General features: G+C 38.6%; 4 protein-coding genes, 1 long non-coding RNA gene, 1 other non-coding gene and 2 pseudogenes across 14 annotated transcripts; 2 read left to right on the forward strand and 6 right to left on the reverse strand.

Annotated features, from left to right (window-relative positions):
• Window positions 1-7,001: 7,001 nt before the first annotated feature.
• Window positions 7,002-113,330, reverse strand: LOC132436597 (proteolipid protein 2 pseudogene; annotated as a pseudogene).
• On the reverse strand, window positions 77,143-77,215 carry TRNAA-CGC (transfer RNA alanine (anticodon CGC)). Its single transcript has one exon. It is a non-coding gene; the product is annotated as a tRNA-Ala (tRNA).
• Window positions 113,331-113,666: 336 nt separating the features above from the next.
• On the forward strand, window positions 113,667-373,830 carry GREB1L (GREB1 like retinoic acid receptor coactivator). Its single transcript, XM_060028768.1, has 34 exons — window positions 113,667-113,808; window positions 241,656-241,763; window positions 254,270-254,434; window positions 254,642-254,839; window positions 263,201-263,377; window positions 275,120-275,296; window positions 277,500-277,622; window positions 301,442-301,570; window positions 304,532-304,648; window positions 305,245-305,364; window positions 306,393-306,530; window positions 308,103-308,288; window positions 312,460-312,786; window positions 313,853-313,981; window positions 314,519-314,653; window positions 317,024-317,221; window positions 337,476-337,656; window positions 339,427-339,619; window positions 346,239-346,372; window positions 349,726-350,065; window positions 354,032-354,147; window positions 354,824-355,068; window positions 357,335-357,906; window positions 358,087-358,189; window positions 360,810-360,965; window positions 361,239-361,378; window positions 363,405-363,566; window positions 363,692-363,899; window positions 368,181-368,346; window positions 369,323-369,550; window positions 370,479-370,620; window positions 371,451-371,651; window positions 372,079-372,217; window positions 373,456-373,830. Exons 3-34 carry the CDS (start codon window positions 254,278-254,280, stop codon window positions 373,617-373,619), a joined length of 5,901 nt encoding a protein of 1,966 aa, XP_059884751.1. The 5' UTR covers window positions 113,667-113,808; window positions 241,656-241,763; window positions 254,270-254,277; the 3' UTR covers window positions 373,620-373,830.
• Window positions 324,014-324,847, reverse strand: LOC132436380 (tumor protein D52 pseudogene; annotated as a pseudogene).
• On the reverse strand, window positions 372,188-377,406 carry LOC132436176 (uncharacterized). The gene is made up of 3 exons (XR_009521724.1): window positions 376,884-377,406; window positions 375,461-375,510; window positions 372,188-372,210 (listed from the first exon to the last, which is right to left on the reverse strand). It is a non-coding gene; the product is annotated as an uncharacterized lncRNA (long non-coding RNA).
• A 1,298-nt stretch (window positions 377,407-378,704) lies between these two features.
• On the reverse strand, window positions 378,705-452,098 carry ESCO1 (establishment of sister chromatid cohesion N-acetyltransferase 1). Of its 3 annotated transcripts, XM_060028770.1 has the most exons (13): window positions 451,997-452,098; window positions 425,448-425,551; window positions 424,437-424,498; window positions 421,654-421,756; window positions 419,279-421,412; window positions 415,252-415,369; window positions 413,580-413,640; window positions 412,544-412,658; window positions 409,671-409,802; window positions 391,999-392,088; window positions 389,095-389,238; window positions 386,480-386,667; window positions 378,705-380,982 (listed from the first exon to the last, which is right to left on the reverse strand). In XM_060028770.1, exons 5-13 carry the CDS (start codon window positions 420,827-420,829, stop codon window positions 380,835-380,837), a joined length of 2,547 nt encoding a protein of 848 aa, XP_059884753.1. In that variant the 5' UTR covers window positions 420,830-421,412; window positions 421,654-421,756; window positions 424,437-424,498; window positions 425,448-425,551; window positions 451,997-452,098; the 3' UTR covers window positions 378,705-380,834. The 3 variants fall into 3 exon arrangements, 2 of the variants coding, with proteins under 2 accessions (XP_059884753.1, XP_059884752.1); XM_060028769.1 differs by lacking the exon at window positions 424,437-424,498; XR_009521725.1 differs by lacking the exons at window positions 378,705-380,982; window positions 386,480-386,667; window positions 424,437-424,498 and adding an exon at window positions 392,641-392,764 and having other exon boundaries at window positions 389,101-389,238.
• A 262-nt stretch (window positions 452,099-452,360) lies between these two features.
• On the forward strand, window positions 452,361-467,001 carry SNRPD1 (small nuclear ribonucleoprotein D1 polypeptide). 6 transcript variants are annotated; one of them, XM_060028773.1, is made up of 5 exons: window positions 456,438-456,589; window positions 462,011-462,087; window positions 463,809-464,000; window positions 466,547-466,655; window positions 466,815-467,001. In XM_060028773.1, the coding sequence occupies exons 1-4, from the start codon at window positions 456,576-456,578 to the stop codon at window positions 466,621-466,623; spliced, it is 360 nt and encodes a 119-aa protein (XP_059884756.1). In that variant the 5' UTR covers window positions 456,438-456,575; the 3' UTR covers window positions 466,624-466,655; window positions 466,815-467,001. The 6 variants fall into 6 exon arrangements, with proteins under 6 accessions (XP_059884760.1, XP_059884756.1, XP_059884759.1 ...); XM_060028776.1 differs by having other exon boundaries at window positions 466,835-467,001; XM_060028772.1 differs by having other exon boundaries at window positions 466,547-466,651.
• A 24,291-nt stretch (window positions 467,002-491,292) lies between these two features.
• Window positions 491,293-529,518, reverse strand: ABHD3 (abhydrolase domain containing 3, phospholipase). 2 transcript variants are annotated; one of them, XM_060029513.1, is made up of 9 exons: window positions 529,223-529,518; window positions 528,604-528,767; window positions 527,361-527,543; window positions 514,737-514,782; window positions 502,425-502,537; window positions 498,057-498,230; window positions 496,023-496,071; window positions 495,778-495,943; window positions 491,293-492,135 (listed from the first exon to the last, which is right to left on the reverse strand). In XM_060029513.1, exons 1-9 carry the CDS (start codon window positions 529,382-529,384, stop codon window positions 491,957-491,959), a joined length of 1,236 nt encoding a protein of 411 aa, XP_059885496.1. In that variant the 5' UTR covers window positions 529,385-529,518; the 3' UTR covers window positions 491,293-491,956. The 2 variants fall into 2 exon arrangements, with proteins under 2 accessions (XP_059885496.1, XP_059885497.1); XM_060029514.1 differs by lacking the exon at window positions 498,057-498,230.
• Window positions 529,519-544,843: the final 15,325 nt, after the last annotated feature.

Below are 544,843 nucleotides of genomic sequence, written 5' to 3' on the forward strand. Positions count from 1 at the left end.
CACCTTTTCTTTCTCTCCTTTATCTTTCTCTCCTTTTTTTTTAAAAAAAAAAAAAACAAACTTTTTTTGTTTTTTTATCTTTCTCTCCTTTTTTTTTTTTTTTAAAAAAAAAAAAACAAAAAAACACTGTAGGGCTTCCCTGGTGGCGCAGTGGCTGAGAGTCCGCCTGCCGATGCAGGGGACACGTGTTCGTGCCCCGGTCCGGGAAGATCCCACATGCCACGGAGCGGCTGGGCCCGTGAGCCATGGCCGCTGAGCCTGCGCGTCCAGAGCCTGTGCCCCGCAACGGGAGAGGCCGCAACAGTGAGAGGCCCGCGTACCGCAAAAACAAAACAAAACAAAACACCATAATCTTTTCTTTCAAGTTTTACAATATTATCTTCAGGTTTGTAACTAAATTATAACTAACATTTAGATTTACTTCTGTATTTTTAACTTCCATATTTGCTCCCAGTCCTTGTAAAGAATTTGTTTTCTTGCACTTTAATTTTTACTCATTTTTGAGTGGTCTAAAGTAAAACCTTAAATTATTTTATTTTTTTCTTCCAGTTCTATTGACATGAAGTTGACATACAGCACTGTATAAGTTTATCTGTATAACTACAGATAATAATTTGATTTATGTACATCATGAAATGATGACCACAATAAATTAGGAGAACACATGTTATCTCATATAGATACAAAGTTAAAGACACAGAAAAAAATTTTTTTTCCTGTGAACTCTCAGGATTTACTCTCTTAACAACTTTTTTTTTTAGATTTTTTTTGATGTGGACCATTTTTAAAGTCTTTATTGAATTCGTTACAATATTGCATCTGTTTTATGTTTTGGTTTTTTAACCAGGAGGCAGGTGGGATCTTAATTCCCTGACCAGGGATTGAACCTGCACCTCCCACATTGGAAGGCGAAGTTTTAACCACTGGGCCGCCAGGGAAGTCCCAAATATTTATTTATTTATTTATTTGGCTGTGCCAGGTCTTAGTTGCCACACTCGGGATCTTCGTTGCCACGTGTGGGATCTTTTTTTTAGTTGCGGCTTGCAAACTCTTAGTTGCGGCATGTGGGATCTAGTTCCCTGACCAGGGATCTAACCCGGGGCCCCTGCATTGGGAGTGCAGAGTCTTAGCCACTGGACCACCAGGGAAATCCCAACAACTTTCAAATATAACATACAGCAGTGTTAATTATATTTATAATGGTGCACATTACATCCCCAGTACTTATTATCTTATAACTGGAAATGTGTACCTTTTGAATGACTTCATCCAGTTCCCACCTGCCTCACCCCCTGCCTCTGGTAACCACAAATCTGATCTCTTTTTCTATGAGTTAGTTGGTTGGTTGGTTGATTTTTGAAGTATAATTGACCTACAGCACTATGTTAGTTTCCGTTACAGAACATAGTGATTCAATATTTCTATTCATTTCCAACTGATCACCATGATAAATCTAGTTATAAAATGACACCATACAAAGATATTACATAGTTATTGACTATATTCCCCACACTGTCTGTTTCATACCTGTGACACGTTTAAAACTTTAAATAATTTTAAAATGAAGGATCCTTAGGTGAGATCTAGCACATCTTTAAGCATGTCTGTTGTCTTCAGACATCAATGACAACATGGATAGATACAGTTTTTTGGTTCGTAAATCTTTGCCCTAAAATTCTTTAAGTGTACTCCACTATCTGTTTTTAGACTTAGTGCTACTGAAGAAAAGTAAAAGACCAACCTGTGTTTTGCTACTTTATATTCAACATTTTCTTGCTTAACTCTTGCAGGATTCTTTGTGTATTTCTGAAATTCAAAAACTTCACTGGGATAACCCCAGGGGTGGATCTCTTATCATAAATTTTTTCTGGAAGAGGGAACTTCTGAAAAGACTAAGGTCTTCCTTCACCTCACTGAAATTTTCTTTTTTTTTTTAACATCTTTATTGGGGTATAATTGCTTTACAATGGTGTGTTAGTTTCTGCTTTATAACAAAGTGAATCAGTTAAACATATACATATATTCCCATATCTCTTCACTCTTGCGTCTCCCTCCCTCCCACCCTCCCTATCCCACTCCTCCAGGCGGTCACAAAGCACGGAGCCAATATCCCTGTGCCATGCGGCTGCTTCCCACTAGCTATCTACCTTACGTTTGTTAGTGTGTATATGTCCGTGACTCTCTCTCACCCTGTCACAGCTCACCCTTTCAAATTTTCTTATATATTAGTTTATTGCATATGCTTCATTTATCTCATCTTCTTTTGGAACATCTATTATCAATACCTAGGATCTCATCTTTGTCTTCCTTATCTCTATTTCTCTTTGTTCTTTTCTTCTACATTCTGGGAAAGCTTCTCAAGTTTGTCTTCTGAAACACTGATTTGATTTGCTGCCCTGAAGAGTCGGCTATATGTGACCTCCAGAATGGATTTTATTTGAGTTACTGCATTTTAAAATCTTGGTTTCCTTAAAGACTTTTCTACCCTGTTTTCTTTTCACCTTAATCTGTTTTCATTTCAGTTTAGCCTGCTCTTTCTATTTGTATTTCATAGGCATGAGTTTTTTATAAAAAAAAGATATAACTTAGATCTAGTAAAATGCACAGATCTTAAGTGTACAAGTCAGTGGAGTTTTATATATGTATACAACTGTGTGAACACCACCAAATCTATTATAGAACACTTTTAACACTCCCAAATAGTTCCTCATTTCCCCTCCCTATAAACACCTCACCAAGGTTAATCTATATTCTAATTTCTATCACCATAGATTAGTTCTTCATGTTTTAGAATTTCATAGAAATGAAACAATATACTATATAGTTTCTTGTGACTGACTTGTTCTTTTTATAGATTTGGGAGCATTTTGTGTGTGTGTGTGTGTGTGGTATGCGGGCCTCTCACTGTTGTGGCCTCTCTCGTTGCGGAGCACAGGCTCCGGACGCGCAGGCTCAGCGGCCATGGCTCACGGGCCCAGCCGCTCCGCGGCATGTGGGATCTTCCCGGATTGGGGCATGAACCCATGTCCCCTGCATCGGCAGGTGGACTCTCAACCACTGAACCACCAGGGAAGCCCTTGGGAGCATTTTTTAATTGTAGTAAATATATATATAACTTAAAATGTACCACTTTAACCATTTTTAAGTGTACAGAAAAGTGGTATTAAATATACTCACATTGTTGTACAACCATCACCACCATCCATCTCCAGAACTTCCCAGCTTCCCAAACTGAAATCCTGTACCCACTAAACACCAGCTTCCCATACTCCCTTCCCCCAGCCCCTGGCAACCACTATTCTACTTTTCATCTCTATGAATTTGGTACTATTCATAGTACTCTATGAATGAGGTACTATTTCAGGTACCTCAAATAAGTGGAATCATAGAATATCTATCTTTTTGTGTCTAGCTTATTTCACTTAGCATAACATCTTAAAGTTCATCCATCATGTAGCACGTGTAAGAATTTCCTTCCTTCTTAAGGCTAAATAGTATTCCATTGTACGTAAATACTTTTTGTTCATTTATTCATCCATTGATGGACGTGTAGATTTTTTAAAAACGGTCTTCCTAAAATTTCTTCCTGTTCCTGTAGTAAATCAGTATTCGATTAAGACTTTTTAAAATGTTCTTAAGAGATTATTTTCCTTGTCTTACACTGCAGAAATTTATTCCATAGTTCTCATTCCCCAACCCCCACCCCCATTTTCTCAACTTTGAATTGGGAGAAAAATATCTAGGACCAGAGTTTGTAAACAGATTAGATGCAGTGTTGTTATTTTGTTTCCTTATCATATAGCTTAGGTATTGATGGACTCTGCTTCTCTAATATTCTGTGATTTGATATGCACAGGCCTTATTCTAGTTTCTTTTTCTGCTTAGCAAGCATTTCTTTTGTGTAGTTCTTTTGAAATGAAGTAGAATCACTTCTCCATACTCTATTAGAAAGAGGATGTTTAACCTAGAGAATTTAACTGTATTTGCTCTTCCTTAAGGACGACTTTACCCCTCCCTGCAGCTTTCACTGTTTTTAGGGTTCCTCTAACTCTACCTCTACCTCTACCTGAAATTCTTTTTTTTCCATAATTGGTCAATTAAATTTTTGGGTTTTTACTAATTTTTTTTCTTCCAGCATTATTGAGATATAGTTGACATACAGCACTCTATAAGACTGAGGTATTACATCACCTGAAATTCTTTACCTTTGTGAAGACTACCTATCCCAAGGTCTCCACTCTCTTTATCCTAAGCCTTATTTTGTACTGGGGATTGTAGAAACTGAATTGGTTAAGAGGCGCTGTTAATGACAGGAAGGGGCACCCCGACCATTCAGACATCTGTTTCCACACAGTGAAGGCCATGGCTGCCTAGATTTCTCATTAGTGAAGCTCTGTGTTCCCAAACTATGGGCAGTCAGTGAAGGGAATCTAGAGGAGCCATGAGACAGAGTCCCTTCTACCTAATTTACAGATTTCCAGATTCAAAAGGTGCTGTGTGGGGAATTTCCTGGCGGTCCAGTGGTTAGGACTTCACTCTTTCACTGCTGAGGACACGGGTTCGATCCTTGGTCAGGAAACCAAGATGCCATAAGTGCACGGGGTGGCCAAACCAAAAAAAAAAAAAAAAAAGGTTGCTGTATGCCTCAGATATCAATTCTGTTTCTTAGTTTGGCACTAGTGAAAATTTAGTAATAGAAATACTTTCAGCATTCTCCTTTATGATTGACTTTTATCCTTTATTTCGAGAGTGATTGCACATTTTCATCTTTTTGTATTACTTTGTGAATATTTAATGGAAGGCTGGGAGATGAACTATTAAACACTGCTGTTATTCAGCCATCCCTAAAGTGTGGGTCCAAGGTTGTTTAACTTACTTTATATAATCCCCGTGTTATAAGACACCTAAGGAAGAGTCTCTTTCCCGCTAGCTTGTTACCTTAAATGTAAGTATTAAAGTAATCTCTTTGTGTTAAGTACTTGCCATTCTCAGGAGCCTCATAAAAAGCAAATATTCTCCAAAGGGGTGAAACAGGTCAGTATCACCTTGGTTTGATAGCTTTAAGTCATCAAGCAACACGGGTTTACTCTGGCAATGAGGGAGTAAGGCACGTAAACTGGTAACAGCCCATGTTGCATTTTCCAGTATTCAGACAAGCACTTTAAATCAGAAGAGCAGAAACACTTTTACTGCTTTGAACTTCCCATAGTACCCCAGGCAATCCCAGAAAAGGCCTCAGTACTTCTTATCTAGAATACCTCAGCTGTTTTACAAGCCTCGATGAGAAGAATTGGAAAGCATCATCACAGACAGCTACTGCTGATCAACCCAGGCTCTTTACTGTAAACTAGTGGCTTCCCATTTTTGTTTTTATTTATTTTTACCAATGCTAATACTAGCTGTTATGACATCTTACAACACTGTCCAATAAGAACAACAGATAAAAATGGGCTGCTGCAAGTGAAGCAGGGAGGAGTACCAGGGCATTCACCCTCTCCCCACTACTTTTGGCGGGGAAAGGGCTCCATGGAATGCCTAGAGCTCTGAGTAACATAATTTCTAAATCACTGTCCGAGACATCACTAAAGGGTGTTTGTCCAAACTACCCACAAAAGAAGAGTATGAGAAAGGGCATCAAGACATCTCGGCATAACTAGAATGCCTGAGTTCTGACTTTGTGTGTTATTTTAAGAATACACTTGATTGGTGTTGTCTATACTTAGCACTCTTACCCCTTCTATTCTAGGCAACTACTGAGGGAGTTCCATTGGACCGTGTGATCACCAAAGCCTTACTCTTCCTTATATTCATTTTACGTATCTTTACAAACATCCTTAAAAATCTTTTTCTTACATCTAATATCAGAATGTGACTTCCACTTCCGACCAAGTTAGAGTACATCCACTATGGCACATCTCTCCTGCTGATTACAGTGAAAACTATGGACAAAATACACAAAAATCGGGCTTCCCTGGTGGTGCAGTGGTTGAGAATCTGCCTGCCAATGCAGGGGATACGGGTTCGAGCCCTGGTCTGGGAAGATTCCACATGCCGCGGAGCAACTAGGCCCGTTAGCCACAATTACTGAGCCTGCACGTCTGAAGCCTGTGCTCCACAACAAGAGAGGCCGCGATAGTGAGAGGCCTGTGCACCACGATGAAGAGTGGCCCCCAATTGCCGCAACTAGAGAAAGCCCTCGCACAGAAACGGAGACCCAACACAGCCATAAATAAATAAATAAATAAAATTAAAAAAAAAAACAAAACACAAAAATCTAAGGACTCTCAAAAGTAAATGGAATCAGGTGGATTGTGGACTGGAGTCAAAACTTGAAGGAGCAATTCATTTGAGAATGAGTTTTCTATTTTTTCCCCTCTTTTCTCCTGTGGCTTTGCCCCAAGTGCAGAACTGTTTGCCAGCAGCGATACAGGGGCTCTAAAACTCTAAAAGAAACCTTGCCTTTTTACACAGAAGAACTGGGAAAGGGGGCCTCTGTGGGGCAGAGAGTGTAGGAGGAATCCTGGAGAGAAGTGAGTTGGAGAAGAGGATATCTCAAAATTGTGTAAGAAACTAGACAGATCCCTAACTTACCCTTGAGCTGCATATGCATGGGACAGACCCAAAGCAGCCTAGCAAAACTTTGAGAACTGAATTACTATTTAAACCACCAACCAGGTCTCAGACTAACGTCTTAGAGATGTATGTGGTTGAACAAACCCAAAGCAGCATCAGCAAGGTTAGGAAACTGAACTGAGATTGGAACCACTGCCCACAGAAAGGGATTTTTTGGTTGCTGTTCTAACAATCCATTTATTATTTATGTATTATTTATGTATTCCTCCATAGAAACACCCCCCGCACTGATTATTTGGAGCGAGTCACAACCTGGGGCCTGGAGTCTGAAATCTAAGGTACCCTCCTCCCTCATTTTGTGGCTTAGGTGGGGGCATAGACCAGACAGAACTGGCGTCTCATTTTTATACTGCATAAGGGAAGGGGACCTAGGCACACCCTGGAGAGGTGATTGGCAGGCTGGAAGATAAATTCTCTGAATAGCAGCACTTTTACCTCAATACAGGGCTGGGAGTTGGCTGGGAGTGCTGTAGGGACAGGGGGAGGAGTTAATTCGATGGAGGAGTTATTTGCAGGTTACAGAGAGAAATGAAGGGAGTACACTGACACAGGGCCAGGGTATCAGCAGGGTCAGTAGGTGCTGCTGTATGTCTTTATTATCTCAAGGGGAAAGTGACAGAGGCATCACAGCCAAAGAGGCCCTTAGCAATTAGGCCCAGTGCCCCTGCAATGATTCTGGAACGGTTTCCTCTCTCAACAAGGACAACAATGGAGGTGATCAGGTAGAGGATGGCCACTATGAGGGCTCACTCCAAGGCCAGTGAATGAATTGTATCTTGGTGTGCAGGTCACACATGTAGACGACAAAGAAGATAGAAGCAAAGATCAATTCAATCACAGACAGAGAGGAATATCCTGCTGTTGAGGCACTGAAGAGGGTCAGAATCACCAGGCGCAATATAATCTCAGCAAACAGGAGACTTCCCTTTTGGGTGCACAAGAAGTTGGTGCAGGTGGTCCAGCAGTGGGGGGCAGATGTGTGCTGGGAATCTGCCATGGTGGGGCTGGAGTCCCTGGGGGCAGGGAGGATCTGCTTGCAGGCTCGAGGCTGGTGCACACCCAGCTGTCTTGCCGGATCAAAGTGATTTTAAAAATTTGTAGGTTGAAGCTAACTGGTTCTGTCACCTGCTAAAACAGTAATAATGATAATAATAATGACTAACATCCTTTAGAGAATTTTAACAGGATCTGTATCTACACAATTTAATATTCAAAAAGTCCAGAATATAATCCAAGATTACTTGATAAGCAAAAGGCCAGGAAAACGTGACCAATTCTCAAAGGAAAAGAAAAATCAACAGATGCCAACCCCAAGGTGACACATATGCTGAAATTATAAGAGAAAGACTTTAAAGCAGATACTATAATAAGCTTCATGAGGCAAAGGTAAACATACATGAGACAAAATGAATGGAAAGATAGGAGGTCTTAGCAAAGAAAATAAATTATAAAAAATGAATAAAATAGTATTAAAATATACATTCTTTGAAATTTAAAATTTACTAATGAACTCAATAGCAGAATGAAGATGACATGGGGAAGAGTCAGTGAACTTGAAGACAGATTAACAGAAATTCTCCAATCTGAAAAACAAAGAGAAAAAAGATTAGAAAAACTGAATAGAACTTCAAGGAGACTATATGGGACTATATCAGAAGTCTAACGTTTGTAACAATTGAGTCCTATAAAGAAAATTGGTGCAGAAAAATATATTTGACGGAACAATGGCTGAAAACTTCCCCAAATTGGTGAAAGACATTAACTTGCAGATTCAAGAAATTCGCAGAACATAAAACAGAATAGACTCAAAGAAAACCACACCCAGACATATTATAATCAAACTACTGAAAACTAAATGTAAAGAAAAAAATCTTAAAAGCAGCTAAGGAAAAATGACACAACATATATAGGAGAAAAAAGATGTTAATAATGATGGACTTCTCCAGCTGCATAGCACAGGGAGATCAGCTTGGTGCTTTGTGACAACCTAGAAGGGTGGGATAGGGAGGTTGGGAGGGAGACGCAAGAGGGAGGAGATATGGGGATATATGTATACATATAGCTGATTCACTTTGTTATACAGCAGAAACTAACACAATATTGTAAAGCAATTATACTCCAATAAAGATGTTAAAAAAAAAAAAATGATGGACTTCTCATTGGAAACCGTGGAAGCCAGAAGACAGTAGAACATCTTCAGAATGATAGGAAAAAACTTTCGACCAAGCATTCTAAATCCAATGAAAATATCCCCTAGGAGTGAAAGAGAAATAAAGATATTCTCAGATGAAGGTAAACTAAGAGAACATACAGCCAACTAAAACAAATGCTAAAGAAAGTTCTTCAGGCTGAGGGGAAATAATACCAGATGAAACCTGGAACTTCAGGAATCAAAGAAGAACAAAAACAGTAAAATCTGAGTAAATATAGAAAACTGGGGTTTTTTTTTCATGCATGTTCAATTAATACATATGACAAGTATAGTATAAAGGGAGGAGGTTAAGAGACTTATATGATTGTAAAACTTCTAAATATTAAATAGTAAAACATTACTCTAACTATACTCTGAAATGTTAAGTATTTCTGTTGTATTATTTAGAGCAGTAGTTCTCAACTTGGGCTGATTTTGCCCACCAGGAGACAACTGGCAATGTCTAAAGACAATTTTGACTGCCATAATTGGGGAAGAGGTGCAACTGGCATCTGGTGGGTAGAGATCAGAAATGCTTTTAAACATCCTACAATGCATGGGACAGCTGTCCAGAACAAATAATTATTTGGTCCAAAATAGAAATTGTACTGTGTTTGAGAAATTCTTCCCTAGAAAGACCAGAAAGAGAAAGGGAGAGGGAGGGAAGGAGGGAGGGAGGAGAGAGAGAAAGACAACACCAAAAAAGCAGTAGATAAAATAGAGTGGAATACTAAAACTATTCAAACTATCCAAAAGAATGCAGGAAATGGGGAGTAGGGAAACAAAAGAGCAAACAGAACAAAAACCACATAGCAAAATAATAGACCTAGATCTAACCACACCAATAACTACATTAAATGTAAATGGTCTAAATATACCAATTAAAAGATTGAAGTAATATTAAAATTTTAAAAAATCTACATGCTGCTCTCAAGAAACTCAGTTTAAACATAAAGACTTAGATAGATTAAAAGTAAGAGTATGGAAAAAAATATTCCACAGAAACAATAATCAAAAGGAAGCTGGAGTGGCTATTTTAGTATCAGACAAAGTAGACTTCAGAACAAGGAATGTTATTTAGGATAAAAAAAGGACATTAGAGATTTATAAAATGGTCACTTTACCAGAAGACATAACAATCTTAAATGAGTATGCACTTAATAACAAGGCTTTAAATAAAATACATGAAGCAAAAACAAACCTTGACAAATTTAAATAAATTAAAATAATACAAAGTATGTTAATGGACCATAATAAAATTATACTATTATAAAGCAACAGCAGAAAGATAGTTCTTTTTTAGTTTTGCATATGGATGTCAAATTGTTTGATAACCAGATGCTGAAAAACTATCCCTTCACCATTGAATTTCTTTAACAACTTTGTCAAAAATCAATCAATTGACCAATTTTGTATAAATCTACTTCTGGACTCTCTGTTCTATTCAATTGATCTATATGTTTATATTTACCAACACTACACTCTCCTGATAACTGTAGCCTTATAATAAGTATAAATCAAGTCATATAAATTTTCTTATATGTCAAAGTTGTTTTGGCTATTGTACAGCCTTTGTTTATCCATAGAAATTTTAGAATCATCTTGCTAATTTCTACAAAATACAGTACTGAGATTACGATGAGATTACATTAAATCTGTAGATCAGTGTGGGGAGAATTGACATTCTAATAATATTAAGCCTTCCAATCCATGAATACAGTATGCTTTCCATTTATTTGGATCTTTTATTTCTTACATCAATAGCTTATAATTTTTAACATGTATATTATGTACCAAAATATATCATATTTTTACACTATTGTAAATAGTACTCTTTTCAAATTTCAATTTCTAATAGTTTATGTTACTTTATAGAAACACAATGAATGTTTGTACATTGACTTTGAATCCTATGACTTTCCTAAATTCACTTATTAGTCCCAGTAGCTGTTTTATACATTCTTTGGGATATTCTGTCTGTTGATAGCCAATAGAGACAGATTTCTTTCTTTCTTTTCAATCTACATTTACTTTATTTATTTATCTTGTCTTACTGCACTGGCTTCACCCTCCAGAACAGTATCGGATAGAAGCAATAAGGGTGGACATCCTTCCCTTTTACCTATCATATGGGAACATTCAGTCTTTCACCATTATGTTAGTTACAGGTACCCTCTATTAAAACGGGGATTTTTTTTTCTATTCTTGGCTTGATAAGCTTTTTAAAAATTCAAGTATGGACGTTTTTTCTGCATCTGTTGAGATAATTGTGTGGTTTTTCTCTTTTATTCTGTTGATATGATAAATTACATAGATTGTTAAATGTTAAACCAACATTCCACTCCTTGGATAAACCCCCAATTTACCATGAAATATTATCATTTTTATATATTGATGGATTCAGTTTACTAACTTTTTTTTTTTTTTTTTGCGGTACGTGGGTCTCTCACTGCCGTGGCCTCTCCCGTTGTGGAGCACAGGCTCCGGACGTGCAGGTCCAGCAGCAATGGCTCACGGGCCGAGCCGCTCTGTAGCATGTGGGATCTTCCCAGACTGGGGCACGAACCCGTGTCCCCTGCATCGGCAGGCGGACTCTCAACCACTGCACCACCAGGGAAGCCCAAATTTACTAACTTCTTTTTAAGGTTTTTTGTGTGTATGTTTATATTTTCTCCCTCCCTCTTTCTCTCCCTTTTTCTTTCTTTTTCTTCTTTGTTTCACTATCATGGTAATGCTAGCCTCATACAACAAGTTGGGAAAGGTTCCTTCCCTTACCATTTTGTCATAGAGTTTGTGTAGAATTGTTATAATATCTTTAAATGTTTGGTATAACTCACTAGTGAAACCTAGAGTATTCTTTGTTGGAAGTTTTAAGCTATAAATTCAGTAGTTTTAAGCTATTATCAGTAGATAATCAGGTTATCTATTTCTTCCTGAGGGAGCTTTGCTAATTTGTGTCTTTTAAAGGATTGTCTATTTCATCTAACTTTTAAATTTCTGAGAATCAATTTTTTTCATCATAATCTATTGTCCTTGTAATGTATATAGTGTCTCTAGTGAAGTACCGTCTTTCGATCCTGAGATTGGCAATTTACATGATCTCTTTTTTCTTGGTCAGTTTGGCTAGAGATTTATAAAATTTACTAATCTTTTCAACATATCAGCTTTTGCTTTCATTGGTTTCTCTATTAGCTTTCTGTTTTCAAATTTATTGGTTTTCATTCTTATCTTTATTTCCATCCTTCTACTTGATTTGCATTAAATTTGTTCCCTTTTTCTAGATTCGTAAACTGAAAGCTTAGGCTACTGATTTTAAACTCTTGTTCTTTTCTAGTATAAGCATTCAGTTCTATAAATTTTCTTCTGGCTACATTTCACAAATTTTTATATGTTGTATTTTTATTCAGTTCAAAATATTTTCTAATTTCCCTTGAAATTTCCTCTTTGGCAAGTGGTTCATTTAGAAGTATGTTGTCTAATTTTCAAATATTTTCCTGATTTTTTAAATTGTTTTCTCATTTGATTCTGTTCTGGTCAGATTATATACTGATATATGTGTGGGTTTTTTTCCCCAACTGATATTTTCTATTGTGGTAAAATATACATACCATAAAATTTACCATTTCAAACATTTTATAGGGTACAGTTCAGTGGCTTTAAGTGTCAATCACAATATTGTGTAACTATCACCACTTTCTATTTTGAGAACATTTTCATTTTTCAGCATCCCGTATAAAAACTCTGCATCCTTAAAACAATAACTTTCCCTTCCCCTCAGCCACTTGTAATCTCTTTTCTATTTTCTGGTCTCTATGAACTTGCCTATTTCTAATTCTTTAAATTTGTTAAGATTTGTTTTATGGTTCAGACTACAGTCTATCTTGGTAAATATTCCATATGCATTTGAAAAAAATTGTGTATTCTGCTGATGGTGGAATATTCTATAAATGTAAATATGGTCAGGTTGGTTGATAATATTGCTCTTTTGTATACTATTGATATTAAATTGTTCTATTGATTCCTGAGAAAGAAATGTTGATGTCTTCATGTATATATGTGGATTTCTCGCTTATTTCTACTAGCTTTTGTTTCATATATTTTGAAGCCCTATTTTGAGGTGCATACACATTTAGGTTTGTTACATCTTTTTGATGTTACCCATTTATAATTATGTAATGTCTTTCTTTATCCATGCTAATACTTCTTTTCCCAAATCTTCTTCAATATAAGCTCTCCAGATTCATGAACTGGAAGTATCCCATTTCACACTCCCAGTCACATATCTAAATCTAATTTTGTCAGATAACTACAGTAGTTTATGTGTTTCTAAAAACAGAAGTATGTGGCTTATAGAACAAGTTGAGAGCTGTGTAGTGACTGAAACATATGCCCTCCCAAAACAAAGCAATCTCACGTTAGCAAAAGAGAAAAATTTTAGAAAGGATTCTATAGTGGTACTTGAAATTTGAATCCTGTATGGAATCTTGGTTGTGCTTTTTTCTTGCAGTTTAGGACCTCTAGCCTGTTTCCTTGTCCTGTACTTCCCCAAAACTAATGTTCTAGTAAACATCAGTGGGACTGAGCATCAGAGTGACCCCTAATGCCAGAGTACACACACTCCCACTCCCTAAATGCCAACCTAAATTCCTGAGGGAGCCAAGATCGACTTGATCTCTATTTCTGGATCTTAGAATAGTGGAGAGTTTTGTTAGGTTGTTTTTAGTCCTAAGAAGGCAGCAATAGCTGCTGTTTCAATTGTGAAGAAAATAGTATCCTCTCATTACTATTTATGACTGTTATTTCCCTGGCATGGGACTTTAAAAAACAAAACAAAACACTACAAAACCAGAAAACAGCTCTTACTGCCTAAAGAAAGGGAAAACTACCTTTGTTGTGTTTTGGCAGAAAAGTTAAGTAATGAAAATGAGGATTATTCTTTCTGAGTCTCAGGTTTCTCATCTGGAATATGTAGATTATGATAATGCCTGCCTCAGATGGTTCTGAAAAACAAAAAGATAACTGATAAAAAATAATGAGTTGTAGAACTCTAAGTAAATGTTAGTTATTAATATTGCTTTTTATATGCACCTGTGAGATTTATCACTTCAATAATTTAGTTTTAATTGGAAAAGTTGATACCTTTTTAGCTTATATTTCTTTCAAATTTCTTTTTTACTTTATGGAGAAAAGCAGTTGGCATTTCAGTAATTTCTATTCTTTCAGTTTTATTGAGATATACTTGACATATAGCACTGTATAAGTTTAAGGTGTATAGCATAATGATTTGACTTTTACTGCAAGCAAATTATTTTTAAAAGTCCTTTACCCTCGGACTTCCCTGGTGGCGCAGTGGTCGAGAGTCTGCCTGCCAGTGCGGGCGACGTGGGTTCGGGCCCTGGTCCGGGAGGATCCCACATGCTGAGGAGCAACTAAGCCCATGCACCACAACTACTGAGCCCACGTGCCACAACTACTGAAGCCTGCACACCTAGAGCCCGTGCTCTGCAACAAGATAGGCCACCTCAGTGAGAAGCCCACACACTGCAACAAAGAGTAGCCCCTGCTCACCACAACTAGAGAAAGCCCACATGCAGCAATGAAGACCCAACGCAGCCAAAAATAAGTAAATAAAATAAATAAATTTATAAAAAAAAAAAAAGTCCTTTACCCTCTATACTAATTCCTCTGCTTTTTACAAGATGATTCAATCTGTTCACAAGATGATTCAATCTGTTCACATTATTTTCAATGAAGCTATGTTCATTTAAAGGTATTGTAAGAATACAAAATATTTCCACAAATATACATGGTACATCTTATCTTTTAAAGACTAAATTTGAAAAGCTAAAAATCTTTCCTCAGCTATTTCTAGAATACTTTGCCCATAAATACCAGTCTTCAGGTTCTCAGAATTCATATCCAATCATCACTACAGCTCAAGAGGCAAATATATATCTTCTGTTTCGGATAAGGCCAGTTGGAATATAGTCTTACTGGGTAAACCAGCTTTTTAGTCTCTGCAAAGCATATTTTTAAAGTCTCTGCACACATAGTATATGGGTTTCTTTGAAATGTGTGAGGTTGACAGAGGTAATTAATACACAGTAAATTATATTTTATTTTATTTTAAAAATTTTTGAATTTTATATTTTTATACAGCAGGTTCTTATTAGTCCAATTTTATACACATCAGTGTATACATGTCAGTCCCAATCACCCAATTCATCACACCACCACCACCACCCCCCACCCCCATTTTCCCCTCTTGGTGTCCATACTTTTATTCTCTACATCTGTGTCTCAATTTCTGCCCTGCAAACCGGTTCATCTGTACCATTTTTCTAGGTTCCACATATATGGATTAATATATGATATTTGTTTTCCTCTTTCTGACTTACTTCACTCTGTATGACAGTCTCCAGATCCATCCACGTCTCAACAAATGGCCCAATTTTGTTCCTTTTTATGGCTGAGTAATATTCCATTGTATATATGTACCACATCTTCTTTATCCATTCGTCTGTCGATGGGCATTGAGGTGGCTTCCATGACCTGGCTATTGTAAATAGTGCTGCAATGAATATTGGGGAGCACGTGCCTTTCTGAATTATGGTTTTCTCTGGGTATATGCCCAGTAGTGGGATTGCTGGATCATATGGTAATTCTATTTTTAGTTTTCTAAGGAACTTCCATACTGTTCTCCATAGTGGCTGTATCAATTTACATTCCCACCAACAGTGCAAGAGGGTTCCCTTTTCTCCACACTCTCTCCAGCATTTGTTGTTTGTAGATTTTCTGATGATGCCCATTCTAACTGGTGTGAGGTGATATCTCATGGTAGTTTTGATTTGCATTTCTCTAATAATTAGTGATGTTGAGCAGCTTCTCATGTGCTTCTTGGCCATCTGTATGTCTTCCTTGGAGAAATGTCTATTTAGGTCTTCTGCCCATTTTTGAGTTGGGTTGTATGTTTTTTTAATATTGAGCTGCATGAGCTGTTTATATATTTTGGAGATTAATCCTTTGTCCGTTGATTCGTTTGCAAATATTTTCTCCCATTCTGAGGGTTGTCTTTTCATCTTGTTTATGGTTTCCTTTGTGTGCAAAAGCTTTGAAGTTTCACTAGGTCCAATTTGTTTATTTTTATTTTTATTTCCATTACTCTAGGAAGTGGATCAAAAAAGATCTTGCTGTGATTTATGTCAAAGAGTGTTCTTCCTATGTTTTCCTATAAGAGTTTTATAGTGTCCAGTCTTATATTTAGGTCTCTAATACATTTTGAGTTTATTTTTGTGTATGGTGTTAGAGAGTGTTCTAATTTCATTCTTTTACATGTAGCTGTCCAGTTTTCCCAGCACCATTTATTGAAGAGACTGTCTTTTCTCCATTGTATATCCTTGCCTCCTTTGTCATAGATTAGTTGACCATAGGTGCATGGGTTTATCTCTGGGCTTTCTATCTTGTTCCATTGATCTATGTTTCTGTTTTTGTGCCAGCACCATATTGTCTTGATTACTGTAGCTTTGTAGTATAGTCTGAAGTCAGGGAGTCTGGTTCCTCCAGCTCCATTTATTTCCCTCAAGAGTGCTTTGGCTATTCAGGGTCTTTTGTGTGTCCATACAAATTTTAAGATTTTTTGTTCTAGTTCTGTAAAAAATGCCATTGGTAATTTGATAGGGATTGCATTGAATCTGTAGATTGCTTTGGGTAATATAGCCATTTTCACAATATTGATTCTTCCAATCCAAGAACATGGTATACCTCTCCATCTGTTGGTATGATCTTTAATTTCTTTCATCAGTGTCTTATAGTTTTCTGCATACAGGTCTTTTGTCTCCCTAGGTAGGTTTATTCCTAGGTATTTTATTCTTTTTGTTGCAATGGTAAATGGGAGTGTTTCCTTAAATTCTCTTTCAGATTTTTCATCATTAATGTATAGGAATGCAAGAAACTTCTGTGCATTAATTTTGTATCCTTCAACTTTACCAAATTCATTGATTAGCTCTAGTAGTTTTCTGGTAGCATCTTTAGGATTCTCTATGTATAGTATCATGTCATCTGCAAACAGTGAATGTTTTACTTCTTCTCCAATTTGTATTCCTTTTATTTCTTTTTCTTCTCTGATTGCCATGGCTAGGACTTCCAAAACTGTGTTGAATAACAGTGGTGAGAGTGGACATCCTTGTATTGTTCCTGATCTTAGAGGAAATGCTTTCATTTTTTCACCATTGAGAATGATGTTGGCTGTGGGTTTCTCATATATAGCCTTTATTATGTTGAGGTAGGTTCCCTCTATGCCCACTTTCTGGAGAGTTTTTATCATAAATGGGTGTTGAATTTTGTCATAATCTTTTTCTGCATCTATTGAGATGATCATATAGTTTTTATTCTTCAATTTGTTAATATGGTGTATCACATTGATTGATTTGCATATACTGAAGAATCCTTGCATCCCTGAGATAAATCCCACTGGATCATGGTGTATGATCCTTTTAATGTGTTGTTGGATTCTGTTTGCTAGGATTTTGTTGAGGATTTTTGCATCTATATTCATCAGTGATATTGGTCTATAATTTTCTTTTTTTGTAGTATCTTCTTCTGGTTTTGGTATCAGGGTGATGGTGGCCTCATAGAATGAGTTTGGGAGTGTTCCTTCCTCTGCAATTTTTTGGAAGAGTTTGAGAAGGATGGGTGTTAGTTCTTCTCTAAATGTTTGAGAGAATTCACCTGTGAAGCCACCTGGTCCTGGACTTTTTTTGTTGGAAGATTTTTAATCACAGTTTTAATTTCATTACTTATGATTGGTCTGTTTATATTTTCTATTTCTTCCTGGTTCAGTGTTGGAAGGTTATACCTTTCTAAGAATTTGTCTATTTCTTCCAGGTTGTCCATTTTATTGGCATAGAGTTGCTTGTAGTAGTCTGTTAGGATGGTTTATATTTCTGCAGTGTCTGTTGTAACTTCTCCCTTTTCTTTTCTAATTTTATTGATTTGAGTCCTCTCCCTCTTTTCCTTGATGAGTCTGGCTAATGGTTTTTCAATTTTGTTTATCTTCTCAAAGAACCAACTTTTAGTTTTATTAATCTTTGGTATTGTTTTCTTCACTTCTATTTCATTTATTTCTGCTCTGATCTGTATGATTTCTTTCCTTCTGCTAACTTCGGGTTTTGTTTGTTCTTCTTTCTCTACTTCCTTTAGGTGTAAGGTTAGATTTTTTATTTGAGATTTTTCTTGTCTCTTGAAGTAGGCTTGTATAGCTATAAACTTTCCCCTCAGAACTGCTTTTGCTGCATACCATAGGTTTTTGGATCGTCGTTTTTTCATTGTCAGTTGTCTCTAGGTATTTTTTTATTTCCTCTTTGATTTCTTCAGTGACCTCTTGGTTATTTAGTAACATATTGTTTAGCCTCCATGTGTTTGTGTTTTTTATGTTTTTTTCCCTGTAATTCATTTCTAATCTCATAGCATTGTGCTCAGAAAAGATGCTTGATATGATTTCAATTTTCTTAAATTTACTAAGGCTTGATTTGTGACCCAAGATGTGATCTATCCTGGAGAATGTTCTATGTGCACTTGAGAAAAAAGTGTAACCTGCTTTTTTTGGATGGAATGTCCTATAAATATCAATTAAATCTATCTGGTCTGTTGTGTCATTTAAAGCTTCTGTTTCCTTATTTATTTTCATTTTGGATGATCTGTCCATTGGTGTAAGTGAGGTGTTAAAGTCCCCCACTATTATTGTGTTACTGTCGATTTCCTCTTTTAGAGCTGTTAGCAGTTGCCTTGTGTATGAGGTGCTCCTATGTTGGGTGCATATATATTTATAATTGTTATATCTTCTTCTTGGATTGATCCCTTGATCATTATGCAGTGTCCTTCCTTGTCTCTTGTAACATTATTTTAAAGTCTATTGTATCTGATATGATTATTGCTACTCCAGCTTTCCTTTGATTTCCATTTGCATGGAATATCTTTTTCCATCCCCTCACTTTCAGTCTGTATGTGTGCCTAGGTCTGAAGTGGGTCTCTTGTAGACAGCATATATATGGGTCTTGTTTTTGTATCCATTCAGCAAGCCTATTTCTTTTGGTTGAAGCATTTTATCCATTCCCGTTTAAGGTAATTATCGATATGTATGTTCCTATGACCATTTCCTTAATTTTTTTTTTTTTTTTTTTTTTTTGCGGTACATGGGCCTCTCACTGTTGTGGCCTCTTCCGTTGTGGAGCACAGGCTCCAGACACGCAGGCTCAGCAGCCATGGCTCATGGGCCCAGCCGCTCCGTGGCATGTGGGATCTTCCCGGACTGGGGCACGAACCTGTGTCCCCTGCATCAGCAGGCAGACTCTCAACCACTTTGCGTACTGCAAAAAATAAAATAAAATATAGTAAAGTAAAATTAAATTAAATTTAAAAGTTCTTCAAATCAGCTTGACTCTTTGGAATGCACTTTGATTGGGATTTTCTTTGAAAATATGAAGTCTACAAATTTTTTCAATTATTTGATTATCTCAATTGCTTGCACTCAAAATAAACTGGAGTTTTATGCATTTTTCATTAAATAGGCAATTGGGAGAGGGAAAATGCATTCATAATGACTAAGAATTGGCATTTGTGTAAGATTAAAAACACAGTCATTAATAAGTGGATTGTTCACTTCATTATTCATTTTCTCACTATTAAAGCCTAATGACTGGATTTTTCAAATTGAAGCATTCAAAAAGATTAAAAAATTAAAAATACATTTTGTACTTTTTCACAGTTAAGAGACAGCTATAGATATTTCATTAAGATATATTAATTTTAAACTTCATAAATTATATGGAAGAAAATGTCAGAGAAAGCTGTTGGATGAATTTAGTAATAATAGTTAAAATTTATAATTTTAATGAATATCTATTTATCAATATTTATTAAGCCCTTACTATGTGTCTTGTACATCTATAGAATTTTATTTGATTATCTTATTTTAATTATCATAACCCTCTGACATATCTTCATTGTATAGATAAAGTCATTGAGCCTCAGAATATGAATTAACTTATACATGTCAGGAAGCTAGTATATGACAAAACATAATTTTGAACAAGGTCTCTGACTTCATAGTCTGTTAATCTGCATGTGTTTATATGTATTCGTGTGTGTGTCTGTCAATATACAAGTAAAGACTGTACTATTTTCACTTGTATTAAAAGAGGAAGCTAGGAGAAAATTTTTTTCTCTAGTATCTAGTATAAGAGACCAAATAATTATATAATGTTTAAGGGTTTTCAAAAATATATGGTTATTCTAACAGGTGTGTAGTGGTATCTCATTATTGTTTTAATTTTCAACTCCTTAATGACATATGATGTTGAGCATCTTTTCATATGCTTGTTTGCCATCTGTATATCTTCTTTGGAGAGTTGTCCGTTAAGGTCTTTTGCCCATTTTTAAAAAATCAGATTGTTCATTTTCTGATTGTTGAGTTTTAAGAATTCTTTCTATATTCTGGATAACAGTCCTTTATCAGATATTTTGCAAAATACTTGCAAATATTTTCTTTCATTCTGTGACATTGTCTTTCTCAGAGTAGAAGTTTTTAATTTTAATGAAGTCCAACTTATCAATTATTCATTTCAGGCATCATGCCTTTGGTGTCATCATATCTAAAAAGTCTTCACTATACCCAAGATCATGGGTTTTCTCCTATGTTATCTTCTAGGAGTTTTATAGTTTGCATTTTACACTCAGTTCTGTGATCCATTTTGAGTCAATTTTCATGAAGGGTGTAAGGTCTGTATCCAGATTCATTTTTTTGCATGTACATGTCCAGTTGTTCCAGTACCATTTGTTGAAAGAACAATCATTGCTCCATTTTATTGCCTTTGCTTTTTTGTCAAAGATCAGTTGACTATATTTATGTGAGTCTATTTCTGGGCTCTCTATTCTGTTCCATTGACCTATTTGTCTATTCTTCCACCAATACTTAACTGCATTGATTATTTTAGCTTTACAGTAAGTCTTGATTAGTATTTTAGACCATTAACATTTAATGTAATTATTGTTATTTTAGGACTTGAATGTGCCATTTTTTTGTTTTATGTTCATTCTTTCTTTTTTGCATCTCTGTGTTCTTTTTCCTGTCTTCCAATGGGTTATTTGAACTGTTTTACAACTCTGTTGTTATGTATCCATGGTGTGTTTGCATATATCATTTTGTATATTTTTTTAGGTATTACATTTTATATATGTATAACTTATCACAGCTTACTGGTGTTGACAATTTATCAGTTTAAATAAAGCTTAGAAACCATGTTGCTGTTTATATCCTTTTACCATCCACTGTTTTTAATATAGTTGTCTTAAATATTTCCTCTATATGCATTTAGAACTAGGTCAAGCAGTAAGGCACCATCCCAGGTGTGCCTGACCAAATCAAAGGAGGCTTTAAAAGAAGATGAAGCATCAGAGGCCACACTCCTTCTGGTCTGCTGCCTCTGGGGGCTCTCTGAGACCCGAAAGTGGTCCCAGACCAACAGATAGCAAGAAAACGGGGATCTCTGTCTTACAACTGCAAGAAAGTAAATTCTGCCAACAACCTGAATGATATTGGAAGAGGACTCCAAGCCTCAGATGAGAATCATAGCCCCAGCCAATACTCTCACTTCATTTCAGCCTGGTGAGGCCCTAAGTAGAGGAACCAGCTAACCTGTACCTGGACTCCTGACCTACAACCACTGTGAGATAAATTTATTGTTGCTTTAAACTGCTGTTTGTGTGTGTGTTTGTTACACAGCAATAAAAAACTAATACACAATTCCTGCTTTTGAGCTTTGTTAGGTGGAACTACAGCAGCTCTGAGTCTAGGGCTAATTTTGTCCCACTAGTGATGCAAAACCTTTCTGTGCAATCTCTGTGAATTATGAGGCTTTCCACACTGGCTGTGGGAACAGAAACCATTTTCATCAATGGATTAACTCCAGAGATTATTCCTTTTAATCCTTTTGGTTGTTCTTTCTCCAGCCTCAGGTAGTTTCTTCACACGAATATCTTTTTTTTTTTAATAGCATTTCAGTTTTTTGGGTTTTTTTCTTACATCTTTATTGGAGTATAATTGCTTTACAATGGTGTGTTAGTTTCTGCTTTATAACAAAGTGAATCAGTTATAAATATACATATGTTCCCATATCTCCTCCCTCTTGCATCTCCCTCCCTCCCACCCTCCCTATCCCACCCATCCAGGTGGTCACAAAGCACCGAGCTGATCTCCCTGTGCTATGTGGCTGCTTCCCACTAGCTATCTATTTTACGTTTGGTAGTGTATATATGTCCATGCCACTCTCTCACTTTGTCACAGCTTACCCTTCCCCCTCCCCATATCCTCAAGTCCATTCTCTAGTAGGTCTGTGTCTTTATTCCCGTCTTACCCCCTAGGTTCTTCATGACATTTTTTTTCCCTTAGATTCCATATATATGTGTTAGCATACCGTATTTGTCTTTCTCTTTCTGACTTACTTCACTCTGTATGACAGACTCTAGGTCCATCCACCTCACTACAAATAACTCAATTTCGTTTCTTTTTATGGTTGAGTAATATTCCATTGTATATATGTGCCACATCTTCTTTATCCATTCATCCGATGATGGACACTTTGGTTGTTTCCATCTCCTGGCTATTTCACACGAATATCTTAATCAGCATTCAGCTGAAGACTCCAGAAGGAATCTCTTCAGGTTCAAGGAAAATGGAGCCTCCTGAGACTCCTAGTTCCATCTCTCTGGTCAGGGAGACCAGTGAGCCCTGCTTGGGTTCCTTCTCCCCGAACCATGGCCTGGAAACTCCAGGTAAATTGGGACAGTCACAGGGCTCATCTTGTTTCCCATCTTGCATCCATCACTGTGCTTTATTACCTGTGTATAATATCTTGAAAACATCATTCATATATTTTGTCTGCTTTTTCAGTTGGTTCAGGTGAGAGGATAAGTTTGCTTCTTGTTATGCCATCTTGTCTGGAAGCAGAATTACAGTGCCATACTCTGTCTTTTAAATCTTCTTGTCTTTGCTCATTGTGTTCTTTCTTCTAGATTATCCACTTGGTGAGCTCCTTCTCATGTCCCAAGGACAGGTCAAATGTTATCTTCTCTATACAGCCTAATCCCAAACTCCAGGAAAAAGTAATCATCCCCTCCCTTGTGCTCTCACTGTATCATATTTCTACTATAAGATGCATCATATTATAAGCCAACTGCTTGATCATGTGTCTGATTTTCCTGTTGGAATGTGAAAGGAAATAGTTTTTATTCAATGGACAATGCATATATCCCAACAAATCAGACCCATGTTAGGACTGGGACTACAACGATGAAAAGATATATTCCCTACTATTAAGGAATTCACAATTTAGGGAGAGGGCATCTTTTTAGGCCAATAAGCAATCACAACTCCATAAGAGAGCTGTAAGTACAAGATGCTATGTGTGTAGGAAGAAACATCACAAAACAGAGGAGTCTGTCAAAGCGTCACAGAAGTGTTATTCCTCCATCTGAAACTTGAGGTTTAAGTAGCAATCTGTAGGTAAAAGCCTAGTTCAAAAAATTCTACACTGAGTAAGCAATGGGTCAAAATACAGGGAGATGTAAAGAACATGGTGTGTTTGGGTAAGGGCAAATAGCTTTAGCATGGCTATTTCCATGCTGTTTTCTTTCTTTATTTGCATTTGGAAATGTTCAGAAAGCGTAAACCAAAACCACTTTTTCCTTCAGTATTTATTGAGTACCTATTGTATGCCATGCTCTGCTAGATTCTTTGGCTGTAATGATGAGCAAAAGGAGGTCCTATCCCTGCTCCAATGTAACTAATGGCCAACATCAATTGCTATATTGCTTAATCCAGAATGTATATGTAGAGTAAAATAGCATCCAGTTGTCTTACTAAGGAAGGCCAAGTAAGTTCACGAAGCAGAAATTCCAGGTTGAATTTTTTCAGCACACTATTAGTCCACTTCTCATCACTGGTAGCCTCAGCATCTGCCCTGTGCTCAGGGAATACAAACACATGCTAATATTAGCTGCATCAGCACATAGGAATGAAGGACAGAAGGAAGGAAGAAAAGAGGAAGCAAGGCAAGTCTGCTGCCCTCGAAGGCAATGAAAGCATTTTTTTAACCTCCTGTTTTTGTGTTATCCATGCTACTCTTTTTATTGGTTCATTATATTTAGTTAAATACTGGCCTAGAGTAATATTGAACAGACTGTGTTTTACATCCCTGACTTTCTCTTCTATCTATAGAGACCTGTATTCATGGAAAGTGGGTTTCTCATGGGAAGTTATTTGCAATTTTGTTAAGCAACATGGTTTAGTTGATCTAAAATTAAACAAATCTAGAAGAATAAGGCGTTGAGGGGATGGTTAGGGATGGGGAGTCTGCTGGGCCCTGTTACTAAAGAATTGCTGTTTTCTGAGCATTGCATGTGTGTTTCAAATAGATCTCAAGAAGAGTTTATAGATCATTTTTAAAAGGAGAGGGAGAAGAGTTTGATATTATCTGCCCTGACCTCACCAAGATGCCTTTTTTTTTTTTTTTTTTTGGTGTCCTACATTCTTCCTCAAAAGGGCAGAATCCAGGCCTGATGCAGTGTGAGAGAAGGCGTTAGTCTGTTTCATAAACTGTTAGAGAGATTTAAAAAGTAGGCAATCTAATTGACTCATACATGGCTCACAGCCACATAAATGCTTGCAAAATTGCTTCTTGCACGTTAGTAGTGACCACAGAGGAGCAGAAGTAAAATGGAAGCAAGTGAGATGAGGACTCTTAGGAAATCTTTAACAGGACTTTGAAACTTTTGTTAAACCTTTGGTTGAACCTTGTGTAGAATTGTCCTTTGGAAAATTAAATACATTTCGATGAGCATAACGTAAGCTAACATTCACATACTTTGCCTACAAAATACCTCTTTGGTGTTAAATTTCATTTTCTACAAATATATTGTCTTTCAGAAACAACTGTTGAAGAGAAATAATTTTTTTTTCCAGAAAAAACTCTGGCTACATTGTTACTAGGAGATTTGTAATCTCCTTTAAACATGTTACTAAAATAGAAGTTGACATAACTACTGAGTTTGCTGTTTACATTTAATTAAAGGTATTGCTTAAAGTAAAGTATATTTGGGTGTTTAAGCTATTAACATACGCACACATAACTTTCTCTTTATTCATTTGTAACAAAGGTTTTCTTTCGCTATCTTCTTCAAGACTTTCTGCCTTATATTATTGGCTTTACCTGTGATTATTTCCTAGGTTCTCCTTATGCTCTGCCGAAACTTGCCTTATATCATCACTATCATTTGTTTTTTCCTTGTCAATCATACTCCAAAAAAACCTCATCTGTTTGTGCTTTCCTTTTACTAATCAATTAAATGTAATCAGCTGAGGGACTTCCCTGGTGGTCCAGTGGCTAAGACTCCATGCTCCCAATGCCGGGGGATGGGTTCAATCCCTGGTCAGGGAACTAGATCCCAGGGAACTAAGACCCCGTGCAGCCTAAATAAATAAATAAATATTTTTTAATGTAATCAACTGAAATATAATACCATTGGTTTATAGTTTTAATCTCTAAATTGGTTGGTTGTTCCCCAACTTGGATGTAGGGAATTATTTCCTTCTGTGTAAGACTTCATTCTAAAAGCCTAAGTTGTCATAATGATCACAGCATAGTTATTCAACATGTTGTTATAAACAACTATCTCCCCAGTTACCAAAGACATTTTTCAGGCATCCACTTGAATTTGTAAACTAACTTTATAATTCGTTTCATTACACTTTGTTAAATTTATTTATTATTTTATTTTATTTATCTGTGGCGGCATTGGGTCTTTGTTGCTGTGCGCGCAACTTTCTCTAGTTGTGGCAAGCAGGGGCTACTCTTCTTTGCGGTGTGTGGGCTTCTCATTGCGGTGGCTTCTTTTGTTGTGGAGCACGGGCTCTAGGCATGCAGGCTTCAGTAGTTGTGGCGCATGGGCTCAGTAGTTGTGGCTCTCGGGCTCTAGAGAGCAGGATCAGTAGTTGTGGCGCACAGGTTTAGTTGCTCTGTGGCATGTGGGATCTTCATGGCCCAGGGATCAAACCAGTGTCCCCTGCATTGGAAGGCGGATTCTTAACCACTGTGCCACCAGGGAAGTCCCTGTTAGTTTTTTAAAATATGAATTCACTAGAACTTTATGATATCATTTTGAGTCAAAATGAAAGATTGAATTTCTTTTAGAAACTAACAGCTAAGATTCATTATTTTTCTTTTGCCTTCTGGTTGATTTAGTTATGAAAAACTTTTAAACATTTTGTGTATGTGTGTATATGACCTACTAGACTATGACACTCACTAATAAAAGAGTTAAACCATTTTAAAGGAATAAAAGTTTTATTTAATTTCTTTTTATGCAATCATTAAAATTATATATATAAAGTATATATATATATACACATATATATATATATAGTTTCTGCCCTGACCTCAGGAAATTTGCCCTTTATGCTATTCCATAGCTAGTTCCAATAGTTTGAAATTTCTTATGTGTCTCATGAGATACTTTGGACATTGTCCAGATCAAAAAATCTTCTCAATCATTCTCACAGAATTTAGTGATTATAATTAAAATATGTGGGAAAAGGGAAGCTATCACATTTAAATTACTGCCACTGTCCTGTCCTCTTTCTCCTAGCCTTTGTGGCTTCAAACAAAGAGGCAGAGGTCAAATGAAGTTTGGGGAAAATACTACATTTCTTAACCCAAAGAAAGTCTAGGGGACAGAGCCATAGTCATGGCTTTAGCCACGGCCACCATAGTTTTGATCCTTCCTTTAGGAGAGTGAACAAATAAACTTATGTCCAGACCATCTAGATGAAGAGTAGATGTGAATAAATTTAACTCCTACATTGCTGACATTTTAGCTTCCAAACCACTGGCTTCTTGGCAGAATGAATTGGTTTCTCATCCACTTCCAAGTTTACATAGATGGGCCTAGCTTAACTCTGGAACAGAAAGACTGTCACTTAAGTTCTGTGGGTGAGCCCTTTACCTGTGTTGACAGAACTCCACAGGGCAGGCCAGGCAAATGAATGTGCTTGTTGCTAGGACACCAGGCTGTTTCCAAGGCAGCAGGCCATTCCTGTTTGCTATTCTCCTAACTGCTAGCACTACACCTGTTCCCTAAGAAATGTGCTTGTTTTCCTTCATTATAAAGCAAACACTTAGTGGGAAATAACATAGGTGCATGGCTGCAACTTCCCTGCAGTTTTCCAGGAGGAAAGTAATACACCAAATATAATTTGATTTGTGGAAGAGGAATTCATGTATTTATATAACACCTAAGTCTACATACATAATTAAATGTTTGTATGATTGTTTGAGTCATTGTTATATGTATTTTTAGCCCACCATGTGCCACAAGGATGTAAGGCAACAAGGCATATTCTGAGGCCACCCCACATTTGCCCCATATGTGCTCATGGGGTGACTATCTTTTCATGAATTTTTCAAAGACAACCCATGATGGCTTCCTATGGAACTCACCATTTTCCTCCTCCTACTGGCATCTAGTTGTCACCGAAATTGCCATCTTGCTGTCTATGACTGCTAACCAGGGCTGGGACCATGGTGTCAAGGCACAAAATTTAAGGAGGCCCTCACTTTTGGGGACATGCATGTGCCCTGCTGCCAACACCTGCCCAAAGGTGGTAAATACCTGAGGCAAGGGTACTGAGATCTGTGTCAAGAGCAAGTCTCCTGTTACTGATGAAATCTCGAATTCCAAGGGTTCTTAATCTGTCAGTGCAGTTTTAATCCCTCCTTCATTGTCTCCCCAGTACTCTAATACTAAAGATAAGTCTGTGGGAACCAGGCTACAGGACAACTTAATTGACAGACACTGCCTTGCTGAGAACCATCCTCGTTCCACAACACTGACTGTCCAAGCAGGATCCTGGGTGTCCAAGCACAGGCTCTAGGCATGCAGGCTTCAGTAGCTGTGGCACATGGACTCAGTAGTTTTGGCTCGAGGGGTCTAGAGCGCAAGCTCAGTAGTTGTGGCACACGGGTTTAGTTGCTCCACAGCATGTGGGGTCTTCCCGGACCAGGGCTCGAACCTGTGTCCCCTGCCTTGACAGGCAGATTTTTAACCACTGCACCACCAGGGAAGTCCCTGTTTTCTCTCTTGTTGTGTAAGTTCTTACATAATATCCATGATTTCTCCTCTTGACTTGTGAAGCCTAAAATATTTGCTATCTGGATCTTTACAGAAAAAGTTTGCTGACCTATGCCTTAAGCATATCAGAGTAATTCAAATCCTTTAGCTTGAGGCTCAAGAACTTGCATGACCTTCCCTCAGCCTCTTTACAGTCTTACCCTGGATCCCAATCTGTATTTTCACTGACCTATTTATTGTTCTATATTTTCCAGCTTGTTTTCTTTGTGACATTCTCTTTACCTGGAATGTCCATCGCCTTCTATCTCTTTTTTTTTTTTTTTTTTTTTTTTTTTTGCGGTACGCGGGCCTCTCACTGCTGTGGCCTCTCCCGCCGCGGAGCACAGGCTCCGGACGTGCAGGCCCAGCGGCCATGGCTCACGGGCCCAGCCGCTCCGCGGCACGCGGGATCCCCCCGGACCGGGACACGAACCTGCGTCCCCTGCACCGGCAGGCGGACTCTCAACCACTGCGCCACCAGGGAAGCCCCTTCTATCTCTTGATATTAAAGTCCTCCCTTTTCAATGAGGTCTTCCAAGATTTCCATTGTGTGATTATATATTCTCCTTATCTGTTCTCTCTTACACAATATAATCAGCCCTCAGCTAATTAGGGTAATAAGACTATATGTGTGTTGGTGGCAAGAGTGGAGGTGGAAATAATACAGGCTGTCATAGTCAAAATATGGTTAGAAGTGGATTTAATATAAACTTATTTGGCTACGGTTACATCTCATGTACAGAGAGCACAATTATTACTTGCCTTTCCAGCAGCCATTCACTCAACTTCTAACCATAGTCTGATTTCCAGCCTCAGGTCACATGATCTGAGAAGAACTCTACCCTCAGTCTAAGGTAAAGTACATGACCTTGGCTTAAGCCAATCAGAGCATTACACTTCCTTTGCCAAAGTGGTCAGGGTGGACATATGACCTCAGCTGATCCAGAGTGAATCTTGGGACTTTTGCTTGGAATACGTGGAAATATGAAGTGGAAATATACAGCCCCAGGCAACCATCTTGCAACTAGGATGGAAGACTCTTCTGAGAATGAAGTCAGAAAAAAGAAGCAGAGCCAGAATTGGAGAGAGAAAATCAGGAAGCTGATAACATTTTTTGGTGTTCTATATCCAGCCACATCTGAAAGTAGACCTTAAGTTTAGCTAGCCATCTAAGTCCCTTTTTTAAAAAAAAAATTATATATAGATATAATTTTTTTTTTTTTGGCATGTGGGATCTTAGTTCCCTGACCAGGGATCGAACCTGTGCCCCCTGCAGTGGAAGCACGGAGTCTTAACCACTGGACAACCAAGGAAGTCCTCTAAGTCCCTTTTATGATTAACTAGTTTGGGTGGGGATTTCTGTCACTAGGAACGATAAAATCCTGATAAAAGAACACATTTATTGGTCTGTAAATATCATTCAAAAATATCGCAAGAATACAAACGCAGTTGTCTGGATGAGAGCATACCATTAAGTACATCATACAGGATGCTGGCTGCGGTACTCAGCACTTCCACTCTTGCTGCCATTCTCTTCCCCACTAAGCAAACTTGCAATCTCATGCAAGAGGTTACAAAATAAATTCATTTAAAAAAATCTAAAAACAAACTAATTATGTGACCCCCATTCCAAGATAACATTTATCTACGTGTGAACTGGAACAGTATGGGTTGCTGCCAGGTTCACATAATGTGGCAAATATTGTAGTTTATAATAATATGTAGAGGTTTTCACTGATTCATCATTATTTTCATGCTTTTCAAGTATAGATATACACATATATTGTGTGTGTATATGTATTTACCATGGTTTTTTTTTTTTTTTTTTTTTTTTTTGCGGTACGCGGGACTCTCACTGCTGTGGTCTCTCCTGCTGTGGAGCACAGGCTCCGGACGCGCAGGCTCAGCGGCCATGGCTCATGGGCCCAGCCGCTCCGCGGCATGTGGGATCCTCCCGGACCGGGGCACGAACCCGTGTCCCTGCATCGGCAGGAGGACTCTCAACCACTGCGCCACCAGGGAAGCCCTGTATTTACCATGTTTGATCTCAAAACTGGATCAATCCACTGCTGATTTATTGAGAATTAATTCTATTGTATGGAACTGGCCATAGGTAGGTGGCGCATGGGAATAAAATTTAAAAAAAACAACCCTTAAAACTAGTACTTGTTTTCCTAGTCATAATGGAATAATAGAAACTAGATTTACCGCAGCTCACAGGCCACAACACGGGGAGGAGGAAGACAAGCCAAGCCCAGTAGTGTCACTGGGTCGAGGAGCCAGAGCTGAGAGCTTGAGGACAAAGCAACTGAAATTAATGGGGGAATCTTCAGAGAAAAGAGAGCCTCACAGAGAGAGGCCATTGCCCTCAGAGGCTTGCAGAGAAGCCCCTCCTGAGTTTTAGGCTGAGTGTGAGGAAACTACCGAGGCTGAGGAAAGAGCCACAGGAAAGGGGCAGCAGGAAAAGTCCCAGAGGATTATCCATCCAGAGCTAAGAATAGTTCATGTTCCCACCAGCGCTGGGCCAAGTCCCCAGAAGGGCACTGTCTCAGTAGTGAGGTCAAATTAGCCCTAGACTCAAGGCTGTTCTGACAAAGCAGATCAATGAGCTTCTGAGGCCTGGGGTAGAAGAGGGACATTTACTGCAAATGGGCACACAAGGACATTTTTTGGAGTGATGGTAATGTTCAAAAACTGGATTGTAGTGATGATTGCACAATCGTATAAATTTACTAAAAATCATTCAAATGTGCATGATGAGTGTGTGCGTTTTTATCACAAATACATTATATCTCAATAAAGTTAGTAACAAATAACCAACCCCCCCACACACACACTCTGTAGACACCCCTATATCACTGAAGTCATCTTCAAGTATCTTTTTAAATTTGTACTATTATTTGGGTATGTGAGTGTGTCTCTTACATTTGACTGTTAAGTTAATCAAACGTAAGGACTGCATTTTACACACCTTTGTAATTTCACCAGTGGTCAGCTGGATTCCTGAACATTAAAAAGTGTTCAATAAAAATTTGTTGAGAATTTTATGACATATTTCTTGCTTCCTGGATCTCTACCTTTGGCTCTTCCTTGCTAGCCCAACTTTATTGCATTTCATATTCTACCACCACAGATACTAGAAATATAAAGCACATTATTATTATTTGCCCATGAATACATTTTTTTCCACTGTTCTAGTATAAAGGCCTGTTAGAGGTCAATGGGAAGCAGGGTCTGAAGAAGCAGACAAATTGAGTGAGAGACAGTGACTGATTTGTGTTTCTTATTGCATCAAAAGTAATTTATGCTGTGCAAAAAAGGGGAGGAGAAAAGAGGATGGTGGTTTTCTAAAACCTCCTGTCATATTTACTCAAACTATTCCTTCCCCTTTTCCATAGGATATTTTCACTATAAAAGGGGAAAAATGTAAGGGGATTTATGGCATGGAAAAGTGAAAAAATAATTTCCAGAAACCAAAAAGTCTACAGAAGAACACACCTTGTCCCAATTAGATATCAAAACAAACATAAAGAAACTCACAAAAACCACTTCAAATATGCTCTGAATCAAAATTCTTGGGGAAAAAATAAAACAAAGAAAATCTGAGTGTTCTATGTAAACTAAATTTAAGAAATAAGGCATAATTGTAAGCAAAATCCTTTGAAACTGATGGAATTAGTGCTGCCACCATAAACAAACAAATCTTGTCCTGAAGTAGTAAACAGATGAATCTTGTATGCTAACATTGTTTAAAATTTATGTAGAATACCAATCACCTATCTTGATTATCATAGTCATAAATTCTTTGACAGTCATCTTTCTCTTCTGCTTTAACTTAGAACAACTGCTGATACATCACTCTTTTCTTCCCCTCTTCCCCCCATCCAAGGATAAACAAACTCACCTTATTAAAAGAGTTATCAGGACTTTGAGAACGTTGTCATGTAATAAAGCTGGAGAGAAGAATTGAAAGGAAGGTTGATAAAAGAAATTTTGAAAATCTATTTCATGGAAATCGACACAAATGGATTAATCCTTAGCAGTGTTACCTATTGGATCCACGTGTACTAGGAATCTTGCTCCCAATATCTCTGTACTAGTGCCCTCAGCATTCAGACTCAGCACATTTATTACCAATCCCTTACCATGTAGCAGAATAAACATGGCTGACATCAGAGTCCTTTGCCTTATTCTATCCTGTGCATTTCTGGTCTTTTTTCTCCCTTGTGTTTTTTTAAGGGAAGAATCCATGGTAAAGTTCCTAAAGTTTTGGCAGGATCCAGATTGAAATTAGGAAAATAAAATGGGATAACTGGGACTATTTTAGTCTGTTTTAATAAAGTTAGTTTGAATTATATTTTCTTTGTTTTCCTTATTAGGACTGAATCAACTTTCCTATTTATTTACAAGGACTTTATGCTATGGACTGAGACTTAAAATTTTGAGATTAAAAATATGCTATAATTCACTTTCACATAAATTTGCCTTTATGCTGTCTTTTTTTAATCTCTCTCACTCCATAGAATTATTAACTAAATAAAGATTTGCTATAAATTTTGCATAATATACATATCAAAACATTGAGGAAAGAGTTAAAGGTATCAGTTAAAAAGAAAAACTAGAACCCAGGTTTAAAATAAAATTGTTGCTTTGTTGCTTTCAATGTATGTAGCAACTTAGCCTCTTTGTTCAAATACAGTTGTATTTTTTTAAAATAAATTTATTTATTTTATTTATTTATTTTTTGGCTGTATTGGGTCTTTGTTGCTGCGCGCGGGCTTTCTCTAGTTGCTGCGAGCTGGGGGGGGTACTCTTCGTTGTGGTGCAAGGGCTTCTCATTGTGGTGGCTTCTCTTGCTGCGGAGCATGGGCTCTAGGCACATGGGCTACAGTAGTTGCAGCACGTGGGCTCAGTAGTTGTGGCTCACGGGCTCTAGAGCACAGGCTCAGTAGTTGTGGTGCACAGGCTTAGTTGCTCCACGGCATGTGGGATCTTCCTGGACCAGGGCTTGAACCCGTGTCCCTTGCATTGGCAGGCGGCCTCTTAACCACTACGCCACCGGGGAAGTCCCAGTTGTATATTTTGATATATCATGTCAACGATCCAATAAACTGCAATCATGGGATTCTTTGGCACATCCACAGTCAGACTATATCCTCATCTGACTCTATAGCTAGGAATCATCTTATATACAGATTGGAAACCCTCCTTCATGGTGTGTTTAAGGGGTTCCAGGGAATGTAGCCCTTTTTGAGTACCTTGCCCATGTGTTGGTTGATACCTGAAATCCCACTAAATTAAAAGTAAGTAGTGGTAGTAGTAAAAAGTAGCAGTAGCAATAGTAGTAGTGACCACATATTAAGCAACTACTGTGTGCTAGACTCTGATGTATGTTTTTTTATACATTATATAATTTAACCTAGAATTTTTGCCAGGCAGGAATGATTTATTCCCAATTTACAGACAAGGAAAATTAAGCTCAGCGACATTAAATAATTTGCTCTAGCTTACTCAGCCTGTGGGGGACAAAACAGGGATTTCAACAGGTTTGGGGCACTCCAGTCTCTTTCCATTGGCCCATATAGCCTTTCCATGGTTTGACTGTCTTCCTACAGTCCAAAGACACAAGCAGGTAGCCCACAGATGAATGCAACTGTCAGGTATGTTAAGTTTAGCTCTCAAACGGCGGAAGTCTGAAATTTTTTAAACTGGGGGTTTTCTTACAAAAATCTGAACTGTAAATGAAATGTCAGAAGATAGGGGGAATACTGGAGCCCACAAACCCACTTGGCAACAGCGTATGGGAGCTGGGTGCCCCCTTTGCGAGAGGCCAGTGATCTTCTTTGTCCGGGTCCCACCTCCCTGCTTTCCTTAAATGCTACGCCCTTTGCTCATTTACATCACCTGCCCAGCCCCTGTGACATGTGATTCAATTACACTTGCTTTCGCTTAGGCTTTACCTCTGGGAAGAAACGGATTGAAGCTATGTTAACCATGTGTGTTTCGCTGGGAACATATCTGATATATTCCTGAGAACAGAAAGGAAGAGACTGTTGGAATGAACAGGGGAAGGGGAGGGGAGGAGGACTAAGGGAAGGGGAGATACTTGATGTCAAAGAGAGACTGTCTCCTTCACGAATCTGCCTGGAGCTGTTTTTACGAGGAGCAGCGTTTCTCCCCGGGAGGAGGGATGCAACTTCTCACAGGTGAGCGCCCAGGCACAGCGCCCCTGACGCAGCGACGGCTCCAACTCCCCGCTATTGTCTGTTCTTCACATTAGTAATAATCTTGAAATATTACACCAGTGATAATGCCCTACATTTATAAAATCACTCTACCATTTGAAAGCACTTTCACTTTCTTACCTCAATTAATTTGGTTGTCACAACAACTCTGGAGGTAGGCAGGTAGATGTTATTACTCCCATATTTCAGACGAGGAAAACAATTCTCAGAGAGTGAAGTAACTCGTCTAAGATAACACAGCGAGTAAATGATGGAGCCAGGAGTAGAATGAGCCTCCTGACTCGGAGCCCTGCTGCCCTTTGCATTTACCGCGCTGCCTGCCCCGCCTCCTCCCCAGCACAGTAATGACCATTTACTCTCCTAAAAATATTCGCCTGATAGGGATTAATTATACCTATGATATTCCCTTGACCTGGGTTTCCAAAATTTTATACTACTTTTTCCCTAACGCATAATTTTTAAAACCTCAGCCATGAGACACTTTTCTCGGGGCTGTACTACTTTTCTCGGGTCATCATCCAAAGGATGAAAAGCATTTGTGTTAAGTTTTGAGGATGCTTGGCTACACACCCTCAATAAGATTCGGCCAGATTATTTCTGGCCTTACAAAAATTGTGCAAGTTAAATTTACTGCTTGGAAGTTGCAGGTCTGTTTTTCTTTTTGTTGTAAAGCTAGTCTGTCTTTCCCAGGAAGATTTTTAGATGCATTCACACGGAGAAGAGGGAACTATATTGGCAACACAGCATATTATGCCAAAGTGCATCTGAATACAAGCCACATGAAAGCAGTTTAATTTCCTTCTGGGTCTTGTATGGGAGAGCTAGTCAATATAATTTGCTCTTTGGGGCTCTGATTCCATTCCACATGACAGCCTCATCAACACACTAGAAAAATGATCTGAGCTGTGTTATCATGGGGGAGGGGTGGCTCAGGCATTAGTAGTCAAAGCATATGGGATTGTGTTAGAAGGAAAGAAAACACATTTCTCACAGAACATTAGGTGCCTCGAGTATGTAATAAAACTATTAAGATAATGTTAGAGTATATTACCAGGAATTCTATTTTAATTCCTTCAGTTTGAGAATTTATAATTTAGGAGCAATAGGGAGAAACTTAAAAGTATGGAGAAAAAAAGTAAGGACTATAAAAATAGCATTTAGAAACAGGCTGAGGAGATGGAATGTCAGGGAAGAGCAAAAGGCAACTGAGATGAATTCAGAATAAATGAAGAGTCACTATGATTAGGAGTCCTCTCCACAAAAGATTCCTAACTTGAGATATTTGGTCTGTGAACTTTGTGACAGTAGAAGTGACTGATTATGTCACATTAAAATAATATTTAGGGGCTTCCCTGGTGGCGCAGTGGTTGAGAGTCTGCCTGCCAACGCAGGGGACACAGGTTTGTGCCCCGGTCCAGGAAGATCCCACATGCCGCGGAGCGGCTGGACCCATGAGCCATGGCCGCTGAACCCGCACGTCTGGAGCCTGTGCTCCACAGTGGGAGAGGCCACAACAGTGAGAAGCCCGCGTACCGCAAAACAAAACAAAACAAAACTTATTTATGGAATTTTTTAAAGAATTAGATCTCTTTTAAAATAAAGACTTAATCTTGTAGTTTGGAAGGGTAAAGTAGTATCTATCAATAGGCATGGTTTTGTCAATAATAAAGTATTCTTTTAAACTTGGAACACCTGGTTAAAAAAAACAAACTCTTGGGAGAGGAAAAGTAAAGTTTGGTCAGCCCAACATTAGACTGATACTTTCACATTATGAGTAACAGTGATAGAGTATTACCATGGAGGGAATAAAATTTAGCATCATCAAGAATTCAATTTTACAGGTAGGAAAGCAAACTCTAACTTTTAAGTTTCAAAGACTTTAATTCCTATATCCTTCAGGGTTTGTGCACAAAAGCACCTGTTGGCATGTTCTCGGGCCACTACTATCCTGCTAAACTTTGTGATACCCAGTTTACTCATTCTTCAAGATCTAAATCAAAGAAAATATGTAAGTACAGGAATATTCCTCTTAGTATTACCTACCATAATAGAAAGTTGGAAATCCAACTAACTATCCTACAGTGGAGGTCTAATAAAATTAGAGATGATATTTACTTATTCTGGAATACTATATGGCTGTCTTCACTGTTTTTGATAGTTAATGATACGGAAAACTGCTCATGACGTAATGTTGATTCAAAAGAATAGACAACAAAACTATATATACAATATGAACTCAATTCACTCACCTATACAAAAGAAATTACTGCAGAATAACAGTGGTTTTTCACTGGGTGGTGGGGTATTAAGTGATTTTTATTTTCTTTTAGAAACTTTTCTGTAACTTAAAATTTCTCTACAATGTATTTGTTACTTTCAGGAAAAAAAGCCAGTAAGCAATATTATAACTTTTAAAGATCCAGCTCAGATGTTTCCTCTCTGAGGCCTTCACCAACAGGTGTTAATTATTGCCCTTCCATGTTCACATAACACTCAGTATGTATCACCTCTAACCATTCTCCATTTGGATCCAGACTGATCTTCCTAAAAATTTAATCTTATGACCCAGCAATTCCACTCCTAGGTATATACCTAAGAGAAATGAAAACATATGACCATTCAAAAACTTGTACACAATTGTTCATAGCAGCATTTTTTCATAATAACCAAAATGTGAACACAACCCAAATATCCATTAACTGATGAACAGATAAATAAAATGTGGTGTATCTTACAAAGGGTAGTAGGCAAACCATTGTACGTCTACATCTTAATCCCCAGAATCTGTGAATATATTATATTAAATGGCAAATGGGGAATCAAGGTAGCAGATAGAATTAAGATAACTAATCAGCTGACCTTAAAATAGGGAGATTAGGGCTTCCCTGGTGGCGCAGTGGTTGAGAGTCCGCCTGCCGATGCAGGGGACACGGATTCGTGCCCCGGTCTGGGAAGATCCCACATGCCGCGGAGTGGCTGGGCCTGTGAGCCATGGCCGCTGAGCCTGCACGTCCGGAGCCTGTGCTCCGCAACGGGAGAGGCCACAACAGTGAGAGGCCTGCGTACAGAAAGAAAAACAAAAAAATAGGGAGATTATTCTGGATTATCTATGTGGCCCCAGTGTAATCACAAGGATCCTTAAAAGTGGAAGATGGAAGCAGAAGAAAACGTTGGAGTTACGCAATGTGAGAAGGACTCAGTCTGCTGTCACTGGCTTTGAAGAAGGAGGAAGGGAACTACTAGCCAAGGAATGCAGGCAGCCTCCCGAAGCTGAAAAAGGCAAGGAAACTGTTTTTCCTCTAAAGCTTCCAGAAAGGAATGCATCCCAGACAGCACCTTGATTTTAGCCCAGTGACACCAACACCGGACTTCTGACCTACAGAACTGTAAGATAATAAATTTGCATTAAGTGATCATGTTTGTGATAAATTGTTACAGCAGCAATAGAAAATGAAATCAGTGGAATATTATTCAACAATAAAAAGAAATGAATACTGATACATGCTGCAACATGGATAAAGTCTGGAAACATTATGCTAAGTGAATAAATCTAGTCACAAAAGCCCACATATGGCATGATTACATTTATATGAAATATCAGGATAGGCAAACCTATACAGAAAAACTAGTGATTGCTTACACCTGTGGGGTGGGAGGTGGTGTGGGATGTGATTTGTTAATGGGTAAGGAGTTTTCCTTTTGGAGTGATAAAATGTTCTAAAATTGATTGTGGTGATGGTAGCAAAACTCAGTGAATATACTATAAACTGTATGGTATGTGAATTACACCTCAATAAAGTACATATATACACACATATAGGTATGAATATATATATGAATGTACAAATATACATATATATGAATATATAAACCTATATGTGTGTACCTATTCTGTGATGAAAAATCTTCAAAGGTTTGGATAAAATACAAACCCTTAGGGCTTCGCTGGTGGTGCAGTAGTTAAGAATCTGCCTGCCAATGCAGGGGACATGGGTTCGTGCCCTGGTCCAGGAAGATACCACAGGCTGCGGAGCAACTGAGCCCATGTGCCACAACTACTGAGCCTGTGCTCTAGAGCCCGTGCTCCGCAACAAGAGGAGCCACCGCAATGAGAAGCCCGCGCACCGCAACGAAGAGTAGCCCCTGCTCGCAGCAACTAGAGAAAGTCTGCGCACAGCAACGAAGACCCAATGCAGCCAAAAAAACCCACACAAACCCTTAGAACAGCACACACAGCCCTTCATTATCTGGCTTCTATTCATCCCAGCTGTATCTCTTTCCACTTTCTATTATACTATGTACCTAAAGATCCATACATACTAAATGAATTGCAGTTTTCCTCATGTTTGTACCTTTGCAAAAGTTGCTTTTCTGTCTCGAACATCCTTATCCTTCTTCCTCTTCCTCTCGTTAGTTTTGCAGAACTCAGTTTAACTTTCACCTATGAGAAGGTTTTCCTGCAGTATCTCACAAGGTTATGTTATGCACCCTTGGGTAAATTCTTCTGTATTTGTCTGTCTCCTTTATTAGACTATAAGCTCTTAAAGTCTTATGTCTTATTATTAATAGCTAGTATAGGGTCTGGCATATACTGGCAGTAAATTCATTCAAAACTATTTACTGATTAATTAATATCTCAATGACAGTACCCCTTGTATTATAAATTGTCTTTATCCTCGTCTCTTCAATACGTTGTGAGTTTCTTACCCTTATTCATCTTTGTATTCCTCAGGCAACACAATCGCAAGTGTATAATAGATATTCTATAATAGAAAGAATGAATGGATGTTATACATAGTCATTTCTTAGGCACCTTAACAAATTTATCACATGTGACTCTCCAGAAAACAGTTAAGCTGTGGCTATTTTACTTTCTTCCTTTTTCAGAACACTGACATTTTAATGGCTTTCTGCAAGCCCCAAAACATATTTTAAAAAATGACAGCATATGCTGCAAGTGTGATTTTAAAATATAATAGAAATATATCAATAATTTAGTTTAATTCATAAAGAAAAAATTTATTCTGCAGAGAAATATAATTTGTAAAGTAAATAGGCTCAAGTTGGTTAAAACTCACACATATTTAAAGTAATTTAACAACTGAACATCCTTGTCCAACAGACATTAATTCAAAACAATCTGTCTTTGTTTGTAGGATATGATCGAATCCCCAGCAGCAAATAGAATTTGCTGGTCCATTATACTAACACAAAGGCTGTTAGAATGTGCATGCCTGGTGAGTATTAAGCACGGACATTCAGGGGTCAGGTGGAACAGTGTTTTATAAATGCAGTCTTTATTACAGAACCAATAACAAATACTGTCACAGAAATAATCTCCACAGTCATCATATCACAGAGAGTTCATATAATTCAAATCTGAATGGCCACATTTGAAAAATAAAATGTAGTTTCTACGTAAGATAATAATAAAATGTTAATTTTGAAAGCACTGCAAGTGACGGTTGATTCAGGAACACTTATGGAAATAATCATATATCCATTTACAGATGAGGAAAGCAGGGCACAGAAATGCTAAGTGACTTGCTCAAGGTCACATCAGTAAAAAGTGGCAAAGTCCAAGCTGGTACCAAAGTGTTCTGGCTTTAAATCCAAGGTTCTTCCCACTGCACTGTGCTGCCTGCATCTTTTTAAGACGTGCATTGGAGATCCAAAGTCATACGAATTGAAGAGATTATAAGACCTCATGTTTGTTGATTTAAAGTCCAGTGACCATCTAACTTAATGTTGGGAGGTGCCAGAGTAAATGGGCAGTCCCCAAATCTGGTTTCACAGACATTTCTTCCTGACCTCATGGACTGAGTCAGGCCTTTTCTCCTCCTTGGCTGGCAATGACACTGCTCCCAGACACTCAGAAGTGAGCAACAGGGGCTTAAAGGGAGTGACTTGATCTTGAAGAAGGTTGTCCCTCTTGGCTTTTTAGCCTGGCTAAATTCATACCACCTTTCATAGTGCATACGTTAATTTACTGAGTACTTACTGTAACCAGTCATTGTACTAAGTGCTTTACACAATTTATCTCATTTTGCTTTATCCCTGCAATAATTCAGGGAAACACATACCATTCTTAACATCTCATTTTACAGACAAGGAAACTACAACTTAAGGGAGGTTAAGTAATTTGCCCCAGATCATGAGGTACCAAGAGGCTGTTCTGTGATGAACTCCCATCTCCATGCCTTCAATCACTGGGTCTAGCAATTAAGACCTCCACAAAGGTTTTGTATGGTTTCAGACTAATAGCTTACAAAACAAATTTAAAAAGTAAAATATACATTTTGGACCTAAAAATAGTCTCTAAGATTTAACATGATAATAGAATATCACTCAGCAATAAAAAGGAATGGACTACTTATAGATGAAAGAACACAAATGAATCTAAAAGCATTAAGCTAAGTGAAAGAAACGAGATTCAGAAGACCCCATATCATATGACTGTATTTATATGACATTCTGGAACAGATAAAACTGTAAGGAACCAAAAGAAAAAAAAAAGCCCATCAGCAGCTACTCAGGATTAGGGAGGGAGGGAGGGGTTAACTACAAAAGAGAACAGGGAACTTTTGGGGGTGATAAAAATATTCTGTAAACATTTGCCAAAAATCTCATGTGCACCTAAAAAGGTGAATTTACGGTGCACAAACTATAACTCAGTAAAACCAACGTTAACCAATAAATGAATAAATACTGTCTCTAATGCAGTTTTCAAATCTCCACTAGTGAGACATAACCCATCAGTGAGTTGTGGACTCAGTTTTGGGGTAGTGACTGGTATTTTATAAAAGTGAAATAGAATAGGAAATATCAGAGCCATTGCACAAGGTAAAAGGAAAATTATTAATGAAACATTTGCTTCAGGAAAACAGAAACCATTGTCAAAATAGAGGGAATTTAATACAGGAAACAGGCTACACAAATGATGAAAAAGTTGAGAAGCAAAACAGGGGAAGGTGAGGCAACTCAGAGACCAGCAGTGGCAGAAACCATAATACCCAGGGACCAGGGACCAGGGACCCAGGGAGGAGGCAGCGTTGCTAGATGCTGGAGCTGGGATTATCCAGCAGAAGCTGAAATCAGAAGGTGCCTATATGGCTGGAGCTGGAACCAGGAAACTCAGCCTCTGTCAAAGATGCACTACAGGCAGAGGAAGATGGGGAAAATCTTCCTAGCTTTTCCATTCCTCCCACCCTCCAGTGTCATAGCAGGGCTGCCAATGGGTAGCACTCAGCCAGAAGTCAGTACATAACCTGGGAGCCTCGGAAACATAGCCTGTCGGGATCAGCATCCCTGTGACACAGCAGAGGAGGAGCAAGAGACAGATTTGACAGCAAACAGGCCAGGGACTGGCACAGATGTGAAATAAAAGGAATTTCTGATTGAAGGTCAGATTTTAAAAAGTTTAAAAGCCATTGCTTTAGAAAGCAAAGATATTCTCCAATTTATGCTCTTCTTTCTATATAAAAGAATACAATAAAGAATAAAATCACAATTTTGACCATTAGAAGATGCCAGCGTTTCCATTTTGATATGTTTGAAAAAGGCAGTTTGAACTAAAGAAGTCGAATTGAGAGACTAACTTATTTTTCTCATTAGTTTTGGAGTAGTCATACAAATGTCTCTTAGTAGAAAAGAGAAATCTAGCAGATGAAAGTGAGGTTTAGGCTAGAAAAAACAGCGGGAATGAAGTATACAAGTGGCAAATATGTAAGCAAAGGAACCAAATGTTCCTCTTTGATAATGTGCAAGGAAAATAATTACAGTTAAAAACTGGTGAGCTTGGTACCGAACTGCCTCTGTCAGCAGTTATTGGTGTGACTCCTTTATAAAATTGCCTGGATTCACAAAGAACAGTGGCCAAATTTCATCAACACCAGCTTATTCCTGACTCTGATGATTCACTCCCTCTAGTTCCAAAGCTTTGACCTTATATTATTTGGGGTTTCTGATCCCAAGAAATGGCTCTCAAGGCTCCCTCATTGAGTCAAATCTAATGCTTGATCCCTCGTGCTTAAAAAACATGCAGTGCTTACTTTTTGACTTCTTCATCTATACCAATTGTGCAGGAACACAGTACTTCAATCTGTTTCTTTTATATCTGGGCTCCTTCAATCAGTCAGTCAACCAATCAATTATTCAGATGTTTTAAAATATGATTTTGGTAACATTGTTTTAAACCCAACTGTATCATTATCAAGAGTTCTTTTTAAAGGCAGTGAATATTTGTGGGATGAACGGATGATGAATGGATGATTGGATTGGGTGAGCGCATGGATGAATGAAGGCAGTGTGAGTCTGTTCTAAGTTTCAGCCCGGCTGATGGGAATCTTCAAGCCAGTTTCCTGGTTCTGACTGACATGCAGTTTAGACCATCAGAACGTCACTGCACTGCTATCTAGTGGTAGCATAACCCATATGTAGGAAACGTACTTGCAGAAACACAAGCTTGAACACAAAATGACCGTGATTATCACAATTTTAATTTTTTTTTCTGGTTCCAGCTGCTTATAAGTGCCTCTTTTCATTTGGCTATCTTTGATAGTAACAGAATTTCACCTTGATTCTTTAACACATGTACAAAGAACATTAGCAGGATTATATCAATAGGTGTCACCAGCTCAGGCACCATGTGGTAAGGTAGGTCCTCCTTGGTACAATAAATACCAAACGTCTGTGTGTATTTTGAGGCAGCCAAAATGGGCCCATGTTTTTTTTTTAAAGCATTATAATCACCTGTTTTCAAGGAGAAGGATGATAATAACTTTAATGCTTTTGTACTTCAGTTTCATTTTGATGATTCTCTTTAAAGAACATACATTTTTTCCCCTTTCTGTACAAACACTAGCATCTTAATTGGTGAAAACTATTTATCTCAGAACATAATTACATAAAGATAAAATAGTTTCAAAGTTTAGGAAGCCAGGAGTATAAAGTAAGAACTCCATGTAATAATAAATTTATTGTATAACATGCTAGGAAACACCTCCCTCAAGGATTTTTAGTTTGCCCTCTTTTCTTTTTTCTTTTTTTGGCTGTGTAGCTTGTGGGATCTTAGTTCCCCAACAAGGGATTGAATCCGGGCCCATGGCAGCGAAAGTGCCGAGTCCTAACCACTGGATGGCCAGGGAACTCCCTTATGTTTTCCCTCAGTGGGATGTTTGGGGACAAACATGTGCCCAGAGATATTTCAATGTTTGAATGGGGCTGAAGAGTCCTATAGAAAAGGAGTTGAACTCTCTTTACAATTGGATGTGTTTGATGGACTCAGGGGTGGAGGGAGAAATATCCCAGGAGCCAGATCATGAAGAAGGTAAAAGCCCCAGGGGAATCCTCATGAGTGTTGAAGAAGTCTGCTGGGTGGGCCAGGCTGTACATCAACCTACTCAGGCCTTCAACTGATTGGATGAGGCCCACTCCTATTATGGAGGGCAACCTGCTTTACTTCAAGTCCACTGATTTAAATGCTAATCTCATCCAAAACACCCTCACAGAAACACCCAGAATAATGTTTGATCAAATATCCTGTTTGAGTATCTGACCCAGCCAAGTTGACAAAATAGAATTAGTCATCATGTGTCTTGGTGCAGGCCTACTTTTACCCACTGTGCTGCGCTCTCAATGGACTCTTTTAATCTACAGACTCAGATGCTTCAGTTCTGAGAAATTTTATTGAATCTTTTCTTTGAATACTTTCTTATACATTTTCCTTGTTCTGTATTTCTGGAAGGCCTATTATTAGGATTTTAGAACTTCTATTGGGCCTCCAATATTTCTATCTGCTTTTCCTATTTTCCTCTGCTAGTCTTTCAGCTTGTTTTCTCATTGATTTCCTTAATTTTTTTCTTTCAAGTTTTTACTGGAGTGTTAATTTTTTCTATCATATTTTTAGTTTCAAGAGATTTTTTTCCGTTGAGAGGCCTCTCCCCTCTTTTTTTTTTTTTTTTTTTTTTTTTTTTGCGGTACGCGGGCCTCTCCCGTTGCGGAGCACAGACTCTGGACGCGCGGGTTCAGCGGCCATGGCTCACGGGCCTAGCCGCTCCGCGGCACGTGGGATCTTCCTGGACAGGGGCACGAATCCGTGTCCCCTGCATCAGCAGGCGGACTCTCAACCACTGCGTCACCAGGGAAGCCCCTCTCCCCTCTTTTAAAACAGTATTCTGTTCTTCTTTGATGTGGCAGTACCTTCTCTCTTTTTTATTTTAGCTGATCTTTTCTGCTATTTTCTTTTTAACATCTTTATTGGAGTATAATTGATTTACAATGATGTGTTAGTTTCTGCTGTATAACAAAGTGAATCAACTATATGTATACATATATCCACATATCCCCTCCCTCTGGCGTCTCCCTCCACCCTCCTTATCCCACCCCTCTAGTGGGACACAAAGCACCAAGCTGATCTCCCCATGCACTGCAGCTGCTTCCCACTAGCTATCGATTTTACATTTGGTAGTGTATATATGTCAATGCTACTCTTTCACTTCGTCCCAGCTTACCCTTCCCCATCCCTGTGTCCGCAAGTCCATTCTCTACGTCTGCGTCTTTCTACCTGTCCTGCCCCTAGGTTCTTCAGAATCTTTTTTTTTTTTTTTAGATTCCATATATATGTGTTACCATACAGTATTTGTTTTTCTCTTTCTGACTTACTTCACTCTGTATGACAGACTCTAGGTCCATCCACCTCACTGCAAATAACTCAATTTCGTTTCTTTTTATGGCTGAGTAATATTCCATTGTATATATGTACTACAACTTCTTTATCCATTCATCTGTTGATGGACACTTAGGTTGCTTCCATGTCCTGGCTATTGTAAATAGTGCTGCAATGAATATTGTGGTACATGACTCTCTTATTTTTTTTAAATATAAATTTATTTATTTATTTAGTTTTGGCTGCTTTGGGTCTTTGTTGCTGTGCGCGGGCTTTCTCTAGTTGCGGCAAGCGGGCGCTACTCTTCGTTGCAGTGCGAGGGCTTCTCATTGCGGTGGCTTCTCCCGTTGTGGAGCACAGGCTCCAGGCACATGGGATCCGTAGTTGTGGCTCGCGGGCTCCAGAGCGCAGGCTCAGTAGTTGTGGCGCACGGGCCCAGTTGCTCCACAGCATGTGGGATCCTCCCGGACCAGGGCTCAAACCTGTGTCCCCTGCATTGGCAGGCGGATTCTTAACCACTGCGCCACCAGGGAAGTCCCATGACTCCCTTTTGAATTACGGTTTTCTCAGGGTATCAGTAGTGGGATTGCTGGGTCATATGGTAGTTCTATTTTTAGTTTTTTAAGGAAACTTCATACTGTTCTCCGTAGTGGCTGTATCAATTTACATTCCCACTAGCAGTGCAAGAGTGTTCCCTTTTCTGCACACCCTCTCCAGCATTTATTGTATGTAGATTTTTTGATGATGGCCATTCTGACTTGTGTGAGGTGATACTTCACTGTAGTTTTGACTTGCATTTCTCTAATGATTAGTGATATTGAGCATCTTTTCATGTGTTTGTTGGCAATCTGTATATCTTCTTTGGAGAAATGTCTATTTAGGTCTTCTGCCCATTTTTGGATTGGGTTGTTTGTTTTTTTTATTTTGAGCTGCAAGAGCTGTTTGTAAATATTGGAGATTAATCCTTTGTCAGTTGCTTCATTTGCAAATATTTTCTCCCATTCTAGGGTTGTGTTTTTGTCTTGTCTATGATTTCCTTGTTGTGCAAAAGCTTTTCTTTCATTAGGTCCCATTTGTTTATTTTTGTTTTTATTTCCATTTCTCTAGGAGGTGGATCAAAAAGGATATTGCCGTGATTTATGTCACAGAGTGTTCTGCCTATGTTTTCCTCTAAGAGTTTTATAGTGTCTGGTCTTACACTTAGGTCTTTAATCCATTTTGTGTTTATTTTGGTGTATGGTATTAGGGAGTGTTCTAATTTCATTCTTTTACATGTAGCTGTCCAGTTTTCCCAGCACCACTTATTGAAGAGGCTGTCTTTTCTCCATTGTATATTCTTGCCTCCTTTATGAAAAATAAGGTGACCATATGTGCGTGGGTTATTCTTTGGGCTTTCTGTCTGAATATAGTCTGAAGTCCGGGAGCCTGATTCCTCCAGCTCCATTTTTCTTTCTCAAGATGGCTTTGGCTATTTGGGGTCTTTTGTGTTTCCATACAATTGTGAAATTTTTTGTTCTAGTTCTGTGAAAAGTGCCATTGGTAGTTTCATAGGGATTACATTGCATCTGTAGATTGCTTTGGGTAGTATAGCCATTTTCACAATGTTGTTTCTTCCAATCAAAGAACATGGTATATCTCTCCATCTGTTTGTATCATCTTTAATTTCTTTCATCAGTGTCTTATAGTTTTCTGCATACAGGTCTTTTGTCTCCTTAGGTAGGTTTATTCCTAGGTATTTTATTCTTTTTGTTGCAATGGTAAATGGGAGTGTTTCCTTAATTTCTCTTTCAGATTTTTCATCATTAGTGTATAGGAATGCAAGAGATTTCTGTGCATTAATTTTGTATCCTGCTACTTTGCCAAATTCATTGATTAGCTCTAGTAGTTTTCTGGTAGCATCTTTAGGATTCTCTATGTATAGTATTATGTCACCTGTAAACAGTGACAGTTTTACTTCTTTTCCGATTTGGATTCCTTTTATTTCTTATTCTTCTCTGATTACTGTGGCTAAAACTTCCAAAACTATGTTGAATAATAGTGGTGAGAGTGGGCAACCTTGTCTTGTTCCTGATCTTAGTGGAAATGGTTTCAGTTTTTCACCATTGAGAACGATGCTGGCTGTGGGTTTGTCATATACGGCCTTTATTATGTTGAGGAAATTTCCCTCTATGCCTACTTTCTGGAGGGATTTTACCATAAATGGGTGTTGAATTTTATCAAGAGCTTTTTCTGCATCTATTGAGATGATCATATGGTTTTTATCCTTCAGTTTGTTAATATGGTGTATCACATTGGTTGATTTGCATATATTGAAGAATCCTTGCATTCCTGGGATAAACCCCACTTGATCATGGTGTATGATCCTTTTAATGTGTTGTTGGATTCTGTTTGCTAGTATTTTGTTGAGGATTTTTGCATCTATGTTCATCAGTGATATTGGCCTGTAGTTTTCTTTTTTTGTAACATCTTTGTCTGGTTTTGGTATCAGAGTGATGGTGGCCTTATAGAATGAATTGGGGAGTGTTCCCCCCTCTGCTATATTTTGGAAGAGTTTGAGAAGGATAGGTGTTAGCTCTTCTCTAAATGTTTGATAGAATTCGCCTGTGAAGCCATCTGGTCCTGGTCTTTTGTTTGTTGGAAGATTTGTAATCACAGTCTCAATTTCAGTGCTTGTGATTAGTCTGTTTATATTTTCTATTTCTTCCTGGTTCAGTCTCAGAAGGTTGTGCTTTTCTAAGAATTTGTCCATTTCTTCCAGGTCGTCCATTTTATTGGCATATAGTTGCTTGTCGTAATCTCTCATGATCTTTTGTATTTCTGCAGTGTCTGTTGTTACTTCTCCTTTTTCATTTCTAATTCTATTGATTTGGGTCTTCTCCCTTTTTTTCTTGATGAGTCTGGCTAATGGTTTATCAATTTTGTTTATCTTCTCAAAGAATCAGCTTTTAGTTTTATTGATCTTTGCTTTCATTTCCTTCATTTCTTTTTCATTTATTTCTGATATCATTTTTATGTTTTCTTTCCTTCTGCTAACTTTGGGGTTTTTTGTTCTTCTTTCTCTAACTGCTTTAGGTGTAAGGTTAGCTTGTTTATTTGAGATGTTTCTTGTTTCTTGAGGTAGGATTGTATTGCTATAAACTTCCGTGTTAGAATTGCTTTTGCTGCATCCCATAGGTTTTGTGTCATCGTGTTTTCCTTGTCATTTGTTTCTAGGAATGTTTTGATATCCTCTTTGACTTCTTCAGTGATCTCTTGGTTATTTAGTAGTGTATGTTTTAGCTTCTATGTGTTTGTATTTTCTACAGATTTTTTCCTATAATTGATATCTAGTCTCATAGTGTTATGGCCGGAAAAGATACTTGATACGATTTAATTTTCTTAGATTTACCAAGGCTTGATTTTGACCCAAGATATGATCTATCCTGGAGAATGTTCCATAAGCAGTTGAGAAGAATGTGTATTCTGTTGTTTTTTGGGTGGAATGTCCTATAAATATCAGTTAAGTGCATCTTGTTTAATGCATTATTTACAGCTTGTGTTTCCTCATTTATTTTCATGTTGGATGATCTGTCCATTGGTGAAAGTGGGGTGTTAAAGTCCCCTACTATGATTGTGTTACTGTTGATTTCCCCTTTTATGGCTGTTAGCATTTGCCTATGTATTGAGGTGCTCCCATGTTGGGTACATGAATATTTACAACTGTTATATATTCTTCTTGGATTGATCCCTTGATCATTCTGTAGTGTCCTTCTTTGTCTCTTGTAATAGTCTTTATTTTAAAGTCTATTTTGTCTGATATGAGAATTGCTATTCCAGCTTTCTTTTGGTTTCCGTTTGCATGGAATATCTTTTTCCATCCCCTCACTTTCAGTCAGTACGTGTCCCTAGGTCTGAATTGGGTCTCTTGTAGACAGCATATATATGGGTCTTGTTTTTGTATCCATTCAGCCAGTCTGTGTCTTTTGGTTGCAGCATTTAATGTCTTTACATTTAAGGTAATTATTGATATGTAGGTTCCTATGACCATTTTCTTAATTGTTTTGGGTTTGTTATTGTATGTCTTTTCCTTCTCTTGTGTTTCCTGCCTAGAGAATTTCCTTTAGCATTTGTTGTAAAGCTGGTTTGGTGGTGCTGAATTCTCTTAGCTTTTGCTTGTCTGTAAAGGTTTTAATTTCTCCGTTGAATCTGCATGAGATCCTTGCTGGGTAGAGTAATCTTGGTTGTAGGTTTTTCCCTTTCATCACTTTAAATATGTCCTGCCACTCCCTTCTGGCAGAGTTTCTGCTGAAAGATTAGCTATTAACCTTATGGGGATTCCCTTGTATGTTATTTGTTGTTTTTCCCTTGCTTCTTTTAATATTTTTTCTTTGTATTTAATTTTTGATAGTTTGATTAATATGCATCTTGGTGTGTTTCCCCTTGGATTTATCCTGTATGGGACTCTCTGTGCTTCCTGGACTTGATTGCCTATTTCCTTTCCCATATTAGGGAAGTTTTCAACTATAATCTCTTCAAATATTTTCTCAGTCCCTTTCTTTTTCTCTTCTTCTTCTGGGACCCCTACAATTCGAATGTTGGTGCATTTAATGTTGTCCCAGAAGTCTCTAAGAGTGTCCTCAATTCTTTTCATTCTGTTTTCTTTTTTCTGCCCTGCAGTAGTTATTTCCACTGTTTTACCTTCCAGGTCACGTATCTGTTTTTCTGCTTCAGTTATTCTGCTATTGATTCCTTTAGAGAATTTTTAATAACATTTATTGTGTTGTTCACCATTGTTTGTTTGCTCTTTACTTCTTCTGTGTCCTTGTTAGGCTTTTCTTGTATTTTCTCCATTCTATTTCCAAGATTTTGGATCATCTTTACTATCATTACTCTGAATTCTTTTTCAGGTAGACTGCCTATTTCCTCTTCATTTGTTAGGTCTGGTGGGGTTTTACCTTGCTCCTTCTTCTGCTGTGTGCTTCTCTGTCTTCTCCTTTTGCTTAACTTACTGTGTTTGGGGTCTCCTTTTGCAGGCTGCAGATTCATAATTCCTGTTTCTTTTGGTGTCTGCCCCCCATCGCTAATGTTGGTTCTGTGGGTTGTTTAGGCTTCCTGATGGAGGGGACTAGTGCTTATGTTCTAGTGGATGAGGGTGGGTCTTGTCTTTCTGTTGGGCAGGACCGCATCTGGTGGTGTGTTTTGGGATGTCTGTGACCTTATTATGATTTTAGGCAGCCTCTTGGCTAATTGGTGGGGTTGTGTTCCTGTCTTGCTAGTTGTTTGGCATAGGGTGTCCAGCACTGTAGCTTGCTGGTCGTTGAGTGGAGCTGGGTCTTAGCACTGAGATGGAGATCTCTGTGCGAGCTTTCGCCATTTGATATTATGTGGGGCTGGGATGTCTCTCGTGGACCAATGTCCTGAACTCAGCTCTCCCACCTCAAAGGCTCAGGGCTGACATCCAGTCAGAGCACCAAGACCCTGTCAGCCACTAGGCTAACGTTTTAGGAATAATCCTTTGAAGAGCTAACTTATTGGGATTTCAGCCTGAAAAATATGATCTCAATCACTTCTTAGCAGAGATATTCATGTTGCGTTCATCCTGGGGCTGACCTGGCCATCAACCCCTGCCTGGACCCCAGTGTAAGCCCACAATACCTCTTCTTATCTCTCTCAGGATATTAATGGTGGCATTTCTTTAAAAAAGTATTTTGTTTTGTTTTTTCTCTTGCAATGTTCATTTCTTCCAAGTTGCTCTTTTCTGTTTATTTCTTTGGTTTCTATCTTTCATATTGGAGAATTCCCTCAGATGTCTGGTAAATTCTTGGTTATTTGCATATCTTCAAAAGTAAGGAATTAAAATGCTGCTTGCACGCTTTGATGGGAAAGTGGGAAGAGAGTATGTGTTGAATGTGACCTTTACAACAGGATGATCTGGCCAGATCACATAGTTGGGAACCTCCACTGTCAGTCTGTTTAGATCTGCTTTATTAGGCTGGTCAAATTCCTCACAGGAAACCTCTGGTGTCCTTTCTTAAGGACAGGGCTCTGGTTTGCTGATTGGGAGACAAGGCCAAGTGCCTCAGGATGCAGATGTGTCCTCTGTTTTAGCCTCTCCTGAGAGTGAACCTCCCAGGTTTCACCATGTCCCACCAGTGGCCCAGCTGCACAGTTGGGAGACCTGGGGTCCAGTTACTTAACAGACTCTCAAAGCGATGGTCCTATTTTCAACCTCTCCCCACTCCACTTCCTGCTTCCACATGCTGCCCCTTCCCGAGCCCCCTGGAGACTCTGTAGTGTAAACTGGGTGGGTATCAGCTTTCCCTGCTGCTGACTTCAGATTCTGTTTTGGGGTGCTTTTCTAATCCATTTATCATCCCATCTGTTTTCTACCTTCAAAATCTTACTTCTGTTGCCTCCTCTCCCTTTTCTCTCCATCCTTGTGGGTTTATGTGTTTATGACAATCACCTCACTGGCGTTTTAGTGGGTTGTGAGAAGGAGCAAAAGCAGGTGCCTGTGTATAATCCACTATCTTTACCTGCAAGACCCTCTTTGGGATTTTTAAAAATAGCTTCTGTTTATGAAGTTCCCATTCATTTTAAAATTATTTAAATATTTTTAAAGTACAGAAGTTGAATTTTTTTTTTAGTCAGATATAATTAAACTTGTATGTATTATTTTTTTCACTGTTTCCAAAATTAAGAAGTCTTTTTCCCATAGTAAGATTAGGTAAATACTTAGATTTGTCTGAAGTAAAACTGCCAAGTAGTCATGTGTATTTTTTGGCAACAGCCCTCAGTCTTCTATTGGTGGTATGTCCTAGCCCTACTTCTGGAGTGTCCCCAGTGCCTTTCAGAATCTCCACGATGGCACCTGTTCACTAACATTCTCAGCCAAGGCCTTTTCTTTCTTTCCATGGTAGCTCCATATGCCTCAAACCTTTTCTGATCCCATCCGTCACATCAAAACTTACCTGTTCAGGGTCTTATTTCATTATTCTTTGCTCTTTCTTAGCTAACAAAAGGTACCACGAACTATTTCAGAGGAACTTTACATTCATTTTTGATTTAATCTTTACAACAGCCTGGTGTGATAGACACTATTAGTCCCATTTCATAGATGTGTAAATTGAGGCTGAGAGGTTAAGATGCTCTCATTCAAGATCACAAGGCTAGTAAATCAAAGAGGGTCTACAGCACAACAACTTTTAACCACTGCATACAGTCTCCCTATACTAGAAAATATTTACTGGGCTAACTCACACAGTAAGACATTAAACACTTTTAATGGCTATTTTTCAAGACAGTACTTTAACCTGAATAGCGAAAATTTCAAATACATCAAAAGTTTCAGGCAGTAGGGCCTTTCACTGCCATTTAGGGTTACCTTCTTCCATCCGGCCCCCACAGAATGCCACGTCGATTTGGCATTTTTAACATTGCAGTTAAAGATTATAAAAATAAAGCCATCTCTGACCATGAAAAGCTCTGTGGAAGCTACGTTATAAACTATAACTGAGAAAGACTAGTTTTTAAGCAGTGTATTTAGATATGTTGGTGTGTTATTAGACACATACTTGAGCCCGTTCCCCATTTCACCCCTGTGTTTTTCAATTCAAAGAAGGATTTTTATTCTTCATGGAAATAAATGATATCAAAATCACAAGATTTGACATCTTCTTAGATTATCTCCATCTAAGGTTATATAAACACACAGTATTTATGATTTAATACACATTTTTTTATCCTTACTGGGCTAAGTTGGTTTCCAAGAAAGAATAGCAGAGAATTCCAGATCTTCTCCAGAGATTCAGTATTATTTCTCCTCCAACCCAGAACACTCAGCTCTTCACCTCTGACACCCAGCTGATCAGATCCCCCACCTTCTCTCTCACACACACACTTATTAGACTACCATGTGCATTGTATGTCATATCAAAATGAATAAGACAGTGACCATCTCTTCAGAGAGTCCATGGTCTAGAGAAGAGAGACATAAAACTATAATATAAAATAAAAATAAAATACATTAAAAAATTCATTCCTATAGGGAGAATATGAATTTTCTCCTTTATATTTCCAGATACTTCCAGACAAAGAATGGAGGTTTCACACTCCTTGGTCACTGCCCCCCTTCACCCCAAAAAACAACTAAACCTGAATCTTCTCATATCTCTGCCTTCTCAGTAAATGGCACTCAGGTAGTTTTTCAGGCCCCAAACTTCTGCTATTAATGTCAGTGTCTGTCTCTTCCCCCGCCTCAAATCCAATCCATCAACAGGTTCTGCCAGTTCTAACTTCAAAGTTCGCTCAGTAGTATACCGGTCCCCGTTTTGACTGCCACTCCATGGATCTGTGCACCATCGCCTCTCACTTGCATGGCTGCAGTATTTCCTGAATAGACTCTTTGCTTCCATTTCTTCCCTTTTTGCTCCATGACAACCTATTCTTCACAGAACAGTCAGAGAGCTCTTTTTAAAGTACTCACCAGCTTCTGTCTCAGCCATAATCGTGTAACAGGGTCTGGATTTACCTTCCCCCATGACTAGAAAACTGGACAAAATATATTGACAATGGTTTTCAGACATTATACAACTGGCGGCACAGAACAGTTATCTCTGAGACAAAGGAAACAATAAGGTGAGCCCTATGGTTGTCCTGGTTATCTGAGGCAGTTTGCAGGCAGCACACATCCAAACAGATCCTGGAGGTCTTACTAAATTGAAGGGACAGAGATCAGAGTTTGATGAGGTCAAGGCAGCTAGAATTTGTGGAGCACCATTTTTTAAAAAGACTTTACTTTCAATATAAATTACCTTGGTTCCTATGTCACATATCAACTGACTGTGCGTCTATTTCTCAACTTTCAATTTCAGTTCCCTTGATCTATTTATCAATCACTATATCCTCATCACTTATGTCCTTATCCTTACTCTGTTGTCTTAATTTCTATCTCTCTCCACAAAGTCTAGTGATAAGATAGTGTATGTCTTCCAGCTTTGTCCTTTTTCAAGTTTGTTTTGGCTATTCTATGTCTTTTGCATTTCCATACAATTTTTATTTCTATTTTTTCTCTTGCGGGCACGTGGGCCTCTCACTGCCGTGGCCTCTCCGGCAGCAGAGCACAGGCTCCGGATGCACAGGCCCAGCGGCCATGGCCCACGGGCCCAGCTGCTCCGCAGCATGCGGGATCCTCCCGGACCGGGGCACGAACCCGCGTCCCCCGCATCGGCAGGTGGACCCCCAACCACTGCGCCACCAGGGAAGCCCTCCATATAATTTTTAGAGTCAGTTTGTCAATTTCTAGAAAAAATCTGTTAGGATTTTGGTTGGAATTATGTAAAATTTACAGATCACTTTTGTAAGACTGTTTATCTTAATATTGTGTCTTCTAATCCATGATCATGATATAATGCTCCATTTATTTAGCTTTTCTTTAATATCTCTTATCAGTGTTTTGTATTTTTCAGTGTAGAAGTCTTGCACAATTTTTGTAAGTCTATTCTTAGTTTATATTTTGATGCTATTGTAAATGGTATTTAAACATTTATTTTCCAATTATTTGACAGTAAACAGAAATATAATTGATTTTTGTATATTGACCTTATATCCTATTACCTTAAATTCAGATTTTAGACCTACTAGTTTTTCTGTACATTGATTTTGATATTTCTGAATAAAGAAAATTTTACTTCTTCCCTTCTATTCCTTAATTCCATTGTGTTCAGGGAAACTACTCTGTAAAATTTCAATATTTTTGAAATTTCATGAGACTTGTTTTATGGCTTAGCACATGACCATCTTGGTGGATGTTCCAGAAACACTCTAAAGATGGGTTTCCATGGTCTCTGGCATCCATTGTTTCTCATGAAAAATCATTTTGCTGATGAAATGCCATCACATACCATTGTTTCTCAATATGTAACGTTTTCCTCTGACTGCTTTCAATACAATCTCTTTATTTTCGTTTTTGGTAGTTGAACTATGAAGTGCCTAGTTGTGATTTTCTTGTATTTATCTTACTTGGAATTTGTTGATCTTCTTCGACATGTAAGTAGATTATTTCCACCAAATTTGAGGAAATTTCAACTATTTTTTCTTCAGCTATTTTTGGGTCTCATTTGCTTTCTCTTTTCATTCTGGGACTAGAATTCCACTTGTGTTAGACCACTTAAGATGTATTACAGATTACGGAGGCTCTGTTCACTTTTTGCAATCTTATTTCACTTCGTTTTTCAGAATGTATGATTTCTTTTTTAAAAAATTATTTATTTTGGCTGCACTGGGTCTTAGTTGTGGCATGAGGACTCTTAGTTGAGGCATGAGAACTCTTAGTTGCGGCATGCATGCAGGATCTAGTTCCCTGACCAGGGATCAAACCCAGGCCCCCTGCATTGGGAGCATGGAGTCTTACCCACTGGACCACCAGGGAAGTCCCTGGAATGTATAATTTCTGATGTTCTTTCTTCAAGTTCACTGATTATGGTGGTCATGAGAATTGCCTCCCAGGCCACCAGCTGTCAGGAACATAACTGACTGAGAGCACAAGCTGCTATTCTCTAGAATTCATCATGTGTTTGTGCTGAGGCCACACTTCCTGCGGGCTGCTGCCAGTCAAACACTGAGAGTGGCAGTGGTTCTAAGGACTCCTCTGATGACTGACTTGGGCTCCAGGACACCCTGCTGGTCTTGCTGAACTTTTCTTAGACTGCATGACATCTCACCTTCCTTCCTTCTCTTCTTCACTCCAGGTCAGTCTTGCAGTGTGATCTGATGGCTATCACAGCCTTCCCCAGTCCCCTCCCCATTTTCTAAAATAAGCATTTCTCTGAATAAAAGCCTTTCATGTTTAATCCATTCTTAGTGTCTGCTTTGAGGTGGGCACCTGGATTGACACAGCTAAAATCAGGAGTAGTCTGAGAAATCAGGTGGTAAGATAAGGATTTGGGACTGGCTTTCCCACCACATGGCAGACAAATGGGATGCTATTCTCTTGGCAGATGGAACAAGGATAGTCCCTGGCAAAAGGTAGTAGCTCAACTGCTGACTGTTTTACCGGTGGTGAATTGGGAAAATGTGTCAGAGGAGAGTAATGTTGTGAAAGGTAAGACAATACAGACATAAAGACAAACTGTGCTCTGGAACCTGTGGCTGCATTTGCATCAAAGGCACACTTGCCGTGAATGAGTGTGGCAGGGAACTAAGGCAAAACTGCTCCTGGGAGACACAGGACTTCTCTGACGGCAGACTTTGCTTCGTGGACTCTTCATTGTCCTTTCCAACCCTTCCTTAAACTGCACAAACAGTCCACCCCTCAGATTTTCCTTCCCTCCCTCCTTCACTTGGAGTCAGACCTGCATACAATCAATGGCTCTCCCAGCCTTCTCCAGCTCCTTCTCCATTTCCTCTCACAAGTGTTTCCTATAATAAAATCCTTGCATGTTTAATCCTTTCTTGGTAGAAGACACAAATTAACACACTGACTTCTGCTATCCCCAGTCGCTATTCAGCCCATCCAGTGAATGTTTTATTTCAGAAATTGTACTTTTCAGTTATTGAAAATATGTTTGGCTCTTTTTCATATTTTCCATTTCTCTGTTGACATCACCCATCTACTATTCAGTCATTATTCCAGTACTTTTCATCGGTTTTCCTAGAGGAAAAAAAGCCCAATTTATTATCTAGACAAGCAAACTATAATCTAAAATATAATTGGAAAGGAGCCAATATGTCAAATGTCTTTGACTTTGAGGACCTCAAGATTTCAATCCAGTGATTCTACTTCTGGGTGTATATCTGAGAAAAGTGAAATAACTGTCTCAAAGAGATATCTGCACCCCAGATATTCATTGCAGCATTATTTATAATAGCCAAGACATGAAAATAACCTAAATGTCCATTTATGGATGAATGGATAAATAAAATTATATATATATGAAATTATATATATATAAAATCATGTATGTATGAATTTCAACCATAAAAAAGAAGGAAATCCTGCCATTTGTGACAACATGGATGGGACCTTGAGGGCATTATGCTATGTGAAATAAATCAGACAGAGAAGGATAAATACTGTATGATCTCACTTATATGTGGAATCTGAAAAACCCAAAGTCATAGAAACAGAGAACAGATTGGAGGTTGCCAGAGGCAGGTGGGTAGAGGTTGGGCAAAATGGGTGAAGGTGGTCAAAAGGTACAAACTTCCAGTCATGAGATAAATAAGTTCTGGGGATGTAATGTACAGCATGGTGACTATAGTTAACAATACTGCATTGTATACTGAAAGTTGCTAAGAGAGTAGATCTTAAAAGTTCTCACTGTAAGAAAAAATTTTAGCTATGTGAGGTGATGGATGTTAACTAAATTTATTGTGGTAATCATTTTTTAATATATACATGTATCAAAACATTATGTTGTACACCTTAAATTTATATAATGTTATATGTCAATTATATCTCAATAAAACTAGGGGAAAAAATAAGAATCAGAAAAAAAAAACTTGTTTCTAAGGGCAAAAAAAGATTAAAAATTTTTTTCTTTAATTCTAAGGAAATGTTACTAAATATAACAGTAATAGCACATCTTAGTTGACTAGGAATTCCTGTCACAATGCTTTAGAAAGAATGCCATCTTCTCCAGAATAATAAAATTGTCAACTGACTGTATTGAGGTCACTTGACTGTACTACTGTTAGTTAACATTAGGGGAAGCTGGGTAAAGGATATATGGGAACTCTCTGAACTATTTTTGCAACTTTAAAAACTAAAATGTTAAAAGAAATTGCAAGTACCATGAGTCTCCCTTATAAGATATTAAAAGTGCAAACCTGTTTCAAAATGTGTAGAGATTCCGTCTAGTGTATTCACTTTACTTAGCAAACAAGAAAGGTAAAAGCAGGGGCTTCCCTGGTGGCGCAGCGGTTGAGGGTCTGCCTGCCGATGCAGGGGACGCGGGTTCATGCCCCGGTCCGGGAGGATCCCACATGCCACGGAGCGGCTGGGCCCATGAGCCATGGCCGCTGGGCCTGCACGTCCAGACCCTGTGCTCCGCAACGGGAGAGGCCACAACAGTGAGAGGCCTGCGTAGTGCAAAAAAAAAAAGTTAAAAGCAGTAGACATCTATTACCTTTTGTCTGCCCTTCCTTTTTGGAATTGCCCTTTTCCAACTCCATGTGAGTTTTTAATATATACATTTTTTTTTCTTTTTTTTTTGTTTCTTTTGTTGTTTTTTGTTGTTGTTTTTTGTGGTACGCGGGCCTCTCACTGCTGTGGCCTCTCCCATTGTGGAGCACAGGCTCCAGACACTCAGGCCCAGCGCCCATGGCCCATGGGCCCAGCTGCTCTGTGGCACACGGGACCCTTCCAGACCAGGGCACGAACCCGTGTCCCCTGCATCAGCAGGCAGACTCCCAACCACTGCACCACCAGGGAAGCCCTATACATATATATTTGTACACCCATGTTCACAGCAGCATTATTCACAATAGCCTAAAGGTGGAAGCAACCCAAGTGTCCATCAGCGGGTGAATGGATAAGCACAACGTAATATATACATAGAATGTAATACCATTCAGCCCTAAAAAAGGAAGGAAATTCTGAACATGCTACACCATCAATGAAACTTGGGGACAACATGCCAAGCAAAATAAACTAGTTACATACACACACATAAGATACTGCCTGATTCCACTTATATAAGGGACCTAGAGTCACCAAATTCATAGAGACAGAAAGCAGAATGGTGGCTGCCAGGGGCTGGAGGAGGAGGGAATTGTTTCATGGGGACAAAGTTTCAGTTTTACAAGATGAAAAGAGTTCCGGAAATGGATGTGGTGATGGGTGCACAACAATGTAAATGTACTTAATGTCACTGAACTGTATAACTAAAAATGGTAAATTTTTTGTTATGTGTAATTTGTCACAATTAAAAAAAAACTGGTTAAAAAAAAAAAAAGCCAAACCCAACAGTTGTCCAGGCTCCTTGATAGTCACCTTTGAGCTACTGGGATCACAGGTCAATCTAATGCTGAAGAAATCAGAGTCTCTAACAGGTCAGAGCAATGTCCACATGCAGACAAAGTGCCAGGGGGGCTCAAACTCAGACCTCACTTAATCCTTACAGAGACCTTGCACGGAGAGTGAAAAGGAAGTGACTGGTCCAGGGACACACACCCTCTAAGGAGAAGAGCAAGACCAAGGATGGGAATCCAGCCCTGAAACCAGAGAGGTACTCTCTCTGGCAGGTCCTTACGGCAGGCTTGTGTCCACCTCTGTGTTGCCAGCATCTGGCACAGCATCTGACCTGGCACATAGTAGGTGCCCAACAAAAATTTGCTGAATAAATGAAATGTGCTGAACTAGACATGATCTCTCCTCCTGAGTGGTTCAAGGCTAAGGAAAGAGTGTGGTGGTTTTGTGATGCATCAGCTTGGGGTGGGGGCAGGGTAACATGTCCCAGAATTCACTCCCTGAAGGTTTCCAGTTAGGAGAGACCACAAAAGGCATCTTCACATAATATTTGGAGGGTGGAGGTGAAGTGGCAGCCGCTTTTGTGTTTTCATGCTTGGCAGTCTGGGCAGGCACTTGTGTAGCTCACACACGGTATCTGCTGACTCGTGTGGTTGGTGCGGCGAAGGAGCCGGGCCTGCAAAATCTCCGCCTTCCTCTGCAGCCCCGTCAGCTTCCTGACTCCAGAGTGGATGTGTGTTTAGCCCCAGCTCGGATGACGCCAGCTCTCAGGAATGACATCCTGAGTTAATACGGCTTTCAAGAAGCTTTCTCCAGTGAGGAGATGTTACTTCCACTGAGCTTTCATAGGCTTTGCTTGTATGTTAGTATCTACATTCTTCCTCATATCCAAACTATTTATTTTAATGGTTATTTTCCTGGAGGAAACAACCTTCCCTTGTGATTCTGAGAGAGCTTTGTCTGTAATGCTATTCGGGTGTACCACAACCCAGGGGGACCAATCAGAGTATTTCATCCCTCTGGACACCGTGATTGGTTCCAGTGATAGGCACAAGCTCAAAGTCAGCCAATCAGAGTTTTTGGGGGAGGTCAATGTGACAAGGGAGGGAAAGAGAAGTTTGTTCTTTTCTCAGTTGTCATTAGTTTTACATTCAAACTAGTCCTCTAATTCTTTTTTTTTTTTTTTTTTTTTTTTGCCTCTGTGTGAAAATGAAGTCAACACAATAAAGTACAATCCAGACATGGAGAGAGCCCCCTGAAGACATGGCATTTGGATCCAGTTGCACCTGGACCCAGCCCATCCCCTGAGACTTCAGGTTACCTAGCAATGAAGTCTTACCCATGGTGGTTCAGGTAAGTTCCTATTTCTTCATGAAGCAGTCCTGGTTAATACAGTTAATAAATAGAACATGTATTCATTTGGTCCTACAGTGGTCTTTGTGTGGATACACCTCAAAAGGCAACCTCTGAAATAATGATCCTTTCAGTAAATTATACTTTGATGTTGAAGAAACTGTATCCTTTTCTTCTAATATATTCTAGATAAATCCAGCTCCAAATTATTATTATTTTTTCACTAAGTATTAATGATGGCTTTTCTATCCATGCTCTTATTTTATACTATATACCCTTCCTGGGCAATCGTATCCACTCTCATTGTTTCTGCAACCACCTATATGCTGATGAAAATAAATTCACATCTCTTCCTCAATGCTCTCCTCAAAGCATCAAGAATCAGATATCCGGGGAGACCTTCAAGATGGTGCAGGAGAAAGACGTGGAGATCACTTTCCTCTCCACAAATACATCAGAAATACACCTACATGTGGAACAACTCCTACAGAACACCTACTAAAACGCTGGCAGAAGGCCTCAGACTTCTCAAAAGGTAAGAAACTCCCCACGTACCTGGGTAGGGCAAAAGAAAAAAGAAAAAACAGAGACAAAAGAATAGGGATGAGACCTGCACCTCTGAGAGGGAGCTGTGAAGGAGGAAAAGTTTGTACACACTAGGAAGCCCCTTCACTGGTGCAGATGGGGGGTGGATGGGGGGGGAAGCTTCAGAGCCACGGAGGAGAGCGCAGCAACAGGGGTGCAGAGGGCAAAGTGAAGAGATTCCTGCACAGAGGATCACTGCTGACCAGCACTCACCAGCCTGAGAGGCTTGTCTGCTCACCCGCCGGGGCGGGTGGGGGCTGGGAGCTGAGGCTCAGGCTTCGGAGGTCGGATTCCAGGGAGAGGACTGGGGTTGGCTGCGTGAACACAGCCTGAAGGGGGCTAGTGTGCCACAGCTAGCCAGGATGGAGTCCGGGAAAAAGTCTGGACCTGCCTAAGAGGCAAAAGACCATTGTTCAGGGTGCGAGAGGACAGGGGATTCAGAGCACTGCCTAAATGAGCTCCAGAGATGGGCGCGAGCCACGGCTATCAGCATGGACAACAAAGACGGACATGAAACGCTAAGGCTGCTGCTGCAGCCACCAAGAAGCCTGTGTGCAAGCACAGGTCACTATCCACACCTCCCCTCCGGGGAGCCTGTGCAGCCCACCACTGCCAGGGTCCCGTGATCCAGGGACAACTTCCCTGAGAGAACACATGGCGTGCCTCAGGCTGTTGCAACATCACGCTGGCCTCTGCCACTGCAGGCTCGCCCCACATTCTGTACCCCTCACTCCCCCAGCCTGAGTGAGCCAGAGCATCTTAATCAGCTGCTACTTTAACCCTGTCCTGTCTGAGTGAAGAACAGATGCCCTCAGGCGACCTACACACAGAGGCGGGGCCAAATCCAAAGCTGAACCCCGGGAGCTGTGCGAACAAAGAAGAGAAAGGGAAATCTCTCCCAGCAGCCTCAGGAGCAGCAGAGTAAATCTCCACAATCAATGTGATGTACCCTGAATCTGTGGAATACCTGAATAGGCAACGAATCATCCCAAAATTTAGGCAGTGGATTTCGGGAGCAACTATAGACTTGGGGTTTGCTTTCTGCATCTAATTTGTTTCTGGTTTTATGTTTACCTTAGTTTAGTATTTAGAGTTTATTATCATTGGTGGATTTCTTTATGGATTTGGTTGCTCTCTTCCTCCCTTTTTTTTTATATACCGATTTTTTTTTCCTTTTTCTCTTTTTGTGAGTGTGTATGTGTATGCTTCTTTGTGTGATGTTGTCTGTATAGCTTTGCTTTTACCATTTGTCCTAGGGTTCTGTCTGTCCATTTTTGTTTGTTTGTTTCTTTGTTTCTTTGTTTTGTTTTTTAATATAGTTTTTAGCGCTTGTTATCAATGGTGGATTTATTTTTAGGTTTGGTTGCTCTCTTCTTTCTTTTTTTAAATTTTATTTAAAAAATTTTTATTGTTCATAATTATTTTTTATTTTAATAACTTTATTTTTTTCTTTCTTTTTTCTCCATTTTTTTCTGAGCTGTGTGGCTGACAGGGTCGTGGTGCTCCAGCCGGGTGTCAGACCTGTGTCTCTGAGGTGGGAGAGCCGAGTTCAGGCCATTGGTCCACCAGAGACATCCCATACACATAACATTCCATGCTACACATAACATCAAACGGCGAAAGCTCTCTCAGAGATCTCCATCTCAATGCTAAGACCCAGATCCACTCAACGACCAGCGAGCTACAGTGCTGGACACCCTATGCCAAACAACTAGCAAGACAGGAACACAACCCCACTCATTAGCAGAGAGGCTGCCTAAAATCATAATAAGGTCACAGATACCCCAAAACACACCACCGGATGCGGTCCTGCCAAACAGAAAGACAAGGCTCAGCCTCATCCACAAGAACACAGGCACTAGTCCCCTCCACCAGGAAGCCTACACAACCCACTGAACCAAACTTAGCCGATGGGGGCAGACACCAAAAACAATGAGAACTACGAACCTGCAGCCTGTGAAAAGGAGACCCCAAAAAAACACAGTAAGTTAAGCAAAATGAGAAGACAGAGAAACACACAGCAGATGAAGGAGCAAGGTAAAAACCCAGCAGACCAAACAAATGAAGAGGAAATAGGCAGTCTACATGAAAAAGAATTCAGAGTAATGATAGTAAAGATGATCCAAAATCTTGGAAATACAATGGAGAAAATACAAGAAAAGCCTAACAAGGACATAGAAGAACTAAAGAGCAAACAAACAATGATGAACAACACAATAAATCATATTAAAAATTCTCTAAAGGAATCAATAGCAGAATACCTGAGGCAGAAAAATGGATAAGTGAACTGGAAGATAAAATAGTGGAAATAACTACTGCAGGGCAGAATAAAGAAAAAAGAATGAAAAGAATTGAGGACACACTTAGAGACCTCTGGGACAACATTAAATAAACCAACATTTGAATTGTAGGGGTCCAAGAAGAAGAAGGGTAAAAAGAAAGGGACTGAGAAAATATTTGAAGAGATTGTAGTTGAAAACTTCCCTAATATGGGAAAGGAAATAGGCAATCAAGTCCAGAAAGTGCAGAAAGTCCATACAGGATAAATCCAAGGAGAAACACACCAAGATGCATATTAATCAAACTATCAAAAATTAAATACAAAGAAAAAATATTAAAAGAAGCAAGGGAAAAACAACAAATAACATACAAGGGAATCCCCATAAGGTTAACAGCTGATCTTTCAACAGAAACTCTGCAGGTCAGAAGGGAGTGGCAGGACATATTTAAAGTGATGAAAGGGAAAAACCTACAACCAAGATTACTCTACCCAGCAAGGATCTCATTCACATTCAATGGAGAAATTAAAACCTTTACAGACAAGCAAAAGCTAAGAGAATTCAGCACCACCAAACCAGCTTTACAACAAATGCTAAAGGAACTTCTCTAGGCAGGAAACACAAGAGAAGGAAAAGACATACAATAACAAACCCAAAACAATTAAGAAAATGGTCATAGGAACCTACATATCAATAATTACCTTAAATGTAAAGACATTAAATGCTCCAACCAAAAGACATAGACTGGATGAATGGAAACAAAAACAAGACCCATATATATGCTGTCTACAAGAGACCCACTTCAGACCTAGGGACACGTACAGACTGAAAGTGAGGGGATGGAAAAAGATATTCCATGCGAACGGAAACCAAAAGAAAGTTGGAATAGCAATTCTCATATCAGACAAAACAGACTTTAAAATAAAGACTATTACAAGAGACAAAGAAGGACACTACAGAATGATCAAGGGATCAATCCAAGAAGAAGATATAACAATTGTAAATATTTACGCACCCAACATAGAAGCACCTCAATAGTTAAGGCAAATGCTAACAGCCATAAAAGGGGAAATTGACAGTAACACAATCATAGTAGGGGATTTTAACACCCCACTTTCACCAATGGACAGATCATCCAAAATGAAAGTAAATAAGGAAACACAAGCTTTAAATGACACATTAAACAAGATGCATTTAATTGATATTTATAGGACATTCCACCCAAAAATGACAGAATACACTTTCTTCTCAACTGCTCATGGAACATTCTTCAGGATAAATCATATCTTGGGTCACATATCAAGCCTTGGTAAATTTAAGAAAAGTGAAATCGTATAAAGTATCTTTTCTAACAATAACGCTATGAGACTAGATATCAATTACAGTAAAAATTCTGTAAAAAATACAAACACATAGAGGCTAAAAAATACACTACTTAATAACCAAAAGATCACTGAAGAAATCAAAGAGGAAATCAAAAAATACCTAGAAACAAATGACAATGAAAACACAATGACCCAAAACTTATGGGATGCAGCAAAAGCAGTTTTAAGAGGGAAGTTTATAGCAATACAGTCCTACCTCAAGAAACAAGAAACATCTCAAAGAAACAACCTAACCTTACACTTAAAGCAATTAGAGTAAGAAAAACAAAAGACCCCCAAATTTAGCAGAAAGAAAGAAATCATAAGGGCAGATCAGAAATAAATGAAAAAGAAATGAAGAAAACAATAGCAAAGATTAATAAAACTAAAAGCTGGTTCTTTGAGAAGGTAAAAAAAATTGATAAACCATTAGCCAGACTCATCAAGAAAAAATGGGAGAAGACTCAAATCAATAGAATTAGAAATGAAAAAAGAGAAGTAACAACTGACACTACAGAAATAAAAAGGATCACAAGAGATTACTACAAGCAATTATATTCCAGTAAAATGGACAGCCTGGAAGAAATGGACACATTTTTAGAAAAGCCCAACCTTCTGAAACTGAACCAGGAAGAAATAGAAAATATAAACAGACCAATCAAAAGCACTGAAATTGAGACTGTGATTAAAAATATTTCTACAAATAAAAGCCCAGGACCAGAAGGCTTCACAGGCGAATTCTAGCAAACATTTAGAGAAGAGCTAACACCTATCCTTCTCAAACTCTTCCAAAATATAGCAGAGGGAGGAACACACCCAAACTCATTCTACGAGGCCACCATCACCCTGATACCACAACCAGACAAAGATGTCACAAGGAAAGAAAACTACAGGCCAATATCACTGATGAACATAGATGCAAAAATCCTCAACAAACTACTAGCAAACAGAATCCAACAGCACATTAAAAGGATCATACACCATGATCAAGTGGGGTTTACCCCAGGGATGCAAGGAGTCTTCAATATATGCAAATCAATCAATGTGATACACCATATTAACAAATTGAAGGAGAAAAACCATATGATCATCTCAATAGGTACAGAAAAAGCTTTTGACAAAATTCAACACCCATTTATGATTAAAAACCCTCCAGAAAGTAGGCATAGAGGGAACCTACCTCAACATAATAAAGGCCATATATGACAAACCCACAGCCAACATCATTCTCAATGGTGAAAAAATGAAATCATTTCCACTAAGATCAGGAACAAGACAAGGTCGTCCACTCTCACCAGTATTATTCAACATTGTTTTGGAACTTTTAGCCACAGCAATAAGAGAAGAAAAAGAAATAAGAGGAATCCAAATTGGAAAAGAAGAAGTAAAACTGTCACTGTGTGCAGATGACATGATACTATACATAGAGCATCCTAAAGATGCTACCAGAAAACTACTAGAGCTAATCAATGAATTTGGTAAAGTAGCAGGACACAAAATTAATGCACAAAATCTCTTGCATTCCTATACACTAATGATACAAAATCTGAAAGTGAAATTAAGGAAACACTCCTATTTACCACTGCAACAAAAAGAATAAAAAAGAATTTATTTGCAAATCAGCTCAGGAAGTAGCTACTCAGGGTGCCATTCCTGAGTCTCTGAAACCAGATTAGGGATCTGAGCTCTCAGAAATTATGCATCTATTTCCCATTATTATTATTATTTAAATTAAACAAATACCTTTTATTTTTCTGATTTTTGTCCTGAACAGGAAGTAATACCAAAAACGTTTTAATGCTGAGGATTAAACTCCAAATTGCAAGGTACAAAATGGTTGGTGAGAAGTAAACAAAATTAATTGTATACCATCATATGAAAAGCAAGTCACATACAGAATAAAATTTGTTCCTGTACTATATCTACTAATTTAAATCATGATGCTGGGCTTCCCTGGTGGCGCAGTGGTTGAGAGTCCGCCTGCTGATGCAGGGGAAACGGGTTCGTGCCCCGGTCCGGGAAGATCCCACATGCCGCGGAGCGGCTGGGCCCGTGAGCCATGGCCGCTGAGGCTGTGCGTCCGGAGCCTGTGCTCCGCAACGGAAGAGGCCACAGCAGTGAGAGGCCCGCGTACAGAAAAAAAAAAAAAATCACGATGCTAATAATTATCAAATTACTACTAAGTATTTTCTAAGGATATATGTATAGGACTATATTCTAGGCTATATCCTAGTTCCTGATTGGGTACACAAGAAATATAAAATCTAGGTCTACCATATATTCTTTTCTTCCTTTTTTAAATTGTGTTAAACATAATATAAAATTTACCAATCTTAAGTGTACAGTTCAGTGGTATTAAATACTTTCACATTGTTGTGCAGCCATCACCACCATCCATCCCCATAACACCATGTGTGTTTTTTTTTTAAATCATCTTTATTGGAGTATAATTTCTTTACAATGTTGTGTTAGTTTTTGCTATATAACAAAGTGAATCAACTTTATGAATACATATATCCCCATATCTCCTCCCTCTTGCATCTCCCTCCAACCCTCCCTATCCCATCCCTCTAGGTGATCACAAAGCACCGAGCTGATCTCCCTGTGTTATGCAGCTGCTTCCCACTAGCTATCTATTTTACATTTGGTAGTGTATATATGTCTGTGCCACTCTCGCACTTCGTCCCAGCTTACCGTTTCCCCTCCCCGTGTCCTCAAGTCCATTGCCTTATAGGTCTGCGGCTTTCTTTCCGTCCTGCCCCTAGGCTCTTCATGACCTTTTTTTTTTTTTTTAGATTCCATATGTATGTGTTAGCATACAGTATTTGTTTTTCTCTTTCTGACTTACTTCACTCTGTATGACAGTCTCTAGGTCCATCCACCTCACTACAAATAACTCAATTTCATTCCTTTAATGGCAGAGTAATATTCCACTTTATATATGTGCCAAATCTTCTTTATTCATTCATCTGTTGATGGACACTTAGGTTGCTTTCATGTCCTGGCTAATGTACAGAGACCTGCAATGAACATTTTGGTACATGACTCTTTTTGAATTATGGTTTTCTCAGGGCATATGCCCAGTAGTGAGATTGCTGGGTTGTATGGTAGTTCTATTTTTAGTTTTTTAAGGAACCTCCATACTGTTCTACATAGTGGCTGTATAAATTTACGTTCCCACCAACAGTGCAAGAGGGTTCCCTTTTCTCCACACCATCTCCAGCATTTATTGTTTGTAGATATTTTGATGACGGCCATTCTGACTGGTGTGAGGTGATACCTCATTTTAGTTTTGATTTGCATTTCTGTAATGAGTAGTGATGTTCAGCATTCTTTCATGCGTTTGTTGGCAATCTGTATATTTTCTTTGGTGAAATGTCTATTTAGGTCTTCTGTCCATTTTTGGATTGGGTTGTTTTTTTTAAATTGAGCTGCAAGAGCTGCTTGTAAATTTTGGAGATTAATCCTTTGTCAGTGGCTTCATTTGCAAATATTTTTCCCATTCTGAGGGTTGTCTTTTCGTCTTGTTTACATTTTCCTTTTCTGTGCAAAAGCTTTTAAGTTTCATTAGGTTCCATTTGTTTATTTTTGTTTTTATTTCCATTTCTCTAGGAGGTGGGTCAAAAAGGATTTTGTTGTGATTTATTTCATAGAGTGTTCTGCCTATGTTTTTCTCTAAGAGTTTTATAGTGTCTGGCCTTACATTTAGGTCTTTAATCCATTTTGAGTTTATTTTTGTGTATGTGTTAGGGAGTGTTCTAATTTCATTCTTTTACATGTAGCTGTGCAGTTTTCCCAGCACCACATATTGAAGGGCTGTCTTTTCTCCATTGTATATTCTTGCCTCCTTTATCAAAAATATGGTGACCATATGTGCGTGGGTTTATCTCTGGGCTTTCTGTTCGGTTCCACTGATCTCTATTTCTGTTTTTGTGCCAGCACCATACTGTCTTGATTACTATAGCTTTGTAATATAGTCTGAAGTCCAGGAGCCTGATTCCTCCAGCTTGGTTTTTCTTTCTCAAGATTGCTTTGGCTATTCGGTGTCTTTTGTGTTTCCATACACATTGTGAAATTTTTTGTTCTAGTTCTGTGAAAAATGCCATTGATGGTTTGATAGGGATTGCATTGAATCTGTAGATTGCTTTGGGTAGTATAGTCATTATCACAATGTTGATTCTTCCAATCCAAGAACATGGTATATCTCTCCATCTGTTTGTATCATCTTTAATTTCTTTCATCAGTGTCTTATAATTTTCTGCATACAGGTCTTTTCTCTCCTTATGTAGGTTTATTCATAGATATTTTATTCTTTTTGTTGCAATGGTAAATGGGAGTGTTTTCTTAATTTCACTTTCAGATTTTTCATCATTATTGTATAGGAATGCAAGAGATATCTATGCATTAATTTTATATCCTGCTACTTTACCACATTCACTGATTAGCTCTAGTAGTTTTTTGGTAGCATCTTGAGGATTCTCTGTGTATAGTATCATGTCATCTGCAAACAGATGTGACAGCTTTACTTCTTCTTTTGCGATTTGGATTCCTTTTATTTCTTTTTCTTCTCTTGTTGCTGTGGCGAAAACTTCCAAAACAATGTTGAATAATAGTGGTGAGAGTGGGCAACCTTGTCTTGTTCCTGAACTTAGTGGAAATGGTTTCAGTTTTTCATCATTGAGGATGATGTTAGCTGTGGGTTTGTCATATATGGCCTTTATTATGTTGAGGAAAGTTCCCTCTATGCCTACTTTCTGCAGGGTTTTTATTATAAATGGATGTTGAATTTTGTCGAAAGCGTTCTCTGCATCTATTTAGATGATCATATGGTTTTTCTCCTTCAATTTGTTAATATGGTGTATCACATTGATTGATTTGTGTATATTGAAGAATCCTTGCATTCCTGGGATAAACCCCACTTGATCATGGTGTATGATCCTTTTAATGTGCTGTTGGATTCTGTTTGCTAGTATTTTGTTGAGCATTTTTGCATCTATGTTCATCAGTGATATTGGCCTGTAGTTTTCTTTCCTTGTGACATCTTTGTCTGGTTTTGGTATCAGGGTGATGGTGGCCTCATAGAATGAGTTTGGGAGTGTTCCTCCCTCTGCTATGTTTTGGAAAAGTTTGAGAAGGATAAGTGTTAGCTCTTCTCTAAATGTTTGATAGAATTCACCTGTGAAGCTTTCTGGTCTTGGGCTTTTGTTTGTTGGAAGATTTTTAATCACAGTTTCAATTTCAGTGCTTATAATTGGTCTGTTTATATTTTCTATTTCTTCCTGGTTCAGTGTTGGAAGGTTGTGCATTTCTAAGAATTTGTCCATTTCTTCCAGGTTTTCCATTTTATTGGCATATAGTTGCTTGTAGTAATCTTTCATGATCCCTTGTATTTCTGCCGTGTCAGTTGTTACTTCTCTTTCTTTTCTAATTCTATTGATTTGAGTCTTCTCCCTTTTTTTCTTGATGAGTCTGGATAATGGTTTATCAATTTTGTTTATCTTCTCAAAGAACCAGCTTTTAGTTTTATTGATCTTTGCTATCGCTTCCTTCATTTCTTTTTCATTTATTTCTGATCTGATCTTTACGATTTCTTTCCTTCTGCTAACTTTGGGGGTTTTTTGTTCTGCTTTCTCTAATTGCTTTAGGTGTAAGGTTAGGTTGTTTCTTTGAGATGTTTCTTGTTTCTTGAGGTAGGATTGTATTGCTATAAACTTCCGTGTTAGAACTGCTTTTGCTACATCCCATAGGTTTTGGGTCATTGTATTTTCATTGTCATTTGTTTCTAGGTATTTTTTGATTTCCTGTTTGATTTCTTCAGTCACCTCTTGGTTATTAGTAGTGTATTGTTTAGCCACCATGTGTTTGTATTTTTTACAGGTATTTTCCTGTAATTCATATCTAGTCTCATAGCGTTATGGTTCGAAAAGATACTTGATAGGATTTCATTTTTCTTAAATTTACCAAGGCTTGATATGTGACACAAGATATGATCTATCCTGGAGAATGTTCCATGAGCACTTGAGAAGAAAGTGTATTCTGTTGTTTTGGGGTGGAATGTCCTATAAATATCAATTAAGTCCATCTTGTCTATTTCCCATTATTATCACAGCTACCATAGTGACCTTTTTCATTTGCTCCCTCTCATTAGTGTTTATGTTGCATTCAATATCTTGCAGTTGGGGTAAATTGATGAAAAATGACAGATACTCCCTATGAACACTAGATGTCACCCTTATCTTTTGTCTGAACTAATGAACAGCCACTGATTCTGTGTTTAAACTCTGTTTTTTAAAATTCTTTTTCTGATTAGATCTTGGAGTTTAAAAAAAAAAAGCTCTCATCTTGAAGTGTTTTTTTTTTTTTCTTTTGAAGAAACCAACTTTTTATATTTTCATAGATTCAGCAGTGGTTAAAGCTCAAAACAAAAACGACTCTAAGTGATCTTTAAAAATCTACTGAACAACGTTATATGAGTTAGCTCATTACCAGCCCAGCTTGTATTTGCTGACTCTCAGAACAGACATATGGATTTCAAAAAGCATGTAATTAATTGTATTTCCTTGAAAAATCATGGAACTTCAGAAAAAGGCTGAAAAAATTTGTCTTAAGATTTTTTCTAATCTTCTGAGATTTCTTTGTTTTTTTGTTTGTTTTGTTGTTTTGTACATCATAATTTTATTTCATTTGTTTTTTAATTAAAGGATAGCTGGTTTACAATGTTATATTAGTTTCAGATATACAACATAGTGATTCAATATTTTTATAGAGTATATTCAAATTAAAGTTATTATAAAATATTGGCTATATCCCCTGTGCTGCACATTAACTACATGCTTGTATCTTATTTATTTTATACCTAGTAGCTTATACCTCTTAATCCCCTTCACCTATCTTGCCCCTCCCCTCTCCTCCCCTCTTCCCACTGGTAACCACTAATTTGTTCTCTGAATTTATGAGTCTGTTTCTGTTTTGTTATATTTGTTCATTTGTTTTATTTTTTAAGATTCCACATATAAATGAAAACATAGAGTATTTGTCTTTGTCTGACTTACTTTATTAAGTTTAAGTTCCTCCAGGTCCATCCATGTTGTGAATGGCAAATTTTCATTCTTATGACTAATATTCCAGTGTATATAAATATACCACATCTTTATCCATTCCACTGTTGATGGATACTTAGGTTGCTTCCATTTCTTGGCTATTGTAAATAATGCTGCTGTGAACATTGGGGGTGTATGTATCTTTTTGAATTAGTGTTTTCTTTTTCTTCAGTTAAATACACAGGAGTGGAATTCCTGGATAGCATGGTATTTCTATTTTTAGTTTTTTGAGGAACCTCCATACTGTTTTCCATAGTGGCTGTATCAATTTACATTTCCACCAACAGTGTACTAGGGTTCCCTTTTCTCCACATCTTTGCCAACATTTATTACCTGTTTTCTTTTTGACAATAGCCATTCTGACAGCTATGAGGTGATAACTCATCATGGTTTTGATTTGCATTTTCCTGATAGTGATGTTGATCATCTTTTCATGTGCCTGTTGGCCATCTGTAAGTCTTCTTTGGAAAAATGACTATTCAGGTCTTCTGCCCATTTTTTAATTGGGTTCCTTGGTTTTTGATATTGAGCTTATGAGTCCTTTATATATTTTGGATATTAATCCCTTATCAGACACATCATTTGAAAATATTTTGTCCCATTCAGTAGGTTGTCTTTCCATTTTTCTGATAGTTTCCCTCACTCAGCAAAAGCTTTTAAGTTCAGTTAGGCCCCATTTGTTTATTTTTGCTTTTGTTTTCCTTGCCGGAGGAGACAGATCCAAAAAAATATTGCTAAGACTTATGTCAGAGTGGACTACCTACATTTTCTTCTAGGGGTTTTATGGTTTCCAGCCTTATATTTAGGTCTTTAATCCATTTTGAGTTTAGGTGTGAGAAAATGTTCTAATTTCATTCTTTCACATGTAGCTGTCCAGTTTTCCCAACACCACTTACCTAAGAGACTGTCTCTTCCCCATTGGATATTTTTGCCTCCTTTGTCATAGATTAATTGACCATATGTGCATGGGCTTATTTCTGGGCTCTCTATCCTGTTCCATTGATCTATGCGTCTGTTTTTGTGCCAGTATCATACTGCTTTGATTACTGTAGCTTTGTAGTGTAGTCCAAATTGGGGGAGCATGATACTTCCAGCTTTGTTCTTTTTTCTCAAGATTGCTTTGGCAACTCAGGGTCTTTTGCAGTCCCATATGAATTTTAGGATTATTTGTCCTAATTCTGTGAAAAATGTCATGGGTATTTTGATAGGGATTGCATTAAATCTGTAGATTGCTATGGGTAGCATGGACATTTTAACAATATGGATTCTTCCAATCCATGAACATAGGATATCTTTCTTCAGTTTTCTTCATCAAAGTCTTATAGTTTTCAGAGTATAGGTGTTTCACCTCCTTGGTTGAGTTTATTCCTAGGTATTTTATACTTTTTGATGTGATTGTAAATTCTCACCTTTGCAGTAAGAGTGGGTGGTAACTATTTATTTATGATTTATTATAATTATCTATAGAAACTTCAAAGTAATAAATAATTTAAAAGAAGTCTGAAGGATACACTAAAACAACACTGTACCAAAGAAAAAGACTTAGAACATACTTTCAGAAGGAAAGTCTTGATAGAGCTTTCATTTTTTAAAGGTATTTTAAAAATATTTCTTTTCACAGAAAGACTCACCTTACATTAACTTTTATTTTCCTTCTCAAACTAACAGTCTCCCAGTTTACCAGCTTTGTAAATGGTTCTACTCCCATCTAATTATTAGGTTGTTTATTTGAGATTTTGCTTGTTTCCTGAGGTAAGTTTGTATCGCTATAAACTTCCCTCTTAGAACTGCTTTTGCTGTGTCCCATAGGTTTTGGATCATCATGTTTTCATTTTCATTTGTCTCTATGTACTTTAAAATTTCCTCTTTAATTTCTTCAGTGATCTGTTGGTTATTTAGTAGAATATTGTTTAGCCTCCATGTGTTTGTGTTTTTTGAAATTTTTTTCTTGTAGTTGATCTCTAGTCTCATAGTTGTTGTCAGAAAAGATGCTTGACATGATTTCAATTTTCTTAAATTTACAGAGGCTTGTTTTGTGGCCTAGCATGTGATCTGTCCTGGAGAATGTTCCATATGCATTTGAAAAGGATGTGTGTTCTGCTGCTTTCAGATGGAATGCTCTCTATATATCATTTAAGTCTATTTGTATAATGTGTTATTTAAGGCCTGTGTTTTCTTATTGATTTTCTGTCTGGATGATCTGTCCATTGATGTAAGTGGGGTGTTAAAGTCCCCTATTATTATTGTGTTACTGTCGATTTCTCTTTTTATGTCTGTTAATATTTGCCTTATATATTTAGGTGCTCCTATGTTGGGTGCATATATATTTACAATTGTTATATTTTCTTCTTGGATTGATCCCTTGATCCTTATGTAGTGTTCTTCTTTGTCTCTTGTAAAGTCTTTATTCTAAAATCTATCTTGTCTGATATAAGTATTGCTACTTTGGCTTTCTTTTGATTTCTATTTGCATGGGATACCTTTTTCCATCCCCTCACTTTCAGTCTGTATGTGTCTCTACATCTGAAGTGAGTCCCTTGTAGGTATTATATATACGGGTCTTGTTTTTGTATCCATTCAGCTACTCTATGTCTTTTGGTTGGAGCACTTAGTCCACTTATATTTAAGGTAATTATTGATATGTATGTTCTTATTGCCATTTTGTTGACTGTTTTGAATGTTTCTGTAGGTCTTTTTTCCCCTTTCTCCTTCTTTTGTTCTCTTCTCTTGTGATTTGATGACTCTTTAGTGTTATGTTGGATTCCTTTTTCTTTTTTGTGTATATATCTATTATAGAGTTTTGGTTTGCAGTTGCTTATCACCTAAAATTTTGTGGTCATTCTTTTTTTTTTTAATTTTATTTATTTTTGGCTGTGTTGAGTCTTTGTTGCTGCACACAGGCTTTCTCTAGTTGCATCGAGCGTGGGCTTCTCTTGTTGCGGAGCATGGGCTCTAGGCGTGCAGGCTCAGTAGCTGTGGTGCATGGGCTTAGTTGCTCTGTGGGACATGGGATCTTCCCGGACCAGGAACTGAACCCATGTCCCAGGCAATGGCAGGCAGATTCTTAACCATTGCTCCACCAGGGAAGTCCCTGAGAAGTATTTCTAAGGAAATAATTCTCAAGCCACTAGGATGCCTCAACTCTGGGGAAAAAAGACCAACTCCATTGTAAATAATTCTACATAGAACCCTTAAGGAATAACTCAGGTAGAAACTCCTTGTAAATTTGAACTAATCTAAGAAAATTCACATGCTATAAAGAACTATGAAACACTTTAGGTGACTAATCCTGGGAACATCATGGTTCATCTCAGTCAGGGCTTCAGGAAAAGAGAATTTGACATTGCTGTCTTTTGATCATGCTGTCTTTTGATCACAGCAGATGTTACTGATAATGTTCTTTTCTTTCTTGGATTCTAAATGATCTGAACTGCCAAAATAGTGTTATTTATATTAGTGAAAGAACACTGAGTCTTTTTTTTTTTTTTTTTTTTGGCCTCACTACGCGGGATCATAGTTCCCCAACCAGGGATTAAACCTGGGCCACAGCAGTGAAATTGATGAGTCCTAACCACTGGCAACAAGGGATTCCCAACACTGATTCTTGAAAGCATTTCTCTTGTGGCAATAATGTTTTTTGTTATACTGTGAATGCAGCTTCTACAAATAATTGAAAATTTCATCTTCTTATTTTAATCAAGCAGTTCAGCCTCTTTGCAATTCATTTTGTTGGTGAATATCTATTTCACAAGCCTCCAGTTCCAAGGTGATTTTTAGTGATTGTGTTAGAAATGAAGTAACATTTTACTCCTTTCCTCAAAGAGGGGTAATTTCTCCCATAAAACTTACTGGATACAATGTAGGGTAGGCTAATCTATTAAATTTTCCTGACATTTATTATTGGCTTCATTTAGGAGATCAACCTTGAGCCTGAAACTAAGCAACATTTGTATTTTGTTGCCTGACCTAAGAGGGAAACTAAGAATAATGTTTTAAGGTATTGGAATGAAGTGTTCAGTTTTCCTTTGTCTTTCAGTGTCTTCTGATTCTGGTTCTGGTTATATTTTGCTATGTGCTTTGATTCAGTATCTTCCTTCATTCTCAGTTTAGTGCAGAGAAGGAACATTAAACACATACAGCTATCTGAAAATAAGATTTAAGCACCACTTTTAATGCACAGAGTGTTTTGTTCCCAAACTAAAATTAATTTTTTCTAATATTTGTGTAAAAGTATATATTTATATATATAGAGAGAGCTTTTATCCTTACTCCAAAAAATTTTTTTCCAAGACTGGATAGAGGAAATTGGGAAAAACTGTCCAGATGGTGGTAGCCTACATTATAAATAGAGTCCTGCCTTAGATATTTCTTCCTTCTCTTAATATGTTTTTAATAATATTGGTTGTCGGGCTTCCCTGGTGGTGCAGTGGTTGAGAATCTGCCTGCTAATGCAGGGGACACGGGTTCGAGCCCTGGTCTGGGAAGATCCCACATGGCGCGGAGCAACTGGGCCCGTGAGCCACAACTACCGAGCCTGCGCATCTGGAGCCTGTGCTCCGCAACAAGAGAGGTCGCCATAGTGAGAGGCCCGTGCACCATGATGAAGAGTGGCCCCTGCTTGTCACAACTAGAGAAAGCCCTCACACAGAAATGAAGACGCAACACAGCAAAAATAAATAAATTAATTAATAAACTCCTACCTACAACATCTTCTTTAAAAAAAAAAAAAGAAAGAAAGAAAAGGCTGCTTCTGACACTTTCTGGAAGGAGACAGGATATACGTTATAAAAAATAATAATAATATTGGTTGCCATTTATTGAACATGTTCTTGTGTCATTTGCTAAATTGGGCATTTTTTGTGTTTTTCATTTAACTTATTTAGTCTGCACATCAACCCTATGAGCTAGGTTTTACTATTCTGTTTTACAGTTGAGGAGAGGGAGGTCAGTGACATTAAGTAACCAGTTAAAGTCACACAGCCAGTGTGTGACAGCACAGGGACTCAAACCCAGTTCTTTCTGAACCTAAAGTATGTTTGTTTGTTTTTAACCACACTGTACTTTCTTTTATGCCTTTCCCCCCAAAATATTCTCAAGTAGATAATCATACGAATAACTTACAACCTTTAAGTGTTTGGGAGATTTTGAATCTTTGGCATTTTCTGTCACTTTCAATGAGCTAGTCTAAAATGTAACGAAACACAGAGGACTTATCTGAGTCAAGTGGACAATTTTAGAAAACACCAGATTGTCTTTTAAAATACAAAAAGAAATAAGACATACAAAATATTTTTCAAAATTAACCTGAGAGATTAGATACCCTTTGTAGTACTGAAAAAAGTCTTTCCCCATTATCTACATTCTGTGTCCATGAGAGTTGATATAAAAGCCAAAATCTGGTAGAGCACTCAATTTTTTTAAAATTTACTTATTTGGTATTTTTTTTGGTAATTTTTTAAAAATTTACTTATTTGGTATTGCGCCAGGTATTAGTTGTGGCATGCAGGCTCCTTAGTTGTGGCATGTGAACTCTTAGTTGCGGCATGCATGTGGGATCTAGTTCCCTGACCAGGGATCGAACCCGGGCCCCCTGTGTTGCGAGCACAGAGTCTTAACCACTGTGCCACCAGGGAAGTCCCAAGCACTCAATTTTTATTGTGAGGTAGGGAAGAATCCTGTAGATGTCTAAGAGCCTAAGAAGCCTCAAGGGCTGTTAGTCCTCTTCTCAGACTACCAGGAAAACTATGAAAGTTTATGTTGATAAATATGCTGAAGGAGCAGTAACTCAAGACCCCAACATAGATTAAAGGTGAAAGGACAGATGATCATAAGTGATGTCAGTGGACCATGTGGAAAGGCCCAAAGAGGTGCTATACTGAGGTGCTATACAAGTCAATTTATGACTGTAGTTATCATCTTAAAAAAAAAAGAATATAAACATAAATGTAACTAGCAATAGTTAATTCATCATTTTATTTGCAGAACGTTACTCTTAATTTCTGTTATTCTCTAGGAGGGTTGCTTTATTTATTTAATAAATGTTGGATATTAGATGCAAGCTTCATTCAAAACTGAAATATCATCCATTTAAACTGTCACCAGAATTAGAGGCACGTATAACTTAATTTTTCATCCCTTATTTTACCCCCAGGGAAAACATTTAAATTAAATTTAGATTTGATCACAAAATATGTTTTTTCTTCCTCACTATATTAGCTGTGATATTCAGTCATAACCAAAAACAACAACAACAACCCTGAAAACTAGGCGCCACACAAATTAAAAGGAAATTAATTTTGTCCTGATTATAAGATAACTAAAATTTAGAATTATATAAATTATGCATTCTAAAGGCAAGATCTAAAGAACTTTTAATAACTATTCAGTGTTTCTACTTAAACAAATTAAAAATACTCTGTAACCATCTAGGTAAGAAGGAAAAAAACTATGTAAACTTATAGGCCTTTAAGAAGTTAGAGGATTTTAGAGAAACGGGAAAATGTATAGACTTAAAAATAATAGATGGAACATTATTAAAGCTATTGAGTGAGGATTTAGGTTTATCCTTCCTTCCCTGACCAAGCACAGCAGTGCTATTAAGGGAAGTAACACCTATTTAAAGGATGTTAAGAAAGTAAAATTTTGTTTCACACCACTAGCCTAACATTGCAGCCTGAGGTTGGTCAGATGACACCTTCTGTAATTACGGTGGCATGCTGGTCTGTATAGAGTCCCAAGAGAATTCTAGGCTCTGGGCTTAAAATCTTGGTTTCTCTTTGATATGGAGGGCTAGAGGATCCTCCCTACCCTTCCCCAAACCCTTCATCTCACCATTCCTCTTCCAAAAGGCAGGTTCAGCAAAAACCCATTAAACTTTTCTTTATTCTCTCCTTTAATCACCCTTATTTCTTGCAATTTCATGTTTATTTGTCATCTATTTTTTATTTTTATCATATTAATCTTTTTAACCTATGTTCTCTTTTATCCTTCTATTTCCCAATAATTTTAAGCCAACATTTAATTGTTTAGTAGTTATAGAATAGGCTCTGCATTTAAAAGAGGACGTCATTTCTCATGCATATCACCTGTAAAAATCACGTGACAGCTACGTCATGGGAACCTATTGAACTTTATAGTTCAGTTTCAATCACTAACCACTGTTAAATCTTATTTAGGCAGCATTTAGCTGTGTGTTAAGAGCTAATTGACTTTTTTTTTATGTCTTTGTATACTGCTTTCCAATGTATATGATCTTTTTAAATGTTAAAGTAGATGGATTAAAATTTGTTGTTGTCACTGTTTTATATGAAAACAGTGTCAATGCACATTTAAATAATGTTCCCAAATGGCAGCCAGTAGGAGCTTCGAACATGGAGAGAAGGTACACCACAGTAATGCTAAACAACAGCAACCACAACAGGCAACAACAAGGGAAACAAGCCCAAGTACTTAAAGCTACCTGAAGTAGCTTTGATTTGTGGAGACTGAGTATACACTCATTTGATTTGAATTTGAAAATGAATCATACTTTGAATCTGACCCCAGATTCTGGGGTCAGCCCATTCTGCCTTATCTTTGCACAAAGCTCCAGTATTCTAGAAGCAACAGAAGCATAGAAACTGAGAGTAACACAATGACTCACAATTTCTAGGGCTCCTTGTGCTGCTAGGCCGTTTCATTCAGACACAACAATCCTTTAGGGAAATGGGTATTGTTATCATGATCGCTCCTTTTCTAGAAACTACGGGTTGTCTATTAAATTCTGACACTTACAGAATCATTTCATGATTTTGGAGGGGACATACGTCCTCACGAGTGTGTCCTAGAGCATTCTTCCTTTCATTCCACAAGTGTGCTGGGATACAGGCACACATGGTACAGATGTGAACAAGACACCACAATCTCTGATTTTACAAAAGGATGCAAGGCTGACCCTCATCCCCTTGGAGGGAAACTGTTCCTTCTTTGCTGCAGAATCTAGTCGGAACCGTCTTGATTTATGCTTGCAAGTTTACTGTCAAGATTTTGAACCCTTTGAACCTGCTCAGTTTGTCTCTAATCCTGCTTCCATAAAACAAAGTTATTTTGATGGTTCATCCTTTTCTTCAAATAACTCACCTTAGAATGAATAATAATAGTAATAGTCACTGAAAATTAATTAGCACTTACTATATTCCAGGTATTGTACTAAATATCTCTCATGCACTTTCTCATTTAATCCTTAGAACAATTTATGAGGTATATACTGTCATAAATTGTTCCCTATTTTAAAAAAAGAGAAACTGAGGATTGGAAAGAATGCAAAACTTCACCAAGGTTATGCCTAGTAAGTGGTGAAAAATTGACTTCGAATCTGTCTGACTTCAAAGTTCCAATTTTTCTCCTTATTTTCTTATTCTCCACTCTCCGCTCTACTTTAGTTTAAAATTAGCACAGATGCTTTTTTCTGTCATGTGGATCATTAACTGAACTGTTTAATCTGGGATTTTTCATTACTCTGGGGACTATCACTTTCAGTTTTAGCTCTATCCCAGGCCATATTAACCAAATTTGTTGATTGGTTTTAATAAACACCTTTGGTTGTTTATTCACTTAATTAATTTGTGGCAAGGGTATTGTGCTGCCGTTTGGTCACCACCCATCATATCATCTGGCTTCTAGCTTCCAGCTTCTAGTGAAATACAACCTAATGCTTTTTTTCCTGTATTTTTCTCTTGAGGTGAGTGATGAACTCATCCAAATTGAACTTTTGATTCTAGGTTCTCTCTAGTTAATAAGGCAGTTCTCAACAAATTGGCATCTGCCCTGTTAATGACTTACTTGTACAACTGCATCCATTTTACCATTCAAGGCTGCCACGTTCTCCCCCACCATCGATGTCCTGCCTTCCCATGGTGACAGCCACCAAGGCGTATGTTCAACTTGTGTCTAATTTCCTGAGGAGGGAGTGGGGACAGGGATTCTGACAACACCTGAAGAGAATAGAAATAAAAGAGTATTTACTTCTGTAATGGTGACTAAACATTAGAGCTAAATTACTGTTACTTTTTTATAACTAGGTTATTATGACTTATCACTAAATTTGTTTTCTATTTCGAATTCTCCACAATGTGAAGGTCTTTATTCTTGAAGTTCCTCAGGCTCTTACAGCACAGGAAATAAGAACAAAATGCTTGATTTTAAGATGCTTTGTAGTGCATTAATCAGCCCTTTTCAAATTTGCTTTAAGCAAAGAGAATTCTTTTGGTGATACTATTTTACCACAAGTTATGCTTGCCATGACTTCCAATGTTTACATACGGAGAATAAAAAGATGACTTGCCACTCTCCTAGATGCCGCATTTTGCCCATCCACGCATTTACCACAGTGCATTTATCAAAAATAAATACCACGCATCTATCAAAAATAAATACAATTTAACAGCTCAGAAAGTTGATCTTATTTGAAAGAGCTTTTATAATGTTCTAAATGACATTGGACATGGGACGTGTCTGCAGTCATCGGTTATTTCTGCCTGCCCAGAATCATTTCCACTTCTTTGGGTAAACGATGTCCAGATTTTCCTTTGGAATAGTATACCTGAACCTTTCTCGGTGGGCATGGTCTGCATCAACGTGAGACCCTGGCTCTACCGCCTCTTTCCAGTTCAAGGCTTGATCATGCGACCGGGGCCTAATTAATCAGAGTTGCTGTGATTGGTTCAGGAGTGAGTATGTGATCCTCTCCAGGCCAATGAGAGTAAGCCTTGGGTCTTTTCTAAAACAGGGGAGAAAAATATGTCTTCTTTCTGCCCAGTTTACTAAGCCCTTAAGATGTACCTTCCGAGTTGCTTCTGGCCACCTTTGCTAATACTCCCCGAGCTCATTTTCTCAGAGGAAAGCAGGGCCAAGAGATGGAGAGTGACTTGTGATGATGTTGTTTAAACACCTGAGGTCAAGTGTGCTTCTAAACTCTGCTCTACCCATAGCTTCTTTACTTACATTGAGTAAAAAAAAAAAATCCCTTTTTCATTTAAGCTAATTTGAATTGGGATTCTGTCACTTGCAACCAAAATAATTCTGACTAATGCAGAGAGTAAAGGTAGAGGGAATCAGGAGAAGTACATGATAGAGTTAACTTGTTCTCCAGGAAATGATAGCCTGCTTGGAAAGGAGAGGGAGGCAGCACATGTAAAAATAAACAGATAGTTAAATGTCAAATTATATGGTGTAGACTCTAAATGCTATATAACAGTAGCAAACACAGAGATCAACTTTCTCTGAAGTCCCTGGGAGAGGAGGTAATGGAGAAGGTAGAAACTGAGTCAGCCTTAAAGGGTAGGTAGGAATTTGAATAAGGGAGAAGGTCAAGGGAGAGAATTCCAGGTAGGAAAAGCCTGAAGGCAAAACACTGAACTGCAAAGGGTGCATTGTTGAGAGTAGGGGATAATAAGGAGGTCAGGCAGATTGGAGTGGAGGTGTGGTGTTAGAGGTCACCGACAGCAAAGCTGCAGACCAGGTGTTGGGACTGGGACCAGGTGTTGTTGGCCTTGAATACTGAGCAGAAAATTTGTAATTTTGGCGGGGCAGGCATTAGGGAACCACTATATAAATTTGAATGGGTGATTAAATATTAAACAGGAACATTTATCGGGCAATGTTGTGAATGATGGGTAGATTTGGGAATATGGGAGAGACTGAAGTCAGTGTGACTAGGTGTGTAGCCCCGGTAGTGGTTAAATGTTACAGACCTGCCAATTAATTATTATGAGGAGGTCTTTCACTGCCTTGGTTAAAGTTGTTCGTAGGTATTTTATTCTTTTTTATAAGATTATAAATGGGATCGTTTTCTTAATTTCTCTTACTGATAGTTCATTATTAGTGTATAGAAATGCAACAGATTTTTGGATATTGATTTTGTATTCTACAACTTTACTGAATTTGTTTATTAGTTCTAACAGTTATTTGATGGAGTCTTTAGGGTTTTCTGTATGTAATATTAAGTCATCTGCAAATAGTGACAGTTTTACTACTTCCTTTGCAGTTTGGATGCCTTTCTTTCTTTTTCTTGACTAATTTCTCTGGCTAGAACTTCCAATACTATGTCAAATCAAAGCAGTGGGAATGGGTATCCTTGTCTTGCTCCTGATTTTGGAGGAAAAGCTTTCAGCTTTTCACTTTGGTGTATGATGTTAACTGTGGGCTTGTCTCTTGATTTATTTAAAAATAATTTTGGCTCACAAGAATGATGAGATGAAAAAAGTAAAGCATAATTAAGTTCTTTTTGAAGTCCTCTGTCAACAGTATAGTAACTACGCATTTAAAAAGCCAACTGAAATAAGATATAAGAAAATATTAACACATCAAGCATTTGTACAAAATCAGGATGTTCTAAGTCTTATTAACTAGTTGGCTTTTTTTAAAAAATTAATTAATTTATTTATTTTGGGCTGCTTTGGGTCTTTGTTGCCGCACACGGGCTTTCTCTAGCTGTGGCGAGTCGTGGCTACTCTTTGTTGTGGTGCGCGGGCTGCTCACTGTGGTGGCCTCTCTTGTTTCAGAGCACGGGCTCTAGGCGTGTGGGCTTCAGTAGTTCCGGCACGGGAGCTCAGTAGTTGTGGCTCGCGGGCTTTAGAGCGCAGGATCAGTAGTTGTGGCACACGAGCCTAGTTGCTCCACAACATGTGGGATCTTCCCCGACCAGGGCTCGAACCCGTGTCCCCTGCACTGACAGGTGGATTCTTAACCACTGCACCATCAGGGAAGTCCCAATATTTTATTTATTTATTTATTTGGCTGCATCGGGTCTTTAGTTGTGGTGTGTGGGCTCCAGAGCACGCAGGCTTAGTTGCCCTGTGGCATGTGGGATCTTAGTTCCCGACCAGGACTCAAACCCAGATCCCCTGCATTTGAAGGCGGATTTGTAACCACTGGACCACCAGGGAAGTCCCAATACATTGTTAAAAGCAGGTTTAACTGTTACCTCTGAAATGTCTCCTATCCATCCCTGCCTTTCAATTTCCACCAATCCTGTTCAAGTTCAGACCCTCATACCTCTGCCCTGGGTTATTGAATTGGGTTCCTCCTTATTTCCTTGCCTTCTTTTTGTTTCTCTTTCCAATTCAACTCATGTATTGCTGCCAGATAATCTTCCTAAACTACAGCTCAGATCATACCAATTCCCTGCTACAAAAAGTTAACAATTTCCCATTGCCTTCCAAAAGCTTTAATGGAGTTTTCAAGGTCATCCAAAGGTATATCCTCCACTTCCCTCCGCAGCCTTATTTCTCAGCACATCTTGCTTGCATGGCATACTCCATCAAATCAGATTATGCTTTCCTCCTTGGACAAGAGCATAGCTTTTCTGCCTGTCTGCCTTTACTCACACAATCCCTTTACCTGGGATACCCACCACACTAATCTATACCTGCTAAAATTCCCCCATTTCCTTACAGACCTGACACTAAAAAACGTTTTATTTCCAAATTGTTTATCTCTAAAGCCTGTACTTTCTCTCTCCTCAGGGTTCTCACAGCTTTCTATTCTAACCTCTTAGAGCACATGTCACATTTAGTCTCATACACAATAGCTGAATATCTCTCTTCCCCCAGCTTGACAATGAGCAATTTGAGGGACCCGATCTTATTCATGTTTTATCCTCCACAGCACCAGTATAAACTTTACTTTTACTTTTGTCAATATTATGCATGCAGGGACTTCCCTGGTGGTGCAGTGATTAAGAATCTGCCTGCCAACGCAGGGGACACGGGTTCCATCCCTGGTCCAGGATGATCCCACATGCCTCAGAGCAACTAAGCCCATGTGCCACAACTACTGAGCCTGCATTCTAGAGCCCGCAAGCCACAACTACTGAGCCCACACGCCACAACTACTGAAGTCCGCGTGCAACTAGAGCCTGTGCTCCGCAACAAGGAAAGCCACCGCAATGAGAAGCCCGCGCACCAAAACGAAGAGTAGCTCCTGCTCACAGCAACTAGAGAAAGCCCATGCACAGCAATGAAGACCCAATGCAGTCAAAAATTAATTAATTAATTAATTAAAAAAATATTTATACACGCATATAGTTGAAAGAGCCAACTAGTTCTATAAGGCTTATTAGGAAAATTAGTTCTCTTCCACTAATTCCCCTGTTATCTAGTAATTTTGCTATTTATCTCTATTTATGTAAATAATAAACTTATACTACTATTTTATGATTTTTTTAGTTTTAGACACTATAATTGGAACTCCATTATGGAGGACAAAGATTTAGATCTCTGTCACCCTGACTCCTGTGTTCCCACAACATCCTTGCATCCTTCCCATCCCTCCATCCTCCCAATGCAGTTACATTGTAATTTTTGTTAGATCCATATTATACATAAATGTATATAATACATAATTATATAATATATGTAATATAATATATGTATTATGCAAATACTATTCACAGTCAAGCCATATAGGGAAATTATTATTACTTTTTCTTTTCTGTATCACTCTTTAGTTTCTTTAGGATTAATCATTGTATAGTTTCTTTTGCTTGCTTTCTCTATATTTTCACTAATTCAACTCCAAGGTCTCCACTAATTGTCTAAATCTCTTAACACATTTGACATGCAACAGGTGTTCCATAAATTTAATCTTCTTAAGAATCCTTCCCTGAACTTTCTGGCTTGTTGCCATCTATCCTTGATAGCTAGGCATTATCTTGGACTATTTCTTCATCATCATTCTGAGGATTCTGTTTGCCTCTCTATTGTGTTGGACCCTTTGTTTCCTGTACTCTATATCTTGCATGTTTGTGATTTCCCCCTTTGTTTTAATGAAGTACATCCTCTCATAGTTTCCTGAGAAAGAATGCATGGAAGGTGAATCTTTGAGACCCCACATGAATGAAAATGTCTTTACTTGACCTTTCCACTTGATTGATAGTTTAGTTGGATCTAGAATTATCACTTGGAAATAATTTTCCCTCAAAAATTTGAAGGCATTTCTCCATTATCTTCTAGATTTCAGTGTTGCTATTGAGAAGTTTAAATCTGTTCTGGTTCTTGATTCTTTGTATGTGACCTGTTTTTTTCTCTCCAATAGCTTGTAGAATCCTCTCTTTACCCCTAATTTTAATAAATTTCACAATGGTATGCTTTGGGGTGAGTATTTTTATTCACAGTGCTGGGCCTTTTCAATTAAAAATTTTGTATTATTCATTTCTAGAAAAAAATTTTAATTATTTCTTTGATGATTTCTGTCATTCCATTTTCTCTGTTGTCTTTCTGGAACTCGTATTAGATGTGTATGTTGGATGTCTAGGGCTGGTGCTCTAGTTTTCTTAACTTTCCTTTCCAATTTTTCATTTCTGGCTTTTTTGCTCTACTTTCTGGAAGAGTTTCTAAATTTTGTTTTTCAATTTTTCTATTTAGGTTTTCATTTATACCATCACATTTTCATTTTCCAAGAGCTCTCTTTTTATCATCCTGTTCTTTTATATATTCAATATATTCTCTTATCTCTCTGAAGCTATTAATTCTTTGACATTTTCATCTCCATGCATAGTTCTGTTTTCTCCAAGTTTCTTTTTTAGTTTATTTGTTTTGGTTTTTATCTTTCATGTCAGAGACTCTTCTCTAATATCTGGTGGTCCTTAGTTATGAATTCAGATTTAAGAGAAGAGCACTAAGAAGCTGGCAGGAGTCTGAGCACACGGGTAGTGCTTCAGTGTAGGATGATCTGACTAGGTCAATCATTTGAGGGGTCTCTCCATCAATACCTTTATGTTTTTCCTCTTGGAGAGGTTTGCTTTCCCCAGAGAAGATCTTCTAATCACCTTCCTAGAGGGTAATGTCCAGATGCCAGAGTTCTCTGAGCTCAATGAGAAAAGAGGGCTTATAGCATTCAGCATGCAATTTACAGATGTTCACTTAATACCTCTGTCTTCAGAATAATTCCCTCACCTACAGCTGTACCTGGTTTGCCTAAGGCCTGGGACTTTCTATTTTACCCTCTTCAAAGAATAAACCTACACTATTTTGCCAGGTGAGAGAAGACAGTCATCCAGCCATGTGGAATTGAGGAAGACATCTAAGAATTTAACTGCTTCATGAAGTTTCAACTTAGCTTCCTATTTCGAGCCCCAACTTCCAGCCATTCCTGATGCCACCAATTCCCAAGTCTTTTGGAAGGTCTTTGTAAATTGAGTTACTTCTAGGTTTTCCCCACTGCCAGTTTAGGAATTAGCTTTCTCAGATCTGCTAGGTTAGGTGCCAAACATCCATCTGTTTCCAGCTTCCAGAGTTTTATTCCTGTTGTTTCCTTTCTGGTCCTTTATGTCCTAATGCATTTCTAGCTTCAAAAAAATCCCTTTATTGTTCTTTTAATAGAGTTTCAATAAGATGCAAAAATAAATGAATGAGCTGAATTTGTCACTTTCACCAATAAGCTGACTTGGTTTGAAATATTCTATTCTTTCTAAAACTATATTGTTTTGTTTTATCTTGTTTTTGCACATAACTGAATGTTGTATTTGGGATTATTTTCCAGCAGTGAACATGCTTCAGTTCATGGTATAGGATAAATTGGTAACCTAACACTATGCCTTTAGATTGGGTTTAGTCAGAAATTTGGGGACCAAACTGCAACAAAGAAGGGAACACACATCTGGCCCGAGTCCTAAATATATATTTCTAAACTTCCTTAACCTCCAAACCCTAGGACGCATCTGATTAGGTGTGGCTCTAGCTATTCCAAATAAGAAGCTGGTTGTTAAAATCTAGTTAAATCTAGTTAAAATCTCATGGATCACTGGGTATAGCAGCAGAGTGGGATTAGTGAGTGAGGGGACATTTACTTGGCATTTCACATTCTTAGCTGCTTTTTTTTTTGGCTATGAGTATATATTGCATTTACAAAAATAAGTTCTAATTTCTCCAGATCATTTATTCATTTATAAATATTTTTGAGGGCCAGCTGTGTGCCAGGAACTTGGTAACAAAACAGGTAAAAAGCTCATTCCCTTGGGGAGTTTATATTCTAGTGGATAACAAACACTTACGTAGCACTAATTATGAGTCATGCACTATTTCAGCCCTTTAAACATAGTACTTTATTTAATGAAACCCCACTTTTTTATACAGCTTTACTAAGCTATAATCCACATACATACAATTTACCCACTTAAAGTGTTCAGCTCAATGGCTTTTAATATATTTAGAGTTGTGAATCCATCATCACAATCCATTTTAGAACATCTTCATCACTCCATAAACTGTACACCCCCTATCTGTCATTCCCTAGTCTTTTTTTATCCCACCAGCCCTAAGGCAATCACTAATATACTGTATGTCCTATAGAGTTGCCTGTTCTAGACATTTCATATAAATGGAGTCATAAATATACGGTTCTTTGTGACTGGCTCCTTTCACTTCATATAATGTTTTTGAGGTTCATCCATGTTGTAGCATATATCAGTACTTAATTCCTTTTTATTGCCAAATAATATTCTATTGTATGGTTATGCCTCATCTTGTTTATCCATTCATCAGTTCATGGACACTTGGTTGGATTGCTTCTACTTTTTGTCTACTATGAATAATGCTGTCATGAACTTTCATATAAAAGTTTTTATGCAGATGTACATTTTCATTTCTCTTTGGTATATATCTGGGAGTAGAATTGCTAGGTCATATGGTAATTCTATCTTTAAATATCTGAAGAACTCCCAGACTGTTTTCCAAAATGGTTGTACCATTTTACATTCTCACCAGCAGTATAATTTCTCCACATCCTTACCAACACTTGTTATTGTCCATCTTTTTAATTATAGCCATGTTAGTGGATGTAAAGTAGTATCGTATGTGGTTTTGATTTGCATTTTTATGATGGCAAATGATACTGAATATCTTTTCATGTGCTTTTTGCCCATTTGTATATCTTCTCTGGAGAAATGTCTGTTCAAATCATCAGCCAATTTTTCAATGGGTTATTTATCTTTTTGTTATTGAGTTGTAAGAATTCTTTATCTATTTTAGATACAAGTCCCTTATCAGATATATAATTTGTACATATTTTTTCCCATTCTGTGGGGTTTTTTCACTTTCTTGATTTTGTCCTTTGAAGAAAAAAAGTTTTTACTTTTGATGAACTCCAATTTAGCTATTTTTCCTTTTGTTTCTTGTGCTTTTGCTGTAATCCATCCCCATTTTAAAGGTAGGAAAACTGGAGCTCAAATTTGCCTAATGTCATAGAATGAGTAAGTATGGGAGCTGGAATTCAAACCCAAGAAGTCTGGTTCCAAGATTCTATACACTTAATTGCTTCACTATGTTGCCTATTATGAGTATGATTTCTCCCAGTTTATTTCATAATTTTAGAGATAACTACTTTAATTGGAATTCTAAAATTCTGTTTATGTCTTGTAGATGTCTACTGTAAGGAAGTCATCATGAATGAAATAACAAGACATTCTTGTTTTATCTTTTCAAGTTGTTTTTATCATAAGAGCAATTTAATTCTCATCAGAGTTTGTGATAAAAAAGTAAAATTAAATGTGACGGCTGCTGAATATTTCAGTTTGCTATAATTTATAATTTGTTTATTATATAGATAGATAAGCATGACCCAACTCTACTTATTTGTCCAGCCTTATCTCCTGCTAACCTCCAACCACATTAATTGCCTTCTCTATTCCTAAAGTAATCTGTTCCTGCTACCCTTACCTTTAACTCCTATACGCTTCAGGCCTCAGCCTAAATTATCAATTTCTCAAGAAATTTGTCACTGCTTCTCTAAGTTAGACTTTCCTAATATATGCTTTCATAGCTCTCTATATTTTTCTTTGATGACACATACTATAATTGTAATCATGTTTTTCTTTGTATGTCTGTCTCCACCAGCACATTTAAACTTGACAGGCATCTTAATTACTTGTGCACCATTTTATCCCCAACAACTAAAAAAGGGCCTTGCACATAGTGACCACTTTGTTTTTATTTGTTAATCAACTATATGCACACAACTAATAACTTTAAAGCTAATAAGCCAAATTATTGGCCTGACTCTGCCAACTGGGAAATGGAAAATTGAGCAAATTTATTTACAGACCACTAAAATAATAGTATATTAAAGGTAGTTTTTAAAAAAGGTAATAGCCCAGTGATTGAAAGTGTATTTGTTTATATATGTTCTGCCAATCAAGAATTGGGCATCTTAAGGAATTAACAAAATGATGTTTTCTGAAACTGGAATGGACAATCTACCTCCTTTGCCTCAGATTCCATCCCGCTTTCAATGTTCACTTGCTGTCCCATTTTCTTCACAAAGTCTTCTTTTATGACTGAAACTCCCTATGACTTTTCCCCCTTCACTGAATTTCTGTTGCAGTTAAAGTCTAAGGTCTCCAAGTCAGCACTGGATCATATATAATGCCTTGTACTGTTCACAATTGTTTTCTTTTAATTTAAATATTTATTTATTTGGTTGGTTGGTTGTGCCAAGTCCTTAGTTGTGGCATGCGAACTCTTAGTTACAGCATGCATGTGGGATCTAGTTCCCTGGCCAGGGATTGAATCCGGGATGCCAGCTTTGGGAGCATGGAGTCTTAACCACTGTGCCACCAGGGAAGTCCCCCACAGTTGTTTTCAATGTTAGTCTTATCACACTTTATTAGATTGTAAATCCATTGAAGAGAGGAACCATACTTTTATTCATCTTCTATACCCCACAGTGCCTATAGCAGTGCTGAAAACATGCTGTCTATACAATCAACACACATTCGTTTGTTTGTAGGCAAAAACAATGAGTTAATCTAACAGTATTGGTCCATATCAATCAAAGATGTATACATAGCAAAAGTTGTATTGATAATTCCTGGGAACAGTGGAAAATCTCACTTTGTGGCTACTGGGTTTGTTTAAACCCTTTTAGTACAGAGTTTGTCCTCTAACAAAATTCGGGCTGGATCATCAGTGACAGGGAGGGATAGGGAGTTTCCTTTCTTCCTTTTCAACTTTTTTAGGGTTTTGCCATAAAACAGGCTAAAACATAATTAGAACTATCCATACTCTGGGATCAGCTTCTCTTTGAGAAAGACAATTTAATTGAATGTCAGAAAAGCAGCTGCTTTGTACTTGTGGGGAATGTATTTAATTAATCTGAAGCCAAGCAAATAGAAACAAAACCAGGCTTCCATTTTATTATTGAGTAAGGCCCATTTGATCTCCAAATAGATTTGGGGCATGACATGTACTTGTCCTGCTGATTTGATAAGCTTCTCCCTGATCCACTGGAATGTTGGTAGGTTCAAGCAGTGTCTTATGAGCAAAGGCAGCCTAGCTTACCACGGACCCCTAGACAATACTGCCAAGAGGGAATTGCTAGCCATACAAGCTGAGAAAGAGGGAGTTCTGAAGGTAGAAAGAAGGTGAAAGGCTGGGTTCCTTTTACAATCTTTTAGGCTGATTATTTCCCCCTATTCCACGCAACTAGTCTTTTGTGAGTCATTCAAAAGTATTTCTTGAGAAACTATCATGTGTCTAAGGTAACTCAGAAGAAAAGTAAGAATTAGTTCTAGCGTTCTAGGAGCTTGCAATCTGTTTAGGGTGATAAGATATACACATGGGCCAGGTAAGTAACAATAGATGATATAATTTGATTACATACTGATCAGAAAAAGGCAAAATCACTGAATGGGAGTTGTCAGGGAAGACTTTGCAGGGTGGCTGGAAACCCTACTGAAATTTGAAAGAGATATATACAGTGATATTTTCATAGCTAGGTCATTAACAGGTAACTTACCCTCCCCCCAAATTTAATTTACCTCAGATGCCTAGTTACTTGATTTACAGAAACCAATTTAAGAGCCAGGGAAGACTGGAGTATGTAGGATTTTTTACCAAGGGTCTAGCTGCAGAAACCAAGGCAAGTCTAGATTGTTTTTACCTATGATTACTGATAGTGCAAAGCAAAGTTTCAATAGGAAGAAATAATTGCAGTTGCAAACTTAAAGAACATGTTCATTTTCTTCCTCAGGTAATCCAAACCAAATTGTAGTTATGGGTAAATCTGTATGATACTAGAACACTGAAATTGTGCCAAGTACATAATTGAAGCCCAATAATTTTTTTGGTATTAATTTTATAGTCTCTTGATTCTCTAGTGTTTCTCCAAAGATACTGCCTTAGAGACAATTTTTTTGTGCTTAAATTTATCTATTAAATGGGCTCTGTTTGATATATGGTGGAAAATTACCTGATTAAAATAATAGTTAAGTCTGAGAAAAGTTATCTTTCAATTAAATGAGGCCTGAATGTTTATTTGTGAGTTTGCCATCTGATAATTGCCGGAGAGTTTTTTTTTACATAAAAGAGACCAAAAAAAAAAAAAGATGCCAAGTCACGTTTGTTTGTTTCAAGAATCTGCAAACACTCACTTTTATGGTAGAAAAAATTCACCCTACACTGAGATGTCATAGCCTCTGAGGTTTTGTAAGACCCCTGCTGATTGACCCTACCCTTGACCTTAGCTCCAAAGCCCAACTCCATTCTGGCATGTTGATGTAGAGAATTTATTTATGTTAACAATAGGGAGTCAGAATTCCAGGAATATTCTTACAAAAAGCTCCAAGATGTATTTACCAAATCTTCAAGCCTACATGACTGGGAGGCCTCCACTAACACACAAAGTGGATTCTAGTGAATGGTTGCTATCAAGGGCTATGTGGATGTGGTTCAGCTCTAAGCAGTAGGACCTATAGGGGTGTGAGAGAGTTCCACTAGAAATGGCCTTTTTGATCATCAAGGAAAAAAATGAAAATAGGAGATAATAGCAGATTTAATAGCAGATTCTTTTTGATAAAGTAGGGGGGGTGCAATCCTATAAGTAATTCAGGTAACATTTATCAAAGCAGGGAGGCAGTCTTAGGGCCAATTCTCCATTTGACCTACCTGCCTCTATCTGATGATTCCTATTCTTTCTCATGAATCCTGCTGATTTTATAGGATTGTAAAGTGCAATTTACTATGCATTTTTACTTTTTAAAACACTTTACTTTTTAAATTTGAATTGAACAACATGCTCATTAAACATTTGTAAAATGCTAAAAAATACAAAAGGGAAAAATTAAAATTACCCATATGATGCTGGCTAAACACATCTACTAGTAATAATTTAGTAAATTAGTTTTCTTGGTGGGGGGAGGGGCAATCCCTTTTTATATACAATTTTCTCATGCTTTTAAAATATACTACTTTTTATAAAAATTTTCCTTATTATTCAATACATTTTCCTAAGATTTTATTATAAAAATTGTGAAGCATAAGAAGAGTCAAAAACATTTTACTATGAACACCCATGTTCTCATTGCTTAGATTCATAAATATTATAGTTAATATTTTACTATAGGGACTTCTGGGGCTGCACAGTGGTTAAGACTCTGTGCTCCCAATGCAGGGGGCCCAGGTTCGATCCCTGGTCTGGGAGCTAGATCCCACATGCATACTGCAACTAAGAGTTCACATGCCACAACTAAGGAGCCTGCCTGCTGCAACTAAGGAGGACATGTGCCTCAATTAAGGAGGCTGTGAGCCACAACTAAGGAGTCTGCTGGCTGCAACTAAGGAGCACACCTGCTGCAATTAACCTGGTGCAACCAAATAAATAGATAATAAATAAAATATTTTAAAACTATTAATATTAATATTTAATATTAAAATATTAAAATATAAAATATTTTAATATATTTTAAAATATTAAAAAAATAAATAAAATATTTTAAAAATATATGCTTTGTCGCATATCTAGCTCTCTATTCATCCATCAATCATCTTATTTTTGATGTATTTCAAAGTAAGCTTATAGATATTAATTTCATGAACAGTCCTTGGAGTGAAATATTATTTTCTTTTAAATTATTTCCCTATTATTGACTGCTCAATTCTCATTTTCCACTATTTTATATAAGACTTCATAGGAAGGATACACTTCTGTGGTTTAATAGTAGTTTCTGGCTGGAGTAGAAGAGTAAGACTGAGAAGATAGATACGGACCATATTGTGGAAGGCTTTGAATGCCAAGGAAATTATAGCAAAATGTAGTGTAACAGCTGTATTCTTGGAAACAAATAGATCAGACAATTATTAGGTAATTGACCCTGGGAAAAAGTATTAAACGTCTCTGAGGCTCTGTTTCCTCATCTGTCAAGTGACAAGAGTATTATTTGTCTTATGGGTAGTTGTGAGGGTTAAGTAACATGTATGCACTCTATCTGTATTTCATGAACAGAAGATTTCCCAAAACAATAGTTTCATGAAAATTTCAGAAAAGGACTTCCCTGGTGGCGCAGTGGTTGAGAGTCCGCCTGCCGATGCAGGGGACGCGGGTTCGGGCCCCGGTCTGGGAGGATCCCACATGCCGCAGAGCGGCTGGGCCCGTGAGCCATGGCCTCTGGGCCTGCGCGTCCGGAGCCTGTGCTCTGCAATGGGAGAGGCCACGGCAGTGACAGGCCCGCGTACCGCAAAAAGAAAAAAAAAAAAAATTCCTTGGAGGCTTTACAGTAATAGTACAGAAACATGATCAGACCTGGATTGTAAGTAGCTTAATCTTGTAGAATTATGTGTGATGGATAAGAGTAAGGGAGAAAAAGTTACAGAGAGGTAGATTTGATTCAATTTAACATTTACTGAGTATGTATGAAATGCAGAGCACTATGCTAGATGCCTTGGAAATACAGAGCAGAGTGAGATCTTGACAGTTACCGTAAAGGCTTGTAATGGATAAAACAATTATGCAAACGATCTATGAAACTGAGCAGAATTCATCTATCCATCCAATGAATATTTATTTTTCTCTTGTCCTACACCAGGCATAGTTCTAGGCGCTGAAGACAAAGCATGGAAAAAACCAGACAAAAATCCTTGCCCTCATTAGCACACATTCTAGTGGAGAAGACCTATAATGTACAAATAAATAATAAAATACAGATAATAAGTACTTGAAGAAAAGCAAAGCAATGTGAAGGGATAAAGCCATGTAAATAGCAGTGATGAGGGTGCTATTTTAGATAGCTTCTGAGAATGTGCTGTTTAAGCAGAGAACTGAAAAACTTTTAAGAAGTAAAATGTGTTACTTTCTGAGGGAACAGATTTCTAGGTAGAGTCAGCTGAAATGGCAAAGACCAGAGGCAGGAGTGGGCTTGGAGGAACACCAGGGAGGGGAATAAATGTGATTGGAATGGAGAGAGAAAGAGGGAACGTGGTAGGAAGTCAGGTTGGAGAGATCGGCCGGGCTCAGGTAGGGCCATTGAGGCCTTGGTAAGGAGATTGGCTCTTATTCTGAGTAAGTGGGGAACCAGTTGGGGGTTTTGATAGGGGAGTGATGTGATCTGTCTCAAATTTTAAAAGATGATCCCCTTGACAGCTCTGTGGAGTACAGCCTGGAGAGGGGGCTGTCGCGGGGAGAGGGCAAGTCAGTGAAAACTAGGAGGCTGCTGCAAATGTCCAGGGTCTCAGAACAAGGTGGTAACAGTGCAGAGAGTAAGAAGTGGTCAGACTTGGGCATATTATTAAGGCAGGGTCAAGAATATTTCTTGACAGATTGAATGAGCGGTGTGAAAGAATGAGAAAAGTCAAGGATGACTCCAGATCTTGACATGGGGTGACACGAGTGCCTTAATTAATAGAAAAATGAGCAAAGAGTTATGGTAGCACATAGGACAAGCAGTTACTTTTGACTGGGGTTATGGAGAAAGAGTAGATGAGCACTGAAGCGTGAATAGCCTTGCTGTACTAAACAGGTACCCAGGGTGCAAAATTTAGGGAGGCTCTCACTCCCAGGGTGGTGGAAATGCAGGGTTGGCACCTGAAAGTGATGCTTCCTTACACTTTGTACCCTAGGGCCTTGTTTGCCTCACCCTTAGTGCCGGCTCTGGTACTCGAAGAAGAGGTAAATGAGCACTTAGGCTGAAGAAATGGCAGGAGCAAAGACAGGAGACATAAGAGGCTTGCTAAAAGATGGCTAAAATTCTCTGGACAAGAAGAGTTAAAAGTGTTGGGAAACCAGAGAAGCTTCTAGGCTGTTATGCCTAGGCAGCTCCCTATCCTCTCCTGTTTTTGTGTGTGGGAGGGGCGGAGGCCCCAAGGGTAGCCTTCTTGTCTTTCCTTTTTTATGTTGCCATTGTCCTTGCATTCTTTGTCATTTTCTTTAACAAGACTGGCTTTAGAGTCTTGGAATTTCCATAAATTCCTTCTTCCTCAGATGCCCAAAGGCAAACAACCTGTTCCTTAGGTTTTTTTTTTTTTTTTAATAAATTTATTTATTTATTTAGGGCTGCATTGGGTCTTCGTTGCTGTGCGTGGGCTTTCTCTAGTTGCGGCGAGTGGGGGCTACTCTTCGTTGCGGTGCGCAGACTTCTCATTGTGGTGACTTCTCTTGCTGCGGAGCACGGGCTCTAGGCGCCAGGCTTTAATAGCTGCGGCATGTGGACTCAATAGTTGTGGTGCACGGGCTTAGTTGCTCTATGGCATGTGGGATCTTCCCGGACCAGAGATCGAACCTGTGTCCTCTGCATTGGCAGGCAGATTCTTAATCACTGCGCCACCAGGGAAGTCCCTGTTCCTTACGTTTTATGGAGTTTACTGTTAATCACTAAAGAATCTAATAAATATAGAGAAATCACAAAGCTAAAAATTCCTAATATACAGAATATGAAAAAAGCTCATACAACTTAATACCAAAAAAATGAACAATCCAATTTTAAAATGTGCAAGGGATCTGAGTATAAACATTTTCCCCAAGAATACATACAGATTGCCAAAAGGTACATGAAAAGATGCTCAACATCACTAATCAGGGGAATGAAAATCAAAACCACAATGAGATACTACCTCACACCTGTTAGAATGGCTATTATCAAAAAAGATAAGAGATAACAAATGCTGGCATGGATGTGGAGATAAGTGTACTCATGGTGGCAATGCCAATTGGTATAACCACTATGGAAAACAGTATGGAAGTTCCTCAAAAAATTAAAAATACATGGTCCAACATATGGTCCAACAATTCCACTTCAGGGTATTTATCTGAACAAGATGAAATTACTAACTTCAAAAAATATATACATCTTCACATCATTGCAGCATTATTTACAATAGCCAAGATATGGAAACAATATGTGTCCATCAACAGATGAATGGATTAAGAAAATGTGATCTATATTTATATAAAATGGAATATTATTCAGCCAAAAGAAGGAAATCTTGCCATTCGTAACAACAGGGATGGACCTTGAGGGCATTACGCTAAATGGAATAAGTCAGCCGGAGAAAGACAAATACCATACGATCTCACTTCTATGTGGAATCTAAAAACAGAACCAAGGGAATTCCCTGGTGGTCCAGGGATTACGACTCTGTGCTTCCATTGCGGGGGCCATGGGTTCAGTCTCCCATCAGGGAACTAAGATTCTGCAAGCCGTGCAGCGCAGCCAATAAATAAATAAATAAATACAAAACCAAAACAACAACAACAAAAAACCACCCCAAAAACCAAAAGAACAAGCTCATGGATACAGAAAACAGATTGGTGGTTGCCACGGCGGGGGTTTAGGGAGTGGATGAAATGGGTGAAGGGAGTCAAAAGGTACCAACTTCCAGTTATAAAATAAATGTGCTATAATGTACAATATGGCAACTATAGTTAATAATACTCTATTGCATATTTGAAAGTTGCTAAGAGATTAGATCTTAAAAGTTCTCTTCACAAGAAAGATTTCTGTAACTATACGTGGTGACATATGTTAACTAGACTTACTGTGGTGATCATTTCACAATATATACAAATATTGAATCATTATGTTGTCATTACGTTTCAATCATTACTTGAAACTAATATAATGTTGTCAATTGTACCTCAGAATAATTGTATTGATGAAAAACAAGAAAAAGGAAAGAGAAATTCCTTAAAGTTTTTAACAGCCTTAATTATGACTTCATGCCTGAGATAGTTGTAAATATGAATCCTCTTGAGAAACCTCTGTATTAATTTGCTCAGGCTGCCATAACAAAGTAACACAAATTGGGTGGCTTAAACAACAGAAATTTATTGTGTCATGGTTTTGGAGACTGGAAGCCCAAGATCAAGGTGTCAGCAGGCTTGCTCCTTCTGAGGGCTGTTAGGGAAAATCTCTTCTATGCCTCTCTCCTGGCTTCTGATGGTTTGCTGACAATTTTTAGTGTTCTATGACTTGTAGATGTCTTCCCCAATCTTGCCTTTATCTTCACATGGTGTTCTCCCTGTGTGCACGTCTGTGTCCAAATTTCCTTTTTTATAAGAACTTCAGTCTTATTGAAGTGGCCCACCCCACTTCAGTCTGACCTCATCTTAACTAATCGCATCTACAATAACCCTATTTCCAAACAAGGTCACATTCTGAGGTACAGGTGTTAGAACTTCAAAATATTAATTTTGGGAGGACAAAATTCAACCCATAACAATCTCCCTCTGCAGTGTTTTATTTCTGAAGGTAGATGGTCAAATCTCTTCTCCTTTAACATTTAAGCCTTAAGATCCCAACAGGCTAATTTTGCATCTTTTCTTAAGGACAAAGAGAAGCCATCAAAATGTTCTTAGAGGCACAGTAGACTCTGGAAACAGATTGCCTGGGTTCATGTATCTTAGATACACCACATATTGACAGTGGTACCAGGGAAAAATCTTTTAGCCTATTTGTTCCTCAGTTTCCTTTTATATAAAATGACGATAATAATAGTACTCAACACATAAAGTTTTATCAATTAAATTAGTTAAAAGAGCTTAGAAGAGTGTCTAGCCTATCTTGAGCACTGTGTAAAAATTGCCATACGTATATATTTTGAACAGGGGAGGGATATGTGTAGATTTTTATTTTTAAACACCACTCTGGTTTCTGTGGAGAAGACTGGATTGCAGGCAGGCCTGAGTGAATGCAAAGCTAGCCAAACTTCTGATGGAATGGTCCAGGAGAAGGATGCTGCTGACTGCTAGACTGGGATGGGTACAGGAAGATGGAGAGAAATAGACTGATTCAAAACCAATTTAATAGTAAAACAGAAAGTTTTAGAAAATCCCACCAGGGTAGAATGTTAGTTTTCAGTTAGTCTCTGTATTTTTTTTAAAAAAATTTATTTTTTAACATCTTTATTGGAGTATAATTGCTTTACAATGGTGTGTTAGTTTCTGCTTTATAACAAAGTGAATCAGCTATACATATACGTATATCCCCATATATCCTCCCTCTTGCGTCTCCCTCCCATCCTCCCTGTCCCACCTCTCTAGGCAGTCACAAAGCACTGAGCTGATCTCCCTGTGCTATGCGGCTGCTTCCCACTAGCTATCTATTTTGGTAGTATATATAAGTCCATGCCACTCTCTCACTTCGTCCCAGCTTACCCTTCCCCCTCCCTGTGTCCTCAAGTCCATTCTCTATGTCTCTGTCTTTATTCCTGTCCTGCCCCTAGGTTCTTCATAACCATATTTTTTTCTTTAGATTCCATATATATGTGTTACCATATAGTATTTGTTTTTCTCTATCTGACTTACTTCACTCTGTATTTTTGATTACTCATTTCTGATGACCTCCGAACTGAATGATACTCAGATCACTGGGCATCTGACTCATCCTGGGGATCCCCTCACAGTTCTGAACTAAAAGGAGAAAGTCGAAAAGGAAAAGTGAGGATTTCTTGGCACAAACATGGTTGAGAATATGTAGTATTTGCCCACTGGTTGAAGGTGGTAGAGAAGGGAATGTGAAGAAACTAACTATGACTTTTGAACCTGATTTGGCCAGCAAGATGGTCATGTCAGTGAAAAATGTATAATCAAGAGAACTAGGCTTGAGAAAAGGGATTAAAGTCAGCTTTTGACATCTTGAGTTCAAGGCCCTATGCTGAGTTTAAGAAAGTGGCAAACATCTAACCACCCGTTAGAGATGTGGACCTCCCTCTGAAGAGAGTAGATGAGCTAGAAAAGAGGTGATGATAGAAGATATGAAAGTGGATGAAATTGTCAAAGAAATAAATGTAGAGAGAAATTTCAGAGGAGTTATCAAAGAGTTATCAAAGAGCCAGACAAGAAAGAGTAAAAATATAACCAAGAAAATAACAGATCAAAAAAAAAAAAAAAAGTAGAAGACAGTGTTAAGAGGGAAGAAACAGTGAAATGTTTTAAGTACTGCCTTGAAGTTGAAAAGAATGGGAACTAAGAGAAGGCTGTTGGATACGGCAGTTAGAGGATGGCAAGTCTTTGTTAATTGATGATATGAGACAGATCTAAAGGATTTAAATAGTGTGTGAGCACATGAGAAGTCAATGGTAGAATGTTAGGTTTAAAATGACAGGATAGTAGAAAACACAGGGAAAAATTTGTCGCATATATGGAAGTGTGATAAGCAATGTAGGAAATTCAGATCAGTGGAGGAAAACACTATTCAATAAATGGTGCTGAGATTATTGGTTATCCATATGGAAAAAATAAAATTGGAGTCTTACTTCATATTTGTAAAGAATTTAATTTTATCTGGAGTAAGAACTTAAATGTGAAAGGAAAAGCTTAAAATTTTTTCTAAAATGTAGGGAAATGTCTTTAAGACTTTGGAATAGGGAAAGATTTAAACAACTATAAACTATGAGAAGTAAAAGATTGATAAACACAAGTTCAAATTAAGAACTTCTGCTCATCAAAAGACACCATAAAGAGAGTGAAAATACAGGATGCAAAACTGAGAAAGGTACTTTCAACACAGACATACATATTTCAAGAAATTAATTTATGTGATCGTGGGAGCCAGCAAGTCTGAAATCTATAGGGTAGACCAGCAAGCTGAAAACTCTCAGGGAGGAGCTAATGCTGCCATTTTGAGGCAGGATTTCTTCTTTAGGTAAACCTCATTTTTGCTCTTAGGGCCTTTCAACTGATTTGATGAGGCCCATCCATATTATCAAGAGTAATCTCCTTAACTTAAAGTAAATTGACTGTAGATGTTAACTACATCTGCAAAATACCTTCACAGCAACACTTAGTGTTTGATTAAGTAACTGGGTACTCTAGCCTAGCTAGGTTGACACATAAACTAAACATCGCAGTCATGATCCCAAGCCACACACTATGAAATGTGCTTGCCAAATGCTGTTAAAGCTGGGGGCCATGAGAAAGAGGGTGCTTAAGAGTTCAATAGGAGCCTCCTCATGCTCTGGGTGAGACGGTCAGGGACTTGAAAACATGTTCAAGATTATTATTATTTTTTTAAATTCAAATATAGTTGGTTTACAGTGTTGTGTTAGTTTCTAGGGTACAACAAAGTGATTCGGATATATATATATATATATCTGATATATATATATATATCCTTTTTCAGATTCTTTTCCATTATAGGTTATTACAAGACATTGAATATTGTTCCCTGTGCTATATAGTAAGACCTTGTTGTTTACAAGATGCTTTTATTAAATGTTTATTTATTTATTTTCTTATTAGTCATCCATTTTATACACATCAGTGTATACATGTCAATCCCAATCTCCCAATTCATCACACCACAAGCCCCACCCCCTGCTGCTTTCCCCTCTTGGTGTCCATACGTTTGTTCTCTATATCTGTGTCTCAATTTCTGCCCTGCAAACCAGTTCATCTGTACCATTTTTTAGGTTCCACATATATGCGTTAATATACGATATCTGTTTTTCTCTTTCTGCCTTACTTCACTCTGTATGACAGTCTCTAGATCCATCCACGTCTCTACAAATGACCAAATTTTGTTCCTTTTTATGGCTGAGTAATATTCCATTGTGTATATGTACCACATCTTCTTTATCCATTTGTCTGTCATTGGGCATTTAGGTTGCTTCCATGACCTGGCTATTGTAAATAGTGCTGCAATGAACATTGGGGTGCATGTGTCTTTTTGAATTACAGCTTTCCCTGGGTATATGCCCATTAGTGGGATTGCTGGGTCATATGGTAATGCTATTTTTAGTTCTTTAAGGAACCTCCATACTATTCTCCATAGTGGCTGTATCAATTTACATTCCCACCAGCAGTGCAAGAGGGTTCCCTTTTCTCCACACCCTCTCCAGGATTTGTTGTTTGTAGATTTTCTGATGAGGCCCATTCTAAATGGTGTCAGGTGATACCTCATTGTAGTTTTGATTTGCATTTCTCTAATAATTAGTGATGTTGAGCAGTTTTTCAAGTGCTTCTTGGCCATTTGTATGTCTTCTTTGGAGAAATGTCTATTTAGGTCTTCTGCCCATTTTTGGACTGGGTTGTTTGTTTTTTTAATATTGAACTGCATGAGCTGTTTATATATTTTGGAGATTATTCCTTTGTCAGTTGATTCATTTGCAAATATTTTCTCCCATTCTGAGGGTTGTCTTTTCGTCTTGTTTATGGTTTCCTTTGCTGTGCAAAAGCTTTTAAGTTTCATTAGGTCCCATTTGTTTATTTTTGGTTTTATTTCCATTACTCTAGGAGGTGGATCAAAAAATATCTTGCTGTGATTTATGTCAAAGAGTATTCTTCCTATGTTTTCCTCTAAGAGTTTTATAGTGCTACAAGATGCTTTTAACAGAATGTGGATTGGACTTCAGTAAAAGCTGAGAATGTTCCTATAGAAACCAAATTATATGTCACAGAACATCTGAGGGAAGTGGAGCTGAATAAGTAATGTAAGCATGTCATTTTAAAAAAATTGAAATATAGGTGATTTATAATGTTTCAGGTGTACAACAGTGATTTAGTTATATATATATATATATATATATATTCTTTATCAGATTCTTTTACAAGATATTGAATATAGTTCCCTGTGCTCTACAGTAGGCCCTTGTTTATTTATTTTATATATCATAGTGTGTATCTGTTAATCCCAAATTCTTAATTTATCTCTCCCCTCTTTCCCTTAAGTTTGGTAACCATAAGTTTGTTTTCTATGTCTGTGAGTCTGTTTCTGTTTTGTAAATAAGTTATTTTGTATCATATTTTAGTTTCCACATATAAGTGAAATCATATGGTATTTGTCTTTGTCTGACTTCATTTAGTATGATAATCTCTAGGTCCATCCATGTTGCTGCAAATGGCATTATTTCATTTTTTATGGCTAATATTCCATAAACATGTCATTTTTGTCATTAACAACCTAGTCTCTAGGCCAAGGGAGACTGTCAGAAGATGGAAGGAGAGAAGGAACTTATGTCTAGATCACAGGGAAAATAGCCTGTGATACAGAAGCTTCACTGTGCATAACACTATCTTCTTAAAGGTCAAAAGCTAAAAGGAGACATGCCTGTGGGAAAAGGACATATCAAATTTGGTGAGAGTGTATTAAAAACAACAAAAAATCCAAACAGCTGGGACTGTCCAAATTCATTTTATCTGTTTAAAAAAATTAATCAATTAATTAATTTTTAAAAAACTTTTCCTAATTATTCCACTCTGCACTGTTCTTCAGCAAACAAAGGTAACTTCAAACAAAGACAAGCAATGATAAGAAAATATCAGCACGGAACATGTGTGTGTATTAAAAAAAAACTGGAAAGTAATAAATAAATAAATGGAAAGGAAGAAAGAAACATAAGCAAAAAGGTAGAAAGAAAAACCCAATTTCTCAGGGGTTCATGACATTAGATTTGGCAATAATTTCTTGGATATGCCACCAAAAACATAGGCAACAAAAGTAAAAATAGAAAAAAATGACTACATCAAAATTTAAAACTTCTGTGCATCAAAGGACACAATCAACAGAGTAAAAAGGCAACCTACAGAATAAGGGAAAATACTTGCAAATCATGTATCTGATTTCTCAGAAAACCTATTGAAGGAAATGTAAGAAATTCCAACAACTAGTTCTATATGGTTTCAAAGAAATCACAGATATCAGGATCTTTCTATAAAAGGTGTCTACAAAGAGATTCAAACATGTAAGGAGGAAAGGATAACATATCCTAGAGTTTAAAAGCCAGTTAGCATAATAGTCTCAAGGTTCATCCATGTTGTAGCATGTGTCAGAATTTCCTTCCTTTTTAAGGCTAAATAATAGTCTATTGTATGTATGTAGCATATTTTGTTTGTCCATTCATTTGTTGATGGACACTTGGGTTACTTCCACCTTTTTTTTTTTTTTTTTTTTACTTCCACCTTTTGACTATTGTGAATAATGCTGCTATGAATGATGGGTGTATAAATATCTCTTTGAGACTCTGCTTTCAATTCTTTTGCATATGTACCCAGAAGTAGAATTGTTGGATACCATGCTAATTCTATTTTTAATTTTTTGCGATTTGCTATACTGTTTTCCATAGTGGCTTCACAATTTTATATTCCCGCCAGGAATGCAGTAGGGTTCCAATTTCTCTACACCCTTGCCAATGCTAATTATTTTCTGGTTTGTTGTTGTTGTCAGTAGCCATCCTAAATGGGTGTAAGGTGATATCTCTTTGTGGTTTTTATTTACACTCCTCTGATGATTGGTTCCTATTGATCATCTTTTAACGTGCTTGTTGGACATGTATATGTCTTTGGAGAAATATCTATTCAAATCCTTGGCCCATTTTTTGATTGGGTTGGGTTTGTTGCTGTTGTTGAGTTGTATTAGCTCTTTATATAGTCTGTATATCAGCTCCTTATCAGATATACGATTTGCAAGTATTTTCCCTCATTCTGTGGGTTGCCTTTTTACTCTGTTGATTGTGTCCTTTGATGCACAGTTTTAAATTTTGATGTAGTCATTTTTTTCTATTTTTACTTTTGTTGCCTATGTTTTTGGTGTCACATCCAAGAAATTATTGCCAAATCTAATGTCATGAACCCCTAGGGGTTTTTTTTGCGGCATGCAGGCCTCTCACTGTTGTGGCCTCTCCCGTTGTGGAGCACAGGTTCTGGATGCGCAGGCTCAGCGGCCATGGCTCACGGGCCCAGCCACTCCGCGGCATGTGGGATCTTCCCGGACTGGGGCATGAACCCGTGTCCCCTACAACGGCAGGTGGACTCTCAACCACTGTGCCACCAGGGAAGCCCACCCCTAGGTTTTTAATGTGTGTGTTCTCACTCTTCATAATTTTAAACTAATCTGTAATTGCATATTAGATTTATTTTTATTTAGAAAGATTTCTTAATCATCAAGTAGTTTTATATTAGTTATCTCTTTCATAATTAATGTATAGCTTTCCAATTTTAGGGTCAAAAACTATGGCCTAGGCCCTAGATTTCCATTCATCAGAATTTGATAAGATTTTCTTTGTGGCTTAAAGTATTTTAGTATCTTAGACTTTAGAAAAGATGCATACGCCATGGTTTAACTCTATGTACTATATATGTGTTTTCTTGCATTATCCAAATCCTCTCTCTCTCTCTTTTTTTGTTTAACTTTTGGCTACACTGCACGGCATGCAGGATCTTAGTTCCCTGATCAGAGATCGAACCTGTGCCCCATGCAGTGGAAGCACAGAGTCTTAACCACTGGGCTGCCAGGGAAGTCCCCCAAATCCTCTCTTTTCTATTTATTTTTGGTCTATGAGATCTGTCCATTTCTTAGAGAAATGGGTTAAATTTTTAAAAATACATTCTTCTTTTATTTCCACTAGTTATTTATTTAAATATTTTGGTGCTATAAATTTACACTTTGGAATTAGCAGATTAGGGTTTGAGTTCCATGTCTATCGCTGTGTGTCAGACACTGAAAACACCTAATCTCTCTAAAGCCTAGTTCCTCATCTGCAAAATGGAAGTGTTAACCACAGTCACTGTGTAGTGTCGTAAGGATTACTATAGAAAATCCTCAGCTGAGTGCTTGACATGTAGTGAGTGTACAGTAAATGTCTGCTATCCTTCAAAGTCAATTGGTTTTATTGTTCTACTTACTTTTTAATCATGAATTTCACTTTGATTTTATATTGCTACTTTTTTCCCTGCTTTTGCTTGTAACTTTATTGGCCATCTATTTATTTTCAATCTTTCTGTGTCATTTTATTTCAGGTACAATTCATAAGGAGAATAGTTAAATTTTTTTTTTCACTCAGAGATTTTTGTCTTTTAATAGGGAAATTTAGCTCACTGAGTTTATTGTTATTAATGCTAAGAATGTATTCATACATCTTGTTTTCTCTTTATTATTCTTTATTGTTTTCGCCTCTTTTCCTGACTGTTGTGGTTCTGGTGAAGTTTTCTTTGTATGTTTTTTCCCTCAAATTATTTGAAAGTTCTACAACTTTCAATTGTGGCCATTACCTTTAAATTAAAAAAAATTGAATATGCGTATAAATATCAAGAAAAAAGTGATTATTCTTTATGCCCTGTTCTCTTCCCCAAACATGATAAGACTTTTAACAGTTATAATCCTCTCTCCAGGAACCCATATCTCCTACATTTTATGAAATAAACTGGAATTTAAATTCTACATTATTTTTGCTATTTTAATTTTTGCTTTCCTATGTAATTACCCTGTCTTAATATTTACATTGGATTTTATAAAAACATTATCAATAATTATATTTCTCTGGGTTTTTACTCTCTGGTATTTTTTGTATACCCTATCTTCCCTTTTACTGAGTCTTTATTTAATTGCAAGCAACATCAAAGGCATCACAAAGAAACTTAATTTTTAAAAAAATGTAATTTTGTCTCATTTAACAGAGTTCAGAGGCAAGTTGCAAACACAGTTTGTTGAGGGCTCCAACTCGATTTTTGATTTTCTTAAATCTGCTCTCTTCCTTGTGTTAGCTTCCCTCATTGTATCAGGATGGTTGTAGCAATTCAGGATACACAGCTAAGAAGGGAGAATTGTTTTTCCTTAGTCATTGAATAAAGCATTGCCCTTCACTTTAATGAGAGTAACACTAACCAAACTCAGTGGCAAGGAAATGCCATGTATTCATTGGTTCAGACCTATATTATTGTCCATCCCTGATCCAATCACTAGGGTGGGGTGAGGGGAAGGAAATTGTAATGTTCATTAAACTGCTGCCCAGTGGGAGAAGAATTGCTTGGGAGGCAACTGTGTTACAGTTTTTGAATTCAAATTGATATAGTTTTCATTCAGAACATAGTCCCATAAATATTTCTTCATGTAATGTAGAGATCTCAGATGATGACCTGATTATTTTTCTTTATATATACCCTTTAATGGGAGGTCTGAAATATCATAGAATTTTATCCTTTATTTTTGGCTGCACCACATGGCTTGCAGGATCTTACTTCCCCCACCAGGGATTGAACCTGGGCCCACGGCAGAGAAAGTGCAGAGTTCTAACCACTGGACTGCCAGGGAACTCCCTAGAATTTTATTCTTTATATTCAAAATTAGAAACTTCACAAGGATATGTGTAAATATGGTTCTTTTTGAAATAATCTTGCCCTTTCAAACTGAATACACAAATTTATATTTATCTCAGGATATTTTTTTTCTATTATTTGTATTAATACTGTTTCTCCTTTATGCATTCCATTTTAAAAACTGAGATATAATTTACATACAGTAAAATTTACCCTTTTAAAGTGTACTATCCAGTGGTTTTGAGTATATTCACAGAGTTGTGCAACCATCACCACAATCAGTCTTAGAGTATTTTCATCACCCAAAAAAGAAACCTGTACCCATTAGCACTTACTCTCCATTTCCCTCCAAACGTTAGCCTAGATAACCACTAATCTACCTCCTATCTCTGTGGATTTGCCTATTCTAGATATCTCATATAAATGGAATCATATAATGTGTGACCTTTAATGTCTGGCTTATTTTACTTAGCATGTTTTGAAGGTTCATCCATTTTGGAGCATGTATCAGTACTTCATTTTTTAAAAATTACTGAATAATATTCCATTATATGGATAGACCACACTTGAATTATCCATTCATTGGTTGATGGACATTTGCATTGTGTCTACTTTTTGGCTGCTATGGATAATGCTGCTATGAACATTCATGTATGAGCTTTGGTGTGAATATATGTTTTAAATTCTCTGGGGCAAACGTAGTAAGGTAGATAGCTAGTGGGAAGCAGCCGCATGGCACAGGGATATTGGCTCGGTGCTTTGTGACAGCCTGGAGGGGTGGGATAGGGAGGGTGGGAGGGAGGGAGACGCAAGAGGGAAGAGATATGGGAACATATGTATATGTATAACTGATCCACTTTGTTATAAAGCAGAAACTAACACACCATTGTAAAGCAATTATACCCCAATAAAGATGTTAAAAAAAAAAAAAAAAGAGGCTTCTGGGAATACAAAAAAAAAAAAATTCTCTGGGGTATATATCTAGGAGTGGAATTGTTGGATCATATTATAACTCCGTTTTGATGAAATGCCAAACTGCTTTCCACAGTGCTACACTGTTTTACATTCCTATCGGCAATGTATAAGTGCTCCATTTGTTATTATAGCTTTGCTAACATTTGTTATTACAGCTCAAAATTTTTTTTTACAGTTTCTTTTTTTATTATTATGGTTAACTATACATAACATGATATTTACCATTTCAACAATTTTTAAGGGTACAGTTTAGTGGAATTAAGTATATTCACATTTTTGTGCATTCATCACCACCATCCATCTCCATCAACTTTTTTCATCTTCCCAAACTGAAACTTTAACCTTAACCCTAACCCTAACCGTACCCATTAAACAATAACTCCCCATCACCTCCCTCTTCAGGCTCCTCATCCCCAAATGAACCACTGTTCATTCTACTTTCTGTCTCTAGGAATTTGACTACTCTAGGTATCTCACATACGTGGAATCATACAGTATTTGTCCTTTTGTGACTGGTTTACTACAATTAGCATAATGTCTTCAGGTTCATGTACATTGTGTCAGAATTTTCTTCCTTTTTAAAGCTAAATAGTATTCCATTGTATGTTTCCTGTTACTCTTTTTTTTAAAATAATAGCCATCCTAGTGGGTATAAAGTGGTATATCATTGTGGGTTGTTTTTTTTTTTGTCATTGTGGTTTTGATTTATATTTCCCTAGTAGCTAATTATGTTACACACCTTTTTGTGTGATTATTGGCCATTTGTATATCTTCTCTGGAGAAATGTCTGTTCAAATCCTTTGACTATTTTTCATTTGGATTATTTGTCTTTTATTGTTGAATTGTAAGAGTTCTTTATATATTATAGATAATAGGTCCTTATCAGATATGTGATTGCAAATATTTTCTCCCATACTGTGGGTTACCTTTTCACTTTCTTGATACTGTCCTTTGATGCACATAGGACAGTTTTTAATTTTATGAATCAATTTATCTAGTTTTTCCTTTGTTGCTTGTGCTTTTGGTGTCATGTTAAGAAACCATTACCTAACCTAACGTTAAAGAATTCTATGAAAAAGTTTTATTGTTTCAGCTCTTACATTTAGATCTAAGATCCATTTTAAGTTAATTTTTGTATCTGCTGTAAGGCAGATGTCCAAATTCATTCTTTTGCATGTGGATATCCAGTTGTCCCAGCACTGTTTGTTGAAAAGACTATTCTTTTGCCATTGCATTATTTTGACACCCTTGCTGAAAATCAGTTGACCATAGATGCATGGGCTTATTTCTGGACTCTTAATTCTATTCCTTTGATCTATATGTCTATCCTTATGCCAGAACCACACTATCTTGATTACTATAGCTTTGTAATAAAGTTTGAAATTGGGAAGTGTAGTCTGAATTTTTTTATTTTTAAAAAAAGATTGTTTTGGCTACCTGAGTCCCTTGCATTTCCGTATGAATTATAGGGGTGGCTTGTCAATTTCTTCAAGAAAGAAAAAAGCAGTTTTGGAATTTTGATAGGGATTGTGCTGAATCCGTAGATCAATATGGGGAGTACTACCACCATACCAATATTAACTCTTTAACTCCAACAACACAGAATGTGTTTCCATTTATTTAGGTCTCCTTTAATTTCTTTTAATGTTTTATAGTCTACAAATACCTATTTGTATTTTGTAGTATATGAATATGAATAGGTATTGGTATACTACAAAATAAGTACTGTAATATATAATATTCCACTTTTGCTTTTAAAACTTCCAACATATAAATATTAGATCTCCTGGGTCTATTTTTAATATCTCTAAAATATTTTCTTTCACAATTTCTATTTCTTTATCTTTTAGTGCTGCACTCTGGAAGGACTCTTTGATATGGTCTTATAATTCACTAAATCAGTTTTCAGCAGCATCTATTTTTCTGTTAACTTCTATAATCTTTTCAACTTAAATATTCATCTATTTTTTAATATCCAAGAACATTCTGGTTCTCAGATGCTCCATTTTCATGACCTGCCCTTGTCGCTCTTTAAATTTCAGTTAAGAACATGAACAGGATTTAAAAAAAAAGTTTTCTCCTATTTCCTGCATTAATTCCATTTTAGTGAGTGATAGCTGCTCTAATTTGGTCCTCTTCTTTCAAATGGTGGATCTTCTCTTTAGGATTAGTGATATTTTTTATCTGCTCATATTTATAAGTGGAGATCTAGATCATTCAGCATCGATAACTGACATCCCATCTGGAATTGGAGAGACCACTGTTCAAGTCCCCATAGTGGGTCTTACCCTCTGAGGATGATGGTGGCAGGGTGGAGGTTGGTATTCAGTAGTGAAACCAGTGAATTGACTTTGAGTAGGAAAATAGTATCCCTTCCTCATAGAAGATAATGGTTATGATGGGACACAGGATGCTGAGCCACCAAGTCTCAAACCTTAAGCTGAGAGAGAAAGGAACAGGGTGAGGAAGCAAAGAAATCAATTATTTGAAACTATGCCCAGGAAAGAACTTTACATGGGACTACTGGCACACAGAACTCAATGGAAGCAAATAAATATGAAGTCTACTAAGTGTATGAGGGAATTGTATGGCCGAATCGCAAACCCAATTTAAAAAAAACTAACTGTAAATGAACTCTCAGGACCCCGAACTTGAACCAACAGGAAATGGGCTGTGAAAACTGTGAAGTCTCCCAATAACCACTTCAGATGTGGCCATAGAGGAAAATGAACAAGGAAGAGACTTCCAGAGTGTTGAGCCAAGGGTCACAGAAATTAATGCAAAAGGGTATTCATTCTTGAGAGCAGAACCAGGATGTAATCATAGAACTTCCCCCATCACTGAGACGGAGGATCTTCCTAATAATCACTCAGAAGGATTCCATCATTTATATGGACCCTGACTGCTCTGAGTCATATTTTTCACTGAACTTGGTTCTAATGCATGTATCTGTGAGAAGCATTTGGGAATCATTGTTATGGAGAAGAGGAGGGATTCGCAGTAGTCGGCTAGGCACTATGCATTGCCTCAATCCGCACAGCTACTCCCTGAGGTATGTGCTATCATGATGCTACTCTACAAATGGGGACACTGAGATGGAGTCCAGTAACTTGGTCAAGGTTATATAATAGGTAAGTCTTGGAGCCAGGATTCAAAACTATGGGGCCTAACTCCGAAGTGTTTACACTTAATTCTGTCACATTTTATAATCACAGAAGTCTATTGGGCATGATGAGGGATACATAAACGTCAAAAAGGAGACAAGACATATACACAAATAAATTCAAGGCAAGGGAGTTTGTTATCTAATGAATGGGACACTGAAACGTTTTCAGACTACCAGAACATAGATAGATTACCATCACTAACTTTTTTTTTTTTTTTTTTTTGCGGTACACGGGCTTCTCACCGTTGTGGCCTCTCCCGTTGCGGAGCACAGGCTCCGGACGCGCAGGCTCCAGACGCGCAGGCTCAGCGGCCATGGCTTACGGGCCCAGCCGCTCCGCGGCATGTGGGATCTTCCCAGACCGGGGCACGAACCCATGTCCCCTGCTTCGGCAGGCGGACTCTCAACCACTGCGCCACCAGGGAAGCCCCATCACTAACTTTTAACCTTGTTAGGGACTTGTTTTGTTTACTGATGAATCACCAGTTCTCACTTCGCCATCTGGCTCACAGTAGGTGCTCAATAAATATTTGTTGAATGAATACCAGAGTTCTGTAATATTAGTCTAACGTCCTTGAGCAACTGTGCCAAATTTACCTTCACATCTTCAGAGTCTACTGTGTTTGGCGCTCAATGAATGGTCCTTGAACTAAACTAACAGAAAACTGCACTGTGGTTTTATGTAAAGGCTGCTCATTGTTCCCAGTTCCCTTTTCTTTAAAATGGAAGCTGTTCCCCTCCTCAACTCTACAGACCGTGTGGCAGACTGGGTTTTTCAAAAGATTCTCACCCGCTTTAACCTCTCATGAACTAAGTTTTTATTCATGGAGGTGAACTTGAAATCTCAAGTTTCTACTTACTATCTTTTCCACATGTATGACTGGTTTTCCAGTTGAATTTGACATTTGATTCCTTTTGGATACCTGAGCTATACTCTTAATCAGCTGCACCTTTCTGTGTTGTAGTTATTTAAAAACCACATTGATCTCATTCAGTAAGTCTCTATTGTGTGCAAGATCCAGGACTGTGGCAATACAGCCATGACGAGAAAGACATGGTTCCTGCCCTCGTGGCACATAAAAGTGTTCCTATGTGTTTTAAAAGACTGGACAATAGGGATTCAATTGTAAATCAAAGCAAAAACCATTTCTGCTCCTTATCCCCATAAGGAACAAAACGATTAAAAAAAAAAAGATGGCAGTTGGGCATGAGTTCCCAGTGGAGGAGGGAGAGAAGACAATCCAGATCACAAACAAATCGCTTACTTTTTGCAAGTCACAACTGAACTATGCCTTGAGTTATCTTCTGGTGATTCCGGACTTCCAGTCAGAGTCAATTCCGTCTGTATTGACCAAAAGAGAAACAGGGAGGAAAAAAATGCATTTCGGTTCTTAAAAAAAAAAAGAGCAACACGAGCAAACAAAACCCACTGACTTAGGGATCATATGAGATCTACTTTAATTGAAGTTGTCTTTAAACGATAATTGACAATGATACCGAAACAACAGACTGATAACCAACCTGCTCGGGGCCGGGCACGGCCGTAGCATCCCCACTGCCAGGAACCAGCTGACCAGGGTCTATACGGGCCCCAAAGGCACTACAAATTGATCAACTTTTCTTAACCTAGACTCTTCCACCACATCCAGCATGGACCTGCTTCTTCCAGGGTGTGGGCCATCAGTAAAGGAGTCTAGTCGCCCATCTCTGGCAACAACGACAGTTTAAAAAAAAAATGAAGCTACAGCTCTAATAACAAAACCCACCAGCTGTGAAAAGTGGAGACACATCTGTCACTATCGGGCCTCAGCATCTCTGGAGAACGTTTGCTCCCGCCGCGCCCGTCAAGGCCCTGGGCCCGCGGTTAGTGGCTGCTCTGCGGGCGGAAGAGCCTTCTCGTCCCGGCAGGCTCGGGGCGAGCCACCGCGAGCAGGCAGCCTCCGTGAGCGCCCGGCCGGGGTCGGCGGGCCGGAGGGCGTGCTCGTTCAGGAGGCGCCCAGGCGGTTCTGGCCGGAGCTCCCGGGTCGGTTTGGTTTTGTCCCCATCCTGCCCCCGCCCCCCCCCCCCACTCCCCTTCATGCAAAAGGCCAAGGAGTTTTGACCCACCATCGCCCAGACCGAGTTCACGCTTAGGGCCCTTTCGCCGCCGTCCAGAGGACAGAGAAAGCAATCGCGCAATGAGGCGAGAGCACTCTGTGAATGAATGTGGAGTCGGCGAGAAAATCATTTTTCTTCTTGGCTGCGCGCGTCAGCCGCCCCGGGGGGCAGGCCTCCTTCCCAGAAGACCCCCTCCACACACCCGCGCCCTCCACGCCCCTCAGTGGCCACACGCATCACTGGTGCCGCGGAGTTTGGAAATGGAGTCGCGAGCACACTGGGCTGCGGGCTCCACACGGGGAGGGGGCGTTCCCGGAGGGTGAGCAGGGAACCGTGCGCCCACTCCACTCCCGGAGGGCCAGGGAGCCCTGAAGGGCCCTCGCGGGCGCCGAGGCGGCGGAAGACCGAGAGGCGGGGCGGGGGGGGAGGGGGCGCGGGGGTCCCCGCCGGGGAGCTTCTGGGGAAGCGGGAGGGGCAGCACCTGAGGAATCCGCCTCCGGCCGCGGCGGCCGCCGCCTCGCTCCGCCCCGGGGAACTGAGCGCGCGGCCAGCTTGCCTGCCAGAGAGACGCCAGCCACCGGCGGCGCTAGCACCTCGGAGGAGGGCGGCGGAGCGAGCGGAGCGCGGCGCTGCGACCCGGACTGGGGGTGGGGAGACGAGCCCCGCCGAGGCGAGGGCCACCCCTGGTCCTCTGCCCTCGCGCGCTGCCAGGGCCAGGTGAGCGGCTGCGGGGACTCTGGGCGCGGGGAGGCGGGGAGGTGAGAGGTCGCCCGCCGGGCGCGAGTGCACGCCTCTGCCCGGCAGGGGCTGCCCTTTGGCGGGCTGTGGACACCCTGCCTGCGCGGGGAGGCGCAGCGGCTGACTTTTTCTGGAGGGATCGGAAGGCGGAGCGGGGGTGTGAGCGCCGGTTCGTTTGTGTGGCGAGGGCGGGCGCCCGTGCCAGTCCCGGACCCGAACCCTCGCGTCAGCCGCCTGAGGAGACCCAGCCCGTGCGGTCCGCGCCCGGAGGCCAAAGGCCTGTCACCCCGGCTCTCGGCGCCGCCTTTGTGGCGGGAGCGAGGGAGCCCGAGAGGGGGCTGAGGGAGGCAGCGGCGCGGCGGGGAGCGCCCGGGACCGGCTCCCCCAGCCCGAGGGCTGCTGAGGGGGGTGGCCCGGGCGGGGGGACGGTGGGTAGGGAGGCGCGGAGGTGACGCGGGAGGATGGAGAGAGCTTAGAGGGGCAGAGTTGAGAGCGTCCAGCGGTGGCTGGGCGTTTGCTCAGGGTCCCTGGGCTGCTTTGCTCCACACCAAATGTCACTTGGTCACGAGCGCGCGCGCGTGTCTTCCGGCCATCATTTCCCTTTTTCGTGAGTGAGTGAGGACGACCACTCTTGTGCTGAATGAGACACAAAGGGTTGTGTTGACAGCTGACCCTGACACGAGTAGACAGCGAGGTGCGGTGTGTGCCCTGGCCGGGGAGGGTGATGAAGAGGCGGTTTGTTAATCAATTCCCTCAGTCCCTCTTCCGAGCTCCGTGAAAAGAAGCGATAGGTACAGATGCAGTTCGCGGGGCTTCTCAGTTAAACGGAGCCCAAGTCGGGTCCAGAATCCGATTCATCTGCGCGGGGACAGCTGCTGCCTCCCGCAGAGGCGACGGAGCCCGGATCCCGGAGAAACTCCTCGATTCTCTCCTTTCCTCAAGGAACGTGACTGTTTCAAGGTCCTTATCCCCACCGCGGCCTTCTGTCTCCTGTTGAAAAGATAGAAATCACATTTTAATTTCTGTTTTTCACCCCGTAAGAGTCCCCTCTCCGCCTCGCCCTTGAGGTGGGAAAACCCGCTTAAGTCTCATGTTAAAATCTAGCCATTTAAATATGGGGAAGAGCTTGTCCGAAAAAGGTTTTTGAATTAAATGCCGCCCTTAGAAACCTCTCTTTCCTCTGAACATTAAAAAAAAAAAAAACAAAAACAAAAACTTTAAATCCTGGAATTCTCTTTGAGTTTTGTGACTGTGTTGCTTCCTTTTCTTTCAGAATATTTCTATGTAGTTTTACAAATTGCAATACTGAAAACTTAAAATGGAGAAAAAATTTAAATTGTTTTATTAAAAATAGTACTAGAACTACGTGCGTGTAGGCACGTGTTTAAAGGGCAAGTTTTAATTAATGAATATCGGAAAGTTATATGCATAGGGTAGAAATTGCAAACAGCAGTGTAAAGTACGCCCTCTGTCTCAGAGACCCGTACTCCCAATGCCCTAGTCCTCCTCCCCAGAGGCAACCACTCTCCTCAATTGTATATCCTTCCATAAGCCTTCTATTAGAATGGAATTACATTGTGGAAATAGAGGATGAAGGGAACTGAATACGTAAGACTGAACTGTGTCTCAGTGGTGATGGCTCTTAATTTGATATCCACTCCTGATGATATTAGATCCTTTTATTTAGCCTAAGGCACTTATCAGAGTGCTTAAAAATCTTAGAACAAGTATTCAGTGCAAAGCAGAACTATTAAACTGTTATCTCCCCCCTCCCTCCATCACCAGTTTCTCTACACCTGGTTTTTTGTAACCTTTGTTGGATTTTTCTTCCATTTTGGAGCTCTTTAGGAAGTAGAGAATGAGAACTGTAGTTCATTCTATCCAGTGCAGTGCACATCTGAAGACATTGAAAGGATATATGAATACTCCCATTGACATGAGATAATATAAAAATTTCAATGGTATGAGAGAAATACGGAGGCCAAGTTTAAGACATTTGGTCACATCTCTTAGTTCCAGGCCTGAATTTGCCATAAACTAGCTAAATGAAGTAACTTTCTAAGAAATGCTTTTGTTTCCATCCCCAGTTAAATAAAGGAATTGAACCATGTGGCTTCTGAGTGTCCTTCCGACTCCAAAATCCTGTGATTTTTGGTAAAATGGTAGTTCTGTAGGTGTCCTAAGATTGGCTAAGGATAAACCAGTTGGATCTGTGGGTATTAGACAGTGGAGTGACAAAAAAAAAAATCCTAAATGGTAGATTCATAAAGAGGAAGTCAGAGATGTTTAAACAACATTTCTGCTCTTATGAGATTGATATCATTGGAGAACAGCTACTTTACTTTCCCACAAAATGTCTGTTTATGTTACTGATAGAGGCCAAACCCTGAATGGCCCTCTGTGCATCACCTTGTATGGCTAAGGAAAGTGAATTTTCTTCACAGCTCACGGTGCCATTTTTAGGGAAATTATTTTTACCAAACTCTTACTTTTCTTTTTGGTAATGTGGAAATAAAGTTCATTGACCTACTTCAAAGGGACTTTACATAATTTAATTAGTGATTCTACAAGTATTTAGAAAATGAATAATCCTTATAGCTAAGCTATTTTAGTTACTTTATAAGTATTCACTTAGAGATCATGTTCTTAGCAGGAAAGTTTTCTAATCTCTAAAACACCTGAAACTAATGATACCTGGATGGGTGCTGAGAGCTGAGGAGTGATTTCAAGGTTATGAAAGTAAAAAGAATTAGGTGATTTTAATCACTATATATGATCTCAGTTAAGGGATTTCAAACTTACATCGTAAGTGGGGGTTACAAAAATCATTCATGTTAAAGAAGGAGATCTCATACTTTGAAGATTCTGAGTCAATAATAAAGAATATTATGTAATTAGTTTGAATGTCAGTAATATAAATAAATTATAATGGAGTTTTAGGAATTGATTGATTGGGGTGATAAGAAATATGAACTAGAATGGTAGATTTGTAAGGGTGCTTAGAGAAATCTTGATTGACAAAACTAACAAAAACAAAAGAAAATTAAGTACTAGTACTAGTAATGAAGTTCTTCTAAAATGGAATAGTTTTTGTTTTTTGCATCTTCCTTCCCACCCTTACCATATGAATATGTATTTTTACAGATGTCTTACCATATTGCAGGCACATTTTTACTCTGATTTTTTTATAAACATTTTTCCATAATTTACTTTCTATTGTTTGCAATTAGTTTATTGTATCATGATTTACTTAACTCTTTCTCTATTTTATGATTTTCCAGTTTTTTAAAAAAATATAATGGCCACCCACATGAATGAGACTTTCTTATTCTTCTTCTTTAAAATTAAAAAAAAAAAAAAAAGAACTTAGAATTATTTCCCTAGAGAAGCAGTATAGGTGAGCTCTAAAATTAAAGGTTCAGTGTCCAAACATAGCTCCATCACTTATGGGTAGTATTGGGCAAGTAACTTATTTTCTTAGAGTTTTCTAATCTGTAAAGTGGGTATAGTAATAGCTCTCTACAAGGTTAAGATAAAAAGCAGTAATGCATGAAAACACATGTAAATGTTAGCTCTGTTTTTAATTAGGAAATTTTTGTAATTTCAAAATTACTTTCCAGGAGGATTACATAAATTACACACAACAACAATGCGTGTGCTTATGTAATTTTATTTATGTAATTTTAAACATTTATATTATTGTGACTAATTTGATCAGTGTAAAATTGTATCCCTTTGTTTTGATTTGTATTTCTTTGGTCTTGTGTAAACTGAGAGTTAGTTTTCTCAGCAGTATTGCTACAGTTTTCTACTTGGAGTGGTGGAAATTTCATCACCTCAGTCATTTTTAACTAGACTATAAGACAGACAAATAGGACAGGTCAGTTACAACACTAATAAGTGAACCAAATTTTCCAATAGGTTCTTTCAGATTAGTTGTGGTTTTCTTGTATTCTCAGCCGATGGTAGTTTTTATTCATTATTATTATTTTTAATCTTAAAAATATAGCTGTTAAAATTAATAAATAACGTTATATATCAATTCTATTTAAGCGAAAATGCAATCTTCTCTTTTTTCCCTTGAAGGGCTGATTTATAATTAGCATTATTATGACCCAATTTAGTGGATTTTTGCTAGGAATGCTTCCTAAAACTTGGGGGAAAAAAATCAGAGAAAGTTTCATGATCGCTAATCATGTTATCTTTTGGCTACCAATGGATAATGAAGTTATATCCTCTAACTTGAGTTCTTATACAGTCAAGGTAATTTAGACTACACAAAAGCATGCTCTTGTAAGTTCTGGAGTTCCAGCAGCCCTGATATTTCTGGCAAACACACACCCAATGTGGATAACAGCAGCTCTTTGTGCTCCTGAGCCCCAGGAGGGCTTCCTATTGTGTACTCTTCCTTCCCTCCCATTCTTGACTGACTGGTGATAGCAACTCCTCCAAGTCCAGATGTGAAGCTCCCACAGGGACGCCTCTCTTCTACCCAGCTCTGTATTTATCTCCACCACCCACCCCTTCAGTGCCTTTGCTTTTGTCCTATGACATAGAGAATTCACTCTCTTTGCAAGGTTGTGGTTTCAGATTTTATTTTTAATTTATCGCTGTGCTTTATGAGTGTCTTCAACAGTCCCTACAGTGGAAGCTATAGGCACAATTAGCATAGATTAACACATAATCAGCACTGGATAAATGTTTGTTGCTGTGAACCATATCTTGTGTGGTCTTCTCTGTTCCTGGGCATGGTTCTATTTTTAAGGTAAAAATAAAAAGCAAGCTCTGGTTGTATGCTGGATTACTGTTTGCCTCTATTACCAAGGTTAGGAATTAGGAAACATATTGTTATGGCCCTTTTAACTTTTTCTGTGTTTACAGGAGATTCTTAACTCTTGTGCCTTTCTTTTCTTCTGTAAAATGGGATTAACAATTAAAGTACTGCTCTAATTATCAACCTTCTGCACAGAATTGTTGTAAGATAAAATGAAATAATAAATGTGGACATGTTTTAGAAAAAAAAGGATGCACAAATTCATACAGTGTTGTCATAATTACACATTATCACTACACTTCCAGGAGTGTCCACATCTTTGAGAAAGCCTCATCTCAATGTGGAGCTGCACTGGGAGCTTGGGGTTAGATGAAAATTCTTGGGGCCCAATCCAAACCCTGAGGGTGGGGCCTGTTCTGTCTTTTAACAGCCCTTCTGATGCTGAACCACTGCTCTAAGGAGTAGTAAATGTCAACAACCACTAGAAAAGTAATTCTTTTGCTAGTTAAATATTAGTTATAAGATAATCCAGAGATATCATAACATCACTTCTGCGTGCTAAGTATGAAATGAAAGTTAGCTATTATCATTAGCTGCCGTTTGCCTTTTAACCTCTCAGAATTTAATTCAGAGCAGGAATTGTAAACTCAGGTGCTTTTAGAGGCCAAGCAGGTAATCTGAGTGAAGCAGGACACCTGTAAAATAATAAGGGATGATAAGTCCTGGTGGGCAGAAAGTCTGAAGGTGGCATGATTTGTAAGACTGCACTGATTTTTGCCCTGTGTGTCACTGTTACCAGATCATTTGATTTTTCAAGTGGAACTGGAAATTCATATTTTTGTATGAATTTAATGTTGGTAATAAATTTTAAAGAAAACATATGGACCCAACAAAACAAATCTGGAAGCCAGATAATTTCCAACTTCTCAATTAATTAACATGGGTGAAAATATTTGCATTTGAATGAGTATGATGACAGAAAAAAGCACACTGTTCAACATTATTAATAAAGAAATGCACATAAAAACCCCACAGACGTATTTCAACTTTCAGATTATAAAGATTTAGATCAATAATATCTAACATTGGCAATGGGTAAAGAAACTGTTATTGTTATACACTCTAAAATGAAGGCAAATATTACAGCTTTTTTGGAGAGCAATTTGACATCATGTATCAAGATTTTAAATGTCTGTACTGGGATTTTCCTGGTGGTCCAGTGGTTAAGACTTCCCCTTCCAATGCAGGGGGTGCAAGTTCGATCGCTGGTTGGGGAGCTAAAATCCCACATGCCTTGTGGCCAAAAAACCAAAACATAAAACAGAAGCAATATTGTAACAAATTCAATAAAGACTTAAAAAGAAAAAAAGCCTTGACTGAAGCTGTTAAAAAAAAATAAAAATAAATGTCTGTACCTACCCTGTCCAATATGGTAGTCCCTTGCAATGTGTGGCTATTTAAATTTAAATTAATTAACATTATATAAAACTAAAGATTCGGTTTCTCAGTTGCACTATTCACATTTCAAGTACTCAATAGTTGCATGTGGCTGGTGCCTACTGTATTGGACTGTGATCATATGGAACATTTCCTTCATAGAAAGTTCTTATGGACAGCACTGGTCTAAACTCTGACTCGGAAATTTCCCTTCTAGGAATTTGTTAGAAAGAAATAACTAAACAAATGCAGATAGTAAAAACATCACCTGAAACATTATGTATAAGAGTAAAAAATTAGAAACAAACTAAACATCATGTTTTTACTAAAAATTAGGTTGCAGTAAATATCCAAGATATATTGTTATGTAAAAATATCCCTGTTGTCGAATGATTTTATTTATTTGGGTAGATAGCTTAGGTACATAGAGATTAGGGGAACAAATTTTCTCTTCCCACAAATGATTGTAGGTATAACAGAGCTTTCCCTTTCTAGCCTAGAGCTCTTGTCATGTAGTAGACTAGGTTGACTTTCACCAAAGAACAAGCAGAGGCACTTGACAGTTCGCCAAGCTGCATCAGTATCACCTGGGTACCTGTGAGAAATTCAGGGTCTCAGACCCCATTCCAAGCCTCCTGAATCAGAATCCCTGGGGGGGCTCAGCGATCTGTGTAGTAACAAGCTTTCCACTTCCTGCCTGTATCTGCCTCCTATCACTGAATCTCTCAAGCTTTATTTGTTTTATCTTGGCCAAGTGAGAGCTCCTTGAACTCTATCCAGGCACCATTCTAGGTGCTTCAGAGGCTGCAGTGAAGAAAACTAACAAACATCCCTGTCCTTATGGGAATCAAACAATAAGCAAAGGAAAAACGGAGTAAAATATGTTATATTTTAGGTAGTGAGAAGTGTTAGGGAGGAAACTGAAGCAGAAAGGGGACTTAGAAAGTGAGATGGGAGTTGAGATTCTCTTCAGGGTGTCACTGGGAAGTGACACCTAAGTGAGGACCTGAAGGCTATGAGGGACTGAACCATTGGAAGTTTAGAGGCAGAGCATTCTTGGCAGTCATGAGGGGTAACTAGGAGGCCACTGCTGCTGAAGAGGAGAGGCTAGTGAGGGGAGTGAGGGGGGATTAGGTCAGAGCTGTAATCTAGATCTTCTGACTTCAAAATTCTTTGTTCTCTCTAGTGTACCACACTCCTCAAATTCTTTGGTTAATCAGTTTGTAAAGAGATCAGACATCCTTAAATTCACTGTTTTTCAGTGTGATCTGTCAACACCTGCCTTATTTGCCTGGGGTGCTTGTTAAATGTGGATTATTGGTCTCAACCTGCTGAATTAGAGTTTCTGGGGTGGGACCCTGGAATGTGCATTTTAGTCATCTTCCCAGGTAGTTTTTATGGACACAGAAGTCTTAGAAACACACCTCACACTTACCATTAAGTTTAGTTTTTGCAGAGGAGGTGTGCCTAAAATTCTCACCACTGCCTGTGGAGGTCATAATGAGAAGATGTAATTGATATAGTGTCTCATTTACTTCCTGCATTTTTAAACTGATTAAATCAACACTACTTATAGTAAGTTTATGTGTATATCTCTGTTGGAGTATTCAGCAACTGTACGATTATTGTCATAATTCTTACCCACATCAGAGAATGGGGGAACCTTTTCACTTGAGGGTTCTGTCTCCCTCTCATCCAATCTGTTCTGCTTTTTGGAAAGGGCGAATTTAAATTTAATTGATTTTTAAATTCATATTTTCTTTTTTTCTTCTTTTCCATTCTCTTTCTCTCTGGTCCCTCCTCTCTCTCTCTCCCGCTCTCTCTCTCTCTCTCTCTCTTTCTCTCTCTCTCTCTCTCTGCCTCTTGTTTCTTTTCTTCTTCCTCTTCCCTTCTTCTTGAAATGTAACCATCCTAAATTAAACACCATTAATGTTTTTGGTCGCCATTATTTTATGCATTTCCATGCATATTTATATATATTTACCAACACAAACAACTTTACATGATAGGATCATATGTTTGTTTTTTGTTTTTTTTTGTTCGGTACACGGGCCTCTCACCGCTGTGGCCCCTCCCGTTGCAGAGCACAGGCTCTGGACGCGCAGGCTCAGCAGCCATGGCTCACGGGCCCAGCCGCTCCGCGGCATGTGGGATCATCCCGGACCGGGGCACGAACCCGTGTCCCCTGCATCGGCAGGCGGACTCTCAACCACTGCGCCACCAGGGAAGCCCCGGGTCATATGTTTTTTAAAAAACTGTAGTCACATCTTTTAAAAAATTCAGGAAGCCTAAATTTCCTCTTTACCCTCCCTTTTCACCTCAACAGTGTGACCAATCTGCTGTTTATTTTGTTAAAACTTTTTCCATGATCATGTAACCTAACAAACCTTGTATATCTTCAACATCTTATACATACTGTCATATTTCATATATATATAATTTATTTTTTCACTTAATACTTAATAAAACACAGGGATATACCTCTAGGTCAAATGGTATAACTCTTATTTATTCTTTTAAATGACTAGATAATATTCTGTGGTATACATATTCCACAAACAACCATTAACTTTACTGAAGGATATTCATTTTAACTAAACAAGAAACTAGAGCTGTATACTAAATATGAGGCGTATCTGATTATATAATTTAAAAACATTTTTGTAAAGCAAAAAAACTGAAAACAAATACTACAGACAAATGATAGATTGGAAAAAAAATCTTTACATATGCAGGCAAAAGATTAGCATCTCTGGTATATAAGGAACTCTTCACAAAATGATAATAAAAATATTTTCTAAAACATAATTTTAAAATTGTTTACAAATGATATGCCTAGGTCATTCACAGAAGCACAATTCCAAATGATCAATAAATATGAAAAATGCTTAGCCTTATCAGTTGTTTGCAAATGCAAGTTAAAAATAATAGTAAGAAAAAAAAAATAATAGTAAGCTACACTTGACACCTACTTGATATTAATATAGAACTTTAGTCCACACTGAAATTTCCAGAATTAGTTTCTTTATTCACTGAAAATCTATGCAGAAACTTTTTTCTGGGAAGTTATATTAAAGCTATAAAACATAATTATTTTCCAGGTTTTCTTGTTTGCTTAGAGAATTTGAGGGGAGATTGACTTTTATTCCCTTTTAGACTCAACTCTTAGCACAAGGAGTGAGAACAGAGCTTAGAAAACTGAAGTTTGATATCAATTGTAGGACTTTTTTTTTTTATTCCAAAGGGTTTTCTTCCATTTGAAGATAGAAATTGTTGGATTTTAGAGCCATAGTTCAATCCTAAGAGGAAAACAGGGCCACAGGGTTTTACTTGACTTCCCAAGGTCACCTGGCTATACCTGCATTCTTTCTGGTTTACTGTCCTCTTCCTGAGTATCTTTTCATGCCTTTAATTGCAGCTAATGCAGAGAAATCACATTTCAAAATTTTTTCCATTTTCAAGAAAGTATTGAATGTACAGCATTTAGAGAAATTCAGTTGTTTAGATTTTAAGTAGAAATAATAACGTGTGAGAATAATTTTAAAAATCAGCAAAGACACATATCACTTACAATCCTACTGCCCTTACAAAATGAGCTACTTCCCCAGTTTTACCTCAAGTACTAATCTATATTCATTAATGATTTTGCAAATGGGAAGAGTTCACTAATATTTCCAAAATCTTTTGGTAGCTTTGATTCAGCCCTTTTACACTGGTCTGCCTGACCCTGTCTTTCCTTTCTTCTGACCTATTTTTCATGCATGTCATTTTTAAGCCTTGAACATTATTTCATATCAGTCTCAACCTTGATCAAATGCCTTCAGTGGCTTCCAGTTGCCTACCTTAGCATTTCCCAGAGGCTCTCACCCTAAGCACTAGTATTCCAGTCTAATGCTGTCAGCTGCATGGAACTGAACAAACAGCTAAAGATGTTAAACAGTAATTAATTCCTTATATCCCCAAAATATATGGGGAGGGGGAGGGGAGAGCAATTCTTGGGTTAATTCAGGTGCTTGATGATGTCAAGGACCCAAGTTCTTTCATTCATTCTCTGCCATCCTTAATTTGTTGGTGTTTGTCTTCCATCTTGTCCTTGCATTATACCAAGGTGTCAGCAGCACATTCAAGCCTCACACAGTTCTGACTGGAGTCAGAAAAAGTTCTGTGTCTTCAAGCTAAATACTTTTTAAAGAGTTTACCCACATACATAGATGTCCCAAATCCCATTGGTTAGAATTTACCACGTGCTCATGTGTAAGCCAGTCGCTGACAAGGAAAATAGAAATACCATGATTGGTATAGAATAATCAAGATTCACCCCAGAGCCTGAGGAAAGGTCCACTCTCTGAGATGAGCATGTAAAACCCAGGGGTTGTTAATATTGAAGAAGATCAGGAGATGGTTCGATTAGACAACTAGCAGTGTGTGCCATGAAATCCAATTTCTTCAGTTCCCTACAAGGCTCTTTATAATCTGACCTAATGATAATCTAATATAAAACCTCTATTTTAGGCAAGCCAATTAGTTGTCTTTCTTGTCTTTCTCATGTGCATTCCTACCTATGGCTTGGCTCATGTTTCTCTTAGAAATCTCTTCCTATTCCCTAGAGCTGGCTGTGGCTATTTAAATTAAAATTAATTAAAGTTAAATAAAATGAAAAATTCAGTTCTTGAGGCATACTAATTGCATATCAGGAGCTTAATGGCCACATGCGGCTAGTGGCTATTGTATTGGATAGCACAGGTATAGAATATTTCCACCACTGCAAATTGGACAACACTCCTCTAGAGATTCTTGCAAATCATACCTATTATTTAAACAGTGTTTGCTAAACTATAGGCCACCTATATCAGAATCAGCTAGAGATGTTTTATTTTTTTCTCCCAGTTCTATTGAGCTATAATTGACACACAGCACTGTATGGTTTAAGGTGTACAGTATAATGATTTGACTTATATATATCATGAAATGATTACCACAGAAAGTTTAGGGGACATCCATCATCTCATATAGATACAAAATTAAAGAAAAAAATTTTTTTCCTTGTGATGAGAATTCTTAGGATTTACTTTCTTAAGAACTTTCATAACATATAGAAGTGTTAATTATATTTATCATGTTGTACATCATATCCTTAGTACTTCTTTGTCTTATAACTGCAAGTTAATACCTTTTGACTGCCTTCATCCAATTCCCCCTCCCCTCTCCCCACACCTCTGGTAACCACAAATCTGATCTCTTTTTCTATGAGTTTATTTGTTGGTTTGTTTCTGAAGTATAATTGACCTATAACACTATGTGAGTTCCTGTTATAGAACATAGTGATTCGATATTTCTATACATTTCAAATTGATCACCACAATAAATCTTGTTACCCTCAGTCACTATATGAAGATATTATATAGTTATCGACTATATTCCCAACAGTGTACATTTCATATTTGTGATTCATTTATTTTGCAACTGGAAGTTTATGCCTCTTAATCTCGCTCACTTATTTCTCTCCTCCCCCCACCCTCCTTAGGCAACCTCTTGTTTGTTCTTTGTATCTATGAGTCTTTCTGTTTTGCTACGTTTGTTCATTTGTTTTTTTTTTATATTCCACATATAAGTGAAATCATACAGTTTTGTCTTTCTCTGTTTGACTTTTTTCACTTAGTGTAGTACCCTCTTCGTACATCCATGTTTGCAAATGGCAAAATTTCATTCTTTTTTATGTCGGAGTAATGTTCGATTATAATAATTATAATAATCTCCCACATCTTCTTTATCCATTCTTCTGTTGACGGACACTTAGATTGCTTCCATATCTTGGATGTTGCACATAATGCTGTAGTGAACATAAATGTGCATGTATCTTTTTCAATTAGTGTTTTTGTTTTCTTCAGAAAAATACCCAGAAGTGGAATTGCTGGATTGTATGGTAGCTCTATTTTTAGCTTTTTGAGGAATCTCTGTACTGTTTTACATAGTGGCTGCACACCAATTTACATTCTCACGAGCATTGTACAAGGGTTCTCTTTTCTCCACATGCTCCCCCCACATTTGTTATTTGTGGTCTTTTTTTTTTTTTTTTTTTTTGCGGTACGCGGGACTCTCACTGTTGTTACCTCTCCCATTGTGGAGCACAGGCTCCGGCCGCGCAGGCTCAGCAGCCATGGCTCATGGGCCCAGCTGCTCCGCGGCTTGTGGGATCTTCCCAGACCGGGGCACGAACCCGTGTCCCCTGCATCGGCAGGCAGATTCTCAACCACTGAGCCACCAGGGAAGCCCTGTGGTCTTTTTTGATGATAGCCATCCTAACTGGTGTGATGTAATATCTCATTTTGGTTTTGATTTGCATTTCTCTGATGATTAGTGATGTTTAGCATCTTTTCATGTGCCTGTTGGCCATCTGTAGGTCTTCTTTGGAAAAATGTCTATTCAGATCCTCTGCCCATTTTTTAATCGGGTTGTTTGTTTTTTTATAATGTTGAGTTGTATGAGTTCTTTGTATATTTTGGATATTAACTACTTATTGGATACATGAAAATGCTGTTTAAATGCAGATACCAAGCTCTAAGTGTTGGCCCCAAGCCACTTTTATGCCCCAAAAAGTTGAAGAACCACTATGAGGTCTATTTATTATTTATTAGTTTATTATTTAAGTCTATTTATTAGTTTATTTCTTTTATGGAAGTATACTAAATATTGGAGTTATCATTAATTTTCTTCTACTCTAAACTTCTATAGTATTTGTAGTTTATGTATCACATTTTTAGATTTTTGTTATAGATATTTATAATCTCTCTTCCAGAAAGCATTTTTTTCCTGAATGTTAGACTGTAAGCCCCTTGAGAGGAGGTACTATGGCATTCTCCAAAGTGTCTAATACAATGTTGGGTACATAGTAATACAAAGTATTGACTGATTAATTACATTCTACAGAATTTACTGTGTACAGTCTATATTTAGTTGGCAATTCTTTGAAAAGTCATAATACTGTCTGCAGTATTGGTGATAGAAGACAGATGATGGTAAGGGTATTAACACAATATTTTTCCTCAATTTCGTTTGTTAGAAATAAACCTGAAAATTTTCTGGTTAGGTTTTTAACAAATATTATATGATGATGTTCCCTATAAGGTTTGGATTTGCAGCATTTTTTAAAATGGCTATTTTAAAAGTGCTCTGATTCTTTGGTTCTCTTGTGGAGAGAATCAAACCTCCAGATCCATAGCTGATAGAGAAACTTCCTGTTGCAACTGAACTCCCCATGTGGATCAGGGTTCACCTTCTATCTAGAGAATCCAGTAACTGTTCTCCTCTACTTTGATTATTTAATAATCGCTTGAGAATTGTTGGAGCAGGAGGTTAAGGTCTTGGTATATTAGAGAATGACTAGACCTGTATCTTCACAAGTTGCAGCACAGTGAAGGATCAAGTTAGGCTAATAATATAACTAATATTAGTAATAGTAATATTACTAGTAATGGTAGCCATGAGCAGCAGCATCTTATTTAGGACTAATGTAAGGAATGTTTCTCTTATATTCTCTTGTGCATAATTTCACAGATTGTATCATTCTGTGGGTTGACATGAAAACAAACGACAACATTTTCTGGTAGGCTCATTACCTTGTAATACAAAATGAATCTAATTTATTTTTTAAGAAACAAAATCTTTATTGAAAAAATAACTATTTTCCACTGAGACTCTTGATATATTTTTGATGTTAAGACAGTTGACTTATAATTGGATTCCAAAACAGTCACTTTTCTGAGATAATGGATCAATACACCAAGCAGGATGCCTAGTACAAAATCGTCCCTCAGGAAATGTCCATTCTTTTCCCTCACCAGACTTGCTGAATGACAGGCCTCAGACTTCATCAGAGAGTAGCAATTAGCATTAAATGTTTTGCCTCCCAACTAATATTACTGAATTCTTCTTTTTCTAGAAAAGTTAGACCATGTAAAAATCACCTTTCTTCCCCTCATTCATATAAATGAAATAATCTAATATTAGGGATAATATTTTCATAGCATTTTGGTCAAAAGATGTATAGGAGCTGTTTGATATTGGCAGGTATTAAATGCACAATCTAAAGCTAAAGATCTTTCGGAGTCTGGAAGTGTAGTGTCTGGGTTATGGTATTTCACATATTCTAAATGTTTGAGGTTTTTTGCCATCATAAAGACTCGTGAGTCAGTGGTATGCCTTATCTCAACTTCTGCCTCCAGAACAGGAAATGTGACAGAACAGTGTAATACATCCCATAGTTATGTATCTGGAACATCAGAGAGAAAGTATGTGTGTATGTCAGAGAATATGTGTAGGCACAAAACATAACCTTTACTAAAAAACAACCATAAAGGTCTTTATGACCCATATATGCTTCTTTGCCTAGTCCTTTTCTGCTATTTAATAATTTAATTTATAGCAGGAATTAATAATTTAACCCAATAAATTAATAAAAATTAATGTACACTACATCAGGCGTTGTACACATATTATTTCTAATCTTCACAACAGCCTTGTAAAGTATGCATCATGATCCTCATTTTTATAGCTAAGAAAACCAAGCCTCTGAAAGGTTTAAGTAAACTTCATAAGCTCCCATAGGTAGTAAGTAGAAAAGTCAGAATTCAAACCTATGGGGTGACTAATTCCAAACCTTTGTTCTTTCCTCCGTGTCACATTCTTGGGTACCTGTCTTGTGACTCAACTAGAAGGTAAGATCTAGATATCAGGAATTGTATCTTACGGAAAATGTTGCTGCTCTTGCTGAAGATGGCATACATAGGTGATAAAGGGCATATTAACTCTTTCAGGCCACCAAGGGATCATTTAGTACCTAATTTTTTTTTTTTTTTTTTGTGGTACGCGGGCCTCTCACTGTTGTGGCCTCTCCCGTTGCGGAGCACAGGCTCCGGACGCGCAGGCTCAGCGGCCATAGCTCACGGGCCCAGCCACTACGCGGCATGTGGGATCTTCCCGGACTGGGGCACGAACCCGTGTCCCCTGCATCGGCAGGCGGACTCTCAACCACTGTGCCACCAGGGAAACCCTAGTACCTAATTTTTGAGAAACAGACTGTACCAAGGCAGTATCTTGGTTGGTGAGGAGTATAATGGAGGTCAAGTCTTGGATTTACTCACCAAACTTCAGTGAAATCTCCATGACTGGAAGTGCTTTGTTTCTTTTGCTCACTACTATATCTCCACACCTAGAACAAGCACATAGTTGCCTCTCAATAAATATTTGTCAACAAATGAATGAATGACCTCTGTAGGGACCTGTTAGCTTTCTTCTATGGCTGTGGAATTCATCCTTAACCTGAGCCAAGCTTCTTTCATATCTAAGCCACTGACTCCAGTGGAGCTGGGAGAAGGGAGAGCAGATGGAACAACATAGCTTATCACCTCTACTGGAAATACCAAGATGAGGCCCAGGCCCTTCAGAAGCTAGTAGCATTATCTTTTGCATAAAGGATGCTAATAAGAAAAAATAAATCCAAAACAATACTGTGGTAGAGATGAAAGGAAATGCATTTTATTTTCTCTTCTTTTTGAGTTTTACAAAATGATGATGTCTTTGTAATCCTTCATGCATGTTCAGTTTATCATCATATTTACTTATTTACAAATTTACATATATAATTTAGGTAATATGGGCTTTAAATTAGTCAATAAATATCCTAATTAATAAAAAATAATTGAAAGCCATATGTTTCCAGGATAATACTGCATAGTGGAAGAGAACCATGGAATTGGTAGTCTGGAAAAAGTGTTTTGGAAAATGGGACAAATTTTTTGTACTGTTTAAATATTACAATTCATTTTGCTCATTTGATTTTAAATTGATAAGTCTTCCAAAATCAAAATAGCATGGACTTACTTTAGATACCGTTACATGGGAGATTACAAGATAGCTGTATGGTGTTTACCCTTGGGAAGCTAAAGTTCACGTATTGCAAACAGACACCATAATTCTGTCTTAGAGTAAAGTTTGTGATTAACCTGTACTGATTTTTTTAAGGCTTTGAAGTAATAATTGGCAGCAGCAGTTGTAATATCAAACTGCCTCTCTGTTTTCATTTGGATAAAAAGTAATTACTGCATCAAATACATTTGTTACTTCCTTAAAAATGATTTTTGTCTTCACAGTTTTCCTACTGAGCTAGAAGTTTATATCCAGTGGGGATAAAAGAATTCTCCCTTGGGCAGGGAATTAACAATAAAAGTCAACTTAATAAGTCTTTATCAAGTACCTATAGTTGGAATGGTGCCTTGGAGAGAGAGAAAGGAAAATAAAGAACTATCCCTGACGTTGGGAAGCCTACAGTCTAGTTAAGATAGTTACGTGACTTGTGGTTTGGTAGATTTAGATCTAATTTTGTTTAAACTATGTTTCTCAAATTATAACTCATATAGTAAAAGATTTATACAACATAATATGTAAGCATGTTATTTATTCTGTTGCTAAATAGCAAAATTACAAAAAGAATTCAGTTGAACTGATACCTAGTGGAAATTTAGTGTCCACTTCATTTTTTAAACTAGAAGACATTTTAAACTTTGTTCATGAGGCACAATGTAAAATTTGAAACAGTGCTGGTGATGTTAAGGAAATCCTGGTATGAGCCTTAAGTTTGTTAGTGAAACTTCATGGACATTAAGTATTCAACTAATATCCTTTTTTTTTTCTTTTTTGGTAGAACATAAATTAATTTTATTAAATAAGCTCCCTTTGAGATGTTCTTTATATAGTAAATATAAGGTATGAGAAATTATCATTGAGAGAGAAAATGAGTGAAAGCTTATTTTGACCTTCAGTCTATGTTTAAAGCACATTTACAGTCATACGACTAATACACTACTATTTTACTAATGTATATATAGATTATATTGAGAAATAATAAACATTTAAAGCATCAATCATAAAGCATTTTCTTATAAATACAATTCACTCTTCAGAAATTTGGTTTCTTGTCAGTTTTTCATCAGTGAAAGCTATACACACTCTAATTTGGCCCTTGATATATGTTTCTTATTATGTACAGTAATAAAAAAATAAGACTAATCAGTGCCATATTTATTATAAATATGTTGTCTTTTTACAAGTTTTCTTTGAATTGAATGGAATTAAATTTTCTACCTGATTTGTGGGCCACCAGAAAAAGGAAGATATACGTTAAGGAAAGAAAAAAAAAAAGACTTAAAGGATAACTGGAACTTAGTACTTACACATTAATATTTTAGCTTTAAACTCTATTACTCCTTTATATTAGGGCTTATTAAAGAACAAGATCATAATTTAGTCTGTTGAATTCTAACATGTTACATTTATTGTTGTTGATATAGTTTTTGTTTTTATCTTATTTAAAAGTTAGCTTTCCAGAAACTTATGTGCATGAGAAGTCTGTTGAGTCGACTTTTGTTGGTAGAATTTTGTTTGGAGCTAACTGTTGAGATACTTTTCCCTTAACTCTTATATTAGATTAAAGCATTAGCATATAAATCCTATTGCAATGATGTATAAATAAAGCTGACTGATTAAAAATAGTTGTAAGTCACAATTTTCTCTCTCCTAAGAACAAGAGATTTAAGTCTCTGAGAACACTCATGTGTGTGGGATGGTTATGATAGATAGTCCAGCTGTCTTTGTGTGTGTTTCATTTAAATGTAAATTTATCTTAGAGATTCTAAAGATGAGCTCAGAAGGTAGAGAATTTTAATTTGAATAGTCATTTACTTCTTTTTTCATGAATACTGAAATAAATTCCTATTTTACACTAAAGAAAAAGAACTTGTTAAACAGACAGTACTCAGCTGCCTTATTTTAAAGCTTCTTAATGGATTAATTTTTCTCATTAGCAGTTTTTCTAATATGATATAATCCTATTAAAAGAAAATAAATTTATATGCTATAGAAGCACATATAACAATAGTTCAACAATTTCCAATATGATGTTGAGTACTATTTTGTAGTACAAATAATAGAAATACACTTCAAATAAATCTGAGATGTTAAAAACAAACTATTGAAGTTAGCAGAAGCACACTGACGTATGTATCACACACATACATAACGCACCAATCTGTATACAGTGCTGTGTATATATTTAGACAATATTTTTAACCACTGCTGAAAACTTAGTGTGATACTTTAATTTTAACTCAACTTTCAGGAACAATTTCTGAGGACAAGTTTTTGAAAAAGTTTCCACTTACCACTATTCCCTTTAAGACAGAAGTTCAAGATTTGAAGCTCTGTTATTTGGCTTCATTTTATACCTACTTGCGGGCGTTGTGTAAGCTACCGTGAATGCTCTCTTAATGGAGATTATTTGTGCTCACTTTTTCTACTTCCCTACAATAAAACAGGCCATTTGTGTGAGTTGCTGTTGACGGCATATTTTGAAGTTATTTTTTTCTTTAGCCACTGCGTTACCAGCCTGTGATTATCTTGTGTAAAAAAAACAAATAGACAAAAAACTCTTTGATCTACCCTAACCTTTCTATATGTAAATTTTGTAAAGAGTGGCACTGTAGCATACCAATAAAATGTACTCATTGACATTTCCAAATTAACGTCAAAGGATGATAAAGTTTATTAAAGGAATTGCTATTTGTTGGTTGATAAAATTTACTTAGGTCACATAAATGTAACTACTTCCCAAGAAACCACTATAGTCATGGGTTCTCTTCAAAGAAAAGACCTTTGTTTAATCTAAGTATCTTTCTTTTACGCAATTAGGAAACGTAAAGGAGTGTTTTCTGAGTATTTTAATTGAGAGATCCTGAATTTTTATTTATGCCATTTTTAAATATGTATGTTTCCATAGAGTGCTTGCAAATTTTAAGACATAATTCTTCATGTTTTGCTTTAATTAATAGTTGCTCTTTAGAATTTAAAACTGAGTTTTACAGTACCCAGTAGGGGTGTGAAATGTGTATTTACAACAGTATCCTAACTTACAGATTCTGCGATACGAGGTCAGACACATTGGTTTATAATCAAAATCAGTGATTACTTTTGTTGGTAGTTTGTCATTGGTAAAAAGTGTTCCTCGGTTACAAACCACAAGACTCTGCAAGGTGATGGCCCAGTGGTCAACCTGTAGAAAATGAGTGTGATAAATCAGTTTTCTCTGCGTTCATTTCTATTTTGTGTCATGGTTTGAGAAAAACAGTAGATGAGAACAAATCAGTGTGAATATTTTAAATCATCCCGCCTGGTAAAACTCCATGCCATGCCTAAGAAACAGGAATTGGGTTTTCAGAGGTATTTTCCTTTCAATAACTGCTGCATAGTACCTCTTATAACTTTTTATAAGGACATTCAGTTTCAGTAAATTAGGTGGTGTTGAGGTGGGGGGGTGGTATAGATAATTGTAAGAGGTTTATACCTTATACTCAGGGTTATTACTTGGTAACCAAAAATGCTGTCTGAATCTGTTTCTGTAGTGCCAGGGAGGGTGGGGGATGGAGAGAATGAAACTTGAATCAGTGACCATCTGGCCCAGATTTGGCTGATTTCCTGTGCACTGCCCTTTGTTTCGGCCAGACAATGGATTGTTCCTTTTTCAGATAAGAATGCTGTTTGATGACTTTGTGCTGAATCAGCAGGTTTGGTTTGGGATTTCAAGCATAGACTCACATTGAGGGGATGTCTGTTGTTTTGACAGCACTAACTTTTTATTTATTATAAAAATATTCTTAAGGTTCTTTTCTATAAGTTTAATAAAGCGGTGGCATTGCAGACAAGTCAAATAAAATAATTGGGAATGTAGCTTTCTGGTTATATAGTACCCATCTCAAAGACTGAAATTTTCCTTGTCCTTAGTTTCTAAAATTAATCTCTCCCTGGTTGTGATTTTTGATGAATCTTTATATAGTCTCTCTTCTCTGTGTCTGAACTTGAATTTTCCACTTGAACCTTTGATGATTTAAATTTGATGTCCTAAATCTAGGCTAGGCTTTTATGACGTGGTTATGTAAATGGTTAAGTTTTCTGTGGCATCTGTTGCCATATATCTGCAAATTACATCTTAGGGTGTTAGAGCTATTTTCCTTACTTTAAATGCTATAAAAGCATCACAAGACCGTTGAAAAAAATGGTTACTGACTAGAAGCAGGGTCCTTTGTTGCCCAGCATTATAACTAAGCCAACCATCAGCTATTGTAGGTTATCTCAGAAGCAATAGAGATCACAGTGTGGTTAAATGTCACTTTTCCAGAAGACAAGGGGAAATTTCAATGCTACCATTTTGCTTTGTGGCCAAGAACTACAAAAATACTCATTTTTAACTTCTGAAGTTTTAAGAGATTGTTGGCAGAGTTTAAGTCAAACTTTTAGTTTAACTCCTCTCTTTACAGCTGAATTTCCATCAAGCAATCTAATACAGAATTTTCTCCAGACAACTTTTTTTCTGAAACCACTTACAACTTTTAAAATCAAGCACCTGACCAAAAGGAAATATGATCTGCTTTGAGATCTAATCTGTAATTCTTTTGTGTAGATAAAGGAATGTTCTTTAGGTAGAATCAAGGGGACTGATCGTAAGAAAAAAGCTTTTTAATAGTTAGTTCCGCTGGGATCTAATTATGTAGCAGATGGGACCGCACAGCACACTGCACTGTCATTTGATGTAATTAATTTTAGGTCCGCTTGCAGTGAAAGTGAGTAACAACAAATGGCACATAATCTTAGTTTGCATCCATATGGGTCACTGTCTATTCATATATGTTGCTCCTGTTCTCTTTTAGATCTCTTTAATCAACTGCTTGCTCTATTTGATGCTAATAATAATAATTGCTTGTTTGGTGTAAAAGCATGGGTGGTTTGGAATATGAGAATGTTATGGATGTTAACTGGAATGGAATATTCAGATTTAGAGAACTGGTTAGTTAAATCGTAGAATAGGCAGAATTAAAAAGCTATAGTGAGAATACCGCCAAGACAAGTTCTACTTAATTTGCCCCCCTGCTTTATCAGAGACTAGTTCAGGGAACTAGTTCCAGGTAGAGGGGAAGGTCTTATCCTTTTCTCCCCCTCCCCCTTCCCGTTCACCCTTTACCCCCCAGCCTCTGACTCTCCTTCAAATCTCACTGAGGACTTATAGTCTCCACAGAGGCTTGGTTGCAGATGCCTGGAAAGTTTACACTGCAGAGAGTTGTTTTGTTTGGCATAGCTAATCAGGAGCCAGGCTGGAATTGCTCATAGCTGTCATTCAGGTTTTGTTTCAAAGTCCAAGGACCTGCTGGGAAAAACAAAAAGCTAATGAAAGCTGACTGTATTTAGGCCTCAAATCTGCGGAATCTGAAATGATGTCCTGACAGTGTATTCTTATTCTTCCACATTCTTGCCGTTACTAAGGTAACAGATTTTTAGAGGCTTTCCATCTTCATTGTCAAGTATTTGCTACACGTATTGTTGTTTTTCAGATTAGAGCAATTCAGATTATCTTCTTTCGAGATGAAGGAAAAGAGAAAAATAATGGAAATAAAACGTCTGATTCAATTTCACTGAATGCTAGTAAGATCATTCTTTTTTTCTCAACACCTTAAAATTCTTAGATTCATAACACACATTAAAATTGAGGACAAAATCAATTTCCCCAGCTTGTAAGTGCTGTGTCCATGTGAAAATTCCATTTCTGTAATGTAAAATGGTAAATATTCATATAATCACTAACAAATACATTTTTATGAGGAAAAGATATATATATATGAAATACTCTGTCTTTAAGATCTTACTTCTTGAATAATAAACCAAGTTATATGAAACATTGATGTGCTTGCATTCTTACCTGTAAATGGGAAAATTAAGTAACATGAGAAGATAGACCTTGATGAAAATATTTGCCCCTCCAGTCGATCTTTTAATATTTGTTTTCACGGGATATTTTGCCTTGATGGATTAGCACTCCTATATATGAAAATGCTATTGTTTTTACAGTCAGGAGACCATTTGGGGCACATATTACCTGTGGTGTGATAAGTGATAAACAAGGTAATTTCTTAGAGGCAAGGTGTTCTTTGGATTTGCTTTAGATTTGAGAATCCCCAGGGATATTCCTCAATAGTGTTACAGCCTTTATGAATCTTCTCGTCAAGATATTTATTCATTGAAAGATGACAGTTTGTTTTTTTACAGGCTTATTAAATATCTTCAAGTACTCTTTCCCTGTGGCACTAATTATAATATTGAAATGATCTAGTTTTAGTACTGATTAGATCATGGCCCTCATTAGGTGTTTTTTTGTTTCTTTGGGGTTTTTTTTGCGGTACGCGGGCCTCTCACTGTTGTGGCCTCCCCCGTTGCGGAGCACAGGCTCCGGACGTGCAGGCTCAGCGGCCATGGCTCACGGGCCCAGCCACTCCGCGGCATGTGGGACCTTCCCGGACCGGGGCACGAACCCGCGTCCCCTGCATCGTCAGGCGGACTCTCAACCACTGCGCCACCAGGGAAGCCCAGGTGTTTTTTTTTTATACAGCTGGCCAAATGGAGAACCAGAAAGGGTCCGGAAGAGAACTGTTCAACGTGTGTCAGGAGGCCCTCATTTTAATTTCTGTATCTTTGTTCATGCTGGTTTCCCAGCTTGGAATTTTATCCTCTTTTCTCCCCACCTATCAAAATCCTACATTTCTCAGGGTCCAGCTCAGGTCCTTCTTCATCCACTAAGCCCTCGTCCACTTCTGTTACTGTCCAGAGAGTGAGAGAGACCGTATCCTTAGCTGATCACAGTCTCTAAAGAATTGTGTTCGGATATGGTTTCTGCATTTTTAGGAGGAGAGTGATCAGGATGAGGGAGTTATGGGGGAAAACGACATAAAAGGAATAGACAGTTTGAAAGGGGCAAGTTTATTTCAAGAAGATTTAGAAACAAGATAGCTGTCTTCAAGGGCTGACATATGCATCTCGAGTTAGATTTGCTCTAATTACCTTTAAAACAGAGGTTTGCAAATTTTGCTCTGCAGAGCTGCAGGCATTCTGTGGTGTGCCTTGGGCTGCAGGGGCAGCCGCAGAGAGGAGATGGGGGCCCAAGTGGAAATGCTGAGGGCCCCCTGCAGCTCCCAACAGAAGAGTTCCACTTTTAACTGCTTTATATATTGAGCTTGTGCCTACTATTTCTTTTAAGGCACATTACACTGGTTAAAAAAAATAAAGTTTTGAAAAGTTTTACTGTATAGGTGAGAGTTTTGGTTCAATGTGTGATAAAATGTTTCAGCAATAAGAGGCTTCGAAAAATGAAATGGACTGCTTTTGTGAAATGTGAGTTCCACGTTAAGTCAGAAGCTTAATGGCTCTGACAAGGTTGATGGAAGATTTCTGCTTATGGGGAGAAGTTGTGTTGGATCCTTCCTAGGTTTCCTACAGTTCTAAGATTGTGTGGTTGATTTCTTTTATTGTCAGTATCAGATGATTTGGCACTTAGCTGTTCTCAATTGGTTATTTGGGTAAACCCCATCTCCCCATTAAATCATGAGTCTCCAGAGGGTAGGAACAATGTCTTCACTGCTTTTGAATTCTTCAGATCCCAGCATAGATGTAGGGGCTCAGTAAATACCTGTTGATACAAGAAATAACTGCAAGAAACATATGGTTGATTGCCTTATGACCTCTTCAAATTATAAAGGGTGATAAGGGGAGGTATTTGAAAGTTTTTTTGGGTTTTTTTTTTTTTTAACTATTGCTTTCTGCCCTCTAGGAACAGTAGAAATGACAAAGGAGATTTAAGATAAGCATTTATATATATATATATATATATATATATATTTTGGCCAGGAGGCCAGAATACTATTGTGTACTACTGTGTCTGAAAAAGTGAATCTCCCCTCTCCCTTCTCCTCTACGCGCCTCCTACCCTTACTGTTGGGGGGGGGGTGCTAAAAGGTGAAACTTTGAATGTGGAAATCGTGACTCTCCATACAAATTGAGAAACTGAGACACAGTAGGAGGGCAACATGAGATTTACATGTATCCCAAGTGCAGATAAGGGAATGCATTATAAAAGGATCACATCTCTGGACTTCAGGTGTGTTTTTTTTTTTTCTTTGCCTCATGATTCTGATGAGGCAGAATTGGTTCTGATGTTATGAGAACTAGAACTAAAGGGTATGAATTACAGGAAAATTTTCCAGATGCAAGATTTGAATCCAGTCATCGTGATAGAATTGATAGGAGCAGGCAGGTGCTTGATGAACACAGCATCATCTCAAGAAGCCCTTTCACTCATAGGAGGCCTTTTATATTTCTTCTCTTTGTACTGGGTGGAAAAGGACAGGGTTCTCCCCGCACCCCCAATTCAGGGCATGTTGCCTTGTGCCCAGTAGACACGCAAGAAGTGCTTATTTAATTGACCTGAATTTTATTAATGGGACTTTCAGCCAATTACCAGTTACAGTCCACACCGTAGCTGGTGTTAGTTGTCATCATTGCTTAAAGTCTCCACTTGTACCTCTACAACCTCACAACCTGAGTGTCAGGATGACAGGTTTCATGGTGTCAGTATCTTATAATTCACATGGGGAAATTGGTCACATCTGAAAATACAAACAGACTTGTGAAGGATCTCTGTCCAAGTTTGTTGTTGATAAATGACAAGGGGAATGCCTGGAGCCAGTAATGATTCCAGCATTAAGGAAGCCTTGAAATACCCCTAGGGATGCTTTTGTTAGGTGAGTAGTTATAAATCCAAGCTATGTGTATTGTAATACCTGAGTACCTTCTGGAGTGAAGATGTCGTAAACAGACAGAAAGCTCAGTAGGGAAGGGCTCTCAGAAATAGTCTAATACCTGTACCTGTGATACTGATGGAGAATAAATTGGGGGCCAGATTTACTTAAAGAGCCAGGACTAGAACATAGGTTATTTGATTCCTGAGATAAATGCTTATTCATAATACTGAGAGAATATCTTTATTCATTCTGTAAATTTTTCATAATATTTAGAAATGGCCTTTCTTCTCAAGGCTCTTTTGAAATTTGGGGATTATGCATAATTCTGAAAACTGTTAATATAGTCTTAAAACTGCTAAACATGTCTTAGGGCTTCAGGTAGTAAGAGGGCACTGCAGGTGTCAAGAACATCACAAAGCTGCTTACATAATATACAGGGTAACATCATAATGCCTTAGGCAACAAATTTCATATGCAATATAGGTGAAAATAAAAGGCCTATGTAAAAAATTTAAGACAATTAAGACAACTGATTTGGAAATTGTGTGTGTAAAACAATAAGTATTGTTTAAGCATATTAAAGCATGTTGGACAGGGACCTGTATTCAATATCATGTAATAAACCATAATGAAAAAGAATATGAAAAAGAATATATATATGTATAGCTGACACTTTGCTGTACAGCAGAAATTAACACAACACTGTAAATCAACTATACTTCAATAAAATAAATTTTTAGAAAAAGCATGCTGGAGCCAATTTTTAACTCATTTAAGAGAATGTGCTAGTTTTGAAGCCTTTAATAAACCTCAGTTGAATGTGCATATGTACATGGTTCTTAGCAACAGTTCATTAAAATGTCAATCAATCCATCAACATAGTTGAGTTATGCTGGGCAGCTCCAGAGATCAGAAATAGGATCAGGATGAAAGTTTCACAGAAGAAGGTTTAAGTATCTAATAAGAAAGAACTTAAATCATATTTCATTTATTAATTTTTAATTATACCAAAGAGTCTAATAGTGAAAATTGTCTTCTTCTGTCTCCCAGCCATCCAAATTCCCTGTCCAGAGGTAACCCCAGCTTCTTGGATATCCTTCCTGAGATTTTCTGGACATATACATGCACATAGGGAAGCATACTGAATGTACTGTTTAGTACATTGCACTTTCACTCACTTAGCTGTATTTTGGAGACTGATGAAAACCTTTCTGTTGACTAGTGCTCTTTAGCAGTGGAACAGACTGTCTTGTGATGTAGCTGAGAAGTGTCACTCAAGTGTTCAAGAAAGGCTGGAGGACTGGCTCTGAGGAATGTCGAAGAGATTCCCATCCTAGGTGGGCGCTGGCAATAGATGACCTCCAAGGCTCCCCTTCTCAAATTCTATGATATATTTAAGTGCCTACTAGGTGCTAAGCACTATGGGTCAAAAAAGAAGTATAATAGACATTTTGAAAGAAGACATACAGATGACCAACAGACATAAAAAAATGCTCAATATCACTAATCACAACCACAATGAGATATCACCTCACACCTGTCAGAATGGCTATTATCAAAAAGACTACAAATAGCAAGTGTTGGTGAGGATGTGGAGAAAAGGAAACCCTTGTGCACTGTTGGTGGAATGTAAATTGGTGCAGCCACTATGGAAAACAGTATGGAGATTCCTCAAAGAATTAAAAATAGAACTGCCATATGATCCAGCAATTCCACTTCTGGATATTTTTCTGAAGAAAACCTGAACTCTAATTCGAAAATATATATGCACCCCCCTATGCTCATTGCAGCATTATTTACAATAACCAAGATATGGAAGCAATCTAAGTGTCCACCAATAAATGAACAGATAAAGAAGATGTGAGATATATATATATATTATATATATATATACACACACACACACAGACACACACACACACATTCCAATGGAATATTACTTAGCCATAAAAAAGAATGAAATCTTGCCATTTGTGACAATATGGATGGACCTAGAGGGTACCCTAGAGGGTATTATGCTAAGTGAAGTAAGTCAAAGAAAGACAAATACTCTATGACTTCACTTATATGTGGAATCTATTGTAAAAAGTGAAACGAACAAACATAACAAAACAGAAACTGACTCATAGATACAGAGAACAAATAGGTGGTTGCCAGAGGGGAGGAGATGAGTAAAATAGGCGAGGGAGATTAAGAGGAACAAACTACCAGTTACAAAATAAATGAATGATGGATGAAATGTACAGCATGGGGAATATATTGTATATATTGTAATGAGGAATATATCAATAATATTGTTATAACTTTGTATGGTGACAGATAGTAACTAGACTTATCATGGTGATCATTTTGTAATGTATAGGAATATTGAACCCCTATGTTGTGCACTTAGAACTAAAATAATGTCGTAGGTGAATTATATTTCAGTTAAAAAAAAAGAAGTATAAGGAACTTACATTTTAGTTGGGAAGACTATACACCATTGGTGGAAGTGTGAAAAATTCCATAAGACAAAATTAATGATATCGCAGAGCTCTATATACAAATAGTTGTTGAATGAGCCAGATAGATGACAGTCAGTACTCTGAGTTAAGTGAAGGGTGGAGAAGCCTGGGGTGGGGGTGGGGAATGGGATTGTACCTAAGCCTTGAAGAATTGAGTTTGGATTGACAGGGAGGAGGTAAGCAGAATAGTTTGGCACTGAGGAACACTGAAAGTGAGTACAGGGACACTGGGTAGGACAGTATGAAAGTGGGGAAGTAAGAAGTCGACAGGGAATAGAGCTGTTGGTTGGGACCATGTTATGGAACAGGGGAATTCAAGGCTCTGAAGGGCAGCCTACGTTTAGGGAGTGACAAGGACCCACTGAAAGTTTCTGAACAGGAACGTGACAGTGTGGTGTGTTAGAAAAGTGAGTGTATCCTGTTGCATAAATATGGGGTCAGGGTAAAACGGACCTCAATATTAGTGTTGGCGATAAAAGAGAAAGAGAATAAAAAAATAAAATGAAAAGAGATATGTGACTGCGGATTGAATTTTGGAGTCAAGGGCAGGGAATGAAAGACTGACGACTCCATGTCTTCAAGCCCCATTGCCTGGGAGAAAAATGGTGCCATTAACAGAAGTAGGGAAGACAGAAATTGGTGTCTTGAGGACAGAGGTGATGAACTTGATATTAGATTAAAGTTGACATGATCAGAGCGATTCAGATAAAGGTGCGTAGTTGAAATAGTGGGACTAAACAAAGCTCTTGAAAGAAATTAGAACTGTGGATGGCCACATCCCCAGCTCTGTACCTTTAGGTCCACAACTGCCTCCTGAGTGCCCCATCAACCCACCTGAGAAGGCGAGCTAATTTCATATCAGGCTCAGTTTAAGTGGGAGGGAATTGTTTACTAGTAGCAATGTAATGACCACTGCAGGAAAATGTAAAAATAAGTAGACTTTATTTGACTCAAACATTACATTTCATCTCTATGGAATGTGTTTTGTCCTACTGTGACTGAGAGTCATTTAAATCCTTGCATACTGTTTCAGCTTGTTCGATTCTGAAAAAGTGGTCTACAGTAGTGTTCTGGTGAGTTACCATCTAATATAGTATTATTGTCTTGATAGTTATTAATAAATGTAGCACTTATTTGAGTTTGAAATTTAGTGAACTAGCTTGTATCCTGTGACATAATTGTACATGCCTCTCTTTTAGCAGCTCTCACATTGAAATGTAATCATTTGAAACCTCTGTAACATCCCAAGGGAGAAAGTATATGATATTTTAGGGTGAGGGATAAATTTTAGTTGCCCTGAGGAACTGGTATGCATCTTCTTCTCTGTTGATAAGAGAATGTTGTGGTAAAAGAGCATTGTGTTCCCCTTTTTATTTACTCTGTTCCGCAGGAGCTACATTTGATGCTGAACTGTATATTTATTGGTTAGTATTTTTTATGTCTTCTCTCTTCTAGACCTGAACTTTCTCTTACTATTCTATTATACAGTGTATATCTCTTATTGTAAGCCAGTGCACATCTTGTTGGGGGAGAGAGAAGGTACAAATAAATTAAATTTGTTATAACTGTTTAAGTATTCCCAAAGCATCAAGACCATGTCCCCTCAGCACATGGAATAATTCCAAGATCATAGTAGATACTAAAAAATATTTCGAATGTTCAACAAGGTTCAGAAAAGTCAAGGAGACTACCTGAGAGGGGAAAACTAGAGATGCTATTTTGAAGAAGGAGGCATTTATGCTAGACTGATAAATGAATAGGGTTTTGACAGGCTGGTGGGTTTTTTAGGGAAGGGAGTAGTACTAGCAGAGATGTGATGGCAGGAAAATGTGGAGGTGGACTGTGTCCTTGTAATGGTGAACAATCCATTTTGGAGAAGCATGGGGGAGGTGAATGGAGAGGTAGGAGGGGAGCCTGACTCACTGCTGCTGTTAGGATTATCATCTGTGGCTATTACTTGCTCTTGTCTCTTTGTCATCTTGTCTGGGGTGAGGCTCCAGAGTCCACATGTACAGGGTTAAAGAGTTCACAGGGACGAGAGGGCACAGCCACCACTGTCCTCTCTCAGCCCGCCCTTGACTCTTAGTCATTGACTCTAATCCTTTACTTAAAACAACTTAGCTCTGATGTTATTTTAACCCTGCTTAAAACCCAAGAAGTCCAAAGGCTGTTGGACAATCTTAATTATTCTTTAGTTTGCTCACCAGGAGGCCCTGAACGTAAAGCATGCTTACACCCAGAGGAAGAAGAGACTCCCCCTCCCAGAAAATAGATTATTTCATTACTTGAAGCTGTAATGAAATCTGGAGGTAATAAACATAAAAGCTTTTATTTATTAAGCATTACGTGCCAAATATTCTTCTCAGAACTTTATAATGATTGTGTCATTTAGTCCTTATCACCGTCCTTAGAAGCATATATTATTATTACCTCCATTTTAATAATGAAAAAAATGGACAAAACTTCAGTAGCATTTAAGTTCACACAGTAAATGCCAGAGTCAGGACCTGAATCCAGGTAGTCTGACTCCAAAACCTGAGCTTTTAGCCAGTGCATTATACTGATTTAAAGAGACACATTAAAGGGAATTCCCTGGCCGTCCAGTGGTTAGGGCTTCATGCTTCCACTGCAGGAGGCACAGGTTTGATTCCTGGTTGGGGAAATAGGATCCTGCATGCCACAAGGCCAAAAAAAAAAAGCACATTAAGAAAGTGTGAGCAATATGGAATCTAAAAAAAAAAAAAATGTTCTGAAGAACCTAGGGGTAGGACAGGAATAAAGACGTAGAGAATGGACTTGAGGACACAGGGAGGGGGAAGGGTAAACTGGGACGAAGTGAGAGAGTGGCATAGATATAGATATACTACCAAATGTAAAACAGATAGCTAGTGGGAAGCAGCCACATAGCACAGGGAGATCAGCTCCGTGCTTTGTGACCACCTAGAGGGGTGGGATAGGGAGGGTGGGAGGGAAACGCAAGAGGGAGGAGATATGGGGATATATGTATATGTATAGATGATTCACTTTATTATACAGCAGAAACTAACACACCATTGTAAAGCAATTATACTCCAATAAAGATGTTGAAAAAAAAAAAGAAAGTGTGGGCAGTAAACATGTTGTTCCATATTCAGTAGATGATGTCAAAAAATTAAGAGTTAGTGTTAAGTTAATAGACCTTTATATGTCAAATTTCATGAACTGAGTGGCTATGGGTCCACTGAGGCCTTCGTTTTGTCATATCAATGTTTAAATAAAACATTATATTTGGGGGCTTCCCTGGTGGCGCAGTGGTTGAGGGTCCGCCTGCTGATGCAGGGGACGCGGGTTCGTGCCCCGGTCCGGGAGGATCCCACATGCTGCGGAGCGGCTGGGCCCGTGAGCCATGGCCGCTGAGCCTGCGTGTCCATAGCCTGTGCTCCGCAACGGGAGAGGCCACAGCAGTGAGAGGCCCGTGTACCGCAAAAAAAAAAAAAAAAAAAAAATTTTTTTGAATGCCTTTAGATGGGGTATGCAGTCTTCTTTTCATGAATATCCCATATTAGCCGGCTAGTTTATGGCATTGGAAGACACGTTCTGTTAGTTCAGAATGCATTTTATTATGTTAGTTCAGAATGTAGGTCCCTGCTTGAGTCAAGGAGAAGGAAGAAGGGATGAGGATGATGCCGTCTACGTAGGTCCCCTTTTATCAGGAGAAGAAAACCTTTCCCAGAAACCCCTGCAATCCACTCCCCTTAGGTCACCTCAGCTAGAACTGGGCTGCATGGCCATCCCTCACTGAAGGGAAGACTAGAAAAGTAGGGAACAGGATTTTCATGATGAGTTTAGATCAGTCAAAATCCTTCACCTGGAGCTGTGTGCATTAGCACACCAAACAAAATTGGGGTCCTACTTAGCAAAGAAGGGGGATGGGTATTAGAAAAGGGACTAAGAATACCTGTCATCATCATGTTGTTTAAAATTCTGATTGTCTACATACTACACTTACAGTGGAATGATTCATCTGAATGAGCCGACCGCTTTAACAAACATCCTCAAAATTTCAGTGGCTTAATTAATTACTTGCTGACACTTCAGTCCATCATGGTGAAGTCATCACAATTGCTTGGAGATCCAGGTTCCTTCTGTCCTGTTCAACAGCCATCTTCGAATTCCAGCCGCCAAGATTGCTCTAGAAGGAGGAGAGAGTATAGGGAAGGCACACAACATTTAACTGTCTTGGTCACCGCGGCAGGCACATTACATTGTGAGAACTAGGAAATGTTTGGCCGTGTCTCTAGGGAGAGAAAGTGGGTTTGGTGAGCCTCTAGCCAGCTTCTGCTGCACTACAGTTGAGTGAAATCCAGTTTTCATTGAAGACAGTTGACAAAATGGATAAAGGCGTTCTTTACAAATGTGAAATTTGTGAGTTTCACAAGAAGTAATAAATAAGTGAGATTTACTATCTTTTGATATTTCTTGAAGGTATTTCACCAGATATTCCTCCTTTTTTAAAAATATTTATTTTTTGGCTGCGTTGGGTCTTCATTGCTACGCACGGGCTTTCTCTAGTTGTGGCGAGCAGGGGCTACTCTTCGTTTCGGTGTGCGGGCTTCTCCTTGTGGTGGCTTCTCTTTTTGTGGAGCATGGGCTCTAGAGTGCGTGGGCTTCAGTAGATGCGGCGTGTGTGCTCAGTAGTTGCGGCACGTGGGCTTAGTTGCTCTGCGACATGTGGGATCTTCCTGGACCAGGGATCGAACCCATGTCCCCTGGGTTGGAAGGTGGGATCTTCCTGGACCAGGGATGTGGGATCTTCCTGGACCAGGGATCGAACCCATGTCCCCTGCATTGGAAGGTGGATTCTTAACCATTGCGCCACCAGGGAAGTCCCGATATTCCTCTTTATAGACAATTAAAATATGGACAGTTAAAGTCTCAAGCACATTATTTCCAAAAAGCCTTCCTGACCTCTCAAGACAGCAAGCAGCCTGCTGTTTTTAATTCTGTGTGTGCTGCCCCTTGGCTGTAATAACCAGTTAGCATGTATCTCACTTGGCTGTAAACTCCCAGAGGGCACAGACCATGTACAATTCATCTTTCAGTCACAAAGGTTTAATACCAAGAAGGTAATCAATAAACGTGTAATTGAATGAATGATTAAATGGATAAATGCATGAATGTATTGACAATAGTAAAACTTCAAATCAGACTAAAGGGAGAAAAGGCTCGTTTTGAATTCATGAAAATTTTGATTTACAGAATATTTATAAAAATATATTTTTCTCAAAAAACAAAGTTTTTCTCTTTATGAGCATAAATCATATGAACGAGCTGCTCGAAAATAATTAGCATATATAATAACAGCATCTAGTTGTATACAAATGTTTTATGAGACAAAGATCTTAAAATTTTTCATAAATAGATTAAATACATTTCAATTTGAGTTACCTTAAATTTCACACCTGTGGAGAACAAGTTAGTGAGATTTTTATTTCACTGGTAATATTTGTGTTACTATTCAAATTTTCTATTCATTAACTCAACCAATATTCAATTAGTTCTTAAACAGAAGAGACTGATAAACACACTAGTCTATGATTATATAACTGTACGATTTATTTATTTATTTTGTGGTACGCAGGCCTCTTACTGTTGTGGCCTCTCCCGTTGCGGAGCACAGGCTCCAGAGCGCAGGCTCAGCAGCCATGGCTCATGGGCCCAGCCGCTCCGCGGCATGTGGGATCTTCCCAGACCGGGGCTCGAACCCGTGTCCCCTGCATCGGCAGGTGGACTCTCAACCACTGCGCCACCAGGGAAGCCCAACTGTACGATTTATAATTGGAATGAATGCTAGAAGGGCAAAGAGTGACAGGGAGTACATAATTTATATTGGAAATTTAAGGATGTTTCTGAGGAGGTACTGTCTGTGTTAAGATGAAAACGAAGAGTGAGACAAAGCTAGAGAAGAGAAAGAGCACTTCAGAATGTGTGAAGGTTCTTGGCGGAAGCGCTTGAGGGGTGGGAGGACCTGAGAAAGAAGCCCAGGGCTGTCAGGTTGGAGGGGGGAGAGGCTGAGACGTGGGCACGGCCAGGCCTCACGGACCTCATTGGACCTTTGCTTTAATCCATTAGCTCATGTGATTCAAAAAAAGAGAAAAAAGAACTTAGCTGTTTTAGATGGCAGCATATAATAAACCCTTTAGCCTGACCTTTTAGCCACCATAAAACAATAAAATATATAAATACCAAGGATGTACATTCAATAAGTACAATTTTTATTTGTAAATTTAAAAAATACCACCCTTGTAGCAACAATGAAAAAAAAAAAACCCTGAAAATATTGGTTACATTCTGGAAGTTAGATTGAGAGAAATGTGGTGGGAGATGGATTTAAATAAATGGAAGGAAAATAGTGTTTGACCTCAGACTCACTTTTTTAATAAGAAATTCCAGATGAATTAAAGACACCAAAATAACAATAGCTAACATTTATTTAGCTTGCAGTATGTGTCAAGCCCTGATTCGAGCACTTTTTATTATATTGCACATATTTTACTCGTTCACTCCTTGGAGCAACCCTATAAATTAGCAGCTATTTCCCCCCATTTTACAGTTAGAGCAATGGAGGCTTAGAAAGAATAATGAGTAGGGCTACAGGCACTATAAACCTGGGCATTCTGGCTCCAGAGTCTGTGTTCTAATCTGTCATACACACACTGCCTCTAAAGTTCTAGGAAAAAATATACGTACTATTGGTATAGGGAAGCTCATGCTAATCATGATTATAAAGTCAAAAACAAGGGAAAAGATTGACAGATTTGACTACATGAACATATATTTATTTAAACTTTTACATTTCCCCCAAATAGCCCAAATGAAAAATATAAACAAGAAGAAAAACAGATTGGTAGTATATGTAATAGAGTATTAATATTCTTTGTATATAAAGCATTGTTAGAATCAATAAAAAAGAAGGAATCCCCCAGAAGAAAATGGCTTAGGGCAAGGGTCAACAAACTGGTCCTGTACTGAATCCAGTCCACCATCTGTTTTTGAAAATAAAGTTTCGTTGGAGTATAGCAATGCTCATTCGCATGTATTTTGTACAGGGCTGCTTTTGAGCTACAATGGCAGAGTTAAATAATTGTGACATCAAAGGCTGCACTGTTTACTATCTGGTCCTTTACAGAAAACGTTCCCTGACCTCTGATGTGGAGGAATATCCACTTCTGGTGGTCTTGAAAGACAAGAGAGAGTCTCTTCCCTTTGGAATGGCTTTAGGTGGTCCAGTTGGCCTCTTGAGGTCCCTCCCTCACCTCCATCCTGTTTTATATTGAACTCATTTTGGGTTGAATGCCTGTAGACATCTGTCCTCTCTTATGCACTGATTCCTGCTAGGTCAGTCCTCCTGTTGACCTGTCTTTCTAACCTTACCTTCTTCTGCAACCCCACCTCTTCCATGGGAAACAAACCCTGGAGTCTTCAGTGCTTTCAAGACACGTTCTCTGGCCTTCATCAATACCTGACTCTCCAACCATCTACTTTTCTCTGCTCTTGCATCCATATCTTTTTGACTTTTGCTGGAGAAATTCACATAACTAGGGCAATTGGTGATACAACTACATTCGTGATCTCTTACCTCTGCTAGGAACTCTGTCCTGAATTCCTATGTGACCCCATGTTGGCTTCTCTCCAAGTACATCTCACGACTGCCCCGCCTAAACTTTCTTATCTCCTTCACTTTCTTCTTGCACTTTACCACTCCTGTTCCCTTTTTAGCTATCTGAAAATGAACTTGCTTCTAAATCACAGAGGAAAAAAAAGAAGATGACTTCATGCAGTAAATACTGGCTCCCAACCTCTTCTGATTCCTCAGATGAGGAATCCATTTGTATCTTCTTCTTGCTTTATTGTCAGCATTTGCCTTTAAACTGTTTTCCTTCCTGTAGCTTAGACCTATTCTACCTCTGTTCTTCTATTTCAAAATATGGAACAAGGGAAAAATAAAGAGAGAAGTAAGAGAGATAGGAGCTTTCCTGGTGGCACAGTGGTTAAGAATCCGCCTGCCAATGCAGGGGACATAGGTTCGAGCCCTGGTCCGGGAAAACCCCACATGCTGTGGAGCAACTAAGTCTGTGCACCACAACTACTGAGCCTGCGTGCCACAACTACTGAAGCCCGCATGCCTAGAGTCCATGCTCTGCAACGAGAAGCCACTGCAATGAGAAACACATGTACCACAACAAAGAGTAGACCCCGCTCACTGCAACTAGAGAAAGCCCACGTGCAACAACAAAGACCCAATGCAGCCAAAAATAAAATAAATAAACTTAAAAAAAAGAGAGAGAGAGAAAGAAAGATGAGATAAAGACAAAGGGAAGGATGGAGGGAGAGGAAAGTAAAGAAAGAAGAGAAGAAAGGTAGAAAGGAAGCTGTTTGATGATCATTTGAACCCTATACTCCTCACCAGCTGTCCCCGCACATCTCTCTTTCCCTTCACAGCCAAGCTTTTTGAACACACACTCCCCACTTGTCACAGTCTCCTCACATAGTGTCATATGATTTACCTCCCATTGAGGCTCGTGAAGGCACCCTGGCCAAGTTGCCACACAGTGTGTACCCCTCCCATCCCTGTCTTATTGGACTCATTTGAGCTTATGATACAGTTGACTGTTACCTCATTCTTAAAACTGGGTTCACTTTCTTTGTTGGTATTGCTGTCTTCTGGTTTTCCTCTTTCTTTTCCCTCAAGAACTTTGCATGCTGCTACTCATTTTCCCTCCTCTTAAACAGAATTCCATCCTTGGGCCCCTCTTCTCTCCTAGGCAATCTCATTACCTCTATACTACTGACTCACAAGTCTCTACCCCTACCTGGGACTTTTTTTTCCAGACTCCTCAGTTAAGTGCCTACTAGGATATCCACATGCCTTGATGTCCTAAGATCATTGCAAACTGAACACAGCAGAATTCAGCCCCCTATAATCCCCCTCATGCCATTCCACACTGTGACTCCCTATTCCCTGTCATATTGCGTGAACCGCTCTGCCATAATGCTCCGTGACTTGTCTCTCTGCCCAATTCCATTCTGAGCTTCTTGAGAGCAAGGGCTACTTGTTTCATCTTTGTATCTCTGTGTCCAGTACACTGAGTTTGCTCAATAAATGTGTGAGACAGTGGAAGTAAGGAAGATGAGTGAAAACAAGAAAGGGTAGAACCTATTTAGGATTCAAGTGTTCCCGACAGAAATCATGACTAATCAATCAATAGATTGTCCTCTGAAATGAACTGAGGATGGGAAATTGGCTGGATGAGGAAGTGCAAAAAACATTCTTCTTTTCTAGGGCCTGTTGATAAAACAACAAAAACTCATGAGACTTGTTGAAACTGATTAAATAGCTATGACAGATGACTTTTATTTAGTACTGAAGCCTTTTAGGCTTGTAGATTGTAGGATGCAGAGGCTACAACAGTGTTCTCCTCAAAACATGAAGTTTAGCAGTAACCACTGAAAATTTTACATTTAGCACTTAGCACAGTTTCAGTTAGTACCTGAATTCTTGGTACTTGGCAGCACTGAGAACACAGTGTAAAATGTTCTGAGTGTAAAATGTTCTAGTATCAAGTGTTCTTAGAATGTTTAAGTCAGAGTACTAATCCTTGAGCAATTTGTAACACCAACTATAAAATTAGGCAAGAGAGAAAACACCAGTCACATTGTATTATAAAGTAGAGGAAAATTATGATATTCAGAGCCTAGATTTGAAAGAATAAAGTGGCAATCAGAAGTCATAAAAAAAGATATGTATGTCACACTCAGGCCAGAAACTGATCACGTTTCAACATGTTTATATGTTGTAAACTCAGATTGTCTTAATGCCAATAATAATGTTTTATTTTTTAAAAAGTCAATTCAAGACTTTTGGAAATTTGAAATTAATGAACATTAGAATATCCCAACAGTCATATTAGAATAGTAATAGTTCCTATACAACTGAACACATGTTCTATAAAGTAAATTATCTACAACTAACTCCATGTTTCTCTGACAAATATTTATTGTAAAAGTAAGCATTTAAGGTCTAAGTCTAGGGTAAAAAAGTATCATTAAGACACACTAGGGGCTTCCCTGGTGGCTCAGTGGTTAAAGAATCCGCCTGCCAATGCAGGGGACACGGGTTCGAGCTCTGGTCTGATTCCACATGCCGCGGAGCAACTAGGCCTGTGCGCCATGGCTGCTGAACCTGTGCTCTAGAGCCCGTGTGCCACAACTACTGAAGCCTGCGCACCTAGAGCCCATGCTCCGCAACAAGAGAGGCCACCACAATGAGAACCCTGCACACCACAACGAAGAGTGGCTCCTGCTCGCCGCAACTAGAGAAAGCCCGCGCACAGCAACGAAGACCCAACGCAGCCAAAAATAAATAAAAATAAATTTATTTTAAAAAAGACATCACTAAATCCAGTATTACATTAAAGTAATACCAACAATGCAATTTGTCTCCTCACTTCAAACCCCTTCTTTGTTTAAATCAAATATAACATTTTAGAGAGTTTGGGAGATAGAGAAAAATGGAATTCTCTAATCCTACCAACTTCACACAGCATTTTGCAGAAATTTTTTTATAATTATAATTGCGTATATAATTTTGTATCTTGCTTTTTTTTTTTTTTGGTGGTACTTGGGCCTCTCACTGTCGTGGCCCCTCCCATTGCGGAGCACAGGCTCCGGACGCGCAGGCTAAGCGGCCATGGCTCACGGGCCCAGCCGCTCCGCGGCATGTGGGATCCTCCCGGACCGGGGCACGAACCCGCGTCCCCCGCATCAGCAGGCGGACTCCCAACAACTGCGCCACCAGGGAAGCCCCTGTATCTTGCTTTTAAAATTAGTATTCCTCTTATGAAAAATTTTTTGTGACGTTACTAAATAATTATAATTATAATTTTTATCGTTGCCTAATACCATCTAACAATGTACCATAATTTATTTAACCATTTTCCCACTGGGTAATTTAGATGAGATCCACTTTTTTACTTGGTACTATGGATCTTTCCCCACCATACTTTGTACTTTTTTTCTTATGGTAGATTTCTAAAAGTAAAATTGATCAGTTGAAAGTTATACTTTTAGAGACACAATAGCATAATGATTTTCCAAAGGATTCTTGCAATTAATAGTTCCCCCTGAAGTGTAAGAGTACCAATTTCACTGCTAATTTAGCAAGTGTTTTAAAATGAGTACCTTATTGGTTGTTTTGTCTTGTTTTAGTTTATAAACTTTGTTTTCTAGAGAAGTTTTAGGTTTACAGAAAAATGGAGCAGAAAGTATAAAGGGCTCCCAGATATCCCCCCGCTACCCCCTCCCCATAGTTTTCCCTATTATTAACATCTTGCATTAGTGTAGTATATTTGGGTTTTATTGTAATTATTTATTTATCTATCTATTTATTTATTTATTTTTGGTTGTGTTGGGTCTTTGTTGCTGTGCTCGGGCTTTCTCTAGTTGCATCGAGCAGGGGCTACTCTTCATTGTGGTGCATGGGCATTGTGGTGGCTTCTCTTGTTGCGGAGCACGGGCTCTAGGCGCATGGGCTTCAGTAGTTGTGGCACACAGGCTCAGTAGTTATGGCTCGCAGGCTCTAGAAAGCAGGCTCAGCAGTTGTGGCACATGGGCCCTGTTGCTACACGGCATGTGGGATCTTCCCTGACCAGGGATGGAACCCGTGTCCTCTGCATTGGCAGGCGGATTCTTAACCACTGCGCAACCAGGGAAGTCCTTAGTGTAGTATCTTTGTTTGATGAATGAATGTTATTGATGAATGAATATTGATACTCTATTATGAACTGAAGTTCATAGTTTATATTAGGATTCACTCTTTGTGTTGTACACATCTGTGGGTTTTAACAAATGTTTAATGTCATGTATCTACCATTACTGTGTTGTACAGAAGAGCTTCACTGCCCTAAAACTCTGTGCTCCACCTATTCATCCTTCCTCCCCATAAGCCCCTGGCAACCACTGATCTTTATACTGTCTCTGTAGCTTTGCCTTTTCCAGAATGTTAACATAGTTGGAATCATACAGTAGGAAGCCTTTTTAAACTGTCTTCTTTAGCTTAACAATATGCGTTTATATTTCCTCCATGTTTTTTATAGCTCGATAGCTTGTTTCCTTTTATCATTGAATAATACTCCACTATAAGGATGTACCACAGTTTACCTAGTCACCTTTTGAAGAACATCTTGGTTGCTTCTAGTTTTGACAGTTATGAATACAGCTGCCATAAACATCTGTGTGCAGGTTTTTTTATGGACATAAGTTTTCAACTCATTGTGTAAAGTATGTTTTTATATCTACCTTTTATTGTTTTAGACATGTGGTCTCTTCTGTCTCTGAATATATTAATGAAACAAATGTTTAAATACCTTTTTCTCCCTATAGAGTCTCTGTTTTCTCTAGATTGCTTTTCATTTGTTTGTTTTGGTCACTATCTTCTATGTCTGAGATATTCCTCAGTTGTCTGGTGATCCTGGTTGTCTGGTCTTACTTAAGAGCAATGCCCCATAAAGCTGATAAGAAGCTCTGATCCCATGGTGAGGCCTGCCACCTGTGGGCCATTTCACTAAGAAATGCTCACTGTTGGTATGTTAAGACTTTCCTCTTGGACTAGTTAGATTCTCTGGAGAAAAATCTTCTGACCTTCTCGCTTGATGGTGTAGGACTGGATACCACCTTTTTGGAAGCTGAGTTGGAGAAGAGGTCTGGCGGTGGGTGGCCTCAGCTTTTAGTATATAAAATGTTCACCTAATCCCCGTATTTGCAGAATGGTACTGCTCCCCTGCCGCCACCCCCTGCAACTGTGCCTGTCCAGCTTTCTGCAGATGCAGGAGATAGAGTTACCTGCTTGGACTTGGGGAAGGGCTCTGGGGCCTTATCTGATTCTTAAAAGAGAATTTCAGTTAATCCTCCTGTTTCTAGCCTCACCTTTATCCTCATACCTGGAACCTAACCTTTCAGTGCCTTTGGGGGAGGTATGCGGTTTACTGTGTAAACTGGTTGTTTCTAAAACTTGACATGGGACTCAATTTTCTCAATTCTGCGAGGTCATCTGCTTATCTATCTGCTTTCCAGTTTAAATTTTTTGTTACTATTTCTTTTGCTTCTGTTCTCTTTTGTCCTTATGATTTCATGCCTTTAAAAATCCTTGGCTATGCTTTTAGGTAAGTTTTGATAGGAAATGAAAGTAAATACATTTGCATAATCTGCCATATTTATGTGAAATTCTCATATATCCTTTTTTGAAAGGAAAGCAAAACCAATACCCTTCTCTATAGGCAATAGATGTAAATTGGTTTAAAACTTAAGAAAAAAAATATTTTTTAAATGTTTAATTAACATTATCTATAAATGGACCACTGCATAAAATTTTGGTGCATGTCCATTCTGACTTTCCTGTATGAATACATAAACATGTGATTTATTTTTATTAATATTTTGTTTGTATCAAAAATATAAATTATGTCTATAGAGATAGAAAGCAGATCAGTGGGGTTGGGAGTGGGGATTGGCTGGAAACAGGCATGAGGAAAGTTTTGGGGGTGATAGAGATGTCCTAAAATTGGATAGTGGTGTTCATTGTATCACTTTATAAATTTACTAAAATTTATATGGGTGGGAGTTCCCTGGCAGTCCAGTGGTTAAGACTTTACCTTCCAATGCAGGGGGTGCGGGTTCGATCCCTGGTCAGGGAGCTAAGATCACACATGCCTCACAGCCAAAAAAAACAAAAAACAGAAGCAATATTTTAACAAATTCAGTAAAGACTTTAAAAATGGTCCACATCAAAAAAAAAAATCTCAAAAAGAAATCATTGATGGGTATATATTATGGTATATAAATTATAACAATAAATTTGCTTTAAAAATTCCCTACTGGCCAGCAAACAAAACAATACATGGTTTTATCATACCATATATATCCTTGTTCACTTAAAAATTTGAACATGAACACTTTTCACGTCAACAAATTTAGACCTACAAAATAGAAATTTTATGTGCATAATTAACAAATTGCACTTCTCCCAGCTCTTCTTGCTTCATCCTGCAAACAATAACATGTAAAATCCCACTTTTGTAATATATTTTTACCTTTTTCCATTCTAGTTATACACTTATATATTGATGCACAGTTGTAATTATTACATACAGTTTAGTGCAGTGATTATAAAACAGCATCCTAACCGTTTTCCCATGTGCTACATAATTGTTGACAATTACAAAATACTCCATAGAGTACATGTGTCATACACTAATTACCATATCCTTATGTTAGAACATTTCAGCTGTTTCAAAATTTATATTGTTAAAAATAATTATATAATGCATAAATTTATGCATATAGCTTTTCCTTTTTAAAATTATTTACTTAGGATAATTCCTAGAAAGGCTCTACTGCTCTTGAACTTAAGTAAACATAAATAACTTCAGGGAAAAACAAATTGGCTTTTACATATATAATTCCCTTTCAGTTTATTTTAGAAGATTATGTATATGGGGAACCTATCATTTATTACTATTACCTTTTAAGTTGTTCTGTGTTATGGCTTCTGACGTTTTGCTGAGCATACTTTCTTTTAAAATAAATTTATTTATTTATTTTTGTCTGCGTTGGGTCTTCGTTGCTGCACGCGGGCTTTCTTTTTAGTTGCAGCCAGCGGGGGCTACTCTTTGTTGCAGTGTGCAGGCCTCTCATTTAGGTGGCTTCTCTTGTTGTGGAGCACAGACTCTAGGTGCACGGGCTTCAGTCGTTGTGGCACATGGGCTCAGTAGTCATGGCGAACGGGCTTAGTTGCTCTGCAGCATGTGGTATCTTTCCGGATTAGGGCTCGAACCCGTGTCCCCTGCATTGGCAGGCGGATTCTTAACCACTGCACCACCAGGGAAGCTCTGAACATACTTTTAAAGTCAGATATATTGATTTGAAGAAGTGAAGAAAAGCGGGAATTCTATGAAAAAAAAACGCTAGATATTGTCTTCTTTTGCAGAAAGGCAGAAGCAACCTCACAGTGCTTTTACTCTACTTAAATTTTACAAATGGAGGGGTACGGTACCCATCTTAGTTTGGGCAGCCTCAGATTTCTGTCTGTATTGGGATGTCTCATCACTGGTTTGTAGCTGTGCTTTACTGAATACGTGCTGAGAAGCCTTCTTTTAAACCAAAAACTCAGTTAAAATTTTTTTAAAATTAGCATTAATGGATTACCACTTGGCCAAGTGAGACAGAGACTGGGCATTCTGGAGCAGGCTCCAGGAGTTCTCAGCATCCACGAAATATACCTCACCCTTTACATAAGCAGATACTCAGGTCCCTGGAGGGAGAGAGGCTGAGGGTTTTGTTCTGAAATGAACAGCCACCTGCAGGCTGAATTCACTGTCTTTAGGACACGGTGCTCAATGGATGAGTTAGATGGTAGGGTCTCAGGAAGCCCAAAGTCAAGTTGGTTCCTGAGAAACAACGCATGCTGTCTGCAACTTTCACTGCACTTCCCTCCGTGCTATAACCAGGGCATGACAACTGGGACCTTGTCACTAACACTTTAAAGTGTAATTTTTAAAGATTGTCCAAATTGTAAAATTAGCTCCCTCCTTGGCAGCTACTTCTCTTTCTCTACCTTCTTCAGTCCCTGAGTGGCCAGGAAAACCCAATATGAGGGGCAGGGAGCCCTCCATTTCCTTTCCCTTTGTGTGTGGTGCCCATCAGCCTTTCACCCTCTAGTTGATTCAAGGACCTGTTTCTTTTTTTTGCGGTACACGGGCCTCTCACTGTTGTGGCCTCTCCCGTTGCGGAGCACAGGCTCAGCGGCCATGGCTCACAGGCCTAGCCGCTCCGCGGCATGTGGGGTCTTCCCGGACCGGGGCACAAACCTGTGTCCCCTGCATCAGCAGGCGGACTCTCAACCGCTGCGCCACCAGGGAAGCCCCAGGACCTGTTATTTTTAAACAGCTCTATTGAGATATAATTCACATGTCATAAAATTCACTCATTCACATGTATAATCCAATGGTTTTTAGTATATCCACAGAGTTGTGCAACCATCACCACAATCAATTTTAGAAAACTTATCACCCCCAAAAAAGAAACACTTACTCATTAGCAGTTACCCGCATTTCCTCCCAAATCCCCCAGCCCTAGGCTGTCACTAATCTACTTCCTATCACTACAGATTGGCCTATTCTAGACACTTCATATTTTCATTTTGTTTTCAAGCTTCACCCATGCTGTAGCATTCATTTTCTTGGTGGTGTCCTTTGAAGCATAAAAATTTCTAATTTTGATAATGTCTAGTTTATCTGTTTTTTATTTTGTCACTTGTGCTTTTGGTGTCATGACTAAGAAACCACTGCCTAAACCAAGTGTCAGAGATTTACACCAGTGTTTTCCTCTAAGAGTTTTATAGTTTCAGCTCTTACATTTAGGTCTGTGATCCATTTTGAGTTAATTTTTGTGTATAGTATAAGGTTGGGGTCCAACTTCATTCTTTGTATGTGGATATCTAGTTGTTTTAGCACCATTTGTTGAAAAGATTCTTCTCTCCTGATTGAATTAACTAGGCACCCTTATCAAAAATCAATTGACCATAAAGATAAAGTTTTTTCCTTAACCCTCAGTTATACTCCATTGATCTGTATGTCTATTTTTATGCCAGTAGCACACAGTCTTGATTACTGTAGTTTTTGGATTACTGTAGTTCTGAAATTGGAAGCGTGAGTCCTTCAACTTTGTTCTTTTGGAAGATTGTTTTGGCAATTTTTGGTCCCTTGAATTTCTGTGTGAATTTTAGGATAAGCGTGTCAATTTCTGCTAAAAAGTTAGTTGGAATTTTGATAGGGACTGCACTGAATTTGTAGATCTCAGGCCTTGTTTTGTGTGGTTGCTTTGGGCACCAAAATGGCATCTTAGGAACCTGTCTTTTTTATTCTTCTCCAAGTCAACATGGTTATCATTGCCCTTAGTGCTGAGAGAAAAGGAGAAAAGTTCATATAAAATTCATATAAATGTTAACATTCATATAAATGATAGCAATTTAGTGTGTTTTTCTCTGCCTCAGTTTCCTCTTATGTAAAATGGGTTAATAAGTGTTTTTATGTCCAAAGATGTTGTGAAGATTAAATGAGAGAATCCATGTGAAGTGCCCAGCAAGCACTCAATAAATGTTATTCATAATTATAACAATTATACTCGAAGGCATCTTTCCATCTAGAAAACCTGCATCGGGGAAAACCTGCATCTATCTGATTCTCAAAAGCCCATGTTCTTCCAACTACATTGACAGATACTTGATAGGTTAAAACAAGGAAAGTAAGGAATATTTATGAAATGTAGCAAAAAGGATATTTTCCATTAAGAAGACTTTAATGGGAAAAAATATCATTTCTAGGCTCCAGGGAAGTGGAGAGTAAAGAAACAACTGTTGGAATATATATTTTTGATCCGTAAGAAATTCAGTTTCCTGGTCTTGGTAGACTGGACACTCATGATTTACAGCCAGCCAGGAGCTAACATATAAGGAGAACCTGGGAGTCTGCTGAGATGAAGTGTCAGGTAGATATCACCTGTGTTTATTTTATTGTGATCTGAATGTCACATGCTCTCCAGCTTGCAGGAAGAGTCTCCTTCCTTTCATACACAACTAGGTCTGTTCCTCAGTCCATCCCCCTCCTCAAGTGTCTGAGAATTCCTAAGTGATACAAGTTGTCTTCTGGCTTGTCACCTTTCATGCTAGAATGTTGCTCTGGGCTTCTGCACTTAAAGATGCTGATGTTAATATTTTATAACTAAAGAACCTTGTTAATATTATAAATGTAAACTGAACATTTCTTTGAGCAACTCTCTTTTTCCTAACATTGGAAATTTGATTTATTATATTCACTTTTTGAGTTAACAATTGTAAAATACAATATAATCCAGTAATGAGAGAATGGATTTCCTTAACAGTTTACAGCTTTTACAAATGATATAATAGTTTTTGATACAGTTCCCACAGACTTTGAGGAGGATGTTTATGGGCAATAACCTAACGAGTGTGTGTGTGTGTAAAACTAATCTCATGCTCATTTCTTCATTCTCCACCTCATCCTATTAGCTGTTGATGCCTTATTCATCCTCTTAGGTTTCTTTCAAATGCACCCTATTCCATAAAACCTATCCAGACCCTCCGAGCTAGATGTGAGATGATCTTCTTTGAACTTCTATATAAACAGAGGTTTATAAATCTCTCACAACACCAACTAGATGTCACTTTGTATGACAGTTATTTGTGTACTTACATTATTCCCCAACTAGGTTGTAAGCTCTATGAGTCTGCACACTGTGAATTGTTAATCTTGGTATACCCTCAGCTCCTCGTATAATTCTTTGGACATACTGGGTGTTTAAATATCTTTGTTAACACTATGAAACTAGATATCAATTACAGGAAAAAGAATCTGTAAAAAATGCAACACATGGAGGCTAAACAGTACACTATTAAATAACCAAGAGATCACTGAAATAATCAAAGAGGAAATCAGAAAATACCTAGAAACAAATGACAATGAAAACATGACCCAAAACCTATGAGATGCAGCATAAGCAGTTCTAAGAGGGAAGTTTATAGCAATACAGTACTACCTCAAGAAACAAGAAACATCTCAAATAAAAAACCTAACCTTACACCTAAAGCAGTTAGAGAAAGAAGAACAAAAAAATCCCAAAGTTAGCAGAAGGAAAGAAATCATAGAGATCAGATCAGAAATAAATGAAAAAGAAATGAAGGAAATGATAGCAAAGATCAATAACACTAAATATTGGTTCTTTGACAAGATAAACAAAATTGATAAACCAATAGCCAGACTCATCAAGAAAAAAAGGGAGAAGACTCAAATCAATAGAATTAGAAATGAAAAAGGGGAAGTAACAACTGACACTGCAGAAATACAAAGGATCATGAGAGATTACTACAAGCAACTCTATGCCAATAAAATGGGCAACCTGGAAGAAATGGACAAATTCTTAGAAAAGCACAACCTTCCGAGACTGAACCAGGAAGAAATAGAAAATATAAACAGACCAATCACAAGCACTGAAATTGAAACTGTCATTAAAAATCTTCCAACAAACAAAAGCCCAGGACCAGATGCCTTCACAGGCGAATTCTATCAAACCTTTAGAGGAGAACTAACACCTATCCTTCTCAAACTCTTCCAAAATATAGCAGAGGGAGGAACACTCCCCAGTTCATTCTATGAGGCCACCACCACCCTGATACCAAAACCAGACAAAGATCCACAAAAAAGAAAACTACAGGCCAATATCACTGATGAACATAGATGCAAAAATCCTCAACAAGCTACTAGCAAACAGAATCCAACAGCACATTTAAAGGATCATACAGCATGATCAAGTGGGGTTTATCCCAGGGATGCAAGGATTCTTCAATATACACAAATCAATCAATGTGATAAACCATATTAAGAGACTGAAGTATAAAAACCATATGATCATCTCAATAGATGCAGAAAAAGCTTTTGACAATGTTCAACACCCATTTATGATAAAAACCCTCCAGAAAGTAGGCATAGAGGGAAGTTACCTCAACATAATAAAGGCCATATATGACAAACCCACAGCCAGCATTGTTTTCAATGGTGAAAAACTGAAACCATTTCCACTAAGATCAGGAACAAGACAAGGTTGCCCACTCTCACCACTATTATTCAACATAGTTTTGGAAGTCCTAGCTACAGCAATCAGAGAAGAAAAAGAAATAAAAGGAATACACTGTTTGCAGATAACATGATACTATACATAGAGAATCCTAAAGATGCTACCAGAAAACTACTAGAGCTAATCAATGAATTTGGTAAAGTTGCAGGATACAAAATTAATGCACAAAAATCTCTTGCATTCTTTTACACTAATGATGAAAAATCTGAAAGAGAAATTAAGGAAACACTCCCGTTTTCCATTGTAACAAAAAGAATAAAATACCTAGGAATAAACCTACCTAAGGAGACAAAAGACCTGTATGCAGAAAACTATAAGACACTGATGAAAGAAATTAAAGATGATACAAACAGATGGAGAGATATACCATGTTCTTGGATTGGAAGAATCAACATTGTGAAAACGACTATACTACCTCAAGCAATCTACAGATTCAATGCAATCCTTATCAAACTACCAATGGCATTTTTCACAGAACTAGAACAAAAATTTTCACAATTTGTATGGAAACACAAAAGACCCTGAATAGCCAAAGCAATCTTGAGAAAGAAAAATGCAGCTGGAGGAATCAGGCTCCCGGACTTCAGACTATACTACAAGCTACAGTAATCAAGACAGTATGGTACTGGCACAAAAACAGAAATATAGATCAATGGAACAGGATAGAAAGCCCAGAGATAAACCCACGCACATATAGTCACCTTATCTTTGATAAAGGAGGCAAGAATATACAATGGAGAAAAGACAGCCTCTTCAATAAGTGGTGCTGGGAAAAGTGGACAGCTACATGAAAAAGAATGAAATTAGAACACTCCCTAACACCATACACAAAAGTAAACTCAAAATGGATTAAAGACCTAAATGTAAAGCCAGACAGTGTAAAACTCTTAGAGGCAAACATAGGCAGAACAGTCTATGACATAAATCACAGCAAGATCCTTTTTGACCCACCTCCTAGAGGAATGGAAATAAAAACAAAAATAAACAAATGGGGGCTTCCCTGGTGGCACGGTGGTTGAGAGTCTGCCTGCCGATGCAGGGGACACGGGTTTGTGCCCCGGTCCAGAAAGATCCCACATGCCGTGGAGCGGCTAGGCCCGTGTGCCATGGCCACTGAGCCTGTGCTCTGCAACGGGAGAGGCCACAACAGTGAGAGGCCCGCGTACCGCAAAAAATAAAATAAAATAAACAATAAAAAATAAACAAATGGGACCTAGTGAAACTTAAAAGCTTTTGCATAGCAAAGGAAACCATAAACAGGATGAAAAGACAACCCTCAGAATGGGAGACAATATTTGCAAATGAAGCAACTGACAAAGGACTAATCTCCAAAATTTACAAGCAGCTTGTAATATCAAAAAAACAAACAACCCAATCCAAAAATGGGCAGAAGACCTAAACAGACATTTCTCCAAAGAAGGTATACAGACTGCCAACAAACACACGAAAGGAAGCTCAACATCACTAATCATTAGAGAAATGCAAATCAAAACTACAATGAGGTATCACCTCACACCAGTCAGAATGGCCATCATTAAAAAAACTACAAACAACAAATGCTGGAGAGGGTGTGGAGAAAAGGGAACCCTCTTGCACTGTTGGTGGGAATGTAAATTGATACAGCCACTATGGAGAACAGTATGGAGGTTCCTTAAAAAACTAAAAATAGAACTACCGTATTACCCAGCAATCCCACTACTGGGCATATACCCTGAGAAGACCATAATTCAAAAAGAGTCATGTACCACAATGTTCATTGCAGCTCTATTTACAATAGCCAGGACATGGAAGCAACCTAAGTGTCCATCAACAGATGAATGGATAAAGAAGATATGGCACATATATACAATGGAATATTACTCACCCATAAAAAGAAATGAAGTTGAGTTATTTGTAGTGAGGTGGATGGACCCAGAGACTGTCATACAGAGTGAAGTGAGTCAGAAAGAGAAAAACAAATACCATACACTAACACATATATATGGAATCTAAAAATAAATAAATAAATAAATAAAAAGGTTCTGAAGAACCTAGGAGCAGGACAGGAATGGACACAGGGAGGGGGAAGGGTAAGCTGGGATGAAGTGAGAGAGTGGCATGGACATATATACACTACCAAATGTAAAATACATAGCTAGTGAGAAGCAGCTGCATAGCACAGGGAGATCAGCTCAGTGCTTTGTGTCCAGCTGGAGGGGTGGGATAGGGAGGGTTGGAGGGAGATGCAAGAGGGAGGAGATGTGGGGATATATTTATATGTATAGCTGATTTACTTTTTTATACAGCAGAAACTAACACACCATTGTAAAGCAATTATACTCCAATAAAGATGTTAAAAAAATATGTTTGTTAAATTAAATTTCTGACTCAAGATAGAAGGCACTTAGCCAGACATCCGCTTAAATAGGTGGCCATTTTTGTGCACCTGATCATCAAAAATCTCCAATAGAGGGCTTCCCTGGTGGTGCAGTGGTTGAGAGTCCGCCTGCCGATGCAGGGGACATGGGTTCGTGCCCCGGTCCGGGAGGATCCCACGTGCCGTGGAGCGGCTGGGCCCGTGAGCCATGGCTGCTGAGCCTGCGCGTCCGGAGCCTGTGTTCCGCAACGGGAGAGGCCACAGCAGTGAGAGGCCCGCGTACCGCAAAAAAAAAAAAAAAAAAAAAAATCTCCAATAGAAGCTTTCTGTACCTGGCTCTGCATATGGGGGTTGGGGTTTATATTCATGTAAAATGCACTGGTAAAAGTCCTCTTACAGGTAAGAGGATGATGTTGATGAAGCTACACTACTGATAAAAGAACAAACCAACTAGACCTTCCTCATAGTGTTGTCCTCAGGGTTCATGCAGTGGGAGGAGTTATTTAAATATTTTTCTAACTGAAACATCTCATTGAAGGAGTGAAAAAAACTTAGAGACTGGCTAGAAGGGGCCAAAATGGATTAACCCTATAGTAAATTCCATGCCATAGTAAGTTGTCTTGTAGCAAGGTTCCAGTGGGCAAAACAACTAACACAGGTATATAGTAGACGACTATGTTTGCTCCTGAGGTATAGTGGGTTCTTTAGAGCTTACTGTTGCCTTCAGTGGTCAGATTACCTGGAACCCACAATATTGGGTAAAGGAGACTAGCTTTGCTTTAGGGTCCTAGGAAGATACCATTTAATTGAGCAGGATAGTACATTAAAGCAGTGCTTCTCAAACTGTGTGTGGTAAAGCACCAGCTTATTTCTTTTCAGTTCAGGTAGACTAAGAATTTTGTAAAATATGACAAGCATAAATAACTAGAAAAGAAAGAAATTTAAAAAGACATACAAAATATAACCTCCATTTAAAAAATGTTAGATCCAACAGACTAAAATTACTTAGTCAAATTGCTGGACCACACTTTGAGTAGCACTGGTTTAGAGGGTGGTCTGTCCTGATGTGCCCACACATGGACTTGGATCCAACTGTCGATGGAATTGATTAGATCTGTTTGACTAGAATGAATGCTCAGGGGTAAGAAAAGGTGCTTGTGTTTTGAGGTGAGACCAGGCTGAAAATTGAGCTTATTCTTCATTCTGTAGGCTGAAAAGATTTGAGCAGGAAGGGCGAGTCTGTGATGTAATTGAAATGGTACCTTTGGAAATGATTTTCATGTTTAAGATTGATTTTAGGGGTAAAATGAAACACAGTGGGACTTTGAAGAACTAAGTCGCGAGAGTTTAAGCAAAAGACGAGTAATAAATACCTGGTCAATTCTGAGGCTGCAGAAGTGAAGACGGAACAGTAGCAGAAATATTTACTGACTACCTATCATGTACTAAATATAGTACTAAGCTCTTTACATAGGCTATCTCGTTTCATCTTTACAACAATCCTGTGTGGTAGTTCTATTAACCTCATTTTTCAGATGAGGAAACAGGCTCTAAAAAAGGTTGAGTAACTTGCCCCAAGGTCACTTCAGATGAATGGAGTGATTGTCAGTTGGTTGGAGTGTGTAACCCAGAACCCAGATTTCTTAGGTTCTTAAGTGAGTGTCTAAATATAGAGGTTTTGGCAAACCTTGCTTAACATTTTTTGAGCCATGGACTTGAGGATTATCACTGTCCTTGGATACCAGATAGCCCATTTGCCATTCTCTTCAGCACTTCAGCTGTTTTTTGTATAAATTTTTTTAGAGATTTGACCTTGAAAAGAAGAGATGAAATGGTTTAGCAAGAGGCAGTTCCGAGGGTTATAGTCATGGCTGGAGCAAATTAACCCTACGAAGCTGATTGAACCTAGGATGGATGATAACACTAGGCCAGAGATTCTCAATTCCAATTTTTAAGTGGCATTTTATAAATCTAATTCTAATCATGTAGTTCTGTAGTCTCTCCACTGTGTAGGATGAAGTATTTCATCTAGGCTGTGTTAAGTCCAGTTGGTGCCGTGGCTTTCCAAATGAGCTTACCCTCTAAAGATTAATTCTGTGAAACTATTTTGGGGTATGAGTTTTTTATTTGTTTGTTTAAGAAATAGAGTGTGTAATTCGTCACACATGCTATTTTTTCCCACACCAGAACTTAGAAGAAGAACTTGTACACATTGTTCTAAAGAGCTGTACACTCCACCACACTACTGGTACTCAGTAAAAGTAACTCCTAGGGGAGGCGAGGAAGTCTTTTGTTAAAATGGACTACAGTGTTCACTGCTATTTGAAATACATATTCCCTAATACATGACCCTAATATTTGTAATTGTTTATTATCATACATTCAGATTCAACCCTGTCATCTGTGCTTAATTGAAATTATCTATTTTTCTTACATGTTACTAAAAATAAATTTTAATTTAATATATAGACTATTATGTATAAAATAGATAACTAATGAGAACCTACTGTTTAGCACAGGGAACGCTACTCAATGATCTGTGGTGACCTAAATGGAAAAATCTAAAAAAGAGTGGGTATATGTATATGTATAACTGATTCACTTTGCTGTACAGTAGAAATGAACACAACATTTTTAAGCAACTATACTCCAATAAAAATTTAAATAAAACAAGACCCCATATGTTTGTTCCCTGTAACAGCCAGGTACCTTTGGACTGACTCCCACCTTTAACTAGAGAAACACTGCCATTGAATATATTTCTATACCAAGCATGAGAGTTAAAGTTACCATCTTTTCATTTGGTAGAGGTGTTAATCTAATGAAGTGTAGGGATATATGTATATGTATAGCTGATTCACTTTGTTATAAAGAAAAAACTAGCACACCATTGTAAAGCAATTATACTCCAATAAAGATGTTAAAAAAAAAATCTAATGAAGTGGAGGAAGAGTCTATAATAGGTTTTAACAGCCTTGTGGTAAGAGAAAAAGAATATCAAAATCAATTTAAATGTATCTGCATATAATAAATAAAAAATTATTTTAACTTATTATGTTAGTGTAATATTATTGCTTTTGTTGTTGTTGCTTTGTTTTTTGTTTGTTGTGCATAAGACATTTTGGGTTGTGTTAGCTGAAAATAGTCCATGAGGATTTTTTTTTACCCAGATAAACAAAAAGTCTATCCAGAAAAAGTCTTTTTTTTCCACTTGGGGGGAATGGGTGTGTGCCTGTCTGTGGAGCAAAGTTCTACAGTCCCACATTTCTCCAGTGAAAGCGTTTGTGCCGCTGCAGGGTTGCAGGCAGATAGCTGCTTTGGGACCAAGTACCACGCCTCTGAGCTGACCAGTCAGTATTGCGTATTAATGAATGGTGGTGAGCTCAGCTTTGAAAAATGCCAACGGGGTTGTTTCTTACTTTTCAACAGCAAATAAAAATGCTTCATTTCATATTAATTAAATATTATTGTTTTCATAGTTTGTCTCTGAGCATACACCTAGTAGATTTTTGAGAGCTGAGGTAAAAATATCTTTTATATAACCTGTACTTCTGAAACTCCAAAGAAACGTGGGGAGTTATATTTAAGAAAAACAGCTCTCCTCTACTTTTCTGGTACTCTCTGGATGACATTCTACCTGTCTTGACTTTAGCAGAGGAAATTACATTGTAAAATAGCACTTTGGATAGTAATTAAGAGGCTGCTTTTTTGGCCACTAAATATTATAGTACTTATGTAAATGGACAAGAATAAATCCCATGTAGTTCTTTTTAATAGTGAAAAATAGCAGGGGGATATAGAAATTTTTTATTTAACTTTGTAGTATATACTTTGGGAGGTTGATAAAGTATAATGCCAATAAGGTAATGATGAAATTAAGCCATTATTATACTCAGAAATAACATATGAGGCAATCCTTTACAGTTTATAAAGTGATATAAGTTATTCTGCATAGCAACCCATGCGAGGCAGACGTTACTGTCCCCATTTTGAAATGAGGAAAGTTACGTTAACAGCACTGATAGTCATGGCAACCAGGCCCTTTAATTAAAACACATTTACATAGCCATACACAGTGTGTGTCTCAAGACTGGTGTAATGAGGATGTTGAGGGGCCATGTGGTAGCAGAACAGCAAGTCTGAGATACACCAGAAGAGAGACATACTTTTCAAATAGAAGACACTCACTCCCACCTCTCTTGTTATTCTTCCTTCTTTCTGGGGACAATGGATGTGGGAACCTTTCTTCCCAGACTTCTTCCTTCCATTCCCAAGTCCATGCCTGGCAGGGAGTATGGGGTAGCCCCTGATTTAAGGGGCTTGCTTTGGTTTTAGAAATTACTCCTTTTATCACTGAGCGTGTGGGTCACCATAACTGTTCTGTGTAGACTTAGCCTATGGTGACTTCTTCTTGAGTGAGGAATTGAAACAACTGGCGTGAATTTTTTAAGGCCACCATGCTTTCTTTCTCTTTCTTGTTCACCCTCCTAGGGCTGAGGACGAGAAGATGAAGACTGCACATCATACCCATCAGTTAGAGATTGAGCTACCCAGCCCATTGAGGGGACTCTGATTTACTGAAAGGAAACTGCTAACAGCCATCTCTCTTTCTTTTTGGTTCCCTGAGGTACAATGGTGAAGATTCACCAGAGGGGAGCTTCAGTAAAATATGCTTTTTAGTCTTGTCCTTAACATATGTACCTATTTGGATAGAATGTAAACTACCATTTTGCTGACACTGACTTAAATAATTATCTTGTGCCGGTTGATTCAAGTTTACTTTGCACTCAGTCTTGCCCTTGATTTTGCGTAGGAAGGGGAACAGTCTGTGTTTATCTGGACGAGAAAAGTACAGTCACTGTGATAACCTGGGTTATTTTCTGCTTTATCTAAGCAGTTAAATCAGAATCGTATATATTTGTCCATGGGTGATAAGTGATGGTGGTATGCCATTACCATAGCAACAGGCTGCATTCTTGGTTGCTGCTAATTGCCTCCAGAATTATGAAGGCAAGGAGGTTTTCCTGCTGACAATGCATAGTGTTTGCAGAAAATGCAAAAAAGGGCTCCATCAGAGCTACTTTATTCATAACCAACAGCTCACTAGCTATATTGACTGAGCTGGATGTGTTATAGGAGCTTAGTAGTGACTTACTGCTCTGTCTTCATGGTTGCTGACAAATGCTGTGCTGCTACCTGGCTTCTGGGAAATGGAAAAGGTAAAGTGGGCTTTGGCCTTGGAGTGTTGGAAAATATAATAGAATGAGCACCTGGTTTCCTGTTCTACTTCTTCATTCAACTCCCAAATGGATCATTTTAATTACCTTCCAGATGTAGCCAAAAAAGAGAGTGAGGAGGCTACAGTGAATTCTAATGGTCTTACCATATTCCAAGGATAAGGTTTTTTAGCCTTTATTTTTCAGATAAGTTGCTTGTATTTTGTATGAAATGGATGATTCATCTTTTGGTATTTAAACCACTAAGTTTGTTTTATCTTGATATCACAATACTCGAATGTAAAAAATGTTACTTTTTAAAAAAATTACATTAAAAAAACATATTCATTTATTTAATTTTGGCTGCGTTGGGTCTTCGTTGCTGTGCGCGGGCTTTCTCTAGTTGTGGCGAGCGGGGGGCTACTCTTCGTTGCGGTGCACAGGCTTCTCATTGCGGGCTTCTCTTGTTGCAAAGCACGGGCTCTAGGCGCGCAGGCTTCAGTAGTTGTGGTGCGCGGGCTCAGTAGTTGTGGCTTGTGGGCTCTAGAGCCCAGGCTCAGTAGTTGTGGTGCACAGGCTTAGTTGCTCTGCGGCATGTGAGATCTTCCCCGACCAGGGATCGAACCCGTGTCGCCTGCATTGGCAGGTGGATTCTTAACCACTGTGTCACAAGGGAGGTCCCCAAAATTACGTTTTATATAAATGCTTATCTAATTCCTAACTACCGGGCAGATGGTTCCATTTCTCTTTCTAAATCATGATTTGGATGTTACTTTCCCAAAAAAAACCCCAAAACTCAGCTCATTTAAAGTAGAACATCTCAAGTTTATGGTGAAACTTTATTGTAGGTTCAAGGTGTGTAACATTTAGCAGACCTGTACAAGTAACATTATTAGCTGTCGTTTAGATAGAGATTTCCCTTTTTCAAAGTGCTTTACAATGAGCAATATTTGTCCTACTGTAGGATGTTTTTCCAGGCAAGCAATTCATTCTCTAAAGGAGTTTTCTGTATCATTCCACTGATGTCATTAAAAATGATTCCAAGGCCAATATTCTGCCATATTCTTCAGCCAGGTGATCACAGATCGTAATCGGGCTGTTTCATCTCCTCTCCCACCTGCCCAGGCTGTGCCCAAGCTGCACTGAGACTTGCTCCTTTGCTTCTGAAACCCAAAGCATTCTCACATCTCAGTGACTTTGCACACACTGTCCCCTTGGCTGGCCTGGAATGCACTCCCTGCCCCTGCTCTCTCAGATGCGTTTGCCTGAGGAAAGCCTGGCTCAAGTCAGTTCCAGTGTTACCTCTGCGATGAAGCCTTCTCTGACTCACTGTCACCCCGAGTTAGGGACACCTGGGGCATTTCCTGTTGGGCACATGCGTGTTTCACCATTACGGAGTAAGTGCTTTTTCTCTTTCGTGTTCCCGACACCTGGTGTAGTACCTGGTACTCAGTGTGTGTTGGGTGAATGAGTACAGGGTCAGAGAAAGCCCATACTTTTATTCTTTTATACTGCTAAAGGAGGGAAGAAGAGAGGGACCCATGTTTCCTGAAGATACTGTGAACAGGATGGCTTTGTATTAAACAACATGCTGAAATTGGCAATCAGCCAATCTTGGACTTAACTGTGAAGTAGGTAACTGGTCGCCTGGGCTTTCCTTGTAGGGCTAAATTCAAGCACTTCACTGGGGACTCAAACCTTAAAGAAAGAGGATAAATTAAGTAGAGACTACTTTGGGGCTTGAGGGGTGGATTGTGGAATTTCTAGGGGCCCTGAAACCACCAGCACACCCATGTGTACAGGTATCTATCTCTATGTAATGACACCAAAAGGCTGAAAGATTTATGAAGAATAACAGAAGCCACACTTGTGAAGTAAGAATCACTGCTCTACATAGTTGACTCTGAATATTCTATAGTATGAACTGTAAATGTTTTAATGGGTTTTCAGTTTCTTCCTCTCTGGGAAGCTGGTGATAGCTCTTACCGCGTAGCCAGGGACCATTCTCTGCCGTGATCTGGGTTGAACTCTGTGTCCTACATCGCCGACTTTCATATGGGGATGCCTGCCCCTTGAGAACCTTAATTACAAACCACAGAAAAGTAGAAAAGTCCTTGTGTTTTACTAATATATTGATACTTGCTCCAGAGCAGGCTCAAGTACCATTTCCACTAGATTTTTGTACAAGGCTGTCCTTCCTGTGAATATGCTTTGCCTAGTGCTGGTTTTCCACATCATCAGTTTATGGTGCTGCCATTCTGCACCTCTTTGTTTTCAGTGGTCTCTTGATTAGATGCCTTTTTTCTCTGTGAGATGAATGTTGTTTGTGTGGCATGGCAGTAGATGGGGTGTTTTAAGCTATTTCTGAGGGAAGTGCCACTTCCTATTTGTAATTCCAGTTGAAAGTAGATCTTGCATTGCATAGAACCTGAATATGTCCTGTCTGGCATCCTTAGACCTGCTCCAATACCAGCAGCTCTGGGGCATCCCTGTTTAACTCTTCTGTGCCCAACACCATCTTGGGATGTGTACTTTGGGTAAGGTTGGAGACAAGAGGGCCAGAAAAGCGATATCTGTGCATTGGTTTTAATTATAGAACAACATTTGAAGAGTTTTATCTGCTGTGGTAGTTTTTTTTTTTTTTAACTTTATTTGGCTGCGTTGTGTCTTCGTTGCTGTGCGCGGGCTTTCTCTAGTTGCGGTGAGCAGGGGCTACTCTTCGTTGCGGTGCGGGGCTTCTCACTGCGGTGGCTTCTCTTGTTGCACAGCAGGGGCTCTAGGTGCGCGGCCTTCAGTAGTTGTGGCACGAGGGCTCTAGAATGCCGGCTCAGTAGTTGTGGCACACGGGTCGCTTAGTTGCTCCGCAGCATGTAGGATCTTCCTGGACCAGGGCTTGAACCAGTGTCCCCTGCATTGGCAGGCAGATTCTAAACCACTGCACCACCAGGGAAGCCCTGCTGGGGCAGTTTTATTGTAAAATTTCCAAAGACAGAACTGATGGGCTTTAGAGAAATAGGTGGAATCAACAAATGAGAAGGAAACAAACTAGGCATGAGCATGAATAAAGACAGGATAGAATGATTTACTTGAGAAACCTTGTTAGGTGCTACTGGGATCAATTAGTAACTCCATCCAAAATAGTTTGATGAGCTTGCTTTAACATGCTGTTTTTCCTTGATGGTTCTGTCACTTGGACAGAAAACTGTACTCCCAGTCAAAGGCAGAAACAGTTCTTTTTAAAATTGAGATATAATTCACATACCATAAAATTCACTGTTTCAAAGTGTAGAGTTCAGTGGTTTTAGTATATCCACAAGCTTATGCAACCATTACTACTATATAATTCCAGAACATTTTCATCACCCTAAAAAGAAAATCCATCCCCATTAGCAGTCACTCCCATTTCTGCCTCCCACTGGCCTCTGGCAACCACTAATATTTTCTTTCTCTGAGTTTGCCTATTCTGGACACTTCATATACATAGAGTTGCCTTTTGTGTCTGGCTTCTTTCCCCGAGCATAATGCTTTCAAGGTTCATCCATGTTGGAGCATGTATCAGTGCTTCAGTTCTTTTTATGGCTGAATTCAGAAACATGGTTCTTGACCAGAAAATCAATGAGCAAAAGACATTCTGTCACTTTGTGCTTGGAAAATTATATGGCATGGAATGAATGCTGTTATAGGATAGGTCCTGAAGTTTGGTCACAGGGGAAAGACCACGGGAAAGCTACCGTAATCATAGTTAAAATTTATTAACTTGACGCAGCAGAGGAGAGAGCACAGTGGGGGACTGTGGGACACCCAGCAAGATACAGGTCTTTTTGTAGGGTTTGGACTTGGCTGAATGATTTTAGAAGGGACAAGGGAAGAGATGACCAACACTGGACTGGGTGGTATCATGAAGCAGGGGCAGTTTAGTAACTGGCTATCTCAGCAATCTTTGTTCAGGGTGGGCAAGGGACAGAGAGAGGCTGAGGAAATCAGGGAAGAAAGCAGGATTCACAGGAGTTGTCTTACAGCCTGATCTGGCCTCGGGAGAAATGTTTTCTGTTGGCCATGCTGCTTGCCTGGTCTGAGTCTGTTGGAGACATCACAGAGCTGACTTTCACACTCTCGTGAGGAGGGATATACTCTGGTGCTGAGATTAAGGAGCAAGTAGACTTGGCAAGATTAGGCAAGTAAGATACAACCAAACTACCAAATAAGACTGACCATTCAACCATTGTAGAGACTTCCCTTAAAATAAAATCTTAATGGTCTTCTGGCAGGATGCCTTTACGAATTATATCAGAAAGCAAGGAATTCGACTTCTCAACCAACTCGTTCATATGATTAAGCACCCTTTATTCATTGCCTGCCTTGTGGTGGCCTTATGCTAGGTATTTTATATACATTTTCTCTTGTAGGCTTAAACATAAATGAATAATTAATCCTTTCTCATTCAGCCAAAAGAGTATGTATAGACATGCCTGTATTTGTTGATATTGTCATTCTTTTACAAACTCACTACAGTAAGTGCTAGACACTAGGAATAAACAAGACATGATCCCTGCCTAAGAGGTTGAACAGTGCTGTTCAACAGAATATTCTGTGATGATGGCCCAAGACAGTATTCATAGCCACATGTGTCTCTTGAACATTTGAAATGTGGCTCATGAGACTGAGGAACTGAATTTTAATTTTAATTTATGTTTAATTAATTTAAATGTTAATAGTGGCACATGAGGCTAGTGGTGACCACTTTGGACAGCATGGCTCTAGAAATTCACAAAGAAGAGAAAGAAACACAGGTGCTCACAATTCAGTGTGAAGTGTACTCCAATACAGGTCCCTCTGATATGTTCTAGGAGCACAGGAGACAGCCTCTGATGGTGGAGGTGACAGGGAAAACACCCAGAGGAGAGGAGCTTATATGGAAGTGAGACTCCAAAACAAAATAATAATAGTAGTAATAAATAATAATAGTAGTAATAATTATTATTATTTTGGCAGAGGAGGAGGGGAGGAAGTTGAGAGGGTCATTCCAGGCCAAAGCCATAGCGTGCAGAAGCATTGAGGCATTAAAAACATGTCTGCAAGTTCAGGAAAATGTGTGTGGCTTGGTAGGGTCTAAGTGTAGGTCACTTGTAATATTACCACTATGTGACATGGCTCTTGTGGGAAAGGCCTAATTGAACAGATTAAAAACAAATTTAACATTTTAAGCACTTATTGTGTGGTATACATTGTTGGAGAAATGGCCACATTTACCATTTAAAATAGATGCATGAGTTGCCCTTAGGATCCCCATTTCACAGAGAGAAAACAGAGGCCTAGAAAGGCAAAGGAATGTGCCTGAGGACACAGAGTGGACAGAGTCAGGATTTGAATCCAGGCCTATTTTACTTCAGAGATCAATATCTTTATCAGTGACCCTCAATCTCTCAATTTAAATTTTTCTCAGTTTGGAATTGTGATGGATTTCCCTTGGTCTGTCTTCTGTGACTCACTCTCACCACTAGAAGTCCGCCTGTTTTTGTTTTAATTTTCTGATTTCATATTGAAAATATTTTCTGGCCAAGAGACTGATATGAGATAGTCTACTCCATTAACTAAGCATTTCATGAACTCAGGTTTTGAAAATACCTATATTGACAATTCCTGTCTTTTTCTATATATTTGTGGCACTAGGAGCCTTTTATATCCAAAAATGGAGTGGTTAGGGAAGTAGTCTGTTAAACTGGAGAACCCAGTGCATTCATTCCCAAATTTGAATGGGCTCCCGTGACCATCATGCCCAGAGAATTCTTGCTTCTCCATGGGGGGAATGGCTTGTTATTTGAGCCTCTCCACATCTTACCCTAAAGGTCATGACCCTGGGCTCTGGCTTCTTTCTTCCTTTTTGCCCTTTTCTGAGAGCTAATCTTAGTGACTGGTTAGAAGTTCTGCTATCCTTAACGAAGAGGAACTTAACTGAGAGATCTCTGTACCTGTCTGGCAGACACGGTCAAGTCCTGAAAATATCCTTTCCTGGCTGAGAAAGCACTTGTGCTCTATGAGGACTTTTTTGTTTTGTGTTTTTCTCTTCAGACGCAAAAGAACTTATTTGCTGTTATTTGCTGAATTTCCCGAAAAGTGCATCTCAAAGTCATAGCAAGGTACATATAACATTTGTACCTGCCAGGTCCTGAGAGTGTGAAGATGGGTAATAAACAGCACCTGTTTGGATCAGCACACACTCCACTGCTGATGCAGGACAGAGGATAAGGATGGGACAGGCAGTATAGAGGGTCTCAGAAGGTCCGGCAGATATTATCCAGGGTTGGAGACATCTTCCTAGAGGGAGGACTAGCAACAGGTCCTACAAGGAGGGCAGGACTTACCTGAGCAGAGAAGGGGCAGAGGTACAGGGAAGGGGGAATAATGAGGGGATGGTTTGTTTGGCTGAAGTAGAAAATACAACTTTGACAGCACATTAAAGTCACCTGCGGAGCTTTAAAAACAATTCTAAAGATTCTGTTTGGTCTGAGTCGTAGCCTGGGCAGCTGGCTTTTTTAAGCTTCACAGGTGATTTTCAGGTACAGCCTCGGTTGAGGACCATTGCCATAGTCTCCTTACTTAGAGTGCAGTCCTCGGACCAGGAGAGCCGGCCCCACCTGGAAACTTGTTAGAAATGCTGAATTTCAAGTCTCATCCCAGACCTAGCGAATCAGAATTTTCATTTTTACAAGATCCCAAGTGGCTAGTATGCACAGTAAAGTTTGAGAAGCCTTGCTCTAGAGAAAAAATGAGAGATATGGTTGAAGAGGGCAGATTACCTAACCAGATTTTCCCAGCCCTTGTGCTGGGCTAGGAATGAATTACAGGTGGGCAGTGATACTGCTTTGCCCTCAAGCCATTAGGGATGCTTGTACTTCTTGTTGCAAGAAGTCTCTGGTTATCTATATGTGCTCCATAAATATTCTTGCATTTTCTCTGGGTGCCTTGAGGGGATAAAAGGCAGGGCAGTACCCGCTAAAGAACTGGACTGCACTCTATCAGTAGTGGAGATCCCCTGAAGATTTTTTTATCAAAGGGTGTTATGTGTACCATGCTGTGGTCTCGAAAGATTTTCCTGACAGAAGCATAGAGAATGCACTGGGTGGGGGGTATTGTAGGGTATAGGAGACATGGTAGAGGGCAGTTGTAATAATTCCCACACAAGGTGAGAGAGGCCAAGAGTTAAGAGCATGGTCATGCTTAGGAATCTGAATAACATGTAAATACCTGTCCCCAAATCTCCAGGGCAAAGCTTGGAAGGAACTACAACAGATATCTTTGTACCTTTTTGGAGACACCTTATAACTTCTTTTATTTTAGTTTATCCTTGTATGGCATTCTCTCAAAGAGTCAGGAAAGTTTCTGATGATTAAAGTCTACTTGGCAAAAATAAGGTGATAAACATTCAGCCCTGACTCTGCAGGATCCTCTAGTTCTTGGTGGGTGGGATTATCTGACTTGAGGGTTATTAGTGATTTCAAAGGAGAAGGGATAACAATGATGGTCATCATTTGGTGAATGGGCAGCAAGGGAGAATTTCAGGAAATGGAGAGGTTAAAAGTCCAAGTATGAAAGGTGGCTGATGTGGAGACTCAGAATGATACATTCTAGTTGGAACAACACTTACATGGGAACCTGTATGTTCCAGGAGATTATTTTGTTTGGAAAAAAAATGTTGAAATTATCAGTACGTTAAATTGCTCATTCTTAGACACCAATCTTAAGTTGTCCCCTTCCATGAATTCTTCCCGTCACCCCAGGTCATAGTTTGTTCTCTCTCTTTTTCTCTCTTATTTCCTAAAATTCTCTTTAATGGGTCAACAAGTATTTTTTTTGTCCTGATATTTGAAAAGTTCTATGATATATTTAATATATTCAATACTTACTTTATAATAATGCACTTAGGGTTTTTTTAAATTTTTTTCTTATTTATGAATGTATCCTATATCCCTCAATAGACTATAAGCACCTTGAGGACATGGACCATGTCTAATTCCTCTTTGTCCCCCTGGGAATTTGTGACTTTATGAAATTGTTCTTGGGGTGGTCATAATTGAGTGTAAATGATTAAAAATAGTTTGCCGTATACTTTTTTGTTTTCCAAGTTTGTTAATGTTTCTTTTGAGGGAAAAAAATGAAGGAGTGGAGGGAAAAAAAATGAAGGAGTGGAGGGAAAAAAAATGAAGGAGTGGAGGGAAGGCTGAAGAATCTTCAAAGATACAGTAAAAATACATAGGGCATTTTAAACTATATTCTGCAGTTAAAAATTAAGCCAAAATGGTACCTTCAGATAAAATCCTTTTTGTGTGTGTGATTCATTTCAAAGGAGGAGGTTTTAAAAAATTATAGATGTATAGTATCTTAGTAAATAGTCCTATTTTCCTAATCTTTTTATATGGTACCCATTTTCCTTAGTTGCTTTTCTCATCTTGCCATTTGGGTTTGTTTTTCTTTTTTCTTTCTGTTTGGAAGTGATACCATTTGTTTGAGGAAGGTAACTCCTGACCATGTTTGTAGGCAAGAGTGTCACTAGTCATATGGATGTGACCCACTAACACGTTTAAACTGTTATACTGTTTTATGGGAAAGTATTGAACTTAACTGCTTTAACAGTTTTACTTAGTTTCAAATCATGACATGCTATTTTCATACCTTTTCTTGGAATTAGGAAACCTAGTATTTGCCCAAATTTAAAAGGGATATATATTTTGAAACTTGGGACATTGAAAAATTGTCAGTGTCACCTAAATTTTGTGGGGAGCAGGGAATTTTTTTAATTGTAGTCTGTCCTGCTATTTGACATTATGGTGAAAGAAGCATGTATTACATACAGAAAACCAGGTAGAGCTTGACCAAAAAGAGTGAAACTACTTTACCAGGATTAAATTTGTAAAAATATAATAAAAATGCCTAAGATGGGAAAAACCTTAATAAATTCCTTAATAAATCAATCACTAGTTTTTAATCCTTAAAAAAATTTTATGGTATAATAATGAACATTTATAACAGAACAAAAATAACCTATTTCCTAACATTAGCCTCTCTGCCTGCGGAGGTCATAAGACTTGTTAATGCAGATGAGGCTGCCTTCTGTTGTGTGATGCTAATAGGAAATGGATCATTGCAGTTTATGGGGCACTTAGCCATTTTGGTTCATGATAAATGACTGACTTCAAGTGACATTCCTTCACTGATTTCCCACTATTCATCACCTGAAAGAATGGAACCCAAACATGAAGTTGATTTTGAAGTTGTCAAGAGTTTCACTGTGGTGTAAATCTATCATAAGGCGATGTTTTCATTGATTTAGGAAGAAATAATATGAATGAAAACACTCATAAGTGTTTTATGCTCCTATTTACTTTTGTTCAAAAGCCAGTTTTGTAACTATTTTATCCTCCTCTAACTTCTGTTGCCTCTTCCCCTTCCCCACCCCCTCTCCAAACATGCTCTGGGTTTTGAAAAGTCCCTAGATTTTATCTTTGCTGATGCTTTGATGTAGTTACGTTGTTTTGTTCTATAAAATCAGCCCCAAATAAGTAGGAAGAGTGGAATAACTTTTAACTCAAATGTCCACCTACATGCCAGGCATTATATAAAACTAGTATGGAAAACTTCTTTCACTGCTATGTTCTTGCTTTATGCCATTTTCTCCCCTTTCTCATCATCTTTTCTTGAAATATTACCTTGAAATACTCCCTATTCCCTACCCTCCCGAACACACACAATATTTCTGAGTAGGAAGGAAAAAGGCTGCCTATCTGAATAAAGTCATACTACCCTACAATTAGACTCTCACTCTTAGAGAATTATTCCCCAGCTTAATTTCAGGGAGACCTTTCCGGCACTGTAAGGGTTACCCAAGATCCAGCCATGCCTAGCATATGCCTAAAGGAAGTTTGAGCCTTTCCTGTGTTGTCTCTGTGTTTGGAATGTAGAGCCTGTGTTTAATTCAGTATGTGTGATACCCTTCATGTTGCTGGCATTTGGAAAGTGTTTGATATCTGGCAGAACTGCTATTCAGAAAAGAACATGTAAATGTTCTTGCAGATTGTCGTAGAATCATTTAGTGTAATTGAGATAATTTGCCATTTATTTCATTGGTTCTTAAGGGAATTTTGGCCTCCTTTATCTATGTGCATTGTTGGAGTGAGGATGACAAGTTTTGTTTGCTTTGTAGAACTTAACAGGAGGAAGCGCATCCTTGGTTGCTAGTATCCTGGGAGGGAAGCCTGTGTGCAGAAACTCCCTCCCAGAGGCTGTCTTTTGACTCAGAACATCTTAGTTCCTAGCAGATCCACCTCCTTCCCCCTCCCCTGCGCCCCCCCCCCCCAGCCCAACTACTCCTTTTAGCAAACAGTATCCATGTATAGCTTGTTTCCAGTGAACTTTAGGCCCATGAATTAGAAGCATTTGAGGTGCCTGCATTCTTTTCATGCTCTAGAACCCCAAACATTGGTGAAATTTTGGGAGAAAGCCTAGAAATGGTGGAACTGAAATATTATTTAGGTCTCCTGGGGTCATTTTTCCTATTAAAAGACTAGAAATAGCTAGGGGACATGATTTGATTACATGTCAGATAAATCCTGTCAGACTTTTATTCCTGGTTGTGAGGTCTGATTGGAAATAACAAAACATGTTTTGTTTTTTTTTTTCCCCAAATTTTTTGAATGAGGAATCACTTATTTGGAATACTTAGCTTGGCTCAAACCAATTCTTTAAACTGGCTAATTCTAATATGATAATTTATTATTTATTTATTATTTATTATATTATTTACACTAATTTATTACGACTGTTGAAACATATCCATCATTTGGTTTTCGGCCTGCTTCTGCACGGTGTCCATTGGTGGCATAGAGACTGGGGTGGGAGGAGGTTGCTAAAGGGAGGAAAACAGAGGAGGGAGACAGAAGAGGAGGAAACTTTGAGAAGAGAGGCTGAGAGCATGGAAGCCCTGTTAGACCATGTGCTTTTGACAGCATTTACCACTTCTTAACTCTGCCATGTTAAAGTGAACATTGATGGCCTTTTGCTTTCTTCCTTCTCTCTTCTTTTTCCTTCTCTTTTTTCCCCCTGTCCTCTCTATGGGTGTATAAATATGTTGAAACTAAGGAAAAGCAGACTAAGATCTAAGATGCACAAGATTTTTTGAGGGGGCGGGGGTTGGAAGATTGGAGAAACATAACACACTGCCCAAAGGATGTCTCAGGATTGAACTGCAGTAATATACTTTTTGGAAGGAGGGGGGATTCCGTATTCAGAGGGTCTTAATGATCACTTTCAATCTATGTTGCCAAGCCTTTTGAATGCAGCATGTTCTTAACGTCTAGATCTTCACATGGCACATTTAAGGTAAAACTTGAAGTGTATATACCCTGTATTCTTACCTCCTGGGTGCCGTTACTGTCATTTATTAGACTTGCACAGAAACCACCAAATAATCTCTCAGATTTGCACTAAAAGTAGAAAAAGAAGTTCCCAAAAGGAAAATTACTATACTTTGGGAGGGTTTTTTTTTTTTAATTCTGAAATGTATGGGTGTGGGGAGGAATTCTTAGAAGGACTAAACTATTAAACATAAATATAACATTTTTCAGAGACTTTCTAATTGGTTTTGCAAGTCTCACTAAAGAATAGGTTAGCTGTTAATGATCTTCTCTCTTCACTTACTGATTCAAAGGTGTGATGTTAGTTTTATCCTGTAGGCTGTTACTCTGCTTCTTTGCACTTCAAAGAGATCTAAGGTCACTGATTATGACTTTGCCACTTCCTGCCCTATTGATCTTACAAAGGGGTTTTGTGGGGTTAGACCTCACTGTAAAGAAATCAGCCCAAGTAAAAATTCTCGATATTTGCATGTCTATTAAATTCAACACATTGGCTTCTTATCTGAACCTGTTTTATTGTATAATTTATAAGGTAATACTTATTGGGACTTTAAGAGTTCTACTTATAAGAGCTGAAATGCTTTTTGCCTTCCTTTTCTCCCTTTCTGAATCCATGATGAATCATCTACTGAGTAAGATGAATGGATGAATGTGTAGTTGAGTAAGAAAGCCAATCAAGCAGGAGCTGAGACTGTGTTGAGGAACAACCAGTCAGAAGGTGTCTATATCTCTATGAAATTCTATTGATCTACAACGCCCCCCCAAAAAGGCATTATTAACACCTTTTAGTCAGTTGCCCCTCATAGAATTTTCTCTTCTTTTGAAGTAGCAGCACTGACAGATCTTTCCTGAGGTTGCCTCCTCCTAGGTATTGTCAGTGAGGGACTGTTGTGTTCAGGCTTGAGCTAGCAAATCAGCACATCTGCTTCTGAATCAGTACAGTATTTCAAATCTTCATTAGCTAAGCCCATATTATCGTTTTCCTGGTTGTGGTAATTCTCTGCTACAAGGTGTTGTCAGTCATATGTCTTTTGGTGGAGGAATACTAGAGCTAAGCTGGTAGGAACATCAAGCAGACAAATCAAAAGTGATATTTCAGGTTTGGGTTTTGTAGTTACTACTTCACACTGTCCTGTGTTTTTTCAGCACTTCAATATTTGAGGTACAGTTGCCTCCAGCGTAAATTTAAACATGCAGTCGCCACAGCTCCTGAGTTTATTTTTCTAATAATATTTTTCATTTAGATGAAAAAAAGTATGTCTGACCTTTCTCCAGAACTCCAGATACATACATGCAACTGTCTGCTTTATACCTCCATTTGTATATCTAATAGGTATCTCAAATATAATACGTGTAAAATGCAACTCTTGAATGCCCTGCATAGCCACTCCACCTACCTCATACCTGCTTTTCTCCTTTTCTTCCCCCTTTCAGTTAATGACAATACCTAGTTGCTTAGGTCAAAAACCTAGGGGTTATTTTATTATTATTATTATTTTCGGTACGCGGGCCTCTCACTGTTGCTGCCTCTCCCGTTGCAGAGCACAGGCTCTGGACGTGCAGGCTCAGCGGCCATGGCCCACGGGCCCAGCCGCTCTGCGGCATGTGGGATCCTCCCGGACCGGGGCACGAACCTGTGTCCCCTGCATCGGCAGGCGGACTCTCAACCACTGCGCCACCAGGGAAGCCCTAGGGGTTATTTTTTTAATGTTTTTCTCTCCCTGAGCCTATCCGCATTCAATCTGCCAGCAGGTTTGTCTCCAGAATAGGTCCTCAGTCTGTCCATTTTCCCACCATAGTTCCAACCACCATCTTCTCTTGAATGACTGCAGTGGCCTTCTCCCTCTTACAATCTCTTCTCCATTCAGAGCCAGAGTTATCCTTTTAACAGAGATCATACCCGCTCTGTCCCAAAACCCTATGGCAACCTCCCATCACTCCTGGAACAAAATCCAGATTCCTTGCCCTATAAGGCACTTCATGGTCTGGTATCTGGCTACTGGTGCTGTCTTATCTCCTGTCATTTCCCTCTCACTTACTGACCTTCTTACTCAAGTCTCCCCAGCTCATCCCCACCTCAGGGCTTATACCTTAGCTCTTCCTCATCTGCAATGCTCTTTCCCCATAGATCCACACAGCTGACTTATTCCCATTGTTCAAGACTTACCTATCAACTCCTTACCTGTCAGTTCCTCAGAGTGGCCTTCCCTGAATATTTCACCTAAATTCTCCCTCCCTTGTTTCTCTTCATCCCATTACCTATTTTATTTTATTCTTAGAAGAAAGGTCACTATCTAAAGTTCTTATTTACTTCTTTACCTATTTATTATAATTCATCATCTCCCCTAGAATGTAAGCTCGATGAGGGCAGGGACCTTGCCTATCTTCTTTGCTGATATATCTCCAGTATCTGCAACACTGTTTGGTATGGGCAGTAGGTGCTTAATTAATAATTGTGGTTGAATTAGTGAATAAGAATATTTAGGTCTCCCTTCTCAGAGTGTGGTCCTGGGCTGGCAGCATGGGTAACATGGGTGCTTGTTAAAAATGCAGCGACTCAGCCCCCGTCCAAGAGACCAAACCAGAATCTTCCTTCACAGCATCTCCAGGGCTTTTGTGGCACATCAAAGTTGGAGGACATGGCTCTGAGCCGTGTGGCTGACAGGGTCTTGGTGCTCCGGCCAGGTGTCAGGCCTGTGCCTCTGAGGTGGGAGAGCTGAGTTCAGCACATTGGTCCACCAGAGGCTTCCCAGCTCCATGTAATATCAAATGGTGAAAGCTCTCCCAGAGATCTCCATCTCAATGCTAAGACCCAGCTCCACTCAACGACCAGCAAGCTACAGTTCTGGACACCCTAGGCCAAACAACTAGCAAGACAGGAACACAACCCCACCCATTAGCAGAGAGGCAGCCTAAAATCATAATAAGGTCACAGACACTCCAAAATACACCACTGGACGCAGTCCTGCCCACCAGAAAGACAAGATCCAGCCTCATCCACCAGAACACAGGCACCAGTCCCCTCCACCAGGAAGCCTACACAACCCACTGAACCAACCTTAGCCACTGGGGATAGACACCAAAAACAATGGGAACTACAAACCTGAAGCCTGCAAAAAGGAGACCCCAAACACAGTAAGTTAAGAAAAATGAGAAGACAGAGAAACACACAGCAGATGAAGGAGCAACGTAAAAACCCACCAGACCAAACAAATGAAGAGGAAATAGGTAGTCTAACTGAAAAAGAATTTAGAGTAATGATAGTAAAGATGTTCCAAGATCTTGGAAATAGAATGGAGAAAATACAAGAAACGTTTAACAAGGACCTAGAAGAACTCAAGAGCAATCAATGATGAACAACACAATAAATGAAATTTAAAATACTCTAGAAGGAATCAACAGCAGGATAACTGAGACAGAAGAACACATAAGTGAGCTGGAAGATAAAATAGTGGAAATAACTACTGCAGAGCAGAATAAAGAAAAAAGAATGTAAAGAATTGAGGACAGTCTCGGAGACCTCTGGGACAAGGTTAAATGCACCAACATTCAAATTATAGGGGTCCCAGAAGAAGAGAAAAAGAAAGGGACTGAGAAAATATTTGAAGAGATTATAGTTGAAAACTTCCCTAATATGGGAAAGGAAATAGGCAATCAAGTCCAGGAAGCACAGAGAGTCCCATACAGGATAAATCCAAGGAGAAGCACACCAAGACACATATTAATCAAACTATCAAAAATTAAATACAAAGAAAAATTATTAAAAGCAGAAAGGGAAAAACAACAAATAACATACAAGGGAATCCCCATAAAGTTAACAGCTGATCTTCAGCAGAAACTCGGCAAGCCAAAAGGGAGTGGCAGGACGTATTTAAAGTGATGAAAGGGAAAAACCTACAACCAAGATTACTCTACCCAGCAAGGATCTCATTCAGATTCAGCAGAGAAATTAAAACCTTTACAGAGAAGCAAAAGCTAAGAGAATTCAGCACCACCAAACCAGCTTTACAATAAATGCTAAAGGAACTTCTCTAGGTAGGAAACACAAGAGAAGGAAAAGACCTACAATAACAAACCCAAAACAATTAAGAAAATGGTAATAGGAACATATATATCAATAATTACCTTAAATGTAAATGGATTAAATGCTCCAACCAAAAGTCAAAGACTGGCTGAATGGATACAAAAACAAGACCCGTATATATGCTGTCTACAAGAGACCCACTTCAGACCTAGGACACATACAGACTGAAAGTGAGGGGATGGAAAAAGATATTCCATGCAAATGGAAATCAAAAGAAAGCTGGAATAGCAATTCTCATATCAGACAAAATAGACTTTAAAATAAAGACTATCACAAGAGACAACGAAGGACACTACATAATGATCAAGGGATCAGTCTAAGAAGAAGATATAACAACTGTAAATATTTATGCACCCAACATAGAAGCACCTCAATAGTTAAGGCAAATACTAACATTCATAAAAGGAGAAATCGACAGTAACACAATCATAGTAGGGGATTTTAACACCCCACTTTCACCAATGGACAGATCATCCACAAGGAAACACAAGCTTTAAATGACATGAAATGAGATGGACTTAATTGATATTTATAGGGCATTCCATCCAAAAATAACAGAATACACATTTTTCTCAAGTGCTCATGGAACATTCTTCAGGATAGATCATACCTTGGGTCACAAATCAAGCCTTGGTAAATCTAAGAAAAGTAAATCGTATCAAGTATCTTTTCCGACCATAACACTATGAGACTAGATATCAATTACAGGAAAAAATCTGTAACAAATACACACAAAAAGAGGCTAAAAAATACACTACTAAATAACCAAGAAATCAAAGAGGAAATCAAAAAATACCTAGAAACAAATGACAATGAAAACACGATGATGCAAAACCTATGGGATGCAGCAAAAGTAGTTCAAAGGGGAAAGTTTATAGCAATACAGTCCTACCTCAAGAAACAGAAAACATCTCAAATAAACAACCTAACCTTACACCTAAAGCAATTAGAGAAAGAAGTACAAAAACCCCCAAAGTTAGCAGAAGAAAGAAATTATAAAGATCTGATCAGAAATAAATAAAAAAGAAAGGAAGGAAACAGTAGCAAAGATCAATAAAACTAAAAGCTCTTTCTTTGAGAAGATAAACAAAATTGATAAACCATTAGCCAGACTCATCAAGGAAAAGGGGAGAAGACTCAAGTCAATAGAATTAGAAATGAAAAAGGAGAAGTAACAATTGACACTGCAGAAATACAAAGGATCATGAGATTACTACAAGCAACTCTGCCAATAAAATCGGCAACCTGGAAGAAATGGACAAATTCTTAGAAAAGCACAACCTTCTGAGACTGAACCAGGAAGAAATAGAAAATATAAACAGACCAACCACAAGCACTGAAATTGAAACTGTGATTAAAATCTTTCAACAAACAAAAGCCCAGAACCAGATGCCTTCACAGGCGAATTCTATCAAACATTTAGAGAAGAGCTAACACCTATCCTTCTCAAACTCTTCCAAAATATAGAAGAGGGAGGAACACTCCCCAGTTCATTCTATGAGGCCACCATCACCCTGATAGCAAAACCAGACAAAGATGTCACAAAGAAAGAAAACTACAGGCCGTTATCACTGATGAACATAGATGCAAAAATCCTCAACAAACTACTAGCAAACAGAATCCAACAGCACATTAAAAGGATCATACAGCATGATCAAGTGGGGTTTATCCCAGGGATGCGAGGATTCTTCAGTATATGCAAATCAATCAATGTGATACACCATATTAACAAACTGAAGGATAAAAACCATATGATCATCTCAATAGATGGAGAAAAAGCTTTCGACAAAATTCAACACCTATTTATGATAAAAACCCTCCAGAAAGTAGGCATAGAGGGAACTTACCTGAACATAATAAAGGCCATATATGACAAACCCACAGCCAGCATTGTTTTCAATGGTGAAAAACTGAAACCATTTCCACTAAGATCAGGAACAAGACAAGGTTGCCCACTCTCACCACTATTATTCAACATAGTTTTGGAAGTTTTAGCCACAGCAATCAGAGAAGAAAAAGAAATAAACGGAGTCCAAGTCGGAAAAGAAGAAGTAAAGCTCTCACTGTTTGCAAATGACATGATACTATACATAGAGAATCCTAAGGATGCTACCCAAAAACTACGAGAGCTAATCAATGAATCTGGTAAAGTAGCAGGATACAAAATTAATGCACAGAAATCTCTTGCATTCCTTTACACTCAGGATGAAAAATCTAAAAGAGAAATTAAGGAAACACTCCCATTTACCATTGCAACACAAAGAATAAAATACCTAGGAATAAACCTAACTAAGGAGACAAAAGACCTGTATGCAGAAAACTATAAGACACTGCTGAAAGAAATTAAAGATGATACAAACAGATGGAGAGATATACCATGTTCTTGGATTGGAACAATCAACATTGTGAAAATGACTATACTACTCAAAGCAATCTACAGATTCAGTGTAATCCGTATCAAACTACCAATGGCATTATTCACAGAACTAGAACAAAAAATGTCACAATTTGTGTGGAAATACAAAAGACCCCGAATAACCAAAGCAATCTTGAGAAAGAAAAACAGAGCTGGAGGAATCAGGCTCCCAGACTTCAGACTATACTACAAAGCTACAGTAATCAAGACATTATGGTACTGGCAGAAAAACAGAAATATAGATCACCAGAACAGGATAGAAAGCCCAGAGATAAACCCACGCACATATGGTCACCTTATCTTTCATAAAGGAGGCAAGAATATACAATGGAGAAAAGACAGCCTCTTCAATAAGTGGTGCTGGGAAAAGTGGACAGCTACATGAAAAAGAATGAAATTAGAACACTCCCTAACACCATACACAAAAATAAACTCAAAATGGATTAAAGACCTAAATGTAAAGCCAGACAGTATAAAACTCTTAGAGGCAAACATAGGCAGAACACTCTATGACATAAATCACAGAAGATCCTTTTTTTTTTTTTTTTTCCGGTACGCGGGCCTCTCACTATTGTGGCCTCTCCCGTTGCGGAGCACAGGCTCCGGACACGCAGGCTCAGCGGCCATGGCTCACGGGCCCAGCCGTTCCACAGCACGTGGGATCCTCCCGGACCGGGGCACAAACCCGTGTCCCCTGCATAGGCAGGCGGACTCTCAACCACTGCTCCACCAGGGAAGCCCAGCAAGATCCTTTCTGATGCACCTCCTAGAGAAATGGAAATAAAAACAAAATAAACAAATGGGACCTAATGAAACTTAAAAGCTTTTGCACAGCAAAGGAAACCAGAGACAGGATGAAAAGACAACCCTCAGAATGGGAGAAAATATTTGCAAATGAAGCAACTGACAAAGGATTAATCTCCAAAATTTACAAGCAGCTCATGAGCTGAATATCAGAAAAACAAACAACCCAATGCAAAAATGGGTAGAAGGCCTAAAGAGACGTTTCTCCAAAGAAGGTATACAGATTGCCAACAAACACATGAAAGGATGCTCAACATCACTGATCATTAGAGAAATGCAAATCAAAACTACAATGAGGTATCACCTCACACCAGTCAGAATAGCCATCATCAAAAATCTACAAACAATAAATGCTGGAGAGGGTGTGGAGAAAAGGGAACCCTCTTGCACTGTTGGTGGGAATGTAAATTGATACAGCCACTATGGAGAGCAGTATGGAGGTTCCTTAAAAAACTAAAAATAGAACTACCGTATGACCCAGCAATCCCACTACTGGGCATATACCCTGAGAAGACCATAATTCAAAAAGAGTCATGTACCACAATGTTCATTGCAGCTCTGTTTACAATAACCAGGACATGGAAGCAACCTATGTGTCCATCTACAGATGAATGGATAAAGAAGATATGGCAGATATATACAATGGAATATTACTCCGCCATAAAAAGAAGCGAAATTGAGTTATTTGTAGTGAGGTGGTTGGACCTAGAGACTGTCATACAGAGTGAAGTAAGTCAGAAAGAGAAAGACAAAGACCGTATGCTAACACATATATATGGAATCCCCCCCCAAAAAAGTGGTTCTGAAGAACCTAGGGGCAGGATAGGAATAATGACGCATACATAGAGAATGGACTTGAGGACACGGGGAGGGGGAAGGGTAAGCTGGGACAAAGTGAGTGAGTGGCATGGACATATATACACTAACAAATGTAAAATAGAAAGCTATTGGCAAGCAGCCACATAGCACGGGGAGATCAGCTCGGTGCTGTGTGACCACCTAGAGGGGTGGGATGTGGGTGTGGGAGTGAGATGCAAGAGGGAGGAAATATAGAGATGTATGTATATGTATAGCTGATTCACTTTGTTGTAAAGCAGCAACTAACACACCGTTGTAAAGCAATTATACTCCAATAAAGATGTTTAAAAAAAAAGAATATTTAATTCCATGAAGAATATAAACTACTGAATCCATAAAAGTGAGTATAGACTGTATCTTAGTTAGAATACTCCTGCCAAATGTTCATGATAATTAAATGGTCCAAAGGCAAAGGAAGAGACCTTTCTCTTCTGGTTATTCTATTAATTTGTGGCAAGGCAAATGAGATTGCCAGTTATAGTCAGTTGGCTTTTCCTCTTGCAGTATCTGTGCATATAAACTAGTCATCATTTATCAGTTGTGCATATCTTGTATTTGCAACTTGCTGTGCGTGTTATATGCTTGAACAACGGAACAAAGTGTACTCCTTGCAGATGAGTCTGAAATTTTGATAAGTACTCATTATGATGAGTACAGCTTGCACTGAACAGGCAGTAGCCATGCATATGTCTCTCTTGAGAAAGAAAACATCAAATTCCAGACTGAGTATGGGAAGTAGCAATTAATTTAACTGTAAAGATTCTGAATGTATTATGATTTTCCAGGAATTAATGAACATGTAGATAATGAACACTTACATATTTATTTTGTGACTGTAAATCTTTGCAAATCAAGTATAATACGTTGGCTGTATGCCTATGATTAAGGCAGAAGAGAGGAGAAAACTGAAGGATCTTTTTCTTCCCTTGCTGTGGTTTGCTAATAAATGTCAAAAGGCTGCAGGCCATATACTCACCAAAGTTAAAATATGATAAAGATGTTTTGGTTTTGTTTCTTTTATTGCTGAGACCACATCAGAATTCTTCTTAGCCTCTTCTTTCCAGTATTCCATTGTGTTATTTTTTGTCATTTGATGGATAATGTTTTCCTCTCCACTCGCTTTGGAAAAGTAGCAGCCTTCAAGGTAAGAGAGTTTTTCTCATTGACTTTCTTCATGAATTTCCCAGTCCTCAACTGTCTGTGTTCTAATGCATGGTAGTAATTTTTCCTTAGGAGGTTTGGGCACCTTTCCTTCCCCCTGTTCCATTGAGAAACCCCCAAATACTGAGTTCTGCTATATTCTCTAACAATAGAAGCTTTAGTTATATGCAGCAATATATTATCCTTTGATCAGTTTTCCTGATGGGAAGTACCACACCTTCACCTCTAACCAGGAGTCCAGAGTCAGTGTATTTTTGGCTGACCTTCAGGTGTGGCAAAATTAAGGTTCATAATTTCTCTGTTATTTGAACTTAACTTTCCTGTCGATTGGGATTTGATTTTTGGCCTGGATGAAATCCCATTTTTAAATTAGAGTGGTACTCCTAACACTCAGTTATTGACCATCAATACAGAATAAGAGTTTTAAAGTGATTCTTTCTCATTACATCATGGAAAAATTGATCATGAATTGGCATCTTTTTTTTTTCTTCTGGCTGCGTTGGGTCTTTGTTGCTGCACGTGGGCTTTCTTTAGTTGCGCTGAGCGGGGGCTACTCTTTGCTGCGGTGCGCGGGCTTCTCACTGCCGTGGCTTCTCTTGTTGTGGAACCCGGGCTTTAGGCCCGCGGGCTTCAGTAGTTGTGGCACGCAGCCTCAGTAGTTGCGGCACACGGGCCCTAGAGCACACAGGCTTCAGTAGTTGCAGTGCATGGGCTCAGAAGTTGTGGCGCACGTGCTTAGTTGCTCCGCAGCATGTGGGATCTTCCCAGACCAGGGATCAAACCCACGTCCCCTGCATCGGCAGGCGGATTCTTAACCACTGCACCACCAGGGAAGTCCCATGAATTGGCGTCTTAAACATTTCCAGACACCACCAGTTCAGGGATAGCAATCACCTATTGTTAAGGAAATCTTCCTTTTGCTCCTCCTGTTCTGCTCTCTACCCTTCTCTTCTCTCCCTCCCTGTACCCGGGAGCCTGCCTGTAAGGACTACACAAGGGGTCCTGTGCCCCCCCTGCCTTCCGCCAACGGCAGAGTCCCCATAGGAGATCCAGGCAGGGAGAGCGAGGTCAGGCTAATTATCCTCTGAGCTCCCTCCTTGTGGGGTTGCCTTGGGCTGCCTGTGGCCCTCGACCTAAGGTCATGGTTCTTCACTCTAAGACTTTCTCCTTTCTGGTTCTTGTAATCAATCCTTCCTCTAATCTCTTTCCTCCAGGATTGGTAACAGTGTTGCTGTTACAATCCTGAATTTCAACAGTATCCCCAATACTGTGTCCCCAACTTTGCAAATAGTCCCTTTCAAATTAGTCTCCGCAAACTATCCTAATTTAAATGTTCCGTCTGTTTCCTGTTGGGATCCTGTCTGATGCAAATGTTATCATTTCTTGTATTTTGGATACTATCAACTATTCTTGCTATCTACTGTATACCTATCACCTGAATCATCTATGGAGCGCACACAAAATAAAAGAAAAAGCCACTGCCTTCTGGGGGAATCTATCATGTGAGATAGACAAGCCTTACCTTTATTACTTCATTAAATATTCAGTCAATGTTTATTGAATGGCTTCTGTAAACCAGACATGGTATATGGAGGCAAAAACACAGGTGAGCACTATTTAGTCCCTGCCCTCTTATATCTTTATTTTAACTGTGTATTTACAGAACATTCTAGTGTTCAGATAATTATAATTCATGATCCTGGACCAGGCAGTCCCTCCATCCCAGCCTCACACATTTGCCAGGATTAAACAATAGGTTAAGAGTATCACCACCACCATCAGCATTGGTCCATAGGGGCTGATTGTGAGCACATGGAAGGCATAGGCTTTGCTTTATTCATCTTTAGAGCATTAGCACCACACAGTGCCTTGCTTGAGCCTGCAGGAGACTTTCACCCTGTAATTTATTTTGTTTTGTTGAGTTATCCCACTAGTTCTCTAAACCTCTGTAATGCCCAGTTCCTGAACCTCTGTCACTGCTCTTTGTGGCCCTGGACTGAGTGGGCAGGTGTCAGCCTGACTTCTGTGTCCCTACAGCCCAGGTGCTATAGACCTTATTAATCTTCAGTGGTCTCCCGCCTTGAGGGCTTGATAAGAAAGCAGAAAATCACCAACCTATCTAGTTGTGCCTGATGCCTGATCCTGGCCTGTTCTGTTCTTAGTTCCTAACTCCTGGTTCCATACAGTGACCTCTGTGATTCTCAAGCGTGACCATTTCCTGAGCCCATAACAGGACCTCCTTTGTGCCTTCATCTTGCTAGACGGAAATCTTTTAGAGTGTCAAGGAAACCCTTCTGGGCAGATGGAAGATTTCAGGTTGAATACAGGTCTTCTTTTCTTTATGTTAGCATTGGGTAAAACATATTCAATAGGTGTTATTTCAGAAGAAGGGGCCCATGGTTAAATAAATGTGGGCAATTTTCTTTAAAACTGTCTTCACTGTAGGACATCCCTTAGGATGGGTGGCCACCTTTTGGGAAACCTGTTTTGCATAGTTGAGTTGTAGCCAGTAGAACCCCAGGCTGTGGTAACTTTTCCCTACATCACTCTCAATGCCTGCTAACCCTGAAGAGCTGTAAAAGTCAGAAGCCACAGAATTGGGCAGGTCAGGGAGGATGTGACACTCCCTTCCTGTGTTGGGGGGAGGAATATGTGTGAGTGACCCTGTCCAGTTAGTAAGGCTTCCTGGTTATCTTTAACATCATTATGCGATGATTTTTGGCCGCCCTGCACTTCATGCTCCCAATGGGAGACATCATCAATCTACACGTCAGCCAAAACTCTCCCTGATATTTTCAGGGTGTGGGGTGGGGGCACTGTACCTTATGATGACCCTGTTTGAGTGTTCCAAGTGTCATGGGAGCAGCCAAAGAAAATTCACTGCACTTTATTGAAGGACTAGGACTTGTTACTAAAAAGTTGTAATAAACTGCACAAGAGTTTTGTGGAAATCTTCTACTCTCTGGTCTCCTTTCCTTACTCTATCTCCTGCTCCAGGTATATCTCAACTCCTGCTCCAAGTATATCTTAACGTATTTTTTTCTTTGACTTATCTTGCCCTTCTCTGTGGGTGAGCAAAACACAATCTATAATTGAATGGTTTCATCTAAACCAGAGTCTGGGAACATTTGGAGACATTTTTGGTTGTCACAACTGGAAGAATGCTACTGGCGTTGGTGGTACAGGATAGGGGTGCTGCTAAACATCCTACAGTGCACAGGACGGCCCCTCCCAGCCCCTCAACAGAGACTTATCCAGCCCCAAGTGTCAATATTTCTAAGGCTGAGAAACCCTAATCTAGACCCTAATCTGTCCAATAGAACCCTCTGTGATGATGGAAATATTCAATATAGTTGTTATTACTATATGTGGCTATTGAGCAATTTGAAACGTGGCTAATGCAACTGTGGAACTGAATTTTTAATTTTAACTTTAATTGCCACGCTATAGCTAGATGCTACCATACTAGACAGTGCAAGTCTAGACCGTGGGTCCCCTGTCCAAATACCTTGGCTTACAAAAATGATGGACAGAAAAGGTTGGTACCTTAGAGGATATTTAGAGGAATGAAAAGGGGGGTGTCTTTAAAGAAGCCATGAGACTGAAGTCAGTGCTGGTTTCCTGTGGAGAAGACAGAAGGTTTGGAGGGACCCCATCATCAGGAAGTTTCTGTGAAGCAGGGCCCAGAAAGCCATGTGGTGCCTTGTGTTGACAGATGAAGCCCCATATTTATTTCAGAATGGACAAGGAGTTGGATAAACTGTCCAGGAGGAAGAAGAAGCTTAAGTTAGTGAATTAAAAGGATTGGATATGGAAAGAAGAGATGATGATGGATAAAGTAATGAGGAAGGTGGATAAGAAAAACATGGAAGGAGAAGAAGGTAACTTAAGATGGGAAGGGGGCTGGAGGAAGAATGTGGCCAAGACAGGTGAAAAGCATGTTTCTTGGAAGAAAATTAGTTATCAACTCTTCTCCTCCTCCTCCTGCTCTCTATTTAGTTTCACTGAATTTTTTTCTGTACCCACATATATCGATCAGGGTGCAGCAGGAAACACATGGTATACTCAAATTGGAATGGTTTGAGGGGTTCATAGAGTGACTGTTTACGAAGGTGTAGGCAGGAGGTAGAGCAGCGCAAGGGGCAGTAAGGACCCCAAGACTGGTAACCGCAGGGTGTGCTTACCACCCTAGGCCCGAGGTGCCTAGGTTCGTAGGAAGATACTGACTTCCCTCTCCCCCTTCCTTACACTCTCCCTCCCTCCAGGGCTCCCCTAGGCCAACCCCAACCAGAAGCCAGAGCACAGGTAACCTCAGTGGATGTGGTGCATGCAGGTCAGCCTCCCAGCACAGAGCAGGGTGGAGATGGGGACAGGTGGGATCAAAGGGATGAACAGGAGGTATCCAGCACACTTTGTCTGCTCTTCTTCTCAACCTTTTTCCCTTCTCACTGGCCTTACGTGTAATTTTTTCTCCCACTGTTACTCAGCCTTCTCTTGTTAACTCCAGTCTGTCCTTCCCCCAAGTGCATGTGTAGTATTGGCATTATAACCCTTTGGGATGACTCCTCAGTATTTCTGCTCTGCCTGCCTAGCAGCAGAATCTCAGGCTCTGTCCCATACCAAAGCCCTGCTTCTGTCCATCTTGAGGTCAGTTTTTCTGTGCTGGAAGCAGCTATGCACCTATACCCAGTGATAGAGTGAATGATGAATGACCACACAGCAATCTCCAAAAGAACTTTCCAAGACTGTTTTACAGTATTTACCTGACAACAGATGGCATTATAAGCCATAGGGGCACTAAAAGGTGTTGGTTTTCAAATCACTGAGAATTTGAACTTCTTGACAAAAGAGAAAGGTGATTTAATCACCTGGGGCAGAATTAAGAAGGCCAAGACTAGGTTGGAAATGGAAGGGAGAGAAGCAAGTGATGTTTCGGAGATGGAATGTATAGGCCTGGGAACCTAGTTAAATGTGGGAGCAGTGGAGAAGAAGTAACAGGTAACCATCATTTCAATAGTCCAGATCTAAGTAGTTGAGATAACTGTGGTGTCATTGACTAAGGAAAGGCAACAGAAGAGTGGCAGATTTGTTTGGGAAGTTGAGGAGTTATGTATACCGCATATTGAACTTGAAGTGGTGGCAAAACAATTTATGGAGATGTCATCGGAGCATTTCAAGATGTATGTCTGGAGCTTAAGAGAGTGGCTGAGGCTAGAAAACAAAGAAGAGTTGTTTAGAATATGGAAATGGGTGAGATCCCCAAAGAGACGACTAGAGAGAGGACTAGAGGCTTCTCAAACTTAGGGTCATCCTAAGAATCACCCCTGGATATTAAAAAGTTGACTACTCTACCCTCTCCAGAGACTTGCGTTTCAGTGGGTTTGGGTCAATACAATTGTCCTAAAAATATTCATTTTTAATGAGCACCCCCAAGTGATTTTGATGCACTTTGAGAAGCAATATATTTTAGCAGAGAGACGCTTCAGAGACTAATTTAGGAGAATGACTGGTGCTCTGTCAGGTTAGAGGGGAAATGGGAGGACTGAAGAATAAGGATGAGGTGAGCAGAAGGGGATTCTGTGCTGTGCCCAGTGTGAAGAGGGAGGTGGGTGTATGGAAAGAGTATCAAGAATGTAGCTATTAACAGTGTTGATGCTGTGGAGCAGAGGTTCCCAACTTTTTTGGTCTTAGGAACTCTTTACATTCTTAAAAATTACTAATAATCCCAAAGAATTTTTAAGTGAGTTATATCCAGTGGTGTGCTGGTAAACCAGTTCTTCAAAACAAAAGCTTTGATTTGTGGCATTTGCCGATTTCTGTGGTATAAACTCTCACCATGGACTGTTTCTAGCTATGAATAGCTCTCTTGCAAACTGGTAGAAGCCAGCTCCAACACATCATTGTATCAATATATCTATTGATATTTACCATATTGATATTTAAAACTAAGATTTTAAAATATTTATTTCACTTAAATATAGCAATAACCATGCATTACATGTTAATATAAATAACACTTTTATGAAAAACAACTTTTCTAAAACAGGACAAAATTTAGTGACAAGAACATCAATGTTTTACATTTTTACAAATCCTTTTAATATCTGGCTTAATAGAAACAACTGGGTTCTCATATCCGCTTCCTCATTCAATCTGTTGCAATATCCCATGTCATGTAGCTTCTGGAAAACTCCACTTTATACTCATGAGAGATTGAGTAAAAAAGTTAAATTCCATTTTAGTGTTATTGTGAACACAGTTTTGACCTTGCAGATGCCCTGAAAGGATCTCAGATGCTCCCAGGGGTCTCTGTAAAAAAAATATACAAAGTCAAAATTTTAAGGTTAAAATTTTAAATGCTAATAAAAGTTAAGGGGCTTCCCTGGTGGCACAGTGGTTGAGAGTCCGCCTGCCGATGCAGGGGACACGGGTTCATGCCCCGGTCTGGGAAGATCCCACATGCCGCGGAGCGGCTAGGCCCGTGAGCCATGGCCACTGAGCCTGCGCGTCCGGAGCCTGTGCTCCGCAATGGGAGAGGCCACAACAGTGAGAGGCCCGCGTACCGCAAAAAAAAAATAAAATAAAAGTTAATTTTTTTTTCTTTCTGCACCCCAAGTATTGTCTTGCATAGCACACATCTTATTAGAGACCCATTGTTGTAGAGGATGAAGATGGACATGAGGCCTTTGGGTTTGGTGAGTAGAGGGCCTGAATGGGTAAACTTTGAGAAAGCAAAATCCATAAAGCTGTGAATATATAAGTAACATTTACAAGGAGTGAGGGGGGAGTGATGGAGGAGGAGGAAGTTGAGACAAACTGCTCTAATACTTGGTGAGGGACAGAAGGAGAATAATTGATTTTCTTGGCCAGGCAAAGACTAGTTAGAAGGGACATTTGAAGCACTTGAAAAAGAATGTAATAATCAAGACACTTTACAGAAGCCAATTGGTAACGCAAGTATTAGTTATCTCTGACTTCTCTCACAAGAGCAAAATAAACAAAACAAAGGCCTTGGCAGAGACTTTGGAGATATTCTGAGGACTGTGTTTTTATAACAGAGTTGGGCAATGCAAATAGTTAATAGTTGCATGGAGCTTTGTTTATTCTAAGTAGGTCAGAACAAGTCATTCTAATGGTTCTGAATTGCCATGAACCCAGAAGACTGGTCTCTCCTTTTGCAGATAGGTATTCCTCTTCGCAAATGAGCATATTTCCACAAATAAGCCATTGGAGATAAATCCTTGGCAAAATGATAAATTATGCCCAAAGTGACACCCACCCACCTGCCTGCTAAATATTTCTTGCCCTTCTCCAGGCACATATGCTGCTTAACGAGGGAACTTTATCCTGAAGACATTATGTTCAGCTAGATACCACCTAATCCCCAGAGATGGCTCAGCTGATAACATGTCAGGATGTCAAGCATGAGGAGGCATACACATTTTTGCTGACCACTCTCAATGGCAGAAAAGATTTCAATAGCCAAAGGAAGACATCTCTGTTAGTAGAATTCTAGTGACTGAAAAAGAAAAATGGGAGCCAGGCAGGTCATTGCCAAGGCAAACCACGGAGGCAAGTGCCTACCTCATGAACTCTGTGAAGTCTGGTTTGGGGGCTTTAACATATATTGTAAATTATGATGACTACAACAGAAATATATTTTATTCAGCAAATAAATGCCAGTAACTATGTTATAAGCTGACTCATGTTACTTTACTTAGTCCTTGAGAGAACCCAGCAGGGTAAGTGTTATTATCAAAATTTTGCAGGGGACGGGGCTCTGAGAAGTGAGGAAACTTACACAAAGTTGGCCAGCTAATAAGAGGCAGAGGAGGAGAGCAAGTCTACAGACACAGACTCTTCTCTCTTTTACCCCAGTGATACAGGATAGCTGTACCAGTGATGATCCAAGACAACAGAGCATTCAAGACATTGGCTTTTTTTTGGCCACACCACTTGGCTTGTAGGATCTTAGTTCCCCAACCAGGGATCAAATCTGTGCCCCCTGCAGTGGAAGCGCGGAATACTAACCACTGGACCGCCAGGGAAGTCCCTCAAGACATTTGCTTTTGGTTTGTAGTTTTCTCATATAATTTTATGACAAATTAATTGTGCCAACAAAAAGTGAGAAAGTATCTGGGTTGTAAATAATTTCTCCCTTTTATTTTTTTCAATAAAACTCAAAAAATACGTCCCTCAAACTTGGATCCAAACCACATTTCTTAGAATCTTCTGAAATACTTGGCTCAGGTTTTTGTCTTTTCCCAAAGCTAAATTACTCTGTTATTGCCCCCATCTTTATGGAGAGCAAAACAATAGTGCTGGCTTCTTTTATTTCTCTCTTTCCTCACTACACATGTATGGGCTCTTTCTTATAAATAGGAATTTTAATTTTTTAAGTAAAACAGAATAACACTTTATCAATCTCTTGCTCATCCTGATATCAAAAAGTGGGCAATTCTTCTCCCTGACTGGCTAAGGCAGAAACATCAAAGGAATTTATGCAGGAGGAATTACTTGGTATACAGGAGTTGTTTGTTTTGCCTGTTTGCCTGCTCTTCCTGTGTCTGCTATCAGTGATTTTTCACCAAGGTGGCTTAATTATTGCAGTTCAGACTCCAAGTTGCTACAGTGCTTCTGCGCTCTGCCACAGTTTCTTTATAACACTTTCTTTATAACACTTGCTCTTTACACAACTTATTCTTAGAACCTCCAAGGTGATAGGAGATGGTCTAGGAAGATTGGAATGATCCTGTTGGCTTTATGAAAGCTTGGACACATGCACTTGGAAAACCAGTCGTCTCCTTGCAGCCCCAAGATGGTGAATTATTCTTCCATGAGCCCTCAGCACCTGGTACAAAGTCTGATTGACACATAGTAGGTACTTGATAAATGTTTGTGAAGCAGAGGAAATAGCAGCAGCTTGATCAAGATGTTAGCAGGAACACCAAAACAAAAGTGCGATGCCTGCTCAGGCCAGAGCACCTGATTTGTGAAACGGGGAAGAAACTCTTGTAGATTTACTACTACTCAGTATTCTCTAATTCCCTGTTTCATGGTTTGTATTCTGAGATCAGGGGTCGGCAAACTTTTTCTCTAAAGACTCAGAAATATTTTAGGCGTTGTAGGCCAGCCATATATGGTCTCTGTTGCAGTGACTCAGCTCTGCCATTGTAGTGTGAAAGCAGATGTACACAACATGGAAATGAATGCACAAGGCTGTGCTCCACTGATACTTTATTTACAAAAATGGGTGCAGTCTGGATTTGGCCCAAGGGCCGTGGTTTGCCCATTCCTGATTTAAAGGATTGAAATTTAATGGACTTCGAAAGAATATCAAAAGATATTTTGTGGGTGTTAACTAGACTTATTGTGGTGATCGTTCCACAATATGTACAAATATTAACTCATTCTGTTGTACATCTGAAAGTAATATATTATTTGCCAATTATTCTTCAATTAAAAAAAGATACTTTGCGAGTCAGCATCCTATCTTGAAACAAAATGACCATGTATAAAAGTCTTTAAAAATAGGCATAGTCTCTGTAACCATTAATGGAAGTCAGCGGAATTGGTATGTAGGTAGAGGGTAGAGAGAGAGGTAGGGTTTGCATTCAGTGAGGTCTCCCATTAATCTGACCATTAGTTTAAGATATTGGATAGTAAGAGTTTATACCCTTTGACCCAGTAATTTTTCTTCTAGAGTGTATCATAAGAAGCAATCAGTAATGAAGGCAAATATATATATATAGACAGATGTTTAATATATGTCATTTAAAATAAAAATTTAAGAACCACTTAAATGTTCTACATTAGGAGAAGGATTAGGTGTATCATGATATACGTCCATGAAAAAATATATTTGCCACAACATGTTTGGAGCCTAGGGCAGGAGGAAAAATGGAGGCTCACATAACACGTCTAAATATTTAAAAGCTATAAATCAAGCTACCAGACTATGTTTCATCCTCCTACTTTGACTATCTCCTGTAATTTATTGAATACTGTACTGAAAGTGAAAAACGGAATGGTTGTCTGGGTGCAGAATTGTTGTAAGCACATCAGGGTTTACCCTCGTGATCACGTGGCCGACGGGAGCTACACTCACTGCCGCTGCCCAGCATCACAAGAGAGCATCCTGGGGTTACCGCTAGCCTGGGAAAAGATCAAAATTCAAAGTATGGTTTCTACCACATGAGTATCCCTTTTTCACCACTGTAAAGTCAAAAAATCATAAGTGGAACCATTGTAAGTCAGGGATCATCTGTTATTTCCTACAGTGAGCATGCTGTTGTGTTGATAACCAGGAGAAAAATAACATAAAACACTCTGAAATTTTGACAAGAGTGTTAATAGGTGCAGCATAGTTTTACAATAACTGGTTTTCTTTATCATAGTTCTCAGGAGGCTGGAAAAAGTTATTTTTCTTCTCCTTTTTATCTTTAAAATAGCATTCATTGTCTTTCTATGATGAAAGTCTTACCATGAAGGACCTCTTAAAAATGTGTAGAGGAAGGCAGTGTGGGACAGTGGGAAGAGAGGGCGGAGATCTTGGTTTGGATCTTATCCTAACTGTTTATTACCTCTGTAACACTGGAGAAATCTTTCATCTCCTCTGAACCTCAAGTTCCTTTTTCGTAAAATGGGGATAATAATAGCTGAATCATAAGATGTTTGTGGGGACTCAAAGTAATAGCATATGAAGAGGACTTGGTGTGCAGTGGGCCATCAGTATTACTTTGCTATCTGTACCAGCCTCTCCCCTTTTCTATGACTTGTGAGCTAGGAGCAGAACAAAGATAGAAGTGCTCTTCTCTTGGGATGTTTGCAAATTAATGGGAAAGAGAACACATAAAGCATAGAATGATCAGCTAGAGAACAGTATCCCAACAAAATCTAAGTACAAAGAGTGAAACTAAGATAAACATGTTTGGAGGTGGCGGGGGCTGTTGGCAATTCATTTTTTCTGGGTCTGGTGAGAGTTTCATAATTTATTTTGATGTTTATGCATAGATGTTAAGATAACTTAAACCAAAAAATTTAAACCCAGAACTCCCCAGAGACTATGACTGGAGTTTCCATCATCTTGGGTGTCTTTGTTAACTGGATAGAAAGGCACATCCTTTTCTATCCAGACCCATCTCTTCAAAATTCACTGAGAGGCTGGGTGTAGAATGTAGCTATTAATTTTACTGCAGAGTAAGTTCCTAGCTACAGCCTGCTTATTGCAGTAAACCAGGGAAGCATGTATTTGTGACAAGCAAGAAGCAAATCCTCCAGCTTTAACATTTGTGTTATTGAAGGCTTCAGCAAAACTGGGACATGAGCAATTTCCTTTTGTTCCAGTCATAGTCTAAGAGAGAAGTCTGACTCAAATTACAGAAAATAAGAAAAGGTGCAATATTATGTTTAGAATACTCTTAAGATTACAGCTGAAATTTGTCTCCCATATCTTTTTGTCTCTGCCAGATGGTAGTGACTCATTTTGATGGTGGCTGAAGAGATGTAGCCAGTATTAATGGACAGAACACCAGGCACAGAGATGATTATTCCTGCCTTAGCCACATACTTTTATGTTCTTGGGACTTTCTGAGCTTGCTTTCTCCCATGTTAACTGGCAGTAACAACCACCTTTTGCTATTGGGGTCTTGTGAAAGATAGTAGGCAATGTCTCCAGAAATTGTTTTAAGTTGCTGGAAAGAGAGAATGGAAATACAAAGTTATAGTTACATCACTTATTACTATGACTTTTAAAAATTTATCTTGTTATTACCATTTCTTGGCAACTAGACAGTTTATTGAGATAGGACCCTTTTCCTAATACATTTTTAAAATCCCCCTATCCCAAGTTATATAATGTTTAAAAAAATAATTGCAAACTCGTTATACAATAATTTTGTAGTTGTGAAACAAATATAAGTTTAGCAATTGTATTTCACAGGACTAAGAAGTACGATCTCCTACTCATATTCTTTCCAGCTCTGAAGTGAAAAGCCATTGAGCTTTTCACTTGGTATCAGAGTAACCTTGGTTAAGTCCCCAACCCTGCTGATCTGTTTCCTCATATAGAAAAGTGGAATAAATCATGTCCTCCAGGATTGGTGTGAGCGTTAAATGAGATGGTACCTGTGAAAATAGCCATTTCAGAACTTGGTATGTAGTAAGTATTCAACAATGTTTAGAGAATCTTTAGATTTATCGTTTGATCAGGCCGCAGCAAAAGAAGGAAGGTTAAGACTGAAAGTAAGTAATAGTGGACTAATTCTTAAATTCAGATGAAGACTCCACAATCCTTAGGGTGTCTTGGATGGTTTTTTGCTTTTTTTCTCCCCAAATATAGACAGAAAAATGACCTTAAAAGTTCTACCTTATCCTTTCTACGTTCTTTTAATTACACACCTCTTATAAGAATCTGATCAAGATTCTTCCAAAGAACTAGTGTGACCTTAACAAGGCCACATCTATTGGTGAAAATGCAGTCATAATCGGCCTCTACCTTCCAATACCTAAAATTTAGAAAACTCAAAATAATGTAAGTCTAATGATTATGAAACTCATATACTTTTTTGTGCATATTCTATTTTCTGTTTTCATAGAGAGGAAGTAAATGATAAGTAAACATGACAGATTTATTCCAAAAACAATTCGTGGGATGTGACAGATTCAGATGATAGTGATAACTCTTTTAATTGCATAGGAGTAACCAGGGTTCTCCATCACACGTGTAAAATGTGCTTACCAGATACCCATGGGTAGCACACCAATAGCTGAATAATCATGACTGTTTTCCGGTAGCCCATGCATTTCTCCTTCCAGGAGTTATTTGTTTGTTCCCAAACATGTACTTGCCAGTTGTTACTATAAATGCACATTTTAATTAGACATTAGAGAACCAATGAAATATAGGTTAAAAAAAACGAAGACAGTTAATGTTTCTGTGAAAACTATGTTAAGCAATTTGGGCAGACTTGGTAAAGGGGAGTTGCCAAAAATAATTCCTGTTGAAATAGATGTAGTGAAAGTTCTGTAAAAGATATTGATGGGGGGGACCCTAAAAATCTAGAAGTATTCTGGACTCAGGTAATGGCTGTTTCCTCACTTCCACCTCCCAAATCTCACACCAACGTCCTCCACATCTGCCAGCTCTAATACGGAACTGTATAACTATGGTCCCTAAAGAAGATTTTTTTTAAATGGTGAAAAATAATAAAGATATAAGTTAAGAAACCTTATCAGAATCTAAAGAAATCTTTGATCAACAGATTGAAAATGTTATTTCCCAGCTTTTAAAAAATTAAAGCACGATAATCAGCATAAAGACATATCCTAATGAACTGAATGAATTTCAAAGATAAAGGCAAAAGGATCAACTCATCTGGAAAGGGGAAAATTAGGCCAGCCTGAGACTTCTGTACAGCAGTATTCAATTCTAAAAGATAGGTGACATATTATAGATCGGCCAGGAAATTTGTGTCTTCCTACCCCCAAATTTCATACTCAGACAAACTATCATTTAACCTTTAAAGGTAATAGATGAACATTTTTAAACATGTAAGAACTCAGGAATATAGCTCCCATGAGTCTTTTGTGACTATTGAATAAACTGTCACAGGATCAACTGAAGGAGTATCTTGAACCCATTTAACTCTGGAAATAAGACTTTAAAATATCTGGAAAGAGAAATAAAATTTTAAAACCTAACCGATATATTAAAAAAAATATTCAGGGGAAACGGGGAAGGAATGTTGCAGACAATTGAAGAACGCTGATTTCCTCATCTTTTATAGCCAATGGTCAAAAGATATGATTTAAATCAAGAATAGAGGTATAAGTGTAATTTAAACTATGAGGGTGAAAACTCAGAAAAAAATATTATAATAAAACCAGATGGAAGAGTAAAGAGTGGAAGAAAAGAGTAGAAATATACTAAACTTGTCATTACAGTATGGAGTCAGTAGACAATGTATAAGGAAATAGAAGATTAAATGTAATCTGTAAAGTTATAAATAAGCAAACACAAAAACACTTCAAAATTACCAGAAAAAAACATACATACATACAGAAAGCAAATACATCTCACATTGTAAAAGATGATTTTTAAAAGAAACAAGAAAAATAGAAAGCATAATATAAAAGATGATTTAAAGTTGAGATTAAACCTATCCATCATGTAATTAATTCATTCAAGAGCTATTTTTAACACCCCTACTATGTGTCAGGCATTGCTCTAACTATTGACCCATTTAATCCTCATAATAACTATTCAATAAAGGAACTATTATTATCCACATTTTATAGATGAGAAAATAGAGCCACAGCAAGGAATAGTGACTTGCTTCCTAATTTTACCACTGGTAAATGAAGTAGATAGGAGTTGCATCCACGTAGTCTAGCTCCAGTGCTTGGATTCTTAACTGCTATGCAGGACAGCCCTAGATGCAATTAAAGCAGCTTTCACAGAAACATTTATTATCTAGAATGCATAAATTAGTTAACAAAATAGAATGAAAATAAGTGAATTGAACAACCAACTAAAGTTAGAACAACAACAAAATAAACACAAGGAAAGCATATCAAAGCATAATAAAGGTAGAAGCAGAAATAAATAAATTAGAAAACAACAAAAGGCAGCAATAATAAAGTAATGCAAGAACTTGATCTTTGGCGGGGGTAGGGGGAATAAGATTTGTGATAAAAATTTTAATACAAAAAGAGGAAGAAAATATAAATCACAAAGTAAATGCTAATAAGGAAACAATCACACACAAAAAAAGAGTGGTTAAAATAATCCTAAAAGATAATGTTGGGCTTCCCCAGTGGCGCGGTGTCTAAGAGTCCGCCTGCCGATGAGGGGGATACGGGTTCGTGCCCCGGTCCGGGAAGATCCCACATGCCGCGGAGCGGCTGTGTCCGTGAGCCATGGCCACTGAGCCTGTGCGTCCGGAGCCTGTGCTCCGCAAAAGATAATGTTGATCAACTATACAAACAAATTTTAGAATGTGAATGGAAGAGACAACTTTATAGGCAAATATAATTATCAAAACTGATCTCAGAAGACAGAGAGTTTGTAAACTCACCAATCACAATAAATAAAAATAGAAAAAAGTGTTGAAGAGCTCTTCAAAAGAGCACAAATCCCAGATGTTTTCATGGGACAGTTCTATTAAATTTCTAAAAAATAAAAATTTCAGGGACTTCCCTGGTGGCACAGTGGTCAAAAAGCACTGAGCTGATCTCCCTGTGTTGTGTGGCTGCTTCCCACTAGCTATCTATTTTACATTTGGTAGTGTATATATGTCCATGCCACTCTCTCACTTCGTCCCAGCTTATCCTTCCTCCTCCCCATGTCCTCAAGTCCATTCTCTACGTCTGCGTCTTTATTCCTGTCCTGCCTCTAGGTTCTTCAGAACCTTTTTTTCCCCTTTTTTCTTTTTCTTTTTAGATTCCATATATATGCGTTAGCATACGGTATTTGTTTTTCTCTTTCTGACTTACTTCACTCTGTATGACAGATTCTAGGTCCATCCACCTCACTACAAATGACTCAATTTCGTTTCTTTTTATGGCTGAGTAATATCCATTGTATATATGTGCCAAATCTTCTTTATCCATTCATCTGTCAATGGAAACTTAGGTTGCTTCCACGTTCTGGCTATTGTAAATAAAGCTGCAATGAACACTGTGGTACATGACTCTTTTTGAATTATGGTCTTCTCAGGGTATATGCCCAGTAGTGGGATTGCTGGGTCGTATGGTAGTTCTATTTTTAGTTTTTTAAGGAACCTCCATACTGTTCTCCACAGTGGCTGTATCAATTTACATTCCCACCAACAGTGCAAGAAGGTTCCCTTTTCTCTACACCCTCTCCAGCATTTATTGTTTGTAGATTTTTTGATGATGGCCATTCTGACCCGTGTGAGGTGATACCTAATTGCAGTTTTGATTTTTATTTCTCTAATGATTAGTGATGTTGAGCATCCTTTCGTGTGTTTGTTGGCAATCTGTATATCTTCTTCAGAGAAATGTCTATTAGAAAAATTTTTGAACAATTCTAGAATCCCTAGAATAAGCCCCACTTGGTAATATTATCTCATTCTTCTAGAATGCTTTTGAATTATCTGTAGTTATCCATTTTGTGCTATCTTTGTTGGGTTTTGATACCACTGTCATGATAGTATCATAAAAAATAATTTTAAAGCTTTTCAGGGCTTCCCTGGTGGCGCAGTGGTTGAGAGTCCACCTGCCGATGCAGGGGACACGGGCTTGTGCCCCGGTCCGGGAAGATCCCACATGCCGCGGAGTGGCTGGGCCCGTGAGCCATGGCCGCTGAGCTGCGCGTCCAGAGCCTGTGCTCTGCCAACGGGAGAGGCCACCACAGTGAGAGGCCTGCGTACCGCACAAAAAAAAAAAAAGCTTTCCAAATAGTTCAGATGTAACTGAAATTTTTTTTTAATTAATTAATTTATTTTTGGCCACGTTGTGTCTGTAGCTGCGCTACAAAGGGGTGGGATAGGGAGGGTAGGAGGGAGACACAAGAGGGAGGGGATATGGGGATACATGTATACGTATAGCTGATTTACTTCGTTATACAGCAGAAATTAACACAACATTGTAAAGCAATTATACTCCAATAAAGATGTTAGATAAATAAATAATTAATTAAAATAAAAATAAAAATTTCCACATCAGAGAAATAGCACATAATTTTCTCCACAGATGTTGAAAAGGCAATTTGTAAATTCGACAGAGGCCCTTGAATACTCCTAAAAAAATAATAGGAGATGGATACTTCAATTGCATGATACACTATTCCTTTGCATGTTATATAGTACTATGTGTCTGACTCCAAACCAGCACCATGCTTAATGGGGAAATATTAGAAGCATTCAGAATAAAGATGTTCACTATTATGAACTTGATTTATCATCATTGTGGACCTCTAGATAATGCGGCTGGAAAAGAAAAAGGGAAAAATATTTTTAAAATAGAAAAAGAGGAGGTGAAACTATCATTTTTCAGATGATGTGATTACCTCATAAGCTTATGAGAATAAACTGAAAAGGTATTAGATACAACAGGAATTCAGAAGGTGGCTGGATATATAATTTAAAAGTGGAAATAAGTAGTGTTTATTTGTATATGCAAGCAACTAACTAGATGACATACCAGAAGATATCATTCAGATTAGCAAGAAAAGGAAAAAACAAAAATACTTGGTACTAAACTTAAAGAGAAGTATGCTTGATCTAGATCAGTAGTTCTCAAACTAGCCAATTTTGCCCGCTCCCCAACCCCTCCAGCCCACGGGACATCTGGCAATATCCAGAGACATTTTTGAATGTCCAGCGTCAATAGCGCTGAGGCTGAGAAACCCTGATCTAGTTGAAGAAAATTTTGAAATGCTACTTAGGTCCACAAAGGAAGGCTAATCATGTTCTTGGATAAGAAGTTCCAAAATGGTAAAATATAAAATTCCCCTAAATTAATATATAAATTTATGAAATCTCAATAAAAATTACAAAGTGATCTTTTTTGAACCAGAAAACTGATCCTAAAGTTCACATGTAAAATGAAACAAGAAATTCAAAAAACGTTTTGAGTAAGAACAGTAGTGGTGGCCTTCCCAGGTGGCGCAGTGGTTGAGAATCTACCTGCCAATGCAGGGGACACGGGTTCAATCCCTGGTCCGGGAAGATCCCACATGCCGCGGAGTAACTAAGCCTGTGTGCCACAACTATTGAGCCTGTGCTCTAGAGCCCGTGAGCCACAACTACTAAGCCTGCGTGCCACAACTACTGAAGCCCACGCACCTAGAGACCGTGCTCCACAAAGAGAGAAGCCACCACAATGAGAAGCCCGTGCACCACAACGAAGAGTAGCCCCTGCTCGCCACAACTAGAGAAAGCCCACGCACAGCAATGAAGACCCAACGCAACCGAAAATAAATAAATAAAATAAATAAATTTATATAAAAAAAAAACCAGTAGTGGTGTGGAGGACAATCTCAGATATTAAAACTTATATATGAAGTTATGACAAATATAACATTGAAGTCATTATAAGAGACCCAAATACACACTGGAACTTAGGATATAATAAAGAAGACCTTTCAAATCAGAGTGAGAAAGTTGCATTATTCAGTAGATGGGCTTAAGTTAATTGCATGCAATTGGAAAAGAAAATTATCCATGTTCTATATCTTATACCATAATAAATTACAAATGAACTAAATATATAAGTATAAAAATTATAGGAGTAAACATGGGAATTTTTCCCTTAACCTAAGTTAGGAGGGACTTTTCAAGTTTGAAAATAAAAGACTGATAAATTCAACTGTATAGAAATAAAAATTGTATAACAATATAGCTGAAAGTCAGAAGACAAATGATAAACTGGAAAAGTATTTGTAACTCATGTGACAGACAAAATGGCTAGTTCCCTTAATTTGTGAAGAGTGTTTCTACATCAGCCAACAAAAAGTGGAAAAATGGGTAAAGAATATGAACACACATTTCATAGAAAGGAGCTTAAATTGTTCTTAAACTTGAGAGAATGCTTAACCTCACTCATAATAAGAGGAATACAAATTAAAACTGCAGTGAGCTATTGTTTTTCCAGTTTGTTTTTTCATTTCAATTTCCAATGAAATAACACTATTTTTTCAGTTCAATTTCCAATTGAATAATCAGAGTTCTAAAAGTTATGATTCTGTGGGTAAAGGTATGGTGACCATAACAGGGTCTCTCATACATTGTTGGTGGAAATTAATATAATTTCTGTGAAGAGCAATCTGGCAATATCTATCAAAAATTTAAGTGCATATACACAGAAATTCCACTTGTAGGAATTTATCCTACTGAGGTACATGTTTGAAATGGTTGTGTATACAATTAATCATTGCAGCATTCTTGGTAATAGCCAAAGATTGGATACTAACTAGTGAACTGGTTAAATCAATCATGGAATACTATTCAACCAGAAAAAAGGATATGGAAGCACTTTATATTCTGATATGTAAAGATGTCCAACAAGAGTGTTTGTAGTATGCTACCATGTGTGTCAATACATACATTATATATATATGATATATGTACATGTGTGTATTTATATTACAGTTATATTCCATCTTCCCTCAGAAGAATAAATAAGAAACTGATAATAGTGGTTGTCCCTAGGGAGAGGTATTAAATGGAAGAAAAGTTACTTTTCATTGTTTCTCTATATATTACTGTGAGTGTACGTTTCCTACTAAAATCGTATTTTTTCTTTTAATTTTAAGAGAAGTGTATAACCCACATCATTGGGAAATAAAGAGTTCCTGATTTTCCCAGAGAATCATGACTGTATAGAATTTTTTTGTTGTAAAGGACCTTTAGAACTTATTCTCTGAGATGCTTAGATTTTTAAAAGTAATTTTTAAAATAAATTTATTTATTTTAGTTGTTTATTTTGGGCTGCGTTGGGTCTTCGTTGCTGAGCACGGGCTTTCTCTAGTTGCAGTGAGTGGGGGCTACTCTTCATTGCAGTGCACAGGCTTCTCATTGAAGTGGCTTCTCTTGTTGCAGAGCACGGGCTCTAGGCACGCAGGCTCCAGTAGTTGTGGCTTGCGGGTTCTAGAGCACAGGCTCAATAGTTGTGGCGCCCGGGCTTAGTTGTTCCGCGGCATGAGGGATCTTTCCAGACCAAGGCTCGAACTGTGTCCCCTGCATTGGCAGGCGGATTCTTAACCACTGCGCCACCAGGGAAGCCCCTAAAAGTAACAATCTTATACACCTCTTTCAAAAGGTTATTATAGATTATTAATTGCTTAATAAGTGTAACTTTATTTATTATTTTGACTATTTTCAACATCTTAGTTTTGGGCCAAACTATAGACAGAACCATGTACTTCTAATCTAAGTGTCTCCAGATTGTTGTGTATTCTAAGTTCTCCTTGTCTCCTTTTGAAAATTATTTTTCTGTCTTCATTGTCAGTGTCAGATTTAAAGCTTCACTTTTGTTTTGTTTTGTTTTACTGTCATTGTCCTGGCCCCTGGCATCTCATTCCTTTCAGTCTGTCAAAAGCTAGGAATCATATAAGCAAACTTCCTCCAACTGTGCCTAAAATGAGAGGAAACGAATTTGGGTGAGTGCCTGAGTGGCTCCCCTTGAGTGAAGTGCAAATACTTTCAGAATGTGAACTTTGTGCTGTCTGTTGTGTCTGTTTGTATACTTGTTTGCTTACTTTTAGACACTGGACTGTGTTTCCAGTAGTTGATAATTCTGGGTCAGTGACCCCTAGAGAGAGAAGTTGTTACTGTATTTGAATTGTTGGAAAATTTGGATATGTACATACTTAATGCTTCTTACAAACACTGATTAATGAAATGACTGCACTCAGCACACAGATGTTCAGTTCATGTTTACTGAACCTAACTGAAGAAGCACTACACTATCCTGTTATTCTGGACAAGAGTAAAAGCTGCATTAGAGAACTTGGTTTGTGAGAGGTTGAGTGCAGATGCATCCCTATTTCCATGGTGTACTAGGGGAGAGTTAAATTTTGATTAAATAGGAAAGGTATTATTCATATGCTAAAATAACAGGTAACTGGAAATATTAGGTAACTGGCAATTTTTTTTTAACATCTTTATTGGAGTATAATTGCTTTACAATGTTGTGTTAGTTTCTGCTGTATAACAAAGTGAATCAGCTATACATATACATATATCCCCATATCCCCTCCCTCTTGCGTCTCCCTCCCACCCTCCCTATCCCACCCCTCTAGGTGGTCACAAAGCACCGAGTTGATCTCCCTGCGCTATGCGGCTGCTTCCCACTAGCTATCTATTTTACATTTGGTAGTGTATATATGTCCATGCCACTCTCTCACTTCGTCCCAGCTTACCCTTCCCTCTCCCCGTGTCCTCAAGTCCATTCCCTACGTCTGCATCTTTATTCCCATCCTGCCCCTAGGTTCTTCAGAACCTTTGCTTTTCCTTTTTTTCCTTTTTTTTTTAGATTCCATATATATACTTTAGCATACGGTATTTGTTTTTCTCTTTCTGACTTACTTCACTCTGTATGACAGACTCTAGGTCCATCCACCTCACTACAAATAACTCAATTTTGTTTCTTTTATGGCTGAGTAATATTCCATTGTATATCTGTGCCACATCTTCTTTATCCATTCAACTGTTGATGGATACTTAGGTTGCTTCCATGTCCTGGCTATTGTAAATAGAGCTGCAATGAACATTGTGGTACATGACTCTTTTTGAATTATGGTTTTCACAGGGTATATGCCCAGTAGTGGGATTGCTGGGACATATTGTGGTTCTATTTTTAGTTTTTTGAGGAACCTCCATACTGTTCTCCGTAGTGGCTGTGTCAATTTATATTCCCATCAACAGTTCAAGAGGGTTTCCTTTTCTCCACACCCTCTGCAGCATTTATTGTTCGTAGAGTTTTTGATGATGGCCATTCTGACTGGTGTGAGGTGATACCTCATTGTAGTTTTGATTTGCATTTCTCTAATGATTAGTGATGTGGAGCATCCTTTCATGTGTTTGTTGGCAGTCTGTATACCTTCTTTGGAGAAATGTCTGTTTAGGTCTTCTGCCCATTTTTGGATTGGGTTGTTTGTTTTTTTGATATGGAGCTACACGAGCTGCTTGTAAATTTTGGAGATTAGTCCTTTGTCAGTTGCTTCGTTTGCAAATATTTTCTCCTGTTCTGAGGGTTGTCTTTTCATCTTGTTTATGTTCTCCTTTGCTGTGCAAAAGCTTTTAAGTTTCATTAGGTCCCATTCGTTTATTTTTGTTTTTATTTCCATTTCTCTAGGAGGTGCGTCAAAAAGAATCTTGCTGTGATTTATGTCATGGAGTGTTCTGCCTATGTTTTCTTCTAAGAGTTTTATAGTGTCTGGCCTTACATTTAGGTCTTTAATCCATTTTGAGTTTATTTTTGTGTATGGTGTTAGGGAGTGTTCTAATTTCACTCTTTTACAGGTAGCTGTCCAGTTTACCCAGCACCACTTATTGAAGAGGCTGTCTTTTCTTCCTTGTATAGTCTTGCCTTCTTTATCAAAAATAAAGTGACCATATGTGCATGGGTTCATCTCTGGGCTTTCTATCCTGTTCCATTGATCTATATTTCTGTTTTTGTGCCAGGTAACTGGCAATTTTTGTATAAAAATCAACCAGAAGAAAATTTTTGTTTTAACTCTTACTATTGAAAATGTGTGGAAGGGGAATTAGCCCGCGTTCCTGCTCTAGAAGGAGACCATACCTGACAGAAGCTAGTTGGTGCATATGAGGACTCCTTGGGGCTCCTAGGGTTACAGTTCTCAATAGCACTTGTCACTACATCGTGATAGAGTTGTAGATTCTGATGACTTAATATACAAGACTAACTTTTCATCACTCTTAGGACACTCACTGGGATTTGAGAATGATTTTGAATAAAAATATTGGTAAGGGTTTGTCTTATTGATCTTTATGTCAAGTTTAGACATAATTTTATAGTTTTTGAGCTTCCTAATGTCACCTAATTAGTAGACAAGTTCTGTCTGAGTTTTATCTATTTCTGCCCAGTTAGGCTAGGGAAGCTGTCATAAAGGAGCTTATAAAGAAAATGTTTTTGTGGGGGTGAACCTTCTAGTCTGAAACTTTTTGATAAAATATTATCATAAGTTTATATAGATTGGCAGCAGTATGTGCTGTTCTTCATCTTTAGTGGCTAAATATCTGCCACATTTCTCTCTGTACCTCTCTTGTGTGCTTGAATCCAACTTAGACAGAAATTGAATTGAGTGAAATAATGGCCACACAGCTCAACACTATATGGCAGAGAATATTTATTGTGCTGGCTTATGGTGAAGATACAGCCATATAATTTTTGGTCCTCAATAAACTTAAGAAATTGAGAGAGTCCACTGACAACTAAAACTACTTACTAAATGTCCTGAAACAGAGAAATGGTTATATAAATGATGGTACATTCATATGGTAGAATTCTATGATAATCTTCACAGATCGTCATAGATTATTTTTTAGTGTAACATCATAAATTGATTTTTAAAAGAGCTGTGTGTACAATATAATACCTACTTTTTTGTGAGAGAAATTATACACACATACACAAAAACTAAACCAAAACAAAAAAAAAAAGCCCCTAAGATAATATAGGAAGAATGTTAAAAGGTGTTGTTTCTGCTGGAATTAGGTTTGACAATGAGCAACAAAGAGCTAAGAAACAGTGGCTTAAATAAAATAGAATTTATTTCTTTCTCACTTTTTAGGAACTCCCAGGGGAGATCATCTAGGCCTGAGATGGTCCCAGTCTCTTTCCATCTCTTGCTCTACGACTATGCCTTCCATTCCTAAAGACACCTCATGGTCCAAGATATCTGAATGCTGGAGCTCCAAACATCTGGTCCACAATCCTTCCCCACTCTCAGTAGTAATTTTGTATTCTTTTTATCAAAATGAATGTGCTGGGTAATCATGTAGTGTAGTGAATAAACCAAAGTGCTTTTCATTAAAATGTCATTCATTTTGTTTACATTTGTAACACCTTAGTTAATTGTTAATACAAATCATCTTTTAATCTGATGTAGCTCATAAAACTATAATGTGAGACTAAGCCTGCTGCTACCTTCTGAAAAGTACCCATGTTTGGCCTGGACCTCTAATGTCTGAAACTGACCATTAAGCAATGATCAGAGTTTAGAAACTTCCCTAGCAGTAAAATGAAGGTATCAACTGGCCTGTTGTTCCTTCTTCCTCTTTCTCCAAACGTCCTCTCATTTCCCATTTGGCATGTATAGCCTTTTGGCAGATGTCTGCTCTTCTTTTTTTCTTTTTTCGCCTAGTTGTCTCATCCTAACAGACTTGTCTAGCCACAAAACCCATTGAGCCATTCATTTTATAAAATAAACCATGAAACTTTGAATTTCTGGGGCAACCGTTAAACTTAGAATTAATAGTGGGTGTCATAGGATTCCCTTGGAAAGGATGTAGAAGTAAAGGAATACCTTATTAATGACAAATTGAGAAATGTTATTTTCCTCAAGTTTCAATCTATTCTTAAATTCTCTCCTGGGGAGTCCAGGTGTTAGTGACATAGGGCAAAAAAAAAGCCTTCAGGCAATCATATGACAGTCTATAAAGGTATCAAATTAACATATTGTACACCTTATATTTACACAATGTTATGTTTCAAATATATACAATTTTAAAAATTAAAAAAAACTGAATTCACATTAAACCCATAAAAACACAAAAACAAAAACTAATCAATAAATTAATCTGCAGTGTGATGTTAAATAAGAAAAATAAAAGACCTTCAGGCATGTTATTCTACAAATTGACACACACAGAAACAGGGCAACTCTTCCTTTACCACCCCTCCAAATTAATGGCATGATATTTACCCCAGTGCTCAAATTAGAAACTTCCCAGTTATCCAGGGCTTCTCCCCTCCTCACGTTCTGTGTCCAGTAAGGCACTGAACCCGATCAATTCAGCATCCTACATAAGTCTTGAATAAATGACATCTCACCTCCACTCTCCTTGTTAGCCCTTAACTGTCTCCTGCCAGACCATTCTAATCCTACCAAGCTCTCTACTTTTTGACTGTTCCTCTTCCTGTTCCCATTCTAATGTCTTCCATTTGGTTCCATGAATTATCGTTTTGAAAAACAAATTTGACCGTGCCACTCTTTTGCCTACAATCTTTAAGGACACCCTGTATCTGTTAAATGATTTTTCTTTACAAGCCTAATTGCCTTTCTTGGCCTAGCTTCCCTTTCTAGCCTAACTTCTTGGCATTTTGCCTTCATGCGCTCCACGACTCGGACACACATACGATGTGACACCTACTTCTTTCACCCCACAGTTCCTTTATGTGAAACCCCCCCTTCTCTGTCATACAAACTCCTGCTCATCTTTGAAATCCTAACCACGTGCCGCCTCCACCCTCACTCCAGGCTTCTCGAAAACTATGCATGTTCTCTCTAATACTGTATGTAATTGTCACGTCAGTCACCCTGAGCTGTGAACTTCAGGATGGTACTGTTTATTCCCAGGTGTATCCTCGGCATCTATCACTATGCTTGGCAACTACAGGAACAAAATAAGTATTCATTGAATTGAGTGGAAATAAAAACAAGTACAGAATGTGCTTTGTGTATCTCAGTAAGACCCCAATCTGAAAACAGTGCCAAGATAACCAGGAAACCAGGTGGTGAAGCTGAGCTGGATAAAGCAGAATGAGGCTCACACAGGCCTGCAGTAGTTCAGAATCCTGAGAAATTGGAACTTCCCTGGTGGCTCAGTGGTTAAAGAATCCGCCTGCCAATGCAGGGGACATGGGTTCGACCCCTGGTATGGGAAGATCCCACATGCCACGGAGCAGCTAAGCCTGTGCGCCACAACTACTGAAGCCTGCGCGCCTAGAGCCTGTGCTCCGCAACAAGAAAAGCCACCACAATGAGAAGCCTGTGCACCGCAACAAAGAATAACCCCTGCTGGACTCAACTAGAGAAAGCCTGTGTGCAGCAACGAAGACCCAACACAACCAAAAGTAAATAAGTAAATAAAATTGATTCTTAAAAAAAAAAAAAGAATCCTGAGAAATTGTTGCTGGCCCCCATGTCACCCTGGCCTGCTCTGTTCTTTGCTTGTTCTGCCTAATTTCCTCATTCCTTTCTCTCAACAGCTCCAAAGTGTCCATTTAGCTCAATCTGTTGGGTCTGCTCCTTCCTTAGCACTAAAGGTTACTATAGCGCACGTGCGCGCCCGCGTGTGTGTGTGTGTGTGTGTGTGTGTGTGTGTATGTGTGAAGATAAACTCCCAGAAGTAGAGCTAGGTGTGCCCACCTAGAGAGTTGTGTGAATGAGGGGAGAAAAAGTGCAACAGAGAATGTCAAATAATCCATTGTTTTGTATTGAGTGTTTGCCAAGCATCAAGTTTTACATTTAATCCTCACAACAACACCCTGTAAGGTATAGACGCCATTATTATTCCTACTTTACAGATGAGGTAACTGAAGGCTAAGAGAGACTGAATCATGTGCACTCTTGGAAGTGGGAGAGCTCGGATCCAGTCAATGCCTGTCTTAATCTAAAGGCAGTTCTGTGAACATGATTAGTCTTAAATATTTGTAATGGACCGCATTACACCTGATCCTCATCTTACAAAGATATCTCTGAAGGGCAAAAGAATGAAATGTTTGTTTTCCCTTTAGTTTTTGTGAACACTGGTGGGTTTTATTTTGGTTGGGGCTTTTTTTTTTACGACTTAATTTTTTAGAGCAGTTTTAGGTTCATGGGAAAATTAAGAGGAAGGCACAGAGATTTCCCATATACACTGGTAGGTTTTCTTATCAAGGATTTAACTCCAAGGTTCATTATAGGAAAGAGGATATTCCTGTTGAACTTGGACTTTTTAAAATTGAAGTATAGTTGATTTATAGTATTATATTAGTTTCAGGTGTACAACATAGTGATTCAGTATCTTAGAGATTATACTGCATTAAAAGTTATTACAAGATAATGGCTAAAATTCCCTGTGCTATACACTATATCCTTGTTTCTTATTTATTTTATGCATAGTAGTTTGTATCTCTTAATCCTCTACCCCTGATTTTCCCCGTGCCTTCCCTCGACCCTTTGGTAACCACTAGTTTGTTTTCTCTGTCTTGAACTTGGACTTAAACTCAAGGACCTCATTGCTTTTTCACCCAGAGTGTATGGGAAGATTTGCCTGTCCCGGTCCTGCATCCTACACACCTGGCCTTGGGCACCACTAATGGCCTATTACTCAAGTTCCATTCTAACCAGTTAGTGTTTCTTGATCTTGACAAGATTCTGTACAATATATAATTGGCAAACAAAAATGATGGGGATTGATTCTTGGCTACCCTCCCTGCCCCCCAACCTCCGCTCCAACACACACAATCTTGTTGCAAAGACAAGTTGTTCACCAAAGAACTACTGACCAACAAAGTGGAGCTAGCTGTTGGTGATGTGAGCCCTTGAGAGATTTGTGGGTCCTCGGCTGGTGAGGGAACGTTACAGAGTCCCCTCTGGGCTGCTTGCCTGCCTTTCCGATCTGGCCCTCTCTCCTGGGTGACTTTTACTACCAGCTCATTCTCTGTTGACTTCCAACTTCTCTACATTCAGACTCTGGGCTATATTCTATATTCCAGTTGTTTAGAGTCTTTATCCACAAGGATTTTCCTAGGTCTTTATCCTGGATAGAGCTCTTTTTTCCTAGATCTTCAAAACGATAACCAGTCCTGAACATAACCCTATAATTTAAGAAAAACCGAAACTAAGCCGCTCTTTGCAGAACACGTGGGTCCTGGCTTTGGGCCACCTGTCAGTTGCTGTCCTTCGCTGGATGAGGCAGGTCAGCTGGAGAAGAAGCCTCATGGTGGGTCAGGCGGTGGCAGCCTGTCCTTCTAACCATGCCCAGGGGAGCACCAATGAGCCGAGTCCCTGGCCTATGGGCTGGCCGCACTGTTTGGGGATTGGAAGGATAAACAAATATTTTCACAGGGTGCGTCCAGGACTGAGTAGTCAAGGTCACTGTGGTGCAAACAGAACACATGGTGTCAGTGTGTCCCGGTGTCTGGGCTTAAGTGGCCTTTCTTGGCAGCATCTATAAAGAACACAGAGCATGCCGTAACCTCTGCTGCTGATATTGGGTGTCCTCTTACAGCTTAGTGAGATTTCTAGATCTGTTTCCACTTCACATAGGTCGCTTTGTAAGTGGAGCCAGGCTTGCATTGTCCTTGGTAGGGCCTTTGCCCAGGATGCCTTGCTCCTCTACTTGGAACTGACCCATGGTACTTTGGTTCCTTAGTTCTACTCAAGGAAGCAGCAGGTACTCACAAGGAGCCTCAAATGGCCTTTGGTTTTCTTTCACAGATGGGAGTAAGAACACATAGACATACCTACATCTCTCTTTGAAAAAACTTTACTGGGATGAGTCTGAAAAAAAAATTTAAGGACGTTTTCTGTAGTACTTTTTTCTTTGCCACACTTGATTTTCTTGGATGATGACACAGGCAGCTTGGGGGGAGTTCTTTCCAGATAACCATGATGTAAGTAAGAAGTACTGAGTGACTGTTAGGATAAGAAGCATCAGAGTTTTCTTGTTTTTTAATGGGAATGTCCATCTACATACAGTATAGTATATAACACTTTCTAATATATGTATGCTGTTGCATAACTTTGAGAGTTTTCTCTTTTGTAAGTAGACATCAGGCTAACTGCAAAGTTTTATCTGGCTTCAAAATCAGTGCCTTGTCATTAGTAAACTTCACTAACTAGTTTTAGTCAAGTCTAAGCTGCACAATGGTTGAATTGGTGACTATTATATTTGTTTAACTGCTGTAAAGTAAGTTTGCAACAATAGATGCTCACACTTAAATAGGCCTGTGGAGCATTGGGGCCCTATCAATCATGCAGAGATTTCCCTCCTGCTGTCCTTTCTGATGGACAATTCTGCTGATGTGGATATTCAAAAAGAAGGGATCAGGAAGAACAGATGATGGATAAAGACAATCTTCTGTCTTGAGAGGAAATCGGAGAAATCCTTTTAAGGAATTTCTTTGTTATGGTGTCAGAAGATTAATTATGCTCGTGTGAGAACAGCTTTCTCATTGGGTGAAAAGAGACATTATCCTTCTGACTTGTGACAGAAGATTTTCAAAGAAAGAGAGTTAAAGATTTCAGCTACTCTGAAATCTTCTTATTCTGTTGCCTTCTAAGCATCCTCCAGGACCGTTGGATTACATCCATGACATTGTGATACTCAACAAGTAATTAATGAATCAGGAATTTCTGCTTTAAGCAACTCCTCCTCCTGTTGCTCATGAAAATCTCTTCAGAGGCCTTAATACCAGAGTTTGTGTGTCAGATTTTAAAATAACATAATAATAGTACAAGTGATAACTTATTACAAGCTAGGAATGGCATCTTGTTATAGTAATGTAGAAGAAGAGACCCTGCAGTACAATGTAAAACTTGTATAACAGATTAATAAACACAGTTTTTAACGGGGCAAATAATTCTATAATCTGAAAATGTATCCTTAAAAAAATCAACTCCTTATTTCATAATTTAACCTGCTTGTAAATAGTGATACTTTTTAAGATATTTACCTTCCTTGAAACCTCTCTGAGCCTGACAAATCAGTATTCAGAAAAACCTTTGAAAGTTAGAGACAAAATACATTGCATAAAATATTACAGTAGTAAAATTGCTTCAGATAACTTTATTTTCCAGATAACTGAAGCCTTTAAACTTAAAAAAAAATTGTTTCAGTGAAAGATCTTCCTTAAAATAATTACTTAATACTATGTCTTTTAAATAATGCACATTAACTTACTCAGGGTCCTGATTATAAAGACTTACAGTTGTGCTGCACTGAAATACAATGATGTCCTCAGTGACTGTTGAAGTATTTAGTGTAGGGTTGTTTGCCTCTACACTAAATGGCCTAAGCAGCCATATTTTTATTTTCACTGTCTGCTTTTAATAGATATGGAGTCTCTTCCCTTCAGATAAATTATTACTTCTCCTTGGAATCTGTGCATCATGTGGCTGGTAAACTGCTCTTTGACTTTATACCTGAGGGTCGCCTGTACCTACAATACAAACCAGTTACATTCCTTTCATTACATTGCTGTAAATTTTTATTTTTCTCTTATTTCCGGTTACGTGACTGGTTCTAGGCTAAGTGGTTGAGGATTCCCAGAAGTCTGATGTCTGGAAGGAGGCATTACTGTGTACACACACATGCACGTACCCACAAGTATACACAGGCATACACATGCACATATGCATGTGTTTACTTACTAATTGTATCAAGTATTGATACTGTGTATAAAGTATTGTTTTAGAGGCTCTGTGAATGTGTATCACCAGTGGCAGGCTTTTATATCCCAGCCTTAAGAATAGATCTGCAGTGACCATCTCACTGTAGATACTTCTTCCCTACCTTTCCTGGTACCCCAACACTAATGCTGTAAAATGGTAGTTACACCATGGTTTTAAATAAAAATCAACTACTAGATTGCATGGCAAAGAACATCTTCAAACTGAGCATTAAATATTAGCTGATGTTAGTAATTGTAAGTTTTGTAGTAACTGTAGTAAGTGTAGGACCAGATTCAGATCTTTGTGAGAGCTCATAGCCAAGACTAAGTGAGTTTTATTTTAATTCACACTTGATAGTCATGCTTAGATGAATAGATTTCAGTTCAAAATTTGGGATTCTTGACTTTCAGGCAGGATCTAAAATTTGATGTATTACCAATCTATTTTCAGTTTGAGTTTTTGAAGCTGATAAACCAAAGTGATGATTTTCTTGAATACATATGTTTAAGAAACAATTCTAAGAAATAGAAATCTGGGGAGTAGATGGAATACCTTTTCTCCTTCCTTTATAAAGAGAATATTTTGTGTTTTGTCTTTCTGAAAGAAAAATCTTTCTGTTATGCCACTCTTGCCCTCTCTTTTAGCAGGATGAGTTAACCTTTGAGAGGGCTTTAATTAAAGCTGGAGATAATTCATCTCAATGACATAGAACATTTGAGAAAAAAAAACAGTTTACTAATTAATAAAATATAGCCAGTTCTGTTTCTCTCTGTCTTTCTGACCCTTGCCATTAAAGGAGAACAATCAATTCAGCACCACCAGCTGCATAAATTCAATGGAAAAGAACTTCAGGTTTTCTCCTTCCTAAACCCTTGCTGAGTTGTTCTGGCAGTACATAAAAGTGGGTCATTTGTACCTACTTTACTGATGCTCCATTAATCTTAGTGATGATGTTCTTTTTTTTCCTGCCAGAAGTGGGATGAGGGGATACTATGGGGGAAGGAGAGGAGGTCAGCTTTTTAAAAAAATGGATATGTAAACAGATAATAAGGGAAGGTCACTTAATATTTTGTAGCCTGGCCTTTTTGATAATGAATACATGATTGAAATACTAATGATTGTTTTGTGGCATATTTTATATTATTTATTAGTAGCATATCATACTTCAGCATTAAGAGGAATGTTTCAACAATTGGTGAAAAAGATAGCATGTGTCTTTGCATGTATACCAAGAAGATCTTCAGTTTAGAAACAAATGATGTGCCAGACCAAATTACTGTGAAAAGATAGATGAATCAAGGACAAAAGATGTTTTTCTCTGGATATTTTGTTTTAAATGTAAAAGCTCTATCACTCTGCTTCTCGTACACAATGATTAAAAGGGATAATATAATAGACTAAGACTTGAGAGTTTCTCAGCTGTTAGATGTTCAAGTGACTCTTGTGAGACCTTGAATAAAGTCTCTAAAATGTGCTTTGCATTTCCTAAAATAATTTCGTTAATAAATCGTTTTCCATCTAAACAGAGAATCTAGATGAGCAAGGCTGCCTTGACCCCCCCTCTTGATCTTCTCTGTAGATTGGCAGGTTTCAAAGGTTAAACTAGCTATAGATGAAGTGTAATCATTAGTGACTTGGCTTCTTTCCAGATGCCTCTGGAAACTGCAATAAGCCAACTTCGTTCATTTATTAAGAAAAAAAAAGAGAAGTCATTCCATGAGCAGTTTGGAATGGGAAGCAGGCACTGTCTCCTTCCTTCTTACTTAAATAAACAAGCTAAATGGAAAAATAAACTTAACTTCTTCACATCTGGTAGAAAGCTTCCTCTTCTGTTGAAAGTTCACATGCTCCCTTTGTCATGCCTGGTTGTGTGAATCAGGTGTCTTCCTTCCTTCTGTAAAGTGACTTGTGTCACTATAATAAGGAAAGACCCTGGCTGCTCTCACAGTCCAAGAACATCATTATATAGAAACAAACAAAATAAAGCCCTCGGCACTGGGAATGACATCAGATGACGTTCGACCCAAGCTCCCACATACCTGTTAGTAGTAAACTGACAGGACCTTAGGACAGTGATAACGGCCAGAAAGCTCAAGTAAGCAAACAAATTCTGCTGGGTACCCCTTACATTGAGTCAGATTATACTTATTTGTGTGCATGAGCTCAACTTAATGTGACTAATTTTTCCATTTGTTTCCCTTCATGGCATACACCAACTGTGGCGAGCAAGATGTCACAGGCAGCAGTACCATGATTTCTGAGGCACACTGGCATTTACTAACCACCAGGATACTGTGGGTGGTCAAGATTTATCTTTGCAGACTCCCCAGTATGTCTTTTTATTCCCACCTCCCACCTCCTATGCTCCTGGACCACTTTCTGAGGATTCCCCTTCTTTCTGGCTTTCTTTCTCTAATGAAAGACTTTAATAATTGGTATTTAATAATATTGCAATTTTTCTGTTTAACTTTTCCATGAAATGGGAGTATCATTTGCAGCCTCCTTTACCTCAGAATGCCACAGACTTGATGCCTCTTATTTCATAGTTGAACATTCCACAATGTTCTTTAGAAATATACCCTTCATCTAATGCAGAATCCAGTCATTACCTAAAGTTTGCTTAGAAGCTATTTTGGAAGGAAAAGTGGAATGCAAAACCTAGAGGACTTGAGTTTTTTCCTTTGGATCCTAAGCATAATATTTTATCCCAATGATGTTTATGAAGTTTTATGAGAACAATACTTCCCAGGACGTTGTTGGGATTCTTTTATTTGTTTTCAGTGTTACAATTGATTGATTTTTTTTTTTTTTTAGGTATTATAGTTAAAAACCTAGTGGATAAACAGTGTTTTTAATTTTTATTTTTAATGCTCTTGTTCCCTGCTAGGACCAGCCTAAGCGGAAATGGTAAAGGTCAAATGCCACCGGCATCCAAGAAATGGTGGGCCGGGTGGACCTGATGATTATCCCTGGGGCGAATTTTTGTTGTCCTGGCAAAATGGCCTTTTCTAACTCTCTTCTGCCCTCAGGTACCTCCTCTGAGCATAACCATAGAATGGCAGGGGGCTTAGCAGGCACCATCACTACTTTGTTTCCATTTTCCAAAGGAGGAGGTTGAAGCACAAAGCAGTCTAATATGTAGCCCTAAGGTCAGGCAGCAAAGTTTTAAATTTTCTTTTCAGTGTATTCGGCTAACTGTTACAAGTAAGCATCCTGTTTAACAGGCGTACACACTTCTGATCTCTTTTCTTACTCAAATAAGTGGTTTTCAAACTCTAATGTCATAGAACCATGTGGGGTTAGGGTTGCCTATTTGCTAAATCTGGCAGTGCTTTCTGGGGTGTTCAAATTCAGATTCCTTTGTCCTTCCCTAGAACCAGTGACTTGTAAATCTCTGAGGGAGAAGATAAGGAATGCACAGAGTAAACATGTTCTTCAGGTGATTCTGTTGTAGTCCTTGAACTAGACTTTGTGAGAAACTCATCTAAAGGATTCTGAGCTTAAAGGGTGTCTCAGTGGCCACACTGGTTTCATCAGGAAAATCAGTAGTCAATCCAACTAGGTTTTCTATTTTGTTACATTCGGGTCAAGTATAGCCCATGCTGCAGCAGCTGCTGAAACAAAAGGGAACATCCATTCTGTTCTTCCTCACTGTGCCTCCTGATTTCTCATTCAGCACTTTATACCACCATCACCATCTGACCTGCAGAATGACCTTCAGAGCCTCTCTGGGCCCCCAGGTCAGCAGGACTGATTCATTCCACCTCACTTGGCTCTTGGTTGCCTCTATCCATAGCTGTGATCCCTTTTCTCCATGCTTTTGCTTCCTAGGATTCCCCATAGTTTCTTTACTTTATATCAAAAAATAAAGAGCACTTTGCCTTCCAACTAGGCCATTGCTCCACATTCCTCGAGTCCATTAGGAAGTTCCATATGTATTACCTCTCAACAAAGATTTTCTCAGGGTAGGTAATAGAATGAAATGTTATAAGGGAGAGTGAAGATCATATTCCTTGATGAAAAATTGTCATTCTGGGTTGTTTTAAATTTATCTTACTAGAAAATTTGATGTTTAAAAAAATGCAACTAGTAGAGTCAAAATGTACTTAATTGTGTAGTCACATAAGAGTGAGGTGGGAATCCCCCCCCCTTTTTTTTAGTCTGACTTCTGTAGTAAACCAGGAATAACTTTTAAAATTGTTTTAAAATCTAAAGCAATTCCTTATGGATGTCATTCTAACCTCAGAATTCTCTAAATAGGGATTTTCACAGTTTGTGTAAGTAAGCTCATGTTTAACCAGCTAAAATTTGTTAGTTCTCTCTTGAGTTTTAATTAACAATTTTGATAGCAGTTTGGGCCATTTCATATATTCTCTTGTGTTGCTATAGAGAACACAGTGTGACTTAGCTTGAAGAGCATGACATATAGGGTTTAAAGGTTGTAGGTTTGAATCTCTGGGCTGCAAATTTTCTCAAACAAATTACTCAATCTTTCGGAGTCTGTATTTAATGAATATAATATGTATCTTAGAATGTTACTGTGAGGATTAAATGAAGTAAAGTGTATCCATGTTCCCTGTATAGTTCTGAGGTGTTGTTTAGAAATTTTTGGTTAATTTAGTTGTTGGTTGTATCTAATGACAATTAGGAAATCTTTCTCAACCTGAGACCTAGACAAGATTTTAGGCAAGGTCTGTTATTTTCATGAGCTTTTCTTTGGCCAACCTAAAATAATCATGTTCTTATAAAGATCTGGAAACTAGGACATTACAATTGGGTTTTACTTTTGTTCTCATTGCCTTTTTTTAACCAATAAAAGATACTTTATTGATGAAGTTCAAGGGCAGTATATCCCCCTGGCAACTACCCTAAGTGGCACGGGTTTGTTGGATTGTATTTTTTTTACTTCCTTTGCTTGCTTCCAAGATCTCTCTCAGTTCAGCCCATGCTCCTTATCCCACCCACAGGAGCTGATGATAAAGGAATGTAATGTGGTCTCCACCAGCCCAACCCCTCACGTAGCAGCACAATAGAAAAAAACATTAGTTCTGGAGTCAGAGGACATCCATAAATTTGGCTCTTTATGAATGTGGTGATCATACAGATCATACAGAGATGCATGAAAGAACTCTGAAGCATTATTCTTCCTATGGTTAGGGATTTATATAAGGAAGGGTATTAACATTTATTATATGCCTGATATATGCCAGGTGCTTTGCATATATTATCTTCTCTGTTTTAACCCTATGAAGTAGGAGATATTATTACCATTTTGCAGATAACTAGCCTCAAGCCACATGATTGTAAAGTATTATAGCAGAGCATGATTTGAATCAGATTTATCACTCACCACATTGCCTCTCTTTATTGCTTTAGGAGCAGCACAGGTCAGGCCTTCTTGGTCCTGCCTCCTGAGTATCAAGGAGAGAGGGAAGGCGTAGGTGAGAATATGAAGGAGACTCTCCATGTATGCAGTCAGCAAATAGGGAGCCATCTGAGAAAATACACTGTCACTGACTTGACAGGGTCCTCATCTACTACAACCAACTTGCAATGTGGCTCAACCACAAGTCCCTTTATCTCCCTACTTCTTTTTTCCTCTGTCAAATAAGGGTGGTTGGCTGATTATTTATTTGTATAAATATTATAAGAATTTTAAACCTTACTATAATTTTATTATGATGATTACATAACGTTTAAACCTAGAAGAGTGGGGAAGCCAAAAAGCTTTTCGGAATTCAGACTCATGGACCTTTTCCAATGTTTTTCCACTTGAACACAAATGAACTCAAAAGTTTTCACCTGGCCTAAAAGCCTCAGGTGATACCAGCCCATTAGGTGTAAACTGTTTGCTTCTGTGTCTGTGCAGCTTTGCTTATGACCCTATTAGGGTCTGACAAAACACTGGGAGCACCTCTCAAAGGGAAAGTGGGAAAGTGGGAGCTGAGCTGTTTTTGGTTTTGGTGAGGGGTTGATTATTATAATCAAATAAAACCAACGATGAGAAGTTAATTTTCAAAAAATAAAATTTACAGGGAAAAGTTATCATTATTATATCTCAATTTTGGCTGTAGGATTTTAGGACTGTTTAAATTATCAGAACCACTTTTGCCCATCTGCTTATCTGCTACTGATAAAGGGGGTCTCTAAATACATTTGTACAATTTCAGACTGATTGATGGTCTGAACACCTGAAAATGTTGAGTGGAAGGCCATTTTGTCTAATCTTACACATATGTGGCCATGTCCTTTTACAGGACTTTCAATAAGTAATTGTTTCTATTTTACATCAGTGCTATTAGTCTTAGTAATATGGATTCTTTAGTGAATAAAATAGCAAACAATAGTGGGAGTTATTAAATATATTTAACATAATTTCTTAATTGCCCCCCTGTCCAATAAGAAAACAAATACCAGCAAATCTCAGCCTTCTCCACAAGCAAGTTTTCCTTCCACACTTTCACATTTAAGTATCTAAATTGCATCTGAGTTTAAACTTTGCAACAAAAGCGAAACAAGCATGTAAAGTGATGGAAAATATTCAGGAAATTGTACCATGGCCTAATATTTTGCTTATTTTCTTATTGACCGTTCATACCCCAAAACTGTTACGTATTTTCTTTGTAACTGAGTTAACGATGTGGAAGAAAAGTCACTTACAGTTGGAGAGATTTGAGCTTTTCTAGTTGGTATTTAAAGTAGCACTCGTAGGTAGAGTGGTAAAATTGAAATGATGTGTACAACAAATTTTAAAGTCATTATAGCCCTTTAAAATGTCAGGAAGAGTAAAAGGGAAAAGGCCCATGTGTCTGGTTCATGAATTTTGGTCATGAACACGTATTCAAGAACATTTTTTGAACCCTGTTCTTCTAGGCCTCACTGCCTCAAACGCAATTTAAGTGGAATTATTTTTTTTTAATAATTACTCTTAAGTACCTGATGATCTAATGAAGACAATTTCTTAATGTGTCAAAATGAGTTCTTTGTATCTTACTTGAATCTTTTGTTGTCTTAAGCTAATCTGCTTTAGGGTTCTTAAATCCAGGCATTTTACAATGCAGGATCTAGCAATGGCATTCATTTGGAATGCTGCCTTTTGTTTACTAGCTTTCCCAGACCCTCACGGCTTCCTTTGGTCATCTGGTGTCTTCACTAATGTGATTGGTACTCCTAGGCTCTGCAGGTAGCCCTGAGCCTTTATATGTGGGATTTACAAAGGGACTCACCACCCTGGCTGCTAATGAAGGGAGCCATGGGGATTTTGTTTTGTTTTTTTCAATCTGTCTTCCAAAAGAGTGAAGGAAAATTGTGTTCTGGGTTTGCTAATTCTCCTTGTTTTCCGTTTACTTTAATTTTTACAATTGATTTACTAACTGTGGTGCAAAAATACAAATTATTTTTTAGGAGTCAGAATGTTTCATCTGCTAGCCCTTCATGCTAATCACTAGAATTGTTTATTATCAAACCTGGAAAGAACAAAGTGGGGCCTCTGTTTAAACTCAACCAACTGGCATTTCAGCTTCATCTGTTTTTGTCTTTCAGGGATTTTTGACCAATTTGGTTGTTTAAAAAAAAAAAGTATATGATTAGGAGCCTTGGTTTCTAGTGCCAGCCTTGCCATTTAGTACTTCTATAATCTTGAGTCACACTCTTTGATTTCTCATCTGAAAAAAAAAAAAAAGAAAGAAAGGAAAGTGTTACCAAAGTGCGCATGAGATCCAAGATGATGTTTCATATTTTTCCAGCTTTCTTCTCTTTTTATTACCAAAATGCCCTTTTATTTGATTTTTGGGTAAACCTACATTGAAACACAAATGTGCATCTGATAAAATGTTTTAACCAGTGTTCAAATCAATAATTAAAAATAAAGTGTCAGTGTCTTCATTTTAGAAGTAATATGCATTGTAGATTATAACCCAGTTTTATAGGGAGAGAGATTTATTTGCCCATTTTCCAATGGTAAAACATGGAGCCCGTGTTTTAACTGCATTTTATAAGGCATTGGTTCTCAGGTGTGGTTTAAAGGTCTTCCAGGGGTCATGGAATCTCTGGATTTTAGAATGAGAAGGGACATCAGCAATCATCAGGTCCAGTCTCTTGAGTTTTACTAACAAGGATTCAGGAAGCCAAGAAATGCTTAGTAACTCATCCATGGTCACAGAGCCTAAAGAGCTGCTAGCAGGGCCCATCCAAACTCCAAAGACAAAATGGTATGTACTAGGGTGGGGCATCCTAATTACCTCTTGATGAAAAACAGAGAATGAAAGTTTGAAGGGAGAGACTGTTTATTCCAAGTCTGAAAACTTAAAAATCACTGCTTGATAGTAATAGACAGTTGGTTAGTTTCTACATTGAGGTTTACAGATTAAAGTCTTTCCAATCTCACAAACGTTTAATGAGAACATACTGTGCGTGAGACAGTTCCTGCCCTTAGAGACCTTATAGTCCAACCTGGAGATAAAACAAGTATACACACAATGCTTTGCAAGTTGCTAGGAATAAAAACGATTTTTAAAAAAGGTTTTCCAAGTCTCCAAGGACTTTTTGAAAATTTCGAAGTCCAAAGGGGAGATGGACTTAAATAGAACCTGACAGGTCAAGTGTTCATTAGCAAGTCAATTCAGGAACTCACCCTGGGAGAAAAGAAAGAAACTAGTAAAATAATGAAATTTTGGCAAGTTTTCCTATTCTTGAGTTAGTGATTGCTATGGTAGAAAATCCTCCCACTGCTCAGATTGATATCCCTATAAATTTGTTTTCCCTAATACTAAATACAACTTAATTATACCTTTGACTATCCTAGACTGAGTTTGTCTCCTTTTTCTTAAGTAATTATTTCAAATCTACTCCATTCTCTTCTAGCCTCTACCCAACTGCCCTTTTCTCAGCAGGCTGCTCCTCTCACTTCTAGGAGCCCCTAAAGAGTCCCAGTAATTGCCTTGACTTCAGCTGACCTCTAAGAACTAGTGATGCCAAGTGCTTTATCTCCAACCTGATTCCCCCTAAACTTCAGATTCATCTATCAAATTACTGCTGGATACCTCCATTTGGATATTTCACAGCCATCTCAAAATCAATATTTCTAAGACCTGAGTGCATCACCTTCCATTCAAAACCTCATCTTCTTCCTCAGAATGCCCTTAATCAGAGAAGACACCATCATCCTCCCCAATTTGCATTTTAGAAAAACTATTTTGGCCAGAACATGCCAAGGCTTTAAGAGTGTCCTAGTTAGGAGGCTGCAATGATCCAAACCATTGTATTGCTTGTCATACTATTTAATACATTGTATGTAATTGCATGAGAAATAACCTAGTCAAGTGATTAAAAACATGGCTTTGAAGTAAGATGGATCTGGGTCTGATTCCTGACACCACCACTTATCGGCTAGCCATGTGATATATATTTTTTTATTATCATTATTTTTTTTGCAGTATGCGGGCCTGTCACTGTTGTGGCCTCTCCCGTTGCGGAGCACAGGCTCTGGACGCACAGGCTCAGCGGCCATGGCTCACGGGCCCAGCCGCTCTGCGGCATGTGGGATCTTCCCGGACCGGGGCACGAACACGTGTCCCCTGCATCGGCAGGTGGACTCTCAAACACTGCGCCACCAGGGAAGCCCAGCCATGTGATCTTGAGCAAATGATTAAACTTTATAAGACTGGGTTACCTCACCTGAAAAATGCAGACAATCATAATACTAATATCTTAGGGTGTTCTGAGGATGAAATGAGACAGCACTTGCGAAGCTTTCAGCACTGGTATCCCTAACTAAGATCTACAAGGACAAAGACCATTTCTAGCTTGTTCACCATTGTATCTGCAGGACATGACATGTAAAAGGCACTAAATAAATATTTGTTAAGTGAATACATGAGGTCGTGGCATGCCTGAACTGAAGCACTAACGGTGGCGATGGAGAAAAACAAGGCAAGGTAGAGACCTAAGCTTCATCCTGATTTGCTTGCCCATGTCATTAGTCACCAATTCCTAATGATTTAATTCCTAAGTATTTCCTAATAATTCCTTAGGAATTATTTAATTCCTAAGTGTTTAATTCCTAAGTATTAACCCTACCATCACTGCACCCATGCAGGCATCATAATCTCTCCCCAGAACTATAGTAGAGGTTTCTCAACACTCTCACAGCATGCTGTTTTGCCTTCTCACGATCCCCTTCCAGCCTGAAACTCGAGGAATCTATTCAAAGCCGAAATGTGGAACATATCAGTCCTTTGCTTAACGCCCTTTTGTGTGGCTATTTTTTATCTACAGTATCCAGTCTCAACTCCTCACACTTGGGCCTTCAATACATTGTATGTAATTGCATGAAGGATAACATGGTCAAGTGATTAAAAACATGGCTTCCTTTCCTCCCCCTCCTTCTCCCCCACTTGGTAGTCTAGTAATTCCAGATTGGTCTTGTCTTCTGTATATACTGTGCTATTTCATGCTTTTGAGAGGTGCTTGCTTATTTTTTCAACACCCTTCTCTCCTATATCAGTTAGGATTACCTTTGTCTGCAAATGACAGGATACACTAAACAGCAAGTTAGAGGTTTATTTCTTTCCCACATAAAGTTTGGAGGTAATTGTCTAAGGCTGATAAAGCATCTCTGCTGTCATCAGGGACCCAGGCTCCTGTCTTGTGGTTCTGCCATGTATGGGTGGCTTCCATGCTGTTCCTCTCTCCCTTCTCTATCCCTTTTAGGACCTTATTCCACTAATCATCTCCTCTCTTCGGTACTGTCACCTCTCCCTTTTCTTTGAGGGAAGAATCTCCTCCTACAAGCATCCCTCCTTCTAATTACTCTCCCCTGCCATTTTACCTTTCCTACAGCTGCCAACTTATTTCCATCCTAGTTCACCATACTTCTTGGAAGAGTTATTGCTATACGCCATGGCACATTTTCATTCTTGATCCTATTTGACTTCTCTTACCTGTTGAAACTGTTGACCACCTCCCATTTCTCCAAACCCTTTTGTCCCTTGGCTTTCACAACCCCGTTGGTTCCTGGTTTCCTTCCTACTGCTCCTTCTCCACCTGCTTTGCTGGGTTTTCCTCTGCCTTTGCTTGACAGTGAAATGACGATGTTTCTTGGGCTTCCCTCATTGAACTTCTTACTCCACATGCTTTCTCAACAGCCGCAGCCCCTAGGAAATCTCACCAGTACTGCTTTCAGTTATCTGTATGGCAGCTGTCTGTCTCCAGGATCTGTCTGTTCAGTCCCCACTCCTGAGTCCCGAATTTCTAACTGCCTACTGAAAGGGCCCCTCCTCTCTGTTCCTTCTGTCCTGATTGCGGGCAGTCTCCATCACCACTTCCTAGACTCTTGCAGAACCTTCTATCTGGTCTCCAATCCAACTTTCCTGATCTCTAATCCAACTTTCGCACTATCACCAGGGTTACCTTCTATTTAAAAAAAAATCCGATTATGTTAATTCCTTTTTTGAAAACTTCCATTGGCTTTCTCCTGCGTCTGGGATTAAATTCAAATTCCTAACTTGGCGTATAAGGTCCCTTGCAGGCTGGCCCCAACCTACTTTTAAAATTTTCTTCTCTTGCCACAGTGCCCTCCAACAATGAACTTTTCCGTATTTTAAAAATATACCATGCCTTTGACATTCTGTTATATTGCTCTGGGAGGTCCTCCCAATTCTATTTGGCGAATTCCTACTTTATCCTTTAAAGACACTCATATCTTATCTCTTCTCTGATGTTTTCTTCATTTCTCTAAACAGAATTGCTACATTCTCTGTGCTTTCATAGTACTTTGTTCTTACTGCTACTAAACATTTATGCATGTACAGATGTCTTCACTTTAAATTGGGATCTCTTTGAGATTAGGGACTGCCTTTATCATCCTTTCTAGCACAGTTCCCAGTACTTTCTAGGTGAATAAATGAAAACAATGAAATTGGAAAATAGGAATAGCTTTCACTTTAATGAGTTTTGTTTTAGACATTAATTTTAGACATAATGAATGGTCATACTGAGGTTGAGGGGAGAGCAGCAACTCAGAAGAAAAGACTTTATGGCCAATGATTTAGATGTAAGAGTCACCAGCAAAGACAATAATTAACAACTGATTAGATCCCATGTTTTTCAAGTATGGACTAAAGAAAGGTAGAACATTTATAGGAAGTAGAGGAAGGCTTAGGAGTGGGAATTTGGGATATGGATGGAGAAAGTCTAAAAACATCTGTACTGGGAAAAAAAAAACCCAGTTGACACTTTTTCCTGTGAACTTTGTCTTTCATCTTAGGGGTTTTCAGTTTTGGACTATTTCCTATATTGTCATGGAAAATTTTTTCAAAGTTCCACATAAGCAAGCAAATTTAACAAATTCACTGGCTTATGATAGTAAAAATGATATCTTATGGGGTATTAGGACAAGCTGTATTTATTTGTAGGTCTTTACTATGTGTACATTCATAAAACTGTTTTTGTCACTGTCCATTTGCCTACAATAAACCTATAATGTGGAAAGGTATTACTTGTCAAATAAGAAAGTCAATATTTTGCAAATATCAAATGTTCAAAGTCAATGAAGATAGTAATGGTGATGATGTTGATAATAATAAAAGAAAACAGAGCTTAGTTAAGTTGCAGCATGCATAAAATTTGAAATCACTTCTTATAGAAAATTGGAAAATATAAGCGTGAAGAAAAAAATTACATTCTATAAACACATCACCCAGTATTTATATATTTTACGTAAATTTGTGGGTTTTTTAACACCTTTATTGGAGTATAATTGCTTTACAATGTTATGTTAGTTTCTGCTGTATAGCAAAGTGAATCAGCTATATGTATACATATATCCCCATATCCCCTACCTCTTGCGTCTCCCTCCCACCCTCCCTATCCCACCCCTATAGGTGGTCACAAAGCACTGAGCTGATCTCCCTGTGCTATGCAGCTGCTTCCCACTAGCTATGTAAAACAGATAGCTAGTGTATATATGTCAATGCTACTCTCTTACTTCGTCCCAGCTTACCCTTCCCCCTCCCTGTGTCTTCTTTGGAGAAATGTTTATTTAGATCTTCTGCCCATTTTTGGATTGGGTTGTTTGTTTTTTTTTGACATTGAGCTGCATGAGCTGCTTGTATATTTTGGAGATTAATCCTTTGTCAGTTGCTTCCTTTGCAAATATTTTCTCCCATTCTGAGGGTTGTCTTAAATTTACATCACATTGTTTGGATTTATATTGTTAGCTCTTTATCTTAATAGGTTACTTATGTATTTCTTTCCTCATAGAAATGGGAACCGGGCTTCCCTGGTGGCGCAGTGGTTGAGAGTCCGTCTGCCGATACAGGGGACACGGGTTCGTGCCCCGGTCCGGGAAGATCCCACATGCCGCGGAGCGGCTGGGCCCGTGAGCCATGGCCGCTGAGCCTGCGCGTCCGGAGCCTGTGCTCCGCAACGGGAGAGGCCACAATAGTGAGAGGCCTGCGTACCACAAAAAAAAAAAAAAAAAAAGAAATGGGAACCTACTGTTTTATATTTTCCATTTCATATATTATGAACATAGTTCTATGTCAGAAATATACTTCTTATAGCTTTATAGAATTCCATTTATGGATGGATTTGTGAGGTTAAATGAGACAATGTACATGGGGTACATGGTAGGTACTCAGTAAATGGTAGTAGTTGTTGCTGTTACTATAATGTGCTTAACTCTTTCCTTATAGATGGAATAGTAAGTTGTGCCCAGGAGTGGGGATATTAATGTTCTACTTTATTATATACATAGTAGACATTAACTCTTTTCATTAGCTAGAAAAGTTTTTCTTTGTTTTAGATGTTAAATATATGGAAGTTTGATATGTTCACTAGTCAAATCTGTCAATCTTACCCTTTGTGATTTCCAGGCTTAGAAAGCTAAATTCTCACTATGATACCATAATAAATCTTGGTACATGATAAACATCAGTGTAAAAAATATTTAATTCTGTTTCCTCTTAGTTTTTATTTGGTCTTATGTGGGTAGGCATATAAATGTATTTAGGTATAGATATTTAAATTTAATCTTTTGTCTGGTATTTATTTTTAGTGTCTACTCTAAGTTGTTTGTTAGCTGTTACTTTATAAATTGTTGATCATTACTTCAGTATAATTAAATGAACAATTCCTTCTTCCCTTTATTGTTTTATGATGCTCAATTATCATATAATAATCCTTATAGATAATAAGGTTTTTTTGGACTGTCACCAATGAGCTTCTCATTCATGTGCCGGCCCTGTATTTTAAGTTATTAAATTATTCAAACAATATTTTTGAGTGCCTGCTATGTAGGAGGACACCATAATAGGTGCTGTGATTTCAGTAATAGGCAAAACTCCAAAAACATTGTCCCTACTTTCAATGTAGCTTAGAATTTAGGAAGAAAGGCAAACATTAAAACAATTGATCATCAAATTATATAGCTCAAAAGTGAATTAAAAGTTAAGCAGGAGATGAATAAGTTTCTATGAGAGCTTTCAGCAAAGGGCTGAGGAGATTATGGAAGCAGTGCTTCAGTTGGGATCTAAAGGATGAGGTGATTTAAGTAGGCAAAAGTAAAAGGATGGGTGGTGTCACAGGCAGCAGGAACATAAGTGTCTAAAGGTTGGTCAGTGTTGCTGGAGCACCGCCTGTAGGAAGAGAACAGTGCAAGATAAGGCTGGAGAGATAGGCAGGGACATTTCCAATATTGATTTTTATCCTCAGCAGTATAAAACTTCAAAAGTCTTTAGCAAAGAGTTGACATGATTATATTTGCACTGTGATGCAGAGAAGTGATTGGAGTGTGCCAGAGAGGAGGCAAGGAGAGCAACTAGGGAAGTTGGTCCTGGTTGTTGGCAGGAGGGCTCAGTTCCTACCTATGAGGACCTATGAGAGCTGCTTGGGTGTCCTTACAACACAGTGGTTGCCCCGTCTTAGAGCAAGTGATCCAAGAGGTCAAGGCAGAAACTGCAATGTCTTTTATGACCTTGGAAATCACACATTGTCACTTGTTCCATATTTTATTGATCACATAAGTCAGCCCTGATTTGATGTGGGAGTGGATTACACAAGAGGTGGGAATCATTGGGGCCATCTTGGAAGATGGCTACCACAGACTAGACTCAGTGGAATGCCATTTCATTGCTGGATAGTGTAATATGGGAGTGCAAAGGAAATTGAAAAGCATCATAGGAAAGGAAGAAAGCCAGAAAGTTGTAAGGTGAAATCCAGTGGAAGGAAAGGAAATTTCAAGAAATATACTCAGAAGGAATGTTAGATGAGAACCAAAAAATATTCACTGGATTTAATGGCATGGATTTAATGGCCAAAAGCTCTTATGTTATAATTTAACATTTATTTTGACTCGCCTCCCCTTATAACCTTTTTTGAAAAGATGTTTTTCCCATCTTTTCTTTGATAATCTTCCTTATGAATTTATGGATGTTTTCATAATGTTCTCCCCAAATTCTACTGTTATTTTGATTGGAATTGTGTTGTTTATTATTTTGTTTGAGAAACAAGTAATTTTACAATTAGACTTCTCTACTCTGCATATTTCTCTGTGTGTAAATTTTCACTAAATCACCCAAATCAACTTTGGCAATTTAAAAAATGTTATCACAGGTCTGTCATTAAGATGAGTCCTGAGTGTTCTTTTTGTTGTTGCCATTGTGAATGGGATCGTTTCCCTTCCCCCATTACAACCATAGTGTTTTTGATCTGGAAATGTATTACTTTTATCCTTCATTTTATGGATATGGAAACAGGCCAGAGAAGACAGGTGACTTGGCTATGGTGGGAAGGTTGGGAACCGCAGATCTTGGACATCCAAATCTTATTGTGCTACATGAATAGGAAATCAAGTTGCTCACTTACCCAGTCGAAACTTGTTAAAATTAATACTCCCTTAAAGTATCAGTTTCTTTGTATCAGATTTCTTTTTTAAAATAAATTTACTTATTTATTTATTTATTTTTGACTGTGTTGGGTCTTTGTTGCTGCATGGGCTTCTTTGTTGCAGTGCACGGGCTTCTCACTGCGGTGGCTTCTCTTGTTGTGGAGCACAGGCTCTAGGTGCGTGGGTTTCAGTAGTTGTGCCACACGGGCTCAGTAGCTGTGGCTTGCGGGCTCTAGAGCACAGGCTCAGTAGTTGTGGCGCAGGGGTTTAGTTGCTCTGCGGCATGTGGGATCTTCCCGGACCAGGGCTTGAACCCATGTCCCCTGCATTGGCAGACAGATTCTTAACCACTGTGCCACCAGGGAAGTCCCTGTGTCAGATTTCAAAGTAGTAGCATACATTTTGTAGCACACCTCCAGTTTTTAGCGTTGTCATTTTGAAATATAGTGTCATGACTTGTGGAACTGCCTCTCATCTCCATTCAATTCTCCCAAGACCCGATTCCTACCAGACAGGAACTATTTCTTCTTTGAGGTCTAAATAGACTTAACAACCTATTGCACTGAATAAATATTTAATGAAGATTGAATATTTCCTCTGTGGTGGATCAATTACTCTTGTTGACTCTCTGAGGAAAGCTTTCTTTTTTAATGTCATGTGGTAGGTTAAGAAATTTGGTTTCCTGAATATTATTATTAGTGACAAAGTTTGTTTCAGTTATATAAAAATTCATGTCCCGTAGGTTTTTTCAGTCATCTATTTTTCTTGGTTTATATATGCAGTTTGAATTTTTATGTTATCTCATGCACAAATCTGAGATTCATTGACCTGGTAGCATGCAGTAAAGTCATTGGCTGTGAGAGTTGGTTTTTTTAGAATTTGTGGTATTTGGAGCTCTGAAAATGAAAAATATTTGCTAACAAGATGTAAGGATAGTTAGTTGTACCTTTTTAATGGAAGAAAATATTTTTTATTGATAAATATCACCAAAACATAAATAATTCTTTTCTTTTAATTAACAAAAATCTGTTTCTTGTATTTTTAACTATCAGTCATATATTTAATTTTATTCTTTTAAACTTCTCTTAACTGATATTAGGTTTAAATGAAATGCTTTTATATTTGCCTGTGGAGTCTCTAAATTTATAAAGTTGATGAAATAACTTGAAAGTTTTCATCTTATAAAACCAGAATCACTATAGTGGAATCATTTAGGGCAAGTTGTTAATGTGGCGTTCAGATGGAATTTATCAGAATCAATTAGAAAAACAAACTCCTGTCATTGAAATGAAAACAGAAAACAATGAACAGGTAGGGGAAAGGGTGCATATATTTTTCATCTTCTTTGTATACTAGTAAGCATATGAACATAATTTTAAAATAGAAAATTCATGCCTAGTGACAAAATGTTCTCCATTTTTAAGGAATAACTTCACTGTTTCCCATATGATAACTTCTGGGACCTATATTTCAATTTAAATAACTGTTGACATTGTTTGGTGTTTATCTTACTAGAGGGAAATCGGGTGAGTGCGTGTGATGACAGTTACTGTTCAAATTTGATAACAAATGTAGAATAAATCAGTTGAGTCATAGTGGTCTGATATGTTTTTAAGGTCTTTTTGACCCAGGAGTCTGTGACCTGTGAAATCTCCACTTTTTTGGATTTGTTAAGATATTTTACAATGCAAGGATTTAAATTTACATGAACATCACTGCAGGAAGTTGGCTGATGTAGCCCAAAATGTAAAGGATATCAAGGTATAAATTGGAAAAAGTTGAAGAAGTTCTGACAACAATCAACATGTGTGAGAAGAAAAAGGCTGAAGTTAAGGAAGTTTCTTTCTTCTCCAACTTATTACAACAAAGAGAACCTGAAATTTAACCTGGTATTTTCAATGCTCTGATTACCTCAGCAGCATTCCATTTTGTGAAAGCATTGCCAAGAAAATGTACTCAAATCTTGAGTTACAAACTGTTCTTGCATCTGATTGGAAGGGGCATATAAGTTGTTTATAAGGTATTGCAGATCCAAAGCTGCACAAATGAAGGTTGAGACTTGGGGGAGGGTTCGAGTCAGGGAAGGGAAGCTTCCTAGACATTACAGCTCTGTCCAGAGGCCAAATGGGAGATAAATTACTGCTGGCCACCTCTCTTATTATTGAAATGGTTCAGCCCTGGGCTTTAACTGAAGGCCTTACAGGGTTTTGAAGTGCAAATAGGATGGTGAAGGGTAAACCCTTTTAGGGTTTCATTTTGATGGATTTTTTTCCTGTGTGGATTTCTGGCACTGACTGTGATCTGGAGGAGGCCCTGAAAAAAGAAAAGTTTTGTTTTGTTTTTGATCAGTCAGACAATAAGAACTTTCCACAGGGGTGTACTTTTCCTGCATACAATATTGATCCTATTGTGTTTAAAGTAGATCTTTTAATTGGGTCTTTTTTTGAGTTTCTGCAATGGAACTGCCATTTCAAGGTCACGTCTCTCTCTTGATATTAATGCCAAAGTTTGATAGTGTTGAACGATGTGGTGCTTTTGGACCAGCAGTTTTGGGGGGATTACCTAAGGTCAATATGTATTAAACAAAGTTGTCTAGTTAAAGATCAAGTCCATATTAGAACAAGTCCTTTATATATGGATAAGCAGTCTGTAATTACTTAATCTTTTCCCCATTGAGTTACCTAATTGTATATATTCATTTAATTATTTCATATGCATTATGTTTTGCCAGTATTAAAATAAAAATCAGAAAATTCTGAGATTGTGAAATATTTGTATTATCTTATTTGTGCAGATACACTGAAGAGTTTGAGGAAATAAAGGAAACATAAAACAATGTTTAAGAAAAAGATATGTTGATTTATCAAGTTGAAAATTTTTCTTTTACCCAACAAATAATCCAAATGCAAGAGATAAAATAAAGTATCTTTTAAATTTTATATTTTTTTTAGTAAAATAGGAATGAGAAGAGTCATTAGTGACTTCAAAGAAAAATAAGTGTAACTTAAAGGTTTTTTGTGCAAAAATTTTAAAGAAAAATTAAAATATTTGTACTAAAGAAATGCCATTGTAAATGCTGACATTTCTTCTTAGAAATAAGGTTGACAGAACTTTTCTTGAGCACTTGACTTTTTATTTTAGATTTAACAAAGATATTTTTATCATTTACCCTGTTTGAAAATGATGATGAATTTAGCTGCAGCAGAGTTCTGTGTTCCTTGATATCTGTTATAAAAACGGGTTGTTAATCCTCATAATTGACATTGATCACAATGTTCTTAATTGCCCTCCAAATCAGTTGTTGTTTTTCTGTTCTTCTAAAATTTCCCTTCACGGTATTTAAATGTTAGAGTTAATTTAAAATTAAATTTAAATGTTAGAGTTTAAATTTGTCTTTAGCTGCATGAAGATTTTAAGTAAGATACTTAAAAAAATGAAAACCAAAACCCAAAAAAACCTAGATGACATCAAGCAGAGTCCCCTGCATCTACAGCATCCATGTCATTAGTTTGTTGCTGGGAGATGTTAATATGACCTTTTCTTTGTTAAAAAAGAGAGCTGTAGTCCTTCCCAGAATCCTCTTGTTAACCGTCTCTTTAACCCAAGTTGGAGGTTGTCTGATGAATGAATGATGAGCTTCTTTTATGAGCTACACATATTGTTGACATTGTGTTATGTATTGCTTTTTAATTTCTAACGTGTTTTTAATTTGCAAAGTATGCATATGCGTTTCACAGCGGCAGAACTGAGCCAGCATTTCTGAGTCTAGATATTGCTTTATGCAAACGAGATGGGTCAGCCTTAAGGATGCTGTATCATAAGCCTTAGATTTACTGAAACACACATGTAAATGAATTTCACTTTGAATATTGTTGAATGAAAGAAGATACTTGAGGATGGCTTTTTTCCCCAAGACCTTCTCTTGCCTCTTGGCAAGTGAATTGCCCCAATATAAAAGCATTGAGGGGGGAAAAGTGAGCTGCAGAGTGAAAAGGCAATCCACAAATAATCACTCTTTTCTGCCTTTGATTGTGTCAGATTTTTTTGTGTGTGTGGCAATTGTTTTCTTTTTTGCTTAGAAGAGGTTTATGGTCCAATGTCTGTCAAGTCAGCCCCTGTCTTAAGGTTACAGTTGTATTTCTCTCTGGAGTTCCTAGAGGTGATGTTATCTTTTGTTCACTCAGCAGTGTGGTGGTTCCTGAGAGCATCTGTCACTTTAGGCATTACAAGATGGATGGGTCTCCAGTGAACTGCTGGTTGAAGCAAATGGTGAAAATAAGAAAAGACAAGGGGTTTCAGGGTCTGCAGAGAGGACAGACAACAAGGAAATACTGTTAGAAATCAAGAGTAAGCTGAGCAATAGAGGAAGAGGGAGCAAAGATGGATCATATGTCCTTTTATAAACATCTTGGAAATCAGAGTCTTGGGGTGGCTGCTGTGATCTGAAGGGGACATCTGCATCATGGTAAACAATTCTGTGCTTTGGATTTTCAAAATGTGTCTGGACATTTTTTTTTAAAAAAAGGTGTGGGAAAAGTGTTGGGAAATTACAAAGATATAGAATGTTTTATGTAAGGATTTTACTATTTGGAGAACTAGTCTTTTAAAATGTGGTAAAGATTTACAAATTCTTTTATCTGTAATATATTACAGATAAATATTCTTTATATGTAATTTTTTATTATGCTTTCCTTCCTCTTTTCTTTTTTTTTCTTTTCTTGTAAGCATTTGAGCATCTGTAGATAATAAAACGTTTGAAAAGTTTCAGCTACATAACTAACATCCTTACTGTTTACTGAAGTTTCTTTGATATTTTTGCAGTGGAATTCTGAAAATTCTATGCTTATGCCTTAGGGAGGCTGGGGGGCAGACATTAAGTAATTTTAAGTAACCTTCCACTTAATTTAATAGGCTCTTTGATGAGAGAAATACAATCGTTATTGATCTGTGAGAGCAAGGCGGAGATTTTGTATTATATTTAGAAATTCATTTTGTTGGTGAACGTCAAAATTTGTGAATCCCAGCTGATACAAAGTCCCTTCTGTGGTAGAGAAGGAACAGGAAGGAGGTTGGCCGGGGAGTAAGACAGGGGAAGGTGGTGTGTGTATGCGGTTGAAAAAAATGATTTTGTCAAAGTTTTTGGCGTTCGTCTATGAAAAAGACCATAGGTTGAAAGGCAAAGAAATTAAGATGATTAGAAGCTCTAAGCTATACAAATGGTGGAGTATCTTCCTTCTCTATGGGTGTAAATAATAGATGAAAGAGTAAGAGTGACAACAAAGGATCAGGTCGTTTAAGAGAATGTGTGCAGCCTGAGTAGGGGTCTGTGGCCCGGGGCCAAAGGTCTTAGCTTTGAGTGTAATTAGAAGAAAATACAAAAATGTCATTACTAGCAGGTGAAGTGTGCAGCACGTGGCCAAAAATTAGCAATTTTAGACTCTGAAGCAATTGGAATTGGATTACTGACCTTTTTTTAAAATCATTAAGGTCCTTGTGGAGTCATATAGTTTCATCGGCAGTAATGCAGTTTGACCTTGCTGACCATATGGGGTAATCTTGGGTTCGGATGGAGGGAGCAAGACTCCTGACTTACAAAAAGATGTCTATTTGTGGGTGGGTGGGTGCAAAATACATGAGATTGAAAATCTGCGACTTGCATTTTTAATTGTTCTTTTGCCTGAAGACGTTCTTCTGACAGTAAGAGAGGTAAGATATTTTTATTTCAAAATCTAAAATGGTTCTTTTCTCTCTTTCAAGTTGGCATAAAAGGAGAATAAAATGAAAGCCTTTTTTTTAGAAATATATGTTAATATAACTTTAAATGTTTTAGTGCCATAAATATGCATTTTGAAATTAGAACATTCTTAAGAAAATCCTCTTTTCTTTTTAGACACAGTAACAAAATAGAAACACTTCTAAGTTATGTAAAAAACAATGACAAATAGTTTTTATTTCACTTGATGCCTTATGACTGTATTTTCTATTTTTTCCATGCAATAGTTTATATTGACTATAATCTAGCAGAGAGAATAATATGCACACTGTAATTTTCAACCAGTTATATGTAATTATAATTATTTAATTTCTTCTAAGAATACACTACTCAAAAGCGTAGGAAACTGTAGCTCTTTTTATTCTTGCAGGCTTTCTTCCTTGGAAATTATTAAAGCGTTCATTTCAAAAAGTAGAAAAATAATTTTAATCAATATAGTTATGTTTTAAATTTTTGATACTTCTTTGGGAAGGTAAATTTTGGTCAAGCACCAGAGATTATAAAACTCAAACTCCTTAGGGTAAGGAAATTACCTTTCACTAATTTCATTTCTGAAAATAAAAATAGTCTCTGGGCTTTAAGCATTATGGTAACACCTGTCCAAAATGCAGACTTAACAGATTTATTCAACTTATATTTAGTAGGGGGAACTCTTCAGAAAAGAAATTCTTTTTGAGTATATAAAGAAGGAGGAATATCTATATTTGCCATTTATGACATATGGAGTTGTGTAAGAGTTTGATAATCCATTTCTAATTGGAATTTTTGTAGAATTGTAAATATTTAAATTACCGTATTATGGAATATAATGCATTTGGAAATTAACTCATGTCTTTACGTATATATTATTTTTTATGTTTTTGCAGGTACAAAAAAGCTTTAAACAAGTAAAATCTAGGCAACAGGCTCCCTGAAGTGTTGACAGCCCAACTTAATCATGAACGTGATTCAAAAATGTTAATAAATAAACCAAGGTATTGTACAATTATAATATGCCCCCTTTCAAATTTTTTAAGATCAAATATTTTTTGGAATATATTTAGAATTTAGATAAAGCTACTGTCTTTGGTACTTAAACTGATGAAGCAGATATTTCTAAGAGCTCCTCTCCTTCTGTTTCCTCTCCTCCCTGCTTTCCTCTCCCCTCCCCCATCCTCTCCACCAAAAAACAAAAACAAAAACAAAAAAAACACCCAAAACAAAACACTTTCTCAGCTCCAAGGTTTTTTTTCTTACAACAGCCTCTGTGTTATATTTCCTGTATACCTAAATTAAGACAATAAGAGTTCAGTTCTCGATTCTTCTTTGTTGATTGTGGTTTTATCTTTCAAGTTGTCTAACAAGAGAGACATCTAGATTATTGGCCTCTGCAGAAAAACCCAAACCATATCTAGTGACCACATATATTTAAACTTTTTATCATATAATAGTATCCTGAGATGTATGTTTTAAAAATTTTATAAAAGTTTTCTTTTTCTATTTTTGGAAGCCTTTTAATTTAGAAAAGAAAAAAAGGTGATACTGTCCTTTTTTTCCCTCCTATGTCAAAGAAAATCAAAAGTGTGCTTAGAATTGAGAATTTAGGGATACTGTTTAGGTAACTCTTGTCTGTTCAGGGCATAACCCAAGACTGGCTCCCTCCTTTTGGAAGTTAAAACGTGCTTCAATAGCCTGGCATTTCCAAAAGAGGCCAAAGATCTTTTCCTCTTTTATGACCCATCGTATCCTTTTGAGGCCAAAAAGAACAAGAGGGTCATTGCCACTTTAGCCGGGTCCCTGTTTGTTCCTTCATGGTGACCACGCAGATCCTGAAACCTAGTATTGGCTTAACATTTGGGCCTGGAACATCTGGAAAATGGTCTGAGAAGGAGCAGAGGAGACAGAGAGAGGGAGAACTGTTGCGTTTTGTTACACCAGGTGCTAGGAGGAAGCAACATTGCCTTTTTGATATGGGAGGCAAATTCTGCGGGCCCTGGAGTTAGGCTTCAACAATTGAAGAGGTCAAAGGACAGCTGAGTGGGGTCAGTGAGACACCATGGGGTGTATTTTGTTACTGAGTAAAAGGAGCAGCCTCCTAAAACCTTAAAGGATTCTCTTGAAAATCTGTGTTGTGAAAAGGTTTTATGAGTCTCATGGCAAAAACTCCTGATTTATCTAAGGAATGCTTGCTTTTGTCTAATGGAAGGATAATCCTTACCAAATGTTGGCAACTACTATAAGAGTCAATATAGGTCTGAAAGAACAGTTAGGGTTTGAAGTGTACTTTGCTTTCCAAAATGTTTATCATTTTAATGTTTGTCTCTCAGTGAAGAATTTTACACTGTTGAAATACCACCTTTTTCTTTCCTTGGAGCAGAAAGTGGCATGTCTGGGGGTGGGGAGGGGAGGTGGGTAAGGAATGAGCTTACATTAATTTTAAAATTATTCTAACAAGCTGTTGACTGACCCCAAAGCAGGATATTATAAACCTTTAAAAACTCCAAAACTTAACTCTAAAAAGTTCTTTGACTTTATTTTAACATACAAAGGGAATACATGGCACTTCATGTGCCATTTATTTTTGGATTACAGAAGTTTTGTTTTTTTAATTTAGTTGTATTTCATAGAAATGGGTATCAGTTGATGAATAACTTTAAAACTTGGGTTTCTCCCTGACTGTGTTTCTTGTGCATTTTGTAGTAGTAAGAAGAAAAACAATGTCAGAGTCAAGAATAGAGAATAAGAAAAACAAATAGAATAAATAATTTTCTCTTTGAAAGGAAATGGAGAAAGTGGAGCAATCTGCATGTGGTAAGAACTCTTTGCCATGCAGCCCGTGACTTCAAGATACCACTTATATGATTGTGGAGACTTTCGAAGGGTGTTGCCACCTGGCAGATAGGTAGTAAAAGGTAGAGGAATTTGGCAGTATTTTTATAGCCCAGTTTATATACTATATACATGTACCTAGACATAGAATGTGTGTATTACAATACGTGTAGTAAAGAGGAAAAGATAAAATGATGAATAGTATAAAATAGGCTTTGTTAAGCATTTTCTTGCTAATGTATAACTTTACAATAAGTTTGAATTACTTGTGTGTGTGATTTTTTAAATCCTTTTAAATAATTATTCATTTTAAAGCCACATGTACATACATGTAAGGCTTAACGGTGCAGTGTGCTCTGTGTCTATTTTTTCAAGGTTAAAGTGCCTTTCAACAACTAATTTAGAAACCTAAGTGTAGTGACTGATAATTGCCTAAAGAAAACCCACAGCTGTTTAAGTAGCACTGAAATTGTGGCAAAACTGACAAATACAATTAGCAATGTTAATAAGATAAGAAGATGGAAAGTCAGGAGCAGATGACCAAGTGGAAAGCTGAAGGCAGCAGGAGTAACACATCCCTATAAGACCAGAATGTTCACAGTTACTTTGAATTTCCAGTGCTTTTCCTTTTAAGCTAAGCCCCTCTTTTACTATCTGAATTACCAGCTGAATGGGTGTTTGCAGGTTAAATAATTCAGATACGTGTGTTCAGTCCCTAACTCACATCTGATTTTGAAAGAAGACAGCAGTAGCAGCTAAGAAAATCAGTCAGATTTTGCTGATTCCAAGACACAGTTTTATTCGTGGTGCTTTTTAAAAGTCAATTTTAAATGTATTTCTATTTGACTGTAATTACTGAGAGTGGGAATTTCTTTACCCCTCTTTGCACCCTTATAATTCTTATTAGTCAACTACATATATTACAAAGGAGACCAAAGCCCCTGTTTTGTTTTATTATTACGAAAACAAAACAAAAAACCTGCAGAAGTCTTTAATGTGTTCTTATTAATTATATTTATCTGGTTAATGTTCATAGCCTGATTTCCAAACAATTTCTTAGGAAAATTAAGTGGGGATAGATAAATAAGAAAAATTAGGTGAATGTTACATGCAAAATATTTAATCATCTGTGTTCTTCCCCTTATACTTGTTAAAGCATCCTATGAAAATTGGAAAATCATTGTAGTATCTTTTGAAATTCTACTCTGCATTTGGGAAATTGGTTTTTGCCTCTGGTGCTTTATGCAGATTTTAATGATTGTTGTGATAAATCCCCAGAAGTTTGTTCTCTCGGAAACCATAGAGACTCCTAACTCTCTGAGTGTGGCAGCCTTGATGGATGTGGTAAGCCACACTTTGGAAGCATTTCTGGTTATTTAATGTTTTCTGTTCTGGATTATTGACTCTTCTCCCTGTTGAAAAATTGGTCTCTGGTGACATGGTAGAGGTCACACGTTGCCTATTATTGTTTTGCTTCTTTGATCTAACACAGCGATTGCCTCTGGTAATTATACTAGTTCCAGAGAGTCTTGATGAGATGTGTTTATTTTACAGAAGAATTTCTGGTATTTCAAGGAAGAAAGTAAAATTTCCAGTAGTAACACGTAACTCCTTGTCACAAAGGAAAAATAGCATTGTCCTTTATCTTTTAATTTTGACAGATTTTACATAATCATTATGAAATTCGTTCATATATGACAGTAATTATTTCTATGGCAATCTAAGACGTATTGCATATCTGTAAGTATATTGGTAAAAACAGTTAATTTTAGAATAAAGTTACTAGGGCTAGGTTTTTATTTCAGTACTTAAAATACTTTTGGCTTCAGAAACTGTCAAAAGAAAGTCACCCAGATTTAAATGTACAGAACTATTAAAAAAGGTTGGAAACTTTGTGTTTTAATCTGTTTGCATTTTCTAAAGATTTTCAGCAAGTAGGATGAACAAAAATGAAATAGAACACTTTTGTTTTGAATGCATCATTAATTTTGTGCTTTTTATGGAATGTGCTTGGGAAGAGATAGTATCTCTTCAAACCTGTTTAATGTATAATTGGGTAAGACACAAAAAAGCTCAATGTATTCTTTTTTTTTAAACTCAACTCCAGCTGTAAACACAATATTTTCCCCCAGGTGATTGCAATTTAATGGGGGAGTCAGACAAATACTAGACCCAACTAATTTTAATTAAGAGCAACAAATATCAATTTAAATGGATAAATAAAATGCAAAAAGCACAAAAGAGAGAACTGTGAATAAACGCTTGTTTTTAATTTTGAATTATAAACTCTTTGAGAACTTGAAAGAGCCATGTTTGATTTCTTGCTCTAATAGTTACACATTATCACTCTCATCAGTGAATATTTTTGACAGAGAAAGGACATGTAAGCAGTAATGCCTATAACAAGTAACTTTTTTATATGAAGTCAAAGAATCTGATAGCTATAAGGGACAATAACGATTTGTATGTATGATTGTAAAATTTCTCAATAAGTGAATTGTATATACCACCAAATACCAGCTTTTGGAATTTTTACATTGCTGGTCATTTGTTCCCAGAACAATGCCCCCAAATCTACTGCTGTGCCCAACATATACAAGGAGGTGCCTCAACTTTTCTTAGTATCCTCGATGTAGCACAAGCTTAAAAAAAACCCACATATTATTTCTAACATTTTCTGCACATTTATTTTGTGCCAGGCACTATTCTAAAAATATTATATGTGTATAACTTCTCATGTATTCTCACAAAAACCTATGATGTTGATTGTACCATCCCATTTTACAGATGAGAGATTAAGTAACTTGCCCAATATCATGCAGGGTAGTAGGTGCAGGATTTGACTTAAGGTCATGTGACTCCAGAGCCTGTGTGCTTAACCACTTCAATAGTGGGATTTCTATAAATGCTGCCTGCCTGGGTGGATGGTTGTTAAACTTTGGAAAGTGGGTGACAACATCTATAGAGAAAAAGATAACAAACCACTGACAAGTTATACGAAGTTGTCTATTTAGTACTATGCCTGGCACAGTCAATAAATTGTGCCTTAAAAAAAAAATCAAACCGAAGACAACTACACACACACACAAACAGAATGTATCATTTTCACTCTCACCTTTTTTTCTATTTCAAATAGCTTGGTTTAGTGGGGGAAAATAAAAACATGGGCTTTTGAGTCTAAATTTGAATTCTAGTTCCATCACCTACAAACTAGATAACCTTGTCTCCTTGCAGAAACTGGATCAGTTGCTCTGTCTACCTGTCCCTCTTTCTGAATCTGCTTGTTTCCACTTGGTTTCATTTAACTTGGTCCTCCATCCTATAAATGGAAGTTAGCTCTAGAGTTTGACTACATTCCTTACACCCTTTGGCAGGAATACGTCCTAGGTAGTGTGTGTGCTTCATATTGTCTCCCATGGGGAGGCACACGGTGTCTCATTGCCTCACTTTTAATGATGCTAAACTTGATCAGTGGTTCAGGAGGTGACAGACCCCTCCGCTTCAACCTTTTATCTAATGGTTTCACTTATTCTCATTGCCTAAATGAATTTTGCATTAAGGGCTGCGAAGTGATCATTTTAAAATTCTGTCATTCTTTCTACATTTATTAATTGGAATTCTTCATCAAAAAAATAAAAACTCTCAAGAACCAGGGCTGTTTGGATTCTTCAGAGTATAGGATGAGCAGGATAAATGTTTCACTCTTTCCTTTTCCTTTTAGTAGCATGAAATCAGGTGCTTTGTTTGGGTTTTTTTTTTTCCCAAGAGGAGTTCTCTTTTTCTACTTGAGAGGCAAAATTAATTTGCACATTTTTATATTTTAAATGTGCTTCAGTCCATTGCATTTATTCTCTTTTATGTTCAATTTCTCTCATCTTTGGCCCGTGGGAACCCTTCATGTTGATTCCTGTCTTTTGACATGACCAATTAGTCTCTGATAGCTCCTTTGCTTTCTGGCACAAGATGTTCAAGGATCATAGTGTGTACAGTTGTCCCACAGTATCCACTGGGGGGGTCGGTTCCATGACCTGCCGCAGATACCAAAATCCACAGATGCTCGAGTCCCATAGTCAGTCCTTGGTAACCACGGATTCAACCAACCACATAATGTGCAGTTCCAAATGTGGTATTTCCTGCCCCAGACCTGGAATTGGAGCCTTCAGGGAGACTTGATTCTTTTCAGTGAGTATGCTAGTAGGAAACCACAGAGTACTAGGAAGTGCTTATTGTTTATTGAATTGTCATTGCTTCTGGGACTTTTCAGTAGACAAAGCTTGGAACTACAAATTTGAAACCTTCTAAAAACTATATATTCCCATCTACCTGCTCCATAACCTAATTTGCTATTAAAACCAGGCAACCCTAGTGTCTTAGATTCAGTTCTTTTTCTTTTACACCCTACAGCCCTCCCTCGGTATCGACAGGGCATTTGTTCCAGAATCCACCAAATCCACCAAAATCCACGGATGCTCAAGTCCCTTATTTAAAATGGCTAGAATAGTTGGTCCTCCGCGTCTGCCAGCTTCTGCATCCTCGGATTTAACCAACTGAGGACTGATTTCATGGTTAGGTGCAGAAACCCGCTGCTACCAAAGGCCAACTGTACATGATTTAAAAAAAAAAAAAATCAGAGTTCGTCTTGTTCTTACTAGTCACTAACTGTGATGAAACCTTTTAAAAAAATTAATGCTTACCTTCTCCAGAGAGTTGGTATTAAAAGTCAACCTTTATTAATAGCCCAAGTGCAGTACCTTGAAAATATTTTTACTTGGTCAAAAGAACTTGTTGAGGGAGATGGTTGGGTCAGTACAAGTGTATCATAACTGGCAAAAAATGCTTCGGAGTCTTATGCTAGAAGGTAGTAGTAGAAATGCCAACTCTTAATGGGAGTTTCTTGGTCTAAACACTGGAATGAATTTTATTTCCCCTGGAATTCTAAAGTACCAGGAAGAGGGTGGGGGTGTGCACATTGCAAATTCCATTGTTCTTACTGTCTTTTTGAGTAATAAGTCTATTTTTAAAACTACTTGTTCAGGGATAGTCATAGAGTTGGGATTAACTCAGTTGCTATATGATATTTTCCTTTTCATTTATTGTTATAATATTGTTCACTACTTTAAAACTTGGAAGATACCAATAAGGAAATAGAAAGATCATTTAAAAACAACTCCACCCCAATAGATAAATATTAACAGTTTATTTTATGTACTTCTAGACGTTTTTCTGCTTGCATTGATATTATCTTTACAAGAAGAAATGTATTTATGAAATTTCTAGTAAATTCATATCATATTATCAATATTGTAGTCTTTTTCTTGTGACTTCTACCTACCTAAATTGTGTCCTACCATGGATGAATGAGGGAAATTGAAATTAAATGGTGTTAACTTTTTAACAGTAATAGATTGGGCAATATCTGAAATCTACTACTTCTTTTTACACGGATGCGAGAAGAAAGACAAGGAAGATACAGTCTCAAATTCATTTCTTTTTATCATTCTTTAGGAAACTTTCTCTTGTCTTCACGAGAAAAATTAAATTTCTTTTAGAAAGGGGAAAGATTGGAGGAAGATAGGAAGAGTTATATAAACATGCCTAATACTTTAGGGAGTTGATAAGAATGTTTTTGATTTCTAGATTTGCCACATAATGAATTAATGAAACATGACTGCATCTTCTAAAGTTGAAAACAATGGGGAAAAACGGGTATCAGCAAGAGGATTTCCAAAGTCAGGGGACATGATGCCAAATGATCTGATGCTTTGGAGTCTAGGGGCAGGCCTGTGCTTCCTCTCCTGTATGTGTACACAGCCAGCCCTCTGTATCCAAGGGTTCTGCATCCACAGATTCAATCAACCTGCCTATTCGGAGGGCCGACTGTACTATCCTTTTAATGTATGGGACTCGAGCATCTGCCGATTTTGGTACCCACCAGGGTCCTATAACCAAATCCCTGAAGATATCGAGGGGCAATTTAGTTATTCTTTGTGAAGTAATTTACTCTTTGTTCATTTTTACCTTTCATCTAACATTTAAAGTGAGGTTTGGGTTTTTTTAATTGAAGAGAGAGGTGGTGTTTTTATTTTGTTTCAATTTTTTAAATAGTTGCTTGGTTTTGTGTCTATTCATCCCATATCTACGTTCAAACTCCCTTTTCAGCCTTGTCTTGCAGCCATGATATATGTAGACAAGGACAAATCAGCAAACAAAAATCTTCTTCCTTGATTTTAATTAATTAATTTATTTATTTTGGCTTGGCTTGGCTTGCCAATTTAGGAGTACTATATGGAGTATCCATTCCCCAGTTGGGTCATTATTGTAGGTGTTTTAACAACTGAATGGCATACATGATTAGATAGCCTAAGACGGCTGTTGCTGGAGACAAACTGATTAGAGTCCACTCCTGTCTCTTGGCCTTTTCTCATAGTATGACCTTGGGCAAGTTCCTTAACTTCTCTAGGCCTCGGTTCTCCTAAAAATGGGGGCAGTAACAGTATTTTCCTGGCAGTTAGTAAGTTCTCCATGTTACTATTATTATAATGGTTCAACAAAGAATGTTTCCTTTCACATTTCTTGACAATAACAATGATGACAATTACTGCTACTACCATCACCACTATGACCATCACTAGTAAGAATAATAATGACAGCAGCAGCTATATCATCTGCCTGCTAGGTGCCTACCACTGTGATATGTGCTTCATATATAACTGAACATTTGAAAAATCAGAATATATATATGTATGTATTCTGAAATCTGATCTGATGCTTTAAAAAAGCCTTTGGAGAGTTAGGTTAAAGGAAAATTTTCTCCTTGTTTCCTGTGTACTTAATAACTACTATAAAAGTAGTTATTGCATTAATAATTAACTGCATTAATAATACAGTAATTATTAACCATGAAACCACTGACAAAAAGGGAATGAAAACATTACTGATCAAGTTGTAGCTTCTTGCAGTGTGTATTGCTTCTCCTTTCCATTTTCAGCAGAAAAAGAGTTGAGGAGAGATGATGGAGGCATTAGCAGGCACCTGTTTCCAAAGCTACTCTTTTCCTTACGGCTCCAGTCCCTATTCCTAAAGCCACCAGTGATAGAAGCTGCCTGTTCTACTCCACCCTTCTTTTGTCTATCTTTCTGTAGAGAAGAGAAAAAGGCTAGAGCAGAGAGGCACCAAACCACACTGTCATGGTGGTTTGTACTTGATTCCACTTGTATTTTGAGCAATTAATTAGTGGTGCAGAAAGAGCTCATATTGGGTACCATCCCTTTCTTAGAGATTTCCTCAATACCCCAAGAGTGCCTATTTGCATCTCAGAGGTCTGTAGTACTATAACAAAACATTTAATATAGTTTTCCCTGTGTAATTTCACAGTAATAAAAGAAAACATGGAAAAGCAATACAGTGCAGTCTCACAAACTTAATGTCAGCCAGAGACATAAAATATCTGCATATGTACAGAATTCACAAGTCTGTTCTTTTTGTATTTCATTTAACAACTGATTCTAAAAAGTATTTCTCCATTTTCTGACCTGAAGTTAGATTTATTCACGCTGACTCTTAGTAGGATGCTATGTCATTGCAGGCCCTGGGGGCTGTTTGAGATTCAGAGGAAAGGAAGGCTGGTAATCTAGGTGGATAAGGCCAATGATTTCAGTGACCCTAAATATTACAGCATATGATATTAAGAATACACTGCACTAAAAAAGCTTTTTCCTTTGAACTCTGCCCATCTTTGGGTAGCATTGAACTGTCAGTGAAGAACTCCATACTCAGCACTAAACAAGTTTGGGGTCAGTTCTGTCATTCTTCACCTTATCATTATCATTTTTAAAACTGCCCAGTTATGTTTTCATCTGGAATAGTCAGCCCCTTCTTTTTACGCTCCCAAGGCTGTTCCATGGGTACTTCCTGTTGGCTTCGTCTGAGTATTGCTCAGGATTATGCTCTTGTAGGATTATGTGTATGTTTTATGGTGGTGAAACTGGATCGCCCATGTTTATGTTACTTTAATATTTTAATCAGCACAATATTCATTTGATATATGTCATATTACTCCTTAAACTATGCTTAAATTGAAGGGATTGAGATCATGCAATCTTCCATGTATAATTGGGCACTTCTTTATTCAACTAAAAAGATCTCTTGGAGAATGTAGGTTTTCAATGATGAAAGGAAGATAATTTGTTGAGCAGGTAATAGATTAAGAAGAGGCAAGATTTCTAGGCATTTGGTGCTCTGGAGAAAGGCTAAAGGTCCACCTTTGAAGTTATTCCATTGTTCTCCACGAATTAAAAAATCCCATGGTTGACTGTGCTAGTTCCTGGTATTTTGCTCCCTTCAACAAGGAAGAAAGGTAAAATGGCTATTCGATTTTGACTTAGATGCATAAACTAGTGGCACAGCATATTTCTCTTCCAACCCGCACCCTGTTTTGATTATGCGTGGTTCTGTTGAAAAATAAATTGCTTTAGAAAAATTAAATGTTTATAGTTGTACTGGTGGGGTTTTAGAAGCTTGGGCAAAAACTTGGTATTTCAGGAAAATTTCATTTGACGGGCTTTGTTGATTTTCTGCCACTTACAACTTTGAATTGGGTATTATATGTATACTTTTGTGTATGTACTTATTGTAAGAAAGAACCCAGTAATTTATTTTTTCCAGTTTTACTGATATGTAACTTATATATAACGTGTATTAGTTTTAGGCATACAACATAACTATTTGATATGTGTATATATTACAAAATTATTACTACAATTAGTTTGGTTAACATCCATCACCTCACATAGTTACAAAATGGTTTTTTCTTGTGAAGAGGAACCTAGTAATTTAAATCCATGGCATTTGGTTTCTTATTACCTACTTTGAGAAAGGTTGTCAAAATATGATTACAGCTTTTCCTCCAAATCATAGGAATCTCCAACAAAGCTTTGATAAACTGAGACCCTCCGATGGGAATCTCTGTATACTATTCACTGCTACCAGAAATCATGTAAGAAGCCTCCTTTGCTATATATAGAAGCAGTTCAGGGCCACCAAAATCTCCTATGGAGCTCCTTTGTGTGATCTAGGAAACCTGAGAGGAGGGTTGAGGTGTGGTATGCATCACCCCTTCTCTGCTCATGGGTCATCACCACTGGATCTTGGCTCCCTTTACCTGCTGAGCCCGATGCATGCTCAGGGTCCTCTCAAATAGTCCTCCAGGGAGTCAGTCAGAGTTGGAGATACAGATGAAATTTAATATCTACCCCTCTCCTTGATGGGGAAAGTGGAGCTAAGATATTCTCAAAATTGCGTTTCTTGAAATGGGATTTACCCAAGTTAAGCCCATCCTCTAGGAGTGCAAGATTTGTCATCTAGATATTGAGTCTTGGTTCTGACCTTTACCAGTGGGGTGATAGTGGGCAAGTCACTTGGCTTCTCCAAGCCTCAGTTTTTTCATTTATGAAGTGGGAAGAGGTCATACCTACTTCAGAATACTGAGGATTAAATAAAGTAATTTTGGGGAAGTGCTTGGTATACTGTCTAGCCCAACAGTTCTCAGACTTTTCATCTCATAACCGCTTTATACTCCTAAAAATGATTGAGTTTTGTTTATGTATATTATATTTATTAGAATTAAGAAAATTTCAAAGTATTTATTAATTTAAAAAATTAACAATAAGCCCATTATATAGCAACATAAATAACATGAAAAATAACTGTATTTCCCCAAAAAAAGTTAGTGAAAATAGTAGTCTGTCTGCTTCTGCATTCAATCTGTTGCAATATCACACATCATATAGCCTCTGGAAAATTCCACTGTAAACGTATGAAAGAATGAGAATGAAAAAGGCAAATGATATCCTAATAATAGTTTGAAAAGAGTTTTGACCTCATGGAACCCAGAAAGGGTCTTGGGGACCTCAGACCAATCGTTAGCATAGCCAACATTTAGCACCCAATAAATTTAGTTATTGATCTATATGGAAGTTTTTGTAACTAGTGATGAGAAGTAAAGGCGATTGCTTCAAAACTTCTTGTTCTGTACTTTCCTAAAGGGTCCCAAATAAGACTGTGATTCAAACTAAGCAAAAGAAATAACATTGTTTTTTAAATAAATACTAATAATACACGAACAAGTTCTTTGAATTTTAAAAGGCTCAAATCTTGCTTTCAGGAATTTGTCAAATGTATTATCATAAAGCTTTTATTTTTTTTTTTCCAGAGAAGACTCTTTTTCCCTCCTAGGGTAATAAGATCTTAGTAGAGAGAGAAGTAATTTGATATTTACTCTGAAACCACTGATACTGTTCCTATGGGGTTTTGGCAGCCCACCAGTTTAAGAAGGTGTGGCCCCATTGTCACCATGCTGGGCTTCACGACTGACAGGTCAATCTTGATTTACTAGTTGGAGAACCTTCACTTAAAGCACTTATTATGGTTTGATCCTCAGATACAAGATCCCTTAAAGGGGCTTTTTGAAAGCCCCTTTGGATTCTAAAGACAAGAAGCAAAAGTGATGTAACAGATAAATTGATAAGGTGTCTCAAGAAATATAGGAAAAGTTCATATAGTTCCAATCTTAGGATATATGGGTATAGTTTATATCAGCTATCTGTGTACTTTGCAGACATATGGCCCTCTAATTGTATCAATTTTCTCCTTTCTCTTTTTCCTTGGGAGGTAGTGTAGACCATGGGGAATTCATATGCTGGGCAACTGAAATCTGCTCGATTTGAAGAAGCTCTCCACAACTCCATAGAAGCCTCTCTCAGATGTAGTAGTGTGGTACCACGACCAATTTTTTCCCAGCTTTACTTGGACCCTGACCAGCATCCTTTCTCATCTGCAGGTAAGTTTCTCAATCCCACACATTTCTAGACTCCTTTTAATAGAAGTGGGATCTCCAAATCTGGGGGTATCTGAAATAAATGGGTTAAATGTTAGCCAATGCCAGTCTCCCTGTCCTCAGATATTTTTCAGAACTATGAATTTTTCTTTTGGTTATTTTCCCACAAGCATTTTTATTAAGTTAGCTATGATTTATTTGCTTACCCAGATGTAAAACCCAAGGTGGAGGATCTGGATAAAGATTTGGTACACCGCTACACTCAAAATGGAAGCCTGGATTTTTCTAACAATCTAACAGTAAATGAAATGGAAGATGACGAAGATGATGAAGAAATGTCTGATTCAAATAGCCCACCAATTCCCTATTCACAAAAACCTGCCCCCGAAGGGTCTTGCACTACAGATGGTGGGTTGCCTTTTTTTTTTTTTTCCAATTCCTCTAATATTGTCTGGCTAGTTTCCAATCATTGCATGGGGTGCTCAAGGCTGGGAACCAGTAATTACAGAAAGGAATGAGGAATGATTATGCTTTCACTCACATTATTGCCTGTGATTTCATAGCAGGTGTCTATTAAGAAAGACAAGCATTATCACCCCATCTTGTAGATGAAGAGACTGAGATTCACAGCAATTGAATGACTTCTCTGAGATGGTATGTGGCAGAGGCAAGCCTAGACCTAGCTCAGGACTTTTTCAATGCTCCAGGTGCTTCCTGCAAGAATGTGACTCCTTCAGAAACTTTATTTTAGTGACCTCTCTTTCTACGTCTTTCTGTTCCACTCTCAAAACAATTACAGAGATATCAGGTGTTTTAATATTTACCTTTTCCATATATTTTGAAAATTCATCCAGTATACTGTTATCTCTAGAAGATTAAAATGAACATATTTTGATAATCCCACTTTATTTATCTTCAACCTCCTCTTCTACCAAGGCTTTAACCACACTTTTAAAAAGAAAATCCTACGTAAAATGTTTTCAGTATTTCATGGTTTTGGTGATGTAACAACTTAAATTATACTCACTTACCTCCATTTAGTGGCATACGGTGCTGTTTTCTGGCCATCCCAGCCTGATTTCTAATTAGTTCATAATTTGATAGTTTATAGTTTGCCCATAGCTCTTCCAGCTTGGCTCATTCTAAGGTAGTTCTAAGAGTCCTCTCCCTCAAAGGCAGAACAGCCCTGAAATATTCCTTATGAAAATGACAGTGAAATAGAGCAATACAGTGCCTGGATTTGTTTCAGCATACCACCTCCTCTTCATGGGAAATCCTCTATTTACCTAAGACTCCTAAGACTTAAAGGAAGGTAAAGCTATTTTTAGAGGCAATTTAGATAAGCAGATACTTAACACCCCATGGGCTTCTGGGGGTGCCATTCAGATGTAAAATCTGGTTGCTAATTTCTTATGTAAATTATTGGTAGGTTCCTACCCTGCTGGGAGGCAGTTGATCGTCTAAAGGGGTAAAGGGCCGCCAGATTTTAGGCCTCCAAATACTGCTTTGATTAGTTTGTGTTTACAGCTGTTTCAGTAAACTTTCCCCTCCCCCATTTAGATTACTCTGTAACCTTCAAGCTGGAGATAATTGGAGAATGCAAAATCTGGTTCTGTGAAGTGAAAACCTTGGCTATTAAGGAAATGCAGATGAGGTTTACAAAGAAGGGCTCTGTACTATGGCTCCCCTTTAAAATTAAAATCACTTGCTGCAAGAGTCTTGCTTTTAAGGCAGCATGTCAGTATTACCCCCAGAAAATGCGTTTGAGAGTAGGGGCAAGTTTGTCAAATAAATTATTTGTGTGCCCCATAACGTACTTTTCTTTCCTTGATTACAGTAAATAGGCTTACACCCCCCCCACACACTTAGGGTACTTTTCCCCAGGTCCTCCAGTAGCCTCTAAAAGAAAGATCCTATCTTTCTTTCAGGATTAGTTCAGATATAATTTAAAATTACCCTAGAGGGGAGTAATAAGGTTACTTCTTATTTTATCTTAGGTTTTAATTGAGATTTAATATTTATTATATTAATTTTCTGACATATTTCTGATAGTGGGGAAATTGAACTACCTGCTACACCAGATATTTGGATCCTATAGGTCTTGAAATATAATCACATTTCATAGATTCTTTAGCTACTTCTTTAGACACACACAGAGCTTATTTTCAATCTTTTTAAAAAACTAAATTAAATATTGCTCTTTGCATAATATATTTTTTCTTAACTGGGGATCCCTGATGATATAGTTTGTATATAATTAGCTGATCTGAATCACAAGAATGAAGGTTTGGAGGAAACAGTCCAGACCCTTGTGAGCATATTCTCTAACTACAAAGTGAACTCAGGAACTTTTCCTTGACTTTGCAACCATTTCTGGCCTTGGATTGATTTCTTCGTGACCCTGTTCCTGGACTCAGCCTTGCCTTTTCTTTCTCACCTATTCTCTTTCCTCTTAATTAAATCACCTGTGTGGCTTCTGCTGGTGATTAACTGGAAGGCAAGAAGATAAAACAGGACATTTTAAAAATAGACTTTTAAAAAAATTTAAGTGTAGTTGATTTATAATGATGTGTTAATTTCTGCTGTACAGCAAAGTGATTCAGTTATACATATATATATACACACACACACATATATATTCTTTTCCATTATGGTTTATCACAAGATACTGAGTACAGTTCCCTGTGCTATACAGTAGGACCTTGTTGTTTATCCATTCTACGTATAATTTGCATCTGCTAACCCCATACTCCCAATCCATCCCTCCCCGTTCCTTGACAACCACAAGTCTGTTCTTTGTTAGACTTTAAGAACAGATTTAGATTTATAGAAAAATTGCTAAAATAGTACAGAGTTTCTATATATCCCCACAGTTTGCCCTATTGTTAGCATGTCGCATTACTAGTAATTTTAGTAATAATGAAAGTCCATAGTTTATTTGTGTTCTTTAGTTTCTACCTAATGTCCTCTTTCTGTTCCAGAATCCCATCTAGGATACTACATTAGATTTAGTTGTTATGTCTCCTTAGGCTCCTCTTGGCTGTGACAGTTTCTCAGACTTCCCTTGTTTTGGCTGACCCTGACAGTTTTCAGGATTATAGGTCAGGTATATTCTAGCAGACCTTCTATAGGAGTTTGTCTGATGTTTTTCTCCTGATTAGACTGGGGTTATGGGTTTGGGGGAGGAAGATCACAGAGGTAAAGTGCCATTTTCATCATACTATATCAAGGGTACTACTATCAACATGATTTATGACTATTGATGTTGACCTTGATCACCTGGCTGAGATAGTGTTATCTCCACTCTCCCCCCCACCCCCCGCCCCACCCCACCCCCATTACCATACTGTGGAAGAAAGTCACTGCACTCAGCCCACACTTAAGGAATACGGAGTTATGCTCCACATCCTTGAGGGCAGAGTATCTAATACATTATTTGGAATTCTACTGCATGGAAATTTGTCTCTTCTCCCTCATTTATTAATTTATACAGTCATTTATTTATATCATTATACACTTATGAATATTTATTTTATGTTTTGGGTTATAATCCAATACTACTTTATTTTATTTTTTTGCTCCAATTTTTCCAGTTTTGGCCATTGGTAGCAATTTCAGTTGGTTCCTGTGCCCCTTTTATATGCTCCCATGATTACGGTTTTCTTTTTAGGATAAAATAGGACATTTTCTCTTTTCATTGTCACAAGCACTTTCTGAAAAAAAAATTTTAAGAGGAGGTTTGCTTCCTCCTTCTATGAGAAAAACATTCTTCTCCTAGAATCGTCATTAATAATTATTACTTTTCACCTCTAGGTGTCCTCATATCATAAATGGGAAAACCTTCAAATGCTGTAGCACTGAAAGCTATTTGTGCTTCTTCTTTTTTTTTTTTTTTTTTTTGGTGGTATGCGGGCCTCTCACTGTTGTGGCCTTTCCCGTTGCGGAGCACAGGCTTCCGGACGCTCAGGCTCAGCGGCCATGGCTCACGGGCCCAGCCGCTCCGCGGCATGTGGGACCTTCCCGGACCGGTGCACGAACCCGTGTCCCCTGCATCGGCAGGCGGACTCTCAACCACTGCGCCACCAGGGAAGCCTCTTTGTGCTTCTTAATTTGAGTGGACTGTGTAGTTTTCATTATACCACAGAAATCACTCTGAAATCATCTTTCTTCCAGAGAAAATCCTGCTTTCTTCAGATATTTTCCACACTGTGTCTTCTCTACTCTATCCCTGTTTAGCCCCAAACTGAAATTGTACTTTGCCCCCTTAATCTCCCTTTGGCTACAATGTATTGCTTTGAGAAAGCTCATCAGAAATGTCACTCTCTAATCAAGGGACACCTTTGTGACTTGCAAAACCATGAATTTTAAGGATTCATCAGCAGGTGTGAGAGAGGTGGATGCTGACATAGCCCATGGCTGGCAGGGGCTACTGTGTCAAGTACCCGCCAGGATTCAGCCTGGCAAGTTGAGTGATGAGTCTCAGCAAGGATAGGCAAGGAAGAAGCTATAGGAGAGGGTCCTACATCAGACCAGGGAAGGTGAAGCATTCTGTGAGTCAGAGCGGTCAACGAGGACGAAGGAGGCTGTAACCTGGAGTCAAGAGACCTGGGTCCCAACTTGGTGGGTTGCTGGGTATTTGACCTTGGGCTGTTTTCTTAGCCTTTATGGGCCCTAGCTTCCTCATTTACATACTAAAGAGATTGGGATAGATTAGTGTTACCCAATCTTTGACTTACAAATCTCTCTTATAGTAATACATAGTCTTTTGAACCCCTTAGGAATTTAAAAACTAATTCTGTCACTATATGGCATGTGATAAAGAATAAATTTTAAGTAGAAAATATTTATTTTAGATTAGTATATTAATATACTCTGAAAAATATATATACTCTGATATTATTCATGCATGAGAAAATATTGCCTACATTTTATCAGTCATTGCTGTTTAATTTACTTTAAATTCGTTGTGTAAGGAAAAGCATGTTTTGTTGACAAATTCAAAATTAAAATGTTATACTTTTGTGGGGGTGGAGAAGGGGAGCCAAGTGTATTTAAATATTTCCCAGCATCAAAAAAAGAGTCAAAATCTACTTTTAATACCCAAATTTTGGGGTTTGTATGTTTTAGGATTAAAAGGATGTACTAATTTATTTTTATAATTTTTGCTCTACGTGATGAAAACGTTTCAGGCTTTTGTTTGCAGAATTTCTCTACAAATAACATGCTGCTGAAAGAGGTAGCCTTTTCCCTCTTACATGAAAAGCCAAATTGGATTATAATCACTAAAATTTTACCTTATCATTGCTTTTTTTTTTGGTGCCCCAGAAACATAGTGGTGCATTTTATATAATTTTTTTTTTTTTTTTTTTTTTTTTGCGGTACGCGGGCCTCTCACTGTTGTGGCCTCTCCCGTTGCGGAGGATGCACAGGCTCAGCAGCAATGGCTCACGGGCCTAGCCGCTCTGCGGCATGTGGGATCTTCCCAGACTGGGGCACGAACCCATGTCCCCTGCATCGGCAGGTGGACTCTCAACCACTGCACCACCAGGGAAGCCCCATTTTATATAACTTTATAATTTGATGAGTGGGGTTTAGGGTTGAATCTAACTTTCATATCTAGCAGAGAGCATGTTAGGTACATTTATAAAATGACTGTGTCCATCAAATCCGTGTTCCCTAAGCTTCCCATTATTAGCCAACAACCCATTATGGGTATATAAATTAAGCAACACATCAATACATGTGACTGATAATAAAATCAATTTTAAAATGTGTAATAATCAAAACCACACATTGATATGGGGTTCAGCTGAGTGAGTCCTGAGTTCGTTCAGCTGATTTCCACTACCCCTACATGTGTAGCATGGAAAGCACTTAGAACATTCTGTTTTAAAAGTGGATATTAGGGACTTCCTTGGTGGTGCAATGGTTACAATCCACCTGCCAATGCAGGGGACACAGGTATGAGCCCTGGTCCGGGAAGATCCCACATGCCGCGGAGCAACTAAGCCTGTGCACCACAACTACTGAGCCTGTGCTCTAGAGCCCGCGAACCACAACTACTGAAGCCCGTGTGCCCTAGAACCCGTGCTCCACAACAAGAGAAACCACCGTAATGAGAAGCCTGCGCACTGCAACAAAGAGTAATCCCCACTCGACAAAACTAGAGAAAGCCCACACACAGCAACTAAGACCCAATGCAGCCAAAAATAAATAAATATATTAAAAATAATAATAAAGTGAAAGTAGGATATTAGAATAATTATTTATTAGTTTTCAGAAATTGGTAATGTTATCTATTTTAGTTTCACTTATAGTTCCCAAGTATCATGGAATACCTTTATGAATCTCTGGGATTTTGATAACTACTTGTTGGAAAATCCTGTTATCAGATGACCTTGAGGTTCCATATAGCTCTGATGTTCTAAAAAGCTTGTAATAATTTGCAAATTGGTACAGATTGGTACAGACTTGTCTATTCTTTCTATTATGGAATGACTGAAAGTTTAGAAAGGTTGTAGTACTACTACTTAGTGACAGAGAAAGCTCCTCAAGCATCCTGTTTCCATCAGTAGGTAATCATAAACCTCTCATCATTGAATTGTCTACACCATTTGGGAGGGTCTTTTATGTTTTGCCTTTTGGAGAAAGTCATAATAAAGGTGCTACCTCCTAGGGGAGATGTTTCTAGGTTTACTGTCTCTACACAAATTAATAACTCCTTTGATTAAAAAAAATTAATGCTCCTTTTAAGACTTTAAAATGCCCCTAGATTTAGTATTTCAGAATTTCATGAAAAAGTCTGTGTTCACCCCTCCAGATTTTAGCTCTGGATTATAACTATTCTTAAGTGCTTTTTTTGGCCAAGTTGAATAATAAGCTTTTTACCTGTTCTTATATAGCAAACTTTCCATGTCTTACATCACTGGACATTATGGGACTCATTTTGTAACCTTAGACAAATACTCTTACCTTTCTGAGCCTCATTTTCTCCATATATGAAAAAGAGATAGTGATAACTAGCTAGAGTTGTTGACAGAATTAAATGAGAAAATCTCTGCAGTGTTTAGCACTGTACCTGTCTTATGTTAAGCACTCCATAAATTTTAACTGCCACTAGTATCATCATCATCATCATCATCATCTCCCAACTTTCAAACCTGTGAGTTTTGTCCCTTAATGGGGGTGGGGACAGCAGATTTTTTTAAGGGTTCTATGTATCTATAGGCTCCAAAATATGTTTGTAAACTGAATAAATAATATGACTCATGTATAAATGACTGTTGTCCAAATAAATATAGATGATATTGTGAATAATAAAATACAGATTCATTTAAATTGTTAAAGAGTTCACAATAACATTTTGATATTATTTTTCTCAATTTGTGAACACTAGAAGTTATATTTGAATTTTTTAATGTTAAAAGGGGATCTACAAGCTTGAAATGGTTGAAGCCCAGTGTCTTTATCATTCTAGTCTTTGATTTCTTGCTTTTTGTAATTCATTGTGTCTGCTTTTGAGGTTTAATTATCCAGACCATACCGCAGATTCCTATGCACCATAGCTTCATACAATGTTTGGATGTTGTTTTCTTTTTATTTCTCATATACTAACTGATGGCATCCAACTGTTTCTTGGCATTTGGTTAACATCATAATATGAATTGATGCTGGGAGAACCTAGCATGGTTCTGGCGCACTTTGTATTGGGTAATAATGATGGTGGTCTCCTCAGGTTTGTGTGTGAGAGTTAGGTGTCCATCCTCCATTGTCCTGGTTTATGTCGGGTACCCACACCTGGACTGATCAGCTATGACCAGAAAGGTGGGATATTCCAGTGGCCCATCTTGGACTGGGTGCCAGCTCCAGCTCAATCTGGAATATCACAGCTGTCCAGGGAAATCACGTAACTAGAGTGGTGGGAATCATTTCCCAGAAGATGTGGAGATTGGTGCTTTGTAGCAGAACATAGCTGTCCTCTGTAATATTGTTTTGTAATTATCAGTTCCTTATACATTCTTCTAATTGACTACAAGTGAGTTCTTAGAGGAAGGTATACTTTGTTCAGCTCTATCCCCAGGCCTAGGACAGCATCTGTTGCAAATAATTTTTAATAAATGATGAACTAATGAATTAATGTAATACATTATGGTTACAAAGTGGTTATGTAAGGTTTTTTTTTTTTTTTAAACTGGTCATCATCAAAAAATCTACAAACAATAAATGCTGGAGAGGGTGTGGAGAAAAGGGAACCCTCTTGCAGTGTTGGTGGGAATGTAAATTGATATGTAAGGTTTTGTCATGTCTTACCTAGTGCAAGTAACCTAAACAGTTCTGATCCATTCATTTATGATTCACCAAACTCCGAGCTTCAGTCTCTTCCTATATGAAATGGAGAACATCTGCGTTCTATGATTGTCTCCATTTAGAGAAGTGAATTTGCATTGAAAGTAAAAATACTATATTATGTGCACATAAAAATTCCATATGTTTTTCAGAGTTTGCTGTGTATTTATCATTTGCTTACTTGTGGATCAGAAAATATAAAGTCGTCAGTGTTGGCTAAAACAGTTGGAAATACCTCCTTTTAGTGTCTTTTTAGCTCTGCTCAGAGGAGCACATATGATAGATGTGTCTTTGGTTGGAGTACATGGACTTTAAATTTAGTCCTTAATAGTGATTCCCACAGGTAATCAAGTCTCCAAATGGGTGATGAGGAGTTATAAACTCTCTAAACATTCCACTGTGTCCTTTTTTACTGGTTTTTAGGTTTTTGTCAAGCAGGAAAGGATTTGCGTTTGGTATCTCTGTGTATGGAACAAATCGACATCCCAGCAGGATTCCTCCTGGTGGGGGCCAAGTCTCCCAATCTTCCTGAACACATCCTAGTGTGTGCTGTAGACAAGCGATTTCTACCAGATGATCATGGAAAAAATGCACTTTTAGGTGAGTATTTCATACCTATAAAGTTCCTTCTGAGATAAAGGAATTAAAATACAAGTTTATTTTAAATTATCACAGAATTTTTAAAATCACAGAATTAGCTGGGGATTACATATTAGTTTAAGTAAGAAGCACTTTTTCATTTTGTAACTTCTTAAAAATTAGCTTTCACTTTTTTATTAACTCTCAAAACATTCACCTTAATGAAGAGACTTTTTAAAACTAGCATTAAAGAACACCATACAATTTATCAAAAATAAATATTTTGTGAAATAAAGTAGGATTCACTCTCCATAGAGTCATTGATCTGGATCTGATATCAAATCAACTCTCAATTATTCAACTGTGGATTATCCACTTTGTAAGTCAGTGGTAGTTTTTCTCTACCACCCATTATTTCTAACTACACTTGATTGATGTGATTCTCATTTTATATTTAGCATTAGTTCAATCAAGATAACTAGGAATATACCTATGATGTAAAATGTTTTAACTTTATGTCAGAATTGTTTTACTTTCTAGTATTACTTTGGACTTTTTTCACAACATAGCTTTCCTACATCATGGGAAATGACAAAGAGTGGGTTTACTTTTTAATTATTCTTTTTTAAATTGAAGCATAATTCATTTACAATATTATATTAGTTTCAAATGTACAGCATAGTGATTCAATATTCTTACAGATTATACTCCATTAAAAGTTATTACAAGATAATGGCTATAATTCCCTGTGCTGAAATATATATTCATGTTGCTTATCTATTTTATACTAATAGTTTGTATCTCTTAATCCCTGACCCCTATCATCCCCCCCTTCCCTTTATCCACTGGTAACTACTAGTTTGTTTTCTATATCTGTGAATCTGTTTCTGTTTTGCTATATACATTCATTTGTATTATTTTTTGAATTCCATATGTAAGTGATATCATACAGTATTTGTTTTTCTCTGTCTGACTTATTTCACTAAGCATAATACCCTCTAGGGTCATGCACGTTCCAACAGATGGCAGAATTTCATTCTTTTTTGTGGCTGAGTAATATTCCATTGTGTGTGTGTGTGTGTGTGTGTGTGTGTGTGTGTGTGTGTATCACATCTTTGTTATCCATTTTTCTGTTGATGGATACTTAGATTGCTTCCGTATCTTGGCTATTGTAAATAATGTTGCCATGAACGTTGGGGTGCATGTATCTTTTCAAATTAGTGCTTTCATTTTCTTCGGCTATATACCCAGTACAGGAATTAATAGATCATGTAGTAGTTCTATTTTTAGTTTTTTGAGGAACTCACATTACCCTTTTCCATAGTGGCTGCACCAATTTACATTCTCACCAACAGTGTACAAGGGTTTCCTTTTCTCCACATCCTCACCAACATTTGTTATTTGTAGACTTTTTGATGATAGCCATTCTGACAGGTGTGAGATTATATCATTGTTGTCTTGATTTGCGTTTCTGTAATAATCATCAGTGTTGAGCATCTCTTCATGTGCCTATTAGCCATCTGTATGTCTTCTTTGCAAAAATGTCTATTCAGGTCTTCTGCCCATTTTTTGATTGGGTATTTTGTTTTTTTGATACTGAATTGTACGAGCTGTTTATGTATTTTGGATAGTAACCCCTTTTGGTAATATCATTTGCAAATATTTTCTCCCATCCCATAGTTTGTCTTTTCATTTTGTTTATGGTTTCCTTTGCTGTGCAAACGTTTTTAAGTTTAATTAGGTCCCATTTGTCCCATTTGTTTATTTTTGCTTTTATTTCTTTTTCCTTAAGAGACAGATCCAAAAAAAATATTGCTATGATTTATGTCAGAGTGTTCTGCCTACATTCTCTTCTAGGAGTTTTAGATTGTAGGTCTTACATTTAGGTCTTTAATCCATTTTGATTTTAGTTTTATACATGGTGTGAGGAAATGTTCTAATCTCATTGTTTTACATGTAGCTGTCCAGTTTTCCCAGCACCTCTTATTGAAGAGACTGTCTTTTCTCCATTGCATATTCTTGCCTCCTTTGTCGTAGATTAATTAACCTAGATGTGGGCTCTCTATTCTGTTCCATTGATCTATGTGTCTATGTGCCAGTACCATGCTGTTTTGATTACTGTAGCTTTGTTGTAGAGTCTGAAGTCTGTGAGGGTGATACTTCCAGCTTTGTTCTTTTTTCTCAAGATTGTTTTGGCAACTCAGGGTCTTTTGTGGTCTCATATGAATTTTAGGATTATTTATTCTAATTCTGTGAAAAATGTCATGGGTATTTTGATAGAGATTGCATTAAATCTGTAGATTGCTTTCAGTAGTATGGCCATTTAAACAATATTAGTTCTTCCAATCCAAGAGCATGGGATATCTTTCCATTTCTTTGTATCATCTTCAGTTTCATTCGTCAGTGTTTTATAGTTTTCAGAGTATAGGTTTTTCATTTCCTTGGCTGAGCTTATTCCCAGGTATTTTATTCTTTTTGATGTGATCTTAAATTAGATTACTTTTCACTCTCTCTTTCTGATAATTCATTATTGGTGTATAGAAAAGCAGCACATTTCTGTATGTTAATCTGTATCCTGCAACTTTGCTGAATTTATTAGTTCTAATAGTTTTGGGGTAGAGACTTTGGTTTTTCTATAAAAAGTATCATGTCATCTGTAAATAGTGGCAGTTTGACTTCTTCCCTTCCAATTTGAATTTATTTCTTTGTCTTATCTGATTGCTCTGGCTAGGTTTTTCAATACTAGAAGTGGCAAGAGTGGGCATCTTTGTCTTGTTCCTGAATTTAGAGGAAAGGCTTTCAGCTTTTCACCTTTGAGTATGATGTTAGCTGTGGATTTGTCATAAATGGCCTTTATTATGTTGAGATATGTTCCTTCTGTACCCATTTTGATGAGAGTTTTTATCATGAATGGATGTTGAATTTTGTCAGTTGCTTTTTCTGCATCTACTGAGATGAACATGTGATTTGTATCCTTCCTTTTGTTAATGTGGTGTATCATATTGATTGATTTGCAAATATTGAACCATCCTTTCATCCCTGGAATAAATCCAACTTGATCATGGTGTATGATCCTTTTTATAGATTGTTGGATTCAGTTTGCTAATATTTCGTTCAGGATATTTGCATCTGTATTAATCAAAGATATTGGCCTGTGATTTTCTCTTTTTATAATGTCTTGTCTGGTTTTGGCATCAGGGTAATGGCGGCCTCATAGAATGAATTTGGGGAGTATTCCATCCTTTTCAATTTTTGGAATAGTTTGAGAAGGATAGGTATTAGCTCTTCTTTATATGTTTGGTAGAATTCCCATGTGAAGCTGCCCAGTCCTGGACTTTTGTTTGCTGGTAGTTTTCTCATTACAAATTCAATTTCACTGCTAGTGATCAGTCTGTTCAAATCGTCTGTTTCTTCTTGATTCAGTCTTGGCAGATTGTATGTTTTTAGAAATTTGTCCATTTCTTCTAGGTTGTGCAGTTTGTTGGTGTATAACTATTTGTAGTATTCTCTTATGGCTTTTTTGTATCTCTGTGGTATCAGTTGTTATTTCTCCTTTTTCATTTCTTATTTTGCTTATTTGTATCCTCTTTTCTTCTTGGTGAGCCTGGCTAATGGTTTATCAATTTTGCTTATCTTTCAAAAAAAACAGCTCCTGGATTTCATTGATCTTTTCTATTGCTTTTTTAAATCTCTGTATTATTTCTTTCTTTCTGATCCTTATTATTTCCTTCCTTGTGCTGATTTTGGGCTTTGTTTGTTCTAATTCCTTTTGGTGGTAGGTTAGGTTGTTTATTTCACATGTTTCTTGTTTCTTGAGGAAGGCCTGTATTGCCATAAACTTCTCTATCAGAACTGCTTTTGCTGCATCCCATAGATTTTGGAGTGCTGTGTTTCCACTTACATTTGTCTTGAGGTATTTTCTGATTTCCTCTTTGATTTCTTCATTGACCCATTGGTTTTTAGTAGCATGTTGTTTAGTCTCTATGTGTTTGTTCTTTTCCCATTTTTCTATCTGTAATTGATTTCTAGTTTTATACTGTTGTGCTTGGAAAAAAAATGCTTGATATAATTTCTGTCCTCTTAAATTAGTTGAGACTTGTTTTGTGGCCTAGCACGTGATCTTTGCTGGAGCACATTCCATGTGCACTTGAAAAGAATTTGTACTGTGCTGTTTTTGGATGTAATGTCCTGTAGATATCTACTAAGTCCAGTTGGTCTGTTGTGTTGCCTTATTGATTTTCCGTCTGGATGGTCTGTCCATTGATGTAAGTGGGGTGTTAAAGTCCCTTACTATTACTGTGTTATTGTTGATTTCTCCTTTTATGTCTGTTAGTATTTTCTTAATATATTTAGGTGCTCCTGTATTGGGTGCATATATGTTAAATAGTGTAATATCCTCCTCTTATATTGATCTTTTTATTATATTATGCCCTTCTTTGTCTTTTGTGTGTTATAGCCTTTGTATTAAAGTCTATTTTGTCTCATGTAAGTATTACTACCCCTGCTTTCTTGTCAGTTTTGTTTGCTGAAATATCTTTTTTCATCCCCTCACTTAAACTCTGTGTGTGTCTTTAGCTCTGAAATGAGTCTCTTGTAAGCAGCATATAAAAAGGTCTTATTTTTTAATCCAGTCAGTCACCCTATGTCTTTTCTGTATGTCCAATTTTTTATTGTGGTAAAATACACATAACATAAAATGTACCGCCTTAACCATTTTAAGTGTACAGTTCAGTGGTATTAAGTACATTCATCTTGCTGTGCAAGCATCACCACCATCCAACCACAGAACTCTTTCCATCCTGCAAAACTGAAACTCTGTACCCATTCAACACTAACTCCCAATTACCCCCTCCCTCTAACCCCTGACAACCACCATTTTTCCTTATTTTTTTAATCTGCCCTTTCCCCCCCAATCCTAGCCTCTGGTAACCACCATTCTACTCTCTATTACTATAAGTTTGGCTCTTGTTATTATTATTTTTTTACCCTATGTCTTTTGACTGGAGCATTTAGTACATTGACATTTAAAGTAACTATTGATAGTTATGTACTTATGGCCATTTTATTACTTGTTTTCTGGTTGTTTTTACAGTTCTTCTCTGTTCATTTCTTCTTCCTTTTGTTTCTTCCCTTGTGGTTTGATGATTTTCTTCAGTAGTTCCTTTCTTTTCAGTTTTTGTGTATCTCTAGTAGGTTTCTGATTTGTGGTTACCACTGGGTTCATATATGTTGACCTGTAAGTATATCTACTGTTTTAAACTGGTCGTCATTTAAATTCAAACGTATTCTAAAAGACCTACTTTTTTTACCCCCCTCCCACACATTTTGTGTTTTTAATGTCATATTTTACATCTTCATGTGTTTATCCCTTAACCATTTATTGTAGTTACAGTTTTTACAATTTTTTGTCTTTTACAATTTTTTGTCTTTTAATATTTGTATTGGCTTATTTAAGTGGTTGATCCTCAGTTCTTACTATATATTTGCCTTTCCTAGTGGGATTTTCCATTTTCTATAGATTTTTACTTCTTTTCTACTTTAGAAAACCCTTTAACATTTCTTTTAGGGTAGGTTCAATATTGACAAACTCTTAGTTTTTGCTTGTCTAAGCAGTTCTTTATCTCTCCTTCTATTCCAAATGATATTCTTGCTGGTATCCTAGGTTGCAGGTTTTTCCCTTTCAGCACTTTGAATATATTATGCCACTTCCTTCTGGCCTGTGAAGTTTCTACAAAGAAATCATCTGACAGCCTTATGGGGATTCCCTTGTATATGACTCTTTGTTTTTCTCTTGCTGCTTTTAGAATTCTCTATCTTTAACTTTTGTCATATTAATTACATGTCTTGCTGTGGGTCTGTTTGGGTTCATCGCTTTTTGGACTCTCTGTGTTTCCTGAAGCTGGATATCTGTTTCCATCTTCAGGTTTGAGAAGTTTTGTCGTAATTAACTCAAATACGTTTTTGATCCCCTTCTCTCTTCTCCTTCTGGGACCCCTATAATGACAATGTTGGTATACTTAATTATATCCTAGAGATCTCTTAAATTGTTTTCATTTTTTAAAATTTGTTTTCCTTTTTTGTTGTTCTGATTGTGTGATTTCCATTACTCTATCTTCCAGATCACTTATGCGTTCTTCTGTATCTTAGTCTCCTATTCATTCCTTCTAGTGTGTTTTTTATTTCAGCTATTGAGTTCTTTATTTCTGATTGGGTCTTTTTTATATTTTCTAGTTCCTTGTTAAAGTGTTTACTGTGTACATCAATTCTTTTCCCTAATTCAGTTAATATTTTTGTTACCAATGCTTTGAATTCTTTATCTGGTAAATTGTTTATTTCTGTCTTGTTGTTTATTTTTTCAGGGGTTTACTCTTGCTCTTTCAATTGAGAGTAGTTCCTCTGTCTTTTTGTTTTGCTCAGCTTTCCCTGCCTCTATGAATTCAGGTGAAACAGTTACTTATTTCAGTCTTGAAGGGGTGTCCTTATGTGGGAGCATCCCTATACAGACTGCATGTGGCCTATGCCTTTGCTGGGAGAGCTGGATTTGATGTGGATGCAAGTCACATCCTTCCTCAGGGTGTGCTGGCAGCTGTCACATAGGTAGGAGGTGGGGCTGGAGATGGAGTGGCTAGAGCTGAAGTTGGGTGTGAGACAGGGCTTCCCCTCTGCTTGGTGGCCATCACCACTGTATTGGGGGCAGAGTCTGACCCCAAGTTGCTGGAGCAGAAGCCCTGAGGGTCGGGCTCATGCTGGCTCTTTTCCCTGTAAGTATGTGTTTTTTCCTCTCCCTGTGTGGGGACCCTTGCCCCAGAGGGGTGGAGGGCTGAAGCAAGTGGAGCCTGTGCAGCCTCTTGGCTCATGTCGGCCACAGACAGAGGTCTGATGCACTGCCTGTGTAGTTACCTGCAGCTCCACTCAAATGCAGCCTCTGGGGCAAGTCCCCTTTGTCCCTCACAGCCGATCACTGCCCCCAGGTTCTGCAGTGCAAGTGGGACCCACATGGAGTCTCAGTGTGTATCAGGGGATGGGCTATGGTGGAACAGCTGCGTCAGAGATCTGGAACGCTTCTGACGTGCTGCTTGAGTAAGTGATGGCTGCTACCCACCCACTGTGGCACCAGGTCACCTCTATATCCCACACTGTGGCATGGAGTGAGCAGCACCAGAGCTTTCGCTCAGCTTGGACTGGGGTGCCTGGCAAGGAGGTTGTGAGAAACCCGGCAGCTGCTAGAGCAGACCTCTCTCCACCTTGCTTGGGGGCAAGCCAGCGTGCACACTCCTCATGAGCGTAGTCTAGGCTTCCCTCAGCCCTCCTGTTTGTCTCAGTGGCCCTCCAACCAGCCAAGTGGGATTGTCTCCTCCACGTAAAACCCCAGGACTGGGGCACTCAATCTGTGGCTCAGACCACTCACTCCACAGGGTGGGTGTCCACCCACATAATCTCTATTTTTCTCTGAGTCTTCTTCTAGGGGCACAGGTCTCGACCTGATCACTACAGCCTTGGTTGTACAGGAGTCCTGCCAGTTTCCAGTTCGTTTTCAGTGATAATTGTTCCACGTGTAGATGTATTTTTGATGTGTTCATGGGGGAGGTGAGCTCCACATCCTCTTACTCTGCTATCTTGATTCAAACCCCTTAAATTAACTTTTAATAATTAAAAAGGCAAATAAGAGGGCATGTAAGGACTTCCCTGGCAGCCCAGTGGTTAAGATTCTTCACTTCCACTGCAGGGGGCACAGGTTCGATCCCTGGTTGGGGAACTAAAATCCCGCATGCCTGCCATGTGGCGTGGCCTAAAGAAAAAGAAAGAAAGGAAGGGAGGGAGGGAGGGAGGGAGGGAGGAAAGAAAGAAAGAAGGAAAGAAAGAAAAAGAAAGAAAGAAGAGGGCATGTGAGGTTTGTTACTTTTTTTTGCTGCTGTGTTTCTCTGGAGTTGCTTTTGTTTCTCAGAATTTGTTCCTGTAGATAGAATCAGATACATGTCCTCAGCAAGAATATCAGTAAAAACGAAGAAGAAAGGAGAGGGCAAAGAATTCAAGAATTGTATTTACAGTGAGCTGCGTGTTTGTTTAGCTTGACGCATTCTTCCAAGTTATAAAGCATCATCAGAAAGTCTAGAAATACATAGATCAATATCTTGAGTCAGAAAGTGATCCTGCACATGGTTAATAAACGTTCCTTAAACTACAGTTCAAAGCCTTCTCTTGGTTCATAGGAAAAGAAGTGGTAATTTTCATTTTCATAGGCTCTCATTTGTTAAAATATCCATTTTTTTTCTTTCAGTGAAATTGAGCAGATGGTTTAATATAGACACCTGACGGTAAAGTTTATACATTGGACTAAATTAGCAAAGAAGATCCAAGGATTCGTTTGTTCATTCATTCATTCAACAGTATTTGTTCCCAAAATCACGTTAGGTTATGATATGTGGGCACACTAATGATAAGACATAGTCTTTTGCATCACAGAGCTAAGAACCTAGTTGGCTCTGGTAGAACAACTTTGGGAAACTTCTTTTAAGCCCTTTAAAAGCATCAAAGTTTTATCGAATGGAACAGTTCATATGTGGCTCTGACTGAAGACATAGAAAAATCTCTTATAATGTCTTTTTGCTCAATGATTCTTCATGACTAGAGGAATCCTCTTAGAATACATCATGGGACTCACACAGAAAACACCATCAGAATAATAGATTTTATAATCCTTTGTAATTGGGAATATGAAACCAAAGAGCATGGGCTTTGGAATTGGAACTGGGTTTAAATCCCAGATTTTCTAGTTAGCACTTTAAGAACTTGGGCAAGCTACTTATCTTCTTGAAGTCTCAGATTCCTCATCTATATAAAGGAGGCAATAATGCCCACCTGGCAGGATTATAAAGATCAAACAGATGATGTTTATAAGGTACCCAATAGCACAGTGCCTGGCATATAGTACTTGCTCTTTAAATGGTAATTATTCTGCCATTCTGTCATATTTATTAAATACCCTTATAGACATGGAACTTTGTTCATAATTTTTTATTAACCACTTCTCCAAGTGAAAGTGTAGTACAGTAAAATGGTAAAAGTTTTCTCTTGAACAAGCACAATGAGATTTTTATATGTTCATTACTCTATTGTCAAAAAGTTAATATTCATCTAACAGTTCTTACTTATGATGTTGATTTTAGTACGCATTAAGATATAGTGGAGGGAATTCCCTGGTGGTCCAGTGGTTAGGACTCCGTGCTTTCACTGAAGAGGGGCTGGGTTCGATCCCTGGTTGGGGAACTAAGATCTGACAAGCTGCACGGTGTGGACAAAAAAAAAAAAAACAAATAAAATTTTAAAAAGATATAGGGGGAAAACTTTTTAAGCTTAAAATATTCTAGAATCCCTGTGGACTCCAATATCAATTTGTCTAAATTTTTATATAAATTACGCAGATTCCAAAGACTGTGGGGGAATTGATTTTAAAATAAATTGATCACTTGGCCACACATATGCCCCAAATCTGCCTTGCAATTCGAAGACCTGATTGCTAGAAAAACTAGAAAGGTAATTTGGCTGTAAGAGATATTATTTATTGTGATAGTGACAGCAAGAACTTTGAGCAGATAAAGTCTCTCTTGAACCAAAGTTAATACAGAAACTATACAGAGTTTTAAAAATGGACTCTAAAGTTCTTACTCTTTTATATTGCTAATTCTCATCATTACTGTGAAGTTTCTCTTCTTTGAAGATTATCCAGATCCATTACTTTTCTCCCTCTTCATACTCAAGTCTTGCTTTTCACCTCAGAAAACAGGTAGAGGAAAAGATAAAAGATAAAATCTAACCCCAGTAATTTGTTAATTCTAATTCTCACATTAATCTTTGATGAACTACTTGGACCTATCAGATAAGCCTCATTTTTTGGCACTGTCTCTATTTCAGATGAAGGTTCTTAGTTTTATTGTGTTTTGGGTATGTTGCATCTGCCTCATAGGTCAGCCAGTTTTCTATCAAGGCATAATGATCACATCAGAAAGTAAGTTCTGTGGAGGCAGTGGTTTTGTCTTCCTTGTTCAGTGCTAAAAACCTGGTACCTGAAATAGTGCCTAGCACATAGTAGAGTACAGATATTTGTTGGGTGGATGGATGGAGAGGTGGATAGATGCATGCATTAGTGGATGGATGCATGCATTCATGGATGCGTGGACGGGTGGACGGGTGGATGAATGGTTAGATGGATGGTTGGCTTTAGAAATTTGGTAAACTAGGCAGTTATTGACATCTTCCTTTTTTTGGCTTACAGCTCCAAGGTATTAGACAAATAGCCAAATGCTCTCAAATGCAATCCATCTCTGAATATGTTTTAAATAATTTATGAAATTATATTGATGTTTATAGTTCTATAAAATGATGGTAATAAGCTAATTATATAGAATTACTAATTTTATGTAACTGACCAGAAGTTGGGACTATCTCTTGTTCACCACTGTTTTTCCAATGTTTAGCAAAATGCTTGGCATGTAGGTAGGTGCTCAATAAAAAATTATTGAATAAATAATAATAAATTGGAATGCCCATTTCTAAATGTACTGAATTGATTGTCAGCATCCTGAGATTGGGACATTGTGAGATATTTTGTCTTTAATCCTCATGGTCTTTCTCTACTTTCCTTATGTATCTTTGTTAATTATGAAACAGGTTGGTTTGGTGGTTTTAAAAGAGTGTATTATTCCATAAGTGAATTTATTTTCATTTAGTTATTTGTATATAGAGATATTGTGTTTATGAAATTTGGAATGCCCTTATTTGCCAATATGGCCATACATATGTTATGTCCTCATAACTCACAACCAGAAGAACTCACTCTCTTACTATCCACTTTTCTTCTGTGTAATAAGGGACATTGAAAATTTGATTTCCAATCAAGTAAAGCATGACCTCTCATCCTCCCATCCTTCTCCATTTCTTCTTCTTGCCATGTCCTCTGTTCCAAGAAGATCACTGAAAGTCTTATTTTGTTTGATTAATCTGAGTGAGAATTGTTTGATGTTAAGTCTAAGGAATAATGAGCTAGTTTGAATAAAGAGGGGTTGAACAGAGAGGAAATGGGACCTTTAGGGAACTTGTGTTCCCTAGATCTCATAGAAACTAGGAAGCTAACAATGCCCTGAGTTTATACATCTCTGTTCGTGCTCTCCTATCTGGAGACCAGCTTCCTCTTCACAATTCTCAGTTTGCTCTCTCCCATACCCTAGATGGCATAGCCCTGACTTGGGTTCCAGTTTTACAAAACCTTACATATCCAGGGTCCAGTACCATATGACTGATTCTTTTTGTATTTATTTCAGCATTCCAGGAGAGAGACTCTGACTATCCTAGATTGGGTCAAATATTGATCCACAGTCTAATCAATTGTGCCTATGGAGTTAAGTCCACATGGTGGGTCGGGTGGAGAACCAGAGCCAGTAGGTTAAGAAGGGAATATGTAAGGAAGAAATAATAGATATCTCTAGGACCAGAATTTTTTATGTTAACTATATAAATTCTATCATATGATACTATCTATTCTATTTCCTTAACCATTATCCTTTTAGAGCATTTAAAAATTATTTTCAGTCTTTCACTGTTATAAAATAACTGCTAAATTGTTGTACATGTTTTTTTTCCTTTGAATTATTTCCTCAAAATTAGGAAGTTGTCAAGCCAAAGAGTGAATATTTCTGTGTTTTTTATATGTGAAAGTATTGTAACAACAAACAAGGCCACCAGTAACTTTGTTTTTCTTCCTTTTAGGGTTTTCTGGAAACTGTATCGGCTGTGGAGAAAGAGGATTTCGGTATTTCACGGAATTTTCCAACCACATAAACTTGAAGCTCACCACCCAGCCAAAGAAGCAGAAGCACTTAAAGTACTACCTAGTCAGAAGCTCCCAGGGTGTACTGTCGAAGGGACCTCTTATCTGCTGGAAAGGTAGCGTCAGGTTCCGGGAGGGAACGGGAAGGGAATGTGGATGTTACGATAGTATTGACAAGTGACCCATACGGGGTTCAGAATCCAGGTGTGGAATAGATAAATATCCCAAGTTCAGAAGACAATCCAAAAATGTAAAGCCCTCTGGCAGGTTATTTGACTTGCTCCTTTTTGTTTTTAACAGAAACTATTGAAATTTGGGAAAGGGTATTTCTCCTTGTATTTGTCACTTAGGGGTGTGGGATACAGCTCTTGGGGAAAAATGGGCTCTTTCTAGCTCTTCTGTCATTTAGAGAGGACTTCAAAGTGTCAGTTTCCTGGTCAGATGCTCTTTCTACTTTTTTTAGGGTCTTTGGTAATTCTTGAGTCTTCATTTTTCTATTAGAACTAAGCAAACTTTGGAATAAATAATGCTCTCTTCATCATACCTGGGAAAAGGCAGTATTAAGTTGACAAAGTTTTGTTTCTCTTCAGTTAGGAAGAACTTAAACTTATTTTTGAAAATGAATCCAGTTGAAATGTCACATCATCTTGTGGTTGATAGGAGTTGCCACAAGTTCTGTACATTGTTTAATGCAGTGGGACATCTAATTCTTATGAGCAGTTTCTTAGATGCTGAGATTTCCCCTCCATTATTAATATTATTATATTGTTAAAGACAATAGAATAATTGTCTTTAATATTTCTGTTTGTGAAAGATTTTGGCCTGACCATGAAAAATAGCATAGTAAATCCAAATTACAACTGAAGATTTGTTTCCGAATCCTTCACCATAATGACTCCTGGTTGCATTTGAGGAGAGATTATATAACTCCTTAGGAAATGGCTACATGTTCTGAGGCAGGGATCATCTGGACTGTGATCAGTGCTGTGACCACTAAATTGTAAGCGTGGTAAATTATAGATAACTCTTTATCCTGATAAAGTCTAAAGACTTTTCCTCTAGAAACATCATTTTAAATGTCATGAATCCTAATAAAAGAGTAAAAATAGGATAGGTATCACCTCCCTGCCTTTTAACTGCCTTTTTTTAGCTTTTGTTTTGGTTGCATAAAATATTTTTAAGTTCTTATTTAGTGCTCAGTGACAATTCACCTTTCTGGTAAATAATAACATTTGTGAAATAGTTTGTGACACAATGATCCTGGGTGGCTTCTGGAGCCTCACATTTATAGTCATTCTGTTTTGGAATTGGAATTGTATATATGTACATACCTATCAAACTACATATTTGCATATAATATACATAACGTGGAGATATCCTTTTCAGTCAAAATACAGTAGCTCTTCAAGGAACGTCATAGATAGAAGATTATAGAAAACTGCCTCTAACTTTTGCATGTATCCAATAAACTTGGAAATTCTCTAAAGGACCCACTATAATTAACTTTGTCATTTACAACCATTTATGTTTCTTTTTCACATGCTACCTTTAAAGACTATTATAGTACAACATACAGTATAATTTGGTTGGAAGTTAGAGCCCCGAAAACCTGTGACACAGGTTGTCACAGTATTTGCTATCTACCTGAATCAGTACAAAGTATTATTAAAATATTACACCAAAGCCTCAAGTAATATTGGCTCATTTAAAATGAAGCTTAGTTTTGTATGATCAGTAAGTACCCTGAATATTGTCTACCTATTTCCTCTAATAAGAACTGAGAATAATAAGAATTTCTAATTTTTCTCCTCTGTGTATAATATTTTCTTTGCTTCTGTTTCTGGACGTAAATTAAGGTTGAGTAGGGAGGGTTGAAGGCAGCCTAGAAGGACTCTAGATTACTATTCCACACGTAAATCAATCCTGGACAGAAGGTTAACTGGTGCTTGAAAGCTTATTTGGTTTTTATAAATTATTGATATTTTAACCTCAGTATTACCCATGAAACTAACATGACTATATAGGTTATGAGTAATTTTTCTCCTGGGAACTAGTCTGTGAGGAACAAATGTCTAATTGTTCTTTGTAACTACTTCTTTGCCTTCCAAACATGACATTTGGCTCTAGGAAGACGAATTGTGTTCACCAGCTTGAACATTCTATTGGAGTCAAGGTTGGGGAAGGGGGATCTCTGTTGAAGAACGTGCTGCCACTTGAGGAACAGCAGTTTATTTTAGAGATTTTATGGATTGTGTCTCCCTCACCTGTTTTAACAGAATATTGTTTTCCTTACATAATGTGATTCTTACTCCTTTCTAGAATGTAGAAGCCGACAATCCTCTACCATTTGCCACTCTATTAAACCAAACTCTTCAGTGTCATCAACCGTGGCCCCAGAAAATGGCACAACTAATGGATACAAATCAGGATTCATTCAGACAGGTATTGGGTATTTTCTTTTGGACTTTCAAGTGGCAGATGTATATTTAATGAGGCATTTTAAACTTACTGTTGGATGGTTTGAACAGACCTATTTTTCAATAGCGGTATTGAGTTACTATTAGAATTAGAACTCAGCATTGAGATGGATCAGTCTGTGGAGGAGCAGGACCCAAAATCCCGACAGCCCTGCCAATGCTAGGCAAGGCATGGAAAAAGGAACTGACAGTTGGTAGGGAATTTAGTTCAAGCATAGGGCCTGTTTCTAGAGGAGTCTGACAGGAGGCAATAAGTAGAAACACAGATGTGAGAGAAGTCTGCATCATAGCCATCAGGTGGCATGTATTGGGGACATATTCATGAAGACTGGAATTCTACAGTAGGGCTCTAACTAGGCTTGCTCGACAGTATAGGGAGTATTACACCAACTTGGATACAAAGTAAAGTCCCAAAGTAGGACGAAGGATCACAGCGGAAGAATCTAGGACCTAGTTTCAGGTGGTACAAGATAGGAGCTTGGTTACAAATAACCAGATAAAATTTTAGTGCCTGAAACTAGGTTACAGTATCGGAGCTGGATCAGCAGAGTGGCTGACCTGATACTGAGCAGATAAGTTACTAGTCTAAAGCTTCTGAAAATTCCTCCAGTATAGAGGCCTGAACTCAGGTCAGGATAAGACTCCAGGGGGACTTAATGTTTCCAGGTGGCTGAAAGCCTGGAGGGCTGTAACTGAAAAGATCACTGCAGATAGTATTTGAGAAAATTACTCAGAACCAGTCTAGGTTATATCTTAGGCAAGAAGAAAAGTATTTTAAAAGAATTTGTGAATTTTTTTTCAGTTCACTTGTTTTTTGAGAAGTGCTACCTTACCCACAAACTTCATAGCATATGTGCTTTGCCAGTATCCACTCAAACACAACAAGTTGGAAAAAAAGGTGTCTTTATTCATTTCACTACTTAGCATCCTCTTCCAAATTTATGTCAAATTTTAATGAGCTGGTAAATCGTTTGCACTTATTTTCAAGATGGAAGTGATTATTAGACTATGTTAACAACTGTAGTGATAATAAAGCTAACTTTATCTGGGGCACTTCTTGCTATGTGTCTGTACTCAGCTAAATCTACTTCATCCTGGATTTTAGAAATCTAACTTTTAAACTGCTCAAGAGATTTACATAGAGGCTGTAATTTAAGAGGAAAGAGAATATTCTAAATTCTCGTTTAGAATAAATGAGAGAACATCATGTCACTAGGTATTGAAGAAAGAAAAAATTGGTATTGGGCTCTTGGCATTGAAAGATTAGTTTTCATTACAGTGATGTCTCTCCTAGAATTTGATTGATTCTGTAGTATATTTTCTGCCATTAGAACTTGGGGCTAATGAAATGCAATTTAAAAATTACAGTATTAGTGATGAATATTTACTTCATTCCAACAAAAACTTACCAAGTGTTTATTATGTTCTCAGACCCTTGTCAGAGGCTGTAAGGCAGGGTTCCAGTACTTGACTACTGGCTCCAATGACTTAAAAACCACTCATATAAGGGATAAAAGAATGATAAAACATGTTACCTTTTCTAAGAGGGACAGGTGAATATATATAAATAACCAGTTGTACCTGAAAAAAATGAAAAGATACTGAAATGTTAGTAAGAAGTAATGAAATGTTAATAAGCAGTTTTGATTATGCAGAAATATATTTGGAAAATGAATATTGCTCTGAATAGAGGAATTCAAGATTCAGGCTTAGCAAAGCCTCCTTTAGTTGCCACGAAGGGACACAGGCAAGACACTGACTGACTCACAGTGGACACAAGTGGCCAAGTGCTATGCCAGTATTCTTGTGTATCCCTTGTTGGGGTGAGAATGGTAATTTGACCATGAAATTACCTATTAATTTTAGGTGCAATCCAGAGAATTTAATAGAAGATAGTGCCTTTAAAAGTAAAGCTTTGTGTCTAAAACTTTCTTCTTGACAAATTACGGAATCTTCAGTAATAATTTTCCTATGTATTTTGAAAGTAATAGACTGTAAGAATTTTACCTTAGCCTATTATATCATTTCAAACATTAGCGTATGCAGCATCTTAGCAGATAGATTCACCCTCCTGTAGGATTTACCAACAATCCTGGTAAAATATTTTATGATTTTGACCGAAGGTGGCTACATAGTTATCTACCTACATTACACAGACATACCACATACAAACATATACACGTACATGTATTGTGTTTAATAAGGACAAGAATTCAAGAACAGGTGAAAAAATGGGAATTCCTTGGTGGTCCAGTGGTTGGGACTCTGCACTTTCACTGCCAAGGGCCCAGGTTCAATCCCTGGTCAGGGAACTAAGATCCCAGAAGCTGCGTGGCATGGACAAAAAAAAAAAGGGGAAAAAGAAAAAAGGAATAGATGAAAAAAACCTTTGCCTAACCCAAGATCTTGAAAGTTTCTCTTCCACGTTTTTTTGTCTAAAAGTTTTATTGTTTTATCTCTTGCATTAAAGTCTGTGAGTCATGTTGAGTTAATTTTTGTGTGTGGTGTGAGGTAAGCATCTAAATTCATCTTTTTGCATGTGGATATCCAATTGTCCCAGCACCATCTATTGAACAGACTGTCTTTTTGTCAGTGAATTTCATTGACCTCATCAAAATTCAAAACTTTTACACTTCAAAAAGCAACATTAAGAAAATGAAAAGACAATGATGGACTAGAAAAATACTTGCAAAACACATATTTAATAAAGGATTTGTATCCAGAATTTACAAAGAACTCTTACAACTCAGTCATAAGATGACCATCCAATCAAAACATGGGCAAAAGATTTGGAATAGAGATTTCTTCAGAGAACATACACAAATGGCCAATAATCACATGAAAAGATGCCCAACATCATTAGCTGTTAGGGAAATACAAATCAAAACCATAATAAGATATTAATTCTATCTCCCCAGGAGAAATAAAGGCACGTGTCCTCACAAAAACTTATATACAAATGTTCATATAGCAGCATTATTCATTACAGTCGAAAACTGGAAACAACCTAAATGTCAATCTACTCGTGAATGGATAGACAAAATTGTGTATCCATACAATGGAATACCATGCAGCAATAATAAGGAACAAACTATTGACACATGCTACACCATGAATGAACTTCAAAAACTTTATGCTGAGAATTCCCTGGCAGCCCAGTGGTTGAAACTCCGAGATTCCACCGCAGGGGGCTTGGGTTCGATCCCTGATCGGGGAACTAAGATCCCACATGCCTCAAGCTATGGCCAAAAAACAGAACAAAACAAAAACATTATGCTAAGTGAAAGAAACTAGACAGAAGAGACCACATATTATATGATTTCATTTAATGAAATGTCCAGAAAAAGCAAATTTATAGAGACAGGAAATAGAATAGTGGTTGCCTGGGGCAAGGGGTGGGAATGAAAATTAACTGAAAGTGGGCATGAGGTTTCTTGCTGGGGGACAAAAATGTTCTAAAGCTGATTCATGGTGATGGTTGCACCACTTGGTCAAGTTACTAGAAATCATTGAACTGTGCACTTGAATTGGGTATATTCTATGATAAGTAAAATATACCTTAATAAAGCTGGGGGTTGGGGAGGAAAGATTAAAAAGCTGCTCTAAGAGAAAGGTAAAATCCTCTGGAGTGGCAACCTTTCTCCCTCATTTGAATCCAGTCTAATTTATTGAGTGTCTACTACAGAATGAGCACTGTTTCAGACCAGATGGTAAACTGCACAGGACTTGGAGTCAGAGTCTTGGTATTCAAATACTGCCCCTGATGTATATTGGCTGAGGCTTGGGATGAGCCACTCAATTGTTCTATGTCTTGGTTTTCTCATTTGTACAACTAAAAATAACAATACCTATTTTACAACTAAGAATTAGCTCAGCCTTGCTACTATACTTCTATTTGTGTGCCATTCTCCCAATTATAATAATTTGTTAACCATCTGTATTCTCTTATATGCTAGAAACTGTAAGTTCATTTTGTTTATCCCTATACCCCCTAGTACCTGGCAAATGCCTGGAAATAAATGGTGTTTTTTGTTGTTGTTGATGTTTTTTCTTTTTTGGCTGCACCTCGCGGCATGTGGGATCTTAGTTCCCCAACCAGGATTGAACCTGTGGCCCCCTGCAGTGGAAGCATGGAGTTCTAACCACTGGATTGCCAGGGAATTCCCAATAAACATCATTTGAATTCCATTTTTATTTACATTTTAAATTAGCATTTGGGGGATTGTTAACTTACTGGTGTGTACTCTTTTTCCAAATGAAGATGGTATGCTCATCTACCATTAGGAGGAAAAATTAGCCCGTAGGGCAGGACAGGGATGAGCCACCTAAACTCTGCCCGTGTGACTAATTTTTAAGAAAATGCTATCAGGCAGGACCTGATATGACTTTATGACTTTCTTAGGCCCTGGGCACATTTGCCTAAAGTATTTAAAATTGTATTTTATGACTGTGTTGGTATAAAGATGAATATATTAATACTATATGCTACAATACTTTGTTCAACAAAAAGAAATTAAAACATTTCTTATGATTTTAAAAGAAATTAAAACGTTTTCATGAACCCCTAGAAGTACTGTGGACCCAAGGCACTGACTTCTATGCCTAATGGAGAAGTTGGCCCTGTTATTGGAGCCATGTATTGTCCATGAAATGGGATTTTCCTCTGGATGAACCACTGTAGGCTTAAAATAATGTAAGCCCCTTACCATCTAATGCTTGTGTATTAAAGAAGGAAGAACAATAGCAATGAAAGGACTTGCCCTATCATATATCAAGCTCATGAGGCTTTACTAATAAAGACAGAGTGGAGTTGGCACAGGGATAGACACAGAGCAGCAGAACAGAATAGAAAGTCCCCAGACAGATTCATGTAACATGTGGGTATAGAGTGACTTGAACATCAGCAGAACCTTTTCTTTCAACAAATGGTCCTCAGAAGTTGGATATACTATGTGGAAGAACAATAAAACTGGACCCCTATTTCACTCTATACACAAAAATCAATTTCAGGTAGCTGGAGGATCCAAATGCAACAGGCAAAACAGTCAAGCTTTAAGAAGATATTGTAGAATATCTTAGATATTGTAGATATCTTAAAAGTAGAGACAAAAGGTGCTGATCACAAAGGAAAAAACTGACGTTTCACTGTTTTTAGAAGGTACTGTAGAGTTAAAAATCAAGCTATAAATTGAGAGAAGATATGTAATACATAAAACTAACCAAGGACTAGTACAAAGGACATATAAAGAATGCCTATGAATCAGTAAGAAAAGACACATCAATAGAAAAATGAGCAAAGACTTCAAGCACCTCACGCAAGAGGAAATCCAAGTGGCCAATAAATACATGAAAAGATGATTAACCACTTTCGTAATTAGGGAAATTACATTAAAAATACAGTGAGATGCCATTATATACATGCCAAACTGGCAATGATTTGAGGTGTGACAGCAGTAGATGTTGGCAAAGATTTCAGGCAACACAAACCATCATATGCTGCCAATAGGAGTGTTAATTGATGGCACCACTTTGCAAGTAATTAGCAATACATAGAAAAGTAGAAAACATGCATATCCTATGATCTAGCTATTCCACTCCCTAAGGAAACACTTTTGCATCAAGAGATACGTACAAGACTCTTCAGAGTAGTGTTCTTTGCAAATGACAAGCTGAACACAACTCAAATGTTCATCAACAATAGAATAGATAGATAGGTTATGATGTATTTATATAATGAAATACCGTTTGGCAATGAGAATGAACAAATAATACCTACATGCATCCTGATGGAGGAATCTTCCAAAATGTTGAACAAAAATCTACTTACAGAAGACTCTATCCAATATGATTATATTTCTGTTATGTTCAAAAATATGCAAAACTAAATTATTTTAAGAATACGTACATAGCACAGTGGTTGCCTCTGGGGAGACGGAAGGAGAAGGGATGGGGAAAAACAAAAAGGAGGCTACTGGCTGCTGGCAGTGTTTTGTTTTGTTTTTATCCCTTGACTTGGATAGTGGTTATTTCCATAGGTATTTGCTTTATAATTATTTTTTTAATTAATTAATTTGTTTATTTATTTATTTGGGGCTGTGTTGGGTCTTCACTGCTACGCGTGGGCTTTCTCAAGTTGTGGCGAGCGGGGGCTACTCTTCGTTGTGGTGTGCGGGCTTCTCATTTCTCATTACGGTGGCTTCTCTTGTTGCAGAGCATGGGCTCTAGGTGCAAGGGCTTCAGTAGTTGTGGCACGCAGCCTCAGTAGTTGTGGCTCACAGGCTCTAGAGCACAGGCTTAGTAGTCGTGGTGTGTGGGCTTAGTTGCTCCGCGGCATGTGGGATCTTCCCGGATCAGAGCTCGAACCCATGTTCCCTGCATTGGCAGGTGGATTCCTAACCACTGCGCCACCAGGGAAGTCCCTATAATTAATTTTTTAACGATACATAAATATTTTGTGAACTCACCTGTATTTTGATATATCTCATTGGGAAAAAGAGCAAATTTACCCTTTCAAACTACATATGTGTATGGTATGCAGTGTTACACTTTGAGAACAAGTGGTATCATAGGCCAGGGATCCTATGGTGTAATAGTAATGTTTCAGTCTTTTTGAGTTTTTCTATTTCCCACTGCATTGAATCTGCTGTGGGGTTGTTGCTGTGGTGATAGAGCTGCAGCATGCAGCCCCACAGCTGACTTTCGTCTCCAAGAAGGGAAGGGGCAGAGCCAACCCTGATAGAAATCTCTAAGCACTCATATTTTCCCTTCCCTACAATGTCTTGGCCTCCTCTCCTTTGCCTTCCAAGAGTTTAGAGCTCTCATGCTGCCCTCTGTTTGTCCAGAATATTTCATGATGTGCCACATTCAACCCAGGGCTTACTATTTTGTCTCCATTTGCCCCCCAACTACAATTCCTCTGTCCAGGGTGACAGCCATTTAGAAAACAGTTTCCATTAGAATGTATTATTTAACTGTCCCTAAAATGTAACTGTGTTTGTCCCTTTCTGTTTTTGATTTGTCCTTTAGCCACTAAACTTCTGAGGTCAGAATAATCAAAAGTTCCTCTAGCAGGTTTTTCTAAGCTTAGTTCCTCATGAATATTCAAATTATTACTTTACCAAAGCACAGTCTCCTTTTTCCAAATGTGTTGGGAACCCTTTGGCTGGCAGATTTTCCCACTCCCAACCAGATACTGAGAACATGTAAGCTCTTCCTTTACACTGTATATTCCTTGGGTAGGGATTGTATCTTTGCTTTCTTCCCCTATTCTATCCCCAGAGCCTAGCATACTATCTGGCCTGCTGAAGAGGCTCAATAAGCATCTGATGAGTGAATGCATGGGTGGGGGAGAGGGAAGAAAGCCAGTGACCATACTCCTCTGAGGCAGGGCCAGTGAATGAGCTTGTGAGACTCCTGTTGCCCACAAAAGAGAAAATGTAACTCGTTAGCAAGTATAAGGAAGAATGGCCCACTCTGCAGAAATGAAGAAAATGCAAGTAATAACAATGAAAAGTCATTTTCACCAGTTGCATTGGCCACAATACTCTATTTTAAGTGATAATATACAGGGCTGGCAAGGATGTGGTAAGACCAACAATCTCAGACCTCAGGCTGGTGGAGGTAAACAGTGATATGATCTTTTAAGAAAGCAATTTGGCAATATGTAACAAGACCATTAAAATATTTATATCCTCTACTCTAGTAATTTCACTTCAGAGGGCTTAGCCAAGAAAATAACCTAAAAGAAAGTCAAGATATTCACTGCAGTTATTCTTTATATTAGCATAAAAGGAAAAGCAATCTTTTAATATAGAAACAAATAAATCATAGCATACTCACATGACAAAGATGTCAAAAATACTGTGCAACCACATAGGAAATAATCCTGTTAAATAAAAAATGTAATATTAAAACTCTATGGGTATTTTTGTTATATCATGTAAAAAATATAACATGGATAAAACATAGAAGGGCATACACTAGAGAATAAACAATGGTTTGTGGGACAAGTGAGCTTTTAACATGTTTGTTTCTATTTCTGAATTTTCCTTTATGTCATATTTTTCATAGTTAAGCACTAAAAATTCTCAGGATTAAGCCAAATGTATAGGTCAGTAGAAAAGACCTGTTTTTCACAATCTCCAGCATTCTTTATAGGAATGCTGTGTAGGAATAAGGACCAGTACCTAACATAGACACATCCAAACTACAGCTAGAAGGTAACAAAAGCAGAATTTGAACTTTCTCTGCTCACTAGTGACAATTTTATTAGGCAATTTCTGGGTTATACATAGGTGATATTGATCTCTACCTAGAATTCTGTAAAATGTTCCTGTGTCTCAAATTTCAAGGCAGGAGGAATGTGAAGAGGAGAGAGGAGCACTAGGGTTGAAAAATCCATAGAGATCAACTCAATATCCACTTTTGGCCAAAATGAATAAAAAGGGACTAATTTACCCTCCCATCTGAAACAACCAGAAAAAAAAAAAAAAAAGACAAAACTACATGAAAAACGATTTTTAAGACCCTGTCATCAGGCAACAAATGACATTGATTCCTGATCAACGGGAAACAAGTAAATGTGAGTCTTACCATTTTCCCAGCTTACTGCTTGGAGAGTTTCCAGACCATGATGCTGGGAGGGGGAACTGTGGTGGAGCCCAATAGGTCCCCTAAGTTGAGTAGAAGAAACTGAGAGTGAAGGGAGACCAAAGCAGCTAGAGTTCATTGCACCAAGTGCCAGAAGGGAGAGAGCTGCACAGAGAGAGAGAGCCCGAGCTGTGCAGAAGGTCCCCTGAAATTTTCAGCGTAGTACTGGTTGATGTATGCATGTGAGCAAACTACTCAGGGCTGGTAAAAAGTACCATCCAAAAGGATGAGAGGGAACATTCACACAGGGCCAGGGCCAGGGACTGTTCCCACCAGCTAGACAGGAAAACCTCACAATTTATCAGGCATTGGTTGGAATACTAAGGAGGGTCTTACCTCAGTAATAGAGAATACTTAGCCCTAGACTGAGCACTACCTCAAAACTGCAAAAAAAAGAAGAAAAGGTATCAAATTGTTTCCAAGTAATTTAACTGCATTCCAGAGTAAAGCTCAAGAATATTTATAGGCAAACTTCCAATTATAAGGTAAATAAGTACTAAGGATGTAATGTACAGCACGATAAATATAACTAACACTGCTGTATTATATATATGAAAGTTGTTAAGACAGTAAATCCTAAGAGTTCTCATCACAAGGAAAAAGATTTTTTCTTTTTCTTTTATTTTGTGTGTATATGAGATGATGGAGGTTCACTAAGCTTCTTGTGGTAGTCATTTCATGATGTATGTAAGTCAAATATTATGCTTTACACCTTAAACATATACAATGCTGTATGTCAATTATATCTCCATAAAACTAGAAGAAGAAGAAAAAGTACTTACAGGAATATCCAGCATCCTACAAGATAAAATTAACAATGCCTGACATTCAGTCAAAGATTACTAGGCATGCAGAGGCAGGGAAACACAATTAATATTGAGGAGACTCATTAATCAATCAAACTAACCCAGAACTGACACAGATGTCAGAATTAGCAGAAAAGGATGTCAAAACAGTTATAAACATATCTCATATTTTCAAAAAATTAAGTAAACATTGAAAATATTAAAAAGACCCAAAATGAACTTCTCAAGGTGACAACTACGATGCTTGAAATGAAAAATACACTGGATATGATTAACAACAGATTAGTCACTAGGGAAGAAAAGATTAATAATTTGAAGACATAGTAATAGAAACCATCCCCTGTGAAACACAGAGAGAAAAAATAAACTGAAAAGAGCATTAGTGAGCTATGGAACAACTACAAGCAGCTTTTTCTACTGAAACTGGAGTGCCTGAAGAGTGGGGGTGGGGGAGACAAAAAATATTTGAAGAAATAAAGGACAGAAACTTCCCAAACTTGATGAAACTTATAAACCCACAGATCCAAGGAGTTCAATGAATCCCCAGCACAGAAATATATAGAAAACCACAACAAAGCATGTCATAATAAAATTGCTTAAAGCCAACAATAAAGAGAAAATGTTAAAAACAGCAAGAGAAAAATTCCTCTGTTATGTACAGAGGAACTAAAATAAACATGACATTATATTCTAATGGGAAACAATATAAATAAGACAGAGGAGCAACATCTTTAAAGTACTGAAAGCTAAGAACTGTCAACTTAGAATTCCATACTCAGCAAAAATATCTTTCAAAAATGAAGGTAAAATAAAGATATTTTCAGACATACAAAATGTGAAAGAATTCACCACCAGCAGATTCTCACCATAAAAAAATGCTAAAGGAAGTCACTCATATAGATGGGCAATAATACCAGACAGAAGAAAGTCTGAATCTTTACAAAGGATTGAAAACCACTGAGAGAGGTAACTACCTGGGTAAATATATACATTTTTTTCTTATTATTTAAATCTATTTAAAAGATAATTGACTTATACAAATATAATAATATATTATGAGGTTTATAATGTATGGAAAAGTAAAACGCATGACGATAGCAAAAGGCCAGGAGGGGAGATAATGGAATGTATTGTAAAATTCTTGTACTATATATATATGAAATTGTATAATGCCACTTGAGGTTAGACTGTGATAAGTTAAGATATATACTATAAACCCTAAATCAACCACTAAAAAACCCAAGAGTTATAGTTAATGAGCTACAAGGAAGATAAAATGGAATCATAAAAATACTTAATTAACCCAAAAGAGGGCTGAAAAGAGGAAAAGGGAGACAAAAAATAGATGCAACAAGTTAGAAAATGAATAGCAAGATGAAAGAACCACATGAAGAATCACATTAGGGCTTCCCTGGTGGTGCAGTGGTTGAGAGTCCGCCTGCCGATGCAGGGGACACGGGTTTGTGCCCTGGTCTGGGAAGATCCCACATGCCGTGGAGCGGCTGGGCCCGTGAGCCATGACCGCTGAGCCAGCACGTCTGGAGCCTGTGCTCCGCAACAGGAGAGGCCACAGCAGTGAGAGGCCCGCGTACCGCAAAAAAAAAAAAAAAAAAGAATCACATTAAATGTAAATGATCTAAACACCCCCACTCAGAGAATTCCCCAGCAGTCCAGTGGTTAGGACTCCACACTTTCACTGCTGAGGGCACAGGTTTGATCCCTCGTCAGGGAACTAAGATCCTGCAAGCCGTGTGGTACAGCCCAATGAAAGTAATAATAATAAATTTTTTAAATAAAAAACACACCCCCACTCAAAGGCAAATATTATCAGATCAGAAAAAAGTAAGACCTGACTCTATGCTGCTTACATGAAATACAATTAAAATAAAAAGACACAAACAGGTAAAATGTAAAAGTATTTTTTAAATCTACCATGCTAACAGTAGTCAAAAGAAATCTTGAGTGGCTATATTAGTATCAGGCAAAATAGATTTGGGGACAAAGAATAATACCAAAGATTAAAGAGGTAACCTCATAATGATAAAGAGGTCAATTAATCAAGAGGCCAGAGCAATCCTAAACATTTATGCACCTAACAACAGAGCTTCAAAATACATGAAGAAAAAACTGATAGAATTATTTTAAGAAATACATAAATCCACAGCTATAGCTAGGTATTTCAGTACTTCTCTCTCAACAATTGATAGAACAGGTAAACAGAAAATCAATAAGGATATAGATTATCTGAACAACAGTATCAACCCACTTGACCCAATTGACATCTATGGAACACTTCACGTATCAACAGCAAGATACACATTCTCCTCAAGTTCACATAGAACATTTACCAAGTCAGAGAAAAAAGACATTTTACATACAGAGGAACAGAAATAATTATGTTATCATGGTTATGGGCCATAAAACAAGTCTTAATACACTTGAAAGTATTCAAATAGTACAAAGAATGTTCTTTGCCCAAAGTGAAATTGCACTAGAAATCAGTAACAGAAAGATTTCTGAAAAATCTCTAAAATTTGAAAACTAAATAACACACTTGTAAATAATCCATCGATCAAAAGGGAAATTAGCAATATTTTGAATGGAATGGAAATGAAAAAAGAACATATCAGAATTTATGGGATGCCACTAAAGCAGTATTTAGAGGGGAATTTATAGCACTAAACTTGTATTAGAGAAGAAGAAATCTCTTGAGTCAATGAACTTAGCTTCCACTTTAAAAAACTAGGAAAAATAAGACAAAATTAAAACCAAAGTAAAGAGAAGAAAGGAAATAATAAAGGTCAAAGTGGCAATCGGTGAAACAGAAAACAGAAAAACAATGGAAAAATTGATAAAACCAGAAACTACTTCTTTGAGAAAATCAGTAAAATTGATAAAGCTCTAACCAGACAGGAAAACGAAAGAGAAGACACAAATTACCTATATCGGGAATGAGAGAGGTGACATCACTGTAGATTTGAAAGATATTAAAAGGATAATAAGGGAATGTTAGGAACAGTTTTATACCAATAAATTTGACAACTTAGATGAGATGAACAATTTCCTTGAAAGACACAAATTATAAAAGCTTACATGAGAAGAAATACACATGAATAGCCCAGTATCTATTAAATACATTGAAAATGTGGTTAAAATCTTTCCTAAAAAAACAAAACAAAACAAAAAACCCTCTAAAATGGGCAGAAGACCTAAATAGACATTTCTCCAAAGAAGATATACAGATTGCCAACAAACACATGAAAGGATGCTCAACATCATTAATCATTAGGGAAATGCAAATCAAAAGTACAATGAGGTATCATATCACACCAGTCAGAATGGCCATCATCAAAAAATCTACAAACAATAAATGCTGGAGAGGGTGTGGAGAAAAGGGAACCCTCTTGCACTGTTGGTGGGAATGTAAACTGTTACAGCCACTATGGAGAACAGTATGGAGGTTCCTTAAAATACTAAAAATAGAACTACCATATGACCCAGCAATCCCACTACTGGGCATATACCCTGAGAAAACCATAATTCAAAAAGAGTCATGTACCACAATGTTCATTGCAGCTCTATTTACAATAGCCAGGACATGGAAGTAACCTAAGTGTCCATCAACAGATGAATGGATAAAGAAGATGTGGTGCATATATACAATGGAATATTACTCAGCCATAAAAAGAAAGGAAATTGAGTTATTTGTAGTGAGGTGGATGGACCTAGAGTCTGTCATACAGCGTGAAGTAAGTCAGAAAGAGAAAAACAAATACCATATGCTATCACATATATATGGAATCTAAAAAATAAAAAAATGGTTCTGAAGAACCTAGGGGCAGGACAGGAATAAAGACACAGATGTAGAGAATGGACTTGAGGACACGGGGAGGGGGAAGGGTAAACTGGGACGAAGTGAGAGAGTGGCATGGATTTATATATACTACCAAATATAAAATAGATAGTTGGTGGGAAGCAGCCGCATAGCACAGGGAGATCAGCTCTGTGCTTTGTGCCCACCTAGAGGGGTGGGATCGGGAAGGTGGGAGGGAGATGCAAGAGGGAGGAGATATGGGGATATATGTATATGTATAGCTGATTCACTTTGTTATAAAGCAGAAACTAACGCACAATTGTAAAGCAATTACACTCCAATAAAGATGTTAAAAAATAAATAAATAAAATAGCTACAAAAACCTTAAAAAGAAACAACCCTTTAGGCCCAGATGGCTTTACTGATAGATTCCACCTTTAAGGAAGAAATAATACCAGTTCTACACAAACTTCCAAATAATTGAAGAGAATGGACTACTTCCTAACTCATTCTAGACAGCATTACATTGATACCAAATCAAAGACATTATAAGAAAAGTTCAAACCAATATCCTTCATGAAATAAATACAAAATTTAGTAAGCAAATTTTAGCATATTGAACCCAACAATATGTTAAAAGGATAATATATCATGACCAAGTAGAGTTTATCCTAGGAATGCATGATTGGTTTAACATTTGAATACCAATCAATGTAATTTACCATGTTAACAAACTAAACTAAAACCATATTATTATCTCAACAGATGCAGAAAAAAGCTTTGACAAAATTCAATATTTATTCCTGATAAAGACTCTTAACAAACTAGGAAAAGAAGGGAACTCCCTCCACCTGATCATGGTCATCTGCAAAAAACCCCACAGCTAACATACTTAGTGATAAAAGACTAAATCCTCTCTCCCTAAGATCAGAACAAGATAGGCATGTCCGCTCTTACTACTTCTGTTCAATATTGTACTGCAGGTTCTAGCCAGTGCAGTCAGGCAAGGAAAAAAAAAAGACATCCAATTTGGAAATGAAGAAGTAAAACTGTCTTTATTCATAGTAGATTTTCTATGGAGAAAATCCGATGAAATCTACAAAAATGCTAAACTGAGTTTAGCAACATTGCAGGATACAAGATCAATATACAAATATCAATTGTACTTCTATATATCAACAATGCATTATCAGAAATTAAGATTTTTAAAATAACTACCATTTATAATAGCATTAAAAACGTGAAAAAAAAAGGGTGGGGGGCTTCCCTGGTGGCGCAGTGGTTGAGAGTCCGCCTGCCAATGCAGGGGACGTGGGTTCGTGCCCCGATCTGGGAGGATCCCATGTGCCGCGGAGCGGCTGGGCCCGTGAGCCATGGCCGCTGAGCCTGCGCGTCCGGAGCAAAAAAAAAAAAAAAGAAAACTTAATGATAAGAAAATAACCTAATTTTTAAAATGCACAAAAGATATATGATGGTAATTAAGCACATGAAAAGATGCTTAACACCATTAGTCATTGGGAAAATGCAAATTAAAACAACAATGGGATTTTCCACATACTTAGAATGGCTAAAATTAAAAGACTGACTATACCAAATGTTGGTGTGGGTGTGGAGGAATTGGAACTCTTGTACACTGCTGAGAATGTAAAATAGTAAAACCACTTTGGGAAACAGTTTGACAGTTTCTTAAAAAGTTAAACATACACCTACCAGATAGTCTAGCCATTCCATTCCTAGATATTTACCCAAGAGAAAAGGAGTATATGCAACAAACATTTGTGCACAAATGTTCATAGCAGCGTTATTTGTAATAGCCAAAAACTGGAAACAACCCAAATGTCCATCCAGGTGAATGTTTATCCAGGTGAACAGATAAATAAATTGTTATATACAACTCAATAGATAGTAATGAGCTATTGATATTCATAACAATATGGATGGATTTCAAAATGATTAAGGCAATAATTCACTCAAAAGAAGCCAGACAAAAGGAAAAAAATATCATTCTATTTGTATAAAACTCTAGGAAATGCAAGCTAATCTAAAGCAGCTCAGGGAATTCCCTGGCAGTCCAGTGGTTAGGACCCTACGCTTCCACTGCTGGGAGCCGGTGTTCAATCCCTGGTCGGGGAACTAAGATCCCACAAGCCGTATGACCAAATAAATAAATAAAGCAGATCAGTAATTGTTTACAGAAAGGGAAACGCAGGAAAGAGGGATGACAAGGAGACTTAGAGGTGATGAATGTGTTCACTATTTTGACTGTGGTGATTGTTTCACAAGTATATACATATGTCAAAACTTATCAGATTGCATACCTTAAGTATGTGCAATTTATTGTCAATTATGCCTCAATAAAGCTGTTTAAAAAATGAATAGTGTAAGAACAGGTTAGGAAGATATCTGACTTAACATTAATTATAGGGGTAATTGTGTTTTAATTATCATGTTTTAATTAAATACTACTTTTTGAGTCAAAAGTAAAATATGGCTGACAAATAAATGATGCAGCCTCAGCATGCATTAATAGAAATATTGTGTCTTATTAGAAGTACATTAATTGCAGTCTGAATGTGAAAATAGATCTAGAGTACTTTACTCAGGAAAGAAGCAAATTATGTAGGCTAAGTTTAATACAGGTGCCAAGGGCAAAAAGAGAGCTTGTAAAGATTTAAGCTCTCAAGCATCTGGAAAACACTTAAGATTTAGCAAGACAAATATTTATTGAATATCTACTGTGTTCTAGGCACTTGCTAAATATGTTAATCGCTACCGAGAGGTAGGTTTTAGGACCATTTTGCAGATCATGAATCAGAATCTCAGAAAAGGTTAATATTTGGCTTTTTTAAAAAAGAGTTATTAAGTGAAAAAACCAGAATTCAGATTCTTTCAACTTGCTACTTAAATGGCTGCCTTTTTTAAAAAAATTATTTATTTTGTTTTATTTTTGGCTGTGTTGGGTCTTCGTTGCTGAGAGTGGGCTTTCTCTAGCTGCGGCAAGCGGGGGCTACTCTTCGTTGCGGTGCGTGGGCTTCTCATTTTGGTGGCTTCTCTTTGTTGTGGAGCACAGGCTCTAGGCGCACAGGCTTCAGTAGTTGCAGCACGCGGGCTCAGTAGTTGTGGCTTGTGGGCTCTAGAGCGCAGGCTCAGTAATTGTGGTACACGGGCTTAGTTACTCTGCGGCATGTAGGATCTTCCCGGACCAGGGCTCGAATTTGTATCCCCTGCATTGGCAGGCGGATTCTTAACCACTGCGACACCAGGGAGGTCCACATTGCTCCCTTTTTTAGAAAGTTTTTGCCCCCCAGTGATTTTGCACTAACAGAGAATTATTGAACTATTGCATAAAGAAGATAAGGAAGTCGTTTTGGCTTCTCTTTTTCCACTCTATTTCTTTAACCATGATGTGGCAGACATTGTGCCAGGAGCTGGGAATGCCCTCAAGGAGCTCATGACCTAGTGGCAAAAATAGGAAATTACAAACTCCTACAACATAGAGCATAGAGCTGTGACTTGCTCAAGGAATTTTCCAAGTTTGCAAATCCTCCGGTGCCTAAAAGGTCACTAGTAGAGATAATCAGGCCTTGGTGAGATACAGATGCTGGGCAATCAGTTGCTTACTCACTATCTAAGCACCAGATTCTGCACAACAGCCTACAGTTCAGATTCATGTCTGAGCAAGATCACAGGCTATTGCATTTTGGACATTGGGGCTGCTCCCAAATAATCAAAACCACTAGTGTTAAATGCTGAATATGCCAATGTCACCATACCTGATAAATTCAAGAATAGAAGCATGCGCAAGGTGGTAAAGATTAGGGAATAACATAAAAGGATTTACATTTTGGAAAGTTAACTCTGACCTTACCTAATGCCTAACTGTGCTTTCTGACTGCATGCTTACAGCATATGGCCTTTTGTGACTGGCTTTTTTCACTTGATGTAATGTTTTCAAGGTTCCTCCATGTTGTAGCATGTATCAGTACTTCATTCCTTTTTGCTGCTGAAATATCCCATTTTATGGATATACCATATTTTATTTTTCCATTTATTTGTTGATGGACATTTAGGTTGTTTCTACTTTGGGGCTATTATGAATAATGCTGCTATGAACATTTGGGTACAGATTTTTGTATGGGCATGTGTTTTCACTTCCCTCTCATTTTATAGCTAGGAGTGGAATTGCTGAGTTATATGGTAACTCTGTGTCTATCCATTTGAGGAATTATTTTCCAAAGTGGCTGCACCATTTTACATTCCTACCAGTAATGTGTGAGGGTTCCAATTTCTCCATATCCTGGTCAACACTTGTTATTGTCTGTCTTGTTTTGTTTTAGCCATCCTAGTGGGTGTAAAGTAGTATCTTATTGTGGTTTTGATTTGTGTTTCTCCAATGGCTAATGATGTTGAGCATGTTTTCATGTGCTAATTGGCTATCTGTACATCTTCTTTGGAGAAGTGTCTATTACAAATCATTTGCCCATTTTTCAGTTGGGTTATTTGTCTCTCTATTATTGAGTTGTAAGAGTTCTTTATACATTCTGGATACAAGTCCTTTACCAGATATATGAGTTACAAATATTTCTCCCACTATATGAGTTGTCTCTTTCTTGATGGTGTCCTTTGAAGCACAAATTTTTTTTTTATCATGATGAAGTCCAATTCATCTATTTTTTTTTCTTTTGTTGCTTGTACTTTTGGTGTCACATCTAAGAAACCATTGCCTAATCCAAGGCCATGAAGATTTATTGCTATGTTTTCTTCTAAGAGTGTTATAGTTTTAACTCTTACATTTAGATCTATAATCCATTTTTGGTTAATCTCTATATATGGTGTGAGGAAGAGGTCCAACTTCATTCTTATGCATGTGGATATCCAGTTTTCCCATAACATTTGTTGAAAAGACTATTTTTTAATACATTGAATTTTCTTGGCACTCACTCATTTCAAAATACATTTGCCCATTAAATGTAAGGTTTTATTTCTGGATTCTCAATGCTATTCCGATGATCTGTACATCTTTCATTATGCCAGTGCTGCACTGATTGATAATTGTAGCTTTGTATGAAGTTCTGAAATGGGTAAGTATGAATCCTCTAGCTTTGCTTTTCTTTTTTGAGATGATTTTGGTTATTCTGGGCCTCTTGCATTTCCATATGAATTTTAGAATTAACTTGTCAATTTCTACAAAGAAACCAGCTTGAATTTTGGTATGGCTTGCTGAATCTATTGAATCTGTAGAACAATTTGAGGAGTATTGCTGTATTAACAATGTTAAGTCTTCCAATCCATGAGCATGGAATGTCTTTCCATTTATTTAGGTCTTTAAAAATTTCTTCTAACAATGTTTTATAGTTTTCAAAGTATAAGTTTTACACTTCTCTTACTAAATTTATTCCTAAGTAGTTATTTTTTCTGATGCTATTGTAAATGGAACTTTTATGTTAATTTTATTTTTGTGTTGTTCATTGCAAGTACATAGAAATACAATTGACTTGTATATTGAGCTTGTATCCTGCAACTTTGGTTAATTCATGTATTAGCTTTAGTAGTTTTATAGTGTATTCCTTAGTATTTCCTTTTTGTCCATTTTATCTGAGTCATCTAATTTGATGTCTTTATGAGTTAAGTAGGGCTGCCATCACAAAATAGCACAGACTGAGTGGCTTAAACAACAAAAATTTATTTTCTCACAGCTCTGGAAGTTGCAAGTCCAAGATCAAGGTGCAGCAGGGTGTTTTTTTTTTTCTGAGGCCTCTTTCCTTGGCTTGTAGATAACCAGCTGCCTTCTTGCTATATCCTCACATGGCCTTTCCTCTGTGCATGCACATCCCTGTTGTTTCTTCCTCTTTTTTAAAGGACACCAGTCATATTAGATTAGAACTCTACCCTTATGACCTCATTTAACCTTAATTACTTCTTTAAGGACTCTATATACTGTCACATTCTAAGGTACTAGAGATTAGGGCTTCAACATATGATTTGTGGGGACAGGGGCACAATTCAGTCCATAACAAAGGCATACAATTGTTCATAGTATTCCTCTATAATTCTTTTTATTTCTGTAAGTTTGCTAGCAATGCCCTCTTTTTCACTCTTGATTTTAGTAATTTGCATCTTTTCTCTTTATTTCTTGGTCAGTCTGGCTAAAGTGTTGTCAATTTTGTTGATCTACTCAAAGAAAAAACTTTTGGTTTTGCCAGTTTTCACTATTGTTTCTCTATTCCCTACTTCATTCATTTCTGCTCTAGTCTTTATTATTTCCTTTCTTCTACTTATTTTGGGTTTAGTTTACTTTTCTTACTTCTTTTTACTTGAGATTTTCTTCCTTTTCATTTATTTATTTTTAAAATTTTTATTTTATATTGGAGTATAGTTGATTTACAATGTGTGGTAGTTTCAGATGTACAGCAAAGTGATTCAGTTATACATATACACATATCTATTCTTTTTCAGATTCTTTTCCCATTTAAGTTATTACAGAATATTGAGTAGAGTTCCCTGTGCTATAGAGTACGTCCTTGTTGATTATTTATTTTATATTTAGTAGTGTGCATATGTTAATCCCAAACCCCTAATTTATCCCTCCCCCTGAACCTTTCCCTTTGGTAACCATAAATTGTTTTCTAAGTCTGTGAGTCTGTTTCTGTTTTGTAAATAATTTCATTTATATCATTGTTTTAGATTCCACATACAAGTGATATCATATGATATTTGTTTTTCTCTGACTTACTTCACTTAGTATGATAATGTCTAGGTCCATCCATGTTGCTGCATATGGCATTATTTCATTCTTTTTTATGGCTGAGTAATATTCCATTGTATATATGTACAACATCTTCTTTATCCATTCATCTGTCAATGGACATTTAGGTAGCTTCCATGTCTTGGCTATTGTAAATAGTGCTGCAATGAATATTGGGTACATGTATCTTTTCAAATTATGGTTTTCCCCAGATATATGTTCAGGAGTGGGATTACTGGATCATATGGTAACTCTATTTTTAGTCTTTTAAGGAAACTCCATACTGTTCTCCATAGTGGCTGTACCAGTTTACATTCCCACCAACAGTGTGGGAGGGTTCCCTTTTCTCCACACCCTCTCCAGCATTTACTGTTTGTAGACATTTTTATGATGGCCATTCTGACTGGTGTGAGGTGATACCTCTTGGCAGTTTTGATTTGCATTTCTCTAATAATTAGCGATATTGAGCATCTTTTCATGTGCTTTTTGGCCATCTGTATGTCTTTTTTGGAGAAATATCTATTTAGATCTTCTGCCCTTTCTTCCTTTTTTTTTTGGCCATGCTGCACAGCTTGTGGGATCTTAGTTCCCCAACGAGGGATTGAACAGGGACCCATGGCAGTGAAAGTGCTGAGTCCTAACCACTGACTGGACCGCCAGGGAAGTCCCCCTTTTTAATATAGGCATTTGCAGCCATAAATATTCCTCTAAGCACTTTTTAAACAGTATCTCATAAGTTTTCAGTTGTCGTGGTTTCATTTTCATTTATCTTAAAGTGATATCTAATTCCCCTTGTGATTTCTTTGATCTATTGGTTATTTAGTAATGCATTGTTTAATTGCCACAAATTTGTGAATTTCTCAAATTTCCTTGTTATTGATCGCTCATTTGATTCCATTGAGGTTAGAGATTGTATTTTGTATGATTTTAATTCTTTTAAGTTTATTGAGGCTTGTTTTATCACCTAACATATTGTCTATCCTGGAGACTGTTTCCTGTGCACTAGAAAAGAATGTATATTCTGCTTTTGTTCAGGGAATGTTCTGTTGATATCAGTTACATCTAATTGGTTTATAGTGCTGCTCAAGTCTTCTATTTCCTTCTTGACTCTCTCCCTAGTTATTCTATCCATTATTGAAAGTGGGGTACTGAAGTCTCAAACAGTTATCATCAAATTGACTATTTCTCTCTTCAGTTTTGTCAGGATTTGCTTCATGAATTTGGGGCTCTGTTGTTTATATGTTTATATTTTTATAATTGTTATGTCTCCCTGGTGGATTGACACTTTTATCATTATAAAATGTCCTTTTTCTTCTCTAGTAATAATATTTTCTTAAAGTCTATTTTTTCTGGTATTAGTATGGTCACTCCAGCTCTCTTCTAGCTACTGTTTGCATATATAGTGTGTTTTGTCATACAGAATTTTTAAAGTTTTATGTAGCTGAATATATAAATTTTTTATGGCTTCTGCATTTTGAACAATAGTTTGGCCTTTTCCATTTCAAGGTGATAATTGACTCTCCCATGTTTTCTCCTATTATTTCTGTAGCTTCAGTTTTTAAGTTTCTACTTTTGGTCCATTTGATTTTGTTTGGTACTTGGTGTAAGTTGTAGATCCAACTTAATTTTTTTCTTATATGTCCAATTGCCACAGCACAGTTTATTGAATGGTTCATCTTCATTGCTGCTTTGGGCTGGTACCTTTATCTTATACTAAATTCTTATGTGTATTTGCATCTGCTTCTTACTGTCTTTTTTCTTCCATTGTTCTGTTTGTCTACTAATGCACTAGGACCACAGTATTTTATAGACTGTGGCTTTATAAGTCTTTATATCATCATGTTAGCCTCTTGTCATTTCTCTTATTTTTCAGAATGTTTCTTGCTATTCTTGTGTGCTTATTTTTTTCATATCAACATTACATCAATTTGCTTACTTAAACAATTTGCTTACTTACTAATAATTCTAATAGTAATTCTAATAATATCTAAACCTGTTGGTATTTTCCTAGGATCATATTAAATTTATGAATTAACTTAGGTTGATTGGCATTTTTTTGACATTGAATATTTCTGATCTGAAACATGGTTGTCTTAACGTTTGTACAGGCCTATTTTCAAGGTCTTCAGAAAAAATTTTTAATTTTTAAAAATCTTTAATATGAAAAGTTAAAAATAGAGAGAATAATATCACGGACCATCACTGTGGACCTATTACCCAGCTTAAATAATTATGAACACATGGCCATATTTTCAGTATTACTGCCTCTCTCCCTCCCTCCCTCAATGTTTTACAACAAATCCCAGACATTATATAAGAAATATGATCAATTTTTCTTCATATAGTTGTGTACATTTCTTATTAAGCTTATTCCTAGACGTTTTATCTAACTGTTGTTCATTGTTTTTATATAGGAAGATTTATTTCTGTACATTGATTTTGTACACTTTTGTTATTATTTAAATATTTGTTTGTGCTAATTTGAATTCATTGACTTGAAAAGGTTACCACCCTTTATAATTTGCTAACCAGATTTCACCTGTATGCTCACCTGAACTGTTAGAAATATGCTAAAATTCTAGGTATAGACTAGTGTAGTAAGCTACTAGTCTTGCACCAAACAACATATTTGTGACCTGAAACGTAATAACCAACCTGTGTAGTGACATGTCAAATTTACCTGGAATTCCTGTCCTGTAAGGTTCTCTGTTAATACCTGAAAAACTCAGGTTGTCTTCAGTTTCCTGTCACTTTATAATATTTTATGTGCAGTTGCTGGCCTCTATTCTTCCTGTAGATCTTAAAATCACTCCCTGATGTAAGTCAGTCCCTCAGAGAGGCACATAACTCTTCTGAGCCAGTAGGGAACCATTTCAGTCTTTTGAGTTCTTATGATAAGCACTGATCAGATGTATCAGGAATCACATTGTGGCATGAGCACTAATATTTTAGATAGTTTCTAATGTAGCACCGTCAGTATCCTGTACTTTAGAACAGGATACTCTCAGAGTTTTTCAAACTCTCAGAGTTTTAACAGTCCCTTTGACACTTTCCTGTGTTACCTGATTAAGCTGTTCTGCTGGTGTAGAGTCAGGGATTTAGGGTCTATTTTATTCATTTCGGAAAATTCTAGTTGCCTGGAGCCTTTATCTCTCCCATAACCTGCCTCTGAAATGGCATATGGTTTTTCTGCCAAATAAGAATTTTCTTTTGGATGTCTCTGGTATTACATAAGGAAAAATTCTAGTTTATTCCAAATATTAAAGCAACTTTTCTTCAGAGAAAAGTTCTTTCCCCTACATTGCGATGACTTAGCTTACACGACACTTTTCAAATGACAAACTTATCTGGATAGAGATAAATATATCTCATTAAAATATGGCTTTAAGGGAAGCTGTGGAGACAGTTTTAATATGGCACATGATGATATCCTTGGTGCCACGTCATACGACCAAGTTACATGGCTACCATTATTTAAGGTAATAGTACCAGCCTCATTGAGTTCATATAGGAATTAGGTGAATTGATATATTTAAAGTGCTTAAACTTAAAACTAGCACCTAGCACGTAGTACCCACTGGTGAGTGTTTGTTAAATACATAAAAAAGAAAATAAAACCTATGTACAGAGAAATGGACTTTCTTAAAATAGATCAAGGGAAAAACTGAAATTCTATAGTCTACTATAGTCTCTCTCAGCTCACTCTTGTTGAATTAACTTCCTTCCTGCATATATAGTTTCTAATTTGAACAACCTCTTTCATTTTAAAGATTCGCCGGTTCTCAGTCCAGCTAATTCTGCAATCAATTTAAGTGGAGCTCAGGACCTGACCTGGAATAAGAATGTTGTGAAGCCACTGGCTTTATCTTTGCAGGTTGTAGGGAAGACTTTTGCTGCAGGTGATGTTTTCCTCACTTATATATATATTTTTAATTTATTTATTTTTAATTTATTTTTGGCTGTGTTGGGTCTTTGTTGCTGAGCACAGGCTTTCTCTAGTTGTGGCGAGCGGGGGCTACTCTTTGTTGTGGTGCACAGGCTTCTCATTGCGGTGGCTTCTCTTGTTGCGGAGCACGGGCTCTAGGCGCACGGGCTTCAGTAGTTGTGGCATGCGGGCTCAGTAGTTGTGGCACACGGGCTTAGTTGCTCCATGGCATGTGGGATCTTCCCGGACCAGGGCTCAAACCCATGTCCCCTGCATTGACAGGCAGATTCCTAACCACTGTGTCACCAGGGAAGCCCTCCTCACTTATATTTATTTGGTAAATACCTAGTCCATAAAAGACTTGTGTGAAATTTAATTGACAATTTGGTAGAAGAAAACAGAAGCTCCTTCTTTGCCAGTTGAAGGCAAAAGTGGGGCTGTCTACTATAACGCACGTTTATACAAAGCTTTGTGTTTTCTGTGTTACATCCAGAAGAGTCAGTGAATGACATTTGGCACACAGGGGAGACAAAGCAGGTTGATTCTGTTCAATAAAAATTTCTTGGATACCTGCTATACTGAGGAACTGGGGATAGATACTAAGATAAATAAGGCTCAGTCCCTGACCTCTAATGTACTTGTAACCTTGCAGAGGAGATCAACCTAAAAGAAGATATTTTCAGTGTACTGCAATAAATACATAATATCCTAGGGGAGCACAGAGGAGGGGGGGTTAGCCCAGCATTTTAGGGAGTAATTGAGAACGGGTTCTTGGGGACTTCCCTGGTGGTCCAGTGGTTAAGATGCCGTGCTTCCAATGCAGGGGGCGTGGTTTCAAACCCTGGTCAGGGAATAGGGGAAAGACATTTCAAATTCAGGGAAAAGCAGGAGCAGAGCTTGAAAGGAAAAGGAAAGGAAAGAAGCAGCATGACATGTGCAGGAACTTCCAGCAGTTTGGACTCGTTAGAAACATACAATGTAAAACTCAGGGAGTAGCAGGAGGTGAGCAAGAGGCAGAAAAGGGAAAGGTCATAGGAGGTCAGGATAAGAAGTATGGATTTCACTCTATAACTTATGGCACAGGGGAGTGACATGGTCTTATTTTAACTTAAGCTAGATCATTTTGGCAGCAAAAAGAAAGCGTTGGGAATACAAGTTGCAGGTCGTTCAATAGTCTGGTTGAAAAATGATGAGGTCCTTGACCAGGGTGAAAATAGGTTGGAGAGGAGGAGACAGATTGGAAAGCTACTCAGGATGTAAAATGAGCAGACTTGACTGATTAATGGGAGCGTAAAACAGAAGAATGGGTTTCAGTTGACGTCCATCTTTCTGGGCTAATGGTTAGTACCATTGCTTGAGATAGGGAATACAGCAAGGGGAGCAGGTTCCCCAGGAGGAGATTGTGAGTTCAATTTTGGACATGATGAGTTTGAAATACCCATCAGGCATCCAAGTGGCGCTACTCAACGGTAATTTAATTTATCGTAGGAGGAAAACAGGACTAATGGTATAAAGTTGAGCCACCAGCATATGGTTAAAATCACCATGTAAATAGTGTCAGCCAAGGAGAAATGTAGGGTAAGGCAAGCTATGAACTAAAGGCAGACCCGTAGACAATTTCAGTGTTTAAGAAAAAGAAATGGTCAGAGAGGTAGAAGAAAAATAAAGAGAAGGAGAACCTATCATTCTTGGAAACTTTCCAACAGTTAGGTATCATAATTTATCCAGACCACTTTTGTTCTTACTCTGGTCCAACAATTCTTGCAGAATCTGCCTTCTGTTTAGATTACAGACTGGAACAAACTGAGTCCAAGTTTTTACAGCATAGAAGAAAAATTAATGAAATTATGGATCTTGGCAGTAATCATCATGATTGCTAAAACCATCAGATGAGAGGCTGATGAACAACTTTGTAGATTAAGCTGACAACTCTTAAACCCACGGATGAATCTTTACATCACAGGAAAAGAGAAAACTGGTCATTATGTGCCTCTTAATGGAAGTATACAATAGGACTTATGAGATACTCTTGCCAAAAAAAATCAAACTTGAATCTGAGCAAACATCTATATCTAATGATTAGTTTAGGAATTAGAGGAGACATCAAATGACACCATGGATATCCAATCAGCAAAATACAGGAAATGAGAAATTCTGCCAGGTTTTCAGCAAATTAATTGTTAGAAAGAAAAAGAAGAAGAATTCTATAGATTAAAAGAGGTTTAAGGGACATAGCAACTAAATTCAGTGTGTGGATATTTTTTGAACCCCAGTTTGAATAAGAAATGTAAAAAGCCATTTCTGAGCTGATTGGGAGAAATTTGAATACTGATGGGATATTTGATATTAAGAAATTATTGATCATTGTTAATTTTAAGTATAAAAAAGATCATGGTTATGTTTTTTAAGAGTCCTTTTCTTTCAGAAACACATACAAAAGTATTTATGGATGAAATGATATGACAAATGAGTTTGCTTGAAAATAATCCAGAGCCCATATGTGTGTCTGTGGGTGGGGGGGGGGGAAAGATAGGGAGTATATGTAAAGCAGGATTGGCCACATGTTGGTAAGTGTTGAAGCTGGGTGATGGGTACATAGTTCATATACCATTCTCTCTGCTTTTATATATGTTTGAAAATTTCCATGATAAAAGGTAAAAAAAAAGTTTTCTCTTCTTTTCTACCCACCATCTCCAAAGACTTCACTGAAAATAATTCTCAAAGATCTCTTGGGGTCCTAGAAAATTATTTTGGGTGACATTTCATGTTAGTTAAAGTAGTACTCTGTTGGTTGTAGTTGGATCTGTACAACTGGGCTGTTCCGTCAGTGGGATTTCTTTGAATCCTATGTGAGGTTTGTCATATGGTTGCAGCATCACAGAAAGCAGTGTCCTGCCCAGACTCTGTTCTGAGTGGCTCCTCTTGTGTACCACAGATGCTGCTAATGGAAACAGTAGCCATGGAGGGAAGAGCAGTGCGTCTAGCTCCACTCCAGCCCGCCCAGGGAATTACTCTTTGTCACCAAGACCTAGCTTTGCCTCAGGAGACCAAGGTACAATACCCATCTTAGAGTTTTGAAATAACACTTAATTATGGAAGAAGTGCTCCAGAGAGTTTGGAATGATTAATTATCTGGCAGCACACTCCCAGTTTTTCCTTAGCTTCTCGTACAATGTTTTGAAAATTTATGATTGGTATGAACAATTATGATGAACATATCTTGGTGATTCTACAAGGGTGGGCCTACCTAGGAGATAACATTGAAACAAATATATAAGAAGTGTCTTGAAAAGCCATGGGCTTTGATGACCAAAGTGCAGGGTTCAAAGTTCCTCTCTGTGTGTGACTCTGGGTAAATGTGAGCCTTCCTTTCACCATCTACAGAATGGGTATAACAACGTAGTTGTCCTACAACTTCACAGGGTTGTTGATAGAATCAGATGAAATAATCTGGGTGAAACGGTACATTGTAAAACAGCCTGCAGCTGTTAGTGCTGTTAGTGTGTGACTTTTTCTAACTTTATCTTTACCTCTAGAAAAGTGACTTCGACTTTCTGAGTATAATCATAGTAAAGGTCCTATGTTACTTTGGCTTCTTTCCCTTCTTCCATGACTAAGGACAAGGCTCATCTTTCTTTTTGTATTCAGCTACCATGTTCATTTCTGGACCACCAAAGAAACGCCACCGAGGATGGTATCCTGGGTCACCTGTCCCCCAATCTGCTTTAGTTGTACCTATTCCTGCAGTTCGCCCTCTTTCAAGAACTGGTAAGATTTCAACAGAAGATGGGTTTTAAGTTTCCTTAAATTAACAAAGGTATCTGCTACTCTCGTTCTTTCCATGAACCCTTGAAAATAAATTTCCTTAACTAACTTTTGTGTCCAGTACTGTAGCAGCTAATATTTTGTCCGCATCACATCTGCCATCCCTATAAGCACATGTGCCATCACAAAAGATCTTGATTCACCATCTCTCTTTGTTTTACACTATAGTATCAATAAACCACTCTTTATGTAGGGCATGATGCTACCAATCCACCATTATAGAGCATAAATGAACTTGCTTTGCCAATAGTGGTATTTGATGTATCCTCCTGTGATCTGGTTCGTTATGTGACCTATACTTATTATTTCTGAATTGGATGGTTCAGTCTGTGACTAGAATCCTGAAAAACCAACTGGTTCTCCTTTATAATATCCAAGCTGTGGCCATTTGGTACTTACAATTAAATGTTCAAATGCTCATCTACCTTGCTGTATGAAACACAGACAAATGTAAATATACCAATGCTAAGACATAGACGGGGTTCTTTAAAAATTTACATTTGTTTAAAAAATGATTCTAAAATCTACAGAGAAATGATAAATACAGAAAGAATTATGCCGGTATGTTACTGTGGTTGCCTCTAGGTAGTACTGATTAATGATGAATTTATCCTTATTCTCACTTTTCTATACTTTTCACATTTTCTGTAATGAGTAGATATGCCTTGATAATCTAGGGTGGGGGGAGATAAAATACAAAACAGAATCCAAAATACTGTATGTGGAAAAACAACTAGAAGGAAAAACTGCCAAAATGCTAAATAGTAGTTATCTCCAGACGATTTGATAATGGTTGATATTTTTGTTTGTTTTTCTCACTTATTTTATACAATAAACACAAATTACTTTAATAAAAAAGCCATTAGACTTATCAAACTTGCATATTAAAAGTATTAACGCTGTGTTGATTTCAACTCTATTTCATTTATCCTTCCTAGCTAATCCTTCTTGTCAAACAACTTTTTTTCCAGAGTCCCTTTTATCTGCCCCAGTTCCACAGACCCCATTAACTGGAATTTTACAACCTCGACCCATTCCTGCAGGGGAAACTGTAATTGTTCCTGAAAATCTGCTGAGTAACTCAGGAGTTAGACCAGTAATCCTGATAGGTAAGGAAAGGAATTCCAAGTTGCCTGTGTCTGCTGGAATCTAGGAACAATCCTCCATTTCACTGCGTGTCTATTCATGTGTTCATGAAGGTATTCATTGATCCATCTATTAATTCTTTAAGCACTTATTGGTCAGCTCCTTCATGATATCCTAAACATGGGACTAGAAGTTGGGAATAAGGCAAAGTCTGTTTGCCCACAAGGAGCACTGTTTAGTGGGGCAGTCTAGAGGTTCACAGCCAAACTCTCCATCATCTCAGAGGTGATGTTTCAGCTGGGGAACTGAGGGGTGGATGAGAGCAGACAAGGTTGGGGACGGCTCATTTCAGTCAAAGGGAGCCAAACGGCAGAGAAAAGGAGCAAACTGAGCCAGCAAAGAGGCCCCACTTGGGAGAACCAAGAGGCCCCAGAGCTGCAGATCTAAACCAAGGGGAAGCATTTAGGAGTGAGAGCCTTTCCAAGCCCTCTATAAGTGGAGGTGTAGAAATGTAGGGGTCCCTAGATTCCATGACTAATTTAGAGCCTTTCATACCCCCATCAAGAGTGCCCTCGTCGGGGGGCTAGCCTAGGCCAGAAGAAGAAGACTGCCGGCTTTACCTTCGGGACTAAACAGATAGGGTGTTTAAGCCCACTAGATCTTTATGGTATGTCTATGTGAGGTGTTATCTGTTTCTTGCAGTTGGCTTGAGCCAGACATGGATGGTTTCGCTTTGAGCCCTGTTCTTTATCAGACTGCCCTATCCACTGCTCCTGGACCTATAGGCACTAGGGGGAATCCCAGTTGTTTAAATTCCATATAGTCAGGAAGTTCTTACTGAACATTTGAATTGCATGCACAGTGCAACTAAGCCTTGGAAAGATACATAAAACATGAGGACCCATTGGTGTCTGCCTTTTAGAAAGACTCACAAAGGGACTGTTCTCTTCACCATACCACAAATACAGGGTGTATTTTCAACACATTTGTGTCCTATCTACTTCTAAGATGATTTAAGGCTGTTTACTGACAATTAGGAAGAGAACACAACAAAAATGGCTGAGATAGCAAAAAGAGTAAGAACCTCCAAGTCCCTGCAACTGGAAGAATATTGCTGTTGATCAATGAATTTAGCTTAAATGTTTTAAAAGAAAACCTCAAGAAGTGACACATGTTATTGTAGCTTGTCTGTTTGTTTGTTTTCTGACTTCTTTTCTGAAAAGAAACTTGATCAGGAATTTTATCTGAAAACATTTTATTCTTGCAGTTTTACAAAGGGTACAGAGATGTTTCTGCAAACTCTCATCAGTCCTCTATGTCAGAGATATAATATTAACATGTCTCTTATATAATATAGTTTGAGTATTAATATAATTAGAGTATTTTGCTTCCTGTTCTTCTAATTTAATGACAGGGTAGAATTTAGAACATTCGCGTGAATTCCCTGGGATTGATATATTTGAGTGATTTGTTTGGTAGCCATCTCAGAGGGCAGGGAACTTTGTTAAGCATCGTTGATCCTAGTTGAGCAAATATACCTGGTTGGACCTCAAAAAGAAATGTTGAACTTCACTGACCTGCTTCTATTGGGGCAGGCTATGGCACTTTACCCTATTTCTATGGAAATGTTGGTGACATTGTTGTGAGTCCTCTGCTGGTGAATTGCTACAAGATTCCACAGTTGGAAAACAAAGATTTGGAACAGTTAGGTTTGACTGGCAGCCAGCTCCTGAGTGTGGAAAACATGATTCTTCTGACAATACAGTATCTCGTGCGGCTGGGTAAGCAATTTTCAATAATCATTTGATGGCGACGATTTTTATTCTTTTTTGGAACATACTTTTTTCCTTTCTTACCCACTTTCTCACATTTATCCACCTCTTACTTTACCCTCTTTCACGTCTAACATTCTTTTTCTTCAACCCCATTCTCTATGGCTTTTCCCTTTCCTCTCCTCCATTTCTTTCCTACTCCTTTCCTATTCCTTTCCTATTTCTTTTTCTCCCCCCTATTTCCCTCAGATCTAGCCTCCCTTGCTGCTGGCTTTGCTTCTTTGGGTCCTAGAAGAGATAAATTGCTCCACCTGGTGTCCAGGGCCATAATGGTCCTAAAGTCTCCAAAGTAGTTGATGTAGGCAGACTGTCCAAGGGCTGTGGGTACCTCCCTTGTGAGTCAGGCCAAGCCACCTTTCTGAAAGTGCAGCTACCATCTGGAATGCAAATGTAGCCATTGTGTTAGACAATTATTTTCCAATTTTCCACTTAGCCTTTTTATCTTGTTTATCCACTGCCCCTACACCCATTTTTTTCTTCTCCAGCTCCATCCCTTTGATGTAATCCCAAACTGCTTCCTTTCATTGAGGTAGTAACTTGGACCTCCCTGGAAGGTTTTCTGAGCTTTAGGGTAAGGGGATACCTAGGTCATGAACCCTTCACTTCCTCTATTTGATATCTCCTCCTGAGCCCCACAGTGGGTGTATGCAGGTGCCCTGACGGTACTTTAGTGGCTCTGCAGCATTTGCATTGCAATGTCCTTTATTTTGCAAACTGCAGTAGGCCATCTAATGTGCAGCCTAATTATATACCTACTCCAGGACTTCAAACCACTGATTTACTTAGGAAAATGGTCAAGATGTAAAATTACACATTAAAAATTTTATCTGCACTCTTGTGACTTTTTTTTTAATGATTTTACATACTTTGGTGTTAAATAATAAAAAACATGGGCCAAACAATGTTAAACACACACACACACACACACACACAAGCTTCAGCTTCAGTCTTTGGAGCATCAGCTAGCAATCATGGCTGCAACTCTTAGTACCCTGAGAGCCCAAAGTCCTGCTTTGACATGGAATCTACTTTGACATGGGATCTGCTTTGACACAGGCTTTTGAAACTTGCAAGGCTTCAGGTATCTCATGAGCCACTTTCATGATAAATCTAGGACTTGCTAATCATTTTTATTAGTAGGTAGTAAAATTATAAAAATCTCCCGGGTCTGACATTTGATGTCATCATTTTAATTGATACATACTGACTTTCAACCGTGTTCCAAGATGAAAAACTAGCTTCTAGATGTATCCAGAATCAGTTATACAAGGCCACATAAAGCAATGCTATTTTAGTTAACCAAGCCTATCAGTATAGCATTTTTTAAAATCTCAATACCAATTTAAATAGTCAAAGTCCAAGTTAATTAAAGGAACTAAATGGTCAAAACAAAACCTCTTTCCTTAAATTAGTAAAAGCTCTTTTCTTAAAAAATAGAACAATCTCCATTCAATTAGACAAAACTCTTCTCTGCCCTGCAGGATCAGTTCTCTCCAGGGTTTTACTTGCAACCAATTAATTATGTTTCTCAATGTCCAACATAAATAGATATTTCTTTTTCTTAATCTAAATTTTGTACATTGAAACATCTCTCTCTTTAACTCTTCTGGAGTCCGTAATTTTTTTTTTTTTTTTTTTTGCCTTCAGAAGTTTTGAAGAAGGCAGCAAGAATAGTTTCACATATGCTAAAGATTATAAATTGACATTTGAAAAAATAAATCCAAACTTCTAAAAGGACAGGTGTAACACTTGGATGGCTCAGTTATCTGAAGGTAACAGAGAAGAAGAAAAGCAAGATTTTTCAGAAAGAACAGACCTTTCCACTACAATCACTTTTAAAAAAAAGTCTCTGTTATTTCACAATCTGAAAATCTTTTGAAGTAGATAATGAAATCAGCAAATCCAGAGATTCTTGGAGGACTCTGAGTCTATTGGAACCTTGTCTTTTCCTATTATGGTGGCTGTATCTGAAAAGCCTTCGGACCTGATGCCTGGGCTACACTGAGTTACTGGAGATAAGCATCTGAAGAAAAAAAATTACTATATATTATCAAGCTTGTGAAAAGTGGAGAAAAGGCTCCTGCAATTTAGCTGTAAAGGCTAAAGATGCAGAAATGACGGGAGGTGATTGGAAGCAGGGCAATTTACTCTAAAAAGTTTCTTACCTCATTTAAACTTTGATACATTTTCCTCCATTTCTCAATTCCTAACAGTAATTCAGTCAAAACTCTGTAAAAGTGAGTTTTAAGGCAACCGAGAACGCTATGAACATGTTTGATATTTTATTTTCCCAGAATGCCTTCGTATTTGGAATTAATTATGCTGCCTAACAGAAAATGTTACTCCATGGTGGTTTGGAGGGGGCCTTATGCACACACCTATTAACCAGCCTCCTCAGATTGTCTATGAGAGGCCGGAGGGAACTGGAGAAGTCACAGCCACATGCTTTTGAGCTGTCATTTGTTCTGATGGAAGAAAGCTTTAAGTACATGACCATCTTCCCTTCTTCTCCATGCAGTCAGTACAGATCTTGCGCTTTGAGCTCACTACTAAGTGTATACTCAGTGGCCACGAACCGTGGTGCTAATTTGATAAAGTTAAATGAAGATCAGAAGCTTTGGTGGCTCCCAGGTGATAATAAGGCATCCTCTAGTAAGGGATTGGGGAAGGCACAGAAACATAAACACAATGTAAGCATTGCCATTTTCTTGCCCTCTTTCCATGTATTGCCATTTTCTTGCCCTCTTTCCTGCTTCCCTCTGGCTCCAACCAATCCTGGAAAAAACTGGTTTTTTCCAATTAAAATTGTTTATTTTTAAAATATATGATATTTTATTTAATTTTCCTTATCCTATCCATTACTAAACTTGCATTTTTTTTTTACTTTCCCTGAGAATATGGGCAGGGTCCAGGGAGGCCACTTAAACCCCTGTTAGAGGAAGGAAAGGTTTCTGACTCACTCAGGTGCCTCGTTCTCATACAGAAGTCCAGTCCCTCATCCCTGTATTCTTTGCAAGGGGATTTTGGCTTTGGATTCTGAAGCTATTGCTTGATCTCAGATCACAGACACTGAGGGGGTCTATATCTGTTTCAGGAGGATGAGTTTCAAAACTCAGGTCCACACAGCAAAAGAAATGCCTTTGAGTAGCAGGAGTGAACAGTCTTGCCAGTTTCAATTTAAACTAAGTGTAGGAATTCATTTGTGTCACTTGGATGCCAGACACTGACTTGCTTATTTTGTCTCAAAGACTGGTTGAGGGACTTCCCTGGCGGCCCAGTGAGTAAGTCTCTGTGCCTCCAATGCAGGGGGTGTGGATTCGATCCCTGGTAGGGAAGGTAAGATCCCACAAGCTGCGCGGCTCCGCCAAAAAAAAAAAAAAAAAAAAAGACTGGTTGAGTTTCTAAAGAGAAACAAAATACCTCTAATTCCAGGGACCACAGATCACCCATGTAAGCTTAACCATAACCTCGGCCAGGGAAGAGGGCCACATGCCATTCTTAACCCAGAACCCTGGGGAATAACTAGGTGATGAGAGCATTCTCTATCTGGGGAAAGCATGGAACTGCCTAAATATACATTGGGAGTGAAAAATAATTAAACTTAGTTTTCCTTGTGGACAGTATTCTCAAAATTAGGTATAGAGGCAATACATTAAAATGTTTTTCTAAGGCACCTATGAATAAAATGAGAAATGAGTGAAGCCTGAAGCTGATTATATACCAGTAGGTTAGCTTCTTGCTTCATTAGTCATTAACTATTTCTGTAATGCCAAGTTTAATATGTCAACAAAAATACCACCTTCAGTGACCATCTCCCAAGGCATACAATGGAATTGATACTGTCTCTGAGCACATCTTCTTTTAAAGATATCAAGAATAGAAGTCTGCATTTTAAAAATAAACGTGTATCAAGGCAAACAAAAAAGAGAGAAGGTAATTTAGCAATGGAAAATGGTTAGTAGAGGCAGTATACTTGAGGCCACTAGAGGAAAAAGAGCTTGTTTGCCAGCTGCAATAGACTGCACTCTGATGTGTGTGTTTGTGTGTGTGTGTGTGTGTGTGTGTCTTTTCTAGCTGTGATTAAAAAAAAAAATTCTAGCTGTAATTCTCTTCAATTTAGGTCCTGATCAGATACCTCTCAGGGAAGAATTTGAGCAAATTATGCTGAAAGCTATGCAGGAATTTACTCTGAGAGAGAGAGCCCTGCAGATGGGTGGTCAGTGCACGCCTGTGTCACCAGGACAACTCCCCTGGCTGGCTAGGTTAATTGCCAGCGTATCTCAAGACTTGGTTCATGTGATTGTGACCCAGAACTCCTTGGCGGAGGGCATTTCAGAGACATTGAGGACTCTCAGTGAAATGAGACACTATCAAAAACTACCAGATTATGTTGTGACAATTTGTGCATCGAAAATCAGAGGAAATGAGTTTTGTGTGGTAGTATTAGGTGAGTAATTTTTTCATTCATTCATCATCTGTCCATTTGTATAATACTAAATGGGGTGTTTCAGGCATCCATGTAATTAATCTCTGGTCAAGTGCTCCAACTTGGGTTCTTCCTCCTAATTTTAACTTTTCCTTTGCTCCTCAGATCAGATTTTTATAGCCCTTAGTTTGGCTGTTGTCCCTGTCAGCTGGTTGTGGGAGCATTATTTCAAAGCACACCCTAGTAACAGATACCCTTGTCTCATGTAACTTCTGTCCTTAAGATGTTTTGGAAATGTTACCACTCCAGCATGTGATAAAGCCATTGCCACAGGTGGTTTAAGCCAGTTAATCATATTTGCCAGGAACTTAGCTCATATATTCACCTCTTCACTAAGAGGATATTTAATGTTATAACATTGACCCTAAAGAAAACGTTCAGAAAGTTGGTATGTTACAAAATTGATTTTTGTTTCTGGTGCTGATTTTCTATCAGGCACCATCCTGAGTTGCCATTTGGACCAAATTTTGCTGAGTTGCCATTTGGACCAAAGTTTGCTTTTCTCCTCTCAGTGAATGGCTCTCACCGCTTCCTAGCAAAGGGGCCAAGCCCTCTTGCTTTGACCAAACCCACCTGCCCATCTCTCTGTGATACATATTTCTTTCAAAAAGCTTCATCAGAAAGTGTAACACATTCATTTTCTAATTTTCATTAGTAAAAAAACAACATAAGTTTATATTTTTAAGACTGATATTCATAGTAGCCATGCAGACACAACTTTTTAAAGGTTTTTCACATTCCTCCTGAGTCTTTTAAATAGATGCATGGTGTGTTCTCACCATTACAAACATAAGGTATGTTATTTTTTTCCCTTGATACCTAACTTTGTATTATAAACTTTTCAAATGAAATTTTGAAACTGTCATTTCAAATGCTGTATAATCGCCCATCTTTTGATATGCCATACTTTTCTTAGCCAAGTCCCTCTAGCTACACACTTTAGTTGTGTTTCCAGTTCTTGCTGTTCTAAATCACTTCCCGGTGAACATTTGTTCACTGGCATGTTGTCTCCCCCTCTGTTCTGCAGGTCAGCATCAGTCCAGAGCTCTGGCAGAGAGCATGCTCACCACAAGTGAGTTTTTGAAAGAAATTAGTTATGAGCTCATCACAGGAAAGGTCAGTTTCCTGGCATCGCATTTCAAAACCACATCATTAGGTGAGTGGCAGTCAGATTCAGCAACACTGCCGGCCCCTGGCTGCGTGATTTTCTGAATTTAAATCTTAGTGTGAGCTGAGTGTGGAGGTTAAGCTTGCCCGCTGATCTTCCCTCATTTGGAATGGTTTCTTCTAAGCATTTTGTTACTGACACAGCAAAGGGGTCCAGGCACAAGGATGTGAGGCCTCAGCTCAGCCACTGCTTTGTTGTGTGACCTCGGGCAACGCTCTGCCTCCCCAGATCTCAGTTTTCTAATATGTCAAATGGAGATATAATGACCCCGTCCTGCCTGCTCTGAGTATTATAGGGGCTGAGAGAGATTTAGTATGTGGGAGCATGGAACCTGTAAGCACGATACAAACAAGGGTAGCTCTGGCTACCGAGATCCTGCTACAGGGGTGGCTGAGTGTAAATTCCGACGTGGAAAGTGGGATGACCAACAGATATCGATGGGAGCCCAGCGTAGCTGCCCAACTTGGAGACATACAAACATGTCATTCCTTGTGACTTTCTTATCTCCACTTTATTTTGTCATAGGTGATGACCTAGACAAGCTGCTAGAAAAAATGCAACAGAGAAGAGGAGATAGTGTGGTGACCCCTTTCAATGGAGACCTTAATGAATGTGTGTCACCTCAGGAGGCTGCTGCTATGATCCCCACGCAGAACCTGGGTAATGTCACCACAGGCCAAAAGGAGGAAACTAGTCCTCAGGACAGACATAGAAGCTAAGTCGTTCTGAGGGTTTTGAGGTCTTGTCTTCAAGTCACAGACTATGACAGGCCTTTCCTCATTATCTACATGATAAATCTGGCTCAAGTTAAAAATGCCTTACCCTGTGGCCTGGGCCCCATGCTTTTGTTCTTAGTAAATTTCTCCTAGAATTAAAATCAAAGCCAAAGACTTTATTTTAAGCAGTGCCTCTCTTTGTTTTTGTTTTCTTGGGGGAGCGGGGATCCTTGGTGTACTCTCCTTAACTCCACCAGCTGTGCTCACCACTGTGGGTGCTCATGTAGGGCTTCAAAGAACTACTTGAAAGAATCTAGACTACGGTCTGTGCAGGGCTCCTGGCTCTCTGCTCCCTGCATCTACTCTCCAATGTGTAAAACACACATAATCTCAGGGTTAGCGAGGCCTTCCTGGCAGCTGGAGCAGAAACACTGACATATCATCTGACCTACAAAGAGCTTGCAGAATGCCAAGGGGGACGGTGGGACCAGGGGTGAGGAGTTCAATCGCTAGATTAGATTCCTTTAGGTTCAGATCCTTCCCCAGTTCCCTGTTTGATAGGGACCATATAAGAAAGGACAGAACAGAGAACAGGAGAAGGATGGATACGAAGCAGAGATGCTGACAGCCTTTTGGCTTCCACTTGATGGGAATGCATCCTTTATGCATTAGGCTGACAGCAGGAAAAGTAGCATGGCTTGGCATCGGCTCAGGCATAAAAATGAATTCAAAGGCAAAAGTTTTTGACTTCTGGACATTGCATGACAATAAAGTGACCATCCAGATGATCTAAAATGTGTTATGTGAACAAAGTTAAAATTTTGAAATTCTCACATGCCCACATACATATCCTTGATTCCATGTTTAAGAAACATTGCTTGGGAATTCCCTGGTGCCCTGGGTTCAATCCCTGGTCAGGGAATTAAGATCCCGCACGCTATGTGGCCAAAAAAAGAAAGAAAAAAAAGCTTAAAATAATAATAAATAAGAGATCTTGGTGGTTAAAAAAAAAAAAGAAAAAGAAAAGAAACATTACTTAAAGATATTTTTAGGTTTCCTCCAACATCAAAATTTGTTAAGTTCAATTCTACAGAGTTATGCCATCCCCTGTGTTAGTCCCCGTTCATCTAACCCGCAAAATGAAAGAAACAACAGCCTGACTATCGAAAGACAGATTTTTATTTTGGTTGGTAATCTTTGTGGATCAAAAACTATTTGGGCTATTATTAAAGGTTGCAGTTTGGGGCTTTTCTAGTAGGTTCTCTCAGCCAGTAGGGACACCCACCTGTATAAATCTCCACTCGCTGTCAGGGTTCCATGGTGGCTGGGGTCCCATGACTACCGTCTTTGCCTGGGAAGTATTGCAGCTTGATTTTAGAAAACATTCATTAGCACAGGTTAATTGGGCCCTTGCGTGTTCCAGTCAGACTTCCACATGTGTTCCTGATAAAAACCAGCCCTTTCAAGAAGCATTAAATGTTTCTGCTCAGGTGTTTAGCTGACTAAGCCTGTCTCTCATTATGTGTGCGTGTGCATACACGCATGTGTAAGAGAGATTGATCGCTTGATTATAACTTGTAATAAAAAGCTACTGGCTTGGTTAGAGTATCTGGGCAATGTTTTTCTAATACGTCACCTATTGAGCAGCCAGCTGGCCATGTCATGGGTCAGGTCTCTTCAGATAGTACAGGCATCAGCATGGGAGTTGACCACAGTCACCCAGACCTGCTAGGTCACAAGCACTGGCAAAGTGGAGTCAAGTGGGAAGAAAGGTGAAGTTAGTGTCATGGGGAGGAGAATTTCAAGCCATGTTACAACTGACTTGCTGGAGAGGAAATGTTTACTGCAGTGCCATCCAGAAAAGCTCAAAGGAACTCAGCATGATTATGATTATGGCATTAGCTCTGAACTGGGTCTGGGCTCAGGCACCTGACCTGTGCTGATAGTCCTAAAGAAACCAGGAAACTCTTCCCCTTTCCAGAGATGAGTCCTGGCTCCAGCTGCAAGAGTGTGGTCTGTCCCCCCATTTCTGGGCAGGGGAGGGGTGCTGAGATCATGCCTTGTGAGACAATTTATATTAAAATAATACATTTGTAAAACTACTACATTCACTCTTGAGCACATCCTTTCAGCCAAGTTGTCAGGGAAAGTGGGCAAATCTATTGAAAGTCAATAGAGAGTGAGGATAGAAAGTGAGGATTCTTGGTAATAGAGCATCACTCTACCCTATGTGTATTATTTGTCCCTATATGGATTCACAGAGGCCATCACAGAAGTGAATTAATCTTGTTCTTATGACTTTCTTAAATTTTAGATCTAGATAATGAACCCTTCCAGATTTACCAACCGCAGCTTACGGTTGCCAGAAAGCTCTTGTCCCAGGTGTGTGCCATAGCAGACAGCGGCAGCCAGAGCCTGGACCTCGGCCACTTCAGCAAAGTGGACTTCATCATCATTGTCCCAAGATCAGAGGTTCTGGTCCAGCAAACTCTTCAACGGATTCGACAATCAGGTAGGATGGAACTTTCAAAGAGGGCCCTGCCTAGATCCAGCCTTAGATTCCCTCTGTCTCTTTCTTTGGCTTAATCCAAACATTTTTAGGGGCCTGATTCTATTAAGTCTGTGATGTCATCAGTGGATTAGAAACTGGCCACTCATTTATGAAGAGAAATGTCCTCAAGGCAAAGATAGCCCTGCCTGGGATGACGGGGTCTGTGCCACCTGAAGTCCTTCTGTGGCACAGTGAGTCATTCTCATGGGAGGATTCTTGTACCTTTTGCACACTACCAGCAGATTTTTCAGCCTAGAAACCAGAGCACCATGCCCTGTGTCAGCAATGAGAAACCTCATTAAAAAAAATTCAAAGTTAGAATTTCTCCTAATTTCCTTAAGAGAATAAGTAGAGAGGAAAAAAAATTTTTCCAGAAAATGTGAAAAGGTAGGGAGCAAGTATTTTAGAAGTCTGTGGTAAATAACATCCCTCTCAAACATAAAAGTTGCTTAGAATTACAAGAAGCAATAAGGAATTTAGAAAATTGAGACTGCTGAAAATGCCTGCCTTTGTAAACTAGGTTTGAAAAAGAAATTATAAATGTCAAGTTGCTTCTGAGTACCTTAGCTGGGGGAAGACACACACACACACACACACACACACACACACACACACACACAGATTTTAACTGGAGGATAAATCTTTTTGCCACAGTAAAAAAATTTATTTTCAATATATTTGAAAACAGGAAGCAGAAAACTTCAGAAGAGCTTAAAATACAGTTTATATGTTCCACACCTGTCATTCAGTGCTCCTTAAACTTTAGGGTGCATGCAGATCACTAGGGATCTTGTTAAATTGCAGATTCCCCTTCAGTAGGTCTGGGTGGGCTCCAGATTCTGCATTTCAAACAAGCTCCCAGGGGCTACCTGGGCAGCTGGTCAGAGGACCACTCTTTGATTAGCACAGCTGTACAAAAAATCTTTCGTCCTAAGTTCCATGGGCCAGATGAGCTGACTAACAAAAGGCTTTTCCCTCTTTAACACCTCTTAGTGGCTGTGACTGAGACATGTAAAGTCTTTCCATGCCTCGTCGAGACCCAAGCGCCTGGTTAACAGTGCAACCTGTGTTTTAGCCTCTAAAATTTTGAATGACAAGTTACAAAATGGCCTGTTAGAAATATTGACTTATAGATGAATTAGCCAGAGACGGTCAAATGCCTTCTCTCACAGCTGTCCCAGAAACTGGAGTGAGCTCTAGACATCCTCAGCTACTGGCCATTCGTCATTTTCTTTCCGCCCCCCTCCATTGAGGGAAATGGAGGGGTTTTCGTCACACCAGGCATTAACCAGATTTTTGCTACTTCTTGTGGATTTTCCACTTTATTACTGTGGAGGGAGCACCTTCTCTTGTAGGTTTTTTACTTGTACCAAAGGGCATTTGTGGCCTTCCTGAGTTTGTGATCTGATATCCCAGTCATACTCCAGCCAGGTCATCTTAGCACCTGTTTCAAGGGGTGAAATCATCCATGGTCAAGTGGTTGTACTCTCCCCAGAGCCTTTTCCTCAAATAACCTCTTGATGACCTGTATTTTCGCCTTTCTTAATCAATGCAAGACCCTAAATAAAACCCTGCATTTTTGACAGATAGAGAAACTCTATTGGTCCTTCCTTTTCCCTTCTCAACGCCCTCAGATTTTTCCAAAGTGAGTATTTTGAGATTATCATTCCTCAGAAAGGACTGGTATTTGACTAGTTACATAAGCTTAGAATCCAAGAAAATCAGTGTTACAGAGATTCAGAAAATTCAAGGCAAAGCATATTTTTAAAATTATTCACATCTGGCCTTGGCATACATACTGAAAATTTTTGCTGCAGAAACAATCACTTCTATATATTTTTAAATAACTGTATTCATTTTTATTATACAAAAAACCAGAGTTGTTGTTTTATTTTGAAAAATAAAAGAAAGTAGGAAATTTTAAACACTTATAATCCCACCACTCAAGGATAATCACTGTTAAAATGACTTAATACCTAGTGTTCCAGGCTCTCTTCTCTGCCTATGTCTGATATTATAGTAGGCACGTTTTTCCACATCATTAAGCTTTTGTAAGCATCACTCGTAATGAATGTGTATGATATTCCATATCATAACAACACCAAAATTTATTTGCTTTTTTTATTTGAATACCTTTGTATTTTTGGAACACATCACAGTTGATAGAACCTGAAGGACCAGAAGCATTTTAAGGTGTAAAGAGATTGTCCAGAGCAGAGATTCCCCACTAAAACAACTCTTGAAAGTCATTGCTATGAAAACACAGAGGATTCTCAAGAAGTCATCTGACTCAGTTTCCTCATATTTTGCCATGTGAATCAAGGAGAGCTACATTTGCCTAAGGTCCAGAGGGCAGTGCTTTGGGGACAAGGACTGTTCTCTCATCTCTGTGTGCCTGGTGCCTCATTTCTGCCTCTCCTGGGCCTGGCACCAGTAGGGGCTCAACTATGGGTTCGGGTTCGAAGGGAGAGCTGGGGCTGGAGGGAGGAAGGGGAGGGATGGGCAGAGGGAACACCAGCGTCCAAGTGCTTTGCTCTCTGGTTCCATTTGCCTTTCCCTAAAGGAAGCATTTCAGCAGCCAGCCTGCCAGGAAAAGCACCAGGCAGGGAGAAGCAGCCAGGACATGCAGAAAGGCCACATCCTTGGCAGCCCTTGTGTGGCTGAAAGAGAAAGGTGAAAATAGAAACCATCACGTTGTTGCAGACTCAGCACTAAGGCGAAGCATTTGGTACCTTAACTTACTTTCTAACTAAGGAAGGGAGGCAGGGAGGAAAAGAAGACAAAAGAAAACAGTACAGAAAGAATTGGAAGGTAAAAAAAAAAAGAAATGAAATGGGTTAAACCTTTTTAAGTTTGCCCCAGATGGACTTGTAAATGCTGCAGTGATCAATGGAAAAGCAACATAAGGAATTTTTAGACCATAGGAAATTCTTTTGTTTTAGTGTCATTTTTTTTTACAGACTGATGTTGTAGCATAGTTCTTCTAATTCAAGAAGCTCCAAATGCTATAAGTTAGAATACTAGGTTATCAAAATGCGATCAAAATGCAAGCCACTTTCAACTCCACATGAGTAGGATGAAAACAGGAAGGATTAGTGACACCATATTTTCCTCCTCCCTGCTTTTAAAATGGTATCCGTGGGAGCCCCCAGCAAATGGGAGCAGATCTACGAGTATCCAGTCAAGGAAGTTTTATCATGCTCAGGGGAATGACGTAACTTTGACACCTCAATACATGCCTGATCATAAAAGAACCAGAGAGACAGTTTTGTCTGCTGATACGTAGATAGGTTTTAAGGCAGTGGGAGAGATTAGGAGGGGAGGAGAAGAGATAAAGGAAGGCAATTTCACTTTCTGAAATGTATTTTCTTGGTCTCATCAACCTTATGTCTCCTTGTTAGCAGAAAATGTAAGCGGAAAAAAGGAAGTGAGAAAGGCAGCAGGGAGTGGGACCCCAGGGAAGAAAGTACTAGGAAAGCACTCTGCCCTGAGGTGGAGTAGGGAAACACCAGAGATGCCTCTGTACAAATAGAACTGAACAAGTACCTAACGTTAGCATCCGTGAAGTCAGTTTCCAACCACGTCGTAGCTGCCCAGTGCCCACCCCTAGTTTATAGACAGCGTTGGCACCTGCCTCACAGCCACCACCTCCCCTCCAAGTGGACGACCCCACCGAATCCTAGCTTCTCTGCATTAAGCTCTCATCTGCAAACACCTTTCCCTCTACTGCTCATCAGGCGCCTGCCCCCTAGTCATATCCCAGACGCTCCTGGATCCTGGAATTGTAAATTCTAACAACCCCAACACCAGACCACAGACTTCTTTGCAACATACACTGTGTGGAGAAAAAAAATCAACCTTTCCGATTGATGCCTCATAAATTCTTTCTGGTTCTTTAGTTGGCTCTCTCTCCCGCTCTCCACGGTGACTGGCTCTTGCAGACTCCGTTTCACTCACAGTTCTGACCTCATCCTTCTCTTAGCAAAGGACCATGCCGCTTATTTCTCCCCTCCCCCACCCCCAGAGGAAGAAAACTTCAGATAAAAACTTCCTTCCAAATCTGGAAACCTACCTGCGTATACACCCATCATTCCCCCTTCCTTCCTGATCAGTGAAGAGCTGCCCTGCTCTGTGTAAGCCTGCTTCTCCCTCCTTGCTCTGGAGGCCGTGCTGTCCTCATTCCCATGGACCTCACACTCTGATGATCTCCTCTCTCATTGTCACCTTCCATTTCCTTCCCTCCTGGAGCTCATTCCATCAGTTTTAACCTGCCCCACTCCCTCAGAGACAAAACAAGCAAGCCTCTGTTAATCCTACCTAACCCTCCAGTTTATCCTCCTCGACTTAAGTGACAAACTTACTGAGGGAGTTGTCTGTTGTCATCTTCATTTCCTCAACTCCCAGTCACTCAACACCCTGCAAACTGGCCTCCACTCCCCACTGCCACGCTTCTAGGACTCTCACCAATGTCACCAATGACCTTTTCTGTCCTTACCTGGACTCCTGACAGCAACAGGTGCCCTCCATTCCTTCCTTTAAGCACTGCAGTGCCTTTGGCTTCCAAGACACATCCTTTCCCAGCCTTCCTTCTACAAGTCATGCTCCAGTGCTACTCTGTACCCTGTGGTGCTCCAGCCCGACACTCAAGACTGCGTAGTGGCTGTGTGTTTATTGATGATCTTTCTCTTCAGCTAGAAAGCAGATATTCAGGGTATAGGTCTGTCTTCTCTATGGCACAGGAGACACTTAACAAATGTGTTGAACTGAAGTTTTGTAACGTTCTGTTGAATTTTAAGTTAAAATCTATTTTAAGAGGAAGACATAGGGAGTTCCCTGGCGGTCCAGTGGTTAGGACTTGGTGCCTTCACTGCCGTGGCCTGGGTTCAATCCCTGTTTGGGGAACTAAGATCCCACAAGCCGTGTGGCACAGCTGAAATAAATAAATAAATAAGAGGAAGACATAGAAGTAATTAATATTTAAGATGTGGCAGTCCTGTGGCAAAAACAAATTCAGCCATTAAAACCATGTTTCGCAAACCTACTTTGGCCAAGAGTAAAGCCCTTAAGATGGGTATGTAACAGGTGTATCTGTCAGTCACACAGGGCTCTGAAGTCATATCTGTGTGTTCAGAATGCTCTTCTTGTGCAGATCTAGTGCTGCTTTCCTCCTTGACCCAAACAAACAGCATAGTCATATACACCCACACAGCGAAGTCTCACCGAACCCAAATTAGAGAATTCTCTCCCACTGGGAGGACAGAAGGGAGCCAGCCAGGCCACCAGAAAACAGTGGGACCACCAGAGCAATGGGCACCGAAAGCAATTACCCGGAATTTTAACCAGCCGTTTCAATTCCCAGGTTATATATTTATTTTTCTTTTACTGATATACAGAATTTATTAAGCTTTCCACATGTAATAGAGCATAGTTTCAGTTGCATCTGAAGTGCTAACAAAAGCTCCAGCAATCAAGAATGGCAGCATGTTATCAATATTTTATAACAATCAACACTTGTAGCTTTTCAGATTTGGATAAAATCATTTATCCCGAAGTAAATCTAGTCATGCTTTTAAAAAATGCTTTAGGTCACTGCAAGCTTGGCAATTAACATTTGGCTTAAACAATAATAAAACAATCACAACTTGATAAATAACAAATACAACATTGTAGGCCATAACCATACACAGCATAAGGAAAAGATAGTGAGTAGCCATTAGCATTAATAGAGTACCTTGGCCTCCATGTAGATACTTCCAGAGGCTTTGGTTCATTCAGCCCTGACACTCAGTTTTTAAAGCAGGGGACAGTATCTACAGTATCATTTTGTAATTTCTAACACACTGAAAACAAGTAAGTAGAAAATGATGAGTTGATTTTTATTAATGCATTAAATCCTCAGGAGTTATCACCAACCCCTTAATATAAAATTTTTTCAAGTTCTATTAGTCATATAACTTGGTGTGCTACTTACTGTAAATGCTGCTAAATGAATTAAATGAAGACGACAATGTTTCCCCTAATGTGGTTGATTTTAGCACTTTTCAGCTACCTAGATCTAAAAACTTTCAGGCTTTTGAAATGAACATATGAGGAGAGTGTTCATATTTCAACGTATTGATAATACAATATGCTTGATTCAGAACGTTAACTTACAATTTACTCCCAAACTAAAATTTTAATCTGGTGAAAAATAAGTAGCTATAAGTGGCATAATAACCATGACGCATAATAACCATGACACTAAAATGGTTACTGTCACAGATGGTGATAAACAAGGATGTGAGGGCTCTACTCTCAAGTCGCCTAGGATTTTGAATTACTTGTACCTATTGTCACTTACAAAACTATAACCAATTGAATATTTAGTCTGGTGTCTTCAAACACCCAAGATATAAGATAACTTATACCAAAACAATATCTTTTCGAAATATTTTTTGTAGCTGGTAGTTCTTCCCTTGGAGGTAAAGAACATTTTGCCAAAACTTTTAATAACCAGGATACAGAAAATTTTAAAGAGCAATCTTAGGAATCAAATATACAGAGATTCAAAGAGGAAAAAAGAAAATTGTATAGAAGACAAAGATCAAACTGGTATCCCAGATCCAGAGCAATTTTGTAAAGTAGGAAAGCAATTATGATAACCCACAGCTTCTTAGGTCATTCTAGTGAGGATCTCCAGGTACCACATGTGTTTTTATAATGATATTTCCTAAATAAAGGGCCTTAAATGCACATGAAAGGGCGTCTCCCAGGAATAGAGGTTAAGATATTTTTACGTTGTTCAACCCACAAACTATTTGGTCAAAGGAATATGTAAAGTTCAACAAAAGCACATCTGGTGGAAATTCATGGCAATGAATGTTGACAAGATGTGCTTGGATCTCGCTTGCAGCATCTGGCAGCGAGTAGCAGAACAAAGGTGGAATCTCACAGGCTGTCCTGTGTCTCTTCTGGAAGAGGCTCCGTGGTGGTGGAACTAGCGTTTGCAGTCGAATTCAAGAATTCTCCAAAATCACCACCAGCAGGCTTGGTTCCCCCTACTTTAGACTTTAAGTTTTCAACCCTTTCCTCAAATTATTTGAAAGTTGGGGAGTTTTTTACATCTTCCAGCTTTTTGGTGATGACTGATCCAACAGATGAAAAAGCAGCTGAAGCCTTTTGTCCAGGCTGAGATAAGGTTTCAGAGGTCTTCTTGTACGCAGACGTGGCTGTCACATCTTGCCACCCTTTGGCAATGTTCTGTTTTAGTGTCTGTAGTGAATTGATCCCAAGTTTCCGCTTGATCTCTGTTAGGTGCTTTCCTTTTTCTGCTAACACTTGAGACAGAGTCTGCATTTCTTCTTCTACCTTAGCAAGTTCTCTTCTTAGCTCTTCTCGCTCCTCCTCTGATAGGGTTTCAGTGGCACCGATAGTGGCAGCAACATCTTCTCCTTCCTCGGGTACTGGGTCTGTTCTCAGTAGACCTTGCTCGCCGCGATCCGTGTCTCCCACCCACCGGCAGCGAGTCCTTGCTTGGCCTCCCTGCCCACCACCCTCCTCCTGTCCTCCTCCCAGGTTATTTGCTGAAAAGGACAAAGGAATGTCCATTGTTATAATACTTAAAACTTCAGCATGCTCTAATGATTTAATATTTTCTGGATTTTCATTTCCTTTTTTAAAAAACAATAGCAATTTATTATTTATATTCTACTTTTTTTGTAATAGGGATCTGAAGACATATCAGTAAAAGCAGTTATAACAAACCCATAAAATCAGCCAAAAATTAAATATGATTTTCATTTCCTTTTAAGCATTAGAATATTTTTGCATACTAAAACTTCAGAGAAATTAATTTGATCCCAAGGGAAGATGAACAGCTAAAACTAAGAATAGTTTTATTTTTCTTTAGGATGTCTTCTTGACAGGAAGAACAAGAAATAAAACTTAGAAATGAAAAATGTAGAAATAAAATTATTTATTAAAAAACATAAAGAGAGGGCTTCCCTGGTGGCGCAGTGGTTGAGAGTCCGCCTTCCAATGCATGGGACACGGGTTCGTGCCCCGGTCCGGGAAGATCCCACATGCCGTGGAGCGGCTGGGCCCGTGAGCCATGGCCGCTGGGCCTGCGCATCCGGAGCCTGTGCTCCGCAACGGGAGAGGCCACAACAGTGAGAGGCCCGCGTACCGCAAAAAAAAAAAAAAAAAAAAAAAAAATCAAGAGATAATAACATTCAAGCCAGACCACATTGTTCTCTCCAAATAAATAAGCAGTACCATGGGGCATTGAATGAGCACTGGGTCATTTTTACTGATACCTGGACATTTTAGATTTCCCTGATTATTATCAGTTTAACCTGATACTCAGGCTGATTAGCTCCTTCGAGTGATGGGTTCTGGCCACTCATTCAGACTTTTCACCTCTATGGCTTTGACACTAGTGCTCACAAGATATTGTGGACTTGGTGCCTGTGTTCTTGGTTTTATTCCCCTTCAAGACCCTTAGATGGTTGAAAAATTGCTGTTTCCCCTTTAAAGTTTTGTGAGGAATGGCCTTGGAGGACCTGATATTGTTTTTCTCTAATCCCATAAAGGGGAATTCAGGCTAATGCTTAAACATATCTGGCCCCGTAGCCTTCAGTAAAGCCAAAGGGGGCACAAGTGGCTACAGTCTAGTTGCTTGGAGTCCTTGTCCATCCAAGAAGGTTCCTCTTCTTTGGAGTTGGTTATTTCCATGGAAGACGTCCATGACTGTGGCACCACCTAAGGCAGCTCCCAACGTTCAGATCAATCACCTTTAGGGAACACCAACCAATCACCAAACACTTTAGGTGATTCCCAACCACCACTGGCTCTGTCCTAGGACTCAATAAGTTGCAAAATGTCCTAAAAGAAGAAGAGTTACTGATGCCTCCTAAGTTCCCATTCATGTTAAAAAGTAAGATTTATTACTGAGGTAGACACGGCCCTGAATCTCTTGGTGCTACCATCAGTATCCCAGTTGGACTCTGCTGATGTCCATTTTTTATTGTGGAGTTGGAAAAATGTGAGATTTGCTTATGATTTATTAGAACATAAACTTTTATTTAATCCTATAGAACTGTGATAAATAAATTATCGAGAATATAGAAAGTGACCTTTCTCAGACCAGCCATTTCTCGGCACTTCTGACCATGTTCAGATGTCACACCTCTAAGTATATTTTTGGAAAACAAAACAAAACATGAGGGTAAAACCAGAAACTAATGAAAAAGCTATCCTATATGGGGTGGAAGAGATAGGGATGGAATGAGTATAACTTTTAATATAGTTTTGACTTTTGATCCTTATAAATGAGTTACATAGTCAAAAAATTAAATTAAATTAAGATGATGGGGAAAAAATATTAAATGCAAACAAAAATAAATGAACCTAACTGCATATCAAATTGATAACATAACCACACACCAAAAAGAATTAATTCAAGGATTGTTTTAAACACGGTTTTCTTATTGAACATTCTCAGTGTGATATATCATATCCTAAGGGTAAAAAGAATTGCAAATGAATCTTGAATTTTAATCAGTATGTGGTTGGAAGTGGTACTGATAATCTTAAGCTATTTTGTGTATATCACAGTATAGAGAAAATGGGTAAATATTTTAATGTTGAAAAACAGTGTTCTTACATGAAAGAAAGGAGAAATATTCATTTTAGATTTAAATTGGAGATAGAAGTATAAACTTATAACTTGAAAAATACTAAATGTCTCTTAGCTCTGTCCACTGAAAGGTTTTAAAAGCAGTGATATTTTGGGACTTTCTTGGCGGTCCAGTGGTTAAGACATAGCTTTCCACTGCAGGGGGTGCGGGTTTGATCCCTGGTCGAGGAGCTAAGATCCCACATGCCTTGCGGCCAGGAAACCAAAACTTGGAACGGAAGCAGTGTTGTGGTGAATTCAAGACTTTAAAAATGGTCCACATCATAATAATCTTTAAAAATAAAATGATACTTTAGGGCTTCCCTGGTGGCGCAGTGGTTGAGAGTCTGCCTGCCGATGCAGGGGACAGGGGTTCGAGCCCCGGTCCAGGAAGATCCCACATGCCGCAGAGCAGCTGGGCCCGTGAGCCATGGCCGCTGAGCCTGCGCGTCCGGAGCCTGTGCTCCGCAATGGGAGAGGCCACAACAGTGAGAGGCCCGCGTACCGCAAAAAAAATAAAATAAAATAAAATGATATTTTAGTATCAAATGTGTGTGTGTGCACATTTAGCATCTAGATCTTAGGTTATGAATACCATTCCCCATTATACCAGCTCTGAGGTAGGAACAGTCTGGAATCTTGGTTTCCAGAAAGTGCGAAAGTACTCAAAGATCGATGGAGGTATGTCGAAAGGACACAGCAGCCTGCTTGAAGGAGACTTTGCTGTCCAAACTTGGTAATTTGGGGCATCTAAAGGAATGATGGCAGTGGATTGTAACCTACTGGATTTTTGTAAAGCCCATGAGTCCACAGTAATGCTAAAAAAAATAAAAGGGGCAGGAGTGAGGGGTGGAACGCAAGCTCTCCTTTATAAAAGAGTACCAGCTAATCAACATAAGAAAATAACAGAATTAAGAAATCCCTGTTTTGCACTACCAATATAGTAAGTAGGATGATGTAGTGGAGCATTAAGTTCAGTGAACAAAGACATGTGTTCTTTCTTTTTATTTTTTGCGGTACGCGGGCCTCTCACTGTTGTGGCCTCTCCCGTTGCGGAGCACAGGCTCCGGACGCGCAGGCTCAGCGGCCATGGCTCACGGGCCCAGCCGCTCCGTGGCATGTGGGATCTTCCCGGACCGGGGCACGAACCTGTGTCCCCTGCATCGGCAGGCAGACTCTCAACCACTGGGCCACCAGGGAAGCCCTACAATATAATTATTGATTCTGGCAAGTATCATCAATGGGTACTGAAACCATTGGGTAAAATGTATTCAGGAACAAATATTCACACAGTCTCAAAGTGTCATCCCACATATTAAAAATTACAAAGAGGAAAAGGCATCTTTACAATGGAGAGACCTGGCAGTAGACAGTACCATGTCCATGCAATCAAACTTCACCATCTCCCATTATGGGACAGATTGACATTATGAACAAGGGGAAGTACATGATGTCACCTATGAAGTATAATTGCCAAAAATGTTTAACCTGAATCTAATCACAAGGACACTATCTGAAAAATCCAGATTGTGTGACATTCTACAAAACAACTAGCCTGCATTTTTAAAATATCGATGAAAAGACCAAAAAAGAAAAAAGAAAAAAGACAGGGGAGCTGTTTTAATTATACAGAATAAAGAGACACTGCAAGCAAGTACAATGCTTAATTCTTGATTGGATCTTAGACCTAAAAATAAAAAGTAAAAAACACAGCTCTGGGACAATTCGTGAAAATCATATCTACTACTATATGTAAAATAGGTAACTAATAACAACCTACTGCATAGCACAGGGAACGCTACTCAGTACTCTTTAATGACCTATATGGGAATAGAATCTAATAAAGAGTGGATATATGTATATGTATAACTGATTCACTTTGCTGTACAGCAGAAACTAACACTGTAAATCAACTACACTCCAATAAAAATTAGTTTAAAAAAACCAAATGTATGCTGTGTACTAGAGAATATTATATCAATGTTAGTTCAATTCTTTGGATGTAATAATGGTATTTTAGTTATGTAAGAGAATGCCTTTGCTCTTAAGAAATACATATTGAGGTATATAAGGGTGAATATTATATATTCTAAATTATTCAGCGATAATAACAACAATGAATAAAAAGTAATAAAGAGAAAAAGCAAATGTACCAAAATATTAACAATTGGTGAAGCTAATTGAAGGGTATACAAGTATTTATTGCACTAGTCTTTCAACTTTTCTATAGTATTCAAAGTAGAAAGAGAATTTAAGAAATTTTAAATATTGAATAGATCAAATTTATAAATTTTATGAGGTATTAAAAATCACAATATAGTGAACACCCATGTACCTATCAAAATAACTTACTGAAGACTCTTGTTCCCCTCCCTGATGCTAACATTCGTCTTCTTTCAAGGGTAACTATTATGCTGAATTTTGTGTTTATTATTCCCTTGTTTTATTTATAGTTTTGCCATAGTGCATAACTCCTAAACAATATATTGTTTAATTTTGTATACTTTAAACCTTTTTGTAAGTGCATTTGTCTGTAATTTACTTTTTATACTCAATATTACATTCCTGTGATTAATCCTGTTGTTGTATATAGCTGTAATTCACTAATTTTACTGCTTTTTAGTATTCTATTCAATGAATATAACACACATTTTAAAAAAATCATCTCTCCTGTTGATGGACATTTAGGGTGTTTCTAGTTTTTTACTATTTCAAACAGTGCTGGTACACATGTACAAGAGTTTCTCTGAGAGAAGAATTGTTGGGGCATAGGTTATGTACACTTTCAACCTTTCTAAATAATGCTGATTTTTTTCCAAGGTGGTTGGTTATATTTACATTCCCACTAGCGATGTATGTGTTTCAGTTGCAAATGTTTGATATGGTCATGCTTATTTTTAAGTTTTTTTAATTTTTAAATGATTTTATATCTTCAGAAAAGTCACAGAAACAGTACAAGAGATCCAAACATGACATTTAAAAATAATTCCATTCTCCAATAAAGATGTTAAAAAAAAAAAAGAAAATTATCACAATATGCTGGCTTAAAAAAATCCATTTATAATAGCATCAAAAGGAATAAAATACTTAGGCATATATTTGATGAAAGAAGTGTGAAACTTATACTCTGAAAACTAAAAAACATTGTTGAAAGAAATTTAAAAAGACCTAAATAAATGTAAAGGTAGTCTACATTCATGAATTGGAAGACATTAATATTTTTAAGATGGCAGTATTCCCCAAATTGATCTACAGATTCAATGCATTCCCTATCAAAAGCCCAGCTGACTTCTTTGCATAAATTAACAAGCTGATCCTAAAATTCATGTGGAAATTCAAGGGACCCAGAATACCCAAAACAATATTTAAAAAGAAGAACAAAGTTGGAAGACTCTCACTGCCCCATTTTAAAACTTAACACAAAGGTACAGCATTTAGACATTGTGGTACTGGCATAAAGATGACATATAAATCAATGGGATAGAATTGAGAGAGTCTAGAAATAAACCCTGCTATTTATGGTCAACTGAATTTTGACCAGGGTGCCAAGCCCATTCAATGGGGAAAGTAATCTTTTCAACAAATGGTGCTGGGGCAACTTGATATCCATATGTGAAAGAATGAAGTTGGACCTTTACCTCAAAAGCAAAAAGTAACTTAAAACAGATCAAAGACCTAAATGTAAGACCTAAAACAATAAAATTCTTAGAAGAAAACATAGGTGTAAATCTTCATGACTTTGGATCAAGCAACGATTTCTTAGATACGATTCCAAGAGCACCACCACCACCACCACCAACAAAAATAGATAAACGGGACACCATCAAAATTAAAAACATTTGTGCTTCAAAGGACACCATCAAGAAAATGAAAAGAGAACCCACAGAATGGGAGAAATTATTTGCAAATCATATGTCTGATAAGAGACATATCTATAATATTTAAAGACCTATTATAACTCAATAATAAAAAGACAAATAGCCTAATTAAGATATGGGTGAAGGATCTGAATGGGCACATATCCAAAGAAGATATACAGATGACCAAAGAGCACATGAAAAGATGCTCAACACCATTAGGCAGTTGGAGAAATGAAAATCAAAAACACAATGAATACTACTTCATGCCCATGAGGATTGCTATAAGCAAAAAGAGAGAAAATAACAAGTAATATGTAGAGAAACTGGAAGTTCATACACTGCTGGTGGGAATGTAAGTGGTTTAGCTACTTTAGAAAACAGTCTAGCAGTTCTTCAAATGGTTAAACAAAGAGTTACCATATGATCCAGCCATTCTACTCCTAGATATGAAATGAGAGAGAAGTGAAAATATAGGTCCACACAAAAAACCTGTACACAAAAGTTTACAATAGCATTATTCATAATAACCAAAAAGTGGAAACAGTTCAAATGTCTATCATGTCCATAATGAATGGATATATAAAATGTAGTAAACTATACAATGGAATATTACTCAGCAATAAAAAGAAATGAAGTATTGATGAATGCTAAAACATGGATGAAATTTGAATACGGTATTCCAAGTGAAAGAAGCCAGTCACACAAGATCAGATATTGTTATGATTCCATTTACATTAAATGTCCAGAGCAAGCAGACCTATAGAGAAAGAAAATATATTGGTAATTGCCTAGGGCTGGGAGACTGAGGGGGGAATTGAGGGATGATGGTTAAAGGGTCTGGGGTTTCACGAAAACGTTCTAAAATTGCTTGTAGTGATTGTTGTACAACTCTGTGAATTTACTAAAAGCTATTGAATTGCACATTTTATATGGGTGAAATGTATGTGGACTATATATTAATAAAGCTGTTAAAAAATAGGGAGTTCACATAAACCCTTCACCAGCTTTGCTTAAAGTTGAGAATTTATATAACCATAGTGCCATGATCAAAACAGGAAATCAATTCTGGAACAAAACTATTAACCAACTAAAGACCTCACTAGTTTTCCCTTAATGTCATTTTTCGTTCCAGGATTCAATCCAGGATCAAACATTGCATTCAGTTCTTTTGTCCTCTTAGTCTCCTGCAACCTGGGACATGTCTTCAATTTTGCCTTGTTTTTCATGACTTTAACTGCTATCTCCAATTCCATGTGAACACTGCAAGGTTCCTTTTAGTCCTTCCCCATTTCTCTATTTGTAACTTCTTTCTCTGACAGGGAGAAACCTGATTTTTTTTTTTTTCGGTACGCGGGCCTCTCACTGTTGTGGTCTCTCCCGTTGCGGAGCACAGGCTCCGGACGCGCAGGCTCAGCGGCCATGGCTCGCGGGCCCAGCCGCTCCGCGGCATGTGGGATCTTCCCGGACTGGGGCACGAACCCACGTCCCCTGCATCGGCAGGCGGACTCTCAACCACTGCGCCACAAGGGAAGCCCAGAAACCTGATTCTTGTTATCTATAATGTACATATTCACTTCTTTGATTTTTTTCCTAGAAGTTACACAATTGCTAACCCACACCCCTGTGAGAAAACAGGTTGCCAGCTAAAGTGTTGCCATACAATTCTTTTGGTCTTTAGCCTTATGGTTTCCAGCCAAAACTGATTTGTTTTACTGAGGTTTGCTCTTTTCATGCTCACCCCCCATCAATGTGGTTATGTTAGTTTTCATTTGTTACCATTTGGATCCCATGTTGCCTGCCTCTCCTCCCACCCAACCCCCCATGCCCCACTCCATTCTTTTTTTTTTTTTCTTTTTTAAATATTTATTTATTTATTTCGCTGCACCGGGTCTTAGTTGTGGCACTCAGGATCTTTGTTGCGGCATGTGGGATCTAGTTCCCTGACCAGGGATCGAACCCGGGCCCCCTGCATTGGGAGTACGGAGTCTTAACCGCTGGACCACCAGGGAAGTCCCCCCACTCCATTCATTTTTTTTTAAATTTATTTTTGGCTGCATTGGGTCTTCAATGCTGCGCGCAGGCTTTCTCTAGTTGTGGCAAGCCTGGGCTACTCTTCGTTGCAGTGCACAGGCTTCTCCTTGCGGTGGCTTCTCTTGTTGCTTCTCCTTGCGGTGGCTTCTCTTGTTGCGGAGCATGGGCTCTGGGCGCGCGGGCTTCAGTAGCGTGGACTGTAAGGCACAGGCTCAGTAGTTGTAGCGCACAGGCTTAGTGGCTCCGCGGCATGTGGGATCTTCCCGGACCAGGGCTCGAACCCGTGTCCCCTGCACTGGCAGGCGGATTCTTAACCATTGCGCCACCAGGGAAGTCCCCCCACCCCCCTACTCCATTCTTGATTAACTTTGTTCTATGGTTCTAAGAGTCAAAGCTATACAAAACAGTATATTCAGAGAAGCATCTTCCCCTCCTCATACCTACTCATTCCCATTCTCCCTTCTTTACACCCCTTTCCCACCCATCCCCCTACTGGTAACCAATCTCTTTAGGTTGTGGTTTATCCTTCTTGAATTTGTTTTGCAGAAATGAGGTACATAAGTATTTTCTTTCATCCACTACTTTCTTACAGTTATCTTGTTTTAAAAAATTTGTATTAATGTGGTATTATTCCATTTTATTATGGTTTTTATTTCCCTTATTACTAATGAGGCTGAACATCTTTTCAGATATTTATTGGCCATTTGGGTTTCTTCTAAGAAATGCCTGCTAAAGTTTTTTTTTTTTTTTTGCCCATTTTCTCTTGGATTTGTAGGAGTAATTTATGTATTCTGAATACTAATCCTTTTTAGTAATACTAGTTACAGATTTGGAAGGCTCGTCTTTTTATTTATAATATCTTTGATGAATAGACCTTCTTAGTTTATCTATCATTTGGCCTTTTCTGTTTAAGTAATCCTCTACGAGTTGCCACAGTTATTCTCCTTTATTGTCTTCTAAAATTTTTAGAGTTTTGTCTTTTACATTTCAGTTTTTAATCCACCTGAATTTTTTTTTCTTTTTCTTTTTTTTTGCATATCAGGTAAGATCCAATATAATTTCTTGGTTCTTCAGTGCTGACTGTTGAAGAGCCCATCCTTTACCACTGATCTACATTGCAAGCTTTATCATAAATCTCCATTTTATATGCATGTGGGTGTGTTTCCAGGGTTTGCTCCATGCCAAAACCATTGTCTTGTTAATACAGCTGTATAATTCTTAGTCTCTGGTAAGGCAGATCTCTCCCACCTTTTCTACTTCAGGTCTGTCTTGACTATTCTTGGTTCTTTGCTCTGCCATATACATTTTTAAACAATTTAAAATTTTAACTATATGTTTATGATATGCTTCCAATTTAAGTCTTCTTTAATGTCATTAATAGTTTCATCATTTTCTCCATAAAGGTCTTATACACCTTTTATAAGATTTATTCGTAGATAATATTTTCTGACGTCATTGTAAAATAGTTTTTTTAAAATACATTTCCTAACTGTTTGCTGTTGGTATATAGAAATACAACTAATTTTTATAAATTGATTTTGAATCCATCAACTTAACTACATTCTTATTAATTTAATTGATTTATTGATGGATTATTTTATGTTTTCTACCAAGACATATTATTAGTAAATAGTGATAGTTTTGTTTCTTTCTCTTTTTTTCAGTAATTGGTGGTTCCATTTATTTCTAAATATAGTAAGAGCATAAGATATTTTTATTGAGTTGAAATAAAATGCTTGTAATGATGCCATTAACACCTCTTGAAAGAGGCCCTCTGAAGGAAGAGATCATATCCATTTTTGTTTTACATTTACTAAGGAGAAGCTGTGAAGGGAGAGAGGAATTAAAATGGAGTATTAAATTATATTCTGTTTACATTTTAATATACACTGCGTAAGACCACCAGCTTCTATGAAAGGATAAATACTGTATCATTAGACTGGTTGTGGAGAGTTTTGTTTCTCACTTTACAGTTATAGGTAAAAAAAGTCAGGATATACAGTTATAAAATGTGAGCTAGGTAGCAGAATATCCATTTTAAAAAAGTAGGAAGGAATGCACAAAAATGTTCACAGTGGCTTATTTTGAGTTAAAGAATCCTGGATGATTTTTTCTTTTTTAATATATCTCTATACTTTCCAGTTTTCCCAAGATGAGTATCTATCACTTTCATAACCAGGAAAGAAACAAAACTTAAAACTAAAAGCAAGTCTAAAACAAAATGTAAAGGTAAGGATTATATACTAAAAATGCCCCGTTAGAAATAAAACAATCAAGTACCTCTGATATGCCTCCCCCCACCGAGATATACACTGCAGAGCCAGCTGGCAGCATAGACTAACATACCATGTTATGTCTAAGAGAATGACCTCTGAGATTCATGGAACTTTGTCTTTCCATTAAGGGCATGTATGGACTTGACCTGTCAAAGGCATACAATTGGTCGGCATTTCGTTTGTTTTGAAATGTGATCAACTCAATTATCCATAAGATACATTTTTCCTCTTTGTGAATTATTTATGGTCTTATCATATTAAGAGCCTCCTAACTCTCACTGCTTATTTCCTAAGGATAAACTTAGGAAATATAGACTAATTTTCAACTGGTTCTACTCTCCCTATTTTACAAATAAGGAAACAGAAACCACCAGAGATTAAGTAGGTCCTCTTTCTGTGCCTCTGCTCACCTCCTCTACACCAGAGGACTTTGTCTCTCATCATGACACTTGTCAAAAATATCCATCTTCTCCATCATAAGCTCCATGAGATTAAGATCTTTGTTTATCCTGCCCTCCTGTGTATCCCCAGGCTGAGCACAATACCTGACATAGTACCTGATATATAATGGATGTTCGGTAAATCTCTGTCGAATGTTGAATAAATTTTATAAGCAATCCACGTTCCAAAAAAATCAGACTACTTGCCAAATTAAATGTTTGATTAATTGCTTTTGGAAATATTCACAACATCATTTGACTACACGGGGGTGGAAATTGAAAACAATCTCTGAGTAAAGGCTCCTGATGAAAAAAGTTTGAAAGCAAAATTACCTTTCTGTTTACCTTTTCTGGTATGATGAATTTTTCATACGGTAAAACATTTTTCCTATTTTCTTTTTTTTTTTTGCGGTACGCGGGCCTCTCACTGTTGTGGCCTCTCCCGTTGCGGAGCACAGGCTCCGGACGCGCAGGCTCAGCGGCCATGGCTCACGGGCCCAGCCGCTCCGCGGCATGTGGGATCTTCCCGGACCGGGGCACGAACCCGTGTCCCCTGCATCCGCAGGCGGACTCTCAACCACTGCGCCACCAGGGAAGCCCTCCTGTTTTCTTTTATACCATTTAGAGCTATTAGTATTACGGCATCTAGATGCTAATTGCATATAGCTGTTAATTAGTCTGGTTTTATATGAAAAGAAAAACTAGACAAACAAAACTAAGTCAACATAATTCATAAAAGTCTCTTCACTTAACTTGTTTATCTTTTTTAATTTAAATTTTTTTCCACACAGTTGGAACTGGTAGATGTGGCTGATATTGGATATAAAATAGATATCCTTGGAGGACCATATCTAACCCCCAAATGTGACATATCTAACCCTAATCAGTCTTCTGGTTCCTTCTGCCTGGAGGGTCATGGGCTTGAGTGACAAGGCTCTCCTCTCAGAGGGCTGAGTGTCTTGGGCAGGGGAGTGTTGTGCACCCTTGTTTGGGGGCAGTGTTTTTTTTCCAGCTTTATTGAGCTATAATTAACATATTGTCTAAGTTTAAGGTATACAGTGTGATGTTTTCATGCATGTATGTATTGTGAAATGTTCACCACAATAAGGTTAGTTAACACACACTTCACCTCACATAATTGCCACTTTGTCTCTTCATTTTAAAGGAGGATTTGGTGTTTTAATTATCCAACAACAGCTTCATGTGCCTAGAACTATTTTAAATGTTTTTATGTGGAAATAATTTTACTATAGACAGAGATAATGATACAGTACAAGTTTTACAGTTTCTAACATTTTGACAATATAATTATCTTGAGTAATTCAGTTCATTCTATTAATTTGGTACATAATCCAATAATCGTTGAGGGCATCCCATACTCTAGGTACTGTGCAACACTGTCACTATATAAAATGAGTAAAATACTACCTAAAAAAGCTCACGATCTAGTGATGTATCTTTGGATATCAGATTTTATTTTCCTTTTTTCTTATATGTGTTTTGTCGCTAAATTTGGGGTAAGGAAGATTTACACGATTATATCAATTTGACCAAGAGCTCTAGTCCAAAGCTTCATTTTTTCCAAGTGGCCTATAGTAGCTGTTAGCAGATATATAGAATTTAACTAGACATAATTAAATTCACATATAAATATAAGTTTATATTTCACATATAAATAGAATTTAATTAGACAGAGGTCTCGTACATTCAAGCTTCTACTTAACGTATCAGGTCAGTCCCTGTTGTCATTTGTATGAAGTATGGGAGGTGGGGTGTGGTATTCTAAAGAAAAGGAAACCTGATATTTCCTCTTCAAAACTGTTGTGGGGAATATGGAAAAGGAAAACTATTGCTCTGTAAATCTCTGTATATGGTTAGCACCCAGTATATCAGTACTGAACTTAATCTCAGACATGTGTGTAAAAAAGATAAACTCTTTTTTCTTCTTGGCAGGTGTCCTTGTAGACTTGGGTCTGGAGGAAAATGGGACAGCCTATCAGAGAGCAGAGAAATATGTTGTTCGCCTAGACAATGAGATTCAAACCAAGTTTGAAGTTTTTATGAGAAGGGTGAAACAGAACCCGTACACACTGTTTGTGCTAGTTCATGACAACTCCCATGTGGAACTAACGAGGTGATTGCTTCAGAGTGAGCAAATACAATATTTCTTCTACAGCAGTAATGGTCATGTACTAAATAATTTAAAAGGTGGTGATTTGAAAGACCATGGACCCTACCAGTTGGCATCTTCTCATGGTTAACTTATTCCCACCCTTTCCTTGCTTTCTCAACTTTTCTGACCACTTTAATGTTGATTTTATTTTCACTATACTGTGGGCGAATTTACAAATTCCTGTTAAAATCCGGTCTTAAGAGCATTGTGGGACTCAGCTGCTTCAGCGAAAGGGTGGCAACAAGGGGGTTGCGGTGAGTGAGCTCCCAGAAGGGCCATGTGCTTTCCCGCCCACCCCCTCTCCTCCTCGTGGTTCTTCTTGTTTTCTCCTTTTCCTTGTCCTCTCTTCCTTCCTTTCCTGCCATTTCTCTTCCCTCTTCCCTTTAGCAGCAGTGGAGATGCCACTTCAATGATCTGAGAGCAGATCCAAAACCTTCCGCAATCTACCTGTTTAAACAAGAGACCATCCTATCTCTTTATGGGCTTATTAATGAAATAACAGTTTGTGTAGTGTGACGGAGTCAGATCAAATCACAGTACTTATCAAGTAGGGGGTATCTTTGTTCCTGTGGATTGAAAAAAGCAAGTAGTTGTTTTTTGTTGTTGTTTTTTTTTAAGGGCAAATAGTTGTCAAATATTACATATCATGGTTTGTCCTCACCACGTCAGGGGAGGGAAATTTCAGGCATCATCAAACATTCATAGATTTTCTTTCCTCAGGACACACTGAGGTTAGGCATCTGGAATTTTTTTGATCTGTGGTAGAAATGTCAGAATTGCAAAAACACTTGTTCAGAAGCCAGAATGTGTTTGGTACTCCATAATCTGAAGTCCAGAGCCATATGTAGGTGTAAATAAGACCTGGTATAACTTGTTAGATTTGCAAGGAAGGAAGGAAGGGAGAGAGGGAGGAAGGAAAGATAAAGAAAAGAAATTTTGCCCACACCTTGTTCAGTTACTGCTCATGTTCTATGAGCAGAAGTAGCTCACTGACCTTGTATACCTCATCTTTGAAAGTTTGGGGTAATAGCTCTGAGGATTACACATTGGATCTCTCTGTATTTAATCCTCATGGGCCTTGAGATTACTTTTTTGAATATACATATATATATGTATATATATATATAGATAGATAGAGAGAGAGAGAGAGAGAGGGAGAGAGAGGGAGAGAGGGAGAGGGGTGGGGTGGGGATACCTCCACATTGAACGGAACTGAAAATGACTCAGAGATATGAACATGTTGGTCGTGGGGAGGAGGCCGGAGGAGTCCTCCCCACGGTCTAGCAGCTTCAAGTGAGGAAGGAGAGTGTGTTAACACAGAGGGGATCCCTTGTAGCTTTGGGGCCTCTCTGGGGGTACAGACCATTGCACAGTTATAAGCATCATATTTTGATGGAGAGCTCCCTCATTCAGGTGGGCTTTCAAACTGAAGTGATGCACCTCAGCTACGGAGCTGGATATCCTTGGCTTGGATAACTGAGTTTACACTTTGAGGTATATCAGCGACAAACTGAAAAAGGAAAAAAAAAAATCCCTGAAATTTGTCTGAAAGGGGTAAGAAGGTGGGTCCTCTTTGCCTTCCAAATCTAATGTTGGTTGCTTCTGTTCCTGCCCCCAATTAATAGGAACCAGAAAAATAAGAGCTAAAACACCACCTCCATTTTGATATCTGATTCTGCATCTAATCAGTTAAATTAGGAGGTTTTAATGTGACTTTCAATATTTCTACAGTGTCATTTCGGGCTCTTTGTCACATGGTGAACCTGGCCATGGATTGGCTGACAGAGTCATTAACTGCAGAGAGGTTCTGGAAGCTTTCAACCTCCTTGTGCTCCAGGTCACCTCCTGCCCATACACTCTGCAGACCCAACAGTCCCGAATCAGCGCCAACAACGAGGTTCACTGGATACAGCTGGACAGCACAGTGAGTCTCTGTTCTACCCTCTGATACACAGTCATGTTCTCAGTTCCCCTGGGGAGCAGAATCTTGTAATAAAATATGGTCACGGCAAAAGAGTTCAAAAAACTAACTAACATAATGCTTTCTCTTCTAAAAGCTCCATATAATTACAATTATTATTCACTAAAAACTAGTGAATAGTGTCCTCTATAAATTTGATTCGGTGGTTCTTTTTTGGGCTATCATGCAGATACAAAATTGTCTATCCAGTATAGTTTGTCCCCCTAAAATGTGATGTCAGCTGACACCATCCTCAATATCCTGGATTAGCTTTGTGCCTTTAAATGATTCATTCCAATCTAAAACTTGGAAATTTTATTGTCCTCTTGTTTCAGTCTTACTGATCTAGATGTATATCTATATGTTAATTAGTCTCATGCTTCCCAGCAACTGAATTTTTCCTTTTAATCAATTCTCACAGACTTCTAGTTGAAACAGAAGATGCTGGTATTGTTACTCTAAATTACTCAGGGGACTTCCCTGGCAGTCCAGTGGTTAAGTCTCCGTGCTTCCAGCACAGGGCACACGAGTTTGATCCCTGGTCAGGGAACTAAGATCCCACATGCTGCACAGTGTGGCCAAAAAGGAAAAAAAAAAAAGACTTTAAACGGCAATTCCCTGGTGGTCCAGTGGTTAGGACTCCACAGACAAAACAAAACACTCTAAATTACTCAGTAGTGTCATTTAATGCGTTGAGAATAGCTCAGCACTGTACACATCCAGGTCCAGTCCCTAATACTTAAAAGATATTTTCTGTGACCTATAAACTGTAAGCTAAATATATTAGCAAATAAAAAAATGAGTTTTATTAAAAAACAATAAAGATCAGCTGTTAAGCAATAGAACCTTTGTTTAGAAATATTGAACTGTGAGATATTTTTAAATAAACATGTTTAAGTAAAAGAGGCCAGAAATGTCCTACATAAGAATAACTTTATTTTTCAACCCAGTGCATTTCACTCTGTTATGAAGTAGGTAAGAAGACTTGGAGCCCTTCTCTTTGAGTATTGGTATGTCCTTTACAATCAAGCAAGCTCAGATCCCTGACTCACGTTGGCATCACCAGTCCCTCCCTTGTGAGAACTGTCTCGGTGTGTTGACTGTCACAAGGAGGTTGCTTTGAGCTTTCACTTTGCTGGTATCTTCTCCACCCTAGCTCTGTCCATGAATTGGGTGGGCAAGTTATGGGTGAGATAAGAGGCTGCCAGAGTTCCTTTGCCTCTGAACCAAAACCGTATGGTGTGCCTAGGGTCTACCCCAGTAGTTGTCCTGACATGGAATGGGATAGCCAGTAGAACTGATAAAAGGAAACAGTGTTTTTAATCCAACAGATAGGGCTCCAACTAAACGTTAAGTTGAATATATTGTTAGGGGGGAAAAAGGAGAACTATCCTATTCTGAACAGTTGGTTCAGTCTTTTTCTGGAAGGGATCACTCCAGTGATAGGAGGATGGGCTCATAGCTTCTGCCCTTTGTCTTCTCCTGATGTGAAATAATAGAGAAACAAGCTTAAAATAATTTTCCTTAAAAGTCATTCCTATGATTGTGGTTAATTTTTTTAAGTATAATGATGGTATTGTGGTTATATTTTTTAAAGGATTCCAATCTTAGAGGTATCTAGTGAAGTATTTGTGGATTAGGGATATGATACCCAGGATCATATTCAAAATAGTTGAGGGGTGGGGAGTTATTATATTCTAATTAAAGTTTTTAAAAAATCATCCCTATGACATTGAGAGGAGCATGGAGAAAAGGTAAAAACATTGAATCTAATTTACAACAACTTTACACATTTAGGGGCGAAGCTCTAGTGATTAGCTTCCTTTAGTTATCCTGAAGCCAATGTCCTAAAGAAGGAATAATAGAGAAAAGCAAAGAAAGTAGACTCAAAAAATATTAGTGAGCACTTGTGGGCTTGTGTTAGATCTTTCCAAGAACACACAGAGAGCTGATGTTTAAGGAGAAAGCAAAGTACGTATAAAAGCCACTATTATTCCAAAGTAGAATAAGACATAGATAGAGAAAACAGATTGGTGGTTTTCAGAGGCGGGGGCTAGAGGGTAGACAAAATGGGTGAAGGTAGTCAAAAGGTATAGACTTCCAGTTATAAAATAGATAATTCCTGGGGAAATAATGTACAGCAAAGTGACTATAGTTAATAATACTGTATGGTATATTTGAAAGTTGCTAAGAGAGTAGATCTTAAAATTTCTCACCATAAGAAAACAAGAATTATAACCATGTGTGGTGAGGGATGGGTGTTAACTAAACTTATTGTGGTGATCATTTCACAACATATGCAGATAGCAAACCATTACACCTGAAACTAATATAATTTTATGTCAATTATATCTCAATTTTTTTAAAAAAGAAAAAAATCAAGTTGTACACCTTAAATATATACAATTTGTCAAAACAAAACAAAAAATGTAACAAAAACAAAGTAGAGTAAGACAATTGCAGAAAACCAAAGTGCTCTGTGGGTTGAAAGGAGGGAGAAGTCCCACCCATTTGAGAGCATCAGGAACGGCGACATAGAGGACAGAGCACTTGGGATGGGCCTTGGAGGAGAGGAAGGACAGAGCAGACAGGGGAGCAGCCACTCCTGGCAGCAGACAGCTCGGGCAGGACCACAGAGGAGTAATAAGCATCAGACATTTTTCAGAGAATACTTAGTGGGATGAAAAGAAACCTGGAAATATACATATGGAATCTTTGAGACCAGGCTGGAAAAGCTTACACTTATTACACAGGCATGAACGATATTTTAGCAAGGGCATAGTATTAGAAATAACATTGAGACACAGATGGAGAGAACAAAGGTATGGACACCAAGAGGGGAAAGTGGCGGGGGGGGTGGGTGATGAATTGGGAGATTGGGATTGACATGTATACACTAATATGTGTAAAATGGATAACTAATAAGAACCGGCTGTATAAAAAAATAAATAAAATTAAATTAAAAAAGAAAAAAGAAATAGCAAAATATACATATTTCTTTTATTTTTTATATTCACAATGTTAATGTACAGCTTGATGCATTTTCACAAACTGAGCACACCCATGGGACCAGCACCCAGATGAAGAACTAGAACGCTAGCACCACTCCAGAAGCCAGGCACTCTCTCACAAGAGGGAAGCACTCTTCTGTCTTGGTTTGCCCCATTTTGAACGTTATATAAATGGAATCATGCAGTAGGCACTCTCTTATATCTGGCTTCTGTGCTCAACATTGTTTGTGAGATTCTTCTATATTTTCCATGAGTCATAAAACATTCATTCTTTTTGCTGTATATAGATTACGCTGGGTGACTCACCACAATTCATTTATTCATCCTATTCACTTATTTCAAATAGTGCTGCTTTAAGCATTTGAGTAGACATATGTATGCATTTTTGTTGGGTATGCATTTGGGAGTGAAATTGCTGAGTTCTGAGTTCAGCTTTAGTAGCTACTAAGAGGTTGCAGTTTAAGGCAAGTTATCAATTATAGAGGCCAAGTCAAAGTGATTAGAAAGGGGGAGATGTGTCATCTGGCTTTTCAGGTTAGAATGAACAAGAACCTAAATCAGAATAGTGGTCCTGGAAATACAAAGGATGGAAGAAATGGTAAATCTTCTAGGATTTATTTATTGGGGAAGAGGGAAGGGTCAGAGATATCTTTGAGGCGATGCCTTTAGTTGGAAAAGAGAAGTCAAGAGGAAGGTGGACCTCTGGAGGGCAGATGAGACGGATGTGGGCTGAGTGAAGACTGGGACGAGTGCACAGTCGCAAATGCAATGTGGGAGTTGTGATTAGGGCTTTACCATGAGGATTTGGAATAGACTTCAGAAATGCTAATCACTGAAGCAGCTGGTGTAGATAAAATCATGGAAGAAAGTAATGAAGAGAATGGCTGAGAGGGCAGTGAGGCCAAGGACTGAGGGTTTGGCCTCAGGAATCCTTGGTGACCTTCCAGGGAACAGTGTCCACAGAGCAGAGCATTTGGCTGGAGGAAAAGCGGAGACCGTAGTGAAAGGACAGGGAAGGCTGCATCTGGGGGTCACTGAGAGGGTAGGACTTTGGGAGGGGAGATACTTTTCTTAAGAGAAGGGACATTATCCCCAAAGATACAAGGATTCAATAAATTGTATCACTTATGATTTGTGATACTTGGGGACGTGTGTTTCTTTAGAGGAACATCATTCTGAGTTTGATAACTCGTATTTTAAAAGATAGTCCCATTAACTTCTACTTACAAGTCTGCACTTACAGTTTAATGCAAACACAACAGAAAGGGGGAACTATTCACTTCTTATTTTTAGTAGCTCTAGTTCTTAAAACCATACTGGCTCCAGCTGGTGATAAGCCATCTATTTAACAAGCTGCCCTCTCATTTTGCTAAGAGAAAGAGAAGTAAAAATGAAAACAGGTGGAGGCTTCCTGTTCCGCAGGTTACAATGCTGTCAGGGAAAGGAGCAGGCTTGGAGTCGTATTTTACCTCTTCCCAAAGAAACATGATTGTGGATGAGAAGAAATGTGAAAACCACATACATGTAAGATAAAGCTTTTCCCCTTACTCTGTGCCAAGTCGAGATAAAGAGGGAAACTCAGGTGACTGACTTCTTTCATCCTGAAATGACTGATTTGACACAGCTATTCGGAACGCAGCCAAGAATCCAGAAAGAAACAAACGAACAAGTAAACTATAGTTGTCGCTCTATCTTTGCTGTAAGGCTCTGATGAAGCATATTTACTCTCAAATGAGACCCTGTTCCAATAAGCAGGATAAGCTGGTTTGGCGGGGGGGTGGGGGGTGGGCTCAAAAAATTAAAAGCTGCCAATTATAGTATTTTATTTTTATCTTATGGACCTTATAAATGACACAGTTGCTCATCTCTTTGGATGGGTTACTTAAAAGCTCAGAACCAAATTCGCATTCCACTTCTAACAAAACGGCAGAAACTTCTGGGATGCATTTTTGAGAGTACTAACTTCATCCCTGGCCCAGTCTCCTTGCTCTTACCCTTGCTTTTTCTTCCTCTCATTGCTTAATTTCGTCTTATATATTTTAAGCTGCTGTGTAACCTTTATGAGTTGGAGAGTGTTTAAAGAAAAATGTCAGTACATAATAAACAACACATAAAAGTGAGAATAAAATGCACAGGCAACATGACAGCAAGAAGAAATGACTATGAAAAAGTAGTGTACAACAGAGGAAGGAAAACTATTAAAAAAAACCCACCAGATACATGAACTCAAAATGTTTATTGATTATTCTGGAGCTACTTAGTTTAAGGACAAGCAGTTTGTCACACATGTCAGGCTCCTCTGAGGAAATCTTTGTGTCACATCCCAAAATAGTTATTCATTTTCATAGTGATGAGTGAATCATCAAGAAGGGGCCTAGATTAAATACTGTGTGTTCTGTTTTAGAAGGAAGAAAACTATATATTTCACCTTTAAAATGAATTTTGTTTGTAAAAGTGCAAGAGAATCACCATCATTAAATAACATCAGAAAAGTTAAAATTTCTGTAATAGAGGCGCTTTTGAGTTTTTTGATCTCCAGCGAGTTCTATAGAACTCATATGTATCAATTTACAGAGCTGCTTCGAGAAGGAAAAAAATCTGACCTTCTGACTCTACAAGCCTAAGAAAAGCTCTTCCTCTAAAAAATCTGAACAAAAGATAGAGAAAACAAACCATCGATGTAGTTATAATCTGCCTTAAGAAAGCATATCAGCATACCACTAATCACATACTAAGTTCATTTGAAGTGAAGGGAAATTTCAGTTGGTGCTTCAGAGATGATTGTAGAGTTGGTATCAGGTTATATAAAGAAACACAGTTTTTGTTCAGCTTTATTGAGGTATAACTGACAGATAAAAGATATTTAAAGTATACATTGTGATGATTTATGTATACATTTTTAAAGGATGAGGACTCCTATCTAGTTAATTAACACATCCATCACCAAATATATGTATATATACATACGCACACGTACAAATATGTAATTTCCTGAGGAACCTCCATACTATTTTTTCCATAGTGGCTGCACCAATTTACGTTCCCACCAACAGCGCACAAGGGTTCCCTTTTCTCTGCATCTACTGACACATCATCTCTAATCTTTTTGATGATAGCCATTCTAACAGGTGTGAGGTGATAGCCCCTTGTGGTTTTGATCTGCATTTCCCTAATAATTAGTGCTATTGAGCACATTTTCATGTACCTGTTGGCCATCTGTAGGTCTTCTTTAGAAAAATGTCTATTCAGATCCTCTGCCCAGTTTTTAATTGGATTTGGTGGCGGGGGGGCGGGTTGCTATTGAGTTGTATGAGCTCTTTACAGATTTTGGATATTAGCCCTTTATCAGATAAATGATTTGCAAATATTTTCTCCCATTCAGTAGGTTGCCTTTTCATTTTGTTTCCTTTGCTGTGCAGAAGCTTTTTAGCTTGATGTAGTCCTAATTGCTTATTCACAATTTTTTTAACCTTCTAGGCAATAGCCTATTACAGGTCCCTTCTCCCCCGACCCCCAGAAAATAAGACACATTGTATCCTGCCGTCACTGGGTTTTGCTCTGTTTTGAACCAGGAGGACATGAGCTGCAAGGAGAAGCTGTACTTCGGCATGAACGAGTACAGTAAATCTCTTCAGTGGGGAATCACGAGCCCACTTCTGAGATGTGATGAGACTTTTGAAAAGATGGTGAACACACTCTTGGAGAGGTAAATAAGGACTTTCAACCTTTTCTTTAGCTGTACTTGCATGTCTGAAATAGCCAAATGTCTTTTGTGTCAGTGTCACAGGGAATTTTGGTGGAGCCCAGGCTGTGCAAATGACATGTGAAGGCAGAATAAAAATAGCCTTTCCTAAGATGACCTTTCACTCAGATGGGTTTTCTATGATCATCCAAGACCAACAAAGGAAACCAGTGACTCAGAGTGGGAGGTAGAACCACTTTCTGTGTTCTGAATTGTCTCCCAGGCAGGCTTCATTGTGCACTTGGGCACAGAGGGATTTGCTTATTAAAGACCATTCCTCTGAGGTCTGGCCTTCCCCACACTTTTACATTTTCCTCTCTTTTCTCCTCTGTCCACCACAGGCAAGTACCCTCAGTAAAAACAAAACTTTACTCTGAGAGATTTGGAGTGTAGACTGAAGAAAATTAAAGAACAAACAGATCATTTAAGTGAGTTCAGTTCTAAGTGGCCCTCCTCCATCCCCGACCTTGGGGTTAAGATTCATGACTCTCTGTCTCCTTTTTCTTCCCCAGTTCCGGGTCAGACTCTGGAAGAGCAAAGGGTTTTTCTGGGTTTTTTTCCTCCCTGATCTTGAATCATAGACTCAAAAATTAGGCAGAGGCATTAGAATTTAACGTAATAGGGAATTCCCTGACAGTCCAATTGTTAGGATTTGGAGCAATCACTGCTGTGGCCTGGGTTCAATCCCTGGTCAGGGAACTAAGATCCTGCAAGCTGTGAGGTGTGGCCAAAAAAAAAAAAAAAAAAAAAGAATTTAGCCTACTAGAGGTCCCTCCCTGCCCTCCACTACAGTATTCTGTTTGATCATCCAGTGATGGGGGCAGTTGGGCACTATTTGATGAGGCACATTCTAATTTTTAGTAGCTCTAGTTCTTAAAACTGGCTCTAATTGATCACAAACCATCTATTTAACAAGCTGCCCTATAACTTTGCTAAGAAAAAAGAAAGAGAAATAAAGATGAGGACAGGGGGTTACATCCTACCCAGCAAGTTATAATGCAGTGTCAGGAAAAGAAGCAGGCTTGAGTAGGATTTTATATTTTTGCAGCTGTTGGATTTGAGAAGACTTAACTGACACTGAGATGTTAATCCTTTCACAGCACATGTGATCTTAGATTTCCAGAATCATCCCATGAGTCTCCCCTTTGTTTCCCACCCTTCTGTTCCGTCTGCCCTCTTGGAACCTATCTTTTCTTCCAGTAACATCACTCGAAGTTTTATAAGTCGTATTTTAATGGATGATCCCATCAACTCCTATACAACTTTCGTAATACTTACAAAACTACGGTTACGGGCTTCCCTGGTGGCGCAGTGGTTGAGAGTCCGCCTGCCAATGCAGGGGACATGGGTTCGTGCCCCGGTCCGGGAAGATCCCACATGCCACGGAGCGGCTGGGCCCGTGAGCCATGGCCGCTGAGCCTGCGCATCTGGAGCCTGTGCTCCGCAACGGGAGAGGCCACACCAGTGAGAGGCCGGCGTACCGCAAAAAACCAATAACCAAAAACCAAAAAACTACGGTTACAGTTTAATACAAACAAAACAAACTAGGGAAACTATTCACTTCTAAATTCATAGCTCTTTCAGTGTGAAATTTAAATGCCTGTATGTCAGAGTTACTCTTTGATCTAACTCTGGCTTTCCTACATGGCCCAGCAAAAAGCATTAAGCCTTAAACTTGGATCATCTGTGCCCACTTCCTCTCGCCAAGTCACCCCGGGCTAATAATAGCTATGATTTATTGAACACTTGAAGGGATTGGCCCAGGACTGATTGAACTGAAGGATTTCTTTACTTTTCCCCAATCTACTAAATTCTTACCACGTAAGAAGACATTGTCAGAGACCTGAATAAAATCCACACTCTGTCTCTGACCAGTTGGATGATCTCGGGAAAGGAGCTGAATTTCTCCCAACCCTTAACTCAGCCTCCTTCTATGAGAAGGTGGAGTGGTCAGAACCCAGGGAATCTGTGGTCCTTTCCAGCTCTAAGTACTTCAGAACCACACTAGTCATTTGATGACCCTAACTGGTATTTGCCCCTGGGTTTTTCTGTGTAAGGCTGGTGACGACTGTTTCACTTTAAATAGAATTATAAAGTGGAGCAAAGGTGAAATCCCCCACTGGCCTACCCAGCTGCTAGGCGGCTGCATGTGCTACCAGCTGGCATCCAGAAGGGAAGTTCAGACCCGCCATTGTTTTGCAGGCTCCACGAGAGGCTTGGCCAAGCTCGGGTCCAGGGCCTTGCTTTGCCCATGCCTACTTTCTTGATATCTGCAAGCACCTCTTCATGCCTGCAAGTGGGTCCTCTTTGCCCATTTGTATTCATTCTGTCAGCAGGCTTGGCTTTCTGAGGAATAGCGCATTAATGAGAGGTTTATTTTCTGCCTGCTCTGTAATCGTAAAAACTGCCAGTTTGGCAGTCCAGTGAAGGGTGGAGGGAGGGGAATGTTGAGGTGAGTCAAGGACACCCCCTACTATTTGCTGGGCACCCTCCACCGAGCAGGGGCTCAGGTGGATAGGAGGCCACACCACTAGGGGGTGCTATTTCTCCAGCCAGCTCCAAGTTTTCTCCATCTTTATGGGAAGATATTGTTATTGCTACAAAGGAGCTGACCTCAAATTAGCAATAATAATTACTCTTTTTACTCCTGATACTCCACAGACATTACATTAGTGTCTCAATTTCCTTAACTGTAATCTTAAGTATAAGAGAAATAAGCTAACAAGCATTCTAACCCCAAGCCACCAGCAAGAGGTTAGGATCTAGGGATGATCCATTATGGCTCTGTTGAAAATATGAACAGACCAGTGCTTCTAAAAGTGCAATGTGATTGTATAAAATAGATAACTAATAAGAACCTGTTGTATAGCACAGGGAACTCTACTTCGCCACACAGTGGAAACTAACACAAAACTATACCCCCCCACAAAAAAATGCAATGTAATACAAATCACCTGGGGACCTTGTCCAGCCTGATTCTGATTCAGTACATGTGTGGTGGGAGGATTTGGCGGTTCTAACAAGCTCCCAGGTGGTGCTGCTGTTGGGTGATGCTGCTGGTCCAGAGACCGCACGGGAAGAAGCTCAGGTCACTAGACTGTCCCTAAACCTCGTGAACTTGCTGTACCTATCCCAGCAGGATCTGTGAGCTCACCTTTTCCTTCTAGTGATGGGGGCTTCAAGGTCATTCCAGAGCTCAAGCCCCACTCCTGTCACGAACCCCTTCCCGCCATGCTTAGTCTGCATTCCTACAGCACAGACCTCGCTGTCCCAGTGGGCCCCACACCCAGATGCTAGCTCCCTGTGTTCTGTTGAAGGTACCCCAGGCTGCACAGCATGGTCGTCCGCTGCTACCTCCTCATCCAGCAGTACTCGGAGGCTCTGATGGCTCTCACCACCATGGCGTCCCTCCGAGACCACAGCACGCCGGAAACACTCAGCATCGTGGATGACCTCCTCAGCTGCCCAGGAAAAAACAAAAGTGGGAGGGGACACATGCTCATTCTCAGGGTGCCCTCCGTGCAGCTGGCGATGCTGGCCAAGGAGCGGCTGCAGGAGGTGCGCGACAAGCTGGGGCTGCAGTACCGCTTCGAGATCATCCTCGGGAACCCCGCCTCTGAACTCAGTGTCGCAGCCCACTTTGTGGCGCGATTAAAGGTTAGCAACGGACAGACGTTTGTTCTGTTTTCTAGGACTCCCGTGTAGGTGGCTCAGAGGCCTGAGTTTGATAGAGTTTTGCACATGTGTCGGTGTGATCTTCGTGACCATGTTAAGGCTAAACTAAGGGACGTGTCCACTTTTCTAGTTTAATAAGATTCTGTCCGGCCCCCCTTTTAGCACATGCATGCAGTTGGTCTTCCATGCTCTCCAACTGCAGGTGCAAAAATGCGATGACCCAATTTCACCCCATGTTTATTGACCTTGTTCGAGATGCATCTAGCCCACGGCCATCTGTTTTCTCAGAAAAAAAGGTAAGTTGTTCTCTCGGACCTCCGTGGGGCACGCCTTTAAGTATCATCCGTTCACTGAATCTTTTCTGTCCGTGTAGCCTATCTGTCTGCTCAGAGTGGGTAAAGTATCCTGTTTCATCTTCAGTGCTCATAGAGAACTACTCCCCACCCTCGTGCATGTGGATTCCCCAACTGTTTGCTGTTTCTTTGTATTTGCTTTGGCCTCAAGGCGTGGTCTGGGCTGAGATTCAGCCGAGCCTCCTGCGGAGAGATTTGTGCATGGCTAAGCGCCGCCCATCCTCCACCCCCGCCCCGCCCCCCTGCACGGCCAGGGACGCACTGCTTTTCCTGAACCCCTCCTGTCAGGCATGGCGGGCGGGGGATAATTTCTTAATCAATTAACCTAAATCTCTACCTCATGCCCTGCTCAGACTTTTCTGGGGACTTTTATAATCCAATGTGTCCCAGACATTTGACAGCATTTCATAAAATCCTGCGTACACATAGATATGGTACTAAGCTAGGTACTATGTGTCTGGGGTAGACCGACATGGTTTCTGCACCTTGCACACCAAACACTGAGCTAAACTGGGTGAAGAAAAACCTAGTTTGACATAAATTGTATGAAAAGAAAGCACGTAGTCTTAGGGGATTTGCATTCCCACCTTGGGCTGCAAAATGAGAGTGTTGGACTGCATGATCTCTAAGAGCTCTAATTCGAGGATTATTATTTAGTGTTCATAAAGCATTTTGCAAATGTAAGCCTTTGTATTGTATTCTATTACCTAACAAAATGTCTTGCATTAGCTTGATAGGTAACTGGAACAAATAAATCTGTCTAAAAATAGAAGCTCCTCTATTTAGTGGAAGTTGTAACATTTACGTTTCACATATGGATATATAGATATAATGCTCACAATATTAATTTAGAGTCATAGACCACATTACAGCAGAATTCCTGGGATAACTAACAAATGAGAGTCCTGAAATTCTTCTTACGGTATAATTCATAGAGGCATAGGTTGTGGGACAATCTGAATAATGCTAATGATGAGGAATCTGCAAAAGCAGATTATCAGCACTGCTCTGTGAAGTCTCACACACCTACTGCAGGGAGATGGTCTAACAGGATGTGAGGCTGCAGGGACTTCTCTGGGTCTCCACTGACCCTGACCAAGTGCAGCTACTTACAGAGTCTTAGGTCATTTGTTCGGACCCTTCAGGAATGCCAATCACTAAGTCGGTATAACTCAGCAGTCCTAAATAATATGCCCCTCTGGGCCATTGTTTGAAAACTGCAGTCAAGACCTGAGCTTCCTAGCCTGGCTGCTAGCACATCAGAATCACCTGCAGGGCTTCCAAAGGGCTGCTGGGAGTGCGCGCCATACACGAAGGGGGTCTCAAGTAATTACTTCTCAAAGCAGTTATATCTCAATTCTCATGAGTCGCTGCCAGGCACCAGCCACACAAAAGAGATTTCCATATGCTCAAAACCTCTCGATCACATCAATCCATCCTTTTTATATTCTCTATTTGTGTGGAAGTGAAAATTCGAAATCCCTTTGGAATGTTCACATCCTAAGAAAGACGACCACTTGCCAGGTGGTCTCTGTTTCACCTGTTTATTTCTTTTTTAAAAATTTTGTTTGTTTATTGGCTTGTATTTCTACCCCCATAGCCTGAAATTTCTATGAGGACTTTTCCTCTCAATATGAATAGCACCCAATGAAGTTTCAGGGCACAAAAGAGGCACATGTAAAAATTTGTTAAATTAATTAACCATTGTAGCATTCTTTGACTCTCATTCACTCTTCTTCTTTTTCACCTGTTTATTTCTAAATTACCAACTTTACCACTGACGAGATAGCAGCAGTGTGCCTTTCATCTCTAACGCTGGGTAAAATCCAATGCCTCTTTTTCCATTAGATGGTCTTATTTTTGTGCTTACCTCTAATTATCCTTTAGAAATCGTGGTTAACTTATAAGTGATAACAAGTACTTTGGAAGGATACAAGGTTTATATCTAAATAAATCAGTTCATCCAGAAGGCCTGTGAAGCTTTCATTAGGTTTCCTTGGCCTTGAACCCCATATTATCCCTGAAGTCAATGCTCGCCTAGTCTTTTGTGTTGTCTTAACTGCCTCTGCAGGAAAATCATCCTGAGGGCATGACAGATCCATAGGAGAATGGCAGCCATCAATCATCAGAAGTAACAATGTGACAGAAAAGCATTTTATAGGGGGTTTAGCTAGCTCTGCTTGGTCAAGAGTAAAAGTGGAATTTGTTTAATCATCTTTTGAAAATAAATCTCCTTATAAAACATAATATCTGTTATCCCATCATTATAACCCAACCTCATTCTTGATAGAACGATGAAATATATTCGAGGAGACCCCAGTGTCAGGGATATCATAAATCCAATGTGAAGGCTTATGAGTAAAACGATTCCTATTTGCAGAATTATTTGCTTTGAATTAGGTAATGTTCTGGTTCCCTTTGACATGAAAATATATGGAAAACTGAATTGGGGGGAGAAACTTTCTTGTAATATCTTAAAAAATATTTTGACAGATTAATTTTCTAAGACATAGAAAGTCTCTCAAACTTGTAAACAGTTACGTAGACCCACTGAGTTCTCTGTGGCAAACATATGATAACCGATTGGGCAACAGGATTCAGGTTGGTTCTTCCAATTTTACAAGTTATATGCATTTTACTTGCAGTAATCGTGGGTATATTTAATTCCAAAGACTGGTTTTCCTAGACATCAACAAATCAGTAAACAAACTCTGTTATATCATATCATATCTTGCCTGATATATTTCTTTTTATCCCATTCTGATTTTAGCAAAGGAAGTACCAGTCTATTTTAAAATAAAATTGTATGCATTACTTAATACCTCACTTCTTAGTCCTTGTTCCCAAAAGCATTATCTGAAATGCCAGTTCATTTCTTATAACTCCTGCTAGAAAGCCGATATAAAGCACAGTTAGATCTACACACTTCATAAAAAGTAGTAGAAACCACCTTCTCTACTTAAGAGATGGTTTATTTTCTCTCTGCTCTAAAACAGACAGAAAAGTCTATAAGATCTTTTCACTTTTGAACATCTTTCAAGTTGGGATTTTCTTCCTCTTGATATATTCATGTTTTCAGATTGATGTTCCATTTATTAAAGATATTCGTGTGTGTATATGGGTTTATATATATGAGAAGTTGACTACGTGTGAGGAGTTTTGTTGAGATTCTTTTATTAGTCATTTACAACTGAAATGGTCTTTTTCAGTCAATCAGTCTGAAGAGTCTGCCCATTATATGAAGGAAGTGTACTTAAGAGCCTTGAGTCAACTAGTTTAACTAGGATTTCTGTAAGGTTTGCACCATCGGTGGAATATTTCATATTGTATGTTCCTTTGACCTGTGTGGCTAATGTATGATATAAGCCAAGATCTCCTGTTTTATCCTACTGCGATAAAACGAAAGGCTACATTCTTCTAGAGAGCTTTGTGCATGTCTTTTAGTAGTAATTAAAATATATGTACACACACAAACACACTTACTGGAAGTCATTTGGAACCACAGATGTGTATAAAGCCTGGCTGTAGAAACCTTTAAGAAGGTGGGAACTTAAATGAAGGGTTTTAATTTTATTGTGTGGGTTCCCTTCTACAGACTTGGAGAGGAAATGAAGCAGAAGAGTGGACCCCTCGGACGTACCAAGATCTAGAAGGTCTGCCTTGTATTGTGATATTAACTGGCAAAGATCCCCTTGGAGAAACCTTTCCCAGGTACAATGTGAATTGTTAGTTTTTATTTTCCATTAGTTACCCACCTGAGCTGGTGGTGAAAACTTGGCTGACGGTCACCCATTTCATTCACTTGGCAAGTGAGAAGAGCATTGTTTTATTCGGGGATATGAGAAACTTAGCCTTCCTTGAGTCTTTCTTTGGACTTCCCAGAGATAGCCCAGCAATCTGGGGAATGGGAGATAGCCACAGATGAGAAGTGTTTATGCATCGAAGCAGGGCAGCCAGAGGGGCAGGGAGGAAAAGCACTGCCCCCAGTGAGGAGCTCTGGGGATGAAGTGTCTGCTAGTCTGCTGTTCCCTCAGGGACCCAGGGCCTGTAGGTTGGAAGGCAACAGCACCAATAATCACAGCCCTCACTGAACGCTTACCGTGTGTCAGGCATCGTGTTAAATGCCTTACCCTTGTCATGCCATTCATTCCTTTCAGTAACTGGGTCAGCTGGACACGGTTACTCTATTTTATATGTGGAGAAAATGAAGTGAGTAGCCCGAGGTCCTAAGCTAGGAGGTGGCAGAGCTGAGGTGCACATCAGGCATTACCTGGCACCGAAGCTCACGATTTTGACTGCTGCGCTGCGCCCAGACACCCAGACACACATAGACATGGCATGCCTCACCAAAGACAGACTCGCCAAAGATATCCTTACTTTGGTGCAGGTCTTTGAAGTACTGTGACCTCCGGTTAATTGATTCAAGCTATTTAACTCGCACGGCCTTGGAGCAGGAGGTGGGTCTGGCGTGCTGCTACGTCTCAAAAGAGGTCATCCGGGGGCCCACTGCTGCCCTGGACCTTAGTGGCAAGGAGCAAGAGAGAGCCGCCGTCGGCGAGAACGGTGCCGAGGAGCTGCTCATGGACCTGGAGAGGCCCCAGAGCAACAGCAGTGCCGTCACTGGAACCTCAGGTCAGTACTTTCTCTTTCGAGGGATCAGAGGCAGGAGGGAGGAGGGGGGTAGGAGTATGGAAGGCAGAGGCATCTGCTGACTCCCATCAAGGCTTTCAGAGCCTTGGGTGACTCAGGCATCCTGTCCAGACCTTGGTTCTCCGGGAGAGATACTTGGAAAACATGACTCTCGAGCAGCCACAAGATACGTTCCTGGGGAAGCATTTAATGAAGAGCTTGCTGCTAAGCTAAATAATACAGAAAATAAATGTCATCAACCCCAGCTGCCACCATTTTCCCTAGTCTCTCTCACCCTAATCATCTCATAGATATTATGCATCTGCTATTTGCACAAAGGCCTTCTTTTCCTTCCAGATCCTGAAGCTGTAAGTTTTTGCTAATTGGCCTAGTATCTGGCACAAAGTATTTGTTTGAATGAATGAATGAATGAGTGACTTTTCTAAGTACTTAATGGCAAAGTGTTTGTATACTGAAGGCTACTCTGGGACCGTGGGTTGGCTGGGACGATCCAGTCTGCAGCCTGCCAGCCACTCTCTTACTGTGTTACTGTGTGGTTGATGGCAGTGCTTGGCATCAGTTTTCTTCTGATAAATAGTATTAAGCAAATACAGCACTATTTCCATTTTTTTTCTGACTGTGAAAGTTATAATAAAGCTTTATATAGAAAACTTGGAGAATGTAATGAAGTATAGAGAAGAGGTAAAAAATGAAAACTCCACAGCAGAGGGAACCACCATTTGTGTTCCTTCTCCCCCGTGCTTCCCTTCTCTCATCTCTATGACACACACACGCAAACACACACACACAATTTCATGGCCAAAAGCAGCACCAGTCTTTCTATTCACTGTCAGCTGCTGTCGGATAGGCTCCCTATGAGAACTGAAAGGCAGGTATCTGTGGGGTTTTCTGACTTTCTGTGGTGCCCCTCAGCCTGGAAGAGCATGGGGACTGTCCTTTGGGGTCTGCCCAGCTGCTCCCCTCAGTCAGGGGTCAGGGCTGTACCTCCCCCACCCCATCACTACAGGCTCCCCAGTTCTGCCTCTGCGACCAGGTCAGAATAAAGGGGAGAGGTTGGGAGGAGTGTAAAGGGTAATAGAGGGGAGGGGGACTATCACATCTAGAAGCTTTTGGATACCAGCATCAGTGACCGAGAGGCAAGGAAGGTAGGGGTGGCGAAGGTGATGAGTGTTGGACTTCCTTCCTGTGGCTCTTTAATCAGCCCCACAAGCCCCACTATTCTGGCCTTGTTCTGATTAACTCACACAAAGGTAATGATTTGCCTTCTGCTTTTAGAGTTTTCTCCGCTTTCAGGATGCACGTGCTGCACACGCACACACACACACACACACACACCCCGCCGGCCTCGGGGTGACTCTGAGGGTCCTCAGGGGGGCTCACTGCCCAAGGTGTGCAGGCCTGTGGACTCCAGGGCCGATGAACGGAGAGGAAAGCCCTCACACAAAAGTCAGATGAGCAGTGGAGTGCCGGTGTCACGAGCCTCTGGTTACTGGCTATTCATCTAGGATCTCCCAAGGTCGGGATATGACCCCCAGGCCTGGGAAGCACCGGTCTGAGCCAGAGAGGGCCTGCAATCTTGAGTGTAATGAGCTTCTGGTTTGTCCTCAAGCCAAAGAGGGGCTGATGGACTAGAGAGGAAAACACGTTTGAAGTGAATTGGCTGCAGGTGCAGGGATCTCTGGGCACAAGCAGCATCTCGCTGGGAGGAGATAAAGCTCTCCCTTCCCACGGAGCCGCTTCCCACACTGGTCTGGGCGTCCATGGAAGGGGCTGCACGCTGGGGAGGTATCCAGAGCCAGAAGTATGGGGCCCTGGGACCCCCAGAAGGAGGCGAGTGGCACTGGGGCAGGACTTGGATGTCAGCCTGTGTCGGTCAGGGTCCTGGAATGAATCAAAAGGCTTATCCAAACGAGGTAACCTGAGGAGAGTTTAATATGCCGGCAGGATGCAGCAGGAGATGGCGTGGTCGACCCCAGGGCGCCCGGACCACCACGCGGCCTGAAGACGCCGGGGAGCGGGTGGGGGGATGGGCAGACATGGGCCCCGGAGGAAGCCGGGGCGTGGCGGGGGGACTACAGATTTCCTGTGGCGTCTCCACTGGCCGACCCCACGCAGGATTGGGGGAGGGGGGGCAGGACGCTCTGTAGTCCGCGCACCGCCGGGCCCCCCGGCCTCCAGGCCGGTCCCCCTGGTAGGGGCGGCGGTGACAGAGCGGGCGCGCGGCGGGCTGTTGTCCGTCCTCTTTCAGGCTCCATCATGGAGAACGGGGTGAGCTCGTCCAGCACCGCCGACAAGTCCCAGAAGCAGCCCCTGACCCCCAGCTTCCGGAGCCCGGCCAACAGCGTGGGACTGGACGAAGGGGTCTCGGCGGGCCTGGCGGGAGTCGGAGAGACCCTGAAGCAGGAGTGTGACTCCCTGGGCCCCCAGATGGCGAGCAGCACCACCTCCAAGCCGTCGTCGTTCTCATCGGGGCCCGGGGCGCCGCGGTGGCCGGGACAGCCGGGGCCGGGCTTCCGGGGCGCGCACGCCGCGCTGCCCCCGGTCGTGATCCTGTCCAAGGCGGCCTACAGCCTCCTGGGCTCGCGGCGGGGCGGCAAGCTGCCGGCGTCCGCGGCCCTGCTGCCGCACCCCGACGTGGCCTGGGCCAGCCCCCTGCGGCCGCTGCTGCCCGGGCACGCGAGCGCCGAGGAGCAATCCCTCTACTACCGCCGCTGGACCGCGGCGCGGCCGCACCACGCCGACCACGGCAACCAGGCCGACCCCGCCTCGGGCGCGCGGCCCTGCCATCCCCGCCGCCTGCTGCTGACCGGGCCCCCGCAGGTAGGGAAGGGGGCGGGGGTCTTGGGGGCTCTGGAGGAAGGGCCAGAGAGGGGGTCTCCTGTTGGGGTCCGGTGGTTGGGGCACGGAGGCCCCCCACTCCTGCAGGGAGACGCGGAAGAGCTCACGTGTGAAATCTCTTTTCTCTTTTCCACCCCTCCTCCCTAAACCTCTCTTCACCAGGTGGGGAAGACTGGCTCCTACTTGCAGTTCCTGAGGATCCTCTTCCGTATGCTTATCAGGCTCCTGGAGGTGGACGTGTACGACGAGGCAGAGATCAACACCGGTGAGTTCCGAGCCGGCAGCGTGGGTATTAACACCACAGCCGGAGCTTCCCGCGTCCTCCTGGAGGTATACATGCGCCCATGGGCAGGGTTCTTGAGAGGTTAAAGGTCGTGAGCCAGCAAAGAGTTGTAAGCAAGCTGTGGCCGCGTTGAGCTCCCTGAGGTCGGGGTGGGTCTTCCCCTCTTTCGACCCCCGATCCCCTCTGTGTCCTGTGCGACGCTGGGCAAAGAGACATCTCGTAAAGTCCTGTCAGGTGGGTTCACTGCTCAGATGGTCAAACTATCCAGGTTTAAAATTCTAGTGCGGTGGTCTGCTGCTTAAGGGTCCAGGGCATGTTTTATACTCTGCATAACCAGGCCTTTGTTGGTTCGTCAGAGTAGACGTTATGTTTTGCCTGCTGGCTCCGAGAGAAGGTGTGTGGGTTGCTACGACGAAAGGAAAACTTGCAGGAGCAGAACAGAACCCTGGTGCTGTAAACAACCCCTTGGCACTGGCAGTAAGATGCAGGGGCTGGTGCTTGACAGACGAGCCTGTGCCTCCTGCCCGGCTTCTTGGCCCTTCCACCCTGGCTGTCACCTGTGAAGGAGGCAGTTCTGCTCTGCAGCCTGTCCAGCAAGGCCAGAAAGGGGGCATGAGCAGGGGTCAGCCAGCATTAGCTCTGCAGCCGGGGGAGTGTGGCTTCAAACTATGGCTTCACATCTCAGAACAGAATGACCGTGTGCTGGAAGAAACAGGGAGGGGTAGGGGCAGGAGAGAGAAGTGGTAGTTCTTCCCCAGCCCCTCAAAGATGAGTCCAGAAAAGGGAAAGGCCTTGTCATCTTCCATCAGATTAGCCCTTGGTGACCTCCCCTCACTTGCTTTTCCTGAATAGTTGGATCTGTTCTGTGACCAGCCCAAGGGACTAGTTTAGTTCAGAACAAGACTAGGTAAAATCAGCCATATTTAATCATTTTACTATGGCTTTTGGCTCTATTTCCATCCTCACCAGTTCACATCCATGATTCCAGACACAGACACAATTCCATCTTCCTATCCACATCTTGTTTCTGTCCCCAGCTGAGCTGTACGAGGCCCCCAGGCCCACCACAGAGGGGATTGAAACACCCTGAGCTGCATGGAGCGGACTGGGCCCCGGGTGCAAGGGCAGAGCCAAGCAGACAGGAATGAGGGCCGTCATCCGCTGACTTTCCCCCAGGCTCCTTGGCGCTGCAGGAGAGTGATGCCTTTACTTTTCGCCTCAAATCCTGCTACAGGGCCTACAGCCGTGAGAGTCAAACCTGGCCTTTGTAACGAGAAGCACTGTTAGTTTGGCTTTATTCCTTCACCCACACTTTAGTGCAGGTGAATGCAGTGGTGCTCTGGAGAGGCACAAGGATGCCTTTTTTAAAAACTAGAATAAGCTTTAACTTTTAAATAAAATGCATACTTTTAAAATAAAACTTAAAACTTAAAAAAATAACTTTTTAATAAGTTTATTTTTATTTTTGGCTGCATTGGGTCTTTGTTGCGGTATGTGGGCTTCTCATTGCGGTGGCTTCTCTTGTGGAACATGGGCTCTAGGTGCACGGGCTTCAGTAGTTGTGGCACTCGAGCTCAGTAGTTGTGGCACCCAGGCTTAGTTGCTCCACAGCATGTGGGATCTTCCCGGACCAGGGCCTAAACCCGTGTCCCCTGCATTGGCAGGCGGATTCTTAATCACTGTGCCACCAGGGAAGCCCCTAAAAAAATAACTTTTAAATAAAATGCTCAGGGATATAAAAATAAGCAGTATTGTGTTTAAAAGCTAATAGCTGTAATTCTAGTCTTTAGGCCTTTTTTGTTGGAATTTTTTTCTTCGTTTCTTCCTTTGAACGTTGTCTTCAGCTTGATCTTATAGTTTTTAGTATTAATAACAAATATTTATTGGACACCCACCATGTGCCTGCCGCTGTCTTAGCACTTTCAATATGCCATCTGGAATCTTTACAACAATCAGGGGACCCTGAGAGGTGAAGGTGCCTGCAGGTGTGAAGTCACAAGTGGTGGGGCCTGGACTCAAACCCAGGGCCCCAGGCTGTCAACCTGGACTGCATGTCAGAACCACTTAAGGAGCTTTAAACACTACTATAGGTGCCTGAGTGATGAAGGAGGTTCTGGGCAGTGTGGACTGAGCACAGGGATTTTACAAGCTCTGGGTGATTCGTAATAAGCAGCAGACACTGAATCTTGCTTGGTGTGTCCCTGAAATCTCTTCAGTATCAACGTCTTAAAACTCCACAACTAAAACTCTAAGACAGAATTCAGATCATCCAAAATTAAATAAGATTTTAAGGCAATTCAGGGGGGGCTGGGGTGGGAGACCAGTTGATCTCCTAGTTGTGGAAGTGTGTGGAGTGGGTGTGCAGAGGCTAATGATGGGGACCAGTGAGGACAAGCATCTCTTCCGGCGGGGGTATGAAGGGACAGTCTGCTTCCCTCTACCCTGGACACGGGAGCTCATTTTTCAGAAAGGCCTTTGTCCACCCACCTGGGCGGACAACATACATACATACAACCTTCCATCCCTGACACTTGAGAGAGAGGGAGGGAGGCCAGTCGGTCTGGTCTGCCTGCTCTGTGCACTTTCTTTCTTCTTGGCCTAGATCACAGCGAAAGCAGTGAAGTGAGCCAGTCAGAGGGAGAGCCCTGGCCTGACATCGAGAGCTTCAGTAAAATGCCCTTTGACGTCAGTGTGCATGACCCCAAGTACAGTTTGATGAGCCTGGTATACACTGAAAAGCTGGCAGGGGTCAAACAAGGTCAGTGCAAGTGGAGGCTAAAGGTCAAGTGTTCACCTAAATGAAGGCAAGAGGCCTGGGGCAGTTTAATCTTTGAGAGTGGCTTCATTCATTCTCCTCTGCTTTTCTCTCGTTTTACACACATACATGTCACCTTTTCATTTTCATAGCTGCCTCTCAGGGCATAAGTTACAGAATCCTGGGAAAAGCCCTTCTGGGGAGTGGGGGACTTTCTTCCCAAGCATAGGGGCTTCAGGCACATCACGGGACGGTCTCTTGCCCCTTTATACACAGAAGCAATAAAGGAATCCAAAGTTGAGGAGCCCCGGAAACGAGAAGCCGTGTCCATGATGCTGACCAAGTACGCGGCCTACAACACCTTCCACCACTGCGAGCAGTGCCACCAGTACATGGACTTCACCTCTGCCTCCCAGGTGCAGCCCCTTTGCCCTTGCCTGTTACCCAATGTGGATCTTGTATGTAAGAGAGGAAAAGTCCCAGTTTCAAGCCCTAGACAGAGGATGGCTTATATATGAGATGGAGCCACTCATTTGTGAGCAAAATGCTTGAAGCAATTGATTAAGATGATTTGGGGTTTATTAATAAAGGATTATGGGTGGGGGACGGTGGGTGAAAGAAACTGAGTTTGTGTCTTAAGTCACTTCGTCAAAATGGTTACATGTGTCATGTTGAGATTAGAAAGTAGCTGAGGTGTGCTATCTGTGATCCTGAAAAAGCTAGATATTACAGTATGTTTGGCAAAAGGGTTTTTTCCCTCCTTTGGGTTGTTGTTGAAAATGGTGCTATATCTACAAATTTGTAGGGGGCGCCCTTTGAGCTGTGAACAAGTCTGTTGATTTGCAGAGACCTAGTCTCACTCTTATACCAGCGAGTGATGGTTTTGACCATAGGCATACAGAGGAGTCAGTGTTTGCTTTTTTATTTGGAGAGAACTGAGAGGTAGGAACACAGAAGGTGAGCAAATACCCCATAGCATTTAGCTTTTTTTTTTTTTTTTTGCCGTACGCGGGCCTCTCACTGTTGCGGCCTCTCTCGTTGTGGAGCACAGGCTCCGGACGCACAGGCTCAGCAGCCATGGCTCACGGGCCCAGCCGCTCCGTGGCATGTGGGATCTTCCCGGACCGGGGCACGAACCCATGTCCCTGCATCGGCAGGAGGACTCTCAACCACTGCGCCACTAGGGAAGCCCTTGGCTTCTTATTGGCCAGAGCGTCTTTAAGCACAAAAGATGGGAAAGGCAACCAATGATGGTCATATCCAAGCGCCTGTTTGGGGGGATAAGCTTTCCCCTACTTTACCTTCTTGACTTCTATATTATTTGGCTCTGAACACCTAGAACAACTCTTCCTCCCTATAGGATGTGCTGAGTGGATGCCCTCCAGACTTGCTTCTGCTCTTGAGGACCAGGTCTTCACTCTTTCCCCACAGGGTACTAGGAGGGATATACTGATCATTCTGCTCTTCTGGTACAAGTTACCTTTCATACCCCATTTGTTTTCTTGTGTTATTGAAAACTTTTGGTGGGATAGTTTGAAATCAGCTCACATAATGCTTTATAGAATATAGAGGATTCAAGTCCCCGATCTATAAATCATCGGTTTTTAGAACATTTATTAAAAACCCTCTATTTAAATAATTTCTGTGTGATTACAGTACTAAGTAGTCAATTCCAATACTTGTGAAGCAGAATGAAGGAGAATTTAAGGGAAGAATTACAATATTATTTCTCTATGAATGTAATATTTAGGTTAAAACTCTTGGGAAAACTACCTGGATTCTAGTGGCTGCTGAAAAGTGATGGTATCTTTTCATTACGCCAAGTCTTGTCTGCATTGTAAAGACCTTTATTTAGTCATTCACCGGGATGGGTTACTGAGAGTGTGTGAACTTATCAGCAATTTAAAAAGCAGGTTTATATTTGGCTTGGATGAGTCAGAGGTCTCTCCTGGAAGCCAGAGTTCTAGGCTAAATGACTGTTCAGATATCTTCAGCTTCCACTGTAGCCAGGAAAGATGGGGCCACAGAGGCGTTTTAGATAAATGATATTCATTTGACCTGACCCACACAGAAGCGTTTACCCCTGGGCACCTTTGGGAATGTTTACGTGGCAGGACATCCCCTCGATATACTGGACCTCCGTAAGACTGAGCAGCAGTGGTTCTAAGAAGGAGAGAAATGCAGATAGTTTCCAGCAACAGGTATTTCTCCACACACGGAGAGGCTGTGTAGGGGCGAGATGCTTGGCTCTCTGGTCAGCGGCAGCCCCTAAAAGATGAGGCGTCTGCCTTTCCAGCCCTCTCGACACTGCACGCACAGCAGGTCTGGTGGCAGGCAGAAGTTCAGGTTAGTTTGCCTCTCTCAGTAACAGCCTTAATGAGTGGCCTGGAGGTTTGCAAACCGTGAGTTTACATTCCCTCCCTTTCTTCTCTGCAAACGCAGATGTCCGACTCCACCCTTCACGCCTTCACGTTCTCTTCCTCTATGCTGGGAGAAGAGGTGCAGCTCTATTTCATCATTCCCAAATCCAAAGAGAGTCATTTCATCTTCAGCAAGCAGGGCAAACACCTGGAGAGCATGCGGCTGCCCCTGGTTTCAGACAAGGTGGGTGACAGCGTCTGGACACAAGGACTGACAGGCCTCAGGTATTAGATTAGGTTCTCTAAGCTTCTGATATCTAAGGGTTCTAATTTCTTTTTGGTCTCTGGTCCTTTCTTTCCCTTTTTCAGCAGAATTTGAATGCGGTCAAGAGCCCTATTTTCACTCCTTCCAGTGGTCGCCATGAGCACGGACTCCTAAACCTCTTTCACGCCATGGAGGGCATCAGCCACCTGCACCTACTGGTGGTTAAGGAATATGAGATGCCGCTGTACCGCAAGTACTGGCCCAACCACATCATGCTGGTGCTTCCTGGCATGTTCAATAATGCAGGCGTGGGTAAGGGGGCCCCCAGATGGGGGGAAGGGCTGGAAAGATAAACTAAGCTCCATTCCCCAGGCATGAACTTTCAGAGGTTCCCCTGCCCCTGGATAGTGTCTTGCCCTGCAGACCAAAGGACTTTTCATTCCTCTTTAAATGAGTTTTCATTTCTCTTGATCTGCAATTTTGCAGAATTTTTAACTTTTGAGGACTAGTAACCAAAGAAGTCACTGGTACGTTGAGCACCCTGGGAAGGATTGGGACTTTTCCCAGTATAGGCCGCAGATGTTCCTTGCAGCAGGCTGGCAGCAGGAACATCACAGTGAAGAGGAGAGTCTGAGGAGGGGAGTTAGTAGTTCACAGTCCGGTCTGGAGGGATCTCTGAGGGGCATCACTAATCTTAAAGGCACACAGCAAGTTCTTGGGGGCTCTGTGCAGCTGGGGAATGGAAGCATCATCACTGCCTACGGCAGTTATCTTAAAAGTGCCTGGAAGAAGTCTTTCCTGCTTTTCCCCAAGGAGTTTAAGAGCAATTGGCTGATTTCTCAGAGGCGGCACCTGGTTGTTGAGTGTATTGACAGAGCCGGGGAGGAACTGGAGAGAGCGGTCTAGAGCTCCTTCATTTCCCTCCTGAAGGCAGGAAACCTCCACATGGACCCAGTGTTCTAGAGCTCTAGTGTCTGGTAACTCCCTGCATCTAACTCACTTCCCACTGGCTTCTGTGGGTATCTCAGTGCAGAGTCTCAGAGGGCTGAGGATCAAGAGCTTTAGAGGAAGAACATCCAGCCCAGAGCTGGAGTGAACACAGAAGAGACCCGAGTAGTGCCCTGGATCTACACAGGCCTTCTCTCCAGGTCTCTCTCTCCCTTTCTTCTTAGGTCTCTTCCTTTCTTGTTCTCCATTCCATTCCTTTTCATGTCCTTAAACTTTAGCCTTAATATGGGATTAAAATATTTTCCCGAACTGGTTTGTTTTGAATGCAATTTCCCATGTTTATCACAGTATCAGATGACTTAGGACTTTCATATATTTCTGGTCCTTTATCCTCCCCCAAACAATATATCTCCAAACTATCTAAAATCTTTTTCTATATGCATATGACCCTCAAACTATACCTTTCTGTGCCTAACTGACCTTTAGGAGAAAAAGTTCCCTCATCCCAGATCTGACTGAATTTGTTTAGTGCCAGTTTTACCATTTTTGTAATAATCTGGGCAGAGAAACCAACATACATGCAAATAAAATAAATTTTTTTTACTGTGGTAAAAAACCACAAAATTTATCTTAGCCATTTTTAAGTGTATGGTTCAGTAGTGTTCAGTATATTCACATTGTTATGCAACCAATCTCCAGAACTCTCTTCATCTTGCAGAGCTGAAACTCAGTACCATTCAAGGCTAACTCCCCGTTTTTGTTATCCATTCACCCACTGAGGGACCCTTAGTCTGCTCCTCACCTTTTGATTGTTGTGAATAATGCTACTATGAACATGAACACAAATCTCTTCAAAACCCTGCTTTCAATTCTTTTGGGTATAAACCCCAAAGTAGTATTGCTTAATCACGTGGTAATGCCGTTTTTTTTTTTTTTTTTGGAATTGGCATGTTGTTTTTCATAATGTCTGTACCATTTTACATTCCTACCAACAATGCAAAATGGTTCCAGTTTTAACACCTTTGCCAACACTTGCTTTTTCTGGGAAGTTTTGATGTTGTTGTTCGTAGGCATCCTAATGGGTGAGATGGTATCTTATTGTGATTTGATTTGCATTTTCCTAATGATTAGTGATGTTGATCATCTTTTCATTTGCTTGTTGGCTATTTGTATATCTTCTTTGGAGAATCTATTTTTTAGTAAAGTTTTTATTGTTGTTGACTTGTAGGAGTTCTGTATATATTCTAGATATTAACCCGTTATCAGATAAGGTTTGTAAATATTTTCTCCCATTCCATAGGTTGCCTTTTCACTGTTGATTGCATTCTTTGTGCAGAAGTTTTAAATTTTTATGTAGTCCAGCTTTTTTCTCATTGCTTATGCTTTTGGTATCATATCCAAGAAATCACTGCCAAAACCAACATCATCAAGCTTTCCCCCATGTTTTCTTCTAAGAGTTTTATAGTTTTAGCTCTTCGATCCATTTTGATTTTTTTATATAAGGGTCCAACTTCATTCTTTTGCATGTGGATATCCAGTTTTCCCAACACTATTTGTTGAAGAAAGTATCCTTTATCCATTGAATGGTCTTGGCATTCTTGTCAAAAATCATTTGACCATATATACAAGTGTATGCTTCTGGGCTCTATATTCTTATTCCATTGGTCTATGTGCCACTACTACACTGTTTTGATTACTGTAGTTTTGCAATCAGTCAATGTGAGACCTCCAACTTTGTTCTTTTCTCAAGATTGTTTTGGCCATTCAGAGCCCCTTGAGATTCCATGTGAATTTAAAGTTGGATTTTTCTATTTCTGGAAAAAAAAAAAAAAACCCTGATATTTTGACAGGGATTGTATTAAATATGTGGATTGCTTTGTGTGATATTGACGTCTTAATATTACATTTTGCAATCCATGAACATGGGATGTCTTCCCATTTATTTGTCTTTACTTCAGCAGTGTTTTGTACTTTTTAGTGTACAAGTCTTCTGCCTCCTTGGCTTAACATTTATTCCCAAGTATTGTACTTCTTTTTTTTTCGTTTTGTTTTTTTTTTTTGCGGTACACGGGCCTCTCTCTGTTGTGGCCTCTCCCATTGCAGAGCACAGGCTCCGGACGCGCAGGCTCAGCAGCCATGGCTCACGGGCCCAGCCGTTCCGCGGCATGTGGGATCTTCCCGGATCGGGGCACGAACCTGTGTCCCCTGCATCGGCAGGCGGACTCTCAACCACTGCGCCACCAGGGAAGCCCTGTATTTTCTTTTGATGCTATTGAAAATGGAACTTTTCTTAATTTCCCTTTTAGATTGTTTGTTGTTAGTATATAGAAACACAACTGATTTGTGTATATTGTTTTTGTGTTTGCAACTTCGCTGAATTCATTTATTCTAAGTATGCATGTTATCTTTAGGGTTTTCTACATCTAGGATCATGTCTGCAAAGAGATAATTTTACTTTCCAACTTGGATGACTTTCATTTTCTTGTGTAATTGCTCTGGCTAGGATTTCCAGTACTATGTTAAATAGAAGTGATAAAGGTGAGCATCCTTGTCCTATTCTTGATCTTAAAGGAAAAGTTTTCAGTCTTTGAGCGTTGAGTATGTTAGCTGTGGGCTTTTCATATATGGTCCTTATGTTGAGAATGCAAACTGTTATACATAGTGCTATTGAAAGGTAGATTTTCCTAAATCCTAGTATTACCCTTGACCTATTCAAACTGTTTTCCTGGCTCCTTCATAGGCTTAATGGGATTTTTTAGCCTCTTTATTTCATTATCATCTACATTGTGTTTCATTTTAGGGTGGCCCACTCATAAAACCTGGCTAATTCCTGATGATCATCATCTTAATAATCGCTAACACTCACTGAGTACTTACCAAGTGCTAGGCACTGTCCTGAGCACCAAACAGCAATCCTATGAAGTAGACATTATCATCGCCTTCTTACAGGTGGGGAAGCCTAGGCACAGGGGAGTTAACTTGTTCACTGTCACACAGCTAGAAAGCAGTGGAATCAGAATTCAAACTGAAGCAGCTTGGCTCCAGTCTTGTCTCTTACTTACTGTACCACATGCCTCTTACAAAAAAGCAGACCTAGGGAAAGGATACCAGTTTCCAGAGTCTTCTTCAAAGACACTGCTGCCAGTTTCCTAAAGGTACCTAAAGCAGGGGACACATTAGTGTAAGTGCCATACCCACTACTGCAGCCCTGGTGGCTCCCTAGTGCAGGACATGCAAGTGGCGGCTGCTGAGAATCTGATCATGGCTCTAAGAAACCAGTAGTAAGTATCTCCTCTATGTGGTATCATTTGTCCTATCAGGGAAGCTGGATTCTTGTAGTACTCCTTGAAGTGTAGTTCATGAATCACCTGCAAAGACATCTCTGGTTTCTGGCCCCTCATCAGACTTACGAGAGTGAACCTCTGGTGGTGGGTTCTAGGAATCTGCATTTTAAACAGACTTCCTGGGTGATTCTTATCTACACTGATGGTTGAGAGCCACTGCTCTGAACATTTGGTTGACCCCCATCCATGTGCATGGTCACCACGTGAACACGCATGCTTACAGAGAGCGTGTGAGCCGTGTGCAGGGCCTCAGCCAAGCCTGAGCGAAGGATGTACAAGCCTTGGTTGTGTTGCCTTTCAGGTGCTGCCAGGTTTCTTATTAAGGAGCTGTCATATCACAACCTGGAGCTGGAGAGGAACCGCCTGGAAGAGCTGGGAGTTAAACGCCAGTGTGTCTGGCCTTTCATCGTTGTAATGGATGACTCGTGTGTCCTATGGAACATTCACAGTGTTCAGGAGCAGAGCAGGTAGTGGTGCTTCCTACGCAGTTCTAGGAGTGTGACACAGTGTCATTGAGAAGACACTCTCCTTGGCTGTCATTGCACAGGGAAGTAAATAAGAGAGGTACAGCTTTCCAGAGCAAAACAATCATCTGTGAGACTACTCTCACTAGCACATTTTGTGGTGGCTTAGGAATTTTTTAATGTAGACACTCAGCCTGCCATTAAATTCCTGGACCATTTGTGCATCACAGCTCAGGTTTGCTATAAAAGTCTGTTGAAAGACACTATGGTTTATTTAGAAAGACCACTGGCTTCTGAATCAGGAGACCTGCTTTTTAGCCCCAGCTCTGCTTCCTAACTGCCTGGATGAAAAGGGAAAGTTACTTCACCTCTGTCTCAATTCTATCACATAAAAAATTATGGCTGGGCCCAAATCAGTGGTTCTCCTCTTGGGGCAGAGGTGACAGGAATCCATGGGGACCATGAAATGCTAAGCCTGGAGAAGTCCTATGCAGTAAATGGCCCCGAATGTTCACAGCCCCAGTGAAACACTGTGCCAGATGGTCTCTAGACCCTTCCAGCTCAGGCATTACGGTTTTGTGCCCTTGTTTCCCCTGTGGATTTGAAGCCCGTGAAGTTTTCAAATATTCCTTTATTATTCCGTAATTACCAGAACTGGGAAGTATACTTGTGTGCTTCTAATCTCTGGCTACCTCTCTTTGGTGACTCCCTGTTCATTACTCACTTTGAAATGGGCTGGATTTCACTCTCTGCCTTTAAGTGATCAGCCCGGCCCCCAGAAGGCAGCTTCCCTAGGTTAGCAGTGACAGGCAGCATGAAAACCGGGCTTGACATCCTTCTCCATTCCAGACTAATATAAAGTCAATCAGCTAATTGTATCCTTCAGGTGTTAATACTGTACAGTGCGGTTAGCTCTTCATAAGTGACCCTCTCTTCAGTAATAGTGGTATCTTATGTAAACTAACTCTACATTTCATAGCCAGCCCATGGAAACAGGAGTTTCCAGTAAGAATGTGTCCTTGAAGAGTGTCTTGCAGCATATTGAAGCAACACCGAAAATCATCCACTACGCAATCCTGGGCATACAGAAATGGAGCAGCAAGCTGACCTCTCAGAGCCTGAAGGCCCCGTTCTCTAGATGCCACGTGCACGACTTCATTCTCCTCAACATAGACTTGACTCAGAATGTGCAGTATGACTTCAACAGGTAAGTCAGGCCTTCTGGATGTATGTGATCCCGGCATTTACTGATTGTTTCTGCCCAGGTCTAGCCTCAGCCATGTTTTTATTCCTGTCTCTGTGTCTTTGAGAAACTGAGACTCTCTTTATATGGACAGAGAAAGGGGGATCATAAGCCCCAAAGTGCCCCTTCATCAGCCTTCAAACTGACCCAGACCCTTAATGATAGGTGCTGCAACATGAAATGCTTAGAGAACATATTTTGGCCATCTTATTATTCAGTAAAAACTGAAACAGGGCCAAAACTTTTTATCAACAGAAATCGGTGTGTGGACCCGTAAACCTATTCAAGATTAACCTTTCATTTACCCTCAGAACTCAGAAGGTAATCTCTTCCCCAGATGTTAGCAAGACCCTGAGATCTGGCTCCTGTAGGGAAAAGCCAGCTAGCCCTGGCCTTGCCTCCTGAACAAATTATGCCCACATCTTGGACAATCTGAAATGGCCAAGGAAGAATGTCAGAGGCCATAGAGTCCCTCTTATGTCAACCCCCAACCCTGTAGCTATTAGAATGTTCTGTAGCTATTTCACTTCTGTGTTTTAAATCTGGCAGATGCTTTATCCTGCTTGCAGCCAGGATTTTAAAACCGGGAGCAGCTCTGCAGTCCGGTCCCACAAGAGTATACAGAATGTGCGCTCGTATTTCAGTTCAGGAATGCAAGGCGCTGTGGAATGTCTGGGAACAGTCACCTCACTTCCTCCTTCCTTAGTGGCTGTTAATGCCCAAATCAAAAGGTTCACAGGCCAGTGTCAAGAGAGCCAGCTCCTTGAGGGGGAAAGGTTGATTTTGTTTGAGGCTGTCTCCCAATACCTGCCACACATTTCTCTGTGTTTAACTGTCATAGTTGAGATGTGACAGGTAGTCAAGGAAACCTATCATTGTGATTATAATTTAGGTATTTCTGTGAAGACGTTGACTTTAACCTGAGAACGAACAGTAGTGGCCTGCTCATCTGCCGCTTTAATAACTTCAGTCTCATGAAGAAACATGTTCAGGTTGGAGGGCAAAGGGACTTTATCATTAAACCAAAGATCATGGTAAGTTTGCAAGCTTGAGTCTACTTTTGAAAATAAGATGATCTTTCATTAATATCTTTGTTATCAGGTACTGGCATTAAGCACTTGCCACTTGACTGGAAAGTAACACAAGGGAGTCTGTTCTTAATGTCAAATCTGCACTCTTGTTTCCCTTACTGAAGACTCATCTAGAGCCAAACATAAGTTTTGAAAATTCAACAAAACTACCTTTCTTTAGATTTAAGGTTTAACTCCATCAAAGCTTTAGTTTCTAAACGTCTTCTATATTCTTAAACTGGCAAAGTTAACATTTTTACATTCTTTATGTAACACATGAAAGAAGTGTACATCAAGCTGCTCGCACGGTCCTTTGCCAGTTGTCTTTTTTTTAAAGTAAGGCAGATCAGAACCTGTTAAGGGTTAATTCCATGGGCCTACCCTTTTCTGTTTAAGAGATTTACTGGAATCATTTTTAGCATGTGGACTCCCCAGTGGAGCTTAGAAATCTCTTTGCTTTTTTGGGGGGGGATTTTATCCCATCCACATCCAGCAGCGCTATAAAAGGCTTCCTGCTGGTTCTTACAGTGTACATGCTAAATGCACCAACTTTCAAAGAAGCCTACTTTTGCATTTGCTCCTGCCCTTACTGTGTATAAATTATGTTAAATCCAACTGTGCTATTTCCAAGAGAAAAAAATTTCAGAACCCAAGAAGGACAGACTTACATTTGAGCCTGGTCTCTGTCTCTGTGCTACTGTTACTTGTGGATTGTTCGGATGCAATGCAGTGCTTTCCTTGCCAGTTTCACATAGTGACAGACCCATTTCCCATGATCTTGGCTCTGATTTCAGGTGTCAGAGAGCTTAGCACCCATCTTGCCCCTTCAGTATGTCTGTGCTCCCGACAGCGAACACACACTACTGGCAGCCCCTGCACAGTTTCTCCTGGAGAAGTTCCTTCAGCACGCCTCATACAAACTCTTCCCCAAAGCTATCCATAACTTCAAGAGTCCCGTGTTGGCCATCGACTGCTACCTTAACATTGGACCAGAGGTAAAGGGGAAGGGGCTGATACTCTTTTTAGATAGAGGGGCTTGATTTGCTTCTATTAATTTCTCTCATAACTGTCCTTTATTATGAGAAATAAATAAGCTTTAAATACGTTAAAACTTGACACACAAAATAAAGCGAGTACAAAGCTTAACTAACTAGCCCATTGAAGTTTCAATTAAAAAAACTGGGAATTCCCTGCGGTCTACTGGTTAGCACTCTGCACTTCCACTGCAGGGGATACGGGTTCAATCCCTGGTTGGGGAGCTAGGATCCCGCGTGCCGGGTCGGGGGTGGGTGCGGAAGGTGTCTCCTTTACCTGACCCTGAGATGGACAGCTAAAAAGGAAGGCGCTACTTCATTCAGCTGAAGATGCAGAGGTTTTGCTTGCTTTTGAAATGCTTGTGCTATTTCTGCTTGATGATTCCAGGTGGCCATATGCTACGTCAGCTCCAGACCCCACTCCAGCAATGTCAACTGTGAAGGGGTGTGTTTCAGTGGACTCCTCTTGTACCTCTGTGACTCTTTTGTAGGTGCTGATCTTCTTAAGAAATTTAAGTTTCTAAAAGGTAAATCAAATTTAGCATCTTGCTTGTGAATGCTGTTAGTTCCCACTGGACAAAATACAGTGGGAAAGATATAAAAGAGCACTTCAACAATCATTTTGCCAGTAAATTAAGTATCTTACTTTTAAACCAGGCCACTGATTTTTTAAATGGGGGAGTGTTAAGACTAAATGCAGATAAATATAGCCAGGTTTGTGACCATATTAAATATGTTTGCCACTAGTAATTTTAGAAAGGAATGATGCAATACAAGAAATGATGCTTCTCATATAATCTAATTTTAATAAAAATCAGGTTGGGCTTCCCCGGTGGCACAGTGGTTGAGAGTCCGCCTGCCGATGCAGGGGACACGGGTTCGTGCCCCGGTTCGGGAAGATCCCACATGCCGCGGAGCGGCTGGGCCCGTGAGCCATGGCCCCTGAGCCTGTGCGTCCGGAGCCTGTGCTCCGCAACGGGAGAGGCCACAGCAGTGAGAGGCCTGCGTACCACAAAAAAAAAAAAAAAAAAAATCAGGTTAATGAGGTATGATTCTGGTATAGAAGCTGAAGTCGTTTCAATGAGTATGCACCATACAAAGAGTTAAACTTGCCTAAGAACAAACTGCAGATTAAGCATCACAAATAATCCTGACAAGATGACCTCTGAGGTCGGTGGGAAAAAAGTAAGGTTCATCATGCTGTGTACAGCATGCTACCATTTTTATGAGAACAGGAGAAACTGTATTTACTTCTGTGTGTGTAAAACACATATGGAGCTGTGCGCGTGCGTTGGGGGTGGGAGGGAGCGTCCCAGGGGACGCTTGGCAATATCTGGAGACATTTTACGTTGTCACAGGGCGGGGTGCTGCTGGCACAGAGTGGGTAGAAGCCAAGGACACTGCTAAACATCCTACAAGAGCAAGACAGCTCCCACAGTAGGATTGTCTGGCCCACAGTGCCGAGGTTGAGAACACCTGCTCTACAGGGACACATGAAACATTAGGACGTGGGTTTTAACACTGGTTACTACAGGGGAAGGGGGGGTGTGGTTAGGAGGGCTTTTACTTTACACTCTTTTAAACTTTTGAATTTGTAATAACTACTTTATTCAAAATAAACAGTACAATGAACAAATCTGATAGGTTACTTTGTATGTTGGTTCTCACATGTGTTAGTTTAGGGGATATAATCAGAGGGAGGTGGTAAGATTCTTCATCATTTCAATCCCTGAGCCTAAGACACACTTCTGCTTTCTTCCTGAAGGTGCTACTCTGTGTGTCATCTGCCAAGACCGAAGTTCCTTACGCCAGACGATTGTGCGCTTAGAGCTAGAGGACGAGTGGCAGTTCCGCCTCCGAGACGAGTTTCAAACTGCTAACAGCGCCGATGACAAGCCCCTCTACTTTCTTACCGGACGTCACGTATGAGCTTTGGAAGAGACCAAAACCAGCAAAGGGATGCCTAGGTGGGGTGGGGTAGTAACGATTAAGGATGCTTTTTTCCTTTAAAGTACAATCACTGTGGAGCCAAGTGCAACATATTTGTCTCTTCTCCAAAGAACCCCCCAAATCTGACCTAGATCCCTGGGGGGCATCACTCTCCTTCAGTTCCAATTTCAGGACTTAAATTCAGGTTAACTCCACCCTAGGTAGTTATGCAATTACTTAAGACGTGGTCTGCCTACGGGGGGCTGAGGAGGATTATGCTTTGGAGAGGCCACAGGGAGTCTGCATTGTTTTTTTTACTATGCTGTGTCGGCCGGGGGGGGGGGGGGCGGGGGGGAACTGACTCTCAGCATTAGCTAGCCTGAATGTGTTACGTGAGACTCACACCGTTGGTGTGGAATTAATTGAAGATTAACGTTTGAGGCCTGAACCCTCAGTTTCTCTTCAGATCTGTACTTTGGTACAGTATTACTCAGGGGTCTGAAATGATAGAATGTAGAAGATATTTGTATTTAAAAAAAAAAGAAGTAGCTTTGTCTTTCTCTGTGCAGTGTTAGTTTAAGATTTATAATCTTGTATGTATTGAAACTTTTGGCAAAATTTCCACAGGAGTTAAAAGTTTACTATTTAAACTGAACAAACAAATTAGTAAATGCAGAGCAGGCATTGTGTGTATTCATGCAGCTTCTCCTGGCTTAAGTTCTTTTGCTTTATCCATTCTTTGTTTTCAGTCTCTTAAGCACGCCTGTGAGACTATGAACAGTGATTAATCTTACACAAGGAGAGCCTGATTCAGTAGTTGAGCCAATTCAGAAGCTTTCAGCAGTCACCCCACACCCACCCTGTTTGGTTGGAATTTAGCAGTTGGCACCAGCAAAGCTAAATGTCAGGCAGGCTTAGCTTCTGTGTGAAGTGGAACTAGTTTCTTTCCTCTCAAAGACTAAAGCAAAGTTTCCTTTAAAAGATACACTGAATGAATATTAGTTGCCTTATACTGACACCACCACAGAAATTGCTGAAATGGGAAACAGAGCCGTAGAAAGAGAGGCTGTTTTACTTAATCCTACCAGTGGGGTGTGCGTGTGTTAAAGAAGATGCCAGTAAGTCTCTTTGACTCATTAAAATCAACAGGGGGTCTCTGTTCAGTATCAAAAGTAGGAGGCATAAGTTTCTACAGATTTTTTACCACATATTTTAATCAAAAACAGATTTTTAGAAAATGTTCTAGAACAAACTAGGTCTTTTGGAAGCTTACTCTTAAATTACTCCACTTCTCATCATTAAACAATCTCTTGACATTTTTCTCATTAGCCCGTATGTACCACTTTATTCCCACTTTAAATGGCCATTTTTAACTTGAATCGATGTCATATTTATGGCCTGAAGCCTGCATTTACTTAGAACAAACAGTGTTAACTGACCAGCTTTATTAGTTTGTGATAACAAGGAGTTTACAGCTAGTGAAAAGATGGCATGTACTAATCTGAAAATGGTTTCAGATCTCTTGGTTTTAATGTAGCTACTTATGATGCTTTAAATGTCTCTTGAAATGAACAATTCCTTTAAACTCCATTTTTAACTGACCTTGAAAGAGGACCTGCCTTATAGATGCTTTAAAAATACTCAATTTTAGTACAGCAGAATTTTTGGCAAAGAGGTACGTTCTGAGGCAGGCTGATTTAGATATCAATGCATTTCCGTTGTTCCTGTTTTGTTGAAAGGGCCTAACGCAGACGATATCAAGAAACCAACTATTTGTGCAATATTCCAAAAATATTTATAGGGCAAATAAAATACTTGAAATAATCCTAAAACAGTTGTACCTGGAGCAGATGGCCTCTCAGGGTTTCTTCAGGCTTTATGGCTTCATAGTCTAAGGAAAGGAAAATTTTTTGTAGTTACTTGACCTGAGGGGACCCCACATTAGTTAGGGCTGCACTCTGAAAAATCAAATGCTTATGATCTCTTAAATACTGTTTAACTCTGGGGAAGAGAAATGCCAGAATAAAGCCAAAAGCCCGTCACCCCAGTGATGGAGAATTCAAATTGACCTGCTTATTCTTTTCAATGCCTATCTTACTAAGGTTTGGATCTTTTAAAATCACCTTATCAGTGTAATTCTTTAGAGAATGTTAGGTCGTTCTCCTGCAAGGATAAAATTGCACAAGCACAGGACACCATGACTGGTTAATACGTACCTTGGTGTGTTCCACTTCGAGCCTTGCCACCCCTTAAGAATATTGTGGTGTGAATGTGTTCACTAGGCCTGCATAATAACTGACCTATAGACCTGTTGAACCTTGCCACATATTGACAGTTCACACAGGTTAATACTGAATGTAAACTAAAATTACAATGAGAATTGTTGTATTCAATTTTTTTGGCTGTAATTTATGCAAATGCTTTTTGTGATTTTTAGGAAAGGAGGCACCTGTGTTACTTTATTACTGTAAAATTTTCTTAACCAAAATTTGGTGAATTTCACTAGTCAGTCTACCTCACATTTTGTTTGTGATTCTAAATTGTCTTAAGTTGTGTCTACAGTATGTTCTTGTCCTTTAATTTGGTGAATGTATTAAAATTCTCTCCCACCCCCCCAAAGAGAAAGTTTGTTTTCTTTACATGTTCTGGTATGTTCAAAAATGGAATAAGCTGACTACGGCAATGTCCAAGAAAGGCTAGAAGTCCACGTGTCATAGGTTGGATGACTCTAAGACATTCTTCTGGCATAACAGTCCAAAAAAGTAAATATTTGTTCACTGAAAATCTGTAGCTTATCCAAAGAAGATACACACGTATAAGGTATCTACATACCATGCCCATTTGCAGATGCCACAATTATGAATAACAGCTCTAGAAATGATTATTAAAGAGACGTTAGAAATATTCATGGTACATCCCCAATCTTTTATTTTACAGATGGCAACTATACTCACTTTTGTGTCCTGAGAAGCAGACTTTGGGTTGGTAGAACTGTGCAGTATAACCCTAAAGGTGTTATTTCACCAACTTTTGAGAGTTAACTTGTTATTCCAGGGGAAAAGAAATGCCTTTCAGTTCTATTATTAGCAAGAGTGCTAAAATAATAGACTGATATAGAACCATAAAAGCATTCTTCAGGGCCAGAGGCCCCTGGCTGTTACCTCAGGAGGGGCAATAACTATTTTAAGTATGATGACAGATTCAGGATAAAGGCTCCAAAGCAGCTGCCTTAGAAAGACTAACAGCTGTGAAACTCTGCTGTACCTTTGTATTCAACTACGTAGAGCTGAACAACATCAGGGAACAAACATTCCTCAGGCTTGTCTTCAGTCATGGCAACTGGCCCATAAGCTTCCTCTGAGTCTAAGAGAATACTGATAAAACAATCAAATACTGGCTTCCCTGAAAAAAACAAAAACCCAAAAAAGAAACAAAAAAATTGTCACTAATGATGACTTCAGGAAGAACTTCTGACGCCAAGGAAACAGCCATTCAAACTACAAATTCCTTATGTCTTAACTGTCAAGTAGTAAGCTAAGGAAAGCATCTACGGTTGACCCTTCAACAACACAGGCTTGAACGGCATGGGTCTACTTATACACAAATTTTTTCCAAAAAAACATGTACTATGATACTACACAATCCATGGTTGGCTAAGTCTACAGATGCAAACCGCTGATATGAAGAGCCGACTGTAAAGTTATACCTGATTTTCAACTGTGTGGGGTAACCCCCATGTTGTTCAAGGGTCAACTGTGCTTCAGTGATTATGACGGCAGGTGGAATAATAAGAAATAAAAAAAAGTTTTCTAACCACTTCTTTGTTGTTATAAGACCGAATCTTCCCTTTATCTGCCAGAAGGCCCAAGAGCCATGAGAACAGGTAGAAGGTATATGTATGCCTGCAGTCGCTATCCCAGAAATCAATTCAACCATCTTAACTGCCGATGAACTACAGCTAGGCAGGAATGTGGCCGTGTTCCTACCCAGACGCCCTAGCTGGGCAGCCATGCAAAGTAAGCAACAATTAAAATATCACTGCATGTGGGGCTTCCCTGGTGGTGCAGTGGTTGAGAATCTGCCTGCTAATGAAGGGGATGGGTTCGAGCCCTGGTCTGGGAAGATCCCACATGCCGCGGAGCAACTGGGCCCGTGAGCCACAACTACTGAGCCTGTGCGTCTGGAGCCTGTGCTCCGCAAAAAGAGAAGCCGCGATAGTGAGAGGCCCATGCACCGCGATGAAGAGTGGCCCCCGCTTGCCACAACTAGAGAAAGCCCTCGCACAGAAACGAAGACCCAATGCAGCCAAAAATAAAATAATTAATTAATTAAAAAAAAAGTTTAAAATATCACTGCATGTCTACCGTACTTACTGTTCTTACAATACATGCTTTTAGTAGATATACCAAATGCACTCTTGCATGTTACGAACTGGTAAAATACTGATTTTTACAATGCTTACAAAATGAAATAAAACCATTGTATGTCCATGCAGACAAGGGCATAACCCCTAAGAGCTCATGGTTCCTGTCTACACTGGTGGTTCCTATAATGTCCATACACTAGACATTTTTATAATGGACCAACAACTATGCAAGGGTAGCTGAGAAAAAATTTACAGGCGCCTTTATATAATCAGCAATTACAGAATCAACCTGTTTCGATGTCTGTGGCCATTAGTGTTTACTCACTGTGTCCACCAGTGCCTCCACCACTCCACAGAGACCGTTCTTCTATCATCACTCTTCAGCCTTCAACTGTGGTGTGACAGTGTCGACCGTTCTTTGAGTCTTGGTTTCTACCACTCTCTTATGGTTCTTCCCTTGCACGTGCATTCTCAGGTGTTCCTCAATACTCTCTCCTACCCTCTCAGTTCATAAACCTCAGGGTGGCGATCTCTTCTAAACCTTCAAATAACTAAATAAATTTGCTTAGTTCAAACTTTTTCCAAGCTCTAGATCTACATGTTCAGTTATATACAAAATAGATATTTCCACTTGGAGATTCTGCAACCACCTTAAAATTGTGAGCAAAACTGAACACATCCTTCCCCATCTAATCTTGCCAACCTAATTCTCCAGTATGCCCTTCTCAGTCAATTACCCAAATGAAAATTACTCTAGATTCTCCTGTCATGATCCTTCTCTGGTCAGTTATCAACTCTATCAATTCTTCAGTTTTATCTCCTCAGAGTTCATCTATCTCCTCATCTTCACCCACACATCATAGGTTTAGTTCAGTTTTCAGCATCTTTCACAAAGACTGCTACTGTAAGCCCTTAATTATCGTCTAAGTTCTAGATTCCTCACTTGTAAACTCTACCTCATGGGGTTGTCATGATAATTAAATAAAATAATGCATCACTAAACACAAGGTATGACACATGGCAAACATTCAAGTGTTAAATATTATTAATAATTCTGTTCTTAGAGAAATAGCTAGATTGTAAAACTTATTTGAGGGGCTGTGTCTTTAATACAAACATGAAAAACCGTTTTCCTAGTAATGGTAACCTTTAAACCAACCAATAAATATAGCCTCTCTACTTCCAAGTCCCCTTGAAACCACCAAGTTTGGCTCCCCAAAGAAGCATACTATTGCTTATATGGAAATTGCGTCTGTATTATGAGATTAACAGTTACTAGGACATCTACACTACACCTGAAAATTTCATCCTGTTTTTAAAAAATTACAGTCCCTGTCAGGCAAACGTTGAGACCAGGGATAACTAGAAGAGTCTCAAGCCCAAAGAGAAAAGCAGTGCTGAGAGTTGGACCATCATGATGAATCAGAGGGAAAAATTTACACTGCCTTACCACTCCACCCTATAAAGACTACAGAGCCTTACACCACTCTATTAATTTTAAAAGCACACATCTAAGGGTGATAAAATATATACCTGTCTGTTAATCATAGTTTAAAAGCCCTAATTTTTAGCTGGTTTTAATTTCGGCTCATAAAATTAATCTATGTTAAATCACAGTGGTGCTTCATTCTTGGGCCATGGCTCTTTATTTCTTTGAAAGAGCAGAAAATTCTGATGTTAGGATCTTGTCTTTTGGAGATGTTACTGACATACTTATCCTATGGCAAACTGGTGAAAACTACCTTTTAAGAAGCCAGTGTTTTAATCTTATTTCAAGGTATCAAAACTAACAAACTTCCTGAAAAAGCACAATAATAATACACCATTATCACATTTATCACTTAGAAAAAGCTATCAAGTATTTTATTATTTTATTCTACATTATATACAGGTCATAAAAGGCCACAGCAGTTTTTCAACATATAAACCCTTTAAAAGTAGAGGGCACTATGAAGGATAGACAAGTATCAAAATGAAGTCCAATAATGAGGGCATATACCCAGTGTAGTATTTCTGAGGAGTAACGAAGCAGATACCAAGTCCTCCATATTTAGCTTGCAACTATTCCACAGGTTTTCATAAATCTCTTTGGGACTGTTAATAGCCGAAGTGTGCCAGTTGCCATTTATTTTAAAAAGTGAAACCAGAATGAAAGAATAAATAAACTAGAGGGTACCATTCTAATTCTAGTCACTTACAGCTCTCCAAGAAGGAAAGCCTCAATTCTTTTCCACCTTCCACTTTTTGCTGCTGTTAAGAAGCGGAAAGAGAGAAATGGAAGAAAAAGTTCGGCTTTGCTTTTTTGTGAGGATTCTTTTAAATTATATACCAGACCCTTTAAGAATTAGCTTTGAGTTCCTAAACAGGTAACATCACACCCTCCTTGAGTAATAATGCAAAAACATTGGTTTCCACTCTGTGAAAATACAATCTTTAAAACTATAACTGGTATCAGCAGATCAATATAAAAAAATACAGTACCAAGCTACACTGGTATATTTCCATAATTAAGAACTTCAAAATATACTTATCACTGAGACCATAGTCCTTGCATTAGTTTCAGTCCACTATGAACAATTATCTGCTGCATGTAAACATGTCTAAATAACTATAGATAAAATACATCAATCATAAATTTCTGTAAAAGATAATAAAATATCTTCTTTAAAAAACAAAACAACAATAAGCAATTACTGCATTTTTTCCAATTTTATGAAAATGGAACAACCTTAGAGTTGTTGCCAGTCCTGAGTTCATTGTAATAAAAATGGCCCTAGTTCCTGGTTAAAGTCAGCAACCAATCCATTCTCTTCAGTAGATGTCTTCTGGACTGCAGGCATGAATTTATTTTAGGTGCTATTTTGTCCATTAATAAAATTATATACCAGAAACTGACCAGTGCCACAGTACTGTGTTGCAAACAGTTTTCCATCAGGAGTAGGATCTGAGAAAGCAATTTCTTCTTTACTCAAGTATGAGCCATATATAAAGTTACTCCTATTAAAAAAGGGGGGGGGGGAGTAGAAGGGTAAAAAAAAAAAGTATATTATTTTTAATCATTAAAATTGGAAAAACCTGTCAAAATTTGAATAAAGACTTTTTAGGTAATGCTGTATATTCTAGAAACTTAAAAATAATTGTCTTATAAAAAGCAATCATAGTTTTAAAAACATTTACCCATCATCTTTTCACGATAAAAATACTTCAACAACTCTAAATAGAAGGAACTTCCTCAACCTGATAAAGAGCATCAAAAGGCATCAAAGTTAATGGAAAAAAAAGACTGAAAACTGTTCCTCAGAGATCAGGAACAGGGTAATAAGGCTACGTCTGCTCACACCTCTTCTATTAAAACAGGAAAATTAGACAAGCAAAAGAAATAAGAAGCAACCACATTGGAAAGGAAGAAGTAAAATTATCTCTTTTTACAGATGACATGATCTTTTATATACAAAAATCCTCTGGAATTCACAAAATAACTATTAGATCTAATAAAGAATGAGTTCAGCAAGTTTGTAGGACATAAGATCGATATTAAACAATTAATTGTATTTCTATACACTTGCAATGAACAATTCAAAATGAAATTTAGAAAACAAGTCCATTTGCAATAACACTGAAAGAGTAAATACTTAGGATTAAATTTAGAGACATGCAAGACCTAAAAAATGATAACTATAGAGCGTTGTGGAAAGAGATTAAAGGCTACTTAAGTAAACAGAAAGACATCCCATGTTTATGAATCAGAAGACTTAATATTGCTAAAACGGCATTACTCTCCAAATTGATCTATACTGGGCTTCTCTGCAAAAATTAACAAGCTGGTCCTAAAATTCATATGAAAATGCAAGAGACACTGAATAGTGAAAAGAATCTTAAAAAAGAACAAATTTATAGAACTCACATTTCCTTATTTCAAAACTTACAACAAATCTACAGTATTCCAGACAGTGGGTTGCCGGCATAAGAGACCAATGGAAAAGAACTGAGTCCAGACACAAACCCTCACATTTATGATCAATCATTTTTGACAAAGGTGGCAAGACCATTCAATGGGAAAGAAAAGTCTCTTTAATAAATGGTGCTGCAACAATTGGATATCCACATTGAAAAGAATGAAGTTGGATTCTACCTCACATCATACATAAAAATTTACTTAAAGTGGATCAAAGACCTAAATATAAGAACTAAAATTATAAATTCTTGAAAGAAAATACAGGCCTAAATCTTTGTGGCCTTGGATGAGGATACTGTTTCTTAGATATGTGACAAGGAAAAAAGATATATAATTTGGAGTTCAAAATTAAAAACTTCTGTGCTTCAAAGAATACTAAGAAGATGAAAGGACAATCATAAAATGGTAGAAAATATTTGCATATCATATATCTGATAAGGGACTCATCTCCAGAATATATAAACAACTATTACAACTCAAGAAGAGAAAGACAAATGAACCAATTTAAAAATGGACATAGGATTGATTGAATAGGCATTTCTCTGAAGATATATATAAATGGCCAACAAACATCATTACCTATTAGGGAAATGTAAATCAAAAACCACAATGAAATACCACTTCATACCCACTAGGATGGCTAAAAAGACAGATAAGAACAAGTGTTGGTGAGAATGAGGAGAAATTAGAACCCTTGTAACAGTGCTCGTGGAGTTGTAAAACAGTGCAGCCACTTTGCAAAGTAGTTCAGCAGATCCTCAAAATGTTATATGGTTACCATATGGCCCAATTCTCCTATGTATGTACCAAAAGAAATATACATACGCAAGTATTTCTCTATTTACCAAGAGAAATAAAAATACACAGCCTTCCCTGGTGGCACAATGGTTAAGGATCCGCCTGCCAATGCAGGGGATGTGGGTTCAATCCCTGGTCAGGGAACTAAGATCCCACACGCTGTGGGGCAACAAAGCCCACACGCCACAACTACTGAGCTCGTGCTCCTCAATGAGAGAGCCTGCATGCCACGCACTCTGGAGCCTGCGCCACAACTAGAGAAGAGAAAACCCACACGCCACAACTAGAGAGAAGCCCATGCCACAACGAAGAGCCCACATGCCACAACATGTGCCACAACGAAAAATCCCACATGCTGCAATGAAGATCCCACATGCCACAACAAAGACCCGATGCAGCTAAATAAATAAATAAACATTAAAAAAAAATACAGTTCAGAATAGGCAAATCTATTGAGACAAAAGTAGATTATTGGTTGCCAGAAGCTGGAGGAGAAGGAAATGGGGAAATTGGGTATCAGGTTTTGGGGAGACTGAAGGAAATGTCTTAGAATTAGACAGTGGTGGTGGTTACACAGCCTTCTAAATATACTAAAACCCAGGAAGTGTCACTTTAAAAAGATGACCAAAAAGGCCACCTACTGAATGGGAGAGGATATTTGCAAACGATATAACCAGTAAAGAGTTAATACCCAAAATATACAGAGAACTCATACAACTCAACATCAAAAAAAAAAAACCTGATTAAAACATGGGCAGAGAATCTGCAAAGGCATTTTCCCAAGGAAGACAAAAAGAGGGCCAACAGGCACATGGAAAGATGTCCAACATCACTAATCATCAGGGAAATGCAAATCAAAACCACAATGAGGTATTATCACCTCACACCTGTCAAAATGGCTATTATCAAAATGACAACAAATATCAAGTCTTGGTGAGGATGTGGAGAAAAAGGAACCCTCATGCACAGTTGGTAGAAATGTAAACCGGTGCAGCCACTATGGAAAACAGTATGAAGAGTCCTCAAAAAAATTAAAAATAGAACTACCATATATGACCCATATATGACCATATAAATTCCACTCCTGAGTACTTACCCAAAGGAAAAAAATACACATTAGAAAAAATATATGCACCTCTGTGTTCATTGTAGCATTATTTACAATAGACAAGATATGAAAGCAACCTAAATGTCCATCAATAGATAAGTGGATAAAGAAGATGCTGTGTGTATACACACAACCAGAGACATACACACAGACACAAACACACACACAACGGAATATTACTCAGCCACAAAAAAGAATGAAATCTTGCCATTTACAACATGGACAGACCTAGAGGGTGAAATAAGTTAAAGAAAGAAAAATGCTGTATGATTTCACTTACACATGGAATCTAAGATGCAAAACAAATAAACGTAACAAAACAGAAACACAATTATAGATACACAGAACAAATAGGTGGTTGCCAGAGGGAAGGGGAGGGTGGCAGGAGGGGAGGGAGAAATAGGTGCAGGAGATTAAGAGGCACAAACTTACAGTTGTAAAATAAATAAGTCAATGGTATGAAACGCACAGTATGGAGAATATAGTCAATAACTACGTAATATCTTTGTATGGTGACATATCTGTATCTAGACTTATTGTGGTGACCATTTTGAAATGTATAAAAATAAGGAAACAATGTTGTATAACAGGAACTAACATAGTGTTGTAGGTCAATTATACTTCAAATAAACAAACAAACTCAAAAAGAGATCAGATTATGGTTACGAGAGGTGGGGATTTGGAGAGAGGGGGTATTCAATGAAGGCAGTCAAAAGGTATAAACTTCCCATTATAAGATAAATAAGTACTAGGGATGTCATGTATAATATGATAAACATAATTAGCACTTCTGTGTGTTATATATGAAAGTTGTTAAGAGAGTAAATTCTAAGAGCTCTCATCACAAGGAAAAAAATTTTTCTATTTCTTTAATTTTGTATCTATATGAGATGATGGATGTTCACTGCACTTATTGTGATAATCATGTCATGGTGTATGTAAGTCAAATCATTTGTTGTATACCTTAAACATACAGTGTTGTATGTCAATCATAATTCAATAAAACTGGAAGAAAAAATGGTTAACTAAAAACAAGATAAATTTTGTGCTATGTAATTATATCTCAATAAAGCTGTTATTTTTAAATGTTTTAAAATTTGCCAGGATATAGACTATTAGTAGAATTTTCATATTGTAATCGTAACAAGGTGAGATGGGTACATAAAGGAACAATAAATGAAAAAAGTTAGAAACCTCTATGGTTTTAACAGGAAGCTTAGAGTGGCAATCTCAGTATCACACAGAACAAACACAATGACTACAATGTTTTATGTTTTTATAAACTAGAACCATCTTATGGTTTTGACAAGACCTAAGTTTTACAAGATTTAAAGGAGGGACAATACCCTCATTTAGGACAATTATTTAATCAGCTGCATTTTCCAGGTTTAGTTCTGAAAGAGCTAAAAATAGACCTGCCTCTTGTGAAGAGAAGGGTAGGTAGATCTAAGCCCTTCTGGATCACTACTCATTGATAAAACAAAAATAAGGGAGAGAGACCTGAAACACAGTAAGGCTCTAAGAGACTTAAGAGTCTTAGGCTCTCACTTATAACAATAATGGATTATTTTGAAAGCTATACCTATAAGTAGTAGTAGATAGGTATTCTATGAATAAACAGACACAAGAGACCAACCTAAAAAACCTCATTTGCATGATTAATTTAAACCTCTTTCATTAATCCTTTAGCAAAGATGCTTTAAAGAGCAAAAAACATGTAATTTTCTGAATCTTCTCTATACCTTTGATTAAAAATCAAGCAATAAAAGCAAGAAGAAAAACTATTAAGAGACTTAGATTATTTACAAATACTATTCTTAAATTAAGGCAAATTTTCCCAAAAGCTAAACTCCCAAGAAATTTCCCATACTTCTTTGGTTATCTTTAAGATTCTCTAATATTGAACGCAATTTGAAATAAGTGGGTTATTTTGGCCTGATATCATAGATGCAAATTTAAAAAGTTAAAATGGTTTAATAATACTTAACCCATAGTGCTTTCTTCCCCCTCAGGTTAACTTCACATAAAAAGCACTCACAGGGCTTCCCTGGTGGCGCACTGGTTGAGAGTCCGCCTGCCGATGCAGCGGACACGGGTTGGTGTCCCGGTCCGGGAAGATCCCACATGCCGCGGAGCGGCTGGGGCCGTGAGCGTGGCCGCTGAGCCTGCGCGTCCGGAGCCTGTGCTCCGCAACGGGAGAGGCCACAACAGTGAGAGGCCCGCGTACAGAAAAAAAAAAAAAAAAAAAAAAAGCACTCACAGATCCAACATACTGACAATCTTATGCAGATTTTAAATTAATATAAATAAAGGTTACACATTTAAGATTAACTAAAGGCCATTCTTTTTTTTTTTTTTTTTTGCGGTATGCGGGCCTCTCACTACTGGGGCCCCTCCCGTTGCTGAGCACAGGCTCCGAACGCGCAGGCCCAGCGGCCATGGCTCACCGGCTCAGCCGCTCCGCGGCCTGTGGGATCTTCCCAGACCAGGGCACGAACCCATGTCCCCTGCATTGGCTGGCGGACTCCCAACCACTGCGCAACCAGGGAAGCCCCTAAATGCCATTCTTCATATAAAACTCTGCTTAAATCCTAAACTACTGAAAATGACTTGAAGAATTACATTGAAGTTACCTTAGGCATTCAATCATGCGAGAAGCGATTTTCTTCCGACGCATCATGCTGAACACCCATATGCGGCTGATCCCACAGATTGCAGGCTCTGGCAATGTTGAGCAGCACCAGGCTTTCTGCCTTTCAAATCTGACTTTTTCTTCTTCTGACCTGATAACTGGAAGTTTTTCTTCTATAACTCTGTAGCCCTATATGTAGCAAAATAGGGGGAAATTTTTAAACTTTATTTATTTATATTGGAGTATAGTTGATTTACAATGTTGTGCCAGTCTCTGCTGCACGGCAGAGTGACTCCATTATACACAAAGACACTGTTGGAGGGGCGGGAGTTTTAAAGTGGGAATATTGTTAAGCAACTGTCTAGTACTGACCTTAGTGAGGAGGTCACTACTTTTGTCTGGCTTCTTAACAAACTATGGGAACCACTTACGCTTTCACCCTCATTTTAGGAAATAAACAGACCTGGATCTACATTCTGTTCTAACTCGCTAGTTACGTGACCATGAGATAAAGTTACTTAATTATGCTCTGGGTTCCTTACCAACAAATTGGAACTCTCCACCACCTCCTTCAGAGAATTGCTGAGATTAAATAAGGAAATATATACAAAGCAGCCTGCCATCACAGCTGGCACATAATAGGAACTGAATGTTAATTTTCTCTACCTCCCATATCCTAGGACCAGCAAAAGGACATGCTAAAAACTCGGCAGTCACAACTGTTTCCGGGCCTGCTGCCATAGTACTAGGGTTCACAGCTGTGCAGGAACTAGGATGAGGGATGGCAGAGGAATCAAGAGTTAAAAAGGTCCTTTCCCTACACTCTTACCTCTTGAAAAAAAAAAAAAAAAAAACTCTAAGAAAACATACATCTCTTCTGCCAGTCTAGTGGCCAAAAAGGGACATGGCTAGCCTTCTGATGGGACGTGGTACACAAGTTAAAACAATCAGACAACACAACTGAGAGTTAACAAAGAACAAACAAGCAAATATTACACAACTATGTTCTAATCTAAACACTGCTACAAGTCATTTTTGGAACTAGGTAGAATAAAAATTTAAAAAACACAAGGGTGGGGAGTTCCCTGATAGTCTAGTGGTTAGGACTCAGCGCTTTCACTGCCATGGCCGATTCAATCCCTGGTCAGGGACCTGAGCTCCCGTAAGCCACAAAGCGCGGCCAAACAAAAAAACCAGAAAGCTACAAGGGTTTACTGAAGAACATTCATTGTGAACAACAACCAAATACAAAACACTGTAAGAAACTGTCAAAAACAAGACAGATGTCTGCAATTTCTTTTAATGCTTAGTCATTTGCCAAACAGATGTAAGAATGCTCTATCATAAAATCTGCAAATATCTTTGTCACTCTGTGCAAATCTGACTTCAAATATTTAATTTCCCTCATCTAATTAACTTCATTTGTTTCAATCATCAATTTCATCTAAAAACTGATACTTCCCTCAAGTCGGTATCTTACTATTAACCCTCCTCAGGAGTAATAAATCATGCTGGTTGGAGTGAAATTAAGGGGGGTGAGTTGCTAAGGACAAGCCTTAAACACACAACAGTTATTCAATACACACTGAAAGCACTTTGGCATTCAGGAATTCAGGAAAATCAAGCATGACATTGTTGATATCTCTTAAAAGTGGGACAATCAAGACTCAGGGATCTATCAAGTGGATAAATGATAAAGCAAAGAATAAATCCACTGCAAAGAAAAAATAAACCCACACAATTTGTACTATGCAAAAATTAACTCAATTACAGTATGGCAAGCTTCTATGAGTTAGTCATTTTATATCAAATTTGTATCTCCAAACTACTTTGTCAGCTATCTATTTAAATCAAATTTGTAATTACAAACAGCAAGATTCATAAACTACACAATTTCAGGCTGAATTTTTTTAATGTAGCTTAACATATGGAAATTAACTCACGCAGATTTGTTTCGACTTTGTACTTTATTAGAAAATTTTATGAAGAAGCATCCACTTGCAGGCAACTAAAAGATACTATTGTTTTTTTTTTTGCACAATTTGGCTCTTAAATACAAGCCAAGTCCTCATCTAGAGCTCAACCAAAGAAGTGGTGATCCACTGCAGGAGTGCGCAACTTTTCATAAAGGGCCAGGCAATAAGTATTTTAGGCTTTGCAGCATACCTGGCCTCTGTTGCAACTATTCAACTCAGTCTTTGTAGTGTGAAAGCAGCCACAGACAAAATGTAAGCAAATGGGCATGGCTGTGCTACAATAAAACTTTATAAAAAACAGGTTGGATTTTGCCTTCAGGCTGTAATTTGCCAACCCTTGATTTATTCCAGCGCTGAAGGGACCGAGACAGACATTACGTTAGCAGCCAACAAGGAAACTTCCCGAACAAAATTTAATAGTACTTTTGAGTTACAGAATTTTTCTCTTATACTTTATACTGACTTGAGAAACTAATTCCCATGCAAGATACAACTCCACTGTAGTAAAGAATTACACACAGGAATTCTTGCATTCATACTCTTCCTTACATAAAACGCTGAAAAATTTACCAGGATTATGTTATTCCTGTAACTCTTTAAACACCATACTACATACGACCACTCTTTAAAAATCACTTACCCATTGGATATGTTCTGCAATTAGGCAACCAACTACTTTTTTGTCATTAGAAATAAAGAGAAGTGTTTTTGTTCTGGAATAGCACATTAGTGGAGCCTGCTGGAAACCTAAGTCATTATCAACCATCTCTCTAATCTCGTCAACCTGCCAAATAAAGAACAATATTTTTTTTAACAACAAAAGCATTTTATATATGTAAAAATATACTATTTCAGTTCAATAAATTGAGTATATTATTCCAAGCAGGATATCCTCTGAAGAGTGCTTCTGAATGACTGTCCTGACCAATAAATGTTTTTCAAGCCCTGTGGACCAATTTGCAAAAGGAGGAAAGAATGGAGAGTAATGTCAAGCCCAGCAGTCTGGGAACAACAGGAGTGAGAGCTCCTACAATAGGTAATAAGAACAAAGACTTCCCATTAGAAGGATCGTGGGTTTGAGTACTGGAGAGAGCTTCACTGGAATCTTCGCCAGGCAAGCCACACTTCTCTTCTTCGCAAGGCTTAATGAATACTCTCATCAGTAAAGTGCAGGTGAACACAGAGGACAGACATAAATGTTTACTCCTTATCAACCATTTATAGGCCAGACATTATGCAAAGCACTTTATCAATATTATCTTATTTAAATCCAACACCTCTTAGAGGCTTATAGTTTCTTTTGCATACAGAAGAAATAAAATTCAAAAGTAACTTTCCCATGTCAGATATGGGACACCTAGAACCAAAGAGCTGCGATTTCTGGGATTTGAACCTATAATGTTAATATGGCATCGAACTGCTTCTTTCTGTTACCTCCTAGAATTGTGGTCAAGGTCAAATACGGTAAGCTCAAACTTTTATAGGTTCTCAAAGTCAAGATTTTTGTAGGCACCCAAACATTAGTTCCTTCCCCAGTTAAAAAATAATCTGCAAATATTCAGTCCAATAAACATTCATTTGTGACACTAAGTTTAAAATGCAAATAACACCTAAGAGGGTTAGGTACTCACACCTCTGACATGCAGAATACCATGTAATACATCCCTTATTCAGTGACGAAAACTCAAGTCCTCCTAATCCTAGAACAATATCCCACAATACAATACCTGACTCAGTTACTAAAGGCAAATGACTCACAATTCCTTAGATATTAATTTTTAACCTATTACTAACCAGTAACATACTGAACTGTAGGTTACTAAGAGTCTGTCCTGAGAAATGAACATGAGGAAATTAGAATTTTCTGTGGAGTCTTGGTAAGAAACGTATGGACGCCACATGCAGTAAAGCAAAGTGCCCACTGTGCATTTCCAAATGATAACAGTTGGAATTCCAAAAATCCCATAATTTAATTTTCATTTAGTCAGTTACTAATCCAACATTAATTCAACAAGTATTTGTTTCTGTGCAAGGATCAATGTTTCAAATACAAGACAGGTTTATGTGCCATTCTAAATACTACTGTCTATACTGTTCAGCAGTGGTAACATGGGGGCTTATTTGAGTAACGGGGATTGTTCAGTTATATATTCAGGGTACCCGAAAAGTCAGGAACCACAGGATAAACTTATACAAATGATCCTTGAACAACACAGGTTTGAACAGGATGGGTCCACTTTTACATGGGTATTTTTCTTTTTCTTTTTCTTTTTCTTTTTTTTTTTTTTTTTGTGGTATGCGGGCCTCTCACTGCTGTGGCCTCTCCCGTTGCGGAGCACAGGCTCCGGACGCGCAGGCTCAGCGGCCATGGCCCACGGGCCCAGCCGCTCCGCGGCATGTGGGATCTTCCCAGACCGGGGCATGAACCCTTGTCCCCTGCATCGGCAGGCGGACTCTCAACCACCGCGCCACCAGGGAAGCCCTACATGGGTATTTTTCAATAGTAAATACTTCAGTACTACATGGTCCATGGTTGGTTGAATCCAAAGATATAGAGGAACCTAGCACACCGAATTATATGTAGATTAACACTGCCTCCCCCAACCGTTGTTCAAGGATCTGTAAGTGGAATGTTAGCTATATTTTCAAATAACAGGTTCAAAGTGTTTTTCTTCAACCTCCCTTTCAGGTGAAGTATTCCTAAATTTAAAGAGGTCCAACTATTAACCTGAGAAAAGTAAATAAACTACTTTCCTTGTGTTTCTAGGTATGTTGAAAACACTCTAGTTTAATTAAGTTTTTCAGATAAACGATCAGACCCATTGCTTTACATAATGAGGTACTTCTGAAAAAGCATCTGGAGGAAAAACATTTTGAGTATATTATTTGAAAATGTAATTAATATATTCATTAAAAATAAGTTTGTCCTATGGTCTCCTGACATTTAGGGTACTCTATATAATAAAATGGTTCCAGACTTCATTATCTCTCTGGTTCATTTCTCTGAACCCTAAATTGGACTAAAACCTGGCTCACAGAGGATTTTAAGTTTTCTCCATTACATTTATAAATCAGAATATATATTATTTTCTACCTTAACATTATGATTACTTCATGTTTAACTTAAGGATAACTATGACCTACTACTAGATCCCCTTCTGCAATAAGCTTTTATTTAGAAATTTACTCAGAATAAAATGACAGTTATTAATTTTAATTTTACAAATTATGATTCAGATTTTTATTTTAATTTTGATTCTTGAAATAATTTATGTGCCATTATTCATTACTATGCCTTCATACCATCACTCAAATTACTGGCAATATGAGACAGTAATCAATCAATCCACTAAAAATTCATTTCACTTATGCTAGATACACTACAAAGTTAAAGCATAAGTTTTCAGTTGGGTTGTGACTAAATGCTTATTTCTTGTTTTCAGAATTGGTTTTTAAATGTGTTCTGCCAGCAATACATTATACTCTTAAAATTAGCTGCAAAATTATACTATTTATTCTGTGTGAAATTTCACTGGAAATTTACCTTTTTCAGGGCATACTTTGGGTCTTCAGGAAGAACCATTATTATCCTGCCATCAGGATATTCAGCTAGAATTCTTTCTTTTTTCCAACCCTAGACATATATATATAAAAAAAAGAATTAATTTTATTTATCACATTTCATACATCATATTCATGTACAATAAGAAAAATATATCAATGTGTCTAAAAATTACAGACATGGAGAAGTATATGCTCATTAATATTTAATAAGACATGATAGATCAGGTAATTTGTATAATAGGTATAATACAAGCTAATTTCTCTCTACTATTCATTCAGAGATCTAATACCACAATAGCATTTCTAATTTATCATTTCCCATTTTAAATTAATTTAAAAAATCACACACCAAAAGCAAGCCCCTTAAGGTCAGTGATTCCCAGAACCTAAAGGATAACTCACCCAGTTTCTTGATAAGAGAATTAAAGTCTTAAATTTCTTTGGAACATCGTTACCTCCACAAACAAACACTCATGGTTTTATGTCTGGCATGCCAAAGACCTCCAGGAGGTTTTAAATGAACTGATTTGCATGCAGTAGCCCAATATGTAAGGAATAGTTTTTATTCTTATTGATCACAACTATCAAAGTCACAAGAAGGATACTATAAAAATATAACTACCTTCTAAGAATCTAATAGGGAAGGAGAGGCTACGTTGTGTGTATCTGAAGTTAAACATACTCAAAAAAAGAGAGGTAATAAACTCTTCTTCAGATCCACACTCGTGGTGATTAATGAGCAGAACCTGCATGAAAAACAAAACAAAACAAAAGCCACTTAAATCTAGTAAGATGGGACTGAACCAGAGGTTAAAACTAGGAGCTTTGAAGTTAAAAATAAGTACAGAAGGAATGAGCTTAACTAGTTGTTCCACTTGTCTTACCCAACCAACTTTAAATAAAAATGCCTTTCAAGAAGCAATATGTACTTCTATTAAAGAAAACCAGCATCTTCTTTCTGAGATTTGTTTGAGAATATTAAAGCTCAATGAAACCAAGAAAAAGGCAACTATATTTTTAAAAATACTATGGCAAGTCTGAAAGGAGGTTGATTTTCTTAAATAATCCAGAATGGTCTTTTTGGGAGAGGGCAGGATCTTAGCTGGGGACAAAAAGTCTAGAAATAAACTTGGTATAAATCACAATTTGGATTAAAGTATTTAAAATCAGAATTTGTTTAAAAAATAGAGCACCCAAAGGTAAAGTAAAATTCAGACTATAATTATGATGGTAATGCGTTCCCAAGATTTGAAAAGAAAAAAGGAGCAGAAACAATAGTCACAGAAGTCATTTTTTTCAAACTAGAAACAAAAATCTGAATCATATCCAGATTTGAATATAGGTAAAATGCTTCTACAGGGAATAAAAGATATCACCCTCTTTAAAAACAAATTTACATTAATATGTTATTTTTGGGAAAAGTTTTTAAAATAAATCTATTTCACATAAAATGAAAATGGAGACTTTTCATTTTAAAAACTAAACGACAAATTCAATGAAAAGCTAGAATTTAAGTAACCCCAACTTATAACAAAGTCATACGTCCTGAACTGAATTACCTGAAGGTAATTTGATAAGCTATTTTCCTACTGTCTTTAAAAATAACAATACTGGTCTAACGTCATTATATTGCACCATAGGCACTAGATAAAGTAGTTTGCTTTACTGACTTTTTAGTACAAAAACTTTCTCTTGATACAAGTTGAAACTTGCATGTTCACACAGGAAATGTTATCACAATTGGATTTGATACAATTTTTTAAAATGTTTTAAGTATGATTGTTTTTTCATGTACGTGTATAAGCAGCAGGAATTGCAACGGGCAGAGTTATTACTGCTTAGGTTTCTAATGTTTATGAAGACAGGATATTTAAGTGAAAACTTTTTAAGAGTTCTGGAATAAAAGTTCAGGGTTTAAATCCCATTTCCTGGTAGTTACTAGCTATATGGTCTTGGGCAAATCACTGGAACTCTCATTCTGTTTCCTGACCTAGGCTATGGACAAAATAGCTGTCATCACATACATTACTTAGGAGTTTAGAGCACTGCATTTAAGAGATGATACCTCACAGAGAGCAGCCACTCAGTAACTCTTAGTAACTTCCACTCTACCTTCCTAATGGTATCAAACTAAAATCCATGTACTACTTTAAGAAAACACAATTAAAAAGTCCCCAGAGTTAAATACGACAATAAATTCAAATCTTGGACAAGGCAAAGATGAAAGAACCAAGTTGGCTAATATCTGTCAAATAAGATAATAAAGACATTTATATGCTTCAACTGCAGTTAACTCTTTCCTGGAGTCAATAATCACATGATCCTCCTATCTTTAGAATACTTAGATGAGATGAAATGTGTCTGCTACTTGAAACTGAGACAGAGGTGGAGGTTTTGGGAAGGGTAAATGCAATTCAGAGGAAGAACCAAATAGCCACAGCTTTTTTTTGCAAAGATATAAATTTCAATGTTTATATCTTAAATGAAATGTTATTTCATTTACACCTTTCACCTTTAGCTCTAACATGTTACACATATCCCTCTGCTAGCAAGTGGCATTTTCCAAACCCCAAATATTCTTAATTCACCCATCTGGCTACTGAAAAGCAGAACGCTTTACACTGCTGATAGCAATCAATGATTTTTTTTTGCCCCAACCCCACTGTAGTTACTCTACACTTCAGAGCCTAAAGAATGGAAGGGGTTTTTCCTCTTTTTCCATTTGAAAAAGATTACAATTAAAAACAAAATACATTGGGTGGTGAATATATTGATGTATACAATTGTTGAAATTCATCAGCCAAACATTTAGATCTGTGCGTTCAAGTTATATACGTTCATACTAATCACTTTCATAAAAGGTTGAATGGAAATACCCATGAAAGAATACCCTGAAAAATAAAACCAATAACCAGCTTTTCAAAAAAATTATCAACAAATACGGCAAGGAAAAAAAAAAAGACCTAGAGGGAGAACCTTTAGATTAAAGGAGATTTAAGAGACATACCAACCAATGCAACATATGGACCTTAATTCAAACAGTATAGAAAATTACGAGATATTTGGGGAGATTCTGAACCCTGAGGGAATATCTGATATTAAGGAATTAAATTTTAAAGGTGTGGTTATACTCTTTAAATCCTGTTTACGGTAAAAAAAAAAAAAAAAAAAAAAAAAGAGCAATCTTTTCATCTTTTAAAAATACATATTTAAAAATATCCACTAAAATGATAATGTGACACCTGGGTTTCACTTTAAAATAATTAGGAGGGGTAGATGCAAGAAGATTTCCCATGAATTGTGACTTGTTAAAGCTAAGTGATGAGTACCTGGGGACTCACTGTTTGGTGGTGGGGATGTGGGGCGAGATGGGGTAGACTATTTTGGAAAGTTCAAATCACCCATTGTCAAAACTGTGCCCAAGGCCCAAGGCTTGCTCAAATACCATTTATTCAGAAGTGAAAAATGAATGTCAAATGAATCCAGTCAGCAGAGTGGTTAGACCTGAGGCTGGGAAAAGCACTGACTGCAGTGGGGGCACAGAGCAGCTTCTGAGATGCTAGTGGTGTTTCTTGTCATGTGGGTGTTCACTTTGCAAAACTACACCATTAAGCTGAGCACTCATTATTTGGGTACTTTTCTTTACATGTTGTATTTCAATTAAAATTTTACTTAAAATTACTAAAGGAATTTGAAAAACAGACATTTTTAGTTCGACAGCAAGTCTAACACTTTTTATATGTTGAAATAGATATATTCTAAATACCATCTCTTTTTAAAATTTTAAGTCTTCAGAAACAAAAGTAAATTAAAATTAGCTCATTCAAAATTCGGTCACATGCTCTTCTGGACAGTACCCAAGGCAGAAAGCATAAAAAAACTGCAGAAAAACTGCATAAGAGAAACAAATTATAGACTCTTGAAATATATAAAAATATTTTGTTGAAATGAATTTTAAACGTAAATATGTACTTATGAATATTTTAAAAGTCAGCAAGGACATACACCAAAATATAAACAGAGGTTATCTGATTTAATTTTTTTCCTTTTAGTTTATCTGTATTTCCTGTTTTTTCTATTTTAATAAAATGTTATAATAAAAGTATTAATATACTTTAACTACCCGCAAGCAGCTGGTTTTAATTCATGTTTGGACACTTTGCAAAAATAATCTTGTATTAACAACAATAATGATAAAGACGTATTTCCATGCCCTCTCCAGGCACACCACCTTCCCCGAATCTCCATGTGTTCACCAACCCAAAAGCTCTCTGAACCCTGTCCTTCTGGGTTTTTTGGAGGCTTCACTACAGAGGCAGAATTGATCAAATCATTGGCCACTGGTAACAGAACTCAATCTCCAGCCCCTCTCCCCTCCCCAGGATCAGGGTGTGAGAACTGAAAGTTCCAACCCTCTGTAGTCGGCTCCACTGGCAAACAGCCCCTGTCCTTGGGTGAGCTCCAAAGGTCATCTCATTAAAGTAACAAAAGACACTTTCTCCCATCACTTAGGAAATTCCAAAGGTTTTGGGAGCTGTGAGTCAGGACAAGCACTGAAGATGGGGTCAATTATTTCTGAGCTAAATTTATTGTACACACAATATATTTTGTTGAAATTCAAATAAAATAATAAGAACCTAGTCTATTACTCATGGACCCTAGAGCCAACTACGTCACTCACTAGCTGTGTGATTTCAGGCAAAATACATATCCTTCTTTCTGCTGTTTCCTCATTTATAAATTAATTGTAACTACTTAGTGATCTGCTAAAAGAACTAAGAGGAGTTTAATATGGGTAAAATGCTTAGAGGAGTCCCTGGTACACAGAAAGACCTTAACTAATGTCATTTCTTTTCCCTCCTAAATGTAAAATAAACTAATTTGTATCAATTTATTTACCCCCAAAAAATTCCTCTGGGAATTAAAAAACATGAAGATATCTTATATGTTGATTTGTGTTCAGTCAACCAGGCATGAATGATATAATCAGTCTATTAAAGCAAAATTAAGCACAATGCTCTGTGAAGTTAACCTTCAAATCCGTTAGCTATATTTATATACTACTAGAGTATTTCAAGATTCATGGTTTCCCATTTTAAATGACTTAACCACTAAAAGCTAGCCAACATGTTTAATTTTCCAGTTTTAAAGAAGGTATTCAGAAAAACGAAAGTCCCATGACACAGTGGGGTTTTTTTATTCATTAAGTGAGTCAGAAATCAAAGAATATACACAGGAATTTGTTTTATTTTAGAAAAATCTGACTCAATTCTACAGATGTTTTATAGACTTTTCATTTTGTAGGTATGCTATGATAGCAGGATCTCCTCCAGTGTACTTTTCTCATTCTCCGCAATATTTGAACTAAACAGAAGCTAGAACTCCTAAAAGCTTCTACTCCTCCAGTAAAACTATTTGTTTTGATAAATCCTGTATCCTGTACCCCACGACCAATTTTCTTTGATCCAGGGATTAAGCTACAGGGATCTGGAGTTTTGGGATGTCTAGACTGCTGAGGCCTACAATGAGACTTACTATAAATATAGACCATAAGCTCCAAAACGACTAAGACTTCGTTTGACACACACTATAGCCCAAGTCATAGCACTGAAAATCAAGTAACCAATAAATATTTTTGAAACGGTGGAGTGTGCCTGAAGGACTAAAGCCTCTATTCATAAAACCAAGAACTTAACCTCTCTGTCTTAGTTTTGTAACCCATAAAAGAGGAATGAAAACTACTTCACTAAGTTACAGTGAATTAAATAATACTTACTGAACAATTACAAAACTGTAATTAGTTATAGCTGACAGAATGTGGAAGGTAAAGAGGGGGAGAATGCAGTCACCAAGGAGTCAAATATCATTTATAAATATTAAAATTAAAGGCAATCAACAAAACTAAACATCAAAATATAGCTAGTAAAAACTGGGAAAAGAAGATTTTACTAAAACACATTTATATACAGCTTGAGATATATATATATATACATATAAGCTATATATACGATGTTGGAAACACTGAAAAAGACAAAAGTGCTTAACCAGTGGAGAATGAGACTGGAAACAAGGTAGGGAAAAAGGAGGCTTTTTTTTTTTTTTTTTCATTTTATACCTTACAATTCTGGAAATTTCCATTTCTAGGTACACATACTGCTTTTATAAATTTTCTTTTAAAAGATGAGTTGAAGAATAAAAACTTTGAAGGCCACCCTTTAATTCACCTAAATTAAAATCTTTTCAAGGAAAAAAATGTGAAAGGAAAATTTTCTCTACAATGGAGGTTTGAAGAACAAATGCCCTTAAAAGCACATGTTAAAAGAGAAGTATTTAAATACCCTTTCTTGCAAGTAATACAATAATGGTATATAAGAAAATTTTTTCAATAATGCCTTTTCATAACTAAGGACCACCTGATTCTGAAATACAATTTTTAAAATTACTTTGGAAGGAACTCAATGATTTACAGAGCAATATCTGTTTTCGACAGTTATTTTCCATTTCTCTAACATCCCTGTCATGTGTATATATGTTTTTTTAAATTATAGTTTTCACCACTTCCTGAGAAAAATCTAAGTTCTAAGAAATAGGTTTTTATGAGAGGTGCTTAATATGTTCTGAACAGCAAAACATTTTCATGGGTAAAATGGTAGAATCTTAAAACTACTTGGAGTTTTAATAGCTTCTGATTAAGAAAAACAAAAATCTAAAAGAAAGAGAAATGATGAAGTCTGGTATTTATTAAAGTCACCCAATTTATAATTCAGGAAAAAAGTCTAGAGCTCAGCTAATTAGATATTTTTAATACATGGCAGTAACTTTCTTAAATGATGTCCACCTAATCAACTTGCTGGACTAACCAATGCTTAGTTTTCCCTGGGTAACAGAAGCTGATGCCTGGGGCACACTGACTGTCAACCAGTAAACAACTACTTTGGAATTCCAAAACTAAGTGACGTGATTACCAAGAGTCATTTGTTTGTTCCTGAACTTGTTTATGCCAATTTATTATTTTAACTATAAAATGCAATCAAATAAACTGACAAAATTATAGTGCAGGGACTTCCCTGGTGGCGCAGTGGTTAAGAATATGCCTGCCAATGAAGGGGACACAGGTTTGAGCCCTGGTCTGGGAAGCTCCCACAAGCCGTGGAGCAACTAAGCCTGTGCGCCACAACTACTGAGCCTGCACTCTAAAGCCCATGCGCCACAACTACTGAAGCACGCGCGCCTACAGCCCATGCTCTGCAACAAGAGAAGCCACCGCAATGAGAAGCCCGTGGACCACAACGAAGAGCAGCCCCCGCTCGCTGCAACTAGAAAAAAAACCCGCACGCAGCAATGAAGACTCAAGGCAGCCAAAAATAAATGAATAAATAAACTTATTTATTTTTTTATTAAAAAAAAAGCACAGGTATTTGGGTCTGCATCTCCTCTTTAAAAAACGAGAGTGCAAAGATAGTTGTTTTAATGAAAGTTAGGCAGGACACTCTGGAAAAAAGCAAATAGGCCAAGTCTCTTTTAAAAATCAGAAATGCAGCAAGAACAATTCTATACCCAGATTCTCAGGTTGCTCTGCAATATTTAAGTTCTTCCTCTATATTTTTAAAAGTACATCATAAAGGATGGCTATGGGTGTGATTTATATGAGGAAAAAAACAAAGCTAAACTAATTAGAGGATCCATACTCAAAGAAACAGCTCCCCCCCATCAATTACATTTAACATACATTGACAGGCTTCAAATTATAATAAAATGTTTAAACTATGTAATGACCCTATAGAAGACATTGCTCTTTGCCCATCCCAAGCCATTCTCTCCCATTCTTTTTTTGACCATTTTGTTTGGGGCGGTAATATGTGTATTTTCAACAATAAATTCCAAATAGTCCAGTGTTTCTCAACAGGGCTGTTACTGGCACTTTAGGCTAGACATTCTACCTTCTTTGGAAGTGTCACACGCATTGCAAAAAGTTCAGTACCCCTAAACCCTGCCCACCAAATTTCAATATTCTCCACGTGTTTCCAGATGCTACCTAACAGAAGTTATGTAATAAACACCCCATTCCCCTACCTTGAGAACCACTGGCACAATAAATCATATTCTCTTACTTCTTTTTGACAGATTCTTACATTCCCAGCTCTCTTGCAGCTAAAGGGTAGCTAGCTACCAGGCCCAGTTCTGGTGAATGAGACATAGGGAACTTTGCAAGAGCTTCTGGAAAATTGCTGTTCTTCACTGATAAAATGAAAAAACCACTTGAGGGACTCTTTTTGAAAGAATACCCACTCCAACCAACATTCCTCCTTTAAATCTGAACATGGTATCTGGACTACAGGAGTTTACTTTATGGACCATGAAGTTACAGCTATGAAGCTAAAAAGTCAACACACTAAGGAGAGAAGGGCACTGAAGGAGAAATACCCAGTGTTCATGTTGGGTATTTTTAAAAAACATTTTTTTGATTGTTGAACTGCTGAATGGAACAACCCCAAGACTATGTACCTCCAGACTTCTTCTTAAGAAAACATGTATCCTTATGATTTAAGCTACTATTAGTTGGGTATTCTGATACCAAGGATCTCCACTTGAATCAACTTTTTTGATTAACTGACCCAATTTTCCCAATTGTGCCAGTTAAGAAAACTTCTGTAATTACATCATCAAATCTATTACTATAGGAATAATATTTCTCTTAAGGTATACTCGGGTCAGACCTAACTAAAAGTCATATGAAGAATTATGAGATTCTTTTCTCTGTCATTCTCAAATACTAAGGAATCCAAAACATCCCTTTATTAGGATTCATCAATTAAGCACTTTTCAACTTGTAGCAATAATCTCCCAGTATATAAGAAATATTTCATTTGATGTCAGTCTCATCTCAAGGTCATCTGGGCTTAGTGAGCAAATCTACTGACCTCTTCAGTTTCACTCATGATTTTAAAAAATTCATGGCCCAAACTCCACTCCATCACAAGTCCCAAATCCATTACTGAAAAATGTTCTCTAAATGTATACCTTTGGGAGTTCCACTCCCAGTTAAGATAAAGAAGGTCATAAAAAGATCACTGGTTCTGTTGTAATAAGATAACACCCAATAAACTAAAAAGCATTTTTTTTTTTAAGGCAATGCAGAGCTGTGGACTGATTTCCAGAGATGAACCCGCCCTACCTAGGTGAGCAGAGACCAGCAGCCATTTTTATCCCTAAGACATTGACCAATCAGTGTCTTAGAGGAGCAGGATTGTCACAGGCAGAGGACAAGAAAAGTCTACTACTGGGACAGGGAAAAATCAGTCAAATTCTTAATGGTCATAAGTGAGCTGGCATGGAAGTCTGAAATCTGGAGGAGCGCGAAACACAGAGGTAATTCTCCACCAACTCTCCCATGGGACATCTGCTGAGTGGGGCTAGGAGGTATAGAGAGATTTGTGTGCTGTGGAGTTTAGATCCTCAACCTCTGCTGGAGAGAGGCACCTGATCCCAACCTTAAGACATTAAAAATCCAAATGGATAGAATAACTAAAATTTCAACCCAACTCAACACCTAATGAAATCTAAGAGATCAGTCCCTTAACGTAGTTGCCAGACAGAAAGAAGGGAAAGCTTTGGCTAGGGGGCAGGGGGCAGGGGCAGGGAAGGGAATTATCTGATTATCTACTTCAGTTGCTAGTGTTCTTTTATACACAATGTCCAAGAAAAACTTACAAGGCAAGACAGGAAGATTTAATATTGTCAACAGGTCAGTTCTTCCCAACTTGATCTATAGAGTCAATGCAATCCCAATCAAAATCCCAGCAAGCTATTTTGTGGATATTGACAAACTGATTCTAAAGTTTATATGGAGAGGCAAAAAAGTCAGAATAGCTAACACAATATTGAAAACGAACAGAGTCAGAGAACTAACACTATTGGACATCAAGACTTACTGTAAAGCTACAATCATCAAGCCAGTGTGACACTGGTGAAAGAAGAAACAAAGAGACAATGAAACAGAATAGAAAGCCCAGAAATAGACCCACATATAGTCAACTGATCTTTGGTAAAAAGCAACAGCAATACAATGGAGAAAAGATGGTCTTTTCAACAAATGGTGCTGGAACTACTACTATATGTTCACGTGCAAAAAAAAAAAAAAAAAGGATTTAGATACAGACCTTACACCTTCACAAAAATTAACTCAAAATGGACCATAGATGTAAATGTAAAATGCAAAACTATAAAAACTCCTAGGAGATAACAAAGGGAAAAATCCGGATGACCTTAGGTATGGCAATAATTCTTTAGATACAACACCAAAAGCACAATCCATGAAAGAAAGAACTGATAAGATGGACTTCATTAAACTTAAAATTAAAAACTTCTGTTCTGCAAAAGACACTGTCCAGAGGATGAGAAGACAAACCTCAGACTGGGAGATATCAATATTTACAATGACCTAGCTCATAAAGGGCTGTTATCCAAAATATACAAGGAATTCTTAAAACTCGACTATAAGAAATCAAACAACCTGTTAAAAAATGGGCCAGGGACATCCCTGGTGGCGCAGTGGTTAAGAATCCGCCTGCCAATGCAGGGGACATGGGTTTGAGACCCGGTCCGGGAAGATCCCACATGTCGCAGAGCAACTAAGCCCGTGCGCCACCCACATGTCGCAGAGCAACTAAGCCCGTGCGCCACAACTACTGAGCCTGTGCTCTAGAGCCTGCGAGCCACAACTACTGAAGCCTGCATGTCACAACTGCTGAAGCCCGTGTGCCTAGAGCCCGTGCTCCACAGCAAGAGAAGCCACAGCAACGAGAAGCCCGCATACCTCAACTAAGAGTAGCCCCCGCTCACCAAAACTAGAGAAAGCCCGCGTGCAGCAACAAAGACCAATGCAGCCAAAAATAAATAAATTAATTAATTAATTGAAAAAAAAGGGCCAAAGACCTGGACAGATGCCTCACCAAAGAAGATATACAGATGGCAAATAAGCATATGAAAAGATGCTCCCTATTCTGTCACTATGGAAATGCAAATTAAAACAACAGTAAGATCCAATACACAACCATTAGAATGGCTAAAACCCAGAACACTGACAACATCAAATTTTGGCAAGAATGTGGAGCAACAGAAAATCTCATTCATTGCTGGTGGGAATGCAAAATGGTACAGCCACTTTGGAAAACAGTTTGGCAGTTCTTACAAAACTAGACACACTCCTACCACACGACCCAGCATTTGCACTCCTTAGTATTTACAAAAACGAGTTGAAAATGTATGTCCACTCAAAAACCTGCACATGGACATTTATAGCAGCTTTATTCACAATTGCCGAAATGTGGAAACAACCAAGATGTTCTTCAGTAGGTGAACAGGTAAATAAATTATGATACATCAGGATAATAAAATATTATTCATCACTAAAAAGAAATGAGCTATCATGAAAAGATACAGAGTAACTTTCAATGCATAATACTAAGTGAAAGAAGTCAATGTGAAAAGGCTACATACTGTATGATTCCAATTACATACCATTCTGGAAAAGGCCAAACTTTGGAAACAGTTAAAAAGATCAGTGGTTGCCAGGGGCTGGGGCCAGGGTTAGGCAAGGATAAAGCAAGGGAGAACAGAAGAACTATTCTGTATGACATTACTGGATACATGTCATTATGTATCTTTTAAACCCATGAAATGTACAACACCAAGAGTGAACCCTAATATATACTATGTACTTTGGGTGATAATTTGTCAATGTAGGCTCATCAACTGCAACAAATATACCACTCTGGTGTGGAATGTCAAGCATATGTACGGGCAGGAGTATACAGGAACTCTCTCTACCGTAAGCTCAATTTCCCTATAATCTTAAACTACTAAATAAAAATAAAGTCTATTAAAAAAAAAGTAAGACCATGGACAGAAATAGGAAATTATGATCCAAGATCAAGAGGGGAAAAGTCAACAGAAACAGGCCCAGTGTGACCCAAATGTCTGAATTAGCAGAAAAGAACTTTAAAATTGCTATTACACGTATGCTAAAGATTTTAAAGGACAAGAGGACAAACTATGTGAAAGAAGAATTTCAGGAGAGAAACTAAAACTCTCAAAATTTAATTCCTGTGATAGAAGGATTAGAAGCATTATTTTTATATATAAAGAAAAATTTATCTTACAGAAAATTAAAATTAAATACAACTGAAGAAAAACCACTGGTACAAAATAATCTATAATGACCTCTTACATCTTAGCAAAAAAAAAAAAAGAGTTAAATTACTTTGACTATTTTTCTAAACAAAGAACAAATGATTTTAGCACCTAAATTCAGTCAGATATGTAATTCAATATGCAAACCTAGTTAATAAACCTCTAACTGCCACAATGAATTCAAATTTGGGCTGCTTTACATATTTTGAAGTATGTTACTATTCTGTCTAACTTACAATATGTTCCATGTCCCCCAAAGATATTTATACTATTAATTCCCAATGATTTAATATCAACAAATATCAGAGTTGCCAAAGCCCAGAGAAATCTGGTTTAATCTCATTTTTTTAAATTTTTATTTATTTATTTATTTTTGCGGTACGCAGGCCTCTCACTGCTGTGGCCTCTCCCGTTGCGGAGCACAGGCTCCGGACGCGCAGGCTCAGTGGCCATGGCTCACGGGCCCAGCCGCTCCGCGGCATGTGGGATCTTCCCGGACCGGAGCACGAACCCGTGTCCCCTGCATGAGCAGGCGGACTCTCAAACACTGCGCCACCAGGGAAGCCCTTAATCTCATTTTTAAATGAGAAAACTGAGACTCACCACTCTTGTTCTGTGGCTTCAAATCAAAATCTGTTCTTTAATTCAATGCATTTGTTGAGCCCCTACTACGCATTGGCAGGTGCTCTTCAGCATGATAAACAGACTACCAAGGACTCTGCTTCGACACAGCTTCTACTCCAGTGGGGAATACACATAACAAACTTTCAGAGTGTGATAAGTTATACAGACAGAAGAGGGACAAGGGGAGCTATTTTGTACTGGGTGGTCAGGGAGGGTGTCTTTAAGACCAGAATGAAGAGAGCCAGTACGTGAAGATCTGAGAGAAACACTCCAAGCAAAAGTAATATAAGTACAAATACACTAAGAATGGAATGTGGTTGAAGTGGTTTAAGAACAGAAGGAAGATCTGCATGACCGGAGTACAGCAAGTAAGGGGAAGAGTGTAAGGAGATGAGATTAGAGAAGGGAGAGTGTGCGGGGCCTTGATGCCACAGTTAAGTACTCTGAATTTTATTCTTTGTGTGATGTGAATTCACTGGAAAATCTTAAAGAAAGGAAGGACATAATATGATTCAAGTTTTTAAAAGACTGCTATGGACAACATGCAGAAAGACTGCAGGGAAACAAAAATGGAAGATGGGAGACCAGTTAGGGAAGCATTACACAAGTGGTCCAGGCAAAAAATGCTGCCAGCTTGGTTCAGAGCAGGAGCAGTAGACATGACAAAAGTGGGAGTATTTGGAATCTATTTTGAAGGTGAAATTCACTAAAGGATTGAGTTAGAAGGACAATAAAAAGAAAACTGAAGGACTGTTCTGAAGTTTTCAGCTTGTGGATATGAGTAAATGGCGGTACCATCTCTGGAATAGAGAAAAGTAGAGGAAAAACAGATTGAAGTTTTTATTTGCCACTAGATATATTTTCCCTCCCCAGAGTTTGTGAACACTTTCTACTAAGCCTGTGCTCTAGAGCCCACGGGCCACAACTACTGAGCCCACATGCCACAACTACGGAAGCCAGCGTGCCTAGAGCCCATGCTCCGCAACAAGAGAAGCCACCACAATGAGAAGCCCACGCACAGCAACGAAGAGTAGCCCCCGCTCTCCACAACTAGAGAAAGCCCGCGTGTAGCTACGAAGACCCAATGCAGCCAAAAATAAATAAATAAATAAATTTATTTTTTAAAAATGTAAAATTTTGTTGCATGTAACATTCATTCTAAAGGTATTCGTTCTCCAATATATGGCCTTCACATCCCAAAGGAAAATTACTTTCTGACTGCTCCCATTCTACATTTATACACCACAATATTTTAAGTCTTTAAGATATAATAAGTTAGAAAAACTAAAAATGTGGGTCAGGGAAGAGAGAAAAAGTACTTGGATGCTTGAAATAAGACATTTGGTAATTTTTATGTAACAAATTCCTACCTGTTTCTAAAGAAACTACTTCTTAACTTTCAACCTTTAAGCAGGGAAACTCAATGAAACTCAGACCAAATTCTGAGTCGGCTCTCTGCATTCCTCCTACAAATATACCTGGGCTCCCTATTCCCTAAGAATGCTGGAGTACAGTTAGTTCTAAGAGCCAAGGCTACTTTGCTTCCGATTCCTTTCCCAATCCCAAGACTTAAAAATCCCTATTCCTGCTCCACACCCAGTTTCCTCTTTGTCCTAATTATCTTCAAAAGGAATATAGAAAAAGTATGCAGAAGTAAATTCACATGTACTCAAGTTTCACATAAAAGAAATTAAAGGTTACTGGATCATGGCTTCCCTGCCTCAGCTTTCTGTAGCAGCACTGTCTAACTGAATTCACTGTGACAATACAAATGTTCTACATCTACACTAACACGTAGCCTCTAGCAACATGTGACTACTGAGCACTGGTTACTGTAACTGAGGAACAGCATTTTTCATTTCTGTGGTTTAGTGCTACCATACTGGATAGTGCAGCTGTACATCTAATCAGGGATCTGTCAAATCCTTCTTCGAAGTTTTTCTTGTCATCAAGAGGTGAAAACAAACCCCTCTTCTGATCACTGCTCTACCAAAGTAATTATCACTTCTAAATTGCAAAGCTAATTTATAATTTAATTTAAATAGTTAATATTGATTTATTGCTTTAATAGTTACTTAAAACTTCTACTGTTAACTTTTCATTTCTTTCAGGCTTTGTTCCTAAATTTGAAGGCAAGGGTATATCAAATACCCTGAGAGTAAGGTCCTCCACAAAGCATTCAGTCAAATGTTAATCAAAGGAGATAAGGGAAAGACAGAGGTAAGAAAGATTAAGTTAGGAGATTTTCTGCAAAGAACCCACACATTATTCCTCTTCTGCATTACTAAAAGCTCAAAATACAGATGAGTTCTGGACAGGTTCCTTGCCTAGCAACATGGCTCAATGCTCTTGGGGGAGTTTTTCCTGCTTTCTCTTCACACCTTTAGGAAAACAGTTATCTTAGTTCATGAAGGGAAACTGAAATGAACCTAGGTCTAAACCAGAATCCAGGCTCCCCCTGAGGCCTTAAGGGGCTCCTTCCTAAATAGTTTCTAGTAAGTCAGATAAAATACATTTCCTCAAATGGTGTCAATGAGGCAGATGGAGTACAATGAAGGAATAGAGAAAGAGAGCACCATCACTCTCTCCCCTACCCCAAACCAAAGAGGATAAGGAAAAGAAAAAATTGTAGTCAACCGAAAGTAGCCTCTGTGGCATCAATTTCTATTGCTACTATGGCTATATAATTTATATGCTATTTTAATCTTTTGAAAAGAAGACTTCAGCCATTTTTACCTGTCATAGATTATTACCGTGTCTAAGGGAAACTTTTTACCCTAAGGAAAAACTACTTATTTTCTAAAGAATGTTTGATTAAAATATAAAAAGTATAACTCATTCTAATTTATTCTAAGTGGAAGAAAACTTGATTTCCAATCGCTGAACACTGCCCATTTGAAATAAATAAAAGCCAGAGCACGAAATGACTTCTTTTCTATATGCTTCTCTCCAAGAATCAAACACAACAGATGAACTGGCATTTAAAAAACTTAGATGTTTCATCAAACACTTAACAGTACTTAATGCAAAAGCACAATATTAGGTGCCCAATAAATGATTCACGTCACAACCCAAAATCCAGGGTTGTGATCACAGCAGAATATCTTTAACATAGGTATGTTTTTATCCTCCCTCCATACACTAGAAAAGAATGCTACAATGTTCTGGAGGAGTTTCTACCTTAAAATCTATGTATACCTACACATTTGAAAACAGCAAAAGATAAGAACATTAACTTTGATGTTAGTGAAGGATGGCCAACTGCTAAACTCGATTCCTTCTCTTGAGCTTATTTCAAAAATAAATAAAATAACCCATAGCTCTGTCCCATCAAGGAGGGTGGGGGTGGGGTGTGGGGCAGGAATCAGTCTTCCCTAAGTTGCTCTACTGCTTTACAGTTTTGCAAGAGCCAGAATTTGTTGAGAAGGTGATGACTCCACCTTGTTCCATAAACTAATTTCCTTTGGTATTGTGGAAGAGCAGAGTACATTAATTCCTGGTTGATTTCTTTACAGATTGTGTCAGAAATTAAGAACTTCCTTTAAAATAAAGAATTAAGTCTTTTAAACCAAATCTTTTTATAATTTGAGGAAACTGGTTGCAAGAATCAGATAATGTAACTTGAGCAGAACACATTTTAACTTCTACCAGATTCACGTATGTAAAATAAACAAATATTTTTTGCCAAAGAAGTATTCTATAATTTAGCTGCCTGATAGAGCTATTTTTCTTTTGAAGTTTTAAGGATATTAATACAATCAAATTGGAAAAGTACAAATTTCAAGTGACAAATCAATATCTATCTATAGATATTCTATGTCCACACACCTTATATTTTATTTAGTTAAGCAGTAGGAGGGTGTATGTGTGGAAAAGCAGATGAAATAAGGAATATAAAGGATCATCACAGAAGGGAACCAAAAAAAGAAAACCCCACTTATCTTGGGAAGAAGTAACTGGATAAATAAAACCATGAATATAAATCCTTCAACCAAAGGTAAGGATACAAATTTAACTGAAGCCAATAAAGATCTTTAAATAATCCAACATCTGGTGCCTACATGAAATGAATTGGTGATCTCAGTTCAGATATCCTGGAGGTCTTATTAATGTGAGTGTACAGTACTGAAGGTAACATGTATAAAATAAAAATAAATTCCATTTCAGATATGGGTAAACAGCAATTACATTAAATTACTATTTTCACAAGATATCTGAAATGGTTCAAAATTATTTAAAATTTTGCTACTTCCAAAAACAAGTATTAAATAATACCCATTATGCCTCAAATGCACATACATCAAAAAATACATACTAAAACTTATTTACTTTGTGGGATTTTTTTTTAAGTATACTACAAATTCTGAGGTTTTAACCATCAAGAATTTTTCTCTTTAATTTTATTAAGAAAAGCTCTCACGTTAGCAAAGAGAAGGAAATCCCCAGTCTATTTGGTATAATATACAGCACTATCAATCCCTCAAATAAAAAGTGTGCCAAGCTATACTGAATATTAAGCAGGCTTATCAATAGTTAATAATTATTAAAATCAAATGACTTTTTAAATACTCAAGTTGAACAGCATTACTTGTTAGAAGAGGTTCAATAACACTTTAAAAATATAACTTAAATTCAAAAATCCCACAACATACACCAGCCAGAATAAATTTGCTGGGTTTTATGTTTGGCTCTGTTTTAAAATAAGCCTGTATATATACTACAAGGGCTTTGTATATATTACCATTTCCTAAAGACAAAAATTTTCAATGACTTAAATTTGGCAATTCATCTCTAATTATCTGATTCTGCATTTTAAAAGTCATGAACTGCACTTACCACATATTTTACAGCACTTATAAACTGGTTGTGGAAGAGCAGATGCTGTGTTTCATCTTCTGGATTTGAAGCTGTGTAAAGCATGCCACAAACATTACAGGAAACCGCTCCAAATCTTTTTTGTCCTGCATCCTATTTATAAAAAACAAACAGAAGGTTTTTTCCCCCCCAAAAGAATAATTCCAGAACATCAGCCTCTAAAGCTATAACATGAACATAGAGTGAGAAGTGTTTAAAATAACATTCAATGTTGATTATAAAAACTAAGATGTTAATCTTTGAAATCTGTATGTAATTTTATTAAGAACTGTTTTCCATTTTAGTAATCACTCACTCCACAGCATTTAATAACAACTGAAAGGAACTGAGAAGTATCTTTAACACTACAATCTTAGTTCTAAAGCCCCAAACAGCAAATACCTTATAAATAAGAACTAGTATGTATTTTGTATCTGTGAATAATTATACTGCTAAAGTTTAGAAAAAATAATGTTTCATAGGCATCTTTGGTTTTGCTCTAGTTATATTAAAAAGAGTATGTCACCAGAAACTCTTGAGAAAAGGTAAAATTAAACATTTTCTATTTTCTTTATATCAAATAAGTATGAAAGTCTGATTATAATCACCTGTACTCCAGTAATTCATACTTGTGCTGTAGAATAGTAATTGTTTACAAAAGGTTTTCTATTCTTGTCCTTATTTAACAAGAAAAATTACAGCAATATGATCTAACTTTAAGAATAATATATTAACTAAAAAAAGCATAATCCCTTTATTTTCCCTGCTCTAAAACTGTATAATTTCAACTAATTATAGGAAAAAAAAGGATCTCAGATAACTGTATGCTAGTGCCTTACAGCTAGGGTCACAGAGCAGAGAGAAATCAAATGGTAAATAAAAGATTGTATATAAAACTAAAGGGAAGTTCATTCTAAAAGATTCAAACTATTGACAAAATGTTACCTGAAATTTCAGGGAGTTAAAAAAAATTTTTTTTAATTGTGGTTAAGATATAAAACATAGTATTTACCATCTTAACCACTTTTAAGTGTACAGTTCAGCAGTATTTAGTACACTCACATTGTTGTGCAACCAATCTACAGAATTATTTTTATTTTGCAAAACTGAAACTCTAGGGACTTCCCTGGCAGTCCAGTGGTTAGGGCTCCACACTTCCACTGCAGGGGGCACAGGTTCGATCCCTGGTCAGGGAACTAAGATCCCACATGCCACAAGGAGCGGCCAAAAAAACAAAAACAAAACAAAAAACTGAAACTCTATACCCATTAAACAACAGCTCCCCACACCGCCACCCCCAGCTCCTGGAAACCACCATTCTACTTTCTATCTCTATGAATTTGACTATTCTAGTACCTTATATAAGTAGAATCATACAGTATTTGTCTTTTTGTGACTGACTTATTTCACTTAGATAATGTCCTCAAGGTTCAACCATATTATAACATGTCAGAATTACCTTCCTTTTTAAAGGCTGAATAATATTCCACTGTATACATACACAACACATTTTGTTCAGCCATTCACCCACTGATGGACACTTCAGTTGCTTCCCTTTTGGCTACTGTGAATAACGAATACAGGTATACAAACATCTCTTCAAGAAGGCAGTTTTCACAGTAATGAGTAAGCAGCTGCCTTAGTTTCCTCACTGGTAAATGGAAAATAATAGTTGTACCTATCTCATACTTTTTTATAAGGCTTAACTTAATTAAGTGGAGGAGATGGAACAATGCATTCAAAAATATTAGCTGCTATTATGATCATTAACATCATCATCATTACCATCAACTCTTGACCAGCACTATCCAATAGAAATGTGATCCACAAAGGTAATTTTAAATTTACTAGTAGCCACATTAAAGACTGCAAAAGCAAACAGGTAAAATTAATTTTAATAATACATTTTATTTAACAAAACATATCCCAAATGTTATAATTTCAACATGTATTAAATATTTTTAAAAATTAGTGAGATACTTTACATGCTTCTTTGTACTAATCTTTGAAATGCAGTACATATGTTTACATATAGAGCATACCTCAGTTGTGACAAGCAACATTTCGAGTGCTCAACAGTCACATGTGGCTACCATATTGGACAGGGCAACTCTAGATTCTACTTGTCTAATCTACTGTTTCACTATCATACTGATTTGACAACAGAAACGTTATTAAATTCGATGAAACAACTTTTTCCCTCACTAATCTCTCTCAAAAATTTCTAGAAAATTCTTACAAAGTTATTCTCCCATATTAAAGTTATAATCAATCATCTAGTACCAAAAAATCCTATTAATTATGTTAACTGGAACTACATTAAATGTTCCTATTATTTTGGGTTCTTCATTTTTTTAATATACTGTGCTCACTCAAATTAGATTTTTAATCAATCAAAATATCTCCCTCTTTTCCACCTTGCCACCAAATTGTACTTATTTTCTAATTCAAATTAACTGTTGGTTTATCTTCCTGTAAAATGTAGTTTTAAAATTATAACATACACTAAAATACAGAAATATAAAATCATCTTATTTATTAAACTCCATGTTATTTTAATATTTAAACTACTAAAAAAGGTAGTGATCAAATGACACATTTAAGAAATAACAAATGTGAAATAAAGTGTCAATCTGTTGTAAATAAAACTAGAAGTATGGAAATTTGAATTTTTATTATTTGTTACAGGATGGTATCACTGGCGGGGGTGGCTGTCATAATACCAAGAATATTTCCATAATTAAGACTTATGGCGACAAAAAGTTCTTTAGGTAAAAAATGAATTTATTCCTTGACAATGTGCATAAATAAGATGTTTATAACATTTCACCAAAAAGGTCGAGTTGTATACTTACTATGATCAACTGTTTTTCATCAGCTTTCTCTGCTTCTTTTAGTTTCAATTCTTTTGGAATTGTTATCTCCAAATGGGAATTACACTTAGGCCAAGAATGATTTGGTGGTATCTCCCTTTAAAAAAACAAACAAACAAACAAACAAAAACTATTAAATGTTATAGATCCATATCACTTCAAATCACTGGTAGGAAAAAAAAAAAACTTATTTTCTATACAACACTGACAAATATCAATTCCAAGGGGGGAAAAATAACCTTTTAAAAACCAAAACAGGGAAGGAAACCCAAAGAAACAACTAACTTGCATCAAATAAACAAAAAACTGCAGCACTAACTATAATATGAGTAAGTTTTACATCTCATAGTTTTAGCAATTTGAGTCACTACAGTTTGTCCTAAATACTATTTTCAGTAATGAGCTAAAGCTAAAAAATCATACTAATTTAATTTTGAAATTAAAGACAACAAAAAGCTTTTAAGCTACTGAAAACACTTTTACATGTTGCTAATACTCATATCATGGGGGTTTTGGGGAAAAAGGAGCATTCTCAAACACTGCTGCTGGGAGTATAAGACACAACCAATTTGCAGGGAAATTTGGCAATGCAGGTTAAGTCCTATAGCTATGAATTTATCCTAGATATAGTCACATAAGTGGACAAAGATATATGTGTTTATTGCAGGACTTTTTTTTCTAATAGGAATAAACTAGAAACAACCAAAGTTTCTATAAAGTAGAGAATTGTTAAACAATGGAATATTCACACAATGATATCTACTGCAGAATTTAAAAGAATGAGGAAGGAATGTAGAAAAGATGCCCATAACACATTAAGTAAAAAAATAAAAGCTACAAAATAGTATGTACAGACATAGAAAAAACTAAAATGAAAAGAGAACTTGTATCACCTCTATGTGAAAAACTGAGGGTTACTAGCACAACCTTTCAGGGGAAAAAAACCCCAAACTCAAAACTTACAGGTATAAAATCCTTAAGTTCTCAGATTTATACTTATATTAAACTAATACCTTACCTGTTATCACTGGTCTTAGATGTTTGGTTAGTGAGTATATTGTGCTGTTTGGGAGCTGAACCTGTGATTTAATCAAAAGATGGGTTATGTACTAAGCCTTTGTATTAGCTCTCCACCTAATGGTTAAAAATTATAATAAAGACAAAACCTCAGTGCACTAAATGCTTTATTTTTAATAAACACCATTTGATAAAATTAGAGCTCCTTCCTAGAAATTACTCTTCAGAGAAGAGGCAAAAAGGCTCTACAGAGCTGCAAAGAGATCTAATGGTAGATCAAGTTTGTCTCTAGTTTCACCAATAATTACTAGCACTGAACAATAAAGGAAACTGTTTAAATGCTTGCATAATTATACAATCTCTAAATGGAAATAAATGAAAACATGTTTAAAAAAACCTGTAGGACTTCCCTGGTGGCACAGTGGTTAAGAATCCGTCTGCCAATGCAGGGGACACGGGTTCGATCTCTGGTCCAGGAAGACCCCACATGCCATGGAGCAACTAAGCACGTGCGCCACAACTACTAAGCCTGCATTCTAGAGCCCGTGAGCCGCAACTACTGAAGCCCGTGAGCCTAGAACCCGTGCTCCGCAACAAGAGAAGCCACTGCAATGAGAAGCCCGAGCACTGCAAAGAAAAGCAGCCCCTGCTCATTGCAACTAGAGAAAGTCCGCGCACAGCAATGAAGACTCAACACAGTCAAAAATAAAATATAAATAAATAAATTTATAAAAAACCAAACCCAAACAAAAAAACCCCTGTAGTCTCTAGAGTTTTAGTCACATTACTAATCAAATAATGCAATAATCAATTTATTTTCTAATGAATAAATGCATTTCTTGTGTTCATAGTATACTTCCCCTTCCCCCACTAAGAGAAAAGGTTAAATGACATGCAATGGAAGCAATTATCTGAACTCAATATTTTGCTCCAAGTGTATCTTTCCTTTACCAGAGAGAAACAACAGAAATTAGGAATTTCTTTTCTGTTTTTTCCTGGTGCTTCATCTGATAAAGGTGAACTAATCCCCATCCAAGAGTTCAAATAATACTTGCCCAGTTTTTTTTTTTTTTTTTTGGCCACATCACACAGCTTGCGGGATCTTAGTTCCCGGACCAGGGGTTGAACTCGGATCCCGGCAATGAAAGTGCCGAGTCCTAACCACTGGACCGCCAGGGAATTCCCCCCAAAATTTTCATAAGGTTACAAAAATAAAGTTTTTTTATGGTATAAGTGGACAAACTGCAGCAACTGATTCAATTCTTAATTCAAAGATAGAATTACTAAGATGGAAAACTGAGTAATTAAGGGTTAAAGATAAGAACCTGAAGTGGTAAAGCACAGTCATTTATACTTGAGAAATAAACTGCTACCACTAATTTAAGCAATTCATTAAGTAACACTTCTCCAGAAAGTAAGTCCACAAACAAAAGACTGAAAAACAAAAGAATTTTTGGTAGGGAATCAAAGAATCATCTTAAGTACTGTAAACAAGCCAATCAACAGAAGCAATTCTCCCCCTTCAAAGAATGGTGATAATCACACATCAGAAAAACATAATGGTTAAAAGAAGGATTTAACAGGCTTATTTGATAATGGATATAGTTTACTGTTATGCTGACAAAAATATGTCTGACCACTGTGAAATCCAAACAATATTTTCAAAGTATTACCTGGAAATTTACTCTCCCCTGTATCAATTTTTGCTTGACTGAGCAGAGTTGAAACAGTAGTAGTGGTATTTTCCACTGGATTGTTTTCAAGCTTAGATTCCAAACATAGGCTGCAATTCTAAGCACATATAATTCAAAACGTTAATATTTGCTTTTATATCAACCTTTGGGTCTTATCCCAATACTTTCAGTGAATTGGAGCACTATACTAAGAAAATTTAAGATAATATATGGAGTAATTCACACAGATAGGCCTTAAAAGTCTCTTTATGATCTCCCTACAAGCTACCCTTCTCAGCATCAACTTCTATTATTCCTCTTCACACTAGATCGAAAAATTTACCTCTCCAACAGATATATTTCATATTTGCCTGGCTCTATACTTTTTCTGAGTTTCATCTACCTAAACCTCACTGTCCATTAATAGCCACTGTAACATCTCACTACTGAGCACTTAAAATGTGGTTAGTATGACTGATTTATTACAAATGTAAATCACACACCAGATTTTGAGGTGTTAGTACAAAAAAGTAAAACACCTCAATTTTTAAAATTCATGACACATTGAAATAATAGTATTTTTATATGACAAGTTAAATAAAATCTATTAATTTTACCAATTTTTTTTAATGTGGCTACCAGAAATTTTTAAACGATTTATGTGGCTCATATTATATTTCTACTGGATAGTGCTAATCTAGAACACCTTACCCCCTGTATAAACTCAAGTCATTACTTAAATATTAACCTCTCCCATGAAGTCTCCTCCAAGTTTTCCCATCCCCTTTCCCCCAATTTTCCATCTACTTCATCTCTGTCTTTCATGCCCTTATCACTTCCTATTTTGAATTAGTTATTTGTTTTTTATTAATCTCCTATAACTCTTAAGAGCAAAGACTATTATTATTGTATTTATCTTTGTATTCCCAAGAGCCCCTAAATCAGAACTCTGTCAAAGCAGATACTCAATAACTACCGAAGGAAAATACTAGAAACTCTATCAACATTAGCTGTCTCAAAGAAATGGAAATGAGGAGGTGAACAATTAACTTTCTGTGTGTATGTATGTGTGTGTATCTATCCATATTGTGATTGTTACAAAGAATATGTAACATTATTTGTGAACATTACATTTTTGAAAAATGAACATTATATTTGGCATTAAAAAGCAGAAAAATTAAAAACAGTAAGAACAATTACATGTTACTACTTAATCTCCATTAGGAAGTTAGTAAATTACTAGTTTAAAAACAAATCATAAAATAATTGAGATTTAAAATTCATAAAATCCAAATAATTTAAATTCAGGCCAAAATTTTCAGAGAAGGGCTATCATATGCTCAGCCTTATCAACCATCATCATTTTTCAGTACTGCCGAGACTGACACCATATAATAAAAAGAGCAAAATTACAAGCAGCCACAGAAAAAGTTTTCAAATGATTTAAGGATTGTTTCTTACATTCTCCTATTTCCCCAAGTATAAATCTAGATTCTGAAGCCAGCCAATCGCAGTTCAAAGCCTGACTCCATCACTTACATGGATCTCTAAGCCTCACTTAGATATCTAAGCTTTACTCTCCTCACCTGTAATATATGGATAATAACAGAAGTCACGCTGTAGAATGTGGTGACAATTATATGAAGCTCTCCTCTGCCTAACAAAGAGGCAGTGTTCACTGAACAAAAGCTACTATGATGGCTGAACTAAAACATCTTAGCGTTTATGGGAAGAAGAGAAATTTCTAAGTGACTAGTACAATGTAAATTCCTTAAAGGCAGGAAACATCATCTTCTGTAGCCTTATTAGCACAGTGTCTCGGATGCAGCAGGCAATCAAATATGTCTTGAAATGATGTGGTCACCACCACATCTCCTGACCACTCTGTGATAGTAATCACATTGTTGCTATCAGTGAAAAAGTTGGAAACAACCTAGAAGTGCTTTAACAGAGGAAAACATAAATAAACTGTGGTATATTCCTTTACAACTATTAAAATACCCATGTATTAATAAATATCAAAAGTGCTGATTGCACAAAATCAAGTTGAAAAAAATATGTATATATAGAATATACACATACAAACCATGTTAGCATTTATGTAAACGTTTAAAATACAATGTTAAGTATTCTTTATAATAGATATATATACATACACAGTGAAATCAAAAATAAAAACATAAAATATTCATACCAACTTTAGAAGTATATTTAACTCTGGGGAGAGAGGTGAATGGAAAGTAGAGTGAAGTATGGTCTTTATATCTGTAATGTACTTTTCTTACTTTAAAAAATCTGAAGTCAATAAAATGTTAATTTTTGTCAAATTTGGGTGGTAGTCACTAGTATAATATTGGTCTCTCTGGTATTCTAAACGTTTGAAACTCAAGACTTCTCATGTAAATTTGTACGTAAATAAAAATTTTAACACAAGTTTCATAGGACTGTTTTTCATAACATTCCTCAAGATAGAGGTGTTGCATAAATCCAAAGCACATCTCAGTAAAAGCGGCATTATAGAAGATCAAAATAATGTAGTCCAACTAAACATCTCTATTCTAGTAGTTAGTCCGAAGGAATGGATTTCTTATTTCTCAATATATTCCCCATAAACTATCTGTCTTCTGAGTTTTGACAGGCACTTATGCAGCAAGGAGTTAAAAGATCCACTCTGCAACTACACCTGGAGCGTAGCTGTCAATTTTTGACAAAAGCACACCCTGAAGAGAAAGCCACTCTGTGTCTGCAAGAGGCCACACTTATTATTCATTCTACCACTCACTACTTACTTTAATTACTATCACTATTTGAATAATTGTCTTCTAATTGATGCTTTCATTCACATTTGCACAGAAAATAAAATCTAAGAGTACCACATTGTATCTGTTCCCTTTAAGTTCTTTCAATTTTAGTCCACAAGAGTAGCCAATAATCTATTTTCAGGGCTTCTGACACAAGCCCTGACTCCTTACTCAAATTTGCTTCTAGACCCAAATGCCTCAAAAGAGAACTTTAAATCACTCCTAAAACTTTAAGGTGACTTGACTTTCTTCTCTATCCATGATTTTTTTCTCAAATGATCTTCTAATATTCAGAGTATCTCACTGTAGAAAGAATGATGGGCTGAGAATCAGAACACCTGAATTCAAATCTATTTGCACAACCAAACATGTGACCTAACCCACATTCCTCTATTGCTCTCAGCTTTCTCATTACAAAATTAAATAACTAAAACAAATTGGTGGAGTTCTAAAAATCAGTATTATACAACGCTAAAGTTTGACACACATAAAATTTCTGCCTATTGCTTTTATGTATTGGTATTTTACCTATGATTTAATTTGGAAAGAAATGGGCTCAGCTGCTTTTACAAGGTTTCAAAACTACTTCTCAGATAATCATTCAAGTTTCTTCCAGCTATTTAGATTCTGTTTTTCAATTTACTTTTCCATTTTAAAAATTCTTGGCCACTACAATTTTATTCTTAGCCTGAGGTCTGAATTATTTGTATCTTTCAGACATTTTATTTGCCAATTTTTAAAATGGCCACACAAGTCAAACCAAAAGGCATCTCTACTATTAGAAATGTTTAATTTTTAAATTTTATCAGGTGGGGAAAGTTGATTTGTGCCAGCTGAAATTAATTTTAACAACTTGGTCAGAATTGGGCCCAACTTCAAGTTCTACATTTTAGTCACTCATTATGAAACATAGTTTCTGTGGTTACAATTAATAGAAAAAGGAAACAAATCAGTGTGTTAAAGGAAAAAGAAAAGCTAGACTTCAACAGGTTTATGCTTCACATAAAATTAAAATGAAGGGTGAAAATAAGGAAACAATGACAAGCATTCATGTAAATATGAGACATCTAAAGGCGTAAGTTCTATCACTCACTACAAGATTGGGTTAATAAAATAGAATTCCTTAACATTTTACAACTTAATTCTTAAGTTAAAATATGTTGTAAACACTTAAATCTTATCAGAAAGTACTCAGACACCTCTATGTACATGATGAAAATAATTACCTTATCTGGCGTTGATTCAAAAGAATCTTTCTTCTGGTTATCCAATGGCTGATCAGGAGGTGGTTTTATCTGATTACCCAAACAACAATTTTCAGGAGGCTTTTGGGGGGTTTTATTAATGTCAACTGTAATATCATTAAGTTTAACTTCTTCAGAATTAATTTCTTTCATTTCTTCCTGCTGGCAAGCTTTATTTTTATCATCATGTGGTTTTGACCCTAAAAATGTACTTTGAGTCACTGGATGATGCATTTCTAACGCAGGCAGTGAAAAACTGGGTCGTAATAAGCACAATTTAGGGGAAAATTGAGAGTCTAATTTATTCTGCTGCACAGAGTTAAATTTTGAGAGCTTAATTTTAGTCCAGTTGGAGTTCTTTTTAGTTGCGTTGTTTATTCCATTTAGAATACATTTCACAGGCTTTGTTTTTCTACTGGGGAAGAAACGATTACACTGAACATCCTGACTTGTTTCCTTCTGATGAAGTATTTGTCTTTCACTATCAGTCTCTTCCAATTTTATTTCTGTAGGCTTCTCCTCCTTTACATTTTCCACTTGTGAAGATTCCTTTTTTACCTCTACAGTATCTGACTCAATTTCACCAGCAATTTCTTCACAGAGCTGGAGAATGCTCCCTCGTTTGCTCTTTCCTGCTTGCTCCAGCTCATTATCTGTACTTTGTTCAGGCACTGATGGCTGTGGACTTTTTTGGGATTTTGCACTAGTATTCACTTGTGTATGAACTGACTTCTTCATCTCATTCTTTTTAGAGACCACTGAAGCAGCCATTTTTGATCTTTTTATCTCAGAAGAAGTTACAGGCACAGATTTTGTTTCCTCTTTTCTAGTATTCTTCTGAAGACACTTTTCAGATACTTTTATGCACTGAGAACTACAAGTAGAGGCTGTCTGATGCTCTACTTTGCGTTTTTTTCCTTTTGGGGAATTTATTACTTCATTAGTTACAGAATTTTCATCCTCTTTAGAATCAGACTTTATTTCCAGCACTTTTCTTTTCACGTGTTTCTGATTTGTTTTAACTTTATTAGATTTGCTCTTAGTATTGCTACGGTGCTCTTTTTTTGTTGGTGGCAAACTCTGTTTAACTGCTTGAACTTGACCCTGAATGTCTCTATTACGCAGAGACCTTGTTGAAACCTCTGTTAACTGTTGTAGTCTTTGTGATCTTCGATTAAGCTGTTCATTTGATTTAGGGGTTTTGTGCACTGACTTTTTCTGAGATAATTTCTTCTGCTTTGTAGATTCTTGTTGTGAATGTCCCTTTACAGTCACCATATTTTTATTAATAGGTTTACTAGCTTTTTTATCACTGGATGCTGACCTTGTGCTCATGCATGTTCCTAATTCATCAGGCTGATTGACTTTACTTTCATTGGAAGATTTAACCAGTGATTTTATAGCTTCCTTTGGACCTGATTTTTTTACTAGATTCTTTTGAGAACCTTGAATTTGTGTTTCTAGATTCTTATCTTCACTCTTTTTAATAACACTGGAGGAATTTTCTTTTGATTTCTCCTGAATGGACATCATTCCTGAGTAAGGTCCTCCTTTTCTAAGTAGTTTTTGAGATTTTGTGTCCTGGTAGTTGTAAATGTTGAATGTCTAGTATTATTACTGAGCAGCAGGTCTTAAAAATCAACTGAAACTGATATACATTTTCAACAAAAATACTAGTTTGCTAAGATTTCTGTCATCCTTATGACATGAGAAAAGCTGGCATGAAGGCTGAAAGATATTTGCTTTACTTTGGACGAGGCAATAGAAATTTGAGGAAAATTTAAATCTAATCTGATATTTTCAGAACTTTTTATGAAAAAATTTTAATTCAAGTTTGATCTACTTTGTTAATTTTATTCAATTAATATCAGTTTTCAGGCCTAGCCCTATTACTGGAGGAGTTATTTATCACTGACCTGTCTGTTTTGACAAAGTTTTTGAAAACTTTTTTCTTCTGAAGTCTACAGTTATTGGACTTTGATTCATTGGAAACATGTCTTACAGTTAACACGTTTCTTTCCTTGTTTGTTGAGTCTGTTCGTTTAAAGTTCTTATATAACCACTTCCGTTTAATAAAATAGTCTATTAATATAGATTTCCTTTTGTGCTGCCATTTCTGGAAAAATAAAAAAATAAAAATTAAATTTTGTACAATTCAAGAAATTTAGCAATGCTGATACTATACAGAAATAACCATGACTTACATAAACTCTAACTTCTCTTTTTGAATTATTTAGTCTGTATACTTAAGGCTAACAGAAAAAAGTATCCCAAGCACAGTCTTATAAATAATGGAAAACCTGTCTCATGTAAGCATAGAATAGTTGAAAATCAATCTATTCCTTGAGGTTACTTACATTTCCTTTCCCACAAGAAAGAATTGATCTTTCAGCCACCATAACTCATAAAAATTTGACAAAATCATTCCTTATAATTTCCTTTCAACACATTACACAGCACCTAAAAGTAAAATATTTTAAAATGTTTAAAAGGTACAAAGATGTAATCATTCATTTACATCTCATCAAATCTATTAACCAACATGTTAATCTATACTCCATAATTTTTATCCTATCCTACCATCAGTCTTCAGAGTTCAGTTTACACATAGCACTTAATTTTAGTATTTCTAACCTGAAGTAATCTATGGTACATGCATCCAATGAAATATAACGTTTCTATTTCATTGATGAAATCCATTTTATGTTTTAAAAAAAGTTTTAAAATACAAAAAACAATTCATAATATAGACATATAATGGTTAAGCTAGTAAAATCCTATTTTGAGGAAAAACAGTACACATAAATAACTATATTCATAGAAAAACAGTGACACACAGTAAAAAAGGCAGATTTAAACACACACATTTACCTCTACTCTCATGTAATACCCACTAAAAAAAAAAGCAACAGATTAAAACGAAGCAAGACAAAACCATAAACTCAAAGGATGAAGAACAAAAGTGTAGATGATAAAAATTAAACATACAGAAGCTACAAAGAAGGACAAATAACTAACCTCCAGACTCAAAAAAAAACTGATCTTAAATTAGAAACAGGAAAGCCAAGTGAGAAACAGCTCTACGTAAACCACAGAATCCCTCAAGAAGCAGAAATTGGCAGTACCAGGAGATAGGTTATGGGGAGGAAAATGGGACTCACAAAAGGGGAAAGACTGCCACACAGCCTTTCCAATTACTACCACCCAGAAGACTACCCCTGCATCACTCCCTAAAGACTGGTATAAATTTTGGGAAGGAGTAAAACAAAAGGTCTTTGGTCTGTGGGCTCAACAGTCACAGCTGAGGGAGGAAGTATCACACTGACAACAGAGGGAGTAAGTAGCAGTACACATACTGATTACTGAAACCCAGTCCTTCCACCCCAAACGCTCTTTGCCTACTCAGAGACTCCCAGAGGACAGCAGCCTAGCCTATGCCTTCTAGGAAGGAGACTAAAAGATAATTTTCTAATGAATTTGACAAAACTAGAGAAAAGACCTAAAAAATACTGATAGGGCCCACAGTCATTAATCACAGACATACACACACTCACTCACTCACACCCTACCAGCAGGAGACTACCCACCATCCAAACAGTTTCCAATTAGTTTTTAGTGTCTCACTTGTAACCATGAGCAAAACCAGAAATCACCACATACAAGAGGAGACCCTTAAAAAAACAGGGAGGAAGTAGCTTGGAAGAAAAAAACAATGCACAGACAAAAACTAAAAATAAGTTAATTCATTCATGAAACAAATATATAAGAACATTCACAGTACAAAAAGGAACTCTTGAAAATTAAAACTAATATTAAAGAAATTAAAAAGTCAATAGAAGCAATAGAAGATAAAGGTAAGGAGATCGCCTATAAAGGAGAACAAAAACAGCAAGGTGGCAAATAGGAGACAAAAGAGAAGAAAAAGGACCAGCCATGCAGAAGAGTCCAGTAATTCTGGTTTTAGAAAACAGAGAAAAAGAACTGAAAAAAAACAAGAATTCAAGAAATTTTCCTATAATTAAAAGACATAAGTGTCCAGATTAAAAGGGTCAAAGCATCTAGCACAATGGAGAAAAAAAGATTTTGAAAAGTTTGTCATGGGAATTCCCTGGTGGTCCAATGATTAGGACTCTGCGCTTTCACTGACAAGGGCGCGGGTTCAATCCCCAGTTGGGGAACTGCGCGGTGCGGCCAAAAAAAATAATAATAATAAAAATAAAACAACCCCCCCCCATAAAAAACAGATTAAAACTTGGGAGAATTTTAGTAGTTGTCTTGAGTGGGTAAGGCTTTCAAGCCTTGTTACAAAATTCAGAAGTCAAGTTTGAGGGATAAAACTGGGGGAAAAATACTGGCAAGAAACAGCATAAGCTTATCACCATAATATATTCACCGGAAGTAAACCACAGATGGCTGATGAAATAATAACAGAATAACAAATTAGAACCAAATCAAAATACCATTTTTTACCTGTCAGACTGGCAAAAGATCAAGAAGTTTAACAACACAGTCTTAGCAAGGATTTGTGACAGGTTACTCTCATATTACTGCAGGTGATTCAATGTCTATGCAGGACAATTTGTCAATATCAATCAATATTATATTATAAATGCTAAATATCAAACAATTTCATTTTCAAGACTTTATATTACAGATATACTTGCACAAGTGCACAGACACAAGTAAATACAAAATTCACTGGAACACTGGAGCAACAGACTGAAAATCCACAACGTCCATCATTATAAACTGCTTTATAATTAATGATACACTCATACTATATCATGCAATCATGTCAAAGCAGAGATGAGATTCAACTCAATTCCAGGCAAAATTCCCACAGGCTTTTTATACAGAAACTGACAAGCTGATTTTAAAACTTATGTGAAAAAGCAAAAAAAAAAAAAAAAAATCCACATACAATAGTCAAAGCCCTTTAAAAAAAACCTCGAAATACACTATCTGATTTCAAGACTTACTAAAAAGCTACAGTAATCAAGACAAAGGGACACAGAGATCAATGGAAGAAAATCCAGAAACAGACCCATACATTTATGGTCAGTTGAAAGAAAAGTCTGAAAAAAAACAGTGTTGGAACTACTGGATATCCAAGTAGAAAAAAAAAAAAATCAACACTTACCTCACACAACACACAAAACTAAGTTGAGACTGATCACAGACATAATGTAAAACTATAAAACTCTAAAAGAAAAAAAAAGGCAAAAATCTTTGAGATTCTGAGGTAAACAAAGATTTTTTAGGAAGGAATACTGTTCACTCCACATAAAAACTTGTCCAAAAATCTTAAAAGCAGCTTTGTGTACAATAACCAAAATCTGAAAACAACCCAAAAGTCGGGTGAATGGATAAACAAAAATGTGGTATGTCAATATAACAGAACACTCTGCAATCAAAGGGAGCAAACTACTGGAACCACATGAACGAACTTCACAATCAGGATGCTGAATGAAAAAGGCTAGACACAAAGACTATACAAACTATGATTCTACTTTTTGGAAATTCTAGAAAAGGCAAACTTATCTACAGTAACAGAAAGCAGATGAGTCACTGCCTGGGGTCAGGAGTGGAGGGAGAGATAGACTTTTGGAGGTAATGGAAACGATCTCTATCTTGATTATGATGGTGGTTCCAAGAGTGTGTAAATCTGTCAAAATCCACCAAATTGTACCCTTTAAAAGGGTGCACTTTATTATACATAAATTATGCTTTAATAAATCTGTCTAAAAAATAGAACTGTAAGTAACTGATATGGACCTAGAACCGAGAAACATTGTTAAGCCAAATAATGCAAGGTGCATAACAGGGTGTACTTCCCTTTGTGTAAAAAGAAAAAAAGGGAGACAGTGGGAGGAAGGAAAGATATAGAAACGTATGCTTGTTTAGGCACACAAAAGGTATGGAAGGATACACAAGAAACTAGTAATAGTGAAGACTTCTAGGAAAGAGAACTACGGGACCAAGTGAGAAGTGTGACCAAAAAAAACTTACTTTTCACTAACTACCCCATTTTATTATGTAAACATATAATCTTGTCAAAAAAAGTTACATTTCTCTGAATATATTAAGTATATTTGGTATACTGACCAACTATCTTTGAAGGCACTGAACTGTAATAGTATAGGCCACTTACCTTCCTGAAATGAAAATCACATAACTTTTTTCTTCAGGTTGATGGACGATGCTTCTAATGAATGATGCTTCTAATAACTTACTGTGTGTTTTCTGGTTGTTAATCTTAAAAAAAAAAAAATTCTACAGCTAAAGTAAAACAATCTATAAAAAAACATGAGAATACAAAAACAGTATTATCTATTAACTGTCTATTAAGTATTAAAACAACTTAGGGATGAGGGGAAGATGGCAGAAGAGTAAGACTGGAGATCACCTTCCTCCCCACAGATTCACCAGAAATACATCTACACGTGGAACAACTACAGAACACCTACTGAACGCTGACAGAAGACCTCAGACCTCCCAAAAGGCAATAAACTCCCCACGTACCTGCGTAGGGCAAAAGAAAAAACAGACAAAAGAATAGGGACGGGACCTGCACCAGTGGGAAGGAGCTGTGAAGGAGGAAAGGTTTCCACACACTAGGAAGCCCCTTCGTGGGCAGAGACTGCGGGTGGCAGAGGGGGAAAGCTTCGGAGCCGCGGAGGAGAGCACATCATTAGGGATGCAGAGGGCAAAGCGGAGAAATTCCCGCACAGAGGATCGGTGCCGACCGGCACTTACCAGCCCGAGAAGCTTGTCTGCTCACCCGCCGGGGCGGGCAGGGCTGGGAGCTGAGGCTTGGGCTTTGGTCGGAGCGCAGGGAGAGGACTGGGGCTGGCGGCGTGAACACAGCCTGCAGGGGGTTAGTGCACCACAGCTAGCGGCTAGCCGGGAAGGAGTCCGGGGGAAAGTCTGGACCTGCAGAAGAGGCAAGAGACTTTTTCTTCCCTCTTTGTTTCCTGGTGAGCGAGGAGAGGGGATTAAGAGCGCTGCTTAAAGGAGCTCGAGACGGGCGCGAGCCGCAGCTAAAAGCGCGGACCCCAGAGACGGGCATGAGACGCTAAGGCTGCTGCCGCCGCCACCAGGAAGCGTGTGTGCGAGCACAGGTCACTATCCACACCCCCCTTCCAGGGAGCCTGTGCAGCCCACCACTGCCAGGGTCCCGGGATCCAGGGACAACTTCCCCGGGAGAATGCACGGCACGCCTCAGGCTGGTGCAACGTCATGCCGGCCTCTGCCGCCGCAGGCTCGCCCAGCACTCCGTGCCCCTCCCTCCCCCCGGCCTGAGTGAGCCAGAGTCCCCAGAGCAGGCTCTCCTTTAACCCGGTCCTGTCTGAGCGAAGAACAGATGCCCTCCTACACGCAGAGGCGTGGCCAAATCCAAAGCTGAGCCCCTGGGAGCTGTGAGAACAAAGAAAAGAAAGGGAAATCTCTCCCAGCAGCCTCAGAAGCAGCAGATTAAAGCTCCACAATCAACTTGATGTACCCTGCATCTGTGGAATACATGAATAGACACGAATCATCCCAAATTGAGGAGGTGGACTTTGAGAGCAAGATTTATGATTTTTTTCCCCTTTTCCTCTTTTTGTGTGTATGTGTATGCTTCTGTCTGAGATTTTGTCTGTATAGCTTTGCTTCCACCATTTGTCCTAGGGTTCTATCCGTCCATTTTAAAAAATTTTTTTCTTAATAATTATTTTTTATTTTAATAACTTTATTATATTTTCTTATTTTATTTCACTTTAATCTTTTTTTCCTTCCTTCCCTCCTTCCTCCCTCCCTCCTTTCGTTCCTTCTTTCCATCTTCCTTCCTTCCTTTTCCTTCTTTCTTTCTTTCAATTATTTTTTTCTCCCTTTTATTCTCAGCCGTGTGGATGAAAGGCTCTTGGTGCTGCAGCCAGGGGTCAGTGCTGTGCCTCTGAGGTTGGAAAGCCAACTTCAGGACACTGGTCCACAAGAGACCTCCCAGCTCCACATAATATCAAATGGCGAAAATCTCCCAGAGATCTCCGTCTCAACACCAGCACCCAGCTTCACTCAACGACCAGCAAGCTACAGTGCTGGACACCCTATGCCAAACAACTAGCAAGACAGGAACACAACCCCACCCATTAGCTGAGAGGCTGCCTAAAATCATAATAAGTCCACAGACACCCAAAAACACACCACCAGACGTGGACCTGCCCACCGGAAAGACAAGATCCAGCCTCGCCCACCAGAACACAGGCACTAGTCCCCTCCAACAGGAGGGGCAGGCACTAGTCCCCTTCCAACAGGAAGCCTACACAACCCACTGAACCAACCTCAGCCACTGGGGACAGACACCAAAAACAACGGGAACTACGAACCTGCAGCCTGCAAAAAGGAGACTCCAAACACAGTAAGATAAGCAAAATGAGAAGACAGAAAAACACACAGCAGATGAAGGAGCAAGATAAACACCCACCAGACCTAACAAATGAAGAGGAAATGGCAGTCTACCTGAAAAAGAATTCAGAATAATGATAGTAAAGATGATCCAAAATCGTGGAAATAGAATGGACAAAATGCAAGAAACATTTAACAAGGACCTAGAAGAACTAAAGATGAAACAAACAATGATGAACAACACAATAAATGAAATGAAAAATACTCTAGATGGGATCAATAGCAGAATAACTGAGGCAGAAGAACGGATAAGTGACCTGGAAGACAAAATAGTGGAAATAACTACTGCACAGCAGAATAAAGAAAAAAGAATGAAAAGAACTGAGGACAGTCTCAGAGACCTCTGGGACAACATTAAATCATTAAATGCACCAACGTTCGAATTATAGGAGTTCCAGAAGAAGAAGAGAAAAAGAAAGGGACTGAGAAAATATTTGAAGAGATTATAGTTGAAAACTTCCCTAATATGGAAAAGGAAATAGTTAAGTCCAGGAAGCACAGAGTCCCATACAGGATAAATCCAAGGAGAAACACACCAAGACACATATTAATCAAACTGTCAAAAATTAAATACAAAGAAAACATATTAAAAGCAGCAAGGGGGCTTCCCTGGTGGCGCAGTGGTTGAGGGTCCACCTGCCGATGCAGGGGACATGGGTTCGCGCCCTGGTCCGGGAAGATCCCGCATGCCATGGAGCGGCTGGGCCCGTGAGCCATGGCCGCTGAGCCTGCACGTCCAGAGCCTGTGCTCCGCAACAGAGGAGAGGCCACAACAGTGAGAGGCCCGCGTACCACAAAAAAAAAAAAAGCAGCAAAGGTAAAACAACAAATAACACACAAGGGAATCCCCATAAGGTTAACAGCTGATCTTTCAGCAGAAACTCTGCAAGCCAGAAGGGACTGGCAGGACATATTTAAAGTGATGAAGGAGAAAAACCTGCAACCAAGATTACTCTACCCAGCAAGGATCTCATTCAGATTTGATGGAGAAATTAAAACCTTTACAGACAAGCAAAAGCTGAGAGAGTTCAGCACCACCAAACCAGCTTTACAACAAATGCTGAAGGAACTTCTCTAGGCAAGAAACACAAGAGAAGGAAAAGACCTACAATAACGAACGCAAAACAATTAAGAAAATGGGAATAGGAACATACATATTGATAAATTACCTTAAATGTAAATGGACTAAATGCTCCGACCAAAAGACACAGATTGGATGAATGGATACAAAAACAAGACCCATATATATACTGTCTACAAGAGACCCACTTCAGACCTAGAGACACATACAGACTGAAAGTAAGGGGATGGAAAAAGATATTCCATGCAAATGGAAACCAAAAGAAAGCTGGAGTAGCAATTCTCATATCAGACAAAATAGACTTTAAAATAAAGACTATTACAAGAGACAAAGAAGGACACTACAGAATGATCAAGGGATCGATCCAAGAATTATAACAGTAACAATTGTAAATATTTATGCACCCAACATAGGAGCACCTCAATACATAAGGCAAATACTAACAGCCATAAAAGGGGAAATCGACAGTCATAGTAGGGGACTTTCACACCCCACTTTCACCAATGGACAGATCATCCAAAATGAAAATCAATAAAGAAACAAGCTTTAAATAACACATTAAACAAAATGGACTTAATTGATATTTATAGGACATTCCATCCAAAAACAACAGAATACACATTTTTCTCAAGTGCTCATGGAACATTCTCCAGGATAGATCATATCTTGGGTCACAAATCAAGGCTTGGTAAATTTAAGAAAATTGAAATTGTATCAAGTATCTTTTCCGACCACAACGCTATGAGACTAGATATCAATTACAGGAAAAGATCTGTAAAAAATACAAACACATGGAGGCTAAACAATACACTACTTAATAACGAAGTGATCACTGAAGAAATCAAAGAGGAAATAAAAAAATACCTAGAAACAAATGACAATGGAGACACGATGACCCAAAACCTATGGGATGCAGCAAAAGCAGTTCTAAGAGGGAAGTTTATAGCAATGCAATCCTACCTTAAGAAACAGGAAACATCTCGAATAAACAACCTAACCTTGCACTTAAAGCAATTAGAGAAAGAAGAACAAAAAAACCCCAAAGTTAGCAGAAGGAAAGAAATCATAAAAATCAGATCAGAAATAAATGAAAAAGAAATGAAGGAAACGATAGCAAAGATCAATAAAACTAAAAGCTGGTTCTTTGAGAAGATAAAATTGATAAACCATTAGCCAGACTCACCAAGAAAAAAAGGGAGAAGACTCAAATCAATAGAATTAGAAATGAAAAAGGAAAAGTAACAACTGACACTGCAGAAATACAAAAGATCATGAGAGATTACTACAAACAACTCTATACCAATAAAATGGACAACCTGGAAGAAATGGACAAATTCTTAGAAATGCACAACCTGCCAAGACGGAATCAGGAAGAAATAGAAAATATGAACAGACCAATCACAAGCACTGAAGTTGAAACTGTGATTAAAAAATCTTCCAACAAACAAAAGCCCAGGACCAGATGGCTTCACAGGCAAGTTCTATCAAACATTTAGAGAAGAGCTAACACCTATCCTTCTCAAACTCTTCCAAAATATAGCAGAGGGAGGAACACTCCCAAACTCATTCTACAAGGCCACCATCACCTTGATACCAAAACCAGATAAGGATGTCACAAAGGAAGAATACTACAGGCCAATATCACTGATGAACATAGATGCAAAAATCCTCAACAAAATACTAGCAAACAGAATCCAACAGCACATTAAAAGGATCATACACCATGATCAAGGGGGGTTTATTCCAGGAATGCAAGGAATATACGCAGATATATTCAATATACACAAATCAATCAATGTGATACACCATATTAACAAATTGAGGGAGAAAAACCACATGATCATCTCAATAGATGCAGAGAAACCTTTCGACAAAATTCAACACCCATTTATGATAAAAACCCTGCAGAAAGTAGGCACAGAGGGAACTTTCCTCAACATAATAAAGGCCATATATGACAAACCCACAGCCAACATCGTCCTCAATGATGAAAAACTGAAACCATTTCCACTAAGATCAGGAACAAGACAAGGCTGCCCACTTTCACCATTCTTATTCAACATAGTTTTGGAAGTTTTAGCCACAGCAATCAGAGAAGAATAAGAAATAAAAGGAATCCAAATCGGAAAAGAAGAAGTAAAGCTGTCACTGTTTGCAGATGACATGATACTATATATAGAGAATTCTAAATATGCCACCAGAAAACTACTAGAGCTAATCAATGAATGTGGTAAAGTAGAAGGATACAAAATTAATGCACAGAAATCTCTGGCATTCCTATACACTAATGATGAAAAATCTGAAAGTGAAATCAAGAAAACACTCCCACTTACCACTGCAACAAAAAGATAAAATATCTAGGAATAAAGCTACCTAAGGAGACAAAAGACCTGTATGCAGAAAAGTATAAGACACTGAAGAAAGAAATTAAAGATGATACAAATAGATGGAGAGATATACCATGTTCTTGGATTGGAAGAATCAACATTGTGAAAATGACTCTACTACCCAAAGCAATCTACAGATTCAATGCAATCCCTATCAAATTACCACTGGCATTTTTCACAGAACTAGAACAAAAAATTTCACAATTTGTATGGAAACACAAAAGACCCCGAATAGCCAGAGCAATCTTGAGAACGAAAAACGGAGCTGGAGGAATAAGGCTCCCTGACTTCAGACTATACTACAAAGCTACAGTAATCAAGACAGTATGGTACTGGCACAAAAACAGAAAGATAGATCAATGGAACAGGACAGAAAGCCCAGAGATAAACCCACGCACATATGGTCACCTTATCTTTGATAAAGGAGGCAGGAATGTACAGTGGAGAAAGGACAGCCTCTTCAATAAGTGGTGCTGGGAAAACTGGACAGGTACATATAAAAGTATGAGATTAGATCACTCCCTAACACCGTACACAAAAATAAGCTCAAAATGGATTAAAGACCTAACTGTAAGGCCAGACACTATCAAACTCTTAGAGGAAAACATAGGCAGAACACTCTATGACATAAATCACAGAAAGATCCTTTTTGACCCACCTCCTAGAGAAATGGAAATAAAAACAAAAATAAACAAATGGGACCTAATGAAACTTCAAAGCTTTTGCACAGCAAAGGAAACCATAAACAAGACCAAAAGACAACCCTCAGAATGGGAGAAAATATTTGCAAATGAAGCAACCGACAAAGGATTAATCTCCAAAATTTATAAGCAGCCCATGCAGCTCAATAACAAAAAAACAAACAACCCAATCCAAAAATGGGCAGAAGACCTAAATAGACATTTCTCCAAAGAAGATATACAGACTGCCAACAAACACATGAAAGAATGCTCAACTTCATTAATAATTAGAGAAATGCAAATCAAAACTACAATGAGATATCATCTCAAACCAGTCAGAATGGCCATCATCAAAAAATCTAGAAACAATAAATGCTGGGGAGGGTGTGGAGAAAAGGGAACACTCTTGCACTGCTGGTGGGAATGTGAATTGGTACAGCCACTATGGAGAACAGTATGGAGGTTCCTTAAAAAACTACAAATAGAACTACCATATGACCCAGCAATCCCACTACTGGGCATATACTCTGAGAAAACCATAATTCAAAGAGTCATGTACCAAAATGTTCATTGCAGCTCTATTTACAATAGCCAGGAGATGGAAACAACCTAAGTGTCCATCATCAGATGAATGGATAAAGAAGATGTGGCACATATATACAATGGAATATTACTCAGCCATAAAAAGAAACGAAATTGAGCTATTTGTAATGAGGTGGATAGACCTAGAATCTGTCACACAGAGTGAAGTAAGTCAGAAAGAGAAAGACAAATACCGTATGCTAACATATATACGGAATTTAAGAAAAAAAAATGTCATGAAGAACTTAGGGGTAAGACAGGAAAAAAGACAAAGATCTACTAGAGAATGGACTTGAAGATATGGGGAGGGGGAAGGGTAAGCTGTGACAAAGCGAGAAAGAGGAATGGACATATATACACTACCAAACGTAAGGTAGATAGCTAATAGGAAGCAGGCGCATAGCACAGGGAGATCAGCTTGGTGCTTTGTGACCGCCTGGAGGTGTGGGAGGGAGAGAGACTCAAGAGGGAAGAGATATGGGAACATATGTATATGTATAACTGATTCACTTTGTTATAAAGCAGAAACTAACACACCACTGTACAGCAATTATACTCCAATAAAGATGTAAAGAAAAAAACAAAAAAACAACTTAGACTAAACTAGACTAAACAATGGCCTAGTGACGATTTTTCACTTGACATACAAAAATCATGCAACTCAATATGGTCACCATCTCATTTTTTTTTTTTTTTTTTTTTTTTTTTTGCGGTACGCAGGCCTCTCACTGTTGTGGCCTCTCCCGTTGCGGAGCACAGGCTCCGGACGCGCAGGCTCAGCGGCCATGGTGCACGGGCCCAGCTGCTCCGCGGCATGTGGGATCTTCCCGGACCAGGGCACGAACCTGTGTCCCCTGCATCGTCAGGCGGACTCTCAACCACTGCGCCACCAGGGAAGCCCCATCTCATTTTTTATACTGTATAATAGATTTGGTTTTTCTTCAAAAATAACCACTACCTTCTATCCGAAACCCCACCTCCCTGTAGGAGTATATTATTTTCCTTCCCATCAGATGCTTAGCTTGACCATATGTCTTACTTTGGCCTCATGGTGGACAGAGCACACTCTCCTGCCCCCATAGCCTTGCATCTGATGATTTGGCCAATGGGGTGTTAGCAGAAAGTATGCAAACAGAGGTTTGAAATATCTTTGTGCAGTTGGTCTTGCCCTCTTGTTACCTCTGTCATCACCACGAGAAGAGTTTCAGCAGGAATATGTTGCCCCTTCAGCCTAGGCCCCAGAAGAAACACAAACAGTAAGACTGGGCCAAACCCCAAATGAGGTGCCAAGCCCAACCCACAGGGAGAATTAAAGCCCACCCACACACCCACAGCTAAGCCTAAGTCACCTAACCCACAGCAGCTCTACAGATATATAAGCAAAAATAACTGTTGTTTTAAACCACTGAGCTGTAGGGCAGTTTCTCATTCAGCAATAACTGATTAATACATATTGCAGTTAAATTTTCTGGGAAGCTCCATATCTACCCAAGATTAAGCCTCAGAGGTACAATAACTTGAAAAAACAGAAAACTCATTTAATTTCCTTTATTACTTTAGCGCCAAGAATTTTAATTTTAAAAATGATGAATTACCTTACTTTACTTCTTTTCCTCTCAATTTCTAAATATTTTAACATTTGGCAGTTGGGACCTACCATAATAAAAAGGTTAACTGATACACAAATCTGCGGTACTTGTCACTCACCTGTTCAGGCATGCTAAGGATCACTTCACTTTAGTTTGCCCTACGTGTTAAATCATTATCAACCTAGCATTATACAACTTAACAACATCCCTTTCTATTAAATAAAATCTTGCAATCAAGGACTGAAATGCATTCTCTAACCTGTTAAACTGACAAGATCCCTCCACAACCCAGAGCCAAGTTATTAATAGAATTCTAATAAAATCAATATTGGGGCCAAAAATCAATAATCAAACTTAACATGGGACTTCCCTGGTGGCGCAGTGGTTAAGAATCCGCCTGCCAATGCAGGAGACACGGGTTCTATCCCTGGTCTAGGAAGATCCCACATGCCGGGGAGCAACTAAGCCCGTGCACCACAACTACTAAGCCTGAGCTCTACAGCCCACGAGTCACAACTACTGAGCCCACGTGCCACAACTACTGAAGCCCACGCGCCTAGAGCCTGTGCTCCGCAACAAAGAGCAGCCCCCGCTCGCCGCAACTAGAGAAAGCCTGCGTGTAGCAACGATGACCCAACACAGCCAAAAATAAAAAAATAAATAAAGAACATAAAATGATCACTTCAGAAAACCCACAGTAACATTTATATAGAAAGATAATTTACAAGATATATGTTAGAAAGTACCTGAGAATTTAAGAGTACATCCAATTTCCCAACAGTACATTATAATAAAATATACTCAAATTTTAATCATTAAAATATTTAGATTACATCACCCAATATATTTTTAAGTTTAAAGTGATTTTTTTAAAACCATTTTATATTCGGGAATTCCGTGGCAGTCCAGTAGTTAAGACTCCATGCTCTCACTGCTGAGGGCCTGGGTTCAATCCCTGGATGAGGAACTAAGATCCCACAAGCTACGTTATGTGGTCAGAAAAAAAAAATTTTTTATAATTGAGATGTAATTTGAGACAGGACTATAAAATTCACCTATTTATAGTGTACAATTTAGTAGGTTTTAGTATATTCAGAGTTGTACAACAATTGCCAGTAGTTCCAGAGTATCTTTGCCACCCCAACCCATTAGCAGTCATTCTCTTATTTCTCACCCCGCTTCCAGTCCCTGGCAATTACAAATCCACTTTCTGTCTTTATGGATTTGGCTATTCTGGATGTTTCATATAAATGAAATCATAAATACATGTGGCCTTTTGTGGTAGGCTTCTTTCACTTAACGTAATGTTTTCAAGGTTCAAGCAGGGTTGCAGCATGTTTCAGTAATATCTTGTGCTTTACGGCTAAATACTATTCCATTGTATAAATATATCACATTTTGTTTGCCTATCCATCAGTTGATGGATTGTTAGATGGGCTGTTTCTACTTTTTGGCTATCATGAATAATGCTATGAATAATCCTGAAGGAGTTTTTATGTGAACATGTTTTCAAGTTTCCTGGGTATATACCTAAGAATTTAACCATTGGGCCATATGGAAACTCTGTGTTTAACTTCTGAGGGACTGTTTTCCAAATCAGCTGCAACATTTTACATTCCCACCAGCTATGCGTGTGGGTTCCAATTTCTCTACAACCCTGTTAGCATTTATTATTAATTTTTAAAATTTTAGTTATCCTTTTAGGTGTAAAGTAGTATCTCATTGAAGTTTTAATTTGTATTTTCCTAATGAGTAATTATGTTGAGCATCTTTTCATGTGCTTATTGGCCATCTGTATTTCTTCTCTGGAGAAATGTCTATTTGAATCCTTTCCTCATTCTAAAAATTTGGTCATTTTTCCTTTTATCATTGAGTTGAAACAGTTTTTTACCTGGATATTAGACTCTCATCAGATGCATGAACCACAAATATTTTTCTCCAATTCTATTGGCTGTCTTTTCACATTTTTGATAAGAGTCCTTTGATGTACAAAAATTCATCCATGGATGAACACTTGGATTGTTTCCATAACTTGGCTATTGCAAATAACACCGCAATGAACATGGGGGTACATATATCTTTTTGAGGTAGCGTTTTTCATTTTCTTCGGGTAAATACCCAGAAGTGGAATTGCTGGATCATATGGTAGTTCTATTTTTAATTTTTTAAGAAACCTCCATGCTGTTTTCCATAGTGGCTGCACCAATTTCCATTTCTACCAACAGTACACAAGGGTTCCCTTTTCTCCACATCCTTGCCAACACTTTTTATTTCTTGTCTTTTTGATATCAGCCATTCTAACAGGTATGAGGTAATATAGCATTGTGATTTTGATTTGCATCTCCCTAATGATTAGTGATTCTGAGCATCTTTTCATGTTCCTGTTGACTCTCTGTATGTCTTCCTTGGAAGAATTCCGTTCAGATCTTCTGCCCATTTTTTATTTGAACTGTTTTTTTTTCTATTTATTGAGTTATATGAATTCATCATTTATTTTCAGATATATGATGTGCAAATATTTTCTCCCATTCAGTAGGCTGCCTTTTCATTTTGTTGGTTTCCTTTGCTGTGCAGAAGCTGTTTAGTTTGATGCAGTCCCACTTGTTTATTTTTGCTTTTGTTGTTTTTGCTTTTGGTGTCAGATTCAAAAAATCATCACCAAGACTTATGTCAAGGAGCTAACTGCCTATGTTTTCTTCTAAGAGTTTTATGGTTTCAGATCTTATGTTCAAGTCTTTAATCTATTTTGAGTTAATTTTTGTGTATGGTGTATGATAGTGTTCCAGTTTCATTCTTTTACATGTGGCTGTCCAGTTTTCCCAACACCGTTTACTGAAGAGACTGTCCTTTCCCCTGTATATTCTTAGCGCTCTCTCTCTTTTTTTTGCCACGCCATGTGGCTTGTAGGATCTCAGTTCCCTGACCAGGGATTGAACCTGGGCCACGCAGTGTTGTGAAAGCCTGGAATCCTAATCATTAGGCCACCAGGGAACTCCCATTGGCTCTTTTTTCAGTTAAGTTTTTAAATGAGGAAATGTGACTCCTTCAACTTTATTTCTCTTTTTCAAGATTGTTTTGGCTTTTTGATATTAATTTTAAGATCAGTTTGTCAATTTCTGCCCAAAAAGTCAGCTAGGATTTTGATAAGGAATTGCACTGAATCTGAGGATCAAGTTGAGGAATACTGCCATCTTAATAATATGTCTTCCAATTCTTGAACATAGATATCTTTTCACTTATTTAGGTCATCTTTAATAATTTTAAACAATGTTTTGTAATTTTCAGTGTACAAGCCTTGCATTTCTTTTGTTACATTTATTCTTAAGTATTTTATTGTTTTTTTATTCTACTATAAAAGGAATTATTTTCTTAATTTCCTTTTTGGATGGTTCATCACTAGTAGAGAGAAATACAATTGCTTTTTGTATGTTGTTCTTGTATCTTATAACCTTGTTGAATTCATTTATTAGCTCTAACAGGTTTTTTTGTGTGGATTCCTTAGGATTTTCTCCATATAAAACCGCGTCATCTGCAAACAGATATAGTTTTACTTATTCCTTTCCAATCTGGATGCCTTTATTTCTTTTTCTTGCCAAATTGTCCTGGCTGGAACCTCCAGTACAATGTTGAATAAAAGTGGCAAAAGCAGATATCCTTGTCTTATTGCTGATCTTAGGAGGAAAGCCTTTAGTCCTTCACCGGTAAGTATAATGTTAGATACAGGCTTTTCATAGATGCTCTTCTATTGCAGCTTTGTTGAATGTTTTTATCATGAAAGATGTTAAATTTTGTTAAATGCTTTTTCTGCATCTATTGAGGTGATTATGTGATTTTGTTCCCCTTTATTCTATTAACATGGTATCTCACCTTGTTAATTTTCATATGTTGAACCAACTTTGCATTGATAGGATAAATCCCATTTCGTCAGGGTGTATAATCCTTTTTATATGTTGCTGGATTCAGTTTGCATGTACTGAGTTGAGGAATTTTTATGTGTATATTTATAAAAAATATTGAACCATAGTTTCCTTTCTTGTGATGTCTTTGTCTAATTTTGGTATCAGGGTTTTACAGTGGCCTCATAGAATTAGCTAAGCTGTATTCCCTCCTCTTGCATTTTTTGGAGGAGTTTAGGAATGCTTGATGTTAATTCTTTAAACACTTGATAGAATTCACTGGTAAAGCCATCTGGGACTGAGATTTTCTTTTTGGATGATTTTTTGGTTACTAATTCAATCTCTTCATTTGTTATAGGTCTATTTGGATTTTCTATTTCTTCTTGACTCAATCTCTTTCTAGGAATTTTTTCATTGTATCTAGGTTATCAAAATTGTTAGTGTATTCAACTGTTCATAGTATTCTCTTATAATCCTCTTTTATTTCTGTGAGGTTGTTAGTAATATCCCCTCTCATTCCTCACGTTAGTAACCTGAGTCCTTTTTTTCTTGCTAAAACCATTTTTTAAAAAAGAGAAAAGCAAACTAGGCTACCTTTAATTTCTAGGCACAACAGCAAATCAGAAACTGTCAATTCTGTACATTGCTCCAAATTTCATGGAGACAAGAACAACACTGACCTTAAGTAGCAGCTGCTTCCATCCTTCTAATCCCACTTCTCATTCTTGAGAAGCAAAGTCTCTGTGAACCAGCTGCCCCATATGGGGTAGCTTCCAAAGACAGAATTAAGTATCAACCCAAGGCTTCTACTTATTTTTAATTTTTACTCAGTTTCTCCAGATACACAAGGGGAGGGGGTCCTAATCAGAGAGACCTGTGTTTATAATCTATTTTGAGAACTTTATGCTTGATATTAACAGACCATCCAGCTACAATTTCTGTATCCTTAAAATAGGCAGAACACAGAGTAGCAGTGCATTACACGTATCCAATACAAGATGCACTTGGAAGAAGTGGAATTTTCACAGTAGGAAAAAAAAAATGTGTGTCCTCCACCGACAGCCTCCTTCTTGGATTCGTGCCCAGTATTCAATGGGTCATGATCATTTCTGTTACAGGTCTCAAAAGCAGGAAGTAAACAGGGGCAGCAGCATTCATCCATCTACACTCATGTACAGATTAGAATGTTCCTTAAATCACCCAAAGCTTAAGGACAAACAGAAATATTAGCAAATTGAAGGGTACTAGAATAAAAAATTAGTATTTGTTCTGGTGTATATCTGCTAGAAATGATACAGGTTCCCACCCTGCTGAGTACTACCAGTGGGCTCCTATTTTTTGACAAAGTGGGTAGTAAATGGGAACTCAAGACAAAGATGCAGGGACATCTAGAGCAGACACAGGGAGGCTGAAAACTCTATAAACTCCCAAATCCCTTGCCTACAAAGGTACACACACCCCCAACCAGCCTTCTGAGTTAAAACCTTTCAGTTACTGCACCTGGAGCAGATGCCTCAAAAAGAAATACATACCAATTCTCCCCAGTCATATGAGAATTAGATCCCAACACAGTCCAAAGAAATAAGAGACCAGTCCTAGGAGGAAACAGTCTCTACACTAACCATCAATAGGAGTCTGGAGAACAAGAGTGAATCTAAAGGTAATAAACCAACAAAGATGGAATATAAGGCTTGATAAGACCATTTATTGTCATGGGTGGACTCACATGATATTCTCTTTCTTCAAAGGGCCAGATAGCAAATATTTTAGGCTTTGTAGCTCACATACAGTCATGATTACGTATTCTTCTTTGGTTTTTTGTTTATTTTTTTTTTACAACCCTTAAAAAAAAATGTAAAACCATTTTGAGGAATGAAGGAAAGGAGGAGAACTGACTAAATTTGGCCCAAGGGACAAAACAGTTTATCAGCACCTGCTCTAGAGCACACCAAAGCATTAAATAGTCTGTTAGGGGATTTCCCTGGTGGTCCAGTGGTTAAGACTCCATGCTCTCATAGCTGAGGGCCCGGGTTCAATCCCTGGTCAGGGAACTAAGATCTCACAAGTGGCGTGGTGTGGTAAAAACCAAACCAAACCAAAAAGCCAAGAACCTTAAAACAAAAAGCAATATTAAAGAGTCATACCTTAATGATAAATGCTTCAATTCAACAGGAAGATGTAACAATTTCAAACTGCACACACCTAAAAACATAGTCTGAAAATGTGTAATTCCCAAATTGATATATAGAGTCCCCTAATTACAAGTACTACAAGGAGAAATATATAAATCCAAAACTGTAACTTAGAGATTTGGCAACACCCCTCTCAGCAAGTGATAGAACAAGCAGACAAAAAAACAAAACAAATGAACAAGAAATTCAATGTACAGAATTATGAACTAATTATACAGAATTATGAACAAGACAAGTAATTTTAAACTTGAACTAATAAAGATATACACGGGGTTTCCCTGGTGGCACAGTGGTTAAGAATCCGCCTGCCCATGCAGGGGACACAGTTCAAGCCTTGGTCCGGGAAGATCCCACATGCCACAGAGCAACTAAGCCTGTGCGCCACAACTACTGAGCTTGTGCTCTAGAGCCCACAAGCGACAACTACTGAAGCCCGCGCACCTAGAGCCCGTGCGCCACAAGAGAAGCCACTGCAATGAGAAACCCACGCACTGCAACGAAGAGTAGCCTTCGCTCACCACAACCAGAGAAAAGACCGCGCACAGCAAAGAAGACCCAACGCAGCCAAAAAATAAAATAATTAAAAAAAACAAATATATACACATTATCCCAACAATTGCAAAATATATTCTTTTCAAGCACACATAGAACATTTACAAAGGTGTCCCCAAATACAAGTCCTAAAGCAAGTCTCCACAAACATCTAAGGAATGATACCACAAGTGCTCTCTGATCACAATGCAATTATACTAGAAATGAATAATCCACAAAAGTCTAAGTAGAAAATGCCCAGATGTTTGGAAATTTTAAAAATCTGTTTTACATAAACCATAAGAAATCACACTTAAGAAAACCACAAGGTGGGTGAACCTGCCCTACCAGATATCAACACTTATTGTAAAACCACAGTAACGTGTGATATTGGTTCAGGGATAGACAAATAGACCAATGGGACAGAACAATGACACAAAACAGAGTGCCCAGGGACTTCCCTCGTGGTCCAGTGGTTAAGACTCCGCACTCCCAATGCAGGGGGCCTGGGTTCGATATCTGGTCAGGGAACTAGATCCCACATGCCGCAACTAAAAGATCCCGCACGAGGCAACGAAGATCCCGAGTGCCGCAACTAAGACCTGGCGCAGCCAAATAAATAAATAAATGTCGGAAAAAAACAAAACAAAACAGAGTGCCCAGAATCAGGCTCACGTTTATGGTCAACTGGTTTATGATATACAATACCATAGCTGGGAAAATAGATTTTTTAAAGAAATAGTGCTGGGACAACTGGATATCATATGGGGAAAATAGTGAAACCGGATTCCTACCTCGAACCATATACGAAAGCAAATGCCAAATGGACTGATCATAGATATAAAATGTAAAAGGTAAAACGTAACCTACAGAAGATTAGTATGTACAGATTATATTATTAAAATCCTACAAATCAATAAAATAGCCAATCAAAGGAAAAAACAGACAAGAAATTTGAACAAGCTCATCACAAAAAAAAGGAGGAAGAGAGATGAAAGGAGAAAGAAATCCAAAAAGGCAATGGAAAACCACCACAATGGGCTAAAATTTAAAAGTCTGAGAATTCTGGGAATTCCCTGGCAGTCCAGTGGTTAGGACTCCATGCTTCCATTGCAGGGGGCACAGGTTCCATCCCTGGAACTAAGATCCCACAAGCTGCATGAGAGGCCCCCCCCCAAAAAGTCTGAGAATTCAAAGAATGTAAGTAATTTGCTGCCAGTGGCAGTATTAACTGCACAAACACTTTAGAGAACAGGCCAAGAGAGCAACCAACCCACAATGAAATAGATGGAATGAAGGATCCCAAAAGGAACCCTGAAGGTAGTGTGGGTGGGTTAGAGAAGGGATTGGACCTGCTGTTTGAGTACAAAAAATAATAGTCGGGCATGTGACATGGGGTTGGGGACATTGGGGAGAAAAATTGCATGTGACATGGGGTTGAGGACATTGGGGAGAAAAATTGCCCTAACATCTTAGGAAATTAAGCAAAAGAAAAGTGAGGCAATTACTAACTCCATGAAAAAGTGAAAAGGGGGATATAGTTTCAGAAAAATACTTAGCTCGGCAGTAAACAATATTTACATAGTTATAGTACCACTCACTATTGGCTTAAACAATTTGAAATGTAACTCTATTAAGGTATATGGGGAAGAAAGCAGGAGAGCCAATTCTCAACTATGGAGGCAAAAAGTCAATAACATCTGAAGTTGATCAATCAAAATATAGAAGTTATTGCATACCACCAAAACTATGGAGCTAGATATAAAGAAAACAGCTAGGACAGTGAAAGTGGCAGCTCCTGGAGAAAGGTACTGGGAGATGGGGAAAGGTGAGGAGTGGGATGATATTCAACACTGTATGGCTTTTAGTGCAATTTGACTTTAATAACAATGTACATGTATTACTTTGAAATTTTTTAGAAAGTTCTCCACTTTTATTGCATTTCTGTCCATTTATCCTGACACTCAACAGGTCAGGCATATAAAGGTTTTAACCATTTTTTAAATTTAGAATGCGCATACATGTATTTTAAAATCTCACCAAAATGGAAATTCTGAAAATAATTTATCCCAATTTACTCAATAGGTAAAGAAAATGAGAACAAAAAGAATCTAGAATCTAGAAATGCCTGAGAATATAATCTGAAATACAAAAAATTTAAACTCACAGGAATACTATTCATAGAGATTTTTACTGAACTACTAAACATCTGAAACTTTAACATGTCAATAACTGAACCCCTAATCTTGCCTCCTAAACCTAAAGCTTCCAAAGGATTTTCCCCCTCATCTCAGTAAATGACATGTTCATCCTTAATTGTTTAGAACAAAGCCTTGGAGTCAACCCCAACTTTTCTCTTAAACTTCATATCCACTCAAGCCATCATTAACTCACCTACCTTCAAAACACATCCAAAATCTGACCACTTAGCATCTCAACCACTATCACCCTGGTCCAAGCTATCACTATCCCTCACCTGGATTTCTGCAACAGCTTCCTAATTGGTAACTGTGCCTTCAGCCTTGTTCCTCCCTCCCCTGCATCCCCCGCCCCCTTCAGCTTCTTACACAAAACAGCCAAGGTAGTCCTTTTAAAATTTAAGTCAGGCTCCATTATTTCTCTGCTCAAAACCTTTCAGTGACTTCCCATCTCAATCAGAGCAAAAGCAAAGGCTCATATTAACTATTAACTACTTCCTAGTTTTTCCCCTGGTCACTCTGCTCCAGTTTTCTTGGCCCCCTTGCTATCCCTTGACTGCATTAATCATATTCCCACCTGAGACTAATAAGTGTTCCAGGCAGAGGAATAGCTCTGCTTTCAAATAACTGGTAACTTTTCTGTTCCAGAATGCAGCAAAAAAACAAGTTACCCAAAATAATACAAAATTTGTCTTGATAACAAAACTAGTGTGCACATGTGCATGTGCACACACACACTACACACACATTTCTAATCTCATATACAAAAAGATACATGAAAGCCTTAAATTAAAACAAGTTAGCATTTTTAACACAACATGGGCATAGCCAAGTGGTCCACCACTACCAAGTAAAATTGATAAAAGGAACACAGAGATGACTGAATTTTAGGAATTCTATTAATACATGACATCAACCAGTCAAATAAAAACAACTACCCTATCACCTCAATGTAACCACCCCCATGCCCACCAGAAAAACACTTCTTAAAATCAAACAGCCTTTTTTCTATGCAACCCTAGGACTATTTTGCCCAACATGCTTTTGATATTTCATACATCATTGGAAACTTCTAGCCATCTCAAGGTGTAGTAATTCTGTCAAAAGATTTACTGCAGAATTCAGCTCAGGACACCTCTCAATTCCAAAATAATTTACTTAAGGTCTATTTCCCCAACTTGAAACTTCAAAAGTCTCTTCAGTTCCATAAAACACTGGTACAAATTCAGAAAGCCATCCAACCAGCTGGAAAAGATTTTGCTTCTGAGATCACAGGACAACTTTTCAGCAGTCCTCAGTTTGAACCTGGCATAAAGCAAAGACTAAAAGGTCTATCAATAGCATCATTTTTCTAACACCGAAGACCTTCAATTTGCACAGATCCAGTCTCAAAGGCCCTAGAAGTCATGCACATCCACCAACCAAATGCAAGCTCCTCATATCGGTTATCATTTCCTTTATTATCTTCCTCCTGACTCTATTTCCACAGTGGATCTCACTCTTTCTTAACCCTCTCCTTTGGAAGCCCACATAAACCCTTTCCCAGTGAAAATATGAATCTTGAGGTCATCCTGGATCATTCACGTGGGCCCTAAATCCAGCGACAAGTATCCTTATAAGAGACACTCATAGGGAGACAAACACAGAAAGTAGAAAACAATGTGAAAACAGGCAGAGATTGGGGGTCTGTGCTCACGAGCCCAAGAATGCAAGGGCAGCCACCAGAAGTTGGACAAGGCCAAAAACAAACTCCTCTCTAAAACCTATGAAGAGAGCATAGCCATGCCTACATCTTGATTTCTGACTCTGGGCATCTAAAACCGTGAGAAAATAAATTTTTGTTGTTTTAAGCCATTAAGTTTGTGGTAATTTGTTACAGAAGACATAGGAAACTAATACACCTCCTAAGCAGGCTGTATCACATCAAGGGACCTACAGTGTTCCCAGCACAGCAGTTTCATCTCACATGCAAAATTTTTTCCACTTTTCTTTTAAGGTTTGTGCCATTCTGCTCTTATACCTTCTTTCTTCACTATAGTAATCTATTGATCACCAAAAACTCTTCAAGCATAATCTTCTCAAACCGAACTATTACAAACATCATAGGTTTTAAAATTCACATGAATGACCATAGGTTCTTAATCGCCTAAACTCTGATAACCTACCAATTCTTAGTCCATTTCAACTACACAATCCTTTTGCCACATCCAAGAGATAAGAGAAATATTCACTGAAAATCTGAGTCTGGTGGCTTGTCAAGTTCATAACCCCTTTCTGAAAATTCACCATGCCAACACGTACCTGCTTTAAAAAAAAAAAAAAAAGTGCGGGCCCTTAGGTAGTTCATAAATAGTTATATCCTGAAACTCCTGCCCCTATGCCCCCAAAGAGATTACTGACCGAAGAGCAGCCAACATGCAAGGTTTCCAATCTCACCACTACTAACATTTTGGAGCAAATAAAATCTTTGCGGGGGGGTGGGGTGGTGGTGGTGGTGGTGTTTGTCTTGAGCATGGAGGGTATTTAACAGCAGCATCCCTGATGTGTACCTGCTAGATACCAGGAGCACCTTCCCCTCAGTTCTGACAATCAAATATATCTTCAGACAATGCCAAGTATTCCCTGGGAGGCAAAAATCATCCCTGGTTGAACATCTGGCTTACCTCCTTTTAATTCCCCCAGAGGAAATTTCTCAGCAACCTTCTGAGTCCTGAATTATCTTCAGGTTTCTATAAGGTCTAGTGTTTGGTGATTCCTGTTTTTTCCTTGCACAAGATCTGGCTCTACAAATAGTCTTCTCTTCCTTATTTCTCTGTGTATCCTGCCAATCCATTCACACACTATTTAGGGTAATCCAAGTATTTCTCACCTTCTAAAACGCCCAATTAATACCTACAGACTAAAAAGCATTTTAAAGAACATAAACTAATTACCACTAACCAAAAACATATAAAATGTCACAACTGAAGCAACAATAAACCATTAACAGAATGCAACAAAAACACACACAGTAATACAAGGTATCGTCCCTAATAAATTTTTCCAAACATTCAAAGACAAATTCTCTCTATTACACTAGATTTATAATAGATATTCAGTAAAACTCAACATTATTCTCAACATTATTAGTTAAAACTCTAAAAAAGACAGACATGGACAATTTAATTTTTTTAATTCTCTTCTTCCACTGGCCTCTTAACAAATTAACATTCCCCAAGTGTTGTTCTCTTACCACAAAAGACACACATTAGATAATTTCATCTATACTCATACTTTCGATTACTATCTGTAAGCCATTAACATACAAATGAATATCCCCAACACAATTTCCATCCCTAGTGATACTCAGATATCCAACAACATACTGGACATGTCCATCCTGATGTCTTAAAGGCACCTTAAACTCAACTATCTAACAGTCAGGTCATTCCACTATGTCTGTTCTCCACAATTTATGATACTACCATCCACCCACATCAAGAAAATAAAACCAAAAAAAAAAAAAAATTTACATGACAGCAACGATGACAACAGTAGCATTTACATTAGCAAAAATATCAAAAATAGCCCAAATGTCCAAAGGAGAAAAAAACAAAATGCCAAGGTAGAATTTTGATAGTCATTAGAAATAAGAAGTACATAAATTGCATAAAGTAATTTTGTAAGAAAGAGATAAATTAATGTGTCGTATATAAGTATTCTAACACAAAGAAAACACACTGAAAGAATACACACTAAAATATCAATAGTACTTACCTGTAGGGTGGTAAAAGATGGAGATGAAAGGGTATACAAAGAATTTTTTAAAATACCTCCCCATTTTACTTATACGTTTATGCAATGTTTGAATCTTTCACATCAAAAAAGAATGTACTTATCAGTCGTGAAATAAATAACTATATAGGGCTTCCTTGGTGGTGCAGTGGTTGAGAATTCACCTGCCAATGAAGGGGATACGGGTTTGAGCCCTGGTCCGGGAAGATCCAACATGCCGCGTAGCAACTAAGCCTGTGCGCCACAACTACAGAGCCTGCACTCAAGAGCCCGCGAGCCACAACTACTGAAGCCCGCGTGCCTAGAGCCCGTGCTCCGCAACAAGAGAAGCCACCACAATGAGAAGCCCGCACACTGCAAGGAAGAGTAGCCCCCGCTCGCCACAACTAGAGAAAAGCCCACGCGCACAGCAACGAAGACCCAACGCAGCCAAAAATAAATAAATAAATTTATACATATAAAAAAAACTATATTGTGTTTATATCTATGTAAAATATATCGGGAAAGGTCAAAAGTGAAACTGGATGTCTACACAATAACCTGTACACAAATGTTCAAAGCAGCATTATTCATAACAGCCAAAAAGTGGGCATAACCCAACTGTCTATGAACTAACGAATGGATAAATAAAATGTGGTATGTCCATATAATGGAATATTATATTTAGCCATAAACAGGAATGAAGTACTGATACATGTTACAACATGGTTTAACCTTAAAAACATTATGCTAAGTAAAAGAAGCCAGTCACAAAACGCCACGTGTTGTTTGATTCCATTTATCTGAGATGTCCAGAACAAACAAATCTTCAAAAAAAGAAAGCAGATTGATGGTAGTAAGTGGGCAGGGGAAAAAAAAAAAGGAATAACATGTTAGTATAGGTATTTTCATCATTTTTGGAATGATGAAAATATGCTAAAATTAGTGGTAATGGTTGCACAACTCTGAATATACTGAAAACCCCAGAGTTGTATTCTATAAGGGTTGATTTTATCTCCATAAAGCTATTACCAAAAAAGTGAATCTGAAATGAAACAGACTTTAATATGCATCAGGCTTTTTAAATAAACCTAAATTTGTCTTATGAAAATTATCTATTTTTGTTTTTGAAGAAAAATTTCATTTAGTGACCATGGTCACAACAAAGTTTCAAATACTAGTTGAAATGATTTAACAAAATAAAACAAATTTCCATGTCAACAGGATTATCTTCATTAACACTACTAGTATTTATTTAATAACTCAATTTTCTGATGGGTTAATATAGTCTAAAACAATATATTTTAAACATAAACAGTGACAGATGCTAGGGATCAGCATATTTTCTATCTCAAATACCTTACAGATAAATTATCTAGGTATTATATATCTTCTAAAGTGGAACTATATCTGCATTATAAAGGATACGTCAGAAAGACTGTACTGGGCTTCCCTGGTGGCGCAGTGGTTGAGAGTCCGCCTGCCAATGAAGGGACACGGGTTCGTGCCCTGGTCCGGGAAGATCCCACGTGCCGCGGAGCGGCTGGGCCCGTGAGCCATGGCCGCTGAGCCTGCGCATCCGGAGCCTGTGCTCCGCAACGGGAGAAGCCACAACAGTGAGAGGCCCGTGTACCGCAAAAAAAAAAAAAAAAAAAAGAAGAAAGACTGTACTATCTGTAGGGTAAAAAAATAAGTTAAATTATACTTGCCTTTCTCTTAACCATCACTAAAGATGATACAATAGAAATATTTCCTCATATAAAGTCCTTAGAACAGTTCCTGGCACATCATAAGCATTTATTAATTTACTGATATAATATTTTTGATGAAAAGAAAACATGAAAAAAAATATTTACCTTAGTTACTCATTTCACTTAACTAATTATCAACTCTATTTCCATATTACCTTTATCCCTTTCAGCTTCAATAATTACATTAATTCTAAACTATTAAATTATTTACATTAAAGCAGCAGTTCTCAAAGTGTGGTACAGGGACCATGGGGATTCCAGAGACCCATTCAGGGGGTTCATGGGATCAAAATTATACACAGGTAAAAGATCAATTCAAAGCACAAACAGACCAATGAAATTTAATGCAACATTGTGTGAAAAGTATATAGATAGTTTCAGATTCCACATTGCAACTAATCTTTAAGAAATTACCACTTGTTGGGACTTCCCTGGTGGTCCAGTGGGTAAGACTCAGTGATCCCAAATGCAGGGGGCCCAGGTTCAATCCCTGGTCAGGGAACTAGATCCCACATGCATGCCACAACTAAGAGCCCACATGCAACTAAAAAAGGATCGGGTACGCTGCAAGGAAGATCCCACGTGCTACAACTAAGACCTGGTGCAGCCAAAATAAATAAATATCAAGAGGAAAAAAAAAAAACCTTTATTTAAAAAAAAAAAGGCAATTACCACTTGTTGAGTTTTGTTGTAGAGTCAAAGAAGAGTATCACAATTATCTGAAAATGTTATTAAAGTACTCCTCCCAACACACTGGTGTGAAGCTAGATTTTCTTCATATGCTTCAACCAGAACAACATATAAAGATTGAATGCTGAAGCTGATAAGAGAATCCAGCTGTCTTCTATTAGGCCAAACATTAAAGAGATTTACAAAAATGTAAAACAGTTGCCATTCTTTCACTAATTTTTTTTGTTTTGGAAAATAGTTTTTCATTTAAAAAGTTATTTATATTAACCTGCAGTTAGTTTATTATTTATTTTTCAATGAATTAATAAATATACTTGTTAATTTCAAATACAATAACTGTGAATAGATATAACCCACATAAAACAAAAGCTATTTGGAGTCCTACATAATTTTAAGAATGTAAAGGGATCCTGACCAAAAAGTCTGAGGCCACTATATTAAAGTAATACTTAAGGGAATTCCCTGGCAGTCCAGTGGTTAAGACTCCACCCTTTCACTGCCGAGGCCAGGGTTCCATCCCAGGTAGGGCAACTAAGATCCTGCAAGCTGCGAGGTGAGGCCAAAAATAAATTAATTAAATAAAAATTAAAGTAATACTTAAAACCCCATTTTTAATTTATATTCTGAGTTTTATCTCTCATGAGTCTCACATATGAAGCCATAAATCTTTAAAGTAAGCTGAAGAGCGCAGATGACATAAATCTTGATTTCTTCAGGTGTACTAAAATGAAGTTAAGCTTAAGATGTAGCTCCCTCAAAAAAGACAGGATGGTCAAGTAAACAGAATGATGTTATTGTCAAAAGTAACCACAGTATGCAGAAATAGAGCCAAAGAACTTTCGCTGTGCCAACAAAAAGGGATGCACAGAAAAACACTGAAGGCTGAGCTTCAGAGGGGTTAACAGAGCCCTTAATTGAATTATGTATGGTAACAATTTTACTGGAGTTGGTTTCTACCTACCATCTAAACTTCTGATCACCTTCAGCTGAGGTTATTCAAATTACTCAACATGTAACATAAATCTGCTAACAAAACTCACGAAAAAAATATTTAACTATTAAAAAAATCCATTGTGCAATGCTAGTCTCCGTCATTATTAGAATAATTACAGTCAGCTTTGTGCTGTGATGAATTACCAGGCTAAAAAGGGCCATCCAGCAAAAGAGGTTAATGACATCCATTAATTAGGGTCCTTTTTCAGTTCTTCTGGAAGCATAATTTACTGGTTTAAAGGCCTAGCACAAAATCTTGTTTGGGTCTGATGTTAAAAAAAACTACTTTTTAACTACAGAATTATAATACTAATCAACGAGAAATGACAGCATATTTTCTTTACCCGGGAATTGGTAAGGTGGGCAGAAGCTCATAACATAAGGGAGGTTTTGTTCTAAGAAGGGTACTTCCAAAGACACACATCTGACCTAAGGGGCATACACTGCATTCTGCCCAAAAGGGGGAAGTGTCTGTTACAGCTTTCTCATTTCTGCACATGCTCTAGGTCTGAATTTGCAGATTCCAAATTAAGCACTTTTTATCCCACTCTCATTTCTAATTCCACGGTGAGATTTTTTTAAAGTTTTTCAAATTAAAAAAGTTCCATTGGTATTGATGCCTTGTGTAAAGCAGAAACTAAGGACTTAATCAGAAGAGGCTGAATATAACATAATTCACGGCATCCAAAATGTTTGAAATTGAAATTGTGTTTTACCTTTTTTTTTTTTTAAATAACGTTTAGGTGAGGAAAAAACAAAGCACACCGACATCCCACTCTTCCACTAAATAGCATTCTTTTACGGGTTTCTGTTAAGGCTATTTACTGAAACATCGTTTGATAATACTATTCAAATACTGTGTGCTGCAACTACTTCCTGCTAAAAGAATCCCTTTTCAGCTACCGAAAGCTACCCGAAAACAAGATGCACAGTACTTCTAAAACCTCAAGGATATAACTCCTTCCTCCTCCCCCGCCCCCACTCCTGGAAAATACCGTACGTGCGGGTTTTCAAAACAAAACATTTGGGGATGAGGGAGGGGGAGGTTAAGGGTGTGGGGGTGGCAATGTTCTCCAATTTTTGGAGTTGCTATCTCTCCCATTCTGCCCGAGAAAAACAAACCCCCGTTATAAAACAATCTTAAGAATAGTGATCAAAATCGAGGACCCAATTCCCTTCTGCTCGCATCTATCTCTACAAACTTCACTATGCCCCTCAACACACCCAATTTCTACTCCAGAGCAGCCCTCCCTGCGCCCAGACAGTCCTGTCCAACCAGAACCACACTATGACCTTGGACCCGGGCCACCGCTCCCCTCCCAGTCTAAGGGCCGTGAGGCCAGGATCCTCACATCCCGCCCAGCAGACTGCAGAGGCCTCAGGGTTCACGCAGGGTCAGCGGGGGGCGACGGGCAGGGGAGCGAGCCGCAGGACCTTAGCTCCGCCAGGGCTGGAACGGCGGGTTCGGGGGAGACGCACGGAAGGAAAGACGCCGGGGGTGGGGACGAGGCAGGGCAACCTGCGGGCCGGCGCCGACACCTCCCCGTCCGCCGCAAAAGGCTGCACGCCACCTCGGGGTCTCCGGAAGCCCGCGCGGCCGCCTGGGGAGCCCCGGCCTGACCCCGTCCTCGGCCACGGCCCCTTACTACCGCTGACCACCCAGCGGGCCGCGGCAGGTGATGCGGCGACTGGGCAGCCGAGCCGCGCAGGTTGGTTACCTGCCTCAGGCGACCGCGCCTCCGAGCCGCCCACTCCCTCCCAGGGGCGCCAGGAGCCGGGACCCGAGGAGTAGGAAGGGCGTGCGAGGCAGCACGACACAGAGGGGCGGACAGGAAGGGGGAGAAGCGTCCGGCTCTCCGGAGGGGCTGGCAACAGGGAGGCGAGGACGCTGGCGACGCGACAGCAGGCGGCGGGGCGGTCGGGACGCTACCGTACCTTCCTCGCTCCGGGCCAAGGGTCCGACGAGAGCTAGCAGACCGCCTCACATCCGGGTATCGGGAGACACTCAGCTGCTTCTGCCGCCACCACCGCCTCTCCCGCGGCGCAGCAACGCCAAACTTCCGGCGACGACGGCTACGCCTCGCCCGTCAGATGGGAGTTACCTGGGACCGTCTTGGGCGCGCTTGCGCAACGCTCCTTTTCTGCCTGAACCGGCTCAGCTGACGTGCCCAGAAGATGAAGATGGCCGCCACGCTCGTTGCGTGTCACGCAGTTTTTCACCCCGGCCCGGACTGCTGGGCGTCGGGGAAAGACGAGCCAGCGTCGGACCGCAGCGCAGGCGCGGTGGGAGGCCTCGCGTGCGCGCACCGCGGGTGGGCGCCTCTCCGGCTAGCGGCAGACTCTTCCCTTTACCCGCTCGTCTCTTGGAGTAAAGCCACGTACGCCCCCAGCGGTGGTGGTTTGTCTTGAAAATCCGTCGCCACCGGTTCTTCTGTTGGTTGCAGGTACTGCTCTCTGCGACTTTCAGTTCAGATACCTCTAATCCTCGACAGGGGCCAATGTAAAGAAAAGGGTGGACGATTGACCCTTCTCTCTCCTTCCCGGCACTGCACTCCAGCGCCTCCCCAAAATGCAGGGCTTCAGCGTCTCCTTGCACACTTTCCTCCCTGGGCATCAGAGCACGAGAGTCGACAAGAAATTGTAGAAAGTTCCACCACGTTTAGTCATGGCGGGTGTTCAAAGCTTTGACTCTTAGAGACCTCCAATGATAGAATCCAGGGTTCTCGCACTAGGATTCTTGGTTCTACCCTGCTTTTGAACACGCCCTCTGTGCTACTCTTTCCTTATTTGCAGAACTGTGAGGATGGGCAAATGGGTGCTCTTGCCCTTGAGAATCTGAAGAGAGGTTCTCCACTTCCGGCCCTCCTTTTTTGAAGCCAAGTCCAGCCAAAATGTGCTCTAAGTTTGTGAAGCCTGATGTTTTTATGAGAATACATCTTCCACAAAACTTTATTGAGCTGCCTGTCAGTTTAGTTTGGGGAGGTTCTGTGGTTTAAAAACCAAAATGAGAAGTATTGGTGGGTGAAGCCATTGGTCACATCACCATACCTGTGTTATGGCAAAAACCTGTCTTCCCCCCCGCCCATCCCCAGTGCCTGATACTTTCATTTGTCCCTTGTTCAACACAAGTTTAAACAAGTCCAGTTATACGGGGATTTTTTTTTTCCCAGTAGTAAGTACTAGAGTACTCATCATCAACTGGTTGGTTGAATCGGAGGATGTGGAACTGGGGATATGGAGGGGCGACTGTAAGTTATGCATGGATTTTCCACTGAGCAGAGTCTCTGTGCCCCTAACGCCAGAGTTGTTCAGGGGTCAGCAATATACTTTAATGGCATATACCAAACGGCTTAAATTGGGGAAAAACTCAGGAGTAGACTGCCAACGTGATTAAAGCTGGTTATCTACTGTTGATAGAATATCTGACCTATATTTGCCTTCACCTTCAGATTGTCAGACAATTGGTGGGATTTCTCTTTGTGTGTAAACCACTTTATCTGTAGTAACTCAAATTCTGGCATACACACATACACAAACCATATTTACAAGTTTCCATTTCCAAAAAATGGGCCTCTGCTTTTTTTTTAAAGATGTTGGGGTAGGAGTTAATTAATTAATTAATTTTTGCTGTGTTGTGTCTTCGTTTCTGTGCGAGAGCTTTCTCTAGTTGTGGCAAGTGGGGGCCACTCTTCATTGCGGCGCGCGGGCCTCTATCACGGCCTCTCTTTTTGTGGAGCACAGGCCCCAGACGCGCAGGCTCAGTAGTTGTGGCTCACGGGCCCAGTTGCTCCGCGGCATGTGGGATCCTCCCAGACCAGGGCTCGAACCCGTGTCCCCTGCATTAGCAGGCAGATTCTCAACCACTGCGCCACCAGGGAAGCCCTTTTTTTTTTTTTTTAATATTTATTTATTTGGCTGCGTCTGGTCTTAGTTACAGCATGCGGGATCTTTTAGCTGCTGCATGCGAGATCTAGTTCCCTGACCAGGGATGGTACCTGGGCCCCCTGCATTGGGAGCATGGAGTCTTAACCACTGGACCACCAGGGAAGTCCCAGGGCCTCTCTGCTCCTGAGTAATCTATTCCACTATACTTGTATTGGCCACAATCAGGAGCGTTGGAATCTTTACAAATGTCACACCATATGAAATCATATGTATTTATTTTTGATACATAAGGAATTCATATTTGATGTATAATTCCTGTCTGCAATTTGTTCTAGGTTTTCTTTTCTAAAACTAAATACAATCAGGTGTTTAAGCATGCTGTGAAAATATAAAATAGTTTGCTTTTACAATACTGTATTATACACTTCAGAGTTGGGTCATTTGATTTGTTGTTTACTAAAAAATAATCATGATCCAGTGAATAAATTATCTTGCTTGACTGAGCTTTCAAAGATCATATAAGCTGACAGCGAATTTATCCTAGTAAAAATAGAGGCTTCCATTCCCGAGAGCTCTTGAGAAAGTCCCCGGGGGGGGAGAGCTGTGATTGGTTAATCTTTTGCCATGTGCACATGCTAAAAACAAATGCTGTGGCCTAAATGATGCATCTTGGTGCTGAACATTATGGTTCTGTAAATTTGTGAAGTTCTTTTTCAGAACCCTACACAAGAAACATAAGCCCCTACTTGTAAATTCTTTTGCCAAACTTAAAATTGTGAATGTAATCTGGATTTGTTTAAAATGTTTGCTTTCCTTGCTCACTCCAAATTGCAGAACGTACTTTTTTGCGCATGCTTATCATTAACACATCTACTTCTAAAAACTACTGATGGAATGGTTGTATTGCCCCACATGTTGCATTCTCATTTCCTTGTTCCTTTTCTTTCTTATGACCAATCTAAATGCCTGTAATATATAAAACCTCAGCTAACTCCAAGAAGACAGAGTAGTCTCACTTTCAGACTGACCCTCCTGCTAGCAGCAAATAATGGCTTTTTTGTTGTTGCTCCATTCTTGATGACTTTATTTCAGGACTCTTGACAGTTTTATACTATGAGAGAATAAAAATCCTAAAAAATTTTCAAGCTAGAAAATAAAAACAAAGAAAAATTATAGCAATTTGGTCCACATTGGATCACCAGGAGATTATTAGGAACTGTTCGGAAGACAGGGGGATAGATGTTGAGAAGGCAGCACACATATGTCCATTACAGTCTTGCTACTCAAATTGAGATCCATGGAATAGGAGCATCTTCATCAACTGAAAGCTTGTTAGAAGTGCAGAATTTCAGACCCCATACCAATGGAATCAGAATTTTCATTCTAATATTTCCTCCAGTTGAGTCCTATGCACATTAATGTTTGATGAGTATTGCCTCACAACATTCAAGAATTCTAATGACCAGGGATGAAGTCCAAGCTGGAGATACAAATTAAAGCCGTAGTTTTGGAGATCACCGAGGCTAAAGGAGAAAGTATCCATTAGAGAAGCATAACATGATCTCTGGATCTCTGGGCACTGTGGGGAACCCTTCTGAGGTTTGTGACCAGAATTTAAAGTGAAAATAATCAGTTAAATTGTGTGATTTTTCTGGACTTCTCTGGAGGCGCAGTGGTTAAGAATCCGCCTGCCAATGCAGGGGACACGGGTTCGAGCCCTGGTCTGGGAAGGTCCCACATGCTGCGGAGCAACTAAGCCTGTGTGCCACAACTACTGAAGCCCGCGCGCCTAGAGCCCGTGCTCCACAAGAGAAGCCACCGCAATGAGAAGCCCGCGCACCACAACGAAGAGTAGCCCCCGCTCGCCACAACTAGAGAAAGCCCGCGCGCAGCAGCAGAGACCCAACGAAGCCAAAAATAAATAAAATTAAATTTTTAAAAAGTTGACATAGGGCTTCCCTGGTGGCGCAGTGGTTGAGAGTCCGCCTGCCGATGCAGGGCACACGGGTTCGTGCCCCGGTCCAGGAAGATCCCACATGCCGCGGAGCGGCTGCGCCCGTGAGCTATGGCCGCTGAGCCTGCGCGTCCGGAGCCTGTTGCCCCGCAACGGGAGAGGCCACAACAGTGAGAGCCCCGAGTACCGCAAAAAAAAAAAAAAAAAAAAAAAAGTTGACATAAAAATTGTGTGATTTTTTTCAGGCACGTTAAGTAATGTTGAGGTTCCTGGTGTTGGAGCAGAGTTAGCATAATCCTCTGGACTTCTCCCAGAACTTCCTTTCATTGAGTAAATTTCGTGCTGCTGAATACACGGAGCCCTGCCATGCCCGCTAATGGGATTTAATCTCCTCAAATTTCCCTCTTACCGGAAGTTTCCTCCTAAAGCAAACCCCCTCAGCAGTTGCAAGGCACACCTCCAGCCGCCAGGGGCCGCAGTGGCGCTTCTCACGGCCGGAAGGGAGAGCTCAAGGGTGGTCTCGGCGTTTCCGCCGTGCGTCCGCACCGGTACGCGCGCTCTTTACGTCGGAACCCTGGGAGTAAGTGTTTCCGGCCATTCATATTCGTAGCCGGTCGGCGCTCAGTTGTTGGGTTTTGTTCGCTATCCGACCGAAACGGTGACGGCGCCGCTAGGATGAAGCTCGTGAGGTGAGGAAGTGACCAGGCGGGGTGAGGGACTGTGAGGGGACAGTCTGAACGGTGTGGGCCGGGAGCGGGAGGCTGGGCTGCCCCAGAGGCTGGAGGCGCGAAAGCCGCGTGTGCGCGCGGCCTGCTAACGGCCTCCGGCGCCCGCCGCTCCCGTCCCATCTTGGCCGCGCCGCCGCGGCCGCTCGGACCTGGGCTTCAGACTGGGTCGCGCGGGGATCCCCCGTATTTTCCAAGAAGTGGAGGTAAAGGCCGGGCCAGGTTTTCCCACCCAGAGTCTTCGAGGCCGTAGAGGTGCAGCGCCAGGCTTACAAGCTACTCCCGGTGACTTACCGACTTTCATTTTGAGTAGAACTTGTGCTCTAGTCTGGGTTGCGTTTCTGGCTCGTCTCAGCCTCAGGAGCCGGCAAATATAACTAGGTCTACGCGCCCTGAGAATGTGGGAGACATAAAAATACTACTGCGTAAGTAGTTTAAGTTAAATGCGTTTTTCGCGATGAAACTACCATCACACTTAAAGGAGTACTTAGAAGCTGTAGGAGTTTATCTGGAAATAATGAAACCTAATTCCGAAATGTTTCAAATCAGGGATGGACTTTCGATTCCGTAAGTTTATCCTATCACTTCTTTTCCCCCCCTTGTTGTTACTTACTAGACTTAACGTTATTCAACCGACATTTCCCCTTAAAATAGGACTTTGCTTTAGGAAAAAAAAGTCTCCCAACGTGGGACAGAATCTATTTTCTGTATATTTTGACTGATTACACAGATAATCGAGATTTCTTCTGGTTCATTTCTGTGTTTAAATTTGGCCGGTTAGCTGAGCCTACTGAAGACTTGTTTACGGATTGGAGTAATTCATTCTAAACTACTTGCAAATAGATTGGGGTTTGGTGTTTTTCCTTGAGGCTGAGAGCTTGCAGCATAGAAGCAGAGGTTTCTAATAACCCAGCCGGCAGTCACAAACTAGGATTGTCAGTGTTATTGGGCACCTGTTACACTGTGCTCTCATAATGTATGCATTTTTTTTTTCGACACAGAGTCCCTGCCTTGTTGGAGCTTTATGTTTTGTGGTGAAGGTAGACAAGTAGATAGTTTCTAGTATGTTTGAAATATCATATAAAATCCTTATTGTTATATTCAGGGTGGAGTTTGTAGAGAGGGCATTTAAGGTTAACTTTTTGTCCATTTTTTTCTTACAGTTTTATTGAGATGTAATTGGCGTACGACACTATAACTTTAAGGTATACAGCATAATTATTTGATTTACATCCATCACGAAGTGATTAACACAATAAGTTTAGTGAGCATCCATCGTCTCATATAGGTACAAAATAAAAGAAATAGACAAAAATTTTTTTCTTGTGATGCGGACTCAAGATTTACTCTCTTAACTTTCATATATAACATACAGCAGTGTTAATTATATTTATCATGTTGTACATTACATCCCTAATACTTATTTATCTTATAACTGGAAGACTTTGTCCATTTTTATTTGAAGTATAACTTTGGGGGGAAACATCTCAGAATTTAAAGTTTATTTTTTCAATTTCTCAATACCTGGCAGTCTGAATCTGTAGTTAAGTTTTATGTCATACTCTTTGGAATCAGTTTGTCTCATTTAAAGATAGTCTGTGTTGTGACGGAATTTTCCTATAAATTTTAATGGCTGTACTGAATCCTATTCTGTGTCTTACACTATAGAAATAAAATTTCTAATAACTGGAGAATGTGTTTTACGCCAGGAAAAATGGGTGTTTGTCTAACTGGTTTGCGGTTTTGGTTGACTTTGTTATTTCTTTATCTCAGTTGGTGACACTGTTATACTGTCTCCCTAACCAAAAACCTGGGAGTCGTCTTTGACTTCTTCCTCTTGATAATCCTGATAATCTGATAAGTTGCTAGGTTTTGGCAAATTTACCTACCTAATATAAGTATCTTTCACTATCCCATTCTCTTTGATTTTTGAATTTAATAGTGTGAGTTTGGATAGCATTTCAGTGCTATACTGAAGGAGATACCATTTTATCTTAATATCTGAGTATTATCTGAATATTTTAAGTTACAGTATTATCTGAATATCTTAAGTTAAGTTACTGTAATGGACATATGTGTGCTTATCTGAATATCTCTAAGTATCTTTCACTATCCCGTTCTCTTTGATTTTTGAAGTTAATAGTGTGAGTTTGGATACCATTTCAGTGCTATACTGAATGATACCATTTTATCTGAATATTTGAGTATTATCTGAATATCTTAAGTTACAGTAAGCAGAAAGAATTCAGGTAGTGAAGGATTCATCAGAAAATAATTTGAATTTGCTTGGTTCCTTGGCTCGGATAACTGTGTTTATTTCTCCTACCCTCAGTACACCTTCCATGCCACTCCAGTTGACACCACTAAGCTGTTCAGCCTCCCTTTTCTTCCCACCCGTGTTCTTTAATCTCACTTCTTAAAGTAAATATCTCATAACAGTGAAATTCAGTGTGCATTTCCCAATTTTGAAAAATGTATACACCTGTGAAACCCAAACTGCTGCCTGGATAGTGAACTTCTGGACTCTGTTCTGTTTCATTGACCTATTTGTAGTTCCTGTGTCTTGATTACTTTAATCTATCTATTGCTCTAGCCACCTAATTTGTCTTCCGATGTGGCACTCCACTCCATTGATGAAAAGCCTTCAGTAGTTCTCCTAGGGGAATTGTTTAACAGAGCTTGGGCATTCCATGAAAGGAACCTCTTCCCTACTCATTTTCTTGGACTTAGTATTCTATCAGTAATACCTATAATTTCTGTGTACCTTGTGCTGTTTCTTACTATATCTTTGCTCTAGTCTCTCTTTGCTGCATATTTCCAACTTTTCAGACTTACTAGAAGTCCACTAAGATCTGACTCCTTCCTACCCATGCTACATTATATTCATGGTAAGAACCTGTGCATATCTCCATTGTGATTTAAATTTACGTAATTACTTAAAAAAAAAATCTTTCATGTGTCTGTTCTTCCTTACAGAGTTTGAGCTCCTTGGGGGCCTAGTCTTACTCATTTTTAATCATTACCAAGCACAGTGACTACCATATAATATATAATGATAAATACTATTTATCAAAGAAATATCCTTGGACTTGATAAAATGTATTTTGATTGTTTCAGAGGTTTTCTTACTTTCTGGTTTTCCTTTTATTTCCATATGGTAGACTGCTTGATTAATAAAGTATTTTATTTTTACTTGAATCCTGCCTGTTTCTAAAAATGATTTGAAAGAAGTTTTATAAAAGTAGAAGTTATTACTGGATGGGACAATTAAAGTAAAAACAAATTTTAAATTGATAATGGGAAGAAACCATTCGGTGAAAATTCTAGGCTAATATAGTTATATTAAATTTGAGCTAAGTTAAAGAATTCTTATCTGGTGAAATAAAGCATTACCAATTCATTAAGAGAGACTTTTTTTCTTGACAGCAAATATGGAAAGGGAAGGGATTCAACACACAGTTTTTTCTTTGTATGAGAACAAGTTTGGGACTTGTCTTATGCAAGACCAAGTAATTTCCCCTTTTTTGATGGCTGTCTATACCACTTCAAAAGTTGTATTTTAAGCCTGATTTCCCTTTAATCATTGAAACATTTTAGCCAACTTACTCAGTGCCTGTTACAATCCAGGATTAGATATAAAGTTCATGATTCTTAACCTCAAGGATAGACTAGTTGGGGAGAAAGTAGGTAATCTTAACATTTAGTGTGATCGGGTATACAAAGTACATACTATAGACCAGAAATTTTGAATATGAGTTGTATATTAGATCATACTGTAGGATTATTGTTCATTTTTCTAGATGTGATTGTGGTGTTATGGTTATGTGGTAGAATGTCCTCATGAGAAAATGCATGCTGAAGTGACTGCAGTTTACTTTCAGATAATGTGGTGACAGTGTAAGTGGGGGGGGAGGGGCACACACAAATGGTAACATTTTCATAGTGTGTGAACCCTTCAGCTTCCTCTGCAATATTTCATAATAAAAAGTTGGAGAACAGAAGAATAGATGAAGTGGGGAATGGATGACTATTCAGTAAATGTTATTGAAGCACCTGGCTATCCAACTTGGGAAAATCATAAAGGCCACTTCCTACCTCACATTGCACAGAAAAGAGATGAATTCTAGGTGGATTAAAACTCTAACTGTAACAGTAGAAGAAAATAAGAGACTTTTTATAATCTTGGGATGGGAATCATCTTTCTAAACAAATTACATACCCAAGAAGGATTCATAAATTTAACAACATAAAAATGAAAAAAAATTGTATGGCTAAAGAAAACCATGAACTTGAATTGCTGTGGCAAACTGATAGAAAATAAAAGAAGAATTCGACCTAATTGGAGTTGTGAATAATGTGAATAGGAAAATAACAGAAGAAATACAGATTTCCTGTATTCATGAAGAATTATTCAACAAGTGATAGGGAAAAGCAAATTGCCTTTTTTCCCCTATCAAATTGACCAAAACAAGATTGGTGACAGTTAGTGTTGGTGAGGATTTGCATAAATGAATTTGGTGGGGGTTTGCATAAATGTCTCTAAATGCTAAATGAGAACTAAAAGTTACAGAAGCCATTATAGTATGGCCCAGTTTCTGTAAAAGTAAATTTTATGTAAATGCTTATGTTTGCATATAAAATGGTCTAGAATATCCCCACATGCCTGGAGGAGGGTTAGAAAAGGAGACTTTTACCTTATTTATACACATACAATAAGAGTATAATCTTTTAATACCAATTATAATGTATCATTTTTTTCAGTTTCATTGAGATATAATTGACATACAACACTGTAAGTTTAAGGTGTACAGGATAATGACTTACATAAGCTGTGAAATGATTACCACAGTAAGTTTGTTAACATCCATCATCTCACATGTATACAAAAGAAAAGAAAAAAATGGCTTTTTTCTCATGAGAACTTTAAGGATCTAGTCTCTTAGCAGTTTTCAGATATACCATACAGCAGTATTAACTATAGCCATCATGTTGTACATTACATCTCCAATACTTACTGTCTTATAATTGGAAGCTTGTGTTTTTTGAGCACTTTTATCCATGTAATTTCTTGATTTCAGTTTTGTGGCTTACAGTGACTTCAGGATCTATATGCATGGATCAGAGGGTAAGCTGTATAATGGCTTAGAGAATCAGAAATGTCCAAGTGACAATTTCTGTTACTGTGCTCTTTCATAAATGTTAAGGGTATCATTCAGGGAAAGCTGAAATTGTTATGCAAGCTATTAACAGGAATTGGTGCAGATAGCATCCATAGTAGGTTTTCAGCATCTAGAAATTTCACCCTTTGGCTTAATAATAATAATAAACATGTTTTTGAAGTGTTAAAAGTGAAAATTTATCATTTTATTCCTATTGTCTTTATAGATTTTTGATGAAATTGAGTCACGAAACTGTAACCATTGAATTAAAGAATGGAACACAGGTCCATGGAACAATCACAGGTATGGAGGTTGGACCGCGTTTATAACACTTTTTATTTCCTATCTCTTTCACCTACAGGCCAGAATTCTTTGGTTAATGAATGTTTTATATAGTACAAATCTCATTCCTTTTGTCTGGATTATTTCACTGACCTTCTTATTTAAGCCTCACCTTAAGTTCTTATGCTAAGACCAGAGTGGATTCCCCAGGTTATCCTATGTGTGACCACTGTTTTCCTGCTTTATGCCTTTTCTACTTTTGCCTGTACGTGTCACCTGGAATGTTGCATCTTACAAAACACATATTACTTGTATCAGAATTTTGTGTCCCCTGTTAGATTGTAAAGTCCTTGAAGATAGAGGATGGAGTTTCCATGTCTGATTATCCTGGGTAAAAAATATGTGGGAAATGGGAAGGGGGTGTTGAGGAACCATAATTTTATCTAAGCATAACATATTAGAGTATTATATTTGTCTTTTTTCTTAGGTGTCTAACTCTTTAATGATATTGTATGTATGATATGTAGTTTTATATTTAAAGCCACTGTGATTCTTCACTAATAGTAGCTGCTGCCCCCAAAAAGGGCAAATTTTTAAAAGAATTGATGAAAGAAAATGCTATCTTAGCATATGGTACCATTCTACTCTCTGAAATATTTAAATTGTAAATTTATAAATAATTTTTTAACATGTAGATCCAGCATCTGAGTAAACAAGAGAAATATATAGTATTAAACTGATAATATTTGTGAGTCCACCAAAACTTTGCAACACCAATTGCTATGAAAGGAAATCTGTATAGTTTAAGGTTTTGATACAGTCTGATCATATCTGAGGAAATGTAATTTCTGTCCTGTTAAAATTCCGTGATTTTAAACAGTGATTTAGTCTGCTCTTTTCTGAGCTCTGTGTTGCATGTTGTAGAGGAAGCAGAGTGTTCTTTTTTTTTTTGCCGTACGCGGGCCTCTCACTGTTGTGGCCTCTCCCGTTGCGGAGCACGGGCTCCGGACACACAGGCTTAGCGGCCATGGCTCACGGGCCTAGCTGCTCCACGGCATGTGGGATCTTCCCGGACCGGGCCACGAACCTGTGTCCCCTGCATTGGCAGGCAGACTCTGAACCACTGCGCCACCAGGGAAGCCCTCTTCCTGCTTTTTAGGAATTCAAAATCTAGTGATGGAAGACACTCACAAAAGTAATATAATGTAAGGTTTGCATCACATACAGTAGGCACTTAATAAATGATGTCCCAGGAGGAAAATTTAGTAAATTGGGGGAGCAAAATCGAGTAAAAATCCAATTCCCTCCCCCAGTGACAACCACCGTTTCAAGTTTCTTATATCCTGAATATATATTTTAGTCCTCACAATAGGGATAATCATACTATCTACCATAAGGACATTGAGGATTAAACTGAAATGCCTTAGCATGCAGTTCCTGGAACATAGAAAGAGATCATAAATCTTTTGGTTTTTTTCCCCCTCTCCCTCGTTGTATCAAGTTCCCCAACAAGATGGAATGTATCAAAAGTCTATTAATTTTGGGAAAGAAGAGTACAGAAGATTAGTAAACAACAAGCTAAGGAAAAATGTAGTGAAGGAAAGATTTCTGATTTATACAGACATAATTACCAGTTGTAGAACAGATAATACTCTTCTATAACATCGTACTAACAGTGGCTTGATAGATTAATTGGTTGCCTTCCTTATTATGCTAATAACTGTCCTCTTTTTTCCCTCCAGGTGTAGATGTCAGCATGAATACACATCTTAAAGCTGTGAAAATGACCCTGAAGAACAGAGAACCTGTACAGCTGGAAACACTGAGTATTCGAGGAAATAACATCCGATATTTTATTCTGCCAGACAGCTTACCTCTGGATACACTTCTCGTGGATGTTGAACCAAAGGTGAAGTCTAAGAAAAGGGAAGCTGGTAAGTTTGAAGGATTATAAACATTTTTGTGTCTGGCGTATTTATGCCCTAATCTGCTATTCAAAATATGTTTATATTTGCAAACAACACGGGTTGGTTGGTTTGTTTTAATTGCCTCTACTTGCCATGAGTACATATAGTGTTTCTTACAGTTCCTGGTATTGCTATTCAAAAGACTGATGTTCTTACTTCCTGTCCCTTTGTGCATGGCCTGGTCCCCTAATCCCTGCACACTTTGGAAAATTCGGAGATTGAGTCTTATTTTTTTAAATAAATTTATTTATTTATATTTATTTATTTATTTTTGGCTGCACTGGGTATTTGTTGCTGCGTGCGGGCTTTCTCTAGTTGCTGTGAGCGGGAGCTACTCTTCATTGTGGTGTGCGGGCTTCTCATTGCAGTGTTTTCTCTTGTTGTGGAGCACGGCCTCTAGGCGTGCAGGCTTCAGTAGTTGTAGCATGCGGGCTCAGTAGTTGTGGCTCACGGGCTCTAGAGCACAGGCTCAGTAGTTGTGGCGCACAGCCTTAGTTGCTCCGAGGGCTGTGGGATCTTCCTGGACCAGGGATCGAACCCGTGTTTCCTGCATTGGCAGGTGGGTTCTTAACCACTGCGCCACTAGCGAAGCCCAGAGATTGACTCATTATTCCTGATATTCTGAAATTTTTTAATGACTTAGCATTTTGTCCACTGTTGTTCTGGGTACTTGGTGGACCCTTTCAGTATGGATATTCTTGCCATTTAGAGCTAAGAAACTTACTTGTGTAATGATAAATTTCTTCTGTTTTGCTTGTTCTGTTCTTTCTTCCAGGAATTCTTAATAATTGGATCTTCTGACTGATTCCTTCTGAGTCTTTTATTTTTCCTCTCTCTTTGTCTTTTATTCTGTACTTGGTGTTGTTTTCTCTGGTTTCTCTTTTTATTTGATCTCTTAGTTTGGTCTTTATGTTGAAGGTTTTACTATAGTATCTTGCATTTTGGCCATCTGTTTAAGAAGGACTCTGAAAAGAGAACTTCTGGGAATGGAGGCTGGACTCCTTAGAGGGTGGGTTCAAAGTAAGTTGGCTTCCCCACTGAGGAGACCTAAAATTTCAGGATCTGGAAGTCTTTTCTGGAGCTGGTTTTCTCAGAAAAAGATTCTAGTCACCTACTGTGGGAGATATATGTCTGGCAGCCAGCATTATAGGAGAAGGGCAGGAGAAAGGGGCTGATACTAAACAATGATTTTGAGGCTTTTCCTTCCACTCACACTAAGAAATATATTGTACTTTGCATCATGACCTATTCATACATATAAATGAAACAAAAGCTTCAGGAAGAATTTAGTCTTAATACATGCAGATGCCCTTAAGCTTCCTATCGTATTCTCTTTCAGTTTAAAAAAAAAAAAAAAAATTCAGGTTGTAACACATAGCTTGAAAAACACTGACTTGATCCCCCTGTTCCTTCCCTCCAGCTCTGTGACTTTTGCTGCCATCCACTTTGCAGGTGTTTTCAAATCCGAAGCCTTTCTGCTTCAAGGTCTTTGGGTTAATTTTACCTTTTCTCTCCTACCTACCTGTCAGGGAAATAATCATTAGCTTTGCAAGGTGGGGAAGAGGACTAGCCAATCTACTGCTCTGCATAAGGATTGTCAACTCCCCCCCCACCCCATGTTTTCAGCCCCCTGCCTCATCATCTCACCCCTGGCTTCCAAGGTCCTAGGTCTTTTAGAAGTTATTCTTCCTTTGCTAAACATTTGTAGGTTTCAGTCTATTTTCTGACTTAAAAAATTGTTGAAATCTTTCAACCACTGTGTTTTTTCAGCATTTGTTTTTTCCCCCTTATGGATATTTGCCATTTTTATTCCTTTTCTATCATGAATAGTACTTCAGAGGGAATTGGAGATAAGTGTGGTTAATCTGCCTTGTTTTAAGAGAAGTGCTAGACTTACTCTGTTGCTTTGAATGGTAAGACTAGGAACAATTGGTAGAAATGTCAAGATTTTTAAAATATTCATAGATGTCTGAAAATGAAAAGTTCACAGCTAGGATGACCAGGTAACAAGGATATTGTTACTGGATTAAAGTACTAGGTTATGATTGGATCAGATGACTTAAGATTCTGAAAAGTCATGAAGTTGTTACTTGATGTAATATATTTTAAGTTTTCTTGGCATGAATTAACTAACTTGGATTCTATACAGTAACAGAAACATCTGGTGCATAGTGTTTGTGTTCTGTTCCGTTAGTATTATATCTTTTTCATCTTGTGTGAGGTTCAAATCATTTGTATTTTATTTTGTGGTGAATTTGAGGCACGATACAAAGAAAAAATATTTTAAAACTTGATGAATTTCTCAGTAAATAAAGTCAAATGAAACAAATATTTAGGTATTAGTAGGCCATCAATTCTTGGTTCTGTATGATAAACTGTCGGGAAAGGGTGACTGAGGTTACATTTGAGAGAAGCTGAATTAAACTTTTCTTTACTGTAGGTGCTGTTTGTGGTGGCCAGGTAACATCAGCACAGAAGAGAATTTCCTTTACTTTGTTTCTCTCTTCCCTCAGTTGCAGGAAGAGGCCGAGGCCGAGGAAGAGGAAGAGGACGTGGCCGAGGAAGAGGAAGAGGGGGTCCTAGGCGATAATATCTCTCAAGACTACTATTTCAAAGTAGTAGGTATTATGGGATATTTTCTGTACAGGTTTTGTTGTTTATGGCAGGCAAGGAAGAGGAAGAGGACATGGCCAGGGCAGAGGAAGAGGGGGTCCTAAGCGATATTGTCTCTCAAGATTACTGTTTCAAAGTGATAGGTACTATGGGATATTTTTTGTACAGGTTTTGTTTGTTTATAACAGACGAAGAGGAAGACGTGGCAGAGGAAGACTACGTGGCTAAGTTAGAAGATGGTGCCTAAGCAAATTGTGTCTCTCAAGATTATGATTTTAAAGTGATCGATGCCCTGGGTGCTTTTTGTACAGGCTTTGTTTGTTTGTGGCAGTTTTTAATAAACATAAATGTAGGACAGAGTTGTCTATTGACTATATCATATTAAGTTTTAATAGTTCATATATATATTCATGATACAAACACAATAAGAGCTAAGCGTTACTACTAGGCAGTCTCAGAATAATTCCAATCTTAGATCAGGCTTTTAATTTTTTGAACTAAAATATTTCTTTTATGAATATTTGTAGAATATACACCTTTTTATTTCACATGCACTGACTATGCGTTTTGTTTTTTTTAACATCTTTATTGGAATATAATTGCTTTACAATGGTGTGTTAGTTTCTGCTTTATAACAAAGTGTATCAGTTATACATATACATACGTTCCAATATCTCTTCCCTCTTGCGTGTCCCTCCCTCCCACTATGCGTTTTATTGTTTTACCTTGACTCCATTCTGTGGAACCTTCCTACAGGTGAAATAAGTTCTTTTTGGTACCTCAGAAACTAAAGACCTATGGAATTAGGTCTAAAATTGATTCTCCTTTCCTGAGTTTTATCCCATGGAGACTTAGGTTCTTAGTAAAAGGTGATGATCATCTTCTAAATTAAGAAGTCATTGCTTTTGTTGTCATTGTTAATGGTTTTTTGGTTTTATTTTACTTCTTTTGGGCCACACTGCAGGGCAGGTGGGATCCTAGTTCCCTCACTAGGGATTAAACCCATGCCCCCTGCATTTGAATTGAGGCATCTTAACCACTGGACCACCAGGGAAGTCCCTGTTTTACTTTTTTAATAGGTTCTTAATAGAATATAGTTTTTTTTGGGGGGGGGGGTTAATTTTATTTTTGGCTGCATTGGGTCTTCGTTGCTGCACGCAGGCTTTCTCTAGTTGTGGCGAGTGGGGGCTACCCTTCATGTGGTGCATGGACTTATCGTTGCAGTGGCTCCTCTTGTTGCAGAGCACGGGCTCTAGGGTGCGTGGGCTTCAATAGTTGTGGCTCGCGGGCTCCAGAGCGCAGGCTCAGTAGTTGTGGCGCACGGGCTTAGTTGCTCCGCGGCATGTGGGATCTTCCTGGACCAGGGCTCAAACCTGTGCCACCTGCATTGGCAGGCGGATTCTTAACCAAATACTTTTTACAAGTAGTCCTTTAAGAACAAAAGGAAGAAGACCTACTTCTTTGCCAAAAACTGGATTCTTTCTGATCATTAATAAGGATTTTTTAAAAATTGTTTTAATTGGTTAGATTTAGAGAAAAATACTTCTCAGTATATAGTTTCTTACAAAGCTTACTATTGTTTATATACTAAGGAAGCTAACCTAACTGAGGATTGAACTAGATCTGTGTTTTCATTTAATCATGTATGGGGGTTTGTTTAATGAGAAGGGAATGTTCTGCAAAGACTGTTTTCAAAAAAGGAAGTTTAGGCCTTGTAGGGAAGTTAATGTAATTGAGATGGCAAGAGCATTTGTGTGTGGTATGTGTATATGTGTATCTCATTCTTTTCCATCCTTTGTTGGTGCTCCTATTAATTGAATGCAAGCAGAAGGCAAGGGAACACAGTGATGCATCACATTACACAGTGAAGCAGTAGTAATGCCTTCTGTTTTTATGTTTTTTGGGTTGTTTTTGTTTTTGTTTCTGGCTGTGCCACTCAGCTTGTGGGATCTTAGTTCCCCAACCCTGGGATCGAACCCAGGCCCTCAGCAGTGAAAGCACGAAGTCCTAACCACTGGGCCGCCAGGGAATTCCCAGTCTGATATCTTTTAAAGCTTAAGATTTTATTTGTGAAATTTGTTTAAAGAAATTTATTGTGAGTTTAAACAGAAAACTGTAAGTGAAATAATAGAGAAATTGTATTTCACAACATGTTTTAATCTACTATAAGTAGGCTGGTTAAGCAAGGATGGCTTAGTATTTTGAAATGTATTATGTTCAGCAGTCAAAATACACACAATCTTCTATAATAGATATCAGAATAACATTTAATAACACAACACTCATTCCTGAAAACCTAAAATGGACTTTCCTCATCATGTTAAGGAGGAATTTTCTATCTTAAACCAACAGCAGACATTTCTAGAGACATTCCAATTAAAACAACAAAAGAATATATCTGATATTGGTCTTTATTTAATGTGAAAATTCTTGTGAATCCACAAAATAAGAGGTATACTTTTGAGAAGGAAGAGAAATTTTGTAGTATTACTGTTTTCTCTGCAGGAACATGGTAGTATTCCATTTATCTGAACCAGTTTTAAAGTTCTGTGTATTTCCTATATTTTGAGTAAGGTCAGTATATAATATGAGATTCAGTTTACAAAAGAATAATAGCAAAAGCACTAGATGTCAAATGCAGTAGATTCTTGTTATTGATGATAGTTAGGTTCTATAAAGTTGCTGTGAACCCTGAATTAGTGAATAGTGAACCATTGCTCCTAGGAGGAACACAGGTTCTCTGTGTATGAGTCTCTGGTCATGGCATTTTCATCAGCTCATCAATGCATAACCTCGTTTTATGTGTGTTTTCTGTTTAAAAACACCTTATTTAGTACCTATTGTTTCATTTACATTGAATTCACAATCAACAGCACTGTAATGTATGCCTGAACAGAGTTTTTCTAAGACATGTATTTTTTCCAAATGCCACATCACAGCCTTCTTGCTTTATGGATACTAGATAGCACTATGCTTGGGGGCCATTTTAAACAACAAACTCACCACCCAAAAGCACAAAAGTACCAAAAAACTGTGGCACTAAATTGACCATGAAGGATGTTTGTCTACCGTATGAGACCTGAAACAAAAGGCACTGTCGCTTTATTCAGCCTCAGCCTAGAACAACCAGGTGGCACATCAGGTAACATTTTTTTGCTGCTCTAAAGCATGCATGGTCCATGCATGACCATGGAAGCACCAATAGTACTGATTTTGGAGTTACAAATAAATTTTAGCAAGGAAATGACTTCCCTAGTACAGAATGATTAATGATGATTGACCATACTTAACATATTTTGGTAAGATTATTCCGAAGTATTTTGTGTATTTTGTTACTATAGTGAGGGATATCTTATCCCACTATTTGAATTCTAACAATTTCACCTATTCTAAGATGAATTTTTAAAATATATTTTAATATCTCTGAAATTGAGATGCATCTTAAATGGTATAAATTTAGATTTGGTATCAGACTTCAATCATCAAGCTTTTTTCTTTGTTAGTAGTACATACAATAACAAGTGCATCCAAAAATTGATGTCTTAGATTTGGTGAACTACAGAAATTATGGTGATTCATATGCCTCTCAAGTAGAGCCATACTCTGCTTTGTCTTTAAATGATAATATGCATTGTGAATCTGCAAGGAGAGTAAAGATTTTCCATGTTTCCTAGAACTTTGTAATTTTCTCCTCTTTGAGTGCTTCTGGAACAGTGGCAAAAATCAGTTCTAGCTTTTTAAAAATTCCTGAGCCATAAAATAAAAAATAGTACCATATTCCAGTGTGGGAAGACTGACCAGTGTAAAGATAGAAATTCTCTCCAATTTATAGGTTTAGTGCAATTATCTTGGTGAATTTTTTAAGTAACTTCTTTACTGGCAGTATGTCAACTAATATGTACTTAATGCTTATTCTGTGCCCAGTTTTTCTGATTAATTTATAGATTTAATGAAATTGCCAAAAGGATTTTTTTAATGGACAATAACTGTTCCTCCCATTTGACAAATATTTGGGTACTAACTCTGCCAGGTTCTGTGCTAATAAGCCCTTTACATGTTATTTCTTTTTTTTTAATAATTTACCTTTTAAAAAAATTTTATTTATTTTTTAATTTTTTGGCTGCATCGGGTCTTAGTTGCAGTACATGGGATTTTCATTGAGGCATGCGGGATCTTTTGTTGCGGCGCGTGGGCTCTTTGTTGCGGTGCTCGGACTTCTCTCTAGTTGTGGCATGCGGGTTTTCTCTAGTTGTGGCGCGCAGGCTCCAGGGCACGTGGGCTCTGTAGTTTGTGGCATGCAAGCTCTCTAGTTGAAGCTGTGCGAGCTCAGTAGTTGCAGTGCACAGGCTTAGCTGCCCTGTGGTATGTGGGAACCCAGGGATTGAACCCACGTCCCCTGCATTGGAAGGTGGATTCTTTACCACTGGACCACCAGGGAAGTCCCCTACATGTTATTTCTTTTAACCCTCCGAACAGCTCTGTAGCAGAAAGAAAACTTGTGCCCAGAGAGGTTATATAACTGCCTAAAGTCCCAGTTAGTAAGCAGCAGAGCTAGAATTTAGATGCAAGTCTCAAAGAACCCTGTGTTTTTAACTGGTAAATTGGTTCCAATGTTCATCCTGAAGAAGGAATAGGCTGTAGGAGATTCATTATCTTTCTAGAAAGGAATTAGAAAGGTGTGGGAGAACTTAACCTTCCTAGATACCAAACATTGTAAAATATTAAAACCAAAGGAAATTATCTTGATACTCATGCAGTTTTCAGCCAGATTTCATTTTTGGTTTATCAAGTAATTTTGTTTTTGTTTTTTTTTTTTGCGGTACGCGGACCTCTCACTTTTGTGGCCTCTCCCGTTGCGGAGCACAGGCTCCAGACGCACAGGCTCAGCGGCCATGGCTCACGGGCCCAGCCGCTCCGCGGCATGTGAGATCTTCCCAGACCAGGGCACGAACCCGTGTCCCCTGCATAGGCAGGCGGACTCTCAACCACTGCGCCACCAGGGAAGCCCTCAAGTAATTTTTTAATAGTGCTTATTGCTATGAAGGTAGAAGACCATTTGGAGTAGGTTAATAGGAATCTAAATTGAAAAACTTTAAGCAGGTTAAGATATGTCAGAAGTCTTAAATTTTTTTCTGTACTTTGATGCAGGATTCCATTTGAGAGTCCAAGAGAAAAACATTGACAGAATGCTCATTATATTTCTTAATTAAAAAGGAAAACAACCCTGTATGTCGAAAATTAGAGGAATGGTTAAATCACCTAAAGGATAAACCTGGAGTCACCAAACTTTTTCTGTAGAGGACCAGGTAGTAAATGTTGTAGGCTTTATGGGCCATATGGTCTCTGTCTCAACTATTCAACTCTGCTCAAAGCAGCTATAGGCAATATTTTTATAATAGTAAAAAATAAATAAGTAAATCCTAACTAAATGTCCAACAGGAAAAGAGTAAATTGTTTACGTATATAGTAAACTACATCACTGAAAATGAATTAGAGCTGCATGTGTCAACATGGATGAGCCAGACAATATTGAGCAAATAATTTAAGTAGCAGAATACATGTTATTCTATGTAAATGCTATGTAAATAAGGAAGATGTAAACTGTATTTAGGGATGCTGACGTGGCTAAAGTTTAGAGATGTGTGTAAGAATGATAAATTCAGGAGAGCAGTCACTTCTGAGGGATGGAAAGAAGGAGGGGAGTGTGATAGCAGATGGGGATGCATGAATTTTAACTGGGTGATGTTCTGTTTCTCAAGCTGGCAGATGGGTATACTTAGGTTGAACCATATGAAATTGCTGATGTTTGATTGTCTTGACCTACAAAAACATTGATTTCCTATCGTTCAGGTTACTATTTCTGTGCATTTTTTAATATAAAATATTATATAATTTTTTTAACTGCTTGAAAACTTGGCTAAAGAAAAACAAATGTTATTCAGCTACACTGTCTCTGAAAATGACATTGATGATTTTGGGCACAAGAGGTGGACATTTGCTATAATTATGTTTGAGTGATAAAAGTTAAAGCTTGTTAAGAAAATTTCAGATGCCCATCCACTGTCAGCCTGTGATGTATTGGTAAATGTTTAACAATTTGTGGCATTTGCTGACTTCCTACCTTGGAAATTTAACCATTGCCATGCTGTTAAACAGCTCACAACATTTCTGAAATTTTGACAAACTGCCCTTTTACACTGGTATTACACACCCTGAACATCTCCCTACTCTCTTCAGCTCTTTTCTCTCTGTTCTGGCTTGAAGTATAACCACCTCATTGTTTATATCTGGATTGGTAAATTAGGCCTCTTTTGATATGGTCCTGACAGGATGAAGCTGCAGAATTGGAGGTAGATTTGGGAGTTTGTTGATGCAGGTCCTGGGAGTTAGAGTGATGGGAATGGAAACCAATAACTCTAAGTGGTTCACAAGATCTTTCTCACCAGCTCTCAGTTCTTGACTTCTGGACCAAATTTCCTCGAGGTCAGCTGTCCAGGGACCACCTATATTCTCATCCTCGTAATGCCTCTACAGTTTACACACCTTGCTACCTCTTGCTGCCTGTTTCAGCAACAGAGAAGCCTATGGTCATACCTTTCACTTTAGTAAAGTTGTAAGTGTACCAAGGTCTATGTTAACATGTCTGTTGAAGCACAGAATGACAACAGAGTTTTCCTATATAGTATTTGGAAATTGTTTTGAATATGGTTATTTTTTTTTGTTAAATATTGAAAGCCACATCCCTGAAGAATGTGGGGAAACTGGCTATTTGAGAATAGACCCTGAGGATACATGAGAGAATGACAATAAAGACCCATAGGATGTAGACCTTTAAATAGTACTTCTTTCTAGTGAATACCTTGACATAACTTGTAATAGATAACTGAATTAGTTGACTTGGTATAGAGAATTATATCTATGACACTGTTGGAAGATATTTTATAGTTCAAGTTAATATACTAGAATAGCTAATTCTAAGTAACTTTATTGTAACTTTCTCCAGATTTTAAACCTTATTTTTTCTGAAATTTCATTTTTAAGTCTTCGAATATGCTTGAATTTTTACTGACATTTGGATTAAAATAACCCAGCTTTATTGAGATGTAATTTACATATCATACAATTTACCCATTTAAAGTGTTCAGTTCAGTGGCTGTTAGTATATTTACAGAGTTCTGCATCCATCACCACAATCAATTTTAGGTTTCATTACTGCAAAAAAGATATCCCATCCCCCTTAGGCATCAACCTCCAGTCTGCCCCTGTTCCCCTATAACCCTAGCCAACCACTAATCTACTTTCTGTCTATAAATTTGCCTTGTCTAGATATTTCATATAAATGGAATCATAATGTGTGATCCTTTGAAACTGACTGACTTGACACAGTGTTTTCAAGGTCCATCCAAGTTGTAGCATGTGTCAGTACCTCGATCATTTTATTGCTGAATAATATCCCATGGTATGGATATACCACTTTCTATTTATCCATTTATCGGTTGATGGACATTTGGGTTATTTCCATTTTGGGCTATTGTGAGTAATACTGCTATGAACATTTCTGTACAAGTTTCGATAAACATATGTTTTTAATTCTCTTGTGTACATACCTAGGAATGGAACTACTGGATCATGTGGTAACTATGTTTAACACTTTGAGGAACTGCTAGACTGTTTTCCAAAGTGACTATACCGTTTGGCATTCCCACCAACAACGTATAAAAGGTATAAGGGTTCCAATTTCCACATCTTTACCAACAGTTAATTATTATCCAACATTTGGATGTTGTTACTCATGTCCTGTGTTGCCATAATGATAGGAGATGCGATATCCATGTTGTGCCAAAGTAAACACTGTACATTCTGAGTTTGAATGGCAATTTTTTTTCTCCAAGAGTATTGCTACATTTAAAACTGACATATTAAAATCACTATAACCGAGATGGCATTTCCACCTGTATAAAGTGAGGCTCAGGAAAGTGAATTGTCAATTAGATTTTTTTTTTAATTTATATATTTGGTTGCGTGGGGTCTTAGTTGTGGCAGGCAGCCTCCTTAGTTGCGGCACAAGGGCTCCTTAGTTGTGGCATGTGAACTCCCAGTTGGGGCATGCATGTGGGATTCAGTTCCCTGACAAGTGATGGAACCTGGGCCCCCTGCACTGGGAGTGTGGAGTCCTATCCACTGTGCCACCAGGGAAGTCCCATCAATTAGATTTTTACCTATGTTTCCCCTAGGACTACTAGTAAGAACACACCACACTAGATCAGCCTGTCCCTGGGAGAGGAGGTGAGAAGCCATCTTAATAGCTTGATGACTGGAACAGCATTCCAACAAGCTATTTGCTTCCGAAAACATAACCTCCCAATCAGCTCTTATGCTAAAATCACTGCCATGATCTCATAATAATTGCCTTTGTCTACTGGCTGCAGGGGAGAAGTAGGTCCTGGACAATGGGAATTGCCAGGCAGCTTAGACCCAGATCGTCCTGTCTTTTTTTTTTCTTTTTAATTTAATTTAATTTTTTATTTTATTTTATTTTTTTGGCCTCACCTCACCTCACAACTTGCAGGCTCTCAGTTCCCGGACGAGGTACTAAACCCAGGCCATGGCAGTGAAAGCCCGGAATCCTAACCACTAGGCCACCAGGGAACTCCCCTGCCTTCATGGTGGCAGAACTGGCCATTTGAGGACAGAGGTATCTCTGAGCCTTTCACTCTCAGGAACCTCTCCAGTTGATTTGATGCATCTGAAAAAGTCAGCATTTCCACAACAAGGAATAATTTCATTCTAGAAGCCAAAATAAAATATGGAAAGGTAAGTGACAAGAATTTCCAAGACTGGAGCGTCAGTTTTCTTTGTGTTTTGATCCATGGACAGGTTAATGTTCACTCAGCTGCTACCTTTTGCCCAGTTAAGAGCCTCTAAATCACAGACTGACCTACAGCTTATGCAGTCTGAATCTGTGTTCCATTCTGCAGTTTTAAGATTTGAGCCTGGGGCCCGGCATTTGTTTCTTTTGTTTGTTTGTTTTGCGGTATGCGGGCCTCTCACTGTTGTGGCCTCTCCGGTTGAGGAGCACAGGCTCCGGACGCGCAGGCTCAGCGGCCATGGCTCATGGGCCCAGCCGCTCCGTGGCATGTGGGATCTTCCCGGACCGGGGCACGAACCCGTGTCCCCTGCATCGGCAGGCGGACTCTCAACCACTGCACCACCAGGGAAACCCCTGGCATTTGTTTTTATTGGGTATTTCCCCTTAACTGTGCATATATAAAGCTTTTGAGAATTGCTTTTTGTTTCTCCTTGCTGGAAATAGTGTACATCATCTAAGGGATTTGGCTAATATGCATCTTAATGTACTGGTAAGTGAAAGGAAACCAATAAACTTTCTTGGGGAACTGTATTAGTCAGTGTTCTCTAAAGAAACAGGACCACTAAAAGATATTTACATATACAAAGAGAATTATTATAATGAATTGGCTCACACAATTATAAAGCCTCAGAAGACCAGAGGCAGTCAGCCCTCTGCACGCTGGAGACCCAAGAAAGTTCCAGTCTCAGCCTGAAGACCTGAGAATCAATGGTGTAAGTCCAAGTCCTGAGAACTGGGGGAGCTGATGGTGTAAGTTCCAGTCTGAGGGCAGAAGACCAGTGTCCAGATCAATCAGTCTGGCACACAGAGCAAACTGTCTTCCTCTGCTTTTTTCTGTTCAGGCCCTCAACAGATTGGATGATGCCCACCCAAACTGGGCAGGGCAATGTGCTTTACTCAGTCTACCAACTCAGATGCTAATCTCATCCAGAAACATCTTCACAGACACACCCAGACACACCCAAATGTTAAACCAAATATTTGGGCACTGTAACCCAATCAAGTTGACACGTAAAATTAACCATCACAAGAGCAGTGCTTTACATCCGTCTTAATCATCTCCTTCCCTCTTTCGTATTTACTCCTTACAACTAGTCACCTTCACCTCTAATCTAGTTTTTCTCCCACTCACTGAACTGCAGTCTTCCCTGTCAGAGTGTGTCTTCTGTGTATATTTACACTTTTTTTGGTGTGACATTGATAGTCCATGTGTATATGTTTTTGTTGGCACCCAACTTAGAAAAACCAAATATTCTGCTAAGAACATGTTGTACTTCGATAAGAAGCATGTTTATTTAAACCAAGACTTTTTTGGACTATTACTTACTTCAGATTTATTGTGGATTATCTTTCAGTAAGAAATAATGTACTTGAGTTTCCTAATCATACTTTTATAATAGGCTTCCAACCTTTACTAAATGTTCTCATAAAATGACAGCTCTCAGGGAATATCCAGGAAAATGAAAACCTAAAAATTATCTCTCATATAGGGGTGACATGTCTCTTCCTCTCTCCATATTCCTGCCTGAGCACATAAAATAGAACAGAGTCCGTAAAATGTTGAGGGTGGAAGAGGCTTGGTCATTTTGTTTATCTCATCCCCAAGGGAGTCTGTATTTTGTTGACATTCCCCAGGGGCATCCTGTAAAAGACAGGTATGGAGGTCCTCCACTCTGGCTTCCTCCTCTGTGTGTGTTCCACAGACTAAGAGTGCTCTGTGTATCCAGTTACTCCCATAAACTTGTACTAAAGTGTGCCTTGGGGGAAGAATCATTTTATCTTCCAACCTAAGCTATGTTCTTTAATCTAGCTTTACCACTAATAAAGCAGGTAATCTGACCCCACCTGTCTTATCAGTTTCATTCAAAACCCAGAGATGAGGTTAATTGGCACTTTTGAAACCCCAAAACCTCACAATAAAGGTACAAATAGGATCCTAATGAGTTTGGTCACAAATTCCTGATGCATATTTGTGGCATACATGTATACATACATCTACCTGTCTGTCTATCCCTCCTTTATTTAAAGATGGATTGAGGTCAACCATGAGCCAGAAAATAAAACATCTGAAATATTGGAGACCGCTGTTTAAATGGGTTTGGTAAGCATACATGGTTAGTCACCAACCCAATATCTATTCTCTGCTCTTACCAAGAGAACCTAGTTTGGGGGGGGCTAGAAATGTGTAAGCTTTTAAAAGCTTTATTTTCCCACTGTGCTTATCAAGAACCCTTTGACCTAGTTCTGATTAATGATATATAAATGGAAATCTCTTAGAGGGATTCTGGAAAAGCTACTATTTTCAGATAAAAAGGAACAGACTCATCTGACTTGGGGTCTTTTATTCTTTATCCCTCCCACCTTCTTCCCTGGAACACAGATGGGATAACTGGAGCTGTAGCAGCTGTTTTTACAATGAGGAAAAGTCCATTAGAGACCTAGACCCTGACATTTTTTCTTTTTTAATTTATTTATGTTTGGCTGCGTTGGGTCTTTGTTGCTGCACGCTGGCTTTCTCTAGTTGCAGCGGGCAGGGGATACTCTTCTTTCGGAGTATGGGCTCTAGGCGCATGGGCTTCAGTAGTTGTGGCACACAGGCTCAGTAGTTGTGGCTCGCGAGCTCTAAAGTGCAGGCTCAGTAGTTGAGCACACGGGCTTAGTTGCTCCGTGGCACGTGGGATCTTTCCAGACCAGGGATTGAACCCGCGTCCCCTGCATTGGCAGGCAGATTTTTAACCACTGCGCCACCAGGCAACTCCCTACTCTGACATTCTTAAGGTGTTAAACCAATGCCAGCAACTGTCTTCCTCTGAACTTTTTCTGCAAGAAAAAAAATATCCCTTTAGAATAAACCATAGTAAGTTGCTTTTTCTATTATCTGTTGCCAAATGTCATTCCTAAGGGATAGAGTTTCTAATGGAAGAGACCACTTAGCCCCTGTGCTACAATAATACTCCTGATTTGTTCAGCTAACTTGGTAAGGACTGGAAGAATCATCAAGGTAACAATTCTACACATTATAAGAGGTTTAAAATGGGATTTGGCAAGTCTTTATACAATATATGTGACAAACAGCGTATGAGTTTATAGCAGAGCAAGTTGGTTGTGACAGTGCATCCCCCCCCATTGCATTAAGGAGTGAGGCACCTGTAAAAACCAGACGTGTGTTCAGTATCTACTTGATTAATAGTTTGCAGTGAATATGCTGTACTGATTACTCAGTAGGATTTTGAAGTGGTTTGGTAGATGGTGATTGATTATATTCATCTTAGAATAAGTATGCCCTAGTGGAATTGTATGCCACTTTCATTCTGTTTGACCTTTCAAACATACGCAAAATAGAATGGTACATTGAACTCCCATATAGTTACTACCCACCTTCAACAATTGTCAACTTACTGTGAAACTTGTTTCATCTGTACTGCCACCCATCTCCCCACCCTTACCCCCCACCATGACCCACTGGATTATTTTCAAGCAGATCTGAGATATTTCATCTATAAATGTTTCAGGGCTGTTTTTAAAAATATAACCACAGTATCATTCTCATGCATAACAGTACTGTCAAATATCCAGGCAGTGTTCAAATTTCTGAAATTATAGGGAATTCTGTGGTGGTCCAGTGGTTAGGACTCCGCGCTTTCACCGCCAAGGGTGCAGGTTTGATCTCTGGTTGGGGAACTAAGGTCCCACAAGCTGTGTGGCGTGACCAAAAAAAAAAAAAGTCTTATAAATGATATTTTTGCAGTTGATTTGTTTTCTTACTCCATTTTGGTTTTTTCCTTGCAATTTGTAAAGTTTCCTGACCTCTTCCTTTTGCAAATTGCACCCCATTTGGTCTTTTAATATGTTTCTTTGTCCCCTGAATTTCCGGGAAACTGGAAGTTTGATTGAAGTTCACCTGCTTCAAGTTTAATTTTTTGTCTGTAATTTTTCATAGGTGACATTCACATTCTTTTGCATTGCTGTGTTCTTCACAGCTTCTTAAGCAATGTAACACAGTGATTGAAAAGGGGAGTCTTAGGGAATTCCCTGGTGGTCCAGTGGTTAGGACTTGGCACTTCCACTGCCATGGCCAGGGTTCAATTCCTGGTCAGGGACCTGAGATCCCACAAGCTGCACATTATGGCCAAAACAAAAAGTAGTTACTATAAATTCCTTTCTTTAACTGGCCCTCAGAAAGCATGGCTAATAAATATTAATTTTTGGAGTATTAGTACTTAAGCTATAGTAATGGCACCTAATAATATCTTACATTTTAGCAATCTTTAATTTTCTGGTTAATAAACATTTTCGTGTATTTGATTTAAATTTGATGCTCATAACAATTCAGTGATAGCATGGCATATTCTGCACATTTTTAGATGACAAAACTAAACTTCAGAGGGGTTAAATGTCTTTTCCTAGGTCTCACAGCTCATAAGTTAAAAGGGGCAGATCTTCTATCTGGCTTCCCATTCCAATTTTGGGATTTGTTTTCAACACTATTATACTATTCAGAAACAAATAATATGCAATTCTAATAGATTGAGTCCAGTAATTAATTGATGGCCCGTTTTTCTGCATATTTGACCATGATTGAGAGCTTTTAGGAATTGTAGAATCATGTGACCCCACTCCAAAACAACCAGCTCCTGAAAATGGCTGGTGAATGTTATGGCTGTTCCACCCAGCTCTCACCATTGAGTGAGCTATTTTGGATTCTGAACAGAATTTTAACCTTTTTACTCTTGGGGTAGGCTTTGCAGGACATTTGGTCCTGTCCAAAACATCTGTAAGATATTTGGTCCATGCCAAAAGGTGCTGATATTTGGTCTTGTCCAAAACCATTGGTCATAGATGAAATCTGCTCATAGACCTTTTGAACAGGAGCAGATTTCAAGGACCTTTTGGTTTGGACCAAATGTCTTATGGATGTTTCAGACAGGACCAAATATCTGCTAACCAGAGTAAGGCTGTAAGTCACTTACTCTGAGATTTCTTTGGAGGATTTTGGGGATGGAGGCAGGAACTTTAGAACCATAATAGTTCACCTCCCACTGGTCTCTACCCCATTCCCAAACAGTGAAACATGGAAAAATTTCCCAATTAGTGACATATACAATAGGTAGGCACTGTTGTTTTTGTCTGTAGAACTGGGATTTAAATAAGCAGTTGGATTCTCTCACAAGAGCCATGCCTTAAATAGAGTTAAGGAGAAATGGACTGGAAAGTCTGTAGAAGGAAAAAAAAAACCTAAATATTAATTAAAATTGTAAATTATTTAACATCACTTCATAATGCTTTCAGCTTAAGATTTGGGGATAGGGAAGGGGCTTTCTAAAAGCTAGGCTTTTCAGCTCCTTTTGCCAGATGGCTTGTAGGTGGCTTAAAATAGATAACTGCAAAATATTCTAACATTTCAGTCAAGACCTAACTCCCTTTTGTTCAGTGGTTTGCCTTTGATTCAAGCAAATGCATAGGTTCCAAATATTCTGTTTAATTTGGGCTAAAGACATGATTTGTAACATAATAAACCTAAAAAATATATTTATGCATTTATGAATTAAAGAATGCTTTTGCTCTGCTATAACTTCCTGGTGATTGGTTTTCTCCAGTAATAGTGCTGATGCAAACCATGACTGCAGATAGCCAATGGAACAGTTAACTATTAGTACAGTAAACATAACTACAATATCAACTCATGCCTACAACTATTTTTTGTCTTTCTGCTTACATGGCCTAAAATTAAAAGTGGGAAAAAAAAGTGGGAAGGGATACGCATTAATTTTCAATTGGCATTTAAAATTTGCTCTGGTTATGTTTGTTTTGTGTCTGATATCCACCTTTTTAGGGTTTTTGTTTTTAGCAGTTGACTAAGAGGAAGGACAGATAGGGAACTAATGAGACAAGACAACGAATGAATTTCTGCCTCTAGAGAGATTTGCTAAATCCTGTGCTCAGGGTTCTCCAAAAGTATACATCCTCCCCTGTTACTCTGAGGAGCTAGAATTTCATTTATACCACCCTTCTTCTTTGTACAAAGAAACTGTAGGCAGTTGCTCAGAGGTCACTGAGACATGAGGTTGAGACTGAAACATCCCTTCTCCAAAAGTCAAGCTGGATGAACAGTTAATTGCAACAGCTGGGAGAATAAAATGATTTAAATGGCGTTGTCTTTAATTTGCTTTCTCTATCTTTTCTGTAACTTATTTTATACATTCCTTTAGGAATCCTTTGCTTCCATCTGTACTCATCAAAAAGTATTATCATTCCTTTAACATCTCCTTTAAAAATTACCTTCTCTGTGAAGCCCCTCTTAATCCTTACCCCTGTGATAATTATATTTTCTCCTATATCCCCAAAGCACTTTGTATATCTGCTATAATATTTATCAAAATCTACCTTGTAAAATGGTAAAGTACATGTTTCTGACTTCACCATTATTGTGGTTCTCAGCATCCATCACAGCCTAATTTTAGTATATTCTATACAAATCTGAAACTCAATAAATGTATATTAGAATGATTGCTAATATTGTATCTTCTTGAGTAGTATGAGACTGGACATAGCAATAAAAAAGTTTTAGAGGGTTGGGAGCTTTTAAAGAAATAGGAAGGGAAAGGAGGACCCTTGGATTAGCTTTATTGAAGTAGAGAAGGTTTTGGAAGAGAGAAAAATATGCTCTATTACTGGTTCTTTCCTCTCTGTCTCTCTTTACAATGAAAAAGATGCCCCCTCCCCTTCTTTCTTTGGCCAAATCCTGCATCTTTGCTCTGAATCACACTCTCTTTTTACTTCTTTGGGGACTTAAATCCATCAGTTGTCAAAATCAGACTCAATTTTCTCATCTTTTTATGCAGAGTGACTTCTGCCTATCATTTAATTACAAAGATACCATTTAATCTTTCTAGCAGTTGAATAAGAAAAATGAAAAAAATAAGTATAAAAATAACCATCTTGGGCTTCCCTGGTGGCGCAGTGGTTGAGAGTCCGCCTGCCGATGCAGGGGGCATGGGTTCGTGCCCCGGTCTGGGAAGATCCCACATGCCGCAGAGCGGCTGGGCCCATGAGCCATGGCCGCTGAGCCTGCGCGTCCGGAGCCTGTGCTCCACAACGGGAGAGGCCACAACAGTGAGAGGCCCGCGTACCGCAAAAATAAATAAATAAAAAATTTTAAAAAATATCCATCTTAAGTTACCTATTCTCATACCTTTCTCTACCTCTCAGTTTCTGATATTTCTTAATATTTCACATTTTTCTTTGATACATTTTGAGGTAATGGCAAAATGCACACATCTACATAGTTTGAATATCTTGAACTGACTTATTTAGTTTTAATATTTAGCTGTTTAAAACCTATTAAAATGTAAAACATTTGAAAAGAAAAGAAAAAAGTAGGAATACCAAGTGCTGTGAGGATGTGGAGCAACTGGAACTCGCATAAATTCCTTGTGGGGATGCACAAGGTACGGCCACTTTGGAAAATAGTTGGTCAGTTTCTTATACAGTTAAACATACACCTACCATATTACCCAGCAATCCCACTCCTAGGGATCTACTCAAAAGAAATGAAAACTTATGTTCACACAAAAATCTGTATGTGAATGTGTATAGTAGCTTTAGTCATAGTCACCAAGAATTGAAAACAGTCCAGTTTGTAAAACAAGTGTTATAAATGGATGAACAAAGTGTGGTACCTCCTTACGATGGACTACTATTCAGAAATTAAAAGGAGTGAACTACTGAATCACACAGTATAGATGAATTTTATTTAATTTATTTATTTTTATTTTTGGCTGTGTTGGGTCTTCGTTACATTCAGGCTTTTTCTAGTTGCAGCAAGTGGGGACTACTCTTCGTTGCGGTGCGTGGGCGTCTCACTGCGGTGGCTTCTCTTGTTGCGGAGCATGGGCTCTAGGCACGCGGGCTCAGTAGTTGTGGCTCAAGGGCTCTAGAGCACAGGCTCAGTAGTTGTGGCACATGGGCTTAGCTGTTCCGTGGCATGTAGGATCTTCCCAGACCAGGGCTCGAACCCGTGTCGCCTGCATTGGCAGGTGGATTCTTAACCACTGCACCACCAGGGAAATCCCTAGATGAATTTTAAATGCATTTTGCTAAGAGAAAGAAGCCAGACCTATAAGACTTATATACTGCATGATTTCACTTACATAACACTCTGGAAAAGGCAAAAAACTATAGGGAGGAAAGGAGGTCGGTGGTTGCCAGTGTCTGTGGGGGTGGAGAGAATTGGTTTCTATTAATGCGTATCGTAGGGGATTTAGGCGGGTGATAGAAAGTTTGTATAGGGAACTGTGCTTAGTGGATGCACAATTTATGCATTTGTTAAAACCCATAAACCTGTTCACCATAAAGAATACACTTTATGTAAGTTTTAAAAACCCACCAGGATGTGGCAAGAAGGGTGGAATACAGATACTGACAAATGAATAGTCTACGTGTATTACAAATGAGTCACATAACGACACTGAAAGGAGTTAAGTACTCAAGTTAGTAAATTTGTTTCTCACAGGGGTGTAGGTTAGAAATTCTGAAACGACTTTACTTTTATTTGTACAATAAATAAGTAAATATATTGTAGACAATCAGCCAGGTTTCTCACTTGGAGAAAAGAAATTACAAATAAGGAAAGGGAATTCATTGTTGCTAAATTGGAGTCAGAGGTGTCAGTATAGACTCGTTTATTTATAAATATAGATAAGTATAGACATATGTGCATGCATTATACTTACATATAATTTTTTCCTACCTCTATTGAAAAGGGCTGCAAGCAGTGGGACCCCAGTAACAATGAGCAAATGTATCATCCAGATCTTGGTTTTTAAATGCCATTCTTTAATAAAAGGAATCAGGACTCCTTGGAGAACTAACTCATTCCAGGGCTGAAGTAGGGAAAATAAAAGATGAGACTAGCGCGTCTGGTGGTGCCAGCACACTTTAAAAAAAAAGGCATATCAAAGGGACATAGAAACCATCCAGAACTCCCAAACTGAAACAACTTGAACAATAAAATAAGGATAGTATTGATATTTAATTATAACCCAAAGAAAAAACAAATGTTCATGAGTCCATACTGATGTCAATAACCAAACAAAGAAATGGGATGGGTCGGGGAGAGAAGTGACAGCACTGTCTTTCAGAATTGCAGTTATAAACACAGAAGGATTGTAAGAAATAGAAAAAAACTATCAGAACGCAGTAGTATCTTGCTACAGGCAAAATAAGATCCACCAATGAGTGGGAAGAAGTTTAAACAGAAACAGGATATTTGCATTGTCTCAAAGTAGCCCCCCTGTGCCCCACCCCAGAATATTACATAATTACAAAGGGAAAATTAGTAACTTTACTGGGTGAATCCTGGCTGGCATCACGTCAGCCAGGGGATCAAGGTTAACATCACCACACAGATCAACAGGTAATTTTTTCCCCTACCCTAAACCCAATGTGTTTTTGATAGAGAAACCTACATTAGTAATAAAATGTCATTTGATTTTGATTTGGTTTATAATAGCCAGTGTATAGGGCACTGTCAATTTGGTTTTCATAGCCAGGTATTACATTTCCATAGCACTTTATTTAATAGTTCACAAAGCATTTTCACCTACATGTTATCTCTTTATAATCCTCATAATACCTCTGTAACATTGATATTACCATCTGCATTTTTTTTAACCATCTGCATTTTATAGATGAAGAAACCAAACCCTGGACAGGATAAATGATTTCCTTCAGGTCACATGGTGAATTAGTAGCAGAGCCAAGAATCAATCTCAGATGCTCTGAATTCAAGTCCAAATTTCTTTGCCAAGAAATGATCTTTTTTTTAAAATAAATTTATTTTATTTATTTATTTCTGGCTGCACTGGGTCTTCGTTGCTGCGCGTGGGCTTTCTCTAGTGGCGAGCAGGGACTACCCTTCATTGCGGTGCATGGGCTTCTCATTGCGGTGGCTTCTCATTCCAGAGCACGGGCTCTAGGCGCACAGGCTTCGCTGTGGCTTGTGGGCTCTAGAGCGCAGGCTCAGTAGTTGTGGGGCACAGGCCCAGCTGCTCTGCAGCATGTGGGACCAAGAAATGATCTTAAAAATACTAGGAACTATGATTAATGACTATAAAGAGCTCTAGGTAAATATGGAGAATATTAGGCATTTTTACTTTATATATTGATATCTATATATCATCTATAATATCTATTCATACATTCTAGAATATATATTATGAAAACACATACTAGTTTATTCTACATCATATTTTTCAAAGGGTCCCTTTAACTCTGGTAAGAAAACCTAGAGGTTTCAAAGGCCATACTGGAACACTTCCGTATGGCATTAGAAGAAAAAAAACATAATCAGTCCAGGAATTAAGCACTATGCATGCTCCATTTTGAGCCTGGAAAAATAGAGAAAAAAAATTTGAAACTGTCTGCCCATAAGTAGAGTAAAGCAGATAAATGGGATATTTAAAATTTGCAGAAACCAATTAGTAAGTTGACAGTTTAAAAGAGAATAATGCTCTTTTGGGGTTATTCAGATCTGTTAATATGCTGACAGCCTGTCTATTCATATCCAGCTGGTACTGAGTCCTTGGTAATATAATCAACAGCAAACTGGAAATACAGATGGAGTAGATATGATGATTGTACTGCTTGCAAGATTTGGGTACCAGTATCTAACTCCGGGGGAAGACAACCCTTTATAGAAGGCACAAACATACAGTTGTCCTGTAATAAGTTAATACTGAGTCATGGTGTTAAATGACAGTGAAGTCTTTATGATTTGATCCAGGTTATTATCTTTATTTAAAAGAGATATTCAGTGAGGTAAATTAGTCTTGTCAGATTCTTGCCATTTACTTTTTTCAAAGTAATTCCCACATTTAGGTGGTTGAAGGCTAGAGCCAGAAAAAGTATCTCTTAGTTTCAGAATAGGGATAAATAGCACAGGTGAATAATTCACAGCTTGAAAGTGCATATGAGAAAAGCGAAGACATCATTTTTTATCATCACAAGGCCTTGAATATATAAATATCTCTTTGCTTACAAATAAATTTTAAAAGAAAAACAAAATCAATTATATACCGCAATTTTTATTGCATTAGGTATCAATACTGACAGCAACATTATATCATAGGACAAGAAATACCAGCTTCTACATGTTGGCCTGTTTGTAGAAAAGGTTAGGACCAAAAGACTGTCTTTTAAGTGAGAACTAGAGTTAAAATGGCGTATTTCCTAAGTGTTCTTTATTACCTGACCTTGCATATTGTCCTCATTGACTCCAAATTAAGTTCTAAGAAGCTGAGTGTTTACCTTGTGGCCAGCATTTTGTTAGGTTCAGAGCAACAGTGAGACTTTTTTTTTTAATTACCATTACTTCATTTGACACTGAAGTCTGCAGGGGAAACAGATGCTGCTTTAACGGATGTTCTGATTTGGAGTGAGACTGCAAAAACCCTTCCTCTCCCCACTTCTGATTTGTATGTAAGATGTACCCTTCCATCAGGGCCTAAGGTTCAAGTATTATTAAGTATTTGGTATCATTAATGAATAATAAACCTAATACGAGGCAGACACCATGCTGGCCCCAGGGGATAAGATGAAGAGCAAAGAAAATATGTTTCCTATCCTCACTGTGCTCACAGTCTGCTGGGGGAAAGCGGATAAGTAAAGAAGATATTACAACTAAGTGTGACTTCTTTCTTTTAACTTCTAATAACTTCTAGAATTCCAGTGTTTTTCGAACTACGTTGCAACCCATTAGTGGGTCTCAAAGGTGCGCATTTAATTTTTAAAAAGTAGTAAGAAAATTTGATGCACAAAAGTAGAATAATGCAATAAGTCTCATATACCCATGGCCCAGATTTAAGAATTAACGAGAATTTTTCATTTTCCCACTTTCATTTAAAAAAGAAAAATGGGGGGGCTTCCCTGGTGGCACAGTGGTTAAGAATCCGCCTGCCAGTTCAGGGGACACGAGTTCGAGCCCTGGTCCGGGAAGATCCCACATGCTGCGGAGCAACTAAGCCCGTGCTCGGCAACAAGGGAAGCCACCACAACGAAGAGTAGCCCTTGCTCACCGCCACTAGAGAAAGCCCGCATGCAGCAACCCAACGCAGCCAAAAATAAATAAATAAATTTATTTTAAAATAAATAAATAAATATAAAAAAGGAAAATGGGATAGTTGAAAATTAAACTAGACCAGACTAGAACAGGATGGGCTACAAAATATGAGAGTATATTGCACTACGAATACTGCGCAGAGTAAGAGTAAAGACTGTTCTATAAAACTCAGCAGCAGAGTCCATTAACAATGCCCTGGAAATAAAAGTAGAAGCTGGGTAATAAAGTCTAACCTTTTTTTGTTTCTTTTCCTTTGCACTTAATTTCACTTGCTGGGTGCAGAGGCCTCGCCTCTAGAGGCCTCTGCACCCAGCCCTTCAGAACAGGGTTCCTCCTGCGAAGTGGTTGTGCCGATTCCTCACCTCAGCAGGCTACGTGCAGAGGTGCTGCGTGCGCACCGCAATCCAAGACGGCGGTGGCCGGCCGTGTGCAGGGGTGCTGCGCCCGGCACTGCAATCTGGAGCGTGAGCAGCACAGCTGCGCTGGCCCCAGGAGAACTCCACCCCCTCCCCGCTGACCAGATACCTACAAAGCAGCCCGGCCGACGGGTATGGGGGAGAGTGGGTGCTCTAGGGTGGTAGCCTGTGTCTCTCGGTTCTTTGATCAAAGACTAAAACTTTTCTTTGCTCCTGAAGCCAACTGAACCAAACTCGGTCTTTGTTTTTTTTTGTTTTTTTAATTTTTGAATTTTATTTTATTTTTTATACAGCAGGTTCTTATTAGTTGTCTGTTTTATACATATTAGTGTATACATATCAATCCCAATCTCCCAATTCACCCCCCCTCCCCCGCCGCTTTCCCCCCTTGGTGGCCATATGTTTGTTCTCTCCATTTGTGTCCCTATTTCTGCTGTTGGCTCAAAAGAGACCATGCAGAAGGTCCCTTGTTAGGGATCGACTGGGTAGGGTCTGTAACAAAACGTATGTGTTTGCACTAGGTTCAAGATATAAAAAAATGTATAGGGCACTGTCAAAAAGGAAAGAAGGAAAAGAAAGCTATTGTATCCATTTGTATCCCTATTTCGAAAACAATGCTCTGTGAGGCTTTGAATAAATGTTTAATGATAATAAGCTAGAGAAACAGAGGAGACAGTTTTAGAAAAAATTCCAGGATATACTTAAAATTAACTTTTCAAATCAGGGAACCGGCTTGCAAGGTAGTATTTTCATTCTTATACAAACCACTATTATTCAGCTAATCTTGACTAAGGACCTGCTTTGTTCCGGGCAATATGCTAAGTGCTTGGGATGTAGAAATAATTAAAACACAGCCCTTCTTTCTCAGAGCTTATTAGTGTGTGGAGGAACTGCTGGGAAGAATAGTTTACCCTCCACATCAACACATGAAAATGCTCATTTCATTGTAACTAACACACACACTATCGCATGCATGTAGAGCTATATTTTATTTTTGTTTATACTAATGAGATCCTATATATATGAATAAATTGTTTTTCATTAAATAACCTATCAGAAATATCTTTATAAATCAGTACATAAAGGGCTACATCATTATTTTTGGTGGCTCTATCATGTGAATGTGTCATAATTTATCCATTCCCCTACTAAATAAGTTGTCATCCTGAATGTCCAAAGCTGCAACAAACCTATATCTTTACACACCCTTGCTAGATTTTCTATAGGATAGATTCTTCAAAATGGAATTGCTAAATATGGTTGCTCTTGTATTTTAACTGTCAAAATTTTTTGCCTTCCAAAAAATAATTGCTAGTTTACATACCCACCAACAACTTGAGTAACTATTTCCCCATACTATCACCAACATTGTATATTACTAATCCTGTATGTTATTAAACTCACAATTTGATGGTCACAAATATCTTTGTTTTCAAATTTTGCATTTCCTAAATTACTAATGAAATTGTTCACCTTTTTATAAACTTGCTATTATTCTATGAGTCTCTTGTATATCCTTTGACCATTTTTTTATCAGATATTTCATTACCAATTTTTAGGGGTTCTTTAGCTATTTGATATATTAGCCTTTAGTATATTGCAAATAACAATATTTTTTCTGTCATTTGTATTTTAATGTTGGTTATGGTAATTTTGTAGAACTGAAGTTCTTTTTTAATCTTTACATGAATGTATCTGTCACTTTTGTTCTTTACGGCTTCTCATTTTTATATTTTGCTTAAGAAGGACTTCTCCATTCTAAAATTATGAAAATAACTTCCCATATTTTCATTAGTACTTTTATGAATTTAAAAAGTGCTTATCTCATTAATCTAGCTGGAAATAATTTTTGTGTGTAGAGGGAGGTCAGGGGCTACCTACCCAAATCTGACAATGGCCAATGGGTAGACAGACTTCCTGACATAATTTGTTTAAAATCTTCACGATAACTCTGAAAGGCAGGATCAGCCCCACCCAAACCATGCCAACTGAAAGTTATTATCACTGTTGAATCAGAATATATGCTGAATGGGCAAAAAATCACTGGCATTATCAGTGCTATTGTTCTAGACACAGTTACATGGGAGTCTACAAGTACACAATCAGGAACTCTCCAAAAGATGGCATTTTTAGTAAACAATTTTGTGTTAATATGCTTTTATTACATGGTTCTCTTAATGTGATACCTGGGCAAAAATATACATATTTTATAAATCGTGGAAATAGTAAAAAAAAAAAAAAAAAGGAGGGAAAAGATGGCGAGGGACTTCCCTGGTGGTGCAGTGGTTAAGAATCTGCCTGCCAATTTAGGGGACATGGGTTTGAGCCACGGTCTGGGAAGATCCCACATGCCGCAGAGCAGCTAAGCCCGTGCGCTACAACTACTGAGCCTGCTCTCTACAGCCCGCGAGCCACAACTACTGAAGCCCTGGCGCCTACAGCCCATGCTCTGCAACAAGAGAAGCCACCGCAATGAGAAGCCCGTGCACCGCAATGAAGAGTAGCCCCCACTCACTGTAACTAGAGAAAACCCGCACAGCAATGAAGACCCAACACAGCCATAAATAAATAAGTAAATAATAAAAATTTAAAAAAAAAAAGATGTTGAATGGTATAGAAGATAACACTATTGCCTGGATAGCCCAACAACCACTACCAATCCCCTCCCCCTTGCTTGCCTCCACTACAATTGGAAAAGTCTACATACTTGATTTGCCAGCCTCCCAGTCAACTAGGGTGACCATGTGACACAGGTCTGGCCAATAGATATAAGTGCAAGTCTTCTGAGAAAGCTTTCACTTTCCCAAAAGGGCAGATGTGTCTGGCCCCACTCCTTCTGCCTTTTTCTTCTCTGAATACAAATGTGATGTCTGAGGTGCAGCAGCCATCCTGTGTCTAGGAGATAACTGGCTACCCTGCCTGCTAGGGATGTGGCAACAGAAAGAGCCTGCATCTTTGATGACACTGATAAATGATAAACACCTACATCTGGAGACTGCTTACATGGGGACTTCTTGTGATGCAAGATAATTAAATATTGTTATTCCTAAATCACTGTTAGATGGGTTTCCTGTAGCTGAAAGTATTTTTAATTGGTACGAACGGTGGGAGCCCAATATTCTGGAAACTGAAACAATACAGTTTTAATATTTCTTACTAATGCATTTATGAAATCACAAATTACTCTAGGGATTACTTTTTTGTGGATAAAATCTCACAAAGAAACAATTTAAAATGGTAGAATTTAATATAATGATATATAAGTATGCACATACACTATTTAAAAAATAAGCATGTGAACTATAATCATTATAAAACATAAGTCAGCCTTAATTTAATATTATTAGAGTAAAAGAACATGTATAGAAGTCTAACATTTGTTGCATTTGCCTTTTAAAGTTAAAATACGTAAAAGATTTAGCACATTGTATTTTATCTTATTTCAGTTTTCATGTTACCATCATTAGGTATAAATACCCTTATGAATGTGCCAACTTATAACTTACATTCAAATAAATAAAGTCAAGTCCTATTACAATTATTAAAGTACCATAAATCACCTAAAATAAATTATCTAAAATAATACTAGCCCAAATTAAAACCCTGAGGAATTAAAATCTTTTTACACAATAGTTTTGGTTAAGTGCAATTCCATGTTTGTACTACTTTATTTAAGGTCATACTTGGTAAGGCATAGTAAAAATAAAATCTACATAAGTTACAGTCTAAATCTATATTTTATTTCTTGCTACAAAGTTGTTTTGTTACTCCAAAAAGTAGTTTTTGCATGTCATTCTGGACCTCTTCACCACCTGCTGGCTAATTTGCTTTATATACAGTAATTAAGATTTGTGCAGTAAGCTGAGCTGCCTTTATACGGTGGTTTAGACAAAATGCACCTGAAGAACTACATGCCAGAGAGTTCATGTCCGTGTTCAACCATGGCCTGCACAAACTGCTTGAAGACTCGATCCATGTAAGTGGACTGTCTTGGCCAGATTCCCTCCAGAAAACCAATATGGCCTCCATAAGAAGTAAGGACCAAAGCAACATTAGGGTTTTGCTTAGCAGTTTCTATTGGAATAGCTTGACAAAAAATAGGCGGGGGGAGGATAAGAGAAGGGAAGGAGAGAGAAAAATATATAATTATTAACAGTTTTTGTTAGGAAAAGTATGTGCCTTTATCATTTCCAATCATTATAAATCAAAACATCATTAAACAAATAAATATTCATAATGAGTGTGGCTAATGGAATAAGTCTGACTAATTTGTATCAACCACCTATATTTTTATAACAGTTCATGTTCACAGTTATATACTGGACCATCAATTTTGGAAGAATCAATCGAGTAATCAATCACAACACAAAAGTATAGGCCCAGTCTTGTTTTGAGAAATTAAATAATTCAAGAAATGGTGAATACTTACATTATGTTATAAGATTTCCACTTAGGTACTACACCAAGAAAAAAACCCAAACTAATTTTATCACCTTTGTGAGAGTTATAAATTCATTATGTATGACTTTGGTTAACTTTACATGAAGTTAGATTCCTGAGGCCAATTGGTGGCTGTATTAAGGATACAAAATTATACATATGATTTTTAAAAACATATAGATAGCAAAAAAGAATGGCATATAATACTCTCAAGTGGTAACAGTGTTTATCTTTGGGTGGTAAAACACTGGTGAGGGCTTCCCTGGTGGCGCAGCGGTTGAGAGTCCGCCTGCCGATGTAGGGGACTCGGGTTTGTGCCCCGGTCCGGGAAGATCCCACATGCCGCGGAGCGGCTGGGCCCCTGAGCCATGGCCGCTGAGCCTGCGCATCAGTCCGGAGCCTGTGCTCCGCAACGGGAGAGGCCGCAACAGTGAGAGGCCCACGTACCGCAAAAAAAAAAAAAAAAAAAAAAAAAAAAGGTGATTATTTTATTTTATTTATTTTTTTCCTTCTCTGAATTTCTGTTTATAGTCAGGAGAGAGAAAAACTTTATTTTGAAAATATAATTGCTGTATTTAAATAATCCTCCAGTAAGGACAGTCTCTTCAAATGCTCTACAAAATTATGCTGAGTAAAAACTTTAAAGGACATGAGTTAAAGTTGTTTTATTTTTATTTTCCCCTCAGGCTTAGAGTTCAAACAGTGAAACCTTTTGATTTAAGATCTATAATGGATCACGACCTGGCATGAGAAGTGTTTTGATTTCAGATACTGCTAAATCTTACATCCCTAATCCCTAATTAAGATAACATGGTTGATCCAGTAATTAGACCTTCGTATCTTGGGTAGAGTCTTAGGGGTAAATGAGTTCATTAAAGGTAAGATCTCCCTACCCTTCCAATGAAGGAAAGGAAGCTGACACACTATAGGACAACTGAGACCCTTTGAAGATAGAGCTGCTGAGGGGCCCAAACTGCATGTTTAGATGATCTAAATTGGACCTCTCGGGGAATTCCCTGGCCATCCAGTGGTTAGGACTCCGTGCTTTCACTGCCAAGGGCTGGGAAACTAAGATCCCACAAGCTGCAGGGCGCAGCAAAAAGAAAAATAAATTGGACCTCTCACTACATTCCTTGAAGAATAAACCTAGAGAACCTAAATCAAGGCCTAGGAAGTCAAGTCCTTGTCCTAAATGGGTCCTGAACTCACATCCTTATCTAGCTACACCTAAAACAGAACATCTATCTTGGGATCAGATGTTAGAGCTTAAGGGGCAGGTGAAATGACTGATACTATTTATGTTTTTCCTTTTTCACCTTACACTAAGGGCTTAGATTACGAGTGCTTCATTTGTCTCTAATGGAATTATTAAGAGCCCCAATTTCACACTCTGGATACAGTCAGGAATTTCTAACACACTGATAGTTTACAGTCATATCAGAAGAACGAAAGGCTGGGCCATTTGAGTCATGTGAAAGATGCTGGCTGCCTGTGCTCTCAGAATGCAGACAACTGTCTACTACTTTAATGTGGCAAGATGATTTTAAGGGCTGGGAAAGAATAAGAAATAGTGAGCTTAAACTTCAACCAAGTGGGTCAAGACAAGTTAAATGCTGGGAAATTTTTGTTGGTGGAAGAAGGGTCCATGAAATATAAAAATAGAGAAATACTGAACTTCCTTAATCCAATGAAAATAGGCTAAACAATCTCCATGTAATTCGACTGATTATTAAAGTTCACAGTTAAGGGAATTCCCTGGCTGTCCAGTGGTTAGGACTCCGTGCTCTCACTGCTGAGGGCCCGGGTTCAATCCCTGGTGGGGGAACTAAAATCCCACAAGGCTGCACGCAGAGGCCAAAAAAAAAAAAGTTCACAGTTTAATTTTTTGATTTGTGGTCAAAGACCAAAAGTTCCAGTCATCTAAAATTACCTATGATTTAATCATAAATCACACATTAAAATGATATCCCCTAAAAGACGGTAAGTGACTTTTTTAAAACATACTTTGGGGATTTTCTGAAATTTTGGCAATACGTACGTGCTGTGTTTGTACTCAAAATAATTTTTTAAAATGAAGTACTTGGGGAAAATGTTTTAAAAGTATTTAAGGGAGAAATAAGGAAAAAAAGTTTTATAAAAAGCTTTATGAAATTTCATTAGAAAAAAATTAGAGGTCAAGTCTACTTATCCTTAAGATAGTATGATCACTTCTAGGCGTCTTATATTGCTTTAATGTATGAACACATCCACATATATCTTTGTTACAAAATTCCGTATTTCTTGAATTAAGAGGACAAGGAAGTTAATTTGGGCATAATTTTCTTTTATATAGTATCTGGGGGAAAACAGACACTTTCCCTTCAAATATGACCTTATAGTCCGAATGTGCTACATTCATTGAGTTATCCAAGGACATCATATTAATAAAGTCTCAAGCTCTCTTCTAGGTTAAAAGGGGGAAAAAACTCCAAAGCCTTCTGTATAAGAACGTCAGGAATAAGGGACTTCCCTGGCAGTCCAGTGGTTAAGACTCCGTTCTTCCCCCCTCCTAGGGGACATGGGTTCAATCCCTGGTCAGGGAACTAAGATCCCGCAAGCTGCGTGGCCAAAAATAAATAAATAAAAATAAAAACAGTAGAAGTTACTCTTAAAAAAAAAACAAACCCTCAGGAAGAAAAGGCAAGTGATGACAATGTACTCTTGAGGCAAAGATACTGTAAACATAGTCTGTCCAAAGAACAGTTATTTTATAAGAAGGAAAAGTTGTAAAAATGAGAACAAACAAAATATTGAGTCATAATTTGTTCTGAGGCTCTCACAGTAGACTAGATAAGGGTCTATGAAGACGTTTAAAGTGATCTGAGACATTTAGATACTAAATTATGAGTATCAAGGTTTTTTTTTCTGTTTATCACAGTAGAAAACATTGTATGACTGACGTTTCTTATTACTGTATTTTCCTAAAAAAAAAAAAATATATATATATATATATATATATATATATATATATATATATTTCTTCTGGTTTTTGTTTGCGGTACGCGGGCCTCTCACTGCTGTGGCCTCTCCCGTTGCGGAGCACAGGCTCCGGACGCGCAGGCTCAGCGGCCATGGCTCACGGGCCCAGCCGCTCCGCGGTATGTGGGATCTTCCCGGACCGGGGCACGAACCCGTGTCCCCTGCATCGGCAGGCGGACTCTCAACTACTGCGCCACCAGGGAAGCCCTTCCTAAAATATTTTAAAACAGTTAATTCATGTCAAAATGTATACAAAGATGTTAAGTTTACCATGACTGGGTGAAAAAACATCATCCACAGAATTCAGACACAACACTGGAATCCCTACTGATTTCAGTCTACGATTTGGACTGGCATCAGTATAATAATCGTCAATTGTTCGGTAGCCAAACATGACTGAAGTGAATCGCTTATCAAATTCTCTTATGGATTTAGCCTGAAAAACAAAAACCGATTATATTTATTCTTGGAATCAAAAAAGGAAATAAACATATTACATAAAGTTTCTCTCCTACCTTCATGACATGATCCATGTCAATTTGTTTTACAAACATATGCCGGTGCCTGGAAAAAAAGAATTTCAAAAGTAAAAAATTAAGGTCATTCCCATCTCAAACATACCTAAAATACATAATGATAAGTAACTTAGAACAGGGAATAAAGTTGTTACTCAATAAATATTTACTTAATTAGACATGGCAGGAATACATTGATATTTGTCCTGAAGACTTTTTGTAAAGTTTATTTTTTTATTGAATGATTCTTTAAATTCTATAGTGCTTTACAATTTTCAAAAGTTTCACATACATGATTTTATTATATTATATCCCCTTTTAAAAAATCCCCTACCTCTATATTGCCCCTCCCCCACTTCCTTCTCCCCGCTGGTAACCACTAGTTCGTTCTCTGTGAGTCTGCTTCTTTTTTGTTCCATTCACTAGTTTGTTGTAATTTTTAGATTCTACACGTAAGTGATATCATACAGTATTTGAAGTACATGAAGACATTTTCTAAAAGTACTTTTTCTTAATTGAGGAAGAAGGAACCAGTAATAATAAACAAAATAACAATAATAAATGAAAGTGTTGTTTCATAACAAATTGTACCTACACACCAATGCTATTAAGCCAATTTGGCCAAAAAGGCCTCACTTAAGCCAGAAGCTTTCAACTGGGTAAATCAACTGAAGATTTATCTTATTTTTTAAATTGCTATATTGAAAATTAGAATTTATATTTTTGTATACTTAAAAAAATTTTTTTTATTGGAGTATAATTGCTTTACAATGTTAGTTTCTGCTGTATACCAAGGTGAATCAGCTATATGTATACATATATCCTCTCCCTCTTGGACCTCCCTCCCACGGCCCCCCATCCCACCCATCTAGGTTGTATACTTATTTTTAAATGTTGGTTATTTTTCTTGTATAACCTATATTTTAATTCAAATCATTCTCTTCCTTTTTCTTGCTACTGTCCCCCATTTCAGTGACCATGAATAAAAATACGATTCTGTAGTATTTTTAGCAGTATTTTATAGTCAACATCTGTAATGTAACAAATAGGTTAAGTTTTTTTTTAATGAAGTACTTTTTAATTAAAGAATGTATATTGTTCTTTCTTTCTTTTTTTTTTTTAATTTTTGGCCATGCCACATGGCTTGCGGGATCTCAGTTCCCCGACCAGGGATTGAACCTGGGCCACGGTAGTGAAAGCCTAGAATCCTAACCACTAGGCCACCAGAGAACTCCCCAAAATAGGTTAAGTTTAATGCAGTGTCTAATGTCAACTTTCGGGGTAACTATGGTTTTCAGTTAAGTTATGCGCAATTAACTGTACTTTTTAGTTAGAGTTTATATTTAAATTTGTCAATTCACTTAAAAATGCATGGTAACAGTTATCAAAAAATAAACAGAAACATCCCATGTTCTTTGTTGCCACACTGTTTAACTGTTAGAAGATACCTAAACAATTTCAGAAAAACTAATGCAAAGATAATATTTTGGTAATGTTAAGAACTGTAGGGGCTGAGAATATCCATATTTTAGAAGCATTCTCCTAAGCCACTAAAACATACTATGTTCATAACACATGCTTAGAAATCATATTATTTGTCTCTAAAAACACTTAATACATTACTTACTACCTAGGGGAGAATTAGGTACTAATAAGATTAGCAACAAGTAGAAAATCCAGGGAAATAGCCCATAATGTTATTCAACACATTTGAGTCTAATGTTTTTATTCTTTTAGAATAATTTAGAACAGTGATGAAATGGTGATCTTCCAAGTGGGGCACAGAGCCTAGAGGTTGTACAAGGTAATCCACTGGGGTACAGAAAGAAAACAGAGCTTTTACCTGTATTTTTAGCTTATACTTAAAATCTTTTTATTTTTGTATATATTGACAATAGAATATTTTGGTGCAGTAGTAAATGCATATAATGCAAACATAAATATACATATATTAGCAGTGTTATGCTTGAAAACATTTTACTGTGGCACGTAATCCAAAGAGTTTGCAGACATCAGGTGTTAAAGATGACTCACTTATTAATGGAAGACTGGAGGCAAGTTGTCAAGTAGTAATTAAAAAGCAGCCAGTTCAGTGGTTTCTCCAACGACTCCGAGCAAGCAAAAGTATTCCAACCAACTGAAAAAGTTGCAGCTGCCTTCAAAGGAGTTTTTGGCCCCATTTTGCCAAGGTAATTTAAAAGCAGCATTCTAAAATGAGGAAAGACAGAAAACTCAAGTGATGAATTTGTTGTCTCTCTCAAGACATCCCATTTCTAATTGTGGACTTTAACTATGGAGAAGAAAAATATAAACCAGTGTCCAAGTCCTTTATCTTGGAAAACCATGCAAGTATCTCTATTCTTTCCTTACATTCACCTATTTATTTATCTTGCAGTCAGCTATATTCAGAATGGGACAAAGCATACAGTTATTACTTACATGTGTACCTTTCTATGAAGTAAAACATAAGAAGAAGCCACTGTAAGAGTGGTTTTTCTTTTTGTTGTTTTCAAAATGATATTGGGGATTTATTAAAAATTTGCAATTCCCTGGGCCCCAGCCTCCAGTTGAGTGTTTAATTTAATACGTGGGGGTGTTTCAGGCAAACTTTTTCTATAGAGGATCACAAAGTAAATGTTTTGGGCTTTGGTGGCCCTACAATCTCAGTTGCAACTACCTTGTGATTATAATTTGAAAGCAACCATAGACAATACGTGAATAAATAGATATGGCCATGTTTCAGTAAAACATTAGATGTGGATATTGAAATTGAAATTTCATATACTTTTCACATGTCATGAAATAGTTTTGATTTTTCCAACCATTAAAAAAATATAATAACCACTCTTAGCTCTTGCACTGTACAAAAACAGACAGCTGGCCAGATTTGGCCTCCAGGCTGTGGTTTGCCAAGGCTTGGCATAGATGAAAGATCACAGAAGGAGTGGTTTTCAAATGTGGCTGCATGTTGGAATCACCTGTGGAATTTTTAAAACTATTATCGACGTCTGGGTCTCACCTTCAGAGATTCTGAGTAATTGGTCTGGGTGGCCATTCCGGTTGCCTTTGCATCCTTGTACCCTACAGCAAGTTTGTAAGGGCTCCCTCGTCTAGAGTTAGACTTTCTGAATTGTGGCAGAGCAGTTGGCCCCTAAAGTCACTTGTTTTCTCTCCCTACTCCCTCTTGCTATTTGTCCTTATCTCCTATCACATATTTTCCTTTCATTTTATCAATTTTCCTGATTCTACTCTAGTTCTATTTTGGTAAGAGGGACAAGAATGGAGTTTAACCTGCAGTAATGTCAGAAATCTAAGTTTGACATTGCCAACTAAGAGAAAGGATGATAGCCTAAATTCTGTTTCTCATATTTTCCATTCTTTATTTCTCCAATTGCCCAGGTTCTGAAATAGGACAAATGAGTAAAAATTCTCTAATTCTTTTTATACAACCCACATGGAAAAAAATCCATTTACAGAGTGAATGTGATGAGATTTTAGATTAAAAATGGAGATTTCATGGTTTTTGTTCTTGTTGTTTTTGTTGCTATTGTCCAAGGTTTACTGAAAATATGACAGCACAGCAGAAAGATTCACATGGCTCCATGTGGTGTTTTAAAATTCATCCCAACTGTAGGCTGAGTGACTGTAGGTTAGACAGACTGCCAAAGGCCAACAGCTTCAGCACTTCCGTAGTGTCAGAAACTACTTCAGTGATATCCTGATCCAGGGCTGAGAGCTCAGGCTGGAGATTTCGTTCTTGAAAACAACTTCTTCATTAATGACTGTATTCCTGGTTTATAGTACTGTGGTTCACTAAGCTATTTAGAAGATAATGCTTACTCTCCTGCAAAAGGGTCATTCTAGGGTCCTAGTTTTGGTGGCCCTATTCTTTGGCTGGAGGTCAGAGATTTCTGAGTCTGATGTAATAGGCAAATTGAAAGGGTTGGAAGTGAACCTCAGGAGTAGGAAGGACCAGGAATAGCTATGACCGAGTAGGTGGGGATGCTTCTTAGTTATTACTCAGGAGCAAAATAATGTCAAGACATTACCCCCAAAGAAGCTGTCTTACTTTGGCAAGAAAAAGACTCCATTTTCACAAAAAAAAAAAAAAAGAGAGAGAGCGAGAGAGAGAAAAGATAACCCATGGATTAAGAGATTTAAGAGACATATCAATCTCAATATGTGGACTTTAGCTGTCTGCTGCCTCAAACAAACTGTAAAAAGCAGCCAACAGACTGATGGGGAAATGAAATACTCACTGAATATTTGATGATATTTAGGAATTATTGTTAGGTTTTTTTGTTTTTTTGTTTTTTTTCTTGCTGTATGCGGGCCTCTCACTGTTGTGGCCTCTCCCGCTGCGGAGCACAGGCTCCGGACGCGCAGGCTCAGCGGCCATGGCTCACGGGCCCAGCCGCTCCGCGGCATGTGGGATCCTCCCGGACCGGGGCACGAACCCGAGTCCCCTGCATCGGCAGGCGGACTCTCAACCACTAGCACCACCAGGGAAGCCCCTTATTGTTAGTTTTGTTCAAATGTAATCAAGTATTGTGATGGGTTGTTGTTGTTGAAGAGACTCTACCTGTTAGAGATACCTACAGAAATCTTTATAAATGATGTCTAAAATTTATTTTAAAATAATCAGAGTTGAGAGGGAATGGGGGGGTGGTACTACTGACAAGATTATCCTTGAGTTGATAGTTATTGAAGCTGGGTGATGAGTATATATGAGGCGTCATTATACTCTTCTTACTTTTATATATATTTGGGAATTTCTATACATTTTTGAAGCTAGTTTACCAACTCATTGGGAGATTGGAATCCGACTGAGTCTAGAGCAGCGTGGATTCCTTGGCTAGACTTAGTTCTGTCTCAAAACCCTTACTTGGCCCCAGGCGTCACAGGCTTGGAGATTACCCAACCTGGGCATAAGGATCTTTGACAGACGCTTCTGTCTGCTACATCTCCAAAAAGAAAAATGTGTCAAGCTGTAAAACACATCCCCGAGTGGTAAACCCACTTGGGAACATGTCACAGTGCTAGGCAACTAGAAGGGGTACTTCCTTTGAACAATTTACAAGACATTAATATTCAACAAGCTGCAGAGGCTAACGGTCAAGTTCGCACTGAGGCTTCAGTTCGACAAGAATAGGCATTTCCCAGGAACCTCTGAACAGAGAATCTGGGCCTGTTTATGTAAGGTCTGGCTTTTAAAAAAGTAAAGAATTTATATGATTAAAGGAAGAAAGTTCAGCTGGGCACCTTGTCCTTTAAGGTTCTCATTATGGGGCAAAGGAAAGAGAAGTGAAATCCTTTCCTTTAAGCACAATTCACAGATTCTGCCTGGGTTTTCTGTGGTGATTCAGATTTCTTCCTTTAGTAGGTCAAGTCAGACCTTCCATGCTAATGTAAGAAACGTATTCTTTTCTTCTTAGTTTTATGTTTATCAGAATCTAAAAAGCTGTTGTTAGAGCCGATTTTTTAGAGCCTATCATTTGTAAAGCTGTTCATTTTCAAGTAAGCATGCTCCTAAAATGTTCTAAAAACTGGAATGACAGATAAATCAATTACAAAATTAAGAAAAATATAGCATTTTCTATCTCATGTGTTTGTTGATTTTGGACAATGCTTTAGGTAATCTAAGCATAGCAAAATGCCATATAATAAAAATTTTGGATTGTATTAAGCTCACTATTACTACAACAAAAAGATTAAACAATTAGCCTAAGTATATAAATATAAAATATAAATATATACATGGCATAGAAGGTCCAAAAAAGCCCCTATGCAAGCAGCACCAATTAAAATATTCATTTGCTTAAAAAAGCAGCTGGAGTAGGGGGTTACAAACAGCATTTCACAGTTTCTAGGAGAGCATTCTAGGGAAGGTCCATTTGCCCAGCAACAAAACTAAACAAGACAAAACAAACAAGAAAAACACCACCTGGGGAAAAACTGTTCTGAAGGCCCCTTCAGTTGGAGAGAGCAATAATAATTATTTCTACAACTGGAGTGATGAAAGTCATGGTACAAGTTCAGCTTCCTGAATGGTCCTGGAGAACACGGTGGCAGTGATGGCTGGGAATACATCAGGGAATCTGAAGGTCAACGTGGCTGCCACCCAGTGATAGAAATCAACTCCATGGGGTTCGGACAAGCCTTCGGGCTCACAAAACCCCAAGCACCTCGAGGAGGTACTGTATACTTCTCACCACAGAGACCAGTAGTCAAGGAAAATATTAAAATTTACCTGAATTAATTCCTTCATCCATTCAGCCACATGTGGAGAAATATGATAAAAATAATCAAACATTTAAATGCCCATGCAGCTTACAGTCGTCTGAAAGAGGCACTCGCTAGCACCACTTCCCTTTTGGACATTTTAGAAAGGAAAAACCTTACCCTCCCATTGAAACTCCTGCTGCCAGGAATGGAGCAGAAGGGTACAGACTGTGAACATGCTGAATGACCGTCTCCAAGTCTTCAGTGTTCGCACAACAGTAAGTCCTTGGCGTCTGCAAGCAATGACAGGTAAAGCACAAAAATTATAATCAGGAGGTTCATCATTTGTATAATGCAGAATTGTAAAAAAGAGCAAGAAGTCATAAATACGAGAAAATGACCTTTGTTTGCACATACTATGAGTCATGATAATTTATCATTTTCCTGTCTTGCAGTACACATATATGCCATTTAGGGTCAGTGTTATTTGAGATGGCACTAACAAAAGACTCTGATCATGCAAGAAAGCCTGGACGAAAATGGGGCAAGACCAATACAAATACCTCAAATTAAACAGATATGCAGTACTCTACTCAAATGTGTCTCTAACTAAACAAGAACAGAGTCAATTTAGGCAGAAAAAGTGGAGAATCACACCTTTTTGTAGGAAAAAAACAACAACTTATGCCTGACAAAGCCAAAGCCAAAGTAATTCTTATTAAAAAACACAATCAAGCAACCAAAAAAGGCTTTCCAACAATACCACAAAAAATTTAAATTGTGACTCCTTTCTTACTGGGGAGCTGTTTTCTCTATCTTGAGTGCTGTCTACCAATGAAGGAGTGTGATTTTCTGGCACTGCCTTCACTCTAGATAAAGCAACATCCAGTGTGCTTTATTAATTAAATATTTTCTTTTTCAATAATATTTCCATATAACCCCAGCTGTGCTACACTGAAAACAGACACTTAAAATGTTAAAATATGTAAAGCTGATTATGTCTTAATACATAATGCATTAAAACAAATGGTTTTCATGTGAATTTCATTAATAAGGGCTCTGTTTCCAGCAGAAAAGCTTCACAGATGCTTTATTTGAGATCTGGGAGCAGAGGGCAATCCTGTCTGTACAATGTACGTGAGAGTGTATATATGAATAAAGTATATGTGAGATAAAATAACCAGCAATTTAATAACAAAGAGAGAAATCTGATAACCCTTTTATTACTCTAGTAAAAATACCAAAACAAGTTATGTGTACCACCCTGATTGTAATATTCCAGTAAACTATGATTGGAAGGTTATGTGCCACCCACCATTCAATTACTAATGAGTAGTCTGAGGAAATTACAATTTTCACTGACGCCTCCACCTAAACTCAAGGCTAAAACACTCCTATTGCCTACTACCATCTTTCTGAGATCTGCAAATATAAAGCTCACCAAAAGACAAATGTTAACCTGACGGTACTCACAATGGCTAACATTTACTGAATGGTTAAATTTGTGTCCACAAAACCCTGAGGAAGATCCTATTATTATACTTAGGAAACTGAGTTTTTAATAGAAAACTGAGTTTAGAGAGGTTAAGCAACTCCTGTAAACTCCTGAACAGCTAGTAAGTGACGAAGCTGAGATACTTCCAAAAATACTTTGTGATTAAATGCATTTGAGGGGCACAAATTCAATGTAAAATCTAAACAGAATAATATCTACTACCAGTCTCATTCATAGTGACTGCAGAATTTGTCACAAGAATTCCGGTGAAAAAGATCATCCCTACTTGGCATTTTTACTACACGTGAGTTTATTCACACTGCATAGTTTTTAAATTTCTGTATTATTTATAAACAATCACCAACACGTACTCTTGTTATGCAGGCTTCAAGTGAAGTATGTGTGTACATGTATGTACATACACACAGAGTTAGGGTATGAGAAAAATGGCCTATGGAAAATTATTAGGATCAGAGAATTTTAGTTCCAGGAAGGACCAGAAATAGCACCTCGTTCCTTATTTACAAGTGGGGAAACTGAGGCTCGGCGAGGTTGAGTAATTTGCCAAAGGTCACAGAATAGCAGAGCTTGGAGTTTATGTTTGTAATAAGTAAACTACTTCTTGTAAGGCACTAGGGTTCCATGAGATATTTAGTAAGCAAATCAATATCTGGTACGCTCAGACATAGGAGCTTATTTTTCCCTAAATGTTTTTCTCCCAGTGGATTACATTAAGTTGGGAACTGATAATGCTGGTGTGGATCAAAGCTGCCAGAACTCTGAAACTCAGCGCATCTAGAGCCTCTCCGGCACGATCTGCCGCCTGCTGGCCGCTCCCTTAGCTTCCGTGATGGCTTCGTCCTGTTCTCATCCTGCTGCTGGCTTTCCATTTCCTGTCATTCTCCCCACAACCTCAAATATGAGAATTCATTTCCATCAGTTTTGTTGTAGGCCTGCATCTGCTCATTCTCTGGTCAATACCCAATTCCTGGAGGTCTGGTCTACCTTCACAGCTTCATCAACCACCTCTAAGCAGCGACTAAACCTGAGTCTCCAGTCTCTTCCTTCTTCCTGGGCTCCAGATGCAAATTCCCAAGTTCTAGAAGTAATGTTCTGTCAGTGCTTCAAACTCAAAATGTCCCAAAGTAAACTCTTTTATCTCTTCATGAAAACTCCTAATGCTTCTCCTAACTTCCCATTTTTCTATAAATGACATCTACATTTTCTTAGTTAAAACTGTAGGTGACACTGCCTTCTTCCTCTCCCTTAACCCACAGCCAATAAACTTCCAAGTCTTGTAGCTTCCTCCTCCCCAGAATCTTTTCAGGCAACACAGGCGAGCCCTTCTTTCCACTCTAGTAAAGGCCCTGGTTCGTTAGATTCTCTCAGAAGGCCCCAGGGACAAGGATGTGAGTGCAAGCGGTTCATTTAGAAGGTGATAGGGGGAATGGGGAGTAGGGGAGTGGTGAGTGAGTGTGAGTCAGAAAGAGTAGGAAGCCAGTAAAGAATGTTACCCAGCTGTTTGTGGCTGTGGACAACTGGGACTCAATCCCCTCGGGGCATTTTGGGAGACTATAGAACAAGGCTCAAAATTATCCCAACCAAGTGGCAAGGGAACTGGGTTATTTGCCCACCAGTTCGCTTCAGCCACTGGTTGAAGGCAGCTCCTGGGGGATGTTAACTCCCTGGCACTCTGGTTGGCCCTGAGCAGAGGCTCAGCAGGCTTCCATGGCTAGAGAAGGCCCCCAGTCAAAGAGATGGGGGTGCTTGCAGTGGGAAGCCATCAGGTAGGCAAGATGGGAATGGTAAGCACCAAAGGGAAAAAGGTGTGGAAAGGGTGTGGCGCCAGCTGTCTTTGCTCCCAGGCCTTTGTACCTCTCACCTGGACTACCAGGTGATAACCTCTGAACTAGTTAACTGCCAGCCTTTCCTAATCACCATCCATAATCATACATCCCATTCAACGTGAGATTAATCTTCCTGAAGAACACTTCCAGCTCTAATCATGACAGTGTTTCTGATTAAAATTCTTCATTAGCTTTCCATTGTTGACTGAATTAAATCCAAAGTCCTCTGCTAAGGCCCTTCACAATATGCCAAGTAACCTTTCCAGCTCTGCGTTTTACTAGTCCTCCATATGTATGGATTCTGGTCCATGGGACACTGCTGTTCTCTTGCCTGCTAAGTCTCTTAATATCCTTGCCACCTGTGTAAACTTCATCTGCCAAGTGGCCTTCACAGTCAACTCTGCCTGCTGAAATCATGCCTTGAAAAAATTGAATAAATGTCAGACAAAAGGTCAGACTTGGCCCCTGTTCTCCAGGAACTCACAGCCTTTCCCAATTCTACCCCTACTTGTCGCCGCCAGCCTGCTCCCTGCCCTTACTATCTCTATGTGAGGCTCCCTCTATTACTATCTTGCTCACCTCTGTACAGTCAATAAATACTTGTTGAATTGAATGGAAACACACAGGATTGAAAGTGAGATGACCTGATTAGTAACTTCTGATATGCAAACCTACGTGGTTATACCACACAACCTCTTGCTACTTGATGGGCTCCAACAGGGAACATCATATGCCTTCTTTCTTCATAGGACTTGAGTCCCGTTAAAGAAAGAATTCACCTAGGATACACAGCAAAGACACTTATGGGGGTAATACATTGAATTGGTAGGCCTGGCAGAAATTTTCCTCAGGTTTGAAGACAACTTTATAGCATCTTTTTATTTTATTGGCTGCATTGGGGTCTTCGTAGCTGTGCACGGGATTTCTCTAGTTGTGGTGAATGGGGGCTACTCTTCATTGTGGTGCGCGGACTTCTCGTTGCGGTGGCTCCTCTCGTTGCGGAGCACGGGCTCTAAGCGCATGGGATTCGGTAGTTGTGGCGCTCGGGCTCAGTAGTTGTGGTGCACGGGCTTAGTTGCTCTGTGGCATGTGGGATCTTCCTGGACCAGGGATTGAACCCATGTCCCCTGCATTGGCAGGCAGATTCTTAACCACTGCGCCACCAGGGAAGCCCCTATAGCATCTTTTTAGATTAAAAATAATGTTAGTTAATTCTCAGTTGCTAGGGCTGCTAATACCACCAGCAACTATCCTCTTATTTCATACTTCCAGAACAGAGGTAAAGTAAGCCGCATCTAATCCCTAAAGGGAGGAAGGAAGACCTGGCAGGATTCAGCTGGGTGATGAAAGCTCCTTTTAGAGTGAGAAGAGGATGGGAAAGGTATTCTTGAAAAATGCAGAAAATCTAAAGGACAGGTAACCTTCAGCAGACGTTTGGGCATAAATAATGGGTTGGCCAAAAAGTTCATTCTTGTTTTTCCATAAGATGTAACAGACAAACCCGAACGAACTTTTTGACCAACCCAATATTTTATGTTAGAATAATTTGACAATAATTACAAACCAAGATTGTTCAAATTGTTCAACTGCAACTGCGATCAGAGAGAAACAATAGTAATTTGTTAAATGGCTTTTTAGAGGTTACTTTTTAAAAAGCATGGAAGAGAATGATGAAGTAAAATTAATTCTAATTATACATAATAGGTGAGAAAAGAATAAAGCATATATTTTATATTTATCTATGAATTACATCTAATTTATCCTTAATCAACTTCCAAAATGTAGAGAAACCGGTTTCTCCTTATTCTGAAAGAGAATTTTCTTGTCCTGATTTAGAAGTCATTTGTTTTAAAATGCAAATTTCGTTAAAAATTTTTTCGGAGGGTATAGAAACAAATTAAAATTCACCCTGTTAATCAGGTAGCCTGACTTTCCCTAGCTATTCTGGGAGCAGATTAATTTGCTAATCTGCAGAAAAAGCCATAACCCAGGACCCTTCTCTCAATACCTGCCACACATCCAATACTGAAGAAGGCCAGCTCGTAAAAAGATTTCAGTTTTCTGTCCAGAAAAAAATAAAACTGAAAAAGGCACACAAATGTCTTTTTAAAAATCACTTAACTTTCACATTTACTTTATTGTAATGTCTTGATAAACATCAAGAGCTTACAATATTTCATTTTACAGTCTTCTTTCTAGTATTTAATGATCTGTACTCAAATATTTGATAAGATGCTGCTTACATGAACTCTGTGATTCTTGTGTGAATGTAGGCTACCCCAAAAGGAATAATACTTTTATAATAGGGCGAATTATGCTTTTTAACCACTCTCTACAGTGTGTTTTTGTTGTTGTGTTGTTTTGCTTTCATTCCACCCACTCCCAGTCCAGTACCTAATGAGCTACCCAAATCATTCTTAGAAAAATCGATCTTATTTTTGGAAACTGAGTTTGTTAAACAAAGAGTCAGAGAAAACAAATGTATGTGCATATGTAAATAAAACCAGCACTTTAATGAATAATCATTTCGCCTACATTGATAGGCATATAAAATGACCAGGTATCCAAATCTGCCTGAGAATTTGTTAGTTATTTAAAGTAACCAACCACAAAACAAAGGGCCCCAAGAAATATCCTGGCCAATGCTGGGGCCAAGATAGCCTATATGCCGTGTTCCTGCTAACGTTCTGGATAGCCATGGCGCATGCTTATGCAGTCATGCTACAAAGCGACACTGATAAATGAGCACAGTCTGTTAGTGGCTTAGAGCCTGTCAGCCAGGCAGGCAGGAGTTCTCAGGCCAGGGTCCTAGGAAGCCTGGGACTACCCACCACCTCAGCCCTGCCTGCAGACTAGACTCACCGGGGAGTTTTAGGACAAACACAGGCACCTGGACTCCAGCCCAGGCCAAATGAATCAGAATCTTTGGGGGATGGCATCCAGGGATCAGTACTTTTTCAAAGCTTCCCAGAGGCTTTTACTGTGCAGTCAGGGCTGAGAACCAACTGCTCGAAGAGAATAAAGAAACAGGGTGAGACCTGAGCCAAGAGAGGAGGAGGCTGCACTGACAAGAATGACAAAACCTACCTAGAGTCACTTGGGAAGAGGGAAGTCTAGTTCTATGGGGATTCCCTGCAGTGCACAGAGAAGTATTGCTAAACATCTCATGGCATAAGGGAACACCTGGCACAGCTGAAGCCTTCGATGAATGGTAGCTAGCTATTACACTGTTGCTATTCCTAAAATTATCATTGTTATTCCTAAAAAATATACTATTCCTAAAATTCTTTATTTACTTAAACATTCTTTTTATTTAAAAATTGTTTAAATATAGAGAATTGCACAATCTTTTGCATACCCACCACTTACAGCAGTTGATATTACTGAACTGGACTTATCAGTGTTAGAAGAAAATTCTATACGATTCAATGAATTCATATCCACATCTGGCTTACAACCTTCCTGGGTTGTTCCGATGGGTAGAGGGAGGAGGGAGAGGTTATCTGGGGGAGCATTCAGGAAAGGGCAGACTTGGGTGGGACACAGTGGTGTTCAGTAAGAAGATACTGAGTGTGGGAAAGGCAGTGCCTGAAGGTGAAAGTCTGACAACTGAACTGTGCTTTGGCTGGCCATGCGCTATATGCCCCTCCTCCCTCAGACCATTACAGTCCTTAATCCCTTGTGAATGCCCCCTTCAGAAAACAGGGCCCAGGAGGGGAAAGAGCCCTACATCCCTCCTACCCCATTAGCTTCCGAGGTGGAAAAGCTCAGTAGGAAACAAGAGCAGATTTCTCAAGATCTGAGTCCTTAAATAACCACCCGAGGCATTGGAGATTGAGGCAAGATCCCTCTCTTTGAAAACCCTCTTTATCTCTACCCTCTTTTCCGCCTGACTTGACTTAAAGCCAGAGCTGCAACGTAAAGACATTGGACAGTCTAAGTTCATGCCCTAAGACCACTAATCAGCTTTATGACGTCAAGCCTGTCACCCCACTTCTCCAGCGGTGTCCTCATCTACTAAATGAGGTTTTTAGGATTAGAGGATCCCTGAAGCAGAGCTACTTAAAGTGCCAGTCCAGGGTGAGATAAGGGGCTGGCATCAGAATATAAATCAGCACGCTGCTTCTCTCACCAAGAGAGTATTTCTGTGAGAAAAAAAATAATCAGCTCACCTCAGCAGCGTGCTCAGAGCCGAAGTTGGCTTACGTTCTCTCGCAGCCCCTCATACTGTCAGGGATTGTGTCAGATAGTTCGAGAAGTGAAAGTTGGCTGACAAACTGCATTTGGAGAGCACCGCTTTAAAGTATTTTCTGGCTTCTGCTCCACTGTTTCCCCCCCACCCCGACCCCTCACCAGCTCTACCTTGAACGGGAAAGTACCTGATGGAGGCTTTTCTTTTTAACAGCTTTATGAGACATGAGTCACATAGCATACAATTCACCCATTTAAGATATACAATTCAGTGTGTGTGTGTGTGTGTGTGTGTATGTTTTAGTACATTCAGAGTTGTACAACTATCACAATTTTAGAACATTTTCATCACCCCCAAAAGAAACCTTCCACCATTAGCAGTCAGTCACCCCACCTCCCTCCGCCCGAGGCAACCACTAATCTTTCTTCCCATCTCTACAGATTTGCCTATTCAGAATATTTCGTACAAATAAAATTACACAATATGTGAGCTTTTGTCTGGTCTCTTTCACTTAGCATAATGTTCTCAAGGTTCATCCATATTGTAGCATGTGTCAGTACTTTATTCCATTTAAAATGCTGAAAAACGTTCCATGGCATGGCTGTACTACATTTTATTTATCCATTTGTCCATTAATGGACATCCTGATTCCTTCCATCTTTTGGTTATTATGAATAATGATGCTACAAGTAAGTGTGTACAAGTTATTGTATGAACATATATTTTCATTTGCTGGGTATATACCTAGGAGTGGAATTGCTGCATCATACGGCAACTCAATTTTAAGTTTTTGAGAAACTGCCAGAGTATTTTCCAAAGTGGCTAGGAGAGTTTTCTGGTTGGGTTTAGGGACATAGAAGTCTGCATGACCCTATAAACAAAAGGAGAGGGACCCTTGTGTAGCGTTCAACAAACTCAGGTTTGGCTGAGTTCTTTGTAGATTATCATTCCTAAACTAAGCTGGAAACATGACAGTTCACAAAGTAATCATTAATATTAGGGAGTTTGTGGATAACTTGGATTCCTGGATTCCTGGTCTTGAAAACCGATCTGCAGAGAGCAAGAAAAGGAACCATTGGGACTTCCCTGGTGGCTCAGTGGTTAAGACTCCACACACCCAATGCAGGCGGACTGGGTTTGATCCCTGGTCAGGAAACTAGATCCCACATGCATGCTGCAACTAAGAGTTCGCATGCCGCAACTAAGGAGACAGTGAGCCACAACTAGGGAGCCCATGTGCCACAACTAAGGAGCCCGCCTGCTGCAACTAAGACCCAGTGCTACCAAATAAATTAATATTAAAAAAAAACTAAAAGCACCGTCTACTTCGAGGGCTCCAAGAACCCTGCAGGAGTATCTGAGGACCAGTCTACTGAGACTAGGACTCTCTGTCCTCTACAGCTCAGAGCCCCAGAAAGGGCAACATGCAGGCTTCTCATTTACTAGTGAACAAGGCTTCTGGCTTTCTCTCAATCCTGCAATGACTAATTGGAAATGAGGACAATGTGGTGGTGGAAATTTTCTACTTTCTTATTCTGCTCTGCAGGAGCCATAGTAATCCCTATAAATTCTAAGTATATCACCAACATATTTCAGCAAATCTTTTACTTTTGCATTTCTTCCACTCCTAGGAGAACTGCTTACCCTAAATTCCATTTAACCTTTACTAGCTCTTTTGGGTTAATTTCAGTTAGAATCGGTTCCTTCCTGTTTGATCTTTGCTGATTCATCTTTTGTCCTTTTTTATGCCTACCCTAAGGTCTTATTTACTCTGGGTCTGAGCTACATTAAATCCTTTCTGGAACAAGGTAAGGTATAAATACTCATAGAGTTACTCTAGTCTGAAACAGTAACTGTGTATAGCTCTAAGGCAGAAAGAAGAAGGACTATCAAGGGATCTAAATATCAAACCTAGCTCTAATAATCAATATTGGCATCTCATTTTTGTGATCCATTAGGTTACAAGAAGTATATAGTAAATTATAATTCATTTACTCCCTTTAATTTCTTTTCAAAAACAGTTATTCTAAAAGGATATAATTATGTTTTAGTCATTTGCTATCCTTATTTTTTCTTAAGTTAGATGGCATTAGCCTTTATGATACAGATATTTGCTGGAGGTACCAGTTCATCAGAATTCAACCCGATGCACTGTATAAGACGCCAGAGATCAAGTTACTCTTATCCTCTCACTTAGAACTCAGTGAATTCTTTAAAAGTTAAAAAAATTTTTTTTATCTAATTACCATCCCTTTGTAAAATCTCCCAAAAGTGTTCTTGGAGATTTTTTAAAAATCTATGCAAGTTTATGGGTAAAAGTTACTGGGTTGCTGCATTCTTTCAAAGTAAATTTCCAATTAACTTTAAATGCTCAGGGTAGAAAGTTTTTCAAGCTTCCTCCTCCTTCCTATTTGTTGTGTTCTAAGAGTCTATCCTCTGCTCTACCAATGGCTCCTAAGCGATCTCACCCACTCCTGACCTCCTGGTTCCACTGCGTACCAATAATCCATTCCTTTCTCCAGCCTGTATGTCTCTTCTGAGGTCCAGTCTAGTACATCCAACTGTTTATGAAAAATTTCCACCTGGATGACCTAAAAGCACCCTCAATATCTAAAACTGAATTTGTTATTTTGATGACACCAAAAGCTTGTAAATTCTCCTAAATTTCCTATTTCAGCAAATATTACCTTTCACCGTATTAGCCTTTTACAAGTCAGCAAAACTAGACATGCCAACCTTGACTCCCGTCTCTTCACTTCCCACCATACTATTCTTTCTGCCCCATGAATACCCCTCATTTTTGTTCTCTCCCCTTCCTCCCCCCCACCTCTGCGTTCACACTCTGAATAGGTCTTTAATAACTGCCTTCTAACAGATTTCCCAGCCTCCAGCCTCCTTCCCCTCCATCACTTTTCTGCCATGGTTCTCCTTCTAAAACATGACCATGACCAAGGTATTTTATATGTCAATTATACCTCAATAAAACCAAACTTAAAAAAAACATGTCAATGGTTCAATACTAGTTCCTTGGAATTCTACACATGACTCTTCAAAATCTGGCCTTACCCTTCTGGGAGAATTCCTATCACTTCCTGAGTAATGAGAGGGAGCACAGTATAACGGTCAAGAACATAAGCACATAGTCAGCCTACCTGGGTCTGAATCCTGGCTCTGAATTTCTCAGTGAGAGCAAGTTCTTAACCTATTTGTCCCTCATTTTCTTCATCTAGAAAATGGGGATGATGGTGGCTACACTTACCTAAATCACGGGGTTGTTTCTATTGCTGAACATCGAGTACAAAAAGACATAATGAAAAAAAAAGACATAATGATAATATATTCTACGGACTCAATAAACATTAGATAAAATGATCATCATTTTTATACCTCCACAAATAAGTACTTGCTACTACGCTCTTTAATACCTTGCTTTTCATGCTGAGAAAGCTCCTCTATCCCCTCTGCTGGTTCAATACCATAGCCTTCAAGATCCAACTCAAATTCACCTCCACTGCGATATTCTGCCGCCTCCCCTGGGGCAGTCAGTTACTCCTTCCCTCTATGCTCTGTAGCCTTAATAAACCTTCCTGTGGTCACACTGTATTGTGTATATTTTTATGTATCTGACCATCTCCTGAAACTTAAGTTAAAGCTCCTAAGTAAGGGTTCAGGTTGTGTGTAATAATGTGTGCACTCCTCACTCTATTGCCTTGTACAGTGCCTGATTTAGTAGGCATACAACACAGCTTTGCTAAATGAACAGATCCTTATCTCTCACTTTATGGAACCGAATGGATTTTACTTTGCAGCATGTTATTTTCTTGAGAGCCTCAGATCATGTCGTCCCCATCTTTGTGTCCTGGAAGCACCTAGAAGGACACACAGCAGACAAGAGCTGCACGAAAACAATTTGCTTAGTCCAGAGCCGGAGTGACAAGTTCAAATCTTTCCCTTTACAATACCTACCACCTGTCTACAAGATTCCTAAAGGGCCGGACTAAGTAAGGAAATGTGAACCTTCACCTTCACGAGGCGCTTGAGTGAGACCGTAAACACTTTATAACTTTAGCTTTTGAAATCATGTTGCTCTTGATCCTCTCCAGGACTTAACTTACTATAAAGGAAAGTGCAAGAGCTCTTTTCTTTTTTTTTCCCCAAATTCTCATAATGTACTGACACAGTGACATGATTGTAAATTTTTATTTCCATCATGACTTAATTATTTATAGTCTTAGTATCATTCACTATCAATGACCCATAAAAAAAGTTTCTTTCTATTCTGATAGAATTGCCTTTGACCTGTGAAAGTGGTGAGGGACTAACAGTTGAAAAGCTTCAAGAAAATTTCAATGGGTGTAATATTTCTCATTCCAACTCACAGGTTAACATCAGATAGAGTGATGATTTTCCAAGAGATGGAAGGACTTCTATCCTAGCAAAAACTTTAGGGGTTAGAGGGAAAAAAAAGCTGATTTAAAATAATATTTCCTCCATGTAAACTGTGGCAGGCAAATAGGCATATAACATGCAGTCAGTCCATTTCATGACGACAGTAAATTTCTTAATTAAAAATGTATTACTGTAGTGGTTAAGTTTTTTGTACCAGTTAATTTTTAAAGAAAATATGTTTTGCATTAAAAATGATGTAGATAAATATTTATTGATGCTAAAATATGGTAAGTATAAAAGTTAAGTTATAAAATAAAGCCTTAATTTAAAAAATAGAAATACATTACATTTTAAAATTTAAATATAAGATCTGGATGAACATAGACTAAGGGGATTCCCCTGGTCATATAATTATGGGTTTCCTTTTTTTCTTATCCCTATATTTCCACAATGAACTTGTATTGTTTACATAATAAGCTATCTTAAATAAAAGGAATATGTTTTTGTTATAAAACTGGAAATGATTCTTTTAAAAATTAAGCTGTTGTGATTAATTTAGATTTACTTACCAAGAGATTCTCCCCTGCCACTCCTCTGTTGTTAAAAACCACACATCTAAAAACCAGGAAAGTAATTTTTGTTATTTTTACACATGATTCTTACAATATAATATAAAAATCATCTTATTGGCACTGTTTTAGAGCATGAAAGGTTCTTAAAAATCTGTTCCAAAGAAATGAGGATGCTTGATAATTTCATTAAATGCATTAAAATACATTTCTAGTTCTCTAAATTCAGCATGTAGGTTCAAACCAGAAAACTGTGTATCAAAGTGATGTTAAATTTTCCTACCAAAAGCAGAATTTTTACAACTACTTCCTATGTATATGTGTAGGCCTCCAATAAGTATTATTAAAACAATTCTGAATACAAGTCAAACTTAAATGTTTTTGCCTCAAATTAAAAAAAATATGTCCTCTACCTATTCTATTTGCAACATTAATAAGCATCTATTCCGATCCTGAGAAACAGCTCTTGTTCCCTCAAGGCTCGGCAAACACAGACACTGGAATTTTACCTGCGGTGAGAACATCACTACAGGTAGAGCTGCAAGGAGCATGGCATCTGGGTTGGAAGGTTGGGCCCCCACTATGCTACTGCTTGGTGTTCAGCTGACCTAGGAGAGGAAAGACTAGCTGTGTGTCCTATAATGCTGTTTGCCTCTCCTAGGTCAATGGTCATATGTAAAGGGCTTTAGAGCAGTGCTGGCTCACAGTAAGTACACAACGACAGTTAACTAATTAGTAGCAATGGTAGTTGCAGCACAATGCTAACCTTTACACAGTCATTCTGCACTGACAAAACTTTCCATCAACCATAATCCCAGATATGTATTTTTGCCATCCTCAAACAAAATCCTGACTTGTGTCTGCATGGGTTCTCTTTGATTTAGTGAATCTATATTCATGTCAATTAAAATTCATTTTGTTTTGTCTATCTGCTTAGCTAATCAATCAAGATCATTTAAGGTTCTAGTTTAACCCCTCCCCTTTTTGTATTTAAAGCATTTATTATCCTTATTTTCATGATGTATTTAACACAGAAGAAATAAATACAAAAAGCCTGTAATTAAGAATATATGTGACAGGGCTTCCACGGTGGCGCAGTGGTTAAGAATCCACCTGCCAATGTAGAGGACACAGGTTCGAGCCCTGGTCCGGGAGGATCCCATATGCCGTGGAGCAACTAAGCCCGCAAGCCACAACTACTGAAGCCCACATGCCACAACTACTGAACCCCGCGCACCTAGAGCCCGTGCTCCACAACAAGAGAAGCCACCGCAATGAAAAGCCCTCACACCACAATGAAGAGTAGCCCCCGCTCGCCGCAACTAGAGAAAGCCCGCGCACAGCAACAAAGACCCAACGCAGCCAAAAAATAAAAATTAATTAATTAATTAAATCTATTAAAAAAAGAAGAAAAATGTTCTAATATCTCAGAAATCTGATTTGAGAAAAGGCTAGAAATATTACATTTTATTAACTAGTCAGAGAAAGATTTTAAATATACTATAAAAACATGCAGAAAAGTTAGGTAGGGTCAGTTAGTCTTTAATCTTTTCTTGCTAAAAAGAATGGCAAGACACAGCCACTTGTATTTACTTGCATAAGCTCCTAAGTAACAGGAATCAGGGCTAAAGTTAGGTGTGACCTTGAACCTCGAAGCTTCCCGTCATTCAGAAAAGAACCACTTTCAAAGTGCAAACACTACATAAGGATAAAAATGGCTTCTGGGGCAAGATACCATCATGTGACTGCCCCTGAGAGAAGGGAGCAGAATTAGTGAGGGGAAAGAAGACGATGATCTGCAAACTCAGGAAAAAGCAGCCTATACATCTGGGATTTTCTTCCAAATTACAGACTGGGATGTTTGTAACTTTCCTTTAGGCAAAAGTGGATCACAGCTCTGCTATCTCTTGCTAGAGGAGAAACTGTACTGAAGTCTCCATAGGTGTTTGTTTCTGACAATGTTCAATCAGTAACTGTCATCACTGTATATACCTCTAGCCTTGGGAATGAGGCAGAGAAATAAGGGAGGATGAAGCAGAGAGCAGCTATGGAGGGAGGCAGAATGACGGCTGCCCTTTGGTCCCTTTCTCCCACTCCAGTTGGCGATAAGCAATTAGCTGCTTTCGTTTAACCCCTTTTCTGCCCTGACCATCATCAGGGGACACTTGATACTTCAGTAAAACGAAAAGAGCAGGCTGTGAAACACCTACTATTCCTAAGACATTTGATAAGCCCCTCTTAACTTTATAACAGCTCTCTCCAAATAAGTTTTACAGTTTCTCCCAAACAATTTTAAAGGGTATGTCTAGGAGGGAAATTATTCTGCAAAATTTATTTTTCCTACATATTTTAACTATTTAAATTTTCCTCTCAAAACAGGGAAAATATAAATAAAGAGAAGAAATACTAAATAAAAATCTGATATTGAGAAATTTTTATGACAACAGAACACGTTAGTTAGGAAAGCAGATGATTTTCACTTAATGAAGGTTAAATAAGAGGCAGAGAGCTACCCACAGCACAGGATTTCTCAACCTTGGGCACTACGGACATTTTGGATCAAATACTTCTTTGTAGTAGGGCTGTTGAGAACCACTTGGTTGAGAACCACTGTTACAGTGAAATGGGACAGATAACCTTGAGTCTGCTCAAGCGCAGTGATCTACCAGAATAAAGGGATTTTATCACACAACTTTAAAAATTTTCCAGTTCTAAGATTCCACAAGTCTTTGAGTCTATGAATAGAAATAATAATCAGCAAAGGATGGAGTGAGATGAATATTCAGAGATCACTATGCTGATTTTAGATAATAACAACAGATAATACTTATTAGTGTTTACTACGTGTCAGATTGTCTTCTAGGCCTTTTACATGAATATTAATATTGGAATGACTCATTCATTCAAAAATTTATTAAACAGATTAGTTACTGAATTAAAGATTGAGTTAGTGCTTGTAGGAGAAAAAGAAAATAAAAATATAAGGTTCCTGGCCTCAAGAAGAGTATAATCTAATTAGGTTGAAAATAAATGCATTATACTTTCAGATGAGTGACCACAACAAAAGTGATATCACAAGGCAGTATGTGATTCAATGTCCAACGAGTGGTATAGATAATAAAGCCTTATGAGGTTAGGATTGGCAAAATTCATTAGGAAAGGATTCATGAAAAAGGCAGATAGATCTTATGCTGAGACTCAGAAAATGGTAAAGATTTCAGCAGAAGGAAAATGTGGATATAATATGGGCTGAAGGGAGCAAGGTGAGCAAAGATATAAGGTAGGAATGTATAAAAGTTTCTGAGGGATGAGAAAATACATCACTTTAGCTGAAACATGACTACATAGTAGGATAACGATAGAAAACAAAGATGGAAAAATAGGTTAGCATCAAAATAGGCATAGGGTTCAGAATGACAGGTTAAGAAAAGATGACAAGGAAGTTCTGCTTCCAGAAATGTCATGGTAGCTCCTACTGGGCCAACCCTTCTATAGAATAAAAAAGAAGTGCTTGCTAAATTATAAAGGCAATGGAGAACAACCAAAGCAGGCAGAAACTAAATGGGAGTTGACACTTGGAAGAAAAAAATGGCATTGGGTGAGTTTCTTTTCACAGCTTTTTGTCTGAGGGGAGGCACCAGCTGGTATTACTCAGTAATGGATAAAGGTCAAGTAGAAATGTTCAATCTCATGGGCTTGAAAACCAGAAAACAGAGTTTGATGCAACTATAGAAGTTAGAGAAAGGGAGAAATCTCAGAAAAGAGAGAGAGATAGAGGCAGAGTCCTAAATTCTGGATTTAAAAATTGGGCACAAAGTCTGGCCGAGCCTTCTGTGATGCAGCCTCTAAGCAGTCCAATTAAGGATGAAAAACTGAACAGAGATTTCAGCTGCTGTCTACTACAGAGGGGACAGAGTTTGAATTTGAGTTTACCCAAATTGTCTGCCTGATAAACAAAAACCAGTCATTAGAAAATATATAGAAACTCTTTTAAAAATATATAACAGAATTCAGAGTCTCTACAATGGATGATTCAAACTGTCCAGAACAAAATCTAAAATTACTAGACCATGAAGAAACAGAAAAAACATGACCCATACTCAAGAAATAAGATAATCAATGTAACTGATCCTGAGACAGTCCAGGTGTTAGAATTAATAGGTGAGGATTTAAAGCAGCTATTATAACTATACTCAAGGACACAGAAGAAAATAAGCTTGTAATGAATTTTTTTAAAAAAAGGAAATAGCAGAGGAATAAAACCTATCAAAAATGGAAAATCTAGATTAAAAAAATACAATATCTAAAATAAAAAGTTCACTGGATTTGCAAATTGCCGTTCCAATCTCAAGAGAGAAAAAAAGATTGAAAAAAATGAGTAGAACTTCATTGATTTTGGGTATATTATCAATCTAACATACATGTAATTTTGGTCCCAGAAAGAGAGGAGAGAATAGGGCAGAAAAAATATGTGAAGAAATAACGGCCAAAATTTTTGCAAATCTGATAAAAAGACACAACTCATCGACTCAAAAAGAGAGAGCAAAGTGAAAGGGGAATGAGGGAATCAAAAATCAGAAAACAAATACTAAAATGATAAACTTTATATCTACCATATCAATAATGACATTAAATGTGATTGAACTAAAAACTCTAATTAAAAGGCAGAAATTGTCAGACTGGATAAAACCTTCAGGACCCAACTATATGCTGTCTACAAGCAATACATTTTAAATATAAACACAGATATTTTGAAAGATAACATATAAAAAAAGATTTATCACATAAACGGTAAGCATAAGAAGGCTGCAGTGGCTACAGTAACATCAGATTGATATCACAACCAGAGATAAAGAAGGACATTTCATAATGACATAAGAGTTCATTCATAGGAAGATTAACAATCATCAATGTATATGTGAGTAATAACAGAGTTTCCAAATACACGAAGCAAAAATGGACAGAATTAAATGGAATCATAGAAAATCCACAATCATAGTTGATTTTAACAACTTTCCATCAATGAGACAAAAAAATTAATAAAGGTATAAAGTGTATCAATAACACTATCAACTGTCTTAACCTAATTTACATTTATATAACACTACATCCAACAGCATAATACACATTCTTTTTAAAAAATGATAATACCTGAACATTTCCAACCTCACTAAGGTCATAAAGGCATTATGACAGATAAACATAATTCATGTACCTTCTTCTAGAATATGAAGCATCAGAAATCAAACACATAGTTAACAAGAATATATTACTGACTGTATTAATACCCAACTCCTGATTACCACACGGTAATGGAGAACACTGAAAGTTACATTCATAATTCAAGAACCTCATTCTCTCATTCTCTTGTTTCAACTCTTTCCCTATAAAATCTATTCCCTGAGTAGGAAACATGACTTATTTGCCTGTCCTGTCTTGAATTTTCCTCATAAAACTGAGTCCTATGATATTACAGGTCTACATTATCCTGATAGGCAACAATCATGGGATTTGAGGAGCTAGTTGTTCCCAAGTTAGGAGCCTGAGACAACTAAGGGTGTAAAAAAGTAGTAAAGGAGAGTTTTCAAAAATGACCAAGTTTTCAAATAGCTTAACAGAAATCATACATTTTTCTGCAGCAAGGCTGTACAGGTGAACCTTAACCCTGTCACACACTGTCTAATTTTGGTGAAATTACTAACACTGTAGTTCTGTTTTTGGTTGGTAAAATGGGGATAATAATACATATCTTGGAATTGAGTACATATTAAATAAGATAGCCTATGTATAGCACCTAGCATGGGGCCTATCATGCAGCAGGCACTCAACTAAGCTAAATTTAATTATAGTAAACAAAAATGGCAATTCTAATTATTTTTTGCTGATCATAAGCTCTAAGTGGCCCTATGAATTTAAAACAAAAAAAGACCAACAAGTTAATATTTAATTAAATGCAATTTATTAGGCATAATATTTCAAAACTAGTGGCCACAAGGGGAAAAAGAGTCCGTTATCTTTGATGTGAGGAAGCTAAAAACCTTATTAGACAATTAACATCAAGAGTTCTCTTTCAGCAATCTCTTAAAACATTTTACTGAAATTTTTTCTTTCCCATTAGCTCTCTCATTTTCCCTAACATTTACTCAGTTGCTTTCTGACGTTCTCACATTTTATCTTACTTACTTGAATTCTAGCTAGGTCTCTTTGGTATTTCTGTACCTTCTGTTAACTTAAGACCCAGCTGAAGTAACCTACAGAAAACCCTATTTAAGAACAAAAGTGTTCTACACTAATTATATGAACTAATAGGAATTATTCCAGTGTCACAGATCACTGCTGGCAACTTTATTTCCCAAAACCGAGTCAGAGACATGTATGCGTTCCAGGATGCAGATTCCAGCGGCCGCTCCAAATTAGCAAGGCATTACCCTCCTTCTCCCTGTTCCACCCGCTGCCTGGCCAAGCACCCTGCTATCTCTGGGCCCTCCTGGGATGGTTTCTCACCTGGTAGTAGGGCTGAGACAGTAAGTACCTCACTTCCATCTGACCAGACTAAAAGAGCAAGGCTCTTTTCTAAGCCAGACAATGGCCTGACTCACTCCTTTAACTTTCATAGCTTAATACCTTAAAAAATGTTCATCATGGGCTAAGGTTCTTCATATACATTACATGCAATCCTTATAACCCTATGAAGTATAGTTATCTGTACAGATGAGAAAATTGAGGCACAGAGTGACTAAATAATTCATCCCTGGATACACAGGTAGTATGTAACAGAGTTGGGATCTGAATCAGGCAGATCTGACTCAGTGATCCACTTAACTAGCTCACTACGCTGCCCTGTGCTGTCTAAACTAGTGACATTAAAGTCTCTTTTTCCAAAGAGGATGGGTGCTCTGAACATAGGGTGCCCTTTGAGTGCATGCCAGCTCTGATAAAAAGAGCTTTGTCCCTGAAAGTTTGTTAATTAAGGTATCATTTTACAGCGGAACATCCAGCAGCTCTATTCCCTAGAGAATAGGATCACTTGTCGGTATCCACCATAACTTTTTCCAGAAATGCCATGAAATAAGCTAAGTTCTTCATTCAGTGCTTTCTAACATTTAGCATTATTTCATCTACCCAGTCTCATGAATAATCAGTTAACTGACTCATTCTCAAAACTTTAAAAATCAAATTATTTTAACAACAAATGATAAAAATACTTTGAGATAAAAACATTCTGGTGTTAATTTTAAATGACATCTTATCTAAGATACTGCTTTTAGATTGGAGAGTAGTCAAAACTTGTCCTTTTTGTTTCACTGCCTGATTTTCCTTAGTTCAATCTCCCCTTCCTTCCTCCCTTAGGAAGAGTCTTTGGATGACCCTCCAATGTACTCCTAATGCTTCAGGAAATGCTAAACGTCACCTAAAGCTTAGTCTCCACTGGTGCTACTTCCTCTAAATAAAAAATGTGTAGGCCCAAACTCCAAACTGGAAAGGGATGGAACATTTAAAAGTAGTCAAATTTTAACCTCTTTAAAATCATCTCCCACTTCAAATCTCTCAGAAAGATAAATTATGGACAATGGCATCCTTGCTACCAATAGTGGGCTCTGCAGTGAAGGACAGGAGATCTTGATCCTATCAAACCACAGAAGAAAATCAGTGCTTTCTAAGTATTTTTTGTAAATGTGGCAAGAAGGAAATTTCTTGAAACATAAGCCTACAATCTTGACAAATTCCTCAGTTGACCCCTTTGCCCTCTTCTGCTGTTTCTCTCCTTTCTCTGTCAAAACTTAACAAATGTGTGACCTAGGAATTCCCTGGAGGTCCAGTGGTAAGGACTCTCTCTGCGTTTCCACTTTAGGAGGTCCGGGTTCCAACCCTGGTCAGGGAACTAAGATCCCGCAAGCCATGCAGCCAAAAAAAAAAAAAAACCCCAAACAAACAAACAAACAAACAAAAAATGTGTGACCCACTCCTGCTCTTGTCTCCTGAGGTCTCCTGAGGTCATCTTTGCCGCAGCAGTTGGGCTTCCTTCCTCCTGCTCTAATGAATCTTCTCAAATTGTGCTTTATCCACCCTCATTCTCCTTGCCCTTTCGGTTGCATCTGACCCTGCTGACCTATTTCTTCTCTCTGTAAAATGTCTCGCTTGCTTCTGATAGTCCAGAATCCTGGCACTTGCAACACTCTGACCAGTCAGCGCTAGAGACTTTCAGTTATCTCCCAATATCCACCCTCCCCTTTTTTCCTCAGTAACAGAATCCCCCAATTTCAATTGGGTACATGGCTGCCCAAAATAAAGATTTACTTCCAAACCTCCCTTTCAGCTAAGGAAGAGCAGGCCCAGGTGACAAAAGCAAAACTGGTACGCATACTTGCTGGAAAGCATCCTTAAAGGGAGATGCTGCATTCTCTAGTCTCCCTTTTTTCTCTTTCTTGGGTGTTGGAATGCAGATGTGATAGCTGGAGCTGAAGCAGCCATAGGTTATGAAGCAACATGATAAAAGAAACTTAGTTTTCTGACACTATAGAGTCCTGATCTACCTTCTTGGATTTTCACGTGAGAGAGAAATAAACTTGTATTTTGTTTAAGTCACTGTTATTTTGAGTTTTCTGTCACTTGTTGCCAATCCTGGTCCTCTCTAATGCATTTCTTCCCTACTACTGAATACTCTTTGTCACTTCCACTAGACTGTGCAAATGCTCTTTGGGAATATAGGTTCTGATACTGTACTTTACTATACCAAAATACTTAATGACTGACCTAGATTTCAATGAGTTTATTAGTACATAATTCTGGATGGGTCACTCTTTTTTAATACTAGTTGGGGGTGGAATAAAATAGTAGATGAAGGCTCTCAGTAAAAGAGGTCAGAGTAAAAGATGATTAAGATGCTTTCAGAGTTACTGTTTTTCTCCCTGACTTTAGTTGAAATGCTGTAACTTAATTCAGAGAATGGGTAAAAGATTTAAGAAAATAGGATATTATCCTGGTATACAAAATAATATCTATTCGGCTATATTACCGAATAGAATTTTTTTAAAAAGAAATCTTGAAGAAATGGATGAGATTTCTAACTACTTTATCAATCATATGGGTGTAACTTATTAGAGGGAATGACTTTTTGTCCAGTCCTCTGGTTTCTATGAGGGCTTCTCTCTAAATGCACTCCTGGCCTCCCGGCCTTTCTTACTTCACTTGTCCTCCAGGAGATGAAGGACTTACCTGATTGATACAATTTTGAAGAATGAGTGGGTCGCGTGGCTCAGCAAATTCTCTTCTCCTCTCAGGGGCAAGTTTATTCAGGGAAGTACATAATGGACTCTGCCAATGAAGGCAGCCCAAGTATTGCCCACTCAGCTCCATTTACTTTTGACTTCTTAACCTTTACTCACAATTACCTTAAACAAACCTTAGCTTAGTTTCCTTTCATTATTAATTTTGAATTAGTGGACCTTAACAGAAAAGTTTTGTGTTGTGTCTTTGTTAGTTTTCAGGTACAGGAAAAAAATTTACTTAACAGTAACAACAGTAAACCCTTATGTTTCATTTGTCCATATGCCAGGAGTTAGGTTTTCTCTAAAGTCTAAATCATATCTCACAAGTAAAGCATCAATGGTTCCCTGGTGAACTGACAGAATCCATGACCCTCCCTACATACTCAAACTGTACATAAGATAGTAACTGGGGCCTGAGGCAAGTGCACCCTCATGATATTGGGGTGCTCGTGCTGCCTTTGCAGCTCTACTGTATAAGAGACATTAACATAATACCAAAGCATCCCTGCAAGGAAACTAGATGTTTCCCAAGAGGTAGGTTTGCTCATACTTGCTCTTTAAACTATAAAAAAATGTTCTACTTTGCTCAGGGAACAGAAGGTCTAGGAAGGAAGACAAAACACTTCTAAAGACCCATTTTGCTCAAGGCATGAAACCAAACACTTTACACATGCTAATTCATTTAAACTCTGTAGTAAGTGAGAAGCTACATTGGGGAAGTTAAAAATTAGTTGCCCAGGGTTACTCAGTAAGTGGAAGTTCCAACATTTGAACCCAGACCTGGCTCTAAAGCCCATGCACATTCCCCCATATTACACAGCCTTCCCCAAGCTCTGTTACTTACTGGATCCCATGCAAGGCTATCAGTGACTTAGATCTGTTTTGCAGCCTAAGGACTCCACACAGCCTTGTGCCAAAGTTCCAGATCCATTTTTTTCATCAGTGGTCTTTGAAACTACCTAGCTGTCTGTGGTGGATTGTAAACACATTTAATAGCCCTTCCTCTCAAGAGGTGGAGGCTAAATTCCTACCACCTGACTCAAGGGTGCCCACATGACCTGACTACAACATGGCAGAAGCAACACTGTGAGAGTTCTCAGCTTGGGCCTGAAGAAGCCTTGCAGCTGTCACTTTTGTACTCTTGGAACACTGTGCTGCCCAGTGAACTTGGGGTGAGCCTGATGGTGGATGAGAGACCACATGGAGCTGAGAAGAGTCATCCCTGATGATGGCTCCCAAACCCAGAGTTGTCCAGGCTGCTGACCACAAATGCATGAGTGATCTCGGCCAAGACCAGAAGAACCACCCGGCTGAGCTCAGCCCAAATTGCTGGCCCACAGATTGTGAGCAGAAATGTTTTTAGCCACTAAGTTTGGGGAGAGTTTGTTATACAACAAAAGCTAACCCTCTCTGACCTAGATTCAGAGATTCCTTGCAGTTAAAAACAAATGAGGATAGGTCCAAAGGCCACTGAAAAGTTTACTGGTCATTGCTTACTCATGCATTCTGCTACCTTCAAGCCCAGTGTGATTCAGCGTTAGAGTTCCCTAAACCCAAATAAGCTGGGTCTTCAAGCAGCTGACAGTGATCTGGTCCAGCCTTACCCTCTCATAGGCTCCTTATGGTAAGGACAATTTCCCACAACTCTTTGTATCTCCTCACAGTACCCAGCGTAGAGCCTTCCTTCTATCATACATTCTCAATAAAATTTCTGAATCAGTAGAAGAGATTTTAACCCTTAGGGAAGCTAGAACCTTCCTACAGCTTTGAAGCACAGTGTAACAGTAGCCATGGTAATAAAATTTGGCAACTTTTACAAGTAATGGAAAAAAGCCATGCATACCGGTAACTCTAGAGCTTATGAGATTCAGTCCTTGAGTTTCAACTACATTGTGTTTTGTTTGTTTGTTTCTGTTATTTATTGAAGTATAATTGATTTACAATGTTGTGCTAATTTCTGCTGTACAGGCAAGTGACTCAGTTATACACATATATACATTCTTTTTTTAAAATATTCTTTTCCATTATGGTTTATCCCGGGAGATTGGATATAGTTCCCTGTGCTCTACAGTAGGACCTTGTTGTTTATCCATTCTAAATGTAATAGTTTGCATCTACTAACCCCAAACTCCCAGTCCATCCCTCTCCCTCCTCCCCTCCCTCGTCAACTACATTGTTTTTAAAAGCACTTTCTAAGTCTTGGGAGACAGTTCAGGCAAAGTATAGAATCAGCAATTTAAATATGTACAAAAGGCTTTATAATCTGTATTTTCTGAGCATGACTAAGTTTTAGCAAAAAACTGGAATCAAGCCTCATATCTAACTGAATGGTGCTTAAACATTGTATCCAATGATATCCAATGATAAATTCCTGCTATTGCTTATAGTGCAAATTTAATAGAACCATAATTCTGGAACACCATATCACGACTTTCAAGAGACTGTCATCTCATGAACAAAATAGACTTTATCTGTAAAAGATCAGAGTTAACTTGTTAAAATTGAATTAGCTATTATGGCATTTTCTTCTTTATATCAAAGTGTTTTTATTAATATAAAGTCAACATCAGTTTTTCACAAAACAAGTGTTTTGAGTTTAAGAAAAGATACAACTTGGCTTTAAACACAACTCAGAGTGTTCCACTACAATAATTACCATTGGCTAAAAAAGACTGAGGCTCAGAAAAGCAGTACCTTTCACAATGAATCTGCTTTCAAATTTTAGAACTGAACCAGAAACTTAAAGTTGCTAAGTTGCTTGCAAAAATTAAATAGTATCTGGTGACTGAGTTGAATAATGACTACTTAAAAATGCTGTGCCATCATTAACTGGACCCTAGCCACGCGCACCTGCAAACTCAGGTGGACAGAAAAGGCACAGATCACCTTTGGAAAGATAAGGATGACCTACAAGCTGATTCTGAATATTTTTTACACTTGGGATCTGAGCCGATGAGGCAAGATTAGTGGATCCAGAGCCCAAATGTGGAGTATGACATGAGGGACATTGGGCAGTCTCTCAGGGGTTTGTAATTGCTATTCTCCTAGCAATCCCTTCACTGTGGCCTACTGCTTCTTAGCCCTGGGTCCTATGTCAATTCCTAAGTGATTCTAATTTCATGCATTCATTCAACCGAAATCTGCTGAGTGCCTAAGTACTATTTCCTGTGCAATGATTCAGTTTTGCATTTTCCTGAAAAAAGAGGGGAAGGAGGAAGCAGGGGAAAATAATAATTTAGGGGATTGCATAATCCATGCAAGAAATAACAAGTATTTCGGAAACAAACATGCAGACATATTTAAGCTTCATTTAGAATGAATTAAGTGAAAAACAGAAGAAATCTTTCACTGGTACCTGTATCCCAATTCTTCACTAAGGTGAATCATATGAAGGATGTACGATTCCTTGCTTGTTCCAGTGAGGCCAGGCAACAATAAGATAGTAGGTCTGGTGCTGGCATCCATGTAACACTTACTGTTATCATCATCAAACCAGTCCAGTGAAATCTGCCCTCCATCTGCAGTTTTAATAAGTTCACTGAAAGAAATAACACAAAAGACATACATACTCTTTTAGTGTTTCAAGTCATGTCTTAATATTAGTTCCTAATTCTCTCTCTCTTTCTCTCTCTGTATATATATATGCCATTACTTGGTCCTCTCAAAATAACTTCTTTCCAGCCTCCACTAACACACACGTCACTTTCTTTCATTACATGAATGTCATGAAATTAGTATAATAAAGTATTTCCAGCAAGATCAGTAAAAGATAGTATGTAAATGTGGGCTTCAAACTACTTCAAATATTTATCTTAATCATTTCCTCATTGCTCTGAAATACCCAGCATTTAACCCCTATTTGACTGAGGTCACCCAAATAATTCAACAGAGAATCTTGAATAAGTAAACTGCTGATCTGATCACCGCTCTAGCCGTTTGACTCAATAATGCAGTCTCCTCACAGAGCATATTACAAAATTTGCTTCTTAAACACTTCAAAGTACTTCTCGCATAGTATCTACGAACTTGAAGAGTTTTCCCAAACGAATAGTGCAAGTTCCAGGCAACAAAAGAAACTCTAAAGGGACTAGATGACTCAGTAAAATTAATAATAAGCACCATTTAAATCTCCTGGTTACTGATATATTCTGGACCATATCTTTAACACCTCAAGGACATTATCCACAAGAACCCATTTGCTTATCAATATGAAGTCCTTTTACTGCGGTCCATCACAGAAAATCCACATTAATTGGCAACCTTCTCACCCCCACCGCCAGCTCAATGCACATCATCAAAGGATCTAGGTCCTCAGGGACAGAGGCATGACAAATTGGAAAAAGAGTAACCCCCAAACACTTCTCTCACCTTAGAAAATAAACCATTTACATCAGAGCACCTCCCCCCAACAGTGGTGAAAGGTAACACCTGAATATTTTCCTGCAGCTGCGTGTGTCTGTGGCAGACGTGCCTTCCACCTTCATTCCCCCTTGCTTTTCTATATACTTAACTAAACCGGAGGTTGTATTAACCAAAAACTGGGAGTATGCAAAACATTGTGATTTTGAAGAAATGACTGAAAATGGAACTTTACTTACTTCCTATACTTCACCGGAGGCTTGGAAGTGATGAAAGGTCTCAGCAGTGTCTGTCCTCGACTCTCCCAGCACCAGACCGTCGGGTAGTACGTTTCTGTCACCACAGGACAGTGGTCCTGAAGGAAGCGGCTGAAACTTTCACCCCCTGTCACTAACTGGGGCTTCTGTGGGGAAAGCCAGTATCAGTGAAGTGTCCAGAACAAAGTTTCTGCCAACTGTAAACCAGAAACAAGCGCAAACTCGTCCCTAGCGCGAGATCCATCTGATTACATATCCTTCTGGAAGCCTGATGCAAATAATTCAAACATAACGAACTTAACAGTGGTTTATTAAACCCTTCTAGGGAATGGAGAGAGTTGACACACGGGAGTCATCCTCAGAAGTGCTAGAGCATCGTGGAGCTGCTTTACCAGGTTAGCGAATGGTGACAGGGCAGTGCCGCCGCGCCGAGGTCAGCAGGGTCCCGCGCGCTCAGAGGGCGTCCATCAGATGCCGGAGAAAGGGCGCCCCGGACGGCCCCAGACACTCGCCCCAGACAGCGGCACCTCCGGCTTCGCCTGCTGCTGTCACTCCCGGAGAGCTGCCCGCGGCCCTGCGCCCGCGCCATCCCCCGGCTCACCTTGGCAATGCTGCTCATGTAGTAGCAGGCGTAAGCGAAGCTGAAGCCCAGGATCAGGGATAAGCCCACTCCCGAACCGAAGAAACCGATCCGGACTTGATGCTCCAGGTAGAGCGAGAGCTCCCGGGAGAGCATCCGCAGGTCCATGGCTAAGCGCTGCATGGCCCGGGGACCGCGGCGCGCGGGTGCTGCGGCCGGAGGCCAGCTAGCGGGCACGGAGCGAAAGCGGGCACGCCGGCGCCGCCGCGGACCCTTGACCAGAGCGTCTCCGGCCGGACTGAGCCGGGCTTCCGCCAACGGGCGCGGCCCAGTGGCCCCGGGAGGCGTAGCCCGGCACGCCGTACTCCGCCGGCTCCGCCCCGGCTTCCCCCGGTCCGCCCCCCACCGCCTGCCAGTCAGGAACCTTCTTGCGGCGCAGTTCCAAGCTTGCACCCCCGCGACGGCGGATGGTGTTCTCTCGGCCGGGTCGCAGTCAGCCTGAGTGAACCCCCAGAGTTGGGAGAGAGCGGGTGCCATTTCGGAGAAGGAAATGGGCCTGGCAGCGCGCGTTCAGGCCCCGGGGCGGGCACCTGCCCCAGTGACCTTGAACGATTCCGCAAGGGTCTTGGTTAAGCCTTCCGGTAAACTAGCAGCTTTAGGGTGCCCAGGAAGTGTACGCTGCAGTTGTAAGATTTGGGGAGTTAATGTCAAAGATATGTTAGGAGGATGCACTATGTAGTGAAAAAAAATCCTACATCCCCCAGGAAGTTGTGTTGCCCCCAAGACTATCAAAAGAGAAAAAATAGTCTATAAACATTCAGTAGTGAAGGCATTCATACTTGCCTTTAAATCTCTCAATCCTTTAAGTAGCTAAGTATGCCTTAAATGAGAAGTGGTTCCCAAAAATAAATGAGGAGATCAAGAATAGGAACTGGGATTCAACATTTTTAAAAGCCTATCTGTGGTTCATTAATGCTCTGAATTTATAGACATATGGAAATTCAGTTACCTAATATACAGACAAGAAACCATTTATGAAGTAGGTCCTCCTAGGCTTATTTATGGCAACATGACTAAAGCCAGGAGATGCAGACATCTAAAAGGATTAGAAGATTTGACAATCCGTTATTATGAGCTCCTCCCACCAAAAGTTACCAGGAGTAGCAAGGCTCAGATAGCAAAAGGAAAAAAGGCAAGGGCTGTATAATCTATGACAAATTTCACAGGATATAAATTAGTGATAGGGAAATGGAATGGGCCAGAGTGAGCAATTTATTTTATTTGGCTATGATTTGGTCATTGCAACTTGATGGATGACAGTACCCAGAATAATTGTTATCTTCACTGAGCCTGTTTTATCTTTTAATCTGTAGAGCAGTAATTTCTGCTCTATAGAGTTGTTAAGATGACTAAATGAAATAATGTACGCATTAGCCTCCACCTGAATATAAGTAATTCTTTCACTCACTGGCTCTTGTACTTGAGCACACCCAGAAACTCAAATGCACATGGCAGTTGCCATACTTGACAATTTACATGCAGCATTCTTTGCAATACCTGCACCTGCCTTCTACCCTGCCCACCAATACATACAAGTATATTTCATTTTGCTTAAGTTTGAAGTGAAAAATATCATAAAATAAAATAAGATACTTCATAGGCATCACAGTGTGTAGAAAGCATGCTGACCTGGGAATAAACAACTCTGAGCTCAGCCACCAAACTCAGGCAAACCATTTACTCTTTGGGGGCCTCAATTCCTTGTCTATAAAATAAGATGGCGGAAATGGAAGAGGCCCAAGTTTCTTTCCTATAAGAAGAACATTCACAATCTTCCTTAAGACAAGAACGATTACTTCTAATTTAGATGAGGAAATGAGAGCTCAGACTCCAACACAATCCCCGGTGATCTCTTTCTCCTGGTGCTCATGCCTTTGTATAATCCTTTCTCCTTGAGTGCAGGTACAACCTGTGACTTCTAGCCGACAAACTATGGTAAAAGTGATGCGATGTCACCACTCCTGGGATTACATTATATTATGTGACCCCAGCTTAGCAGACTGGAGCTAAAAGCTCTCCTGATCACCTTGAAGAAGCCAACAGCCATATGAACTGCCCATGGAGAGGGCCACATGGCAGAGAACTAGTGGTGGCCTCTAGGACTTATGGGTAGCCTCTAGCTGACAACCAGCAAAAATATGGGGCCCTCAGTCCTACAACGGCAAGGAATAAATTCTACCAATACCCTGAATGAGCTTGGAAACAGATTCTTCCCCAGTTAAGCCTCCATGTGAAAACACAGCCTGACCAACATCTTTTTTTTTTTTTTTTTTGGCTGCGTCGGGTCTTTGTTTCGAGATCTCCTTGAGGCTTTTCTCTAGTTGTGGTGCGTGGGCTCCAGAGCGCATGGGCTCTGTAGTTGTGGTGCACGTGCTTAGTTGCTCCACGGCATGTGGGATCTTCCCGGACCAGGGCTTGAACCCATGTCCCCTGCACTGGCAGGCGGATTCTTAACCACTGCTCCACCAGGGAAGCCCAATAGCTCATTATTTATTGTAGGAATGTTTTAAATAAGTTAAAGATTTCAGCTGTTTCAATCAATGTTCAAAACTGAGAAATCCATTAAGAGACTTTTGCGTTTTTTCTTTATACTTCTCTTTTTAAAATTGTCACAATGAACATTTACTTTTTAAACATTAAAAAAGTTATATATATGTATATTATATATATATATATACATATACAAAGCTAATTGTAAAGGAGTAAATCACATGAAAAGATATATAGCTAAAAGTAAGAAAGGCCAAAACATTCTAAGACAAGTTTTAAATAGGAACATATCTTCACAGATTTTGTATAATGTGCCCTGGTTCCTTTTATTAAGGAATGGTATTTAGAAACAAAGATCTGGGTTCTTGGTTTATAGTTATATATAGATACAGTTGTTTCTGTATCTATCCCTCTGTATTTACATTAAGATAAAGGTGGGTTCAGAATATAACTCTTTTATGTGGACTCCCTGAGGGTTTTTAAGAGGAATTAAACCTCGCAGTTAGCAATGTTTCTAGTTTTTTTTCCTTTAACTTTTGGACAAAGCAAAAATTCTACCTGTAATAGGGAACACCCTATATCCTTAACCTCCTCCGTTATATGGCAAATCAGCAACAGAAATCAGAGGACAGAATGGTTTATACTGACAGAGAATGCCAGAACTGCAAATCACAAGACATAAACTTAATGAAACACAAAATTTTAGGTTACATTCAGTTAAAAAGATATTGTAGCTCTATATGGATTGTTATAAAAAAATTGCAGATGGTCACCAAATTATTTATTAATAAACCACTATGACCCTAAATTCCTCAGTTTTAATACTTATTGCACTAATTGCAGCCCTAACTTTAACAATCCCTAACACTAGCGAAGTCCAACCTTAGCACTAACAATCTGATTTCCAAGTGATTGATTTCTTTGGGAGGAGCAGTATACCCTGGGAACTGAAGCAAGAGACTTCAGGATGAGAAAAGGAGTTAAAATAAGGAAGGGCTCAACTAACAGGCAAAAAGTCATGTTGGAAAGAAGGAATGTACATGTGAGACGCCCTGTGGAAGCCTAGGCAAGAAACAAGTTGAACTTTTTGAAAGCTTTAAGAAGTGGTGAAGGAGGCAGATGAGTTTCTGGTTCACAGCCCAATCTGTACTGTTTAGATTTATCACTGCGATCTCTAAAGCTCCCCTCAAGGTTAATTTGTGTTTATTAGATTCAGAGTGTGACAGCCAAGTAGTATCCATAATAGGGAGATAAATTAGCCTGTTTCCTCCAAGGTAACTGGAGTCATTTGGGAATACCTTCCTATGGAGCAGATTAATTTACAGATTCTAACCCAACTGGAGGAACATAGAGTTGATGCTTCTTCTTCCTCCTTCCCCAGGGAAAAACCAAAGACGTACTTTGTGTAAGATAGAATGACAGACAGACAGAAAGAAAGAAAAAGAGAAACTATCATATGGGTTTCAATTGAAGTGGTTGAGATCAAATTTATCTTAATAGAACTTCAATAACTAGCCTTCATGCAAAGATGCAGCTTTCTGATCATATGTAGTTGGAAAGAGAAAGATTTTTGGCCACCTTGACATCTGTGAAAACACTCTGCCCTGTTAATTCCCAAATAGCTTGTTTACAAGTAAGTGTACCCATAGTAGGCAAGTGTAGAGTGGTAATGTGAAACACTGCAAGAATGTGATAAAATCAGTTCTTAAGCAAGGCAACTCATTTAAGTTAAAAAAAAAAAAAAGAAAGAAAGAAAGAAAGAAAAGAAAAGGAAAAGAGAATAATATGTTCTTATGTTCTCAGTGGAGTAACTCCAAACTTACCTGTATACACACTCACACTTGTATGACTGATGGGATATGGTCCTTGGGGACATAGGAAAGGGGGGGGGGTGATACCCAAACACAGGTGAAGGCAATGTCCTTTCCTACTTTATCAAAGATCATAACCTATGGTAGGCAGAATTCTAAGATGTCCTTCTCTCAAGATTCCTCCCTGTGATGTTGAAGTTTACCTCGGAGATATTGTGTTTGGTTCCAGATCACTGCAATAAAGCAAGTATCATAATAGAGCAAGTCACACAAATTTTTTGGTTTCCCAGTGCATATAAAAGTTATGTTTACACTATACTTTAGTCTATTAAATATGTAATAATAGCATTATGTCTAAAAAATGTACATACCTTAATCGAAAAATACTTTATTGCTAAAAAAATGTTAACCATCACCTGAAAAAGCAGGGTTGCCACAAACCTTCAATGTGTAAGAATGCAAAATCTACAAAGTGGAATGAAGCAAAGCACAATAAAATGACGTATGCCTGTACTCACCCTTGTATAATCCCCTCCCCTTGGGTGTGGGTGGGATGTGTGAATATGATGGGATAGTTCTGTGATTATGTTACATTTTATGGCAAAGATGAAGCGATTTTACATGTGTAATCAAGGTCTGTAATCAGTTGACTTTGAGTAATCAAAGGAGAGATTATCCTGGTTGGACTGACCTAATCAGATGAGCCCTTTAAAGGAGGGTCCAGGGGTCAGACATGGAAAAAGTCAGAGATTCTTTCTTCTGCTGACCTTTAAGAAGCAAGGCTCCATGAGTTCTAAAGCTGCAAGAAAATGAATTCTCCAAATAACTACATGAACTTGGAAGAGGACCCTGAGCCTTAGATAAGAGTACAGGCTTGAGACTTCCCAGTCGGTCCAGTGGTTAAGACTCACCTTCCAATGCTGGGGATGCGGGTTCAATCCCTGCTTGGGGAGCTGAGATCCCACATGCCTTGTGGCCAAAAAACCAAAACATAAGACACAAGCAATATTGTAACAAATTCAATAAAGACTTTAAAAATTGTCCACATCAAAAAAAAACTTAAAAAAAAAAGAGTACAGCCTTGGGAATTCCCTGGTGGTCCAGTGGTTAGGACTTGGTGCTTTCACTGCCGTGGCGAGAGTTCAATCAATTCCTGGATCCCCCCACCAAAAAAAAGAGTATAGCCTTGACCATTGAGTAGAATGTTAGCAGTGAGTTTTTTATAAATCCCCTTTATCATGGTGAGGAAATTCCCTTCTACTCCTAGTTTGTTGAAAGTTTTCATCATGAAAAGGTGTTGGATATTTTCAAATGCTTTTTCTGCATCAAATGAGATGATCGTGTGGGTTTTTTCCCCTTTATTCTGGTAATATGGTATAGTTTTCATATGTTAACCCACCCTTGTGTTCTAGGATAAATCCCACTTGGTCACGATGTATACTCTTACTGTGCTGCTGGATTAGGTTTGCTACTATTTTGTTGAAGTTTTTTTTTTTCACCTATATTCATAAGGGATATTGGTCTCTAGTTTCCCTTTTTTGTGTTGGTTTTGTCTGGCTTTGGTATCAGGGTAATGCTGGTGTCATGAATGAATTAGGAAATTCTTCTTCCTTTTTTTATTTTTCGGAGGAGTTTGAGAAGCGTTGGTGCTAATTCTTTAAATGTTTGGTAGAGCTCACCAGTGAGCCTTCTGGCCCTAGGCTTTTTTTGGGGGGAAGGTTTTTGATTTCTGATTCAATCTTTTACTTGTTATAAGTCTGTTCAAATTCTTCTATTTTCTCTTGAGTCAGTTTTGGTAGTATGTGTTTTTCTAGGAGTTTGTCCATTTCATTTAGATTATCTAATTTGTCAGCATATAGTTGTTCATGGTATTTTTTAATGATCCCTTTTATTTCTGTAAGGTCTCCACTTTCAATCTGATTTTAGTAATTTACATCTTCTCTGTTTTTCTTAGTCAGTCTAGGTAAAAGTTTGTCCCTTTTGTTGTTTTCGAAGAATCAACTTTTGGTTTCACTGGTTTTGTTTTTCTATTCTTTATTTCTTTTATCTCTGGTCTAATCTTTATTATTTCCTTCCTTCTTCTAGCTTTGGGTATAGCGTGCTTTTCTCTTTCTAGTTTCTTAGGGTATAATTTTAGATTATTGATTTGGGATCTCTCTTCTTTTTTAATGTAAGCATTTTCAGCTATAAATTTCTCTCTGAGCACTGCTTTTGCTGTATTCCCATGAGTTTTGATATGTTTTCATTTTCATTCATCCTAAATTATTTTCTAATCTTTCTTTTGATTTCTTCTTTGACCCACAGATTGTTTAAGAGTATGTTGTTTAGACGTAGAGAATGGACTTGAGGACACGGGGAGGGGGAAGGGTAAGCTGGGACGAAGTGAGAGAGTGGCATGGACATATATACACTACCAAATGTAAAATAGATAGCTAGTGGGAAGCAGCCGCATAGCACAGGGAGATCAGCTCGGTGCTTTGCGACCACCTAGGGAGATCAGCTCGGTGCTTTGCGACCACGTGGGATACGGAAGGTGGGAGGGAGATGCAAGAGGGAGGGGATATGGGGATATACATATGCATATAGCTGATTCACTTTGTTATAAAGCAGAAACTAACACAATACTGTAAAGCAATTATACGCCAACAAAGATTTTTTTTAAAAAAAGAGTGTGTTGTTTAATTTCCACATATTTGCAAATTTCCAAGTTCCCTTCTGTTACTAATTTCTAGTTTCATTCTATTGTGGCCATATAAGATACTTTGTATGATTTCAGTCTTTTAAATTTATTGAGATCTGTTTTGTGGCTTAACATATGGTCCATCCTGGAGAAATTCCCATGTTTAGTTCACAAGAATATGTATTCTGCTGTTGTTGGGTGGGGTGTTCTATAGATGTCTGTTAGGTCTATTGGCTTATAGTGTTGAATCTTTATTTCCTATTGATCTTCTGTGAGGTTGTTCATCCATTACTGATATAGCGTATTGGAGTCTTCGACTATTATTGTAGAGCTGTTTATCCCTTCAATTCTGCCAGTTTTTGCTTCATATATTTTAGGGCTCTGTTGTTAGGTGGATGTATGTTTGTAACTGTTATATCTTCTTGAAGGACTGACCTTCTTATCAATATATAATGTCTTTCTTTGTCTTTCGTAACAATTTTTTACTTAAAGTTTTTATTTTAAGCTATTAATCTAGCTACCCAGCTCTCTTTTGGTTACTATTTGCATGTTGCAGTCGGTTGAATAGTGACTGTAAAAAGATATGTCTAAGTCCTGATACTTGTGAATGTAACCTCAGTTGAAAATAAGGTCTTTGCTGCAGCTGGGTTAAGGGTCTTGAGATGAAATCATCTTGGTCTTAAGGTGGGCCTTAAATCCAATGATAGATGATCCTACAAGAGAAAGGAAAGGGATATTTGAGAGACACACAGGAAAGATGGCAATGTGAAGATGGAGGCGCAGATTGGAGGGATGCATCTACCAGCCATGGAGTACCAAGGGTACTAGCAGCCACCAGCAGCTAGGAGAGAGGCATGGGATGGATTTTCCCTCGGCAACTGGAAGGAACTAATCTGGCTGATACCCTTATTGTAGACTTCTGGTCTCCAGAACTGCAAGAGAATAAATTTCCATTGTTTTCAGCCACCCAGGTTGTGGTAATTTGTCATAGAGAACTAATACACATGGAATATATTTATTCCATCCTTTCATTTTCCATCTATTTGTATCTTTTTTTTTTTTTTTTTTTTTTTTTTTTGCAGTACGCGGGCCTCTCACTGTTGCGGCCTCTCCCGTTGCGGAGCACAGGCTCCGGATGCGCAGGCTTAGCGGCCATGGCTCACGGGCCCAGCCGCTCCGCGGCATGTGGGATCCTCCCGCACCGGGGCATGAACGCGCGTTCCCTGCATCGGCAGGCGGACTCTCAACCACTGGGCCACCAGGGAAGCCCTGTATCTTTGATACTAAAGTGAATCTCTTAGACAGCGTATGGTTGGATCATGTTTTGTAATTATTTTTTATCCATTCAGTCAATCTCTGCCTTGTTTTTAAAGACAGCTTTACTGAGGGACTTCCCTGGTGGTCCAGTGGTTAAGACTCTGCGCTTCCACTGCAGGGGGCACGGATTCAATCCCTGGTCAGGGAACTAAGAACCCATGTGGCATGGCCAAAAAACAAACAAACAAAAACAAAATAATAAATAGCATTAAAAACAGCTTTACTGAGGTATAATTCACATACCATACAATTACAGCGCTTAAAGTGTACAATTCAATGGTTTTTAGTATACTACATCATAAATTTTAAAAAACTATAAATAAATACATATTTATGTAGAAATACATGTGCTGTCATTATATGTATTATATGTGGTCAAATACGTATAACAAAAGTTGTCACTTTAACCATTTTTTTAAAATTAATTAATTTATTTATTTTTGGCTGCGTTGGGTCTTCGTTGCTGCACACAGGCTTTCTCTAGTTGCGGCGAGTGGGGGGCCACTTTCCGTTGCGGTGCATGGGCTTCTCATTGCATGGCTTCTCTTGCTGAGGAGCATGGGCTCTAGGCTTACGGGCTTCAGTAGTTGTGTCACTCGGGCTCAGTAGTTGTGGCTTGCGGGCTCTAGAGCGCAGGTTCAGTAGTTGTGGTGCACAGGCTTAGTTGCTCCACGGCATGTGGGATCTTCCCAGACCAGGGCTCGAACCCCTGTCCCCTGTATTTGCAGGTGAATTCTTAACCACTGCACCACCAGGGAAGTCCCTAACCATTTTTAAGTGTAATATTCAGTGACATTAATTACATTTTCAATGTTGTGCAATCATCACCACTTCCATTTCCCAAACTTTTTCATTGCCCCAAGCAGAAACTCTGTAACCACTGAGCAATAACTCCTCATTGCCTTTCCACCAACCTCTCTGGTAACTTCTAATCTACTTGCTATCTCTGTGAATTTGACTATTATAGGTACCTTATATAACTGGAGTCATACAATATTTATCCTTTTCTGTATGGCATATTTCACTTATTATAATGTCTTCAAGGTTCACCCATGTTCTAGCATCAGAACTTCACTTGTTTTTATGGCTAAATAATATTCCATTGTATGTATATACCACATTTTGTTTATCCATTCATCTGTTGAACACTTGGCTTGTTTCCATCTTTCGGCTATTGTGAATAATGCTGCAATGAACATTGTCATACAAATATTTGCTTGAGTGAATGCATTCAATTTCTTTGGATATATACCTAGGAGTGGAATTGCTGGATCATATTGTAATTCTTGTGTCATTTTCTTGTGTCAAAACATACATAGCATAACATTTATCATTTTAACAATTTTTAAATGCACACTTTAGTGGCATTCACTGTGTTCGGACTGTTATGCAACCATCACCATCACCCATCTCTCATCTTCCCATCAGAATATGCCTGTGAAATGTTGTAAGTGTGGTGGATCTAGGGGGTAGAGAAGTAATATATAAGGGAAAGTTTGTATGGTTTAGCACTAGGACTTATAATTGCACTCACTCTCAGTTGGCAACTTTTTCTGTGATGGAATGCCTGAGAGGACTCAAAAGGGTTCATGGTAACACGAGGAACTGCTGGAATTTATATGTTGAGCATCTGAATACATGCCAACAGGGAGGGAAGGATCACTCTCTCATCTTCCTGGGAACAGAACAAAACAAAACAGGGCTTCCCTGGTGGCTCAGCGGTTAAGAATCTGCCTGCTGATGTAGGGGACATGGGTTCAAGCCCCGGTCCGAGAAGATCCCACATGCCGCGGAGCAACTAAGCCCGTGTGCCACAACTACTGAGCCTGCACTCTAGAGCCTGTGAGCCACAACTACCGAGCCCACGTGCCATAACTACTGAAGCCCACACGCCTAGAGCCCATGCTGTGCCACAAGAGAAGCCACCGCAACGAGAAGCCTGTGCACCGCAATGAAGAGTAGCCCCCACTCGCCACAACTAGAGAAGGCCCGCGCGCAGCAACGAAGACCCAACGCAGCCAAAAATAAATAAATTAATTAATTTTTTAAAAAATCTAAGATGTCACAAGAGTCTTCTTACATTACATATCACGTTCTCATGGTTGATGAATCTAATTTGGAAGGACAAAAGAAAAGAAGCGCTGTTTGTTGGCTGGGATCGGAGGAGATGTGGGGATGATGCAAGTGTGCCTCTGCTCCCAAAGACGGATTCTGACAGGCAACAGGTGTGTGGGCTGATACTGTCCCTACTTCTGAGTGCCTTCAAGAGCCAGCATGGCACGCATGTCAAAGCTTATGGCCCCTATAGGCTGCGTTTCTGACAAGCTTGGCCACAGAAATGCTTGCAGTGACTCCTTAGACCCCAAACTTTGGCGGTTCTCAAACGTAAGCATGTTGGGATATGTTAAAGATATGAACCAAGAACCATTATATGTACAAATATTATTAATGCCTTTATCTTACAGGTGAAGTAACTGGGATCAGAGAAGTTAGGTGATTTGCTGAGGCTCACAGAGCTGGCAAGCCTCAGCATTAGCTAGAACCAGTCTCTTCATTTCAGTGCTCGTTTCATTCTACCACATTGTTTCCATTCAAAAGGTTGACACTGTCTAAAATGTCAGATGATTTCCTCTGAATCTGTTTCAGAATTCAAACAATTTCAGCTTAAGCATTGCATGATATGTTCCAATGTAGTCATTAGTATTCATTTTCCAAAACATATTTTTTTTCTCGAGCATTTATTCCACTTTCTTATTCCACGTTCTTTGGCACTGGTATCCTTGCTTCTACTGCTAGACCAACTGCTTTGGGTAGAGCTGACACCCCATCTAACAAGAGTGACATGAAACCCAGGCCTATCATGACCTCAGAGTTTGATTCAAGGATAGGTACACTTTCCATTCAGAGTCACTGTCTCACAAGGAGACTTGCTGAGAGTGTTGGGAGGGTGCGGGGAACCTCTTTTCTGCTAGAACTTCTAGCAGTAAGGATGAATGAAGCCAGGAGCTTGAGGCCACTTAGACTATAAAGGAAGCCAAGAAAAGGAAAGGCAGAAATGAGAAATGGAGAAAACCTGAATCCTAAAGATGTCGTTTGAGCTCCTAAGACAAAACATGCATGTTAAACTAGAACTTCTTTTTCTTTTTTTCTTTCAGTTATATGATCTAAGAGATTTCCCCTTTTGGTTAAGCCAATTTGAGTTGAATTTTCTGTCTTTTGAAACAAAAAGGTCCAACTAATATAACATTCTTTTGATTGTTCAGAAAAAATAATTTTAGGAAGGAAGAGGATGGAAATCACTAGAGAGTAAAATTTTAAAGTATTATATCTAATTATGAGTCAAGAACTTGAATTAGGACTGCTTTCAGCTTTGAGTTACAAAAACAACTAAACGGGCTCCCCTGGTGGCGCAGTGGTTGAGAGTCCGCCTGCCGATGCAGGGGACACGGGTTCGTGCTCCAGTCCGCGGAGGGGCTGGGCCCGTGAGCCATGGCCGCTGAGCCTGCGCGTCCGGAGCCTGCGCAATGGGAGAGGCCACAACAGTGAGCGGCCCGCGTACGGCCAAAAAAACAAAACAAAACAAATAAACAAGAAGGATCTGAAAACAACTTAAACAAGAAGGACATTTTTGTTTTCATATAAAAGAAGTCTAGAAGCAAAAGAGTAAGGAAGTACCAGGGTTGGTTAACTCGTCAGTGCAGTATCATTGAGGACCCAGAATCCCTTCTGTAGGCATAGATTGGGACCCTGAGACTTAGAATGAAGGCATTTGGATTCAGACAAATCTGAGAAACTTGAACCCTCATGTCCCCCTTAGATTCTTCCTTCCTGCCTTCCTTCCTTTCTTTCATTCATTCATTCTTTCTTTCTTTTTCTTTCTACTTATTTTAAAAGTTTAAGACTCATAATAAGTTGCAAAAATAGTATAGAATTCCTGTGTACCCTTTGCTCAGTTTCCTCCAATGATATCTTACATAAACACAGTACCTTGTAAAAAGTAGGAAACTGACATTGATACAGTATTATTAACTCAGATGTAGGCTTTATTCAGATTTTGCCAGTTTTTACATGCCCTCCTTTTTTTTTTGAGTGTACACTGCTTTTGAGAAAGCCCTGTGACACAGCCAAAAATGTATCCTATAACTCTCCTTCCTTTTTTTTCTCCCCCCTCAAAACCAGCAGCCATTTTCCAGAGTGAATGGGCACTAGGGAAAGGGAAATTTCTCTTTTAGGAGTTTCTATATACTGGCTACGAGTATGCCAATCCTTGTGGGCACCCAAGTAGCCACTGGAATCCATTGGTCAGAGTGGTAGCTTATGGAGGTCACGTGGTTAATCCAGTTTTGGCTCTAGCACACTGCACAATGATTTCAGGGAACTAACTATGGTTAGTTCCCTAGCTCCTGAATGCATAGTTGGAACAGACATACTTGGCTACTGGAAGAATATGCATATTGGCTCCCTCATCTGTGGAGGGAAACATAATAGTAAGAAAGTCCAAATGGAAGTCCTGTAACTGCCCTTCCTTATCAAACAATAAACCAAAAGCAAATTACACCCCTAGGGGAGTTGCAGAGATTAGTGCAACATCGAAGACTTGAAAAATGCAGGGAGAGTAATTCCTATCACCGCCCCCCCCCCCACCATTTAAGTTGCTCTTTAGCCTGCAAAGGAAGATGGCTCTCGTGTATTATTACAAACTTAATCAGGTGGTGACTCAATTGTAGCTACTGTTTTTAGAGGTGGTCTCTCTAAGGCAGCATATCAATGTGTAGCTCCAGCTATTGCTGATCTACAAAGTGCTTTGTTCTCAGTACAACTTGACAGGCATCATCACAAACATACTGCTTTCATCTAGCGGGAGCAGCTGCACATCTTCAATGTCTTTCCTCAGGGCTAGGTAAAGTCTACTGCTCTCTGTCATAATCTAGTTTGTAGAGACCTTGATTCCCTTACCATCCCACAGAACATCATGCTGGTCCATTACAGTGATGACATTGTATTGATTTGACTTGGTGGGCCAGAAGTGTCAAGATGCCTTAGTAAGACACATGAATACCAATGGATGGCAGATCATCTAGGAAAATTTAGATCCTATCACTTTGATAAAGTTGCCAGGAGTCCAGGGGTCTGGGGCATATCAGAATATCCTCTGTAAAATAAAAGGCAAATTGTACCTTTAGCTGCTAAGAAAGAGGTAAAAACACTTGAACCTTTTTGTATTTTAGAGACAAGATATATCACATTTATATTGCTTTGTACAAGCCAGTTTTGAGTAGTTCCTAGAATAAGAAAAAACTCTGAAGCAGGCCCAGACTGCAGGGCAAGCTTCTCTGTCATGTGGGCCATATGACCCAGCAAGGCCCATATTGTTACATGTCTGTGACAGACTGTCATACAATATGAATCCTCTGTCAGATGTTGATAGTAGAATCCCAGTGCAAAACTCTAGGGTTTAGTTCAAAATTATGCCCTCTTCTTTCAATAAGTATTCTCCCTTTGAGAAATAGCTCCTGCTTTCTTCTAGGCTGTGGTTGAAACTAAATGCCTGACCATGGAACACCAACTGAGATATGTGCTTTGGACATGTGACCAATAGATGGTGCACCCACAGTCATAGTCAACAGGTTCAGGAATCAAGGGGTTGACATGGCTCTTTTCATTCTTACACTAGTAGACAACCACCCTGGAAACAATGTTTTGATTCCTATTTCTACACCTGTGTGTTTTACTGGTTATAAGAACTTATTTCCCAAGTGAGGAGTGTTTCCACCAGAGGATACCAAAATATTTCCACTGAATTGGAGGTTGAGACTGACACTTGAACATTTTGGGTTTTTCAAACCACTAAACCAACAAGCACAGAAGAGAGTTAACTGTACTGACTGAGGGATGGGTCCCAATTATTGAGTGGAAATGGGATTCTTGCTACCGAAAAGGTTAAGAAAGGACTGTGTTTGGAATCTAGAGATTCTTTGGGGGTACATTTTGGAATAGTTCATTTATGTTCTAGTAAAACTTAATAGTAGACTACATGTATTAGTTAGGGTTCTTCAGAGAAACAGAACCAATAGGATGTATACATGTATACACACACATCTTCATATATATAATATATACAAATATATAAAATATACTATTAATGTATGATAATATATAAGTGGACACATCTTTATATATAATGGCGAGACTTACTATAAGGAATTGGCTCATGGATTATGGAGGCTGAGGGAGCCCAAAGATCTTCAGTTGGTAAGCTGGAGATGCCGGAGAGCTAATGCGTGAAGACTGAGTCCAAAGGCTTGAGTACTAGGAAAGCCGATGACAGGTGTAAGGTCCAGTCGAAAAGTCCACAGACTCAAACCCAAGAAGAGTTGATGTTTTGGGCTGAGTCCAGGGCCAGAAAAAAACCCAATGTCCCAGCTCAAGTAGTAAGGCAGGAGAAGTTCCCTCTTATTCAGACATTTTGTTTTATTTAGGTCTTCAATTGTTTAAAAGAGGCCCACCCATATTAGGGAGGGAAATCTGCTTTCCTCAGTCTGCTGATTCAAATGTTAGTCTCATCCGGACACACATACACTCACAGATACACCCAGAATAATGTTTGATCAAATGTTTGGGTACCCTGTGGCCCAGTCTAGTTGACACATAAAATTAATTATCACAGTACAACAACCCACTAAGAACTGAGTGAAGTCCTTCAAAAATGAAGATTTGGACCACCTGCCAGGTATGGGACTACAGTCAGTTGACATGTTGGCAGAGGGAAAAGGAAATGTGGGCTTTGTAATGGAAAGAGGGAGTTATAAATAGCAACTATGGTATTGTGAGCAGTAACAGCAATGAGGACAGTAACAGCTATGCTTATTTTCTTCCTTTCTTGTTGTATTAGTTTCCAAGTGCTGCTGTAAGAAATTATCACAAACTCCGTGGATTAAAACAACAGAAATTTATTTTTTCACAGTTCTGGAGCCTAGAAATCCAAAATCAAGGTGTTGTCAGGACTGTGCCCTCTCTTTGAAGGCAGTAGGGAAGAATCTTTCCTTGCTTATTCCTGGCTGCTGGCAATCCTTGGCATTCTTGTCTTACAGGAGCATCACTTCAATCTCTGCCTCTGCTGTCACATGGCCTTCGTCCCCATGTCTGTGCGTCCAAATCTCCTTTTCCCTTCCCTTGTAAGGACACCAGTCATTGAATTCAGGGCCCACTCTATTCCAGTATGACCTTACCTTAACTTGATTACATCTACAAACACTCTTTTTTCAAATAAGGTCATATTCATAG

Source organism: Delphinus delphis, chromosome 13 (genome assembly GCF_949987515.2).
Source record: "Delphinus delphis chromosome 13, mDelDel1.2, whole genome shotgun sequence".
NCBI lineage: Eukaryota > Metazoa > Chordata > Mammalia > Artiodactyla > Delphinidae > Delphinus > Delphinus delphis.

Coding starts and splice junctions, on each gene's coding strand:
- GREB1L (XM_060028768.1), top strand. CDS start 254,278: ATGGGGAATTCATATGCTGGGCAACTGAAATCTGCTCGATTTGAAGAA. Junction 357,907..358,086: donor TGCTGACCGGGCCCCCGCAG/GTAGGGAAGGGG, acceptor TCTCTTCACCAG/GTGGGGAAGACTGGCTCCTA. Junction 368,347..369,322: donor AGTGTTCAGGAGCAGAGCAG/GTAGTGGTGCTT, acceptor TACATTTCATAG/CCAGCCCATGGAAACAGGAG.
- ESCO1 (XM_060028769.1), bottom strand. CDS start 420,829: ATGATGTCCATTCAGGAGAAATCAAAAGAAAATTCCTCCAGTGTTATT. Junction 409,803..412,543: donor ATGAAAAACAGTTGATCATA/GTAAGTATACAA, acceptor TTTTATAAATAG/GATGCAGGACAAAAAAGATT. Junction 392,089..409,670: donor TAAGTGCTGTAAAATATGTG/GTAAGTGCAGTT, acceptor ATATATGTCTAG/GGTTGGAAAAAAGAAAGAAT.
- SNRPD1 (XM_060028771.1), top strand. Junction 462,088..463,808: donor GGTCCATGGAACAATCACAG/GTATGGAGGTTG, acceptor TTTTCCCTCCAG/GTGTAGATGTCAGCATGAAT. Junction 464,001..466,546: donor GTCTAAGAAAAGGGAAGCTG/GTAAGTTTGAAG, acceptor CTCTTCCCTCAG/TTGCAGGAAGAGGCCGAGGC.
- ABHD3 (XM_060029513.1), bottom strand. CDS start 529,384: ATGCAGCGCTTAGCCATGGACCTGCGGATGCTCTCCCGGGAGCTCTCG. Junction 496,072..498,056: donor CTCCAGTCTTCCATTAATAA/GTGAGTCATCTT, acceptor CTTTTTTTCCAG/GCACCGGCATATGTTTGTAA. Junction 495,944..496,022: donor ACATGGATCATGTCATGAAG/GTAGGAGAGAAA, acceptor TTTGTTTTTCAG/GCTAAATCCATAAGAGAATT.